Source organism: Colius striatus, chromosome 4, assembly GCF_028858725.1.
Source record: "Colius striatus isolate bColStr4 chromosome 4, bColStr4.1.hap1, whole genome shotgun sequence".
Classification (NCBI taxonomy): Eukaryota; Metazoa; Chordata; class Aves; order Coliiformes; family Coliidae; genus Colius; species Colius striatus.
The window spans coordinates 41942798-42469178 of record NC_084762.1 but is presented as its reverse complement, the minus strand read 5'-3'; the positions used below and the strand labels follow the sequence as shown (position 1 = coordinate 42469178).

The window sequence follows — 526381 nt, the reverse complement described above, 5'->3', positions numbered from 1 at the left end:
AGATTATATTGCTTTTGAAAGCATTATAGCACAATGCAAACAAACAAAAATATTACTGGCAGGTCGGTAATGAGGATATTTGAAGCAGTCTAGATTTACACTAACCCATTTACGCTCATTTCTTCTGCACCTCAACTCAAAATATTGCTGACTTCATCCTGTTTACCTTCTCAGAACTGTTAGGTATTCAACTAAGGTATACTTAAACTCTGATTTAGCATTTCTACAAAATTAATAAAAAGCAGATAAATGCCCAAACCAGAAATTCTAAGAGTTAAACTTTCTCTACATTACTACACAGAACAAGACAATGGAATTAGCAAGTGTGATTACTTTCCCTAATGTCCATCTGGGACAAGGCACAATATTAGATTTCAGTCCAAAACCCAAGGTCTTTGTTGCCTGAGTGAGAGGAAAATGGCAGCATTATTCTCTGCATTTAAATTAATCCTTCAGGAAAAAGTAAAATATAATAATGACATGTCCAAAAAGAAATACTTATAAACACTAAATGTAAAGTGCATTGGTGTCAGGTGTTACACTACAACTTAAAATGTAATGGCCCAGGGTGCTTCTTTCTCTGTATTTCTCCTGTAATCTGTTAGCAAAGAGAATCTCTTCCAAGGGCTGACTGAAACCACCCAGATTGGGATTCTCTTAACCAGCCTCTGAAGGCAACTCTAGAATGGAGTCACTGTTTTGAGAACAGGAAACTCACATGAACTTTCTCTGTTTCCCATTTATAAACAGCATTTCGTATTCCCTTTTGAACCTAGTTTTGAACTGACTACTACTCACTGGCTGATGCCTCATCTGTGCCCAAAAATCCAAACTAGGTACGTTTTAATGACATAGTCGGAGAGAACTGAAAATGATCATTTTTGCAAATATGACACTGAATGTTAATAGTCCAACATTTACAAATAAAGTTTGTTGGTCGCCATTTATATTGTCTCCTTCCACAAAGGTTAGCTGATGCTTTGAACTCAGTCAGCCATCTGTGTGCTGAGTTCAGCAATTAGTGGAAGCACAGAGGCCACATAAATTCAATGACATTGTAACCATTTACTAACTCTTTAAGTGTTTTTTATTAACTAGCATATCCACAGTGTCCTGCCCAGTGCCTGCAGAATCTATTTAAGTATAGGGAAAAACTGCAAATTCAGACAAAAATTATTCATATCACCCAACTCAGCAGATCTTGTGTTTTCCAGTTCAGGGGAGAAGCCAAACACTCCATGACTCTATGACACTCTTAAAAGTCATAATAACCCACAACAAACATACGACAAGCAGAGGGTCCTGTGGTGTTAAGTACTGCCATGCTAGCAATAAAAGTAAACGTATGTTACTATGACAAAGCTAATACAAGAGGGGTCCAAATTCCAATGTTAGATCTAGTTTACACAGTCATGAACTGAGTATCTCAATGCCTTTCTGTGTTACATTTTAGCCTCTCAAGCATTTCTTCTCCTGAACCATCATACAGTTACTCTCCACTAAAATAGATGAAAAGCTGAAAAGGCTTCCAAACAATAGATGCATAAAACCAGTGTAGATATGTTCTCCAAAAGATAACTAAAATAGTATTTGCTCTATGTCACTAAACAATTCTGTATTGCTCAGAAGAGGTTATGCTTTGCGACAAGGATGCATCAATATAACTCACCAGGATTATGTGTACTATATACAGTAGTATAGTAGTACAATGTAGTACAGTAGTAGAGTGCTGCTGCCATCAACTACATATTCCTTATCACAGGTCCATAGAATAACTGAGGCTGGACAGGACATCTGGAGGTCATCTTGTCCAACACTCCAGCTCAAGTAGACACATCCACAGCTGGTGGCCCAGTGCCATGCTCAGATGGCTTTTGAATGTCTCCAAGGATGGAGGCTCCACAACCTCCCTTGGCCACCTGTGACAGTGCTCAGTCACCCTCATAGTAAAAAAGTGTTTCCTGATGTACAGAGATAACTTCTTGTATTTCAGTATGTGCCTATTGCCTCTGGTCCTGTTCAATGAATGCTTTGCTGTGCTATGAATGCTTTGTTTTTATTGCCAACACGTAGCACTCTTTTTATGTCCTATTTAATTTGTATAACAAAAATAGATACTCTAATATACTTGTATATCTTGGACAATAGCTATTCTAATATACTATTGGCAGCATTATCACACTGTTATCATTTGTGTGAAGCAAACTATCACTTCACCATATGACATCTATAATTTAGTTGAGTTTATCATTAAGGTTCTGTTTGATCTAAAAGCTTGTACAACTCTATATCACAATGGCATTCCATTACCATTAATGAATGAATATACTTTTAAGGAAAATATTTCAGTCAAGCAGTTATCAAGATCATGCCTCCTTCTCTAATTTTAAGGCAAAATACTTTAAAAGCTTATACTATAAATTCTCTTCTTCCACATAAACTTGCATAAAAATGGGTATTTAATGTATATTACATAACACAGTAGGTCCTTGCACTTATTTTTCTTTGCTGTTTTCAGAAAACTTCTATAGCATTTATGGTAGGCAGCACTTTTACCTCAGGTTTTTATTTGAAGTACAAATTGGCTGGCATCTAGGCTGCAGACTACCATGAAAAAGGCAAAGGAAATAAGGAGTACAACCAGGAAAGGGCAAAGTCAGAGGGTTCTAGTCTCTTCTGGCTGAACAGACCCACTCCCATTTATGTCTGCAAGCACTTGGTGCCAACAGGACAACAATGAAGTGAGAAAAGGTCCCCAAGGGGGCTACATGCTGACTGAGAAGGGAGGGCCTGGGTGTGCAGTTGCCCTGGCACTGGAGTGCTGAGACAAACACTGCTATTTGTCAAGTGCTAAGTTTTTCCAGTTGCTAAACTGATTTAAACAAGTTTGTTTTGTGTTAATGCTTATTTGCAATGCTACATAAGGGGAACTTGGACTTTCATAGTGTCGTGCTTGGCTAGAGACGTTTTTTCATAGTCTGACTGCCATTTACTTCAGCATTTCTACAGCATTTTCAGTCATGCAATCCCCATTGCAATTAATGGCAGATGGGCTAAGTCACATACAAACGCAAAGAAAAAGAGAGTAAGACACATCTCAGTTTAAGTGTTCAAGAACATGTACCTCAAGGAAGAGCAGGACTAGAAGGAAAAACACCTTATTGCTACAAAAACATAAAAATTAAGACCTGCGGTGAATGGTAACGTCATGAGCAACTACAGCATGAACAGTGCACATTGGTTTGGATAGATATGACAGGTAAGGGTACAAAAATAAAGAAGAAAACACTGAAGATTCCTCCATTTTCATGACTAGTTTAAGAAAAGCAGCAACATAATACCAAGGAAACAGAGTAGTGCAATTATTAAGCAGACACAAAAGAACAATGGGAAGGTATAAATAAAATTAAGAATGCGGTAGAATGTGGAAGATTGAAATGGACAGTCTCCTCCCTTTGGATGAGAAAAGCAGGTTAGATAAAACTCTGGCAAAAGTACTGTAGGAGGCTTAGGAGCTGATGGAAGAGTTGACATGAAAATGTTGAGAACGTTCCCACTAAGTTAGCTTACTAATTAATTAGAAATTGCATTCTCAAAAGTCTTACTTTAAAATTCTTGACATTAAAGAAACTCAAAGGTCTCAGAACTGAGTTTCTTTATACACTGTGAGCACAATTATGTAGGAAGATAGAGGTTCACTACATATACACAATCATCAAAACAATTAACATCTTATCCTATCTATGTAGCTGATGAAAGAGAACAGTTAAGGGAACTTAAAAGACCAGGCTTGTATTTTTAGTATACCTATCATTCCTTATATTACTTGCTTACTCTTGACATTTCCCAAAACTTGGATAGTGAAAACCCTTAGTATGCACTCAGTTTTACTTTCCAGTTGTCCATGATGCCTGGCAGATCTCTCAGCACTACCATGCTTACTTAGCAAAACTCTTTCTATTCTAATTCTTACATCAAGGAATGTAAATATTTCTGTCAGTCTTATGATTTTACCATAGGGGTTTTGTGGTTTGTTTTTTTTTTTTTTAAAAAAAAACCCATCAAAATCTAAAATGAGACCTTACATAGAATCAACAGATTCTTCAAATCTATCTCTATCTCTGTGAAATGTATCAGTTGATTTTTCATAGCCTGACTGCCATTGACTTTTACTGTCAAGAATGTCAAAAATCAACTTTTTAAAATCAGATTCTTTGTTCATTTTATGTTGCAGTACAATGAAGATAAAATATGGATAAACTGAACAACTAAATTACACGTTAGCATTGGAAAATAATAAAAGTGCTCACAAAAGTCAACAGAAGGTAAAACACACATACATACATTAAGATGTACAAACTAAATATTAAAGGCAACAAGATCGAAATTAAGCAGTAATGCTGATACTTATTTTGACTTATTGTAACCAAACATACAGGACTACAGCTTGCAATATCTTAAACAGAAAAGAGAATAAGTTTAAAGTACAAAAAAAAAAAAAATGCAAGACTTTGGATGGGCCCTTATTTGGCTGGGGTTGTTTTGTGGAGTGAATTCTACTGACTGCATTTAAGAAAGAAATATATATAAGTGGACACTGGACTAAAAAGCAGAAACCCATCATTCCAAAACAGTCTTAGTATATATTTCAATATCCAATTTTAGGTTATCCCTCACTATTTTCTAAGAAGAGAAGTTGCACATTGAACTGGTTTTTGAACAAAAAGTCAGAGGATGGGGTATTTCAGAAATGAAGAACTACAGTTTCCAGTGAGATATATTCTTCAAAATTCTATTGTATCAAGTATAAAGAATTTATTTACTCTGGGGCAATCAGGTAAAAGTCTCCTCTATTATTATAAAATTTAAGATAAAATATTGGAAAAGCTGCAAAGAAAATTATCAGATTTTTTTTTTTTCAAATCTGTCATCCACCTTCCCTCTGACACATAAACCACTTGTAGAGACATCCTGCATTGACTCATAATACATTCACTATGAGAACCGATTATTAAATACTAGTGACACATCATGGCCTGAGAGGGATTGCTTAACTCTTATTAATGATGCAAATGTTAGACATTATAATATGGTGATTTTTTTTTATTCCAGTAGCAGAATATCCCTTTTCTGAAAAAAAAAAAAAGTCAGGAAATAGGCAAGAAATTTATAATCCTCATGTAATTTTATCCAGGTGTAGAAAAATTAAAATATCAGGCTTTGAAACCAGTAAATGTTAGAAATGCTATTAAAAGTGCAGTGGCCTGCAACGGCCCCATACTCCATGTTTCTCAGATAAATAGCACAGGAAACATTTGTAGATCTGATGACACAGATGTGCAAAAGAACTGACCGAGTCTTGCTGGGATGGGAGTTTCACAGTAGATAACACGGCGCTGTGTTTTGGACTTGTGATTAAAATAATGTTGATAACACATTGGTGTTTAAGCTGTTTCTGAAAAGATTCAAGGCCTTCTCTGTTTCTCACACTGCCCTGCCAGTAAGTAGGCTGGGGATACCCAAGAAGCTGGGAGGGCACACAGCCAGGAGAGCTGACCCAAACTGATGACGGTCATGTGTTGCCATTGACTTTGTATCACTTGTTTTATTTTCTCTCTCTCTTTTACTTATTAAGCAATTTTTCTCTTGATGCATAAGTTTTCTTGCTTTTACTCTTCCTTTCCTTTTCCTTTATCCTACTGGGGGTGGGGTGGTGAGTGACAGGCTGTGTGGTGCTTAGCTGCCTATTGACATTAACTCTAAAAAATTATGGAATCACAGAATGGTTTGGATTGGAAGTCACCTTAAAGATTATCTCATTCCAACCCTCCCGCCATGGGCAGAGATACCTTCCTCTAGATCAGGTTGCCTTAGAGTACAGCAGTATCATTTTGTACTGGAGAAGAAGCTTTTTTAAAAAGTCATTTTGTAACATGAGTCAACTTGGTTTGCTACCAGCATAATTTTTTCATTTAAAAGTGTTTCTACCAAAAAGTGCCCATGTGCCATGTCTCAGATGACAAAACCTGTCTGACTGCCCATTCACATCTGTTCCCAATATGCACCCCTGGAAAGTAATGAAAAACCTATAACCACAGCCTCAATATTTTATCTTTTTTTCATAGCAAACAACATGCTTTTTCATTAACTGAGCAACGACTTCAGAGCAAATGTGAAGCCTGTGAAATAGGAACAAGGATAACAATTAATAGATGACGTCATGTAAGGATTGTTAAATTTCAGCACAGTAGATGGAGGCAGAAGGAAGAGATAAAAGGATGAGAAAACATAAACAAATGTCAAGACAGTTTTCAGTTTTGCTTTCACCTCCAGCTGGTTATTTAGTTTCAGAGACACTTGAAAGCATTAGCAGAAGTATTCAGACATATTGAGTACATCATTATGAAACAAGTTTTAGGAAAAGAAAATCATAACCATCTCCACCTCTAAGATACCAGACTTTCTTGTGAGGACAAAGTAAAAAAAAAAGGATGGAATTTGGACCCAGGTTAGAACCTCTTCAGAATTATTTTTTGTCTATACACCAAGTATCTCCATCTTCCATTTGTGTTCTTTCCAAAAGGACTGACTTTTGCAAGTGGTGTTTCCAATTGCAATTTAAATCTGTTACTTATTCATGCATTTCCATGCTTAATTTTAGACACATGTGGTTAGAAAATATCAGTGTTGGCCCATATGATAAATAACACTAGGATTTCTCAGTTCTGCTTTGCATATTCAATGGAAACATCAGAATGCTTTTCAGTTTTTAAGACTCTAACTTTTAAAAAGCATTCTTTTCGGCCCTGCAGTATACTGAAGACAAGGTTGTATATCTACAGTGCATTCCTCATCTTCTCCATCTTTTCCTCTTCCATTCATCACTATGTTTGGGGACAAGCTCTTCTCTTAGCTTCTACCCTGTCCTCTGGAGAACTAAGGAGTGATCATTCATGATCCTGCACTGCTACACAGCATCAGTAACTACTAATATTTTAATTTCAGAACCAAGGATTATCACAAACTTTTCTTCCACACACAGGGCACAATTTTTACAAAGATGTGCCTTCTCTAGCAAAGTAATGCATACATTTTAGAACAAATAAAAGTTATAACAAAACAAACAAACCTAGAGACAAGAATGAGAGAAATAACCTCAACTGACAAGTGTAAGTCAACTGTCTCAAGTGCTGTGGGGACTTCCCCATATCCCAGTTAAGAAGAGTGGTATAAGATGTACAGTTTCTCACTTTTATCTCTCTGTTATGAAACTGGAGCTGTTGCTCTGAGATGTAGATGTTACAAGAGTTATCCAGACTGTTTGTTATACCCAAGCTAGTTGATTCATAGCAATATCACACACAAACACAGACATTCAAAGATGCACAGCTTTGCCAGAAGTTTCAGAGCCTTCCTACCAATAAAAACTCCAAAAAACTTTCACAAACCAGAAGACAACAACAAATAAATACATTTGGTTTAAGATCAAGTCTGTCCTTAAGTGAAAGTTCAGTGGTACAATCTTTTACTAGCACAATGGAAAATACTTAAAAAAAATAAAATAAAAAAAACACGGAAAAAAAGGGGAAAAGTAGTAACAAAGCAATTCCTGATGTCTGAAGAGCACCAAAGCTGTGATAAATAAATTCATCACTTATTCTTTATAATCATATGAAATTTTATTGATTGCTTGATGTTCTTTATATTTTCACAAAAGTACTTATTTAGAAATAGAGGTACAATACATAGATGACTTGAATAAAGTACTCAGCTATGAATAATGTTTATTCTAATGCACTTTTTCTAAATTCAAGATTAAGGAAGATACTTGAGTGGTATTCTGCTTTTTAACCTGAGAGTTTCAATCTGAGACTTCTCTTTGTTCCAGTTCAAATTTATTAATTTATCAGAAATTATTGTCTCTAAGTTATCTTTGTTTATTCTATCAGTGGTCTATCTCTACAAAATGAATTTTCCCTTATATGTCTTTAATTAAAAGCAATTCATTTTGAACAATGGGATCTTCTTGTCTTGGTACAGCAAGTGTTTGCCTCTGACATAGACATATTTGCACTCATAATGACAACTTTCATTCTCTGTAGTTTTCCACTCTGGATTTTTCTATAAGAATCAATATCATACCTATTACTTCAAAATACACATCTGAGATTTCGGGAATATTTTCTAAGTAAAACCTCATCTCAAAGCCTCAACAGTTGTGCACTGTAGGAAAACCAGGCAAAGCCATAAAACAAGGTGTGCTTTGTGGATTGTACTTACTTATTACCTATGACCATGGCTCATCTGGCTGCTAGGTTAATAGGTCACTGGCATGGAGCCACCAACTTTCAGAGAACAGCCCCTCTCATGGTATTTGGATATTTGCACTTCTGGATTTGTCCCAACAAGGAAGTGCTGAAGCATATGAAAACTGGGAGTGGAGCTGGGAAGCTAACCAAATGATTTCAAACCTCAAATGTTTAGGTTAGATGCTTATGTGGTCTTAACTAGATCACCCATCCCTAAATATTACAGCATCAGGAATTATAATTTTAAATTACTGGAATGATACAACAGTGCCAGCCACTGTTGAGTGCATTCCACATTTCTGGCAATGGTTTCTGCACCAAAGACCCACACTATGTGAACATTCAGGGCATATAGTAATAACATTTCACTTTTTCCTGGTTGTTTTTATGCTTATAACTGTAAACTACCTGGACACACTGTCTGTTTGCTGTCTTTGTTCCTGAGCTGCTCGAGGAACATGCTCAATAGGATCTGCTAAATAGTCAGATACCATTGTTGACAAAAAAAACAACCCTATATTCCAGCTGACAACGTGGCACTATTCCATGTAGGAGTACAGTTCAGGTCTCACTCCAGACAAAAGTAAACTAATGGTTTTGAGCAAGATCCTAGTTTTGGATGTTAAAGATTCATCACTATAAGAAGACAGTATTCATTCCTGTACAGGAAGGGGAAACCTTAGAGTGTTTTAATGGGCCTTTATCATAGTAAAGCATATTTACTGTACAGCTTTTACTGCTAAATTGTATCACTCAGTTTGGGTGGGTTTTTTAATCATGATGCTGATAAAACAATGGTATCAAAAACCCAAGAACAAACTGATTTTTCCTTTCTCACTGAAGCTGACGAAGCTTTTGTTTCATTAATATCAGTGGCACTCAACTGTCACCCCTGTCAGATTAAACCTACTGCCAGTAAGACCACAAAAGATCACCAGGGTCAGTCTTTCCTGCCTGTCGAGGTTGTCAGGACAGCTCAGTAACACAAGTTTTCTGTTGTATTACTTATATGCCACAGGAATGACATCTTGATTCACCAGTTTTGTCCTCCTTTGTATTGGTTGCAGGTGCCCAGAACCTGGCAGTGGAAAGGAGCTGCACGGCAGCCTCTGCAAGGGGAGGCCAGGGTTACCCTTTGCAGGTTGCAGCTGGCTCCAGCCAGGCCACAGCTGAGCCCCTCAGTCAAGATGGTGGCCTCTGGAAAACATACTTAAAGAAAGGAGAAACACTGTCTGGAGGCAATGAATAAAGGAAAAAAGTGTGAGAAACAGACCTGCAGACATCAAAGGCACAGGAGGAGGAGGGAGAGGAGGTGCTCCCAGTGCACAGACAGAGACTCTTTTGCAGCTGGGCAGAGACAGCCAGAGCTCACTCGTTCAATTCTCTCTCCCTATGGTTCTTTGAAATAGCTAGTGGATCTTTTACACATCACACTTTGTATGTGCACATCTAATTCAGTCATCAGAAAATAAGAAAGGAGGAAAAAAGCAGAAAAAGCCTTGTGTGTTAGCTGTGGGTAAAAGCTCTGGGCTAGGAAGGGTGACTTTGTGAAAGGACCTCAGCTGCATGCCTGCACCACCCAGCTGTACACCCTGAGGCCCAAAAGGGTTTAAAAATATAATTCCTTTTATTGTATTTTACCATGGACATTTTAAACTGCATTAAGAGGCATATACAAATGTTATGAATCATTACACTATCAGTCTTTCCATTTGCTGGGCCACTGAGGGGAAACCTGAAAGCATTCAATAATGTCTCGATATTTAAGTGCATAATGGTAAAGTGGAAGAAATAAATGTTTGTTTTATCAATACAAGTGTGACCATGAATTGTGCAAATCAAATCATAAATCACAAAGCTCAAGCTAATCTCATCAGTCCAGCAGCACACTATATCAGATTCATTACTATATTTAGTCTAATCTCTGATATACTGAAAAAAAATCCACCATAAAATCCTTCAGTATTCCATGTTTAAAAATCTGTAATGAAGTGATTAAAAAGTGTGTTTTTTCACAGCATGATTGAAAAATGCAACTAAAATTAACAACCTGCACAAGCTTGCCACTCTTTGGGCTTTAACTCAACATGCAATTTGGAGATGGAGTTTAAGCTTGTTTTACCTTCTCCAGTCACAGTAGCTTGAATATTTACGGCTCATATCGGCTATTTTAAAGTTAGGCCTGTAGAGTAAGTTTGGAAGACAATGATTTTAGAAAAGATAACTCTGAAGAAACATTTTAATGAAGTTAGAAGAAAATGCCAGAACTATTAATAAGGAACACACAGTACATTACAAGCTTTCATCTTAGAAGCTTGGATAATTTAATTTTTTAGCCAACATTTGGATAAAACCAAAAAACAGACTGTACTCAGTTAAGATGATACTTTCTGTCAGAGATAATGAAAGATGTTAAATGAATGCGTCGGGGGAAAAGAGACTGACATCCACCAAAGGCACACATGGCTGCCACACAGTTGAACAGCTACTGGCTTGCAAATGTTCAACAGTTTCTAAAAAACTGCTTCCTATAAACTGCTTTGTTTCCATGAAAATTAAAGAGCACATTGAGCAGACAGCTTCTCAGAGCACTTCAGGTACTCCTAGAAGTTAAATGACAGCTCCTGGAAGTTAAAGGACAATGATGATTGGTATAAAGAAGGTGTAAAGGCAAGTAAGAGGCAAAGGATTTTTGTCACTTGATTCTCAATGCACTTAAAAGTGCAAATTTGCTGAAGAGGCTTTGTTTAAAGGCTGCAACTATTTAACCAAGAAAACTGGGGTGATATTTGCAGAAGTATTTAAACATTTCCAAACTATTTTTTTGTAATCTTTTTAATTTTTCTTTATATATTTTTATATTTCTAGTCTTTACTGTAGGGACTTCCAGAATTTGTTTTGAACATATTCAGGATTTCCAACCAAAATTTTCATGCCAGGTGAAACCTTAAAACCAAAGAAAATAATTTCTATTTGTTTTACCTAAGTAGATTTTAAATAAATTCTTATTCAGACATTAAACCCAGAAAGTATCAACAGAAATCAACCTTATAACTAAAAACTTTTCCTCCCCAGAGGAAACCTATTTTCTATACAGCTGTAGAGATATAGGGCTTAAGAACTGCAAGATAGGTGATTAATAAGGACTAGAGAGGAGCAAAGATATCTAGCTTATCATCAGCCTTGGCCCATTGCAGTTTTGATAGCTCTATGGGTGATTTGCCTTCATGGAAGTTGTTTACAGGCCAGGATTACAAATGCTAGGTTGCAGAATTTAAAACTTTGTAAATAATGACAAAAACATTCAGATATTTATCAGAGTTATTTGATCTATGAGTCACATAATCCTACTGTTATTTCTTACTAATTTTGCATGCTTGAATATTACTTCTTGAGCCCTCTCCACAAAAAGTAATGTTATTAGAAATTCCTATGTCAGTAAGACTTCAAGTATCTTGGAAAAGAAACATATAGACAGGATAATTAGCCATGAAAATATACTTCAAATATTACCTCTCTACAGTAACCCTTATGACTCCAAATTATCCAATAATCTCTTCTATAATGATTTTCATGGAATTTGTTGTGCCTTCCATATTCAGAAGTGAGTAAATATGCTCCATTCTTCCCACATGGTTTATTCCACACTGAATATCTTAATCATGCAGTATGTCTCATCTGAAAGGGAACCCTGCTGTACAGCATTAACTTATTGTACAAAATTATCTGTCTCTAGAATGAAATATATTTTGTGTTGTATTTCCTTGAGCAGATACTAAATTTAAGTCCTGTTTTCAAAAATGTTTTCTGCCTAAAATATGTACAGTTGAAACCGAGGGACTGGTGAGTAAAGATAAGGTAATTTTTCCCCATTCTGAATCTAAAAAAAAATTTTTGCTTATGTAAATATCTATAATGCAGTCATTCACTTCTATATATGTCATTTGATCCAACAGGAAATAATCTGTGAGTGAACAAAACAGAACTGAATATCAGTAATATTACACAGTTTTTAGATGGCAATCAAGAATATCTACACGTACTGTGCAGGAAATAATGGAGTTCAGTTAAATCCCAGATAAAACTGTAGCAGAAGCAAACCATTACCATTGGTGTCCAAAACACTAGCAAGTTTTAGGTTTGATCTTATTCCAAAACCAAAAGGACTTTAAAAGCTGGAAACAAAGGACTTTAACAAAGATTACATAAAACTCTTTGGATATGTATATCACTAACTTTTCCCAGTACAGGAATAAGCATAATCTCTTTGGTCTTGCTGAAATACCAGTCTTTCAATGGAGAAACTTGGAAGGCAAAAGGCTGACAAGAAAAAGGAGACATATTTTGAAAATTTTTCCCATGTACTAAGAGAAAAATATCAACCACTGAATATTTTATTAACAAAAAATCCCCTTTAAATTGTCCTAACAATTTTAAATGGATGTCGATCATCTTTGCTATAGGGAATATACTCATTTTACTGTTTCATGAAAAGTAGTCATTTAGTACAGAATATTTGTGGATCTGAAGTATCCATTATTAAGGTTAAAATGAATTTATCATGGATGTCATTCTTCTCTTAGGAAATAAGGAGATGAAGGAGATGACAGTAGATATTGTGATTCAGAGGGGTAATCCCTTCGTAAAGGAGAAGTGTGAGCAGTGGAATAGAGTTAGTTCTCTGTCTTTGAAAGTTTGGATAAGAAAAGCCAAAAAACTTCACAAATGTCTGACTATGCTTCTGCTAAACCACAAGAACTTGCCAGTAGAAAGTATACATTTGAGAAAAAATACATTTAAAGTTTATAGAAGGTAAGCTACCGTGAGAGTTTCACAATTCTTTTGAGACTCTGCTTTGAAAAAAAAAAACTTATAATGTCAATACTGAAAAGCCCTATTGCTTTTAAAGTTTATTTGAAAACATTACAAGTGAAAGAGCTCTTTGTTTTGTTTTCATACTTAAAGCCGGATTTTTAAGTATCCGTTTCTGACTTTTACAGTCAATGCTGTCTGGGCATAGCTGAAAACAGAAGTAAACAAAGTCATCAATGCACAATATTCTTTGCTTTATTCCCTTCTTTTATTTCTAACTTACTTTCTCTTTGGGAAAACTGGTCACATTTCACACTGTAGAGGATAAGGTAAAGATTTGTCCTATAAAGAAAGCTAAGCATCCTCTGAGAATACTATTTCTTCCTGGATAGCGCAGAACATTTTTATACTTTCATATCATTAAAAAACCTACTTGATATTTTTTTTTTTTAATACTGGAAAAGCACAAGTCACGTTAGAATATACAAAGTGAATCATTACAGTCCAGTTTTCTTACTATGGCTATATCCTCTCTCACTAGTATTACATGGGAGTTATAACTACAATTTTACTAGACGTGTGATATTCTATTTCAGAGATCCTGTTTACTATAGTGTCCTGGAAGTAAAGCTTACCCTTGTTACATCACGATTAACTGAAGTAAAAATAACCCAAACCATCAAACTACCAGAAAATATAATTATGTTTTTTAACAGGACTTTGTAATTATCATTTTGTGATGTTTGCATGTCAGACTACAGAAATTAAATATACTTTTAACATAACCCTGTCTGGTATGAAATGCTTTAGGTGCTCTTCCCCACTTAATTTAATGGACATAAGCTGGAATACAAAACCTTCCACTTAAATACAAGCAAAATCTTCTTTCCTGTGAGGGTGAGGGAGCCCTGGGCCTGGCTGCCCAGGGAGGTTGTGGAGTCACCTTCTCTGGAGGTTTTCAAAACCCACCTGGACATATCCCTGTGCGACCTAATTGAGGTGAACCTGCTTTCAGAGGAGTTTGGACTGGATGATCTCTAGAGATCCTTTCCAAACCCCACCATTCTGTGATTCTATAATTTCTTTTAAAAAATATGGGTCAATCTCAGAGTTTCTAGTATCTGATTTACTGTTTTGAGACTTCAAATTGTTGAAACCTACAGTCTTGAGTGATTCATTGCTCTACTATTCACTACAGATCAAGGGAAGCTGTTGCATAAATGTTTGCATAACTCATTCTACAGGACAACTGAAATTTCAAAATATCTGTTGTAGGAAGCAGACACACAACCATAAAAAGTTCCAAAAAAACTATGAAGGAAATGTAGCATTAGAATTCTGAAAATATATATGGCTTTAAATATATAAAATAATTTCAACTATACAAGTGTAGAAAAATAAAAGATAAGTTGTTTTGTTTTTTTTAAATAAGTTCTTAGTTCTAGAGACTAAAAAGTTTTCATTTCTTCACAGGAGGATTCACATGAAAATGTGAAACAGCAATATTCAATTTGGAATCCTATTAGTAAATAACTTGTTTATTTGCAACATAGCTTGTTAATGCGAAGGGACTAAATGAGACTTAATAGGTGTGAAAAATAGGAGTGAAAATAAAATTAAATTATCAAATAAACATTGAGAGCAGCCTTAAATGTTAAATACAGGAAATATTAGTTTTGTTTCTGCATTCTGTATTTAAGAGAAAATGGGTTGAGTTTTTTCTGTTCTCTATCTCCACATGCTTTTTGTTTGACACAGTGTCCTGGTACGCCAGGATAGCTGCCCCAATAAGGGTGCTAAATTATCAATTGGAAATTGTTTTACATGCCATCTTGCCCTTTCCCCAACACTTTTCTATTGGTTACACAGAATCTTCCTACAGAAACAGCTTATGATGTTTTCTTGCTTTGTTTTATACAAAGAAAATCTGCAGTTTCTTTTAGACTGTTGAAGGGAAACAAGCTAGCATACATACCATTGTCAGCCTTGCAGTGTTCTGAATGCAAATTTAAGCCTGCAGATCTGAAAGGAGACATGGTATCACTTTCTGATTTCTCTGGTGGAAAAACTAGCTTCAGGTCTATATGCAGTTTGCTGTGTCTCTAGTTTTGCTGATCCAGCTGTCTGCAAAGCAGACTAACCGGATCAATGAGCCCAGTAAAAGGCATGACTAGGAAAAGTCTGTACCTGTGTAGTTTAAAGTGAGTGAAGCATTTGGGAAGAAAAAAAAAAAAACTCAAAAAAAACCCCCTTGGATTCAAAGTGAGTACCTCAGCTTGAAAACCCAATTCTTAACTCATTTTATAACAATCTGTAGTCCTGAAATTCATTGATAAGTCAAGGACAATGTGTCAGATGCATTGGATATGTCATTTCACAAAAGAAATTCAGACAGACAGCAGAAACAACAAAAACTTACTAAAGGAATTATCTACATAGAACGAAATAGTACAAGACAGGCAAGGCCATGTGACATATCAATAATAAACAATATTTTATACTGTTTGAATTAGGGTGAGCTACACCATTATAAACAGACAAGGTAGCCATTTATAAATAGAGGAGAAAGGGACAGAAAGAGCAGATCTGCTAGTGGAGAGGTAGGAGTGCAATAACCTAGCCAGGGGCTCTACATCTCAGAGCTTTGGGGTAAATTAACTAAATTTATCTTTGTGACACCTTTATAAAATAACATTCTAATTTCACAGATGAGTGACCAAATCACAGAAGAAATACTTGGCTAAGACAACTACCAAACTCATATCTCACAGTGCTTCTAAACTAAATTGGAAAATGAAACCTTAACTTATGGACATTTTGAAAAGTATCCTTATCTGATCTAAAGAGGTTTTTTAGTGCACAGCTACAGTAAGTATCTAGAAGTATATTTTTGTTGAGAAAGCAGTCAATGCAGGCTGACTCATTTGCGTTAAAGTCAGATCTAGCTTCTCTCCATTCTCTTCACAACTACTCCAAAACCCAGAAAGAGACTTGTACAATAAGCCAGTTTCATAACTGCTCCTTAAAGATTTGAACAGTAGGAGTATGTCTATAAGAGCAAGTAGAGAGGCACAGCAGAGCTGTAAGGTAAAATAGCTGATGCTGAGTACGTAACATCTACCTACATGTATTTCAGGAACTTTACATCAGACTAGCTCTAAAGAAATAAATAATTATTAATAGCTGGAACACATTTTATTCACTCCTGAAACATATCTTTTAGCTTAGCTTCATTCAAAAGAATCCAAGTGGTTCCTTAGAAATCACTCCACAGTGCAAACAGTAACTTAGTAAAGAGTACAGTCTTGCTGTTTGCCTCAAAAGCACTTACCCTACAAAAGCCCTAATGTAGATCTCCTCTGTGTCTCACAAATTCATCACTGTGTCATCCACAAAGCCTTGAGTTCCTGATGTTCTTGTGAATTTTTACAACTGATAGAACAACACAAGCATGCAGCTGAGAGCTGGGATCTTGGGAGTTCTGATCTCTGAGATATCATTGATCCTCACTGTCTGTGAGACAGAGTCAGATCAGGAAGACATGTTTACCTACAGCATACATGATTATGCAGAATGGCTTGGATCCACCATCAGACTTGGGCTTGCTTGCCATGCAAATTTTCCCTTAGGTAGGGAAGGAGACTTGCCTACAACAGAAAAAAAAACCCAAACCACTTGTCTGGAATCAGGATGCTGCAGGAACAAAAAATCTCAATCTCAGAACAGACACCTCTGTGGCCTTCCTCAGCTATGAAATATATTCAGTCTACTCCAACCACAGCCACAAATCATTATTATCTGGGTCGAGGCGCTGCTCAAAAAGAGGCTGCTTTGGTCTACAGTCTGAAGGTTAAATTCACTAAGCATTTACTAAAGCTTCCAGGAGTGCAGTGAGTTACCTTAGAAATTTCCTTCTTGCTATGATGCAGATAGAATCCTATGCAATGCCACTAAGGATAAATCACAGCTGTCATTTCAAAGTTAACATCTTAGACTATTAAATCTCTAATTTAGTTTATTATTTTAAAGACTTACCTTCTAGTCACTTAAGACAGGCTTTGCAGCACACTGGGAGCTGTTCCAAATTAGAAATGAAATCAGAACCTAAGTCTCTAAGAGGTATCTCACTGCATTTCCCTATCAGCAGACATACTCTGTTCCAGTTCTACTCTTGTAGTCAAAAGATTCAGGAAGAGAAAGGATCTGAGTATACTCTATGATACTTACAGTATATCCCTATTCCAAAAACGGCTGACTTCCAATAAGTTGTAGATTCAACAATAAATATGCTCTACCAAAAATAGTTTGGTGTTCAATAGTAAGTGCGTTTTCCTATCTTGAGTATTCAGTTTTGCTGAATGCCTCGAACAAGATGATTAGAGAGTGATACAGTTTCCTAGTGATTGACGCAAACTTATTCAGGATAGTCAAAAACTGAGTGTGAGGAGTTTCAGAGGCTCCCATTGTAGTGAGTGGCTGGGAGATAAAAAGGCAAGTGGAATTCAGTGTTGATAAGCACAAAGTGTTGCACATGACAAAAGTATTTATAAATAGATAAAAATTCTAAATTAGTACTATGACTCAGGAATAGAAATTTTGGTGTAAAATGAAAACTGTATCTCCCTGCTCAACAATGGTCAAGAACATTTAAGAAACTAATAGAAAGGGAAACAGAAAGTCTTTTTATGCCACTAAAACAAGGATACCCACTTCTTCAATACCAGTCGCAATTGCTCTAAGGAAACACATAATGGATAGTAGAAATAGAAAGTTTGGTGAAGAATGATGTAAATAGGACAGTTTTCATACAAAATGAGATGAGGACTCAAGCTTATCATTGCCAAGTTCTCAAAATTCTGCCTCTTGAGATTTCATGTTTTAGTAAAGTAACATGCATATTCACAAAGTTTAGTTTGGATTCAAATGTTGAATAATGGACACTTTTAAAGGATCATGAAGTAATAAAAAGGTAGGAGTTGGAAGAGACTTTTAGAGATCATCTGGTACAATCCCCCTGCAGAAGCAGATCTACCTAGATCAGGTCGCATAGGAATGTATCCAGGTAGGTCTTGAAGACCTCCAAGGAAGGAGACTCCATACCCTCCCTGGGCAGCCTGTGCCAGGGCTCCCTCATCCTCACAGTAAATTAGTTCTTTCTTATGTTTAAATGAAACTTTTTGTGTTCCACCTTCATCCCATTAACCCTTGTCCTCTTGCTAGATACCACTGAAAAAAGGGATGTCCCAACCTCCTGACACCCACCATTTAGATATTTGTAAATATTAATAACATCCACCCTTCAGTCTCCTCTTTTCTAGACTAAACAGCCCCAATTCCCAGATGTTGGAGAAAGTTATTTCAAAGGACAAATAGACATTAATTTGTTAAAAATGAAATCCTAATGTTAACAATAGCAATTTTTTTTTATTAAGTCAAGAGATGTTTACATTATTGATGTGTATTTTATACATGCAGATATTTACTGTAATTATCTTCACATATTCATTGCATATTTTTTACTATCATTATCTTTATTTCTTCCTGACAAAGCACATTTATGTTTAAGTTTTCTAACTATTCAGAATACGGAAACAGACCTTTGTCAAAAGGTACAGTCACAGGCACTAGAGGAAACTAGATGTTACAGAATATGATCAGAGTAACACATCCTGTTTCTCAGGCTATACATGAGTAGAAAAATCAATTTCAGTCATGCTGCTGTAAGGACTGAGGCAGCATGTTGAGCAAGCCAGCTTTTCCCACAGACAGTAGTCATTTCAGAGGCAGAGCTCTTAAAGAATATGTTAAGAAATTACTACTTTTTACCTTGCATTAAATTGAATAACATTAAATTTAAGACTAGAAGTATAAGATTCAGAGTTTATGGTAGAATACAAACTAGTTGGAATAGTTCTTAGTCAAACACTAATTGACCATTCCTAGATGTAACACAGAAGGCAGCAAAGCGTTTTGTTATCTGGAAAATAAATGGAAAATAAAATCTCACTGAAGAACTTTCAAAAGGATAAGATTTGTTTCAGGACAGAATGTACAATTTGATATGGCATATGTGGGAGGAGAAACCACCACAGTGAGTTTGTTTGTAGTCTGTTGTATTAGGGAATGTTAGATGTATTGATCCAGGCTAGCCATGGCAGCTTCTCTGGGAGGAGTAGGGTGTGACAGGAGGAGGCAGAGCTGCACATTAGCCACGTGTTTCTTCTCCCAGAAAGCAAGGTTCTCTTAGTCACCATGTAGCTTTCTATTCAAAATCATACTGAAAACTGAAAAATTAGAATTTGAAGCTCAAACACAAGTTCAATTCTCCTTTTCAAGGTTGTAGCTATCTTACCATTACATACCATATGAAGGACTGAATGGAGGACATCCTTAGCACTGTGCTGGCACGATAAATTATAATAGCACTTTGTGAATATAGTATTTATATTCCGAGAATGCCCAAATAATTACTCTATGTTTATTATTATCACATTTGGTTTTCCTTCCATGCAGAATCCATTCATTCAGTCTCACATCCAAGTAATTTTTCTCAAGGATTATATTCTTAATGCCAGAAACAACACTGTAACACAGTATCTGGAAGACTCTTGCATGGCTTAAGAGAATCTACAAAAACCTTATGACTAGGCCTGATTTAGCAGTTAAAAGTGTGAGTACTCTGATGCCATGCACAGAGCAGAATGTAAGTTAGTGTGCTCTCCAGAATCTGTACCTGGTGCCAAAATGCAATTTTAATAAGGCTTTTGTTTGATTTTCTGATTTTAAGATACAGCTAAAGTATTAAAGCTCACCATGGCTGGGTCAAAATGTGGTAGGAAAAAGGCAATTAGAAAACTTATGATTTCTGGTATTCACAGGACGTAGTAATTTAATTATAAAAAACTCCAGTGCCTGTGTGGGGTTTTTTTAAAAGAGACAGATTATTACATATGGAACATGCAAATACCATGTAATATTTCTGTTTCTTCATAACATATAAAGTTTTTGATTGATTTTTCCATAAAAATACTTCACTTTAATGACTCTGTTAAAAATTTATTTTAAAAAAAAAAAAAGCCTGCAGTGATATAATGAAGATTACCTGTATAGTTTGCAACAGAATGGAATAAGAAGTCACAGATTCGGTGGTCCAAAAAATGACAGAGATGTGATTCAATGTGATGTTAAAGTCATAAAGAAATAGAATTTAATGCTGAGGATTTAAATATAAATTATTAACAAATTCTATTTAAAAATTCAGAATTAAAGTTGTCATGACAGGTCCAGTAACTCTGCATTAAACAACAACAAAAAATATTAAATTGTATTTGGATTGAAAGTAATGCAGCAGAACAGATTATTAGCAAGTTGCATATGATTTTATAATAATTCATGTAAAAATGCTTTTCCTGGTTTATTTAAGATAGGCTTTTCATACTACTTATGTTATTGGACAAGCTGAATAACATACTGATATTATGTGAAGCAAAAGAGTTAGGCATGGTCTGTATCCTGAAGTATGTTGATGTTTTACCTACGCCAAAAAAAAAAAATAAGTATTGTGCTGCACACTCTTCTGGCCTGTGGGAAAATGAGACAACTAGAAACACACAGTAATTCACCCCAGGAATCTGTGCTGATATTCCAGTTACAAAGATGGCTCCACAGCCTGTGTAAATTAAATGTGTCTTGAATATAGTTGAATGAGTTTAAATTTGCAAGTGAGAGCTAGCAAGGCAGTAGATAAACTACCTATTAAAACCCATTTCTGAAAGGACAACATATACCCTACCCTTAGATGGAAGGTCTTTTTCAATTCAGTAAATGACAGTTCTGGACATATGATGCTTCTGACAAATGTCTTCTTTTGCCTAAACACAGAAATGCTACAATGGCTGGTGCTGTCTCCTGGAAGGCTCCTTTTTGCACTGAAGACACTTAAGATCGTAGAGGTAGCACAGTTGCTTGCAAGAGAAGAGAATAGTAACAGCAAAAGCAAGGAAATTCATAAAGGCAATCACTCATCACCTCCCACAAGTAGACTGATGCTTGGCCAGTCTCAAAGCAAATAGCTACCTCCCCTGAAGACTCCTCCTCAGAGGTTTTATTGCCGATCATGATGTTATAAGCCATGGAATAGCTGTCCCAGATGTGTCCCCTCTGAACTTCTTTCCCATCCCCAGCATATTCCCTGGAGGAGTTGAGTGGGAAAAAGAGAAAGCCTTGATGTTGTATAATGCTCAGCAACAGCCAAAACACTGGTGTGTTATCAGTGCTGTTTTGGTCACAAATCCAAAACAGAGCACCATATGTGCTGCTATGAAGAAAATGAACTTCATCCCAGTCAGACCTAGATAAAGTATCTTTCTAGTTGCTAACCTCACTCACTTTGGTAAATCCATTCTCTTCTACCTGAAAAAAAAGTTAACTATTGCTTTTATAGGTATAGGCCTTGACTCAACATTTCTTGCCCTGAATGCTGAGATTTATCACAAATATGTACCCTTCAGGTTTTGGTACTAACACAGGCACTTCCTCTACACATTTTTCTGGAAAATCTAAAGTCAAAATATTTTTGTTTTTATCATAAGAAACTGGTGATTGTTTTCACTTGCTTTGTTTCAAGCATACTTACATATATAATGGCTGAACTGCTAATATCTCATTCTTCACTTGTCTCAACCTTCTACTCCAGTGAGCATAATGGGTTTTCAAAATGAAGATTGAATGTACTGTACATATCATTACAAGATCAGAACATATTAAAGCTGTGCCAGCAACATGCTATTGGAAATTACTATTCCTCCTTCCCAGCAGTAATTTATAAGCCAGCATTTCTGTGAAAAGCTTTCTGTGAATATCACTGAAATGCTTTTATGAAAACTCTTGATTTTTGCTATTTTCATAATTTGGATTAATTGTCTCCCTTTTGGGTTTATACACAACTTTTATAATCTCATATTTATATAGTGTGAGAGCAATTGCACCACAACTTGTCCATTCCAATAAAGTTATCACTTTTTGCAACATGAATAGTGTAATATTTCATAGGACTCACCTAAAAGGACATTGCTCAGGACTGCCTTTTACTTTTGAAGTTCACATTCTACGTGACTCTTGCTTACCTTGCAACAGTAAGATGAATCCTTGGTTCAAATACAGGGAGATACACTCAATAATAATACAGCTGTCCTCCTGGAGGGGAATTTAAGCAGGTCATATTTTGGCAACTACTTACAAATAAACTGTCAGTTAAAGTCCTAAACTGCCAGTTAAAGTCATCTGACTGTAAATATCATAATCAAGACAGTTTCTTTCCCTTTACTAAATCTCCAGAAGGGGGTCAAGTCTATCTCACAGGTAAAGGTCACTGCCCTAGGCAAATCTTCCTTGCTTTCAAAGAAAGAGAAGTCAGATTAGAGTCCACTGAGCCATTGTGCAAAATCCAGGCTAAGAAATCATAACGAGGAAGGAGAAGCTAGGTTTCCCCTGCAATTAATTGCATGGTCTCACAGAATATCTTTAATTTATGACTGGCTTTCTCTCAGTCTCATCTCTGTTCTTCATTCTATTCTCTATATGTTTCTGCATATCTCTTATCAGTATGCCTGACATCTAACTTTAATTGTAGGATAGCAATCTCATTTTCAGAATGAGAAGGGGTGCTAAGCAGGTTAGAAAACATGAGAGAATGATGATAATAATATGGAGATAATGTCATGTAAGATGCAAATTCAGAATTGCATTGTCAACACTGTAAAAATTAATGCTTGATTATTTTATACAGGAAAATACAATCCAAAACATCAAAAAACTCCTAAACTTTTATGTCATGGAACCAGAGTGAGCAAGACTATTTAGCAAACCTGAATATCAACCCACCCAACCCTACAAAAATTAGAGACATTCCCTTTGCTTCCCCAAAAGACTACATTTTGGACAAACACAAAGTGGTGTTACAGTATCATTTTAGAAAGACTAAAATATGGGGAAAAAAAATATCCCTACATCTAACAACATAAGCCAAATGGAATAATTTTAGTTTTCTAATGGAACTTCAGTGATCAGATACACATTTGATTTAACTTAAGCAAGGTTAACAATCTGTTTCATATAGAAACCACTAAGGTCTTGATTTTCCAAACATTTTCATCCATCACTTGAAGTAGAGATTTAACTGTACTTTACTCCCAGATCCCTTCTTCAGTTCTGTCTTTCCTGACCAAATGGCTATTCAGACAACAGCTATGATGATCGCTTTCTCAGCTTTAACTATTTCAGCTCTTTCTTTGCTTCTCACCACTGACACACTCTTTTCTGCTGCTTTGCTTTTAATGATATTACTCTAGGTAAATTTACAGCCTATTCCTTCTTCATTTCTCATTCAGTACTGACACTTGATATCTGTTGAAGGAGCTGATTTTCAGAGCTTTCACCTTCATGTTAGGGGAACAACCTATAACATTCACTAATTGCCTTTCCAGTCTCTCCCTGAAGATATTCCTTCCAAAAGCTGTCTCTCCACCACAATGCAATTGGAGTGATGAGTCTTATGGATGTCTTATTGTGTGCTCCTTCTTTCCACCTTTCAATTTCTCTAAACATCAGATGACTCTTATCTTAGTCAACACTTGGACATTTTCTAATTTTGTTCTATGTTTTATAGGATATACACGAGGAAAAGCCTCTTTCCTGGCCTCTTGGTTTCACCAATAGTGTGATTAAGTCTAAGCTTGCCCTGTGTGTTCTGAAGGTCTAGTGAACTTGTTTGTTGATTTCCTTGTATAACTAGGGTAGAAGGCTCATAGAGTTTGAGTGACGTGAAATCACCATTAAAAGGGAGAAAGCTGGGAATGGAGCTGACAGAACAGCATGGACTTGCTTTCTTTCATGGGGAAATGAGTGTTAAGAGAGAAATCAAGATGATATTCATGACTGGATGTTGGGGATACTCAATACTCCTAGATTTTTCTTGGAAGATGCCAAAACAAGAGGTGAGAAACAAGTTCCTGGGAAACACAGACAGATCCAAAGGGAGATGTATGCTGGCAGAATATGACCACTGAAGGTTTTAACACATGAAAAATCTTGGTGCTTTAAAAAATATCCAGCAGTATTTGTGTCATTCAGAAATGAAATCACAGTCTGCCTGAGAGAGCATTGGTGAAGTTAATACCTGCGGAGAAACTGAACCTAAACACCTGTAGAGCAACAAGTAATAACCCAATTCAACTACAATCATAGGCCTGTGAGCCTGCCATTCCATATGATTGAGCAGTTCATAGTTCAACAGGGAGCTTGAAGCTTGCCCTGGCTTGAGGAGACCCTAAATGAATTTCCCTTGCTCAGGAGTACACTATACTACCATTTATCTTCATGAGATGATTATACCAACAAGGTATATACACTGTCTGCAACTGTCTTATCACTAATGTCCTACCAAACTGCAGCCAACTCAGCACAGAACCTTCTATTGTGGTAACTCTGGAGTGTAAAGAAACTCATAGGAAGATAATCACATGCCTTAATGCTTATCAATGTCCTCGAAAGCTATTGGCATTTAAAGAAAGACTTGAGATTAAAACACATTTATGCTTGTCAGTGTTGTCAAGCACTAAAGCCACAAGCTCAAAAATTTAGTCTATATCATACAGAATAGGAGGAAGAGAAAAATAAGAAAGAACGCTTAAGCTAGCCTCACCTGTAAAGCTGTCTCAGCTTTTGGCACATGCAGATGTAACAATCACTATTCAAGTCATAGCATTTAAACAAGATTCAAGATATGTATCCAGTGGACAAAAAAAAACCCCACACCTAAAAGTTTTCCATTTCAGAGCAAGCAAACAATGCTTAGCTATTGTATTCTTTTCCCAGTGTTACTGAAAATGTAAGGGAAAAATATTTTTGGTATGTTCAAGAAAACTGCTTGAGTAAAGATTATTTCTTTTGTAATGTGAATCACGTAGAATAATCAGATGTTTGTACAGTACCTACGACAGAAACCACTTTCAGGAGAATAGTGTGCCCTTTTAAAGTTTACTGGCATTAGAAGGTTTGCTCTGTGTGTTGTGTTGCTTTTTCTCTTGCTTTTGTTTTTTAAAAAACTTCTGGTAATTGCTTTAAAAGAGCCAAGCTCTTTGTTTAAGAGTAGCTCAGGGAGATCATAATTGCTATAAGGAACAAGACTATTTCCAAGTGTTTCTGAATTGCTTCTCTTCTGCATTAAATATTTAATGTCTAATGTTTGGCCAAACTGTAGAAATTCCCTCTGGAACATGGGTGATGACTTCAGGAAGAGAATGAAGACCTGTCAATTCAATTTTCAATATGACTCTCTTTAGAAAACCACAGCTATTCAAGAGTGGGGGTTTTTAAAGAAAATTTATAATGATAATTCCAGGAGTATATGAACACATCCTCAGTAAAAAAATCAAGCAATCAATGCCATGCCTTTGAATATTACAGATTCACAGACCATGAATCTATGAAAGTTATGAAAAAAGAATTGTTGTTAATGTAACTTGGTTGGTCATATCTTCCCATCTCCACCATGCACCTACTTCCTCCTGGATTTTATCAGATAGGCTCCTTACTCTTATCTACAGTTAGGGCCAAGAATGACATTACCTGGTGTTTTCCAGCAGCAAGGCTGTAACCAGGAGGGAAGTGTGTCAAGGCTCCTACGGACTAGGAAAATCCTGATGCATCAGCTAAATAGCACCTGCCTCTCACTCAGATATTCTCCCTCCAAATGCCTTGTTTTCACCTAAGAAAGAGATCCATGTGTCCCAAGAAAGCTGACTACTACTTTTTCATTGTATCAAAACCTGGCAACATGCTGAGCCTAAACTATTTCAAAGTCTAATGAAAACAACCATGTGCTTCCTCTTAGCCAACTATACACTCTGATCACAGAACATGTGCTAAACATTACAAAAGCATTGTACAAAAGTGTACTATATACAAAATATGTTACATCGTTTTGAAACTCTGAAAATTACTACTGTATCTCAGGCTATTTTGGCTTCTGCCATGATGTATGGACACCACTGTACTATGCGCCCATGATCACCATCTTCACTAGACAGCTAAATATACTAGGGACTGATGACAGCGTTCAAAAAGCTATCACATCACCTTACTGCAACCACTCAGGAAAGCCTCAGACGGGGCATATAACCCAGTAAATGGAACTGACTTCTATAAGGCTAGGAAAAAGATTAAAAGGAAAATCAGCAGAGGAAAAACAGAGCTTATATCAGTTAGGATTGTATTAAAATTTGATATTTAATAATATTATTAATTCAAATGTGTTGCATATTTCCTGACTTTAAAGTTAAATTTATTTATATTCTATATTATACTATTAATAGCATTAAGTATATATAAAGAAATAGACAAAAAATTCAGTACTGCTGTTTTAGTGTTACTTAAAAATGTCTTGCCTTTTTCTGATCGTTATTGTGTGTCCACTAGTAACTTATTAGCATAGACTCCATATTTAGTTTTACAGTGTCCCTTTTCCACATCACTTGCTGCTCACAATAAAGAAGGTTGGTTGATTGACGGTATGAAGGTTCAGTTGTTTCTGAACTAGCTAAAAGGTAGTTTTCCACTTTTCTCCTTCCCCTCCTTTCTTTTGCATATTCAATCCAAGTTATGCAAGGGGAAGCTACATATTAAATGTGCTGTTGAGGAAAATTATCACAGGTGAGAATTAGCACACTCTGAAAATGCATTGCTTACTTCAAGGAAGAAAGGTTTTCCCTGGAGAATGAACTCTCCAGGGCTGTGCCAGACCCCAGGCTTACACGGACTCAGTGCAATCCAAGAAAAGAGCAAGCTGGGGATGCTAAATTAGAACCCAAGTTCAGCTCTCAAACTGAATTCTGGGGATCCTTTAAATTTTAGTCTTTCTGAAATTTTATTTCCTCTACACTGAAACATGCCACATACAACTGCCAAGCCACAGGCTAGACCCAAAACAAATATTTTTAAAATGGTGAATTAAATAAGTAGTTTCTAAATTTAGATTTAAACATCCTCAGTGTTGGCACATTCCTTACTTCTACTGGCAATGAATTTTAAAAGCAACTGATTGTTCCATAATCTAAGTAACAGTTAATAGTCCAGTGTCTACTGATCTCTAATAGATATGCACGCAGGTGTGAGTATGTGCATATATGAAAGAAAAAATAAAAGGATGAGGAACAAATGAGTGAGTCTCTGTACCTGCTGCGATGATCTATTGACATATGTCTAAACCATTGGGAGCTACATAAGTAATCAAATATTATCATGAATCAATGTCACATAGTCAGGAGCAGGATTAGGGGTAGGTTAGCGTTTAGCAACACGTTAAAAGAACCCCTCTGATATCCAGAGTGAGCCAACACACTTGCGTCTAACACACTTCCTTAATACTTGGTTTCAACAGCAACTAAGGGTCCTAAATATTTCTGAGAACAAAATATCTCAGATAGGTCACTCAAAAGTTGTGTCACATGAAACTATTGAACACTTCTGGAAACTTGGCCTGGTTGCTGGAAACCGGCGTTCTTAATAGTATGCCCGCTAAAAAAATACTAAGAAACTAAAATGTAAAATTATTATAATTCGAGTCCACCTAAAAGTTCAAGCACAAAGTAAAAATGTCTTTAAACAATCTAATTAAAATATAATAAAAACTATCTTAAAATAAAATATTAAAATCAGAAGACTGAGCCAGCAGCACGGGAAATTAGATGCCAAACCACAATTTTGCTAGAAGACACCCTAGTATATAATGCCACACACTTTTTCCATCCTTGAACATAAGAAATTTGGACTGCACTTCTCCAATTTTGGTACCTAAGTATTGAACATGATTATTTTACCACATTGCTTAAGCTCTCTGCCAACAAGTCACATAGCATGAGAATGGTTGAACGAAATTCAAAAGAATTAGGTACAAAGAACACTATATATGACACAAATATCATGTTAACTTGTTAAAGCAAAAAATTATTATTATTTACATGTGCCTTTCATAAGCAGCCAAGAAACTAACTCTGGAAGCTAAACTTGATTTCTTTATGTAGTGTTATCACCTACATAAAGGTTTTCCATCAGGAATGAAATAATACAACCTCTTTTGAACTGATATACTATAGAACCAGAAGATCTACATAAACCCTTTTTTTGTCTAATATTGAATGGTGGAGCACTTAGTCGTGCCTTTATAAGCACAACACCAAGACTGCTATGAATGAGGATTACTCATCTGTCTGATCCAAATCTTATCCAGACAGGAGCCTAAGGGAGGTAAAGTCTTCATTTCCAACAAATAATAGAACTTTTTACTGACAAAAAGATGTGTAATAATATTGAAGATTCTCTTGTCATTTTTTTTAAGTATGAACTGAGATGATCACTGTGAGGACACAGGACTGGAGAGTTGGGCTACATGACCTTTCAAGATCCTTTCCGGCCCTTGGTATTCTGTGATTCTGTGAAAGTAAATCCTTTGTCCAATTTATAAAGTTTTTTAACTGTGAACTGAAACTATTAACAAACTGATCCTTCCTGCTCTTTAGATTTCTGCCACAACTGCTATTCAGATTTATTCATGACTTCCTTTTATTAGACACATGCCAAATTTGCTATATTGTCCACCTGGAAAAATGCCCAGTGTTCACAGCCACTGAAGAAGCAGTCAGATATTAATCTTAATTATTTGCATTGCAGTCATCCAAACTGTTTCCATGCTTATGAAAGTTTTAGAACAATGTATTATTTTTAACAATTTATTTTAAAACACTTATGAAACTGATTTCTTAGACTTGAAGGTTTTGTCTCATTTATACAAATGATTTATTTTCAAATCTCATTTTGCATAAAAACTTGTGGTTTCAAAACTGTCTGGTGTCTCAGAACACAGAATTCCTTTTAGGGAAATCAGAGATACTTTTCCTATGTAAGCATTGTTTTTAATTAGATACTGCTGGGTAGTGACATAAGTAATACAAAACACACACATACACCAAAAAAAAATCTAGCAAAAATGAGCAATGATATTTCGCAGCACTAAAAGTTAATCAAAAGTATGAGTGATATGCCCAGAAAAGATGGGACAAGGTATTCCAAACATTCAGATGCAGAAATCTAAAGTACTGTAATACAAGTAGGTCCTACATTTCTCTACACAGTGTCCAAAGGAAGTGAAGATGAGATAAGCAAGCCAAAGCATCCTTACTGAAAATTAGCCAAGTTTTGCATAAATAGTATTGTTTTTCTTATCGCTACTGATCTTTTTCAGACTTCTAACCAAATGAATGTTCAGAGTAAAGCTTGCAGAGCTGATGGCATAGATAGGATTAGTTAGAATCAGCCTCTTAGGATTCTCACTTTTATGGTGGCAACAGCATACCCTCAAGGTTTATTAAAACAAAAGAAGAAAATGTACAGTACATGTAGTGATTTGAACAGTACTACATACCACCATCATTGTGATTTCCCTTGTACAGACTTAGCGTTCAGTCCCAAGTTTTAGTTAATAACTAGCAAACTGAAATTTATATGCAGTAATGCTCTGTTGAGGAGTTAGAACATTACAGAGCAGAACTGGTGGGAAAAAACCACACATGAAGATGTAACATCATGCTGCTGTAAGCAGTCCCAAATGATTAGCTGGTGGGTCAAAATGGTCCTTGAAGAGACAGGGTTCCACCATGCTCAACATCTTGGTCTTATAGTCTTTAAACTAATGTTGAGAACAGTCTCCTGGTGCCTGAACTGGAAGATGAGTGGTTTCCAGGAATCCCACCATTTTGTTGCAGTTGCCCTGCTTCTGCCTTCCTTCCCACTGTTGCCCATCCTCTATGTATCTTTGCTGTGATAAGTTTTGGTTGCTTTTTTGGAAAAAGCATGAGTCCATAAAATGGAATATAAACTGAAATTAAAGGAAGGCTTTTTTTTGTTCACCACACGCAGATTTTTGTATTATTATTATTTCAAAGCAGTAAAGGAGAATCTTAGAATATCATTCACAAGCTTTAAGAAAACTTGAATTTTAGAGGTTTTAATTTCATGATGAGGAAGGACCTGCCCTGGAAGAGAAGAGTCGGTTACTTCTTTGTACTTCAGAAAGACGGATGGGAAAGCTCACAAAAGATCCATCCATGACAGCACTAGCTATATCATGGGGTTTTCCACAGAAGTTTGACTGTGTTCCTGCAATTAAATCACAATACAGCAACTCACATACATAAATATCAAGGAGGAATTTCACAACTGAATATAAATCATAGAATGGTAGGGGTTGGAAGGGACCTTTAGAGATCATCTAGTCCAATCCCCCTGCAGAAGCAGGTTCGCCTAGATCAGGTCACATAGGAACATGTCCAGGCAGGTCTTGAAGACCTCCAAGGAAGGAGACTCCACAACCCCTCTGGGCACCCTGTGCCAGGGCTCCCTCACCCTCACAGTGAAATAGTTTTTTCTTACATTTAAATAGAACTTTTTGTGCTCCAGATTCATCCCATTACCCCTTGTCCTGTTGCTAGCTACTATAGAAAAAAGGGATGCCCCAACCTCCTGACATCCATTTTGAAATTAATTTGCATTGGAGATTTCTCCCACTCAGGATCTGATTCATGTATCATAGATCATTACATAAAAGAGTATAAAATAGTTCAAGCCTGTGGGAAATGGTCTCTGCGTACCATCATAGAAAGCAAATACTTTGCTTTGAGTTCCAGGGTAGATATGTGTGGTGGAGGATGAGGTATTAGATTGTTGTTGGAATCATTTCTAGGTCATAGTGAAATAAAATGAGCTTCACTAGCAGCCAGCAACAGTAACCAAGAATCTACAGTGTGTTCTATAGAGATTTGCTTATATTTTGACATTTATCCAAAATAGAGAAATTCCCTCTGCCGGATTCTCAAGCCTAGGCCAAAAGTCCCTTATACACTCAAGAAAAACAAAAGCTTCTCCCTATGTGTAGCCAAAAGACTTTGGCACTGTGCTGCATAAGATGAGGTTTTTTGATAGCAGCATCAGGATACTTCAATCTGACAAGGTCATCTCTAAGTTCTCTCACCTGTAGAAAGGAATCAAGGGAGACGTTCAACAACTGTTTTGAAAATTATTAACTATTTTTCCAGATGGAAAGCTAGACAGAGACAGGAAAGCAATAAGAGATCAAGTCACTTTTATGTCTACAATGCATTATAATCAAAGTCTTGAGCTAAGGAGCAAAGATTAACTTCTGCCTCCAAAAGGGTAAGATACAGAAGAACATGGATATTGTAATTTTACATTTATATTCATTACTTTTAAACAGCTCTCAGCAAACTAAAGCTAATTCAAAGGGGCACTGGAAATTTTAAGCTAATCACCAAATTGTCATTAAAAAAAACACCATATGTTCCATTGCCCCCCAAAATGGCATGAAAAGGTAAGAATTAATCACAGGACAATATCAGCTCTTAGAACAAATGGATCATAAATGAAAAATTTTAGTTTGTGTGCTACTGTAGATAAAAATGTCATCTGTATAGTCTGAACAAAAGTATTTCATAGCTTGGGAGAGAAGAGGTGGAGCTTAGTATGTTGCTGATGCTGAGGTGTTACAGAGGACAGCATATTGACAGACAGCAGCTTACTTACTGAAGAAAACATTAAAGTCATTTAGATTTTACACCTCCCTCCACCAACATATTCACACAAGTCACTATGTTGATGTGACCAAAACTTTCACCAGCATCATCTTGTTACCAATGCTTACTCATTCATTATCAAATTACTACACAATTTCCAAGGCATCCTATTCCAGACAGTATAGACAGAAAAAGACAAGAAGAAAAAAGATAAAAAGCAGCAGCAATGTGTTTCATCACAGAATATCATCTAAATACAACCAATGGGGGTATTAGTGTGAGAGATGAGGAAAAAGAAGTTCTGACACATCACACATGGTCCTGGGTCCTTTACTCACACCTAGGGATAACATTTTGAAGCCCTTATTTGGACTGTACTAATTCTAGCTGTTGAAATTGAGGCAAGTGTTGCAGCAGTTTGGGATACCTCTTTTCTTGCATGAGTACACTGTAAAGCATTTTCTTTTCTGTTCCATAGTATACTTTGACTTCTTTCAATCTCTGTATTTCACAAACACGGCCCCTATGGGCCCATGAAAAAGTTCAAAGCGGGTCATAGACTGCTGTGGGGTGAGAACAGACTGTATTAATTGTCTGCAATGGGGAAACTGAGTTGCTACCAGCAATTAAAGGAGGCTAATAGTTCTTTGGCTCATGTAAACACTTGTAGGCAGTAATTACACTATTCCATATTCCCTAGACGTGAAGAAATTGAACTGCTGCCATTTTGTCTGAGAATTCGTAACTGACAGCTTAATTGATGTTTTTAGAATGGGAATTTAAACTGCATGCTAACAGTAAAGTTACTAATTGTAAACCAACACTTTTTTTTTTAATTGTGGAGAAGTTTTAAAAAAGAAACATCTGCAATGTAGATTTAAGATCAGGAGTCTCATACTCAAGAGTCTGCAAGACACAAGGAAAATAACTTTCCAAATGTTTGAGAGACACTGCTCTGCCATATAGTCTACCATTAAAAAGAATTGCTTCCCTTGATATGCTGGCCATGCTTCTTTTGAGGCACTCTAGGATATGGTTTGCTTTCTGTCACCAAAATGGACATTGTTGGCTCATGTTGAGTTTCTCATCAACACCCCCAACAAAACCAACATCCTCAAGTCTTTCTCCACAGGGCTGCCCTCAATCCATTCTCCACATAGCCTGCATTTGTGTTTGAGATTGCCGTGACTGATGTACAGGACCTTGCACTTGGCCTTGTTGTACTTCATGATGTTTGCAGGGGCCCACTACTCATGCCTGTCAAGGTTACTCTGGTTGGCATCCCTTTCCCTCTAAAGTATGAATCTCACCACTCACCTTGGTATCATCCACAAACTTGCTAAAGGTGCACTCAATCCAACTGTTCACGTCATTAATGAAGATATTAAGTAATATTGCTCCCAGTGACAATGAACGAATGAAGGGATCTTCCTTAAATGGTCAAGTGTTGTAGAATGGACGATACTAGTTTTACAAAGGCCAATAGCACTATTCAACACATCTCCTAGATTTTGCCAATGTCCCACTTCATATACTTACTGTGGGGAGACAAAGAAACCTACTTCCTGTCCCCATCTTACAAGTCTTAACAAATCATCTCTTTCATAATTGAATCCTTTCTCAGCAAGGATATGCCAGAGGGTGTCAATAGGGTTTTTCACTTTGCTCATCATTTTTCCCATTATACCAGTTTACTTGGGTCACTTGCCTTTTCAGACAGGAATCCAGGCAATTTTCTGCTGAGGATTCTTAATCCATCAAATTCAGATGATCACGTCAAGGTGACCAAATGTTGCAGTGGTTCAAGTAATATTCATTCAAAGATGTAGAGAATCTAGGTAATGCACGTGCAGAGATATACATGGGCAACCTAGTACAACCAGCAGAGTTGACTCAAAGCCACCCTTCCTTTGCTGGCTACTTCCTTATATGCTGCTTCTGTCCATATGATCACCCAGGGCCCAATTGATTAACTTGCAGCACCTGTTTCTGATAATTGCAAGTAGCTTGCCAGCTGCATTAACTTGTCCCTACCATCTTTATTTAAGCTGGCTGGTCCAAGCTATGTTTGTGCCTACAGTCAAGTCTCCAGCTTCTTAGGGAAAATAAAATAAAATATGCAATTCCAATAAGTATGTCCCTTCTGTGACAAGCCTTTTCCTGTCAGAGCTCAGGGACCCTGCCACAGGATATTAAGGAACAGAAAATTCCATTTCAGGTGATTCCTAGAGGTTTTTTTCAGTATTAACTATAACATCTAATAAAACTAACAAGAAAAGATACCCTATATTAACTCCCACTTCAGTGAACATATTTCTTTTTTTTTGCTATTCCTGCCTTCAAATGCCATGTAATAGGGATTTTCTTGAAATAGTAATTCAGGTTTGGTCAGACAGCACAGCACTAATTCAGCTGCAATATTAGCCATGGAAATATTTTTAGTACACAATTTCCTTTGCTTTACCTTTGAATATCATGCACATAAAATCTAAAAATCATGTTCTGCTGACTCTGCCTTTGAACAGCTAAGCTCATTTTGAATCTCCAAAGAACCTGGTTTCATAGGATTGGTACTAATTAATGCTGTTAATCACTATAAAGACAAGAGTTCAGGTACTACTAGGGATCTGATGAAGATGGAAGTTGAGAACTATATATGCAAATGTAATCTCCATGAATTAAGTTGCGCAACAGGAACATAAAAGATAGACAAAAATGTGTTGAAGAGATGAAGCTGGGTATTTTCTGATTGTTTAATACACAATATACAGTCAAGGTAGACGTAGTGGTTCTGATGTCCTGCAGGGTTACTAAATAGCATGCTATCTACTCTAGGAAGAAACCTGTTTTCTGGTCATGATTTAACTAGACATATTTGACTGTCACAGGAAGTTTTCTTAGTCTGAGAAATACATTTAATTGGGAAGACATAGCATGGCCAAAGACTCACCACTGCTTTTCATCTATCATGCAGAAGTCAGTAACCATCCTGGGAATGGAGGAAACCTCACAAGTTAACAGCATATGCAGAAAAGTGCCTTAATTTTATGAGCTAATTAACAGCAAATTATTAGTGGATATGTGAGATTGGTAACCATTCTTATATTTTAAGCTTTCCTCCCTCTGCTACATTTTAAGTTTACTGCATAAACTGTTTCCTGGATTGTTTCAATAGTGATAAAGTGCCTTCTGAAATGGGAGATTATCATTTTCAAGCCTTTAATGATAATACTATGTGAGCTAAAAATGCCAACATGATCTATTCAAGGTACATAATACAATAGATCTGAAAAGGTGACAACAGTAACAAAATACTGAACATATTTCCTATCTTATTGAACACTATAATAGTAGCTCCATCTTGCTCAGCATTAAAAATCAAGTGCTCTGACTCCATTTTGTTCCGGAAAGAAGTGAATATGGTTGGTAAACAGAGTGGCTTTCATGACCAGTTATTTATTATCACTAGCGTTTGTGTTCATTTAAACAAATTTTGGTATGATGAATCTTCATCCCTTAATGGCAGCTGTGCCTAATGGAATCACTGAGACTGTAGATTTTGTGCCTTCAAAATTAAACCATGTAATTTTGCAAATGGTATTGGAAAGTGCATTGTTCCTTAGGTAATTGGATAATATGCATAAAAATGACAAGAGAAAAGTAAAAAGGTAAAAAAATACAGGATGAGAGAATGCTGAAAGTTAACTCTTTTACAGGAAACTGCAACTCAAAGTGACTTCAGTATTGCAATACTTGGACAACTGCTGCAAAATGAGTTCATATCATACCTGAAATCTAGGAGTCTGAAAATGTACTAAATAACCGTTGAAAGTTTCTTGTTACCAACAGAGAGCAACCTCACACAACAACATTTAAATTTTCTTTTCAATATATATGAAGTACCAGTGTGAGAACAGAACATTATCTGCAGCACTTTTGTGAACAATGGTTCAAAATAGACCTGATAGAGGAAACAAAGTGGAGGTCCTATGCAGGCAATCATCAATCATTCATCAGCAGTCTCCTCAGCTCTGACAGGTCCTTCAAAAGGTTGTATCACCCAAGCACTCAATGGCTCATGAAGCTTCTGTACTCCATATATTCAAACCATACACTTGTTTCTGATGTATTGTACTACCATTTTTCAGGATGTCATCTGAATTTTATGTCCTGAAAGTCAATGACAGCTGCTAGAAAATAATGATGTTCCTTGCAAAGCTGTACAAGATTATTAAAATATCTACGTTAAAACCGTTTGCAAAAGGATGCTTCTGAAGACTTTTCCTGTGTACATACAGAAGAATAAAAGATTTAGAAACACTCTTTCCTCTTCATTTCTGATATCAGTGTCTATTTTTTTCCCATTACTGTTACACTTGTTCTTCCTTTCCTTCTCCCGGCTTGAATTCCTGGAAATGAAAATAAGTCTTGCTATGCAAACGGCTATGAAGAGGTTCTGATGTACCTGTTTCCCATTCCAGTTGTGACACCATCCTGTAGTCTCTTGGATTTGCAGAGGACTCATCACAATTAGAAACCACCATTAAAATTGCCAACATGGCATACATTCCACATCTACATTCTGGGGAAATTACAAACAGTTACTTTCTGTATTATTACTCCCTATAACTAGCAACAGAATTATTAGAGGATATAATTGCTGAAAATACATCCCAGGTTGGTGCTAAGCTGCTGAACAGACAGTTAAACAGAAAAGACATCAAGATCAACATTTGTCACTGTACTATCTGCAACGTTTAGTATAAATGGTAGAATGAGACTACTTGATTATATGGTTAATGGTGATTAAAAAAAACTATCAAATATTTTTTAAAAATCCCTTTTTATAAGGGATTGAACATACATTGTAAGAAAAAAAAATCACTTGAGATAAAGTTTTTTGTATATAAATAACTGGTGCATCTATGTCATTGTAAACTGGGACCAAAAAGCAATACTTTCTTATGAGGTTGTTCCTTGCTTGTTAAATTGAAGTTTAGTACACAGAGTGAGAATTAAGTAGACAGAGTATGAGGCACAACAACCTCTACCACAAAGGAATACAAAAGTCGTCTATCTTTTTTCTTTGCTCGAAACATAAGAAAAAGCAGGCCAGAGATGAGCCAGTGGAGAGAAAAGACCAAAGAGAACAGAGCAAACTCTGAAAGGATTTTGAGATCGAAGTGGTAAAGGAGTCTGACTATTTAATATTGCACTTTTCAAAAAGTAAACCTAAAGCAACAGCAATTCTCCTTTTGAAAGTGGAAATCTTATACCCACTAAACACAAGCTTAGGTTGGTGCTTGCATTTAGAGTAGCATCTCCCATTCTGTAGAAGCTCTTTTCTCAGTATGTTAATTGATAAAGGTCTGTAATAGCTCTAAACTCAAATTTAGATTTTTCACTAGTTGCCACCTGCAAACATTCTGTTTATAGCAGAGGAAAAAATTTATAGCTCAGGAAAAAAATTAAGCATCTCTCATAATTGTATTTTGAACCTCCTTTAACAGCAGAACAAAGTTCAATCAATAATGTTTCAACCTGCAGCATCTTTTCAAACTCTCCAAGATCTACATGCATTTTTATAAAAAGCTAATTGAATAGGTTTGCAGCAGCTTCTGTTTTATGCTATCAGCGAGGACAGCAGCTAAGGACAAAAGGAAGTAACAAGCAAAAATGTTCCTTCTTTCTAAGACCCCTATGTTAAAATAGCTCCCTAAATGTTCCTACAAGCTGTAAGCTGGCCCAGACTGATAGCATGCCCAAGTTAATGTAAAGCTCAAGGTCTGCCTAGGGCTACACCACCACAAATGAGTAAGACCTCTGGACAACTCCATAGCCATGGTCTGAGGGGCCAAAACTGTGACCATAACTGAGATAAGTAGGGCCTTACAAGTGTATTAGATATGCCTAGGGTAAGATTGAGAGCCCTACTTGAGTCATGATTATCTCAGACTAAGAGTCAAACTACCAATGGAAATGGTGGAGAAATACATGATGATGACAAGGCTGCAGCACAGAGGTATGCCCAAAGGTTTTCCACAAAGAGATGGTAGCTAAATTTATGGTCACAGGTGGGACTAGATTTTATGTCAGGAAGGGAGCAAAGGACATAACTTTACATCATCCCCTGCAAAGCTGATGATAGGGATCCAAGAAAACAGTCCAGGAATTGTTTTGTTCACACATATGTTAGTACAAAACTGGATATAGTTTCTCCCCCACTTGTTTTCATTTACCTTTGATTCATATCTTGCAATAGCAACTTTCTGTTTGGCAAATGAATGCTTTTCTGAGATATGCTGCTTTCTGACCTCACTCTGTGTGTACTGTTTCCTTCCTCTTTATCTGTCTAAATTTACTTACGGAGAACAAAGGCATCATTGTACCAGATCAGTGGTCCATTTGTTCTAGAAAGCTGTTTCCAGTTGTAGTTAGCACCAGATGTTTCCTAAGGAAGCATCCTCATGGTCAAAATATTGAATATCCTCAGTGAACGTTCCAACGTACAAAATGCAAGGAACACCATCAAGTATGTACAATATAGGTATTTTCTGCATGCTTTGTTACTATCCTCCCTTAAAGGTAAGACAATTGTATTTCACAGTGAATTTTAACAGATTGTCTCATACTGCACTTGTCTTAAAATTTTGAAATACTTTAGAAGACAAAGTTTTACTTTGCTATTCTCAAAAAGACCTCCTTAGTGTTTCTTGCTGCGTAAAGAACTGTAGTGATTTGTCTAATGATGAGAACCTACAACAAACTGATGAATGATCTAAGTTTTTATAAGCCTCAACGGAGGCTGCAGTCTTTTGAGAACAATTCTGAAGCTTTCCAGAACTCAAATTATTTGCCTTGTTCCTATGAAACTGCCACTGCTTTCATCAAGAGGTTTTTTTATAACCTATTGCATCTTGCCATTTCATTGTGTAAAATTACATAAAATGAGGGCTGTCATCCATAGCCATTTATACACTGGGTGAAGTCACGCTCATGCAGATCAGACTGCAGGGTAAAATTTTAGGGTTTTTTTTTTAATGTAGGAAATCAGAAAGTCAAGCTTTTTCATGATGCATTTCTTCATTTTCTATTTGCCTGTTTCTGAATTCTATTTCCGCTTGTTTAATCAGCCAGCTTTTGAGACTCCCAAAAGCTTATTCCCTCAATCACAACACATATATGAACTGTCTCCTGAGCCATATCTCTGTGCCAAATAACTATTGAGAAGTTAGTATAAAGTCCTTGTTTCATTCAAAGCAGGTTTTAACTTTTAGCAAATGTTCTGAATTACATGGAAAATGTCTCTGAGTTTACTTACTTTTCCAAATTAATCTTTTTTTATAAAGTATTTTTACTTTTCAGAAAGCCTGAGAAATTACAAAGCTAGTAAATGAAGGCCAGAGAAGTAGAGAAAGTATATGTTAATTTTAAAACAGGAGGAAGGTCTTAACAATTTTATCAAGCTGTCATCTCAGAGTGGCCACCTTTGAGAAGCTGTCAACTTCACTGAAATAAATGAAACTGGAATAAGTGAAAATTGCCAAGCACGGGCTGCTTCAAAGGACCATAAGCAAATGCAGCCACCACCAGTTCAAGAGGCAGTGGAGTGAGCTTCTGTGAATATTCTGGGCATACCCGAGTGCTATTCATTACTTCTGAGGCCTGTAAAAAATTTTAGTACTGTCAAAGTGTTGGTGGCATACTAACTATAAAATCTTGTCTTGTACAAGTAACCAAGGTGTGGGCCACTTTAAGTGATTTTAACTATTCTGTATATATAATATGTGTTTCTACTCTGAATTAGCTTACTTCAGTCTTCCAGCTGCTGGATTTTTTTGCAGTTTAGCTTGCTAGACTGAAGAGGCCATTGTTAAATTCTACTTTCCATATACCTTCCAAAAACTTTTCTTTATATCTTTCCTTCTTTATTTTTTCCTTCAGTGAGAAAAAAAAGCTTGATGGGCAGATTTACCTTAAACTTACTATTATAAAGCACATTTTCCAATTCTTTCATAATTCTTACGTTTTTTCTTAGTTACCAGTGGCCTTCTTGGAATATAGATATCAAAGCCAGAGATAGAATGCCAGTTATGCAAAAACAAAAGCAAAATGTAGGCTAAAATGTTTCCCAATTTCTAGATTATTCACCTACCTATACTTCTAAAGATTAATTTAATCCTTTCTCCACTGCAGTGCTCCAGGAGCTGACTACTCACAAGCCCCATTCTTTCATTTAGGTACATGAGACAGAAACTCATGTTTCTAGATGTCTAGCTTCCCTAAATTCAGTGATCTAAATCGCTTGGATTCCTTTCTCTTGTACCCTCAGCCCTTCTGTTACTTTTTTTCAAGTTTATCAGTAAGAAATTATATGTCCAATTGCCAGAGTATTTCCTCATAGTACATAAATCTCCATCAGGACAAAGATGTCACAGACTTAGAAAATAATCCACCAGGATTCCTGGTATATAAACCATAAATGTGTCAATTCATGTGCATCTTAAGCATTAACAGAAAACTAACTGATTTGTAAACATATTTATAATAGATCATTCTCTTCACAAAGTGACAGATGCTTTTAGTTTTCCCCTGTTTCCAATGGCTTTAAAAAAAAACACTACTGGAAATTGAGGCTATAAATGATATGGGTGGAGAGTGGTAGAACACTGTCAAAAATAATACAAAAGCATTGAGTCACCTGAAGGAAGGAAGCAAAAAAGCCGGAAAATGTGAAAAAAACACAGAAGCATAACTTAAAACAATTTGAGAAATCACCTCAAAGTAGTAGACAAGCTGAGTTACAAGGAGGAAGAAAATGTGTTAGGAAGTTACATCCTCAGATAAATGGAAGGATATAACTACATAGAGGCATGAAGCTACCACATTTCTGCAAACATTAAAAAATCTACAGAGATGAGCTGTTTGGTACTAGCATACAAATATAGCCAAAATATACAAAAGAATTGAACATTCATTCAACTACACATTACATGTCTATGCAGAGGTTTGCTGTGTCTGCAGAGGTGTTTAGCTTTTCCAAATGCATCTCAAAAAAGCCTCATTCTTCTGTCAATAGTGTAATGACAAGATGAAGCCGTAAAATACATTCAATACTTTTGTGGCCATATACACAGCCACACACTCATCCTAGATTGGACTATATGAGAGGGCTGTCTGACTTTAACTAAGTGAAACTTCTGTGGTGAATACAACTACTGCTTCAGAGAATTCTGAATAAGCAGTCATTACATCTTCTCTCTTTCTTTTATATTTTCCGTTTACTGATTTATCAGTATATCAGAGGACTTTTGTATCTATTTTGGTTTTACTCTTTGCTCATTGTGATATTTTATGATTTATGCTTCAAATGCAATTCTTATAGAAAATAATTTATGTAATCATATTCCAATATTGAATTACGGAATAAGTCCAGGAACTTTCACCCAAAAAAAAATGTCCTGAGGTGTTTTAAGAATGGATAGAGAAAAACTTTCCACAGACCAGATATGAAGCAATTGTTCCATGAAATATGTAAAAATGCATACATGTGAAGGAATATTGGCTCTGCTTTTGGAGAGAAGGGGGTTTGAGAATGGGGCATAAGAGGTATTATCTAGTTTAGATTCTGTTCCCTAGCTTATGGTTCATCCTTACCAGTCCCCAAGACTTCCAGCTTGATCTATTCCTGGCTTTATCAACTCTAAAACCAGAAGGAACAAACTTTTAAATTTACCGTATAAGAAAATTAGAACTGAAAGGTAGTTTGAAAAGCAAAGATCCTATTAAATAGTAAAATAACTTTAAAAAACCCCAAAACTGAAACACACACAACACAACCCATCCCCTACCCCCTCCACCCCCACCAAAATCACACAAAACAGACCACCATACCGAGTACTTGAAAATGTGGAGTGTAGAATATTTATTTCTGTGTTAGTTTCCTGTAACATCAGAAAATCAGATCTGAATTACCCACTGTGTAGCATGTACTCCTAAAGACAGTTGCCCTGAAGAGCAAGCAGTTGAAGAAGTGCACATGCATTTAAATAACACCTCTCAGCTTGGATGCTACTTCTAACTACTGATGTGAAATAATAAAGAAACTAAGACACAACTGAGGAGTAAGAAGCTGTTGAACTCTCAAGTAGGACTCTTGAGTAGTGCTCCCTTTTGCTGTTTAGCCCTAGGATAACTTTCCTTGACTACTGTGGGTCAAAATTTACTTCCTATACATGTTTATAGATCGGCTAGATACTTCCTCCAGTGTGAGAAAGTCCTAGAAAGGGATTCAGTTCAAGTAACTTTTCCTATTCCAAGTGAATAGGAAAGCTTTGTTTTTCCACTGTGTCCTGATAATGGGCTGGACTACAAAAGCCGTTCCCCCTTGAGGACCCATTCACCCATGCAGGAACTGCCCATGGCTGGTGCTGACTGGCCTCACTTCATCAACAACAGGGGAACAAGTTGAGTCATTAACTCCCTAATTTGATTAATTTCCTTGTACCTCACTCACTGTACTCTCAATATTACAGAAAAGTCTTTCTCTGATAATGTCTTTCAGAAAAACAAATGCTCCTAGCAGAGGCGTGGCCACACAGGGCACCTGCACCCTCTTGTGGTGCTCAGCACAGGGCCTGCAGGCAGCCTGCCCCGAGCCTGGCAATCCTGCTTCCCCCGCCACCGGGCATCCTGCTTCCCGCGGCATACTGCCTACCCAGGCAGTGCCCCGCACAGCTCCTCGGCCCGACAGTGCTTTGGAATCCAGCCCAGCTAGTGAGGGGCTCGGAAAAGCAATGAAGGTGTCTGCTGATGTGCTCAAGCAACTTTGAAAACCTAACTATTGGTTAGGTTTGCTAAGAGACAAGGTGTTTCCACTTTGATGAAGACACAAGTTTGGAAAACATTTCATCCTATCTGATAATCTTTCTCCCTCCCTAATGTTTCAGACTGAAAAATCACAGACAGGTAAACACTATTTAAGTGAAAAACTCAACTGTTATTAAATAGATTTATCTGATCCTCGTATTTTCCTTAGCAGTCGTACACTGACTAATTAGACAAACAACAAATTTTAACAAAATGGATCAATAAATGACATTTAATATATGCCTTTCTAATACATCTCTGTTAAAAATACTTTTATTTGTAGTGTGCTTTTATTTTAAAGTCACAAAGAAACAAAATATCAAATGACTAATGTGGAAATAATACAATTTCAAAGATAATATTTCAGTAATAGTTTCTAATATTGTTATTTGTGTTTTAATAAATAGTATATATTTTAATATTTCCATTAATCTATTTTACCATCAGGATTTTATGTTAATTTTCTTATTTCCAGTTAACTTAGTACAATTTCTCTGCCATTTCAATTCATAGATAAGATGCATATTAACTTACAATATAATTATGGTATAATTATGTTGTATCAGTTAGGGTCTATGTTTTATGAGTTAGGGTACTTTTAATCATTCAACTGTCATAACTAGAAGTTCATTAAAAAAAAACAAATACCAGAGAGAAAACAGGAGAGAGAAACAGGGATAATGTCCCAGAAAATTCTCCCTACTCCAAGTGAAATATTTCTGTTATGCATCTTAATCTATAGCAGTAAGGCTTATATAAAAAAGATGACCTCAAAAATTTCCTGCACAATTTCTGAGACAAACCTTAGATCGTCTGAAAAAAAAAATAAAGGCATCAAAAGCCCCTGCCTCATCTTTTTTGTTTAATAAAAAACTTTAAGTCTTCTTTGGGGTGTTAGTGCATTGCTGTAGCTCAGAGACAAATTCAGTAGAAGCAGAGTCTTTCTGTAAATGGCAGCTCATATACATTGGAACCCTGAGTAAATATCCAAGTACCATAAAAATCTCTGTGTATGATTCAAAACTACCTGTCTCTTAAAAGAAAATATTTAGAAGTAAAGCTCAATTGCTTTCATCTATACTCGTTGTAACATATATACACACATATACCCCTATATACATATATATAAAATGCCTTTATATGTAGACAGAATGTAGCTCTGGAAATTTGAAGTAAAGGAAAACAGAAAATGGAAAAAAGAGCAAAAAATGTTCTGAACCCACTAATCTAATCTTTTATTGAAAGTGGTATGAATGACTAATTTATTCAGTTGGATAGAGAAACTGAAAGTTCACTTCAGGTTAATCTCAAAGTTTAGTGAAATGAAGACTCTTGCTCTCCAAAAGTTGTTCTCATTTTGAAGGGAAGAAAGTAAGATTTCTTTCCTTAGTTTGCTTGCATTTTGGGATAGAGGAAGAGAAGAGAAGAGAAGAGAAGAGAAGAGAAGAGAAGAGAAGAGAAGAGAAGAGAAGAGAAGAGAAGAGAAGAGAAGAGAAGAGAAGAGAAGAGAAGAGAAGAGAAGAGAAGAGAAGAGAAGAGAAGAGAAGAGAAGAGAAGAGAAGATCCTAAAAGCCAGTCAGACAGCAATGCCATCTCACAGTTTTGTCTGGTAGGTTGTCTCCTGCAACTCATTCTTTTTGCTTAACATAGAGCAGCTTTTGAGTTTCATGAAATTCTTGGGCAGAAAGCAATTTTCAGAAGGCTTGAAAAGTTATATCAAGATCATTACAAGTCCTTTTATTTCCTTTATTGTCAATAGGTCCCTCTTTCAGTTTGCCTTTGATGCAGAAGATCAGAAAAAAGTATTGATTTCTTATAAGATATTGCACTAGCACCAGTCTTGCCAACAAGATGTCAATAGTCCAGGGATTGATACTGAACCAATAGAGAGGTATTACTAGTGCACCTCTCTCTGTGGCATCAAAGTATTTGTCTAAATCACATAAATAGTTACTGTTAAATTAGACTATCCATTCTAATGTAAAACCAAGAAGTATTAATCTTTTGGGAAATTCTATTTTCCACTGCTCCAAATCTATGAACTTGGTTCTGGAGAAAATTCATGCTTTGTATTTTTACTTTCTATTCTACTTAGCAGTCTCCCCAAGCTCAATGTGGGGGAAAAAAAAAAAAGGAGGATTATCTAATATTTTAATATTTTAATAAATGATAGCGGTCTCTACTGTTGCTTGACAGAAATATTACACAGTCCCAGTTTTCAAAAGTAAGAGAAATCAGACACAGACATCTGATTAAAAATTTTGTGTATGTAAATCTATCATTTAAAATTCAAAAATAGTCACTGTATTTTAAAAGTATTAAAAAGGATAGCCATTAAATTCTATTATTCTAGTAGCAGTCTCTGACAATAGTAAAATTTAATTTTTTTGGATCTAAGAATGCAAACATTTTTTAAATCACGACACATAGTCATTTGTGAATACGTATCTGTAAGGCTGAAAATTAATCTTAGCTTTTGTCATAGTTATGAAGGTCAGCAGCTTCCAAATTTCAGAGGGCATGGGAACTACGCTAATGCTCATGATTTCTAGCACAGCTTTGCTTGTAACCCCATTAACTTGACCATGTTGTTAACTGTACTTGTGGTTGTACTTGATGGTATGTGGTTGAACCCAATCTTACAGGTCTTTTCTATAATTCTATGTAGTTCTCTGTGTCATGAAACTGTCTAAAAGCACTATCAAGGTAAATGAAACATCGTCATATGCCCTTGAGTTTCAGTGGATGTCTGTTTCCTCAGTGAGCTCTCAATTCTTGGTTTAAGAATATCCCAAGACCTGCAGCAGTGGGCATTATACAAAGCTAAACTGCCTGTGAGAGTTCACATGATAAGAGCTATAGAGACTATCAAAGCCAGTGACTTTTAATGCTCATGAGGTACTCAGGAAATACAAACAGGAGACACAAAATACCTGCAGTCAGAAATAAGAGTATGCTTAATGCATATCACGGTGGCTGCTATAAAACACAGTCATTCTAAGTGTATCTTTGGCCGCAGTTTTGTCGTTAACATAAAAATTAAATCCATTGCAAGGACAGAAGAAATAGTTCAACCTGGACAGGAGTATCAATAGGATACTAACATGCCTATCTGTTGCAAGAATGAGGTTACAAATATTTAAGTGATAATACAGAATGTCAAAGAGAGTAGAACACAGAAGAAAAGGTTTCAGATACCTATGCTATTTCCTATGCAGTGGAGGAAATTGCAGCTCTTTTTTTTTTTTAAGGAGATGTAGACATTTCAGCAGTTCTTATTTTGCTTATTTTTCTGAATAAGACCATTCATCTACAGTGTTGAGTAAATAGGAGCCCTAATACAAGACATAATGCTGGGTCAGCAGTTTCTTGGCTCAATCAAAGTAAAATATCAGTGACAACAAGGCAAGATGGGAAAGAAGTTATCCAAAAGAAAACAAAACCTTGGATTGTGCTACAGAGCTATCCTGGAACACAAAAATTAATTTGTTTTAGGCAAAAATTAAGCAGGAAGATACATTCAAGAGCACAGAAAATGCACTCCCGCTGCTAAGTGAAGGGCAGACCACAGGACACAGTCCTCGTTTAGTTAAGCTGTATCTTTTCCATGCTTTGTTTGCTGCCACCATCCTAGTCACCAGCTCTGAGACGGAAGGTCAGCTGCACCACTAGAGACTTTTTCTGATCTTCAGCATTATCTCTTTTAAGAATACTCTGAGCTCAGAGACCTTCTGTCTGTTCCAAAGTGCTTTGAACCTAGATATCTGAACACAATTTTGCTTAAAATGCATCAGGGGTTTGGCTTTTGATTATTGATGGGTGAGCAACAACTACAAGCAAATACTAAGGGACACACAATGTTTACCAAAGTAATTCAGGCATCTTGCCCATGCATTCAGAGTTCAAGGACTTGTTAGTAGTTGCAGTAAGACTGTAAATAAGAGAGTGACTCCAAGAAATGCAAAGTTTGGATGGGATGTAGTTTCTCAGAAGACCCTGCTTAGTTCATTCAGCCATCTGCAAATAAAACGGTTTTCATGTTCTTACCCCTTTCAAATACAATCATTATAGTGGATTTTAAATAACATAGTGGCTTATTTGGACATGGAAGTATAAAGTTGCTATTCTTGAAATTGCCCTTTACCCTCCCATCTCAGTCCTGTATTTGAAACAGTAACGTTCTGTTTCTAAGTTGGCTTAAAATCACCTGTGTGTTTCTCATTTATAAAATATTTTTTTACAGCCTAATTGGGAGCGGTTTAATTCTCAGATTCTCAACTTCTTACCACACCAGTTAAGAGTCCAATTGACTGTAACGATTCAGAAAGAGGCTCTTTTGGTGCCTTTACTATATGTCATGTAAATTAGTGTTCAGAGACTTCTAAAAGTTTATTTATATTATATTTAACTAGAATACTATCCACATGATAAGACTCCCATGTACGTTATGACATAAGGGACTGTAGATGCTTAGAAGAAGCAGTCATAGTTTATGGCCTCAAGACCAATGACCCTTTTACCCTGGAAAACGGTCCATAGCTTTGTGCATAAGCCTAATATCATAGCATCAAAGGAACTCAGAGATCTGAGATGCTCATTACTTGTTCAGTCATCTTGTTCTGTTCCCTATGTGTTTATCTGTGTTCACTCCTGTCTCATCTAATCTTGCTATAATTATTAAATTATATGTTTTTTGGCATTTTATGGTTATGCTTTAGTTGGTGTTGCATTAAATTATTTTCTGTTTTCTTCCCCAAACCGAGTAGCCTGGTCTGTTTTGTCCTGGACCTTTAGTGGTAATTAAGCCCTCCCTGCCCTTTGGCAATCCTCAGGTCTTTGGTACTTGAGGCTAATTGTGGTCTTTTGTTGGCTTAAACCATGACACACCTCCAGGAGGGTGTGGGTGGATGGGGGGAAGTGAGTAAGAAAGAGATTGTCCTGATGCTTCATTGTTGGCTGGGCAAAATCATACCATATAGTAGTTTGCATTTAGTATAAGGGTTCTAGGAGACACAGCATCAGTCCAGGAAGAACAGTCATTCTGGTCTTAGTGCTGTAGTAGTTGTAGTCTCCTTAGATAGTATTGTAGCCAGTCAGTCAAGACATGTGAGGCTCTGACAATGTCCCTGATCATCACCTACTGCACCACAGCAGCCATCAGTTCAATGCAGTCACATCCAAAGAGAAGATCTACGTTCTTGTGTGGGCTGCCTTATATCAGAGTAGCAGTTGTAGATATCTGTGGTTTTTACAGAAGGCACCATACTAAACTTACTGCTAAATGTTACATGAAATACGAGAACCAGAAAGGTAATGCAAAGCACATCCTGATCTCCTTCTGCTCCAGAAGATGTCAGTGGGGGAGCACATAGCAGATACACAGCTTGATGCAATAACAAACTGATGAGTTGTACCAAAGAAACACAAGCTGATTTCTGTAGATAGAGCATTTTCAGAAAGGCCAAAGGGGTTAACATACACAGTAGAGGAAACATTTGAGAAATAAAGAAATATTGTTTGATCAATTCTTTCAGAATGGACAGCCTTGAAATGAGAGTAGCCTATCTTATGACAGAAAGGGGAGAATTCAGAGTATATATGTAGGTAAAATGCTAAAACTAACCTTCTACTTCATGAAAGGTAGCTTTTCCTCACAAGTTCAATAGTATCTTCTGTATGGACAATTACCCTAAAGTGTATCGTATTGATCTGCAATATACTTTGCAAATGTCAATATATACCTAGTCTTGCTGCCTACAGCACATAGGGAAGTAAAATGAAAATGAGTCTGGGCTTAATGACATGTAACCATCTTGGATGAATAATGTATATATGGTCAATTCCCAATACTCAAGAGACCATCAGCCTAACTTTAATGTTTGAGATAAGCAACTATATGTTTTAGATTTATCGCTTAAGTCCTAATGGACTTGCCAAAGGACATTAATATTTAAATATTTTAAAAATATACTATCAGCAGAAAAATAGGCAGATTTACAGTTAGGGAGGTTCTTTTTGGTTAGCCTTAATATACACCCTTCATTCTAGAGAGTTTAGGAAAACTCCTAGTCTTTTCATCTGATTCTATGGTATAGAAGGTATTTAACTTCCTACCTTTAGCACAGAAATATATACTGAAGCCAGTTTTTAGATAGCTGTGATACAATTGAGGGTCCTCTATAATGTCCCCAATGAAGTCTCATGTATGTATCTGAGAATTAGTTTAGAAAAGACATGAATTTTACCTCAAAACACAGAAAAAGAGAATCATTCAAATCAAGCAATAACTAGATGAGAAGTTGTAATAACACATCTGTTATCAAATAAGGAATGTTGATTATTACTTTTCTTCAATCATCCTGAAAATTGCTAATAATATAACATTCAATCTCGTACAGATTGGTTTGTCTTGTCTTTATTTGCTGACAAGTTAATGTGGTACTAGCTGATACATTTAGGAAGTGAAGTCCCACATTATTGCTAGAAGAGGTACAGAATTAGCAACACTGCAGTATTTATCTCCAAGTTTCTTGGCAGACACTGATAAAGCTTTGCTAAGGAGACACTGCCACTGTTGGTGGAAACGTGCAAATTGCAAACCTATTTTACATTTGGACATACATTAAGATTCTTGGTAGAAATATTGGTTCTTCTGTTCCATTGCTTTCCAAAGAGAGTAGAGAGACCAATTTCACATGTAACATGAGTGTAAATAGCTATGAGGTATTTCTTCAGATTTGAACTGCATGGTAAAATAATATGCTCCACTATGTCATAAAGTCCAAAAAGATCTTAGAATCATAGAATTATAGAATCATTTTGGCTGGAAGAGACCTTTAAGATCAAGTCCAGCCTTTGTTCCAGTCCTATCAACTACTAGACCATTTCCCTAAGTGCAACATCCAACCATCTCTTAAACACTTCCAGGGACCGTGACTCTACCACCTCCCTGGGCAGCCCGTTCTAATGCCTGACAACCCTTTTAGTAAAGAAATTCCTCCTCATATCCAGCCCAAATCTCCCTTGGCACAACTTAATGGCATTTCCTCTTTTCTATTGCTTGTTACTAGGGAGAACAGACCAACGCCTGCCTCAGTACAACATCCTTTCAGGTAGCTGCAGGGAGTAATAAAGTTTCCCCTGAGCCTTCTTTTCTCCAGGCTAAACAGCCCCAGATCCCTCAGCCATTCCTCATATGAGACGTGCTCCAAATCCTTCACTAGCTTGGTAGTCCGCCTCTGGATCCTCTCCAGCACCTCAGTGTCCTTCTTGTAGAGAGGGGCCCAAAGCTGGACACAGTATTCGAGGTGCAGCCTCACCAAAGCCAAGTACAAGGAAATGATCACCTCCCTGCTCCTGCTGACAACACTGTTCCTGATACAGGCCAGGATGCCATTGGCCTTCTTGGCTCTGGGCACACTGCTGGCTCATGTTCAGCCGCTTTCAACCAACACTCCCAGGTCCCTCCCTGCCTGGCAGCTCTCCAGACACTCCTCCCCAAGCCTGTAGGGTTGGTGGGGGTTTTTGTGGTCCAAGTACAGGAACCAGCACTTGGCCTTATTAAACCCATGGCACTGGCCTTGTCCCAGCCATCCAGCCTACCTAGATCTCTCTGTAAAGCTTCCCTACTCTCAAGCAGGTTGACACTTCCACCAACTTGATGTCATCTGCAAACGTGCTAAGGGTGCACTCTATCCCCTCATCCAGATCATTAATAAAGATGTTAAACAGGAGTGGCCCCAGTACTGAGCCCTGGGGGACACCACTCGTGACCGGCTGCCAACTGGATTGAATTCCATGGACCATGACTCTTTGGACACGAACATCTAACCAGTTTTTCACCCAGGAAAGTGTATGTCCATCCAAGCCAAGAACGGCCAGTTTCTCTAAGAGAATGCTGTGGGAAACGTGTCAAATGCTTCACTAAAGTCAAGGTAGACAACATCCACAGCCTTTCCTTCATCCAACAAGTAGGTCACTCTGTCATAGAAGGAGATCAGGTTTGTTAAACAAGACCTGCCTTTCAACAACTCATGCTGACTGGGCCGGATCACCTGGTTGTCCTGCATGTGCTGCATAATGGAAGTTAGGATGATTTGCTCCATCAGCTTCCTGGGCACTGAAGTCAAACTGACAGGCCTGTAATTTCCCAGATCATCCTTCCATCCCTTCTTATATATGGGTGTTATATTGGCTGACTTCCAATCAGGTGGGAGCTGCCCAATCAGCCAGGACTGCTGATCTATGATGGACAGGGGCTTGGCGAGCACCCCTGCTAGTTCCCTCAGCAATCTAGGATGTACCCCATCCGGCCCCATAGATCTGTGCACATCAATGTGGAGCAGCAGGTTACTGACTATCTCCTCTTTTTTATTTTGGTTTCCCAATGTGTTGACTATAGTTAATAAATAATATACTTCCTGACAGCTGTCTGTTCCGTTCATTAGAAGCTTAATGTAAAGAAAGAGACCAAACAATTTTGATCATCTTTGGCTGCTGGCTCTAACAAATCAAGGTCTCAGTGTGTTTACAGATGGATTCTTTTCTCACAAGTTCAGTAAAAAAAAACGTTTAACACTAAGAGATGGCAAACTTACTTGCCCCATTGCTTTTCCTAAGGTGCTCTGAAAAGACTGATGAGAAACAAGTCTCACAGCAGATGTTGTTCAATAGCAGCAAGAAGTGCATGACTCAAGGCAATTGGACAATCCCCCTTGAAATTTCTCAGAGACCATTAGAGACTTAAATCATGTTCATGAAATTATATAGTAGTAGAAAACTATCCAAATTATATTAAATTTATATATACATAATATATAGATTAATAATATATTGGTTTATGGAGCACAGCATGTTTTTTACAGTCTCCTTTGTCCAGAAAAGGAAGATTGAAGTCATCCTTCAGAGTTCTTCACAAAGCACTGAACCAGGCCTGTAACATAAAATTTAAGTATTTTATTGTTCCATGAACACGAGTAGGCTATTACTGAGTAGAACCTGGTTCATGATGGCATTTTCATCTGGTTAGAAGTACTTTCTGAACCATGGTTTACAAGAGAAAATTAAACTCTCTGAGGAAGTCCAATCAGTGATTGCTGCTGTAAACAGAAGTTCTATAGAAAGGTAAGTATGGGCTCAGGAAGATGACCAGTCTTCACGCATAAAAAGGCCACCTAATTTATATTTTAAAGCCTTGAATTTGTGTTTATAATTTAGAGGAAAAAAAGAAAAATAATAGTATTCTTCACTTATTCATGTATTATATATTAAATTAAAGGAAAAAGTAATCTTAAGTGAAAAAACTATCAGGAAATCTCTGATTTGGAAGTCTATTAGATATCTTAGTTATGGAAGAAGAGGTCATCTATTAAAAACAAAAAAACATTTTCACTGCTTTAAAAGATTTTATTCCTATTGTGTGATTAAACTTTTACAGAGATATTTTAAATTTCCTTTTAATATTCTACTCTGTATTTTTTGTATTCTGCCTTTGAACAAGATATATAGATACATGTAAAACATTAGCAATTGTATTTCTTATTTCAGAGCATCTCATAAAAGTCCTTGTTAAACTACTAAAGGACTAGTAAGGAGTAAGCTACACATATACGTGACCAAATCCATTCAGTCAAAAGTGGAAAAAAACAACAAATCATTATGTCAATGAGGAAAGATATTTCAGTTTATATGAGAAAGAGATTTTTTCAAAAGTAAAAAAAATAACATACTTGTTTTATATTTTAGAAAGAGATCAATTTATGCAAAATATTGCAAAGATATTGTCCATTAATTTGAATCATAGAATGACAGGGGCTGGAAGGGACCTTTAGAGATCATCTGGTCCAACTCTTCTGCAGAAGCAGGTCAACCTCGATCAGGTCGCATAGGAACACGTCCAGGCAGGTCTTGAAGACCTCCAAGGAAGGAGACTCCACAACCCCTCTGGGCAGCCTGTGCCAGGGCTCCATCACCCTCACAGTGAAATAGTTTTTTCTTATATTTAAATGAAACTTTTTCTGTTCCAGCTTCATCCCATTACCTCTTGTCCTGTTGCTAGCTACTATAGAAAAAAGGGATGTCCCAACCTCCTGACACCCACCATTTAGATATTTGTAAATCTTAACAAGATCCCCTCTGTCTCCTCTTTTCTAGATTAAAAAAACAATGCAGTGACATTAAGGTGCTAGCACTCACTAGGATTCTAGGACATTCACCAAATCATAAGTCATCTCTGTCGCCTTTTCAAGGTAAAATCTGTCATTTTATATCCAATAATTAATTCTCCAATAACCTTTTTTTAAAAATTACCTACCTTATAAAGATTCTAAATTGGTTTTCTAAGATTTAACAAGAACACCTTCACTACTGAGCACGTGGTAAGACCTTTTATGCTACAAATTACTAAAATGTTTGATGCCTCCTTTCAAGCTGTTGATATACTGTAGGGCTATATAAAATTATTATATAATAATTTTGCACTGTAAGAGTATTTAAAGCAATCTAAAATTTATCAGGGGAACTGCATACCCATGAATGTTTAACTTACATCACATCTTCTGGGAATAGATTAATGTCTACAGTAAAAAAGATGAGGAAATAATTTATTTTATAGCCATCCAAGTTTGAAGACTTTTAAAGATACATTCTGAGGCCAAAAGATTTGGTTATAGGAAAGAGGAATATCTAGAGTCATCTGGAAGTAAATTTTTTATGAACTACAAATGCATTTCATAAAATAAACTGAATAAGGGACAACTGAAAATCTGTATAAAATATTGTTCCACAAAAGCATAAAATCATCCAGTTAGTAATAAAACTTAAGAATCATAGAAAATTGAGCTGGAAAGGGAGCATGAAGATTATCCAGTGAGTTCACACAATGACAGAATAATGGAATCATAGAATGGTTTGAGTTGGAAGAGACCTAAAACATCTAGTTCCAATCCCCTTGCCATGGGTAGCAACACCTTCCTTGAGACCAGGTTGCTGAAGCCCCATCCAGGGATGTGGCATCCAAAACCTCCTTGGGCAATCTGTTGCAGTCCCTCACTATCCTAACAATGAAGAACTTCTTCCTTCCATTTAGCATAAATGTACTCTCTTTCATTTTAAAGCTGTTACCTCTCAACTTTATCACTACACCCCCTGATAATGAGTTCCTCCCCATCTTTCCTGTAGGCCTCCCTTAAGTAAGGTCTCCGTGGAGCCTTCTCTTCTCCAGGCTGAAAAACCTCAGTTCTCTCAGCCTGTCCTTAAAGGAGAGGTGCTCAACTGATCATCTTCTTGGCCTTCCTTTGGACCTACGGGAGCAGGTCAACATCCTTCTTATGTTGGGGGCCCCAGAAATGAACACAATATTCCAAGTGGAGTGTCACTGGAGTGGAGCAGAGGGGAAAATCATCTCCCTCAAACTGATGATCATGTTTCTTTAGATCTGCATTGCAAGCACACACTGCTGGCTCATATTCAGTTTTTCATCCACCGTTAAGCCCAGGTCCGTCACAGAGATCATCTCGATCCACTCATTGCCCAGCCTATACTGGGGGTGAGATTGCCCCAATCCACGTTCAGGATCTTGCACCTGCACCTGGTTGAATTTCATGAAGTTCATATAGGCTCACTACTCAAGCCTGTCAAGGTCCCTCTGGTTGGCATTCCCTCCCTTGCTATGATCTGCAAACTTACTGAGGCTGCACTCAATTCCAGTGTCCACGTCCCCGACAAAGATATTAAATAATACTAGTCCAAGTACAGACCCCTGAAGGTCACCACTTGTCACTGGTCCTCACTTGGACAATGAGCCATTGACCACAATTCTTTTAGCGCACTCATCCAGCCAATTCCTCATCCACCAAGCTGCCCACCTGTCAAATCCATGTCTCCCAGTTTTAGAGACAAGCGTCTTTTCTGGAACAATATCAAATGCTTTGCAGGACTCCAGGTAGATGACATCAGTCACTCTTCCCTTATTCATCTGTCCCTTATCCATTTGTTCCTTTACAGTTGCTCTGCCCAAGATAAGATCAAGCAGCCATTGCAATCTATTCCAACATCCAACAGTTTGTGAAAAATTTTTCTGTGAGTTTAATTATATTCCCCTTAAAGCAGTCTAAAGCCATTATTTATTTTACAAATAGCAATATCTTTCTTGACAGATACTTTTTGTGCGCTGGGAGACTTACTGCATCATGTCTTGTTTTTTTCTAAACTATACAAACCCAAAGTCTTTAAACTTTCCTCATAAATTACAAATTGTTTCAGGACCGTTGATCTTTCCTGCTGGTTTTCTCTTTCCACCAAGATTATACCTATTCTGAGGAGCAGTAGTCAAAACTCAATTTGTCCTAGGACTGGATTTGCCAGAGCAAAGAGATTATTTATTTATACCCATTAATCAGTGTTTCTGCTTCTGTCATGATTTTACTGTTTTCAAAACTGAACGGTGTTGCTGACTGATTCAGAGAATAAGTCACTGAAACTTTCAGATTCTTTACTGAAAAAGTGTTCCTTAAACTGTCTCTTTCCATCATGAATTGAAGATTCCTATCTAGCTGATGATGCAGTAATAGTAGCAAGACAATCTATCAATATTGAATGGACGGAAACATTATACTGGATGAAAACATCTCACATTGTAATCCTCTTAGATTAAGTAATTTTTAAAAAAGATGCATTTCTCTGAACACTTGTGCACCTCTAGCACTTTTGGATCCTTTATGTTCTCAGTATTTAGCTCAATCTCTCCATATTATTTCTAAAACTAAAAAATAGCAATATAAGAGATCAACAAAGTTACAATGTTGCACGAGGAAGCTGTCATTTTCACCCTCTCAGAATCTTAAAAGCATTGTTTAATGGAAATAATTTCTAATTGATGAAATTATTCAATGTAGGGAGGTAAAAATCTTTTTTTATGGAATATTGGCATTTTCCTGCTAAATGCTTGCTTGTTTAAGCTACATATTCTTAGACAAGAGATATAAAACAACACAATCAAATCTGAGTTTAGCATTCTTCAAATTCAATAAATTCCCTATTGAAAGGTTGTTCCTTAAGTAGGTTTTAGTAAGTACTAGAAATTTCAGATATTAAGTCTTGCACTTCCAGCATTTTGTAAACTGTTCAGGTTATCTCCAGAAAATAAAGTTCCCTTACCATGTATTCATATAGCCCTAATTCCAGTACCCTGAAGTTATGGCAAAATAGGGTCATTCAGAATTAACTTTTGGAAAAATATTTTTAATAAAGTGACCATAGAATGCTTGGGTTTATTTCTAGTGGAATTTCTACTGCAAGATTTCCACAGGGAGTTATATGGAAAAACTGGTACTGATGTAGCCATTATTTAGAATCATAGAATCATTTAGATTTGAAAAGACCTTTAAGATCATTGAGTTGAAACATTAACCCAGCACTGACAAGATCACCACTAAACAATGTCCCTACGTACCACATCTACGCTGCTTTTAAAGCCTTCAGGGATGGTGATTCAACCACTTCCCTCAGCAGCTTGTTCCAGTGCTTCACGACCCTCTCAGTGAAGAAATTTTTCCTAATATTCAATCTAAACCTCCCTTGGTTCAACTCGAGGCTGTTTCCTCTTGTCCCATTGCTTGTTACTTGAGAAAAGAGACTGATTCCTACCTCACTACAACCGCCTTTCAGGTAGTTGCAGAGAGTGATCATGTCTCCCCTGAGCCTCTCCTTGTCCAGACTAAAGAATCCCAGTTCCCTCCAAACTAAATAACCACAGCCGCTCTTCATCAGACTTGTTCTCCAGACCCTGCTCCAGCTTCATGGCCCATCTCTGGATATACTCCAGCACCTCAATGTCCTTGTAGTGAGGGGCCCAAAACTGAACACAGTATTTGACATGCAGCCTCACCAATGATGAGTACAGGGGGACAATCACTGCCCTGGTCCAGCTGGCCACACATGTTCTTTTATTACTCACACTCTATATTTATCTTTGCTTTATTCTCACTTGTTCTAAATAACAAAACAAGCAGTGTTAACTATTGTTAGTTGGTTTGCTCGTCTTCAATGGAAATGCCATGCCCATATACTATAGACCTGTATCTAGATAAAATAATAAGATTTATGCTTCTAAATAGGCTTTAAGCAAAACATTTCAAGCAGTCTTTTAGAGATTTTGGAGGTGAAATTGATCTCACCCCTATAAAACACACTCTTTACTCCATCTAATTCTCACTAGCCCAAGAGATAATAACTTTCTTCATTGCTCAAAAACTGGAAAGAAGGAGGAAAGGGAATTAGTCTGGTTTATTGATGACTGAAGAAAGAAGTTTTAAAGAAATCTACCTTTTCACTCTTAGTTAATGTTATTTTTAGACTTACAAGAGTGAAAAATTCTTTTAACACAGTCCAGACCTCAATACTATAGTTAAACAAGCATAGTTATACAGGCAAGGAACTTATTTAAATAAGTTAGGTATGTTCCTAACTTGTGAGGTCTCTTGAGTGTTCTTTTTCAAGTCTCAGGAACATAATGGATGTGTTAATGATGCTCTCATGTAGCTTGGCTTTATTTCCCTTTATTAAAGTTATATCATCCAATTGAGGCACAGTTCACTCTAAATCCCAAACCCAAAGCTCACCAATCAGTTTAAAAATATACTCAGAATGAAAGAAATCCAAATCACATAGTTTTTCAAAGCCAATATGCACGTAAAATGAACCCTCTCATTGCTGCAGGGATAAGTCAAGCTTAAAATGACATTATAAAGAAAATGCTTTCTCCTGTATGGATCAACTACTTTGTGAAATATTCCCTCTTTTCTGAAGAGGGAACAAAAACTGTTCTTTCTGTGCAAAACATGAGTGATTTTACTGAGGACAGTACAAGACGGAGCCAATGAGTGAAAGACTATATGAACCTTCAAGTCTAATATGGCACTATCTGAGTAGTTCCCAACTCAAAAAAGAGCTAACTGCAAAGGAAGGAGTTGCAATAAGACACAATAATTTGAGGACTTAATCCTGTTCAAATTCAAATCAATGTCAAAGCACCTTAATTTTCTGGTTTTTATTTCCTACTAGACATTGTTTATGCTACTTATATCTTATGAATTCCTCCTTTGTGTTTAAGCTGGCCAGTAACCAGGGTTTCATTTTGACGACCCTTCGGCTGGAGACTCTGTTTGAGATGCAGATCATCTCCACTTCATTTTAATCAGAACCAGAGGCTTTTCTGCCATCTCAAGTGTGTTTTAAGCAGTTACCACTGACTTACAGTTAGAACTTTCTAGTCTATTTTTTTTTCTTTAAAGTGCAGAAGAGATGTGGGGTCTATTAAAATTTTGCAGGGCTGAGGGTGGAAGAAAAATAGTCTTACCTGCCACAAAGTTATTCAATGAAAAAAAGAAAGTTTAAAACAAAGCAATTCTAGAGGATTCAACAGATTAGTAAATTAGATATGACTTTGTAAAGAAAGTCTGCTCTGAATAAAGGCTTCTTGTGTTCTACATATTTACTATTTGTTCCCCTCCCTTTCTCTCTCTTTGACTCTAGTAAATAATTGTCAGACTTAATTGGTTGTTACTAGAAAAATGCCAGAAATTTGGGCAGAATCGGAGACATTTTTGAAAGATGATGGAAGGATAGAATTGTTTAATATATGATAAGGAAACCAAATTAAAAAATTTATTTAATATGAATTAAAAGAACAAGAAAAAAGATGCTATTAGGTTATCTAAGTGTATGTTACTAAGATATGAAAAGAATAATGACTGTCTTTGAGAAGAAACATTTATTCTGTGAGGTATAAGAAAGAACAATTAGAAATTGAGATGAAAGAAAACTGAAGGCAATGCTCTTCACAAGAAGCCATCCAAAGGTGTGAAACATCCTTCCAAAGGCAACACTAGCATTCTATCCCCTGAACTTCTAAATTTGTCCCCGGCAAAGCAATTGAAATGAAAATATTTAAAACCTTGCAGTATCAGGGAAGGAGTAACTACTGAGGAGAGGGTTAAGACATCAACTTCTTATCCTGTCTCAGAAGTCCCAGCATAGGAAGACTGTCTGCAGGCAAGGAAAGCCATATCCAGATAGCAGTAGGCAGCACACATGGAAGAGCTTCAGGACACAGACCTAACACCTTCCCTGCCTGATACTCTATGTCTGCAAGATTGAAGCACACCTTTATGAGACCAAGGACTGTGGGTAGACTGTCGCTTCCATTCTGAGACATGCACATTGTTCTCATTGATATAGATAGAATTTTAAATCAGTATGAAACATCTTTTTCAGTAAAATTTTGAAAACACTCTGATGAGGAATATATCAATGGTTAAGCAGTAATCTGAAGCTTACACTTTCAGAGGCATAACATTATTTAACTTATTGTTTAATTGGATTGGAAAAAAAAGATTCTATATTTGTGTTTTTATCAGGTACCTATTATTGGAAGTTTTAAAGTAGGTCCTTATGGCTATGACTAATGTCTTTTTAAATAACTTGCAATGCTAGCTAGATTTTTAGCTAAAATTCATCACAGCAGCTCAGCAAGTCTCCAATATTGACTACAGAACAAGTCAGTATAAAATCAATTATATCCTGACTGGTAAAACAAGTTACAGTGAACTTGGTTGTTTTTCTTGCTTGCTCTCCATCAAAAAAAAAATTTAAAAAAAGGGAAAAAAAAAAGGAAGTGATCAGATGAGTAAGTTATGGCATTACAAGCAAATCTCATCTAAATTACATAAAGTATCAACATGAATTAGAGCTACTTCAGTCATCTGTTCATATCTCCACAAGTTAATGGAGGAGTTACATGCACCATATCCTTTGATTTAGTATATCTTCCAAATAGCTTTAATTGTGAGTGTGACAGTCCTTGAAAGCAATTTGAAAATTTATTGCCTTTCAATTTACTTTATTCCATTATATTTTACGTATACATGTGATTTTCATGAATGGACTTATTCCATGGGTTAGGTTAATCAAAGACTACCACATTAATGATTAGGTCAAGCATTATTACTAGCAGGTATTTTGTCTTTTTCTAATTGGTTTTAACTGATGAATGACAAGTCCACTCAAAGACCTTTTATATTTTATTGCTGGGAATTGTATCCAACTCTGCTTTCTTTCCAAGTGTCATTGAGTATTAACAATGGTCTCTATATAGAAAACTGTAAAGGGCAGCTAGTGATTCACTTTAAACTATTTTCTTTTCCTTTACCAAGAAGAGATGTAATCATCCAAATAATTGTATTTATATTGCCTTTAAATCTGCTATTTATGAAATAATTTTATGCTAAGGGACTTTCATTGGGATTTCATCCATTTCAAAAGAGGCAAAAGCTGAATTAATTCACAGATCTGGCTTTAATTCAGTAGTAAAACAAGCCAAAAGAGTCCAGTTACAGAGTACACATCCAGCTTACTGGAGAAAGTGACTGAAGGCAGAAAGAAAAAAGTCTAGCTGTTTCCGACATTTGATGCAATTTAAGTTTTGAGAATTGGAAGCAAAAGCCAGGTTGTAGTGATACATATTTTTATACTGTATAAATACAATTGTTCTGCAGTAAAATTCTGTGGAGAATAATTTGGCTTGTTCATAAATATGACACCATGTTGTAAAGCTGCATTTAACAGTCTCATACCACTTTACACTACACCAGGTGCTTTCACCGACAGTAGAAAGGACATTTTTACATATTAGATAATGGCATAGCCTTCAAGATGGATGAAAAACCGCTTTAACTAGAAAGTAAATTGAAGCAACCATATCTGTTTAAGAAAAAAAGAAATCCCTCTGAATATTCATGGTATGAACTTGTCTCAAGAGAGCTTTCTCACAAATTGAAAGAAGACGGAATACAAACACACTAAAAAAAAGTTTAATCTCATACGATTTGTTTTTTAAAGATCTGATTCATCGATCCTCTACAACAAGCAGGTTCATAAGTAATGTTTTGCTTCTCTCCTTTAATTTTCCATTTTTGCAGGTTAACTCTTGTGTAATAATGCCACAAGCTACCATCCTCCTATGAACCAAGAAAGAAGTAAAATATTCAAGTAAATGCACTGCCTCTACTGATGAAAAAAGGAAAGATGATATTTCAATTGCAGGAGTAATATATATTCAGAAAACAAATGCAACAAAAACATTGGGGAAAAAAGGAAAATATAAAGAATATAAAGAACTATAACTATAAATGTAGTGTGATAACTGTACTTGATAAGGTAGAGACAATTTGTTTCTACATAGACAGCTAACAAACAACAGAAAAGGTAAGAGTTAGTACCACTTGGAATGCATTTGAAACTAACTAAAGGGAAAAGAGTAAAGATCTGTCATGAAAGCAGAAATTATTGAAATGGGAAGACATTACAAATGGCTGTCTCAAGCTAACCCACAAAAAAAAAATTCACTTAAAAGAAAGTTAAGATTCAGTGCAAACATAGGGCAGGACTGCAAAATGAAAGAAAAACATGGGTTTGAGAAATTAAGTTATAGAAATCTAACAAAATTCAGTAAATAACAACAACCATTTGTGTTACTAAATAAGATCTCTAGGCCAACCAAACAACCAAAACAACCAAACAATACACAAAAATACACTGGATCCACTTATTATCCAACCTCAGGATAGTGGTTTGAGTACAGAAAGGATCATTAGAGAAAACAGGGACTACAGTATACAAGAACAGGAACTGTAAAAAGTGTCTACTTACTTTAGTGCAGAAAACTGCTGTTTGACAATAAAGACAAAGGTGGTGAGAAGGATACAAGAGGTAGATATTCTGATAGAAAACAATTTTGTTCAAGAGAATATAGATAACAACCATCCATTAAAATCTTTAAAATAAAGACTAGTGAGTCCCTTTCATCAAAATAATTACTTTTTCAGAAATTTTCTGGTAAGACAAATGCGGAAAAAGTAAAAAGAAATTCTGTTAGGGTCACTACCAAAACTTATGTCTAAATTATATTTTTCCAGTCCCTGTCCTGATAATGTTTATATGTTTGCGAGGAAAGGTCATTGGTAGCATGTTTATTGCTATAAAACTATTGCAATTCCTAGAACAAGATTTCATTGTACCTAATTTTAAACCTCTGTAGCATAAATGCTTCCTTCTCAGCTATTTGTCTAGTTTTATCATCAATGAAGAGAAATAGGATATTCTTGAATAACATTTATCCTGTCAGTTTGAGTGTTGGTATAAGACAATTTCCCCCTTCAAAACTATGATTCCTTGCTCTTATCTGCAAAGAGTCCAGGCAAGTAGATCAGAGGTTGTCTAGAGCACATAAATGTATGTTTGATACACAGCTGGCACTACAAGGATCTAAGGATTGAAATGGGAGGTCTTTCTGCCCATCTTTCTGTCTGTCTCACCATTCTCAGGACACCACACCAAAATTCAGGAAAGCTAAGTAGAGACAAAAGTACTTCCTTGGACCGGAGTGTACCTGCCTTTAAGACTGGAAAAGAGTACACATTGTTGTCGTTTTAGCTATTAACATAATATTGAAAGTAAACTGTGCCACTTCTGTGATAGAGCATAAGAGAAAGTTTTGAACCAGCAACTGAAGGCTGGTTTCCACAAATCTCACAAATTGTTTATTCTTGCCACATTTCCAGATATATCACCTTTATTACTAGCACTTGATCACCACTTAAGTGTGAAAAATATTATTTCAAATGTACACAGTCTCTTTAGCTTGATAGTTCTTATATCTTGGGAGGGTTGTAGGGGCTAGAATCCCCATATGGAAAATTCATTTGACCCTGAAGATTTTCCTAGGAAACATGATCTCCCAAGTGTATGTGTGAAGATTCCAAAAGCACATTTGCAAATGTTAGCCTAAAAAGTAAAAGAAATTAAAGAAATGTGGTTAAAACTTCCTCTTCAACTAGTTTGAGACAATCTCAGTAGACTGCAAAAGATTCCATGGACAGTGTTAAAGCAATTAGGCTTAAAGTAAATCCAGAAACTATTCGGTTTGACAGTATTTCCTAACCAACTTAATGGGTTTGTGTCTAGTGGATATTGGCTTCTGACATGCAAGCAGAGCACTTGTGTTTGCTCAGCCAGTTTGTCATGCTCCTATCTATATCAGGCTGGCAAATTTCAATTAGCACAGCACACTTCAGCACTGCCAAGTCCCACTTCTCTGGTGGCAGCAATTGATTTAAAGATAATAAGCTCAAAAAGGCAGGAAAGAAGACCAGTGACCAGTCCAACCAACAGTTTGAAGCTATTTCAACTCAGTGCTACATAACATTGTCCCACTGGGTACAGAGAGAGGAGAAGGAATTCTCACATAACAGAGCTATAGTAAGTTATACATTAAGCATTCATAACACGCTTGAGTGCTTCAAGAATCCAACCAAGTCAATTTTCTAAAACAACAAGTTACAATGTCTCTTTGGGAGCAACTTCAGGTTATTTTATTGTACATACATACTTTTTGAAGACATAACTATCTTTCATTGCATCTTTGTACTTGACTAGTGAGCCTTGATCTGGTCAATGACCCTTGGTTCAACTGCAATACAAATGCCAAATAATTCAGCACGAGTATATTTTACATGTGACATATCAGTTAGTGGCAAAGAAAGAGGGAGGAAATGAAATTCATAATCTGCTCGTGGGACACCCTTTTGCGCCATTGCATAAAACTCCGTCAGCATACAAATTCACACATGCCTTGGTAGTAAACAAAGGGGGTCCTTTGGTACTTTTCAAATCGCAACTTAATTAAAATCTTATTTCAAGACAGCTGCAGCTGAGGAAGGAAGTGCAGAAACAGATAAAGACTGCTGATGGAAGAAGTACATCCTAAAATAGAATTTGAAGGAAAGGACCTTCTTCCTTCTCTCAGCTGCTGGGAAGTAGCTTTGTTTAAAACTAAAGTACATGCAAACTGTGATGGCTTTGCAAGATTCAGAGCTCCCAAAACAGCAGGCAACAATGGAGGTATGAATGCATCAGAAACAAAAATACAATCTTCCACACATCCTCTCCTCCCGTTTCATATTAGAATTTTCAATGTTGTCTTATATCCTCATTAATACATACACACTTAATGCAACATTGAAACCATTTGCTTAGTAGACTTGTGCTATGACAGTTACAGCAAAGCTCCTTCCAAAAGTACAACACATGACATAACAAGTGAGTTCATGTTCCTTTCTTTTCTTATTTTGAAACAAATAACTAGGGAGGATTACTAGGAGAACCAAGATGACTATATGTAGTCTCTGCAGGGGATTTTCTTGTTTCATTTTCTTGGATGGGACCTCATAAATTCAGGAAAAATCTAGGAGTTTCTCCATGTTTTCTACATTTGTCAAGGACTTCCTTACATATCATAGCCTAATCAGATCAGTGGGTAAGCCCAGTAACTCCTACCTGTTACTGAACATTTTGGCTTGCCTGGGGTTACGCTGCACAGACTCCTTAAGTGTAATTTGTTCAGGAAACCTCAGGGTTACAACATAACTGCTCACTGTGCATTCTCTTGGAAGCACTGGACTTAACTGCACTCACACAGCCTGAGCATGAACACTAAGTCTAATATGTCACTGGAGGATCAGCTTTACTACACATCTGCAGGCCACCTGTGCCGTGCATGCACAATAAGCTAAAAAGAAATAATATAAAGTTTATTTCTTAGCCTTTTAACCCATGATTGTGACATTGCTGCCCACAAAATCTTGCTTGGCAAATGTTGTTTTCAACAGGCTGTGAAAGGAGGGAAAGTTTTGGGTGGTAATGCACCTTCTCCTGAGTATAGCATATTGTATTGACAAGACAAAAACAAGAGACAAGGGCTCAATAATGGCCCTCAAATGGAAGGCCTTTGTTTTTCACAAAAAGTCACAGTCTCAGAGTGTGTTACACAGGTGAAGTTATAGGGTGAGAAAAATACAAGGTTTACACGATTTTGAAGACAAGTTCATAAGCATGGGATACTTATGCTTAGGAATTTAAGTTGCAAACAGGAGCTACATCCCTATTCACTTTCACATGACAACAGAAATCCCAGATGTTACTTATCCTATGTGACTCCTGCCTATACTCCCCACAACTGCTATGGCCCAGGCTGGTGCTCAGACATTACCTCCATTCGTGAGGGAGGACTGCTGCCTCCAAAATTGGAGTTGCTATGCTTCAAAACAGAAGAGTCCCTGACAGGTAGGCATAGTAGACCTGAGTATCAGTTTGAAATTTTCCTGCTAAAGGGAATTCTTGTATTTAAATATGCAAAATAATGGCCTACATTTAGAAAATATATTTATGGCTGTCTTGTGTTTCTGAAAAATTCTGCCAATTAATTAGGCTTCACATTTAAACTAATTTCTTTAAATTCTTCTTGATTTAATGGCTTTCTTCTTTTTTTCTTTGTTAAGCATTAAGACCCTGATGTAATTTTGTTCCATATATGTTTTTAAGCAAAAGTAATATTTTTTTAAAGCAAAAATTCAGCTTTACTATTTTACTAATTACTTCAGTTGGGGAAGCTAACCTCTAAGATGAAAGCATATACATATTGCCAAAATATAGTTCAGGAGTTCATTAGCAGATATATGCAGGTATAGACCATACAATGGCTAAAATTACATTTTTAAAGGGCAACATGAAGTGATTTTTTTAATTAGATTTTCTGAGGCTCACCCAGCTTCTAAAAGTTCAAGTTTATGGGACTGAGGAAGTGGCCTCATCATTTTTTGGGAAGATTACAAAAAAAGCTATGATCAAATTCCCAGAAGCTGTAGCAAGTGAAAAGCCAGACTAGACAATGCCTTCTGAGCTCACTGTAACTATCTATTTATTAGAAAGTCAAACCACTATCACATCAACAAGAAAATGCTGTGCATTTTTCAATGTTTAAGAGAATGACAAGTGGAAATACAAACAGGATTAAAAGCATCACTTCCAAAGAGGCTTCTATGGTGCAGTGAGAAAAATCTTCAAAGTGTGGGCAAAAGTCCTAGTTCTTGTGAAAGCTGCCTTGTAACTTCACAGTCTACATCTACACTGTACTTGCTCTGGTAGCTGACAGGAGGGAACTAAAAAGCAGTATTCCCCAAACCCTGCATCCAAGTTCTTGTTTGCCCTGTAGCCAGCCTGGTTCAATCTGCTCACAGTGTGTCTACTTTCCCTTCCTGAAGACAACATTACGGCCCTTCAAGAAACAGTGCTGGATCGCCTGCATACCTGACGTCAGCCTTCTAGTGCTCTCAGACAAAGCCACCAGGCACGGAAAGCCAGAGCCCATATAGACTGCAAGTAACCCAGCCCAAGCAAAGTGCAGATGTGCTGGAGGTTTGTTCCCTAAGTGAATTAGCCTGTTTGCTAAGAGATACCTCAATAGATAAACAGTACTGATAAACTGAAGATTAGTTTGCTATAAGCCTTGTTCTTGATCTTAAGTACACTATCAAAAGACACTGCAGACTTAACCTTACTCTATTACACACATCTTTTTAAAATGTTATCTTCCTTCAAAGAATATGTGAATACCATTTGCAAATCATTTTAAAACTAGAAAATCCTTATGGTGTAGGTAGTATTTTGTTTCTAGAAATTACTATAACTTATTTCAGGCATATCTTGACACATAATAGTGGTCATGTTAAAAACGGGTTAGTTCCAAGAGACAAAGACATGTTTTATTTTGTTTTTTATGAAAAGTGCAAAACATCTTGACAATGCTGTGAAAAATAATAAAAAGAGGTTGAGTTCTGAAGGCTCTGCTCCCACAAAATTTCCACTGGATTCTCTTGTGTTTTGTGGTATATTAATTTTATAACATATATATTGACTTATCCTCAGTTATCTGAAATATTATATATTTGAATGCACTTTTAATGTTAATTGCATTTTCTAGTTCTGATTTTGATGAATTCCATATTGCCCATAAATCATAATTTAGGAATTTCTGATATGACACATTTGAGGAGCATAAGGAAAACTAGAGTTCAATAAGATGTCATCAAAAGTATTTCGATAATGTTATAAAAGAGAGCTGAAACTGGTCATTTAGCCATCATTGAAATGTGAATGGAATCCAGCTAGAACAGATTTTGTACAATTACCTTTTACAAGGCTGTTTTAGAAACCACAGTTTAATAAAACAAAGCAGAAAAATATTTTCCAAGTGAAACTACCTGGAACTTGTTCTGCAGAAGTCAGAGCACAATTATTCAAATACGTATTTGGCCAGTTTACAGAATTAACACCCAATGCCATGAAAAGAGTCATGGAATTGTTCAGCACAGGTTGTGAGACCTTGGTTTAATACATCTTCTGACACATAGCACCTCTCATGGCAGCATGCTGCTCACTGCAGAGTTGTGTCAGGATCAGAGGGAAGTGAGCTGGCTGCCACGTGAATCACCCTTCCAGAACTTCCCAAGAGCTGAGGTGGCAGCCCTTTCTTCAAGGGAAAGGAGCAGGCAGCAACCTTGAGAACTAAAAAAAAAAAGTTTATAGTTTTCTAGGGAAGAGGATTACGATGCCTTGTGGTGATTTCTCTTCACCTTGGTACATTCTGTGTTCTTTTTACAGTAGTACCATTAAACAGAAGATTTTAAACATATCAAGCCAACGACTGGGTTTTCTGCTCACAGTAAATGACAAAAATCACAGATGGTTCATTCCCTGTCCTCATAATATCATACCACAAGAGGATCTCAACAGGATACCACATTGAGAGAATATCCAGATCCCACTGTCAACATTGCAGTTTAACAATAAAAAACTCAATCAGATAAGCTCAGTTTTCCATTTCCTGTGATTCTGCTTGTTCCTTTCTTTCTTCTTGCTTCTCTAGCAGCCCTTCCTAATGCTGACCCCTCTGTGCTCCCTCTTCCCAAGCTTCCTTTGCTCTGCAGGAGAAGTGGCAACCTCCTTTACCCTCTCTACACACCACTGGGGATTTCTCTTGGAATTAGTTACCTTTTGATTCCTCATACTTATGCACTATCTCACTGATTTTTTTGTATCATCTCCTCTCTCAAGAGAATTGTTTTCTAGCAACTTTTATGTTGAGTTAGTATGACAAAAACTAGAGGAAGGCACCATTGTTTCTCCCTCCTCTCCCTTTTCTTTGGTCTGAGAATCAGTGGCACAGAGCAGGTAGTTGTAAAACTGAGCTACTGATGCTTACAAATACATCAATTATTAAAATTTAAGGAAAACAAATTAAGAAAAACAAAATATTTTTATTTTGAAACAGTATGTAATGTTCCCAATGATACAACGACTATCCCTCTCTCTTTGGTTTTAGAAAGTATATATGAATATGTCAAATTAATCTAGAAATTAGATCATTGAATCTATCTTTTCTATTACATGTGGAGGATATCATCTTTTCATTACAGAAAACAATTTCATTAACTACTCATTTGCAGTAGTCATTATTTTCACAGTGGTGAATTTTTTACATGTTTTTCAGAATAGAATTAGACTAAAAATTCTGATAGCTGAAGTAAAGGGCATACTTCCATTTTTTTAATTATAATTACATCATTAAACTTATTTCTACTCACAAATAAACCTTTCTTTTAACAATTTGCACCTCTTTGGCATAGCATTCTTAGTTTAACATACATTAAGTAATAAGGAAAAAATATTTTTGTCTATTCATCTCAGTAGTGTTTAGATAGCTCTGACTTCTCATATTTTTTTAGTGTAAAACAAGTATATGAAACACTTTCTCTCTGTTATTTACTTTTATTCTTTATTTCTTCTGTTTATATACAATTATGGTTTATTTCTTTTTACTTTTTTTTTTTGTTATTTATTTTACTTTATTACAGCTGTTTTCTGTCAGTTTGGTAGTATTATGTTGATATGAGTCTGTCTACATCATGGAAACATATTTCTTGAGAACTGGCATGGTAGTTTTTCAATCTAATCAAATACAGGGCATAGATGATCTCTAAAGGTCCCTTCCAATCCTACCATTCTATGATTCTGGTATGTTAAATGGTTGTAGTGAGTTGGTATAAATGTCTGATATACAAATGTAATAGTGGGGGGGGGGGGGGGGGGAAAGAAATTTAAAAAAATATTGGTTGGTTTGTTTGTTTCTTAACAGGAACACTAGTAATCAGGGAGGAAAAGTTTATATAACATTGAATCCTAGATTGAAATGGAAATCATATATTATAATGTGTAAAAAGTGTCACCCAATAGCTCCTATAAAGCTCAAAAATCTCTTCCTAGATTACTTCATATTTCTAATATGATTGTGAAGTTTTTAAAACCTATGATATTTGTATAGAAAATAATAACTTGCTCTTGGTTGGAATCAAAATCAAAAATTCGTTATATACCATTTAATAGTCTCACAACTTTAGTAAGGTAAATTGATGAAAAGTCGCTCCGTCTATGACGAAGCTTTATGAAACAGCAATTCTTTGTTTTCCAGGCACTCGGTGTTCCTTCTAGCATTAGTTAAGTCATTTGGTCAGACAAGCAATAGAAAAAAATCTCTTTCTAAGGGCAATATCGCCCTCTGCTGTTACAAAGGAGTCGGGACATGTAACTTTACAATTTTCGGAGGCTTTTGGCTTATCAACATAGGAAAGTGAATAACCGCTTTTTTGTTGTATTGTGTTGCTAACAAATACTTGAAGTAGTTATTTTTTTTATTTCTTGTTTACAATTCCGTTAATTTCCCATTCAGAAATTTTAAAATAACTTTTCATCCTCGTAAATATTTATTCATTTTCAGAGACTAATTGCACAGAAAATGGCTTCTCTCTCCCTCCATTTTTCTACATATCTCTAAAGTCTACTAGTAAATGACCTATGTAATGCTATTAGAGAAACAACAAAGGGAATCCACGAAGGTGCTATTTGAATGTGAAAAGAAAACTACTCATGAAGCTTTTTGAGATTTCACAGCACTAACAGAAAGAGTTGGCTATTCTGGAAGTAATATTTTCATATTGATAGCTAAATGAATGATAGCTAAAGCTATTCTATCATTTACAAAAAAAATCTTGATGTCTTGCCTCTTTGGATGTACCACATAAAATCACACTGGATTGAAAGTCCCAAATACCAAGTAACATTAAAAAAAAAAAGAAACAAATAAACAAACAAACAAAAAACCCCAATGAATATTTTTAAATAATAAAAAATATGTTGGTGCAATCAGAATAACAACAATAATTCAATCTTCCAGACCACTTTTTTTCCACTTTCTTTCTACAAATGTCAGAAAACCTGTCTGCAAACTTCCTGAGAGACATACTATCTCTTCTAACATTGGGAATAAAAAAACAAAAACAAAACTAAGGTTTCTCTTGATTAATTAGACTGCAGAGGCAAGTTACAAAAGAGAAAAATTCAATGACCCAACGAAAATCATTGGCTTTCTTCTAAGAGGCAGCTGATGTAGTCATCAACTAAATGTTGTTGGTTTTATTAATGTTTGATCATCCTACTTGTGTGGGTTTTAATCTGGCTAGCAACAGTAGGTTTCTCCAGTCCTGATCTCATTTGTTTTAAAACTTCCATATCTCTGATCATTTCAGTTTGTGTAGTCACTTACATATTTTCATCCGTGTAATCAGGAAAACTAGGATTAAAATGTTTTGCACCTGGAGCATCAGATCAAACCTAGATACAGAATTAGACACCATTTTATAATTGTAATACATGGGAGAAATATGAATTATTATAGAACCTCTAAAAACTGGGACATTCATGGTGCTTTCTCATATGCATTAAAAATATGCCATAAAGTTAGCTTGTGGTCACTTTCATAACTCAAAATCTAGTAACTTACCTAGAGACCAATAACAAATATTTTCCCTAAATCCATAAAAAGAAAGGGTTGAATGTTCTTTTACTGCACATGTACTGATACCTTCTTTCCTTTTCCTTATCTATATTGGGCAATCTCAAATACATGTAGCATCCACAGCATATTAATATTGACAATTTGGATGGATAAAGTTGATCCAGTCAATAAGTACATGATGACTTTTGTCTGGGAGTACAGTTCAATTTTGTTCCCTGAGATATAGCCCTAGGAACAACAGATCTAAACACATCTCCTCAGTTGCTCCCAGTCCGCTTTCCCCTTATTCCCTCAGTTTCCCACTCTTTTGCTCCTTACATCCTCTATCATGTTGCTGAAGTCTCTAAAGGCCAATGGTGGAACTGGAAGTCAAAGACTACTTTTAAATCACATAGGCAATACCAAAACATTCTCACAGCTTTGTTTCTGGCACATGCAGAAGACTGTCATCATCGGTCAGTGTTGGATTTATGTGAGCATGAAATGAAACTCAAGCTAAATTGGCTAATCCATAACAAAAAAAAAAAAAAAAAAAAAAAAAAAAAAAAAAAAAAATCAGCAAATCACCTAATATTAAATGCGGATTTTAAATTTCGCTCACGTATCTAGTAAATTCTGTATTCAGTCAGCCTGAACATTTCCTTGCTAGGTCTTATGTAGCTTGCTTTGGCATAATTGCTATTTTTTTAACACATCATATGAGAGAGTGACAAAATAGCAACATCCTGAAAAGGTACACACACTACCTGAATGCAGCATAGAGCACTGAGTTTAAAAAGCACAGGGTTGTATAAGCTCTATTCTTAGTCCTGGGTGTAGATCAGAGTATCAGTTACATTACTTGTAAATAACCATATTGCTGAAGCTACAGAGCAGCAAGTAAAATATGTCATTTTAAAACAGAAACAGATCAAAATGCTGTGCATGAGGTAATCAATGAGTTGTAAAGAACAAATGCATGTGACAAATGGAAATTGATTCTTTCAGTCAATTAAGAAGCAACTGGGGTAACGACGTGCACACTTAACCCTGTTCTTTCATTGCAGTAACAGCTTGATTACTAAGATAAGATGCTATTATATGGCATATTGTGTTATGATACAATATCTAGGTTTCATCCTCTGACAAAGTGCTGCACCGTATCATCTCAAGAGCTGAGGTGGACAGACCTGCACAAGTAGCTGGTGTCTCTCTGACACAAAACTCCCATTCTGGCTGGGATAAGGAGAGGAGAGAGCAAGACTAAAACAAGCCCCAGCAAAATCCCAGCAGGTCTTCTCCATGTAGGATTGCACCCCTCACTTTGAAGCCCTGCTGCTGCTCCAGGAAGACTGCAGGGTGCCTGCTGCTCCTTCATTGCTGAGACAGGCAGAGTGCCAAAGCGCAAGAGGGAGTCGGTTTTTTACATTTCCTCTCTAAAATATAAATAAACATTTTTTCTGGTACTAGCTTTGAGCAATTCACTAGCATGCATAAGGTTTGAAAACCTGCAGCTATCTGACTCTGCTCCCTTTTGCAGTGCAGTGTATGATAGTGTGCCTCATCCTTGCACATCTTTTTTAAACTGAGGAAATCAAATCCTGGATTAAGGTTTGTTTCTTACACAGTATAATAAGAAGAAATAAAATGTAGCATCAAGTTAGATTAAATATTTGAAGTTTTATAATATTCAAATTCTTATTACTTCAGTTAATAAATATCAAGATATCAAATGTCAGTACTAATGATTGCTATCATTATTTTGCAACGTTATATGTCATCATGTATAATGATATAATTATTCCATTAAATGAAATAAATATTAATATTACTTTTTTATTAAGGTTGTCAGTTTTTACATTTTAAGCTTTTCTAAGTTACATATTTCAAAACCATCCATTCTTTAGTGTCATTGTAAAAGTTATGGTACTGTATCCTGATAATGTCTAAATAGCTGAGCTAAGTTTGCCACACACCACAAAAAAAAACAAGGCACAAGTGAGCACTATTCATCTTTCCATTTTACTGTGTGCTAAATGTATGAGAGTAATAACTGGAAACCAAAACTAAAATCTTCATAGTGTAATAGGTGCCATACACAGACACTTTTACTGCAGATATGCTGCATACAAAATGACGTTTGTTCTTAGTAGGTTTTCCACTGTTAGTTGAAACTCTCCCCAGATGCTTTGCATAAATCATGAGCTATAATTATTTTCCTTGAAGCTGGTCAAAGACAGCCCAGAGAACACAGAGCTTGTTTCCTATTCAAGTACAGGAATGACCAAAAGCAGTCCCAGAGGTTCCTAATCACTCCAGGAGTAGTTAGCATCCCATAGGCTGTTGTTTGTGACTTGGTACACTCACATCTGTGGCGTGGTTGCACAATGAACACCCAAAGAAAAGATTCAGTTCTAAGCAGTGATCAAAGGCTGCAAAGACACTTCACTGACTCACTGACACAGTAAGGTACATGTTATAGCTCCCTTTGGCAGCCTTGGCCTCTGCAACAAAAAAATCAAATCAAAACAAAACAAAACAACAACTTAAACATAAGAAGAACGTAAGAAGAAACTTCTTGTGTCCGCTACTCTGGTAGTTGTTGATGGTGGAGTTTCATTTATCAGAGGCTCCAGTCACAAAATTACAGATTGTGTCTAAGGAGATAGAGATGATGGTTTATTTGGTTTGAGTTTTTTTAAAAAGGTTCTCTCACCACTCACAAGCTTTCTCTGTATTTCATATGTTTAGGTGTCCTCTCTATTCTGCTGTCTACCTGAGGTTTCCCTGGAAGTCTTGTATTGGGTCTGGGGTGGTGGTGATTTTCCACAGCAGCTCTTGTAGTGCTATGCCTTCTGTTGGTAGCTAAAAAAATGTACTGACGGCACATCAATGTTTTGGCTTGTGCAGCATCAAGGCTGTTCCTCCAGCATTTCTTCCCCCACCTTTACCAGTAGCTGCGGCTGGGAGGGGACACAGCCAGGAGAGCTGACCCAGACTGACCAAGGAGATCTTCCACACCATATGACATCAGCTCAACAACATAAACTCAGGGAGAGGAGCAGGAAGGGGGAAGCGTGATAAGCGTGATCCATTTTGGCCTTCCAAAGCAACTGTTACACGTACCAAAGCCCTGCTTCTCGGGAGGTGGCCAGATATCGCTGCTGATGGGAAGTAGAGAGTAACAGCTTTATTTGTTTTGCTGTTTCTTAATTAAACTGCTTTTATCTCAACCTACGAGACTCACACTTTATTTTTCTCCCTTCCCTGGATTGCTGAGGGGGGTGATAGAGCGGCATGGTGGGCACCTGGCCAACTGTATGTTGTGTAGAAGGCTACATGAGGTACAAGATCAAAATGAGAGAAAAGTGTGGGGACATTCTGTAGATGTTATTGAAAATATCTCACAGATGCCACGTTCATTCTGTAATCTAAATTTATATGCATCAAAAGAAATAAGAAACACAAAGACAGTTTTTAGAGAAAAAGGATTAATTGCCTCAGACAGAAGATTATCTCCTACTAAGAAAAATATTTAGAGATTTCAACTAGGAACATAGCACCCTCCAAAAGAAATGTCTTTCCTCACCATTCACAGCTTGCACTGTGAGCTGGACTTAGTCACCATCTCACTGGAGAAAAATGCACATGTATAGTCCTATCTTCTTCATTTTACAAAGGCTTTTCCCTAAGTTGGTATTATTTAGTAGAAGAAATTACTACTAACAGTATATAAGTGGTTACTGTCAGAGTGATCCAATTTTAGAGATTTTTCTTTCCTACCAAAAATCACACATAAAACAGTGTGATGGAAGATTCTGGCTTTGACAATCGGGATTCAAATTACATCCAAAAAGCTTTACAATAACACAGTACAAACAACTTTTAAAAGAAACAGGATTTTTTTTCTATTCTGATTTTGAGATTTCTCCTAATTCTCACTATGGAAACATATCCAACTAATGTATGATAGCACTGCAAGTTCATGGTGAGTGATGTAAATTTAGTCTTGATACCTACACATCCAATACCAGTTTTCAGGCTTTCAAAGTCTTCACATCTATTCGAGCCTCCCCAACCACTGTACTCATACAACTTTCCAGGGCACTTTCACTTTCCACATATTATTTTCTTGCCTCTTCCTTTGGCCCTACGTTTTGGAGTAATCATCTGGAGCCAAAGACTCTGATAGTTTCCTCCTTCCTTCAGTATACAATACCCAACTGAGCAGGACTTTTTGACAATTAGTTTCTCTGTACTGATAGCTTGCATATATCTCGTCTTCTTTAAAGGTACCATTCTCTGCAGAAAAAGATCGTAAAGGAATTATACCAGATAAGAAATGGAAAAAGAGAAGGCCTTCTTTCTTATTGAGTCTCTCTTACAGATCTGGAATATATGATTTATTATAGAAGTGGTATCAGCTGCTCTCTTCCCACCAGGAGAAGCATCACCAGACTCTGGAGAAAGAAGGCAAAAAGCTCTGACTACCTCCGCTGGAGGCTACAGCCAGCTGGTTTTCCCAGAAGGCAGAAAAGAGTGAATTAGAGCACTTTTCCGACATTAGCACTCCTAAAACTCCTAGTGCCAATAGTTTCCAGTTCCAAAAGAGATCAACATAATTTTAATCAAAATTGTTGACTACAGCGTTCAGTGAGCACATAATGTCTCCAGCTACAAAAAGAAGTCTATCACAAATATGAGACCCTGTTCCAAGATCTCCTCTGGCCCCTTCATGGTGGCACTACATGCACCACTGAATAGCTACAAACTTTTTTGAACTTCAGATCTCACCCTAATGCACAAGCATAGCCATGAAGAAGTGTCAAACAAGTCTGGCCATGGTAGAAAAGCCCTAGGAGCCACCTCTGCTTACAGAATCCAAGCAGTAGATGGTGCATACTTTGCTCACTGTGTTTTTAACAGCCTGATTTTGCCTTGCTACCACTCCCCCAAGGCAAAAACCCCAAAGTTAGTTGTAATCAAAACTTTATGTTTTCAACCTGTATTAATTAATAATAATGAATAAACAAATAAATGAGCCTTACAGGCAGAGTGAGTACATTCCACATCAAGTAATATATGCAATTCCTTCAGTAACATCAGAGGAAGTTATTAAGCACTATCAGGGGAAACTAATCACTTCCCACTTTCTGGCACATTGCAGAGGGTGGGAGTGGACCATTGTTTGCTTTTCTGGCTATAGCATTCACAATTAAAAATGTCTAAGACACTTTCTAGTTTCTTTGCAATTTGCTGCTATTAAAGAAGAGAAAGATATGTGATGGCACAGTATGGCTGCGAGAGTCATAATGCAAGAAATAAAATGGTGACCACTGCCCATATAAGGCAAGCAGCACACTTTTCACCCACTTTTTCCTCTCTGCACATCCTCTTTTCAGGGTGTTGCTAGTCTGATGTCTCACATAATGTAGCATAAGAGAATAGTGCTGAAATTTAGGCACTCTAAGAACCAAAACATGTCCCTTTAAGAGAAGAATGATCAAATTCTGCATTATCATTTAAATAAATTTAAAGCTTTCATTAAGGCCATTTAGGCATGAATAAAGTACAATTTTTTGCAATGTACTACTGTAAGACCCAACCTAATCAATGCTCCGTTAAATCTGTCTCAAGTTGGACCTGAAGTTGCCGATAATAGCCACTGGAGGGAAACTAATATACAGAAAGCAGAAGCCCATTGCTACAGTCAAGAAGCTCTGTTTGTCACTGCACTGCTTTTTAATATAACTTAAGTGAAATCAGATATAAATTAGTGACACTGACAGTTAAAGCAGAGTGAAACTGAGGTATAAAAACCACCTTTAAGGGTAGAAATGGGTACAGGGGTTTTTTAATGATATGCAGATAATATTTATTATCTATTGGAATTTAAATGCTCCTCTGAAGCTCCTCTGAAGCTGCTTATGTGTAAATTGGGATTTTTGTCATTTTCTGTCTCTTTTCTAAATATAAAGTCCCTTTGTAGATTCTTAAAAAAATAATGTCTGTGCATATTTTCACATCTTCACAGCATCTCTGCTACTAGCATATAAAATAAATATTATTTAATGGCTACGTAAGTTTGTGTTAATGAACTTTAGCCATAAGCAGACATCTGTTCAAGAGAAACTGGTATTCACAGATTCTACAGCACTTTTATGTTATAGAAGTATTTAATAATAAGCATGAAGATTTAAGAAAAATCTTTAACTAAACCTTTTTGTATCTCCATTGTATAATCTGGTAGAACCTCTTTAAAACAAGAACTTGAAAGACTAAAGGCTTCATTTTACCTGCCTGAAAAGCAACTACTACCACCTGTCACTTACAGGATTTCATTTGTGCGAGATCTTCTGTAAGGCTGAAAACTTCTCCCTTATGAGAAACTATAGAACTCTAATGCTAATGTCACCTGAAACTAAGCAATGCATGGGAATATATGTTGTCCTGAGGAACAAGCAGGCATGTGTAGAGGATTAACACGACAGTATGACAAGTTACAGCCTATTTTTAGTAGTACTTTGACTTTAAACATATTTGTATTCTTGAAAGTTGCCTGGTATTTCTATTCAAAGAAATAAATGAAGGCTGAAAAGTAGTGAAAAGCAGAAGAGGAGGAAAGCAGATGATTCTCTCTGTTTATATTCTGTGAGGAAAGGAAGGCTTGTATCAGTCTAGATTTTGGATTTGGCATAAAGCTGCTTGAAAGGGACAGTCCCACACCAGTAATGAGAAATGCATAAGAGGCCATGCGTCTTAAGGTATTCAAACTTCTCTTCTGTGCCAATACTGAGAAGTGTGAGAAGGCTGCTGAGAATTCACATGCCTAATTTTATTTCCTTGATAATGAATCAAGAAATGAAAAAGAGTAAGACATAGGGGAAAAGGAATGGGAAAACTTCCACGTTAATGCACAGATCAATTAAATTAAATTAGTACTGGGAATCTAGAAAACACAGGACTAAGAAATTATTATAACAGTTATAAAAATTGCTCTGGGGTTTCCACTGTTGAGCAGATTTCTCAGTAAAAAGAAATAATTAATTTTGCTAGTCATAAAAACCCATGAACATTGATCTCATCATCTGTTAAAACTAACTACTTCAGTACTTCTATCCTAACACAAACATCATTTCTACATATTTTTATAGTGCTGCTCTTCTCTTAATATTCCTTCATGCCCTCTCTCCTTGATTTCTACAACAAGCATTGATTCATTGTTTCCTATTTTCATTGGTTTCTCTAGTGTAAGCTATTTCAGCCCTGTTAAGCAGTTAGTCTTGGAAGAAACTGTTAATCCTGATTTAGTCTCACTTAATTTTTTATTGAATATTCTGCTTTTAACAATTCTATCAGTTCTCACTGAAAACAAAATGCTTTGTAGAAAATCTTTTATTAAACAAATTTTATTGTCTATTCCTCCTTATATGTTCTTTATTTGTTTTCTTAGTCTCCAAAACACATGTTTTAACTATGATAGCCAGAGTTTCCTTCCAAATAAGATTTTCCTACTATTCTATTCTTCAATACATTGTTTAGGCTGATTTTTCAGTTGAAATTTAAATAATTATTTGTTTGGTATTAAAATGAAAGTTAAGTTTGTATAATGATCTCCATTTATGTATCGGCTCATCTCAGTTTTCTTTTCTCTTGCTTTACTTTAGTTTTTGCATTAAAGCACTAGTCTAAAAATCTCTTCTAAAAGAAAAGATTTTGTGCAATTATACAGAAGGTTCCAGAAGTCTCTATAGCTAGATGAGACTCCGTTTACAGCTCTGCTGGCTGTTCACATCAAGAGCAGTGAGTCCCCAAAACAAACAGCTTAGTCTGGAGAAGTTGTTTGTGTGAAGTTGAAGACTGCATCACGATGAATATTTATATGAAAATGAATTGAGGTTGCACAGATAAAGCACGCTTCCCTGACTTAAAAGAAACGTGGTAAGCAATAGATACATACATTATTCACATGCCAAATAGGATCAGAGTCTTTTAATAGAAGTATTCCTGAAGCCATGTCCTTCCTCTCTGCCTAGATCAGGTAGGTAACAAGTAGGACCGTCCCTCATTGTAGAAGAATGCTATGTTTCAGACTGTGCAAGTCACAGTTTTTTAAATGTTAAAATTTGGTCAGATTTTCTCAGAGCAAAACCACAGTCACAACACAAAAAAATACTACAAACCTCTGATTCAAACATGGCTCAACAGATTTTTTTTAAAGAAATCATTACAAAAACAGTTAAAAGAGATCACTGGGAGCCTCCTAAGTTTATTATTCAAATTCCTTCAGAGAGGTCGCTACAAACTAGAGGCTACAAAGAAATCAACAGTAATGCCTGTGACAATAGGGCATTATGTTATCAGCTAACATTGCTAAGCATACAAAAACTCCTGTTTGTTTTGCTTTTACCCTTCCCTGTTTTATACAGTACCACAAAAAATTTCCTTATCCCACAATTTGCATTTTAAATCTTTTTCTAACTGTTTTCTTACTTCATTTGCTCAGAACCCAGTTTTCAAGCAAGCTGACCTACTTTATCTTATTTTGGTACTTGCAGTAAATTCCCTTAATCTTGTCTACTCTGACATTGCTTAAAATGTCTTCCATATACTAGTAATCACTTCTCTTAAAGCAAAAAATTTCTATCATGACTGATGAAAGAATGACAAACTATTAGTCCTCTGAAAGTCAACAACATAAACATATTACATTGCAACAGCACGTTTTTCATTAAACTCTGTGAAAATGGCTGAGGTATTTTGGAAGTTAAAACAAACATGAACATTCAGGTCAAAACAGACTTCAGCAGGTAAAATTTAGCCCAAATCTCATTTTGTACAGTTTTAAGCAAAGTAAAATAGAGTCCAATAATGGGAACTTTAATACAGAGGGCAGTAATGGCCCCACTTTCAACAAACCTAAATCCCTTTTTCTTTTGTCATTAGTAACAAACTAAAATCCTGCTATAAGAGATGCCAAATTGTTTACAGTATTTATATGAAAGAAGCTCTCCAAAAAGAAGTGGAAAATTGCTTCACTGCTATCATGCTCAGATATGACAAGGTGCAAAAAAAAAAATACCATGGTGATGAGTGAGAGATGATTTGATAAAACTAGATTTGAATGTGGCATATAAAATTTGTGGTTAAGGTTGTTCTGCGAAAAGAAAGGCATAAGGGAGAGAGAGAGAGAGAGTGTGTGTGTGTGTGTGTGTGTGTGTGTGTGCATGTGCATGTGTGAGTGTGTGTGTAATAGAGAAGCTGGAAGGACTCACTCCAGCACACAATAATTTATGTATCTATTTTTTTTATTTCCTGATCTATCAGTGAAACTAACCCAAAGCTTCAATGAATGAGCTTAAAATAATTTATGGGCTTCATCTACCCAAGATTTCTACAGGTCTAGATTTCCACAGTGAGTATTAGGTGACTGCACTGATTTAACAGTTAAAATTGTCTCCTGAAATCACTAGTATTTAAATTACTAATATCAAGGTAAATTGTGAAGGTAATTTTTCCTCCTGGGGATCACAGCTCTGGAGCTGATGTTGGGAAGGAAAGACTTTAGGATAGAGAAGTTCTAAATCCTGGAGTGTCCTGTAAGGCTCTCGGAGAGGAAAGGTAGGCAGTGTATTCACACACAATACAAAAATCACCATATTTATACACTTGTGTAGCTTTTCATGTCACAAGGAAACTACACTGCAGGTTTAGGGTATTTCTCAAAAAGAAGACCAACAGAGAAGATACAGTAGTCTTCTGGTCTTCTGTCTTTTGGACTTTCTGAGATTTGCAGAAGGTCACGATACTCCTCATTTCTGTACATTTCACATAGAGAAGATTTGTTGAGGTAACTGTGCTTAATGATAGGCTTTTTATCAATAACACAGAACTCAGGCTTTAGGAAGCAAAGCATCTATCAAAGAACATTGTTTTCCTTTCCCTATATACAAGCAATGATACAGTAGGGCAGTACCATGTACACAGTTTAGTGCTTATTATAAACCTTAAGAACAAAAATAATAGTATTCATCCCACAAGAAGCAAGCAGTTTTTCAAAAAGCGTTTGTAAAAGAAGATAAGAGATGTTCATCATCTGATGGAAGCTGAGTGCATCCTAAACCCTTTATTTATGAGGAAAATTAACCTCAATAGGAGTCTTGAAAATATCTAGTGTTTGTCACAGCACATATTTTAATGTTTGGTTGGGTTTTTTCCTTCTACAAGAAGATAAACAAATGTCAAGCCCCAGGAAAATTTCTCGCCTTTCCAATTCTTGCCTTATCAAATTTCTTGCAGATCCATTTAACTGGAGTCTCTTTAATTCCCACACAGTTACATTTTTAAGGCAACTGCAGTTACCACATTTGAGTTTGATCACACCTACCTATTGTTTAAAACTTGGAACACTGTATGAAACTCAAAAAGCTATGTAGCATAGGAAACTATAGTTAAAACAAAATTGTTATAAAACCAGAAAGAAATAATACAAATTATTTTCATAGGAGTGTTCAAGAAATGCATAAAAGTCATTCCTTTTTAAGAAATGGTCAAGATGCTTCTTCATAAGAAAAATATTTACAGATTTATTTACTAGAATTATATTACACCTTGAAGTAGAGCCATCTTGTGGACATACACAGCTGCTGCATACTACTGGAAACCATGTCTACTTGTTTCTCAGGTGGAACTATATATACATTGGAAGCAAGAAACAAAAAGTAGTTTAAAGTGGTTTACTTCAAGTTCAGATCTAACTACATACATACATACATACATATATATATATATATATATGTATATATGTATATATTCATTAATCGTCCCCCACAATTCAAAAAAGACATGGATAAACTGGAGAAGGTCCAAAGGAATGCCACAAAGATAATCAAAGGGCTGGCTGCCCCATGAGGAGATTGGAGGAATTAAATCTCTTCTCCCTGGGGATCCAGGGACCTTCTCCCTGAAAAAAAAAAAGGCTCAAAAGGGATATCATCACAGTATTCCTCCTTAAAAAGCAGCTACAAACAGGATGGAGGAGAGTCACAAGGACTCACATGGAGAAGACCAGGGGCCATGAGGGCAAGCTGCACCAGGAAAGGTCTCATCTCAATATAAGAAAGACATTTTTTTACAGTAAGAGCAATCATTTGCTGGAACAATCTCTGGTAGATCAATCATCATCCAGCGATTGTAGAGTCCCCATCACTGGAGATGTCCAAGATGTGATTGTACAAGGTGTTAGACAATCTAGGCTAACTTTCCCATGAAGGGTTGGACCAGATATCTTTTGAGGGATCCTTTTCAGGTTCTCTTCTCCATAGAACAGCCCTGGGGTGTTCTCTGATTCTGATTTCATTTAACATAATGAGAATGATTGGTAATTAAGTGCTAGTGAAAAACGAAGCCAATCATTAAGCTCTGTTAAGGATAACTAACCTCAGAAAATAATGAACGTTATTCTCCAAGGAGTATTCAGACTGGAAAACTGCATCATACTGCTTTTAAATTTTTTTAAATCCCAGTCCACAGTGACTTGGAAGCAGTGCTGAACACTTTTCCTAGGGGAGAAGAAAGAAGACAGGCTGTTTATTATTCTTTATTAGAAGTAAAGAAAAAAAAAAGAAAAAGTAAGAATAGTTCTCCCTTAAGACAAAATTCGCTCTTGTAAGTCACTGAAGGATTTTTCAGTGGACCAAACATACTTTGATATTTTGCAAGGTAAAGTATCTATATTAGTGTTTGGCTGAGTGGCCTGTTTTTCGAGGATGCTACCCATCTATAGTTATTACATTGGCTGCTATCTCAAAATTATGTAAAAAACACAGCATTTTACAGTACACATTCTGACAGGTCTCCTCTGTAACCCTGAATATATCATTTACTTTCCCCACTACTCATGGAGCATACACTGTACATGCCCAGGAGCACTTTCTTAAGAGTGCTTGAAATAATTTGGTCAGATTATGGTCAGATACTGTTTAGAAATCAGCTGATGATTCTGCAAACATTATTGTCTGCACTGAGCTCTAAGAACCACCTTCACAAAATCAAATTACCACGTTGACATTTGGGCCCAAATATTAACTCCCTAACTTTCACCACTGCTTTGGGTTCGGTTTTGTTTTCATGGTTTTTATTGCACTGTTGGATGGGTAGCAAATTCTCCTCGGTGATCCAATTACACTGAAAAGTGTATAGCCACTAATCCCAGAATCCTGGCTATTGGGTCCAGATTGAATATTTAGAGTCTACTTACCCAAATTCCTGTTCTGTTTTCAGCTGAAGGTTGAAATCTCTCACTAACAATCTAAGAGATGGTATATCCTTCTGGTCCATAAAAACTTACAGTCAAGACACAGCAGCAGTGCAACAGTGGTGAAATATCCTCTGCTGTGATGTAACCACTTACATGTTTTGCAAGAAGATTGCAAGCAGGACACTGTATCATTATGTATTAAAACATATAATAGAAGCAACAGCTATTGGATGCTCTTCTCAGAGTTAAGGCGTCTGTCCAAATGGTAAGCATTTTGAAGGGTATCAGAGAACAATGTCTACAGTGTGCTGAATTCTGCTTATATTTTCACTGGCAAAATTTCCTTTGTGTGGTGCAATCACAGACAGTTGATGCTTTCAGTTAAAAGGCATCTATTCATTTTGTGCTAACGTAGGAGGGGTTTTTTTCCAATGAATGTTAACACACAACTCACTGCTTGGTAAACATGTATTTTAGAGGACATTGACTAAATCATCTGACATGAATAGACCTGTCACAAAACCAATTCTGTTTCCATATCCAGAAGCTAAAAATTGTGACAAATTTGCTATAATGTGTTCATCATAAACTATAGGAGTTGTACCTCTCTCCATAGTAGCATCTATTAATATAATGTTGGTCACTGGAAAAAAAAATAATGACCTAATATGACAGGGTTATTACAGAATCCAAAAAGAGGCTGCGTGAATAAAGATGTTTGTGAATGCAGTTCACGTTACTGGAGTAAGAGAGCCTAAATTATGCTAAAGTATACATAAATCATAACAGTGAGCATACAACCTTTAAGATTTAGAGACACAGTTTCACACAGTAGCCATGTGCCCCTCAAAACAGACATTACAAAATATTGCAGTAGAAAAACTGCTGAGATTATGAAGAACGTGGAGACAGATGAAGCAGAAGTAGAGTGCATTCAAGACACAATTGGAGTAACCTGAATTTGTCCAGGACTTCAGATGAGGAGGACTGCCATGCCTTTGAACTGGCTGACTTCAAGCACCAGCCTTCCCTCCACGGCCCACAGCAGCACGCTGCCAGAGTACTACTACTGCCAACGCTGACTGAGAGCGAGCAAACCCAAACACCGCCTATCATTTTCTCCTATCGTCGCGCCCGAAGCCTTCCTCCCACGGCACCGTTAGTCAGCGTGGGGGCGAGAAGCTGCGCGTATGTACACGGGCTGAAAACCGTGCTGTAGCGGCGAGGATGCGAGGCTGGCAGAGGCTGTCCTGGCCTCTCCCCGCGCCGCTGTTACCCTGAGGGGTCCCTCTCTGTTCCTAGGCCTTGGCTTCTCCCCGAGGATGCCGGGGGTAGAGTCTGGCCGTCAGGGGCTTAAGGCCTCTCTAAGGTCGCCCCTCAGAAAGCAGCCGCCGCCGCACCCCCGGTAGCTGTGTGTACGGCTCCCGGGGCTCACACGGGCAGCCCAGTGGCCCTTCCGTGGGGAAGGAAACAAGGAGGTTGGGTGGTGACACGGGTGAGGATCTCCCTGCCCGTACGCGGGCGTCGGGCCGGGTGGCGTGAGATGGTTGATGGGTGGGAAGGGGGAGGGGGGCGGGGGGAGCTGCGAACGTGTGTGCGCCTGTGTGGAGGCGCGGGCGGCGCGCCCCCGCCCTTCCCCCGCCGGCGCCCGGCGCTGCGCGGTGGGCTGGCGCTGGGGTATTTACGGTAAGGTGGACCCGGCGGTGGCAGCTCGGTGTCAGGTGATCGGCGCTGAGGAACCGTTGCCGCCGCCCGGGGAGGAAAATGCAAGATGGCCCAGCGGGACCGTGAGGGGCTCCGCGGCGCCCCCTCCCCGCCCGCCGCCGCCTCCTCGGCGTGTAAGGCCGGCGGGAAGCGCTGAGGCCAGTCCCGCCGCGCCAGAGCCCGTCCCTGGCGGGGGCACCGAGCCATGGGGCTCTGCTACAGCCTGCGCCCACGGCTCTTCGGCGACGCCGGCGGTGGCGGAGGCTCCATCTCCAGCGCCGGCGCCGCCTCGGAGCCCGAAGCACCGGCGGAGCTTCACGCCGCCCCGCAGCCGCAGCCTGTCGGCGCCCCGCTCCGGCCCGGCGGTAAGCCCAGCGGCGAGGCGGACGGGCCGCCACTGCTACTGCAAAACGGCGGCGGTAACGGGGCGGCCCCCGAGCGGCTGCCGCTGACCAAGGCCGGCGGCCCCGGCGGCGGAGGGAAGACGGCGCGGCAGCAGGCGCTGCATCAGCCGCCGGCGCTGCAGAGACCATGGGAGAAGCTGCGCCTGGAGGAGCGGGAGGCGGAGAAGGAGGCGAGGAAAGTCAGCAAGAGCATCGACCGGGCGCTCAAGGAGCAGAAGCGGGAGTACAAGCAGACGCACCGCCTGCTGCTGCTGGGTATGTGTGTGTGTGTGTGCGTGCGGGGCGGGTGCCGGGGCGGGCAGGTGCCCCGCGGGGGTCCCCGCCAGCGCCCCCTCCCTGGTTTTCCCTGTTTTCCTTGGGCGCCTTCTATCCCTCCTTTGTCTCCCCGCGTCACCCTCCCTTGGCGACTCTGCCCTACAGCTACCCGTCGTGTTCGTCCCCGGGCTCTCCCCCAGACAGGTCTACACCTTCTTTTCTCTTCCTCCTCCCCCTGTTCTCTCCTCCCCATTCCGGCCCTGGCAGTGGTTTTGCAATGGAGAACGCGATCGGCGCTTGTCCTGCGAGGGCGAGCGGCTCCACCCAGCCCGCCGGGTGGGAGCGATGCGGCTGGGGGAGCAGCGGAGTCTTGCGGGAAGAGTAGCCGACCCCGGGCCGGGGGAGTGGGTGCTTCCATTGCCCCGAGGGCGCTGCCTTGGTCAGAAGTTGTCTTACCACCCGGCCAACTCGGAAACGTTAAATAAAACCCAACAGTAGAAAGAAGGGGGGAAAGAAGGTCGTGCTTAAGATACGCGTGGCCTGTGGGCGATCCTCCTCTGCTGCGTGTAACCAGGAATGGTTTAATGAGAAACGGTACTACGGGGTTGTGCCTCCTAAATGAGAGGAGTGCTGATGAGCAATAGGCTTCTTACTTAAAGCAATAGTGGACGGTGTAAAGGAAAATAAGGGGGTGTAGGTATATTTATTCCTCACAGACTTCTCATCTAGTACAAGATGGGTTCTTCAGCTGTTGGCCCTTATATTTTTTTTTTTTAGGGATGACTTGTCAGCTTTTGTCCCATCTTCCCTGAGGTGCTGCGTGCAGTCTGCTATTGCCACTGCTCTTTCTAAGCATTAGTTAACAGTCGTCTCCAGAGGATTTGTACCAGCTGATACATTTACAGTATGAAAACCACAGGGGTATCTAATACAAGCATCTCATTTCCTGCAGGAAACAGAACAGTCATACTGCAGGGCTTTTTTTTATGGTCTGAGCAGAGGGCTTATTTGGCATCTTAGCTCTGGTCCTAAATCTCTGTTGTTTTGTTAGTGTGGAAATACTGATTTGCTTTTGCATTTGCTTGGTTTACATGTTTTCATAAAGTTGCGTGGTATGGAGTTTTCTTGGTTATCTATGTGCACTTCAGATTTTGGGTTGTCTTTATAAAGCTGTTTTTCCATGTTACTGGATTTCTTCATTCCTGTTGGTGGGTGAGGGGAAGAGACAATATGAAGTACAGCACTGCACAAGAGGTATAAGCAATGTTTACCAGAGCTGTAGCGCTCCAATTCTAAAAACCCAAATCATGGGCTTTGTTTCCCATAAAATACTAGCCCGTAGAATACCAGTGAAGCCAGTAAAAGGAAAGAGGAAGAAGATATAATTCCTACATAGTATTCTCTGTAAAATATTTCTTCCAACATTTGAACTGTTACATCATTTAACTATAAAATATTAGATATTCCATTTTTAAAAGGTTTTTCTTCCTGTAATCTCTTGATATAGTGTGCTGTGACCACTGTGGTTACAAGATGGCAAAGATACTGGTTGGTGGCCTTCCTCTAGAGTGATGTAGTTTGCTTGAACAAAAGAATCCTTACAAATAGGTAATACATGTAATCTATAATATGGGTGGTTGTCCTAGTAAATCACAGCAGTAAACATCTGTTCAGAAGCAATGCAGTTTGAAAAATAAACTCTGTCTGACCCTTGGCACCCTGAAAAACTCAACACTTGTAAGACTCTCTGCATTGAATTTTGTATTAAATCTGTGTCGTAATTAGAAGACACTCTCTTGATCTCTCTATCGTGGGGAGGAAATGCTGGATTATTGTTTCAGCCCTGGCTGTTCAGGACCCAACATAAATGTTTGATTTGGATGTAGGGAGTGCTGCAGGTGCTTCACATTGCTGTTTGCAAAGAAGTGGAAATGCTGCTCTGGATAAGAAGAAAATATTTAGAATGAGGAAAGGTTTATGTGTCAGAAAAAGAGTAAAGCAAAATTGCATTGCACAAGGTAATTATTTCCAGTCTTGCACAGAGGAAGAGATTTGGGATGTACACAAAGGTCGTTTAGAATGAAGAATATTATCAGCTTGACACTTTATAGCCTGTCTAGTGGTAAATAACTTGATCCTTGTCTCTAAGGTCTTCCTGGCAGAGTGAACCTAAAAAGCATACCTTTGCTAGAGAGAGGAAGATTTTTTTTTTTTTTTGTAGATCAACATGGAGGAAATGCATAACGGAGGGGAAATGGTGAATACAGTGACAGCAGAGCACCATCACAGAGTAAACCAAGTTGAGCAATAGCGTTAGTGTCAGCTTTGTTTGTTTCTTAAATACAAGTTTGTAAATAATAGCTTCATGTTGGTTTGTCCTTGTATGTCTTGTACATGAACTGGGGCAAGCTTAGAAGATACTACCAAAATTTTAGAGGAAAGTGCACTGTATATTTTAGGGAACTACTACTAGATAGCAAAAGATATGCAAATAAATGGATTAGTGTAAGAACACTAATGATCTCTAGAGCCTCTAAGTAGTGTGTTTAAGAGAAAAGCTTTTATAAATGTTTGACCTTTCCCTAAAAGCACACTAATTCTCCTTATGTCAAATGAAAACAATCAACTTTGTGATGAGATGTGCATATAAGCTACCAAAATAAGAAGTCTAAAAGACGCTTTTTTTACTGTATGTTGGTAAATGGCTGCATATGAACATGTTGTTGCCTGGCACAGCTTCCCTCCAACTAATGTCTTGTGCTGCACGTGATGTTTTGACCATTCTCTCTAACTGACATTTGGAAACGAGGTGTTTTGCCATAATCATTAATTGGGAAAAAGGGAGGTGAATGTGCAATAAATCCTCAAGATCAGCCCTTTGTGTGTGCCTCCCTCATGAATAGGTGTATCTGGATCAGGTGGCCGTATTTATGATGCAAAGGCTTTACTGATGTACTGGAATAACAGCAAACACAGTTTGGGTTTGTTTAATTTTTCTTCTGCAAGATGATGAACCCACATGAAATGGAAACTTGGTGTTCACCACAACTGTCTGTTTCTTGTTTAATGTTCTCTTTAAAAAGTGGTGAAAGGACTGGAAACCTTGAATTGATGATTCTGCACTGTATTATTTGCATTTTCGCATAGAAAAGAATCTGTGCAGTATTCTTGGCATGCTTTTGCTAACTCTGAGATGAGGATTTTTTTTAAGCATATGTATTTATTGCACGGATTTACAGAATTTGGTCAGAATCTTGTAGCTTTGGTTTTGCTCTTGGTCTTTTTTTTTTCCCCAGAGAACTGCAAACAGTCCTTTCTATGAGGCTGTTTTAGCTGCTGATTTCCTAGAAGTTGTACAAACAGTACAAATCACTTTGTAGCAGCAATTTAAATACTTATTTCTAAACCTGCATTTTAAACTGTTTTGGGAGTAAGTGGGGTGAAGGTGGATCAGCTAGCCATTGTGGTATAATTAAGGCTCATGTACTGTTGAAGTAAGCCATAGATATTTTTTTATTATTTATTTTCCTAGATAGCTGTTGTCTTCTAGCTTCCTCTGGCTCTTGTTTGTTTGGTTTTTTTTTTGTGTGTTTCCACTGGCTCCTGGTTGCTGTCCTAACTTTAAATGACTTTCTCAAGTAGAACTCATTCTTTTGCACTTCCCTCCTAAACTGAAACTGAAAGTGCTTGGAGTAAAAGCTTTTCTGTATAACAGAAACCAAAAGTGATGATATAGGGATGGAGGGAGAGGAAAATTGTAATTTTCTTCATTTGATATGTACTGTATAGCTGCTTACATGATATTGAAGTACTGAGCTGATAGTGAAATTCAGATGTGATTGTTTATAGACAAAAATGTGTAAATTATACAAAGAAATGTACCTCCTCTGAATTCGCAGATATCAAATGCAAAGGTGCTTTGTCAAGCTCAGGAAGTTCCTAAATAGCAGATCCCTGAAAGCTCAGTGATGTGTAACAGAAGTATTTCTTTACTATGGTTTTATTTTCTTAACTACATACTTGTTGACCATTGTCAGAACTAAATTGTGTTGCAAAAAGGATTTCTGCTTTTTAGACAAAAAATCCAGTCTGTTGTTGATGAATCAGTGGATCTTTAAGTTTATAATCCCAAATCCAATTTGAAGTATTAAAATTAAACTTTAAATCTTTTTCTAAAATAACTTTAACTTTTATATAGTGCCAACTCATGTTCATTGATAAATATATGTGAAATTAGTTCAGCTTGATGTGCTGATTTTCCACCCCCCCCCATGCCTGCATAAGATTGTGTGCTTGGGATGTTGTTCTGCTACTACCAGAGGTGATTCCCTCCCGGTCTGTAACTGAGTGCCTGCTGTGTTCCAGGGTGTTGCACTGTTGCGTTTCATCCTGTATAATCTAAAGATTTGTTGATTTATACTGAGAGATTTAGGATCCCTACAGACAGGTAGTTCTAACATGTAGGTAGTGGTAAGAACAGATATTTTCAGGACTTTGAGATAATGGTCTGCAAATACTGTCCAATGTAATAAAGTAAATGGGTTTTATAATCTCTAATCCTTTGCATCATTTGCATGTCTTTCCAAATGCTCTTCTGGTTTTCATAGAATGTTTTGTTGTAACTTACACCATCATATTGAAGTGTATATGCACTCCTTGTAGATGAGAAAACCAGTAGGCAGAAGTCATCAGGATGAGTTGGAATTAGTTCTGAACTTTGGGGGTGTTTTTAAGGGTACTGAGAGTGATCCCTGTTTTACCACACTTAGCTTTCCTTTATTCCATAGATTACAACTGAATTGCATCTATCCCATATTTAGCTTTTTTAACTGATTTCTGTTCTTTGATTGATTTTGCTTATTTTTTATTCACTTAATAGTTAAGGAAGAAAAATGTGGATTTTTTCTTCCTTATATGATGTGTATGTGCATATGATGTGTAGCAGTACTTGGAGGCTCCAACTTCTGTGCAAGGATGTGTTCTCTTCCCATTACCATTATAACTTCTCAACTGCAGAAATTTTAAAGAGTATGTAAAACATCTGGATTTCCCCATTGTTTTCCCTTTCCCAATGCCTTTTTCCCCCCTCCAGTTTAGAAGACATACCCTTTGAAAGTGTATTCCCGTTTTCATCCCTTTCCACTGCCCAGCCTTGCACTCCATACTTCCTACCTTGCCAACCTATTGGCATTCCTTAACTGAATCTTATGAGACAACTTAAATCCCACACTATAGCTACTGATAATTTTTTTCCATTTTAGCATATTTGACACAGTGAAACTGTACAAACTTAGGGAAATATTTACTGTAATTTCCATTTAAATGAAAATTTCATTTACATTTAAAAGTAATGTTAGGTTTCAGGAACAATAAGTCATTCTTTCCCAAAACATTGTTATAGTAGTAAGTCCTGGTTGTATTTTAAATTCTATGTTGTTATCTTTATTTTAGCCAAGAATTTGTGTCACATGGGAGTAACATGAGTTTTGAAGCTTATAAAGCTATTTGAAAATATAAAGCTTTTTTTTTCCCCGAAGTATTTAAAATAAGCTTAAAAAATTAAAGTCTTTCACTTTCTCCATGATAGGCAATGCAATTTTGACATTTTTTTTTAAGAAGATTTCATTCCTATAAAGGGCAAAAAAAAAGAGGCTCTTCTCAGCAATCATTTCAAACCTAGTTGGTCTTCAAAAGCTGCGACAAAAGAGAGTATTCCTTGATTTGAGTTAGCGTATTGAATGGAGATAAGTACCAGACTGAAAAACATCTGTAATAAAACCTGACAATAAACTGAGTCCTCATTCTCTGTGCATATTATTTCTTTATTCCCTATCTATTATTAATTATTTGAAAATATATACTTTTTTGTAAGTGTTAATATACTTTGTATTTAATTTTACATATGTGGATTAAATTGGATAGAATTAAGACTATGTTAAACTGCCAAAAATGTGAATGATCATGAATCTGTGTTCTTCTGTGCAAGTGTAATGTAATTAAGCAACTTAATCTTTTATTGAAAACTGTTGTCAGTGTTGCTGGAGACATTACCAACTCTGTTATGCTGCAATTCTCTTAATTATGGTGACTTAGTCTTTCTGGATCTTGAAGCAGAGTGCACTGCATGGTGTTAGGCAGTACCTTCTTAGTAATCATCTTTGTTCTCTAGAATGCCTCACATGTGGAGGACTAAGATAGAACAGAAGCAAATTGCACTTTTTTTTTTTTCCCCCCTAAGAGCACTCATTCATATTTCATATATTTGAATTCATGTTGATTGAAGAACAGTTCTGTGTTACAGATAATTTTTCAGATATGCACACAGACATGTCTTCTGTGCATATGAACACACAACCACTGATGTTGTAAAACATAGCAGATCACCGTGAAGAGTTTAGGTGAGTTAAGCCAGCCTTCAAGAGTATGTGGTTGTATTATATCCTGATGTATTTCATGGGCTTTAAAGCTTCATAAGAACAGGACAAGTCTAGTGGATTCCATGACAAGATTGGAGTTTTTCATCCTTTGACCTTTGGCTCATTGGACATTTGAATTACAGAATAGATGTGTAGTGTTATCTTCTGCCTATTCTGAGCTTGCTGTACTTGTCTAATTCGTTCTCTGAGAGATATGAACAAGCTATTTAATGTTTCTAATGTATGCCAGCATTTGGAAAGACAAACAGCATTTTTTATGTTCTTACCCAAACTATAAACCTAAGATGCAGAAGAATATTTCTTTTATAAAGGACATGTGAAGAAATAACAGGTTCATAATCTGCAGAGTTATGATTAAAGAGTTGGAGGGTTTTTTGTTTTTTTTTTTTTTTTAAACAGTCTTTTAGCTTTGAAATGGCAAGATGCTGTGGAAGGTATTTATATCTTTAACTTGTGTGTTTCCCCCCAAATCATTTCATTGCCTAATGTTAAAAATGGAACAAAGAAAAAAAAATCCTTAATATGCACAAGGTAAGTTTTTATGCTTCGGCTCTGCTTAAGAAACTTGTATGCTATGACACTTCGATATGTGATGCTATACAACCTAGTCACATATAAACAAGCAGAAAAACTACATTAAAGCTTGGTTGTTACTTTCAGAGATTATTTTTTTAGATGACTCTCAGAGACTTCTATTTATTGGTTCTACTGACTTGTGAGGGTGGCTTAGTGCAGAACACTAGCCATTCAAGACAGTAATTCTGGTTCAGATTGAATGGTTGGTCTTCCTTTGACAGATTTTCTTTCAAAATGTTAAATCAAGTTCCTTATTTTTTCCCACTTTGAGGAAGGGGCAAAGCACAAAAACCAACCAAACAACAAACAAACAACCCTTCTTTCATACATGTTCTGATGTTTGTTTAATAGAACTGAACTTCATATTGACCTGGACTTCCCCTATAAATGTAATAGCACTGGGAGAGGAATACAAGCTTTTGGAATTTTTCTTCATTTTTCTTACTTTTAAAAATATTTTGAACAGCCTTACATTTTATGTGATTCTTGAGTGCTCTTACACCTTTAACTTCCCTTAAAGGGAGACTGATACATAAGCAGTAGAGTTGTGCTTTTACTGCTTCCTGATGTCTTGCTTTCAGATCAGGAGAGGTAGCAATCCCTTAGTTGCTTCTGTGAGTTTCCAGGTGCGCCTACAGTATGGCTGTTGTTCCAAATTCCATTGCTGCTTCTCTCAGGTTTTTCCATTCTACCAGATATGATTTGTTTGTTCAGTAGTGTCTTTCTAACCTGATTAATACTGAAAGAGTACAGTTGGTATATTGTTGGGGGTTTTTTTGTTCATTTGTTGTTGGATTTTGGTTCTTTTTTACATGGGGGAAACTACAGCAGTATTTAAGGAGTCAATGTATTCACTCTTAGGGCCTTCTGCCTCTTAACACATATAGAGAGGTGACGATATTGACTCATCAGAGAAGCCAAAAGAGAACAAAAATGCCTACAGTGGTGTTTGGCTTGTAATATGCAGAACTCTCTTCTGTGAGTTCTGGCTCCAAGTATATGTCAGCTATGTCTTTGAACTACCAGAGGTGGAAGGAATATTGTTTCATGGAAAGCCTGAAAAGGAGATAATAGTTTCTTGATACTTGAAGTTGCTTATAATTGCCTGTGGGAAAGGATCATCTGAAGAGTAACGCACTCCAAAGACCATTTGACAATAGTCCTTGCCTAGTTAAAAGGGATTTAGATATGTGGTCTATCTACAAGAGACAGAGTAATACTTTCTAATGTGTCAGAAAAAGTTAAAGCAATACAATAAAATGTCAAACAGCCTTTCAGATTACTATGTTACAGAAGGATTAATGGGGTGGACAGAGGTGAGATGGGACTGGCTGTCATGCTGCTTCATGCTATGCCCAGTACCATTGGTAGTGCTCCTGGTCAATCAGCTTCAGGAGTTGGAAACAGGGAGTCTGATGCTCCAAACAAGCATACTTGTTCTGCATCTCTGTACAGTTCTTAAGAACAAGCATATGTTAGTACCTGGTACCATTCACTTCAATACTGCAGTTTCTCAGGTTTTTGTGCATTGATTGCAGGAGCAATGGCACAGCCTGCCAAGGTTCTACAGTACCTGATATTCTAGTACCTTTTGGTTGTATGCTGCAAAACAGATACTTAACTTTCTCAATCCTAAACAGCATCATATCAGTACATCCTATAATGCTGACTGCCACTGAAATATAGCTTTTACATAATGGTACTATTTCTCTTAAAAAAAATGATGGCCGAAAGAGTTTGGCAGCAAAAATTTTCTCCTTCTGGCTGTTTTTTTTTTTTTTTCTGCCCTTCTTTGACTTCCTATTTAAAGTGAATCCAATGCCTCCCTGCAATACCCCACTTTGACAGAAGGAATCTACTTAATAAAAACTTTTAATTAATTTTCTGCCATTATCTTGGGGCTTTTTATTGTGTTCTGTATCTTGATATCTCTGGTAAAAGCATGATCAGAAACTTACTTGAACTGGCTGTTTATATGATGTGCAAAGAAATACTGAATTAATCTCTCTTAATTCTATGTCAGAGAAAGCAGTTTGAATGTAGTACTGAGTACCAAATAACCAAATATGCAGCATCTCTTGAGTTGTTCAGTCCTTTTATATCCTAATGCAGTTATCTCTAAAGTTAAACTTTTAAAGACTTTAGTATTGGTAGATGTTTCATCAACATGAGAGAAGCAGCCACATAGTAAAGCAGATTTAAGGAATTTATTAATAAGTAGACAGAAAGTCTGGAAGTGACCAGTAAAACTTTTTCCATTTGACTATGTTACCAAGAAATCATTTTACTTCCCAGTAGTCACCATGCTCTAAATTAATAAGTTGCTTGAATTTTAGCATTAATGTTGCAGAATCACAGAGTCTTAAGGGTTGGAAGGGGCCTTGAAAGATCATTTAGTCCAACCTCCCTGTCAGGGCATGACCACCTAGAGTTGGTCACTCAGGAACTCAGCCAGGTGGGTTTTGAATGTCACCAGACAAGGAGACTCAACAAACTATCTGGACAGCCTGTTCCAGTGCTTCTTCACCCTCACAGTGAAGAAATTCTTCCTTGTATTTCTTTGGAACCTCTTATGTTCCAGCTCATACCCATTGCCCATTGGACATCAATGAGGAAAAGCCTGGCTCCATCTTCCTGACACCCACCTTTTACATTTGTAAACATTACATTTGTAAACATCAGTTGTCAGTCTCCCCCAAGCTAAAGAGCCCCAGCCCCAGCTCCCTCAGCCTTTCCTCATAAGGGAGATGCTCCACTCCCTTCATCATCTTGTGGCCCTGTGCTGAACTCTCTCCAGCAGCTCCTTGTCCTTCTTAAACTGGGGAGTCTAGAACTGGACACAATATTCCAGATGTGGTCTCATGAGGGCAGAGTAGAGGGGGAGGGATCCTGTCTTGACCTACTAACCACAACCCTTCTAATACACCCCAGGATGCCATTGGCTGCCTTGGCCACGAGGGTACATTGCTGGCTCATGTTCATCCTGCTGTCCACCAAGACCCCCAGGTCCCTTTCCCCTGTACTACTCTCTAAGAGTTCATCCCCTAGCCTGTACTGGTACATGGGGTTATTCTTTCCCAGATGTAAGACTCTACACTTGCCCTTGTTGAATTTCAGTAGATTTCTCTCTGCCCAACTCTCCAGCCTGTCCAGGTCTCATTGAGTGGCAGCACAGCCTTCTGGTGTGTCAGTCACTCCTCTCAGTTTAATATCATCAGCAAACTTGCTGACAGTGCCCTCTGTTCCCTCATCAAGGTCATTAATGAATATATTGAACAGCACCAGTCCCAGCACTGACCCTGGAGGCACTCCACTAGCTACAGGCTCCAACTAGACCCTGCCCTTCAGAGATCACAACTTTCTGCCTTCTGCCCTTCAGTTAACAATCCACCTCACTACCTGGTCATCCAGCCCACACTTGTCAGTTTTGTTGTGAGGATGTTGTGGGAGACGGTGTCAAATGCTTTACTGAAATCAAAATAAACCACATCCACTGCACTACCACCATCTATGCAGCTGGTTACATCTTCATAAAAGAAAGTTCTTCATTTAAAGTGTTGAAGCAGTGATATTGTTTGGAACCTTATTTCCGTTTTGAATGAGGAACACACTGTCCCACTCACCAACTTGAGCTTCTGTTTGGTTGGAATTCATACTATGCCTGGTCTATTAAACTGGCCTATTAAAATCTATGTATTCTACTTCTGCTACTTCTAGAAATATGACCTTGCAGTTACTCATTGAAGAGTATTATTTGACCAGTTTACTGGTCTTGTGAGGACCTTGTTAGCAATACTGAAGTAGTTGATGATTTGCAATTAGTTCTTGAAATACGTCTGTTACCTGATTCCTGACCCACTTACAATGTATTGTATTGATCATTGGCAGAATAGCATCAGGCATACATGGACTCCTTATATGTAACATCAAATGTCTTATATTGACATAAGCCTTAATCAACTGTGTTTGTTATCAGTATCCCTCAAATATTTATTTTTAATTAAGCAAATAACTTACTACTGATTCATTGACCTTGGATGGTAGATATCACTCACATACTCGATGGAATATGATTTTTCTCAAACTGTATAATCTAAGTAATGGAATCTCTTACCTAAAAAACTTTCTTTTCTCAGGCTATGAGATTATTTTATATAGTAACAGTAAGTGTGATTGACATCTTCATGTTATCTGTGGTGATTTGTAGGACATGCTTGGATTCTTCCTGTAAGGAATTCTCCTGTAAATACTAAAAAAAAAAAAAAACCTGTTTAGTTTGCCTTGTGAAGAAAGAGGGCAAGAATTTCTGTTTAAAGAATTACTTGTGTTGACACACAGAGCATTTTGTGCTGTTAAAGTAAAGACATAACCTGACACTTATGGGTGAATGTTTTCATTAGAAAACAAGGCTGGTTATCCACATCTTCTATCATAGAATCATAGAATGGTAGGGTTGGAAGGGACCTTTAGAGATCATCTAGTCCAACACCCCTGCAGAAATAGGTCAACCTAGATCGGATCACATGATCTAGAAGAGTACGGTGCTGTTAAGATTTCCAGCAAAATAAATAACTTTATTAACCTAATGAGGTATTTTGGAAATAGCAATATTTTGCTTGGTCCATTTCATCTACTTTCCTTTACAGAAAGAAATACAGGCTACTTATTTAAAGGGATATTTTCAGCAAAAAACACTTTGTCAAGATGAAATACTAAGTCAATTGAATAGTGACTGCTACTACAGACCAGAGCAGAAGAAAGAAAAAATAATCTCATTATGTTGTTTTTTGTTTCCTTTGTTTTTTATTATTTGTTACTGGCTGTGGCTCAACATGGTCTTCTGCGCAACCTCAAGGTAGTTGCTTAGACCTCTTATGAATGCTGTCTTTCAAATCAGCTGATTCCTGTTACTTTTTGCCTTCTTTGTTTATGACTGGGAAATTACTTATTCAGATTTTGAAATAATCTTTACCATAACAGTCCAATTCAAAATGTAAAGCTGTTAAGTCCAAGTACTTAGTAAATTCACAATTTTGGTTTAGGTCAGCTTTTTGGTAATTTTTTTTTTAATAGCAATTAGGAAAGACAGAACTTGTTTTAAGAACTGCTTGTCATGTTACTTGTTGGAAATTAACTCTTTACTAACTCATCACCTTTAACATAAAAGTAGAGTTCTGTATTCTCTTCTTAATAGATATATTTGAGTGAAGAATTAAATCTCTGTGAACACATGGGTGTACTCTCATTTTTTTATCTTATCCTAAATACACACTAACAATTGTTTCAATTTATAATATACTTGACTAAGTCCATCATCCTATTGTCATAGACAGTTGGTTTTTTTCCTCAGGTGTATACATTTTTTCAGAGCACCTTATGGCTTGAAAGCTTTCTTAACCTTTATATATTCTTGATAATGTATTTAGCATTTCAAAGGATAGCCTTTCCTCTGTGGGTATTCTGATAAATTCTCTGGCTGGAGCCAGGTCTTCTAGCCTTTTGATTAACTCTCTTCTCAGGGACCCTTCCTGTGGAGGAAATATGCATTTTCTTCAAAAGAAGCTCCAAAATAGATTGTGAGAGTAAACTGTGGAGGAGGAAAAATAGGTATAGGAGCAGTTGTGTTAGTGTGTAAAGATCTGAAGTTTTAAGTGTAACACACAACTATGTACAAGGTGTACTTACATTGAAAGCATAGGAAATCTTGCTGTGGCTGCAAGAATCCCAGGAACTTAACTCTGAAGTGTCATCAGTCTGGAATTTACTGCTCAGAGTTGAGACCCACAGACACTACAGAAAATTTTCATGAATGTCACCTTTGAACATCTCATTTTTCAACTTGAACATGGTGCTTGTCATCAAATGTGCTTCAAAATTACTGAATGATTTTTGTCTTCCACTAGCTTCAACCGGAGGTAAATGGTCAGTATTGAGGAAGAGTGTGTTCTGTTGCATACTCTAAATACATGTATTCTATCAAGAAGAGTATTGTGTGTTTTTGTTTTAGTTTTGTCACTTTGTACCTACTACAGTCATTGAGTATGTTTTTATGTAATGGTATAATTAACTTGTTTGAAATATAGTTGAAGTTTTTTAAGGGAGCTTTTATTCTGATACTCAACACTGAAAATGTGGTTTCTTTCATGGAGCTCATGAAATGCAGTATGCAAACCTCTGACTTAGCATCAGGATGCTGAAAAATTGACATAGATTTCAGAACAGCAGACTTCCTAAAATATTGGAAGCAATAGTTCGTTGCTTGTTTTTTTTTAATTTTCCATTCTGATCATAAATATCTATTGGTATTCATCATGGAAACATCAAGCTGAGAGGTTAAAACCTAGTGAAATCACTTAAATGGTGAAAATCATTAAGATTAGCTACAATCATCAGTAAGGATTGATTCTAAATATAGCTAAATTGTCAAATACACACCCAGTGGTTAGGCGTTTCAAGCATGAAGGGTGTCTGTTCAAACTTTGGTATATGTGCTTTATATCAACACGTGTTATGCTGTCTTTGATTACATGACTCTTATTACATGACTTTGTATATTCCTGAAGTCCTTGCCTACCTTACCAAATATACAATATAGAATAAATAATAGCAACTGAATAAAACATGTTGACTGCGCTTCATCTTTGGTTTTTTTTAATGTGGAATAATTATTGCACTGTATACAGAGTTCCTTAGTGTCTCATGGATTTTTCTAAGAGTGAACCATAGATAAGAGGTGAACCTATACATATAGATAGAAGTGGAACGTGCTCAAACTTACATATCTAAATTTTAGTTAATAGCTGAGAAGTCTACAGCCTGGTTTACTTCTAAAACTAATGTAGAGAGCTGGTAAAAAAAGCTAGTACCTTTTGATGTCTGAAATTATTGTATTAATGTTTATTAGAATTTCTGAAAACTGCTCCTCTAATTAAATACTGTTGAGAGTGGGGAAATGATGATAATGCTGCAGCTTATGGCCTCCTCTGATGGCCATGCATTCCAGACGTGAAAACTGAGCTGGAAAGAAACTGAACCTTCTGGTACAATTTTAATGTCTCAATGCCAGCTTAATGATCTAGGTCTCTCAGATGCTGATTAGACAAGTTCTCTGTCATGACAACATGAGAAAGTCTTCATGCCTTAAAAATTTACTGTTCTTGGCTTTCCTGTCTGTGATCTATTTCTAGTCCAGTGAAGACTGGTGTCATGTAGCAACTGTTGTTATCCTTTTGCCTCACCTCAGATAGCATGCTGGTGCCTATATTGCATCTCATGCTTGTGTTAGAAAAACTGTCCCATGTTGTGAAGATTATTAGACTGCATCTCTACTGCAAATTCTGAAAACTGAAGTCTTCATCTAACCAGCTTTGGGAGCAAGAGGATAAGCAAAGAATAATAGGAGTCTCATACTGCACCAATCAAAGGTCTCTGAGGCTAGACAGCTGGACAGTTGTATTCCTACAGGGGACAACTTTGTCCCTGTCATTCACTGCTGATGCTTGGTGGCGGGGAGGGTGGGGAAGGGGCAGGGGGAGGGTGTAGGAAACTTAAACAAAAATGAAGAAACAGTTTGTTCTTGCGATCAGTAACCTGATATACCTGAAGCTTGGACAGACTGTAATACTGCTTTGGTTTATCACCCCTGGTAGTAAAAATGGTTATTTAGTGGTACAATGTCTAGTATAGAGCTTCTGTATAATGATTAGATCTGCCATTTTTCCTAGAATATGTACATAACTATAAAAAAATATACTTCACAAATAATTCAGTGAGCTGTCATCCATGGAGACTGGAAATCCTGCATTCCTTAACTGGAACAAACTGGCAGCCAAATCCTATTCAAAATGTGGTACAATTTTATCATCCTGTTCTAGATGCCACATCTATTCTGTTGCTCAGTGTTTGTCTTATATCTGTGGTGCTATATCTGAACTAATAAATCCTGTGAGATCTTATATAAGCTGGGGTCAGTGTTGGATAAACTTTGTCAGCAATTCAGAAATAACTGAGTTGCAGAGCTCATTTCTGACTATTGTAACTTCTGGGTATTGGCAGTTGCTGTAGAAAGACCAGAGGAATTTGAAGAGTTCAATGACTTGCCCAAAAATATGGAATAAATTTAGGTGAAATTCAAATGACTACCTGAGGTGATGTGTAGTCAAAAGAAGCTATGACTTGGCTGCAACTAGACTGGAAGACCTGCATCAGTGACAAATTACTTCTTTGTAGCACTCAAAGCTTTATCCTCTATTCCAGTTACTGGCCAGTTCAGGTATAAAGAACAGTGCCACTGTATATGAAGACACTTGCATTACCTGATGTGCAATCAATTGTGCAGGGAAGCAAACCTCTCTGTGGTAAAGGCAGGCCATGATTCCTCTTTATTAGACAAGAGACATTCACTGTGCTAAATGCCTGTCCATACATGAGTTTCAAGTAATTTCACCAGTTTACGGGTACTACTGCTGTTTGCCTTATCACCTTGATTTGTACTTACCATTTGCTTTGAATTGAATGAAGCAAGATTTTGTAGTTAGGCTGCCATGGCTTGTCCCACAGCAAAATTAAATCTGTTAATTTTTTATTTTTGTGAATTGGAAGTAAACTTGGAAAGATAAGTTTAATTTTGTGTTAATTTTATTTTAGAAACAGCTTGGTGGGTTTTCTAATTTTTTTTTTCTTACAGAGGGAGGTCATGGTGGTTATTTCCAAGATCAGCTCATGAAAGAGCATCTTCTGGTGAAACTTCTGTAGAGCAAAGACCCTAGTCTGGGATTTTCATAATGGTAATCATTGTTTTTTAGTTCTTGTTGAAGTAGATTCTTAGCTTCCTGATGGGTCCTTAATAAAGAGTTGCCACCTTCATGTAGCTTAGTGAATGTTCTTTATTCATTTCCACATCTTGCATATGAATGACAGTCAGTCACTTTCTACCAGATATAAGTTAATACTCATCTGAAGGACATTCTCAGCACTAACAGTAGAGAGTAGTTCCTTTTGGAAGGCCAGGTGGTCTCAAAGGGTACTTTAATGGAATGAGATGCACTGGATCACACCATGTTACAGTAGATGCAGCAGATAGAACATTGTGGTGTTATATCTGAAAGGTAGGTGCAATATTCATAGATCCAGAGATGTGAAGGCGTAAGTCTGAAAACTTGCACTTGGTGGTATTTCACTGTGAAATCCTCACAGATTGATAACTCCTTTAAATAGTTCTTGAGCTATTCTGTGAGATTATATGAGGAAGACTGACTCCTGCATCAAGAGTTCAAGTCACAGATAAACTTGTTGCCACCAAAAGAGTAATTGTGAAGACCAATGTAAATTGTCTCAGTGGAGATATATTCTACACCTACAGGTTGCATTCAGACTTTGTAGTTCACTAGTGGTAACTGATCAACTGTAGACATGGAATCAGTAGCTCTGAAGATATTTGTCAAAGTTTATTACGACTTGCGATTTACTTTTCTTTTGTTTCCCACACCCCACTCCCTCTAAGCTTACAGCATGTTTAGAATTGTGAATCAGTACTTCTGTTATAATTTAACAGTCAATACAGATGCTTGAGTTGCAGGTAACAGCCATGCAATTCAAATGTTTCCATCTTGTCTCTCAATTTCCCAACTTGTGTGCTGTTAGTTAACACCTCTTATGGAGAATCTACTCAAAGACAGATATTGAAATCATTGAGAGCTTTAAAATCACTTCATGTACCTATCATCATTTCTGCAACTGCTGCTCCTGAAGCCATGTGGGAAGAAAGGAATATGGGTGGCTGTCCTTAATTTTGTGGCTCTTTTCCACCTTCTAGTGGAAATGGTTCAAATTTAAATGATAGTAGTATCTAAAGTTCTTCAAATCTATTACTACCCTATTTTTTTTAAAGCAGTAAGCCTTACCAACTTTGTAATCTTAAACAAGATGAGTGTTCAAAGTGCATCTGATTCCTCTTTCATAAGTCGTGTTCACCTTTTCGCTTGAGCCTTCCTTCAACTTCTGGGTTGCTGTATGCATTGGCAGAGATGTGAGACCATCTTTACTTGTTGAAAAAATCGGTTGATCAAGACAACAGATTGTTCTGCTGGCTAGAGCCTGAGCTTCCCTTCTGTTATCTTGATCTGAGCTTTACACCATCACAAGCCGTGGAATTCACTGAAGGAATGACCTTTTAGAGACGGAGGGATTCCTATCTGTTAAACTTTGTCTTGCAATAAATTTTTTGTCCAAGATGTGGTAGATGTGATGTTAAAATCATGTCTATCCTTTTCAAGACATGACTATGTATTCATGATCCTCTGTGCCTGTCATTGCCCTGGTAAAAAAAAAAAAAAAAAAAAAAAAACAAAACAAAACCACAGAAGGGGAGAGGTTAGGTGGTTTCGGACCTGACTGTTGAGTGCATTTGGTGGGTTTTTTTCTCCCATTAATTGTTCATCATTCTATCAAACAATCCTGTCAGTGTTCAGCGGGTACATCCTCTTCTCAGTGTGGAACTCAACTAAGCAATTTTGTTATGTACAGATTATAATCTTGGAAAGAACTGAAGCTTCACAGCAGCTTCCTTTAGCCATTTAAGGCTACACCAAATGTTGTGACCTGCCATAGGAGATATTCATGTCAAAGTGATGATGGACATCTCAACTATGGTATGTTACAAATACAAGATGGCAGGCACAATCTCAAGTCTCCCCTGCCAGGTAGTGATAACCCTTTCTCATCGATTTCCAGACAAGTCAGCAGTTTGTTCTGCTTCACGGTCTTGAGTTTTTAGTGACAGAACTGAACAAGGCTTTGTGTCTTCTGATAGGCTGAACTAAGCATTTCTTAAATGGCATTAGAATTGTCTATTTTACAATTATTTTTTCCATCCAAATTCTTACCATCCCTTAGACCTTAGATCTCTCATCATTTACAAATAGAAAGAGCAGCTACTTAACAGAAAGACAAGTAACTTAGTATGTCTAGATAAGCTGGACATCTGCTTCTAAAACTTTTGTTTACCTTCCCTTTTACTTCTTCCCTTCAGTTTTTTTTTTGGGGTTTTTTTTTTTTTGGTGTCTGCACATTTACTTTAAATGTTGCTGGATTTACTTTTCCATATATACACATCTGCTGAGCTTGCGGAAGGCCCAAATAAAAGTGTTCTCATAAGCTCCTGCTATTTGTTTTTGAGCAATATGATATTAACATTTGCAGTACTGGTGTGCGCATTAAGTACAGACATCAGACATTTGGAACTCACAGCTCTTCAGTGAGATGAGGATGTTTGTGAAATCTTCCAAAACGATTTTCTTTGAACATGGCTTTAGCTTGTATTTTGAGATACAACTAACTCAAACTAAATGAGTGATGTCAAGTTCTAAGGGAAAAAGTAAAGCTGATAAACCTTTCAATTTTCTGATGTAGAATGGATAGCATATTACACCTGATGTTTGAATTAGGAAGGTTCAAACACAAATATTTAGGGTGATGTGATATTTCCTTAAAGATGCTGGAAAAGGAACAATCCACCTTGATATTTTTATGACTGAATGACTGCTGTCATTTTAAGTTTTTGGCTTCTCTGGGAACAATACGTGCTACTTCAATTTGTGTATATCATTTTACCAATACTATAAATAAAGTTCTTATGCAGGCATAGTCTTGTGCCCAAAAATAATTAAAAGCTATTTTTTAATACAGTAGGAAAAATTTAGCTGAATACTTGAAGAAAAGTCTATCTGTCCTAATAATCCCTAAAATTACCACCACATTGTTCTTCTGATTTAAAAAAATAAAATGGGATTGTACTTTTAACATATTGAGAAAGCTTACTAATTGACTACTTGAGACTTTTTTAATTATTATTTTGTAAATAGATATGTTTACCAGAACAGCAAGCATGGCATTTTAATGGTATGGTGTTAATGATGTGATGCTACTGCTGCCGGCGGTACTGGACTCTATAACAAAATTTATGTAACTGTTTGACTTATGTGGACCACTAAGATGGCTGGAAAGGGGCCTCAGTATATAAATACATCAGGAAGAGTGAGAGCTGTGTGGAATCTCAGTTGTAGACTCTTAAGCATAGGACACCTTTGTCAGTTTGGAGAGTTTCCCTGATTGACTTGTCACCGACTTCTCCCTATTTTCATCCTTTCAAGGTTTTCAGAGGGGAACCATGATCTCTAATAGGGTTAAAAAAACCCAAAAGTAGGACTGACCAGGGAGAGGTTTGCAATTGTTATTCTCTATATGGTTTCTTGAGGAATTCGTGTATTTGTTGCATTATATCTTTAATCCTCGTGGTGGCAGCAAATACGAAGAGGAAAGAAACTAATGTAGTGCAGATAACCTGTATTTTAATTACAGTTTAAAATAACATGCTCATATTTATATTTCTAGCTTTTTTTTCCAGTGGGATAGCTTGAAAATAGAAGGTCAACTTGAGCTGCAAAACTTTATCACCTGTAACTTCAGTTTTTATGAATGACTGAGAGACACTTACTTGGGAAAAATATTTTCCTCTTCTCCTCCCCACCCCCACACCAGCAGGTAAAGGTAGAATTAGTGGAGACCGTCAACTGTTGAGAAGACTTCAGTGACAAGAGTTTCAGTTGTCCACAGTGTTGTCCAGAAACTATTTGAGTTCTTGAATTGAGGAGGGTTTTTTGTTTACCACAGCACAGGTACCAAGACTTTGTTGTTCTATGCACCCCACTAACATAGTCTTTTTTAAAGACCTCAATTTGCGTACAAAATCAAGGACTGTCTGATGGATGCTGTTTGATAGCAGAGGGATGTCAGGCTGAATGATTTGTAGTGGCATAACTACTGTCGTTTATAGTGTAAGGCCTGGAATCCTGTGAAACCTAGCAACATAGGGCAAAGAAATAAATACCAGGTGTTAGTAGTAAGGTACTGATAATCCAATAATTGAAAAGAGAAATCACTAATACATTTAAAAGTTGTCTGCAGGTTTAATACTGTGCTAATTAAAGAAGGAAGATAAAACTACTTTTAAGTACCTGAATCAGCCTTTTCTGAAGTGGCATCACTTGGCTTGATCACAGGCAGCCAAATTTCCTAACTTTGTCTTATTTATTCGTATGTGAATGAACTGTTATTTCAGGGTTGTAGTGTTTATTTGTAAACCAGCATAAAGATGGGTTCACTTTGTGTCATCTCCATGACCTCAGAATCACACACCAGTTTCTTGTGATCCTCTTCCCCTGCCCAAAGTTGTCAGTTGTTTGTTCTGTCTGTCTTCTGGATTTCATTGGCATACGGTGAAGATCTCATATATCAAACTATTAAAACTGAAATCAATACTGTTGAAGTCCATAAAATAGCAAGAAGATAGAAGGAAATTAAGAAAGCAAGTATCAGTTCATTTGGAAAACAGGTAAATATAGCCTGTGTACAGTTTTCACAGGACTACCTCTGGTGTCTGAGCTTAATTTGTTTTAAACTAGTTCAGGTGTCTCTCACTCAAGTAAGGATGAAAAGATAGCCTGCCTCCACACTGTTTGGTTTTTTTTTTAGAAGACTCAGGTGGTGGGAAATGAGGAAGAAATGCTTAAATGAGGCTATTTCCTATATATCATAAGGAGACCAAAAAGCCAATTTAATGACTCTACTTTCCTGAGCTGCTTAGCATAAAATGCATTTAAAAAAGTAATAAAAGTTGAAGGGATAAACCACTGTGCCTCTGGACATCTGCTCATTTGCCTTTGAGTCTTTAATTGTTTAAGTCTTTTTTCAGATAAATTGGAGAGTTCAAAATAGGAGACTCTGAAGAACTAGTTATAGGCCCAGGACAAATTGTTACTGTATGAGAATCAAGAGGAGCATTTTCACTTCTCATCCTTTACAGAGCATTAAAATATGACTATGAAAAAGAAATGTATGTTTTCCATATTCACATTGGTCTTAGAAAGAGCATGCATCAAGCATAACTAAACTAAAACAAGGAAAGTTCTTTCTAAGCTGAGCTGGCTTGTATATGAACTCAAGCTGATGCATCCTGAAGAGGACAGGCTGATATGTAGTTTGCAGTCATGCAAGTTTAAGATCTAAACCAGCAATTCTCCAGAAAATCAGTGTTAGATCTTAAAACTATAGTGTTATTCAACAACTGACAGATTTGCTTTCCTTTTTCATAATACTTACTTTGTCTGCTTGCCACTGTCCGATCCAGGGAGATTTTGAAGCTCGATAAGCCTTGTTTTATGTTGTTAAATGTGGTAGATTTCTGAATTTCCCTTTCCCAAATCACTACTTGCATTGTATGTGTCAATGATGGCATTGCCTTTTCATGTAAATATAAATACAGTATAGTCTACTGACCAGCATTGCTGAAAAAGCACTATTTGATGCGGTGTGGTTATGGAACAGAGTACAAATAAAGTCTTCTTTCCTTCTTGGTGAGAATTTCTTTTCCTTTGTTCATCCTGTTAATTATACAGCATAAAGCAAGCTTGTGGGAAGAGAACTTAATGTTATACCAATCAGTATAGTTGGAAGTGGGCAAATTGTTGTGTACCTTAGGTTTTGTCTATTTTATATGATCAGAGCATTGCTTTCCTTCTATAACCCAGTGTGTTGCGAAAGCTGAATTGTCTTTAATAGATGCAAAACCCTGACTGTTTTTTTCTGTGTAATCAGGAAGCAGGGTTTTTTGCTGAGAGTTTTGAAAAGTTAGTTGCCCTACCTCCAGGACAATCTAAATTTGCATTCAAGAAGAGATCTGTAAAAGTACCTCGTCCAAGAACTGACGTGCAGGGTCCTAGACTGAAAATTCCAAAGGAAAATAGACAAGATCTAGGAATAAAGAAAAGTAATTAGTTCTTGAATTTTGAGATAAATGGCTTTTCTGGTGAAGCACTTTGGTACATACATTGCAATGTATTTATTTGTTGTGAGGAAGAGACTATGGCTTTGTAGGTGAGGGGCAAGGGTATGATACACACTTGTGGGTATTGTGGATTCATTAAAACTAGGCTAGCACCGTATGCATTTATCAGATAGTGGGAGTTATAATGCATAATTGATGTTGGATGCAAAATTGAAAGGTGCAGTAAACAAGGTGTAATTGCTACAGCCACTTATAGGTACTTACATCTGTATCGTCTTTGGAAACTATTGTTTCTGCAGAGAATTAGTGGGGCATAGCACTTCGGCCTTTTATATGAAATTACCTACTTTTGTTGACTAGCTTACATCAAAGTGGTACTTTCTTGCCCTCTGATACTTTTAAGACTGTGCAATGTATATAACCACTAATTGTTGGATGACACTACTTCACAGTATTTGTAGCACGGAATGTAAGAAATAATTCCCAAGTTCAGTAGGTATATGCTACACAAAGAATAGTTGCTTAAGAAACACTCTGGTGTCTTCATCTGTTACATATTTTGCATTTGAAACTTCGTGGTTTTTAAACCACAATGTTTCAGTGGTATTGGCAATATTCAAAGAGTAATATCACTTCTGGGTGCAGTGAAAACGATTTCTGTACAAAATACTGGCAATTGGGACTGGCAAGATTTATTTTCCAGACTTAGTAAGCAAATCCATATTAATTGACATATGATAAGTCTTCTATCATGTCTAGAATAGGTTACCAAAGAGTTAAGGGCAAATCCGGTGACTCCCTGCTTTATCACTGTACAATAAAATGAATATAGACACTTTACTTTATGGTCCTCATCTGTGTTCAGAAATATGTATTTGAACATGTTATCCTTTCCTATACTGTGTTGCATGGAGAAGGAATCTGTTGGACTTCCATCTGCTGTTCAGCTATTGACAGTTTGGTGGAATAAAGATCTAAACTACATTCTCATGCAATGTTTCCTTCACTAAGTAGAAAACGCTTATATATAGCCATTTGACAGCATTTGTAGACTACCTAAATATTTGTAGCACTTGCTTAGGCTATTCCTTTGCAGAGAAGGAGTTTACAAGTCAGTAAAAAAAGGCTTTGTGTCTATTTTGGAATCTTTATATAAGCACACAGTCTTTTGTGTCTTAAAGATTCTTTGAAGTGTAATTCGGGACCTTAGTGAAAATATTTTTATTAGATGGGAGTGGTCTTGATTGAGAATTAGCATCTTTTTTTTTTTGTCTATGATACTGATAAATTCTGTTTGTTTATATATAAAAGAAGTATATATGTAAGTTTCTTAGATATGCTAAGTTCATTTCTCTTCAAAAATGTAACTGAACCTTTAAAAGGCCATCTTTTTGCACCTTTTATGAAGGACAAAACAAATACATTCTAATATTAAGAAATCTGGTTTAGGTTATCTGTGTCACAGTCACTGAGCTCATGTCCTTTCCCCTTCCTTTTTGTTAATCATTCCCTCATGAACTCCAGTCATCCATTTGGTTCCAGGAGGGATCAGTCATTTCTCCCTGAGTTTGTATGCTAGATATATAAACTGCGACTCTTTTTATGTCTGTCTTATGTCCAGATTTTAGAGTCTGTTTCTTGTAGAAGAAAGATTATTAACCTCTGACTGAAGAGTCTTTCTAAAACACAACATCAACTGTTCGAAAAAAAAAAAAAAAATCTTGGAGAACAGCTTTTTAAAAATGTGAACATACCTACAAGTCTGCTTGTGTCTTTTTGTGAATGGGAGGGGTCACAACAGCTTCCCTTTACAGCTCTCTTTTCTGTGTTAGTCTGTTGAGATTTTTTTACAATCAACATGCATCATCCTGTTTTCTTTTATTAAAAAGTTTTCCTGCAAAGGGGCTTCTCAACTCCAGACTGCTTTCTAATTTTTTTCAGAACAGTGCCTTTCGCAAATCCACATTCTGCTTTGATGGAGGTAGAGCAGGGATTTACTGAACTCTGTGGCTTTCCTGGCACTGCTTCACCTGTGTATGAATATTTGTATTTACTAAGCCATTTTGGTGGTCGTGTGAACAGACTACAGCATTAGAACATAAGAGGCTGTAAGCTAGACCAGTAGAATCAGATACACAGAATGATTTCAGTAATCCGTCTATATTTACAGAAGCTTTACCTTTTAGGGGATTATATGCGCTGTTCCTAAAAATGAAATGTTGTGTTGGTTTTTAGTTTCAGCAGTACTACAGCAGTCAGTCTGGTTGTATTTCTCATTAATGTTGGGTCATATATTTTAGTTACAGCTGCTGATTGAGAATTTCCTAGGATTTTGCACTTTCTAAAGAAAGCATAAGGTAGGTGAATTAATTTTGAATTTTATTATCTGTTTATGGACATGGGATGAATTTGTTAGATAAACTGCGCATATTACAAGAATACTGTATATTTTATTATGTAATCATGAATTTGCTATTAGTGCTTCTTATAAAAAGGTGTCTGTAGAATTTACATTCAAATAAATACATGGAAAGCACTTGGAGATAGAGTTTGGCAAAATGTGATACTTGATAAAGAATTGTTACCATTTTAATTTTTCTGGGTAAATTCTTTACAAAATGCCTCTTTTTTTTTCTTTTTTTTTTTTGACACCTCCACTCTCTTCCCCTCTCCCCAATATTATAACACATGCATTTCAACTTTTTTTGGATCTTTATAATTTGTGAACGCTTGCACAATTCACACTTCCCACACTTGTCAATCTTCTGTTAAAACGCCTTCATAAGGTAGATATTATACAATTTAAAACATAAAATCCCCTTTACAATTATTTGTTATAGCTGTCTTCAGCTTTATCCGGATAGCAGCAGTGAAATATTTCTCACTTACTGATTTTGTCGTGGAGCTGTAGCAGTAACAAAACCCATAAAACCAGATTTAGCAAGGGTGACTGGAACTGGGGGAGACTGGGAAGAGGAGAATGTCCAAGGAGAACCTGGGGTTCTAGGAGACAACAGTATTTTCTTTGGTTGATTAGTGGTGTGCTGCTAAATAAAATGATGGTAGAGGAGACAGTAAACTGAGAGCAAGACAGGTAATAGTAAAACCAGAGGAAAAAAAAAAAAGCAGTCTTGCCTTTTTCCCAGGGTTTTGCTAAGTATGTGCTTTATTCCTGTTTCTTCACATAATGAGAAGGAGATGAACCAAATCTGGAAAAGTCTCTTCTGCCTAAAAATGATATTTTAAAAATACTGGTTGGCAATCCTTAAATTCACTGTAGTTGATAGAAAACATATTTTCTGGTGTTGGTAAAACGAGCTTTTTGTCTGCTACAGCATGGGCCTTTTCTTGAACTTGCTAGAAATGTGACACTCATTCTAATGACGTGACTAAGAGAACTAATCTCTTTAATCAATTAGTCGGATGAAATCCTGCCTACTTTGGACCTTTGGGGGGAAATAGTATGTGATGCAGTCTGTGAACATGCAAAAAGATGTGGTTTATAATGCTTTTCTTCATTAAAATCTGTGCCAGTGAATGCAGGTGACATTACCCAACTTCTTCCTCTTGTTAAACACATCTGAGCAGGGTGTGTTTTTAGTAACAAGGGTAATGTTTTTAACTAGCACTATGGGAATTCAGACTGTGATCAGTTTTCCCTTCCAGACTTAATGACAGTTACATGCACTTTCCTGAAATCTTAACATAGCTGAAAGGTGTTGTGCATTTTTATTTGTGTACACCCCCTTCTTTTAGATATACTCCCATATCATCTTACCTCTCTTTTCTCTACAGCCCACCTCAGGTATATAAAAAGCAATTTCCAGAACCAAATTTCAATTGTTCTCTAGGATTTTCTGGCATTCGCTGCTGTAAAAGAACTGTTACGATGATTCTTAGTGAGCTTAATGGCAATCTTGCAGCTGAAGAAGAAATTCTATTATAAGAATAGCTTAAATATTGCAGGAAGGCCCTGAAATAATTTTATGTTCTGAAGCACTCAGCACCAGTGATGCAAAACTGAAGGCTTAAGGACTGCAACAGTCTTGGCAGGAATATTGTGTACGAGTAGGTGTTAAGAGGATTTATAAAAGGTCATGGGAGACCTGAGGCAGCCTATCAACCAGCAGTGAATGAGGACTTCTGAGAACTCCATGAAGCCTAGTGCCTTAGACAGCTTTCTTAGCTTCTCTGTGTTCTACCCTTAATTCCTTGAGAGAGTTGAAGATGGGCTGTTAACAACAAAATTATTCCCATGCTTTGGAAGTTAATGGTTCTTCTCTGTATGTAAAAGCCTAAGAAAGGCTGGAAACCGTCTATTGCCTATGTTAAGCCATGTACTGGGTGGAAAACTAGCTTACATTTTACTATATGACATTTGCCATGGTTTGGGAATACTGGCCTGTAATTAAGCTTTAATGTTTTACTGAAACAAAGACTTTTTGGCCACTTGAGATTATTTCAGTTTTGCCACAAATCACAGTTGTAACTTTCCAAAAATGGCTGTGCATTTTCAGTATATGTGAAATTGGGGTGATATCCTTCCATGAATGACATGAGGAAGACACTATTGGCACTGCTACTGAATTCAAGTTTTGAAATTAAGTCTAGAAGCCATATCCTGATAGTAGCATGACAGTAAACCTTCTGTTTACAAGAGACGCTCTCATGTACTGAAGTTTTACCACATTTTGAAAAAAAGTGGCTTAAAAGCTCTCACAGAAATAGAATGAAAATTAGTACTATTAAAGCATGGGATTTTGTTTTTCTGGTAAATATTGTGCGTTTGCAGAGCCCTTTGTAAATATATATGTCAACTGCCGTGTTTTTGTCAGACTTCAAATCTATGGTATTAGTCATGGCTAGTATGCCTTTGCAATAGAAAAGAAAATCATCTTTGGTGTACATTTCTACAGATCCATCTTTGTATTATCACAAATTGTAACTTAAAAAAGCAATAATTTATATAAAGAATGAATAATTTCAAACCATATGGTCATATTGTGCAAGGGAGAAGTTGCTAATAGTCCTCCAAGTTAATAACTGGCATTAATATGTGTTTTCATCAGGGCCAAAGTTCGTTCTTGCTTAGACTGTGCATTCCATAAGGGAATAGTAAGGAGTTAAGAAGGAAACATGATGAAATGTTGGTCTTTTCATCCACAAGAGGATTTAAGTCATGAACTCCTGAACTTGTGATCCTCAATTACTTATCCTGGGTGCAGGAAATTTGTTCTACTTTAATGTTTTTATTAATGTGACTTGGAATGAACTCAAACATTCTTTTCTCTTAAAACATGTTTAAAGAAAATAACTCTGGATTAAAAAAAATACTAGATCTTTTAATTTTTAATCTGCATTTTTCTTACATAGTCAGGTTTTAACCAAAAAAAGTTTTCAGAAAGGATTAGTTGTTGTTTTACAGGGTACAGTGAACCTTGACAGTGGTATGCTGAGAGCTGATGGCCAAGTATATTAATGTGTTGCCTAATAAAATAATATCTTTAAGCCACCTGTTATACCTTCTCGTTACTGCACCTCAAAGACTTGGTGCAAGAGTTAGCCAGTGGTTGCATTAAACCATCTTCTGTAGTTATAGCAAATCATCCAAACACACCACTAGTTTTTAACAGATTTACTACAAAAAGTAGGACTTTATTTCTAATGTATCTTCTATTTTGCCAGAGAAACATGGAAAAAATAGGCTCATGTTTTATGTTCCTAGATGTCTTTCTGCTAACCATTTTTGAACACCAGGCCTGTTCTCATAGACTGTGCCATATTTGCCTTTATTTTTTTGAAACATGGGAAATTTCTGTGAAGAGATGAAACAAAAGCAAAACAGGACAGATATGTTCATACAGCTACAAATTAGTTTCCACTTAGAGAACTCACTTTTAGGTCTCAGGGTTCAGTGCTTTAGTAAAATGTGAACTCACACGAGGATGGAAGAAGGCAAATGGAAATGAGTGCTAGATTGATATTTAGTATCATTAACTCCTGACCTGGAAAAGCACACACTTTTAAAATCTTCTTTTTCAAATAATAAGCTGTTGTAAAAGCTAAATATATTTTTGGTTTGCTGTAGCTTAAGGTCTGCTTTAAGTTAAGGTTACTTTACTTGTCATTCTGAATGCTTGTGTAATGTTTCGTTAACTGTTTTAGAATTCACAAACCATCACTTGTATTTGCTTTACAGAAGTGTGGAAACCTCTGCAGGAAAATAAGTGAAGAGAGGAGGAAAAATCAAACTGTCGTATCCTGGGATCTGACCTGATGTGACCAAGTAGTCACATGCTATCAGTTAGGTTGCAGTTAGGGTTTGCAAGGCAGACTTGGATCTATTCAGTGTGCTGGGAAACTCGAGTTTTTTTTGTCTAGGATATCAAAGAACTCCTGTGTTTGGATTCTTTGTTTCATAATATTAATGCAGTAGATTTGCACGAGTTTTAGCAAATATTACTGGTCTGAAAGCTATTTTTGTTAAATGTTGGAAATGTGTTTTAATAGTTCCCAAAGATTGCTTTAGGAGAAGTTTATATAGGCTGTCATAACTCACATGTCAGTTAACAAGTTAACATCCTTGAAGTCTTTCTTTAATCATTTTTGCATGAAGAACTTAACTTTCATGAACAGAAATAAGTAAAATTGTTCTCATCTGAAAAGTCAAATGAACATAAGCATGAGAAACACCTCCCTGAGAGGCAGCATGTCTCTACCAGAAAAGTGCCAGTATGCTGCTGTGAATACTCAGGGCAATGATAAGCTCTTCCTAACTCATTTTGATGTTCATAAATTGAAGTAATTACACTTCTCACTTTTTCTAAAGTAGGAGTGAAGTGTTAGGTCATTCATAACTGTTAAGGTTGTGAGCACAGAATGAGTGCTCATCTAAAATACATTAAAAACTGTTCTTTATGTTTTCCTGGTTGATCTCTGTAAGGGCACTTGTTTTATTTATTTGGATCAGCAGCCTGTATCCTGCAGGCCTGCTGGTGAATCCACACTCTTGGCTGCCCTTTGAACAGGAAGTTCCTTACAAGCTCTCTAAACTGTGCCCATTCTCAAAGTCTGTTCCTCAGGCATTGTCTCTTGGGGAAGATCATTGACCTGAGCCAGGGCTGACATACAAAGACCTCATCTCTGACTTTACATACCACTGTTTCCACATGTTGCACATGTGAAAGGTGATGGACACATGCAGTAATTCTAGTCACACGGTGAGGAAAGGTGTTATGTGATCTTCCTGACTGGAATAAATTCTGGGATGCCATGCCATGAACCATTTAAATAGTGCTTTGAAGGCTGAATTGTAGTTCGGAAGCTTCCAACAGCACTCACCACCACCACATATGTGTATTTGACACGTATAATAAACTGATGAGTGTTGACGGACTTTAGTAGCATAGACACCTGGAAACTGAAGTCTCACAGCCCTTAAAAAAATATTCTCTAATTATCAACTGTTTGTTGTTTATCTGAGGTTTGGATTTGTTTTGGAGTAAGGTCAGAAGATGGGGTGTATTTATCTAGTTAAGCGCACCTAAGACTTGTTTCCATGCTATCTGGTAAGTGCTTTGAATTTTAGGTTACACTTTATTTATTGAGCATGATGCCCATATATTAGTAGTATGGATGCCAAGTCCAGCATCTGGAAGGCACAAGAAAATGCTTGATTTAAACTACTTGCCTAAATTCACCATGGAGCCCTGTCAAATTAGAAGGGAGAATATTTTTTATGTTCTGTTTTGTTTCCAAGAAATGTTCAATGGCTTTAATGACTTTTACAGTTCATGAACTCATTCACTACAGCTTTGCAAGAGAGAAGTCAAGTGTCCTAGAAACAAATATCCCTTACAGTGTAACACTTGTTCATTCCCAGGGGAAATCAGTTGTGTGCTTAGAATAAGGGAGGAATCCTGCTGGGAAAAAACAATATGTTGTCATTTAATTGTACATTGCATCATAAAACAGAGTTGGAAGGGATGATGGTACAAAGCTGTCATGGTTTAACCCCAGCTGGCAACTAAGCCCCACACAACTGGTCGCTCACACCTCACTGGTGTGACAGGAGAGAGAATTGGAAGGGTAAAAAATGAGAAAACTCGTGGGTTGAGGTAGAGACTGTTTAACAGGTAAAGCAAAAGCTGTGCACTCAAGGAAAGCAAAACAAGGAATTGATTCACCACTTCCCATTGCAAGCAGGTGTTCAGCCATCTACAGGAAAGCAGGACTCCATCATATGCAATGGTTACTTGGGAAGACAAATCACAGAGTCACAGAATCTCAAGGGCTGGAAAGGACCTCAGAAGATCACCTAGTTCAACCCCCCTGCCAGAGCAGGACCAAATACTGTCACTCTGAATGTCCTCCTCTTCCTTCTACTCCCCCGCCAGATTTATGTGTTGAGCGTGACATCATATGATATGGGATATCCCTTGGGCCAGTTGGGGTCAGCTGTCCTGGTTATATACCTTCTCAGTTTCCTGTGCACCCCCAGCTCACTCACAGGCAGGGCAGGGTGAGAAGCAGAAAAGGCCTTGATGCTGTTTAAGCACTGCTCAGCAGTAAGTAAAACATCTCTGCACTATCAATGCTGTTTTCAGCACAAAACTAAAACATTTCCCTATACTAGCTAATACGGAGAAAATTAACTCTATTCCCAGACAAAAACCAGCACAGGAGGGAATTAAATTTGCACAGGTGTCTTGAGGTATAGAAGAGTGCTTAGCTTTTGTGTCTTAATAGTTCTTCTGTGTGGCTTGAAAATCAGCTTATGAGACATGCTACATTATCTTATGTCGGCTTTATGTGAGCCATCAGAAGGGTTTTGGATTGCTGTGCATCTTGTGTACACTCAGAGGTCTAAGTTGATGTTAAAGAAGAAGAGAAGTTGGAGATACTGAATGTCTTCTTTGCTTCAGTCTTTACTGCCAAGACCAGGCCTTGGGAATACCAGACCCTAGAAGATAAATAGAGAGTCTGGAGGAAGAAAGACCTTTGCTTGTTTGAAGAGGATTGGGGTAGGAATCTACTAGGCAAGGTGAGCACCCACAAATCCCTGGGTCCCAACAGGATGCACCCAAGAGTGCTGAGGGAGCTGGCTGATGTTATTGCTAAGCCACTCTCCATCTTTTTTTTTTAATAATTGTGGAGAACAGGTGAGGTGCCTGAGGACTGGAGGAAGGCCAATGTCCATTCAGTCTTCAGAAAGGACAAGAAGGATGACCTGGGAAATTACAGGGAGGATATAGAATCTTCTTCTCTGGAGGTTTTCAAAACCTGGACACATTCCTGCATGACTTGATCAAGATGAACCTACTTTAACATGGGAATTAGATTGGGTGATCTCTGGAGGCCCTTTCAAACCCCCACCATTCTGTGATTCAGTGCTCACTAAGATACTTCTCAGTCTCAGGTCCACAGTTTGTCAGATTCATTTCTGCTCTCTTTTTCTTAGTCTCAGTCTCCTTACAGAAATAGTTTCTTTTTGTCTGAACAAGTTATCAGGTAGCAGACATCACACATAGCCAATCTGTCTATTTGTCTGCCAATATTCTAGATTCCTTTTAACCCTCTTCAACGAGTCTGAACTCCCAGTAACTTCTCATTTAGCAGACCCTGCTCCTGTTCTGTGTTTTGATGATGACACTTCAAACTCTATGATGCATAACCCTTGCACAGGAGACACCGAGAGCATATCTCTGTTCTAGACATTCCTGATCTCAAATCAAAGGCGACTGTAGATTTGGGAATAAAGACTTTGTCGTGGGTTAAAGCATTCCGGCTAAGGAAAACAAGCATGTACCAAGCATGTACAACATTCTTCCCGACCTTGACGCCACTTTAAAAAAAGACGCAGAAATTTTGGCAGATTTTCACCTGGATAGCAGATGGGTTCCATTATCTTAAAGTTAAATTGCCCTTTAGACTTCCACAAGTTGACTCAAAGCATGTGGATATGCAGGCTTGGTTATGTGATGCTTGTGAGCTTTTACGGGTTTTTTTAAGAAGATGTCATCAGAGTATTAAACCAGACAAAGTAATATATATTCCTCTTTGTTCACAGAAATTACCTCTTTTGGCTAAATTTTCCAAAGAGTTCAGTCTGATATGATTCCGAGCATGGAAAATCTCCACACAACAGCTAATATTTGACAAAGTCACAAGCAGTTGAAAGCAGTCTCATAATAAAGGTTGTCAGATAGTCTTATTAATAGACAAGCTTGGAAGTACTGCTGATGGTCTATCAAAACACCTTTTTTCTTTGTAGTGCCCAGGTGTTTTCTGCCTTAAAGACTGGATTTTACTCTAAAACACACTGCTTATTCAGTAATATGGGATGTTTAATACATTTGTCCATTTATTTTTTTAAAAAAGTCTTAGTATTGGTACAGTTCAGTTCATAGATTAAAGGTGGTAAGATTAGGAGATAGTTTTAAATGTTTTCCATCTACTGAAATTTTCAAATTGTTTTTCATAGTTTGGTGATGGATGTGTTTCATGCAGTACTGTTAGGAAGTCTGGATTAAAAAGGAGAGACTGTATTTGGACTGAGGTGTCAGCTGTAACTTCTCAATGATGTTGACAGCCTGTGTATCCTACTTAGTCTAGGAACTGTAGTCTGAGCTGTTGTAAGCCAGAAAAGTCAATGGATAACCAAGTACAAAACTTCCTGTCTGCAGGGAAATTTGGTCTTGGAAAAATCTATGTCTTTGTTGTTATTTTAAATAATCATCATAATAAACTTGAACCTGAACTTACACCCATCAAAGCAAAAAGAGAATCGGATTTGTTGTTGGAGCAATGCAGATGAGGCTTATGATGATGGGCTCTTTTGGTTAACTGCTGAAAAGTTCCATTTTGTTGACATATTCCATATACTGTTATGAAATTTAGAGTATGCTATGCAAAGACATGTGGTTTGCTGTGGTTGGACTTAACAGTAAAATAAATTGTACATAAAATGATAAAAATACAGGGTTGGATAAGATCTTTTGGATAGATATTTCCCTGATGAAGAGGTGTGTTTAAGCTCTACCTGACAGACGTGTATCCAACTTTTTCATGAAAATTCTCGTGTTAAAGATTTTGTGATCTCCTTTATTAACCTGCTGCATTTTTATTTGATTTTTGTGGTTAATCTTTCTCCTGATATCAAGCTGAACTCCCTCTTACCAGAAATTAAGCTGAATATTTCTTATTCTCTCTGACTGAACTAATCAGTGTCTACTTTGTAATAGTCCCATGTATCTTAAGGATTTCATATTTCTTTCATGTTAATCTGTTCTACACAATTCTTTCAGTCTTTTTTCCTAGGTAATGGGTTTTTATACATGCTACAGTTTTTGGACACTATACTTGCCCATCAGTTCTTGTATTTCCTGTAAAGTGTATTAGATTAATCTAGCCACTACCTAATTCTTGAATTTTCTCCCTTCTGTTGAAAATCTTTATTCAACAATCAGAATTAAAACGTTGTAGTCACAGGTGGGGTAGTGACCAATGAACAACACAACTGTTTCAGTATAACACAGATCATCCAAATGACCTGTAAATAGTGGTTTGACCTCTTGACATTGTAACTACTAATTTTTTACTTACATGCTGAAGAAATTGAAATTGAAAGTGGACTGGTAACAAATAAATAAAGGATATAAGCTGAAAGCTTCTTATCCACTTGAAAGTGTTGATTGGAATAACTTTCTAGTTCACAGTGAGCTTGAATCACTTTACATTAACAAGCATGCACAAAGCACTTTGTGATGGATTAGGAAATTTCTAGGAGAAAAAAAACCCCACATTTATCTTTAATATGGATATTTATCTTTGTTGACATATCCAGTGAGTTTTGAAAGCCACAAGACTCTGTGTTTACTTTATACATTTATCTGATATTAATTCAGTCTCAATTCAGTCTGTGGAGAAGACCATGGAAAACTTCTCTTTCCTTTTTTTAATTACATTTGGTGAATAATTGGAGTTCAGGATTGTAATTTCATCTTTTAAGGAAGTATTCATGATTAGGCAAAATATATGGTTAGAGACAAAATATAAATATACTGCTGTTTGTGGTTTATTGCCTTACTCTAGTGACCCAACTAGTGTGTGCTGCTTGCAAGTTCATTAACACATTTCCTGCCATTGCAGGAGTCTCAGCCACTGGTGATGCCCTTGACCTTGCAATTCTTCCTGGAACAACTTAAGAGTTATGACTTTTGCTCTTTTCTGACATGCTCACATAGATCAATGCGTCATGTTTATGGCCTGTGAAGCAGAGTAAGCACTGCTGGAGTACTCTGGACTTTACTGAAGTCTATTGTTATTGAATTATTGTGATTGCATGAGCTGGTAACTTTGTTCATGTCTTGCAGTCCTCTGCTCCTTGAGACAGCATCAAATTCTGTCTGACTTTCTATCTCAAGTTGTCCCCGCAGGTGATTTTATCTGGATTTTTGTTTTCTTTTGGGACTGTTTTCCTTCTTTTTTTTTCCCCTAGTGGGACTCTTCATTCTTCAACTACTATGTATCAATTTTTGGGACTCTTCATTCTTCAACTACTATGTATCAATGTCTTAAAAATTTACTTATTTTCAATATTTTGCTATACCAATAGTTTGTGTCAGTACAAAGAAGAAAAAAAAACAAACCAAAAACCACCTAATAAGAATCTGAAATTTTCATTGTTATTTTAATGTTCTAGCTGAAATGGAAATAGTCTACAACATTTAAACATAAGCAAGATGTAAGATTTTTCTTCAACTGGACAGAGACTTCCTTTATGGATGTACTTGTTTCACAAAACAACACTAAGGAGTTGCTGCAGCTGCTGGTTGAAACTTCTTAGGAATTCAGAATTGTTCCCTTCTCCTTCATAGTCCTTGAAAACCTTTTTTCTCTCCTACTGGTGATGCAGAGCACTGAATTGCCATTCAGAGGACTGAAGTCTGGAGTCTATATTAGATACCAACTTAGATCAGAAAAACATGGTATAGTCCTTCTTGTAGTAAGGTCAGATCTTGTGATCCCAAGTATCAGAAATTACAGAATCACAGAATGGTAGGGGTTGGAATGGACCTTTAGAGATCATCTGGTCCAACCTCCCTGCTAAAAGAGGTCTGCCTAAATAGAGTTGCACAGGAACATGTCCAGGCAGATTTTGCAAACCTCCAGAGAAGGAGACTCCACAACTTCCCTGGGCAGCCTGTGTCAGGGCTCCCTCACTCTCACAGTAAAATAGTTTTTCCTTAAGTACAACTTTTTTGTATTCCAGCTTTATCCCATTACCCCCTGTCCTGTCACTAGATACAATAGAAAAAAGTGATGCCCCAACCTCCTGACATCCACCATTAATATACTTATAAATATTAATGACAACCCCTCTCAGTTTTCTCCAGGCTGAACAGTCCTAGGTCCCACAGCCTTTCCTCAGAATGAAGATGCTCCAGTCCCCTGATCATCTTGGTAGCCCTGCGCTGGACTCTCTCCAGAAGTTCTCTGTCCCTCTTGAGCTGGGGAGCCCAAAACTGGACGCAGTACTTCAGATGAGACCTCACCAGGGCAGAGTAGAGAGGAAGGAGAACCTCCCTCGACCTGCTGGCCACACTCTTCTTAATGCATCCCAGGATACCATTGGCCTTCTTGGCCATGAGGGCACATTGCTGGCTCATGTTTAATTTGCTTTCAACCAGGACTCCCAGGTCTCTCTTTGCAGAGCTGCCCTCCAGCAGATCTACTCTTAGCCTGTACTGGTGCCTGAGGTTTTTCCTCCTCAGATGCAGGACTCTGCACTTGTCCTTGTTGAACCTCATGAGTTTCCTCTCTGCCCAACTCTCAAGCCGGTCGAGATCCCTCTGAATGGAAGCACAGCCTTCTGGGGAATCAGCCAGTCCTTCCAGTTTGGTGTCATCAGGGAACTTGCTGAGGGTACACTCTGTCCCTTCATCGAGGTCATTGATGAAGGTGTTGAACAAGACTGGCACCAGAACTGATCCCTGTGGAACTCCATTGACTACAGGCCTCCAACTCTATTCCATGCCATTGATCATCACCCTTTGGGCTCTGTTATTCAGCCAGCTCTTGATCCACTCACTTATCCAAGCCACACTGCCTGTGTTTTCTGATGAGGATGTTATGGGAGATGGTGTCAAAAACCTTACTGAAGTAAAGATGACATCCGCTGCTCTCCCCTCATCTAGCCAACTGGTTATGCACTCATACGAGGCTATCAGGTTGGTCAAACAAGATTTGCCCTTGGTGAATCCATGTTGACTCCCCCTGATAACCACCTTTTCCTTCATATGTTTAGTGACAACCTTCAGGATGAGTTGTTCCATCTCCTTTTCAGTGATGGAGGTGAGACTGACCAGCCTGTAGTTTCCTGGTTTAATGTTCAGGTATACATATTGTAGCTTTTGGCATTTTGTGCGGAAGACCCATACATACTTGTCTTCTGACCTTTTGCCTTCAGCCATATATTAATAGACTTTATTTACGTAGCATACTTTTAGAAAGCACGTATTCAAGCAGAGTTTGAAAGTCTTCTGTCGTTACTTGTTGTAATTCATTTGGAAAGTCATGTGGCTTTAGATGAAAAATATTTTTATTTTCCTTTAATTTGGGGAAAAAACCTAAACATATTTTTGTCTGGTTTTAAAAGAAGCTGTAATTGTTTCAGAAATACCACAATGAGGAAATACTATGTAGAATAGATTTTAATGTGTTCAGCATATGTAAAAGAATTTATATGAGGACATACTAAATTAGTACAGAAACATGCTAAAGTGCTTAAAATGGATAACACTAAAAGTCCTTTCTAGTTATTTTTCCAAACCACAATGGATAACTTGGTGAATAACTTATGTATGTATGTATGCCAGAACTCTAGAGAATGAGTTCCTCAGCAAGTCTAGTAAGTATAGACTTCTTATTCATCATGTAACTTATTTGTTCTTACAGTCCTTTAAAATCCACAGAGAGAAAGAAATTATAAATATCAATGCATGTATGGCAAAATATAGAACTTTAGTGTTTGGATTCTTAGAAAACAGCCGTTTGCCTGCTTTTCTGTTAAAAAAAAAAAAGTTATTTTTCAATAGAATAAAGTTATTCTAAGGAGTAGTTAAATTTGGGAGTCAGTTTTCCTTTCTAAATATAGGATCATTATTCTAAATACAGGATTATTATTATATTATTACAACACAAACAAGATCACCCTGAAAACCATTGGCTTCTAAAAGTAAGTGCTCTTAAAGAAATTTTGTTTTCAGTTATGCCCTTGCATAAAATATTTTGATGTTGGAGGGGTTTTCTCATGTATTTTCCCATCATAGATCTTTTGAACAGATGGTTTTAGTTTTATGAAATGCACAGCCATACCTTTCATTAAATTCTGTGAACAGTGCTTACTGTGCTAATCTTACCTGCATGAGGCATCATGTTTCATTCTTTGAGGAAGTTTTGCTTGCAGCTAGGGCTTAAGATGACTTTTTGTACTACTGTCATTTGCATGCACATTTTTTTCCTGGATTTCACTTGATGTGTCTTTGATGGCTGTACCTGGTTTTACATTATGTCTCAAAGGCAAAACCATATCACAGAGCATGTAGTTGCTGTAGCAAATGTTTTCCCCCTCCCTTTTTTTAGTGTGTGGTGGGAAAGATTGTTTATTCATTTTAGGGAGAAGTTTGAAATCTGTATGGGCTGTATGGTCTGGTCCACAAAAATAATAGAATGGATATGCATCTCTTCCTTAGAGTTTACTAAATATAGCTTACAATAATATCCTTCATGTAATTATCCTCTAAAATAAAAATTATGTTTATGAACGAGAAAAGTATCCCATCTTCAAACATGCTGTAACTTTTTCAAATAGTGAAGAATAGATTTTGGCAGCTGCTAGTCTTTTGAGGGGATCTAAATCACTTCAGGGATAATGTGAAGCCCCGTTGGCTGTAACAAACATTTCATCTGTCCTCTGCGTGTGTTCTGGGTCTGAATGGTCAGGCAGCAGTTGCTTTCTTTGCGATTGAAGGCTTTACTGTGTAATTATGTTAACATGCCTGATACGTCATCTTTCTCTAACTCTTCCCAAGTAGAAATTATGCCTTTGGGCTAAAGGATGGATGAGGAATTCTCAGTCCAAGTTTGCTTAGCTGCTGCTGTCAGGAGCAACTATGCATCTGTGCATGACTTTGACAACATTTTCAGGCATAACACAGGCTCCAAGTTTCCCTTAAGGATTTCCAAAGTTTTGGAAGCTTGTTCAAGCTATTGTATAGCACCTCTAGTTGGACTGCCATAAACTGAAAAATCCCAGGCATTTCTATGCATGGGTGTAAATCAGCTATGCAGTACAACTGTGGTAAGATCAGCAGAGGAGGAAAGGCCATGAGCATTTATTTCTGTCCAGGAAGTCCCAAAGAGGGTAGCCCAGCATGCTCATGCAGGCTCTCTCTTCTGAAGTAGAAACCAGTTCTTAGTATCCCGTTCACCTCCCTAATCTGAGGTGACCATTTCAGCATCCTAAGCACCATGCTTTCAGCTGTGCTATGGCACAGCCCCATACCCTATAGCACTGCCTATACCTCATGATATCTTTGTCCTGCCACCAAGTCAAAAATATGGATCCCAGGGAGGCTGCTCCAGCCCAACCAGGTGACTGCAGACACCCATGGACATTGGGCAGCTTCTTAGATCAGAAAGTTTTGGTTGGTCAAATAATGGGCCTTATCTCACTGCTCCTGTAAAAGGACGAGCCCAGGAGACATAGCACTGGCTCAGTGCCTGTACTGCTCTAATGGGAAAGGTAGCAAAGCACAGGGCACCTCAAAAAGAGTCCTCTCGGGCACTAGGTTGATGAGATCTTAAAAGCACATCGTGGTAAATTTTAGTATTTGGCACTAGATGAGAAAGGACTACATTAAGCCAAAATTTCACCTGCTAAATTGCTTAAATTGTGGACAACCATAGAATCATAGAATGGTAGGGGTTGGAAGGGACCTTTAGAGATCATCTCATCCAACCGCCCTGCAGAAGCAGGTTCATCTAGATCAGGTCACATAGGAACATGTCCAGGCAGGTCTTGAAGACCTCCAAGGAAGGAGACTCCACAACCCCTCTGGGCAGCCTGTGCCACTGCTCCCTCACCCTCACAGTAAAATAGTTTTTTCTTATATTTAAGTGGAACTTTTTGTGTTCCAGCTTCATCCCATTACCCCTTGTCCTGTTGCTAGCTACAATAGAAAAAACATGTTTATTTTATTTCCCTTTTCCTTTGTAGAATTGGGGAATGAACAGTGCATATGTCGTATACACTACATTACCTTTTTTTATTATTGCAGTTTTTGTTTCTGCCTTTTTCAACAAATACTTGTCAGATATGTATCACAAGACATCACTGTATCATGGCGTCTTGCTTGCCATGAAATTCAGCATGAATTGATCCATGTACCTTCAAGGAAACAGAGAGGTTTATTTAGAAACATTGAAAATGGACATTTTAAATGTACCATGAAAGCAGGTACCAGGCATTTACCTGGAATGGGATTAATTTTGGAGAGTGGGAAATCCATCAGCAAGATTGTTGGTTGAGTCCTGGGTTCGAAGATTGCCTCATCTGCTCTAACCATGACATAAAGCAACATTATTTTCTTCATCTTTAAGGAAAGTAAAAAACATAAAAGCTCTCAAATACTTTCTGCCGATAGAATAAAATCAGATTACACAAACAGTAGAATAATATTTTTACTTGATAAAATTATTCTTCCTGTGTTCTGCAATCTGTCACTTTCTCTGAGAAGTGGTGAGTAGTGTTTTTTGCCTTTCCTTTCACCACTGCCCAATATTTTCTTTCCCCATCCCCCAAATAACATTCATGCCTCTAAATTTTCCAGCCTATTAGCTTCAAATGAATAGAAGACAGTGAATGAATTTTCTGAAGATAATCTTAGGATTGAGAAACACACCTTGATTGAAATCTTTCAAAAAATACTTCGTCCTCAGAGTGAAAATCCATGAGAAAAGCTTTCTGTGAAGGCTGTAGTATCAGAGAGTTTTGAAGTATAATTTTTTTAAATGAGAAATAATTTTTTTTACTAAAGAAAATTATTCTCAAAAGTATTCTAAAGCTCTAAGGGCCTTGAATCAAGTACTAACTCATTCAAGTCTGAAAACAGCTCTAAAATAGAGTTCAGACTCCATATTTAAATTTAAAAATGCTAAATTGAGTAACTTCTTTTTATAGAAGATACAAACCTCCACACTACCTACAGCTAAAGTTAAACCTTGCCCTTTTTTATTGCAGGGAGAGCTGCCCTTACCTAACTGTGGTCTAACCATGTTAATATATTAAGCCAAATCTAAAAATACTCAAAAGAGAAGGTAGTTTGGAATGCCTTATACTGTACATGGCTTGTTATATATATATATATATATATATACATATATATGTATATATAGCTACAAAATTAGCAAAATGTGGAAAGCAAAGCTTAAGCAGACCTAAATTCCTTGGAGATGGGATTCCAAAGAGAAAAAGATACTCTTCAAACCTTTGTCCAGAAAAATAAGTATTCATTAAACATGCAGAACTAAGATGCAGTTTACCCATATGTCTACTCTCTCAAGTTTCATGAGACTCTTTGATCCTGGATTTTCTGTGTTGGCAAGCAAGCTAGCAAAATTGTTGTTCTTGTGTGTTTAGGCTTGGTTTCACCTTGCCTGGGACATGGAAGAGTTATTATTAGCTATTTCTACTAAAATGAAATGTCATTTCAGGCTATATCAAAGGTACGACTGTCTTCCTGCTGCATTGCATAAGGGACCAAAACATATGCAGGACTCCGAACCTGCTGTGGTGGAGGTTGCCAGATGTTTGTCATTTGCCAAATTTTAAACAATTACAAAATTTCTACCATATCTTTAGAGCACAGCTTCTTTCCCTGCCCTCTTCCCAGCTTTCCCTCCTCCTCTTCCCTTGCCTTGGCTTGTAGCTGTGAGCGCTTGCTGTTCCTGCAGATCAGGCATCCATTTCTGCTGACTACATAAATTTATTTATGTTAAAGTATTTTGCAATATTAGGTCTACAGATGGAAGCCAGTGTGGGGTGTCTTTTTAAAGAATTGAACTAAAGATTCTGTGAGAGAGGGAGAGAAGGAATTTAGACATGGAATATGACTGAAATGGGTGTGTAACAATTTAATACAAAGTTCATAGGTCTTGATAATGAGCTGATGAACATTTCAAATGCTGGTAATTTAAGTGTTCTTATGAGACAGGAGTCAAGTTCAGCTGTGATTTTTTTTTTCAGAAATTTGTAAATCAGTTTCAGATCACTATGGTTCTGGTGATATACAATGCAAAAGAAGTGGAGATCAAAAGAAATATGTCACACTGTGTGTAAGGTGCATAACCTTACTTGAGGTTGCATATGCTTTTACATTTTTTCATTAATGAGATGATTTAGGTTTTTAATTAGAGCTAATATCCAGGAAAGAGGTTTCTAGTATGTAGTGTTACAAAGCCAGGAAGTGGCTGTTCAATAATTAATGATTGCTAGTTTTGTTAGGAAATGTGTGGTATTCTAGTAATAGAGCAAATGTTTAGACACTATTTATAAATTGAAAACTAACCAAACAGGTATTCAACCAGCCTCTTTTTATCTAAGTATCACTGTTTCTCAAATCAAACATCCATCAAACAGCAAACTTAAAATGGGATCTGGAGATAAGGGTAGACTCCAGTTCTCCAAAACAGTGTTTAAATATTTGAAATAAGAGAAGCTGGTTTGTCTATCCACAGTCCTCCTCTTGTCCACTTGTTGTTTGCTTATATTTGACCAGGAGCTTACTTTGTAACCTTTTCCTTGAATTGTAGACATTTTCAGAAGCTTAGATTTTGTTAAAATCTGAAAGCATCTTGTGGGGGGTACTGGCATCTTGTTCCATGTTGTATTGGCTGGTTTTCTTCCTACTCTAGCACCTTTGACTGGCAAATAACTTGAATTATTTCAATACATTGCCCTTGCATCAAACCTTTGTATTTCTCCTAAAGTATTATATAGTTTCAACTGAATTTTTAGAGGTTTTTTTTATTGTGAGTTTGAGTTTAGAGGTTATATGTGTCTTTTTTCGACCTGGTTATATGTATCTTCTAGCGTCTATTTTGAAACAAATTTTCAAGCACGTATCAGGAATAACCCCAGTGAGTTTTAGGTATATGGTTTCATAATAACGATCCCCCAAATGTAAGCTTTGAAACAAAAGTAGGCATTATCAACATTCTCTGAAAAATAACGACCTGACAACTTGCACTTGTTACCAAAATCCTAAGATTTCAATGTAGGAAAACTTTTGGCTTCTAAGAGTTAGGCTTGCTCTCAGATGATACTGTCAGTGTCTTCTCTGTGACCTAAGTATTGTACCTCCAGATCTGCTGAGAAACTTTTTTCTAGAGCCTGACTGTTTGGCTATGTGCTTGGGCAGCAGAAAATCCTCTGCTCAATGATACCTCTGAAATATTCTTGATATACTGGGATGGCGGTGGAAGCCAACACTCAGTCTGGCAAATTTTCTTTGATATTCTGAACAGCTATTTTGCATCAGCTGTCAGTTGTCATGCAGTTGATCTTTTACTTCAAGAACATCATAATCACTGAGAGCAATGCGTCCTTAGGCAGAGAAACTCTTAAAATAAACAAAAAAAGGTAAAATTCTTTTCAGTTTTTCTCTCAAATGTTAACTTTTGGCAGTTATGAGACAAAAACAGAAAACCAGAACAAGTAAAGGCAAGGTATTTTGGGGTCTTAGATATATTTTTCTGAAACTGTATCAAAATGCTATACTAATTACACACATTATTTGTTAATTTTGGAGTGTTTGTATGTTTTGCCTCTCTCTTGGAAGCTAACCAAAGAGCCTGAGGATTTAAAGATTTATAAAAAATTCTTTCCTGTTAATTTTTTATTATTATGCTTGCTAGAGTGCAATGGTTTTTTGGAAAATGAAGTATACACCTTGTTAAAATATTAAACTGTGATCACTTGAGCAAGCAGTCAAAGAAATATTAGATTGAATAAGTTAGTAATATTTAGGTATTATTCTGTTTCTATTGAATTAAGGTTTTTCATGCTTTTAGTGTTGTGAAATTAGTAAGTGTATAGTTCCTTAATGACTACTTAAACAGTACTTTTTAATGTGTTGCTTGTAAAGTAAATTTTTCATTCTTGCACATTTGGAGCCTTGCCACTGCAGATTCATACTTTCCTCTTAGATCTTTTCACTTTTTAAGTCAGTCTAGCCTAGCCACAGCACAGATGCCCACAGGGCTGAGTTTCAACTCAGACCACTGAATTGTTCAGTGATTTTGGCTTTAGAAGTGCAGTGCTATGTGTATATGGCAGAGTACCAATAGCTGTGCACAGATGAGAAATTCTTAATTTAACAGTTCCTCCAATTTCGTTGTATATAAAGGTTAGAAAAACATGCATGTTAGGTTATTATTAATCCAGAGGCTATAAACTTGGTCTCTTAGTAACCTGCCGGTAGTAGGGAAGAAGCTCAGAGTAGAGCCACTTAGAAAATATACTGATTGCCCGAGTTGAACTCCTGTTGACATTTCAGTAGGGTGTCATGTTCCACAACAGATGAGAAACAATGCTTGGCAAGGAGACCATTTCAAGAAGTGTACAGGAAAATGGGTCTACTTTCTCTTTTCCCAGTGGTGGAAGATCTATTTTGGTACTGGAAATGGTTCCTGTGTGAAGCGTATGGGAAAGAAATAAAAGTATGCTGAAACTGGAGAAGGAAATTCACAGAACAACCTTGGGTCCATACTTTTACCTGAAAATTAGAACCTGACTGTAGGGCAAGAAGCAACTTTAGAGAAGATTAATAGCCAAAATCTTTAAAAGACAGGACTTGAGGAAGAAAGGCACGTGGAGGAAGTAGGAACATTAAAACTACTATCTGGACTTACTGTTCCTTCAGCAAGAGTGCTGGTGGTATTCCACGGCTGAGTCTTTGGCAATAGTAGAAATAGCAGGGGTTAATCATTAACAGGTTTGCCATTTGCCTGATTTTAACATGCTGCTGCCAGAGCAATGAAGTATATTATGAACAATATAACAAAGCAAATATTTGTAATAACTTTACAGCTAGCCCAGGTATATATATAGCTATTCTATTACCTACATATGGGACACAACACTTTAAAACTATATAATTAGCCTATCACTTTAAGTAATAAGTTGAGATGTGAGCTGCTGCTTCGCTTAGATTACTTTATATACTCTGTCAAGAGACTGGTAATTATAAACTTGGTTTTCAAAATGTACTATTTTCTGCTTGTTTTCTAAACAGATTAGTAGTTAAGAGTAATATCTTAGGCACGTTCTGGTCGGTAGAAGCTTTTCTTTGGCTTAAGATACAGACCATATTTATTTAAGGATAAATCTAAGCAAGCTAAAAGAAAGGTTGACTGGAGAGATCATTTTCTAACTTTTCTTGACAAGAATACCTACTGTCTTTGCTCTTCCAAACTCTTCCTGCAATGTAGGAGGGCAGGGTCCTTAGAGTTAGAAAAAGCTTCCTGAGACTTACGAGAAATAAGAATATTAAATGTCTTCAATGATTTAAGATTTTTTTTACCAGTAAAACGTATCATGTAGTAGCTCATTCCTGTATGACAAGAAGGGCAGAAAAATTGATGTTCAAATAATTAGTCTATACCATGATAGGGCATCTGTTCTAACAACAGTGTGTACTGGGTAAGGCAAATTTCATTCAGGAGGAATCAGTTTGAGATTGCAACAGAAATAGGAGAATTGTAGCTGCCTGAGTTTTGCCTAATAATCATACTGGACTACTTTTAACAAGATTAATAAACTTTGCCAGGAGCAGGTAGATGATAAATGGTGGGGCATCCAACACCAGGGCTGCAGGTAAGGCACTCAAAATTGCTGGGTTAGTAAGAACATTACTTCTAACTGGTCTGCGATAAGAGAGATCTTTTTCATACTGTTGCTTTGGGGTGTTTTACAAATCTAGCTTTAGGCCATGTTTTCTCTACATCCTCTATACATATTGAGTGTTACTTAATGTGTTGACAAGCATATTGATTTAATTTTCATTTCTCAGCCCTCATTTTCTTTAATTTCTAACCTCTAAATAAAAACTCCTTTTGAAAATGTATTTTACATTTTTTCTCAGACCTGAATAAGAGGTAATGTTAGGATAAAAAGAGAGAGATTACACAGTTCAACAAGTTGAAATACCCATGTTGTTAAGGTTTACTTGGTTTGTTTTGAAAGCCAGTCCAATCAAATTAAAAGCAGACAAAACTAAATTTGGTTCAAAGTTGGCTCACCTCAGATTTCAGCAGGAGCTGTGAAAGCCAAGTTTAAATTGGGACAGGAAGGGAGGGAATGTGGTCAATAGCCTTAAAGTTTAGCATTTTAAATAGGAAATCTGTTTATACTTCCAATAGCACTTGCTGTTCTGATTTGTTTAGAAAAGCTAAAACAATTCAGAACAGTGGAGTTCCTTGAGGCTTTTCTGTCTTGGATTGAGCTAAACTTTGTTGGAAATTTAAGCTTATCCCAAAGTTTTAATTAATCCAGTTAAGTGATATGATTCCAATCTTGACTTAAGGCACCATCCTACTATTACTTTTTATATATTTTCCTTGTTTTCCACTGTTGAGCAAGCAGTAATATTTCCTACCTTTAAGAATACACTGTATAACTTACTACATGTGCTTTTGTAAGACAAGTTAGATTTTTATCATAAATATTAAAATAGTGTTTCATGGCAATATTAATGAGAATAATATGGGATCACAAAAAGTAAGAGACATGGGAGGATTCTTTTAAAGGAAATACGTTGGTATTGCTCACTGCTGAAATGGAACAAGGTTAGTTTGACTTATTTTTGATAGGAGAAATAGAAGCGTAAGTGCTTACTGAGAGTGGTGAAAACTAAGGAGAATATAGTTGCTAAATGAAGATTTTTGTATAGGATGAACACTGTCTCCCTCCCAAAGTTTTTTTTGATAGGCAAAGGTCTTTGATATTGCTTCTCATTCTTTAACTTAACTTGCTTCTCCTTCCCTCATTCTTATTTCTCTTCTCCCCCCAACCCCACTCCAAAACAGCAGGGTTTTCAACAGGGCAGTTCTCATGGATAGTCTGCTGATGCATTGAATCACTAGTGACTTAAAACATCATCTTTGCTGATTCACTAGTGCTCCTAGCTGGATAGTTCAATAATTTGTATAATACATTGTGTTTATAAATGTACAATTTATATAATCTGTGCAGTACGTTTTTTTAATGTGCTTGAAGTGAATGGTGGGGACAGGTATGCTTTTCAGATTACTTCAATGGAAATTCAGGGCCTGCTGGTGTGGAAGAAAATATCACAATAGCAAAATTCTATATCTGCAACAACAACAAAAAACCAATTGGCAGAAAGAATACACACATATGCAACTGGAATTGGTAGCATCCTTAATTTCACTCATACCAAGTTGTCATTCATACATTTACTGCATGTGATGCTCACCACTCAAATCAGGTCTTGCAGTTTTGGAGTCAGTTTGCAAATTACTGGTTAGAATAAGATAATTGTAGGCAAATAGCAAGACTCAGCACCTCTTTCCAATCTGGCAGCTGAAATGAGATGTACTACGTGTTTAAGAGGTGCAGCCCAGAATTTCCAGTCCAGATGTGGCGCATTCAGAGGATTTGTGATGATAGTTCATGTTCTTCCATGATCTTATAAAATTCAATGAGAAACATGTGCAACACGTATGCGTGCCATCTTTGCTTTGTCCCTAATAAGTGCTAGCAGCAGTCTGGACATCTTTGTGGGAATATTGCAGCCTCTCTCCATTTCAACTGAATGGTGCAGGGAACAACTGGAATAAGCTGGCAGAGCTGTTACTGTAATGTGATGCAGAAGATCATGCATATGTTATGAAAAGGTATTATTTCATATTTCTCTGTCGGGGTGAAGGGGAGGTGATCATAGCTTGTAGGCTTAATGAGATGTTAGTGAAAATGTATTGTTAGTGGCATAAGCATGAAGAAGCTGTGAAATTTGACAGGTTCATTCTACAGGGAAGAACACAGTGCATACTTGACACTATTTAGATTTGAAGGCCCTGAGTACCAGGACTCTAGCACCAGAATTTTCTTTAGATTTTCCCTAGATCATGAAACATATTTGTATGGGAAGAGGTAAAAACTGCATAAAGGGGCAAGACTTTTCTATGAGATAACCAAATCCCATATACTTCCTCTCCCAACAACTGCCACCAGCTCTGCTCCCTTGCCTGTTTTTTACAGTATGCCACTCACATTTGGGGAGCAGGGAGCTTGTCTTAAAAGGAAACTTAAAGGAAAGGGTTACTCCAGTCCTGCATTCAAGGGCAGGGAATATGGAGCTGACAAGCATTCCTCCCACTAATTTCCCTCTTCTGTCAAATACCGACCTTATTTTCTTTGTACTCTGGATTCTCTGCATCTGGATCAGGATCTTCTATCTTCTCCTTTCTTCCCTCCACCTGCACTAAATTTCACTGCTGCCAAGCATCACTTTTTTGTTCCCATCATTTTTCACTATAGCTTCAATTTCCTTTTCTTTATTAGCTCATTTCTTCATTCTTTAATTTTCTCATCCCTGCAGGCATGTTTTCATGTATGCAGTTTGTTTTCTTTTCCAAAGTAGTTTGATTCTTCAGAATTTTGTTATACTCTGCCAGCATTTCTTCAAAATAAATTTTTAAAAGTCTACAGATGCCAATTGTAGGTTTTCTTCTGCCATTTTTCATTTTTTTGCCAGTCATGTTATGCAAACTGATACTGATTGAGCACAGTTCAAATGCAGTGCTTAGCCCGTGTCTTCCATATGCTCTGCTCTAGCAAAAACTGATAAGCCAGAAATTAATTTGGATATATAGGTTTTGCAGATGCATGGGCTCACTAATATGTAGTGTGTACATGGGCTAATATCTGGACTCTAAATCTTGTTTTCTTTTCACTTTTGTGACTGTACAGTTAGTGAAAGTCTAAATATGGGAGAAAATGTTTAGACAGGGAACGTTTTCGCAATGTCTGAGACATGTCACCTGCATATTGCAGGAAAAGAATAGCAACATTTAGAAAAGTTAAATTTTGGAGGTGAAAGAAAAAGCTGGATCTCAGAATTACATATGCATTTAATTACAGATGCTTAAGTTAGGAACATTAATGCTACCAGCTTCCTCTTCCTTCCCCTGCCCCAATCCCCAGCAAATGGGCCAAACTTCAAGGCAATCCAAAAAAGCCCACGTAGTTTGTTTTGTTTTCTCATCAGTGCGTTTTCACATAAAAGGACAATACCTGTTCATATATCACAGTAGAAATTTTGTGACTTTGTGGAGATACTGAGGAAGTAGTTTTTCACTTTGTGGGATTAACAGCTGCTAAATGTGTAAAAACATTCTTAGTTATAACCAAGAACAATCTCCAAAGTTTCTCTTTGTGTCATAGAGTTGGTGACAATGTTGTTCTTTCAATAGCAATTCACCTATAAAATTTCCAGTTCATAAAAATCCGTCATAAGCACAGCCAGACCCCAGAATGGCTTGCTTGGGTGAGTTAGTCTCCTCCTCTGGAAGATGTAAGGATTCATCTTGGCCGCACCATTTCCGCAAAAGGAAATTGTGTCTCACTCATCTTCTGGAATTATTTGAATGTGTTTGGAGAGTAGTGGAGCAAAGATAATTAGCAGGCAATTTCATCTTGTTTAAAAGGCCTTTTCTGAGTTTTATTGGGGGAGGTCAACTAAAGAACTTAAATGTTCAGGGGAGAGTGCCAGAGTATTCTCATTATTTTAATGTTTTGTTTGATTTTCTGTTTTAACGAGGAATTTATGAGAAAGCTTTATGTCTTTATATATCTGTCAGTAAGAAAAGGAGATATTTTGGCCACTCAACTCAAGAAAAGGCTGAGGAACTTGGAAAGGGACCAAGCTAGGGGAATGAGCTGGAAGATTGCTGCAGTTATGTCATCAGAGTGTCTGTAATTTTGTCACAATTACAGAAAATAGGGGTTTCATTTTGCTTTTGTGACATTTAGTGATATACTTGTGGGGGGGTTTTTTAATATCTTTTTTTTTTTTTTTAATTTCCAAAAGCAGTTCAAATAGCTGTGATCTCATTTTAAGCTCTCCTCGTAAGAACTCCATTTGTTTTTTGCAGTTGTTTATAGGTTTGATTTGGGCAGACTTCAGACTTGTTTGTCTATGCTAATCTTCATTTGAACTATTTAAACTTTTATATGTGTGGCAGATAGTATTTTAGCTACAATAGTTTACATTTTGCACAATAGTCTTCACACTACTGCTTGTTCATGTTCAGCATCTCACTTGTTGCACTTCTTCCTCAATTAATGCAATTACAAGGTCTGACAAGGCATATATTCCTTCAGTCTCCTCATAGTGTGTTGCAATAAACTTCCCTCCATCTCACTGTTACCTCTGTTATCTATTTCTCTATCGACCAAAGCTTTTTTTGAATTAAGGTTTTCATTTAAATACTTAAATAATTTTGTTAACAATTACCTCATACCTACGCTCAAGTAACATGCAAGCCAGTACATAGATCAGAGATTCCTCTTAAAATGTCAGTAGTTTAAAATTCGATATGGATGTATCCATTGATTTAGAGAGGAAAATTTGGAGCATTCCTTGGATGTCAGTACTAGAGATTCTAGTGGTGGTATTTCTAGAGACTATTTTGGGAGAAGGGATCAAAGGAACGTTGAAATTAAATATTAATGAAATCAGGAGGTATCTAGAGAAATTCTGCCACCTCCAACTTCAATGGTTGTCAGATATTCTTCAGAGATTAAGAAGAAATCTAGTTGCTGATGAATGATTTCATTTTTTAAAAATAATGAAAGCTTGATTGATTGTGATGCTGGTTGTCTCCTTATGACCTAATTTGCCTTTCTTCTTTTCTAATTCAGATCTTCATGAGAATTTAATAATTTAGCAAGTACTGCAAATATAGATTCAAAATAAATTTGTAGGTGAGACAGCTATGTGTTAAAAAGAGGAAAAAGAGATGCATTTCATATCTATATATTTATGATTGCCTGTTCATATTACCTGTATTCTTCAGGTCTGCATCAGCTTCTTCATATCATAGAATCTTTTCAGTTGGAAAAGACAATTACAATCAAGTCCAACCACAAATCATCGAGTCCAACCATAGATCATCAAGTCCAAGCTGCCTTAAGTCAGCTCTGGACCATCGGTTCCTTACCCTTCTACAATCTTATGCTTTTTAATGCCCTGGTTTTTGGGAGGAAGTCATCTGGAGCGGTGGATCCCAACCCATTTGATAGCTGAACATTGCTTGAAAAAGTTACCATGTTTGTTCATTTGAACCATTTGGTCCTTTTTAATCACATAAAAACTACTTTGCAGAATGAAAGAGCTGACTAAACTCAAATAAATGAACCATATTTATCTTCTTAAAATAAAGTCTGTACCTGCCTCTTATCCTTCAGTTTGCCAGTCACTGCCAATCACAGGGTCAGTGGTGACACAATAAGGATAATGGGAACACTTACCAGTTCTGTACTGCTACAGTGAATGTAAGGTTAGATAGTAAACTACTGTTTACCACAAGTACAGACATACTAAGATTTAGTGTGTGGGGTCTGTATTCATTGTCTTAAGGTTAAATACCTCAGCTTATTCACACCAGAACTTCATCTGCCATCACTGTTTTATCTAGGCGACTGTACTAAACTAGAACTAAGTAAACATTCCGCATCAAGTGCTTCAAAGTTTTGTAGCTTCTAAAGTAGACTCTTGAGTTCTTCCTCATAGTGTGATCTCCTGCCTGCACTATGAAAGCCTTCTTGTTTGCGAACAGTGTTAATGTATAAATACAGCTTCAAGTTGATATTAATCTCCACACTGTACAATGTTGTATTCTTAACAGTACAGCCCATTTGACATCCATATTGTGCTAACCGTGGTGGCTAAATCCACAAAACTAACTGTTTTTCTTTTTTCCTTTCCATTTGGGTAGAGAGCTTATTGAGCAACTGGTTTTGAAACCAGTCTTTTTTTTTTTCTTTTTTGTGCATTCGAGAACCCATAATGGACAGCACTAATTGCTTATTGGCATTTAAGAGCAATGATTTGCTGCTTTTCAGTTCTTTGCATGGTATTCATCTTTACTATTGTAACTGAAGAAGTTGCTTTTAAACAGGGGCAAATTAAAAATGAAAACAAAAACATTGCATGAAACTTCAGATCTTTCATGTGTTCTGCAGAAACCACACTGCTGTGAATGATGATGCCCATCTTCTAGCTTTAGCAGGCCACACATCCTCAGCTGCATGTGGAAGAGTCTCATGCATTATAATGCCTCATGATAAAATGAGCAGGCACACATTTTCTGTGGCCAAAATGCAAACCCCTGCATCTTATACTGCATATGCTTTTGGTCACGTGAAGGAAATGTATGTGACAGCTTACTGTCTGGTAACCAAAGTATGCCAAGCATATGGCAGGGAAGTATTTTTTGACTTGTGATGCATGTGACAGTGGAGTGGCTGTGGTGGAAAAAGGGAGATGACTGTATGAAGAGGATGACTGGAAAAGGCTCTTTCTAGTCCACTCCTTGCTCCCATAGAGAAGAGCTTCAAGGCTAATGCCTTCTGATGAACCTGACTTTTGGAGGAGACACCCCTTTTCTGTGCTATGCCTGATTCAGTAACCATACTCCCTTAGCAAGGGCTTTCAGACCTTTGCCTGATTCAGCAACCATACTCCATTAACAATAAATGAGTATGGCTTCACTGAAGCCTTTGTTTTTAAGATAGCTTTAGAGGTGCCTGATGTTACCCTGGTCTGAAGGGCCTTGTTAATTTTTATCAAAAGTAATGCTTTGAAAGATTGATACATTGTTTTTTATGACCTGTAGCATTAAGTGTTGATGCCATTTTGGCAGCAGGTTATTGTGTACTTATTTGCAGTTTTTTGTCTTTTTCTTGCTGCTGTTCTGGAGCTTGAAACTGTAAAGAATGACACAGCTAGTGAGCTGTAATAAAGTTCGGGTCTTTCTTTCCTTCTTTAGAGAAATGAATTATAAATGTCCTTGTTGCCAAGCACTTGATAACTATATAAGTGGGAGAACCTCTCAGTGATATACCTTAATAGCAGAATTAATGTTATTTGAACTTAAGTCTGTTTGTTGAGACTTATTAGCTTTTCAGCTGAGAAACGAGTGGGGGAAAATGCACTCCTAACATATGAGTTGAGCACTGAGGCACACTGGGAAACAAGCAACCTCCCCTATAGCACTGCTTTCTCGCTATTAAACTGCTGGTTTTTTCCTTCATGAGTTACTTATATTTTGCATTCCTTTCCTTTTAGTTTATTAATGGACTGGATATTTTTGTTGTTTTAAAGTCTACATGTGTGTGCTTTGTGTCTAAAAAGTGTTTGAGAGTATGCATATGTATGTACACCTTTTTTTTTCCCTCAGATTTCTCTAATGTGTTCTCATAACAGAAGATTAAACACATGAGCTATTTTTACACAGTGATGGGTCCTTAGACAATCCTGTTTAGGGCTTGTTTTCATTTTGACTTGATTACAAACTGTCTTCTTCCTAAACACTGAAATGACTGACTTGGAAGAGTGATAACCATTTCGCTATGTTTGTTAAGAGTAGTCCCAATATTAAACTTCTCAATATTCTGCAGCAAACTTTTTCAGTTTTTTTAGGACAAGAGGATCTTATTATGATCATAACTGTGGAATCCAGTACTATGTATTACAATACTAGATTTTATTTGCAAAAGAGCCTGTTTCTAATGAGAGTAAAATTCTAGTGCTAAGAGCCAAAAATCATGTTTATTTTGTTCTATTTGGCACGTCCTAGACAATTTGTTTGTTGTGCTGGATCATCACGGGGTCTGTTAGATCATCTAATTGAAAAAAGAGAGTTTGTTGTCCTGAAATGTCTCCAGAAGTTTTATTCCACAGCCAAGTCCCTCCTCTGCTCTAACTCTGAGATCATCTCCATAAGTCACGTTTATTATGTTTAATTTCTTTCCCTATTACACATTTAGAATATAAAATTTTTAATTAAATATACTGCATAAAGTGTATTTTTAAAATAACAGTGTAAATATCTCTTTAAGGTTAGTCACTTGGCCTTAAGCCTTAGGTTGAAGGTTACTCATTCTGTACTCCAACAGAAATCCACTGATTATTGTTGCTTATGATAATCACATCTACTTCTACGATAGATAAGGTACTGAATGATAGGGATTTTTTTTTTTTTTAAATGGGAATGTATTTCTGTTTCTGAAAAAAAACTCACTGTGCTTTGCTTTTCATGTTTTCACATCAGATTTTTCAGGAACAGTAGATATCTGACAACATGCTCTGTCTACTAACATCAGGCTCGCACTGTATACTTTTGTTTCTGTTCAGAAGATCCCAAGTTCTTTCCACAGCAGCGTTAATCAAGTTTATCTTGAAAAGTGTATTTGGAGTAAGGTGTATCAGTTTTTGGTTTATTCGAGATTATTCAAAACCTAACATGCCTCTTCAAAGGTGTACTGAGAAATGGAGTTGCTCCTTGGGATTATATATACTCATCTAGAGTATAGATTTTTTTTCAGGAAACAGAAGTCTTACTTACTACCTCTTTTTGCCTGAGAGAGATTTTCATGCCCCATAAATCAGAAAAGAGAGTTTCAAAGGGCTAGTTCCTATCTTTAGGTAATTATATATTCAGTGCAATCTTATGAAACATGTATCATCTGTGTCAAAAAGGAAACTAGACTGCTGCTGACAGCTCTTATCTCATGAGCATAAAAATTTGGAGGGAGGGGATTTTTAAGTTTATATTATTCTTTTATTATGGATATTTCTCATATAACTGTGTGGATTCGTGTATATGATTTCCTGCAAAGCTGATGCTGCTGGCATTGAATGTCATAGTGGATGGCAGGTATTGAACAGGCCGCAAGTACGAAAGTAGGAAGTGTAGAGGCGCTTTTTTTTTTTTTTTTAAAGGGGGGGGGGGAGAGATATTTATCAAATAAGGTAATTGGAGAATTTGATCTTTCATAAAATTATAAGTAAGTTCTGACGATTAGACTTGGAAAGCAAGTAAAGGAGACCAGGGCACAGAAAGAAAAAAGAGGTGGTATTGCTTAGTGCACTTACTTCCTCTTCTAAAGATAGCTATCTAGATAAAAATGTGAGTGGTATTATGGAGTAATTGTAGACCAGGATGTATTCAGTTTGCTCCAGCTGCTTGACCTTGCCTAACTGTTGACTGAAATGAAACAAGCCATGTTGTGATCAGCACTTTTTCTGGGCTTCTGTGGAAAGTTATATGAATGCCTATCAGTGTCTCTGTAGGACTTTTTGGCTATTTGCACTGGACCCTGTTTGCTGCAGATTTTTCAAACTGAAAGTAAAACTGTTCTTTGTGCCTAGCTCTGCCATGCCTCTCAGAACATGTGGATATTCATGCTGGAATAACTCATATTTGGGCTGTTCAGCCTATCAGAAGCTGTGGATTAAAACTGGAATGCAACTACTGTTCCGTCAAGTAGCCCAGTAAGGGAACAGCTTCTCTTTGCAGCTCACCTGATCAGTGGGTCATCATCATCAGTGGTCCACTCTTAAACTTATGCTGACCTTGAGTAGTTTGAACCTAGATTTTCTGGCATTTTTATGTAGAAAATACAGATCATTACTTTTGTCTTTCCCCCAAAAAAGGGAGCATCAAAGAGTGAGGTCCATATTGCACAGTGAAAATGCGTGACAAAACCCATGATAATTACAAGTGGATTCCAATAACTTAATCATATTGAGAGATTCTGTGAAGTTAGCATTTTAATTTTGTGTTTGAAAGTGTTTGTGTTTCCCACTTTGTTCTGAGGAGCTAATTACCATATTTTTAATGGTCCCATCCTTATTTTAAAGTGAAACCTGACTAAAAATACTCAGAAGTTACTGATCATCTACAAATACTTTGTTTCTTTTCCAACATTTGAAATACTCGGGTTAGCTCCTTTCAGGAACTTTGATAATGTCAGTTGTAACTTACTTGCAGCACTCTGCAGTGATCTTTTTAAAGTTTTAAGATGACACTTATCAAATAAAGTTTACTTTGGGCATGTGCATTATCTTCTTCACTTTGTAGAGAAATATGTACAAATTTTGAATATTTTCTCTTTCATTATGATGAAAGATTCAGTCATGTCAAGAAAAAAAATAACTATGAACACACCAACTTTGTAGGCCTTGGCCTAAGGCAATTTTAGGTCTGTTCATCAGACTTCACAAAACCTCAACCACAGAAGGTAAATTCAAAATGTCTGAGGCGATTACTTTTGAACTTGCATGCAATATATGCCACCAATGTTGTGGAGAAATATTCACTCACATATGGGGCAGGCGTGCCAACAGAGCAATGGTTTATTTGTGAGGTTTTCTTTTGGGAGAGAGAGGATGTGAAGGGATTGATGGAAAGAAAGAATAAATGGAGAGGCATAGGAAACAGCCATAAATGGTAAATGCATACCAGAATTTACCAGAACAGAAAGTTCTCCTGTATGTCTTGTCAGTGTATATCTTGTATATATCTTGTCAGTAAAAAACCAGCAACATGCCTATCATCTTATATTTTTACTTACATAATTCTGCATGGAGAAGGGCGAATTTGTTATCTGCTGCTTGCATTTCATTTTTCTTTTAAGGGAAATTGAGGCTTACCTGAGTATGTTGATAGGTAAGTCATAATTTTAATATGAGTTGGCATCAATGCAAGTAAGGCATTTTATTCAGATTGCACTGACTTATAGTTGTGGTGCAATCTAGGGGATGAGAAATTATGTCACGCTAAAAGGTCAAGATGACAGCTTTTGAAAAAGGATAATATATTGTCAAAATTATTTCATGAGATTTGAGGATATGAGTTACTTGCCCATAATAGAAATTTATCATTGCCTGAGGTCATTGGATGGCTTGTTGACCAAGTTGAACAGCACTGTATTGAAAGAACTATTCCTTTTTAAGTGAAGTAAACCACTAAAATGTATTGACATTGACTTCTTAAAGTGGATTTATTAATATCACTAGAAATTATTTATTATGAGCAGAGGTGCTAAACTATGTGCAAAAGCTTTTCTACTTGCTGGTCACTAGCTCTGTGCCTTTACTTTCTAACTTTTTAACACATCACTGAGAACACACTAATTTTGGCTTGCTGCCATGCAATGCAGTTGCTCAGTTGTATTTCCTGCTAGTAACCTCTATTTTTATTTCACAGTCATTTCTGATCTCTAGATGAACTCACCTTGAATCCATTTGTAGTCTGTAGAGACAAATGGGCATTTTAAGGGAAAAATTTATTACATAATAATATAATTTTTGTAATTCTTAGATTTTAAACATCTGCATTAGATACATTGCACTCCACATTTGATTTATTATATTAGCTTAATGTCTGGTAAGAAGCTTGACTGTACAAATCAGTATTTAGTCTGATGTATTGCATTATAAGATTCAGTTCTTTTCACTGCAGTTGGTTAAAATTGTTATTGATTATAGAGTTTTGCATAACGTATGCAATTTTAACCCTTAGTGGATGTAACATCATGTCTTTACTGTGCATAATTATAGCAGATTTTCTGTGTGACAGAAATCAGAGGTTTCTGTTCTTATCATTGATTTGATATTAAACGAGAAATGTTCAAGTGAGTAGATTCCAAGCATAAACTTGGAATATGTAATAATAATATTTAAGTCTGGTGTCAGGGTTTTCATGGGCCAAGTACAAAAATCAAAATTAAATTAAAAAACCACCATAGTGTACAACTGGAATAGAGCAAGCTATAAAAAAACCAAAACATTATTTTGGTATTTTATGTAAGTAAAATACTGTGGATTTCCTTAATGTATAAGTAAACCAAATACTTCCAGAGTATTGGTCAGTGTGAAGAATGACTTTTTAAAGTTGTCATTGATTTTTATAGCAAACAATTAGAACAGTCATCTCTTAAGATTTAGTTCTGAAAACCTAATAGTCCCTTACTTAACAGGTGTGTAGCATCTGTATTTTTATATCTATCAACATTCTGAATTTTTGAAGTGCAGCCTTTCTGTTCAGTATATTCCAAAATGACACAGAAAAGGATTACTACACATTCAAGAAGTTCATGGGCACAACGCACAGTAAATGTAAACTGCAACATGATGTAATACAGATTGTATACTAATACTGATTTGAATTTCCATTAAATGACTAACAGACCTCAGGAAGGGAAACACGAAATGTGGCAGTATTTGAAGAATTTTGCCACAGCATCAGGATTTTTGTCTTAATCTTTGGATGTGTGCTCTGTACAGTTTACAGAAGACAGCCATCAGTTCATGCTAGAAATCACCTAAACTTTTGTAGACAACATATGAAAAGTAACCAAGTTAAACTTGAAAATTTTGGCACTAGACTGAGTGACATATTTTTCTCCTTTTTACTTACCGTCTTGCAGGGCATACAGAGAAATAATCTATATGTTCAGAGAGCTGTATATAGCAGAGAAGGTAAGTCAGACTGGGGAAGCCGTATGGTAAAGGCATGAAGGGAGCCTGAGGAGATTCACAGATTATCAGGGAGGCTATTGTTTGCTGACACAATAGAAGGAACAGGCTCAGAAAGGTGTGTGGACGCCTGCCATCTTCTGCCTCCCTTCCCTCTGCTGAACAACACTTCCGCAACATAAGCAGCAGCTCGTTTTAATGAGGTGGAAGCACGAGCAAAGGGACATCTCCATCTCCTCGGGCAAAGGAGAGACAGACTGGTTTCTGTTACCGTGCTCTCACAGAGCTGGGCTCTTCTGGCAGCTTGAAACTCCGATTTTTCCTGCCTTTTTTACACATGGTTTATTGCATCTCAAAACACAATTATTAAGTGAAACAGTTTGAATTGTGTTAAATGTGATACTTTCTCTAGTCATAGGAAAGCTCTCTTGTACTTCTCTAGGAAGCAATGGTATGCCTTTGGTTTCTGTCAGGCAAACCCAATGGCCCTGACCCACAATTTTGGATAAAACAGCCCTTGCAGTGTGCTTGCTGTGGTAGAAAGCTGCAGCCCTTGTGTGCTGGGATTACAAGTCAATCCACAGCATACTACGCCCTTCTCCTCACTACAGGCAGCCACAGAGATCCCTGGCCTGATAAATCTCACTCCTTCTAGTCTCCTTCTCTGATACCAATTGTCTTTTCTAACCATCTTCATCCTTCTTCTCTGTACCTCTGCTGGCTTGTGATATTTCTCTTGAAAGGAGGTGATAAATGTTGATCATGTTTTTCATTAAGTCTTGTGAATACGATGTTAATACTTTTCTCTGTATGAGAAATGCCTTGTCTGCTATGTTTTGGGCCTCCATTTGGGGGGGAGGGGTTCTTTGTTTTGTTTACATCTGAAAGATCCTGGTCATTCTGAGGTGACATATATCCTGAAATTAAACATCAAAGGGGAAGACACGCAAGCAAGTCAAATTTAGACATTTGCTGTCATTTTCATAATTTGCTTTTGCAGCCTCCAAAAAAATTCATTAAAAAGAATGACATAGAATAAACTTCTGTCGTGTATCATGTGCTTTAATACTTGAATCTTTCTAAATGTACAGCTGTCCATGTCCAAACACACTATAAATTGTTGTATGGACCACAAGCATTTGAATGGTACAGATAAGTTTTAACATAGCTTAATGTAAGTTATTTACATGTTCAGACATATAGCATCCTTGTGTGTATTCTTCCAAGCTCTCTTCTTTGTATAGTGCTACACTGGTTTGTATTTCTGGTAAATGTTTTACAGGACTAACCTATTAATAGCTGGTTTTCCCTACATGAGCAGGCAGCATCCTGAGCTGTCTAAAGGTTAAGAACAGATTTGTCAATGAAAATTTATCGTGATAATTTTTATTTAAATCAAGTGTTCTCAATTAGCATCTATATAAAAGAATACAATAGTAATAACGTATCTAATGATCTTTTAGTGGCAGATTGAGATAATATCTTTATCAGTGGTAGTAATTGTGGCAACAGTGTTGCTAACAGGTTAAAGCCATTTCTTATGACAATAGCTTTTGTGCTATTGCATCAGGATCAGAAATGCAGTTCCTGAAGATTTGCATATCATGAAGAATAGGCTGCAAAGACACGGAAGCACAATCTTGTCATTGTGTTTAGTGATGTGGGTGGCAGATTGCTGTAGCTGATTCTGAGCAGGAAGAGCTTGCATATGGATAGGTTTAAAGGCCTTTAAATCTTTTAGGATTGTTAGGCAAATTGGTTAGTTAGGTCACTGTTGTTGTAAGTCATTCCATACTCCAAGCAGCTATAAGCTTTTAAAACCCTCTCAGTTTTTTAAAATGTAGTCCAGTGTCTGAACAGTTGCATTAGCTGAGATTGCTGCATTAAACCACTCTTGCATTTTTGTACTATTGCTAACCTTGGACACTGCTGTGATAGTTCTCCATAGCATTGTACTACATCATTTGGATATTAGCTAAGATTTAACATTTCACATTTCAAGGAGGTTGCAAAGCATTAGGCTGAAATGGATCTCAAAAAAAAAAACCCAACCAAAAAACAAAGCAAAACAAGTGTACCTGTAATTATCCAGATTGGTATGAAAACATGAAACCATTGTTGACCTAGCTGAAATGTTAAACTCAGAGAAAATGTTGGCATAGATTAGGACATTTTCTTTCGGTATGCATTTTTATTTAAAAACCAAACTTTTGCTTTCCCATAGTATGTGAGAAAACACAGATTCCTCAGTAACATTATTATTTCTGAATAGTCATGTGTATAAGTAATCTATCTGCTTAGTCTTCATATCTACTGTTTCGTTTGTCCAGAGAAATAAATAATGTCATTAAAGCATAGAAGTTTAATTGCAACGTAAACCTGATTTTGAAAAGGACCACTTGGGTCAACAAGTCACGTCTCTTCAATTATAAGCAAACATATGATAGCAATTTAATCCAAAATATCATCTGCTTTGCACACATATACCACAAAAATACCTATAGGAAACTTAAGATCTGTACCTCAAAGGGACAAACTGAATGTGACTTCATAAGTATTTGTTACCAGAAGGTGTGTCAGTTTAGAAAAGATAGATGGACTAGAAGGAAAACAGTGGTTATTCACTAAGTTTTGGTTTTTATCTGGATTTGCTAGTCCAGACTCAGGCAGCCAAGTAAAAGCTGTATTTCTGCAATAAATGCTGAAGTCAATTTTTACTGATTACTCTTGTGTCTAAGTTTAAGTGTTGGGATCCTTGAACAGGGTTGGGAAACAGACTTACTTGCTGTGAACTTATCAGTGCTTTAGGGTGTTGGAATTGTATTAATATGAACTCACTGGCTGTGGTTATAGAATTCTTTGATTCATGTTAAGGTAGTTGTATGCAAGGAACAAGGTTTATTTGTAAAAGTTTCCTGTTGAGGGACATCATTAACCATTACTCCAGGCACTCAGAAGAATTAGAGCATAATTTTGAGTTTGAATGCCAGTAACGTAACTAGGTAGATAGTTCCTTTTTATGAAAATCAGCCATTTGCTGGGATAGCTAAAACTTAGTGTCTCAAGCAGAGGAGATAAAACCCGAAAGAGTATATATATATTTAAATCAAGACAGAGGTGTGCTACAAGTGTAAGTAAATCATGGATCATATGTGTTTATGGTGAGCGTACAGTCTAGCTCAGCAGAATGTTGTCTAATGAATGGGGTGGAGGCAGGTGTGCCACGATTGCAAGCGTTCTACAGACGCTTGTGCCTTGGAGTTAACGGTGAGGTTAAGGCACATCTCACATATGTTCAGTGTCTCACACATGGGGTTTTTTCCCCCAGTTTTTCATTCCTGGGAGATTGTGACAGTTGACGGCAGCATTTACTATTAAATGCAAAATTCTGTATAACATATGAAACCCTTTAGAAATTGCTGATAAATTATTTAGCTTCACTGTTACAGCTGTACAAGATGTTGGTCAGCATGTTGCAGAGAATCCAGGATATGTCTCCTGTATAGATTTCCCCCTATTTTTTAAAATAGCAACTCTGTCTGTAATTCTGACTTATTTATTTATTGATTATTTCACTTCTAAATTAGAGTAATATTAGCATGTTTTGCCTGGTTTTATTTAAATCTATTTAAATCTCAAGGACTCTCCTGAACAACTGATTAGAATTATTTTTTCGATTGCTTTAAAATGTAAAAGTATTATTCTATTTAATTTAAGAGGGGGATATGGATGTGGGTGGATGTCGGAGTGCCCAGCGAAGTGAAAATCCTCATAAATTGGGATACTGTCACAAAAGTGCCTCCTGTTTTGCTAAAAATGTAACATGTCCTATAACTGAGTCTCGCAAATTCAAAAAAAAAAAAAAAAGTTGTCCTTTTGCTTATTGCAAAAGCATCTGCATCACTTTGTTTAAAAGTGTTATTTGATAGTAATATGTAAGAATATTTAAATCACTTAGTCTCTAAAACATTATTGAGACCTTGCTTTATATGTTTCAATCAGCAACTTCTGGCTCTGATATGGATAGATGGACATGTGTGCAGTGCTACTATGCGAGTCTCTCTTCATTGAAAGGGATTTCTATCTGGAAAAGACAAGTAATAAACATATGAACTAAGGATCTAAATGGAAACCCTGAGCTGATGGTGATGACCACAGCAGAAATTCCCCCTTCCTTCCGCTTCCATGCAGGTCTTGGATCAGGAATAACTAGCTTGGATAAGGAATAACTAGCTCTATAGGATTGTCTTCTCTTCAACACAATCATACTGGAAGTCAGCTTTTCACCTGATGCTTTTCCACACAGCTTCCCAGGAGCATCTGGCTCTTTCTTGGAGCTAATCCTCGCCTTCAAAAATGCTTTTTCAGAGCAAAAGGCTATCGTCATCATTTCTATGGGCTGCTGCCTGCAGTTTTTCTCTGCAAAAAAAATTTATTTTCTTCAGACCCTATTAACCTTTAGTTCATAGCCTGCTACCACATTGCTTCCTTTCTCCCTTTGGCTGCTTGCCTGTGCATCGCAGAGATGGGGCAGGTGATGGTTTGTGAGCAAGCGAGGGGTAAGTTGGTTTGTCAGGTGAGTTTCATGGTGACTGCTGCCAAGTAAAGGAGTGTGGCATGGATATGAGGACAGCAAACTGTCCCCTGGTAAGGGAGCCAGGGAACTACTCACAAGTGTTGCCGTGCCCCTCAGCATTGCCTGACCCTGTCCTGCATCAGTGAGTTTGTCCCTAATCCATGGATGTAAAGTTGATTCAGGCTCAGGTCTGCAGTCACTGTGGAAACGCATACCTCACCTCCACTGGCATCTCTCCCATCTCACTGCTTAATACAGAAGAGCTCCTCTCAAAATGATTTTAATGACTTTTTTGAAGTCATGGGTTTAAACAAAAGGATGAAGGTTAGACTTTTTAGCATGACGTTCACTTCTCTGCAAAGTATGTACTGTGTATTTTCTAGATCCTCAGTATTTTTAATACAGTCAGAGTTGTGATTTTTTTTTTGTTCCTGGTTCATGTGTCTTATAAGAATCTAAATGTGGCCTTCCACAGAGTGTGTACTTTTGTGTTAATATTTGACATTTGCAGGGAGACAAACTCACCAAGAATTTGCAACCTTATTTTTCTTGAAAATATATGCAAATACCAATTTATTTTTTTCTTCTCAAACCACAGTTTGACAATGAGGTGGAGTGAAAAATATGGGTACTAGTGAGTTGCATATCTTAATATGCAGTGGTGGGCTACGTGAAAAAGAGGTCAATGAGGAGAAGCAGGTCAGGTCACCATAGTGTTACCCACCTAGCACAGTGCCCATGCTTGAGGACGAAGACAGCAGAGAGTTCAGAGACCCCTGTGAAAGCTGAGGCAGGAAGAATCACTTTTCCAGTTGCTTAGCTCTCCTCTAAGCTTTTATTTACATCTGTCTTTCCATTTGTTCTTTTTTTTTTTTTGATTGAGAATCAGAACCAAAGCCACAATAGAGGCTGTGTAAAGGAAATGTGGTCTGCAAAGGGTCTGCAGGGTTTCCGTAGAGAAACTTTCTCCCTCTCTACTTAATGTTTGCCAGAAAAATCTCTGCATCAGTCCTGCTCTGGATTAGAGGGGCAAGGAGCAAACAGGTTTCTTGAGCTTATCTGTAGGAGCTCCCCATTAATTCTCACTGTGTTTTGTCCTTTAGCCCAAACAGAATGGTCAGGAGAAACTTACTGGTAAGGATGACCACCCAGTATGGCTATTTCCTTGAACTTGGCTTCAGCTAGGCTTTGCATTCCATTCAGGAACACAAACATGGCTTCATGAAAGAGACTTGGGCTCCCTAACATTCAGCTTGAGGCTCACAAACAACACAGCTTCAGGTGCGAACTCACAAAGGAAAGCAGGAAATAATGGTGTCTCTGGTTTGCCTCCACAAGGAGTTAGGCTGCATTGCGTGCTCCACAATGGGACAACACCAAGTTTGAGCATGAGGCAGAAAATTAATCTTATTTTTGCGCACACATACCCACTCAGTGAACGTTTATATTTTTATATATGTGCATATATAAACATATGTATGTATACCTGTGTTCTAATGGAGCAGAAGCGATATGAAATTCCTCATTTTCAGGAAGACCAGGAACTTGAGGAAAGAGAGGGGAAGAGCAGAACCTCCCTTCCCTTGCATGGGATTTTGGTTTTATCTACATGTGTGATTTGTACTAGAAGCTGGTTTGGTTAACCAGCATTGCTGAAACCTTTAATAGAGGTGGGTATTTGAACTATGCTCACAGTTTAGGTTTATCTGTCTGCAGAGGAGACATATATTCATGTGGTAGCTGAAGTTTCTCTCAGGAAAAAACAATCCTGTGTCCAAAGGGCATGAAAGCTTCTCCCGTGTTTATTATTGCTTCTAGGATTTTGTACTTTTTAATGCATTAAGTGCTGTATTTGGGAAAAGCAAAGGAAGGATTAGGCATATTATTGCAGCCAAAAGTTCTTTCTGGGCACAGGTTGTTTGTGGATGTCATTCTTGAACTGTATGATCTTTCCTCAGGAGGAAGAGACCCAGAAGGGTCATGGAGTTTTCCAGGGGGAGAGAGGAAATGAGAAACACTTTCCCTCTTTCAGAGAAAGGTAAAAGCAGGATATACCAGGATCCCGACAAATCCTATTTATTGGCACTGTGCCTTTTCAAAGCTGGAAACAAATCTGCCTCGAAAATCCTAACATTAGTACATGCAGGAAGAAAACTGCTGAGGAGAGAAAAAACCAAGATGTAGCTCTTAGAAGTGACTGACACTAGCCAGATTTGGGACCTAGGTCCCAAACTGATATATTTACATAGGAAATAAAGATGGCTACACACATCTTGTAAATCATAAATTGTGGCTTTTGACATTGAAGAACTATAAAAATCCTAGTGATTTATAGCCAAGTTTTGAGCCCTCGTAGGGCTGTGGCCAAGAGCAAACATGACTGCTCTTCACGAAAGCTATGCATTATGTATCCCATGCCTGACAGCCTCCAAAAAAACAGCCATCATTCTGAATTGCGTTTACAAACCTACCTGTGTCTGAGACAGTTTTTGCCCCTCCAGACAGGAAAATATCAATAGGCAAAAAGCAATCTGTCCTAAAAAATGCAGCTGAGAAACACTTAAAAATGTATCTTTCGGCCTATCAGATCCTGTCAGTTTTTTATCTGTAGTGTACCCACCTGTGTTTCTCCATGTAAGAAGGCAGATGAAACAGTTTCTAGAGTCTAGATCAAGCAGTACCATTAAAAAATGCATGTCTGACACTTGAATTCAGTAATCTCCTGCAGACTCTACAGACCCAAACTCAGGTGAAACAGTACCTGTTTTTTTCTGGGTCTTGCCCTTTGCAGATTCCTATGTTGTGTGCTCAAAACAGACAGTACCAATTGAAAAGCAATTGAAAAAAACTTAAATCCTTCTATGGGGTTTTTGACACATGCATCTCAAGACTTTTTAGATAAAAACAGTACTTTGTTTGATTGAAGGTGATGGCAATCTCTCTTTGATTTTAGTCAAGACCAATTATCAAATACTATTTTTTTCAATAATCTATCATCAAAAACCTGGGGAAATAAGAATATTTTGAGATAAAATACTGAAAATATTTTGGGACTTCAGGAGCATTGTGTCAATCCTTCTTGTAGTGTTCTTGTGCCTTAGGGAATCGGGGATCCTGTCTGAATAGTGAGGGCGGTTTCTACACAGCGGCAGTTTAAGAAGAACCAGATGCCATACTGCCACTTTTGGTCAGAGATGCCAGTTTGCATGGTGAGAGATTTGAAGCAAGAAGGAATACCTATAATGTTGTCTAGCATGATGTGTAATTTCAGGACCTAAAATGGAGGTGAAGGAAGGAACAAACATATGGTTCCTTAGTCAAGATTTTGGGTGGAGGTGGTATTAGTCTGAATGTTACCACGTTGTGAGCTATTGGGACAGCTTCATTTTCTTGTTCGGCTCTTAAGAGTTTGGAATATTCAAAGGGAAAAACTGCCAGTGTGCTGCTGTGACAACTTGCAGAAAGGGACACTTTATGAGTAAGTCAACGCAGGGTGTTTGTGCATATGTGTGCATTCTGTATTGGCGTATGTATGTGTGCCACTGATTGTGGGCAGCGTGTCCTCTTCTCCCCTCAAGGTCAGTCAGGATGGCAGCCATCACCTGTAGCAGTCTAGGACTTAAGACCCAGGCATGCCAAACCTTGCTCTGGTAGCAGCCAGGCTTTTCCAGTACCGCCGAGGAATGCAGGGAAAAATCGGGAAACGCCTGTCTGGATTCCAACTTGCCGTGTCCCGCAGTCAGGCCGCCGCGAGGCCGCCGACAGAGGGCCGGGGCGGGTCTCGCCGGGTCGCGGGGTGCCGTGGGGCACGGAGGCCGCAGGTCCCGCGGAAGCTATGCCAGATCCAGGTTTTCGCGACAGCAGCGCGGCCGGGGTGCGAGGGCCGTGGCTGCCGTGCGCGGCGGGGCGCGGTGCGGGGCGCGGCGGAGGCGGCCCGGCCCGGCCCGAGGCCAGGCCTGAAGCCAGGCGAGGCGGGGGGGCGGCAGGAGGCGCGGGGCCTGCGGAGCCGCGGCCCCGCAGGATCCAGGTAGATCGGTCCGGCTTTTACCTTTCTCCTTCGGCTTCCCTGCGCGTAGGGCTGGTAGCTGGCTGTTTCCTGGTCTCGCAGAAAGAGGCAGTGCTGAGTTAGGAAGACAAAAATAGACCTTTACAGAGAAATATAGGGATTGTGTGCCTGGTGAGGAGGAGAGAGGAGAGCGGCACCCGGCTGGTTTCCAGGAGGAGCCCTTTTTTTCCCTCTCGTTGCATGTTAGGCATTTTTGCACAGATTTCTCCCCCCTAACCCCTCCCCGCCGGGGCACGGTTACCTCTGTCGCCTGCGCTCCGCATCTCTTCTGGGGAGCGAGCAAACCAACTCCGCTGCGATCAGAGAGCGGCTAGAGACCATTTTATGTGAGCAAGCCGGGGGGAAAGAAGAGAAGAGAAACCGGCGCGGGGACACACGGATATAAAGACTTGTCTTCTGCCTCCCCGCCCCCCTACCCCCCACCCCCCCCCCCCGCCCTCCTTCTCCCCTGTGTAAATACAAAATCTGTAAAGGCAACGGTTTGACATCCATCCTAAGCAGCGGCTATGGGGTGTTTGGGCAACAGCAAAACGGAGGATCAGCGTATCGATGAGAAAGCGCAGCGAGAAGCCAACAAAAAAATAGAGAAGCAGTTGCAGAAAGAGAGGCTGGCTTATAAAGCGACACACCGCTTGCTCCTGCTGGGTAAGGAGGAAGGGGGCAGAGGTGGGGGCCGGGGAGAGGAGAGCGAGGAAGGGACATTTGCCCCAGCCCGCCCAGGCGGCAGGGCGCAGCGGAGAGGGGAGATGTGTGCGCGTTGGGTATGAAAAATATAGGCTTCTGTATTAAGCAATATGCGAGACGTCCCCAGATTGAGCTCAGCGCCTGAGCCACATGGATGTATACATACAGAAATGCTGCTGGACGTGGGAGATGCTGTCGTGTCCAAAAAAAAAAAACCCACCCCATACCCCTAGCCTGTAACGTCTCACAATGTTCTCCCTTTCTCTTTTAGGAGCTGGTGAGTCAGGAAAAAGCACTATTGTGAAACAAATGCGAATCCTACATGTCAATGGATTTAATTCAGAGTAAGAATTATTGACACTTTGTGACTTATTTTTCATAAAATGCTGGAAACAGGTTAACAAACTGTAGACTAGGAAATTTCTCCTCTTATCCCCTGTGTTTTGGTGACTTGACACTGCATTTTAGGGGAGGGAGGGAAGGAAGGGGAGCGAAGATAAGGAAATTACTGCTATTGTATATTTGTGTTTTCTCCTTCTGCCCCCTTTACAGTATTTTACACTGTTGCTACTGCAGCGCTTGACAGGCCCCTGTGTAGCAACAACATGGCGACTACTTTTTACCATAGAAGCAAATAACCAAATGTTGCATCTAAATAACCAAACATTGCATCTGTCAGTAATATAAAAATACATGCCAAGTCATATTCAGGATGATGGTGGCTGCTGTTTTCCGGTATTTGATTTAGTGTAAAACTGAAACTAATTTTGCACATTTGTTAGAAATAATTCTGTTTTCTAAGGCTACATCATTTTCTCTCTGAAGAATTCTTTGCTAGAAACTCTCATTAATCCATAGCATTAATTTTAGATATCTGTTGGCCTTCAACTATGTGTTGTTAATTTAGAGCATGTTTACAGCGTGCTGTAGAAATGAAAGAATGACTTCCAGTTCCATGAGAGGAGGTTTTGCAGATGTGGCTGTGGGTTTCTGATTTAAAAACAAAAAATCCATCAGGGATGAATGTGCGTTGCTCTTCAAGCTATGCAAGTAAAGGGGTAAAGTGAAAAACAGCTTTGTCTTGCTGTTCTTTTCAGTTGGTATGTTGTAATGATTGAAGAGCAGATAAACAAACGATCAGTGAAAAAAAATATAATTGCAACTGAATGAACTGCTTTGGAAGAAAAACCTCAAAGTGTTAATATTTCTGTTTTAATGCAGAGAAAAGAAACAGAAAATACTGGATATTCGGAAAAACGTTAAAGATGCAATTGTGGTAAGACCACTATGCTTTTCTTAAATGCTTGAGTGTACTGGAAATACTAAGGATTGTGCTCTCCAAGATTGTGCTGAGAGAAATCCTATTTTGCTGATCAGATTATCTTGTATTGATCCTGTATCTTAGATTTATCCAGATTAATGTGTTTGGTTTTGTTTTATCCAATTCTAGACTATAGTTTCAGCTATGAGCACTTTAATACCCCCAGTTCCACTGGCTAACCCAGAAAACCAATTTCGAATGGACTACATCAAGAGTATAGCTCCTCTTTCTGACTTTGACTATACACAGGTAAGAATAGAAACCACTGATTTATTCTGTTTCAAAGGGGAAGGTTGTTGCTTCACTTTTATCTACTGAAATGTTGGGTTTTTTTACTTTTTTTGAAAAGTGGTCCTGGTAGGAGCTTATACCAGCATTACCGTTGGGTTAACTTTCTCACAAAACTCTGGTGATCGCACCTGTTTTATTAGTGTGAGGTTTTGTTGTTGCCGATTTATTTATTGCTGTTTGTAAATGCTGTTTCTGCATTTAGTTCTTCTATTCCAAATTTCCAATATAGTTGACTATATTGACACTTTGTTGAAAGATGGTTTCCTACATGGAATTAGATTCAGGATGTCAATCTGAGGAGTTGCAGTCTACCTACAGAAAAGGGTATAAAAGGAAATAAAAGGATAGAGTGGCTCGTACTTAGTGCACTTCAGAATGGAAACTCACATAAACAGTCAAGTAGGGTGGCTTGCTTCCTTATATGTTTATTGTAGTTGGCATGAGCAGTGGTTTACTTGTATGTAAATGTTGCCATCTTTTGAAATGGAATCATTAGAAAATTAAGGATTTCAACATACAGGCTACTCTTTGTGGACAAATGAGAAATGTCTTTCAGATAAACTTGCATAGGCATCTCGCCTTTCATTGTTTTTGTCTTTTCATGCTATTATTCAAGGAACATGCAAAAAATGTTTTCTATTTTATGCATTACTTGAAAGGAAGTGCATACACATTCAGAATATTAAAAGGAATTTTATTTTTGCAGTAGCATAATTTTTAGTTCGCCTTAAAATGACACCAAGAACAATTTGTTGCGGATACAGTAAAGACTGAAAAAAAAATCTTCATTCATTGGCTAAATGATTGCAAGTTGTTCATGCTATCAATATTACCAAAGAAGCCATTTACAATAGAGTGTCTTTAGGTTGTTATAGCTTCAGGGTGGAAGAGGGAGAAGGGGAAGAGTCGTTTCTTTATTATATGACTCATATTCTCTGGTGTGTGGTTTCGCCTCTGGTAAACCTACCACTTTAAAGGTTCAAGATAAAGAAAAAATATCAGACATCTTGTACAGTTAGAATTTAACAGAGAATGCAGATGTTAAGAAAACGACTGCAAGGTACACCCACATATTGCATAATTGCTCAATTGGTAGATGTAAGTTAGTGAAAATGAGAAACTGTTTTTAGAAATGGAAGGTGAGTTTCACATGAAATAATTGGCTTATGCAGGTATTGCAGTTCTGAGGCATTTGTTGCTCATTTTATGTGGTTTGGGGTTGGTTTTTTTTTTTTTTTGCTTGAATTCTGAGCCTTCTATGTTTGGTTTAAAAAACGGTGGCAATTATCTTTTGCAATTCTGTATAGTATATCTGTTGTTTTGAGTTTCTGGGATAAAAGAAAACTAAAATGAGCTTTTCGTGGGACTGGAGATACTTTTAAAAAAATAATGTATTCTTTAATAATTTTCTCCTTTTTCACAGAAATGATTATACCTAGTCAAATCTGATTCACTTTTTTATTTAGAAGGGAAAACTAACTCTTCTTGGAGAGGAAAAAGAATAGGATCCAGTGGACTGTGAAACAAGTAATTTCAGTTTCTCAATTGAAAGTCCATTTTTGTTTAAATTTTTTTAAAAAACAACTTTTTTAATGAAATTTTTTTTTTCATCTATTTTTTTTTATTCACTACTTGCATCTTTTCCACCCTGTTTCCTTTTCTGCTCAGTTCATAGGTTTAATATATATAAAATACATAGGCTGGCTAGATTTTTGCTGGGTTTTGGTTTGGTAGTTGGAGTTGTTTTGTTGATTTAGGGTGTTTCTTCTCTCCAGGAAGATGTGTGAGCAAGACAGATTTGGGGGGAAAAAAAAAAGCCATTGTGCCTCAGGGCTTGATTCTACTCCAGTTTAAGTCAATAATAACTTAAAGTAAAATTACGTTTCCAGCTGAAATAACTTTTGACCCATTTATTGTTTTTTGATAAGGACATATATAGATACTGGGATAGTAATCAGTTGTGCATCCTTTGCTAAGCATTACTGGTTCTTTAGATGATGTATGGAATACACCCTTCTAAGCCAGAGAAACCATTACAGTGTTTAGTAGTAGACATTCAGGTCTTGGGATTCCATCATCCATACTTAAAAACAGTTGTAAAGAAAAAAAAGTCCTGACTTAGGCAGTGCATAGGTGTTACCTCTGCAGTATATGTTGGCATATTCTAAAGCATCACAAAGGTTACCCTTCTTCCATTGAATAAGGGAAGACACAATTTTAGAGTATGGCAATGATTTGTTGAAAATACATGGCCCTTAGAATTGTAATATGAATTACAGATGTGCTATTTTTTGGATGAGGTTAGCCATGTGATAATCTCTGTTGTAAAAATCAATGTATTTAAGTTGAAGATGCATTTCAAATGTATTGCATGTAAAATGTGGAAAAATAGCTGCATTGGATCACAAGTCTTGAAGATCCAAGTTGAAATGCAAAAACTTCACTGATGGCACAAGATGACCAACACTCACAAGACACTAATTTAAATATATTTGTGACATTGAGTGTGCTTGGATACGCGTTCTTAAATTGTATACAAATTAACTAATGTACATTTAGTTGTGAAAATTGTTCTTTAAAATAAGTGGAATTGAAAAGAGTGATTTTTCCTGTGGGTGAAAACATACTCTTAGTTGCAATTTACGGCTGAAATTCCAAGAAGTTGAGTAAGAATGGGTTCATGTTTAGACTCAGATGGGGACTTTGGGGTTTTGTTTGGCTGTTTTTTTAATTACATAGCTCTTTACATAATGGAGACAGAACATCTTACTTTGAAGTGACACATTTTAAAACAAATGTATTTCTCTTTACATCCTTTTAACATTCCTTTTAAGAGTCTATGGAGTGCTCTCCCAACAGTTTTACTCACTTTAAAAAAATATTCTTTATTTTGATTTAGTTACGCTACCTCAATGATTTATCTAGTTGATGTAAAAATCAAAGATTTCTTGATTCCTTTTAGAATTTTTGTGCTACCTTTCATTACTTTTATTTTTAAAAGCGTAGAACTTTTGCAAAAAAATTCCTGGGTGACTGATGTGGTCTAATTCTACAAATTGCAAGAGTTTTTACGCAGTTCTTAAATATGAATAAGACAAGTGTTCACTATAGTTTCTACCTTGAAGTCGTGAAAGAAATCAAGATAAATTTTCATTCAGTGAGTAGTTAGCTCCAGATTCCAGAATGGAATCAGCAGAAGAGCTTTAAAATTAAGATGGAAGCACTCTGTATCAGAAAGGATTTTTTATTATTTTTGGCAAAGTGTTGACTGGTATTTGCTAAAGTTAATAGGAATTGACCTGTATGGTTTCTAATCCTTTGTTGATGGGGATTGATTTTGTGAATCAAAGGGAATAACAATTTTAAGATTCTGTGATTTATATTAAGGGCATATTATGCTGGTAGCTTTAGAAAAACATGAGGTATTATGTAAGCATGTATTTACTCAAATTCGCTTTTCTTTATTAATTATTTTAATTTTGTGGGCAGTACAAAGCTGTTTGGTGCATAATTCCTTTCCCTGTTTTCTTCCTCAGAAATTTAATCAAGTGTCTTTCATAATACGTCTTAGATTAAGCTCATCTGATCAGTTATGTGTAGGTATATAGCAGATAGCCAATTAGCTACTGCCAGACAATTTACATAGTCAAGTTTCTGGCTATACGAACCAGTTACCAGAGAAAGGGTATCTTTTGCTTAACAGCGAGCATGTAAACACTTCACTGAGGTTTTGGGGAGCAGGAGGAGTTTTCAAAAGATTTATTCTCCTTTGCTGAGAATGTTTTAGAGAGGCAATATATTTTGTTAACTTTCATAAAACTGTGCAGTGTAAAAAAGTAGTCCCTTGAGCTCAAATTAGAATGTGAGATCTACAAGACATTTTTAAAGCTAGTTCATCAATCAGACAAGCTCTTTAATTTAGCTCTGAAAACTGAAATGTTACTGTCAGCATTGACAGGAAAACTGCTTTAGATTAGACTGGTCTATGGTTTGCTTTGCGTTTTCAGATATTGCCATTTGAGTTCAACTTGATACCTTTGATAACTTCAATTTCCTTCTTTATTTTTTTCTTAAAAATCAAGACTTTGTATTCATAATGTAAAGATGCAAGGAAGAAAGATATTTTTTGTCAGAATTTGAAGTTATGTAGACTTTTGTTAGGCTGGTGTACTGACTTTTATTAGATCTGATATTCGAATTTGCGCAGATGCCTAGCGAGGACCGGTTTTCAAAGGGTGTGTCTCAATGTTTGAGGTAACTGGAAATCTTCCTTAGTTGAAGTGTGTTGCTGGGCTGTAGAAAATCTTTATTGTGCATAAGCACTTAAATAAAATATTAAAAACGTGACCCATATGGTTCATATGTGGTTAAACTTGCTTCGGTTGTGCAACTAATACTATGAGTTTAATATCTTATTTGACTGCAAATTGTTTAAGTTTCTCTGTATTATGTACTTGATGTAGCCCAAAGGAATTACAAAATAGCATCACCTTACATTTTTGAGTTTTCAAATAACTTGCAATATTTCCGTGTTTCTCAGGAGTGTGAAAATATAAAATATTTTCATGATAATATCATAAAATAGAAGAAAGAATAACAATGAATATTGCTACTCAAATGACTTTGCTTGATGGTTTGTTTTTTTTTTTTTTTTTGTCATCTAGATTCTTCCTTTAGGGCTTTGCTTACCATTTTGGGTAGAATGAACAGCCAGAAGTTTTTATAATTAGTTGTGATAGTGATGCTTACTGTTGCTGCAGTGTCAAGTCAGCATTAACTTTTAAGATAAATTAGACTATTAAAAATTAGGTAAGTCATTTGTGTTTCATGTGGTCTAAGATGCACACTGGCAGTTCTGCATTTGTTCGTACTTTCACAAATGCAGAAGGAATCTGGAATTGTGTAGGTCCAACAATGTTGTTACTACCCTGACTTAATAACACTTGAAAAACTAGTGGAAGAAGGCTGTCAGAGAGGACAGATGAAATTGCCACATGCACTAGCATAGTTGCTGGTAACTTCAGTCTTCACACAAAGGTTAAAATTGTCAAGAGGACTGGGGTTGAAAGGTAGAGAGTATTGGGGAGAAGTAGCAATTAGGTAAAAGATGAAATTTCTTTGTTGTAATAGTACTTGTTTTTATGCCATACACTGTTAATTAACAGCAGATACTGAAGTTGATCTCTTTTCATGTTAAGGACAGATTTTGCCGGTCCCCAGTGATAACTTTCCTTCCAAATGAAATAGCTCTTCCCATACAGATGTAGTGCAAGTTGTGTCAAATCAGCAAGTCCCTAATATTCTATTTAGTCAATGTTAAAGTGCAACATTATAAACATTTTGTATGGGAGATGAAGATTATACTTCAATGCTACTTGTTATCTTTTTCTCTGAAAGCGTTAAGTTTGCTGATGATGGAACAGTTAATCCAGTAGTGCTTCAAGAAATAATCAGTTGTTATGTTCGCTATGTAGTGGCAAAAATATAAAGCTGAAACTGGAATCATGCTGTAAAGAAGTGCAGGGCAATTTTGGGAGGGGGGAAAAAAGAAAGAAAGTAGAGGGGGACGAAGCACAACAAACCCTCAGATTTCACAAACTGGTAATGTATACTGGAACTGTAAAAGTATCAAATTCTATCTTTATTTTCATTATTTTATAATTACTCTGATTTTCCTAAAAACACAATTGGAGTGGTTTGTATAAAGTACAGCTCTTCTGTAAGGCTAAGAATTTTTTTGTGTTTGGAGATGCTTACTTTAGGATGAAGGAATTCCTTAAGCATAAAAATAAAGTAAGATTTTTCCTTTAGTAAAACACTACTGAATTTAATAAAAGTGTAGCAATATATTTCTTCCTCTCCTTGTTCCAAACCCACTCAACCACGACTGTTAACAGTTTATGCCATTGATAAGTAAATAATTAAATTTGTGTTCCAAGAAAGGAGCTTGGGAATCTACTTAGGCTCCCAATGATTAGCAGTAGGAATACTGACATTGGATGGCATGGAAAGTCCTACATAAAATAATGAATTTCAGTCTGAAAAGGCAGTTATTTGGGAAGATCTTATGGACAATACTACATATGAATCACATACAGTCTTGCATTCAATATTACATCATCATAGTAACACCAAATTAAATGTTTGCTATCTTAAATTGTGAATCTGCTTTCCCAGATAGCGGGGTGATGTTCACACATCATCCCGGGTGTCTTATTGATGATCATCATACATCACAGAAACTTTCACTGTGGAACTGGAAAGATTATAATTTCTTATTATTGCTAACTTAAATTATTCCACAGTCTCCAAAGTTGTTGACATTTACTGATACTACTTCAAGTTTTGTACCTATGAATGCAAATTAGATTTTTTGCAAGTGAGGACAGCATTCAGTCAAATACTGTAAATTAATAATAAGTGTCACTCTTTGTATTTTTCTGCTACATTTTAGCTGAATTCCTCATATACTTGTATCATACTTTACAAATGTAAAAATATTTTAACAATTAAATTTGGATAATTTATTTGATGATGAGGGGAAGACTTAATAGCTTGAATTATCATCATTAAGTAGGAGTTACTGATTTTCTTCATGGAACCAAAAATGTATTACAGGGTCGTTTCTGAGCTTCAGAATATTTTTGTCCATCTAATATTTTTCAGTATATGCTCTTAAGTTAAATCAGACTAAAGCAATAAGTTAAAACCTGTACTATCATTGTCTTTGTAATGGCCACAAGTCTGTGAAGCACAGAGATTTATTTTAAAGTGTGCTTGCTTTGAAGGGCTGCTACTTTGTATTCTTTCACAACTTGCGGCTGCTTCTAGAATCTTTTCCAAAAGCAATTCTGTGCAGGTGGCAGCAGGCCTTCTCCATCCCAGGCAGTAACATTCAGAAAAACAGCTGAAGGAATAACATTGGTCACTAGGTTGGTGTGTGGTGGAGGTGTAGTAGCCTGGCCAGAGTAACAAACTGATCCTGATTCTATCAGTGTTCCTTCAAGGAAGAAAACAGGAGAGAAATTCTTGCAATTTTTAGCACTTAGGTTGAGTTGCACTGGAATGGTTAGAAGACAGAGTTACAAGTTAGTATATAGTTTATTAAGAATTAACATGCTCTTAAAAACATTTTCAAGAACTTTGCTTGTTTATTCCGTCGTGTAAATCAAACTGAATTATAATGGCAGTAAATGTAAATACATGCAAAGGGTAACCACACACTTAATGAAGACACATTGTCCAATTAATCCAAGGATGATGACATTTCAGACTTTCACAAGTGGCAGTTTTGAGAGGAAGGATAACGAAATATTTAATGAATTGTCATTATTTATAAACTACATTAAAACATATTTTCCATCACAGCCAGAGAAAAGGTAAACATGCAGAGTATGTTTCACAATTGTCCTCATTATCAATTAATTCTTTTAATCTCTTTAGCCAAAGATAGCAGGTTGACGTACTGCTTTTGCTAGCTTTGAGTACTCTTTAAAAGTAATGTGTTTACTAGTCAGGGAGAATCTTTTCTTACTTCAGTAGCCATGATAAAAATGTACAGATCAGGGATAAATCACCATTTGTATGCATATTGATGATGAAGCCAATGGAGACCTTTGGAAAAGAGGATATCACCTACTGAAATAATAGTGGTATCATTATTTAGAGTTCCAGAGAAGTGAGTGTTAATCTGCACAACGGTGAAAAGCTCCATCCCCTTTCTTCAGTACATGATGAGATTTTAACTTCAGTTTCTGAAAGTGTTGAGCATTGCTAGCTTAGACCTTTGCTTATGTTTTCAATCACCTCCCATAGTTTTATCCATTGCTTGCACTCACTATCAACAGTGGATTATCTTTTTTGATGTCAATGTAGTCTACATCAACAGACAAGGTGTTTTGTTTGCAGAAGGTAGCAACCTGAGCCAATGAATAGAGAACAACCTAAACAGCATGAACAGATGACTGTATGTATACCTTGCATACAATGAAGTAAATAAGTTGAAAACCAAAAAGTATTTCGAACAATGTTGTTTTCCCATGGGTTTCTAAGAAGCTCTGCATGAGAAATGTAAATAGGACTCTAAAGCAGATGAAAGGCAAGAACAATGTATTTGCAGTTAACTGCTGAAAGTTTCCATTAAATGTTTATGGTTTTGTTCTGCTACCTATTTCATATAATTTGCTTTCCTGTAGTTAAAGGGATTCATGTGCTGTAGTCAAGTTCTAGGACCTTCTCTTTAAAAGGATTCAGGAGGAGGATTTGTGCAACATGATTTTAAGTTTATATTGTCTTTTACTTTGGAAACTCTTACAATAATTTCTTGGAATAGAACTACCTCTGGATGTAAGCATGCCAGCTATCACTTGAAGCATGCAAATTATGGTTTCTTGCTTTAATTCAGCAGATTAATTTCGTTTGGGTTAAAGCACACTCTTGTAATTAATCTACTAGTATTTGTTTTAAAAACCTGTGCTGGATGTTTTGAAAGGATATTTATCCTTAGGCAAGAAGACTATTGGAATTTTTGTCTCTTATGTTGACGTTAGAGATGAACTTTGCCTTTTAAATCTTTTAAAAGTAAACATTTTCTGACACTTCTGCCGATTCATTCCATTTGAATTTTCTTACTGGTGTCAGTAGGATTTAAACATTTTAATGCAAATACTTATCCCACTGTTTTGAACTGCAAAGTTGTTTAGCAAGGTAAAATAGGCTAAAGATATGCAAGCCCTCTTATCTCTGTTAATTCGGTGAACACTTTTTGATCACGTCCACCCTCACTTCCATAGGATGTTAAGTGACAGAGCTGTGTAGATCATTCTTTTCTCAACATACACCCACCTACTTTCTTTCATATGAGCTAAATAATATTAAATGTAAGAACTGTCAGGTAGGAAAACAAGAAAAGGCAAAGAATATCAAGTAAAATAGGGGAAAGTGTATCCTCACTTCCCTCTGTAGAGTCAGCAGCTGGCCACAAATAGCAGCAAGACCTGGTTATCAGTCAGCTCCACAATGCCTTTGATGCAGACTGCGTGCCTTGAAGAGTTCCCAGCCCCAGGCAACACAAAAAGGTGGAGGAGAAATATAAATGAAAAAAACTAATGGGTGAATGTACTGTCACTTCTGTTTTGTTTTTGGATAGAGGAAGAGGTCAGGTATCTCCACTTGCTGCTGAAACCACATCATTAATTATCAGATTCCCACCAAGTATCACAGAAGAGTGAGGCTTCATGGCAGGATCTGTAGCCTTAAACATTTGAGTGAGAATATTTTTTCTGGCAGGGCAGATGTCCTCTAACTTGAACTTTAGTTTCTCCTTTGTTCTTGGGATGTCATGGTTGCCTGTTCCTTTTGGGAAAAGCAAGCTTGCTTATTTAGGATTACATATTTTAAACTGAGGAGTAGAATTACCATTTCTAATCTTTGTTATCTGCTGAAAGTCTCTCTAGATTTTAATAACAGCAAGTTAAATATGCTAACTAACTAACAATAGAATGGGTATGTTATGGACCAAAGGAAGAATTAGTCAGGGAATTTTAAGTCAGAAATCAAATTTAAAAATTATCGTATGAATTAAAAATTGCATCAGTAGATGAACGTGACTCTTGATGTTTCTGAGAGCCATCCATTCAGACTGCAGAGGATTTTCACTGTATTTTGAAGAAATACGAGATTAAATTTGGTCCTTGGCCTTCAGAGTAGGTTTTGATTCTTCTCATTGATGAATGAAAGCCTGGCAAGTAGTGTAATGTTCCCTGAATGCAAAAGTCATCCTGAACAACTATATTCCCTAAGGTCTAATCTCGCAGCAGCTTAAATATTGGGATATATGTGGACCTAAATGCACTGCTAGTGTATTGCTAGCCCAGCATTCATGCAGCTGAGCTTCCGGTTATGCAGTGATATTAATACCAAAATCATAGATACTTCCAAATGAAAAACAAAACAAACTAATCATTTCTCCTTGTTAAATTTATATTTGGGAGGTCGTTGAGCACTTTTATGGATTTTCTTGGGGGTGTGAAAAGTTGTGTAGGTTAGAGATTGGCACAAAACTTTAAATAAGCAAAGTCTTTTTCAGATAAGTGACAGTTCTCTGGATGCTATTAAGCTATGAACAGTAGGTCTTTTCAGTAATCACTGTGATTCATTTTCATATTGTGGGGTTTTTTAATAATAATATCTTTAAAAGGCTTGCTGAACAGTAGGCTGCACCAGCATAACTTTCTGTGCAGAAAGTTTCATGCACTGAGTCTTAGATAATTTACCTTAAATTGATGAGCACAACTCAATAAAATGGTATCAGCTCCGATCATGGGTTCATTTAGTAGCTGATCTCATCTCTGTCCATGGCTAATAGTGAAAGTGGAAAAAGAGTTTAGGAATGGGACAAGAACATAGTATTGTTTCCCACATAGACTACCCTAGTCTCCACAAATTTTTGGCTGGAGAATTTGACTGGGAGTGTTATTTCTTCATTTAAAAACTGTGGTGTATTTTTCTTCCACTAATATTTTTTTTTCTCCTCTAAGCTGTGATAACTTTCAGTTACAGCATTGAGTTCTTTAGTTTGTGTTGTATGAGGAAGTAAAACTTGATTCATTTCTTATTGTCGTTGTTTTAAGGGGCTTTTTCTTTCTCAAACCTACTACCCACTGGTCTTCCCTGGTTTGTGTGCTAGAAATATTTCATATTTTTCAAGCTGCCTAGAATCTCCTTGCATCCCATATCCCTTAAAATATTTTTCTTTCTGCTTGAAGAGACTATTTAACTGGTTCTCTCACAGGGCTTGTCCTATATCTTTGATCATTCTCATTGCCTTTCCCTATGTCTTCTAGTTTTACTAGACTCTGCAGTGACAGACCAGAACTGCACACAGCATTCAAAGTGTAGGTACATTGCAGTTTTTTTTATATTTTCTTTTTTTATTCTCTACTCTTTTTCTAATAATTCCTAACATTGTTTGTTTTTTTCGGACACTGAGTTGACATCTTTATATAATTACAGTAGATTATTTTCTAAATCCTGTGAACCTGAACACAGTTGCAGGTAGGAGAAATATGTGTGAAGGTCTCAGTACCAACATTAGCAAAGCCCAAAGGGTGACATTAATGACAATTATCCTTATTCTTCTCTGGTATTTTCAGATCTGTCATACATTTTGACTAGTTTGTTCAAAAAATCCATTGTATTAACTTTTTCATTCTTTAATGTATAGTGACATATTTTCTCATTTGCTATTCTGCCTTGTATCCCTTATGAAAAAGCGTTTTTTTAAATTACCTACCATGACTAATATTTTCTTCTGTGCAGAAGGAGAACACACTTTATTTTTGTTCTTGAAATGAAAAAGAAATTGGTTTCCAGCCTGATTTTGTAGAGGCAATGTTTACAATACCACAAAGGACATTTGTGCTTCCAAATCTGCTCCTCATTTCTTAATCATTCATTACAGTTTGCCTGATTTAGCAGAAAAGACCATTGTTTGGAACCCTTCTTATTAGAGAAATAAAATGTTTAAAAATAACAAAATGACACTATTTTTTTTTCCTCACAGTTCCTAATGCTGTGTGTCACAAGAGAAAATGTTTTGAACTTCTTGATCTCCCTTGGGGAAATGCTGCAAGTAGCAGAATTCTGTTATTTTTATGTCAATTTCGGTAGTACATGATTCAGCACTTGTGGTTTGTGGGAAAAAGAGTTGTAGATTATGATTAAAAAAGCAAAAATAGTAAGGAGTGGCTACTAGAGAAGGCATCTTTTTATTGTTAAAATTTTTTTAATAGTTTTTTTCTTCATTTTTAAACCTCTACCTCTGTTCCTTGTGTTTTCTGTATACAATTGTGACTAGCACACTTCAAAGAGAATAGTTTGTCTTTTCAGCTTTTTAAATGGTACAAAGCATTTAGAGCAAGTTGCTGCAGGATCTTGATCATACTAGATCTGTACACTTAAGTCTGTCAAACATGATTGTCTCCAACAGGCCATCAAATCATCCCCTTCTGTCAGCCTCTCAGGAATAAACAGAAAGCCTCTAGAGAAGGGAATGGAAGAGGATACAGGATGCAAAAAGCCAGCTTGTAGTGCAGAAAAATTCTTTGTTGTAGTAATGGACTACAAACAATGAGTTAACTCATTCAAGGATGCATTAACAAGGTTGTACAAAAAGACATGAACTAATTATGCTGTTCTGTTTGGCACTGGTAAGTCCTCAGCTAGGGTATTGTGTCTAGTTTTGGGAACTGAACTTACAAAAAACTTATAGAAATGGAGTCCAGAGGAGATGAAGAAAACTGGGCATGTTCACTCTTGAAAAGAGACTACTCCAAGTTGAAGATGAAACAGAGCGAAATACAATGTTTAGCGTTAAAAAAGCTGTAGTTACATATTCTTGTGCCTGTCTTTTTGGAGGAAATTAACTTGAGGAGTGGAGAAAATTTCTTTCTATTCTGTTGTATGGTAGTCCACGTGTGGGATATTGTACAACAGTGAGTTTAAAGATAACAGTCTTGGAAATACACTGAGATATAACTGCCTAGTTTTCAGACATTTAAGGCTGCATATAAATCACCTCAGTGTCAAGTTAAAAACTTCTGAAAATCTGGAAGACTTTGGAAGATACAAGGTCTTTTCTGTTGGTCCTTCACATATGCCACTCTTCTTTCTGCCTCAGAAGTCCTGGGGGAATGTTGCTTGAAAACCCTCGGGACTTCTTTTCCAAAACTAAGGCTTCTATAATCACATAATGAATTAATTTAGAGACTTCATTAGTTATCTGCTTGACTTGTCATGGTCTTGTTGTGTAAATGGACATCATAATTTCTATGTAATAGTGCACATTCTTCTATGGTGCTATTTAGATAACATAGCCAGACTATAATATAGGGTATGCAGTGCTATCTTGTACTTCCGCATATTGGTTGTTTTAAATCTTAATCCTAGCATGATGCAGATGATTCTGTTCTTATTTTGGAGAATTACCCACATCTCCTGATCAAACAGGGCCAAATATTCTCTTTCCTAAAAGCAGAAAAAAATGGCTGATGAAGTAATACTGTGAGGAGTATTATGTCTAAAGGCTCAAAGTAGCAAAGAGAATGCCTTGAAGTACTTTCAATTAAAAGCAGCAAACAAGAGGGTTTTTTTGTTTTCATAAATGTATGCACTGACATACAGATACACATTTAAGACTTTTCCTGGTTTTGTACAAGATTCTAACCCATTCAAGACCTAAGACATCTAGTGCCTAACAGTGGGATGAAAAATCTAGTTCATAGACTATTAACTCGTAGGCCCTCAAGCATGTGGAATTGAAAGGAGAATTAAGAGGATAAACCAAGCTTATCTCCAGTTCCTGGCATTAGAGAGGAAGTTCTCCAGATGAAAGGTGGCAGGTGAATAGCTTTGAAGTGTTGGTGACAGCTCCCAGCTGTTGCAGCAGTGAAGTACATATGTGAGTCCTGTGGCAAGTGCCATCACTTGCAAGTTGACAGGCTTTTTGGTGATCTATGTTATGCATTCATCTTCTTAAGAGGGACTTGAGAGGAGAGTTCTGGCAAAGCTGGTGATTTTGTTAGTGAGAAATTCAAAGAACTACAGATACAGATCATAGGGAATCACGTTTCATTAGTCCTCTTGCTCATTATAGCCAATGCAGTAGAAAGGAGAGGCAACTCCCATTTTGTTTTCTCTTTAGAGGTAGTCATTACTTTCCTCTTGCTCATTGTAGCAAATTCAGTAGAAATGAGAAGGAAATCCCATCTTATTTCCCATTAGAGGCAGTCACTACTTTCCTGATAGACTGAATTTAAAGGGAAATAATGCTGAAATGCATCTTACAATGATGTTAATGTAAAGGATAATCAAATTGAAAGACATATCTTTCTCTTTTTTTGGTTCTGTAAACATTGGAGGCCGTGTGCTTATTTTAAGTACAGCCAAATGTCATCCTAAAACCATTCCTGGTCCATGCTTTCATGATAAATGTGAACATACCTACATTTTAAGGTCTTGAATCCTGGGGGAAATGCAGACCTGAAAAATATGCAGTGAAACAGTTTTCTGTTCTTTTTTTTTACCCTTTCTGAAATATGAAAATTAAAAAGTCCCTGCAAATAGTATAATTAGGTGGTTATCTTTTTTTTGTTTGTTAAAATGTATTCCCTTGCATGTTTCCAGATACAAAGAGGAAAATTTAAAACAAAATGTTTGTTAATCGGTTTATGAAGGGCTGACTCTGACAGTCAGCTTGACTACCAGGGGAATTCTAGGCATTTGCTTCTAGAAAGAGAGCTATTTTGCTCTGAGCACACTTTGTTTGCTGTGCTTGTGGACTGGCAGAGTTGGGTCAGTGCATGCTATTTCTGGGCAGGTTTTTTAAGTGTTTTTTTAAGGTTTGGTTCTTGTTGGGACCTGAGAAGTGGCTGGACAGAATATTACTGATTGACCGACATTCTAATTCATTTAATTTTTTTGAGACACTTATGTGCATATGATACTGGGGTTTTTTATCCCTCCATGAAATATTTTTCTCCCTAGGTTTTTAATTTTAAGCAAATCATTAGTCTTTGGGTCACTTTGCTGCTCTGAGTATTCATGCTGAGGAGTGCTCACTGTGTAGCTTCATGTGCATTTGTTCCAATGGGGCTGCCAGGCTAAGTCATCATCCTCCTTTTCCTCCAACTCCCCCCATCACTATCCATTCCACTTTCCCATTTTTATGCCTGCAGTGTAGCTTCATCTGTGTCCTGGTAAAGCTGTTTGTTTGGCTTGACCAAATGAGGTGGAGGGAGAGGTTATTTTTAGTGCACATCATTTCCGTGGTTTTAACTGAGGGCGGGTAACACAAAATGGGGAAGAAGAAAGCGGAGATGGGAACAAACGGTAGGACATAATGGGAAGGTGATGACTATCTAAACAAGCAGGCTTACTTCCTCCCCCTCTGTATCAACAGTCACAGATTATGGTCAGACTGAAAGCCACTGGAAATGTATTGCAGAGTTTAGGTGATAGAACAGGCCTGTCTTGCTCACCCTTGCCCTTTTCGATAAGTAAACAGAGCTACATCCACTACAGTTATTTCTAAACCTAGCTTTGTGGACTGGAGCTTTAAGGCTTAGTCTGATGCATTTGGAAAGGTCGACTCACGTGAACTTCAGGATACAAAAAGACTTAGTAACTGTTTTAAACTCATGTAACAAGAACTCTTCCCTCTTGCCTTTGTTGCATAACTGCAGGCCATCTCCTCTCTGTTACTATATATCTTTAGTGGAAACATCATAGGTAGTATGCAAAAATCCCATGGGTGGCCACTGGGCCACAAAAGGCATGTCAGGGGAGGATGCCTATAGGTAGATATGTTTAAATTCTGTTTACATGTTCCCATGGTGCTGGATGAGCTAGTGTTAATATTGTTCCCATGGATGTAAAGTGAGAAAGGACCATTGTTCTCATGAATGCCATGTCAGTGACAGTATGTAGAATTGAAGCTATTTTATAAAGGTTGCTTGAGCTCAGGAGGACGTGGGATGAGGTCAACTGAGTGCTCCCGAAAAGCCTGTTTGGTTCAAGTTCTTGAGAAGAAGTCACAGAATCACAGAATCGTGAGGGCTGTAAGGGGTTTTGAAAGATCATCTAGTCCAGCTCCCCTGCCAGAGTAGGACCACCTAGAGCAGGTCACACAGGAACTCATCCAGGCAGGTTTTGAATGTCTCCAGAGAAGGAGACTCCACAACCCATCTGAGCAGCCTGTTCCAGTGCTCCGTCACCCTCACAGTGAAGAAATTCTTCCTTGTATTTCTTTAGAACCTCTTATTCCAGCTTGTACCCATTGCCCCTTGTCCTATCATTGGACACCATTGAGAACAGCCTGGTTCCATCCTCCTGACACCCACCCTTTATGTATATGTATACATTAATAAGATCACCCCTCAGTCTCCTCCAAGCTGAATAGCCCCAACTCCCCCAGCCTTTCATCATAAGGGAGATGCTCCACTCCATTATCTTGGTGGCCCTGCACTGAACTGTCTCCAAAAGCTTCCTGTCCTTCTTGTCTTGGAAGACTGTCTAAGGATAAGTGTTATATATGCTCGTCCTGTACTTCCTGTCCTTTTTTGGCATCCACTGTTGGAATAGAGGACTAGACAGATCTCTGGTGTAACCCTACAGAAGCTTTTATTTAAGGTTGATAAATCATTTCCCAAAGGGATTACTTCCAACATATCCCAATCAACACTATGCTGATTCATTTTTAAATAGATTAACTAAAAAGAAAAGAAAATAATCATAGCTGTTGGTCAGGTGAAAGTTTTGCCTTATGTGCCAATAAAATTCCTCTGTTCAAAGAATCATAAAATGGTAGGGTTGGAAAGGACCTTTAGAGATTGTCTAGTCCAACCATTATTTAGCCATCATTTCAATTTTTTGTTAGCCATTATTTCATTTTTCCAGTTGCACCGTAACAAGTGTGAAAGAGCATGTTACCTTTCTTGGCAGAATGCATGATGTTTTTCTTTCTGTAAGCTACGAGAGGCTTCTACAAAAAGAGAATCATCCACGCATTTCCTTTAGCCTGTTCTTGTATAAGCTGTTATCTGATAACATGAGAGAGCCTGTGGCTGGCTAGAGGGGAAATTGCACGCAATAGGAGTTTCAAAAGTAGCAAGACTATTTTAAACATACTCAGCATTGAAAATCCTGGAGTTTCACAAGTTGTGAGGTATTGTTAGAGAGGCACACTTAGGTCTAATGTATATATTTTAGAAGACTGAGGGTCAATTTATAATTTAGCTTAGCTAAATTGTGTTGTTAATGAGATTAATCAAGAGCAAGTATGATATGCTCATAATGTTTTGTCTTCATAAAATCCAGTGAAGCTTTTCAGTTGAACTTTTCAACTCTTGCTAAAAATGTTGAGATACACCTGTATTGTATGAAAGTATCTGCATCTGTATTAGCTCAAGCATTAAATGGTTGCATCTGTTCTCTCATGGAGGAAAAAAGGAGAGGAAGAAATAAAATTCCTTCATGTTTCAAACTGTATATATGTAACTTGAAAAAAATTGAAAGGGAATATATCCATCTTTAGACAAATACAGACACCGTCTTAGCTGAGTGCCGAATGCATCTCTGCATCTAGCAGTATTCATAATGTGTTTTAAATTGTATTACTGCCATTCTTTACCTTAGTTTCCATGTTCTCTTCTCTACAACTGAATGCTCTGATACCACAAGGAAAATATCCCAGTGGTCTTTCCTGAGCATGTGAAGAGTTCCATGAATGGAAGTTCACGTTTTTTAATTACTATTATGCAGAGTAAGGTATTGGCATGAGCATGTTTGTCACCAAGTTTGTTACAGAAAAATTCAAATATCCTTGGACTAGAACAAATCTGTGTCTAAACATAAATTATCTGAAATACAAATATACAAAAATATGTTCAAAACTGGTACAATGATATATTATTAGAAGCCAATATTGTTAGTTTTTTCTTCAAAATAAGTACCCAAAAAAAGAATTCACATTTAATCAAAAGTTTTAATGTAAATAAGTTTCGTCATTCATTTTCATTTTTAAGATCAGAATAAATTTCCAAGAAGGTTTGCAAAGTGGTAGATAGAAAAGATAATTTAAAGCCAGCCAACTTAGAATTAACCTGCAGCCAACCAGAACTGAAAATTAACAGTAGGAAAGAGAGGAAGAGAAATAACTAGTTTGTTTTTTCATGTACATGAATGAGTGTCAAAAATATGTAAAGAACAAACAGAATAAAACTTAAAACTGATAATTAGGAAGAATTTAAAATATTTTTTAAATATAGACATTTTTAAAGGTACAACTTTGGTGCACTGAAGAGTTTATCTACCTTAAATTTGTGACTTTACTTTGCAAGCAGAGAATGTTCAAGGGATGTTACACAACTGTTTTGCATGAATTGTAAAAAAACCAGAATATTTATTTGGGGTTTAATGGATTTATTCTTATTTACCAAGACCTTTATACCTTGTATTGAATTAGTTTTTGAGATGGTGTTTATTGTAGTGCTTATTGTATTATAGGGTTATTTATAGTCTGAAAGAAGTAGCAAAAAAATTCAATATCTCTCTGTTTAATCACAGGAATTATGTAGAATCTTTTTTTCATGGATGCACATAATCATTAAGACATTTCTTCATTCATTTCCCAACATTCTGTGGGCATGCTAGATCCTCTCTTCTTCTGCCTGGGAGTAAGTACTGTGGGATGGTTCAGGTAAAGGAAAGGGAATGCTGAAGAAGACACCCCTCTCTCTTGATTTCCTCTTCTTTCTTCATTATCCTTAACTTGTTCTTTCCTTCCCTAGTAGAACTTGTGCAGAGACCTCTGAAAGGTGTCTTCCCAGTAGAAGGCCTCTCAGGTATGGCTTAACTGTTTCTGCTTCATGCCACCTGGGAAGACATCACAAGAGGCCAAGTTATATTTTTACCTGACACAAACTCTCTGACGCGAAAAGTGAACTTTTGCCCTGCACGTATGTGATGCTGTCCTATTGAATTGTTTTCTGTCTAAAGTACGTATTTCTCAGTGTGGAACATTTTTAGCTGATGAAAAAACACTAAATAAATACACTTGGATAAAAGGAAGCATGTTGATAGTACAAACCAAATGTCAGGTGGTGTGCTTAACGTCTGTATTTTAAAGCTGACTGTACAAAGTAAGAACAAATACTGATGCTTATGAAAACCCTTTTATACAGATTACATGAAAGCAAGTATCTTAGCACATTCACTGAAAAGTAGGAGATTTGATTGATTCTTTAAACCATTTCGATGTAGCTTTTAAACCACATGTGCAGTCTGAGATGCTGTGCTTTTACTGTCTTTTAAGACTGAGATTTAATTAAAGGTCAGTGTCACACACACATTTCCACAACACATAGTAAAATACTGGAATGAAATAAGCCTTACTTGAACATTTGATTAGACAAGATAACGTATTTCCCCCTGGAGTAGTTTGTTATTCAAAACAAGCTCTTTAGGGAAGGAAGTTCACATCAGTTGGTAACTGTTCCTGTGGATACCAAAGAACTTTGTACAGTACACGCTACAGTAAATTGCACTGCAGGTCATTAAGGAGCTAGAAGCATGGCTCCTGTCTATATAAAAGAATCAAAATATATTGAAAAAAATAAAGAGCTTAATAGCAGACATACAGTGGGCAGTAATACCAGGAAAAACACACCCAAATTTACAGAGCTAGTCATGCTTTTAGTTAGTCAAGAAATTTTGCTTTTCTAGTAGGTGAATTTTTGAAATGCTGTTCTACACTTTCTCTGTCAAAACACTAAAACACTTCTGCTATGAAGTGATGCCCTTAAATGTTATGTGGAACTGAGTAACTTCTGGCTTTAACTTTTGTGTAAACACAGTTGTAAACTAAAAAATTATTAGCTATTTTATAGATGGAACAGCTTTTTTTTTTTTCTCCTGTAATTAACCTGTTTTAGCCCTTTTGGTCTATTACTTGTCATGTATCTTGAAAATGTTAGTGACTGTTTGCAAGCCAAGCTCATTAGGACTCAACTATATTTTCCCCTTTGACTATTTCTGATTATCCATATGAATTTACTTTTGAGGGTAAGCTGGAAAGGAATGTTGTGTTCTGGACTCTTGAAACAAATGCCCTCTAAAACAAAGACTTATTTTCATGGAGTGGGAACATACCCTCAAGTTTACTGCCATGAAAGCAGATTTTAAAACATTTCACAGTATAGCAGTAAATCTAGTATATATCTGGAAGGTACTTCAGTTTAGATATCCAATTTAAATCTAATTTGGACTTTATCTTGGACTGGCATGTCGTTTATGTCTCTGTTAAATAGCCAGCCCAAAGAGTTACACTGTTCTGAGGTTGCTGAAGCTGCTAGCAAAGCTGTGGTTTGTACCTTGAATTTATTGTATGGAATTGTTGTGATGATGCTCATTGCAGAAGTTTCTCAGGTTTGGAGGAAAAAACTTTCTGCAAGTTTTACATAGTATATATTATAGCATTATAGTATATAATGTCTAAAAGTCACTCAGTATAGCTGTATATGAATATTATACAAATGAGCTAACATAATTTTATATGGTACATAGAACTAGCATTTGAGCTACAGGTTAAGTCAGTAAATAATCCCTGGTTTGGCAGACATCACTGATTTCATGTGCAATTCCAGCAAATAACTTGACCTTAGGTCTTTCATTCCTTCTTCTACCTTTCTTCTCAGGTAAAGCAGAATCGCGTATGTGCCTGGCCTAGTGTGCTTTTGGATCTTCACCAGGAACTCTAAAGTGTTCTCAGTCCTGTAAATTCATTCAATAAGTAATAGAGCTAGTAAATTCTGGTTGTCTGGGGATATATTGTAGATGCCCAGCCTACTACTCCAGTGACAGTAAATAGCCTGTTTCTCCTTCAGGTCTCTCTGAGTAAGATTTTCCTCAGAGTAGCCCTAGTCTCCTTCCAGCTGTGCAAACGGCAGTACATGTCAGGGTGTCCTTTGGTGAATAAGTGCTGACTGACTGGTCAGTGTACACAGCTGGACTGTGTGTCAAGCAGCAGCTAATCCAGCAAAACCAGATAACTTATTGAGGTCATGCTAAAATTTCCCATCAGTAAGGAGGTGTTGAACTGTCTTCTTCCTCCAGCCAATGATGGTCTTGTTACAATTTGTGTCCTTTGAGTTGTCTTCCTTTTTGTGGCATTTGTTTCGATCTGGCCAATACATCACATAGTTAGGTAGAAGGTGTGCTTGATTGTCAGACAGATGATATGACAGCTTAGTTCTCGTTTCCTTAGGAAAAAAAACAAGGAGACAACCTATGTTAGAGTAGAACCTAAACAGTTTAGCAAGTTAGGCTACCACTGAAATTCAAATGTAACATTTACATTTTATGCTTATGGTCAAATTTTATGCTTATGGCTGCAGATAACCTTTCTCCTTGGATACAGTATGTGTTTGAAGAACTGTGGAGTACTGCATAATATTTTTCCTCCTCAAGGAGGATGGAAGATCTACTGCTCATAAAAAGTTTAAGTAAATGAATTCTTGTAAACTGGTCACTGGAATGGACACAGGTGCGGGACATCAAGTGCAACGTTGCCCTAGTGTGTTGCTACTTCAGCCTGTCTTGGCTCCACATACATTGTCTTCTGCATAGTGCTCTGTATAAAAGTGAATTGTGTGTCATCTTTGTTAATGTATCTCCTTGCTCTTATAAACAACTTGTAAGGTGTTTGTATTGACTACTTACACTTTCCTTTAGTCCTTTCATATTTTTGCATGGACTCTTCTGACAGCCTGCTTCAGTCAAGCATAAAACACCTTGATTTCTGCCCTTCCAGTTGTGCACAGCATGCAATACTGATTTTGAGATGCATATGCAAATTCAAATTTTACATGCCTAATTTTAGGGAGGAACAGTTTATAACTATAAAAATAGTTTATAACTATATTTAGCCCTGGAAGATAATTTCCTAGAGCATACTGAGGAAGAAGATACTTTATAACCTGAAACTTATCCACATAACTTGATTTACAACTACACTGTCTTCAACATAAAGAGATTTACTGAAGAACAGCATATGGTTTGATGCTGATGAGTAGCATTCACAGTGCTGGTGAGATTTAGAGTGACTGCCTCTATTGTAAGGTCTCATCAATAGTAAACCATCTTTAGAATATAGTCCTTAAACAAAAGAACAGCTTTTAAAATACAAAAATTATAGCATTCTTAACCAGTTTTACAAATTTATAAATTACTATATGTTAATTGGATGGCCCTTTTAAACAGACATTAAAATTAAATATACATTTTCCACAGCATCTTCCTGGAGAAACTGTCTGTCTATGGCTTGGATGGACTTACTCTGAGATGGATGGAAAACTGACTTGATGGCTGGGTCCAGAGACTTGTAGTGGATGGAGTTAAACACAGCTGGCAGCCAGTCACCAGTGGTGTTCCCCAGGACTCAGTGCTAGGGCCTGTTCTGTTTAGCATCTTTATCAGTGATCTAGATGAGGGGATTGAGTGCACCCCCAGCAAGTTTTCTGATGACACCAAGCTGGGCAGGTGCACAGACTTGCTTGAGGATATGAAAGCTCTTCAGAGGGACCTGGACAGGCTGGAACGATGGGCTGAGGCCAGTTGTGTGAGATTTAACAAGGCCAAGTGCCAGGTCCTGCACTTGGGCCACAACAACCTTGGGCAATGCTACAGGCTTTGGAAAGAGTGGCTGGAAAGCTTTCTGGCAGAAAAGGACCCTGGGGGTGTTAATCGACGGCTGGCTGAACATGATCCAGTAGTGTGCGCAGCTGGCAAAGAAGGCCAATGGCGTCCTGACTTTTATCAGAAATAGTGTGACCAGCAAGGCCAAGGGAGTGATTGTACCCTTGTACTTGGTGCTGGTAAGGCCACATCTTGAATACTGTATTCAGTTCTGGGCCTTTCACTATAACAAGGACATGGAGGTGCTGGAGTATGTCCAGAGATGGGCAACGAAGCTGGTGAAGAGTCTGGAGAACAAGTCTTACGAGGAGCAGCTGAGGGAGCCAGGGATGTTTAGTGTGGAGAAGAGGAGACTGAGAGGAAGCATCATCACTCTCTACTGAAAGGGAGTTGTAGTGAAGTGGGTGTCAATCTCTTGTCTCCAGTAGTGAATGATAGTTCATGAGGAAATGGTCTGAAGTTTCACCAAGGGAGGTTTAGACTGGACATTAGGAAGAACTTTTTCACCAAGAAAGAAGGTTATTAAGCATTGGAACGGGCTGCCAAGGGAGGTGATGGAGTTGCCATCCCTAGAGATATTTAAAAAACAACCTAAAAAGATGTAGAACATGTAGTAATTTACATTACTTTTCCAGGTTTATTATTTTAACTACATATCATTAAGTCTGCAGTAACATAGTTCCTGACATGTACATCTATATAAAATGCTCAGTTGAAGTGCATACTGCTAGTTTGAAATATTCAATGTCGTTTTTTCTTGTGATTCATTAAATGAATATAACAGGGAAAGACAATAGCTGTTGTGGAAAGTTGTTGCTACAAAATATGGAAAACATGAAATCTAACAGTATGTTAAAATAACCTTCAATAGCTATTCTAAATTAGGCAGAGCTTAACAGCTAAAGACACAGGCTTTAAGTTCTTATTTGAAAAATTACTTAACTGAGATCCAATTCATTCATTCACGTCTTTTAGTTGGAAGGCAGGCTTTTCTGAAGCCAGTGACAAAAGTACTGATGACTTTAGTGCTGTCAACAATATACTCCAACATACCCAAGCTCCATTGTCATTTAAGAAAAGATACACTGTCATAGATCTGCTTCAAGTCATATCAGTTCATCGTTGTCCTGGATGGCCCAAAATGATTATGGATGTTTGCATAGCCATGATTTTCATGCTACGCTATTAAAGGTGGAGGGAAGTTGTTGTTGCTGGAGGGGAATTTGCAAAAAAAGAGTTCCTGATGGTAGGAACACTCTAGAACTTCCATCCTGCGTGGAACTGATGGTTTGATATTTTTAGTATATTGGACAATCGTTAAAAACTTGGTTTGATGCCTGAGTTACTACATCAATAACTTTTTTCTTTTAATTTTTTATTATTAGATCTCTCTTTTACATGTGAAAGTAAATAGCTATTTTGCAAATGTAAGTGTAATACAGTATCTCTGAGGTTCAGCGAATTACATCAGAGGTCTGTTTTTCCTTGCTGCAGATAAGACGAGCAGTTTAGGGCTTTTCAGATTACTGAACACTTAATTAGTTTCAAGATGAGATTATTCAGTTCATAGTTAGATAATTTGAAAGTATGCTTTCTTCAAACATAGCAGATCTTCATTAAAAGCTGCAGGTAAAAATTCAGTTTTCATAGCATAGACTTAAGTTTCTTACGGGAAAACTTTATTCTGAAAATATTTAGTTAAGCTATAGAAGTTGACAGATTGATAAAAATGTGAGAAAATCTGTAAAGAACAGCTAAGACTCTTTGTTTGTTCAGTACTACTACTAAATTAGCCAAAATCCTATGAATCTTTGGAGCGGTTTAGTTTTTCAAGACAGACACTAACATTTCAGCTAAACTAAGACATGGGAAAAAGAGCATATTTTTTATAAATCTGGGCCTTTATCCTGTATCAACAGTAAGTGATAATGATTTGTAGCATCTTTTTTGTGGTACAAAATTATTTCACAAAATGTGGAAGTTGATTTACACATCCATCCAGTCAACAAAAAGCCATTACACTAGTCTTAGTTTTGCAGAATTGAAAATAGGTACGTTGAAAGACTATCATATTCTTTAATATGATCTTACTGTAATGTATACAAAGTACATTAGGATGAAAAGCCTTTAAAAAGTGAATTTTAAAAGTCTTTCAGAAACGAGATACAAGTAAGCAAGTGGCTTAAAAAAAAATTACCTGTCTCTACTAACCTCTTAATAATATTCCTTCTAGCTCATACAGTAATTTTTTTTTCAGTCCACTGAGTGAATAATAAAAGACTTCCCCCTTTCTGTTCCCCTGTCACCAGGGTTGAACTGTAAAGCTGCCTAAGTAGTTTGTAAGTATATCCTGCCATATTTTATCAATCTATGCGTAAGATTGCAGGGATTAAAAGCATTGTAAACTGTATAGTAGTATTATACAGACTCAGGCAGTAGTGTGATTGCAGTACAAGAAAAGAGATTCCATTTTATAATTTTTTACAATTCTCTCATTGAAATGCTTTCCAAACAGTATTCCTTATTTTTATTTTGGAAGTCTAATGCTGACTTTCCAGGACTCAGTTGGTTGCTATGGGCTCTGGCTATTTTTATTCCACTTCCTAAGAAATGTGGATGCCGACAGAAGCCTTTTTCCAATCCACACATTGTATGGAAATTCTTACATACTATGTAAAAGTTAATCTACTTACCTGAAGACTCAACTTCTTCCTGAAATATCTTGGATCTCTTCCAGCATCAGTAAAGAAAGTTTGTCATTTGGAACTATCACATACAGGAGCATTGTTGGAAAAAAAAACCAACTCTGTTTAAATATAAACTTCATTGTTATGTTTTTAGTTATTGACCCATGTATCTGTGAACAGAAGTGCATTTCTTCCTTCCTCTCTCTCGTCCTCTCCCTGCCAAAGGAGGTCCAGTCTTCTTACTACCTTTCTTCCTCTTTTCTGCTCCCCCATTAAAAATAGAGCTTCTCCACTTTATTATCATTTTCCAGTGTACTCAGTCACAAGATTCACTTTCCACTCTTGCCAGCATCCCTCCAGATTTTTTTGTCCTAGATAGCACTTCCCCAGTGAGACACCAGATGACTTAAGGACGTTTAGACAACGGTGACCAATTCTGTGAGAAAAAAGTGGGAGGAGTGTGGGTTCTGTTTGCGTGGGAATCCTCCTGGTAGGTGGAAACTCTGTCCTTCACTGTATTATCACCTATGGGAGAATCCAACAAAATGTTTTCAATAGGAATAGCAAGATTTTGCTTGCATCAGCAGTTTTCTCCTTCAATTAAGATCTGAATTAATGGCAGTTTTTAGTCATCCAGAGATTTTCTCAAAGAGCTACTGTTTCTTGGTGTTTGGGCTGTTTTCCTCATTCCCCCATAGGGCCAATTTTGCATTACCTCTAGGAAATTGCCAATGGAGCTTTGATAAAATAAAGCAAATATAACAATATATCTAAGAAAGCCCACCTGCAAGGACTGCTATCAGTCAGAAAGTCTGTGAGCTTCTGAGCAGAGTAGATCAGAGCTGAAGGGAATTAATCTGATTATTCAGTTGCCCCTGTCCCCTACGGTTGATTAGTTTTAAGGTTCAGCAAGATGGTAACAAGTTCATAATTCAGCAGTATTTTAGATTATCCTTTCATCAGCTCAATTATGGTAGTGAGCATTTAGGGTGAGTGTGTGGAAGAGCTTATAAGATGTATAGATCTTCTGTTGTCCTGATATATGTGAATTTTCTTCTAAGGAAAAAATACCCCAAACCTCTTTATTTTAGAAATGTCACAGTTAAAAAAACTGTTCAGCTTGTTTTGAAATTCTTTGGAGAACTTTTGTGTTAAACCTCAAATTATGTACTATAACTGATGAGATTAGAATATCTTTTTGTTAAAACAGATAGAAAACTATTATTCAAAGTAATATTCCAACTATTCACTCTGAAGTGATTACTGATATCCTAAAATAGTAGTAAATGATGAAGTATCTCAAAATTTCCTAGAGATGACAGTAGGGCTTTTTTTTAATTTGTATATAGGGAAACTGAGCCACCAGAGGTCACAGAGCCAGAAATAATGCTCAGGCTTTTCCCCTTTCAGCTCAGTGTTCTTGTTACTGGATACCACCAGATGGTCTCCAGATTATTCAGTAAATAAGCCTCTGCATCCTCCATAAATATTCTGTCAAAGCCAACTGGCTGTGTCTCACGCTTGCTAGTTCCCAGTCTGTGAGAGTGGCTGACTTGGCAGGTAATGCTGTAGTTGGCCCCATCAAGCAATTCTCTGTTCTGCAGGTTCACTAGGTTTATCAGGCAGAGCAATCTCTCCTCTACCACTTTCTTAGCGATTCCTCTCTGCATCTTTCTTTTTTTAGTGTAAAAAAGCTTGCTTTTTTTAGTGTAAAACTTTTCTGTATATGCTTGTGGTAAACAATCTGATTTAAAGAAAAAGGAATCTCCTCTGATAACTGCCTTCAGATGTCTGAAAAGTGTCTAAAGAAATAATTTATCCAATTTTATAATTTGGATGACTTAATTGTTACTGTCTGTATGTCTTGAAATTCAGAGGGTAGAAATATGTATGCATTTATGGCCCCGTGTGTGTGTGTGTGTTGCATAAATACCAGATGGGATAGGAGGTTTATGTCTACAAAACAAACGATTTTCTAGTCTCTCTTAATTCACTTCTTCACTTCCTAGTTCATAGGCCTTTTGCTTGTATATATTCTGGTAAGAGATTTCACGGCTTTTCAATTCTTACAGATTTTTCCGATACCATAACATATACCTCATATAGAGGTGTCTGAACTAACCCTTATGTGTCTGTGTTCTTCTCTTGAGTTCAGTGTCATAAATCTAAATGCTGGCCAACAGCAGCTTTCCTCCATTTGCAGTACTGTCATAGTTGTGCTGCCAGTATTTTGCAAAAGTTCAGCTAAACTAGATAGTTAAATACAGGAGCCAAATTCAGTGCAGGAGCTGCAGAGTGGATGAATCAGCTAACCAGAATGGACAATTAACTGATATTCTCCAAAATGGGAGGAAGCAGTTGGTTGGCTAGAGGAGGGATTGCCATTCACAAAGACCTACAGGGCTGGACTGCCAGAAACCTCAAAGAGAAATGTTACATCCAGAACCTGGGACAGAACAACATTGAGCATCAATATAGGCAGAGGACCGGCTGGCCAAATAGCTCCACCAAAAATTATGTTGGTTGTCTGGTGGAAAGATTAAATATCAATCAGTAGTGTCTTGTACATGCTGAATTGTATTAGAAAGAGGATCAGCTGATCAGGAGAAGGGATAATTCCTTTATACAGAGCACTCTTGAGGCCTCATCTCAAGCATATATCCAGTTCTGCACCCATCCAGAAATGTCAGAAAACTGAGTGAGTCCAGTGGAGAAACTACAAACAAGGTTAGGGGAGTGAATCACATGACATGTGACGAGAGGCTGGGAAACATGATCTCGTTTAGCTGGAAAAGAGAAGACTTGAGGCGGGATTTAATGTTAGACCCTACCTAAAGGAGGAGATAACAGACAACCTAGAACAAGGGAAGGTCATATTAGACGTGAGGAAAAAAGAGTTGTCAGTGGCCAGGCAAGAGCAGGTTAGCCAGGTGGACTGTAACATCCCCTTTCTTGGAGACTTTGAAAACTCAGCTGGAAAAGGCCCTGAGCATCTCACTGTAAATGTAACATGAGGCGTGCTTTGCGCAAAAGATTGAACTGGATGATCCAGAGGCACTTTCCAACATAAACTTCTCTGATAGTATGCCTGTACCTTGTTCATGCTGGATATGTGTCTCTGCAGGGTGACAGGCTTTGCTGCACTTGAAACCAGTGAAATTGATCAACTTGTTTCTTACATTTATAAGCTATATATAATGCCTGTATCAGAACCAAGAATTCTAAAGCATTAAGCAGCCTGCATACATTTTTTGTTCTTCTGTGAATTTACAGTTTTCTACAGCTTGAACAACTCATAGATGGAGTTTATACTCTTGGCTTATAAGTTTTCTTGGCAACAGAGAAAGTGCACCTTGTGAAACAACATTCATGCTACATGTATTGAAACATCAACAAAAAGCATCCAGATTAACAGCTGATGAACTGTTGTAATCATCTGTGTGGATCTCAGTTGTCCAAAAGCCAAGTAAACCTGTGAAAAAGTGGGCAAGGTGTGGTGATAGTATAAAATGATAATATACAACCAAGATATTAACTTGTATCAGAGTAGCTCCTCTGTTTCAGGTAGCCTAGTTGAAACTTCCATTGCAAGCTTATTTCTTGTATCATTGTCATGGTTTAGCAAGGAGCACCTTTTGCTTGGTAACAGGGGCAGGGAGTTGCAGTGAAGACACAGTAATGAGTTTTTGGACTCTCCCCCAGCTCCTGGGTTCAGACTCACCTCCAGCCCTGCTGGGCCAATCTAGTGCCTCTGCGATCACTATTTAGGGACGGGAATTTGAAGTGCTGGTGGGAGGTGTAAGAGTGATACAAGATGGAGGTGACCACACAGACCCCACAGTCAGAGAAGGAAGGAGGAGCACCAGACCAGAGACCCCTCTGCAAGCTGTGGTGAGAACGCAGGCTGTATCCCTGCAACCCATGCAGGGCCATGGCAGGACTGAGAGTTACCAGCAGCTCCGTGTGAGTGCACGCGGATGGGCAAGGGACTGTGTGGGGAGGCGACCATGGCACAGGCCATGCTGGAGAGCCTGTGAGCCGCAGAGCAGCCCCACATGAGAGGCAGAGAGGAGCTGCAGCTCTTGGGATAAATGCACGTTGGAGCAGCCCGTGCAGGGCTGCCATGTGTGTGAGGTACCCCCTGGAGGAGCAGGGAGGACTGGTGCAGAGCCCACCTGCCCTGAGGAGAGACAAATGGCAGAAGCTCTCAGGAATAGACTGACTGAAACTCCCACTCCCTGCCTCCCTGGGCCATTCAGCTGGGAAGGGGATAAAAACACCAGGATCAGGACTCTGAGCCTAGGAAGAGGAGAGGGGCGAGGAGAAGGTGGTCTTAAAGGGCTGGTCGAACTCTTCATCATTGTACCACTCTGTGTTCTGTTATGTTTGTTATGTTTTGGGGTTTTATGGTTATGCTTTAGTTGATATTGCATTATTTTCTGTTTTCTTCCCCAAGCCAAGTAGCCTGATCTATTTTGTCCTGGACCTTAAGTGGCAATTAAGCTCTCCCTGCCCTTTGGCGATCCTCAGGTCTTTGGTACTTGAGGCTAATCGTAGTCCCCTGATGGGCCTAAACCAGGACAATCATCCCCAGCCTTGTGTAGTTGTTGGCCACTGTCCTTCACAACCTGAAGAGAACTTGCCAAAAAGTAAGATGCACAATTTTAAAGGGCCAGAAAAATATAGAAATCACATGCCACAGAAATTACAGATCCTTCTTCAAGGGACTGTGCATTTAAAAGAGGTAGCATGGTAACATAAGAGTCAGAATCAAGCATTAAGTTGTCTTCTTTAACAGTTTCCACATTGACAGAATCTTCCCTGTGACCAGTCGCTTCTGCTGCAGCTTTTCCAGGAATTCTCAGTCTTTTCTATTGGCCGGTGTTGCCCACAGCCACAGGTTTTGTTTCTCTACGCTAGAAAGTAGAGAGATAACTCTGCTGTGAATTTTTTCATCTCCCTAGGCTCTTACTGAAAATTGGAAGACAGGGCAATTTATCTGCCTCTGTCTGTCAGCTTCAAAGTTCATTTGGTTCAAAAATAAGTCATGAGATGGAGGTCAGCTGCCTTTTCATTCAAATCAGTGTCATGGTTTCAACTCAAAAATTTTGATGCTGTGGAAATTGTTGCTTATTTGTTGCAGTATGTTCTCAAGTTTCTCTGCCTGACCTCTAGATTTCCCAAAAAGTATATGAAAACTGAAAGGTGGAGAAGGGAGAGAGATGTTTATTGTAAACGTCACTAGGATTTTCAGATTTTATCAGTTCAGTTGTGCAATTTTAAAGCTTCAATATTAAAAATCCTCAGTAATTGAGTCTACTTAAAAAAAATGTGAGGACAGGAAGGAATTTTACGAAACCAAAGTAATTGATTCTTGCAGTAGATTTCTTCATAGAAAATTGCTGTGCTTTACGATTTTTTGTGTACTAAATCCATAGGAATCAGATGTAGGGATTTCCTCTCACTGTTAAAACTGACTTTGGAATCTGCCAAGCATGTAGACATAGGAAAATGTAGGCTCAAGGGAATAGGTATAATGTGTTTATGGAATGCTGTGAAGGTTGCTAGCTTTAAAAGTAGACATTTTGATGCACGATACATACACACATCTGACAAATTGTATTGTCCCCCTGCTCTTTCGCTTTCTAGTGGCAGAATTAAAGTGTGATTGATTTTTGTACTTTTGGAGAACAGGATTAATCTACATAAGGGAGGAAAAATAGAACCCTCATCCACTTAGAAGAATGTGGTAGAAGAAAGCATCACACTCAGCTGTATACTAAAACAGCTGCTTGCTCTAATTTAAGACTAAGAACATTGACAGTGTCCCCTGAAAACACTGGTCCTATTGTATTAGTGTTGCACATAACCGGTAGTTGGCATCCAGGCTAGTGCTTTCTTTTCTTTTTCTTTTTCTTCCTTTTCTTTTTTTCCTTGCAGGTCCGCTGCATGATCCTAGTTGCAGAGCCTTTTGGAAGCAATTATCATTTTCTTGCCTTTACACATATCTGTAGATACACACCATTATTTGACTTACTTTTCACTGTTCCAAATCATTTTGAACCTGAGGCCATAAAAGAAGCTGAGACGCTAACATCATTGTTTTCTTCCTACATCATCTAATGGATAAAAAAAATTAAGGATTCTAAGTTGTAACCTTCACTTTTAAGTATCCTTTGCTTTAAGCACAGATTTTTTTTTTTGTAGTTACCAGTTACAGTTAGTGTGAGGTTTTATTTCTAGAGAAAAAATATGGGCATAGTTTCAGGTATTTTCTGCAGCTTCTGAAATCCTGTGACTGATTTTGAGGGGTCTCAGTGTTTGGCAGCTGAGGCTTCAGCAAAATATGCATGCTGGCTTGAAAGAGAATACTTCTTTGAAAGTGTTAAGTTCAGAGAACTTTTGAAAGAGGGCACGAAATTCAAAGTGTTGTTCATGAAAGAGGTTTTGTCAGCAAGGTCTCCTGAATCTGCTTCTTCACGCGTGTTTGTCATGTTCATATATGGTCATTTGGTTTTTTTTCCTTGAAGATGGTAGAGGTAAGACAAAGTTCTGTACATGGTATCGTCTTTATTACTAATCTCCAAAAGACTATCTGAAAGGATCCTTGCATACTGCAAGGGATCCCACAGTCTGAGGAATTACACTGACTCGACTTCAACAAACAAGGATACTCTCTCCAAAATGGTGAAGTCATCATGAGAAACTGGATTATTATCAGACTGAAAAACAAACTAATTTGCACATCTTTCTATGTCATTTAAAGATAAACCTTCTTAGAAGTACTTTCCTGTCTCGATGGGAAGGCGGCAGTGGCATGCTACCAAAAGTCCACACTTAAAGAACCAGACAGTCTAAAAATGATGAGGTGCTGAGGATTGGATGAAGACCCACGTCACTGCAGTCTTCAAAACAGGCAAGAAGGGGGACCCAGGAAACTACAGGCTGGTCAGCCTCACCTCCATTCCTGGAAAGGTGATGGAACAGCTCATCCTGGATGCCATCTCTAAACACATGAAGGAAAAGATGATTGTCAGGGGGACTCAACATGGATTCACCAAGGGAAAAACCTACTTGACCACCCTGGTAGCCTTCTATAATGGCATGACTGGCTGGCTAGATGAGGGGAGAGCAGTGGCTGTGGCTGTGGATGTGGATGTGGCCTCATTAATACTTATAAGTATTTAAAAGGTCTATATCAAAAAGGTAGGGCAACACTTTTTTTTGTAGTGTCCAGTGACAGGACCAAGGGTAATGGGCAAAAGCTGGAGGATGAGGGAGCCCTGGTACAGACTGACCAGGGAAATTGTGGAGTGTCCTCTGGAGGTTTTCAAAGCCCGCCTGGACACGTTCCTGTGTGACCTGATCTAGGTGAACCTTCTTTAGCAGTGGGGTTGGACTAGATCATCTCTAGAGGTTCCTTCCAACCGCTGCCATTCTGTGATTCTGTGAGATTGTTCATACAGCAAATGCAAACACAATTTTTTGAAGAAAGTTAAGATCATAAGATTAATAATAAATACTTAGGACTATATTTAGAAGTTATATATATTATATCTTTATATATTTAGAAGTTATATTTATATAACATATATTTATATTATTTATTTAGAAGTTTTATATATTATATAATATTATACTATCTATAATTTATATGTTGTTATATATATTATAATATTATAATATATAATTATATTAATTTTTATGTATATACTTTTACACCTTCTCAGAGGTTCTCAGAGGTATTGGAAATAACAAAAGTAGTAACACCAAAACCAGTCTTTCTAGTGACACTCAAAGAGACAGCCTTCATTTTAATACGTAACTGTGAACAGTCTAATAACTAGAAACTGTCTTATTTGGAAGGCCCGGAACCTTTCTTGGAGAAATGAAAAACTCAGAGATTGTTTGGAATGGATTGTATTGTCTCAATTAAATTCTCTCTCTCTCACAGTCTTACTTCCTCCAGCCCTGTGATTCTTATACTGTTACAGTCAAATGTTTGTTTTCATATGAAAACATTTTCTCCTGGAGAAAACCAAAACAATCACTTATATTAGAAATGAAGGAACTCTCACCTGGAAGGACACACATTTCTCCTGAGTTGATGTGCAAAAAAAATGTCTTTCAGGTGCAAGTTATTTCTGATCCAAGATCTGTGTAAAAATTTCTTGAAAGACGTCAAAATGGGAATGAAAGGCCCTAAACTGAGAACCAGATCATGATTAAGACAATCATGATTTAGATTTAAGTAATTTTTTTAAATTGTCTAGTTGTTGAGCAGAATCAAAAAAGGCTGTAGAGGGAGGAAGAAGCAAACTAAGAATTACTTAGTCTAGCTGCTACTGTTTTTGCAAGAAATTAAACTATTTGTAAAAACCCATAAGAAATTACTGGAAAGTCTAAAGAAAACAATCATACATAAGGAGGAGTAGTTCAGCAATACTTTACCAGACAGGATGCAGCAGCAATCAAGAGGGTTCTTCTGCTTCAGAACTGCTCCAATTAGAGTGAATACTGGTGCACAAATTAAATGTGATACCTGCCTGAAGTTAAATGATAGGAAAGCAAATTTTGTGAGTTTAACTCAGTGTGATCGGGATGCAACTTAGTACAGGGGATGATCTGAACTAGATGAAGAGGGAGTACAATTTTTTTATTGCTCTAAGAAATGAAGTTGCTATTCTAAAATCAAGTGTTGGGCAATGGGACCATTCACAGACTCCACCCAGTGGAAGGATAGCTTCCCCATGAAGTCAGAAAATCAGTTCCCAGATGTCTTTTGAAGGCATAGACAAAGTGTCAGCAGATAAAATAAAGTTCTCAAATGAATTCTGCTTGCTGTGAGGTCATATGTGCACTTCATGAGACTGTTGCTTAGTGAAAACTTGAAAGAGCTAGTGCTCACCTATGAATGAACATAACAGAAAATAAATTTAAAATCATCTTAAGACTATTAAAATTTTCACCATTGTGAAAAAAACGAATTTATTACCCATGCCCAGACTTGTAATGAAATATATAAACATCAGAGACAACACTTACAGAAAACTTTGAATGTTTCTGTTTGTTTATTTTTAGATGGTTGTGCTTAATTTTATGTTTACAGGACTGTAGTGTTTAAAGTGTTTGAAGTCCAGAAACAGTAGCCAAACTATCAGTATGAAATGTTGGGAAAAGAAACTCCTCCTCTAAGATATGCAGCTTTAAAAAATCATATGCTTCCATATAGGAAATAAGCACATGATGATCATTTTAAAAAAGAAGTATTTGCAGTAGATTGTTATGTTTGTCATTATAATAGACTTACATTTATTATGAGGGATAAACAGATGTATTTTTTAATTATTTTGGAGACCACAGGAAAATGAAAATGTATAACAATGTAAAGATGCATGAGGTAAAAAAATTTGCAGCAATATGACAGTGCATTCATAGCCAATAGCACAATAAAAAGTTTCACCTTTTTTCTGTAAGGTGATTGTGAAGTATAAAAAAACCTAGGAGACTTCCAGCTTTAAATCTCAAAGCTCCAGAATGAAGCAGGTCAGGCAGGAGCCAGTGGATCAGAATGGAGCAGACAGCATCCATGGAAAGTGCAGAGCAGATTCTTGGAAGAGATACCTACAAAATGCTCAGAGATCGTCCAAACAAAGAAGACCAACTGTTTCTTTAAGGGAAAGGCCCTCCCAGTTTGAACCACTTGCTGTTACTCGCTGGTGCTGGCATCTGGACAGAGTATCCCTCCCTCATACATTCCTTTCTCACTAGATATATAATTATTCCTTTACATGTTGTCATAGTTTTAGGCTCCTGACTCAGATTTCTTAAATACCATCTAAGACAACTGTGTATTCCCTTCTCAGAAATGAGGATCAAGGATAGCCTGGAAGGAGACACAGTTGCTCTCCACTCTAACCTCTTTTTCTCCACGACTTTCTGCTGTGTGTTTAAGCAGACAGAGATTCTCTTCAAGAGGTTTTCTAAAGTTAAGATACAAATTTCTGTTTGGACTTCGGTGGCAGTTTGGAGTCAGATAGTGACTTCCTTTGATCCACAGTGACATGGTTGGTCCCCAGCTGCATTGATAAGTGCCACTCCATTCACGTGTATTGTCACAACACTTCCTGGCTTTGTGAGACTTGAGAGCAAGCTGTTACCAAATCAAACTTTTTTACTTCATCTCTCCCATTGCATAATCTGGACTGTTGCAGGCAACCCAGTATAGCGATATGTGATGAAAGTGGTTAGGGAGGAGTGTCCCCCATTCAGCTGTACAAGCAGATGGTGCTGTGGTAGAAACGGCACTCTCAGCAAGAGATCTAAGCAATGATCTATATCTTGCGAACCAGCCATACAGGGATGTAACAGTGGCCTCATACGTAATCATAGTGCTGCTGCTTGCTTTTTTTTTCCCCCCTCATAGATATATGCATATCTATAATAGTCACAATGCTTGTGTTGCTGTGTTGTCTGGTACAGACCTCTCTGCAAACACGGAAGATGTGAGTTCTCTCACATCTCAGGCTAGGAAGATGATTGATATGGTTCTTCAGAATTCCTGACAGAATAGAGGCAAGATATTCTATTGCCTTTCTTTTTATCCACCAGAGAGCAAGGAAAAAAAAGTAATTAAAAGAAATAGTACTTATACAGACATAACCAAAACAAAAATTTCCTGACTTTGGTTATCCTAGGAAATTAACCAAGTTTAATTGTTAGACAGTCTGATTTTTTTTTTAATTGTTCCATCCTATCACCATTTTCTTTCTTGATTTTTCTGGCAGATATATTTGTATTTTGGACTCAATCTTGAACTACCGAGTTTGAAATTGCACACCTGTGACATGTCACAAACTCACAGAGTAGTTAAGGTTGGAAGAAATCTCTGGAGGTCATCTAGTTCAGCTCCCTTGCTCAAGCAAGGCTATCCAGAGCCAGGTTCCCAGGACCATTTTCTGAACATCTCCAAGGATGGAGAATCCACAGCCTTCTTGGGCAACCTGTGCCAGTGTTCATTTGCCCTCACAGTAAAGGAAGTGGTTGCTGATGTTCAGAAGGAATCTCCTCTGAACAGTAGGTGCCTATTGCCTCTGGTCCTCACTGGGCACTAATGAGAAGAGCCTTGCTCCCTCCTATTTGCATTCTGCCTTCAGGTATTCATAGACATTGATGACATCCCCCTGAGCCTTCTGTTTCCAAGCTGAGCAGCACCAGCTCTCTCAACTTCTCATAGTAGAGGTGCTCCAGTACCTTCATCAACTTTGTGGCCGTTTGTTGTTCTCTCTCTAGTATGTCCGTGTGTCTCTTAAAATGGGCAGCCAGTAATGGCCTCACCAGTGCTGAGCAGAGGGTGCAGGATCACTTCCTCAACCTGCAGGAAGCACCCCTCCTAATGTGGCCCAGGATACCATTGGCCTTCTTTGGGGCAGGAGCACATGCTACCTCTTGACATTGCACATATTTGTTTAGAAACCTGTTGCATTTTCTGTTAAGTTTGCTTTAGAGTAAAATAATCTGTCTTAAGTTGTTTTTTTGATTCTTGAAAGTTGAAGTTTTGTGTGCTTTTCAAGATTATTAGTCTGACTTTGGGGCACTGTTTCAAATTTCTTCACAATTTATGAAGGGGTTTTTTTGGTTACTAAAATGATGTGTGAAGTTGTCAAAATCTGAAACTTAACATTAGATACTATTGCTTAAAAATAGTTAATAGTGGTTGTCTACGTAGAAAAAAGGAACCATTGGCTTCCCTTCTTCAATGGTATTTTCAGTACTTGTATTCTGTTCCTGTACAGAGAAGAGAAACTGGACTTGCTGGATTATCTTACAGAAGTTTTACTGAATTAGCATATTTTAATTAAGGGTTCACTACAAGTATCTAAGCAGAGTTTTGATGATTTTGAGAGACTATTTCTAGAACTTCAGTATTAATGTCATTATTTTGAAAATGCACATCTGCTTCAATGTGGTTACTTTTTATTTGCATTTATGTATGCTATTTTTTAAAGCTAGGATTATGAGTGAAATGGACCAAATAGTATCTAAATAGCTCAAGTTTGACTGAAGTTAAGACTTAAGAAATGTGTAGGTTTATTTTGAAATGCACAGTCACATAGAAAAGCACAGCAAGTATAAAACTGCATCAGTTTTTTTAATTTCTTTCGTTTCCCCTACCTTCTGTAGATCCTTATTATTAAATAATCACTGACTGCGGGCCCACATGTCTGTGACACGTGATAAAAGGGTTACTGTTGTGGTAAAGGTGTTCTAGTCAAGTCTTCAAACAGGAATCAGGCAAGACTGAGTTGGAGTCAGGAGTACTATGACTGTGCAGTCACTTCACTGTGTTGAACAGACGTTTTCGTAGCATATTTCATTATGAGTTCTGTGATGGTCTCAGGGACAAGGGTCTGATTATACTCTGTCCAGCTGGCATTCCTAGTGAGAGGCGAATGGTGTCTCTCTACTTAGAATTTGTCTAGAAGCTAGCAAGCTAGTTTTGTCATCTGCTTCAAAAGCACCACGTTGTGCTTGATTTGAGAAGACTACTTCATTGCTTTTTCCTTCAAGTAATGGTAAACTTTTTTACAAATTAAGTTTCACAAGTCTTATGCAGTTTTTCATTTTGTTTTTTCCTGGATAGAACCATTTCTCTTAGGCTTAAAATTGAACAGCTGAGAATTTCAGTTGTTTACATTTGAAATAGGTGTTCTACAGTGCCAAATACGAGTAAGTCTCCAACGTTCATTTTGATTGTGGAAAAGTTTGCTTTGGCGGTTTGCATGGGCACAGTAATTTTTACTGATGATTTAACTTTCCAACAACAATTTAAATTTTGCATTTTTTTTTCTTTTTTTTCAAATTTAATTAGTTAAGGAGAGGAAAACTTTGTATTCTTTCTCATTAAAATTGAAACTCTCTTCATTCTCTTTGTTTTCATTCTGTTTGTTGCAACATTAATGACAGATCCTAAACACAAGTGTAGTGTAAAGAACAATTAAACTTTCAGAAGTTAGGCCTCAGGAGAATCACACTGTGACAGTTAGCAAAAGAAAAGATTGAGGTTTGAGCATAAACTTGGAAATTTAACTTTCCTGGGAGATGTAAAACTTCAGAAACTCATGTTGCTGTTAAGAGTATCCCTTCACCCTAGAAATCAACAAAGTACTGCAGCTGAACTGTTTTCTATGATTTTTTTAAAATCAGGTGATATCTTCATGTTGATTAAATGAATCTGTGTTAGGGATCTAAAGAAAAGATCATATGATTAGCAACTAAAATGATTACTGCCTTCAGCCTGTTGACTGCAGTTATATCAGTGAGAGCAATGCTATACGTGGGATTTTTTCAACTGCATGGATCAGAACAGAGGAGAAATTAGATGGGAAGCAGTTTTTAGAAATACTGTTGAGTCTTTCTGAAATAAACCAGTTCCTTTATTTCTGTGTGTATTTGTGTGTGAAAAACTGCAGGGCTTTTCTATGGTATCTGCCTTAATGACTTTTCATTGTTTTCTTAATACAACGTGTGCATGAAAGCCTGTGGCCAGTGGAGTTCCACAGGGATCAGTTCTGGGGCCAGTCTTGTTCATCATCTTCATCAACGACCTCGAAGAAGGGACAGAGTGTACCCTCAGCAAGTTCTTTGATGACACCAAACTGGGAGGACTGGCTGATTCCCCAGAAGGCTGTGCTGCCATTCAGTGGGAGCTCAACCGGCTTGAGATTTGGGCAGAGAGGAACCTCATGAGGTTCAACAAGGACAAGTGCAGAGTCGTGCATCTGGGAAGGAACAACCCCATGCACCAGTACAGGCTGGGGGTTGAACTGCTGAAGAGCAGCTCTGCAGAGAGAGACCTGGAAGTCCTGATTGATAGTAAACTAAATACGAGCCAGCAATGTGCCCTCATGGCCAAGAAGGCCAATGACATCCTGGGATGCATCAAGAAGAGTGTGGCCAGCAGGTTAAGGGAGGTTCTTCTCCCCCTCTACTCTGTCCTGGTGAGGCCTCATCTGGAGTCCTGTGTCCAGTTCTGGGTTCCCCAGCTCAAGAGAGACAGGGAACATCTGGAGAGAGTCCAGCGCAGGGCCACCAAGATGATCAGGGGACTGGAGCACCTTCCTTATGAGGAAAGGCTATGGGAATTTGGGCTGTTTAGTCTGGAGAAGAGGAGACTGAGAGAGGATCTAATATTTACTAATATCTAAATGGTGGATGTCAGGAGGTTGGGACATCATTTTTTTTCTATTGTATCTAGTGACAGGACAAAAGGTAATGGACATAAGCTGGAACACAAAAAGTTCCATTTAAACATAAGGAAAAACTTTTACTGTGAGGGTGAAGGAACCCTGGCACAAGCTGCCTGTGGAGCTTGTGAAATTTCCTTCTCTGAGGTCTTCAAAATCTGCCTGGGCATGTTCCTGTGTGACCTGATCTAAGTAGACCTGCTGTAGCAGGGGGTTGGACTGAATGATCTCTAAAGATCCCATGCAAACCCCTACCATTCTGTGATTCTAAGCTGGTATCTTCCTTGTGTCTACTGAGGATTTCTTTTAGACTTAGATATCACTTAGTCTTAGCTGTCACACGTGTGCTTTGCAGACAATGCATGCTCCAAGAATACTTTATGAAATGCGGTAGGTACGGCTGCAGTTGAAGAAGGCCACTTGAAAGCTGGACATGATTTTATTGAAGTGGGCTGTTCTACTAGTGGTATGGAAGCCTGTGTAAGAAAACGTGGCTCTGTATACCTATGTTTGTTTTCAAAAATTTGATCATGGAAGAAACATTGTGCAGTCCTCAGAGGGCAGTCGTGTGGGAAGGTGCAAGACAACGTGTTCCATGTACCATGATATGGTATTAGATTTTTTTTTTATTTTCTGTGAACTGAACTATAACAAGAAATACTTATTTAGCAGAGTGATGGTTCATAGCTACTATAACCCGACTTCATTTGAAATGATTACGGCTGCTGAAGGAATCCATTTCCTATGTTAACATCAGAATGCATGTAAAACAATCAACTGCAAGTTTCCAGGGGTTGTGGTTATTCTTGCCCATCTTAGTAGGAGCATACTAAAAGTAATACAGTGGTGATTTACTGCATTACACCAACCAAGTTTCAGGTAATTACTATGTATTCAAAGTATATACATCTGTAGTGTAATGTTTTATCTGTGTGCCAGTCATTACTAATTTTGAAGTGGTGTGGAGGTGTATATTCTTGCCTGACAGCTACAGTGGCAGAATATTACTTCTCTTGTCTAGGCAAATAGGAGCTTTCACCTGGATCTTCAAAGCAGCAGAAAGATGAATGCCTTAATACGGTCTCAGAGGGTCTTCTGAGGGTATTAATGGCGTTCTGAAGTCCACAAAAATTTGCATTCTGGGTTTCTAATCTCAAATATTTACACAGGCCATCGAGAATGATTACAGAATGCTGCTGACCATATCCAGAGTAAACATTTTATACTGTAAGGTGAGAAAACTATAAATAAGTGGGTTTTCAGTGGATCCTGTTTTACAACAAGAAGGTTGGGGGTTTCTTGAGAAGCATTCTAATAAATTAAGTCCCTTACAATTTATCCTTATTTAAATGTTACAGCATGAACACTTAAACATAAGGAAAAACTTCTTTACTATGAGGGTGAGAGCCCTGGCACAGACTGCCCAGAGAGGGTGTGCAATCTCCTTCTCTGGAGGTTTTCAAAACCCGCCTGGACACATTCCTGTGTGACCTGATCTAGGTGGACACGCTTTAGCAGGGGAGGATGGATAATCTTTAGAGATCCCTTCCAACCCCTACCATTCTGTGATTCTGTAATTCTGTGAAAGAGAACAGCTTCATCATTCTAAATGTACCTTGATTGTTTACTGCAGTGGGTTATCGTCTTCTGTGACGTTGTATTTTGCAGCCATTTCCATAAGAGGAAATTACTGATTTTATCTTTCAAGTGGTAATACTCCTCATTTCTGTAATGGCACAAATGCATCAACATCGTAAGAATATGCATTCTTGAAATGGCAATTTATTTAAATCAATAACATTCTTAAGTTCTTAATAACTTACTGATTTAAATCCTAAGTGCATTTGGAGGGGAGGAGGACATGTTCTATCAGTCAAGAAATACACAGCTAACTATTTAATCAGAACTACAAAACTGATAAATAGAATCTCAGTGATTATTACAAATACAGATACTCATTCACTTTTCAGTGCAGCAGCCTTTCATCTGGAAATGCTGACTCACTGAAACCAAAAGTTTCTAAGAATGCAAGAAAACTTGGAAAAGTGTTTCCTAACAAAACTGTCTAAATGCGCAGCCAGGGAGAGCTTCCCAGGCAGACAGTCGGAATACTCATCTAGGAAATTCAAATTTCTGCTCTGCCTGGCTTTCAGTCTGAGGGCGAAGCAAAATTTCTCTTTTCCCAGAGGACCAGCAGGGCCACCAACTCACTAGATTTACAGGAATTTTCTTTTGCTGGTTTGGGTAGTAAGTATAGGGTTCACTCTGATATATGTTGAGATAAAGCATAGATACTGGTTTTTTAAGCACATGTATTTAAAAAAACTTTTGTGATGGAAAAGGGAACAAACACAGCAGCAGTTCATGGTGTTGTGTCATTTTACTGTCCAAACAGAAAATGAAGGTCATTTTATAAGGAAAAGTCATCTAAATCCATTAAAAACAGACAGTCTCCGCTCACTTGAGCTGCTCTTGCTAAAATACTGATCCCCTCAGTACAAAGTGCAATAACCAGAAAATAAGAAGGTCAGATATTATGCTCCTCATTGCTTTCACTTGCTAGAAAACACTTTCACCCTCAGCTAGTTTTCTCCCATAATATCAGACACACCAGGGCCTTTGGTTTGGAAAGGGTGGAGTCTTGGCTCCCATGCTGCATGGCTGGACGTCGATGTGTTGTGCTGATCTGTAATCATTTACGTGCTGCATACTTCCATATGTGATTCCATACTCACAAATATTACTGGTTTATATATTGTAACTACTTGTAAAGGGCAGGGGAAGAAAATGACTGTTCTGGCCTTGCTTCTTACAGAGAAGTTGGAGAATTAAAATAACAAAACAACATCTATGCAGTGGTGTATAATACTTATATTTCTCAGGATGATGGTCTGAGTTTTGTGTCTAGAGTATGCTAAGAGAGGATAATAAGAAAAAATATAATAAAAATACAGAAGCTACGTTCCATATAAAGAATAGTTTCTGAATTCTTTGACAGTAGAAAATATTAATTCTTATAAACGAAACATCTCTTAGGGATTTTGTTGAAATAAATAGATTCCTAAAATAGGGATTCATTTATTTATTTGACATTTGTCCCAACTGCTCATCAGTCTTTTTGGGCGAAACCAGAACTGAGTTATAAAAATCAACCTTATATTTATCTCTGCAGTTTAATCATTTGCAAATTATCATTGTTACTGGTGGTGTTCATAATAATCTACTTGTGTAAGCATGTGTACATTCCACTGAATGCATTTTTCCAGTGATGTGTGTAGTTCATTTAGGATGATTAAGAATTGCAGAAATGAGTTCTGGGTCGAGTATTCTGTGAATGTTTTACAAAATGTTTGCCTTGTTCTCATGAAAGCGTATATATATAGACATCAAGATGTTGCATGTAGTGGTGTTGCTAAATTGAGAAAAATGTGGGTTTTAGCTGCAGCTGAAATTGTATTTATTTTTTATTAAATAGTGCTAACTCTTGAAGTGGCAGGTCAAAAGAAAAAAATAACTTGATGCTAAATAATTACAGAATATTTTTAATTAGCATTTTAAATGTGGAATTAAATTTGGCAGTAGGAAAAAAGCATAATATGTATCTTTTGACTTTTAGGATTGGTAACACAGACTATTGTGTAAAGTCACTCACTGTTATTTCTAGTGCTACAAAGTCAAGATCTTTTTTTTGTTTGACTAATGATGTTATGAGGTAGAAAACAAATACAAGACTGTTCCAGAACCAGTGAAGGAAAACATCAAGCAATTCTCAAACTTAGTTACATACTATTTATCAGCTAGGGGTTTTTTCTTTTGAGATGCATTCTTATGTTCCCTTATTTTTTAAGACATACAGCATGCATTGGTTAAGAAGAGAAATGTTAACTTGCGGCTGAAAAAAACACCTAAATCCTGCTAATAGCTATTGTAGTGCATTGCTGGACTTTAATAAGAAATCTCAGTAACGGGTCTTTCTTTGTTTACTCACTTTACTGATGAAGTGGAAATGAGGAAAGAAGGATTATCCTAAATTGTTTCAGTGACATTGGAAATTACAATAGGGAATGTCCATTTTGTCAAAGTTTAAACATACCTTAAAGCCTAATCGGTAAAATGGAAATGCATTATATATGAGTCAAGGTGAAGTAAAGCTTACTCTAGAAAGCACATATCAGAGGGAGAGAAGAGCACTATGGGTACCAAATGTTTGGGTTTGTAGTGTTTTTTACAGATACCACTGATAGAAAGTCCTAGGCAGAAATGCATATAGACCTTTCAGTCCCACTCAACCAGAGTGCTTTCATTGATAGCACTTTTTCCTGCCCTTCATCTATAGAAGAAAAACAAAGACAGGCAACTCTCATGCTAAATCTCTAAGATTCAACGGGCTTTTTCATGTTACTAGCCATGTTGATCGCACAGGACAAATTGCACCTGAGCACTCTTTTCCCTTAGTTGATTTAAGGGCGATGCTTTGGGTAGGTGCTGAGATTTATTCACAGGGCAAAGGTTTAGTTCCATCGTGATAGAAATCATGGAAGGCTTATTTATTTTCATTTTATTCTCTCTACTTCAGCTATTGCAAATTAGCTTCTTATCAGAGAGAATGCAGAGTTGTAACATACTCTACCAGATTAATTGGGTACTCATAAAATGGTAAAAGAAGAGAAAAACAAGTTTCCAGTGACTGCATTCACTCCAGAGAAGTTTTCACTGGTTTCTTGCTTTTTTTGTTTTCTTGCTTTCTTGTTTCTTGCTTTTTGTTGAATTACAGTTTTAGAATCTGAAGGTAAACCATCAAAAGCAAACTTGCACATTCATTCCCTCTCACCATCTAAATACATGTACCAAATATGTTCCTTAATTTTTTTATTCTGTGTCACTTTGTGAAACTCACATCAAAATGCATTGTCTTCAGCTTCAATATTGGTCTCTCATTTTCTTACAGCCATTTCAATCTATTTTAAGCCTAGTTTTATACTACATCTTATTATTTTATTATTTATCATAGTGCTTTTAAACTCCCTACAAGAGATTTTATATGAGTTGGACACACTGATACATCTCAAGTAGAGTACTTTCCACATTAATGCTCCTTGTTGACTGAGAGGTCTTTAAGATTTCAGAAATTGAATGAAGAAAGGAGAGAATTTTGAATACCAGAAAAAATAATTAAAAATCACTCTTTTATGTAATATTTTGTTGAAAACTACTGTAGCGGTCACAAGACGGCATCACGCAGGGCACTTGTGTAATTGCTAGAAGGTGATGTGATAGTTGTAAGTCCTTATCAAGTGAATAAATTAGTTATTAAAACTAACCTTGTTTCTTTCAAGTTTCAAAAGTTCCTCTTAAGAATGCTCAATTTCCTGTTAAAAAATATTCTTTTTCTCCTATTCCAATTATTTGAAATGCTTTATTTCTCTCAAAACTCTCCCTTCTCCAAACCTCCCAACTATTCCTCATGTTAGATGAAGCTGCATTTTAACAGTACATCAAGTAAAAACATGTTGAAAACTATGACTTGCTTGAGACTAGCATGTTAAGGAGAGGGGAGTTCTCCACCTGAGAAGACCTCCAGTGATTTTCTTCAGCTTCAATGGAAGGTCAGAGTCTTTTGCTTAGTAATATACCTACATGTGCACATGGATCCTGTGCAAATGTGTATTGCAGCCTTCCCATGCAGAGCTGCATGGCTTCTTGCCATGTGGCACTGTGGCAGAGCCCATCAGGTTCTCCACATCCTATGGTAGCAGCGTTGATCAGCCCATTACAGTTTCATGTGAGCGTGTTGTTGTTCAGCATCTTGTCTCTGCCTGTTTCATATGCCTTTGGGCATCAGACATAATGTAGCAGCATCCCTGGTCATGAGATGAGCCTGTGAAGCTACAGCAGTTAATGTTAGTTAATAGTATGAACATGCTTGCTAGCTGGTACAAAAGATCTATTAAATAACTACTTGTAGGCTAGATCTCATCCATATCATAAGAGCTTTGGCGTTACGAGATAACTATGTTCTGGAGGTTGAAATACGCCACTGATTTCAAACTTTGGTGCTTCTTAATTGTGGAACCTAAACCTAAATGCATTCCCGAGGAGCATGTCAAAATTTTCTCCTTCTCTAAAAGGACGGAATGTTATATCTGATATAAATTGAAGTACAGTCATTTTCTCCAAGGCACTTTTTCATAGAGGATGCATATGTAGATCTAAGAATATTTTTCCCCAAAACCTGTACTTTAGCGTAAAAAGAAAAAAAAAAATTTAAAGGGAGGGGGGAAAAAAAAGTGGGGAGCAAAACAGACCTGGACAGTCATTTTAGTGAGCATGTTCCAGTCTCCATTTCATGTCTTTTGGAGCTCTAGTCTTTCGCTTGTAAGGTTCTTGTTGCTTCTTCTGCTCTCCTTGTTGGTGTGTTTTCCACCACAAAGAATCTTTTCCCCACAGTGTCTGCCTTACTTGCCATTTCTCTTTGTCATAAATGCAACACTTTTCCTCAAACAGACAGAGGAAAACTGCTCTTTAGAGTTTCTATCCCTTTTTTTAGGCAAAATCCCCATGTAAGCAGTCTTCCACTCCCCAAGATGTCAGAAAAACTGATTTGTCCCTGGCAACAGATATTAATTTTTGTCCTAGTACTCTGTAGTAAAAATATTATCATTCTCTTTCATTAGCCTGTTGCTGATAGTTTCAGTGATTTTAGGAATATAACATTTAATATAAAAAATATTTCATAATTTTCTAAATCATCTCCAAAACCCATTATTGCTATATTTGATACTTTCTCAGGTAGTTTGATAGGATTATTGCATGGAAATTTGCAGACAAACTCACCTTTACTGTGTATTGTAACTTTTTTCATAGTTTATATGTCTCTAATTGCTTTTAAAGTTTGTATGTTGGTTATTTTGGGATAAATTCAAATGTCAAGGCCTAGCAATCCAATTTCATAAAATAACTGTGGTATGATGATATTCTGTAGATATTTTTAATATTTTCGTATTTAGAAATAACTTTTCTTATTTATTTTGCCATCTGAAATATGTTACTATTTTTCTATTTCTTTACATGTATCTCTGTCTTCCAAATACCCTTGCATCTTGAGGATCCTCTCATACTCATCTGCAGACAGTGTGGCTGTGGTGGGATGTCATGTCAGTGTGAAGGTCTTTCCATACTGAAAAGCCAAAGCTTTTGTGCTTTGGTTGATTGGGTTTGGGGAGAGTTTTTTTGTTGGTTGATTGGTTGGTTTTAGAGACATGCATTTTCTAAGTAGGATTCAAGGGTTAGTTTGTCAGTGAAAAGTGATGTGGTAGAAGTATTGTTAATTCATATTTGTACTGTTGTTGAGTTGAAAAAAATAATATAAAGTCCTGCAGCACACTTAAACTACTTGTGTTGAATACACTAACAGAAGCTTGTATCATTTCTGTCCGAAGAGCTATCCAGTTGTTCAATCCAAATCACCTCCATCAATGAGGTATTTCCAGTAGTGTACTGTATTTCTGTTAACGTAAGTTGTTCATTACAGCCTATTATTTATGTTAGATATAGAAATACATGCGGTGTTACCAAAAAAAACTTCCTTTTTTCATACGTCCTAAGAAGTCCAAGTTGTTCTGTAAAGTCACAATAGGAACAGTTGTCCCATTATTTAGTGCTGTATTTGATTTATCTCTGTTACAATTTTCATTTCTAAATCAAGTAAAAAGATATATTTTCATATACATCAACTTGTGTTTTCCTTGGGCACTGTCAATGCCCAGACCAAACTTGGACACCCTGTCTGTGTGGTGTCCCCATCTCTCTTCTATTTCTCATGCTGATCTCAGCTGAGGTCCCACCCCAAGGCTGAGGCAGGTGGCAAGGATGTCTTTGCAGATCATTGCCTGTCCTGGGGCAGTGGCACTTGGAAACAGAGAGATAGCCACTTTCAGGGAGCTGCTTCAGGTGGGCACCCACTCCATGTGGTAGAAATGTGCCTCTGGGGAAAGCCCAGAGAGGCCTCTCTGTCATCTTCTGGCTTGGACATCCCAATATTTTGATATGACAGCGTGGGAGCCTTGGGTTAGAGGAGAGGTGCACAGTTTGTTTTACAAGCCATTAGGGAAAAATCAATGTATCCACAAATAATTTGCATACTTTTTTTTTCTAAGGCTTCTAAGATGCTTGTGTTGACACTAAATAATCTGACTATGGAAGAGTAGATTGTATGTTGATACATGAGCCAGCAATGTGCCCTCATGGCCAAGAAGGCCAATGGCATTCTGGGATGCATCAAGAAGAGTGTGGCCAGCAGATTAAGGGAGGTTCTCCACCCTTCTACTCTGCCCTGGTGAGGCCTCATCTGGAGTCCTGTGTCCAGTTCTGGGTTCCTCAGCTAAAGAGGGACAGGAAACCTCTGGAGAGAGTCCAGTGCAGGGCCACCGAGATGATCAGGGGTATGGAACATCTTCCTTATGAGGAAAGGCTGCAGGAACTGGGGCTATTTAGTCTGGAGAAGAGTGAGAGTGGACCTCATTAATACGTACAAGTATTTAAAAGGTCTATATCAAAAAGACAGGGCAACACTTTTTTCTGTAGTGTCCAGTGACAGGACTAGAGGTAGTAGGCAAAAGCTGGAACACAAAAAGTTCCACTTAAGGAAAAACTTCTTTACTATGAGGATGAGGAAGCCCTGGCACAGGCTGCCCAGACAGGTTGTGGAGTTCCCTTCTCTGGAGGTTTTCAAAACCCATCTGAACCTGACCTAAGTGGACTTGCTTTAGAGGTCCCTTCCAACCGCTACCATTCTGTGATTCTATGATATGCAAATAGATGTGTTAATAATACATGTGTTAATTTAAAAAGCGTGGTTTATTTCTGTTAGATTTTTATTAAGGGCTGGTGAGTAAAAAAACAAAGGTGAAGGAAACATTTTCAGATTTCAGCACTTTGTTTTATCTGTTTACTTAATGTTTTAACAAGAAAACTTGAAGATAAATTTGAATGCTTTTGTGTTTTATGACATGTAGTCTAAGGATATGGTCATACAGCAGCTGCTTCTTGTGAGGTGTGTTAGATAATTTGTAGATTTTCTAACTTAGTTCCTGGAAATGTGGTTTTTTTGTTGCTGTTGCTGAGAACATTATAAGCAGATATCATTACAATTGCTACATGGGAATACTGTGATACAGCAGTAAATTACATTTAGGAGTTGCTAATGTGGCTATAAATCTGCAAACAAAATTTCCAAGCCAAAGGTTTGACTCTGCATTTTATAATATACCAGAGTTACACTGCACTAAAGGAGTCCAATTTTATATATACTGAAGGTTGTTTTAACCGTTCCTTATGTTGCCATTGGAATTTCTTGATTTAAATCTGTTATCAAATACATAAAGTTCAATAACATTTAGCAATTAGTAACTGGATTATGTTTGCAAGGAGATGTATTTTGACAACTAAAATGTAGCAAGGACCAATTGTTTCTATAGATTCACATATAAAATCAATATGTAAATATAAAATAAAAATTATAAGATGTGGGAGTGATGAGGAAGCTTGATAGATGTCACCATTTCACAAAAAAATTTAATAACTGTTTTGTTTTAGTGACAGGGAGCATAATGTAAGAAAACATAAAACCAATCAAATTTCTTCAGGGCTCGTCTCCACTTACATCTCTTAAGTTACATTCATATATACTTGTCAGTGTATCTGTGTTGGTGGATCAAGGTAGTATAGCTATGTATTCAGGTTTTCCACCATCATAATCATGCTTTCGTTTTGAGTGATGTAATTAAGCTATCAGAAGCTCACTCTTATCAAGTATTTGCCTTCATGCTAGTTTTTGCTCTTACCCTGCTGCTGTATCACAGATATTAATTTCTCACACACCAGTCAGGTGTAATTATTCTAGCAAGACTTTGTCGTCTACAACACATCTCCGCTTCCAAATAAAGTTACAATCAAACCCACAGTTTACAGCTTTGCTATAAAAATTCTTGTATTTTTTTAGACGTAAAACCTGCACTATTGTGTCTGATACCTAACAAAAATACTTATTTTGTTTCAAAGATTGCATTTATTTAATGATATTCCATCAAACCTTTGTAGTCCTTTTTCCCCATAAAAGGATTACTTTTTTTCTGTTGCAATTCTGTTGTCTACAGTCATTTTTAGTAACTTAATGCATTTTCCTTTTGGAAATTTTTAGTTCATGCAGCTTACCTGAAACCAGTTGACAGGAGCCATCTAACATTTTTTATTAACTGTATTAAATTGGTTCAGTTAGCTGTCTAATCTTTGGGCATTTCTTTTAGAAAGAGGTTTTATAATTTATATAATTGAAATGTTGCAAATACAAAAATATATATTCTGGCTTCCTGTTGGCTACCAAAACAACTGATGTCCTGCTGGCCAGTTTACTTCAGTAGAAGCAGATAGGTTTATCTTGTTGCTTGCTTCTAAAGGGAAAACTGCTTTTCAGTATCCTCTTGGTAGTACATATATTTTAGTTTACCAGCTCATACCATTATAAGACTATCTAGTAATGAATCAGACAGTAATTATGTGTCAAGGGACTATCATTGTTGACGTGTAATTTACACCTACATTTTATTTTTGTCTACTGGCTTCTGTACCTATTGTTGATCAGTATGATTGTCCTCTTGTTTCTACTAGAAGTGTAGAAATGAAGTGTTGATAGATGTCTATGGTATTCATCATCACTAGAAGTTAAAGACTGCTGTTTTACTAAAGTGCTGTTTTAAAGAAAACAACATTTTATCTAAGTTTTTAATAATTGTTCAGGGGAGACCAGCAGTCTGATAGAGCTGTGTCGAGAGGACAGTTCTGCCAACCCAGGTACTAAGAGCAAACAAACTGGTGTTTGGCCAGTGCCTGTTTTCAAGATGTTAGTCTGCAGGGCTCAAGAGAGTGTAAAACTGTCCTGAAAATAAGTGATGATAACTGTCTTGAGAAGAAATTCACAAGGAAATGGACAATTCCTGCGGCTTTGTTTTAGTAGCTGTATTAGCCTTGACACAGCACTAGCATTTAGACTTCAGCCTATCCTGAAACTAAGTCAGGGCTTGAAAATTCTTGCCTCATCTGTGAAGTCTGAAGTTGCTGATGGCTTTTGGAGCCTTACATAAGACATACAGTTTATATACTTAAAGAATAAAAGCATCAGGAATTACAAATTAACATCAGTGTCCCCATTGCAGCAAGTGCCTGTGGATGCAAAACCAAAATGCCGGTGAATGTTGTAGAGAATTAACATTTTTATAATGATTTCTGAGTGACAAAAGTCACAGTTGATATAGGGTATGTGGGTGTGCTTTAATTTTGAAAAGTTACTAAACTCCATTATGTGGATCATTATTCTCACATGAAGATCAATCTGCTCTTTATCCACAGTATATTACAGTTTCTCATAAAGAAACCTGTGTAAAAAAGTATCACTCTAACAAAAGAATAGTAGACTAAGGGCTTTATCTTAGTTCCTGTTTTAAGTGCAGTGTAAATACAGTTTCAAAGTGTGAAAGCAAATCCTGAAAGCAAAGTTTTTAACTTAATTTCCTCATCATACAAACTGAATTTGTCTTGAGGTTTTCTGTGTAGTTTAAAAATGTATGTTGAGTTGTTTGTTTAATTAAATTATATTGCATTAAAAATAAAACTTGGTCTATAAAAGTAGATAAGAAAGCCACAACTTGAAAGCAGAAAAAACTGTATATGAGGAAAGCATTTATGTTTAACCAAATGTGTCATACATCCAGCGTGACTGATCAAAGAACAGGTTGGAGTTTTGCATTCTCCAAGTCAACACTTCTGAGGTTTTTTTCCCTCTGGAAATAAAACAGAGTTTCCTTTTTATACTTAAAAAAATATTGTTTGCTTAAATGTTGAGATTCTCCAAATATATAGAACTATTTCACAGTGTTAAGGTCTGGACTTGTTACAACTGATAAATAATTTAACTTCTGGTATTTAAATACATTTTCTGGTTTAACTACAGAAAAAGTCTTTGATGGAAATAATGAAGAAGGCTATTTACCTCACTGGTGAAATGCATTTCAACTTGGAAAATGGAAAAAGCTATAGATCAATAAGCAATGGATCCACGATCATGCAGAGAGGAAGCGAAGTTTGGGTGTATTTTTTTCCTTTCATTAAAAGTAATTACTGGTGACTTTACTACCTTTAAATCTCAGAAGTTTATGTTTTCTTAAACTCTACAATGTACCTGCTCTATCCTTCAAGGAAATATTTAGTCAGGAGTTGCCTGTATGCATTCATAGCCCAGCCAAATCATTGTCTTTTCAGTCATTCACAGGAAGCAAGAGATCTGAAAAAACTGTCTGTGGAATGGAGTTTCCCTCCAGCAGTGAATGCTGCTGGAAGAAATTATTTCTCAGTTTCATTTTTTTAGAGTCAGTTTCTTGGTTATTGTAACAGAAGGCGATGAAAGTCCTTGTCTGGATTGTCTTCATACTGCTTCAAGGCCTTGCTCCCAATGTGCATATCTATCTGAGGTTTTCTCTTTTCTGAAGTAAGTTACTTCGTGCTTTTCTTCTGCCAGATAAAATATCTAGTAACTGAGTTCATATACAACCAGCTGTCTCGTGTTGAGGTTGCTGGCAGCCCTGTGGTGACGCTCCCAGTGTGTGTGGCATAAGTAGTTTCTGAAGGAAGCTGTGAGGCTTCTAGGGGATTTACATGGTGGTCTCAGTTGCTGCAGCTTGCAGAGGTCTAATATCAATAACTTCAAACTCACTAGTTCTGTGGTTTACTTCAGTGTCAATACTTAGTTGGTGGCAGTTTCATTTTCATTAATCCAGAGAAATTTATTTCCTACCATTTCTGAGACAAGCATGAGTCATTTCTTTCTGTTTAAGGAGCTCTGCCAATATTTGCCTTTTAAACTGAAGTAATTACCTGGTTTCATTATTTCACTCAATTATTTTATCTAGTGTCCCTGCTTCAGCATCATGTATTGAGATTCATTAACAGTTCTTTGTCAGTCACAAGACACTAATCATCTGTTTACAATATCGATCATCAGCTTTCATGTTAGTTTACATTTGAAGTGAGAAATAGTCCTACAGCAAATAGTAAATAAAAGTCTGGGAAGAAAGGGAAGAAGCTAGCTTATGCTATATCATTTTTTCAGGTACTCAAGAAATGTCTGCATCCCAATAAGCTGGACCCAATTAACAACTTCCATCTCAGAAATTCCAACAGAATTTCCTATCTACAAGTTGTTCCTTGTCTCTGGTCATCTATATTCATAAAGATAGATATTTCTGTTCCTACAGATACAGATTTCTGTTGACTTCTAGGCAGTTTCTGAGTTGCAAGAATATTTATGGGCTAATAAAACTACTTAGGTTCTGATGCCTCAGGATCGTCATTTGTTACCGTGTATACATTCTTTCTATATTATACATAATAGGGTGTTATTATCTTGGTTCTTCAAAATTATGTACTTTGCAGAATGGAAAATGAGAACTAAACACTAGGAATTAAAATTATTTCTGAAGTCACCAACTAAATTTCTTCTATGTTAGTCTGGAAAGGTAGATTTCTGGGGCTTGTTGGCACTAGATGCATGGGGCTAGCACTATGAAAGTGTTGACATTTTTTTAAGGATCTGTGTTACTTTTCAGAGTTTCATTAAGACACCTTAGTCTTACAGAATAATAAGATACAGTAGTTTTGCGTCTATGAAAGTGATGAGCACATGCCTTTCAACTAGGGGGTTCCTTTAAAGTATATTACTTTCCGATAGCCAAAATTACTAGTTTCTGCAGTTGTATCCACAGTCTTTTCCCAGAATAGCTGTTAAAGGCAACAGCAGTCAAATAGAAAAGACACGAAGTTTTTTCCTTTGGAATCCTTATTCATATACTTACACGTATATGGTTGTCCCAACAGTTTGTTTGCTGAAACTTAATTTAGTTTAGCCACAAAGGTATAATAAAGACTTATATGTCCTCTTCCTATTATAAATATTTCAGAATTAATAAGGCACTGTGTTGCTGCTAGTCCAGATTTTGCACATGGATGAGGACAGGAAGAAGTGTCAAAGGAGAGATAAATTTGAAGAGTTCAGATAAAACTTGAGCAGAGAACTAGGAGGCTAAATAGATCTGGCAGCAGCAGGCTGACTTTTCCATTACTTTCCGATTTAATTATGAGAGTTGCTTAAGTTGTGGATGCTGCCTGTTAGTCACATGGTGTTGCCAGCATTTATTTCCGAATCAAATCTATAAAAGGAAATGAGAGTTCTCAGTCCTTGCAAACCACTTGTCTGGTAGGAAATCACTTACAAATAATAAAGTACGTACTAGAGCATGAAATGATTCCTTGATGTATGACCTTCAAAACTGGTTTAAAGAAAATGGTTGAAGCTGTGGGGAGTAGAAGCTTTTCGTACTGGAAGAATTATAAGCTGCAAGCTTGTGTTTTTTCAGCTTGCTCGACAGTTGTCTTCACTATGAAACTATTTACAGAAGCAGCAGGGCTTCCCTATGGGCAGGGTCAGGAGAGCTGCTTGGGGATAGGGGAGAGCCGCTATCCTCATACTCCACAGGTCTGACTTCGTTGGGGGTATCTTCACCATCTGAATAATAAAAACTGAGGCAGACTTGTAAGCAGGGCTGAGAGCACCACAGGAGTAACTTATGTAAAGTGTCAACTTCTCACAGTCAGAAGGTAAAACGTGCACGTTTAGCTTTACACTTTCAAAGCCATGGGCAGGAATTAACTCCATCATTTTCACTGCTCAGTGAAATAATAATCCACCAGAGGATCTCAAATTTTTTGGTACTGATTTGTGCCAAAGCACATTGTGGCATGGAAAAGGTGATTGCTTTACTATACAGCTAATAAATTTGTGATCTGATACAATACTACTTAAGATTTAACACTGTAGGGGACTCAGATCCAACTCTGCATGCAAGTTATTATTATCGGCTTGTGTTTTGAAGGAAAAATTCTTGATAATATTTCCTGCTGTTAAATGCCTGAAGTTTACCAATTTATACGTCACTTCATGAGGAATTGCAGAGTGGTTTGTACATGTTCATTGACTGGACATTAGATTAGCATACAATAAAATTAAGTATGATGTTTGTTGCAACTGGTTACACAGAGGACCAGGAGTTAAATGATCACAGGAGCACAAGCAGTGGCAAAACTGATGTGGGTTGATTTGCCGTTCTCTGCTCTGTCTAGCCTTGCCTAATTAGATAAAAATTGAAATTTTGACATACAGAATCCATACACTTTTGCACTGTCATTATTGCTTTTAATAAATAAACAGCAAGCAAACATCTCCCAGTACAAGTGATGCCTATGTTATGTATTTTTCAGTAATTTTCCAGTTTGAAAGCTCAATGCTCTAAGACAACAGATCACAGGCATAAACCACCAAGTGTATGGCATATTTTCTGATTCTTCTGTTTGGTCAGTACCCTAAACTTTTGTATGTTATTTAGCACTTTCAGATTTACCTCATGCTTTGTCATCATCTCTTGTCCACAAAAAATTCTTGAGGGAATTACAACAATATTACATTTTCCTTTTCACAGGTGCTGCAGAAATGCAAAGGGTAGGAATGTTACCGGATTGAGTAACACACCTGTAACTACAAAACAATTTGAGATGTTTTGAGTTTGTTTGTTTTTTTAAAATTAAGATTGAATCAGAGGTTTTTGGTTTAAGTATGATAAAAGCTACATTGTCTAGCTGAGAAAAAAAGTGCCACTTTTTAATAAGTAAAAAAAAAAACCAACATGGTGCTGCTCTTTGAATTCTTTTGCATATTTATCTTCCAAGCCTATCTTACTCACAGTGTTGGCCTCAGAATACTGCGAAAGCACAAAGTAATTTTTTAATTTTTGGTTTTTTCTAGTATGATCTAGAGAACATTTTTTTGTAGCGTTGGACACATATGAGTTTGAAAAATATATTAATATATTTCTGAGACTTTGTGAGTTCTGTGTTTTATGACACTGAATTTCTATACAATAAAATGGCAGATGGAACATGTTTATAGCAGGCAGAAATAGAACTGTTAAGGCAATCAGACTGATAACTTAGCTGTACACACTTCTTGGAAATGTGGTGTAGAGTGAGAGCTTAAAAACCGAGTCACAAAAGTAGTTCAAGGAGATGTAAGAAGGTCCTGTGCTGTTTGCACTCCTGGATTTGAGCATTGTCGATAAGCTCCACAATTCATGTGTTTTGTCTAGATGCGTGGTACATTTGGTAGCTGTGTGAAAATGGTGCTTTTATACCTTTATAAATAATATTTGTTTCCCCAGCTTCTTTCCTTATACTTCCAAGTTTTGCAAGATTCTTCTAGGAGTTAATAAACTAATTTTATTTTCTTGGAACATAAAATGCCCCAACACAAGTATGTTCTGTGAAGGTGGTATTTACCATCCTCCCATGTTCAGTTCTAATGAACTGAGGTAACACTTTGTGCAGACTGATTATACTTCAAGATTGTTGCCTCCAGCCTAAAAAGGGCAGAACAATTCCAATACACAAGTCCAATGAATAGGGAGAGAAGGTATATCTGGATATTCAGTAGCTCTCTTTGATAAATCCAAAGTGAGGTTTTAGAGGAGGGTTAGAGGCTAGACTGCTTCTTTGCGTATCAGAATGAGTCAGTAACTAGCAAAGTAATTGCATTGATTATTGCACACCCACAAGTTACAACAGAAAATACCTTGCAGGAGGTGGAGGTTGTACTTTCCGTAAAGATTTCTGTATAATGAATCTACCATAAGTGCCTGTGCTTTAGAAACATCTGAAGCCTACTGTTAAGCATGGTCTTTGTGTGCCAGCTGACCACTCCTACATGGTTTCAGTGTTTCTCCTGCCATTGCTTGAGTGCTAAGGAAGGTTTTGACGCCACCGCTGTTGGGAAAATTCAAGTCATGTATCCTGCTTTTGTTTTTAAATTGTAACTCTGTTTGTTTGTCTTTTGTTGTGGGCATTAGGAGTTTGAGCAGCTCCATTTTGTATACCTATAGAAAAACAGCTGACTTGTTAGGCAGAACATTTGATAAAGAATTACGAAGGGGAGCTGACTGAGCCATAGGGGACACTTTTGTCTCATAAACAAGAGACTGATTACCAAGGGACTGTAATTGTTTGTGAAAGAAGTAACTGAGCGGGCTTCCTTCTCTCTTGGGTGTCTTACCTGGTACTTTACCCAATAATTTCTGCATTAGTCAATTTAAAAGTTTTGTTCGTACAGCTTACAGTTGCACTCAGTTGATGTTTGGGGCTGAAGAGTATTTTTAATAGAAAATGAGTTGCTTACACTTGGCACAAGCAAACCAGTAATAATTGGAAACACTGGGTCAAATTGTTGCTCACTGTCCGATCTGAGGTTCTTCTAAAATCAGTTTCCAACTGCTTCAGTTAAACACTGGGTTAAAATTGGCTCTCAGAGTTAAGATTGCCTCTATATACAAGATTATGCAGATAGCTTTTAGATGGTTTTTTATTTTTACTATAAAACTCCAAGTCTTAGATTGCAGAGAAAAGCCCAGGCAATGGAAAATAAATACTACACAAAAAATTACGGCAAAAAGTTGCTCATTTGACATAAATTTATCTTCCTACTAACTCCCTGATTTGTTGCATAGTTTTGAAGTACCTTTATTTTATTCTCATAATTCACTGAAGTCCCAGCTATTATTTCCTCAAGTTTATTCACTCGGCAAGTTTTCATTATCACTCTTATAATACGTTATTTATAGTATTACTACACATCCTTAAAACAAAAAGTGGATGATTTATTTTTTGTGATAACTAAAAAATCTTAGCTGTTGGATTATCTTATGTCAAGTTGCCATGTATATCTTATAGGAAGATAATCATATGTGATTTAAAGGCTTTGAAAGATTAAGAAACTACTATGTATAGCAGTACCATCCTATTTGGAGATTCAGAGATGCTTATATAGGGTAAGCACGATGATGGACTGTAGAAATACCCAGGGAACTGGGATGTATCAGTAGCCTCCACAGAAAAAAGTGTTTTTCTTCCTTTGATGAGATTTGTAGTTCTCTAGGGAATATATTGGTCATTATGTTTAGAATCACAGAGATTTTTCTCTGTTGGTTTTTTGGTTTTTTTTTTCCTCTTTGTTCTTAGCAGTTATGTTGGAGAGAAAATGAAATTTAAAAACAGAACCCAGTCACAGCAGCAATGTTGGGAAAGTCTCCAATTCCAAATGCATGTCTGGAATTAATAAGAAAATTAATATCAAGAAAAAAGAACCTGGTGGATACAGGAGAGGAACTCTTAAATTTAAATTGACCTAACCTTAATCTTGAGTATCTGAAAACTGTTTGTAGTGGGTAAAACTGTAGAGGCTTGCAGGAGAGTCCTGGAGCCACAGAAGTAGCTGTTAAATTCCAGGTCTTGCTTGTCTGAAATATAAACTTTTTTAAATTGCCATTCTTCTGTTACTTTACATGGCTTATGCTACAAAACCTAACAGAATGCTGATATGGTAACTGGACTTGTGGCATCTATTGCAGCCAGTACAGAAGCAGCAGCCCTCTCAACACCCCCAGCAGCTACAAAGCTTTCAGGATCATGAACAAGGAGCTCAACTGAACTTTCCTTCACTCAAGATGCTGACCCCTGGGCAGCACATGGAAAAGGGCTTCCTCACAGCTCTTGCTGAAGTGGAGAAAGTGATAGGTTAGAGTCCTTCCTCCTAGTTACCTCTCCCAGCCCCCGCTGCTGCCCATCCTTCCCTGTAACAGCACGGTATCCTGCCGCTTGCTGTTGCTGCCATGCTGATGGATCTGGTTCAGATGTGGAACAAAGAAAAGAATGCTTAAAAGGCTAGTATTGAATTATGGAGTCAAACGTATCAAATTTAGAAAACCCTGAAGGTAGTTTGCCTATGCAACCTTATTTCGACTCCACTGGAAGTTACTAATCAATTGTCACGCTTTTTATTCCACAAAATTTTTCCATAGTCGCGTGGATGAGAGATTCAGCCCACCCTTTACGTTGGGAAATACAAGGAGGGTATGCCACACTCAGCAGGGAGACACCTTCCCGTATGAATTCTATGGATCATCTTGTGCCACAGTCATTGTTTGGAGTTAGGGAGGTGTTAGGGTGAGAATTTTTAAGGCATTGCGTAATTTATTTTTTGTTTGGTTAAATATGTAAGAGAAGAAGTAGTAACTGAAATTCAGAATAGAAGTGACGGCTTCATTTCATACTCACAGTGACAGAACTATGAAAATGGGTAACATTTGCCACTTTAAATGGTCATCAGGCTAATCAGACAGGTTTAATCTGTGTTTTAGGCGAGAAATTATCTTACAGTCCTGAAGCTTAGGAGAATAAGAGTGTGAATTTTGGCTTAAGGGAGATCAATTTTATTTCATATTGATCTAAGCAACTGTTTCCAGATTTACAATGTATTAATAAAGAAATATACGGAATAGAAAATACAGTAGAGTCTTCTGCATCCCAGTTTCTGGGAGACAGAAAGGTGACATCAGGATAGCTAATATATGTATGCTCCATCTATAAGGAAGACAGAAAGGAACCTTAATAGAATAAAAACTGTGTTCCTGACCTAACGTGAACTTTTGTGGTTTGTAAAATAATTAGGTGAAAAGTTCTGTTCCCAAAATACATAAAGATTTGTTCATGAAGATATATCATTGTTTAATCATCACTAATATTTAGTCCCAATTTAGGCAGCTGAAAAGTGAAACAAGTCTGGTGTTTAGATACTTGATTTTTTTTTTTGTAGCAATTATAAGGAGGAGGAGATTTCTAGCAATAAATAAGTTAGTTTCCAAAATAAGGAAAATTACATTTCAAGCCCATGTTGTAACTCCTAGTAGGACAAGGTTGAAAGTGCTTTGAGACTTAGTATATCTGCAAACCAAGTGTATCAGATGCCCCTAATGATTTTCTGTGTCCTTATTGAGTTTTCTTAAACCTGGCTCCTGAATTTTAAGAACTTCGGAATAGCCACTTTCCAGAAGTCAGACCCTTAAGAAAGTCTTAGTTTGGCCATCTCAGAACATAAGCTGCTGAGATTACAACTTACTCATAAAACTTTGTTTGTGTTGCACTGACCTAAGGTATTGGTTTGTATGTAGTTCTCCACCATCCTAGAAACATTAAATGAAAATATTTTAGCCCATTTTCCTTTATCAGCTGGAGAAAATCTGAATTCTCTGTCCTTTAAATAACTGTGGCTCTTCCCTATGGCAGATGTTGCCAAATGTGACTTCTACCTCGAGGGTACTGCAAGCCCAAAAGTAGATGCTGCAGAGACAGCTTAGGTCAAAGCCCACACCTTCATTAGCTCACCAGTGCCAGGGTGCCAACAAGGTTGCCTTGATGTAGCCATGGCAGCAGTAAGAGATGACAACCATTGAGAGCTATAGGAATGAGGGATTGGGGAAGGGGGGGGGAGTGGTTGCTGTAAGTAAGGCTGGTGAGGCAAAAGTGGCTTCATTGCAGAAGCTGAAGCTAATGTGGTGACTGCGATCTGGATATTGCCTTGTGATGGAGAGTAGGCCAGGATCCAGACATGTTTGGCATGTGTGAGCAGGATCCTCCTGTGTGCTTGACCGTGTGCAGTGGGAGCAGCAGAGGAGAAGAAATACTGAAGAACTTGGTGCAGATAAGAAAGGGGTTAAAAACAAGTGTGAAAGTTGGATCATGGTACTTGGTGTCTTGAAACGAAGCAGGATTTTTCTGGAAGGCTTTAGTCACCTGGGAAAGAGGGATCGGGTAGCTGTGTAGGAGGCAATTTGCAGGCAAGTGTACTCCTCTGCAGTAGATCGGTACATTTTAATGAGGTAAGTATATTTGCTCCGTTTTATAGGATTTGCTTTGGACTAGAAGTCTGGAAGTCATTTTTAAATAGACTGTTTTGAGATCTAATGGTCAGGTGGAAATACTGGAAGCATATAATATGAAAACCCTGTATTTACAACATATTTTGTAGGGTCTCAGAAACTGAGCTGAAAAGATTGCTTATTTTGCAGAAGAGATTTTTAAGAGTAAATAAAGCTCATACGGGGGATTTAAACACAGAAGTAAAGTTAGAATCTACTGTAGCTGTGCAGTTGTTTAGATCTGTGTATTTACTTATTTATTTACATCTGCAGTTATCTTTCAATCCATCCCACCCCACAGGAAAGTATGCTTTCACGCTGACATCCTCCTCTTCCTGTCCCCTTCCCGTAGACTGTGTAGGCATGAATGGGGCTGTTTTTTAGATACGTTTCCCTCAGAGATGGCTTTCTGGGCAGATGGGAATTCCTACCCACTGATGGCAAGGAGGGAAAGACAGCCACACTGTGCTCAGCCCCCACACCTGCAGCAATGGGCGCATGCAAGAGGGAAGGCTGAGGTTGTACACTGCTGTACATGCCTCCATCAAAGGGGATGGGAGAGCTGGGCCCTTTTGTCTTGGGACCCTGACTCTTACCTAGAGCTTGCTCTTACATTGAGAAAGCAATGCCTTTCTTTGGACAAAGATGCCAGCAAGTGAGATGCATTCAGCTGGTGCCCTAAATATCAATATTCCATGTTTTTTTGGTATTTATAATTTTTGCTTTTCCAGTTCTTTCTTTTCCTTGCAGTCGTGCTCTCTGTTATGCGTGTCCGCTTTCTACTTATTTAGTTTGATATCTTGTCTTTTCTTGAGCTTGTTTTTGCTTTCCTTCTGTAGGAACAGAGAGTTTATAATAGCTGAAACATAACTTCAAAAGGTGGATCTGGAGTGCTTTTAAACAATCATTACATAAGTCATTAAAATAACAAAGACAAAATAAACACATCCTCACAACAGTGAAGAAATAAATTCCAAGGGCGATATAAGCATCTGCCAATCTCCCCTGTTGTTTCCTCTCTTCTTCCAAGACATTCTGCAAAGGTTTTTCACACATCTCTTTTTCTCTGAAGTTTGAAGATTTCCTAAAGAATGGATTTTTTTTCTATCTCTACATTGTGCACAATATAGTTTAAAGAAAAAAAAAAAAAGCATTTCTGGAGTTATTCAAGACCTTAGTAGCAACAACCAAAGCTTAAATAAATTAGTAGTTTGTTCTGAAAATGTTGTCTTGTGTTTTGTCTGTCCTTAAACACGTCACCAGCAGGTCACGGGCAGTTGCTGAGGAGCAATATCACTTTTTGGGGCACCTCACAGCAGTGATATGCAAGGCTGGGAAACCCAAAGAAAGTGAACTCTGTGCTGCCAAGATCTTTGACTACAAACTTTGTATTTTGAGAGGAGTATTTAATCCTGAAAAGGTTTGGGGAGGGAATGACAAACAATTTCAGAATTCAGATGTTTTGCAACATTTTGACAGGATCATGAAATGTATAGTGGTATTATACCCATTTTTTGCAGAGCCAAATTGAACTGTGAAAAAGCAATTTGTTAGGTTTCACAGATTTATGACTGACCAAAGGACTCTGATCATTTAGTAGCAATGTTGAGGTAATAAAAGATTACAGGCAACTTCTGTGTTTAAGTTGATGTACTACTTTAACAATATGGTTTGTGAGAGGAAAGACTCAGTCATATAATAAAACGGTTAATTGTCTAACCATTCTTCATTTGATTTTAGGAAGTTGTAGCTGGAAAAACTCAGTTATGGTTTGACTTACCAGTAATGACATAGCATAAAATGGACTCACAGCTTTAAAACAAGCTGGAGCATGTGAGGCTCTGCAGCAGGGACTGGAGGAGTGAAGTTGCTGGTAGGCAGGATTGGATCTACTGCTCTATATGTGTGCATTTTATACAGCAGAGCTATGGCTTCACCATCAGCAAGGACAGCTTTGATTCCTCTTTCAAATAATTCTGAAATAAGCTTTCCGGCAGATATTTCTGGATTAAGCTGCCTGGGATAGCTGCTAGGAAAAGCACATTTTTGTGCCAGGCAGCTGCTTGGAGGAAGCAGTGTTGAGCAAAGACTCTGGAAGTCTTGCAATCAAATTATTATATTGCATGAGAAAATACTGAGCAGTGGAAAGTTGTGTTTTTCAGGAAAAAATTACACAATCTTTTTAAAGTTACACTCTGTTTCTTTCTCTGGGAGGCTAATGTTTATAAGCTGAGCAGATTTTTGCATCCCTTTTATACCCTTTCCATGACAGAAGCATAAATTCAGTTTAAAATCGAGTGAACATGCTTCTAGGTAGCATTTGTACTTACAGTAAATTTTGTATTTTGAAGACAGTCTTCGTTACATATCATGCACTGGAAACTGTCAGCAGTCATACGTTCAGCATATTTTACAACAGTTTTGCTAATAAGTGTTTATTGCTTTTCTTTTTAAAGGTGTAATCTATTGTTCTGCAAAAATGTAGAGCATGAAGATTGGAAGGAAGAAGAAAAACATACAGAAAGGAGGTTGAAAAAAAAAATGAGAAGTGTTCTCTTATTTGTTGCATTTTCAATTTTCAGGAATTCTTTGAACATGCAAAAAAGCTCTGGGATGATGAAGGCGTAAAGGCATGCTTCGAGAGGTCAAACGAGTATCAACTGATTGACTGTGCACAGTAGTAAGTATTTCCAATGGAATTAATAGCCAAGAATGTAGTCAACTATAACAAACTCAAAAATGTATTTCCATGAGCAAGACTTGGGAGTTTTGCAATGCAGCAATTAATATTTTAATTCTCTGTATAGGCTGAGCATGTATAGCAAAATATATTGGTTTTGATAGTTTTATCATAGTTTGCCATTATTATACACTAAATATTCTTCCTCAACTATTTCACAGCTAATAATGATGAGTAGGAAAAAAATTAATTCAGTAATTTTAAAAATCTTTATTCCATTTGAAGTAGATTAAGTTTTAAAAATGCAGAGTCAATCTAAGGAAAATGCTTTGTTTTACATTCTGAGAACCCAGACAGCATTGAAATTGCTCAATGTTTTCACGTTACATTAAGGTTTCTGAGATTTCAACCTAACTGGATGCATACCTGCATTACTAATACATTTTTTTAAGGAGAAAGAAAGATAAGCAGTATTTCATTAAAGATAATATGTTTGGTGTTCTCTCCTTCATACACATCAAGTGAACCAGTGCATATTTTTGTAATATAACCATAATCCTTAAACAGGCTCATCTGATTGGAAATGTTCTGAAAGGAGATGCGTAGAAGACTATGAAGGTGCAAATCATAAATTGATGAAAACAGATTAACCAGGAAGTAGTCCATTAAAATGCCAGGACTGCAAAACTCAGCTGTCCTCGGTAATATCCCAGCTCTGAATTAGACTTTGACCAAAAATACACATTTCATGTGAACTACTATTGCGAAAATGTATACTCTTGCAGTTGCTATGTGATTTAGGGTTTTCAGAGAACACACTGTAGTGTGTTATGATTTGTCTAATTGGCAGTACGGTCAGCAGCAATGCCACAAGTCTGTTAGAGTGTTCAGTGCTTTGTTTTTCTGTCCCCTCTGCTCTTGGAGAATGAAGAACAGGAAGCAGGCCGTGTTGCTAAAGGACTTGTCATGCTTCTGCTGCAATGGATAATTTTGATGCTGCAGGTCATAGTTTCTTTTCCCTCTTTTCAGACTATTTTTGGGAAAGAGAAGGATCCGGTAATGATTCATCAGCACATGGAAGTGAGGAAAATCACATATGTGTAGGAAGGAACTCATTTGACCTCAGTGGAAGGGTTTTTTGAACGTACCAAACTTAGGTGTTTACTTGCAGTCCTGAGTGGCTAGAATTGCAAACAGTGGTTGTACACAAAAAAATACAAAACTAGAAAGTTGTCCTAAATTGTGATCAATGGGTTTCCCCTCTGCCTTCACCCACCACCACTGCCATGGTACAGATCTGAGCTATTCTTGCTGAAAAGTCCAGATTGAGTGTTTATGATATCAATGAATACACTTAAATAAAACATCAGAGGAAGGAAATACAATAATGACATATATTTTGTATCTCCCAATCCCGCTTTGGAAAATGGTGCTGAAAGGACAAGGTAAAATATAAAAAACTGAATTATAGTATTATTGTTATTGTGCTTTCTCTTAAAAAAAAAAAAAAAGCCTATCTACAGGCTTTGACAGGGAGATCAATGCTAATTATCATGTTATGTCCAAAACCAAAACACAAGAGGGGAAAAAAATTTATGTAGAATGAAGTCCACTGGTCTGAAACATAAAACTAAATCCTATTATTTTTTTTTCCTAAAAACTTAAAAGAAGATTACTGGAGTTTTGTCTATGTATCTTCCCACCATATCTTACTGGCTTGCTTTTTCTGTATTCTGAGATTATTACAGTGATGTATTTAATGCTTACATAATTCTTCATCTTTGAGAGACAGCTCTCAAGACACCTGTTTCAAGACAAATCTTTGAGATAGTATTTGATCTTTAAATATTCCTTAGGTGTATCTGCTTTCCATTTCATGATCTACCTGAAAATGTAAGAGCTAAGTGACTTATCCACATTAACAAGCCTTCAGTCTTAGAGCAGAGACTTGACACTTTGGAATGCTAAGCACTGGAACGGGCTGCCCAAATGGGTTGTTGAGTTTCCTTGTCTGGAGACATTCAAAACCCACTTGGGCAAGCTCTTGTGTGACCTACTCTAGGAGGTCCTGCTCTGGCAGGGAGATTGGACTAGATGATCTTTGATTCCAACCCTTAAGATTCTGTGATTCTGTAATAGCCATGTCATTAATCTGATCAAACAGCCTTTCTCTAACAGATATTGATGATTTTAAATAGTGCGATGTAATCTTAACAGAAAAAAAGATACGAAATAATGTACCCAACTTCTCTCAGCCCCTTCCTGACTCCTTGAATATTAGAATGGTGCCAGTAGCACCAATGAAAAGAAGACATAGAAGTTGCTGTGTCTTTGCTGAACGTGTGTATTTACATATTGCACAAGAGTAGTTGTTTTACTCCGAGGAACGCTTCTGTGCTAGCATTGTGTGGACCTTATTCGGTGTGGTGGGTCATATCCACCCTATAACTGACAGAACATGTGAAACTGAGTTAGGAATACCATTCTGATATGCACAGATGTTTTCTTATGTGCACTTAATTGGGATTTTGAAACATCTACAATGTTTTTATTACACCAGCTTTGGGAGAAAGCATCCCACGCCATCAGCTAAATCCTAATACTTTACTTGAAGGAAGAACATTATCAGTAGGTCACTAATTTTTCTGCTTAAAACAGTAAAGCCAAACAAAAAGAATCCCAACAAGTTAAAAATATAATTGGATTATAAATTGGGTGGCTGATTTCAAATACTGAAAAGCGTTATTAGCCAGTTATAAAGTCAGCAGCCCAACTTGCTGACCGTTAAATGGGTTACAAATACAGTGTAGTTTGGAATAGTTTAATTTGGCTGCAGTACAGAGCTTCTGTATTTTTAAAACTTAACCTAATTTTCTTTATTACTGTGGGAGAAATGTTTTCCTGGAAATAGAGGTAGTAGAAAGACACAATAACAAATATTTATTTACATTAGGCCTGAAAGCTGCCTTTCCTTGAACTTTAATGCCCTTTTAAAGTTAACCAGGATGCTGTTCCTTCACAGAAGTGAGGATGGGGCCTGCTTGTCACATGATTTTAATATCCTTATATGACTGTCCATGTATCTACACGTTTTCTAAGTGTCTCATTGGTACATCACGTGATATTTGTAATAAATACAAATCTGTGGCCAAGCCAGAGACCTTGTGGTCTGGCAATGATAAGTGTATCATAAGCAACAATCTGTGTTGTTCATAATCACTAACTACAAAGATATTTATGTAACTCTTGGAGGGGGAAGTATTGCATGACTTTCATATATTTCATTATCATAAAACTGGCAGGTTGTTTTTCCCTATCTTCTGATTTAGTATTTCTTTCAAGTTAAATTTCAAATTACATTTCAAAAAATTATATTTAATTTGAAAAGTTAATTTGATTTACACAAAAAGTTCCACTTAAACATAAGAAAAAACTATTTCACTGTGAGGGTGACAGAGCAGTGGCACAGGCTGCCCAGAGGGGTTGTGGAGTCTCCTTCCTTGGAGGTCTTCAAGACCCGCCTGGACATGTTCCTATGCGACCTGATCTAGGTGACCCTGCTTCTGCAGGGGGTTTGGACTACATGATCTCTAAAGATCCCTTCGACCCCCTACCATTCTATGATTATGTGATTTAGTTTTGTCCCCATTTGACTTATCTAGATTTCAGTAGATTGGTTTTGTTTATGAGGATAAATCTTACACCTTAGTTTGGTTGACTTTATTTTGAACTACTGTGATTGTGTCTGCATTCATATACTTTGTATTCAAATAACAATAATGCAAATTCTAGGTCTGTAAGGGACTTTCAGATTGTGAATTAGTGCTGTCTTGGCATTGAGCTATCTGTTACAGAAATAATAGACTAAAATATGTTCATTTAAAATTTCCTGTAATTCTGGAAGTTTTCTAAAAGCTGAATAGTTTCCTGTAAGATTAATGCAACTCCATTTTCTTCATTCATTCCATTTCTTCTGGTTATTGAATGCTCAAATTTTATTGTATCTATGGAAGAGAACTGCAAAGAAAAGTTCTACGAATGCAGAACAGACTAAAACAAAGGTCCAGATATGATAGCCTTCATTTAAAAAAGATGAGTTGATAATGTGTCTTTATAAACTTCATGATTTTAACTGAATGAAAATTAAATGAAAAAAAATGAAATTTTGTTTTAAATAATAGCATACTGTGAGGTACAATTATAGGTTGTAATCACCTGTTTGGTGTATATATGTGAGTTGACTTTATCCTAATGACAGTGTAATGGTTTCTGTATTACAAGTCCCCTTTCTTCACTGCAAACCATACCATGTGCTAATTGGTAGCTACTCTAGCAATCCCAGAAAAGACAGTGAAGTTACTTACTGCTTGGAGATGTAACACCACATGCCCAAGGACAGAAGTGAAGACTTTTGCAGAGCATTTGGTCATCATTGGGAGATACCAGGCACCTGCAATTTGGTGACATCCATCTGTTGTTTTGTTAAAGTAAGAGTTGAGTTATCTTAGTTTTAATTAGTCACATGTTGGTTATTCAGATGACTCTGTAAAATTAGTTGATAGGGGATACTTACAGTGTTTAGACAGGTGATAATTTTAGAGCAGATGAGTAGACAAGCAAAACTATGTGCTTTTGAAAGGGGAGAAGTAAGAAAAAAACAGGATATTCAATTATCTTTTTAGATCACTACTTTCAGGTTTATTGGATGGTTCCAGAATTTAATTTCGTCCCATTGCATTGACATGAAATAGTAGCATGGGCATGCCTGGGTAGCCTTAGATGGAAGGGTTGTACTTTGGCTCATTGAGTTCCTTGCTGTAGGAAGTAAACCAAGGATTTAAGGGAACCCTGCCCTCAGCCAATACTTTATCCCGGCTTGTCTATCAAACTTCTTTCCCTGATAAAGTATTCCACTTCTCATATACTTGAAGTGTGAAGGCCCAGTTGGTCTCTATGCAAACTTTAGGGCTAATGAAACTTGATTGTGCAAGTTCTCAGGAAAGCAAACACAAGGGATATAAGCCTGGCCAAAGAAAATTTATTTTATATTTGAGCTACTATACATGGAAAAGACAGACCTGGAGTTCTCTTTATTTGCAGTTATTCTGTCTTGAAGAAGGGTTTCAGACAACTTCTGAGGCATCTATCTTGATACTAGGTGGATTAACTTAAAAATTAAAATAAAATCTTTGTTTCATTGTTCACAGATTCAGCTCCTAATGTAAGAAAACAGGTAACTTCTCCACAGCAGCACTTCTTTAAACCAAGCATATTGCTGTGTTCTCCCAGAGATAGGTTTAATTACTGGCATGGATATAGTCATCCATAAATTCCCTCTTAGAGTTTGAGACCAGAAAGCCTGCCTTGGCATTGCATGCTTCTTTTGTCTAATGTGGCACTTAAGTCCTATGTGTTGGTATGTACCCAGGCTACACTCACAGCTGTAAATAAATAGGAGCATTAGTGCAATCTGTATACTTACACTTAGTGTGGCTTCACAACTTGTTACTTAATACTGCTTCTTCTAGGGATTTTCCTAGAAGACTGGTTCTGTCATACTCCAAATTGGATTCTGCTAAAGCTCCCACAGAGACAGGTCACGCACAGGCCAGCAGCTAAGTCCTTCCTGCGGTGCCCTCCCCACACCAGTTGTCAGTGAACCCAGGCCACTTGCAGCAGCGCTATTGTTCTCAATAGTAACCTTTTCAATGCCAAGGTCTTTGTTCATTCCTAATTCTGTCTGATATATACAGTAATAACTCCTGATGTCTTAACAGTATCAAGCAGGTTTCAGCTTTCCCAGCTTATATAGTGGAACAGCAGAATTGCTGGGTTTTATTTTTCCTCCTTGTCATTAGAGAATAGGAAATAAGTGCATTATCATTTTAGCTTTTTTGTATATTTTACAATTTCCACCATATATAGGACTAAATCTAGGGATTATGTCCTACTTTGTGTATTTGTTCATGGCCTCTCTGTCACTGTACACTGTTCATCTCTGTCTAATTTAAGAACAGTGGAAGAGGAAGAAAAATAATCTGCTAGGCACTCTTGAGATCTGGGCCAAAACTGTGTTGAAAAATTTTACAAGCTTCTTAATATTTATGTAAAACTGTCACTGATCCATCAATTAGTGACTGATTGTTGCAGGCCATCAAACATTTTTTACATACCCCATATCATAACTTATCAAAGTTGATACATGGAATTGAATGCCTTCAGTTGGATTTGCATGCTTTCTGTCCCAGATTTCTTCATAGTCATTGCTGTGTAGGGGTAATTCAGGTATTTTTTCACCCAAGAAAATAGATACCTCCCAAGTTGTACAGCAGAGGCCCCGTAGCACCCTTGTTCTCTATTGCCAAGGAAAGCGAGAACTGTTTATGTTCTCCAGGAAGATGCCCAACAAGAAGTCAAAAAAAATCTGACCCGATGTGCTTGCATATATAGTGTGACAAAACTGCGGCAAAAAAATATAAATGCAGTTATTGTTGAATAAGATACTGTTTTCTAGTTAATGCAAATGTATTTTCTGTGAAATCATTAATACTCCAATCTATATTTAAACTGACAAAGATCGATCATCAGAGTATCTACACCACTTATGGACAAAATGTTAAGGAACTGTAAGTCTTTCATTTTGTCCCTGGGGGAGCAGTGCAGTATCTGTGTGTTCTGACATCAAGAAAAAAACCAAAAATTACTTAATTTAAATCTGCTGGCTTTTTCAAACTTTCTGGGAGCACTGGAGTGAGTGTATGACACACCGCCATCACTCTGTTTGGAAAGATTTTGATGTCCTGTTGCTCCAAAACACGCCACCTGTGTGCTAAAACAATCCCAGTGCCAGACTTAGTTCTTGTGAGGATCATTATGACTATGTAGAGAAAACAGAAACAGAGGAAAGTCCTGTTTGTGCTTTCTCTGTTCACTGCGTACTTTGAAGGCATCTTATTACTTCTTTGTGCAAGCCTGAGAAAGCAAGGTAGCTAACTGAAAGGGAAGCAGGCCCAGGAAATACATCTGCTCAAACTGTCTTTTTCTCGTGGAAAGGAAGGGAGCAGAGGGAGAGTGGGAAGAAGTAGCTCGAAGATTAGGGAAAAGGAGAGAAGACTTGCATACTGACATGGTCTAAACTTTTTGGAAGTCCTTTATAATGGCAATTATGTTTATTTTCAACTGTAACGTAGTATGACTGTGGCTTCAGATTCATATTTGAAATGTTCCTTTTATTGCCAGACTAGAGCCAGAAGGTACGAAACAGCTCAGAACTCCTTTCATCTTTGCTTTTTGTCTTTAATAAAATTTCTTTTATCATAGTGAATGGTGAAGTAAATGTGGATGTATGTATGATAATTAAGGTAAACTTACTGATGATAAATCAGAGAATATTACTTTTAAAAGCAGCAATTATTTTTAAATTAGGTAGCTGCTTGTTAAATATAAGACAAATACTTTTTACTTAGAAAAATGAGGAAAAGTATTAATTACAAATGTTTAATTTCTCATGTAACTCAATTTTTGGTGGCAATATGGGAAAACCATAATAATTTTATTCCATCTAAAATTATGTTCTGGTTCATATATAACAACTCACTGTGACGATGAATTTTCTTCATTTTTCAAGATCTCTCATGCAGTATTACTTTCAAACCTTAAAAAATGATTACGAGTAAGAAGTAAATTTTGTTTCATTAGTTCACGAACAGGTTTTCTCCCCTTAGCTGATTTAACCAACCTGTAAATTGTTCTTTAATGATGGGAGGGGGGGAAGGGGGGGGTTAATTCTGTAGCAATTACTTTAGCCTAACTGATAAGTCTTCTAAACAGAAGTGGTTGCCATATAGGACAAAAGTCATTCTGCAGTGTGTAACACTTAAATTTTTCACTGTTTACTAGCTAGCAGACCACACTCTTGGAGGCAGAGTTGTGGTTTCTTAAAATATGCACTGGGAATTCTCTGAAATAATCTTTTCATCTGTTGCTGTGATTAGATTTTTGTTGTTGTTGTTCCCCTTTTTGCCCTCACTTCTAAAAAGCAATATTGCTCTATCTTAATTTTGGTAATCAAAATGCAACCATAATGTTACAGTACTAGTAGTGAAAACTGCAAAAGTATGGGAGAAGCAGCAGCTGTAGAACCCCCCAAAATACCTTTGTATTTTCAGTTTAGAGGAAGCAGCAGTATGAAAATACCATTTGCAAAGAGCCAATATGGAATAAGGGCATGTGCCTGCCTTTTTAGATACTTCAGTTCACAAATACTTCCCATAGCCAGAGAAGATAATAGTATTTCTCAAATAAAAAATGAAAAGATAGTTTATAAACACAGGAACCTCTCTGTGCTTTGCTGACAAATATTTTTTCATATTAACTAGTTTACTGTTGGAGAAGCCTTTAAGCAGCCCTAGATGGGCTACTCAAACCTAAAATTATCCGTACATTTTCCCACGCAATTCTGTGTGCATGACGGTCTGTTTTCTGCAGTTTTAGAACAAGTAAAAAGGTTGGAAATGGAAGGCAGAAAAACACAAAATATTCCTTAACCTCAATTTAAGGTAGTAATAAAGTGTAAAGACAAGCAAAGTCTAAATATCAGGGAAAGTTATTATAAATATGTGTAAGTACACTGGACTCTTTTTAAGTTGTTTTATTAAATATTTCTAATTTCCTTTGAAAAGGTATAGGAAGGATTCTTCTGTTGAGAAAGGAGTTCCTTACTCCCTAGTTAACAATATCTTCATAGAATAATGGAATGGTAGGGTTGGAAGGGACCTTTAGAAATCATCTAGTTCAACCCCCCTGTAGAAGCAGGTCCACCTAGATGGGGTTACATAGGAACATGTCCAGATGGGTCTTGAAGACCTCCAAGGAAGGAGACTCCACAACCCCTCTGGGCAGCCTGTGCCAGGGCTCCCTCACCCTCACAGTGAAATAGTTTTTTCTGATATTTAAGTGGAACTTCTTATGTTCCAGCTTCATCCCATTACCCCTTGTCCTGTTGCTAGCTACTGTAGAAAAAAGGGATGCCCCAACCTCCTGAAATCCACCATTTAGATATTTGTAAATATTAATAAGATCTCCCCTCAGTCTCCTCCAGACTAAACAGCCCCAGTTCCTGCAGCCTTTCCTCGTATGAAAGATGCTCCAGTCCCCTGGTCATCTTGGCAGCCGTGTGCTGGACTGTCTCCAGAAGTTCTCTGTCCCTCTTGAGCTGGGGAACCCAGAACTGGACACAGGACTCCAGATGAGGCCTCACCGGGACAGAGAGGGAGGAGAACATCCCTCAACCTGCTGGCCACACTCTTCTTGATGCATCCCAGGATGCCATTGGCCTTCTTGGCCACGAGGGCACATTGCTGGTTCATGTTTAGCTTATTATCAACCAGGACTCCCAGGTCTCTCTCTGCAGAGCTGCTCTCCAGCGGATCACCTCTGTTTTTAAAATTAATTATAAATTTTCCAGTTTTTCTTGAATGCCCAAGGAATAGTTTTCTTAATTTTTTTTCCTGACTACATACAGCATGTAATAGTAGGTACAAGCATGTCAGTGTAGCACAGCAACTCAGTCCCATTTGGAAAGACAATCCCGTAAGCGAATTAGAGGATTGCAAACAGGCCCATCAGCTGAGCTTGCCCACATTTAGTTTTCTGTGTTAGTATCATATACTTAATTTGGAGATAGGTTTTTCCATATCTCTTCTGCAGAGGTAAACTGCAGACTTTGAGAGGCTTTTGCAATACACGCTTCAAGCACTTTTAGAGCCTGAGCAAAAGCTTGCTAAATAATCAAGGCACTCAACATCACTCGCAGCGTACATGCTCTTAAAACATTAATATCCTTTAAAACAAAGAAAGATCCTTCTGTTGCACTTGTTATTAAAGAGGAAAGGCTGTGTTTCATATCACAGTAGTGACAGACATGACATGGGACTAGTATGGGGCTGAGTCAGTGAACTAGCACAGTGGGCTGATGTGACTCATGAAAGTGGTCAGATATTGAGCAGGGAGAAGGACAGGCTTCTCTGTAGGACTGGGTTTCATAGAGGGACATTTTGTTTTAATTACAAATAATACAAGATCTTTTTAAAATATAAGAATGAAAAATAATGAAGTTAATGAGCAAACTTTGAAAGCTGCCCTGCAAATTGAAGTCTTACCTAGAGTACAGATGACTGCCGATAAAGAGAACCTTAAATCCTGTGTATTCCCTACTGTCAAGAGTAAAACTAAGAATCACTTACAGTCATCATGCTGATACAGCTGAAATCCAGAAGTCCTGATTGTGAATCATTTCACAGTGTCAGCATCTCAAAACGTCGTCAAATGAAATAAAACTGCAGATGTTTGTTATCTTGATATGCATGCAAGATTTATGAGTAGATTTTAGAGGGAAGTTGTAGGTCATTCTGTCAATTGTGGTGTTATTTATATGCTGTTCCTTGGTTTAAGACTCTTCCAGTCTACGCGTGGGAGAAAAAGCAAGCCATGACCAAATCCAGTTTCATTATATTGCGGGAAACATTAAGAGTCACTTATATTTACTCCACTTCTCCAGCTTTTGTCGATTTATATAGTGTAATTCAGCCTGTTCATTTACAATTCATTGTTGAGTACGTGCATGTTCTTTGTGGAAGAGATTAGTTAGTTAAAGAATAAGTTAGCCTATTAATGAGCTTATGATTATGTAACACAAATGTATTTTAATTTTTTTTTACTATGCTCTAGAGAAAAGTGTGTTTCATATTCAGTTGCCTTAAACCTAACCTACTGTGAAACACTTTTTACGTTATAAATTCAGTATGATACAACAACTGTATAATAACTGTAAGTTGGATGCTTAAAGAAATAAGAACACTGAAAATTTAATGACAGGTTGTATGGGCTACTATCAAATTATTTACATTTTGGGTTGGACTTTCCTTAAAAGCTACGTGCATTTTTTCACTTAGAGATGGTCAACTCTTTTCCTTTTTTTGTTTTTAATTCAAGTAGACAGTTTCACACCACGAGATAAAGAAAGGCCAAGTGTCGTATTTCTTCGTTAAGGAACTACTCAGTGCCCTGACTGCATACACAGGCTCCTCTGCACTAACATATATACACAGCCCTGTTTATATTAGGATCTACAAGAAGCTAGAGTTTGGGTGGCTGTGTTTTTCTAAATTAATCCTATACTAAGAGTTTTGAAAAAAGAATGATGGCAGAATGCAGAGGTTAAGAAATAAGAAAATAAAATATGGTTTCTACTTTGTTAGAAAAATGTGAAAGCTAAGCACCTATTTTATATCTCAGACTAAACCAAAATAGAGTCATGATATTTGTCAGTTTGATTTTAATCCCAATTTTAAGGTAAATGAGACTCGGGAGACTAAGCAGTTTAGGGGTGTCTCTTCTCATAATTAAGTTAAATCTAATTTTGTTCATTTTAATACCAGACAACAATGATGTTGTCAGAATCTTTTAAAAGTTTATTTGACTTTAGAGAAAGTGTTTCAATTATGTCCATTGTAAAAGTATTCTTTCTTATTTAATTAGAAAGATTTATTACAATGGTTAGTTTTTACACAAAGTTTTAGTTGAGCCTAATTTAAGCTGTGGAAAAGAAAATACATCTAAAATGTATCAATAGACATCCTGATTAATGGAAACAACAAATGACTGTCTACCAGAATAAAAATTATGTAAGTTATTTGTTCTGGAATTGATTGAAAAAATGCTCATCATTTTACAACTACCCTGACAACTCCTCTACTTGTAATCAGAAAAGAGAGATTATCTTTAGCATAATCTTGAAACCAGTTGTATGGGTTTTCTGAGACTAGTTTTCAATTTTAGTTTCCTTTCATGAACATTGCTGGAGAGGTTGAAGGTGATTTTTTGCTATCAAAAAAAACATTTAAGTACATTTGTGGTGGGTTTGCACGGACTGTTGTCTGACCAAAGCCTGCTGATGTATTTCTTGACTCCCCACCTTTGCCTCTTTGCCATCTTTTTGTCTGTGTTAAAGGAAGGGTTCCCTACCTTTCTTCTGGTTTAGAAAAATGTGTTGGGGGTTTGGAAGATCTGCATTCTGGAAATTAGCATCCTCAAAGTCTAATGGTACATATTTTTGATAATTATTGGATTTTAAGGTTCTTTCCAATTACGTTGTGCAGAAGTGTAATGATCAGCATGTGTTTAATTTCTTGGCCTCCGCTCACTTACTGGCACAACTATGTCAGACCTCTAGCTGCCAAGACTACTATAGTAATTATTAAAAAATAGTAGAGTGTTAAAGAGCACTATTAGCACTAGAGTTTATTCTGTCCAGGGAATGTAGAAGTAGCTCAGATGGTAAAGAAACTTCTTAATCCAGTATGACTTTTATATTTGTTGTGTTGGTTGTCCTGTTACCTTACATTGTCAGGATCTTAGAAACCTTTTTCAGCAAGCTTGCTATAAAACTAGATTTTGGCCATGAACGTACTGGATTCTGCTTTGAAAATCTTTCCTCTGAAGAGACAGCTGCCATTGAACAAACATGTTGCTACACTCTACAGAACTGGCAGGCCTAGGTATGAAGCAGTCACAATAAACTATAGTTCATTACATCAGCATTATAACTATTGTGTTTAAAAAATAAAGAGGTCAAATGAGTCACTAGTTTTGCCTCAGTTTCCTTATGCATGGAAGTTTTTTCTGATTTGTGGGTTGTTGGGTTGTGGAGGATTTTTTGCTCTAACTTATACACTGGTTACTCACCACTTTCCTCCATAGTTTGTAGGCAGTTGATGTCTGTAGGGTCTCATGTCAAGATGAGAGGTTCTTCAGAGGAGGTTATGGTACAGAAAGAGTGCAAAGTGCTTCCTGTCAGTGCCAACCAACACAGAGAAAAGCTAGGTTTTTGACATGATGGTACTTCAAAAGTAATAATCAACAGATTACATTATGTAAAAAAACACAAGGATGCGAGCTCTATTAAAGTTCATTAATAGAAATTGGTGGACGGTGAGGTGGATCGAGAACTTTCTGAATGACAGAATGCAGAAGGTGATCAACAGAGCCAAGTCAAGTTGGAGGTTCCACAGTTGATTCTGGGTCCAGTGTATTCAACATCATCGTCAGTGACCTGGATGAGAGGACAGAGTGTACCCTCAGCAAGCTCACTGATGACACCAAACTGGGAAGACTGGCTGATTCTCCAGAAGGCTGTGCTGCCATTCAGCAAGATCTCAACCAGCTTGAGAGCTGGACAGAGAGGAACCTCATGAGGTTCAACAAGGACAAGTGCAGAGTCCTGCATCTGGGGAGGAACAACCCCCTGAACCATTGACCTGCTGGAGAGCAGCTCTGTGGAGAGAGACTTGGGAGATTTCATTGATAACAAACTAACCATGACCCAGCAATGTGCTCTTGTGGCCAAGAAGGCCAATGGCATCCTGGGATGCATCGAGAAGAGTGTGGCCAGCAGGTTGAGGGAGGTTCTGCTCCCCCTCTCCTCTGCCCTGATGAGGCCTCATCTGGAGTTCTGTGTCCAGTTCAGGGCTCCCCAGTTCAAGAATGATAGGAAACTTCTGGAAAGAGTCCAGCTGAGCGCTACAGAAATTATTAGAGGATGGGAACATATTTCTGATGAGAAATGCTGCAAGACCTGGGGCTGTTTTAGCCTGGAGAAGACTGAGAGAGGATCTCATCAACACTTACGAATGCTTGAAGCATGGATGTCAAGAGGGTTGGGCAAGCTTTTTTTCTGTAGTAGCACTGTGGTGGTTTAGTCCTGGCTGGGTGCCAGGTGTCCACCAAGTTATTCTATCTCTCTCTCTCCTAAACGGGACAGGAGAGAGAAATACAACAAGAGGTTTGAGTGTCGAGATAAGGACAGGGAGATTGCTCAGCAATTACTCTCACAGGCAAAACAGACTCAACTTGGGGAGAAAAATGTTTGCTTTATTAATAAACTATTAGAACAGGGAGATGAGAAGTAAAACTGAGTCTTCAAACACCTCCTTCCACCCCTCCTTCTTCCCAGGACTCCCCTTCCTTCCACTCTCAGTGGCACAGGGGATGGGGGTTGTGGTCAGTTCATTACAGATGGACTTTGCCACTGCTTCTTCTCAGGGGGAGGCCCTCCTCACACTTCCCACTGCTACAGTGTGGGGTCCCTCCCCACGGGAGACAGTCCCTCATGAACTTTTCCAGCATGGGTCCTTCTCATGGACTACAGCTCCTCACAAACTGCTTTGGCATGGGGCCTCTCACAGGGGCAGCTCCTCACACCCTGCCCCAATGTGTGTCTCCCACTGGGAGAACTGTCCTTCAGGTACCAACTGCTCCAGCCTGAGTCCCTCAGAGGACCGCAAGTCCTGACAGCAAACCTACTCTGCCGTGGGCTCCTCTCTCCCCACAGACTCCCAGGTCCTGACAGGAACTTGTTCCAGGGTGAGGTTCCCACAGAGTCACAGCCTCCTTCAGGCATCCATCTGCTCCGACGTGGGCTCCTCCATGGGCTGTGAGTGGGTCTCTGCTTCCTGGTGGCCTCCATGGACTGCAGGGGCACAGCTGCCTCACCATGGGCTGCACCACAGATCACAGGAGAGTCTCTATGAGTGCCTAAGCACCCTCCTACCCCTCCTTCTCCACTGACCTTGGTGTCTGCAGAGGTTTTCACATTCTCACTCCCTGTTGCTGCTGCAGTTTAGCAACCGCACAGCAACTTTTTCTCCTTCTCAAATACATTATTCAGAGACATTACCTCCATCACTAATTGGCCAGGCCTGGGTCTGCTGTGGGATCCATCTTAGAATTTACTAGCCCTAGTCCTATGAGCTACAGAGGGAGCTTCTGGCAGCTCTTTGTTTAAAGAAGCCACCCCTGTAGCCCACGCCCCGCTACCAAAAACCTGACCCAAGCAAAACCACTACAAGGACCCAGTAACAGGACAAGGGGTAACAGGCATAAGCTGGAACACAGGAAGTTCCACTTAAACACAAGGAAAAACATCTTTCCTGTGAGGGTAAGGAAGCCCTGGCACAGGCTGCCCAGGGAAAGTATCGAGTCACTTCTGGAGATTTTCAAAACCCGCCTGTGCAGCCTGATCTAGGATAACCTGCTTTAGCAGGGGAGCTGGACTGGATGATCTCTAGAGGTCACTTCCAACCTCTTAACTGATTCTGTGCCTCTTTTGTGGAGCTCATTGTAATATACAATATGTTGAAAGAATGATTATATGCTCTAAGATAAGTTGTAAGCAAGTTATACCTAGTTAGTGGATGAAAAGAAAGCGCAACCATTCTTGCACATTCTTTTTGTCATTTTTCATTTGCAATCAGTACTCCATCATTGAGTCCAGCCACTAACCTAACACTACCAAGTCCATAACTAAACCATGTCCCTCAGCGCCGCATCTGTGCGTCTTTTAAATATCTCCAGGAATGAGGACTCCACCACCTCCCTGGGCACTCTGTTCCAATGCTTAACAAGCCCATTTCCTCATGTCCTGACATTCATTACTGGAGACAACAGACTGACCCTCACCTCACTGCAACCTCCTTTCAGGGACTTGCAGAGTGATCATGTCTCCTCTCAGCCTCCTCTTCTCCAGGAAGAGCCTTATAGTCCAGAAGAGTCTCAGGTCTTTACATACAGTACCACCATCACTTATAAAGATATGCACTCATTGGATGTAGTTACAGAAAGCATACCAACTGGAGAAAAATGGGAGAAACAGGCATTGCTTTTGGAACAGATGTTTTCATTTTTTACTAAATCCATCCTTACTTCATGATTCTTAAGTGAAAAGAATCCATCAGAATCTCCCACTGGAAATTCACAAATGTTGCACAGTGTGCGTAAGTATTCAAACTGTTGACAAATCAAATATTAAGTTTTATATGCATTTGTGCTTTTATATAGTTTAAAAGTAGGCAGATAACATATCTCCTTCTCAGATTATTACAACCTTGCAGAAATAAAGTAGCAAACAGAACATCATTTCAGGAAATACACTTCCCAGAATCATAGTCCTTTTAAATATTTATTTGCATGGAATACTCCTTGTCTGTAGGAAGCTACCTTTTCAACTGAAAGAGCCGTTTCTTCTCCAATTATATGGCCTTTGTAATAATCAAATCCTAATTGTTTCTCAAAGTGAATGTAGGAGAAGGCACTGAAATTAATCTTCTGTTTGTTATGCAGTGGAGACCAATAAGGAAAGAAGGAAAGAAAATACATGGAATTGCATTAAATTTCAACAGACTTAACAGTAACAGCAGCAAAAATGCTTCCCATCAACAGTATAAGATTTTGAGGGACAGGGAAGGTAACAGCAGACTGTGTACGCACAACAGGGGCAACTGGCCATGCAGAAATGATGCTTCCCTTCATTTGCAGCCAGTTCATTGTCTTTTCTGTTCCATGATGAGGCCCTGGGTTGGGTTTTGCAAGCCTGCCTTAGAGCTGCTCACGTGTTTAAACTCAAGACTTTCCTCAAAGGATCTTTCTTCTGAGTTAAATGTAATGCAGTTGCAGGTAATCGTTTAGATCTGTGACTCACTCATCTGCATAGCTTGTCTGGTGCTCTGAGATATAGAAGTGACTTACCAGTTGCAGTTTTCTGCATTGAATTTTCCATATTTTTCCTGTATATACAGTTGGTGTGAGCAGCAGTGGATGTGTTACACATATGTAAGTAATAGAGAATTTTTCTGCCCAGTCTCTTCCAGATTTTCTACCAACTTGGGAAGGTAAGGGGATTCTGAAAATAAGCTGCTTTCCTTCCTCCTCCTAGCTGCTGCACTAAATGCGTCTTTTAGTTATCTTCCAGTCCTCTATACCATTCCCTCCTTGAGGCACTGTTTAGTCTACAACTCATAAATATTTCACAGATTATTTGAGGGTGATGACTTTGAGAGTAATATGCTGAGATGTAATATGGAGACAAATCTTCACCTTCATAATGTAGTTGGGTAATGCCAAAGAGGTTCTTCAGACTTTGAAACTAAGTATGATGGTCCAGTACTGTGCATATTCCTAGACCATCACAAGCAGCAGTGTTTCTCCATTTTAAAAACAAAAATCCTTCCAGGTCACTGCATGACTCTCTTCTTGTGCAAGATTGAATTAGAGGTAAATTGGCTTTGTCGCCTTAGAATGACTGTGCTTATGTTGTATTGTATTCTATTCGCAAAGCTCAAGGCTGGTTTTCGTTCTGGTGGTGTGACTGATTACAGTAAGATTAAACAGTATGGAAGCTGTTTTTCACTCCTCTTACTTGATTGTGAGTTTTAGAGCATGCTTATTAGTAAGCCCATGTCATGAAATTATACAAGTTTGGGAATCTTTTGGCTATTCTATTTGTGATATTCTGTTCTATTTGAAGAATTGGACTAAAGGGAAATCATTCTTGTTTTTTTGTTTTTTTTTTTTTTCTTCTTTCCCCTCCCCCCTCCCCCTTCTCTCTCTTTCTGCTTTGTCTTTTTCTTGTTGGTAGTTTGAGATACAGTAAGATGCCTTTCTTAAGGATCAGTCTGAAACTGTGCAGTACAATGCACAGTAATGTGAATGGTCCGTTGTCAGCCCTGGTTAAAGAAACCGTGACAAATCAGCAGTAGAGATGGAGAGGGAATCAGTTTACAGCTAAGAAAACTACAATGGCAGTTGTATTGGGAAATCAGTGTTCTTTTGGTGTGTTTTTTATTGCCCAAATGTCAGTGTTTCTCAATAGCTTGCTCACAGGAATAGGAGTCAAGGGAATTCTCAATGTCCAAATCACAGAACATGTGCTATTGTTTGAATTCTCCTCAATTTGTGAGCTGCTCACAGCAGGCTGTAATCATGTATCATGCTGATTTTTGGTATCTGTTATGCATTATTTCAGTTTCTTACAACTTTTGTCTTCGTTATTTACACAGAGGAAGCAAAAGGGCAAGCTAGATCAAGAAAAAGAGTTTTGAGATGCAGCTTTGCTCAACAATGCATTACCTGATTTGGTCTTGGGGTACTTTATTCATATCTTTTCAGTTTACCCATCTGGGGTGGGGCAGGGAAGAAATGTTCGTGCCTTCTTTAAGACCTTGTAAAAGCTGTTACTGTGTTTGATATTAAAGATTGTTGTGGAGGAGCCACGGGCTTTTTCAGTACAATGCAGTCATAGAGATTGGTTTGTCTTTCTGATTGCTGTGAAATAATTGTTAGTACCACTCTTTGCCAAAGACATCATTATTCTGTCTAGAAAGTATCAGTACAGCTTCATTACTTCCTGGAAAGTGTTTGGTGTGGGACAGAAACAGGTGTGGTCCTTCTCAATTCTCTTTGTCCAGCACATCAAATGAACTCTGTTCCCTTTTACTACAGCTTTAGATGAGACTGAATGAACTGGGATGTGAATCCTAATAATCAGATTTAGTGCAAGTAAAATAAATGTGCCTAAAATGTTTTAGTTCCACTTCATAATTTTGTTTGTTCATTTAATATTACAGATATTTTTAAGTTTCTTAGAAAAATACTTACATTAGAATGAAAGACAGAGAAGTTAAGCAGCATAACTTGCTTACCTAATCTATGATCCACAAGTTGTTGCAGGATCCCTTAAACAGGAAAGGAAAAATTAGAAAGTGATGGAGGAACATTTTCCCATAACCAGCTCAACTCTTTGTCCACACTGGGAAAATACACTGTGTTGGAAAATGGTTGGCCAACAGTTTTGTCTTTAATGTGTCTGAGAATCACTGTATAAACTGTGACCAATTCAAATGTCATTAAGTACCATTTTCCATATCTATACTAACAGAAAAACCATGTTCAGTAGTCAATGTGGTTTTATTATCTGCCAAGCATGGACAAAATCAGAGTTGTTGGTTGGGAAATACATACACCAAAGAGCTTTTAAATGTGGTAAATCTATGATTAATGTTAATGCTTTTAGGACTGTCAGGGTACAATGTAGATGTTTATGTAGATATTTTCACAGAATCTCAAGGGCTGTAAGAGACCTTGAAAGACCATCTAGTCTAACCCCCCTGCCAGAGCAGGACCACCTAGAGTAGGTCACAGAAGAACTCATCCAAGTGGGTTTTGAATGTCTCCAGAGAAGGAGACTCAACAATCCATCTGGGCAGCCTGTTCCAGTGCTGCTTCACCCTCACAGTGAAGAAATTCTTCCTTGTATTTCTTTGGAACTTCTTGTGTTCCAGCTTGTACCCATTGCCCCTTGTCCTGTCACTGACAACAGCCTGGCTCCATCCTCCTGACATCCACCGTTTGTGTATTCGTAAACATCAATGAGGTCACCCCTCAGTCTCCTCCAAGCTGAAGAGCTCCAGCTCCCTCAGCCTTTCATCATAAGAGAGCTCCACTCCATCATCCTGGTGGCCCTGCACTGAACTCTCTCCAACAGCTCCCTGTCCTTCTTGAACTGAGGGGCCTAGTGACTTTAAGGGTTGTTTGCTTTAGATTACATGAAACAAACATAATGTAGTCAGCCAAAGTTAGGAATCTTTGCTTCTCTTAATAAAAAGAGCATCGTCTGTGGAGGATGTTTGAGAGGAGCCTAGCTAGATGGTTAGAAGGCATCCAGGTGTGCTCAGCTCACCGAAGAATGTTGTCTTCAAAAGGTTACCCGGTAGCTAGTTCTGGCTGCATTTCAAAAGCACCAGTAAAGGCATCAAACCAGTATAACCACCTCTCATAGACGAGTTTATGCAGGGACTGTTTGCCATGGGTTTCCAGTGACCTGGCAGCCTAGGGAGAAAATGACCATTCATGGCTCTGAATTGTTAGATGCAATAATCTGTGCCTAAATGGATAACACTTTTTAATCCATAGTTACTGTGTTCAGAATAGATAGAGGAGGGCATCCCTTCTTTTAATAAATACAGTGCAAATAGGCAGTGTTTGAGTGGAGTGTCCTTCTGTAGGACTGACTGCTAAGATTATATATGCTATTTGATTCCCTGCTGATTAAATTATATTACAATTTCATCTGCCATCTGTCCATTATAGACATGCTAAGCAATAGACCCAGAAAGGCTTGGCTTTTTCTCTGAGGTTTTATTGGAAGAGGAGCGTGAGAAGAGTCACACCCTTAATCATTATAACTGCATTGGTACAAGGACTCTTCCTAAGAGGGTTTTCCAGGAAGGTTCATTCTAGTGCAGACAAGCTTTTGGGGAAACACAATCAATAACCTTCTTCACCCACAAGCTGTAGTGGGAACTTCTTGTATTCTTAGCAGCAAAGCACCACCCTTGCAATGACTAGGTAATCTCTAGAGGTCCCTTCCAGCCCCTGCCATTCTGTGATTCTGTGCGTTATTCATGCAGCCAGCTCCGCCATTCTGTCTGTGTCCAGTTGTTTGCCCCATCAACTGCTGATGGTGCTGCAAAATCTCGTTGCAGTTAGAGAATAGAGGACTTTGAGAAAGAAAGAAAATGAATTTTCCATAAGAACTGGAAAGCCTGTCATTAAAGCAAAAAATATTTTCTTTGTTTTATAGTTCAGAAATATCCTCTATTTAAACTGGCTAAGTCTTCTTTACTTTTTTTTTTGTTGTTAGATCTGTTGCTTGAGCTAACCTTTTAAAAGTCTCTTTTGAGTGACTTTTTTATAAAGGAGTTCATTTTGGTGAACACAAACAGAGTAGGGTTTTGTTGAGGTACAATACTTCATCATCTTAAAATAAATATTTTCTTCCAGTTGCTTTGCTTGGTAGTTGAAAACTGCTAGAAAAAGGTCTACATATTTTATTTGTGATATGATAGGACTGGGAAGGAAAGCAATAAATAATGATAACAACTCTTAACATAAACTTGTTTTCCAGTGGTGAGGCTTATACTGTTTTCTTTGTCACACAGTGAGTAGTCCCAGCATAAATCACGTCTGTATTTCAGTTTTGTGTTTGAGCAGTTCCCAGAGTTGTCACCAGATTTCTAACTGTCCTTACTATTTCTACTGTGCGTTTCCCAGCTGATATTAGGAGGCATTGCCCATGTACTGGCTGATCCTTGCATGCGTGGCAGCTGGTCCTTCTAAATAAACATATCTCTGGAAATTCAAAGGTAATTTGCTGATGGCTATAAAGTATAGCACAAATGAGAATATATTTGAATTACACGGTAGCTCTTTATGGGAAATACTGATTGCACTTTTCACAGAGTTGCACCAGCTAACATCAGTGTAATTCACAAATGTGCCATGTCTTATTTTTAATCTCGTGGTGTGGTATACTACACTGTGCATGCTGCATTGACTTGCTTTTATTTTACTGCTTACAACATGTGAACGTGGGAGGGACTTCAGGTGTCGCTGCACCTCACAGAGAAATGAAAGTTCTCAGGCCTGCCTGGCTCATCTGCTGTTGCAGCCAGTCTCTTGACTACTTTCCAAGGTGACAGTCATAGCTGCTATCAGGCCTTTCAATTCTGAGGAGTGGTCCGTGGTCTGAGACTCTAGCAGAACTAGGCCCCATGCCACTCAAAGTTAGAGTAAAAACGACATTCTCTTGATTGAGGAAACTTTGAATCACTACAGAAACTCCTTCTTTACCCGTCCTGGTACAGGTGATGAGATGACTCATAGCAATCTTTTGAAATTGCATGCATAGATTAATTTGATCTCTATTTCTACCCATAACTGAGCCTAAGATAAACTGAGGCATAGAACTGCAGTCGATAAAGCCTTTCTCTGGCCCCATAGTAGAGAGGTGGTTGAATATGTCTCTGTATCCCTTTGCACTATCAACTCTAACCCTGCAGCAGATGACCAGATGGCCACAGGGTGTGTTTGTAGCTACAAGATAAATCTCACAGCAAGCATTTTCCTTCCATCACTTAGGGACGTGTGCATAAAAATTTAGATTCTTTTCCTGATTAAAAAAAAGTCCCTGGAAACTTGTCTTCATGAGAAACATTGCTTCATGTGGCAGCTGGGAGAACGTGCTTGCCTGGTTTTAGTGTAGGGCAGCCAAAATTTGTTTGTGGTTCTAAAAACATTGTAATATTTGAGAAAGTAAAAATCCATTTATATTGAATATAAAAGATCACAATTGTCATTTTCTTCTGGACTTTGTAAGAAATGTGTAACTTTTGTACGATGGCTCCTGTCTAACATGAGATATGATAGGTGAGAAGTAACAACTGCTCCTCCAAACCATTCTGAAAAATACTGGCATGTGCTGTTAAACCACTTAGAAATATAATAAGGCAGACAATGAATAGGATTAGAGAAATGTGGAAGTTTGTAGAACTGGTAGCAGTGGTTGACCGCTTATATCCACCAGCGGATCTTGTTCACAGGGGAAGTCAGAGGAAAGCTAGCTATTAGTACAACTTTGTTTGCTCTAAAGGAAGAGGGCCCAACAGAAGGGAGCTTCAGATAGCAGTAGTGGCCATTTTGATGTATATTTTTAGTGCAGCTAAGATAACGTTTGTAAACTGTAGCTTATGTTTAAACTCCCATTTGGGGTTCATGGTTTGTTTCATTTTGTCGGGGTATTTTTATTAGCACTTCCCCTGCACCCTTTCCTTTCCTTTCCTTTCCTTTCCTTTCCTTTCCTTTCCTTTCCTTTCCTTTCCTTTCCTTTCCTTTCCTTTCCTTTCCTTTCCTTTCCTTTCCTTTCCTTTCCTTTCCTTTCCTTTCCTTTCCCCAGCTTTTCTAGCTCCTGTCCTGGAGCAGTGTGCTTTTGTTTTAAGGTATTCATAAACTTTTTTAAAAGTAGATTTTTAATTTAGAAACATACTGTGTTCAATAATTGCTTATCAGGGTGAAACTGGGTCAGTTTGCCTTCGTACTTTTCTTTTCATGGCCTTTATGGCCTCATGCGCTTATTTTCATTTAGCAATAAGACAGCAGATGCAGTTGACATTGCTTTAAATGTTTCTCACCTGGCCAGGAAAGGTACACATTAGAGGTTGTGTCTGAGATTTTCTTCTGAGATCTTTCATGACATTGAGCATGTCTTTTGTGCAGTGGGACTTTTAGATAACGTGTCTGACAACTTCTAATTCTGGTCTAGAATTAACTTTCCAAAGCTGAGAAGTTTCATTTAGTTTGTAGTACAATTTTAAAGGTAGACATAAAAGTTGTGACATAGCTGTGTATAGGTAGGAAAATGGTTTTGAAACACTTCCTGTATTGCCAACCATTTTGCTCTACAGAAGCAGGGGAGAACAAAGGAAATAATGAGTGTAATCTGGCCACATTTTTTAAATGCTGACACGTTTATCCTGCACGTGATGTTAAAAACTGAGGTGTCATAAAAGAACCAAGAATGCCTTTAGAGGCTGGTATTTACAGCCATTTTCTTTCTTTTTATCACAGTCACAGCATACTAGCTGGAAATCTAAGCAAGTAGTCAGCTGAATATACACATGGCTAGGTTATCTCATTTCTAGCTGCCTGCTTTGTTTATCAAGCACTTATGTAATGTCCCAAATTATATTAAGGCAGAGCTGTTATCCTAGCGCTAATAGGAGAGACGAACAGAGCAGGGTGTGAGGTGTGTAAAGGGATGGCTGCTTCTGTTCTCTCTCCTCTCCTAAGCTTAAGAACTTAGATCTACATCCCATCCCTCTTTTGCTTTCTAGCGATTTCAGTGTGAAGCTCTAGGACTTTATGCTTCACGCTTCTATCGGTAGCATGGAGGCACAGCACTGAGGCTGCGAAGGCAACAAGTGCCAGACTGTAAACACTGATTTAAATGCTATCAAACTGATTTGGGGTTGGAGGTAGACCAGGGATTTTCAATACATGTTTACAATTAAGAATATAAACAGAATTCCATGTTTATATGTCCCAGTTACAAAAAGAGGCTTTTAAAGCTCTGGTTTGAACTCCTTGTAAGTAAAAGAATAGAACAGAAAGGAAAATGACAGTCCTGTGAGCGTTAAATCATACTGTTTCCTCTCCATCACACACAGTTGCTTATAAAAACTCTGCTGCAGAGCTGCTATTTTTCATTCTTTTCTTAAACTATACCCTTCTTCTGAATGTGTGTGTATGCAATGGGGTTTTGTTTGTCTTTTTTGTTTCCCCATGGCAGAATGTAAAAAAAGGGTTTGCCTAAAAGACATATTGAAGTTAATAATTGTCTGTTCAATTAAAGACCTTTTAACAGTAACACAACACAGTATTTTTTTGCATAAATAGGTTGATACAGACTCACTGTGGCCATTACTCAGTCATGTAACTCATAAGCAGCTAACTGTAGCCAGCCTAAACTGGTTTCAGGATTTTGTTGGAGTTTTTTGGTCAATAAATCATAACCTCTCTTGAGACTTATGAAAATTCCTTTTTAGCTGTGGTAGTTGCTAAGTAATGTCCGTACTTGGATAACAGTTTAGATACCAATCCTTAAATTGATAGCTTGCAAACAGATGGCTAAATTTATGCAGAGAACCTTTCCGGACAAAGCCATCTAGTTTATTTGCTGCTTTTTACAAGATAAAGCCTTGAAATCTTTCTCTGCTTAAGCTGCTGTTTGTCATCTGAAGTTTCATTAACTTAAAGGTTCATATGTGAAATAAAAGTTTGAATCTCAGTTTCCTTATCATCTTCATTATTCACCCTAAAAACTTTTAAAGAAAAAAGGGCCTTCCTTTTCAGTTTTGAACTTTTTGTTCATTACTTCAGGGTTCTGTCTTCACAGATTTAAGCCATTAAACAAATAGTGCCTTAATACAGCTACTAGATTTATGTCTTCTCTATTTCTGATTCAGTTTTTTGAAACTGGCTCCAGCTCAGCTGGTGACACTCCTAGACATGATGCTACAAATGAATACCTGAAAAATTCCACTGTAGACAATTAAAACTCCTTGTTTTGTGGAAAGAAAAATAACCACCCACTTGAACTTACTTTGGCACTTGAATTTTAGTGTAAGCTTTCATTGTTTCAGAGAAAAATATATGTCAATTTGTATTGAGGTATGCGTGCAAATATTGTTTCGTACAGAGGCAGGATTTGTGTCAAAATCAGCATTTTTTGAAGGATATATGACGACTTTTTCGGCATGATTAAGAAGTTTATATGGAGCACCTGAAAGCAGTTATAGCAAACAGGAGGTTTTTCATTTTACTATAATTTGTAATCTAATTAAGAAAATTCTTACAGCACTTTCTTTGAACAAGTGTGGGCACTAGTAGCCCTTTAAAAATTTCTATTCTAAACATAAGGCGTTTTTGCATAGTGTAGTCCGACTGTTCCACATTTTCAGTTAAGTTAGTATCAGACCTCACTAAAAATAAATGAAACGCAGTAAACATTATCTTCTTTCCCACTAACTGCCATTAATTGCAGACTTAAATTTTAAATTTTCAGTGATGCATTTCAAGAGGCCAAGTGAGATTAACAGCACGAGCTGCAAAATCGTATGTCGCTCACCCACTAACAGGGGCCTTCTTTTCTGTGAGTTTCCATAAATTAGATGTGGAGCCAAAGCAAGCAGAAGCTATTTTTAGTGCAGCAGCAGCAGCAGCAGCAGCACTGCAGAACAGAAGCTGGCAGAGAGTCACGTGTGTCAGGCTGAATCAAAGGGAGTATCCCAGCAATGTGCTGTAAACAAAACAAGGGCGCTGTCAAAAAACAAGCTTCAGGTACCTAAAAAACCCAAATTGAAGCCTCTCCCGAGAAGCAAATGCACGGACTTACCAACTCCTGTTTCTTAGGAGATTTTCCCTGTTTTGCAAACATAGGAGCATAATAAGAATTCCGTGTTTCCTGGTGTCCCATTGTCTTGCTTGTTGCAGTCCTTACCATTAGGCATTTCATTTAGAAATCTTCTTTTCTTTTTGGTCTTATCTTTTATCATGTCTACTTGTTGTCTGAAGATAAATAAGCATAGCAAAAGCAGATGCAGATGTCTGCAGAGCCACTGCATAGGGGATGTTGTTGCTGTGAAAGCACTGCTTTACAGCATGGAAGATGCTGCTTTTCAACATGCAGGAGAACAATATGAGATAATACTTTACTCTTACACTTGAGTTGGATTAACGTACTCATCTGTGACGGTGTCCATTCATAATTAGGTTTTTTATTATTTTGTGGATTTTTTTGCATGAAATGCATCTTTCCTCAGAAATTATACATTAACCTGAGTAAATACTCACTGAACCTTTCAAAGATTAACTTTTTACTTAGGTTTACTTCTGTTTCCATGTGTCTGCATGCTTTTGAAGGCACTAATATATTTTTACTCATTAGTTTCAAGACTGGCTGTTACTTAAAATCCTTTGCAAAGCTTGTGGCATGAAAAGTTATAGTCAATAGCATAAGTTTATTGTTACTCAAGCAGCTGAGGCACAACCTTTATGAAGGTCAAAATGGGGTTTGAAAATTTTCATTTCAGTTGATAGTTTAAAAAAGGCTGCTTCCCTTCTTCCTGAAAACCATCTGTCCAGGTGACGCATCCTCTGTTGGTCCTGCAAAATGTATGTATTTTAATGAACTATGTAGGGTTTGAATTTGTTGCAGTTTCTCTTGAGAGACCCTGGGGAATAGAGAAGTGTTTGCTGCTCTTAACAGTAAATGCGAATAGCTGTGAAAAAGTGAATGGGAAAAAGGATGTCAGCCTAAGAAAGCTGAATAATATTTCCCTATAATAGCAGTCCGTGCAAAAAAAGGGTTAGATGAGATTAATGCACAATAAGCATGTAAAGACAAATGCAAATATCATGATGAGTCCCTCTTGTTACCTCCCTGACACACCAGGCCAGGCTTTTCCCGTGGGCTGGGGGAAGAGTCACTGAAGCCAGCACCTGGCTTTGGTCAAACGTGACACCCTGTATAGGTGCAGGGAAGGACTCTTTGTCAGTTTAATAAACTTGATGACAAACCAAAGCTGTAACCTCATCCGACCCACTGACTATACATTTTTGTTTAGCCCATATATTTTAGGCAAGTTGCAGTCGAGGGGAGGAGGGGACGGATGGGATGGGACAGGGGACGACACGACACCAAACACAAAAAAACCCAAAAAACAAAATAACCCAACAAGCAAACAAAACATAGAACGTAATTTTAGGAGTAGGAAAAGCTAAGAGAAAAGACTAAACCCAGGAAACTGTTCAAGATTGTTGCACGCACATCTTAATTCAATGCCTGAAGCCAAATCAAGGGAGTGTCCAGCTGAACTGAAAATCCACAGTTGCTGCCTGAGTTGGGAATCTGAGTGTCCTGTGCTGTATTATCATAAGATATGACAAGAAGATATGGCCATGAATATCTCTGAATAAACATCTGAATGTCAGCTACTTGCTCCTTGACACACCATTCCCTTGCACAGATACACTGCCTCCCTATTTCAAAGCCCATCTTTTTCCCTTTAAAATGCCAACTGCAACACATTTTCATGTGTGCTTCTGCTGGAATGGCTCCTACCATTGAAACTTCAAATAAGCTGGAAACATTTTTATTTGAAGTAACTATAAATCATAGGAAAGAAGTTTTGTCTTCTGCTAGAATTGTTATGGTCCCTTGAGGCCTCAGAAAAACAAAATTTGGGGAGCAAGAGCTAATTGTGATTTCACTAGTGCTAGCAAACAATGGACTGTTTTCTGTAAGAAACAACTTGCTGTTTATTCTCAGGAAATTTGCCACACTTCAGCAGAAGGGACTAGTCACCTGTGTGCATGTTTGTGGCCAAACTGAGTAGCCTTTGCAGTGCTGACAATGCTGACAAAGGGCTGGTGAGCTACCTGTGTTACAGCCACTGCATTTCCTGTCCCAGCCCTGGAAGGAAACCAGGGCAGGCAGCAAGGGTGGGGAATCTCTTACTTGCTGGATGCCATGTTGGCGTTTCAAGCACACACCTCAGTGTTATCAGTAATATGCAAAAGAAATAAAACTGTGTGCCTGCAGGGCATCATGAAGCCAAGCCCTACGTCACATCGAGCTCACAAATTACAGCTTCTGCAGCTCAGCTTCACCACTAAGGCATTTATAAAACAGATTTTACTGAATGAAGCATAGAGCAGAGATGGTACGCTTAGGAAATAATTGCATTGGGCTCTTAGTGATGAAAAACAATTGCAAGTTAAAAAGAATAATAGTTGCTGTGAATCTGCTGTCTACAGGGAAACTTCGGAACAGATGCTTCTTTACTGGGTTATTATGAAATAGTCTTTCAGCAGGTCAGTTATGACATGTGTGTAAATAAAAAAATCTTTAAAAAGCTATCATACTAACATATGGCAATATAATTGAAAAGGAAGATTTCTTTAAAATTCTTTTGGGTTAACATATAACTGCTTAAATTAACTTTGGCTTATAGCACTGTTTAAATTATGTAGTAAATTAAATAGAAGTAGATCAAAGCTCGCATTATTAGATATAGTTGCAAAACCTTTTCAAGGACATAGTATTTGTAATCAGCTCATAATAGCTGTAATTTTCTTGTTCCACAGTCTCTTGCAAAGAAGTTGCTGTACATGAGTCTTAACCTTTCTCTGATGTATATATTTCAGGAGAGTCTTTTGTTGATTTCTTTCTGCCAGCTCCTTTTTAGGCTCTTTAAATCTTTCAATACAGACTAAAGTAGGATTTCAACTGCTCTGGACACACCCAGCCTGCCATTAACCTAACCAGTCAGGGCACTTGTGCAGAAGGAAGCTTGAATGCAGACAGGTTTCTAAAAGGCTGGTCTCAGCCTTGACATAGCAGATATACTGATGTCTGTAATTGAGCTGGCTAATTGAAATTTCAGTAGATGTTTGCAGTAGTTCTCTGTATGCCTGTGGATAACCATGAAGATAATGTCTCAGTTATAATTTTCTCGTATGCATAGCTATGTGCCTACTCTATGGGTGTCTCTCTGGTTTTTTTTCTCTAATGTGAGTTTCGTAAGTTCTAGTTCAGCATTCCCCCTTTGTTATCCAAGTTGTACTTTCTTCAATATTTCTCTTCATTTCTATCTGCCTAGTACATCTTGGAGCATTGTTCTCACCTTTCATAATTTGAAGTAATGATACTGGATTTTAATGTTTCTTAGCACATTGGGAAAACCCCTCCTACTTATTTTGTTATGAATTTAGCAGCCTCCACACACCTTGCTGAACTTCAAAGGTAAATTGCAAGGCCTGCTTGATTTCATGCTTGGGAAGGTCAGCTTGCTGCATTGGTTTCCCTGGGAGTAGAATCAGCTTATAGCTACATGTTTACTTAATTCTTCCAGTATCTGAAACGTTGTAGACACCCATTCCAGAAGCTAGGTGCGGGGAAAAAGTCTTCTCCTATGGGATTAAATAGCAAATAAACTTTGTCACAAATACCCAACATGAAGCAGAAAGTTCCTCATTTGGTGTACTGTATGTTGACTGAAGCATACAGGTGTTTTTATGCTGTCATGAATTGTCTTGTGGTATTTTGTTTGTCCTTAGCATTTTCTCAGAAATAGGTAGTTATTTCTATAGCTTTAAGTCATATCGGCTGGTTTGCTTTTCATTGTTATGTTCACCATTATGTACCATGTATATAGAGGAAGAATTGCATACTGTGCATACAATATTGCAGAAGTGGAACCGAGGAGGTGATATCATCTGGATTGTTATCAGCATTGGTACAAACCTACGGCTCATCTGTACCCTCTAAGTAAAGCCCTTGCTCTCAGCAAAATGTCATGCAGAGGGTTCCCTCCTACTGTGTTGTCATGTTAGTGTCGTGCAGCAAAACTGCCCTTGCTGACACAAGGGCTTCTTCCTTGGGCATAGGTTTGCCCCCTGGTTTTAATCCTTAAATGAAAGATGAATTGAAATAAGAATTTGTGTCCAGCAGCTGCCTATCTCTCATGGATATAACAACTTAATGAAAAATGAACTCATTTTGTGTTATCTGCAGGGCTGTTTAGATTGTCTTAGGGGTACCTTGGTGCTGATAACGTGGCATTGCCAATTCATCTCTGTGTCAGAAGTGCTTCTTAGGCTCACTTCTGGTGATTTCTTTTCCTAATATGACATTAAATTATTTTTGCAAAAATTCAGTAAATGGGATTTTATATCAAAAAGCAAGACAGGATGGAAAAAAAAAACAGTATTCTCATCTCAGTCGGCATCTTGCAGGTAGTGCTTCCCTCAGTAACTGCTTGGCAGAAGGTTTTTCAGATCCTGGGATCCAACCCAATGTCCTGCTCACAAGTCTCAGCTTAAGGTTTCTGAAGAGGATCTTGCCTCCAGCACTTCTAATAAATTGCATCCTGAAATACACAACTTTCAGTTGTTTTTTCCAAGGTGACGAAAAGTTGTTGGATTACAAAATTAAAACTCTTTAAGCAAGCAGAGGAATCCTGGCAATTAAAAAAGAGTGATATGATCAAGCAGCTTAACTGCTAGAGTAGTCTTCTCTTTAGCTACTCAGTGTGGGTTGCAAGGGAGAAGTAGTGTATTTGGATTTTAAGAAGTTATATAGTAACATCAGGAAAACAGAACTTGAGCTAGCAGTGAAGGCTGAGGGCCTTTTGAAAGGATTGTGAAAGAAGGCATGAACTTAGAACAATAGCATTTTAGAATAAGGCTGTATAATGTAACTTTGAACTATTTATAACATGCAGAGAGATAGTGCAGGTACTTGTATTTAGTGTAATTATGCTTATGCAATCAGCTTTTTTAGGAAGATATCCATTTGACTAGTTTATTTTTGGAAATGTACTCCAGGGTGCTAAAATGTGTATCTATATATCTGTCTTTATATAATTTTGGACTTTGGTCCTAAATCTGTTTTCTGTATCTGTCAGGAGATATCCTTCTACCTATAAACGATACAAGGCTGATTAATGACTAACGGCAGACAAATCTACAAATACAAGCTTTTGGCATAATAAATGAAAATGCCTTGCCTTATAAGATGGGGAGGGGGAGAGATTAATTTCCTGTTTAATTCCTACAAGAAAAAGCCCGCAGCCAAACCAGATGGAATTTCTTTGTACTATAAATAAGCAAACCTTTCCTTTTTTCATGGCTTCAATTTTGATATATTTTTATCTAAATTGCTCCTTCCACAATTTTCTTTGTACTGCTGGGTTCAGAGATGTTCCTTCAGATGCTCGGTAGGTGAAGTAAATAACAGAATAAAGCTCTTCAACGCTCATACAGATGTGTGTATATATATAACTCTAAACATGCTGTGTGGCTAGCTAGGGCAGTCCTGATCACTTGAATGTGCCTTCTAGTGAAGGTTAGAATAAAATGCATCTTGCCATCTTTAAGGTTGTTTGGTGCTAATCTAGGTAAATGGTTTGACTAACAATTACAGAGAAAGAGTAAGTAATTTTTATGCACTGCCTAAAATAGTTGGTTGTGAGTTATGTGAAACGTATTTTGTTTCCTTCAAAATATTCCATCTATATTTCATGTCGTGATAATTAATTTTCTCAGTTGTATGTAGTTTTACAATATTATTTTTATTTGTTAATATTAATCTGTTGGTTTCTCATTATATCTTGTATTCCATTTCTTACCTTAACAATTGTAGGTCATGCTATATTTTACAACATTGGCCATTTCAGTAGAAATCATGATGCTATGATGTGCTGCTCCTTTGTAAAACTTTACTTCCAATCTGTTGTCGTGTTGCATTGTATTTTCAGTGTTAGGCATGGGCATGTCCTTGACACTCAGTGTCTGTATGGTATCTATACTAAATTTTAATTGTAGCTATCATAGTACTAGTCTTCTCATTGGTAATCAGTACAATTGTGTTCAAAGTAGCTAATACAGAAAAGTCTAGTTGGGCCACCAGTGCTTTTCATCTGTGTTCTTCTTCCAGTCACCTCTCTTTTCCTGTCACATTAAAACATAAAGACCATAGTGGTTCACATTCTCAATGCAAACAAATTTTATTTTCAAAATACTTTTAAAAAGAATAAAGGAGTGAGTTCCTGCAGCTTAATTCACTTTTCTGGTCCTTTTTTTGTTGTCCTGCTGTAACAAAGCACAACATGGGTGTTGTTGCATGACGTTGTAGTCCTTGCCAGGACAGAAAACATTTTAAGGTGAACTGCTGAAGAAAGAAAATTAGATTGGAAAACAAATTCTACATTAAAAATTGAAGACACTTTGTAGCACTTGTGTGGCTACAAGGACAAGTTTACATTAATGGCAGATTATGAGCAGGGCATAGTACTAGTTTCCTAGTTGTTTCAAGAAGTCAGCAAGCAGGTCTTGCTTTGTAAAGTGTGTGGCCTGAAGCCCCCTCAGCTTACAGACCAGCCCCTGGGCTGGTACGGCAGATGACATTGTCCATGGCAGTTACCAGATAGGTAGCAGGCACTTCCTACAGAGTAAGATAGGTTGTGGCTTTGTTCCAGTACCCTTGTAGGACAATCCTTGTAGGATCATCCATTTTGTGTTGAGGAGTATTTAAAACATAACATGCCATGCTTGTTCATGGACTTGTTCATATAATGTGGCTTGTTCATGGGCTTGGTGGAGACTGCAAAGGAGCCTGTCAGTGCTGGTGTCGCAATGCCCATAGGTCAGGTGCTGGCAAACCCACCTTTAGGTAAACTCTTATTTGTTAAATTTATTATATCCCTGGTGAAGCGCTATACCAGGAAGACAGGAGAGGGTTAACTATCTGTATGTAAAGCTGCTGGATTTTAGGTAAATCTCTTTACAGTTTATTCTTAATAGCAAGGTAATTACATTTGTGGAGAATGTCAAGGGTGTGATCATTCCCCAGGATAAAAAGCCATCTCTGTACCTGCAACATGCCATGCAAGGTCACGTGTTGTTGGACCATAGTTCTGACTATGATGTTTGGAGTTGGGCTGCAATGAGAAAAAAGAGTGGGATCTCCACTTGCTTTAAGGGAAGGACCTTCATTCAGGCTCCAGACATCCAAAATTTTGCGCATATAAGTGATCTTTCAAGCACAGGAGCAGTTCCATTGAATACCAAACTCTTCTTGTACTCAGTGAGGTTACTGATGTCCTTAGAGCTCTGTTTACGGTTCAGTCTCAGTAAGAATCAAAGCTTTTCTTCCACTGATTTTCTCAGTCCCTCCATATATCTGAAACATTTAATCATTCTATCAAAAGATAAAGGAAAGTACAAAACTGTTTTGTAGTCAGAAGCCATTTGTTTGTGTTTATCTACATTTGTTCTGCAGTTATTAAAATTCCCTCTTACCTGTAGCTTCTGTGAGAAAATGACTCACATTGAAAATAGTGTCAGTGTTGCAGAACAGGTCAGCAGTTTTACAATGACTTTTAGTATGCTTCTGATTAATTCTGGTCATCATTTCTTTCCTACTGGCATGGTTTGTCAGTACACCTAACATCCATGTATTGTCTGGAGGGGCAGAGGTGGCCTGGGATACCCGCAAAGTGTCATAGTGGAGCCCATCATATGGTGTCTCAGTGCTGAGATGGGGAAAAAACATAAGCAAAAGACATAAAAAAAGAGTTGGAAACGTCCCCATTTCCTCGCTTCTGTGATTTGGCTTTTGTCCATGCAATGTTTTGACACCAAATCTGCTCAGAATTGTGTTGCAGTGCTTGAGCTGAATTTAGGTCAGAGCAGCCCCAGATCTGACACATAAGCAGTAAAGGAAGATATATGTCTTAAAGATCTGCTGTTGCTTATTACTTACACTTCTCTATTTGTTGTAGGGTTTTCAAGGGTTTGTGCTGAAAACATTAGAAATACTTTATAAAATACTGAAACTTAAAAAGCACAGTCAGAAATGGTTCCTTTAGGTATATTGTTTTTTTCTTTTTGAATATGAGTAGCACGGGGACCATCTCAAAAGAGCATCTTGTAAAATGGGAAAAATGTCGGCACCTGCCAAAGGAATGGCTTTTTCTTTCAAAATGTCCCTCACAGTTATGCTGTAAAGCTATAGTTTTTGGATTTACTTAAAACCTGTGTCAATGCATCCCTTCACAAAACACTTCACACTTCTGAGGGAAGTGTGAACTTTGGGTGCTTTGAAGTATAAAGTGAGACACTCTGTTGCAAAGCAGGCATTTGTTAAGGGCAAGAGATCAGTATTTACAGTACTGGTGTTAGGACTGGATTATTTGTAATCTAATTAAGATAGTTACTAACAATTTAAAGGGATTATAAGATTAACAATTATCTGTGTGTTTATTTGATTAAAATAAAAGACCGCAGATTTGGCTGCCATACCTGCACTCTGATATTTGGGATCAGAAATCTCATTTAATTGGAAGTAGAAAAACAACAACAAAATTTGTTGTTTGATTCTGTTTCTGTGATTACTTTAATAAAAGTGTCTATTCCCTGATGAATCTTCATTCTGTTTGCACTGAACTGCAACACATCTTATTATTGAAAGCCATTTTACAGAAAGTTGATTTTTAGGGAAGGGAAAAGCATTTTTTTAAAATACTACACCATTAATATAAAAATTCTTTTTTTTTTTGAGGTACTGGGAAGAGGCAGTAATTCCATGGGATACTCTTTTGCACAAGGCTGGGGTTTTCTCTGTAACTTTGCAGTTTAAGTCTGGTATTAATTAGTGAAACTTTCCAGAAAAATGTTTGAGAAATGTCCAACTCTCTGTGACTGAGAGTTTCATCTCATTGCAGACCCAAGATCTCAGAGGCTAAAGCGAAAAGTCCTCATTCTTCTTCACATCCTACTTTAGATCCTTCTGATACTGTCTTCTGAGGGCACTCACTCCAATAGTTTCAATGGCTTTTAGATTAGAATTTGATTTAATATGGACTTGCCTGGGGAAAAAAGCTTGGATCCTTAGAGGCCATCACTGAAGTGGTTCTTGCCCTCAGGATGGACGGATGCTTGGCTTGCTCCTTCTCAGCATCACAATGTCGCACACACATCTGTAGTTTGGTGAGGAAAAAAGTAATTTGGTAAGAAATGTGTTGTTCTAGGAGCCCTCAGGTTTGAAGTGGGAGAGAAAAGGCAAAAGGATAAAAGTGCATCTACTTTTCTCTCTGAAAATAAAAAACTTGTACCTACCCTCACAGCCCAGCCTCAGGATGACCTGCCAATATATTGCCAGCTCTACATTATGCAAACGTGTGAGTGATGGTTCTATATTTAGAGAACAAAAGGTTTTCGTTTCCACAGGTTATTTGCAAGTTGGGAATGGTATTTTTAATCTTTTCTTTAAAAGAAAGGGAAAAAAAAGAAAAAAGAAAATATAAGATCTGAACTGACAAGTGGCTTTAGGTTCCTGACATTTTTGCCTTATTTGCAGATGCCTTTTCAGCCTTCTCCAGCTGCTGTTGCATAAATCTTCCATGTTTTTTCCACTACCTGTATAGGTGGAGAAGACAAATTGGGAGGTTCATCTTCCTTCTCAGTTTAGGAGCTTTAGAAGGTGTGCAGGATTTAAAATTGGCTTCAGTGTATTTTATTTATAAACTGCTTTTATCAAGCTGCTGCCTTTTCTGGCAGATGTGTACATGGTACAAAGCCACGGCTCCTACAAAGCGTTAGGGTAACTTTTCAGCTGTGAAGGCTGAAGTTGTTCTCAGAGTAGCAGTATGATAACCTAAGAGGTGGTGACATTGGCTGCGGTCCTGTGAGGAGCTGCAACTGCCAGGCTTCCAGGTGGCTCCATGCAGATCCTCAGGCTGGCTCAGGCACTGCTGTTGGATTGCAGCATGAGCACAGCATGCCTGGTGCTGCTCAGCCACCTCCTTCTCTCTTTCCAGCCTTGGGCCATAGATGGTGCGCTGGCACTGGCAGTGAGCACCTCAGCATCAAGCTCACACAGGGAGCAACAAGGATTGCCTGTGGTGCCAAATTCTCTGTAACACACAAACCAAGGCCTCTTTGCCCCAGCTTTTCATAAACCAGGCCCCTGAAATGACAACTGCCTGTTGGGTACAAGGTAGAGAGATTTAAAATGGAAGCATAATGTAATCTTTAAAGTTACTTGAAGCAGGACATAATCAGGTGGTTGCATAATTACTTTCCTCATTCCTCAAACCCAACTCATTGTATTGTTTTAATAGTACAAATGCACTGTACACTGGAAAAAATTGAGGAAGGTTGACAGGAATGGAAAGAAAGGTACAGAGAGTGCAGAGTTAGGAATGTTTTTCACAGTGCTTTATTAATAGTAAATGTTGGTGTTAACATGACTTACTGTCAAATGTACAGGTAGCAGGATTGTAGGCCTAGCTTTGAACACTTAAGTTTTAGAACCCTTGTTTTGTTTAAATAACTTGTAACTGTTAAATGGAATTCAGCCAACTATTAGCAGGTTGGACATGGTCACTGTATCTTTCTTGCTTCCATTTTTCATAGTAACAGTTAATCTCCTTGCTTCAGCCTCCTGCCTTCCTCCAGCTACCCGAGGTAATCACTCAGCCGAGCCGTAGGTGTTATGACCAATTACTTGAATACATTCAGTGGTTAAATATATCCTGTTCTAAAACGGGCAGCATAATGGTGAATTGATGAAAACACTTCAGCAGCATCATTTGTAAAGATGCAGGAATTTTTTTATGAGTCTAATGGTTATGTCTAATGTTTGTACCCACACTGGTAGAGCTCTGCTTGATGTTGTTCTTATTTTCACCTGGTAATTTCTAATGCAGCTGATCTTATACGGATATTATCTGCTTTTCATCTACAGCTCCAAAGTGTGTTGTGCATGTGAATAAGAAGGATAACCCATCTGTTCTAGGTTGTAAACAGGGAAGCCCTAATAAATTCTGGTGCATGGAATGAATTAAGTTTGGGGAGAGAAAACTCGTGAGTCCTTCCCGTCAAAAGTGAAAGGTTACCACGTCTCCTCACTTTGCTAAAGGGAAGGCAACAGGCCTATTGCTGAATGATGAGTGATGTGATTCTGTTGGATGTTTTGGGGTAAAATGCTCTGGAACCACAGAAAGGATGTCAGTCCTCACCATCTTTCTGTCCTCTTAACTTCTGACCCATTAATTTTTGCCCTGTTGTATAAGTTTTCGTGCCTTGAACACTGAGGGACTGCTCATAGAGTTTGTGTCCAGCATGACTTTTACCTTTTGTGAAGCATGTCCTTCAACAAGGTAAAAGTGTAAGAGTGCATTGTTAGAGCTGAAATAAGGATTAAGGAGTATAGAAGAGAAATGATCTGCCACTCAACCTCATGAACTGCAGTAAGAAAAAGGAATTTTACCATTTGTTCTGTATTAACACATTCTCTGTTCCCACTGTGTAGGAAGCTGGCCATCTTCCTGACTTTTCCACTGAGAAATTTTTCAGTTTTCTTAGTTTGCACTGATGACATACTTCATGTCTTACATGCAACCCTAGAAAGGTTCTTTCCTGGTAGGATGTGTGTCAAAAGGCTACATATTCCTCAAATAGTAGATGTCTATAGGAACTTGAGATCCAGCTATGTCTTGGAGCCTCTAAGACATCCTCATGAAAGCTGGTCCGGTGATCCAAATTTTAAGCCTTGCAACTAGAGCCAGTCCTCCTGTTTAACCCCAGCAGTCACCAGTACACCAGGCATGTCAGTTCTCTGGGTCATGTCAACAGCTAACAAACACATGGCAGGTGAAAGCAAACAGGTACATTCTCATTTTGCTCAGGAATTTAACACACTGTTCTTTTCATTTATATGTCAAAAAAATCATAGATCTGAAAACAACAATAAATATGCATGTGTGTTTTTCTGGGCTAGTAGCATTCGCCAGGCTGAAGAGTTCACTTTTTTCATCTGAGTTTTCTGGGAGCTGGTAGCATCCTCTTTTTTTTATTTATCATGTGGTTTGACTTTCAGACGTGAAATCTCTTGGCAGCAAGTTCGCTTGCACTGAGTTTGGCCTGCTGTCACAGGTAAACACAAACTCCTCGTGACTTCCTTTTAAGTCTGTGTTTGTTACCTTTGCTTCTCCTGTTTGGGGATCTTCTCCTTTCTCTTTTATCAACCTCTTATAGAAAACTCCAGTCAAACTGGTTTTTCTTTTCTGGCAATCACCTTAGTGAACTTACTATTCCAAACCGCTTCCGCCAGAGTAAGTAATCTTTAATTTCCAACAACTAGTGCCCTCTCTAACCTGGATTTGGCATATTTCAGGGCTCACAGCACTTAGTGGGTATCCACAGTGCAAGAATTTGAAAACAAAACCATCAACCAGAATGTGCAAGTTGCATTGAAATGATTTTCCATATCACAGCAAGATAAACTTGCAAGTAACAAGAAAGTATGTATTTTCAGCATCCATTGAAAATACATTTTGTTACCTTCTGACATCCCCTAGCAACCTTGTGGCACATAGTTGATGCTTGTAAACCTGATTCATTTGACAGCTCCAAATATTATCAAGGCTTTTGCCTTTATTTTAGCTTTCCTTAACATAAAGGTCGTTTTTGAAGAATTTACCTAAAGAGGCAGAGATGAAATCTTCTATGGACTTTAATTAGTGGGACATTAAGTCAATGTATTCATCTATCATTCTGACTCAAGGCATGCACTCCAGGTTCTGATGGGATGATGGCCTCCAGCCCGTGTAACTCGTGATGTTGCAGGTGTTCTCTGCTTCTCTTCCAGTGCCAGTCTGTGCAGTTGCTGGAAGATGTTCAACAGTTGTTTCATTTAAACAGTGGATAAAGAGATGCTAGTCAGTCGTATATCAGCTCACAAAGCAGTCAGGATCCAGATCTGGCCAGATAATGCAATATGAGCTTTCTGTTTTCAGGTCATTATCTTTTGGTTCTTTGTTTAAAATTGCACTTAGAATTGCAGAATGTGCTCTGTGTAGCCTTTACATTGTAGAGCTGAAATCTGTATCTAAATAAATGCTCCTAGGGGGTATCAACATGCATATAATAATTATTGACTCAGGATTGTGCTCTCATGAAGTAAAGTTCATGAGAGAGTAAAGTTCACTGAAGTCAGTGGATTCAAGCTGGTGTGAGTGTGGTCAGAAGAAGGGTCTGCATGTGCCAGTCTAAGCCTCAGATTTTACCAGTGCTTCATTCTTAATCCGTGTTTTGCAGCAGCCTGGTCAATTTCACCACTGGGAATAAAACATCTGATCACACACAAAAGAAAAATGTTGTCCCTTGTAAAAGAAATAATCTTTCCTCTTCGTTCTCTCTTTGCCATCTTCTTCCCTCTTCTCTGAGATTCCATGTAGCAGAAGTTGATGAGCCCCGTTTCTACTGGAGCCTGTTAATCTTTCTGTGTGAATAACAAGTTTTCTAGATTTAAGTCTCAGTGTTTGTGTTAACAAGAGGGTTAATGATGATCCCCGCAGGCCCCTCACTCGGCAAGCAAAAACATCTGCTAAGCTAAAAAGTGGTTGGTTTGCTAAATTTAGAGAAAGAAATGCTTTGCCCAAAATTCACACTGCTTCTTAACAAATTGAAGGAACCAGTGGGGGCAAGCCGTTATGGAAGTTGTATAGTTTATTCATTTTTTATCATGTATTTTCCACTAAAAAAATGAGATTGTTGTTATTATCCAAAAGAGGGGTACTACTCATATGTCTGAAACATTCAATGTAGTTGAACTTTTTGTGCATTTGTTTAGGTTAAGAGTTGGACATTTGCCAAAGCCTGTGAATTTTAAGAGATGTTCTGCAGTTCATACTGAGAAAAGACAACTTAGCAGTGGATCAAGTGAGGTTAAAATGGATGGCTGCTAGGAAACTTAACCAAAGCCCATAGACTAGCAAAACTCTTCCACGGACTTCACCCGTCTTTATAGGCCAAAGTTGTCATCTGTAAGTAGGGTTTAAACAAGCATTTTTGTGCTTCATGGAATTATCGGGGAGTGTAGCTTGCTCGTACCCATAGAGCATCTTGTGATGGCTTTGCTCATGATGATTTCATGGTGGCTGAGACCATGGCTGGGAGCTCATGCTCAACATGGTGTACTACTGGTGGGCAGTACAGACGCTGGGACAGCAAAGTGCCATCGCTTGTGTGTCTGGGAGATGCCGCTATTGGTGAACTGACACCCTTCCCAGTCTTTTTGCCTCTCTCCCTCTGAAGCAAGCTCAGAGTGGCCTATGCCACTGTGGGGAAAGACATGGCTTCGCTGAAACTTCTACAGCCCAGGATGGCACATCTGGGTAGCGTATTGGTCAGCAGCACTCCCCAGTGGGCTGGTGGGCGAGTGGCCTCCAGCTGCCTCAGGCTGAATCCCCCCTTGCCTGAGCAGAGGGCTAACCAAAGGCTTTAAACCTGAGCAGAGGGCTGACTAAACGCTTTAAACCACAAATCCTCAGGTTTTATTGGCCTATTAACAAGCCGCTGGCTTTCAGGCATGACTGTACTTTGCTCTCCCTCTTAGCCACCCGTTTAACCTTTTAATCTCCTGGCACAACAGCTTTCTCCCTGAAGAGCCGTGAGTCATGGATGGGTGAAGGTGCGCTTCTGTAGGTGAATCCCACCGGATTTCAGTCACCTCCGGGCAGCCCTCCGCCAAGGAGATGGCACAGGGTCCGCCGGCTGGCTGGCAAGGCCCCTATAAAAGACAGTTTTGACAATTGTGGAGAAGAAAAGAAAAGGGGGAAAAAAAAAAAAAAAAGACGAGCAGGGTTTGCCCGGGAGATGTTTATTACCCGCGGGTCGCACCCGCGCTCCGGCGAGAGCCCACCGCGAGGCCCAGCGAAACCGTCGGCCTGCAGGCGCGCGCGCGTTGGCGGGGCCGGCGCCTGGCGGGGCAGCGGGAGCGAGGGCCTGGGCGGGCGGAGGCTGCCCCCTGCCGGCGCTCCGCCCGCCCCGCCGCGCCTCACACACGGCCAGGCCGGCGGCGCCGCGGCCGTGCTGTAGGGCGGGAGCTGCCGAACCGCCGCGGCCAGCGGGGATGCCACAGCCACCGGCACTCAGCAGATGCCACAAACGCTGGACGATAAGCGGCAAGGCGCGTGGATTTCTAACCCTTCAGAAATAAATGTTGGTAGCACCTTCGGTGTTTGCACTAGGTGTTTTCTTCCATAACAATCATAGACTCATTTCGGTTGGAAAAGACCCTTAAGATCATCGACTCCAACCACTAGCCTCACACTGCCAAGCCTTTCGCTAGACCATGTCACTCAGCACCTCACCTATGCGTCTTTTAAATATTTCCAGGGATGGTGTCTCCATCATCTCCCTGGGCAATCCGTGCCAGTGTTTAACAACCCTCTCAGTGAAATAGTTCTTCCTAATCTCTAATCTGAACTTCCCCTGGTGCAACTTGAGCCCATTTCCTCTTGTGCTGTCATTCATTATTGGAGACAAAAGAGCCACCCCCACCTCGCTACAACCTCATTTCAGGTAGTTATAGAGAGTGATCATGTCTCTTCTCAGCCTACTGTTCTCCAGACTAAACAACTCCAGGTCCCTCAGCCACTTCTCATCAGACTTGTGCTTCAGACCCTTCCCAGCTTCATTACCCATATCTGTACATGCTCCAGCACTTCTGTTTCCTTCGGTGAGAGGCCCGAAATTGAGCAGAGGCTTCGAGGTGTGGCTTCCCCAGCACCAATTACGTGGGGACAATCACTTCCTTGGTCCTCCTGGTTATGCTGCAATTGTTACTTCAAAACTGGAGAACAGTGTAAGTGAGCCAGAGTGCATCCAAAACAGGTTTTGTTTCCTTAATTTGCTCCTCATGGGAAGCGACTACAGAGTGGAGTGGAAGGGAAGAGGGGGAAACTCCACTACCACGTGGAAACTGTATTTAAAATGCAGCGACTATTTAAATTTAACGGGAAAATCCTTAGCCGTTAAATTTTACCAACATCTTGAGAGGGAATTCTGCTGATATTTTCAGCAAATGACTTGGAAAATTAATCCTTCAGAGGTTAGAATATTACTGGGGGCTGTTTTCATTATGTCTTTCTCAGTTACCAGGAAATATATCAGAATAATTTGAGGATGCCTGCAGCCCAACCATGGAGGCTGAGGTATTCTCAAAACCAGAAATCCGTAGTTTCTTGTGTCAGATGCTGCAGGAAGAGTTAACAGGATTGTAGTCCTATAGCTGATTTAAAAAAAAAAAAAAAAAGATTCTTTATGGAAAGAATGAAGGAAAAAAGATGCTCAAATTTTGATGCTGTCTCTGGTAATTGTACCATTAAAAAAAAAAAAAAAAGAGGATTTTTTTTTTCCATTTCAACTCCTTAGGGACCTGGAGTTCTCATTGTGAAATGTCTGCCTCACCTGTGACTTACTGCAATAGAGAGAAGGTAGAATTCAAAGTCCTGGTGTTGGGTAGTTTCATACAGTAGAATATCATGCATCTGCTGGTTTCTGAACCTGGATGAGGAGTTTGCAAAGCTCTTAACAGTCCATCAGAAATCCAGAGCAACTTACTTGAGGGCAAATTTGAGATTCTTCGCTCTCAGAGCTTAAAGCTACAGCCTTAAAGATTTGCCATGTTACCTTTTTGTTTTAGAGATATAAGCATTTTGATGTGGATTTGATTTCTTGTTTTGCACGGCAGCTTGTTCATACAAGGCCTTTGCGATGTTGGGATGAGAACACAAAAAACAGTTGAAGTAGATGAAGATTTATTACAATGTGCAGTTCATTGTATTGATCTGTGGCTTAGTGCTTCATCTGTCCAGTTCTTTGGATGTCAAAATACACTTACAAATATAGCATGGGTTTTGTGTCTACCATATTATTCTCAAGACGTGGTATTTCTTTTAATTGTGATTTTGTTTGTGGGGTCAGGATATCTATACAGAGCCCTGCAGTGATTTACTCAGTGAAAAAAAGGATTTTCATATGCGATTGCCTCCTCTTTATTTGTGCATTTATGAATCCTTTTTTCAGAAATTCTTATATAGCTGCTACTGCTGCTCAAATTGCCATGGTTTTTAAAGAGAATAATGCTTATTGATAGTTCCCACATGCACTGGCAGGCACTTCTAAAACCTGTACTTTTGTGTTCACAGCTTGCATAATATAAAATTTAGAGATTGCTTGTCAAACGAAGTGTCAGCTGAGTTTCCTAGGAAACTCACTGAAGATATTTATAAAACTACAGTTTAGCTTAATAATAGATACAATCATGTCAGTAGCTCGTGATTGGTTTTTTTAACTTTATCAGTCCGTTTTTCTGTGCTTTAATTTGTTGGCAAACCAAACCACTGCATTTCCAAACAGTGGTGAAGACCTGCCTGCCTTCCAATATCTTGCCTAATTTATTTTTTTTTTTAAAAAAAAAATTTGGTGCTGTTCCGTGTAAGGAAATCTAAAACTCTCCATAAGCATATAAAATAAAGAAAAGCCTGAATGTCATACTAATTATCAGATTGAATCCTTTCAATAAACCCACAATTGTGCAGTAGAAATGCAAATATTACATCATATGTTACAGTTTTATTCCCACTTGAGTTGAATGCGTGAGTTGAAAGTTCATTGCACATGCATGTGAAGCAGTCACTGCAGAATTAACATAAATCCTGAGTAGGGGTTTCTATAGAAGCTGCAGAAATAGAAGACTTGTCAGTACTGTAAAAAGGCATCATTCTGTGGGAAAAAAAAATATCCCTGAGCTGAAAAAAACACAGGATCTAAAAAGAGAAATTAAGTGATACTAGTGTCCGTCTTTGCTCACTTTTCTGCTATTGTGTTTTCCTCACACTGATTCTTTGAGTGGAGCCGTGAGCATTGCCACATTTGAGAGATATCTTTCTACTTTAAGCACTTTAAATAGAAATTTTAGTCATGTAAATTTAAAATTCAAAATTTGCTGGTGTGTGTATATATATATATATATATGTATATATATATATATTTGTGTGTATAAGAGAATGCATATTATGCCAGAACACAATTATAAGAGGCATTTAGAATTAGTAGAAATTAACATTCTTTAGAAAGCAATTTAGAAAAGTGATTCCAGTTTTCCCAATTTAATACAATAATGAGAGTGAAGTTAGTGTATTTAGTAATGAGGCAGTACTAACTCCTTATTTCATCTGGAATCCATTACTTGTACCTGCCACATACACTTGCCTGGCAGAGCTATTTTTTGATACTATGCTAATCAGCCAAGCAAGGAGCTTATTTCAAGAACTGAAAAAGTAAGAGTATAGCTTTTTGTGTTTCAGTGTCTAGAAACTTGTGCACCTTTAATGTAGTTGCAAAAGAAATCTTAGGAAGCCTGTCCATCACACACTGAGAAGGTTAATTTTCTGTAAAGCTATGAAATGTAGCCAAATCCTAGTAGTGGTGTCATATTGATTTATAGGATGCTAGTGGTGTCATTGCCAGGTGGCAGGTAGAACTTTGTAAATTATTTTACTATAGATCACATGTGGCTAACAGCCTTACAACATAAAATGTTTCAGCCGCTACAGCAAGTGGTAGTTTTTTAAGCACATGGTATTTGTCAGAGTTCACTGTTTCTTAACTGCAATGTTGCAGTTTAGGGTATTTGAAACAGATCCTACTACCAGGAGGAAACTGATGATTTCTATAAGGAAGACAACTTGATACACAGGACATCTAATTAGGAGACTTATTCCCAGCCCTGCCATGGATTGTTTGTAGTGTGACTCTGCATTACTCATTTCTTTTTTCCTTACTGTAATTTGCCTGTTTGGAAAATGCAGGTGCTAGCAACAAGTAACCTTTCTGAAGTGCCTGTTATATAGGTGAGAGAGATGTGAATTCCTACATAATACCATGTTTAATAATTTTGAATAAATTCTGCCAATATGACCTTAGTACTGGGGAGATGAGATGTGTTGTCTCTGATTTATACATCAATTCCAGAAGGAGTGCCTCTGCAAGAAAAAACACCAATTCATGCTGTCTTGTGAGGTTTGTGATGGAGTTGTATTTGGGCACACATTCTTACTTCTGTCCGCACTCTTAACCAGGGTCCTCTCTGTCCTAATTGAGGAGCATTTTCTCCCCTGAATCCTGTTGCATTTATCAATCCGGAGCTGTGCAAGCGCTTGCACTGCCCACAGCACTTTGCTAGCGTTCCCTTAGGCTCCTGCCTATTTTCTGCAGCTTTGTTTAATCTGCTGGTGTTGCCACCTTACTGCCATCACAGACCTGGGTTTACCCCTCTCCTAACCTTTATCCCGATGAAAAGCAGCCATTTCCAGGCCCGTTGGATCAAACTGTAAAGAAACCGGACAGAAAACTTTGAAACAGACTTGTGCTGCCTGAAAGGACATCTTTAGGATAGTTACTCCTTGTTTAAGAAGATATTTGTCTGGAATACATTTTCGATTTGGGCTTTCTTGCCTCCTTTTTTCACCTCGTATGCCACCAGTGTGAGATGAGAGTTGTGTTAACAATAGGTGTGCCAGTTAAAAAGACATTGCTCTGCTCTGGTGTCTGTGTTAACTGTGCAGGTAACCGAAGCTAAACTTTGCTTAATCAATATTCACAAGGGGATGAAAATCAACCGACCAGAAGATTTGTTCTGAAGCCAAAATGTTTGCTGCTTTCTCATGGTGACTGTAGCTGACTATCAAGATATACTTTCATATCTTTGTATGGTTATGGTGGCTTTTAGAGGGGAGAAGGTTTTGTAAAAAGATGATTTTTGTTTAGAGTTTGTTCAGTTTTGTTACCAGACACCCATTATGCTGCTCTAAACAGTAATTTTTTAAACAATATGCTTAGCCATCACACCTTGATTGACCAGAAAGAAAAACTGGGTATTCTTACTGCAGATAATGCATTTTGCTGGAGATTAAAAAGGGGAAATAATATAACTAAATATCTACACAGCAGGTTTGCTTTTCCTTGGAGATCGTATCAGCGGGAAAGTGTCAAGAGAATTACAAGCGGGCTTTCACTGGGCTGATCAATGTGTGTGACCACTGTTTTAACAGTGAATCACACTGTAAGCCAAGAATTCACTGTTTTTTCTGTCTTCCCGCTGCAAATAAGTAGATTCCACAAGCATAACTGAGTAAAATTGGGGAAAACTTGCCAGTTGATAAGGAAATCTTGATAATATTGTAGTAGGATGAGTCAGTGAGTGGGATATTCACTGGCAAATGCCAAATAACAATACAGAAATTGAAGAAAGCTTCTAAGTCATACAGGCAGTCTGGGGAAAACGAGCCAGCTGGGCTCACATGAAATCTAAGAAACGGGTGAAAGTGAGCAAGGAGGACCTGCCTATTTTAGCTATATATACATAAAGTCACAGTCTTATGTCCTCAGTATTACCATTTTAACATGTTCTAGGAAAGAGTTGAAGCTCTAAAAGATTTTTTTTAAATAATTGGAGAATGTGCTTACCCCTTTTTTTGTGATTTCCTTTTCTCTTACTCTTCTCTGCAGTTGCAAATTTTTATGTCACCTTATGCATCTTACTGAGATTTAGCAACATGAGTCAAACTGGTTAACCTCCACTTCATGTTGCAAGAAACAAACAAGTTCTCTTGCAAAGTACTCAGGTCAGACTCTGCAGTGAAGCATTTTTATTAAGAGTTCTTGCAAGAGCAGGTGTCCTAGCTAGCAGGCACACCTGATTGATACAAAGGTTGGCTTTTTATTCCCTATTGCCATCCTCAAGGTCCCTCCCTTGTTTCCCCTTTGCCTGGGTACTCCCAAGGTGTACAGCTTAACCGGGATGCCTAAAATTCCTGTGAGCTACTTTAGATTTCTCGCACCTCTCTTGGATTTATTAATTCCTTCCTATAATGAGATTTTCAGTAGTACATCCTGATCATTGGCACATGATTGATTTTTGTTTTAATTAATGTTAAGGCCTTTTTGTCCTAATCCTTGTCACGTCTGCTTTATACTGTAAACAGCTATATTTTATGCAAACAATCCAAGTCTGCATCTTCCAGATACAGCTATGTCTCATAATACCTGGCTCCACAAACACAGCTACATTCTACAGACACACCTTTATCCTACGAGCACATACAGCTGTGCCATATACTGACTGCTGTATCTGGCTCTACAAACACAGCTACGTTCTACAAAAGCGACATTGGCGTCTTCCACAATGTCAGTTTTCCTTTCCACTTCTTACGCTTTAGTTGCTGTATTTGACAGCAGCGTGTCAGTCCAAACCTATTTGTATGTGTTAACAAGCATTTCTGCTAACATTACTGAGACTTTAATTAACAAAACATTATGCTAGGTTAGCATTATGCTAACTAAAAGCAACCCTTCACCACATAATGTTATGACATGGTTAGTCTCAGTATTTTTTAATGGACCTCACAAAATTCTAACACCTGAATGCATTTAGAGCACTCACAGGTACTGCATAACAGTAAGTGTAGAAGCACTGTATTGAAATAAAGTCTGGGTAAAAAGTTATTTGGCTCAGAAAATGTAACCTCCACCAATGTAAGTAAATCATCAGGCTCAGACCTTTACCATTGGTCTTTTGTTCTACTTTGCAGCAGGAGTCTAAGTCAGAAAAGATAGTGAAAAGTGTTATGCTAGACAATATTTTACATATCTAAGTGCATTTTTAATTTTTTCTTCTAGCTTTTTAGAAAGAATTGACAGCGTCAGCATGGATGACTACACACCTACAGATCAGGTTAGTACAACTAGTGGGGTAGGGTCTGAACCAAGACACCCATTTGTATGAATTCATTATGTAATTTACTACATAAAATAAATGAAAGTCCCAACAGCAGCTAAAACAGGGCCTACTGCAGAATACCAAAATGCAGCCTAGCAGTTTAAGTAGTGGATATTAAAGAAGAGGGGCTTTGGTGACGCAAGCTTGTTTTTTACTGTTACTATATGCAGGCTGGTGATTCCTCTAATAGATCTGTTATTTCTTCTTGCTTTATGTTCTGTGTCCTGCAAAGTGAAAGGAATAGAAAATGTAAACATAAAAGCCTACAGTTTGCCTCTCACCAGCCTTCACTACAGAGAAGCAGTGTTTATTTCAGTGGTGGAGGTAGTGGAAAGCTAGAGGGAAGCTTCCCATGTGCATCTAATGGGTCCTTCAGAGGCAGAAGCCTGCAGTGAGTGCAGCATCCAAATTCAGGGGAGAGCAGCAGGAGCAGCAGTGGACCTCATGGACTTCTCTGTGGGTGTGCAGACACGTTCTTTCCAGCCTGTGCCCATCTACTACAGGCAGAATAGTTTCTATTTAAATCTTATTTACAAGACAGTACCCTTTCTTCACAGATGCATCATGATACATCTACTCTAATGACAAACACACTCAGGAGAAGGCTGAAGGTTAAGATGCAGCCTTGAAGTGAGAAAGGGCTTCACCATGGTGCATGACTTCAGCTACTTTCCCTGAGCTTAGACTATGTGGTTTCCTTGGGCAGGATGTCTCTTCTGCAAACTTATTCTGAGGTAGTTTCAGTGCTAGTATCCCACTGTCATCTCAGCCAAGATTGCAGGCCACATAAACTGCAAATACAGGTGACAGCAGAAAATCCCTGCAGTGGATTATGCAGTCTAACCATGCAAGGTGTATAATGAGAGGATGCCCTCAAAAAAATACAATTGCCAAATTTCATGGTGCAATCAGGGACTAAAATTCAGAGAAATGAGATAACTTGCTAGGGATCACACAAGGAAGTATGCAGAGCAGAGCCTGTTCCTTCAGACCTAGTTCAGGTCTATAACCACAGGCCTGTCCAATTACTCTGACCATTTCCTGAAACAGGAGGCAGTAAAAAGTAGTGAGCGTTGTATTATAAGGTGAAACTTGTGTAGTCAACACAATATAAGATCAATTATTAAGGTCCTCAAGACATTTTCAGACCAAAGCAGTAGCACTGGGATTGGCTTCATCTAGACCTCATGGTCTGATTTTAGCATTGATACCACTCAGCTGGAGAAAGAAGTCAGTCAAGCAAAGCCTCATTTTTGCTTTCATTATTTATGTTAGCGTTGGCCTGTTTGTTCCTGGGAGGCCTTTCTCTACCTGGAGCAGTCATTCATCATTGAGAAATTTTTCCTGATGTTTTCTTTGGGAAGAAATGCCTCATGTTACCAAAGATCAGAAGAGGCATTTGGTATTTGGCAGGTGGATAACTTCTGCTCAGAAGGAATTCTCTTTTAGTTTTGGGTTTTTGTCGTATTACACTGTGTCAGTTGTCCTGCTGAATTAACTGATAAGAATCCCTACTTCCTTTTTTTTCCCAGCTTTCTCTAATTTTTTTTTGCACAATCCAAAAATAATGACTGAATCCAATAAGAAATACATGTCAGCAAGTGACAGAAAATGGCAGCCGTGAGCAGCCTCATTTGCCCCAGGCAGGAAGTGCTCCTCAGGCAGGCAGGCAGGCAGGCAGGCAGGCAACCGTGCCCAGAGCTGCCTGCTCAGGGGGATTCATCCCCACCAGGCAACCAGCAGCTTGCTCCAGCCTCTGGTTTTGTTCTGCACCCACTGCCCGAGCAGCAGTGCTGGGTAGTCACGATTAAAAAGGCTGCTGTTGATGAGGATGGCACAGGGTGAGCTAGTTGCTTCAGGAAGGCGTTGTAAATTGCTTCTGCCTACTGCTTTTGAGAATCTGGGAAATTATTATATTTTAATCATTAAAAGAATGTTCTTTAAGTTGTAAAATATTGCTAGTTTGAGACTTAAGAAAGAAATGCCAGATTTACCTACAACCTAAATCCTGTTCCCCTGTGCTCTGTAATAGAGCTTTAATTACTCAGCCACAAGCTATTATTTCGATAGGATTCCTGTCTCATTCAGTACAAAAGAGGGCGGAATTAACGTTGCCAGGGCAACTGTGAATCTGGAGTTTTCTAACGTTTGAATACTTGACTTTAAAGCATTAATAACATTTTTCTCAGTTTTATGTAACTTCAGAATTTATTGTCTACGTCACATACAAAATTGTGTGACCATCAATGAGAGGTTTCAGTGGGCGGTGATGAGGATGCATATTGGGTCTCTTGCTTTCCGAGCATGTGTAAACCAAATGCAGAGGTGATGTTTGTGTATATCCACAATGTCAGTATGGGCAAATGCAAGTTTACCAATAAGTCTGATTGAATTTAAATGGGGGGTTGGTCTAGATGATCTCTAAAGGTCCTTTACAACCCTACCACTCTATGATTCTATGATTTAAGACTTTTCATGGAAAATGTTATTCCGTGCTTTTAAAAACAAACTGAAGTTAGAAAAAAACCTTGCTAATCAGCTACTATGTTCTCATTTCCAGGACCTATTAAGATGCAGAGTGTTGACATCAGGGATTTTTGAAACAAGATTTCAAGTAGATAAAGTAAATTTCCAGTAAGTCTATTAGTAATAATTTCTGAATGTCATGCCCATTTTTTAACAACTTAGTTCAGATGTCTGTGCTCACATATGGTTCGGTAGTCGATTCAGGGAGGGAGTTGGTGGGGTTTATTTGATTGGTTTGGTTTTCTAGCTCTTTTTCCATAGGTCCTGGTAAAATTGCCTCATACTATGCAAAAAGAGCTGATATTAGTGATACTGTCTTATGGGGTTGTCTGTGGCTGTTTTTACTAACTGGTTCTTCTGTATAGCACCGTAAGCTCATAAGATACTTCCGGGAATAAGATCTTGCAGAAGTCAGTGGGAATCCTGCCATGAGTCGCTCTTTGTACAGTGGGACAAGGAGAGTTAGACATTTCCCTTCTTCCAGAGGGCTGCAAGCTCTGTGTTTGTCAAAGTTTTAGGCTACATCTCTCTTAAACACCCACTGTGAGGCTGCCTCTGCTCACTGGTGTTTGCCCAGAAGGGTGGCAGCAGTGATGAGGCAGAGCTGCTGCCACATCCTCCTTCTAGAGAGGCACTTTCTCCACCGTCCTTCAAAATATGCCAAAACCTGTCCTTGTTTATAGCACAGTAGGGCCAACCTTACATGCCACCTGCTTCTGCGGGCTGGGAAGGCCAACGTATGCCCTAGGAAAGAGAGTGTTTCTCGTTTTATGGTTTCAGTAGCCTTCTTATGACGGATTGGGGCAGGTGGAGCTGTGCAGCTCTCTGACATGCAACGCAGCATCAGCAGAGCTCTTGACATGCAGTGCAGCAGCAGATCTCTCTCCCTTTTGGGCATTATTTTACCGCCACTGTCCTTGGGGCTGTCAGATTTTTAAGCTGAACCCTCGTGCTGTATGCTTCATCTACTTTCCTAGTGCACATAAGTGATATAACATCCTATGGCTTTTTAACAGCATGTTTGATGTAGGTGGCCAGAGAGATGAGAGAAGAAAATGGATCCAATGCTTTAATGGTAAGTAAAAATACTCCACGTTTTTATTTTTAACTTACTCTCTGAGGTGTGAGCAGCTTAGTTTTTGTATTCACAGATAGTGTGCCACCAATGCAGGAGTCCAGCATCATAGATACTTTCTTCAAGTGTTCCTGGCAGTTGGGGGAGTGGTGGCAGTGTTACCCTGAGGACTGCATGCTGGGATAACAGAGATGTTCTTTCTCTCTCTTTTTTTTGTATGCTCTGCCCAGATGTCACGGCTATCATCTTCGTTGTGGCTTGCAGTAGCTACAACATGGTAATAAGGGAAGACAATAACACAAACAGACTACGGGAATCCCTGGACCTTTTCAAAAGTATCTGGAATAATAGGTAAAACATACTTTGTTTCCCACCCACCCTCTCCAACTTAGAAACAATTACACCTTAGAAACACTTTACCAAGTGAGACTCCTTCCTACATGCTCGGATTGCGTGTTCAGAAAACGTTGAGGTAGGGGCAGGTGTCGGAGTATCCCTGCAGAGCACAGCCCTCCCCAGGACAGTGCACACAGTGTTTGGCTGCAGCTGCTGGAATGATGCAGGGCACAGGGAGAGCTTGGGAAGCTCCCTGTGCCAGCCGCCACCAGGGAGGCAGGGGAGACCCCATCCTGGCCTCACTGTGCCGTTTGGCCAAGACTAAGAGCTTCCTCCAAAGGAGATTTGGCTTCCTGCTCAAGTGCAGCAGCAGGACCGGCCTTGCATCCTGCACTGACTGGCTCCACGCTCGGTACCCATGTGGGCAGTCACTCTCAGAAGACTCGTCTCTGAGAGCATGCAGTTCCTCTGCCTTGTGGGATGGTCTCCCATATCCAGTCTAATTGTAACTGCCATTAAACTGCCATTCTGCCCCAGTGCATGTAAATTAAAGGTGTGTAACCAATTAGCAATCCAAATAGGTTCCTGGTAGAGAATAAGTTAAAACAGTACACAAAATAAGATATTGAAGTTTTCAGCACATACCTGTGAGGATGCTCTGCACTGACAAGTGTTTGAAGGTAGAGTGAGGAAAAATGTTAGGTGCAAGTCCCAAAGGCACGTCATCACAGTCACAGCCAGGTATTAATTCGGGAAGAAAGGAGATTATTTTCTTTCAATTCCTCAGGTGTCATAAGGCCACCTGAAAGGACGGGATGTCTGTGTGGATGAACAATAGTTAAGATAGAGCAGTCTATGGAAAGGCAGCTTTGCAGTCCTCTTGCCTCAGCAAAACCAAACAAAGTAGACAGTAATGTCTGGATTTGGACTGCAAGTGCATTGAGGAAATGTCATCATTTTCCCAACTCGATATCAAAAGGATAATTTAGAAAGCGGTGTTGGAAGACTGCTCACTTCAGCAATGTCTACTGCAGTTTCTATAAATGTATTTACAGATCCTAAAAATATACCCACAGCACAGGTGCAACCCAATTGAAACAATAATTCAGGTGACCTTTTCTCTTTCTGTTGAAGTATGTTCCACACTTCTGTCCACGCATGGATAGCCAGTAAGTTTTCTGTGGAAGTGATGTGTTTTCCTTGATTAACGCATCAGAGGTAACGCAAACATTTGGTTTGTTTTTGACAGGTGGTTACGGACCATTTCTATCATTTTGTTCTTGAATAAACAGGACATGCTGGCTGAAAAAGTCTTGGCAGGGAAGTCAAAAATTGAGGATTACTTTCCTGAATACGCGCATTATACTGTACCTGAGGATGGTAAGGTTTTGCAGCACACAGCGGTTGGACTTTCTGGCACAGCCCAGCCCCATAGTTCCTCTCTCTGTCTCTGTCTGTCTCTCACACACACACTCAAATTGACAAGCAAGTTCCGTTCCTTTACACCCACTGTTGGTCAGGTAAGGAGGATGCCAGCAACACATAGCTCAAGGTGCCCCAGCACAGGCAGGCTCTGAAGGGACTTACTGCTGGGGAGGCTGTGGGGGGAATATGAGGTGCTGGCTCCAGAGCACCTGCCTTCCCCTGCTTTGGAGCAATCCACGGTCTCAGGAGAGCAAAGCTACTGGGCATGTCTCTCCCCTGTCAGATGCTTCTCCCTGTGGTGCTGAACTTGTTTAAGGATTGGTCAAACGTATTTTGCATCCACGTAACAAACAAAACATGAGCCAGCAATGTGCCCTTGTGGCCAAGAAGGCTAATGACATCCTGGGATGCATCAAGAAGAGTGTGTCCAACAGGTCAAGGGATGTTCTCCTCCCGCTGTACTCTGCCCTGGTGAGGCCTCATCTGGAGTCCTGTGTCCAGTTCTGGGCTCCCCAGTTCAAGAGGGACAAGTAACTTGGAGAGAGTCCAGCACAGGGCTGCCAAGATGATCAGGGGACTGGAACATCTTTCATACAAGGAAAGGCTGCGGGAACTGGGGCTGTTTAGCCTGGAGAATACTGAGGAGAGACCGCATCAACACAAGTACCTAAAGTTTGGATGTCAAGAAGATGGGCCAACATGCTTTTTGTGTAGTGTCCAGCAACAAGACAAGCACTGATGAACATAAACTGGAACAGAAAATGTTCCACTTAAACACAAGGGAAAACTTCTTTCCTGTGAGGATGATGGAGCACTGGCACAGGCTGCCCAGGGAGGATGTGGGGTCTCCTTCTCTGGAGGTTTTCAAAACCCACCTGGATGTGTTCCTGTGTGACCTGATCTAGATGGACCTGCATCTGCAGGGTGGTTGGATGGGATGATCTCTAAAGGTCCCTTCCAACCCCACCATTCTGTGATTCTGCATCCTCCAACACTATAAACTTTGGCCTTTGCAAATACCGACAGCGAGGCCAGCAGGCCAGCAATGGAACTTTCATGGAGGAAAACCAAAACAATAAAGGGGAGCTGTGAAGGTGGACCAATTAGCATGGGTTTCTTACCATTTCAAGAAGTGCAATGATCACTGCAATAACATATTGCATAAGTAAACTCCGGTATACTCTGTTTTTCTACCAGGCAGAAGGCTTCCAAATATCTCAGGTCTGTTTGTAGCAAACATAGTGCAGCTTGCACTCTCTGACCACCAGGCTCTGCTTTACCTGTCAGCCCTGGCATAGTGCTTGCAGCGACCTATTGGAAAAGGCTTTTGTTCTCCCCTAACCATCAACAACAGGTTATAGAAGTGATTATGGTAATAAGCTATTTTCAGCTTTCATTAAGATCTCAAATTGCAGGAGTTCAATGCTGAGTTTCAGGTGGAGAGGATAACTAAACTATCCTAAAATCTGACTTAACCTGACAGCAGTTTTATAATGCTAATGGCTTTCAGAAGTAAATCTTCTGTCACCATCACTCATATTTCCCTCACCCAAACATACACCACATATATGCAGAGTTTGAGTAAAATTGCAGCATTTTTTTATAGAAAGCCACCACTTATCAGAATAAAGTAGCTTTTGGTGTTTCTCAACAGAACTTCACAGCAGACATCCAGAGTGACCCAGAAAATTCATACATGAGGCATCTCTCCATTTTTAACCCATATTCATTCATTTATTCTTTAATTTCAGCAGACATTATTTAAGAGCAACAGCACTGAACTCTTAAGATGGTACTGATTATGCTGCTGCTCTGTGTTTATTCTTAGCACTGTAGACAAAAGATATGTTTCCATGTTCTGATAACTTCTGCTCTTTAACATGTTGTGTTTATAAGCATCAGATTTGATCTCTTAGATGAGGAGAAACCATACTGAAGGAAAATTATAGTTTCCACTCTATAGCTTTTCACAGAGTAAATGTGGTTGTTCCATGGCCTAGATAAAGATTACTTCATCTGCTGACAAAATGTTAGTACTGACCAGTGAGTCTCCTGTTAAGTAAGAATTGAATCTAAAGGCACTTGATAGGCAGTTTGTCTAAGTATCCTGATGACTTGGGGCCTGGAAATAAAAAAGATCTTTTGATGCTATCATTTTTTTCAAGTATAATCTTGGACCAACTATTTTTAAACCTAAATTCCTGCCTGCAGAAGCTCTATTTGGGATACCTTGTTCTGCTGCAGAAACTGAACAGCTCAGCTGCTTTTTCTAGTCATATTTTCAATAAAAGTTGAGCCCTAACTCCCACTGTTTTGTATCTGTATGAACAAACTTGTGGATGTGAGTAAGCTTCTTCATTATATGACCAATGACATTGTTGCTACGATTTCAGTAGTTCTCAGGTTCCTAAAATATGTTAAATGCACAGTCAAGTTTTACAGTACCCTTCCATTTTAGAATTTTTTTTTTGGGACTCTCCTGTGGATATTTTAACATTTTGATTTCTATATTGAAGGAATATTTCCTCCTTATTAAATCTTGTATTATGAAAAGTAGATGGTTGGTTGCTTTTTGTGTTTCTGATGTCATTTACTTTTACTTCAACAGCAACACCAGATGCAGGAGAAGACCCCAAAGTCACAAGAGCCAAGTTCTTCATCCGGGATGAGTTTTTAGTGAGTAATTTTGATCTTGTGTATAATTCTATCATAGGAAATACTGGCAGATGGTCTAGTTTACTGAGGGAAACCTGATGGGGATTTTGCGTAAGGGTAGAAGGAGGGGAGAACATCTGGCAATTCCCTAATTCTTTTCACAGAATCACAGAATGATAGAGGTTGGAAGGGACCTTTAGTGATCATCTAGTTTAACCCCCTTGCTAAAAAGCAGCCCATTTTGCAGAGCCTTCCCTGGTACTTGCACATTTTGATGCCCATTTTATGTAAAGTCACCTGCCCTGCAAAGTGTCACACAACAAGTAAGTGCTAGTGATGAATAGAGTCATGTGCCTGCGGGCTTGGTGCCAGGTTCGGTGTGAGTGCCAGCATCCCTCTCTGTCTGTGCAGGGGGACAAAACCAAGCGCTATTTCCACTGTCAGTGAGGTTTTTTGTAGTTGTCTTTACCTGTAAGGTGCTGCTGGATATTGCCTTGAATGTTTGTTTTGTGTATCAGTCCAGATCATATTTAAGCAAATTGACTTTTTTTTTTAAATCCTGCATTCCTCTGAGGGTTTTGACAGTGGTCACCTTGGCAAGAGAGAATGAACAAAAAACCCCCAGATTTTATCCTTGAATAAGGTTTCTCTTAGGAGGTTTGCCTTTCTCCAGGACTGATGTCATGGCCCTACTGAGGAATCGTAAGAAAGTTTCTTTGTGTGGTCACAGTTATTCCTGTAATTAAGATTTCCTGCAAAGCTGAAGCTGAAGAGGTGTTGTCTGCATTCTGCAGACAGGCGCAGTTATCAGGCACACCATCACAGCCCAGCACTGCTATCAGAGACAGATTCAGTATCACCTATGACTTCAGTCGTATCGAGTTGTTTCCACAGTGTGAAGCAGTAACAGAAAGCAAAAGCACAACCATCTTGCCCTACTGGTAGAAACTGTATTGGGGTTTTTTGAGAGAACAAATTTAATCATTAGAATTAAGAATTTTAAAGTCATAATGCATTTACAAGTATTGTTAGAATTTACAGCTGTTGATGCAGTATGAAAGAGAAGCCATGAACTGTGTTCAGACTTCGGGAATTTCTATTCACCGAGTTCCATTGAAACATATGAAAAACTATTTCACTGTGAGGGTGAGGGAGCCCTGGCACAGGCTGCCCAGGGAGGGTGTGAACTCTTCTTCCTTGGAGGTCTTAAAGACCCACCTGGACACGTTCCTAAATGACCTGATCTAGGTGGATCTGCTTCTGCAGAAGAGTTGGACCAGATAATCTCTAAAGCTCCCTTCCAACCCCTACCATTCTATGAGTCTCTGATTCTATGATTATGAGGCAAAATACCAGATTGTGCTGTGTTAACATAAGAGTTACCAAAAAAAACCCACTTCAAAGTAAATCTATCTAGTGATAATGCTGAAATGCTGTCAAGCAGGTGATGTTATCCAGTTTGGAAGGAGGGTCCACAGGCACCAAATTATGGGGAAACTAGGGTGAAACTCCCAACCTTTATCCATATTCATTGTTAAAAATGAAATGCCACATCAACAGCAAGATCCTTACCTGCCATGACTCAACTGGCGTTGCAGAAACAAGCCACCTACAAAACATGGAGGGTGAGGGCTGTAGGCATTGCAACCACATAAAAAAACACTGCATGGCTGCCAGGGGCCGAGCAGCTTTCTTTGTTGCTACCACAGCGGCCGCAGGCCTGGCAGAGAGCATCTCGTCCATAAGCAGTATCTGTGTGTCTCTCTCCTGGGTTTGTGCTTGGTTTCTCACCAAGTAAAGAAACAGAGGGATATGGTCATCTGAACAGCTGCTTTAAACTCTTGGGCTGTTTGAAATGAGTGGCCTGCAAAGTGTTTCTGCTCCCACAAACGTTACAAACAGCCTGTGTGTGCCCTGAGTAACAGAGGCCACACAGGGGCCCAGCAGGAAGGGCAAAGGACAAGTAGAAACAGCAGCTCCCAGTTTCTTGGGATCAGACCCAAAAGGATGTGGTTTCAGAAAGGAGGGAGGACAAGGGGTCAAGGGAAACATGTTCAATGTGCAGACTGGTCTGATGTCCTTAGCCAGGTGCAAGGAAGATGTGTGTTTTCTACATATGGCCTTCTTAGCTCTGCTTTATATGTTCCTTTCAAAGTGTCTTCATTTATGACCCTTCTGCCACTTCGTTAATTTCAGGCATGATTCAGAGAAATCCACTTCTATTCATTTATAAGCTTTATTGCAACTTTTATCACAGCAGTGGGTCTGCGTAGGATGTGGATATGTGTGAAAATCACCACTATGGTGCTGCACCCTATAAAACTCAACCTGCCTGTAGACACTGGCACTGCCAAGTTTAAAGCGTGCAAGTCAAAGAATTTTAGAAGGTTAAATATAAACACATTTCCAACACTGTCACTACATGGTAGTGTATGAGTGGCAAAATACATCAGCTCCTGATTTCAGACTTGTGTCCTCTGAGGGCTTTAGCAACAGGCCTGGCTGCTCAGCACCACTGGTTTGTAACGGGGGGAGCAGTGGCTGAGGGCTGGTAGGACAGTTCTTGTAGGAACTTCTCCTTACTTCAGCTCAGGCACATCATTTGTCCTCCCAAGCTCTTCTTGGAGGAGGCAGCATGATTGTGCACTCCTTGTTTAGGCTGCTCCCTGTCCCTGTTCTGGTGGCATGGCCCCTCTGGTTTGTGCTGGTTTTTAAGAAGTCTGAATCTGGGAGGTGAAGGAGCTGCTGTTCAAACACGGATCAGTGTTCAAACACTCAAATCACATGTTTGGCCCCTCACTGAAACCTGTTGTCCTGATCCTCACAGTATAGGGCTGCAAGTATCAAATACCTCTGCTTCTGTTAAAGGAAAACAAGTGTTCTTTTGTTGCTGTCCCAGGAGATAGCATTTTTCCCCTCTGAACTGGTGCTAAGTAACACACTACTATTAAAATGAGATTTGAGTAGGGATGAAAATACTGCGTTTATCTTAAAATGAGAAAAGTACATAGCTGTCAGGGGACCAAAAAAAACCAAACCTAACATTTTGAAATGCATCCTTCTACATGCCTTATATGTAAGCAAGTGTCACCAGAACATTGTGGGTGGCCTACTACCATAGACATGAGCGGAACTGGAGCATGACAAACACAAGCAGTGGAAGAAGACTTATTTTACTGAAATGCACAAGAAAAGGGTGGCGTGTTCCCTACTGCCCGCACCTGGGTGGCACTGAAAGCGTTTGTGCCTTGTCCCTCGCTGACAGCACGTAACATTTAGTCCTGGAAAGAGCACATCAGAGTGGGAGTCTGATCCTTTCTGGCATCCTTGCAGTACACAAGTGCTGTGTGCAGATGATACAGAGACGTTAATGCACTTGTTCCAGCGTGCTGAGATCGTGCTGCTCAAAGGGAGCGCGCGGGCTGGGGTGAAGGCAAGGTGACAACAGCAGCCAAAGGCTGCATGTAGAGATGTATGTCTGAAACAGTGCAGAGCGAAAGAGCCATGGACCCCTGCAATAGGCCAAGGCTGAACTCTTCTGAGGCTTCAGAGTTAAGAATGAAAAAGTGCAGCAGTAGCTGGGAGGCAGACTGGACCATCTTTTGGGGGACACTATTGTTTTTAAGTCTGAGTAACTGGTCTCTCCTTGCAGCATCTGAGTGGTGCCATTATACCACTGTGATATAGAACAGATCTGCAGGACAAAACACAGCTATTGTATGAAAAATAGAAACACTACTGTTTGTTTTACTATCTTAAAGTTAGCATCATCTTAAAGGTCCATGCATACAGCTGTCCTTTCGTCCCTTGGGTTCCTAAGGCTCTGATTTCCCCCAGACTTTGCAAGACAGCAAAGATCTCCCCAAACCCTTCTGGAAGATTTTGCAGGTAGACAAATACAATCTACCTTTTCATTGAGTTTCAGCATTTTTGCCACCATTGGCAGCAATTTGTAAAACTTTGGGTTTTTTCATGTTTTATTATTGTTCAGTACACTTCATCCTTCAGATATGGTCTGAACAACTTACCTGTCAATTGAATACATTACTGAATTAATATTTTTAAGGAGGGTAAGCCTTGAGTAGCTTAGTAAGAAGAAAATAATTTTTAATGTGTGTGTATATATATATATATATATATATATATATGGAATACTTCCCATTTAATTCATTTTGAATATCTACCATTACCTAAGTTTCCTGCAAAACTCTGCAATTTCTTGTTGATCTAATTCTGTAAATCATGGCTTCTAAATGTTTATAGTTTCACATATCTGTAGCTGCAGGTACTTAAAGGTCAGTCCTACATATAAAATAAGTCACCGTGTTAAAAATATGTAGTGTAGCCAGAGAGAGAGAGAAGACATTGTTTTTTGTTGTTTAGGCAATATAATTTGTAATAAAATTGGGAAAATATTTATGAAAATTATCATCCCGAGAGGCGACCTTCTGCTTTCATGATATTCCATATATATCAGGATATAGGCTGGATATGAGGAGGAATTTCTTTACTGAAGGGGTTGTCAGGCATTGGAACAGGCTGCCCAGGGATGTGGTGGAGTCACCATCCTTGGAGGTACTTAAGAGACGGTTGGATGTTGCACTTAGGGAAATGGTCTAGTGGTTGATAGGGCTGGGACAAGGGTTGGACTCAATGATCCTAAAGGTCTTTTCCAGCTGAAATGATTCTGTGATTCTGTTCTTGAAGGTAATGATCTAGAACAGATTTATATTTATCCATACAATAGTAATACAGAATGAAATTAGTAACCACAGGTGAAGTGATGCTGTAGCTTAAGTTAGCAGCCAAAAAAGTTGTGCAGTAGCCTGGCAAAAGTTTAATTCTACACAGTCAGACATTTACTGGATTTGTCCTTGTTTTATTATTCAATGGGAACCTGGCCACTCTGATAATTCCACTGTGTTCTGGTCGCAATGATACCAAGTCTTCAAGTGGCTTAATAGGTGCTCTGAGTAAAGGTAACTTCAGGGGCCTTTGGCTTCAAGAAGCTGAAGCGGCAGGATGCTGTGCTCTGCCACTACGAGCTTTTCAACTGGGTTTTCAGTTTCATGTTGCCAATTTTGTTTCAAGGGTTGCCACATGGTGGCACCAAAAAAAGAAGTGAAAATAATTCCTGGGCCAGTTGCACGGCACACTGAAGCGCTGGCAGTGACAAGGATTAGCTGCAAGGTGATGTGCAAATTATACTGGCTTGTGCACATGAAGCCACCTGTGCATAAAGCATCAGTGGCTCTTAGAAAGTACTAGTTTACCCATCCCTATCTACAAAGGGTATCCATACCACAAGCTTGCTTCCTTCCTTCCCTCTGTCCCTTCTTTTCTCCCTGTCAATAGACCACTAAGATGTCACCCTTCCTTCCAGTAATGAATGACATGACACGAGGATTGCACCAGGAGAGGTTTAGATTGGACATTAGGAGTAACTTTTTCACCGAGGGGGTTGTTAAGCATTGAAACAGGCTGCCCAGGGAGGTGGTGGAGTCACCATCCCTGGAGATATTCAGAGGACACTCAGATGAGGTGCTGAGGGGCACGGTTTAGTTCAGGCTTGGCAGTGTGAGGTTAGTGATTGGACTCAATGACCTTTTCCAACCATAATGATTGTGTGATTCTGTGATTCTGGTGGCATGGTGCCTGACTCCTTTTTCTTCCCTCCCTGTTTCCACAGAGGATAAGCACGGCGAGCGGGGACGGCCGGCATTACTGCTACCCACACTTTACGTGTGCAGTGGACACAGAAAATATCCGCAGAGTGTTCAACGACTGTCGAGATATCATTCAAAGGATGCATCTCCGCCAGTACGAACTCTTGTGAGGGGGATCACCGTGGAACCTGTGGTTTTAAATTCTTTGCTCCTTACTCTTTCTCTTGATGCTACCCCACACAGGGTGGAAGAATATACTATAGAAATGTCAGTCTCTTCACTTTGTTTACTTTAATTATTTAACCTTAAAGCTGATTTGAAGCGAGTTGGGGTTGTTTTTCCTTCATGCTTTTGGGACTATTTTTGTGCTTTATTTTGACATGCCACTTCTTTGTCATTCCACTAAGCCCTTTGGCTACCTCTGTTCCCGTAGGTTTTGTTTTTCTAACCGAACGTGGCCTGCTAAATTTTTTCCAGCAGGTTACCGTCGGCTCAAACTGGTATGTCAGCCGGATGACACTAAAGTCGTACCCGTCCCTCTGTGTGGGTTTCCTTTTTAACATGACATTGAAGAGTACTTGATGGGTGAAAAAAAAAGATTAATGCACTTTGTATCAGGTTATTAAATACTGTTGAGGAAGTAGACACACAATGTAGCAGCACCACAATATTTATTACTCTGTCACAGTTTTTAAGCATTTCTGAGTTGCAGGTCAACTGATAAAGTGACCTCCTCTTTTAAGCCGTTACAGGCACAGGAAGTAGAGTAGATAACGAGAGGAACGGTGAAGACAAAGCAATTTTTCTGGGGTTTTGGAGCTAAGCGTCTCTGCACACCTCAGGCAATTGAATTACAGCTACTTTTCAGCCTGTTACATCTAGGCAGAGAATTTACCACCCTCACTTACGTTGTTTGTGCTGTCCACAAATGATCCTTTTAGTTCCGATCATTCTTGGACAACAGTCCTCTCCCTATATATATTTTTTTGTTTTACTGCTGGTTTATTATATTGTACAGACTGTAAAATGTAATATTATTTTGTACAACTTTATTGAAGAAAAATACTTGTAGAAGATCTTTGTGCCTTGATTATGGCTGTACCTGTAAAATGAGCTAAGATGTAAGTATGTTTTTGATTGCGCTGTACAGCTTGATGTCAACCTTACCTGCAGCAGTGACTGGAGGTAAGAACTTTATCTGTAGAGTTTAGGGGTTTTTTTCTGGTTTATATAAAAATGCTCTTTAGTATAAAAATTATAAATTATGCAAATTAACCACTTACCTTTCCAAGTAAGGTATTACAGTCACCGGATGTTGCAGCAAACATGCCTTTCTCTTTTGAAGTCTCAGCTTTAAAACATTGGAATTCATTCAAGTGTCCAAATCGCAACCTGGTGTTGTTTTAATGGGAACCAAGGAGTTGGTTTTATTATTATTATTTTATTTTCCTTTCTATTTAGAAGATATGTTTGGTAATTCTTTGGTCACTCATAGAACTTCACAATTGCACAGACCGATTGTGAACGTGTGAAGCACCATTCTATAGAGCTCTTCAATCTTTGTACCAACAGCGGCTTTCGTTGTGCAAGTAAATAGCGAGAAAGAAGGGAAAAAAAAGAGGAAAAAATACCAAAAAAAGGTGTAAAAACCCTTGTGTCTGGCCTGAGAGAATTACAAGATGACATTTTTATTTCTCTTTTAATAAAGAGACACATTAGAAAATTGTTTTATTTTAAATATTGTAGAATCAAAACGTGTGAATATTTCTCAAACTTGAATAATTTATGCAAATGACATTCTCGAAACAAGTTGTGGTACAGTACAATATATAAAAAGCAAGAATTGCTGTAGCAATAAGGCATGTCCTTTTTAGTAACTATAACACTGCTTTATATTTTATACATAGGTGTTTTATGTCTGTGACTATATACTTTTCCTGTGTCCAAGATAACCTGTACAAATGTCTACAATTACAGTTGCAATAACAGAAACCTAGAGAAGCGTTAGACTACATTACTTTACAGAGTGTTTTGTCACACTTCGGACCTTTCTTCCCACTTCATTTTAAATTTAGGGAGAGATAAAGACCTAACACATTATTCCTCACATTGGCATATAAATCAGTAGGTTTGATTAACTTTTCCCTGTAAGCATCTTCATTAGTTACAAAGCCCAGTCAGTCATCTTTCTAAATTCAGACTACAGACGAGTTGAGAATTTGTTTCTATTTGATGATAAACAGTCCCGTTGTTGAGACTATAATATGGCCGTTTCCTCTTCCCAGAAATGCCTATACCCTGCTAGAGCTGTACGTTCAATTAGTCAGCAGATACTTCCCAGAACGGCAAAGGCTGGGTGGAATAAGGTAATAATAAACAAAACTCCCGAACAACGCAAAGATTCTCTTGCTTCCCGTGCCAAAGACAGTAGCGGAGCAAACGACAAAAGATAAGGCTTTTGTAGAAAGCACGGCCCCCAGCCCAGGAGTTGGGGTTAGAGCTCCCAGCCTCTGCAGGAATGTCAACAGGAAAACTGGTCCTGGTGTGAAATAGTCCCTCTGGTTTTTGTGGGGCAGGTGAGGAGAAGCATTAGGTCTGTCGTATCTTCCCCTCGTAAGCAGCACACAGAGGCATCGAGCTCAGATTGGACCTTCTCAGTGCTGCCGGCCCAGCGGGGGCCCATGGCCTGGCTCTGGCTCTGCGGCCCAGCTCTGGCTCTGCGGCCTCCACCTCCCCACAGAGGAGACGGTGCTGTTCAAAACATGACTCCACAATACAGTTCACAGAACTTGGCAGCCCTGCAGGAACCTACAATGAGGCACATTCCCATCCCCATCTGTCCGCACACTGAGGGCCGAGGCGTTAGGATAATGTTACTGCAGCTGTATTTGACCTTCCTTCTCGCAACCGGAGGGCCCCTCGCCACACACATCTCTGGGATGCCAGAGGGCCCTCATTTCTTAAGCTCATCATAGCACATCTTTCTAAAAATAGCAGCATGAGGTGTCCCCTTAATTTTTTTTTCAGCAAGTTTTAAGTGTGTCTCAGCCAACTGGATCCACGAGCTTCTTCCCTTTGTTTGGTAGACGCTAACTGCAAAGTGTAGTCAGCTAACTATTCAACGTGTTCAGGAACTGGAAGATTCCTTGTCCCAAACCACAGTCCCTTAACATACGACACCCTAAAAAGGTTACGGAAGTGCACATCTCTCAGTGCTGATGTGTCTAGTTTCTGCCTGACCCTAACACACAGAAGTATGACATGAGAAGGGCCATGCAGCAATAAAACAGAGAAATGTTTCCAGTTTGCAGGACTGAGCCTCCACCGGGGTAAGACACTAGTGCAGATAAGTGATGAGGCTAGAAGATTTACATAATGTACAGTTACACTTTTAATATACATATTTGATACAAAAATTATAGCAGGAAAAGGACTCATTTGATTGTAGAATACAGTATTTTTGTACAGCATGAAACGTTCATTTCAGTTAATTATTTATCCTGTAGTAGTCATATCAGCTGTATAGGACTTCTATAGTATGTGTAAATGCAACCTGCCTTCAGACTAGCAATCAAATTAGGTCATTTGCTGGCATGAATATAGTCTGATGTTTGACTGTTCTCAGCTTTGGTATTTCAGTGACTGAATGCAGATGTCTGGCTCTTCATACTGCTTTACGCTTACTGATTAAACGCTGAGCAAAATAAAATGGTGAAGTGAGAAGCTGAAAATGAGCTAGTATCAGGATTACAAGCAGAGCACCTGCTGCACAGTATATAGTAAAGACTCTGCTCTCATACGGAAGGAAGCATTTTTGGAGGGAGAAGTCAGTTGGTGTTATGCTGCCCTGGAAAAGAAATGAAGACCGTCACTTTGCTGTTACAGTGGGTTCTGAATCGGGAGTGAACACCACGACCGTCAGATCTCCAAATTCTAAATTCTATGTTGGGTTGCAAGGGTTGGGCCAGTTTCCTAGTACCAGTGCCTTCTCCAGGAGGCTGAAGAGTCTGTACCTTGCAGTGCTGGGCACTAACTGGAATAGTCACCAGGTCAACATTAGCCCAGAGGCCAATCTTCCCTCTAGTCCATCTAGCATAAATAGAGAGCTGGGCTCCTCATCTGATCTGCCTTCAAGAGAAGCCCGACTTTAGCTGCTGTAAATCCACCCGGAGGCAGCCTTCCCAGGCTAAAGTTAGGTTTCGTGAATGTGCCCCTTGCTCCCCCCAAACCCCCCTCCTACCCAGCACATGCTGCAAAAAAACACGTTGGCTAATCCAAATCTGAAGGTGAACTTTGTTCAACAACAAAGAACTTCTCTGGGTTTTGGCTTGACTTTGCAGTTCAAATTAAAGTTTACAACAGGTTGAGGCCAAGTTCTGACAGTTGTGAGGACAATGCAACTTTAAGTAGCCAACCTCTTGTTTTGCAGTCAAGATGCACTGCCTGGCGAGTGCAGAGAGCGTGTGTAGTTTGAAGGCAGCTACTCTCAGGAATATGGGATAAACAGAACTACTTTCAACATGAAATATTAACAGTTGCATAAAAATGAATTTAGAAGTTTGGGGTTATCTGTGTATTAAGCAGCCTAAACTCAACAGCAGTACAGAACACGTGAAAGCTTTCCAACCCCCAAGTCTCAGACTACGCTGTCAACAGGCTGTAAGTTTTTGCTTCTTGCTCTAGGTTTCTAGGAGTTCCGTTTTCTTTTTGAACCGGGGAACTAATTAATTGATTTACCTCTGAGGACATACTGAGCACTGGAACTGCCTGCGAGAGCATAAGCAACACACTCCATATCAAATGTGAATTGGACCCGAGGAGGCAGACTGGTGGCACGTGGCGAACGTTTCCACCGTGGGAAGCAGTTTAAGGCACAAGTTTGAAAACCACGATCACCACGCAAAAGAGCTTGAGGTGGACACGGTCTCGTTTTCATAGTTGGTAAACCAACCAAGCCAAACTAGTCTTTCTACTGTTCAGTGCACAATACTGATTATTTTTACAAGTCAATAGTTTACAATGCACCCTCTTTATAAGAAAATGTTAGATGCTTGTACCCAGATACTAATTAGATCTTTAACAGCATTGCTTTGTACCACACAGAACACGTGGCTCCCACAGATGTACTTTATCGAGTGGATGCAGTGTACTGAGTGGGTTGGGTGGGTAGGCAATCTTTTCTATTTTTTGATTTCACAGGTAGAATCAGTTTTAAAATCTAGCTGACTGCCATGTTGATTTATTTATGAAAGTTATCTGACAAAAATAAAACACAGTTAAAACTCACCATGATGAAACTAGGGTTGTTTCTGTTCCTCCAACTGAACGATGGGACGCTGATCTCTGGGATCTTCCCCGCGTGCAGCACTTCACAAGCACTATGTGTGTGCCCACTGAGAATCAAACGGGGACGAAACCACCACAGCAGCTGGAGCGCAAAAGGGTAACGCACACAAATTAAGGCACAACTGAAAAAGAAGTTGAACTTAAAACTCTTTTTTTGTTGTTGTTTTCCCCCTAACAGAAATAAATTATGGCAATTCTAATGTTCTTGCAGAGCACTTTGTCTAACTTCTCTTTTCCAAATGGACATGTATTGGTATTGTAATATTAATCATACCCGTTTTGGCCCTCAGCCTAAATTCTGGGCTTTTGGGGTTTTTTTGGCCACACAGACCACAAAAACAAAAGCAATAGCACGTTGTTGATACCACAAATAGAAAACCCTTGGCTTTAGTAGAGCGATGCTGTTTTCCCATCTAAGGGAGAACCTTGCACTGCTGGTCTTGAGTGAACACACTTATGCTGATGGAAACAAATACCATTACACCGTTAGATTTTTAGAGAATACTTGGACTTAATGTGTTTTCAAGAAAACAGTTGCTTTTTACTATGTTTGTCTGTAACAAGTAAGCTCTCAAAGGCTCGTTAAAGCAGGAGCAGCTGTGGCGTGTTTGTCTCAGCAAGCGTCCTTTCAAAATTTTTTTAACCTGTAGGTACCTATACTCCTGTCCCCCTTCAGCCACCCACCCACCAACACTCAGGTTCCCAATAAATGAAACCTTTTGTGATGCTTCTCGAGACAGTACGTCATACTTTTCTCTAAATGGGATGCTCTTCTCCTCTGGAGAAGCAGAATCTTCTCCACTGCATTCAGCATCGCTCTTTCGGTAGAGAGGGTAATGCTGGCAGAAAGTCAAAGTAAGGATCAGTTGTTAATGATCCAGCCTTTCTGAAATGGGACCACGCACACTAAAAACATGTCAACAAGTTGCCTTACCCTGCCTCTAACACACCTGTAAAAGGATGGGTTCTGACGCTGGAAGCTTTTCCACATCATCACATCTTTGGTTGGGATGGTTTGGTTTCTGTGAATGAAAGCAACCCATATATAGCATCTTCACTGATGAGTACTGTAGGAGTGGGGAAGGGAGTAAAACAATACCTAGGTTTTGAGGAAAGGTTGGGGCATTTTGTTGTTCTGGTTTTTATAAAAAGCAGTAACAGCTCAGAGTACAGTGCTCAAATACCGCCCACCGTGCAAACTTTTAAGAGCCTCTACTGTAGATGGAAGGGGAAATGCTTTCATTCCCCTCTCTGTATATGCTGTAAATATGGCCGCATTCTTTCTGAAGGCAGAAAGCAACAGCAGAATCTCACTGCACAAATAAAAGAGATTCAGAGCAGCTCGAGAGAGACGGCAGTTAGACTCTGCCAGTTTTTCCACTGGGAGCTGGTTTCCTGATTGACTGCTAACACAGTCAGTTGTGCTGCCTGCCATGCACCCAGTCAGCCTATGGAAAAGGGAAAAGGAAAGAAAAACAAGCAGCAATTTGATTTGGTGAAAAAATACTACAATAAGAACATTACTAGGCTATGAAGACAGGACTCTGGTAAAATCAGAAAACTGAAAGAACAGGCTAGCTTGAAGGATATAAACCAGAACAACATGCTTAAATATAAATGCAGAGATGATCATGTATCTTAAGGCAAAGGGATTTAAAGGACAGAACTTCCCCTGCCATTCCTTGGAACAGAGGAAATGACACCCTCTGTTGGCAGTACCAACAAGAAAGTTAAAACCATTAAGAGAAAGCAACACAGTTAATAGTTAAGTAAAAATGATCAGAGGCAAATGAGGAGAAGACAGACTTGCCAACAAATTTCACTACAAACTGGAAGCAGATGCTTTTCAGGAGAGCCTTAGTTATACCTTGACTGTTGCTGCAGTGTCAGTATTCCCACTGCAGCAGCCAAGTTGCAGTCTATAATCAGATCTTTAATAAACTCTTACCTGCTGGGAGCAATTCAGTTTGTGAGAAAGTGCCACGAGCTTTGCCTCCGAACTCTGGCAGATGGCACATCCATCGCCCTCCAGGGCCACACTGTTCACCAGCACAAAGCTGCAAAACGGGGAGTGGGGAAGACAGGAAAGCATTTACTGTCCCTCCACATGTGCAGGATAAACTTTGGAACACTTGCATTTCATAAAGCAAATTCGGTCACGGCTCAATGAAACAGTAGAATGGAACAGCTTCCAAAATCACACGCTGTAAATCCTCTTGGGAGTGCTCACACTGCAGCCGTTTCCATCCCTGGTAGGCTGCTTTGTAACTGGTCCTTAATTAAAATGCACAACATACTGTGTGCTGTGCTTCATGTTTACACTTCAAGATGGTTTTTTGCATTGTAACGGATACCTAAGTGGTGTTCTGGTGGAATGTTAGAAGCCCATTAAGCTGAATTCTGAGGAAAAGGCAAACTTGCTTCTCTCCTCACACACATTTTACACCTCAGAGACATAATTTTAGACATTCTGTTTCTTCGGAACCACTGAAAAGCAAAGCAGCACTGCATTTGGCTGCCTGACCTGAACAAATTTAGTTTCATACTTTGGGGTCTCTCGCACAGAAAACAGGATTTCATTTGCAATAGAAAAACTATTTCCCTGTAGAATTCAAATCAACTTTGAACTTCTGCCACAAGATTCTTACCTATTTAGCCACTCTTGAGTTCAGGACTCAGGAGACACATTCTCCATTCAGTTTGGTATGTTTTACAGACATAAATGAGCTGAATGTCTCCACTCAGGAGATACCCATCAAAACAAACAAAAGAGTTCCCTTCTAGCAAATTAATCTGCTTTCATACCACAGATCTGTTGTAAAATAGTTTCTCTAGGAACATTTCATTAATAATGCATCTTATTTCGGTTAATGAATATGATACTGGACGTACAATCTGCAACTGCATGTTAGAATTCTGCTGTGCTGATTTAGCAGAGAGGATGTGGAGATATTCCTGAATAACTTTATTTTGAAACAGCTGAAATACCCTCAGCAGGTTCCTGCATGGTGTCTGTACGGATCAAAAATGGCACAGGGCAGACAGCTGCAGCCACAGACAGGCAACTATGAGAAAACAGCTTGTGCATTACCCCACCCTGTGGAAAAACTCGGGATGAGCAACTGCTATGTTCCCAAATTCCTCCAACAAAAGTTCAGTTCTGCAGATAAAAGAAGTTATTAAAATCAATGAAACTCTTCACTTTTAAGTACCGAGTAGGTTTGTTTGCATTTCCTTACTGAATCCTGTCCTCCTGTTATGTGTACAGCCATGGGTCATTACCAGCTGCAAGGAAGTAAAAAGGCAAACCAGAGTATCTGCTTCTGATTCCACAGTACTTTTCCATTAAAAAGGAATTTGTTACACTTTATCTAGCTCAAAGTACAGCTTCCACTCCATATCAAACTACACCTTTGTACATACAGAGTGTTTCATCTTTAACATATTATAAGGTAGATACAAAGTACAAAAAGGCTCTCAGTTAAGCATTCCCAAACTACTTTCATTAGAAATTCTACTTCCAGTTCTCCATTTTCATCACTTTGGTCTGGTGGCTCAGCAATCACTACTCTAAACGGGAAAAAAAAACCCAACCAAATATACTCACTTTATTCCTTTTCGAGTTAAGAGCTTGCCCGAAGTAAAGTTGAAAACCTTTTCAAATCGATTGACCTTGTAAGCAGTCATTCTGTGTCACAGAGCAAAAATACAACCAAAATAAGAAACTGGCATTTTAAGTCATCTGACAGTTGCTTTACTGCTTCTGGGCCATTCATGCAGCTTGCAGCTCCATTATCTAGATCACAGCCATTCGGCAAGCTCGGGGATGCTGTGACAGCCATCCTGTACTCTGCCCGGTCCCCTCAGTGTAAGCCCAGCAGAGCGAGGGCACTTAACACTCTTCTGTGCCAACACAACAGGAAAGGGAATATGATCAGACTAAACATTTTTCAGACAAGGAGGCACAACACAAGGAAAAGCACCTTAAAGGCTTCCCTGCCAATGCAGAAAAAACAGCTCTGAACAACTTCACATACGCTCAGAGAAAAGTAGCCTGAACTCTGTTCTGAAATTTATTCCCAGGATGCACTGTGCACAGATGAACACCCTTTGTGGTCTTGCTTTAAATCACAATCTGTTCTACTGTGGTTATGATCAAAAAACTTTCCATGTAACCACAGAAGAGGTCAGTCATGCAAAACCGGTTACTGTAAGCACGTATTCTTGGCACTTGTGTACCTCTTTCACTGACAAGACTTACTCATAATGAAACCCAATGTCATGGTTCCCAGCAACAACCACTAGCTCAGTAGAAACTGGATATTTAAACATCTTCCGAAATCTCCTGACATCATTTGCCCATGCCTGGATGAAAAAACAAATGGAGAAATTAACGCTGTTTGACATTACCAAAAGGGACCGCTAGTATTGTATTGGGGCAAGGTTTTGGCAGCGGGGTAGCTACAGGGATGGCTTCTGTGAGAAGCTGCCAGAAGTTTCCCCTATGTCTGACAGAGCCAATGCCAGACAGCTCCAAGGTGGACCAGTCGCTGGCCAAGGCCCAGCCCATCAGTGATGGTGGTAGTGCCTCTGAGAGAACAGATTTGAAAAGGGGAAAACCTGCACAACAGCAGCCAGAGTGAGAAGTGAGAATATGTGAGAGCAACAGCTCTGCAGACACCCAGGTCCGTGCAGAAGGAGGGCAGGAGGTGCTCCAGGCACCGGAGCAGAGGTTCCCCTGCAGCCCGTGGTGCAGCCCATGGTGAGGCCCAGCCATGGAGGCCACGGGGGAGCAGAGACCCACCTGCAGTCTGGGGAGGACCCCACACCAGAGTAGGTGGATGCCCAGAATGCCTGTGACCCCATGGGAAGCCCACACTGGAGCAGCTCCTGGCAGGATGTGCAGATGTGTGGAGAGAGGAGCCCACATGGGAATAAGTTTGCTGTCGGGACTTGTGACCCCATGGGGGGACCCATGCTGGAGCAGTCTGTGCCTGAAGGACTGCACCCTGTGGAAGGCACCCACACTGGAGCAGTTTGTGAAGAACTGTAGTCCATGGGAAAGACACACATTGGAGAAGTTAACTGAGGACTGTCTCGTGTGGGAGGGACTCCATGCTGGAGCAAGGGAAGTGTGTGAGGAGTTCTTCCCCTGAGAGGAAGGAGCAGCAGAGACAACATGTGCTGAACAGACTGTAACCTCCTTTGCCCTGCACTCCTCAGGGACACGAGGTGAAGAATTCAGTACTGAAGCTGAGTCCAAGAAGAAGGGAAGGAGGGGTTTTTTTTCTCATTACCTTACTCTGATTTGATTGGCAATAAATCAGTTTCCCCAAGTGGAGTATGTTTTGCCCATGGCAGTAATCACTGAGTGATCTCCCTGTCCTTATCATAACTCACTTTCTAACATAACTAATATTGTTGTATTTTCTCTCCCCTGTCCAGCTGAGGAGGGGAGTGATGGATTGGCTTTGGTGGGCACCTGGCATCCAGCCAGGGTCAACACACCACACAAATATAATACAGCAGCACACACTGACACATTTTATAAGTTGTACATGAGGGGCAAAAGTGCCAAGATACTACCAAAACTGAAGGAGACTTACAACATTTCAACCCATACCCAAAACACCAGAAACTTTTACCTGTAGGACAACTGTGGTAATACTAAACAAAGCCTTGCATACCTAGTCTGTTCTCTTCTGACATCCATTTCCTTCAGGAAATCCTCATTTTTTTAAATAAGAGAGCTGTTGATGCCGTACCTGAGGTGAGCTCCATTTTCCTTCATCAAAGACATCTCCCAGAATAAAAACAATATCTGGCTGCAGTAACCATAAGGCAGTTTGGAAAGATCTCTCCATTTGCCATTCCCTGAAAGGAAAAAACAGACTCAGCCATCGCTGCCTGACTCGTGGACCCTCAGCTCCAAACACAAAAGTACAGCCTGGCAGGAATGGGAAGATGGCTCCTACACACTGACACTGCTAATATGAAATTCAAATTAGCTACTTTGAAACCAGGTTTAAGTACAGCAGGTGCACCTTACCTGGTGGGTAATTCCACCTCAACACCAACCATGCAAGAAGTAATGCCCGATTGTTTACTTTTTGTTACAATTCCATTAAACAGCAATTAATTAAAACAGTGAATTATTGCACACGTCTTACTACACTATTGCTGCTGTGGCAAAAGCTGATCATGTTCATACCGTGACAGAATTAGTGCTTTCTTTCAGCGTTGCACTACTTTTGGGTTTGGACTAACAGAAACATGGGTTTGTAGGCACAGCATTGGATTATCTTTGGGTTTAAATATAATTTTGCCTCTGATTCATCTGCTACAGAGATAAACTTCTACCAGCTTCCTTACCTGTGAAATTAAAGGTATTAACTACTGGGACGTCCAGGGTACTTGGCTCATGTTTAAGACACTCTGTACAATAGTTAGGTGCTGGAAAAGACTGACTCATCAAAAATGCTCAGGTATCTACATTCATGTACTGCCTGAACATCCAAGGCTGCACTGCCTTAGTTGAGTCCCATTCATTAACCTTTCAGCACTGGTTTATTAACCAGGCAGACAAGTCAGAGGCAACACGTGGGCTTCCTACAAGTACCACGACATTGGTTTTAAACGTCTGTCCCATCAGTTACTATTTAAAATTCTAAAATCACAATAGAGAATACTTTTAAAAAAATAAAAGCATTACCTTCTTAGCTTATCCAGCCAATGTCCTTTGATTTCACCAAGTAAGTGAGTATCAGCTAAAATGATGGCCTTTATGACTGACGTTGAAATGTCTTTTTTACTCATGTGAGTTCCACCTTTCACTTCTGGCCATTGACATTGAAAAATTACCACATAATAAATTAAAAATTCACAAAATATGAACACTGAGCTGACAAAGCACACCAGTTTCAGGAGGAAACAGAGCCTCTTCTTCACGGGAAGACTCTTCACAGTGGTCGAGCTACAACTCAGCATTGCAGTACCAGTGTTAAGACTCTTTGCCAACAGCTCAGTTCTCGCTTAGGTGAAAACAGTGAAGAGAGAGTCAAAGGGCCACATTGGGATTCGCATCAGTACAAAATCACTGCAGAGAAAACACAAGATAAAATGCTCATTAAGACAGCACTCCCTGTGAAAAGCTACCAGGCAAGGCCTACAGTGTTAGCTTCTTGTCACTCTGAAGGATTTGAAAATATGGAATTGACCTAAAAAGCCAAGTTGGTCCTCTCATTCAGGTACATAGCAGGTCACGTCACTGAGCATAGAATCACATTCTCTCTTACCAAGACCTGCTTGGAAGAATCTCATGGGACAGGATCCTAGTGCCCAAGAGAGCTGGTTGATGTTCAAGCACCACTTCCTCCAAGCCCAGGATCAGTGTGTCCCCACATGTGGAAAACCAGGAAAAGGAGGCAGGAGGCCTCCATGGTTGAAAAAAATACCGGAACTACTCAAGGAGAAGAAAGAAATCAATGTAAGGTGGAAAAAGGGTCTGGTTACTTGGGATGAGTATAGGAACATCACCACAGTATGCAGGGACAAAACCAGGAAGGCCAAAGCCCTTTTGAAATTAAACCTGGCAAAGCAAGTAAAAAAGAAGGGCTTTTTCAAACACATCAGCAGCAAAAGGAACATTAGGGAAAATGTTGAGCTTCTGCTGAACAAAGAGGGTGTCCTGGTTACAGAAGGATGCAGAGAAGGCTGAACTACTGAATGTCTTCTTTGTCTCAGTCTTCACTGCCAAGGCCGGCCCCCAGGAAGCCCAGTCTCTGGAGGAGAGTACAATAGTCTTAGATGTTTTAGTTTAGATGGTTTAGGCCCATCCAGGGACAAAAGACCATGATTAGACTTAAGTACCCCAGACTTCAGAAGGACAGAGAGGGCTCAATTGCCGCTTATGGTCTCAGACAAAACAGACAAGGCTACTCAGCCTGGGGAAGAAAATGAAACTTAATCTAATCCTCCAACCAAAACATAACAAACAGAAATATCCAAGTGAAAAACAACACAGAGAAGTGTGAATAATGGAAGCCTAACCGGTCCTTTAAGATCATCTTTCCCACACCTCACCTCTTCCCAGGCTCAGAGCCCGAAGCCCGATGTCTTTACCTCCTCCCCCCATAAGCAGTGCCAGGGGGCAAGGAATAGGAGGTTCAGTCAGTCCTTTCCTGATGTCTCTTGCTGCTTATCTCACTCACTTCTCAGCAGAATGACTCCTTACCATCCTCCCTTGCTCCAGCTTGGGGTCCCCCACACACCAGACAGCCCTACACAGGCCGTTCCAACAAGCTGCTGCAACTCCAGGTTGTTTCCTCTGGGTTGGGATCTGAACTGCTTGCCCTCTCTAACCCAAAGTCTTTAATTTTCACTTCTTTTGTCACAGGGTCCCTATCTCTTGTCCCCCCTGTCACAGGGTCTCAATCTCTCTCTCTCTCATGGTCCCTCTGTCATGGGGTCTCTACTTCTTACCGTGGGCTGCAGGGGTCTCTCTGGTCCAGCATTGCTCCTTCTGTCCTTCTCTCCTGTCTGTGGGGTCTGCATGGTCACCTCCATTTTGCCTTTCCCTTCCACCTCCTCCTATGCACTTCAAATTTCCCTTTTGAAATAGTGATCACAGAGGCACCAGATTGGTCCGGCCGGGCTGGAGGTGGGTCCAAACCCAGAGCTGGGGGCAAGTCAACTCTTTACTGGGCCTGCACTGCAGCCCCCTCCCCCTGTTACCAAGCAGAAACAGCTCCTCACAAACCCAGAACACTGGAGAATGGAAGGTATCTACTAAAGACAAAGAACCATTACTCTGTGTTTTGTCACAGTTCTAGCATGCATTATTTAATGGCAGCATGACTAATGCTTAATTGCATGCAGTTCAGCTCTACCTAAACTTTGTTCAGCAGGTGAAAGCCACTGGCCAGACGTCACAATTTCAATATATAGATGAACTACACATCCAGGCTGATTAACTTGTTTAACCTCATCCACACATTAACTAATAATAAAAATCAACAAGGTCTTAATTGTGCACCTCACAGCAAGGCAAAATTAAAGCAGAAATGTCTGTTGTTGACGAGAGATGGGTAAATTCTTAACTAAGCACACAAATTCATATGGCCCTATCCCACACAATAAACTACTCCAGAATCTGGAAGCAGACTTTGGTAGTTCTAGATAGTCTCCTCTTCCAAGAAAAATAGCATTAATTCAAACAGAAAATGCCACTAAGCTGTTTAACTTACATTAGATGCCCAAAACCCAAAAAATTATAAAACAAAGAAAGAGTATGTCTCTTCTTATTTAAAACCTACACAAAGCTTAGAACAAATAGAACCTGTGATTTTGCCATCAGTATCTATGCATTCTCTAGAATCCTCTCCTATAATTCTTCATACATCAAATTTCTTCAGAAGCTGCAGCAAAAAAACTGTTACAAATTGGGCGAACAGCAAACAGGAAAAACAAACAGACAAAAACCCTTAAAACACCTGCAATTAGTAGAAAAGAAAAATATTTTGGGGGCAAAACTGCCATTTTCAAAAGTCACAAGTGGCAACTGACAACCAATGCCATAGAGACGGTCATTTCTACACACATTCCCTGTCCTGGCATTTCTACTGCTGGCTGTTAGTATTTCAGGAGTCGTGCTGCAGAAGCGGAAGGTCCTAGAGGTCTCCCATCTGCCCCCTACATTTCCAGTTTTTCTGATAGTGAAAGAGAAAAAGATAAAGGGAAGAAGAAAAAAAACCCAAACCCAAACACAGAAAGTCAGTGATGCAGAATGAGCTGAATGACAACTCTTAGTCCTGGCTGCCCGAAACCCCTGGCAACCTCATGCTGTCACATACCAGCCCACATCTGCTCACCCCCCAGACAAGCCCTCTGCCCAGGACCATGCCCACACATCTCTGCGCACCAAAGGAATCGCACTTTAACCAGAAACCAATACAGTGAGGTAGCAACTCGAACCTCACACACGGGTAATGCAGGAGCAGCGACCCACGCAACTGTAACGCCGTCAGACCACACGCACACTGCAAGATGGAGCCGTGCTGCAGCACGCCACCGAGTGACACATTGCTGCTGCTTCTCCTTGCATGGCTGCTTAGTAAAATCCAACTGGAATCTGATTTCTTTCTAGAGCCTGAGGATCTCAGTTATGAGTAAAGCCTGAACAGAGACATTTCTCACAGTTTCTTCTTCTAAATACATGGGAGTAGCCTGATGTAAAAATGATTTTTAAGTTTTACAAGCTCATCCCAGAGGTGAGATCAGTATTTTCCCCACACCAACTCTTTTTCAGTTGTCTGGGTGGAGAACACGCTCTGTAAGGGAAAACTCTGACCCCCTGTAGCTGGCAAACAGCAAAATTCTCTTAGTCATGAAAACTTTGTATTCAGTCAACATATCCATTCTTCAGGCAGCAGAGAACTAGCCTTGAAGTTTCCCATATCTACATGTTTTTAAAAACCATTCTGCTCAACGTCAAAAAAAAAATGAGCCTGTGGATGAAGACAATTACTGATTCATCTAATAATTTCAACAAAGTTTAAACATGCTAGAAGTATCACTTTATACCACAAAACTGTGGGGGGAAAACACTCAAAGGACTAACACTCGGGAATAAAAAAGGCTTTTACCTTTCCTTCTCCAGCGTTCATGTTTATTTTGCTTACTAACAAACATTAGACAATTTTTTGCACTGAAAATACTTCCATCACACACAAGATTCTTCCCGTTTTCATCCATGAAGTTTACTGGCAACACAAACTTCATTCTTTCACTCTCTTTTCCACTCCTGTTCAGAACATTTTTCAGCTTTTGTTTACAAGTGAGCCAAGAAGGAGACAAAGGAAAACTGACACAATGATCTATAGCCTAGATCATGAAGCAAGTAGTTTGGGATCTTTACCTTCTCTCTCTTACTTAGTGAAGATGTAACCGAACATTTCATATGCTCAGAGGCCAATTTATTCATTAAAAGTTACAACTACATAAAATAACGTGGGATGCCAGAGTCCTAATCCTACTCCTAGTCCTATCCCTAATCAGTGTGAGTATTTTTATGAAGCTAAAGAAGCTGTACTAGGTTACAAGGAAGCTTAGCATTTCTAACCTCGTGATGAAGTTTTCACTCAATTCTCTCATCACAGTGTCGCAACGGTACAGCTTTACAGCTTTCAGACAAATACAGTTATATAACATAACTGTGTCAGACTTCTGTGAAATGTAGTTACAAAAAAGTTCAACCTCTCACAAGGTTTCCCTTCTGCAAGGTACCCTTGCAACTGGGAGTCGTCTCTTACCATTCTAAGATCGCTCTGAAGCAACATGGCATCTCTACCTTGTGAACTGTGACTCTGTGCACTCCGGTTTCCTTTCAGCACTTCAAACACCAGAGCTCTTCAAATACCTCCCTCTTCAATCAAATAAGAGTTTCTGATGAATTCTTGTTTTGATACTATAAGACAACTCTCTGACCCATCTTCCTGAACACAGACTTTCCAATTCTAAAACCTAAATCCTTCCTTCATCCACAAATTTTAACTTACTATTTTGATAAAAGAAAAACCTCTAAGTGGGGATTTAGTACTTAAGAAATCCTTTTGTAATAATTCTAATTATTAAGACACAGTCTTAGGGCTGAAATGCATAAAGACTGTCAAATCTGCACATCTACTTTGATTTCATATAGCTTACAGCAAAGGATAAATTAAGAAATTGTTCAAATCAAAACCCAAAGTTTTTCTCGTATTTCCACAAACACCCACAATCACTCCCGCAATGAACATCTTTTACAAGTGTGAAAGAGAGGAAATTTGAAACGTAGTTGAAGTTTTCCAGACCACAGTTTATTTGAGAATCACGTAAACAAAAATCAAAGGCACAAAGTACAAAAATATTTTAGCGCAGCTTGTCATATTGAGATCATATTACTGAGTTCACAGTATTTTCAAACTGTGATACTACAGAAACTACAGTAGGTTTAAATGTTGCAGGAAGGATAAAATAAGTAGAAAATCTACTTGACATTAAACCAACTTGTAGTTACAAATGTGCTGTAAATGGAAGTCCATACATGACACTTATTTGTTTCAAGCACTTTTCATAGTGATTATTGAGTCTCACAGATTCCTGTACCGCATGCTTTAGATCTTCCACCTCTTCAAAAAAGTCCTAGGAAAAACCAAAAAGTATTCACCTTAAAGTTTCTTTGAAAGACATTCTCAATAAGAGCTAGTCGGCACCTCAGTTGTTCCCGAGTTCTGAGACACTTTGTACATTTTATTAATTTCTATATTTTTATTAATATATGCTTGAGGTATGCAAACACGCCTCCAGCAGGAACCATCTGCAACAATAACCTTATGTAATAATCCAAAACTTTGGCCTGACCACACAATGCAAGCAGAATTCAGGTTATGTTAGAGCCTGGAACACAGACTAAAAATAGGATAGATCCATTAAGAGAAGGCAAAAATGCTGATTTGTCAAAAGCTACAAAATGGCAGTCCGAAATGACAAGGGAATAGTGTTAAACTGTGTAAAAACACAGCCATAGGTGCTGAAGTCTGCCAGGAGCAGGTAACGCACTGTTAATTTTTTTCTGTTGTGGTATCACTTTTTTCTGTTGTATCCAGCGACAGGACAAGGGCTAATGGAAAGAAGTTGGAACAAAAAAAGTTCCACTTAAAGATAAGAAAAAACTATTTCACTGTGAGGGTGAGGGAGCCCTGGCACAGGCTGCCCAAGGAGCCTGTGGAGTCTCCTTCTTTGGAGGTCTTCCAAACCCGCCTGGACACATTCCTGTGCAACCTGATCTAGGTGGACTAGCTTTGGCAGGGGGGCTGAACTAGATGATCTCTAAAGGTCCCTTCCAACCCATACCATTCTATGATTATATGAAGTGGCAAAATCTGAAAACTGCAAGATTATAAAAAGAGACAACGAACAAGGAGAAAGATGAGGAGAGCAAAGTAAGGAGAATGATGTTAGCATTTGAAGAGGACCACATTTATGAATCTAAGAAGGAAAAATGTATACCATATTTAGGCCTAGAAACACACAAAATCTTTTTGGACCTTAAGTGCTCTGTAAATATCTAGCACCCATTTTGAACCTGAAGTACAACTACATTTTGTTAATGGATGTCTTATTTCAGAATAGGATCTATTATTTATGAATACATCAAGTTAAAAAGTTTGATTTTCACACTCAAAAATATAAGATTTATGATGCTTCTTGACAGAGCCTAAAATGGACAACACAATCCAACAGGTCCAACTGGCTCAGATAAAAGCAATTTACGACAAAGGAGGGAATGAAAAAGAGCAATATGTAAGGCTACACAGAACATAAGGAGACAGTCCAATAAAAAAGCCATAAAAAATTAGCTCTGTTGAACTTATTTAATGTCAGTCTACGTGGTTTTGCTTTCTCACATTGGTCCTTTCGTAATTATACTACTCCAGAATGCAGAGCTTAGCAACTAGTTCCAGCTGTACCTAATTCAACTAGGAGATAAATTCAGCTTGATAAACTTAATTTATTAAAAATATCAATGGCTCATAGCTTAAATGGAACTATGTTTTGGTCAGCTCCTGCAACTCAACTGAGCAATCCCGATTCTTTGTAATCACAGCCACGAGTTGCTGGCAAATGCGAGGACAGCAAGCAGAGTGCAACAGCCCAAGGCTAATTTCCTGCACCTTAGAAAGTCCTGTGTACCACAGTAACAGTGTATCTATATTTGATACTTTGTCCTGTCCTTCTGACTTTTTCTTTTAAATGAACAGCTGCATACACTTTAAATAAGGTTGAGTGACTTAAAACTACCTAGAAAATGGTCACTGATAAAAAGCCATAACCTCAGATTTATTTATTTATTTCTCTTCTGAAACTTTCAACCACGAGTTGTCCCTAACTCCCAAACACAATGATCCAGAACTCATCCTGCCTCAGTGTTCTAGAACTTTCACAGCTAATAAAGTACCGCCATGCATTACTGTTCCCCCTCTAATGAAAGCCGGCAGAGTGTTATTTGGCTTGTGAGAAAGGACTGCAAGTTGAGAAAACAGATGAGCAAAGGAAGAAAGAAAAAATCCAATACCAAGCCTAAGGATAAGTGAAAAACAATGTAAACAAGTTTGTTGTTGACTACAAAATCTTAGGTCAGTACTTTAAACTAAGGCTTCTATAGCTAGGTAAGATCTCTTCACCTTCTCACATAATTTCAAGAATTACCAAGTTTTCACACTTTCACTTTCTACACCTATCAATCTGTCAGGAAAACATCAAAGCCCTCCTCCTGCCCTCCCTAGCCTTAGAGCTCTGTTAGACACATAACTTCAGTATGTTTAAGTTCAGGAGAAAACAGCTTTCATCTCACTGACAGCACAAAACAATAAAACTGATAATCAAACAAATATTGTGGTTATCTCTGCAAACGTCTGTTGGAGGAAATTAAGACCATTTCCAGCAGTTATAATTTTAGTGTCCTAAGGACCTTAGGCAAATAACCTCTAGTGAGGGAAATTAAATTGCCCAAATATTTTTAAAACCAAAAAAAAAAAAATCCACAAGAAAAACCACATCTGTTTCAAACAAACAAACAAAACTTCAAATGACATTACTCCTCTTCCTGGCCAAGCAGTATTGTAAAATGGTAATGTTTCAAGGAGTCAGCCTGAGGACAAGCTTCAGTTCAGGCAGAAAAGTTAAGTTACTCAAAAATCACTTCTTCTTAAACTTGTCCTAAAATAAATTACCTTGTCTAATCCGGCTAATTCCTTTTTTAGTGCTTTCCTTTCTGTAGACAACTTTTCATTTTCTTTCTTCAGCTTTTTAATCTCCTTCAACAATAGCTCTATACTCAAATAAAAAAAAAAATATAGACTTCAACCATTACAGTCAACCTCCTCCTCACATGAATCACATTACAGATAAAGAGCTGCCTACGTTTGGTGATATTAGAAAATTATGGTTCAGCTTTTTAAAGCACTTTTTTCATCAACTGATTTATTGTTAAGGATCAGCCCAGCACACTCCCAGGTACTATGAAAGGTAACAGGACCTGCCAATTGAATAATCTGCTACATAATTAGACCGTGGGATTATGTTACCTTAAAATGTGCCAAACATACATCATATGTCTTGATTACCTTCTTCTGATTTACAAGAAGGTCACATTAGCCCTCGATGACAGCACATTTCCTGAAAATTACACCTATATGGTCTCTTCAAGGGGATTTTTTATGCTTTCAAGTGGAATGGGATTGCAGCTTAACTTGGGGATTTACTTATATGAGGAAGACCATGCTTAAACCACTATTGTCTGGGTTTGCCCCACATTTTAAGGCTAAAACCAGGTTCTTTTGTGTATCAGTGTCTGAAAACCAAAGAATGGAGCAACAAACATTATTTCTAAGAGAACTGCATAGATATAGTCCACTAGAATAAACAAGTAGTACTAACTACAGCCATGCCCTCCCACCCATGATTACACCGACATATCAACTTCGGATAAAGAGAAAAGCAGCAAACATTTATTTTTATCACAAACAAATGCCAGGCTGGAGCCAAAGATAGGACATTGATTATGAGATTTTTACACATGAGGTTTTCAAACATTTTAGATACTGCTGGTTGAAGTAGAAAAAATAACCTGGAGTGAGCAGGCCTCTGGAACAGAAATGAAATGCATCTGCTCTGATAGACACACAGGAAGGAACACCATCAGAAATAACTGTACCATTACCTAAATATTTACTGCAACAGGATTCCTTCTCCTTAGAAATGTCCCCATGAGACGGTGCTTCCCTCTCTGGGGTTTGCTTTCTTTTTCCAGAAACAGTGCTAGTTCTCCAAGAAACCTTTTTACATTCCAGTTGCTCAATTCTTTGCCTCTGCTCTCGAAGATTCTGCTCTAGCTCATGAATTTTAATCTGTCAAGAAACTATTTTTTTTAAAATGCGTAGAACACACACAGGTGAACTGAATACAACTGGAAACATATCCTGAATGCATATCCTGAATGCATATCTAGAGCTTTCAATTGCTGACTTAAAACTACATTCATGCAAACGGTCTGAAAGGAGAAAAAAAATACAGCAAGTGAAGTTTTGCATCCATCAGAACTGTTTTTAAAAAAACTGTTATTGGTCACATGCTGGCAAAACAGTACAAATGTGCATGCACAAAGATACTAAACCTTTCTACACAATAAAGTACACTTTCATGGCAGCAATTGCCAGCTTCTAAGAAAAAAAAAAGTGCATATAATTCAAATAATAATTAATATCAATTTTAAAACAAATAAAACACGTGTTCCAGACTCCTAGGAGGAAATTAACTGGACTGTTGAACTGTAACGCTTGATCAATGCCTAAAGAGACCACAGCCTCTTCAAGCTTCTTAAACCACTCCTGGCCACACAACCCTAACTTTGCTCCAGTTATCATGCTGGTCTCCTGCACAGCAAGCCAACAGATCTTGCTACCTGACAGAAGACTATTTACCTTCATTTGGTTAACTTGCTTCTGGATTTCTGAACTAAATCAGCTCATGACACATACAGAAAAACATCAGGGCTGGTGCAAGACAGGTCAGAAGGTGGAAGGAGGGGTAGGTAGGGGAGTAACCTAAACAGGAAAGGGGAGACAGCTTTCAGCTACAGATATACTAGTGACAGAGTTCACTTTCAAAAGGAACTACAAACCACTTTCCATTATCTCAGTGGCACAGAAAACAAAACAAAAAGAGTCTAAAAAGAAAAACATAGTCTCACTTTACAAATGTGAGAATTACTTTTTTTTGGTCTCCCTAAAAGCTTATGTTTGGCTATTTCATACCATCTCCTAAAAATTCTACTTACAGTGAGATTTTTAATTGCTTCTCTTTGTTCCTGGTTTGTTTTGACTTCTTTAATGTAACGTTTCTGTAGCTCATTATACATCTGAAGTAGTCTAAAACAGAAAAAAATGCATGAATTGCAATAGAATATGAAAGCCAAAAAAACGTGCAGATACCCCACAGAGGTCACTGGGACTGCAGATATACTGTAGGGATTTGTAAGAGAAATATTTCAGATGGGTGTGGACGAAATGTGACACGAAAAGAGAAAGCATGAAAAAAACCCAGCACAACAGGAGTTAGAAGAATGGTCTGTATGGATGGCAAGAATCTCTTTCACTCAGGCAGACTGAGGACCCTGTTGTTTTTGTCCAGCCCACATGGCGGCACTCTGATTAAACCTCAGTACCAATAACTCCATGGAGTTACGAGCAACAGGAGGGTGCCAACGACTTTGCAGCATGTTGCATGCATCATTTCCCTCTCCATCAGCAAAAGAGATATTGCAAAAGACCACTCCTAAACGATATTTTAAGTTTGTCCAGAAACTAGCTTCTTGCTCCCAATCAAGAACCTATGCTGAGGAATCATGAGGCAGTGTCCCCAGCTTTGTGTTGCACAAAATGTTTCATTGCTTCTGAGTATGGGGGTGTGAGGATATGAGCAAATGAAATCTGTAAGAAAATGCGTGTGAGTGGGGAAAATCAATGTAAAATAAACAGACTAGGCATATTACCTTGCATCAAGTTCCACTACGCTTATTTCCTACCAGATCTCATAGCGTTCAGCCTACATATATCAGGCCCATAACGTAGCTGATGAACACAAAGAGACATTTTCTCTATTTTAATAGGAATTCAAATCAGAGCTGGCATTCGTACTAAGTCATGACTGCACACCACAGGCAGGATGAGCAACACTGTAGTACAGAACAGCTTTGTAAAGCAGCATGTAAACAGATGCTAGAAAAACGCTAAGTCTTATGCACTTATGTGCAAACTAATATAAAGGTTGTCCAGCACTAGATTCAAAGAAAAACTCAGATTTTTTGTAAACAGCTAACTGGGTACTCAATTGAAGCCCAGAGCTAGACACTCAGCCTTTCTATGTAGTTTGCAAAAAGAGAGTCTGGTATATTGTAAAGGTATTTTTTTTTAAAGGGGAGGAAAAGAAAAAAATAGGTCTTCTACAGCCACCTAAAGGAAATACTAAAAGTAGCGTGCTTGAATCAAAAGCAGTAGAGACTGCCTGTCTTCCTGAGATCCACAGCTCATTTCTGTAAGTGAACAATTAGCCTTTGAAAGAATGGAGCAGCTCATTTATTTGAAAATCAAGTCATAGAGGGATGGACCAACCTGTAGCATGCCTGGTCGAATAAACATTTCTATATACATTGTCTAAAAGCAAAAATTAATCTTTTACATGAAAAAACAGCTGTAAGAGTTTATTTTTCACATAAATTGGCAAACTACAATAAGTAGTGCCTCACGTCTAAAATCAATTACATGGAAGAGTAGAATCACTTGTCTGGCTTACTTTAAAACAGTACCAGCATAAAAATTCTATAAACACAGAAAATTGAGCTATTAAAAAAAAAGAGTTAAGAAAGTTTCCAAAAAATAGAAAACGAAATTCATAATTCTGGGTTAAAAATCTAAGGGAAAAAAACCCACGTTACTTGTGTGTACACATACATGAAGGAGCTTCCCTGGCTCATTCCATTTTTTCAATTAAGATTTGAGAAAGAAATAAATTTTGTTCTTTGTTTAGAGCTATTTTCAAGATAAATCTAAGATTTTGTATTTGGTTTTAAAATGTAAATAAAGTGATTTTCCATTGCTTCAAGGGCTGGAAGCTGTTTCCATAACAGTTAAAAATTCAACTGACTTAACCATGAACATGTTCTACCCTACAAAGAAGACTACCGAATTCCATGAAGAAGCAATTTCCAAGAACTCACCTGACACTGTCACCCTCTAGAGTAAGATCCTTGCTGCATCCACCCTTATGCCATAAATGGGTTTCTGTTTGAACTTGAACACTCAATCGAAACAAACACAACAGTTTAATAAAAGTTAGATTTTGCAATTTTAATTGGATGAAACAAAGCAATTGAAAAGGGCTAAATTACTTTTCAGTTTGATTTGACCATAGAGGTTTCCATGCAGGATCACAAACATACCAACATTTAAACTCAAAAACTTTGCAGATCCTCAAAACACTAGCGCTATAGTTTTTCATGTCCTAAGGTCACAGTTTACAATTGTTTTAAACAGCATTGATGCAACTTCAGTATCTTACTACTGTTTGTTGGCAAAATAGTCAATGCAGTTAGACACAGTATTATTTCTATTAAAACTGTTTCTTTCACTATAGCGATTGCTACAGTGATTAATTTTGTCCAAGTTGCCCCAACCATCCATCGCTCCTTAGCCCCAGCATTCTCCATTCCCATCATCCTGTTCACAGATAGTCCCTCAATATATGCAGAACCTGTCCATCTGAAGATTATCAAGGTTAAAATCCTGAAATATTCGACTTCTTTTGACATAGAAAGAAATGTTTGATAATTCTTACTCTCTGCTTGTGACATAGTCACGCATTAACTCTTGCAGATGCAGTTTTCCTTGGATTTGACCCAGATTCTTTTCTAGCTCCTTATTTTTTATGTGCAGTTTTTTCAACTTCTTGACTAACTGCTCATTTTCATCACTGAGCTGAAAAGGAAGAGAATTAAGAAAGTAAAATCAAGCCACATTTTGAGATCAAGTGTTAACTCAGCTAATAATGTTTCAAATTAAAATTCTCTCTCAAACATTTCACCACGTTTCTTTTAAACTGTATAAATATATAAAGGAAAATGGCAGGAAAAATAAATGGCCTCAAACTTGATGAAGAATTGACTTATATATTAAAGAACTGGCATATAGAGTAAAAGCTTCTAATGTAACTTCATGGTTCACTAGTGAATAAGGCACACTTGGTTTGCATTTTAAAAAAACCCACAAGCGGACAAAACATTCACCCTCTCAGTTATGCTGCTAAACATCAGCTCAGCAACTAAGCTCGATTTATTTTTGTTTCAAAAGCTGAAAGACTGAAGTACAGCCGCATTAGTACAACACCTTGTGTGCACATTTGCCAAACCGCGCCCAGCAGCACGTCATCACACTCATCACTACGTCTACAACCTAAATGCAATCAACTATATTGCCCTAACCTACTAGGTATTAAGTAAAACCGATTAAATGGACCGATACCCAGTCAACAGAAGTTACGCTACCAAGGAGAAACGGCAAGCTGCTGTGAGCGTGAGCTCTGCCCGTCAGGCAAACCCGGCCGAGACGAGAGCCGCCGCAACCCTCTGTCCAGGCCAGGCCGGGCTGGGGCAGGAGGGCGTCCCGCGGGGCTCCCGAGAACCGGCATGTGCCCCGACAGGCCAGGAGGCTGTACCTCGGACCCCACTCACTTGGAGGCACTTGTGGAGCGGGGGCAGGGCCATGGCGCCTCGGCAGGACGCTCCGGGCGGGGCCGGCTCGTTGGCGCCCACCGCCCCGGGCAGACCGCGCCTCCGCCTCGCTGCCCTCACCGCCGCCGCCTCACGGCTCTCAGTAGGCGCCTAAGCCACCAAAGCCCATTCCGACAGGCTCTGAGCAGCGGCTGTCATAGCCGAGCGACGGCACCCGTCAAGGGCCCCGGCCGAACACAACCCCCCGCCCCGCGTTGCCGGGGGAACGGCAGCGAGCGGAGCGCCGGGCGCGGCCTGCGGGTGCGGCGGCAGGCAGGGCTCGGCTCCGAGCCGAGGGGGCGCGGCCGGGGCGCGGGGCACGCGGCCCCCGGGCCAGCACTGCCGCGGCCGAGAGGGGCTCACCCCGGAGCTGGCCCAGCGCCTTCCGCCTCCCTGGAGGCAGACAGCGACCCCATTAACGCTAATAAGTGCCTAACGGGCGGGTCTCAGGAGGATGGGGTGACACTTTTTTTCTGTAGTGTCCAGCGATAGGACAAGGGCTAATGAACATAAGCTGAAACAGAAACAATGCCGCTTAAACATACGGAAAAACTTATTTCCCGCGAGGGTGAGGGAGCCCTGGCACAGGCTGCCCAAGGAGGCTGTGGAGTTTCCCTCTCTGGAAGTTTTCAAAACCCGCCTGGACACGTTCCTGTGTGACCTGGTCGAGGTGAACCTGCTTGCGCGGGGGGGTTGGACGGGATGATCTCTAGAGGTCCCAACCCCTACCATCCTGTGATTCCATCTCCTGCCCAGACCAGTGACTATGGGATTCCCGGGACAGCTGGCGGGGGGGCTCTGCAACCAGCTGTACTGTGGCAGTGAACCTCTGCCTCTGGAGCCAGCCCAGTGAGACCCACTGCCGGCATGTCTCATTTAAATCCTCATTAGTTCTATTGGCAAATTTGTCTTCTGTGACTAACGCACACTCAGTGCATGGGCTTGAGACTGCTGCAGTACACCCAAGTATTGGTTTGAGTCTGCCAATTGCAGACTCGCACGGATGCATTTGTACAGCAACACACACCGAGTCCTATGTCTCTACAAAAGCGTATTCTGCATCTCCCACTCCCATCACAGCAGAAGGCAGGGTGCAGGCTGTTCAAGGAACACACATGAAAGCAGGAGATAACATCATGCCTGCAACTGCTGCCATCCTTGTGTTGCCTCTCTTGTTACTTATGCCCCATCATATGTTGTCATCTTTTTTTCTTTGTGTAAAACATTGCCAAATGCCACCTGCCCTTCCATCTTGACTGTGCAGCCCACCTGATTGCAGAGTCTGGCAATTTTTTTGAGAAACTATTCATGCCCGAGAGTAAAAGGGGTAAATGACAGCAGCTCACTACTGCCTACTGCGGGTCTACAACTATCCTACACTTGTTACACGATACTCAGGTCGTGTTAGGATGCAAAGGGAACTGTAACTCTAATCAGATTAAGGAGGCAGGCATGCCTCTAGCTCCAGGGCACAACCCCACCATCTCTCCTCCTTCCTCTTCAACCTGGATCAGCCCCTCATCCATCTGGCCAAGTCCTTCACACAGGAGTCACAGCACGGTAAAAGCCACTGTGCTGAGCTGTATACTAGAAAATCCAAGCTGTATACAGCAACTAACATTGAATAAATTTGCAACTGACAGCTCCTGGTATGAAAACTAAGAAGTCATTTCTTTATAAAAATACAGTTGGATGAGCTTGGCTACAATAGCCATAAAGGGGGAAAAAAAAAAAAAGAAAATAACATTGAGTCATATAATACCAGCAAACACGATGGTGCTGCAGAAAAGGGGAGATGGAGCAGCAATATTCCGAGATGTTCTGTTCTGTTTTATCCAGCACAAATGAGATATCAGAGTCCAGAAAATGGGAATTAAAATTACATGAGGAAGAAAATACAGCATACTAGGAAGGGTTAAAATAACTGTGTTTGTTTAGTCCATAAAATTGAGATGGTTAAGCATCATTTTAACTTACTTTCTCTTTAGTTACTGTAAAGAATGGTAATAATTTTCCCATGTCCTCTAGAGGAGGATGAGCAGAAATAAAGTTACTTTCCAACAGATTATTTTAGTTGGATGATAGCCACAAATTTCTTCATATCAAGAAAGAAAAATATCGTTCCCCCTCACTAGAATTTTAACTAACAGGTCAGAGAATGATCAGGCATGACTTTGGATACAGGTATATCTAACTGGCATATAGCAAGCAGAGAGAAAGATTACTTTAAAGCCCCTTTTAGGCCGACATTTCAACGATTCTGTTGGCAACTTAGAAAAGAACATGCTTTGATATAACAGTAATTCTGGTATTTTCTCAAACTTTGTAAAATGACTACTTGAAATAATTTTTCAAGTGATAATGGGAAGCTGTCACTTCCCATTGAGACAGTGTGGCAGAGAAAGATCAGCACAGTGGAATCCAGCATACCCTACGCACCAATATTTCACTGTAGACACTATGAATAGGATAACCGTTTTTTCCTCAGTAGTGTGAAAGTCAGAAGCAGTCATGATCACATAATACCACTCAAGGCAAGGCCAACTGGATATCAAGGAATGGTATTTTATAAAGAACACACAAGGCTTGCTAGGAGTTACATCCTTATGGTATCCAGGTGTCTGGGTTTCGTTTGGCTTTTTTTAAATACAGTGGGTGGAGTAGTGAAACAAAATGAGAAGGAAGCACGGTTGGATTAATTCATGGCTTCTGCAGAAAACTGAGCAGGCATGGGAAGGGCAGTGCTGGGACGCACTCAGAGAACAACCTAGACAGGTCAGGAGTAGCAGAGAAAACAAGCACATGATATGCCTTGGGTTATTCTCAGATGTGAAGTCTGCAGACTCTGTTTCCCTTGCTCTCCTACAAACACAACCAGTTCTGGGCACACCGCCGCTCTCCTGCCTGCCCCAAGAGTTGTCAACGATGGGTCAGCTATGCACAGTTTTTAAGATCCAAATACTTTCAGAATACAAAAACTGTTAACAGTAGAACACCTCTTCAGGCTGGAAAATGACACACAGAAAAGCTGGGAAATGAGCCAACAGAGCTAAAAGGGAAAGAGGAATTCACAATTTCTGACCTAGAAACTGTGTCATGGAGCTTCTCTCTGTCCTCTGACCATGTTCTCCTCTGTCCCTGACCACGGCAGTCAAGGGAATTGAAGACAGATGGAGGAAGAAGACAACAGGTTCTCCAGCTATGCAGCTAGACCTGCAGGGAGTTTAAGATTCAGACTTTACCAAACAAATGCTGATCCAAATGACAAACACCACACACACACCCAGCCTTACTTGCATCTTCAAACTCTTGGAAAAAGCCACAGCTGAAGCTCTTGTAGGTTTTATCACACACATTACGATCAAATATTTTTTAAAGTGGTCATTGATTCTGAGTGGCTCCACTTCCAAATGAGCATCCCTTCTTCCAAATTAAACATACTATATGGATCTGCAAGAATGGCCCAAGGCTGGCTAGCACTAGGCATCAGATTCGGAAGCATCCAAAACTCAAAAGATAATGTTAGCCTGCATGTGTATACAAACCACTTTAAACAAATGATAAAAGACACTTATGTACTTGAGTAGGAAACACGTTCATTTTCCAGACATACTAACAATACATGATTTTTTTTAAAACTTCTGTGTCAGTAGATGTATGAAACGCCACTAAGATGTTTACTTTCCACTGTAAGCAGTAAATTACAGCAGAAACATATCCCCACACCATTATTTAGCTGGTTTGTTGAACACATTCTTTTTGCCTTGCATTTCTCTTTCCAACTTAGCTTGGTATGAAGAGGCACATTTCATTCTGGCACACATGAATGAAAATGTCATCGATTCCAGGGATGCTGAGCCTGCTGCTTACTGCCAAACAGCAGGAACGTGATCCGTGGCACTTTTTTTCAGCTGCTTCGAAACCATTGATTTATTTTGTCAGAAAAGATACGAGCATGGGATTATTTGATGCAACCCTACAATAATTCAAAGCATAGCCTTTTTTCCCACACACATTAAAGAGCAGCATGTGTCCTTTCAACCCTCAGAGACCTAGCAACCTCAAGAGATTTTCCTTGGGATTAAAATTCTCCCGTGAAAATATACATGCCTTTCTAAAAACACATTAAAAATTTCATCTGCCCGAAATTAATCTCTTTTATTCCACCCACCAGCTGTGTCTGCAATGACTCCTGAGCCCCTTTCAGGGTAGAAGATGGCAAGGCTCATGCAGTCTTTCTGCCCACTACATTCTTTGTCACAATCAGTGCTGCCAATCTCACAGACAAATGCCAGCTGAAAAATCATGGAAAAACCTTGAACAAATTGGCCAATACGAAGAATAGGATCTTCCTCAATCTTGTTTTGAGCTTTGGTCAGGAAGTAATAATCTCATTTGTGTGCAGGAGCCTTCCCTGAAACAGGGAGAAGCAGTCTGGCTTTGCCGAGCCTTGACACAACTACAGAGATCAGCCAAAAGCAAAAGTTCAGAATTCAGTTGAAAACATTAACATTTTCCTGCACAACAAGCAGAATGCACCCACACCCAACTGGATTTACGATGACTGTTTGCAGAATTAGAAACAAGAAATCTTTTTGCATAAGATGTAAGAGGAAATCAATTTAATTATCAATCAAGTTGACAAAACCAAACAGAGGTTAGATTTGCTAAACCAAATGAGGCTACAGGGATCCCTGCCACAGCACACTGACAAAAGTTCTGTATCACCTGCAATGACAGAAACATCAGGTTATAGTACTAGTTTGGCTTTGGGGGGTGTTGTTGTTGTGAAGGCAATAATCACTCAAAGACGTAGAGGGTCTAAGTAATGCACGTGCAGAGACGTACAGGGGCAACACAGTACAACCACCAGAGTTGACTCGAAGCCACCCTTCCTTTGCTAGCTACCTCCTTATATGCTGCTTCTGCCCATGAGATCACCCAGGGCCCAATTGATTAACTTGCAGCACCTGTTTCTGAAGTAGCATGCCAGCTGCATTAACTTATCCCTACCATCTTTATTCAAGCTGGCTGGTCCAAGCTACGTCTGTGCCTACAATTCCCCCCTTTTTCTTTTTTGAACCAGCCAGCCTTTAGCAACACATTTCAGAATTAAAGGTACATGAAGAAAACATAAATATTTTTACCCATGGCCATGAGTTTACAACAAAAGGTCAATAACAGCTACATCGCTGAACAATACAATACAGAAATCCATAAAGTCAAAATAAACAATCTGATATGTGTTGGTAGGAGGGACGCACACTGGCAGGAAGGGATGAGGTCTTGGTAGCTCCACTGATATTTCTTTTTCCTGATGTAGTTCTGGACTTTTCTTCAGATCCTTTAGCATGCTGATCTGTGAGCATTATCAATAAGATGGAAGTATCTCTTCATCTGTTGGTCATCTTAAGTTCTTTAATTCTTTTATAGCTGAAGGAATTTACAGCAGCCTAAGTGGTGCCACAGTTGCGAGGGTTTACATTTTAATAGAGTGATGGATTGAGGGTGGATCACTTGGTTCTTTCCTCAAGATTGTTTTTTCCATTGGTCTTACAGTTAAGTCCTTTCTGTTGATGTGGCTTGATCCATTTTGCCGGAATCCATCGGGGACCTTGATCTGTAATGACACAAGCATAGCCTCTTCCCCACGTTAACAGATCTGCAGGTCCTTGCCACTCTCCAGTAGTGGGATTCTTATACCAAACTTTAGGTTTGTCAGTAAAATCCAAATCCCGACTCATTTGGGCAAAGTGTGTTAATGCCGGTGGTTCATTCCGGTTTGCCACAATTCTGAGATGATTCATTGTATAAAGGGCTTTCATTAGTCTGTCTTGAGGACTCACCCCCTCTTCCCCCGTTTTTTGTTTTTCTAGAAGGCCTTTTAAGGTTTGATGTGTCCGTTCAATAATGGCTTGACCGGTAGAATTTCCTGGGATACCAGTAGTATGTTTAACACCCCATAAGTTTAGAAACTTACGTGTTTTACTGGCTATGTATCCCGAGCCATTATCAGTTTTTATCTCTCTTGGAACACCAAGGACAGCAAAGCAACTCCTCCAATGTCTTATGACGTCTCGAGAACTGTCACTGGTTAAGGCTGTGGCCCAAACCATGGCTGAATAAGTATCAATAGTAACATGTATACGTTTAAATCGCCCAAAAGGAGCATAGACAGTGATATCTGATTGCCATATACCTAATGGTGCCAGACCCCTGGGATTGACTCCTACTCCTAGGCCGATCTGATTCTGGCATGCAGGGCACGTGGAAACAATACCCTGAGCGTCCGATATGGTCAAGTCAAACTGCTTCGCCAGCATTTTCGCACTTTGATGAAAAAAATCGTGCGATCTTCGGGCTTGAGAAAATTTGTCAATTATTGGCCCCGTAGGTATCAATAAAGGAGCTGCCACTATCCTGTCAACAATTTCATTGCCAACTGATAGGCCATCTTTTAAGCCCGAATGGCTTCGAATATGTCCAATATAATAAGCAGTTTGCCGTTCATTTATCTGATGCCAGAGTCGCAGAAATAAGTTATACAGATTCTGATTAGAGATTTCTTTCAACAGCGCTCTCTCTAATCGAGTGACAGCATCGACCACATAGAGGGAATCGGAGATGATGTTTAATGGGACGTCTGACCATTTCTCAAAAGTTTTAACTACAGCCATCAGTTCCAGCAGTTGAACTGAACTGCCTGGGGAGTGGACAGTTAGATTTTGCCATTTTCCATTTTCCCACCAAACCACTCCTGCTTTGGCTTGGATCTTACTGGCGTCGGTAAAAACAGTCAGGCCTTTAACGGGTACTGCTGATCTCAACGGCCGGTCTTCCATTTGAAATTTAACAGAGAACAATTTATGGGCCGGATAATGATTATTTATAGTTCCTGGATATGACAATAAGGCCCACTGTAATTCATCAGATTGTTGCAGTGCCCAGTTCAAGAACTCATCTGTGAGAGGAACGAAAATGATGTCTGCCTCAATCCCTGCTATTTCCAGCAGACGTTTCCTGGCCTTAACTATTATTTTTGCAATTGCCTCAAGCCTCGTGGTAATTGTTTTTTGTAAATTATATGGCAAAAATATCCACTCCAAGATCCTCAATGGGTCTTTCGCTACTGAATCCCATTGCATCAAGATTGCCATTACATGCTGGTTTTGACTTATCACAGCAATGTTAATTGACAAGTCAGGATCATATCGGTGACTGTAGTTATTGACTATCTTGCTTCCTATTTTTTCTATTGCTTGGATTTGCTGCCGAGACAGTCTTCGCGCACTATCAGCCTCTACTGAGCCCTTTAACAAAGGCATTAGTGGCGCAAGATCCTCATTTGTGATACCACATATGGTTCGTACCCATTGGATATCACCTATCAGCTTTTGAACGTCTGTTAAGTTAGCAATATCTGTTTTAATTGCCACCTTCTGAGGATAAATGCGCGCATCAGTGATAATATTACCTAAATATTTCCAAGAGGCGTGCATTTGTACCTTCTCTGGCGCGATCACCAACCCGGAGTTGCTTAACTGTCGGTTCACTTCTTGTAGAATGCGATGCTGGTCCAGGCCTTTCCCTGCAATCAAGATATCATCCATATAATGGTAAAATAAGACACGAGGGTATTTTTTGCGCAGAGGTGCCAGCGCCCAGGCAACATAAGTTTGACAAATAGTTGGTGAGTTCTTCATTCCCTGAGGTAAAACAGTCCATTGATATCGTTTTGCTGGCTCTTGTTTGTTAATCGATGGTACTGTAAAGGCAAACTTCTCACTGTCATCCTCATGTAAGGGAATTGTGAAAAAACAGTCCTTTAAGTCAATCACCAACAGGGGCCACTCTTTTGGAAGCATTGCAGGAGAGGGTAATCCTGGCTGTAAAGCACCCATGTCCTGCATCACTGCATTAACAGCTCTTAAATCATGTAACAGCCTCCACTTCCCTGATTTTTTAGGGATAGTAAAAATTGGTGTATTCCATGGACTGGTGGATGGCTTAATATGACCCTTCTCTAGTTGTTCATTTACTAATTCATGAATGTGGGCGAGCTTTTCTTTGCTTAGCGGCCATTGATCAATCCAAACTGGTTTATCTGTTAGCCAGGTTAACTTCAGGATTGGTCGCCCATCAATGGCCGCCATTAAAAATTTTCATTTGACAAACGAAAGCCCATTTGGCTTAAGGCGTCTCTACCCAAAAGCCAAACTGAAGTATTCATTACATAGGGCCTAATTTGCACACATCTATTCTCTTCGCCCTGTATACATACCGAAATCAGGTCTGTGCTAATTTTTGTCATCTGTATTCCTCCTACTCCAACGACAGGGGTGTCTAAATTCTCTAAAGGCCAGCTTTTTGGCCAATAGGATAATGGCACAATAGTAACATCTGCTCCCGTATCCAGTAATGTGTTGTACCCAACCATGTGTTCACCATTTGGATGTTGGAATACAACCGTCTGAGTGGGCTTTCCCTGTGAAAGCGGCACCGCCAGTCTTACCTCAGGTACTCCAGTGGATCCAAAACCACCGTCTCGACGCTTACGACTTCCTGCGAAAGGAACTTTAGCTCTGAAAGGAACTAATTGCGCTATTTTAGTTCCTTTAGGTATATGAACTGGTGGCTGCCAAACTTTAACCATTATTCCAATATTTCCTTCATAGTCTGCATCAATTACACCGGGGAGCACAAAAATACCCTGTCGAGAGGCCGATGACCGTCCTAAAAGCAAAGCGCTTAATCCATAGCCAAGGGGTCCATTAACGTTAGAGGAGATAATTGTTACCTCTGTGTTGTGGATGGTTACATCTACTGCTGTTTCCACATCCACTCCTGCGCTTCCTGCAGTGGCTGATCTGAGGCCATCCAGGCAGCTCTTGGTGTTGAAGGGCGTTTTTGTGTCATCGCGCTCGCCCTTTTTGCGCTCGTCAACCCGTTTCCCTTATGCATTGTTTGTCTGGCCACTCGAGAGCGGCACTCAGTGGCTCTATGGCCAAACTTGCCACATCTGTAACAATTACCGTGAAATCTGCCATTGGACCCAGATGGCCTGGCGGAGCTGTTTGTCCATACCAATGGTCTGGACCGACATTGATTTTTCACGTGTCCTATTTTTCCACAGTTAAAGCACTTTGGCCTCCGATCTCCTTTGTGGGCTTGAACTAAAGGTTTCAATGCTGTTGCCATTGCCTCAGCTAAATGTGCTGACGATCCTACCCTAGAGCAGGCTTCTATCATGTCGACCAAAGTTGCTGTCCGCGGGAGAGCCTGCAGGATCTTTTTGCAATCATGGTTAGCGTTAGCAACTGCTAAGTGTAACCCTATTTCCGCCTTGACTTCAGCCGACATGTTTGGTATATGATCCAGAGCTGCTCTTAGGCGGTCTAAGAAGGTCATGAAAGGCTCATTAGGTTTTTGAATAATAGTTGTATATGAGGGAACTGGCACCCCCATATCAGGAACAATCTTAAATGCTTGACGTGCCAGTGTCTGTGTTTGCTGCAAGATAGCTTCATGCAGCCGGGCTTGTACCTGAGGATCAGCGAATGCTCCTTTACCCAGCATCATGTCTGCTGTGACAACTCGCCGCGGATCTCCCTGTTGTAAGTCCATGTTTTCCACCACCGTCAGATCAACTCTTTTTTCCCATTCAGACTCCCATAATAATACCTGAGTGGGCTTCAGGAAAGTTTCTGCAAGCTTCCGGCAGTCAAATGGAGTCATTAACCCACTGGCAAAAATATGATCTAGTAATGTCTGAACGTATGGGTTGGACAAGCCATATTGCATTACTGCTTTCTGGCCTTCTCTTACCAATTTCCAATCTAAAGGTGCCCATTGTCGTTTTCTTTGTGCTGTTATTACTGGAAAGGCTTGCGGAATAAATTCGCCTTCGATTACCGCATCACGTATGAGGCCTCTCCATTTCTTAGCCGGATCATAATCATCTGGACGAGGATCTCTGAGTACCTGTGGGGATAAAACTTTAATCTTTGTTTTGGTTAATTCATTAATTCGTTCCAACAGCTGATTAGCTGTTGCTTTTGGTTTTTCTATCAGTTCCTCCAGCTGGGCCAAAGTGTGTTTCATATCTTCTCCATGTTGTATTAACTCTTCCTTTAATAATTGTCTTTGTTGATCTTCACTAGAAGTTGGGGGTGATGATGGCAGAGGAATACACTCAGGGATTGATGAGCTCAGGGGCAACGGCATATCATTTGTAAAACGTACCTTCCGTTCTCTGTTAGGTACTCCTTCAGGTATAGCAGAAGGGTGGGATGGGGCAGGATGGTGAAGGGTGGGTGGGAGGGGAGGAGAAGCAATGTGTGTATTCGGCTCCTGGAATGGTGCTCTAGGGGGTTCTGGGGGAGGTGGGCTCACATCCATGCTCTCCTCTTCCAGAGGTGGAGCCGAGGGTATTACAACATTATCCCCTCCGAAGAATCTCTGAGTATTTTCTTCTAGAGGTGGAGCCGATGGCACTATAAAGTCACCACCTCCAAAGAATCTTTTAGCATCCACTGGGAACGCAGATGGTGCAGCAGCTTCTGCTTTCATGGCAGCAGCGGCAGCACGCTCAGCTTCTAGCTGGTGTATAATGGATGATACCAATTTACACAAGCCGATAGCATTATTCAACATGTCTCCTAGCTGTTCCCAGTGTCCTTTTTCATACACTTCTTGGGGGGAAGCAAAGAGACCCACTTCCTGTCCCCATCTTACAAGCCTTAGCAAAGGCTCTCTTTCATAATTGAATCCTTTTTCCGCAAGGATATGCTGGAGGGTGTCAATAGGACTTTCCTCTTTGCTTAGCATTTTTCCCATTATATCAGTTTGCTCAGATTACTTGCCTTTTCCAGCAGAAATCCAAGTGCTTTTCTGCCGAGGGTTCTTGATCCAACCGATTCAGCGTATCACGTCGGGGTCACCAAATGTTGTTGTTGTGAAGGCAATAATCACTCAAAGACGTAGAGGGTCTAAGTAATGCACGTGCAGAGACGTACAGGGGCAACACAGTACAACCACCAGAGTTGACTCGAAGCCACCCTTCCTTTGCTAGCTACCTCCTTATATGCTGCTTCTGCCCATGAGATCACCCAGGGCCCAATTGATTAACTTGCAGCACCTGTTTCTGAAGTAGCATGCCAGCTGCATTAACTTATCCCTACCATCTTTATTCAAGCTGGCTGGTCCAAGCTACGTCTGTGCCTACAGGGGGGTGCATTACTTTTAGTATTTTCAGTGGAGAATGTTCAAAAAATAATACTGGCATGACTGTGACAAAGACAGTTTGCCACTTTTCCCTTCAAGGCCAGGGAAAAAGACCCTTACCATGTAAAGACATGCTCTAGAGAAAAAGAGCAACAGCTTGGGACTGTATTACCTTATCCACAGAACTCCCTCTGGATTAAAAAAAAAACCATGTCTCAGAGGAGACTCAAAGGCATTTGCACCCCAGGAAAGTTCTCGCAGCCTTATCTCCTGGAGGAAAAAATTCCCTGGGATGACAGAGCCAATCTGCAAACTCTAGAAAACACTGAAGGACCTCATTTTACCATAAAGCAGTCTGTCAGACCTTGAAGCCGAAAACCTTCAATTCCATGTGTAGTGGTTTTGCCTGGGCCAGGTTTTTTGGTAGCAGGAGGGCTACAGGGGTGGCTTCTTTAAACAAAGATTTGCCAGAAGCTCCCCCTGTAGCTGACAGGGCTAGGGCCAGTCAATTCTAAAATGGACCCCACAGTTGACCAAGGCCTGTCCAACTAGTGATGGAGGTAACGCCTCTGTGAATAATGTATTTGAGAAGGGGAAGAAGTTGCTGTGCCACTACTAAACGGCAGCAGAAACAGGGAGTGAGAATGTGAAAACACCTCTGCAGACACCAAGGTCAGTGGAGAAGGAGAGGCAAGAGGTGCCTAAGTCACTGGAAGTAAGACTCCCCTGTGACCTGTGGTGAGGACCATGGTGAGGCAGATGTGCCCCTGCAGTCCATGGAGGCCACCGGGAAGCAGAGATCCACTCACAGCCCGTGGAGGACCCCACACTGGAGCAGGTGGATGCCTGAAGGAAGCTGTGACTCTGTGGGAACCTCACCCTGGAGCAAGTTCCTGGCAGGACCTGGGAATCTGTGGGGAGAGAGGAGCCCACGGCAAGAGTAGGTTTGCTGTCAGGACTTATGATCCTGTGAGGGACTCAGGCTGGAGCAGTCGGTACCTGAAGGACTGTTCCCCTGGTGGATGACCCACATTGGGGCAGAGTGTGAGGAGCTGTACCCGTGGGAGGCCCCATGCCAGAGCAATTTGTGAGGAACTGTGGCCCATGGGAAGGACCCACACTGGAGAAGTTCATGAGGGACTGTCTCCTGTGGAGGGACCCCACAGTGTAGCAGTGGGAAGTGTGAGGAGGCCTCCCCCTGAGAAGAAGCAGTGGCAAAGTCCATCTGAAATGAACTGACTGTAACCCACATCCCCCATCCCCTGCACCACTGGGGGAGAATGAAGGGGTGTCCTGGGAAGAGGGAGAGGTGGAAGGAGGTGTTTTAAGATTCAGTTTTATTTCTTATCTTCCTGTTCTTATTGTTCCTGTAATAAATCAAACCTTTTTCTCCCAAAGTCGAGTCTGTTTTGCCTATGACACTAATTGCCGAGTGATTTCTCTGTCCTTATTGCAACTTAAAAAACACTCCTTATATTTCTCTCTCTCTCCTGTCCAGTTTAGGAGGAGGAGTGATTTTGTGACTTGGTGGACACCTGGTTAAACCACCACATCATGTTAACCAACCCCCAGCTTAAATCTGAAGGGAGACTCCTGAACTGCATGTTTCAGACTACCTTTTCATTAGTTTGTGGCTGGAAAGGAAATGTGGAGGTTGTCCAAGCAGCAGTCTCTGGGCCTTCTGGACATCAAGTAGAAATGATCAGAATATGACTCTGCACGACAAAAAGGGAGCACAAGAAACACCTAATATACCACTGTGAATGGTGCATTAATCAAGTGTTATGTCACAAATAAGTCATTAACAAGCATATGAAAAATGGTGTCAGTGTTAGGAACTCCTGTTTGCCTCTGACGAAGCAGAAGCAGTTACTAACACAGCTCTTCTAGGGAGTTCAACAAGACAGAACATCTCCTTACAATTTACTTTCCCTTCTTGTACACTGAAAAGGCAAAACAAAAAAAAAAAAGGGGCCAAACATTCTCTTTTATCAGCTATAAAATCTCTCACTGCAGCATTACAGTTGCACTAAACTACTACCACATTGTAGTAGTTTGCAAACAAAAAGCTTGCCATCTGGGATACCTCTTTAAGTTTGACTCAAACTGCACTCTTTGTGAGATGCTGACAAAAGCTCCAGGGAAAAGGACTAGAGATTGTAAACAACAATTTCATATGACTAATCCAATATAATCCTATGCTGGGTAAAAAGACCATCTGCATGGATTCCCACCAACGTGCTTTAATAACAGCACAGCAAGCCTCTGGCTGTCACGTTGAGGAAAAGCTCTTTTGCACTCAGGCTAATAATTTCAAAAGATTACTTCCTTTTTCTTTTTTTTTTTTTTCCTTTCCCCTTCTGTTTTTATTAAAGCTATTAGCCACTTGCTCTCCCATTTAACTCCCTATTAAGAGATCATCCATCAAAGCCGTAAAGAGACAATGATCTGCCCTGGAAGACATCTGTGGATTCAACGTGGAGGGTGGGTCAGCTACAGAGAGGTCATCCTCCCTCCACAAAAGCGACCGCCAGTTTTATTGCATCATTGCAGCGTGCAACTACTGTGCAAGAGGAGAACAGAAAACTATGGGCTGAGGCGTTATGAAACCTGTTTCAGCTGCAGCAGCAGCTTCTCCTCCGAGCAACTGCTCTCTGTAATGCCGTGGACCCAGCAGATAGCCATGGGGATCCCCAGGCGGCACACCGAGCAGCCGCGCCGACGAATGCTGTCGTGCCACGGGTTAGGACAGGGAGGGAATGAGTCCGCCACCTCCAGCTGAGCCCCACCTAAGCCAATAAGGGCTTCACACCCCAAGAGAGGAAATCCACAACTATGACCTGTTTTCTGCTCCAAGGTCAGAGGGAACAGGTTTTCCCCTCTACTGAGCGTTTGTTGCCTCAGTGAAGGAAATCTAACGTCCACATGAATCTGCTCAGGGCTGAGGAGGATTCAGACAAATGTAGCACTCGAGAAACACTGGTATTTCAGGCTCATCCATCTACTTGTTCCAAGTAGATGAGATTAAACACGTGGTGTGTGTGTGTGTGTTTAAGTTATGAAAGGCATTTGAGAGGAACTGGCCAGCGTTTGGGGTTATGAAAGATCAGAGGTTACGAAAGACCTTGGCAGTTATGAAAGATGAGCCAAGAGTGTGATCCAGCAAGGCAGAGAGCAGCCTCAACCTGCTCAGGGGTGTACAGACATTCAAAATAAGCCAGCAGCTCACAGCAGGAAGCTCACACTGCCTGGCAGGTCTAGGCTGAGGAAGACTTGAACAAAACGTCAGAATAGCAATAAGAAAATAGTCCTCTCCAACTAGTAAAATGATGAAGGAAAATATTGCCATCTGTTTATAGACCTTACAGGCAGCAGGTTTTGGGTGGGTTTTTGTTGCAAAGTATTTTGGATGGTCTTAAAATTATTTCCTGCAGCTACCGATTTTCTAAGAAATATTATTTCCTGGATTTTTTTGTTCTGTTTTAAATCTTTTACCTGCATGAGACACATAGCTGGAATGAACTCTGTAAAAACCAAATCTTCATTCAGATGATACTTCAGCAACTCATTTTCACCCTTCAGTGACCATTTTACTAATATTCTACCATTAGGACAAACACAAGGTTGGGGAAATTTTACTAAGACAGATGGAGTTGCTTATTTTCCAAATGCCACTCAGACATCACTTAGACAGAGGACTTACTCCTGCTTAGAAAATGTATTGAGAGCACTTCACCCCCTTTACAACTGTGTTTCTCCACACTAGTGATTTTTCTACAATTACCTTCAGTAAGGATATTTCTGCATCCTGGCTACTGCACTGTCATTCACACTGCCCTGTTTTAAAAACAGGAACTAAACAGACCTTTCAAATGGCCCTATGGCAGCCTAATCACAACCAACCTCCAGGCACTGCAACAGACCTGAGACACACAGGAGGAAACCATCTGATCTACATCAGAATAGTATCTTGGCACTTTCAGCAAAACTAGAGACTGGTTTACTCTTGGCCAATTCAGTAACTAAAACTTCCTCTTTCAAGAAAAAAAAAAAACCACAGAAAACACTGTTATCATGGTCTGAGATGCTTCCTAGAATGCAAAGCCATGGTTAGCTGTACATTTTCTTATTCACCAAAGTTAAAGCTGTTTTTACTACGTCTCACCAGTACATACATCCCACCAGTAAGTATGTGCACCTGTCCGGCCCAGCACAGAAACTCTCTTGGGAAAGTCCTGAAGCCACCTCAAGCTGTGCTGAGCATGGCATCAATAAAACGCACACATTCTAAAACCTGGAAGGAACTGGGAAGGAAGGAAGAATCCAGAGCAATTCTGTTCCGTACTATTCCAGGCTATATTACATGTTTTAACATTATTGCCCTTAATGAAACTAATCTCAAGTGAAGACAAAGCAGATATGCGGGTGGAAGAAACAAGTAGCTCAGAAACAGAACAACCAGTCAGAAGCAGAAGGACTCATAAACACTTGGTGATGCTTTAACAAAAATTCATGATTTCATACTTTAAATAAACTTTCAAAGTTAATTTACGTTCTCAGAGTTTGTTTTCTGATTCAAAATGGGGACTAGAAAATGGTTTTTTTGGTCTTACAGCCTTGCTGTCTTTGTGGTATCCACTGCCACAGCGCAGCTTTGAAATTTACAGAATGAAGTTGAATTCTTGCACTACAACCCATGAAGTTTTGTCACTTATTTTAGAACGAAAAAGTCTAAGCTTTTTTTTTTTTTAAGTGTCTATTATTTTTGTGAACTACATTCCTGAGTGACCTGATCTAGGTGAACCTGCTTCTGCAGGGGGGTCGGACTAGATGATCTCTAAAGGTCCCTTCCAATCCCTATCGTTCTATGATTCTATATGGCAGGAGTGTTATGTCCCTCTCATCCCAAAATAATCTGTGTCCTACAAGACAAAAAATAAAACAGAACTAGACTTAGGGTCTGTTAGCTTAGATGGAATATCCAAGCCAATTAAACTCAGTCTAATCCCTAGAAAATTAACAGCTAATTTTGTGTTCACATCAAACACAGTGAGTGGTGGTATTATGAAATTTTCTTATTGCAAATGTGGTAATCACTAAAGAACCTCTATTCTAGCCCTGAAAAGTCACTGAAAATCAAACCTTCAACCACAAAGCAGGTGCTGGAAGAAAATAACAAATTTCATAGACTCCATATATTTAATGTCTTTTTTGAAAAGCTATACTGACCCAGTCCCTGGACTCCCCTTTGTCCAATTCAGTGCCAAGTGTGTATCAGAACAAGTAATTTGGAAAAGTCCCACTGTGGCAAATAAAGTGTGCATTCCTAACAGTGTTATTACAGATTGGTTACTGTGTAAGTACGTATTCATTGCAGGCCACCGTTTTTCTCCAAGGCGGATGTAGATTCAGAATCTCTCAGCTGTCTGCCACTGGTCCCCCCTGCTCTGCTGGCTCCAACGCATGATAATTTGGCTTATGTGTTTGTTTTAACAATAGGTTCTTAATTCTCTTTGTTATTGACAAATCCAAAATGTCATACAAAGATAAATGAATAATCTGAAAGGCAATGTATTTGTTAGCATACATTTTCGTTCCCAAGCTCTAACAGACTGCTGAAACTAACAGTTTGCTACACTGTCTCCTTCTCCTCACACCTTCCGCTTCCTGGGCCACTTTTCCCACCTTTCCCCTTCATTCTCGCGATGGGCGATGCCAGCCGTCAGCTCTTCCCTCCGAGCGGCGATAAGGCTGGCGCCCGGCCTGCCGTTCCCTGGGATCGCCCTTCGCCCCGACACACCAGCAGGCCCCGGGCCTTCCGGCCCCGGCTCACAGGAGCCACGGGGCGCTGGTACCCCCGAGGGGCGCTCGGGCTTGCGGGAAGAGGGGCTCGTTATCTCGGAGGAAACTAACGCCTCAGCCTCAGCCCCAGACTGGGGAGCCCAGCCTGGCCGGCGGTAACGGCCGTTGTGCCATGTCAGGCGAGGGGCGGCTGGGCCACGGCAATGGCGGTGGCAGTGGCAGTGTTGATGGCGGCGGTGCAGGGCAGGCCGGGCCGGCGGCCTCTCCGCCACATCCTGCCCTCGGCGGCTCGGCGCGGCCTCGGCGCTCCTCTCGGAGGCCCCCTCCCCGCCTCTCCCGGCCCTTCTCCGCCCCCGGGGCTCACCTACAGTCAGCGCCCAGCAGCCAGGCGCCGCGTTGTAGCCCGCCTTTCCCATTGATCGCGGCAGCCGCCGGGCCGCCTCCCTCCGCCCCGCTCCCCCCAGCGGGGAGGCGCCACGGCGCGGAGTGACAGCGGCGGCTGCGGCGCACCGGGCGGGCGGGCGAGCGGGCGGTGGTGCGTGGGCCGGACGCCCTCCTCCGCGGCCACTCCTCGGCGAGGAGCCGGGCCCTCCGCGGCCCCCTGCCCCGACCCGGACAGCGGAGTCGCCGCCGCTATGAAGCCATGCGAGGAGGAGGAGGAGGAAATGGGGGCGGCGGCCGGCGGCGGGGACCCCTGGAAGGAGTGCGCGGAGGTGGCGGTGCAGCTGGCGCTCCGCGCCGGACAGGTGAGAGGATCGCTCCCCGCCCGCGCCGCGGAACGCTGCCCGGCGGCGGGACAGGGGCGCGGAGAGGCTGGGGGTGCGGAGCAGGCTGCCCTGCGGCTGGAGCATCCTTCTCCCAGGCGGCCGTACCGGCTGCACTTCTAAATAAAATAAATAATTTTAGTAAAGGCGGGCGGTTTGGGGAAGCGCCGTGTGGGCATTAGGCTGGTGGGGCAGAGCTGGCGGGTAGGTGGCAAGCGGGCCGGGCCCCCGCTGCCGGAGACCCCGGCCGCCCCCTTCGGCCGCGGGGGCCACGTCCAGCTGAGGACGAGGAGCCCCTTCAAGTGAAGGCCCGTTTATTTTGTAACTGGAAGTATTCTGATTTCACTTGAAAAAATAATACGGTGGAAAGAACTGTCAGCGTGAAGGTGGTTATAGTAACTTTTTCAAATATACACCAAGTGTTTATTCTGTTACTGTCACGTTTTGAAGTGTGTGGTGATGTTAAGGTTGAATTTGTGTATAACTGAAGCTTTACGCTGTGGTGCCTTTATCCAGAATGTTGTGTATGTGCATGTTCCAGGACCAGCATTTAGTTTTGAGCAGCTCGTGCAGAGAAAAAATAACCGTGTCAGGGAGGCTTTTTCTTCTTCTTTTATATACCAGTGTCTTCAGAGTAACTGAATTTCACTTGCTGGGGATAAATCGGCAGTGGCCTTGCAAAGATCTCCATTAGCTTAGTTAAGATCCGTGTTTCGACACAGCAGAAGGTTGGTCATCTCAGGAGACATCCTGGCCGCACTGTGTGCAGCAGCAAAAATTCCACCAACTCTAACAGAGCCAAGAAATGGGATCAGCAGATTGTTCAGATGAGAAATTGAGTAAAACACAAACCTCAGCAACATGTATTTCTCTTCTGCTTCCATCTGCTCTATTTTGGAACTCACGTTGTATCTGTACACTATGATTTAAGCCTCCCTTTTCTATCTTGAGTTTAGGACCTGTAACTTTTCCTTAATGTGTGTTATTAAATGTATTTTCTCCTTAGTAGAAAGGCACACACAAAGATGGAACAGAATGCCAGAGGAGAGGAGACTTGTTTTAGTAATACAAGGGGATAAATGGATAATCCAAATTGGGATGACAGGTCATGCTCTCACAGGCTCTCCAAACAGCAGTTTCTCCAGCATACTCATTCTGCCAGCCATTTCACAGGAGAAACTCATGACTTGCTCAAGCCTCCACACTTTATTTCTTGAAATATCAGTTTGTCAAGACAGCCATAACCATCTCCAGACATTTAAATTGCATAGAAGACCACAGCTGAGTACCTCTTCCTGGAAGATATAAACATGCCAGAAAATTCATCCTGGTATCTTTTTAGCTCACAATTTGCCATCGCTACAATGCAACTGGCAGGAAATGACCAATTCATCGGCAGCCCAAATTTAAACCAGTCAAAGATATTGTTTAAGTAGGACTTTGGAACTGTGTCGGGTCTTTATTAACTTTGTAATGTTAAGGTATGTTTTTAGTTCCAAAAACCATCAGAGATTCTTGTGGAGGAAAAGGTGCAAATAGGGCTGTATCTTTTATTTAAGTGTCAATCCACTTCTAGCTGTCCCCAAAAGAGTCTAGAGACAAGAACACAAAATGCAGTGTGATATAGGTTTGATAGGACTGGATTTTTGTTGAAAATTGACTGATCAAATGGGTCACCAAAAATAGTCGATTCCACTGGTCATGTTCATCTTTTTCTTCTGCTTCTCTTCCCACCCCTCAGAGCTCTCCACTTTTGCCTCCATTGCTAGAAGTCTGCTTGCACTCTTTCTCCCCAGATCTGCCTCCTGTTTCCATGCCTGCTTGAAATTTCACCACTTTAGCCTTGCTTTTAAGGCCTTCCATTTTTCAGGACCATAGCAGGTTAGGAAGGCTTGGAATCATTAGAAAGTTTCTAAAAGAGACTTGATGCAGGGGCCAACCTAAAGAAAGGCATGCAGGTCAAGATTTTGAATTTTTAGGGAAATGTAGACTGTAATACAATTTCCTGGTGTCCCCTTTTGTCCCCAAACATGACTGTTTGGTTTATATTTCATGAGTTTGAGTAAAATGTATCTTCGTTCCAATAGATTGACATCTATGCTTTGGCATAGTTTCTTCTAAACTTAAAAGGCCATTAAAGAAGTGATTGCTTGAATATTTGTCAAAAGTTGTGTTGCTGGAATAACTTCTATTCCCAGGTTAAAACTGTGACATTCTTGCCCATCCTGTTACTTAGTTTCATTATTTTTAGGAATGATCACAGACTCTCATTTAATAATGGCCATGGTTTTGTAACCTTGGTAATTGACCTGCGTTAAAATGATGCAAAACCTGCTCTGTGAGGCCACATGTAATTGCACTTTTTCAAACCTTTCTTCTGCTTCTTCTATGAGTATACTCTGCTTGCTGTATTCATGAGACTATGCTTGTTGGTTTAGTATGACTTTTTGCTTAAAAAAAACAGCATCCTTGATGCTATTGAGAGCACTGAGTAATATTTGCACAGTTCTCTGCGATTACAGTCAGAGAAACTTCACCAAAATGAGTGATGTACATATGGGTGAAAAAAAGGGTAAGAAACTCAGACTGGAAGCCGTCACATTCAGTCCACACTAACTACTTTTTTACTCCTTTTTTCAGAGGATATTTTTGTGAGGCATAAGAGACCTCACAGAAAAAAAAGGCATATCCGCTGATTCTAAAAAGCCAAAGTCTTTTTCCCCCATATTTGCACCCAAGGGATATTGTTAGGCTGTTGTCTATGGAACATAGACAATTTTTTTTAACAAACTGGATTGATATTTCCTAAATTGCTTGCAGATAGTTATCCTTTTTATCTAGATGTTTAATTATATGTTTGGGCAAATATTTCAGGACAATGTTGCAGGCAAGTAAAACCAACTTGGAACTCCCAGGATAAGGTGAGATAAAATACTTAACACAAGGACCTCACTGGAGGTGGCTGTCCTGGCAGGTACTGGGGGAGAAGGCATCTTGTCCCTCTGTCCTCTTCATTCTCCTTTGTGTGAATTAGTTTCACAAAGGTGTTAGGAAAGGAGAAGTCCAGGACCATGACTGCACTGTCCCCTGCTCCGTGGGAAATGAAGAAGGGAGAAGGACAACTTCGCTCTTGCTCTGTGATGTGGTCTTCGTGCATGTACTGCTTGATGTAAATGCCCATCACTTTGCATAACCCCCCTCCAAATGCTCCCAGACAGGGTATTAGGATAAGATCTAGGCAATTCTTTGTTAGAGGGAAGGCAGCATGGGATAAGTGTTAAGTGGCTCTGCTGTAAATAACCACACTCCCAAAAATCAGCTGCTTAGAAATTGTTGTAAAATTTCCAGTCTAGATACAACCTATAATAGAGTATAAAATACATTTACAGACAAAATACAGCATCTTGGTTGCCAGTTTTGTTGTACAATAGTGATAAGGAACAATCAGCAGTTTTCATTTCATCAACCTGTAGTTCCTTTGATCTTTCACTTACCTATTGTCTGTTAGAAAGAGAGAAGCTTTTATGGAGCTTCACGCCCAGCTGGGAAGACCAGGCAATTGCAGTAGGTGTCTTCAAACCTTGTTGTAAGGCTTCTGCAAGGAAAGGAGCTGAGTGATGTTGTTGGAGTACTCTGAGGCCCCAGGCTGTAATACTCTGTAGGCAGATGTTTTTTAGGGATTATTCAACATAAGCTGAATTCTGGACTACTCTGAGCTATTTTATGAATTTGTGAAGAATAAAGCTGTTTCACCAATGATGCAGGGAATGTGGTCTTTGTGGGGGACACTAGCTTGGATCGCATACCTATACAAGCTGATGCAAGTGCATATGAGTCCCTTTTGTCAGACCCTTCCTAGAATGCAGAGAATTATCAGGGATGAATCCATCCCATGGCACCACCACAGGTGAGCTGATGCAGATGGTGCCCATATGTAGCTGATGACCTCAGCATAGCATTCTGACTTCCCTTCTTCTGCTCTTCCCTTGACACATCAGTTACACAAGAGGCAGGGAGAAGCAGCACATCGTAGGACTGGGTAATGTGTGTCACAGCCCCTCAGCACAGGTCTGCAGAGGAAGAGATAGGTGAGAAGGCCATCAGACACTGCTTCTGATCAGTCACACCCTTGCATAGGTCCCACCTCCAAAGTGACTGGAGCTTCAGGCTGGCACGTGCAGATCAACAGAGAAACAGAGTTAAAAATGGTCAGGAGCAATTGGAGAAAGGGTCAGAAATGAAAAATAATAAATTCTCTGCTGAGAGGTGCAAAGGATTGTGTTAAAAAGGGAGAGATCAAGTGCTGGATCACAGGGTGAAGAGCAACTGATTGCAGAGAACAACCACAGCAGAGAGCTTGCACCTCTCTTGTTTTTGCAGCAAGGCTCAGGTGTGATCTCACTCCCCCGTTGAGCACATACTGAGTTAAATGGCTACAAAAATCTCCTTAATCTTATATTAAAACTGAGTAGAAGTCAAAAACATGGCACTGCTAAGAAGTTGTTGAAATCTTCTCTATTAAAAGGAGCGTATTCCTCATCTATTTCACTATGCAGAGTTCTGAGCCCAGTTCTAAGCAGGGCATTTACTTGTGTACAGGCAGTATAAAAGTAAAGAAGAACAATTAAATTGTAACAGAGTAGCATTTTTTTAGAATACACAACCAAGATGGCTGTATTGTTTTGAATTTTACTTTGTACTGAAGAGGAGCTCGAGGGCATTCCTAGAGTTGTGCTTTTATGCTCCTACAGCAAAACCTTCAAGAAAACCATGGAGGGCATTGAGGGGAGTAAAAGAAGTAAGTGTAGTTAATATTTTTACATACAATCGTGAACCTCTGCAAGACCTCAAGCTGAAAAGTTTTAACCTGCCTTCACAAGCTCAGTAAATAGGCATAACTAGTGTTTTGGATACCTTCATTAGATACCTTCTGTACTAAAGCAACAGTTGGCCATATCCATTACTTGGCAGAACAATCAGCACACTCTTCAAACATAGTATTTTCTACTATGAAAACCAAGAGCCGAGACTGAGTTGCTGGTTCCCCTTCCCATGCAGCACAACTGTTTTCTTTGGTCATCAAGCATTTCTCAACACTTTAAAACTACTTTGATATTTGGAATAGTAGTGGATAGTGGAAAATTAGTTAAACAATTGAAATATTTTAAAGTTTTGGAAGGGACTTGGAATATTGGTCTTGTTGCTACCAGCTTTAGTTAATATAATTCTGTACAAATAAGAGGTGTTTAATGTTTGGGAGTTTTTTTTGTTTTCCTAATTTCAAATAGTTTATCGTTTTCACTGGTTATAAAAATAAGTCAGCTCCATTTGCATCCTGCCTTCTTATTTTAATGAAAGAACAGAAAAAAACCAGAAATAAGATGGGAAAACTAGAAGAAAGCTTTTAACTGTTTTCCCATATGTGCATTTGCAGTTGATGTGGTTTAGTTCTGAGTTATAACAGCTAAATCCTTAAAAAACATGTTAAAGACTTTTCTAGAAGAGTCCAGGGTTAGATCACTGGTTCCATACCTAGGGAAAAGTCTTAAGTTTTTTGTTTTATTAAAGACATAGAAATTCTTTGGGAATTAGTGGGTGGTCAGCTCTTGAAGTTCCAAAAACCCATATACTCAAGATAAAATAAACTTTGTGTGTTTTCACTGGCAAAAAAAAAAAAAAAAAAGAAACAAATGGGGTTTGCCTTATTGCATGTCTTTTATAGTAAGAGAGCAGTGGGGTATTGACCCTGTAAATTAAAAAAAAGAAAAGAAGCAGAGGGAGTTTCCATGAAAAATTCCTGAGTGTTAAGGCTCTTTCTTATCTTACATGTAATTTCCTAATTGACTACAACTGCCATCATCCTTTTATTCTGTTAGTTGCGTTCCGTTCCTCAGTCCCTTTCTGAACTGTCAAGAGTGGTTCTCACGGAATGATTCAAAATGGTGTGTTTCCAAAGACTACTCATTAGCTCAGAAGGACTTTTTTAAAAAGAAGAATTAGAACACGCTCTGGTAGAATTAGGCTTACAATTGTTTTTTCAGGATTAGGTATAATTTTTCAGTAAATATATTATTTTAGTGTGCACTGGATGAATGGCCAACAACTATGATCTGTGAACTTCTGTTTCAGATTATTAGGAAAGCTCTAACAGAGGAAAAACAAGTGTCCACAAAGACATCTGCTGCAGATCTTGTAACAGAAACTGATCATTTTGTGGAAAGTTTAATTATTTCTGTTCTGAAAGAGAAATTTCCTTCCCACAGGTGAGTGCCTATGGAATGATATTATCAATGATTTTTTTTTCCTTTAAGAGCTAAATATCTGACTGGCACTTAAACGGAATTTTAAAAGTATATATTTCTCATGTATATTAACCTATTGCTGTTGGACATTTTCACAGGACTCCTTTTTTTAAGAAGTATTACTTCCCTATACGTAGTACTTTATATTTTATTATATTTATGTTTCTTAAGATATATATTGAATAATCGTGTTTCCCCTCTAGGGATATCATGTACAAAGGTTCCATGTGGATCTCCACTGATCGGTCCTCTAGTGTATAAGAATTCTTCCAAGGATATCTATTAAAATATAGTTGAAATTAATGATAGCAAATATCCTGTCCTACAGACCTTTCTTCTACTTTCTTTTGCCATGATAGGTAAGCATTTGCCAAGTCAGGACAAGTATCGTATTTAATCACATCCACCCTGTGTTGTATGGAATCCTAAAATGAGTGAGGAGCAGAGTTGTTTATCGTCATCATTTGATGCATGTACATGAACAGATTATAAATTACTATATGGGGTGTCAACCCAAGGTTTTAAAAATAGATCAAGTTATTGACTTCTCTTGAATTATTATGGTCAATTTGAAAAATAACCACTCCTAGCACCTGTGCAGAATAGAGAGAGATTCTATTAGTTGTCTGGGTTTGGTTTGATGCAGAGGGTCTGCATCGAACATTTGACTTCAGTCTACATGGATAAAATTAATCTTCCTGCAGAGCCAGTGCAGAGCCTGTGTATCCTTTAAATACTGTATGACTTCTTTCTAACTGTGTGCATCTCTGATAGAGATGAGCCTTACACTCCAGCACTGTGCAGAAATCAACAAAGATGAAAATCTGGAGTGCTCAGCTACTAATCTGGTTATCGACAATGCTGCTAGGAAAAAAAAAACCAACACACCACCATAAGAAGGAACAGAAAAAACATTGTATACTAAATATGGCTTTCTAAATACGTGTTTTGTGTGATCATATACTGAAGCAGTACTGTACAGCACAATGTGTGGTTCTTGGCCACGATTCTCAAGAGAGTGCCAGGCTTTACAAGCCTATTATTTGTGTAATATTCCTCTGACTATTGCTGCCTGTGCTCCTTTCTCATCTCCACTCCTGTGTTGTGGGTTTTTTTTGCCTTGAACAGTCTGCCAGAGAACATAAAACATACACATAAAATAAGATTCATCAGAAGTGCTTAAGTTAACTCAGAATGGGAACAAAAGTTTTAAGGTCAGTGTAAGACCTAGAAACTGAAAAATCCCTGACTTCATTAACTCTGTACAGTTAGCTTCTGACTTTATAGGCAAATGAAGGAATTGCTATTTCTTCAGTATTTTGCTGATGTTGGTTATTGGGTTTGGTTAGAGTTTGTTCAGACAGTAAATGCATTTATATTAAACAATTGATTAAACTAGATTTAACTAGACTAGATTAAAACATTTGCAATGAGGAGTCCACAGTAGCAATCAAGGTTTAAAGTAAAACAAAAACTTCAAAAGATCGTACACACTTTGTTTAGTCTATTCCTTAATCTTGCTGTTGGAAGCATTCTGCTACTTCTTCTCTCTTGATTCTTATGTTCTCTGAATCAACGAATGTACCTTAAGAGGAACATTAAAAAGTAAAAAAAAATTACAATACATTAAAAATTTAAAAGGGTTCTCATTAGAATCTGTGCCATTTGCACTGTGACAGTCATGAGTCTTGAGATATTGGAAGTGTACTCAGAAGTAAAGAGAAGTATTAGGAAAACATGTGAAAAAGATAATTCTGTCCCACGTTTCGTTCTTCTTCTCTCCACTTGGTTCAGTGATATGTATCATCCTCATTCACACTTCATCCAAGTTTTCATCTCTCACCACCCTTTGGTACTCTGACATCCTTCAAGTGAGTTTTTTCAAAAGGGGATTTTTCCGATAGATCTTTGAGTTGTGGATAGGCACAGCCTGAAAGGCTGTATTGTTACACAAGTTGTCATCTTCAGTTTTAATTGTGGCCTTAATCCTGTAGACATTAAAACCACGACACAGTCATTGTAGAGAGTGACATCCAGCACTAGCTTCCTGGCCTTCTGCTCTCAGGCCTCCATAAGGGGATAGGTGAGGGGACAGCCCTGGTTTGAACCTCCTGCATTCTACTGGGTGACGCTCTTGCTGCAGGTTTCAGCACTTACTATGCTACAGGTTTCCCTGCTGTTCCAACAATGAGTTTCAGTGACACCATGGTAAGAACAGATGTATGATGAGAATTGGCTAAAATCACTGGACTCATTTTCAGTGGGAGAAAACTTTAATCCAGATTTAAGGAGAGGTCAACAGAGCTCATAGGCTGTCAAATTAACTACTGTGATAACATGGCTATACCTCCTACTTCTCAAGCTGTTCATAAAATTTTGTCTCCAGTATTTCAAGCCAAGTGTTTTGCTTAGTTTGCATATTTTTACAGGACAGGAAGCCATAGAACACATCTCATGTTGACCTTGAGCAACTGTCACAGTTCCTAGTGTTGTATACAACAGCAAGGGGCTTACTTTAAACTATTAGCCCAAATTTCATTAAATGTGTACCTAATTTATCCTGCATCCATTTTGGAAAAAATATTCTTGGACATCAAGACTGTATCAATGGCACTGCTGTTCCTCAGCTTCATGTTAGCATTTCTGTATGTGAGGACTGCAGCGTCACATCCCAGTGCAGGAAAAGGTGAGAAACAGACTTACAATACTTGAGAGCAAAACAACTCACACAGAAGTAGTCTTGTCTTTAAAGAAGTTACCGTTTCATCTTTCTTTAACTGGCAAGGAAACAGCTACAGTTCAGGCTTTGGCTGTGGGAGTTGGCAGAGGGTTGAAGCAGAAGCATAATTTATGGAGAAGGTGGACAGTCTGAGAATGTGCTCCATCTGCAAGAAGATGAGCTTCCTCTGCAGCCAGTAGCATAGCCAAAGTGTGTGGTTGGATTTATATGCTAATTACAAGATTTGTAAAAGATTTGTATCATTTGTCAAAATTATACAGCACCATGACAAAATAATGAAATATTTACAGCAAGCAGTCTGCAAAATGTTACGTTTGAAAGAATTCCAAACGCTTGTTCTAGTCTTTCTCATTTCTCAGTTCCACACCAAGACTTTTCCTTCAGCTTTAATAGAGATGAAAATACTAGTAGACATTTCCTTCTTCCCTCTTCATACCAACTAGGGGCCTATAATGCCATCAAAATAGTACTTTTTTTACTCAGGGAAAGCATTTGGAAAGTTCACAAAGTCTCCTCCTGTGTTGTCTGCGGAACATTTTAAGCTCACAATTGCAAGTGCTATGTGGCATCATGCAGCACTTGTTGAGAGCACAAGAAAAAATGGCTGCTACTCTAGCCCTGGGCAAGCAGCTATTTTATTTCTTTTTTTTTTTTTCTCTTTGTGTCATCAAGAGGAGTTTTTTTCATCTTCAGCTGTTTGGAGGAGATTCTGAATACCACTACCAGCTATTTGAATGAGAAACCAAAAGCAAGATTCAGCAGTCTGATTCTGCACCTTCTGTACATGCAGCACTTAATTCAGGTCTTTGAGAGTAACACCTGCACAGCACTTAAAGAAACAGGCCCTGAGCAGTTCATGGGAGAGCAGGGATAATTAAGGTCAGCAGGAAGTGTACCAGAACTGGATGTTCATTTCCCAGGGAAAAAGGAGGGGAAAAAAAGGATATCTACTGAAAGAAATTTGGACAGAACAACAGAACAGATGAGCTCAGATTTCAATTTGTGCCTTCTGCATCCAAACAACAAACAAAAAACCAATAACTTGTTGATTTTCTGTAGGTCATGGGAAAAAGAAAGTTTAGCTTTGTAAACCTCATTTCTCGAGTCAGTCTACTGTAAAAAATTCAAGTAGGAGTGAGATTGTGGATTTTCTAAGAGTGTATTATTTCCTAATGACTGAATTTGGCTGCAGAAGAGAAGCAGCTACAGTTTGCAGTTTATATTACTTACTGCAGTAGACAGTCCTAACCCATAAAATGACATTCTGCATTAAAAAACTCCTTCTAAAGTTCCAGGGGTGCCAGTTTAGATCCATTGTTGTATTCATTTTCATGACTTTTTTATATTTGGGAAACATAAATGGAGTCCTTTCTTACCATGCAAAATAGTGTGCTATGAATTTGAGAACTCTCCTTCAAAGTTTCTATGAAAGCTCCTTATTCCTAGAAGAAAAAGCAGTATGTACGTTTATACATATATATATATAAATTAATTAAAATATACATATATTAAAAATTAAGTATCTCTTCAAAAAGAGAAAGATGGAATTTGTCTTTTCACGTCACATCTCTAAACCACACTTGTTTTACTCCACACCAAATGCAGGTTTATTGCAGAAGAGTCCACTGCTGCTGGTTCAAAATGTGTCCTCACTGACAGTCCAACCTGGATTATTGATCCTGTTGATGGAACGTGCAACTTCGTGCACAGGTAAGTGGACAGTGAACTGGGAAGTACATAAAAGAGCAAAATGTAGCTTCTCACAAAGCCTCTCTTCTTCTTGAAAATGTTTTACCACGGTAGATTTATTCCTTTGTCTTGTAAGTAGGTGTCATGCCTTTATCTTTTTGTACCTCTTAGTGTATCTGAGGGAGTGTGTATTTGTGCTGGGGAGAGCTCTATACTGTTATCTAAAGGTAAGCTAAAGTTTCTGCTGATTGCTTAATGGCCCACAGCTCTTGACTCACAGCTTGTTTATATATAACCACACATGAACATGCAGAGGCTTGAGCTGAACTGGAGGAACAAGGCTGTGCTATGATGACATTTGGCCTAACGCCTTATGTGGTTGTTACATATTCCTTGTAGTGGTGACGTTTTCTCCCTTTCAAATACAGGTGCTTCAGTTTTCCTAAGAAGTACAACCTTTGCACATATGTAAAGTAGAAAAAACAAAGTTGTACGTAGATACTGTTTTTAGACTTATAGAATACTGCTCTGCAAAAGTAAATCTAGGGATCGTTCTCACAGAAGTGCAAAACTTTTAATTCATCATTTAAGTCCTAGAAGTTGTAAATTAATGACTGCTTGTAATACTTCTGCTTAAAATATGTTCTGCCTTGTAGTTTGTGATATAACATAACTGCAGTTTTCATTAAATGAGAACAAAATAACTTTTTGGTGCAGTTACCTAGAATTCAAGGGGAGGTGGAGGGATGTCATGTGCTTTTCTTCAAGTGACATTTTCTCTTACTAGCAATATTTTCTGAGCCTTGCCTTCACAACTCTTTTTAAAACTTGTTTTTAAGAAATTAATTCCTTTCATTGTTTAAAGTGTAATAATTATACTTTAGTCAAAAGGAGCAACTTAAATGCTTGATGGTGACTGATGAAAGAGAGGGTAGAGGAACTGGTTTCTCCTTACGTTGATGTCAGCAGCAAGGTATCTCTGTGCAGCTGAATTGCTATCTGATGCTTGAACTTGAACAGATTGTGCTCTTTAAAGTGATGACTTGTTATAACAACAGTGATGATTTTATACTGGATAATTCAATTACACTAAGGCAAAAAGATCACTAAAATATACAACACATTCCGTGTAAAAAGCCTGGTATCTTCCTGTGCTTACTTCTTGCCTTCTCCAATATTAAATTCAGTTTTAAAGACACTGACAAAGAGGACAACAAAGGAGAAATAGTACAATGCCAGGAGCATTTTGACACAAGTAAAACCACAGAGCTCCATGTGGGGTTTTTTTGCCTGAGGGAGTTGCATAACAAGTAAGTCAAGAGATTTTTCATTAGTGATGGGTCTTTTCTTATTTTTCACAGATTTCCGACAGTGGCAGTGAGCATTGGATTTGCTGTTAACAAAGAGGTATGAAGTATGTTCTTTAAGATGAGTATCTGAGATGTGGGTAGAACCCTCAAAATCACATGGGAACTTTCAATAAAATACTTTTAGAAAGAAGCTAGCCACTACTCAGGTTTTTCCACCGTTTTTTAATTCATTTGGTCATACTCTACTAGTCTAAAATTATAGTCCTGCAAAACCTACTTGTGCAAACTGGCAATTGAAAGATAATTCTTACAAATTATTATAAATATTATTATAGGATTTATGTGGGGAAAAAAGAGAGTACTGATGTGGGCAAGGTTTTGTAAGACAAAACCGTAGTGAGTTAAATAATAGTGTTGCCTATTTGTAATTTAAACACATCTCCCAGTGTTCTTATATTAGCGTTATTGCTTCTTTCCTACAAGCGGTATCTGTGAAGGCTAACTGCTGCTATGAGGCAATTCAGAACTGATTTCTGTTAAGACTTCTATGAACTTATGGGCCTAGTTAATTTAATCTACCTTTATGGTTTTCTTAACATGGAAAATAAGTGTATTTCCCACGAGAGTTTGATTATTGGTGGGGGGGTGTTAAGTATCCAGCCTTCATATGTGCCATTGTCAGTTTCCTAGCTATACCCGATCACGCTACTGCTTTTTCTCTGTATGTTGTCAGCTTACAGTTTGATATATACAGAAGAAGGAGCTATTCAAAGGAATGTACCTTTTTCAGACTAATTCCATGATCTCAAATACATGTATAGCTGTAAGTGAAGCCACCAAGAATTCCATGCGATAACAACATAGTTTTCAGGTGCGCTAGTGCCTGTTACTGGTTTAAACAGCACAATGTTCTGTACTTCTCTAGTTAGACTTTTCAAACATGGAAACTGCAGAGAAAAACTTCCATGCTTTTCTGAAGTTTATTCATTCCCAAAGATCCTTTTAAATACTACATATTATTACCAGACAGCTTTCTCTAATATTTATGTTTTCTAGAACACCATCATGATTTTGATGCTGCATAATTTGGGTTATGTAAACTGAACAAAGCTGAAACAAAAATAAAGAATGATGTTAAATCTCCCTCAGTAAACAAACGGGAAAAGCAGAAAAAAGTATTAAGCTGAAAAGGAGCCAAAGTACACACAGGGGAACTGACCTGAATGTAAGCCTTGAACGGTACTGAAGAAATTCCTGCAAATGTCTTCAGGGAAAGAGTCTATTAATAGTGTCTTCCTCAAAAAAAACCCTTGATTTAGCTGGGACCTCAGGGTAGATAGTGAAGACAATCTTTTCCCTTTGAATTGTCTCTGTTGAACACCAATGGTTATTCAAAATGAGTGGAGGAGGGCAGCAGGAAAGGGCTTTTAGTCTAGAACACCTGAGGTGTTTATTTGATCTTGTTACCAAATTCATCTGTGACCTTGAGCAAGTCATAATTTTTGTATATCTGTCCACTCCTAAATCAAACATTTCAAGTAGTACTTATCTAGGGGTGATGTAGGTGCAGAACAATGAATTTTGTCAAGTGCTTTAAAATCTTTTGGTGAAACCTATTAAAGTAATGGACATATTAAATACCTTGGGTTTAAATCAAGGGTCAAATTCTAACCCTCTTCTCATTGGTAAACAGATGCTCCCACAAAAATTCTAGTGTTGCTCTTTCTCAAGCTTTCATTGATGGTCATGATATTTCGTATTTCTCTTCAAACTCCTTCTCTAGGAGTCGTGTGACTTAATGAAATTCTCACTTTCATGTGTAAACTAAAGGATTTTGCAGAGAAACGTTTGAACAGATGTTTGGAATATACTACTTTGGTTGAAAAGGCAGTCAAATTAAATGTGCATAGAGAACATCCACTGTTAATAAACAGTGTGTCATGCCTTTTGACTTTGAATGCCTGATTGCTCATATCTATGTATTTGGGGTGGCAAATTGTCAGTGACTGAAGTCAGTGGGACTACTTCTAGGTGTAACTGCTCACTAGTGAAAGTAAATCATTCCGAATCTGGCCTTAGGGGACTTGCATATTTCAATTAAAACACGCAATTGAATTTGAAATCAATTTGTCATTTAATCTATTCCAAGGTGAACTCAAAAAAGCTGAAAGTAAAAGTTTAGAAGATCATAAACAGATTGCATTAACTTCTCTTTATAAACTGAATTTTATATGACTCATGTCTCAATATCATAGTAACAGTAAAATTATTCCAGTTTATTAGCACCAATATAATCTTTGATTACGTGTACCAATTACAATATTGCTGATCTTTCTGCCATTAGTAGTTGTTTATATTTATGATGAGTAATTTGAGTTGCATTCATTTCTTTCCTTTTCAAAATCTTAAAGCTTGAATTTGGTGTAATTTACCACTGCACTGAAGAACGATTATACACTGGTAGAAGAGGTCAAGGGGCATTTTGTAATGACAAAAGGCTTCAGGTATCAAAAGAGACAGGTTGGTCTAGATTTCGTTAGAACTCTAAAAGGAATATGTTAATTTTGTTTCAGAGTTGTTGCAAATCATCATTAGGATAATGAACATCATTATCCTGATGGAAAGTATTTCACCTGCATGATAATTTTGTTGTTATGTGTTTGTTTCTTTTCTGAAAAATCACAACTTCATTTTCTTTTTAAAATGTACATCTGAATATGAACTACTGAAATAATCCTAAATCATTTTGCCTAATAACCGTTGTTTAAAATAAGGAAGAATGAGTAGATTCACCCGTTTCATTCCAGCTGTACACTGGCGTAACTTTAGTGAGCCAGATGCAATGGGAATGGTGAATCAAATTCAGAGTACTGTGTCGGCTGTGAAGTGTGTTATGTCTGTAGGCACACATGCTAACTGTAAACTAAAGGATGCGTGCTTCGTTAGGGGTTCTTTAACAGCTTGCTTTTGTGTGCGGTATGTTTCAATATGCAAATAGCTAACAATACTTCATCAACATTTCCATGGAATTATTTTATTGGTAAACCATGTTACAGATCTATCTGTTTACCTAAGGATAACAGATAACAATAATCACATGTATGTAGTGAAGTTTTCTTTTAATCAATCAAAATGCAGACGAGAACAGACAGAAGCAGACATGTGCCAAAAATGTACATCATTGTACACAGAAGGTGATAAAAAATTTATCCCAAAACCAGATATCATGAATTTGAAACACAGTAAATTCAAGCAATTTAACATACAGACTTGTTGTAGTGCCTCAAGCAGACCCTCAAAACTTCCCTGAAATTTGGAAAGTTTAACTATTCACCTGAATTAATTATGAGCTGGATCTCCCTATTTGGAGAGTTGTAACGTCAATGACCCCTAAGATTTTAATCCTTGATTATATAACACCTTTTTTTTCAGTGCTTGAATATCTCATGTTCCCCAAAAGCCCATGCTGGCAGAGACTAAAAACATGTGCTCCCATTTGGACTGGCTGAGCCACTTTTGAAATGGCCTCACTCCTTTTTGCAGTCAGAGAGTTCTGGTTTCCAGATGGGCAAGGAACAGTTTTGACACGTACCACTTTGTCTTCCTTTCTCTGGACATCCAAATCTAGAACAAAGCAAGGAAGTGGACCTTCTGCCCTTGCAAGTGCTTTGAAATTTGCCTTTGTTTTGAGAGACATAATTTGGTGGTGGGCAATTTCACTAGTGAAGATGGATCTTCTTTAGTCTCACTTCTTTCGATGTTTTAAGTGTATAAAATCACAATTGCTCTTCTTCTGTGAGGACTGTGGCTTCAGTGAAATAAACCAGCCCTGGAAGAGAGGGTGTGTTTCCCTATGCCTACCACTGGAAGTCAAGCAGCCTTCACCAATGCATGATGTGTTGGAGATCTAGGCTGTCACGTTACTTCATGCCTTTTGTTTCTAGGAAATGTGACTGTTGGATAACATTGATCTGCACTATACATTTATTATTCACATTTAATCATTTGAAATCACAGTCCAGGCAAACACTGTTCTTTGTCAATGCCAAATTTTGTAGAGGTCTGGTATGGGAGTCCAGGCATCAGGATGCACCTAAATGAAGGATCCATCTTCCCTTTGATCTTGAGTGGTGTTTCTTCTCATGCTTAGGTTCAGGTCAGGCCTTATATGTGCTTCTGTGGTCAACAGAATTGTTCTTTTCCTCATAAGTCTATCCGTATCACCATGAAATCTCTTCTACCAAGCCTCCTTATTTTTCTGGCCTCTACTAATGTAAGGAGTAGTCTGTAAATTTTCTCCTGTACCCTGAATTCCTGAAACCTCACTGATGCTTGATCAGCCAGCTCATTTTCCTAAATAGAGACCTCCCTCTTAGTCTCTTCAACTAATTTCTACCTATAGCCTTTATGAAAACTGAAGAGATCCACTTATCGGTTAGAAATTCATTTTAGAACTCAGAAGAACAACTTAGTCATGACCTAGCTGTGACTGGTGTGGTATGAATGCTTGGTGCATTTCAGCAATGAGGCATGCTTTAGATATTCTGTAATTATAAATTGGGTCTGTTATGCAAAATTATCTAAGGCAAATTGCTTTCACCATCCAGAGTTTTCACTGATGGCTAAACAATGAATACCCTGCAGCGTGCCTGGATGGGTGTTTCTGTATTTGAATTCGATAATTTAAAAAGTGATTGTTAAATCTGTGTTCCTACAGTTATGCTTTGTGATATCTTGTATCTTTTAATCTAATGATGTACCTGTTGCTCATCAACCATTTACCGCATTGCTAGAATCCATACTCTACTTCTGCAATACTAAATTCATTGTTAGCCTGTTTAATTAAATGATGTCTCCAGCCTAATTTGATTTTGAAAACCCCCTTGCTACTTCTGCTAAGAATTTTCAACTTAGGCAATTAGCTGTAATAACCAGGCAGACGTTCTCTAGCTGAATGAATGCCTCGCCTTTAACCCACAGTAGAGGTGACAGCTGACACTTGGACACAGCCTAGTTACTAAGTAATTAACGGCTAAACCTTTGAGTTTTGTCATGCCTTTAATGCCTCCAAGTTCAGCTGGCACAACAGAAGCAGAGACACTTGGCATTTGATGAACCATCTCCATCTACATTGACATACGCTTGTTATATACTAGCAGTATGCAGATCTCACAGGTGGACTACTTCAACACCTTGCAAGTCACTGTGGGTCTTTCCTTTGACTGTACACAAGGCTGACATCCTCACCTGCTGTAGGGCAGAATTGCCCTTGCTGAATGCAATACAGAAATAACACTCATATTAGTATTTATTAATTAAGGTACTGCTTTCATTTGCAATAGGTAAGGGTTCTTCTCAGTCATAAGGTGTCGTCAGTCTTTGAAATGTCAGAATGAGGAGGAGCTATTACTGAATGACTGGTGGTTTAGGTAGAAAGTTTTCTTTGCTCTTACTGTATTCCCAAATAATTTATTAACAAATTTCATTGAAGTTCCCTATTCATGAAATCCTGTTTTCAAATATAATTAGATTAAAATCATTGCTAATCCCTCGTTTATTTTATTATGCTAGGTCCCCCGTTTATTTTTAGTTGACCGCTAATGTTAGTACATTTGCCAAAAGCTGACCGGTCAATGAAATCAAATGGTGTGTATAAAGAGAAGGAATGTAAGAAGGCATACTTCTTTTTAATCTTTCTGTTCTGTTTTTAAAAATATCTGTTTAGATCAGACTGTTTGGTATGAGAAATCTAGTCTTGCTTGAATTTTTATGCAAAGCTATCACTTATCCTATGAAAGAGTTTGAGGTATAAAATTTGGGCATGAAAATTGTTTTATTGTGAAAAGTCCATTAGTGTTGTGTTTAAAAACAAATTTCTAGAATCTGCCTGGAAGCTGTTGAATTAATGGAAGCAACTGCCTACATTGCAGATATCTCGAAGGCCTTAATTTTAACAGAAATTGGTCCAAAACGTGACCCTGCGACTTTGAAATTGTTCCTTGGAAACATTGAGAGATTGCTCAAGGCCCAAGCACACGGGTAAGATATTTTACGATATATGTCTCACATTAGTGACCAAAAGTCATTAAAACCACTCCCTCCCGCCCCCTGAAAGCAAAACCCAGACAAGTATGTGGCATGTTTTGCAATCTTGACACATAGGTTGAAATCAAAAGACACTTTCTGCTTTACATTACCATGTGTCCTTCTCGTGGGGTTTAGGGTCCGTGTCATCGGGAGCTCAACCCTGGCCCTGTGCCATTTGGCGTCCGGTGCTGCAGACGCCTATTACCAGTTTGGGTTACACTGCTGGGACTTGGCAGCAGCCACTGTCATTATTAGAGAGGCAGGTGGCACCGTGATAGACACTTCAGGTGAGTAAAATATCATTGTCTATGTTGACTTTTGGGTGACCGAGTGGCTATTTTGGGGCAACTTGTGTTAACTCAATACAGTCTTCCTATGGCTCTACCTCATTTCTAGCAACATCCTCTAGAAATGTCTGTACTCTCCACTAGAGTCTGGCTGATTATTCATGACACAGTGATGTAATTCCAGCACAGGGTTTCATCACATCAAGATCTTCTGAGTCAAACTCTATTTTGATGACTGAATAATTCCTTTAAAGTATCAGATTTACAATGAAGAACTAGCCCAGGAGAATGGTAGATGCATTCAGATTCCAAACAGATTTGGGGAGACATCCTCCTGAGAAAGGATGATTCCAGGTTATTATTTTACTCATTTAGACAGTACACATCTCACAGTAATTGTTTACTGGTGACTCCAGATAGGAGTTGCTGAATAAGATTGTCCTTCCCACCCCAAAAAGAGCTACGTATGAAATTGTTTCAGCGTTTCTGAACCTCCTGAATTACAACATGGTTTATATTTCAGAACACATTGCCTTTTTACATCGTGTAAGACAGTTCTCATGAATCCTCTTGTTCTCAGGGGGACCGCTGGATCTTATGTCCTGCCGAGTGATTGCTGCGGGCACCAGAGAGATGGCTATGTTCATAGCTCAGGAATTACAAACCATTCACTACAGACGGGATGATGAAAACTAAATTCTTAGCTATGGAGTCTACTCTTCTAAACTATGTTAACTTTTGCAAGATGGGTGGCTTAAATGGTACGTGATTTCAGCAGGATGCTTTCTGTGGAGATTGTCTGTGTCAAATATTTTTTATAAATTTATTACTATGTGGAAAGGCATAGGGAGATTTTTAAACCTCTAAGAATCTTGTTTCCTTTTTAATATGTATCTCTTTCAGCAGTATCTTTTTTATAAGATAGCATATTTTACTTGTAGTAAATTAGTCTCAAAATTAAGTTATAATTTCATATCTGTGGGGCTGATATTTAGTCTTTTGTAACACGCAGCTAAAAATGGAACTTTATTTTTACAGATGCAGATCTCAGGTAAACGAGCTTTAGGACTGTAGTAAGGACAAGTAGTTGAGAATGTGTGCCTATAATACCCTTGTTCTATGATACTTAAGAATGCAATAAAAGTGACGTTATTGTTTCCTAACTGTCATAGCTATATATCCATATATATGTATATCATAGAATCATTTTGGTTGGAAAGGTCTTTTAAGATCATGGAGTCCAACCACTAACTTCACACTGACAAGCCCATCACTAAACCACGTCCCTCATCTACACATCTTTTAAATATCTCCAAGAATGGGAACTCCACCACTTCCCTGGGCAACCTGTTCTGTTTTTGAACTACCCTGTCAGTGAAGAAGGTTCTCCTAATATCCAATCTAAACCTTCCCTGGTGCAGCTTGAGGCCTTTTCCTCTTGTCCTATCACTCGTTACTTGGGAGAAGAGACCAACCCCCAGACTTCACTGCCACTTCCTTTCAGGTAGTTGTAGAGAGTGATCATGTCTCCTGAGACGCGTTTACTCCAGGCTAAACATCCCGAGCTCCTTCAGCCTCTCCTCATAAGACTTGTACTCCAGACGCTTCACCAGCTTCATTGCCAGCCTCTGGACACACTCCAGCACCTCCATGTCCTTCTTGTAGTGAGGGGCCCAGAGCTGAACACAGTATTTGAGGTGCAGCCTCACCAGTGCTGAGTACAAGGGGAAAATCACTGCCCTGGTCCTGCTGACCACACTATTTCTGATACAGGCCAAGATGCCATTAGCCTTCTTGGCCACCTGGGCACACTGCTGGATCATGTTCAAACAGCTGTCAGTCAACACTTACGTACATACATGTACATCTGTGTGTATGTGTGTGTGTATATATACACACCTATACACGTATATGCATGTATACATATATATATATAGGTGTCTTGGATGTTTACAGCAATTTAGAGAATGCTTAGAAGAAAGCTAATATTGGAAGTTATTTTCAGGTAAAGAGCATAGCTTGTTTAGGTGGTTTTGGTGGGGGCTGTCCAAATGGCAAATAACAGAGCTGATCATGAAAAATGTGTAATGATTTGACAAACTGTCCAGGTAGTTCTTGTTTCCCTTCATCCCTCTGCATTGGGATAAACCATACTGTCCTACAGGCCTCTGTAAGATATTTAAACCTTTGAACTCTTACTACCATAGAGTAATTGTAGTTAAAATCAGGAATATAAACTCCACTGAGTTGTTCACAATATTAATTACAACACACAATAGTAGGCCAACAGAATAGAGCACAGTATCAAGGAGCTGTTGATTTTGGAGAAACTTTGAGCAGAACAGCAGGATTTGGCAAATTACAGGCAAGTTATTAAAAATATGAGATATGCTTGAAAAAAAGTTGTAAATCACATGCCCTTTCTCACAAAGTTGTAATCACACTTTTTGATTAGAGAAATGTGTAAAATCAGTTACATACATTTCCTAAATACACAGTTGCTGTCCATCCTCGTATCTAGCGTTGGTGTTAATTCCGAGTTGATAATTTCTGTTCATATTATTTGTTGTTATGAGCACATGGAATATACAAGTGTGTCCAGAAAAGCAGTTGAGATTAAATGACTTCTATATTCTTATTTAAAAAAATAGTTAAAGGGTACCTAATTTTTGCAAGAATGCAAATTAAATAAAGGAATGAGTCAAAAAATAAGTTGGTTAAGTTTTTAACTTTATACACTGCATGTGTAGACTTTGTAAACATGTTGAAATATCTGCTTAGAACATACAAACTAAATATTTTTTTAAATAATCTTACATATATTTCTTGCAATGAAAAATGTTTTTTACTGACGATAACATAAAATTCTGTGTGATGCTTTTTTCACAAGAAATATGAAGTATTGACTGTGTGAAGAATGTTTAAATACAACTAAGCATGTAGGAACCGATGGTTTTTGTAAGAAAACCAACACTGTCCTTTATACTTTTTGTCACTGCTCCCTTTAACCTTCTCCCTTCAATTCTCTTTGTGCCCTCCTGTTTAGAAACTGAGACTGTGAGCCCTCTGGGGCAGGGACTACAGTACAATTGGCTCTGGATTTGCACAGTGCTAACAAGATGCGATTCGGGTCCACAACTAGGCACCGAGGTGCTATAATAATACAAATAATAAATACTATTAGGCTCACTTGTCTCTTATTCACCCTTCCCCCACTTTCTGAGCACAGTGGAGATCTCAATGACAGATGCCAAGCTTGGTGGCACCGCTCTGATCCCAGGGCACTTAGCCTTGGCGGCTGTGGGAGCAGCCGGGGCTTTACTCGGACTTCTGCCATGACCATAAGCCCCATAAGGAAGCTTATGCTGGCAGGGGATCAAGTTTGGTGGAAGCTGAGCTCCACTTCATCAGCTTCCCCTCCTCACCCTGTCCCCTGCATTGCGTTTGGAGAGGAGCATGTGCAGAGAAGCTGCTGCGTAGCTCCATCGAGGTTTCCCAGCAGCTCAGCCTGCTCATACAAAGAAAGTCTCTGACCCAGTTAGGACTGGTGTGCGCTGGCATCCCAGAGCTCAGCAAAACAGGGAAATCTATGCATCGACTTCCGTAGCACACAGCAGTGATTTGTGAAGCTGGGAGCCAAGCACAGTGGGAAGTGAAAGGTGCAGAAACCCATTCACCGGTTCTTGTTTGTGCCCAGGATGCAGTTTTGGGTTTTCTGTTGGGCTGTAGTTCAAGTGTGTTAAACTGGCAATGTGTGTGTGGAGCAGAAATCCTGTTTCCCCCACCTCCTCTGCCACCTGTGTGCCAGTACAAACATTCCTGAATACTTTCAATGGACCAGATGAGCGATGAGTGATCTGCCTGTAAAGTACCCCAATAAACAAACAAACAAAAAAAGATGTTATTTTACAGGCAGATCATTTTCCCAAGGGAATTCAGCCCCTGGCCACCACAAGCAGCTGACTTTAGGCTCCAAAGGGCATAGCAAGGAGACAGGCAGGATGGTTTCATTCAAAGATGCTGCCACATTACACCAGTTTAAAGTTTTTGCTGTGGTGCAGCCTTAATACTGTTCAACTACACACATTGACTGAAGTAAACTGTGCTGGAGTTTGTCCTCCCTTTGTTTTTTTTGGTAGCCAGATGAAACTGCTCAGCATGCATGTCTGGCAGCTCGCTGCGTGAGTACAAGCATTCAGAACACAGTGCAGCACTTCAGCCAGACACTTACATCCACCCAAATTCTTGCAGACTCTTTTTCCTACCAGCTGTAAAATGCTGTGAATGTTTTCCACTACATACTTTCAGGCATCCATAAGTGCATCTGTAATTAGGCATCCAAGATGAGTAAAGATTTTTCTCTGAACAGCAGCACAAAGGTGCCTGTGCTCTGAAAAGCGTTTCCTCTGTAAGCAAACTGCTCATCTTCCCAGAGCTATCCCAGTTTGTGCTGCATCCCTCACTGGCTCGCTGCTGGAAAGTGTATTATACCTCCAGGCTTGCTGGCCTGGCCCCAAATGATGCATTCTGGTGGGATAAAAAACGGAAATAGCTGTAAACTGCAGAAAAATGGCCAGTGGCTGATTCCTTTGCAGTGTGTCTTGTTGAGCTTGTCAGATTCTACAGAGCAAGTATCAGCATGTTTCATACGTACTGATATTTTTCCCTTTGAAGGCAGTACCTAATCGCACAGTATTAAGGAAATTTGCACGTATTGGAGCATTTGGAGCATATTGGAGCATTTGCCTAGAGGCCCACGTATTCTCCATATTTCATCTAGAATTTGGTTCCTGTTGGCAATGACTTCAATGAAAGCCATAAAAATATCACTTAACACCAGCCATTTAGCTATCAGTATCAGAGCTATGCTGTTCCCTCAGCAAAGCTGCATCTGTTCAGTATGTGCACAGGAGATGTGCAAGGGCATCTTTGAATAATGAAATAAGACCTAAGCCACAAACTAACACAGACCACATCTATTTTCCTGGTAACATCCTAGAGCTTCCAAAATGGTTTAAATTGCTTTTTTCCTTTATGCCAGCAAGGAAACTGTCTAAAAATGAGCTCTCTTTCAGTCCTGTATCACCAAGACTGAAAATGTAGAGAAGTCAGAATTAAGGTTCCCACAACAGTTTCCATTTTGCAGTGTGTTACAGTTAAGTCTTACATAAAACATCTCCCCAGCACTAAGGAATGTGACAAATCATCCACCAACAGTGGAAAGAGAAATTTCCATTTTCTTCTAATCCATGCACCAAACATGACAATAGCACCATAGGATCCTGCATTTTATATGTATGCTGTGTTCAAGTAGCAAAACAACTACTTTTATTCAAAAGAGGAACAACTGTTGACACTGACTCTGGATTTCCCTGGGTTTTGCTCCTGAACTTTAATTTTAAAATGCATTACAACAGTGGGTTTGTACTTCTGTACTTCACAGCCTATTATATTTATACAGAGAATTTTAGAGTAAAGGGGTTAAAGGCTAAAGTGTACCCTTTCTTATCACATAATGGGAAGGTATGTATTTCACAACACAGAGGAGCAGAATTCTGTATCTCACCCTGCTAAATGTTACTAGTTTAGTTACCAAAAAAAATGATGTGCTGTTTCTCTTGTATGCTGCTGTGAAATCTGTGCACACAATGTGCTGCAGTGCAGCCTGGCAACAAGACAGACAGACCCACCTCATACAGATGGTGTGAGAAATAATTTATGTTCAGAAGGCTCTTTTAATTGTAGTTGCTTTTATGCAACTACCGAAATCCGTTCAATCGCGGTGAATACTTCAGAGCATACCCTAGTATACAGGGTATACCTAGTATACATTTATACGTTTCATTCTCTGCAGCCTTTTATGAACACTACCACTGTGTGCTCCATTAGCATCACAACCTAGTACACTATGCTTTCTTCAGATAGCTACTGAATTTCAGTTTTACTAAAAGCTGTTGGTTTTTAATGACTACTTATGACTTTTATAATATAGTCATTAAAACTATTGCTTCCCAATTCACTGAAACATTCGAAACTGAGTCTTTTTGCTAGCACTTACTGGGATTAGTTGTGTGAACCAGTGGAAGTGCACCTCTTTGCAGAAGGAAAAAAAAAACAGCCAAAACTGTGTTTCACAGGCAGAACTTTCTATCTGACCACAGAGAGGGAAATCCTTTCGCAGGTCAGCAATGCCCAGTTTGCAGCATGAAACAATCTGCTACAAAAGAGGAATTTTCCTCCTCCTGGGAGGAAACGCCAGCAGTTAACACTCAAGATCACTGTTTATGGATATGTGCCAATACTATTTGAAAACAATATTATTCATACACTTCCATACAGTCTTATTTTTCAGCATTAATTGAATGATAGAACAATAATATTTTATTTATCTGTGCACATACATAATAGAAATTGAGACCACAACATTTTTTATTTACAAATTACTCATGCAAAGGCTCATAAAAAAATACCTTTAAAATTCTATCTCTATCTCCAGCCACCTATCACCATCAAATAAAAAGTATTACTCAGTGGAATGACACATGTATTCAGACATGTTTGCTAAGGTAAAAAGGCTTACAGACGTATTCTTTGCACAGAAGGATTAAGTCAGGTATTAAAGAGGTCAGTAGGGAAGGGATAAGCTTTATCACGTTAAACTGGAAACCTCTTTAAGTGTGAAAGGTCGGTGTCTTTTAACAGCGCTTTTCCTTTAGCTGTAAGTCAGCAGTGATGGTATTTGAATTTAAGGCTGTTTGAGAAAGTAGAACTATATATGAAAGTGCACTGTTGCTGCATCAGCGATGCAGTGGTCCTTCGAAGTGCTGTGACATTAATGGTCACTTATAAGACTCTGAATTGGATATATTCATGGTGGAAATACTGCTGCATTCTATTTTGAAATGTATTCAAGAATTATAAGCCAGGTTGCCAGACAACATGGAACTAAAATCGGAATTCCATCACTTTTGTTTGTCCATTGCAATAAACGACACGTTGTTCTCCCGAGAAACACTGACATTTTCTCTTGCCAAGCGTTGTTTAATTGTTGATCAGTACCACTAGATGATGCCAGTGAGGCCGGCTTAAGAAAACGGAGGCCAAAGCCTCTGCTGGCACAAGGAGACACAGCTTTAATTATGCTGTGAAACTCAGGGCACGACGTGACTATGACCATAACTCAGCAAATCTATCAATTATCTTTGTACTGAAATAACACTTAATAATCTTCTATGGTACAAACTCTTACATCCATCAGCTGACATGTAGCCAGAATTTCTAGACACACTGGGTGATTCTAATGTGTTATTTCAGGTGCACAGCATGGCTCAGGGTCATGCTTAACATTTTAGACAACAAATATTTTAATGATTCTTTTGCTGTAAGATACAATCATTATTACACATACATGTAAAAACTTAGGAAACTTAGAAATTTAATGTTGGTTCCCTCTTGCCTTGCATCCAGTGTAATCATTTACTGTTTGAGGGAAAAAAAAAAAGCTACATTAATTGAATATTAGTATTTTGCATTCACATTTTGAATGTAAAAATAAATATGCAGTGTATAAGGACTCATCTATTTTTAATACTGTATTTCCAAACTTTAAGAGAAAACCACTTTGTTTTTTCAGGTCCATCCCCGCAGTATTTCATCTAGGCATAAAGGAACAGTGGGAGGAGGAATTAGTCTTATAGATGTTACCTGACTTCAAAAGAGATTAAGGCTAGTTATTTACACCAGCATATCCCCCACTGACTCGCTAGTCTGTGGTAAATTTGAACCTAAGTATACATGTGGAAACAATGAAACATAAAAGTCACTGTAATTCATATAGACCTTTCTTATTCATAGCTTTGTCTAAGACAATCTTCTTTTATAATTGTTCTTTTGGAAGCTAAGGATAATTACATTTAGATGTTTTATAAAGTCAAGACAAAGATGAGTTCTATATCTGATAGCCTACTTTGGATCAAGAAACCAAAGGCCTTTCTAGTTATTCATGTAAGCATGTGCTACTTCAATGAATGCTGCCCACTCATTGGTATCAGTTGAATTTAAATTCACCTCCATCATACAGAGATTTCATCATGAAGATGTATTTTTAAAATGCAGAAGTGTCCATATTGCATTATCATGTTTCTCTTTTGCAATGCTATTATTTGTCCTTTGGAAAATAGCATTCATTTGTGTAATATACCATATATAAGTACAGTTTTAAAGAGTTTCTTGTTATTTTGTAATAAATGCTAGAAATCAACGATCAAAGAAATCAATGGGCCAGTGTGCAAATTAGAAAAATTCTCAACTATAGTGAAGTTGTCATTTTTAGGTTCAAATATATAACATCAATACAAAAGCAACAACAACAAAAGAAACAACACCAATAATAATATAAACATTAAAAAAGAAAAGTCTGTGTTGTTTTATCTGTAAATAACTTTAATGTTGTATTCACCTCTTGGTTTAAGCAAGTTCTGTGAGCACACGAGCTTTAATCGGCTATTTCTGTTCTCAGTTCAATTCCTGAAGAGAATATATCCTCTGTGCTGGTTTTGGCTAAGGCAAAGTTAATTTTCTTCAGAGTAACTTACCATAGGGCTATGCTTAAGATTTGCTCTGAAGGCAGTTGTCATGGTTTTACAAGGAGCAGCTTTTGGCTTAGTAACAGGGGGAGCGGGTTGCAGTGAAGACCCAGTAAAGAGTTTGCGGACTCTCCCCTGGCTCCTGGGTTCAGACCCACCTCCAGCCTGGCTGGGCCAATCTGGCGCCTCTGCCATCACTATTTAGGGACGGGAATTTGAAGTGCTGGTGGGAGGTGTAAGAGTGATACAAGATGGAGGCAACCACGTGGACACCACAGAGAAGGAGGAAGGAAGGAGGAGCAGCAGACCAGAGACCCTTCTGCAACTCGTGGTGAGAATGCAGGCTGTATCCCTGCAACCCATGCAGGTCCATGGCAGGACTGAGAGTCACCAGCAGCTCTGTGTGAGTGCACCCGGATGGGCAGGAGACTGTGTGGGGAGGCAACTGTGGTGCAGACCGTGCTGGAGAGCCTGTGGGCCGCAGAGCAGCCCCACACGAGAGGCAGAAAGGAGCTGCAGCTCTTGGGATAAATGCATGTTGGAGCAGCCTGTGCAGGGCTGCCATGTGTGTTAGGTACCCCCTGGAGGAGCAGGGAGGACTGGTGCAGAGCCCACCTGCCCTGAGGAGAGACAAATGGCAGAAGCTCTCAGGAATAGACTGACTGAAACTCCCACTCCCTGCCCCCCTGGGCCATTCAGCTGGGAAGGGGATAAAAACACGGGGATCAGGACTCTGAGCCAGGGGAGAGGGGAGGGGTGGGGAGAAGGTGGTCTTAAAGGGCTGGTTGGACTCTTCATCATTGTACCACTCTTTGTTGTTTAATGTTTGTTATGTTTTGGGGTTTTATGATTATGCTTTAGTTGATATTGCATTAAATTATTTTCTGTTTTCTTCCTCAAACCGAGTAGCCTGGTCTGTTTTGTCCTGGACCTTAAGTCGCAATTAAGCTCTCCCTGGACTTTGGCAATCCTCAGGTCTTTGGTACCTGGGGCTAATCATGGTCTTTTGTTCCCTGATGGGCCTAAACCAAGACAGCAGTGTTGATAACATGGGGATGTTTCAGTTACTGTCAAGCAGTGTTTCTCACACAGTCCCACCAGTGAACAGACTAAGGCTGCACAAGAAGTTGGGAGGGGACACAGCCTGTACAGCTGACCCCAACAGACCCAAGGGACATCCCAGACTATACGATGACATGCTCAGCATATGAAGCTAGGGGAAGAAGAAGGAAAGGGTGCATGTTTGGAGTGATAGTATTTTGTCTTCCCAAGTAAACATTTTGCAGGTGGTTGAACAACTGCCTTGCCCATGGGAAGTGATAAATTAATTCCTTGGTTTGCTTTGCTTGAGTGCAGGCTTTTGTTTTATTTATTAAACTGTCTTCACCTCAACCCGCAAGTTTTCTCACTTTTACACTCTGATTCTCTTCCCCCGTCCCAACATGAAGGAAATGAGTGAGGGCTTTGTGGAGCTTTGCTGCTGGCTGGAGTTAAAACACTTAGGAGGCAAGATAGTAAAACTTTACAATCTGAAAGGTTGTTCAGGTGAAATAAATACAAAAGGCTATTATGAAATAGCCATAGAACAGCAGAATTTCATTTCAAAGCTGTAAATTCTGCATAGTTCCTCCTTCTCCCCACTGACAGAAGTGCAAACCCCAGAGTTTCAGCATTGTAATGGCTGCTTTGAATTCTCCTTCCCATTTACTCCTCCTGCAAATCAGACAGTTTATCCTAACAGCCAGCCTCACAAATTCATTGTTAGAGTCCTGACCACATTTCTCTGCCCTAGAAGTTCAATTGGCCACATCCAAGACAAGCTGATAATCTGCTTTGAAGAAAGACCTGGAAAAAGCCATAGTAGGGCTTTTTCCCATAAGATGCTTTAAAGCTGAAGCTCTCCCATTTTGGATCAGGCACAAGTCCATGGAACCTGATGGGGTGCACTTACGAGGACAATGGGAACTGGATGATATCTTTGTGGTGCCACTTTGAAATGTTGTGGTGCTCTGTGGAGGTTCCTGAGTATTGGAAGAATGCAAATGGTACTCTTGTCTTCAAGAAGGCAAGGAGGAGGGTCCTGGTTTCAAAACACTTTAAGGACAAGAAGGTGACTGGGAATAGTCATTGTTGATAGGACAGATAGTTGTGCTGCCAAACAGGAACTTTATGAAGCTCAATGAAGGGAAATGTCAAGTCCTACATTGGGGGAGAAACAAATCTGTGCACCAGTACTATGCACTTCAGGAGGTGGCTGGTTGGAAAGCAGCTTTGCAAAAAGATCTGAGGGTCTTGGTAAAACAAGTTGACCATGAGCCAGCAATGCATCCTTGTCATAAAGAAGCCCTACAGTGTCCTGGGCTGCACTGAGAGGAGTGTTGCCAGCAGGCTGAAGGCAGTGATCTGAATGAGGCCACAACTGGAGTGCTAAGTCCAATTTTGGGCTGCTGGATGGCATATTGGAGCAAATCCAGAAAAGGGCCACTAAGATGATTAAGGGCTCAGAGCATCTGACATAGGAAGAGAGGCTAAGAGAGCTGGGACTGTTTAGCCTTGAGCAGAGAAGGCTCAGGAGCATCTTATCAAAGTGAAAAAATACCAGGCAGAAAGGAGTAAAGAAGACAGAGCAACTCTTCTAAGTGATGTCCAGTGACAGAACAAGAGGCAATGGACACAGATTGAATTATAAGAATTTTGTTTAGGCAGAGAAAAACTTTGTTTACTTTTTATTTGAAGGATGACTGAGACCTGACACAGGTTGCCCTGAGGTTCTATGGAGTCTTTATTCTTGGAGATACTCAAAACCCTACTGGGCATGGCCCTGAGTAACTTGATCTAGTCGAGTCTGCTTTGAGCAGATAGGTTGGACTGGGCAATCCCCAGAGCTGCCTTCTGACTATGATTTTGCACTTCTTCCTCAGTGGCTGCTACAGGACAACACCTTTTCAAAGACACACACACAAAAGGAAAAGAAAAGCAAAAAATAAGAAAAAAAGAGACCATTAGCAAACAGATATTATCAGTAAATCACTGTTCCCTGGGACACCTGGAGATCCAAACTGATCTTCATTGTTTTAAAGCTTAAAAAGTCCAGAATAATTAACATACCCTAAGGTAGCATCAGTCTGTAAACAAAAGACTGGAAAACTCCTCTTTGCAATGCAGTGTGACAGTAATGTGATGAGGAGTGGCTCTCTACCAATGCCATGCTGTATTGAAAAGCAAGGTATTCAGGGAATCTCAGCAACCTGATTTACATTGCTCTCTGTGGTGGTTTAGCCTTGTCTGAGTGCCAGATACTCATCAAGTCATTCTATCACTCACCCCTCCTAAACTGGATAGGGAGAGAGAGAAATATATTGAGAGGTTCCTGAATCGAGGGTACAGGGAGAGAACAGCATCACAGGCAAAACAGACTCAGCTTGGGGAGAAACAGTTTGATTTATTAACAATCAGAACAGAGCAGGGAGATAAGAAACAAAACTGAATCTTAAAACACCTCCCCCCACCCCTCCTTCTTCCCAGGACTCCCTCCGCCCAAGCAGCGCAGGGAATGCTGTCAGTTCATTACAGATGGACTTTGCTGCCGCTTCTTCTCAGGGGGAGGCCTCATCACACTTCCCACTGATACAGTGTGGGGCCCCTCTCCACTGGAGACAGTTCCTCACAAACTTCTCCAATGTTGGTCCTTCCCATGGGCCACAGTGCCTCACAAATTGCTCTGGCATGGGGCCTCCCACAGGTACAGCTCCTCACACTCTGCCCCAATGTGGGTCATCCACCTGGAGAACAGTCCTTCAGGTACCGACTGCTCCAGCCTGAGTCCCTCACAGGATCACAAGTCCTGACAGCAAACCTGCTCTTGCCGTGGGCTCCTCTCTCCCCACAGACTCCCAGGTCCTGTCAGGAACTTGCTCCAGGGTGAGCTTCCCACAGAGTCACAGCCTCCTTCAGGCATCCACCTGCTCTGGCGTGGGGTCCTCCACGGGCTGCGAGTGAGTCTCTGCTCCCTGGTGGCCTCCATGGACTGCAGGGGGACAACCTTCCTCACCATGGGCTCAACCACAGGTCACAGGAGAATCTTTCTCCCAGGGCCCAAGCAACTCCTCCTCCTCCTTCTTCACTGACCTTGGTGTCTGCAGAGACGTTGTCGCATTCTCACTCCCTGTTGCTGCTGCAGTTTAGCAACTGTGCAGCAGCTTCTTCTCAAATACGTTATTCACAGAGGCATTACCTCCATCACTAATTGGCTTAGCCTTGGTCAAGTGTGGGTCCATCTTAGAGTTGATTTGCATTAGCCCTGTGAGCTACAGGGGAAGCTTCTGGCAGATCTTTGTTTAAAGAAGCCACCCCTGTCGCCTTCCCGCTACCAAAATCTCGCCTGGAGAAAACCACTACACTCTCTTAAAGGTTTACCTTAGGAAAACCAATACCTTGACTGAAGTGGTATATTAAAATCAAACAAAAATCTTCCCTTCCCCAGATAAACTGAAAATAAAGCTGTAATTACAGAGAATAATTCACTGCCAAACAGAACATCGTCAAACAGGATTGGTATGACTGGAAGATGTGTCCGAACTGAATTTCAGAAAAGGATGTTATTTCTTTCTGAATGTCAAGAAAAACATTTCCAGCATAAGTTCTCTTAAGTACATTTAATTCAATCTGTATGCTGAACTATGGAAACAGCCAGGGCTATTTAACTGTAGATAACATATTGTTCCCTTTTTATCCCTTCTTGACACACAGTACTCTCTCCACAGCCAGATTTCTATATAGTAGTAAAAGTGCATTTTCCTTTCTCAAAATTCACTATCCTCATATGTTCGTAAACACTCTTAAATATACTTTTGCACAAGGTCCTCTGACCTGATTATGAAAGACAACTGCTGCCCACCATTAAAACAAGAAAGAAGATAACTGAAATACTGAGAAAGCACATTCTTCTTGTTTATTCAGTACATGTCATACTATTTATCTAATTAAATTGTAATCTTCCTTGGACAAGACATATGTGCAGAGCAATATCCAAGTTCAGTTTCCAAAGAAAGATTGAAAAATGGCAAACTAAACAATGGTCACGCACACAGCTCAGGGTGCAGGGGATCTTCGAGTTGCCCTTTACCTGCCCTTTACAGCTGCAAAGCTTCCTATGCTAGGTCATGAACAGCCTTTTGACAGAACCATAGAATCATAGAATGGTTAGCTACACAAACAACTTCAAACAAGGATACAGTGTATATATTTATTAAGCCATGGCTGCAGCTGGATTAACTTCAGACTCCATCTGATCTGCAGCCCTGCCACAGCTTTCCTACAGCAGCCTTCAGCCTGATTCTATAAGGCACTGAGGAGCAAATCTCCTCCCACTGAAAATGGAAAAATTCCCATTTACTGCAGTAAAACAGATAAGATTCTAAGTTGTGGTGCTTCCACCAACACTTGTCACTCAGTGACATCATACTTCAAAAGTGCCCTTTCTAAAAGCAGTAGGAATTTTTTAAAGAAAACAAAAATTCAGACCCACAAACAGAATAAAATGCTTGATGCAACACCTTAAAACACAGCTGCATATCTAGCAGAGCTGACATGGCTACTCTTAAAATGACTAGACGTTGTGTATAGCAGAATAATATCAGCATTGCCACAGTTCCCTTCAAGCAAGAGATTTTCTTTTATTTATCTTTCCTCTGACAAATATCTTTCCTACTGTCAAATCATAGGCCTTTGTTATCTTCCTGTTGGCTTAAAACTTAAAACAGATTGTTTAAAGCAGTTCCAGTTCTGTACTTACATCAAGAACAGAGGTCACTCAATGCAGAGCCACCTGCTGACAGCCAAGTATATTAATTTTGAATCCTTAAAATTGGAATATGTTGATAGAAAATATGTAAGTTGGTTTTAACCAGCACAAACCTTCTACTCCTACCCACATTGAATTTGGACTGCTGTCTCTGTTTTCTAGAAAACAGTAGTTCTTGGAAATTTTTTTCTGTCTCTTCATCTGTATCAAAGGGCCTTGAGAGAAAGGAGTTAAAGCAAGCATAACTAAGCAGCAACCCTGTTGAATTTTTAAACATTTGTAAAACTATATAGACACTACATGTGGTATTTGAGAGAGAAGCCTTTTGGAAGTTAGCAACACTTCTGGATTTTCATTCCAGAGGTGGGCAAATTCCCATTCACTTTGGTTCTGTTCAGTAGTGAAATGAAGCTGTCAAAGCTGGAGAGCAAGGAGCATGGCGTGATGCAGTGTATCTCTGACCAGTGTCCAGATCAAGAATGCCTGATGGAGCATCTGACTCTGAAAGAGATCTTCAGTCTGGAAGTTTTAAGCTGGCCTGTTTTCAGACTGATTATTCAGTCTGCTCTGCCTCATGCACCAGGGATATTTCAGATGTCATTACCTGTGTACAACTGAGAAGTTGTGACAAAACACCTGCATTCAATCCCTTTTAAATGCAAACAGCCATGTCAAGTGCTGATGTATTGGGTGGGAAGTACATAATATTTTCTGCCAATTCTGATTACTATGTTTGTTACTTCCTTCTCAGGGTCCTTAAGAATCAGTCTAACAAAATCCCATGAAGTCATTGATCTAGCAACATTCAATACCTTTCTGCTCTTGTTCTCCTGACATAGAATCATAGAGTAATTTTGGTTGGAAAAGATCTTTAAGGTCATTGAGTCCAACCACTAACCTCAGACTGCTAGGCCCATCACTTAACTATGTCCCTTAGCACCTCATCTACACACCTTTTAAATATCTCCAAGGATGGGGACTCCATTACCTCCCTGGGCAGCCTGTCTAAGAACCTTCTCAGTGAAAAACTTCTTCCTAATATCCCATTCTAGACCTGTCCTGGTGCAGCTTGAGGCCATTTCCTTTTGTCCAATCACTTGTTACTTAGGAGAAGAGACCACTCCTCACCTCACTACAGCCTGCTTTCCAGTATTTGTAGAGAGCAATAAGGTGTCCCTTAACCCTCCTTTTTTTCCAGACTAAACGTCCCCAGCTCCCTCAGCTGCTCTTCATAAGACTTATGCTCCAGACCCTCCACCAGCTTCGTTGCCTGTCTCTGGATATGCTCCAGCACCTTAATATCTTTCTGTGGTGAGTGACCTAAAACTGACCACAGCCAGTGTGATGAGTATCTGCCTGGTGCCTGGGGCTGCCATTGGCTGCCTTGCCATCCTGCACCACCTTCCAGCTCAGGGCTCATGAAGCTGTAACTTTCCCTAACTCAAGTTTTGCCCATATACAAAAACTTCTAGCTTAGCCTGGCTTGACAATGGAGGACAGTCCTATCTTGGGGTGGGTCTCTGTGCCCATGTGTGTCAGTGCTGCCAGTAGATGCACCCTGGCCATGCTGGAGTTCTCTGCTCTGTCCCAGTCAGTCAGTCAAGGCTAGCAACAGACTCTCTCTGCATCTCTGGCATTGCTGACATGCTGCAATACAGGAGGGTGAGTGCAGTGCTTTAAAACCTCACCCTATGGCTCCCCTTGAGCTCTGGAAGAAGAAGGAAATTCTGTGTATGTATCTTTTTGGTTAATGTTTGCATATCCTCTGTCAGGCACTGCATACACATAGGTACTGCATACTTAATGCTTCTGCGCTTTTAAGAGTAGATGTGTTAGGAGGGAAAGACTAAACACATACTCTAATACAGAAAGGATTCATTCTAAGGGATCATGTGTCTACATGTACCCACTGAAAATGCAGAATGGACATTTGATACTGACAGTGAGGAGCCAACATCACAGAAAGGAATGTGCTATGCTGAAAAGCCAATTACATATGAATGTAGCTAATATGTGGAGGCAGGGTAAGGTGCTGCAGTTATATCTGTGGAAATAACATGAAACACAACCAATTTCTACAAGGTTGTCCCAGGGCCAGCAACAAGTTTTAGACCAAAATGACAGATTAGCCTAATAAAACAGTGTCTCAAAGCAGAAGCAAGTAGGTAGCATCTGGCAGGTCTCAGCAGCATTGGCCAAAGCCTTTGCAAGACATTTGCACTCAAGAGCCTTTGAGAATCCACTCTGAGTATCTGTCCAAGCTCCCATGTCTGTAACCAGTCCAAACACATCTCACTTATCAACTTCTTCCAGGGGTTATAACCCAGAAGGCAGTAAGAACATGCATTTCAGCCAGATCCCGCATCCCTACACTTTCCCTAAAAATTGAACTTAATTGGCATAATGCTGACCTTGGATATGATGATGGAAGTACGTTGTGTAAGGATGTACAGCTTGTTCTCTCCCCCAGTAGTCCCCAAGAGTAGCACTGCTACTCTTAGCACTGCTTTATTCTTTCTTTTAAAAACTCAACCAAACAAAACAACCAAACCAAACCCAAAACATGAAAAAATGATGAGCAGGTCAAAGTTTAGCTGAGAAAGTTGTTGAGATACAAGAATTGGCTGAGTGTCCATCCAAATCAATAGGAGTCTCCATTTACTTAATGTGCTTTGATCAACCTCTAAGTGAAGGGGCAAGGGAGGGAAATCTGTGCTGATTACCCACTAACAAAGAAGTGTTTGAGATAATCTGCCACCATCTGTCTTTCTTTTGCAAACCCACTCAGCTGGGCCTAAAAGGAAGATCCATGGGAAGAACAGAGAATTAAGTATCACAAGAACAGTGCATTTGTATTTCTCACCTTCCACAAGAACTTCCCCCATTGACTATGTAGGGTTTCCTTGCTTAATTACAACAAGCCACTGTAAAATTAAGAGGCTACAGCTGTTACATACGTATGTACATATGTCATGGAAGGTATAAAAATAAGTAGATTTGTTCAGCCTCCAAGAGCTTCTGTAAGATTTCTGTTGTATTGAGAGGGGCCAATAACATTTTCTGAGTTTGGAAGGAGTTACAGTCTCTTAATAAAAGATTAGTAACATTTCATGTGATTTCTTAGCTCTCTCCTACTATGTGGACATGGAGCTGATTAGAGGAATATGATGCCCACCCATGCAGTGTTATATTTGTATACGGAAGAAGAAAAAGGAATGATACTACAGAGGTGAGAAAAGCTATGGAGAACCAGATTATTGGATCTGTTCTAACAGGAGGACAAATCCTCTTTTTAGAGTCATCGCCAATAAGCAAGAGTACAGAAGCTTAGCACGAATCTGGTATGTCAGTATTCAGTCAGCATTGTAGAGGGAAGGAGGGGACACAGTTGTTTAGGTTATATGAAGTCTGTTTCTACCAGGAGAAGCAGTAAGTACAACAGTCTGTGATTCCAGCGACACCAAGACAGTGGGACACAAAGCTGTGCAAAAGGATTTCAGATACTTGCTCTCACTGCAAATGTGTAATTGCTTATCAGGCTCATAACCTAGTGAAAGAACTGGAAGTATAACTTCTCTGACAACTCTTCACCAGGCAATGATAGCACACAGAAAAGTTGCAGCTCTTCTTTCCATTTCCTCCAGAGATGTTACTTCAACTTCATATTTACATTAATCTCTCTACCAATTGATCAAGAGCGGAGGGTTTTTTCCATCAGAGAGCACTATCCTTCACCTAAGGTGAAATAGTCTCCTATTTTCCTGACATGGTCACAATTTATGATCAACCTAAAATGATCTGTAATAAATAGATGTTCATATTCCAGGGAATTCCTTTGACTTTACTCACAGAAAAAAAAATAAGGCACACAGAATGTTTTGGGGTACCTTCCAGAAGCCTCCAGAAGTTTTTGCTGGCTTTGACTCTGAAGAAATCACTTCCTAATTTCAAGGCTGCAGAAGACCCAAGCAGCAGTTACAATTTTCTCAGCATACTACATTGTCTTGGTGTAACTTTACAGGAGTTCAATGGCATTTCAGAAGAGGTTAATTTGTATGACACGCATGTCCAAAGATGACAAAATGCTGATAAAATATTTAACCTTGGCGACTTATGTGGAACAAGCTTGTGATCTCTGCTGCATGATTGTAGCTGTAACTGTGTTTTTTGAACCTTGTGGAAGCCAACGGCATGACTGACATCCAGACGCACATCTGATCTTTGCCTCCAAAGTTAATCTGCAAAAGGAGTCATGGGAACAGTCACTCACTTATCACAGGAACATGACAGTGGATATTCCAGTTCTGGGTGTGTTTAAGAGCTCTCTTATCAGGTCTGCAGTGGTAGTAATATGCCCATACTATGTGTCAGAAAGAGGATGGTTCAAATGTAACTGTGAGATAAGGCTGGTGGCCCCGTATCCTCATCAATGTGTTCCACTCACGCCATTTCAGAAACTAAGCAAGACTGGGACAGGTGCTGCTTGTATGGTAGATCACTAGGAAAAAAAAAAAACCAACCCAAACATGCCTGGTTGGAGCAAAGTGATACATGGCATGATTTTTCAAGAATCATCCAGACTTATTATCAGTGCTCACCTGGTCTATTTTCACCATAACTGAAAGGGTAAAGTAACTTCATGCTCTAAAGTGTCATGACACACACTAATTGGGTTTGTCAGGCACATTATCCAAAGGTCACACTGAAAACCAGCAAAACCAAAGTGAAGGTGCAGACAAGCGAGGAGACAGCTATCCAGATGCAGCTCATGCAGGAGGCACAGATAGAAATCTGAGGCCACGAGGTGGGAGAGTAGAAGGACTTTGGAGCTAAGGTGACAGGGGATAGGAAGCTGCAGCTGAGTGATGGTAGAAAGAGAGTAGTCAATAGTGAGGCTCAGTCATTCAGATTGGAGAAATATTGACCTTAGGGCATAAACTCAGTCCCCTCCTTCTGCAGCCTGACCCACGTCAAGGTAGGTCTGAGGGAAAACAGTAGGTGTTCAGGTGCACCACAGGCCAACCCAATGGCTAGCAACTATTCCTATTCTTGATTACAAAAGACAGCTACACATACATGAAAACAGTCACAGTGTAAAAAACAGATATGTTGGATTCTGAAGGGTGGTTGTAGATATTTTGCCGGGATGGATACAGAGATAGGTCAGCTCTGGTCAGAAAGCATTTAGCTCCCAAGTCAGGCTGGGACTCCAAACTAGGTCTGACAGTCACTTGTCTTTGAGAGCTCCTGCAGCTCACCAAGAAACTTTTCATTCAGGGTAAAAGTACCTGAGTATAATCTAAAAGCAGTAGGTCATAGCAATATTTTTCTCAGTCTGTTTCAATCTGTGGTCCATGAACGTCATGCAGTGGAGCCGCTTTGGAAATTTCACATCCACATAGATTACTGTGAATCTAGTTCCTGCTTGTGCATCCCTTAAAAATTACTGGCTAAACTCAGATGTAAACACAGCACAAGTTGAAATGCATTGATTTAAATACAGTGGGACTCTCAGGAAGGTATCTATTAAGCAGTCTGACTATCATTGCCTTAGTCTTTATGTTTTGGTCAACAACAAAATACAGTAATTGTTGCTTTTCATTAAAATTTAAAAGAATGTCATGTTAAGTCATAAACTAGAGATACTCCTTGTCCAAGATTGTTTAAATTTTTACTTTTTCAGTGAATGAGTGCAGCTACCAAAGTTTGGCTCACAGTTTGGCTTGGGGGTCAGTAGTTCTGAGGTGTTGCCTGGACTCTGAAACTCTTCAAGATCTGCTATAAAAATCATAGCACTGCTGTGCAACTATGGGACAATTCCACTCTTACTTGCCTCCCATTTTGTGGTGAAAAGCCTCATAAATACAATTTAAGTATTTAAAAAATAAAAAGTCTTTTTTTTTTCTGAATAACATTTTCTTTTCTTCCTGTGGGGAGCTTCACTAAACAATAATAAACTGTAAAGATGTTAGAAAAAAAAAATCAGTGATCTCATTTTATTTGGACCTTATACATTTTTGAAGTTGCAACTTTTGAAATGTAAAATAAAAGATTTCAGATTATTTTTGGCATGATCAAAATAAATATTAATTTTCCACTACATTTTCTTCAGTAATGAATCTCATGGGCAACATTTCTGCTTTTCATTACTGCTGTCACAATGTGGCTTTTGATAAGTCAGCTTTCGATTAAATGCTGCCCATAAATATTTGCAATTCATTCACACATACAGTATTGCAAAGGAGGTAAATGAGGGCAAAGTCTGCCCTTCTATTTCAATATCCCATCTGTCTAGCTACAAAACACCAAATTTGAATTTCCATTCAAAGAACTTCATACCACTTAAATACTCTTGACAGGGTATTTTTTTCCCATGTATACAGCATGCGCCCATCCATCAATATTGTCTTGATCCTGTTGTTAAAATCAATGAAAACCAAAAAGAACAAAATACCTACCCATGAAATCTCATCATAAAGAACATTTTTCTGGGACAGCTGGTTGACTGCAGCAAAGGATTTGTCTTTTGTTTAAACAGGGCATTGGAATCTTTGCCGGACACTAAACTGTTTTCAGCCAATTACAGAGGATTTTAATTAGTACCAAAAGCATTCCCAGCTTCTTCTGCACAGTCTTGCAGAGCAGCGAAATCACCTTTAGGAGGAGCCTCATCCCCTCCTGTGCAGCTAAAAAACCACTCGGTGGCTCCTTCAAAACTGTCAGGCATTATAAAATACAGTTTCATTAACAACGGTTCTGAAAAAGACGGAAAATTATAAAAAGCAACCTCATCAGATCTTTTACTCCACAGTTTCATTTTGAAATAATCAGCTGTATCTAAGCCTTCTGTGACAGGTCTAATTTGCCCTTAAAAACTTGTAGCGCTAGTACAGTAGTGGTTAACATAAATATGGCAAATGAACAACAAAATCTTTAACATGAGCAGCCTGAGAGAAATACAGAACCAGAGATGGAAATCTGCTGTATAGCAAAAGCAGTTTAGAAACAAATATCATTATTTCAAGAACATAGTGAAAAAAAAAAGAAAGTTGGATCTTTATGGAAGGGTTAAGAAATAATTCATTTACTTAGGAGTGGTCACAAGAGTGGTTCCAACAGAAATCAGGATCAGACTTAACCAAAAACTGGAAAGGGCAGAAAGGCTGAAAAGAAGGTTCAAATCTAAGCCAACCCTTATAATCTGTTACTTTTGTTGCTAATGCTGCTGTAAGTACATTTGTTCACTTCTTGTATTCCTCTCTTAGGTCAAGGGAGGTAAGGTATAGAGACATTTTATTCTGTATTAATGTTGCTCACGTAACTTGTCAGAGCTTGGAGAAATAGGAGGAATATCCAAATTGATCCTTGGTGTCCCGATTCTGTCCTTTGTGTCATTTTAACGTTGGCCCAAGCAATGTCTGTGTCTAACTGACTTCACATCTTCACTGTCACACTGACTTCACAGTAGACAACTGATCGCAGCACCTAACACCTTACAGTTTAAGTGGTCAAGCCTTTATAGGCATAAAGAATTTTTTTTTCCATTCCTCTTCACAGAGTTCTGTAAAAATCACTGAAGCTCGTGATTCACATCTTCCTATTTCCCAAACTACAAAGCCCATACACTATGTTTTCTGTATCTCTTATCCTTCCCGCTTTCCTCTGTGTTTGTTCCAGTTTGTCAACCTTTTTCTTGAAAGGTGGTAAGGAAATCCTGGCCCCATACTGCATGTTCATCAATACGAAGTTGCATGCAAAGACTAGCTCAAATGCCTTCTGCTCCCCCTTAACCATGCCATGCGTGGAGTTTTTTTCCATAGCAATATGACCCCTGTGAGGAGTGACTTCAGCAAACTCGTTTAACTTGAACTGCAGTGGACAAGTAAAGTATGGAGTCACTGCACCTCAGCAAAGGGACAGCAAGATAGTAATTTAGTGAGAGGGATTAAGACTGTTGCTTATTTCACTCCTCCTCTAGTGTTCACTCCCTTCAACACCAGCCACATACTTTGTCGCTTGCATGATTAATGTTTTCAGTGGTGACTGAAAACATTGCTACATATTCTGGCCTCCTCACCTCAACCTACGGTTTGTTTTCCCTCCCTGTAAAAGAGTGGGACGATGCTGGCTGCTTACAGCTAGTGCCCTTACACTGAATGTGACCACGTCACATTCATTTTTACTAGTATCTCATTTTTTTGCCTTAGCCTGCCAGATTTGTCTCATCCTACAGTTTTATGCTCTTCCTAAGTAGGTTCTGCACACATCTCATCACTATGCTGTCTTGCTGGTGTTCAAAGATACCTCTTTGCTGAGGTGCCCAGCTGCTAAGTCAGTGATTTTACCTATCTGATGACTTTACTGCCACTTGCTCAGGAAAAAAGGGAGTATCAGTGCAGCTTGTGAAACCACAGATAATTACCCTCCTTTCCTTACAGATCAGGACAGACTTCAAGAGGACACTTTTTTTTCTGTTACTCTTACGTCAGCAGCTGTGTTTGTATTAGTTATGACAACTGCCTTGCAAGCTGAAGCACTAGTATCGCTGGAGGATCGTGTCCTTAAAAAACACGCTGTCCTTGTCCTTGCAGCAGGCCTTGCACCAGGTGGGTATGTCACCTCGGGGGCTGCCTGGTAGTGGCTGCACTGGTTGGATGTCTCTGCAGAGACCTCTGGCAAGAGGCACATATCCACAGTTTCCACCTCTTCCAGACATTTATGTCCCAGCCTGTTAAAAAAAATCCTTAAACCTACTGCAGTTTCCATATGGTTTTTAAGTGGCACTTTCCCTTCTCTTCCAGAGGTAGAGGTAGGAAGAGACAGACCATCTGACAAAACACCTTCTCCTTCTTCCCTATTTTCTTCCTCCACAGCAGGAAAAGCTGCAGTACATACACAAGTTTTTTGATAGCAGAGAAACACTTGGTAAGAATTCCTTACAAATGCACTGCTTTGCATAAATAACTTCAGATGTGGCCCACAGTCAACTACAAGATACAAATCCAGGGGAGAAGAGGCTGTTTGGAGTTCAGGGCTCAGAGAACTATTTACTGTTCCCCATTTCCTGCTCTCCATGACATATGTCAGAGACAAATCACAAACTGTAACAAAACTAAATGTGGTAGGAAACAGGAAAAGAAAGGGTTAATGTGTGACATAGGTCCTTGAACATCTGCAAGCCCTAAGTAGCCTAAGGGGGAAGAGATAAAAGTCTGGTCTCAGGTTCCCAGGGGGAAGTTTGTTGGCCTAAGCTTTGTTCTGAGAAAGTGAGTTATTTACTCACTAGTAAGGAGTGAGTAAATAGCTAGGAAGGAGATGCCATTCAAGAAAACAATTTGCCCTGGACTGAAAGCCCAGGACTGAAGACTCTTAGCAGGTGTGAGTGCTTGGTGCTTGCTAGGGAAAACTGGAGAGTTAAGGAATGCTGTGAACAGCCTTTCCTGCCCTGAACAGGCTGTCTGCAGAAAAATAACCCAGGTAACTGCTTATCCCTGAGCCTGGGGGTAACCCGGGTGCTGGCGACAGTGGCTTCGGTGCTTTCCCTGAGCAGCAGGGTTCTTGGCACAGGTGCTGGCCCTGATTCTGCTGAGCCAGATTCTTGGGCTCCTGGCTCTATTTTCTCTGTGCAATAGTAATTGAACAGCTTTAAGAAATCAAACCTCGCTTCAGAGCCAAAAAATACCCTATTCATGCCCATGGGCATGCTCAGTAAAGTAAAGTCACTGCTACCTTGCCTGTAGGAATAATATTAAATACCTCCACCGAAGCTACTGTATACACTAATCCAGGCCATAAGCTTATTCGCAGGCTCTAAAATCAGAAGCTGAGACACCTAATCTGTTGATTTGCTCTAATGCTGAGAGGCTCCAAATGAGATTGGCCTCCCCTGTTGCTATATTAGTTGTAGCTAGCTAATACGTGGTATGTAACTCTGATGTACACTAAACAACACCTTTCTTGCTCCTCTCCTGGGTAAATCCAAAGGTGAAACGTCCCTAAGAAACACTCTCTGGGCGCATTACCTGGTAGCTCTCCATCCATCCCCGCCGCTGGTGGCGTCGGCGCAGCGTCCGAGCCGCCGTGACAGGCAGCCGGGGGCGGGCGGCCTCCCGCGGGCAGACACCCGCACACGGCCGCGGGGGCGCGGGCGGGGCCGGGCCGGGCCGGGGCCGCCCCGCCGCGGGGAGTTGCACCGCCTCCGGCGCTTAAGGTTCGCGGCAGGAGCGGCGCTGCCCGCGGCGGGGCTGGACTGGACATGGAGGCAGCAGGAGGCTACGTGGGGTCGCTGGTGCGGTGAGTGCGGGGATACGCATAGCTCTCCCTCTCTCCCTTCTTCTTTCCCCTTCATCCCGCTGATCTTGGCGGCAGTTCGGACGTTGGCTCCCGGGAGGCGCTCGGGAAGGACCGAGTCTGAATTGTCGGCTCCAGCTCTTAGGGAGCAAAGGGCGCTCTCCCCGCAAGGTGTGAAGGCTGGTGGCAGCGGGCGCAGCGCGGGGGGCTGGGAAGCGGGCAGACATGCACTCGCAGCCTTCCGAGCCTCGGAAGTTCCAGAGAGAGCGCCAAGGAGGAGCACTGCAGTTTGAGGTCCTTTCGGAGGCATAAGGGCAGGCATGCGTTCCACCTGGGCAGCGGTGAAGCTACCGTCTTGTGTACAGAGCTTGTGTGTGTCAGGTATGGAGGCTCTCGTACTCTGCGACATCACCGCGACCCACGGCCTCTGCCAGTGTTTCAGGTGCAAATGTTTGCTAACCACGTCTGTAAGGGCATAGTTCTCTACACCACTCTAAACCGCGCCTCCTTCTGCCTGCACTTCTGATATCTCAAGAGTTCATGGTTCTATCTGTAATCTGGTCGAACTCTAACTCTCCTGACTAATTTCTGATATTTTTTTTTGGTTTTGCTCTTGCTGCTGTTGTCATTTGTCCTGTGAACTCTAACCTAAAATGTAACTGTGTCTTATTCTGAAGCCATTTGTGTTGTGCAACGTTGACTTTTCTGAGTGGGACTGAAGACTGTTGCACCACATTTAGACAAACATACACGGCATATTGCAAACAAAGATAGAGTGAAATATGTGTACGGGACTCAAGGCAGGTTTTAACCCCTGGATTCTCCTAAAAAAAATAAAATTAATCCATCTATTTCTCTAGCCTCGACACTGCACCGAGTGATACTTGACACTACACTTGTGGCAGTATGTGAGTCCCCCGCCAGCAGGTTGTATTTACACAAACCAAAGTAGACAAGATCCTAGAGTTTAGAGATATTTGCCTTTTTAATGATATTTTTTGTGGTTTTCAGTGGCATGGGATCCCTCTGTCCTTTACAGAAGAGCTAGGACTTGATCCTTTCAACTCTAAAGAATAATAAAATAAAGTGGACTTGTCTGTATCTAATGTCACTTAACGTACTAATAAAGCTGACCGCACCTTAGTATGTTCCTTTCCTCTCCAACATTTGTTTTCTGACTTTGCTTGATCAGCTTTTAAAAGAAAACTATTTTAAGTGACTCCAATCTAATAGAGGAATTCCCTGCATCAGGCACTGGTTTGTCTGGTTTCTGAGGACAGCTGCAGCAAAACCAGCTCTATCTAGGAGCCCTGTATATAAGCTGGCTGATTTGTGTCTGCTCTTTGTCTGTCGCGGAAAACAAAGGAAAAAGTTTTCAGCAATAGCCCCAGAAGTTGAAGGGTTTGCACCCTATCAGGCTTTTTCAAAAATCACCATGGCTTTTGTTTCCTAGTACTTCTCATTAACTAAAACCTCTGCCCACTGGAGCCCAGGCTTGCTGCTTTGTAAGCAGACTTCATTTAGTGATGGTATTGACTGGTTTTATTGAAATGGAGATGACATGGCACTGATGTTAAATAACTCCTTAAGACTTGGATTTGTGTTAAGTGACTGTCTGGTGGAGCTAATGGAAGTCCTGGCTTATTAAGCTGAGATTTTTCTCTGACTTTTTACACCTGATAGAACTAGGCAGCAGCATAAGGCAATTGATCGTAAATCCTGAAGAAACTTCTGTTAAGAGCTGTAAAATATGGTTTGTATAGTTAGCTGTGCTAACACCAGAGGTGAACACTCTTAGTTCAAGTCTTGCCTATCAGCTCTGCCCCTAACACTCCTCCTTCTGTATCAGGATATGTGGTTTGGCTTTTTTCCCTGTACTTTGTCTTTTGTGAATGACAACTTGGCTTAAGTAATGGGGAAGAAAACTGTTCAACAGGATTAGTAAAAAGAGAAAAATCTTGTTAGTACTGTCACAGATACCACTCAAGTCAGTATTCTATGTGCTAGTTTTCAATGGGTGAGAGGGAATAGGATGCAACTAGCTCTGAAAACATTACTTTTTAAATCCTGAGCTTTGCACTTTATAACATCAGGGTGTCCTTTGCTGTCTCCAGCCCCGAGGGAGATAAGCAGGCTTCATATCTGAGGAAAGACTGTGATTCAGAATGGGAGGTACCCAGATACTGGGGGCGGGGGGTGACTGGGGGACTATTAACTTAGTCAGTGAAGAGGTTAAGAAACACATCCTGTCCTAGTATGCTTCCTGTGGAACTTCAGTGCCTTTGTTACCTTGTCCTCCTTCTTGGTCATGACCCTTCTCCAGGAGAAAAGTGTTTATTAGCTCTTTAATTTGAAACAGAGCTAGTCCTCTCAAAATTGACTGATCATCCAGAGGAAGCTGAGACATTTCTACCAACCTTGTGTGCATGAATGCAAATTGTTGAAAGCCAGGGAGCTAGTGTTTAGAGAGCACTATTAAGAAGGTATTAGCTTGAGCTAGAACAAAACTATTGCACAGCTCCATCATTTAAAAAAAAATAAATAAAAGCTCTAGTAATGTTGAGGAGTTTTTGAGGAAGATAAAAGTTTGTTGTACAGAAGAAGGGCAATAGCCCAAAGTCCAGAGCAGGAACTAAATTAATTGCTGAAACTCTGTTTGTCTGGTCACAAAAATTACTTCCCGTGTAGCCAAAAAAGACCAGGTAAGACGTTTGGAAAAGATAGTGTTCTCTTCAGTCAGTGTGAACTTGCACAAACGGTGTGGCTGGGATATTATTAGTTGAATATACCATTTCATCATTGTTCTGGGAATTCCAGTATTCACTCTCTCGGGCTGCAGAAAGAGACTGACAGTTCACTCCCACCCCTTCTGTGATAGTGTTCGAGAACAGATTTTTCCTACATAAAGGTGACCTTTTACACCTGTGTGGGAAAATAAAATGGAGATGCATCCCTTTCCCACCTCTGTATTAAGAAGCAGAAGGTGTATGGAAGTAAAGTCCAGGAATGTAGGAGACAAAATATTGTCTCTCTTTGAAAGACTTGTTAGAGATCAGTCCTTTTATATGTCATGCAAACATCAATTTTTGGCAAGCTGGCTATTGAATTAACCATTTTGGCAGCAAAAAGCTGGCATTAGATGTAGATGGGAGCAGGTCTGTACCTTGGTGTGGGAATAGGCAGGTAACAGTGTTATGTGCCTGGTTTACCTAAGGGAACTTAACCAGTCACTACTAAAAGATGTGACTGCCCAGGAAAATTTAAAACCTCTTTCTAAGTATGTTTGAATTGTTCCAGCCTCTCTGTCAGCCTGCTTTGACATTATGTATTTAATCTTAATTTTAATTTCATTTTATTTCTTTTGATACGTCAGGGTACAAACAAGTCTTATTTTGCCTTATTTACAAAACTAGCTGAAGCTTCATAGGCTCCATATATTATTTACAAGATAATGCGTTAGCTACCTGAAAGTCAAGCATAACTATATCAGAAAGCTCTGCTTGTGTTCTGGTGCTAGGTGATTTGAATACGGGTAATATGTTCAGCCTTCCTAAAGCAAACTCATTCCTTTAATTAGTTGAAAGTAGTCTTGTGTGGTATCTCTTCTTGCAGATGAAGAGAATGATCTAAGTGGCTGAATGCGGTAAGAGCTGCAGCCTTTCTAATACAGTGTTAAAACCCGTGAGCCTCACTGTAAGAGCGGCCTTGACATCAGCTGAGCTAGAGGTGGCCCAGATCTGCTTGGAATGTTTTTAATTTTAGAAATGTCTTCAGGTGTCAAGAAGAAAGTTCAGAGATGGCAAGAGAAAGTTCAGAGACAACGCATCTGTAGGGCTGTGTAGTGTTTAGTTTTGAAAGCAAGCTTCAGGAGTCTAACACAACCTGTGAATTTATTCATATAATGTGCTTATGTCACTGAACTCAACAGTCCTCCTTGACATGACTGCTTTTATAACTATGCTGAATTTTCATTTGTCTTAGATCTTTGGTATCCATGGGAGCATCTGTGGGAGCAGTAACAAAACAGACCCTGTTCCCCCCTCTCATGCCTGCAGGGCGACCTTTCCGTGTATCAAATGCCTCCCGAAGCAACCGAAAAGGAATTGTTGCAAGCAGTTTGCAAGAGCTCATCAGCAAGGTATAGCCATCGTTCCCTCTCCATCTGAAACTTACAGTGAAGGCTAGTGAAGTTCAGGAGACTATGTCTGGTCAGCTATGAAATGATGGGCCCTCTTTCAAATGCTAACATTTACTGGATTTTTTGCAGACTTTAGATGCCTTCCTTATATCTGCTGGAATAGTTACTCTTGTTTTGGAAGAAGATGGCACGATCGTGGACACAGAAGAATTCTTCAGATCACTGGATGACAATACGCACTTCATGGTTCTGGAAAGAGGTCAGAAATGGACGCAGGTAAGTACCAAGTGCCTCTTGCTTGAATAGAAACGGATAGAAGAATGTCTGTGGCTGCTAAGATTGTTGGAGAGCGAGGAGAAGAAAACTTCCCCTAAAGAAAAAAAGCAAGGTATCAACTCTTCGTTGAGCCTTCCTGGATGAAAAATGAAGTTTGTTTTTCTGTCCCTTGCTTGGCCATGGAACTGATCAAAAATCTGCTAAGAACTGAAACGAAATATTACAACTGAAAAGAATTACAGGGGAAATCCCCTGCTTTTGGAGAGCCTCAGAAACTACATTGTTCTCGTACCTTTCAGTAACATAAAGAAAATTAGGTCTTTGACTGCATGAAGTTTAAAATACAATGTCTTTTAGGGGGGAAAAATGCCCAAATTAAGCAACGTAACACAAGTTTTGCCTTATTAATATAGTAATGGTGAAGTGAAGGTTAGAAAAATGCCTGTGTTTAATCTTGCAAATATTTAAAAAACCCTAATGTTAGTCTACATGCTTCAAGATATTTTAAGACCCATTGAGATCAGCTAACTTTAGCCTTCTGATCATATCAGCTCTTTATTGTGTCCAGTTTGTGGGCCTGTGAGGAAATAGTCATCTGTACGTTAATAAGATAGAGTCAAACTCCCAAGTGTCTTCCCATGAGATGGTTGTTACTGGAAAGATAGCATTACAGAGCTAGCAGAGGAGCTGTAAGCATACATACCATTTTTCTGTTTGTACATGGATGGCTCAATTGTTTGGCCCAATTTTCTCAATCTCATGTTGCAGTGTGGGAAGTTTGTACATTTTTTTCCCCAAGATACCTCACCATCTTATCAACCAACTGCATCTGGGCCACAAGTTCCAAGAGCAGAAAAGAAGTTGCAGCTAGGATGTGGCTCCACCTTGCTCCTTTCCCTTCTGCCCTGTGTCCTGTCTGGCATGGCAGCAGAACAAGTTTGAATGCTGCCTCTCTTCAGAGTGTGCTGAGGGGCAGCAGAAGGGCTGCCATGGTTTCACAAGTCATCTGGAGTGTAGCACAACTACACACTATGTCATGCTTTATCCACGTATTCTGAGTGCTAATTGTGGGGCTGGGGGGAGGGGAAGAATACGCTACCAAGCATGCCAGCTCTTTGTACATGTCAAAAACTGTTGTTGATAAGGGGCCCTGTTGCTGAAGCTCACAAGCTATCAAAGTAAAGCAGGCACAAAATTGCTGGCTAACGATATGCTACAGTGTTTAACTTGGTCTGACTTACAATGAGGCTGTCTGAGCACAGGGGTGACAGGTACAAAAAGGCCCAGTCTCACAACATCATTGCTTCATTTTGCATGCAAAAAGCATTGTTGCAGCTGCTGAGGCTGGGCAGAGATGTCGATTTCCCACTAGGTGTCCCTGTAAATATGGGCTATCTTTAACATTTCCTCCCTTTTCCTTGAAGCAAGGAACCTGAAAGCTTTGATTGCAGCCAAGAAGTAGACAAGGGTTGCTTTCAGTAAAGGAGGCTGGATTTAAGGTGAAATGTGACTTTCCATGCTGTTCCTCCTTTCTTTTTTTCCTCTTAAAAACCTCAGTATTAAACCTTAGGCCTAATCAGTAGTAGTTCCCTCCTCGTTTTACTTTTTAGTAGGAACGGAGAGAGGTGTTAAGAGCCAGGGTATGAAATGATGAGTTTTCACAGATGGGTCTAAGAGTATTCTGTTGATGGGTCATCACTATTCTGTTAGGAAGGACCTAATGTCATCCTGGTTATTTGGTAGCCTATTTAATTCTATTTCATTTTAGTTTAGAATTGATGGAAAACTAGCCTCAAGACTAGAATAGGCAAGCTGCTCCTACAGAGCTGCACTGTTAACTATTATCTTGCTGGAATTTCCTGGCTCTTGGTACAAACTGTCTCTCACTTTTTTTAAATTAGACAAAAAATGGTGTTGCTGTGAGACAAAAGAAGAAAATGGGAGTAGCTAACGTCACATTTGATCTGTACAAGCTGAACCCTAAGGATTTTATTGGCTGCTTAAACATCAAGGCAACATTCTATGAGATGTACTCTATCTCGTATGACATCAAATGTATGGGAGCAAAAAGTGTATTGCGGTAAGTATGTTCCCACTACTGATCAGGTTTACATGTTAATGGAAAATCTGTGGTTACTTATTGGTCTCAGGAAGCAACTGTAGTATTTTTATTAATTCTCACATACTGGCCAATACACTGAATCTTTCTTTGTAAGGTGAATAGCTGACTTGTAAAAACTTAATACAGCTTTTTATGGTGGAATTTTAAATTTCCCCTAAAGCAAAAATCTTATCAGCTTGTATTTACTGCTAGGCTCTAGATACAGTCTCTGTTTCTTGAGAGAATTTCCTCAGGCTTCTTTGATTTGTTTGAAGAATGCAGGAGGCCCAGGAAGAAGAATCAGACTGCTTAAAGGAGGGTTTTTAAGAGCACAAAATGAGAGGAATTTGAGATCTAATGGCAGAGGTCTTATAGCTTGCCCAAGCTTTTCAATACCTGGCTGCTGAATTCACCACATGAGCTACATGGATTCAAAGGAAAATGGGAGAGACGTAACACTCTCTGCTGTCTTAATGTGAATTTACCATCTGCAAAATGCTGCCACAGTTTTTAAGCCAACTGGTCTCTAAGCAAGCTAACAATTGGACTCTGATCTTAAAGGTCTTTTCCAACTGTAATGATTCTACAAGGACTGCTGTCTCTTGCAGGACTGTGAAACGACCCACACTGTGGTGGGTTGTGATTTTAGTAAAGTTAGCTTTTGACAAATACTGGCTTATGTAGGGGCAAAATAATACCTGTTCTGTCCACTGCTCTCAACAATGTGGTGAAAGCTGGTGCCTTGTCAAAACCAGCTGTGTCCTGCCCTGGTTGAGGAAAACTTCTTCTCTGTTCAGACACCTTTACAGAGGTGCCATACTTGGACAGATGTTCAAGCTGCGGCCCTGAATTCCTCTACCCGACCTTTCAAATTCTGGTTGAGACACAACAGTATAGTGTTGCTGTGCTTCATTTCTTGAGGACCAGATCTGTTCTGTACAGAACAGATTATATGCCATAAAGTTTTCACTTTCACTGAGCAATATGTAGTCTTTAGTTTGAAGTGTTCAAGTAGTACCTTATTTCATGATAAAGGTATTAAACTTTGTAATACTAATCTTGCTGCTTGTCTTTCAGTCTGATTGACCTCTCCCACCCTATTTAGGTGGTCCCTCCTTTAATCTTTGAGGCCACAACTAGTATGGCTGCAGATGAGACTCATTACTCTGTCTGTGCTGTGGTGATTATTCAGCTGTAACAATGGCTTCATCAGGGTTTCTTCAAAGCAAAGGTTTACTCTTGAACAGCTGCACTCCTCCCGTTCCTGTGTTTGTCAAGTCTCTTGAGGCAGAAACAAACTTTTATTTCTGGCTATGTGCTGTGGAGGCAAGTATCAGCACTGGAACTTGCACTGCTAAGGAGAGTTTGAAGTGACAGCTCTGCCTCCCTGCCGGCACAGTACAGCTGATGAGGAAGAAATGACACTGGCAAACAGCTGAAGTAGCTGTGGAGTTCTTCTGGAAGCACTGTTTTGTTACAGAGTTGAGCTGCAAGGGAAGTGCTGCCCAGGGAGGGTGTGGAGTCTCTTCCCTTGGAGGTCTTCAAAGCCTACCTGGACATGTTCCTATGTGACCCAATCTAGGCTGACCTGCTTCTGCAGGGGGGTTGGACTAGATGATCTCTAAAGGTCCCTTCCAACCCTAACATTCTATGATTCTATGATAAGTGTCACAGTGGGAAAACAGTCTGCTAGCAAAGAATAGGGGTGACAGAAGAGAGAACCTTCTGTACTCTTGAACACAACAGTGAGATGGCCTACCTGCGGAGTGTGAAGGGGAAAGAACTTTAAAATGCTGTTCATCAGTGGGAGGGGCTCGAAGCATGCCAGATCTGATTAATGCATTTCCCCTGTTTCTCCCTGTAGTGTCCAACTGAAGGATCAAATGTTCCGTTCAACAAATAACTTGTTTCATGGCTTAAGTGACAACTGGTCTTGTGTGCAAGTGACACACTGCAGCTGCTCAAAAGCCCAGTACCAGCTGCAGCTTTCTTTACAACTGTAAAGCTCCTTGGCCTGTGTTATCTGGTGGAGGGAAAGGCACACTTGAAATGACATGTGTGTGGAAAGCATGAATAAGGGTACAGTGGTCTTTCTTTTTTTTTTTTTTATTTTCTAAAGGCTTCCCAGGCTCTAAGTACAGAGTATTCTACTCTTTTGAAGCATTGACTTTTGAGTGCAAACCTTCTTTAATCCCAGTGAGGAAAGGAGAATTTGTAGCAAGAAGACTTGGTTTCCTTTGCTAGAGCTCAAAGGAGAAATGAACAACAGCAGAGGGTTCACAGCTGTATTTATCTCAGGAACTCAGAAAGTCTTCCTCATTTCTTACAGAAGACAAAGGCCAGGCTCATTTCTGTGTCTTTAAAAACTGATCCCTTTCCAGTTTTGGAATGGTTCCAGTTCTTGCATACCACTTCCCCAATGCCTCAGCTTCATACTTGTGAGGGCCTACTTAGCTTTTGGGGAATGAGGCTTGAATATAGCTCTTAGTACTGTTCCTATTGTTTCTTGGAGAATGGAAGAAAGATGCAGCTATAATCAAGTTGAATAAGTGACTATTCAAATATTACAATCTCTATTCCTCTGTGATCCTGTGGTGATCCGCAATTTATATCGTGTACCTTTGCTTACCTGATCTTAGTTTATGGATCTGTATGGATTCTCAAACAGTGTTATGTATTTCAATGTGAATACTTTAAAAATCTTAAATAAAAATGGAATAGCTGTTCACTGAGAATTCTTAAGGCTTGCAGCTTGAACAGCATTAATTTGCCTGCCTTCACATTTTTTGCCGTTGGGTATCCATTGTAATGTGATTGCTCAGCTTCAGAGCTAATCAAATTTGAGCTGCAGCTTGGGGACACGTGAAGTGTTGTGTTAGTGAATGGCCTAAAGGTGAGACATGAAGTGGATTCGGGCTGCAGGAATGCTGCTGGGCTCTCCCAGGCAAAGTTTTAACCAGTGGTTCTCTGGTAGTTTGAGTGATGACTCAGCAGGAGGCCTGTAAAATCTCTAACGGGACAACAGCCTGCTTTATCAAGTGTGTTTTCCAGTTCAGATAACATGGCAATAGTTTTCTGTTAATCAATGGCTACAAAAGTATTTTTTCTAAAGTTGGTATAAAAATTACTGTCTTCTCAGAAGTGAGGAGGAGTGAGAAAGTTCTTAAATAAATCTGCCTAACTCAACCTAAAGGTTGTTTGTGGGAATGGAAAGGGGTAATGTCATCCTGTTGGTGATTAATTTTTAAACAAATGGTTTTCTTTCTAGGAAGGTGCTTCAGCTAATGTCCCATGCAGCACAGATAGCTGGACAGTTTCTTCTCTATACTGGAACATATATGTTGCAGCTGATGGGTGAATACGACGAAGACGGCACGTGCACGAGATCAAGGCGGGAGTAGTGAGCACAGCTGCACTTCAGATGTCGGATCCTTTTGCTTAAAGACATTCTCTTGCCCAGTTTTGATTGTAATTACAGCAGGGGGGGATGTCTACTGATGGGAACTAACTTTTTTTTCCTATTTGGGAATGCTTGCAGGCCTTAGTAATAAAATAAGTGTGTGGTGTTCACAGGCTCTTATCACAGAGAAAAAATGGGTGCCTAATGTCTGTGAATTCAGCAAAAGGAGGGAGAGCAATTTTTTTGCCCCAGTAACTCAAAATGGAGAATAAGTTTACCTGGAAACTTGCATGCTTTGTAACCAGTGGAATTTCTTGCACTGATCAAAACATAGTTTGGTTGGTTTTTCATGGCTATCTGATTGGCCTTCAGAAGAGACTGAGGTGGGGGACGTGGACACTGTGGGTTTTTCTTGTTTTTAATCCTTAACAGTGCTGATATTAGTGCCCGACTCACATAGAGATACAAAAGGGTGAAGTGTACTGCTTTACTCCTGCTAACAATGGAACTACACAATACAACTGAGTCCTGGTTCGGTGACTGCCTGCTCTCATGAAGTCTAATTGGAGAAAGTGCAGCTACTAAGCAGAAGCTTAAAATTTAGCCTTACTTTCCTTAAAACAATGAAAAATGTTTCCTTTTAACTACTTATATTTTCCTTCAAATCTACAGAAAGTTCAGATTTGTTTAGCTCATACCAATTGAAGAATCGGATTTATTTCTTTAATGGGTCTGGTATTCAGTTCTGCCTGAAGTAATGAATTATTTGCTACGGTTTCCTGAGTCTGGCTTACAGGCAACCTGCTGAAGCTTCCTTCAAGATTTGAACCTTCACTTCTGTAGTGTTTACTGTTCAGTTACAAGATTATGCTACATACCAAGATGTACTTGAGGTGCATGTAAGATGCTGGATTTTGATGTTCCTGTGATCAGGGAGAGCAGCAGGACACTATCTAGTCTTGTGTAACGTATATATATGCTTTAAACTGGTTATTCATGATTTTTAGTCTCCCAAGTCAAGCTGTATTAAAGGGCAAAGTTTTTAATCCTTAGGTAGAATTCTCTGTAGTATTCTGTTCAGTTTAGAGAACTGTTAGTAGGACCAACTTCCAGGAAGGTTTTCCTAAACAGCATAGGAGACTGGAAAACAAACCATGTTAGGTATCTTGTGTCAAAATTCAAACTCCCGTTGCTGAAGGAAAAAAGCCCAACTTTGGTTGTTCATAGGTGTTGCTCTTGAGGTTTTCATTTGCTTGCTTGTGAAAAATTTTAGCAAGTTGTTATATTCTCGCTTAAGACTGAAAGCTGTTAAGGAAACAACAAATACAGGTAAATGTGTCTGACCTGACAGTAGGTGCCACCTAGGAAGAGAAGTTCTGATGACAAAACCCAAACAAGCAGGACGGGAAAAAAAAGCAGTGGGAGCAAGAGGAAAAAGACCAGTGTAGGCCCCACAGTGCTTGGATACCTATCTCAGCAGACTTGCCATTAACTGTGTGCATCAGCTGCACTAATCAGTTGTAGGAAAACCTGATCTGCTAAAAGAGCATCAGTTGGACTGAAAAGACCAAGCATCATGGTTGATGAGATCTATTCTAATCTGTCAACTGGGTCTGTTCACTTAAATGTCACTAATGTAGGAATATTGATCTCACTTTTGTCTGCAAATTTCACCTTTATATGCTTATTTTTTACCTTCACTTTATGGAAGTGACTTAGCCATCTTTGAGCTGCATCTTTCAAATCATTGTTATGATAAAAAGCAGCCTAAATCCAAATGTTAAAGGAACTGATGGATGTAAGTTCAGCAGGGCTCTGCACATGTTTCTTCAGTAATGGTATTCTAAATAAGTTGACCACTAAGAAAAAGCGTGGATTTTCCTGGTTTCTATTGTTTCCCATCTACTTCTGAGTATTTGCTGGAGGAGCGGGGTGGGCATACTGCTCCAGACAAGAGGAGGACTTGTTCTTTCTTAATTTCTCATGGGGAAGAAAGCCTATAGCTTGCAGAACTGTCAGTTTCCCTTCAGAAGAAAGTATTAAACTGTTCTGTGAGTAATAAGAGAGGTTATATTAAAATGGAAGCTTTATATTTAATCTGTGTTGGTTTTGACACACACCCACTCCCAAATGATTGTTGCCATAATGGTTGGCCAAAGTCTTTCTGCCCCTTTCAAGGAATTGTGTTTAACTGATAGAGTGCAAGGACATGTCAAGAATTCTTTTAGTTTTTAAGCACAACTTTTTCTGTCAAAACAAGCACATCTCTTGAAAGCAAACTATGTAATGCTCCTAAGAATATTTTTGTTGCTAATGATGGGAGAACCAACAGTAAACCCAGCTAACTTGCACAGTTCAGTATTGTGTTGTGTTAGTTGCCTCTTCAACATCTGTAATACAAAAACTTTTGCAGGTCTGAATTGTGTAGGTCTCAAAACTACATTCTGTAGTTTTCAGTGGCTCTGTCTAAAACTTTAACTTGGTAACAGTTAAACAGTTAAAATGTTAACAGCTGCTGCTTTGACAGCTTAAGGCTTACAACTTCAGCTGCTGCAGGTCATGTGAGCTGTGAAGTCTCCATCTCAGAGCATCTCCCTCTAATTCAAAATCCAAACAACTGAACAAAGTAACTCAACTCTGATGTTTTCATTATGGGAGACACAACATGGAAGTTGTGTCTGAAATTGTTCCATTGCTTCCAGATCTGTGTTTTGCCACAGGCCTAGGGAATGAGATTTGCTGCTGTAGCAGCTTCTTTACAGAGATACAAGTTTTGGCTTTGGGTCAAACTGAAGTAGTTTGTCATTTTCTGAGTTGGAAGTGGTTTGATTTTTGCTTTTTTTACAGACTGCTTAGGAGACATAGCTTTTACTTCACCTGTGTGTGATACACAGCAAAGAATAACTTCAGCATTATCTGCCTTTCAGAAAATTATATACATTTCCTGTACAATATCTAGCAACAGACAAAAAAAAAAGCACAGGCTCTTAACTGCAGGTATGTAGTTAAGAAGCTTGCTATTCTGCTTGGCATTTTTAGCGTTAATTTTTCTCTCCATAAACTCAGTTAATCTGCACTTGTTACTGTTGCAGTCAAGGCTGGCAGCAGTGGCATGTTGAAGGTGTGAAACATATTTAGCCCTTTTGCTTGCACTGGCCCCTTTGCCTGTTGTTTTGCGTGACTTAGTAACAACGCTCCAAGGCATACTCTAGTTACCAAAAAAGGAATTTTCACTGAAGTACTTGATCTTGTTGACTCAGGCATTGTTCATGTTCTGCAGGCAAAAAAAAAGTTGCTCTCTTCGTGACTAGAATGAAGAATCCAGTAGCTTTTTTGTGTATGTAATTTATCATTACTTCATTTCCTTCCTTTCATAAGGAAGTTGTTGCTTTATTGCACCTCCCTATTCTTTCAGGAGAAAAATAATTACAAGCTCTTCTGTTCACGAAGAGGGAGAAAGGCAAGGTCTAAATTCCTTAAACCATTTGGAATATGGTCTAGGAAACATCCTAAATTGCCTTCCTACAGAAAAGTAGGTCAGAAAAGTAAAAGAAAGAAAAATAGGATTTTGAGCTGTAAGGGTTTTTCCTGAGAGGTAGGTGTACACAACTTGGGAAATGTTGGTAATTCTGAATATGAACTGTGAAGATAACTACATATAATCACATTTAACTGACCAGAATTACAACTCTAAATCATTCCAGCATACATCTTCCTGAGATAGCACTTGAACTAAAGACACAAGCTTCTTTAATTAAAAACAAAGTTTAAAACCAAAGTACAAAGTGTATTTTGATGACTCAAGTTTTACTGGAAGTATTAATATCATTAGCATACCACTTCAGTTATGTATTAGTAAGTACTCTTGTGGAGTTTAGAATTTATCACTGCTTTCTCTACCCCGTGTTGTCATATATGCAGTTAAGATGTTTATGAACATGAGGATTGCTGTTTTGCTGAAGGGAAAAGGTAGTATTTCACCACTTCACAATTTTCAAGCTCAGTAGTCTAACTATGAAAATGGAGATGGGTTAGGAATGTGTATTACTGATGGCAATGTTTTCTGATGTGTGGTGCCAATTTTAAGGAACAATGTCCATGAATAAAAATCAAATGGTAGCTTTGCATGTTGTCTCTGTTAATTTCCAGAATAACTTCTTCCTGATATGATAATGAACATGAATGGATCTATGGTCTTGCACAGTTTCCAAATGCTGGACTTTGGCAGTGAAGTAACTAGATACTGTTTTGTAGCTCTTAACTCTTTACTGCTGACTCATTTTCTGGCATCAAACTGTGCAAACTATGTTTCCTTTCATACAAAAGGAATGCCTTCCTCCATCTTTTAGCAAAGCTTCAAAAGACTACAAACTACTGAGTACAGGAGATAGAAGGCAGGGGCAATCTCTGTTTTTTACTAAATACTGTAAGAATCAAAGACCTATTTATAATGCCTCATGATAACTCCTTACAGTTATTTACCCACAGATACAGTAGTACACATTTTATTGCAGGGAAATATGAATTTAGTTTAGTGAAATATTAGATTTGTGTATTTCAAGATTAACTTAGTCTTTGTCAGGAATAATGTGTGTGTGATCACTCTAGTGCACTTCTATCTAGTAAGTACATGCTGTACTCAGCTGAAGGGAGTTTTGCAGAGCTTGACTCCTGAGCAGTTCCCCTCTTACAACCAAACCAAGATCTGATTTCTTGCTGGTGAAATGCACAAAAAGGCTATTGCATTGGGTTTAGGGGCAAGGTGTTGACAGTGGGAGGTGGAGAGGTGCTGTGAGTGGCAGCCTCTGCATCATAGAGACCTGCTTCCAGCTGGCTCCAAAATCAACCCACCATTGCTCAAAGTTGAACCCTTCAGCCAAGTTGGTGGTGCCTGTGTGGAAATGTATTTAAGGAAGAGTAAAAAATGTTGTGCAGCGGCTGTGAGAGAAGACCGAGAAACGTGAGAGAAACATCCCTGTAGAAACCAAGGTCAGAAAAGGAGGAGGAGCAGGTACTCCAGATGCTGGAACAGAGCATCCTTTGCAGGCCACTTAGGACCTTGTGTCACAGCAGGTGGACTTGCCTTGAAGGAAAGTGCAGGCTGTGGAGAGTGCATGAATGAGTAGTATCACTGCAAGAGAAAAGCCCATGCAGGAACAAGCTTTCTGGCAGGCCCTGTGGCCCAGGGGGAACCCACATTGGAGCAATTACTGAAGTACCATATCCTGTGGGAAGGGCCCACACAGGAGAAAAGGAAAACGCTGGGAAGGAAGGAGCAGCAAAGAGGATGTGTTGTGGAGTGACCACAACTCCATTCTGCTGCTCTGCTTGGGGCCAGGGAAAGGATGTAGAAGAGCTGGTAATGAAGGAGTGCTTTGGAAGAAGAGGTCGGGGCAGGGGGTGTGCAGTGAGGGGAAGGTGGTTTTAGTTTTCTCTTTGTTTCTCACCATCCTGCTTTACTTTTAAATTGACGATAAATTAAATTGATCTTCCCTATGTTGAGTCTGTTTTGTTGATGTTGGTAACAGGTGAGTGATTTCTCTGTCTTTATCTTGACCCACAGGCTTTTTCATCTTAATTTATTCCTATGTACTGTTGAGGAAACCAAGTGAGAGATTGGTTTGAGGGGCTTCTGGCAGCCAGTCAGGGTTAACCCTCCACAAGCACAAAACATTAAAGGTAAAAATAAGCAAAACTCAAACTGTCTGGTTTATGGTTTTGCTAGGGACATGGTATAGTGATGGATGTGGTAGTGGCAAGCTAACAGTTGGACTCCATCTTAAAGGTCTTTTCCAATCCAAACAATTCCATGATTCTATTCTATAGGTGACTGGTAAAACTGGAAACAAATCTGATAGAATGTTTTCTGAGGCTTTTCACAGGCTGTGTTGGAAGAGATGAAATCCAGTCATACACAGGACAGCGTTAATATTTTCAGTTCTCATGATACAAACTATTTACTAACCTCAGGCTCAAACATGTTTTTTCTAAGGTCACCCTTCAGTCTGAATCATCCTTCATAAGCATCACTCCTAATGTATTATTTATTAGAAATATTTGTTAATAAATATTAATTATAACTTGAAAGAAAAGACTGAAATAGTACTGTTATTTGTTTTATAAAACAGTTAATGAAATGTAACACTAGAAATACAGTATATCTGAACAGACTCCACAGTTAGGAGAATGCATTCTATGCAGCTCCAACACAGAAAGTTGGTTGATGATCAGTTTTCTGAACAGTCTCCTTTAACAGTATGCATTAAGTATAAATTAGCTTTGAGGTTTTTTACGTAATGTAACTGTTGTCATAGGTTGGTTGTCATTCTGTTTTGTGTTTAAAAAAAAAAAAAAACAAACCAAAAAAAGCTTAGATCCTCAGACAGCAACTCTGTTTAAGAAAACAATAGCTTAATGATGTAGGTAGTCAGTGTATTACAGACCCAGAGAAATCTCAGACATCTAAGAAGTCCTTTAAAGTCTCAGAGTTAGGTATAATTATTTCTGACACATTTTTTAATTACACCAAGAAGTCCATTATGCTTTATGTTAAAAGCACTTCTAATTACAAAGCATTTTTCCTTTCATGGGTACATGGCTTGGTTTACTGCCACTCTTTATTAAGTAATGTTTTCAAATGCTCGTCCATCATCTCAAAAATCAGGAGAGAATAAGCAAGCAAACAATAAATTATCTTATTTAAGGACCACTGATTTATGATTGAGATAAACAAACGGAAGTTTACAGTATACTATATTTCATACCTGAAAAACTAAAGTGCAAATGGTGTCACTTAAGTGATTCCTGTAACAAATGTCATTACTTGAGGAGCTCCTGCAGCTGTAGCTTCCTTACCCTCATGGGAAAGTCACCCAGAAAAGCTGCCTATAATAGTTGCAGAATATTGTCCTAATCTGCTCCTGACTCACTACATGCTTGTGCTTTCCAAATAAAAATCAGTATCTTATAGAGTAGCTGCTGTGTTTTCAGAGGCTTTTAACAATAAACTCATTTTATCTGAAATCAGAAATTACAAAATAGTTGCTGCAAATAGCTAGTTATTCCAGTCTCCCAGAAAAGGTATTTCATCTTTGAGTGAGATGATCACGCTGGTTTTCTTCATCATTATAAGCATTTTCTGCAAACTAGATCAAGATTAGAATTTCATCTAGAAAAGTACAGCTTCTAATAGTTTCACTGCTGTGACCTCTGGATTCAGTAAATAATTCTCTCGGTTCCTCTTACTCTTATCTGGCCCTGACATGGCGCTGTGCTTAGTTTTCAGAAGAGTTGTGATCAATAAAAACAAGGCAGGTTTATTCACTGTCAGTATCAGCAATGGTGAAAGCCAGCAGCAATCTAATGGATAAAAGTCATCTTTGTTTCCATGACTTCTAGTTCTCCAAAGCAATGGGTTTATTAGGGGGGGTGGTTTTGGTGTTTGGTTGGTTTTTGGTTTTCTTTCCTCCTAAAATTTCAACTGCTACATTTTTGTTTCCACTTCGGAACTCTCAGCAGCTTTTGCACTGCTCTTGTTTTCTTTCATCTAAACCTTTCTCCATCTGATGCCATAACCTATGTGTCACCAATTTCAAGTGCTCAGTTACTTCGACTTTTTTTCTATGCCTTGCTCTGGTGATTGCTTTACACATGCAACCTTTTACACCGGTTCCTCTTGTAGTCTTTCATCAGCTTTTCCAGAGTTTTTTTTCCCATATTCAAACTAGAAATATGTAATGACCATGGAAGAGGGGGAGGCATGTGTTTAAGCAAATGTATATTTAAAAAAAAAAGATAATTCCGACTTACTCTATCTGTAATTCATATGAAGTCATTTTAAATAGAACTGGTCAGCCTCCTTGTTTATGTAGCATTTTTAGCATAACTGTATTCCATATGAACCAAGCTGCTGCCCTGAGATAAAAAGCTTTTGATTACTTAGAGCTGTACCCTGTTCCTGACAGACCATACAGGTCACAAATAATACAAAGTCTCTATTCACTACACTGCAGGGACTGCACAGTGAAGTTGTTTTACCCAACAGACATGTATCTCTCTGCAAATCTTTCTTGCACAGGCAACAACTGCATCTCCACACCCTTCCCGCAAAGCAATGGCATTCAATTGTGCAGTGAACATACATTGTAACCCCTTATCCTCCTGCATTCTGGTACACTGTTTAACAAACGGACCATGAAACGGATTATTCAGCATGGAAGGCAGTGGGTTGAGTCCTGGCCAGGGGCCAAACTGACCTCTTACATTCTTAGCATTCATAAACCTTTAAATCATGAATATGGTTATGCTAATAGGCTGCAGTCCAAAACGGGTATACACCCTCGGTCTCCCTGCTACAGAATGGCTTTCTACAAGAGAAATGATTGGTTCTCTGTGTGTAAATGCTGTCTTCCCCTCCTAATTCCCCGGTGGGTAGCTCTCCAAGAGTCTTGCTCAGAGGGGAATGCCTCAGCTGCTTTTGTGTTTTCAATACCAGACCACATTCCTTCAGTGACTGTACCCACTTGCCCTTAACAGTGCTGCAGACTGCACTGTTATAAATAAGCCAGGTCTTGTCCAGTCTGGCTTCTGCTCTGCTGTTTGTCCTGGGGCTACTGAACTCGCAAGGAATGGTGCTCTTCTCCTTACAAATGTAATCTGAGAGAATCATTTGTGAAGCAGGCCAGGAGTAGTGTGCTGCTTTGGTTTGAACACGTGTGACAGATGTGTAGGATCTATGCTGGTGAGGGATAAGTGGTGGCCAGCAGCCGCTCACCACCCAAGGGAAAACATGAGGAAGAAAACTGTAACTCACCTGTGAAGGCTTGACTAGAACAATTTATAATTTATTTTATCTGCAAAACTACTCTTATAAAATAAATGTTTCTTATGAAATATTTTTATTTGGAAAGCCTTTTTTTTACTCATTTCATCTCAAATGTATGCTTTACTTCATTGGTGTTAACTGTCAGTCTAGACAGGGCTCCAACCCTTTGTCTTACAGGTCTACATCTTTTTCCTTTTTCTCAGAGAATAAACTCATGAAAAGATAGTAATACAACCTACACCTATACTTTCCTTTTTTAGTTTATTATCCTTGATAATAAAGTAACCATGAGCCAGCAATGTGGCCAAGAAGGCAAACGGCATCCTGGGATGCATCAAGAAGAGTGTGGCCAGCAGGTCAAGGGAAGTTCTTCTCCCCCTCTACTCTGCCCCGGTGAGGCCTCATCTGGAGTCCTGTGTCCAGTTCTGGGCTCCCCAGCTCAAGAGGGACAGAGAACTTCTGGAGAGAGTCCAGCATAGGGCCACCAAGTTCATCAGGGGACTGGGGCTTTTTAGTCTAGAAAACAGAAGACTGAGGGGAGATCTTATTAACATTTACAAATATCTAAAGGGTGGGTGTCAGGAGGTTGGGACATCCCTTTTTTCTATAGTAGCTAGCAACAGGACAAGGCGTAATGGGATGAAGCTGGAACGCAAAAAGTTGCATTTAAATATCAGAAAAAACTATTTCACTGTGAGGGTGAGGGAGCAGTGGCACAGGCTGCCCAGAGGGGTTGTGGAGTCTCCTTCCTTGGAGGTCTTCAAGACCTACCTGGACAAGTTCCTATGCAACCTGATCTAGGTAAACCTGCTTCTGCAGAGGGGTTGGGCTAGATGATCTCTAGAGATCCCTTCCAACCTACCATTCTGTGATTCTGTGATTTCCCCTATCCTGTTCCCACATGCTGCTGTGATGTATTTTACTCTAGAGTCTTAAGGAGACTGTGTTGAATGGGATAAGATGCAGGTACTCTTCTGCTTTACCGATAAAAGACAAGAAACAAGTCTAGATTAGATCTGTTGGTTTTGGTTGGACCTAATCAATTTAATTCTAAATGAGGGGGAAAAAAAGTAATGAACAGGTGAATCTTTTTAATTGCATAAAAATCTTCAGAGTAGTGAAAACTGCAATGAGTTGGACTGAGTTTCAGAAGTATTTCATGGTACTGATTCAAATAAAACAATACCTGGTGATATTACGCATAACACAAAAAAACAACTCTGTGTCTGCAATGAAGGGATCTAATTTAGCTGTCAGCACTCTCAAAAGACATCTTTGAGGTAGTGTGGATGGTTCAATGAAAAAACAAAAGAAAGCTCAGCAGCAGTCTATAGGCCAAACACAATGTTAAGATTTACTAGAAAATAAAGACCAGAGCAGGAAGCATCCTATACCACTCCTTAAATCCATGGCCATAATTTGAATACTGTCATTCCCATTTCACAGAGGTTACAGCAGAGCTGGGATACATAGAGAAGGGTGATAAGCAAAGACTGTCATGGGAGTGCAAAGTTCCTGTCAAACACTGGGAGATTAATTAGGCTAATACTTTCAGCTCAGAAAATGTTGAATGTATAGGGAAAGAGAGAAATAAACATACTAAAAATTCTTCATCTTACATGCAGCTACAGGGGTCATTAGGAGCTGTTAGTCACTGTTTCTCAGAATAGAATAATTCTGTGGCACCAAATTAAGGCATCAGCTTTGTAACAGAGTGAAGTACTTCTTCACAAAATGGAATTCAGTTGTACATGGCAGGCAATGCATTATCATCCTCTTTCCCTAGCACCCATCACTGTCAACTACTGTCAGTCTACTCATCAGGTCAGAACTTGCTTTTTCTCCTGATGGTCTTCAGCATGACTTCTGATTAATAGACCATTTTGTCCACATTCTGGCGTCTCCTACAATGAAAACAATAGGACTTTCCTGATAAACATCATATTGGCATCCATTCAGAGCTGTCTAAACACCACGAGCAAGTCAGCACTATCTCAGATTCATTATCCTCTTACAGCTGTACCATTCATCCACTGTGTGATGCGGATAATAGAGAATACATATCCCAGCTAAAATTTGTTTCCACAATATCCTTCAACCAGTTCAGCTCCCCAAAATGTGTGATGTACAGAGCGGCTGGAGAGTTGAATGTACAAAAATTCCTGCCTTAATTTTGTATTTCTACACCCTTGGTTGGAGCTATAAGAACTAACTAACCTGGAGAGCTGACTGGCTCTGCTGAACACACAGTGCAGCTCATTCTCTGGCTCTGTTTGTTTATGTAACTAAGTGACCTATTAGAATGGAAGTTAAAAACATGGCCACACCAAACACACATTCTGCCTGGCAAAACAGGCAGGTACATGCTTCCTCTTCTCCAGCTGCTACAGCTGTTACGTAAAAATCGCTATGACCAACTGTGCAAAAAGTCCTGGATGAGTTATTGTCAGCATTGAGGCTAAGCACAGGCAGAAACAAAAGGCCGAAAGAAAACACTTTTTTCTCAAGGACATAAAACGTGTTACAAATGAAAGGACAGAAAGTACTGGAAAGTGCAAAGGCAACTGAACACAAACACGTTGATATTCAGTGTTGGAGTTACAATGTTTTTCCATTCATCTTGTCAAACAGTGGGAAAAGCTTGTGAAAATGCAGCTAGCAACTCCATTCAAGGAGATGGTTGAATTCCTCACTGTTGTTTCACAGTCTCTCAGACATTTAATCCATAAACACATTTACCCCTGACTGGATGCAGTGACCATGCAGGACCTATGTACCTATGTCTGAGTACCATATGAAACGTAGTGACTTTTCCAGGCAAATTATAAGCCGTGAAACACCTGTGACAGATGTGTGTGCTAGTGATGGCCTTATTAGCCTGTACGCTTCTGTATGTGTGTCATACTGTACTTTCCCATTGAAAAGTTTTGACCATGCTCTTGGGTTCTTGAGCTATTTCTAAACTTTTCTGCATCTGCAATACCTCTGGAACTCATGTGCCTCTCAGATTTTGTCACAAGAGACTGAGAGATTGAGGTGGAGATGGTGGTGGAGATACACGGACACACACTTGCACAGAATATGACTTCCTATGCTTTGTTTCCTCGGGAAGCCAAATGAAAGGAAAACAAAGCCAAACTAGTTTAAGATGTTTTCTTTTTAACTTGCATGAAAAACTTTCAGACTAAAGATGAGAGAAAGGAACAACATCGACCCTGGAACCTTCCTCTTAAAGGTGACCGTGGGGTTAGCAGCATTTACTAGCCTGCTACAAGCTGTCAGAGTGAATTCACCATGTGGATTGTATTTATTCTTTGGTAGTTAATATAAGTGCTAAGGCACTTTATAATAATTTATCAACTGTTGATATTCTTATGTATCAAAATACAGCATATTTCTAATTCTGAAAAGTAAAATAGTAGCTATCTTGTTAACTGTACTGCTATGACATTCATCTCTCTCTAGTCCTTAAAACCACCAATAAATAGAAATGGTCCTAGCAACAGCCCTGACATAAATGCAAATGTGTTTCCTGAAAAGCAGGAAGCAGCTTAACAATCATATCATATGACTAGCTAAATACAGAAGAATTTTGCTAGGGTTTTTCCAGGGCAGTAAAGCAAATTTCCATGTGACTTTGTGGGAGATGACTGTTGCTTGGGCTGCTGTTAATGAAAAATCCTTTTACATGTGCACTTTATACATTTTGTCCTGCCTTGTAATACTCATCATCTTGTAGGTATCCATTTTTATTTTAGCCTTGCAAGCAGTAGATGAGAAAGGCTGAAGACAAGAATACTGTAGGCTCTGCAGTCCCACATGGCCCCATTAGTTTGTCTCGGCCATGCATGTATACTGCTTTTTCAAGGCAGCTGGATCCAGCACAGGAGAAATAGGAGTATTTCATTTGCTGTTATGCTCTGATATTGCTGCCAAGACTGACAGCCAAAATCCTTACTAGCTCTGACCAACAGGAACAAAGAACCACATGAGCTCTGCCCATCACATTGGAGCACCGAAGAGTTGTGCAGTGGAAACAAATTGTTCTAGGCTTTACCAGCTATAAAATGTCAGGCTGGTCCAGACTTGGCCTAGCAGTCAGATCTTCCTTAATCCACATCCTGTCTATCATAAAGGGACGTGCCACTCTCTACTTTTTTTTACTTCTTTTACTATTTAATCTTTTGCTTCTACATCCGGGAACAAGATACTTTGAGAGTAAACGATTGTTCAAGAGGCAGTCGGGAGCATGGATTTGCAAAGTCGAGATGGTAGTTTGTGGCTATTGCAATGTCTTACTAGGTTTTCAGGTTGAATATATTAATTTATTATTTTTAATAGCAGAAGTGGGGTTAAGATTGCAAAAGGAAGGAAACAAAGGGAGAACAATGAAAAGAGTAAATCTGCAAGTAAAATTTTAAGAAAGCTTTCTTTCTATTTTGTTCATGGTGAAAAAAGGCATAGTCCAAATATTGAAGTAGCCTATGAAGTGAATGGGAAGAAAAATAGACTATGAGTTACAAAGGTTAGAAGCCAATGTTTATAATAGGTATCTGAGAAAGAGACCACACAGCCAAATACAAATGAAAATCCATTGTACAGAATTTAGAATATAGTTCTAGAATGAGTCTCATGGACTCAGTCAGATGAAATATCTACAGAGAAACCTTTAAAGACATTTAGGTGCCTTAAATTTCCAAGAGGTATTTAGGGGGGTTTTAAAATACATCCAGAAGTAATCCACTGTGCTTAAGTAGATAGTAGGATTTTGCAACACCGAAGTGCCTTTAAAATCCCAGACCAAGCCTGCAGAGACTTAAAGAGAATGTGTAGGCTTTTGTAGACGCAGGTTATAATGGCACCTCCACCTCCTAAGTCAGCTGAAATACTAAGCAAACACAAGTATGGATGAAAAGGATTTGAGGGTGCGTTTACATTCAGTGACCAACAAACAGGTGTTTCTTCTTTTCAGACAACTAGCAATAAACCATGGAGAAGCTGCAGGCTGATTCTGGCTGAATATTAGAACATGTTGAAGTGTACAAGTGAGATGCAAATTTGTTGGGTAAACTGTTGCTCACCATCTCATGTACTTCAGTGGGTTACTTTATATGCATGAGAAACTCTGAAGTTTTGGCCTCTAAATGGTGTTTGACCAACTGCTGCTCCCAAACAGCAGACAAACCTTTCAAAGATGACAGACACTGTCAATTCAACCCATTAATTTTTTCAGGAGGCACATGGACTAAAGATTCTGCTGCAACACCCTCTCATTGCTTCTTTTACCCACATACCTGATCACCTATGCACATTTTTCCCTTTCAACTTCTATTATCAAAATATAATTCAATTCAGATGATCAAATGGGACTGATTTACTGCTCATTAAGTGATTCAAGGCTTATCTCCATGGACACAAAGGAGCACAATAGAACAGTGGCAGGTGGGAGAATCCCAGTACCACATACAGAGAAAAGGAACTCCTTTCTTCAGCTCCTCCCAGAGAGGGACCAGCCTGTGAGCAGGCTGTGACACCCATTACAGGTAGTCAATGGGAGAGGCTCCACAGATCACTGTATAGAAAGGAACTACTGCCTTCAGGTACATGAGTCTGTTTAGGGAATGGAGGGGAAGAGCATCTTTGGGATTGTACAAGGTGACTTTAGGGAAGTTTAAAGGAGGGATAAAAGGGGAGATAAAAGCGATTTGGTATGGAAAAATAAAGGACACAGGGCGGAAAAGGCCTGGTTGGGTGTAAACAAGTTGCCTGATGAGTACGTTTTTCTGGCTATGCCTTCCATCTGATCACCAGTCTGTCTTGGCTTATTAAACTGCATATTCATTATTCTCCCGGGTGGGGGGTGGTGCCTATATTCTGTTTGTATATGTGTATGTGTATATAGTGGTCTGTGTCACAGCAATTAGACATAGGGGCTGCAAGTCACAGAGGCCTGTGTGTCTGTGACGATGCGACTGGAGAGACCAGAGTGCACATATGTTATGTAGATCTCTATGTCAGTGTGTGGTAGCTACTAAACACAAAGCTAAGGCATCTGGAGAGTAGGGTAAGAAGCTTGGGAGTGAAGTTTTGGAGCAGTCATAACTGCTGGTAAGATAGTGAAGAGAATAGAAAATCTGTGGTTACTGGAGGGATCATGGGGCCCAAGCCAGCTAATGGGTACACTGTGGTGGGGGCTGGGGGTCAGTTACTGGTAAGGTCACAAGTCTAGACCATCTACCTGAGAAACTTGTTTGCCTGTTTGTGTCTGTGAGGCAACTGGGGATTCAGGGGTCAGCTACTGAGTAGGCTGAGTGTCCTAAGATCAGCTACTGGAGGAGGGGGCCATAGTTTGCTTGTATGTTTGTACATCTGAATACCAGAAACTGGAATGGAGCTGTGGGGATAACATTTCCAGATGCCAGCAACTGTAAAGACTTGGGACCCAAGCATCAGCTACTGAATAGGAAGAGTATCTCAGACAAGCTGCTGGAGGGATCCATATTGTACAGATGTGTACAAATACATATTTACTTTCCATGAATGGGCTTCTGTCCTGCTGAGCCAGAGAAAAGGATGAGGCCACTAGTGCTGTTTGTGTTTGCATGAGTGCTGCGTTTTCTGCCTCTGTCAGTGTGGTTGTGTACATGTGCTTATGTACATGTGTGTGTGAGGGTGTGCATGTGCATATGTGTGTGCATGTCCTTGTGGCTACTGGGAACACACACTCAGAACATTAACTGGACCTGGAAACTAACTGAATTTTAAAAAGTGGTATGCCAGTGGAAATGGTAGCAATAGGCAAGTTGATGGCAAGTATGAACCATACAACAGCATATGGAAGGATTTGCAAAGCATAGAGAAAGACCTGGAAGGCATATTCAAGGACATAACAGATTCAAGCAAAGCCCAAGATGACCTCGCTAATCAGGCTACTGAACAAATGACTTATTCAAATTAATCTCTGCCAAAACCACAGATCAAATGGTACAGAGAAGGACATTTATTTGGAGTCCTTTAGCAGAGAAAAAAGCACATAGTATCCAATCCTGCACTAGTGGCTGCTCGCAAGGCAAACACATTGATCCTTCAGCTGCTTCACTGATGTCAGAAAGACATTTGACTTAGCCCAGCATGGTGTGGGGGAGCTACTCGGAGGTCATTTGCAAGAAGCTGCTAGCTCTGATGAAAAACACTTATGAAAAGGCAAGGCACACAGTCTTTCTAACATCATCATGTCGCAGCAACATAAGTGCAGAGAGGCAGGAGGTGGCTTCCCAGCCTAAGCACAGATTTGGGGATATTTCTTGATTGAGTTGGGTTACCTCAACTGTGTTGAAGTTGTAGAGAGCACACAAGATCCCTCTACCAGAAAGTCTTGGCTGAGTCACCTTTGATTAAACAGATGAGTTTCTGTAACTGGCCTCAGAACTGCTCCTGCACAAGAGCAAAGCCATGGTCAACCAGTAAAGATGTGCATAGACAGATGAATACCTCCCACCAGGGCTGCATATCAGAATACACTACATAGACAATGGCATCCCACAGAGATGTCATACTGGTGACATCAGTCAGCCGAGGTAGGCAGCTTTTTGATACCTAGGAAACAATACAGCAACTATGTAAAGGGATGACAAAGAAGATGTAGCAGTTGTGGGAACTTGTTTCTTCTCTGGAGGAGACAGAAAATATCCTTTTTCAGTAGAAATCAAGGTATCCAAACTCTACATACTTCATAACATGTTCTGTAAGGTGGTGACATGAAAGTTGTTCCACAAAGACTGTCTGCCTTCCCAGCTACAAGCTTTCACACAGTGGCTTGTTATCTGCTGGCAGAGGGACGTCGGGAAACAGCAGTGCAATGGCCGTTGGTAAGGCATTGGGAATAACCCTTCATTTCTTCGGATGCTGCCACGCGGGTGAAGGTCGCCGTCCGCGCGGCCGGCCGACTGGGCGGCGGGCCCAGGAATACCAGGGGGAAGCGACGATGTCCGCCTGCCCACCGCGAGGACAGGGCGCCTCGGCGAGTGAAGGCGCCAAACCCGCCTCTGGGTGAGGAGCGCGGCACGGGCGGGTTGGTGGCCACCCCTGGGGCGAGAGAGCTTCCCCCGGGCAACCCCACCGGCGGCGAGGGGCCGGCGAGCGGCCGCCGTCCCACAGCGTGCTGCCCGGTAGCCCCCGACCCGCCGGCGCGGCCGAGGGCGGTCCCCGGCGGGGGCGGCCGTTGGCGGCGCGCGCGGGGCGCCGGCCGTTGGGCGCGCCGCCCCAGAGCCCATAAAGCGTCGCCCGGCCGGCTGGCGCACGCACAGTCGGGCTGGGCGGTGGGGCAGCGGAGTCGCGCGGGGCAGCATCGCCATGAGGGAGATCGTGCACATCCAGGCGGGCCAGTGCGGCAACCAGATCGGCACCAAGGTGAGCCCGACGGGAGCCGGGGCTGCCCGCGCGCCGCGTCTGGAGCCCCTGGGGAAACGCTTCTCCGGGGACGGTTGGCTCCGCGGGGCCGGGCGGTAGCGGCCGGCCCTCCCCTGCCTTGAGGCAGCCGGGGGCGCTCGGAACGCTGGACACCGCGCTTCGCCTCGCCACCATAAAAGGCTTCGGGAAATACCGAAACTAGATCGGATTATATGTTTTTTTTAAACTTTCGGGATTTTTTATGTTTAATCTGTCCGTGCCGTAGCTCAAAAGCGGGGAAGGGCGGCAGAAGTCCTCACAGCCTGCTCCCGTCCCAGTAAGCGCCGCAGCCCATCCGGGTGAAGAGCTGGGCGGCCACTGTTTTTCCGCTGAGCTGAAACCTCGATGTCTGTCCGGCTTGTGGCTCCCGGCCGTCCGTCCCGTCCCGTTCCGAGCAGAGCCGGGAGGGGCGGCGGGCACGCCAGGAATCCAGCAGCTGCCGCGGGGCCGCGGCCGGCCCCTCGCTGGGCAGCGCCCTCGCTGCTCCGCCGGAGAGTTCCCAACCCCCTTCTCCTTTGCCTTCTTAGTTTTGGGAAGTGATAAGTGATGAGCATGGCATTGACCCAGCCGGAGGCTATGTCGGTGACTCAGCGCTGCAGCTGGAAAGGATCAATGTCTACTATAATGAATCATCTTGTAAGTGCCAGATGGGGAGGGGTATGGGATGGGGCACTCCTTGGGACTAGGCACAAAAATCTGGAGAAGAAGGGTGTTATGAAGCTGTACTACACATCTAGTCGTGCTCTTCACGTGCAGCCCCCCCAGCTAATTGCAGATCACCCCATTATACACAGAAAAGATTATCTACTTTCTCATAAACTGGTAGCTGTGTGTTTTCTCCCTAGGCAGGGAAAAATGTCATAAGATGCTGTCCTTAGGGTCTGGATATGGAGGTTTGTTTGTTACTTGACACTGCACTAGGCATTTGCTGTTTCAGCATAGGATTGTTTTATCAGATATGTCTTATCAATTGCCTCAGATTAAACTGTTGGTTTTTGAGCCTGCATCAGTGGTACTCTGTCCCAGATGTCATGACTGTGAGAGCTGGGCCACAGGTAATAGCGAACTCAGTGGGTGATTCATGAATATGATGCCAAGGGTGTCCAAATCCTCAGAGTCAGTCCAGTGTAGAAGGATGTTAATGGTGTAAAAGGGGGACCATGAGTCCTTTAGTCTATTGACATAACCTGCAGGTGCAAGTGTTTCATCTTCTGTGCAGCTCAGGTTAATTAATATTATTTACCTGAGTTTCCTTGAGCAGTTTGAACTGGATACAAGGGGTTTTTTGTGCTTAGTGGTAGATGTGCTGACTACTACTATTTGCCACCTACAACAAGTAGCTCTTTCAGTGGAGGCAAATCCTTCAAGCATAAAAGTTTGTGAAATGTGTTAGGATCACTTGAACATAAACCCTTCACTCACCCCATTATTCACAGAAAAGATGACTTTCTTATAAAGAACATGTCAAGCATTTTTTTTTTCTAATCACAAACTTCCCTCCCTCGTATCTACTGCTAAAAAAGAGCTTACAAAATACCACCTGTAGGGCCCAAAAGGTGTTAGGTCTGTTTGTCAAGCAGAATTGATTTGTTCCTATGGTGTTCTCACCACCGTGACTTCCTGAGTAAGAAATACTATGTGTGTATAACTATATATATGTACAATCAATATTACGCTAATAATATGAGACATAATTTATTTGTATATTGAGTACTGTAACTGTGTTAGCTTGTTTCAGAACATTAAGGGCATGCTTACTTTTTATTGTAGCCCAGAAATTCGTACCAAGAGCAGTCTTGGTGGACTTGGAGCCAGGAACCATGGATAGTGTGCGATCTGGTCCTTTTGGTCAGCTCTTTCGGCCTGATAACTTCATCTTTGGTATGTGGACATCACTTTTTAAAAACCAAAACTATCCAACAGGTGCTTGACTATGCAGTAAACGGTCAAAATGCAATGTGCTGTTGCAATTATCTGTAAGCCAGCTAAAAGGTCATGTTAACTGAAAAAATCGTTCTTCTTGTAATCATTCCTTCAATTAGCAAACTGCTGAAAGTTTCTTATGATATTCAGGTAAAGTACATTTGCTTCCCATATATATGAACTCCAGCAATTTGTGAGACCAGTTCTTTACAATAAAATGCATGGAAATTCTGCAGAAAGTTGAGAGGGGGAAGAAAACCTCAATCACAAACTAACCAGACTACTCTTCACTTGAATTCACATTAAATGCATGAGCACTAAATTGTTTATAGGCTGTGTGATTCAGCTTTTTCAGCAGATCCTTGCAGTGTAGTAAACAGTAGAGGAAGACTAACTGTAATATGAGAAAATAAAAGTAATATATAGCCAGTTATTAGGTTATTTTCCAACATAATGAAGAAGAGTCTGAAAAGCATGTGGGAAACTTCTGGTTTTGCAGTGTTCTTGCAGAGAGTTGTTCTAGCCTTTAGTGTCACTTTGGACTTGTGTAGTACTTTCCATCTAAGATTAAAAATGTCCATTACCAGGATTAAATTTCAGAGCACGTTTACTAAATACAGAAGAAGCATGACCAGTCCCTTTGCATTAAAGGAGAAACAGCGTGTGAAACTGAAGTGATCCTCTTGCTGAAACGGGAAGTCTGAATGAAAGCTACCATGAGAACTCTCCTGTCCTTCTGGTTTCCAAGTCTGCACTAGCCACAAAGCGTATTTCCTCCTGCCAAGGCAAGCTTAGGTCACAACTTTGTTTGGTATATTGTGTTAACACAAGGAAAGAATGATGCCAGGGACAGACAGGGAAAAGATAAACATTGTTTAGATGGTATAAACCAAACTGAAGTCTGAGTTGTTGCTGTTGAGGTGGGGAGTAAGAAGCCATACAGAGTTATTTTAACCCTTTAACCAACGTAAAACTGTCAACGCTGTCCCTGTTCTCCTGTATATCCCATAGCAGTGATGTTAAGGATCTCTTCCAAGAGACTTTTAAGTTACAACATGTAGAAATAAGCTGGTGGAGAAAAGCCACAGGCACAGACAACTTTCTGAAGTATGTTTCTATTCAGATTTTTCCTTCTGCTCCCTTGCTTTTGTACAGATCACATAAGCCCTCTGAAAGTGAATTCACCTGACTGAATTCACCGGAGCTTTATGGTTTGGCATATCACCAGTAAAACCAGAGCAAATTCAGTTCGAACTGTCTTCAACAATAGTCTAGTTCACTGTACTCCCTTCCTGCCAAGCTAACAATGAATCAACAGCATGTGATCAACTTGTATCTGACAGAGGCCCCTGCCTGCATCAGGCACTGTCCTCCCAACCTGCTGAATAATGCAGAATGGCTGCCTGAGTGCTGAAGTAACAATCTTCTGTGTCAAAAGCCAACAAAGCATTTTGTTTTCTCTCTTAAAAATCTGGCCTGGGCCTGCAGGATTTTGTGGTGGAAGCTGGTGGTTCCATACTTCTTGTACCCAAGGCTGTTAGGGCTCATTCTGATGGAGATGTTTTCTGCCTCTGCTTATACGTACCTGTGTGTGCTCATATCTCCATATAAAGTAACTGTGGACCATCAATCTGGATTTCATTCAGGTATATTGAGTACATGATCACACACTCCAGATACGGGAATTTTACCTCAAAAGATGGATATGAACACAAAAATAGTCCTGTAGTACTGTAGTATTTGTGTTGACAAGGCAGTGACCCAAGAGGTGAAAAAGAGCATGTGGAGTGATTTCACTGTACAAGAGCAGCAAGTCTCTTATCCTTCTAACAGGATAGATTGCTCACCAGGAACTGCTATGAGATCTGATGCATCATCTTCTCTTGTTAACCAGTTTTCATTTGTGCATTTTTGCATTTGTCATTCTTTTCTTGTGTACACCCTTGCTAGTTTTGCTGCATAGATACCACCCTCATTTAAGTTAGCCAGGCTGTTCTCAATGATGTGCAATGGTAAGACAAGGGGCATTGGGTACAAGCTGGAACATAAGAGGTTCCAAAGAAATACAAGGAAGAATTTCTTCACTGTGAGGGTGATGAAGTACTGGAACAGGCTGCCCAGATGGGTTGTTGAGTCTCCTCCTCTGAGTACATTCAAAACCCATCTGGATGAGTTCCTGTGTGACCTACTCTAGGTGGTCCTGCTTTGGCAGGAGGTTGGACTAGATGATCTTGTGAGGTCCCTTCCAGCCCTTAAGATTCTGTGAACTTGTCTGAACCTTGTAGAGGCAAGCACAAAATGGCTGTTAGCCAATCTCAAAGGAAATAGCCTTTCCTCTCTAAATCATACTGCGTTCGGCACCAAGGCTGTTCACACATGCTACAGATCTTCTTAGTTTTGTCTTATATTTCAGGGAGCAAAGAGGAAAGGAGTGAAAGAAGGTTGTAGGAAATAGTTGCCATTTTAGAGATTTAAAAATAGACTTGGACAAATGATTTCAGTGCATGTGCAGCTCAATCTACACATGTGTGATAACCCTACAGTGCATTGGAGAAAGTACTGCCATATCCTTCTAAGACTATTTTTAAGTGCCAATAAGTTGTGGGATTGATTCTTGTAGACTTCCTTTAGACTTTGGTTAAGTGCACAGTGAGAAAAGGCAGAAGCAGGATGCTGGAGACGGGCTGCACACAATGCAGAGCTTCCAGGATTGGAAAAGGATCTGCCAAGTCCTGACTTTTCTGGATACAGGGTCACCTAGAGATTTGGTTTTGGTGGAATTTGATCACTTTATGTGTTTGTCTAAGGTTTTTCAGAGGTCTGGTAGGTACCTGGTAAGTGCAGAACAATCCTGTAGGGTTTCACATTGTGAAATTTACATAGGATTGTGATCAATACTTCCAGGTGCACAGCAGCTTTGTCATGCTGTGGTACTTTCAGACTGTACTTGTATGGTCATGGGCAAGAAGTCTGGAGCTTCCATGTGTGTGTGTTCTGTGTGGTAGTGGTGGTCTTACAGCACTATAGAGACAGTGGGTCTGGAAGTACCAGATTACTGGGCATATCCATGTGCACAGCAGGAAGTGACAGGTGAAAATGCCACAGGCTTGCTGACTAGTGGGTGAAGCGCAGTGCAGGCACAGCTGGGGACTGGAGGGAAGCCATCGGTGTTAGTATAGGCAGCCCATGCCACAGTCCCCATTGGCAGTTTACATACAAAGTTCCTATTAGTGCAATAGAGAGGTGGTAGCAGTTGCATGGGCATGGAGGAGTGATTTGGCTAAGACTGAGGGAGTCTAGTGCAGTGGAAGGCTTGGGAGGACAGGACCACCACTCTGTTAGGCATTTTACTTCCTCCCTTACTTAGCAAACTAAGTGAAAGCAAGTAAAATCAATCTCTACTGACCCTCCTGGCACCCCTCTTCCCCTCAAAATTTTATATTTGTAATTGCCACTCTTCTCTTACCCCGTTCTTTGTTCCTGTTCTCCATTCCCTCCTTATCTCACTGCCCACTGAAGGAGGATGACAGGATGTTTCCACAAGGGTCAATCTATAAAACCAAGTCCTAAATTCTGAATTTAGCTCCTTTAGGATCATTCTGTGTCTTGGAGTGATGTGTGCTTGTCAATGTGCAGTCTGATGTGCTGCCCTATCTGTAGTAGGGGATCTGCTCAAGCAGGGCACAAATGTCTACAAACATACTTAGTTCTGAAAGGATATTACTTTGTGCTTTGCCCAGCTGGACAGGAAATGCTGAGTTCCCTGGGTTCAAAGAGAAAAAAAATATAGCAACATACAGAACAATGAATTAACTAAATACCTCATGAGGAAACCAAGCATTTATGCAGTGAAAATCAAATGCATCATATTTAAACAATATCCCAGCAAGCAGTTTCCCTAGTTCATATGTTTGGCACCAACACAGTGCACTAGGAATTGAAATGAGACATGTTAACAGGAAGGAAGGGCAAGGTCTTGGAGAAACACAACAGAAGCTGAGAGCCCTATACCTAATTCTGAAACTATTGTTCCTTCTGTGGACATGTTCCTATGTGACCTGATCTAGGTGAACCTGCTTCTGCAGGGGGGTTGGACTAGATGATCTCTAAAGGTCCCTTCCAACCCTACCATTCTATGATTTTATGATTCTGAAGACCACTCGCAACAGCAGTACTAGTAAGTGAGCTCAGTGGCACAATGTATGTATGGAGTACTCACTGTGAGGAACAGGACTATTAAAAAAACTGGTCCTCCATTTAATCCTCCTTGTTATCTAAGTAGTAACAAAACAGTGACCTAGCAAAGGATCCAGACTGTCCATTTTATTAAACTGAGTGGCACATAATTGAAATGGAAGCCCTGGGAAGAAAATGGGAGGCTTGTGACATGTCAGTCATCCAATTTTGCAAGTTGCTTTGCAAATCTTGAAGAAGGGTGAGTTTGTAAGGAAATCAGTAAAAGCTAAAAGGTGCTTATTAACTCATAAATTTTGGAAATAATATTCTTAAAGCTTCTGTTGATCATTATTTTCATTCAGGCTCGGTAACCATGCATTAAAAGCTATAGTTAACAAGTTAACTCTAACAAGTTAAATAGGACTTCTGAAGGCCCAGCCTTATTCTTGAATGACAGCAACACCTTTGTGTCTCATGGGAGCAGTCCAAGAACCTTTCATTTAGAAATGTATATCTGTCATTTAGCTTTGTATACATCATGGTCCTTAGAAAGTATTTCAATATTAAACAGTCATCTTGTGTTTATGGAATAAGCAGGATTGGGAGCGTGGAAACTTTCAAAATGGGAGTCAAAGCCAATTTTGGATTTATAGAGGGCTAAATACCAAAAAAGAAAACAAAACAACCCACCCAAAGGCATAAATGAAAACTACAAGGGATTTGAGACAAGAAGAGCCTATATGAAAAGATTATGTTGATACCCCCTAAGATGTCTGTAGGCAGAAATGAAGAGCCCAGTTATCTGCCCAACAGATATACAGCAGCTTTTGTTACAGATGTGAATTGATCTGGTATGCAAACAGCAAACCTTACCAATAATATTGTGTGTTTTCTTTCCCCATTGTCTTTTAGGACAAACTGGTGCGGGAAACAACTGGGCTAAAGGACACTATACAGAAGGAGCAGAGTTGGTTGACTCTGTTCTTGATGTAGTGAGAAAAGAGTGTGAACACTGTGATTGCTTGCAAGGATTTCAGCTCACTCATTCCCTGGGAGGAGGGACAGGGTCTGGCATGGGAACCCTGCTCATCAGCAAGATACGAGAGGAATATCCGGACAGGATAATGAATACCTTTAGTGTCATGCCCTCTCCAAAGGTTTCTGATACAGTGGTGGAGCCTTATAATGCTACACTCTCAGTCCACCAGCTGGTTGAAAATACAGATGAAACCTACTGCATTGACAATGAAGCTTTGTATGACATTTGCTTCCGCACTCTGAAGCTCACCACTCCGACGTATGGCGATTTAAACCACTTGGTTTCTGCCACCATGAGCGGGGTAACTACATCCTTGCGTTTTCCAGGCCAACTGAACGCTGACCTCCGGAAACTGGCTGTAAACATGGTCCCTTTCCCACGCCTTCACTTCTTCATGCCAGGCTTTGCTCCTTTGACAGCCCGAGGCAGCCAGCAATACCGAGCGCTCACTGTTCCAGAGCTCACCCAGCAGATGTTTGATGCCAAAAACATGATGGCAGCCTGTGACCCGAGACATGGGCGATATTTGACAGTGGCTACTGTCTTCCGTGGTCCCATGTCCATGAAGGAGGTTGATGAGCAGATGTTGGCCATCCAGAACAAGAACAGCAGTTACTTTGTGGAGTGGATCCCAAACAACGTCAAGGTGGCAGTGTGTGACATACCTCCTCGTGGCCTCAAGATGGCTTCCACGTTCATTGGCAACAGTACTGCTATTCAAGAGCTCTTCAAAAGGATCTCGGAGCAGTTTTCGGCCATGTTCAGGAGAAAGGCCTTCCTTCACTGGTTCACAGGAGAAGGAATGGATGAAATGGAATTTACAGAAGCAGAAAGCAACATGAATGATCTGGTTTCAGAGTATCAGCAATACCAAGAAGCAACAGCAAATGATGGAGAGGAAGCGTTTGAAGATGATGAAGAAGAAATCAATGAATAAACAAATTATGTGCACTACTTTACAGATCAAATTCTCAAATCCAATTTTCTAATAACTGGGCTTCTGAATCCATATTTAGGCCTTAAAAAAAAAAGGGAGCATGAGTTTCAGATGTTAAGAGGTGCTTTTCAGAGTCCATTGAGATCACTGAGAACTGAGGACATTCAGCATTTCTGGAAATTAAGCCTTTTCTATTAAAGTGACAAACGTGAGGCATTCAATTAAGACTTTGTCCTGTAAGTCTAAATACAAAGACTGCTAGTTTGGGATCTTTTTTCTCCAAAGAAAGTTTGTCATCCCCAAAGTTATACAGGAGAAGATGTAAAATAGGCATGAAAGTCTGAATAATAGAGCTGTGCTATTTTCATCCAATTATGAGTAAGAAAATCTTGTGGGTTTGAAGTATTTTTTCTGTACTGAACTGCCAGGAACAAAATTTATTCATACTAAAAAGCTTTTGCTATTCTGTAACAGTAACTGTTAAAAGTGATATTTGACTCCAGACCTCTAAAAACAAAATAAAAAAAGATTAGTATCCTCACAAACAAAAGTGTTTTGGGCAGTCAATGCAATATAAATATCCAGTCAATGGCAGGCCGGAGGCTGGATTTATGCTGTGTGACTTCAGCCCTTGCTGCTCGATTATCTCAGATTATACATATGAAATTTATGCATTTGAGATGTTCTTTAAGGACTCTGGGGTTTGAAGTGATAACTGATGCTTTTCCCATCTCCATTCCACCTAGCCCATATAGCTGAAATTCAGATACTCCTCGGAACATGGTAGGAGAGAGGACAGAGGCTATTACATGACAGATCTCACCACCTTGGCTTGTAAGTTCACCACACCTATAGATGTTACGGATATCTTGTTACTAAGGTTAAAATCATTTCACAGAGAAAGGTTAAAGTAAAAAGAAAAGTAGCCACAATATTGAAAACAGTTGGCAAAATGAAATCTGAACAACAGTTTATCTGCTTACACTAAAGCTGAAACAGAAAGGTCTCTGTCTTACCCAGCCGCCTTGCTGCCTTCACAAAATGACAGTTGGGCATTGGCTCGTTGTGCATGCTTTATGTTTCTGCTCATCTCAGTTAAACAGCCCTTGTCCATTAGAGAGCCTCTAACAGAGAACACTTCGTCTACATGGTATCTCTTGTTTAGGTCAGTTTCTAGGCAACAAAAAAAGCAAACAAAAGAGAAACCCTGTGGAAATCCAAACTTGAAATCTTCAGGAACTCTTTGCTTTTTTTAGTCTTGCCTTCAGAAGCACATGGAAAAAAAAAGTGTTGCTCAATACTTAAAAAGGCAATTTACAAATTATGTCACTTCCAAAGATCCATTGCTCCTAACAAGATGATACTGTTGTGTTAGCTTGGGATTCAGGGAATGAGACAATATTTTATGAAGCATATGAACCAGGCAATTGTTTATCACATAAGCTGAAGCTGTCTGCCTCATTTTATCCTATACAGAAATGGAACTGAACTAGTTTTAATCAAGTACAAGTTTTTCATATAAAGTGATTTCAGCCGTTGGAATGAACTGGCTTTGACAGAGGTGTGTGGGCAGACTGAGAGGGCCTGGCTGGTTTTCCTTTTAAGGGTCATGATGGAGTCCTAAATTCAGAGGCTGCATTCTTTGCAATGCCTAAAGCATTCTTAAATGCCTAAAGCATTTAAGAATAGTAATGAAGCACCTTTAAATATGTATTTTATAAATATTGCTGTATGTGGTGGCTCTGTATCCTTACATGAGATTAAGCTAAAACACAATATGAAGAGAATTTAACATTTAGTGCAATACAAAGCAAAATCCATGAGGAATACAGCCATTCAATTTAGAAGTTTAGTTAATGCTTTATAAATGGTAGGTTATTAGCTTCAAAGGGAGGAGAATGTTACAGGCTCAGCATCTGCCATCATGCAGCTGTGGCACAAGACTTCAATTAAAGCACTACCATCACTGCTTCTGAATGAAGTAGAACCAACCCCCCTACAGTTTGTGGAACTGCATTTTGTTTTAATATAGCATTCACAATTAGGGCCCAGCCATAAATTCTGCTGTTACTGTGAGGGGAAACAAAAGTTATTACTTTAAAAACCCCAGGAACTTGGGAGTTTGTAAGCAGGTCACCTGGTGAACCAGCCTGTTCTTTATTGCTGTCCATACACTGATTCAAAAGCCTGAACATAGCCTCTGAGCTGGTGGAATCCCCGACCTGACTTCATCCTCTGATCCTGCTTTGACTCTCTGCCTTCTTTTGCATGTGTTTACTTACAATTGTTTGATGTGAGTTTCTAGCCTGTGTGGAGGTGGGGGAGGCAAACCACTGCCCTCTCTAGGAAAAAAAAAAAAAAACAACAAAAAAAAGGAGACAGCTCTTCCAGTTGCTCTTGGGGGAAAAACCCCAACTCAGCAAAATGCACCCTGGAACCTGGGATGGGAACATCTTCAGAGGACCAGCTTGCACATACACATTAAGAAAGCCATAGGGAGCACTAATGCTTCCTGTTCCTCTTCAGGCACCCAACCCTACTCATCTTCCTTTCCTGACATGAGACCAAAAATTGTTTTAGTAACAGATTTAGTGAACAATTCCTTCAGTTACACTTCCTTTCAAATAATTTTCTGGTTTTTGCTTGGAAACCTCTCTTTTATTCTGAAGTCTAGCTGCTGAGTCTCACCTAGCTTTGTTTCTCTTTTGATGTGCGTCACCTGCTTGTTCTTAAGAAAACCTTTTTTCAACTTGGTCCCTAGCACACCTTCATTTTCTCTCTGTTTTACTGCTTTGCACCTGGCCAGAAAAATATGTGGAAGCAGGCTGCCAGGACAAGCGAGGCCTAAAGCAGTCGGGAAGTGCAGCTCCCAGTACTGCCCACAAATAGACATCACTGCCAAACCATTGACCTACACCACTGGAAAGCAGGGAGTGGGCGAGGTGTGCCATGGGAAGAAGATGTGGTGTTGGGGCAGCAATAGGGATGGAAGCTGATGGGCCAGCTCCTTTAAAAACTCGTTCTGGTCAAAGCCAGTAAGGAGGCTGTAGGCCCTCAAGGTTACAGTTACGACCATCCCTGCACAGGCTACCTCAAACAAGCCACTCTAGCCTCTCACTTTCTCTGCATCCCAGAGTAATGCCTCCAGTTCTTCCCTTTAATTTGTATCACCTTAGGGAAAGGTGGCCACTTCCTGGAAATGGGCTCAGGTCAGGAAAGGGTCTGGGCCTGCTCCTCCCAGCCTGGGGAGGAGCAGTGGCTACCTCTGTGCTGTACAAGTTCCTACTAGTTGAAGCAGCACTGCCTCACGTGTGTGCAACAAAAAATAATGTGACCTTATTGGCAGACAATGCAGAGATTAAACTAGATTTTCTTGATTTATGTTAAACCACCTGAAGTCTTAAATTTGGGAGTAGGAGGCATCTAACTGTCCCCTTGAAAGAAGCAGGGTGGCTAAACAGGTTTTTTTTTTTGTTTTACCATATATTTTTGATTCCAAAAATCAGAACACAATGAAATATTAAGACTTACTGAGGTAAGACTACACAAAGCAAATTAATGCTCTAAAATAGAGGTAAAGGGCCTTGCCTCTCCTTTACATTTATCATACAGTATCATGTGCTGCAATTAAACAAGAGTGAAATTTAAAAGTGGACTTACAGTGCAAACAGGGAGTAAGAAAAAATGTATCCTGGAAAGGACAGGATTCTTTTAGAGTCTGGTAGTGCCATTGGGATGTTAAGTTAGGGTTTTTTTGGGGGGTTGGTTGGTTGGTTGTGGTTTTGTGAAGGTTTTTTCATTTATCTTTTTAATTTAGGAATGAAGCAATGCAGAATTCTGAGCTTTACACCATAAGCAAGCTAAGCCCTCAGTATTGGCTACAAATTGCTTATTCCAACCAAGTTGTCTTCAGCTAAACAGGAGGGAAAAACCAGAACAAATAAGGCATTAATGCTGGATACGTGTAAGGTACAGCACTAGAGCATATGTGCAGAAAGTCACTGCTTTACCCTGTGTGCAAGCTTTAAGTTTACAAAACCAGTTTACTATTGCAATAACTCATTCTAAACTTTTACTCCAATAATAAAGGAACTGAAGTTTAGCTTTATTCAATGTGCTTTCCTGTTTATTATTCATTCTACAACAACAAATCCAATTGGGATAGGCAGAAGTGCCGTTTAACAACTAGAAAAGCCCAGCAAATATGCTCTAAACTTCTGTATTTGCTGTTTCCCTCGTTCCTTTTCACTGTAAAGCCAGGCAACATCAGAGATGGCAACAGCTTCATGATAAAGAAAAAAAAACCCCAAAGAATAATTACCATAAATACTTCAAATAAGCAAAGAGCTTATCTGACTTTTCAGAGACAACTTTTGTATCCTACTGCTTTCCAGAATGCTACAGCATAGAAATGGACTCAGTCACTAGTTACTCCTTTAACTTGCCTTCTCAGTTGTAATCCTTAAAGGATTTGTTGTCCAACAGAGAAGCTTGGTTCATCCTCCTTCCTCACTTGGCCATCACCACACCTCCCAACCACACTTCCCTGTCTTCTAGGATAAGGAGATCATCAGTTAGTTTTCGAACAGCTGAATTCAACTAGTAAATCCTTAGCATACAGCAACAAGAAGCAGATGAGTAGACTAAAGCAATTGTACTCAGCTAACCAGAGAGAAAAAAAAAGTAGCACTGGGTTAAGCAAACCAACATGAAACTTTGACAGTCTGATTTAGCACCTTTGCATTTGACTACTGGTCTTGGTACTTGTAAGCAGAATCTTGCTACCCTAGTTTAAGAAAATCTTACCTTTAGGAGGAAATTTTGTATTGGTCTGAACTCTATACCAAGAAACCAGGAAAAAAAAAAAAAGGACAAGCTCTGTTCAGAAAAGTACTGATTTTATTGACTCAAACTGTATTTACACAGCACATTCATATGTTCAATATCTTACAGAACTCTGTAAAAAAATCTAATAAAACTGCAGGAGCCAAACTGAGTTTCAGACTTAAAGACATTGAACCATGAGTATGTTTTAAGATACTTAAGTGGGTGTCCAGTTTCACTGACAACTTACATGGCAGTTCTCTGTAAACAGACTTTTTAAAATCCAAATTAAATGTGGAGGGGAAAAGGGTCACATGAAAGAGCCGGTAGTTTTGCAAAGCTAGTACTTTGTAAGACCAGACTTTTAGCTAAGCATTCAACAATCCACCTTGTACAATTCTTTGTTTGGAACCAGGTCACATTCAGGTATACTTTAGATGAATAATCAGAAAACTTCAATTATCTTTTATGTTTGCATACATTTTTAAAAAGAGACTAGTGGCACAAAGTTTATGCATCAATCTGAACTGTTTCGAAGTTTGAGGCTCGGTTCTGGCATTCCACTGCAGTTCAAATCCAATGTATATTTCTTCATACATTTGTCAGTCGACAAATGAAAGATGGTCATCTTTTACCAGTGAACTGATGATATCACATATGCAAATTTGGAGCAGAATATCCTTATCGTAAGAGATCACTCTTCCACCCATCCCTAATACAGTTTGGTTGAATAAATATTTTTTTGTTGTTCTGAAGTACAAACCAAGTCAGTTTGTTTCTCTTCCAGAGTGCAAGTCAACATCACCCATGCTTCACAGTTAAAATGGCATCCCTCCTGTGATCTGCCTAGCAACCTGTTCATCTGTTGTCTCCTCTTTCTCTTTTTCACGTTCTTTGTTCCAGTCTTTAAGGCCTTCTGGTAGTGAAGTATCCTCATCCAAACTCCCTGTACCTTCAACAAATTCTTCATAAGTAGACTTTTCTGCAAATGGTCTTGGGCCAAGCAAGTCTAGCATATCGCTTTTATCAAGCACTTCCTTCTCCAGTAGTCTTAGGGCAACCTAGAACAGCCAGAAGTCACACGAGTAAAATACCTAATTTGACTGTCTTCTTTGGAAGAGTTTGTTATGGCAGTTTAGGACCAAATTCAGCACTGATTAATTTTGATAGAAAAACCAAGTTGCTCAGAGATCACTTAGTACACCATTATTATCCCATGAGAGAATTTAGGTAGCAAAAATACAATCTTTTTTTTAACGTGACTTTCAAGATTTGTTGAAGTGCCCTCCTCCCTAAGGGCCACCGTTGCTGTTACTGTTGCTTCAGAGAGGCAACTTTTTGCTGCTGCCAAAAAGTTGCTGATGGGAGACATTATAGATGAAAACAAGCATCATGGTAAAAAAACCACTTTTTATTTAACATTCAAAAGAAATTTAGAGAAAGGAGGTTATATGTATTTCCCTTCCTACAGAGCTTCTTTTAGCCTGTTTAATTGGAATCCTGGTACTTCATGTTTGGTTTTTTTTTCAAGTTTCGTACTTTTCTAGTATATCTACAAAAGCCTACTTTAGACTTCTGTTTTGATTATTTAAGTCTTGTGACAACACTCTCAAAATTACATCAAATAGTTTTTAAGCAAACTTCCTCATACACTTACACAGTCACTATTTTTAACCTATTCAATTCAATTTGGATTCTGGCTTACCAGCTGGAACTCGGCAGCTAAAAACACTGTACACTCACCTTCTCCACTTCTGCTTTCTTCTCAGTCAGAAGACTTAATGTCCTGTCGTAAGCGATGTTAATTAGCGACCGAACTTCTTCATCTATCAACCTGGCAGTTGCCTCACTGTAAGGTTTCTCTAATACCATGTCTCCTTGACGAGGGAGATCAAAGGAAATCTGCCCAACTTTTTCATTCATACCAAACTGAACAATCTGCAGGTAAAAAAAAAAGTCAAGAAAGAGACAGTAAGATTTTAGGGTATTTTGATGTAAAATACGGTAGGCAGAACTGAAAGGGGGAAGTCACTTCCCTGTAACCAAATTATTTCCTCTAAAACCAACCCTCCCCTGAAAACTCAAGTCTACCTAAGCTACAGTGCTTAGTTGACTTTTATTTTTAATTATTTAATTGAAGGACACAAATCCCACCATTTAAAGATAGTTACTCAATGATGCACATAATGCTTTACTGTTTAAATACTAAGATATTACAGAAAAATGCTTCAGCCTTCATTAACTCTTTTCCTGTACCAGAAATAACAGGTGGTTTTCCAATTCAAAAGGCTTCCGAAGTCTAAGATATTCCACCCACCTGTGTTGATAAGTTAACTTAAAAATTGAAGGAGAAGGCCTTGAAGATTTTGTCCTATCATATGCAAAAATCAAATGCTATACTTCATCCCAAGCCACTTCCCTACAAAGGTGAAAATTATTCTCATCTTGCTTGACTCCTTACTGAACATTGACTCCTCTGGTTGCCAAACACAGAGGTTTTAAGTTGCCCAGCTGAAGTAGAAGTATGTCCAAGCTGCTATTTATTTACTCACTTCATGGCTACTATCAATTTGACGGTTACCAAAAGGGCACTTTTCCGCTTGGTCTTGCAAAATCAATAGAGGTATGACAAAGAATACTAAAAATTCAAAGGGATGCATTAGAACTAAGCATCTTCACCTGCTTCCTTAAGAAAAGTTCTATATTTTTATTTAGGCCACTAGTTCTCTCTAGAGACAGTATGTCTTGTTAATGTGAACAAAAGTCTATACTTAAACATTTATTAATTTGAAATTGAAGAGTTGCTGAAGATCCTCTGAAATTAACATTCACAGGATTTCACTACACATTTACTTCCAGAACTGGGACAACAAGCAGCACACCAGAGAGCAGGTGTGGTTTGGGAGTGGGGAGTGAATGTTGTATAGGGGAAGAATGCAGGGAAACATCCTCTAAAATGTCTCTCGCTCACCTTGTGAATGGCTTATAAAAAGGCCACCTTTTGTGTTGATGCAGGAAATGGAATAACAAACTCATGTATATTACATTGCTAGGCTTCCATGAGTCATTATATTGATAAGAGTTCAAATCACTCATCTATGCTAGTTGACACGATACAAACACAAGCTGATGTCAACTTCAGCAGCCTTAACTGACGGCAAATAATGCTTAAATTCAACATTTTCTGGATTTAGTTACACATGGGAATCCAAATTTAGTCTTCAACCTAGGTAACTGCAAAAGGAGGATCAGGTGATAAAGTCTGTGCACTAAATGCCATTTTAAAACTACACAATTTCCACAGAGATTTGAATACAACTGTGGCGTGTATGTTCCTGTAAGCAGATGTAGGATTGTAATCACAGAACTATTACTATTGGGAAAGTCATTTAAGATCCTATTGCACAGAATCCTGTTTTAACACTATAATAAAATACTTATGGCATCAACATCATTATAAAACAACATTATAGTTTTTATTCATGTAGTATTTTTTTAAACTAGGCTTCTGAGGGACATATCTGATGAAACTACCATTTTAAAACAGTAGTGTTAGATAGTAGCCACAGAAGGCTATAAGAAAAAGTCTCACTTAAGCTCATACCTGAGCATATGCACTCTGGGTCACCTTCTTCAAGTCATCTTGGGCACCAGTTGTAATTCTTCCAAAGAAGATTTGCTCAGATACACGTCCTCCCAGAGTCATGCACATTCTGTCCAGCAGTTGTTCTTTGGTATAAAGATACTGTTCTTTGGGTAAATACTGAGCATAACCCAGTCCTTTACCACGTGGGATAATAGATACCTACAATAAAAATTAACAAAATGCTAAAACTAACAGTGTTAAAAAACCATAAAGCATCCTTTGGTTTCACTTTTTTTTTAATACAACAGCCTACACCATACTCAACCTTGATTTAATTCAGACATTATTTCCATTTACAGTTTTGCCCTCATTGTGATTTGTGCTTAAAAGCCCTGGCTAGCTCTAAACTGGGATAACAACTACTAGAATATCTGGGAAAGAAAGGTGAGACCACTGTCATATCTTTTCCAAAAACTGTATGCTATTTTTAAAATCTTTTAATGAAAATTATATTCTTTTAGAGCTATGTATTGGGCTTTAAGTATTCTGTAACAGACATAGTATTTCTGCATCTTTAGTATTCTGAATAGTCAGAGGAGTTTCCATGTTTACTAATATTCTTCCTTCCAGAAGTAAATTGTACGAGATGAATTTTAAGCCTGAAAGTCAAGCAAGATAAAGAACACAGCCAAGCAAAACTACGAATGTTAAAGCAAATGTGGGAGACTGGGGTGATTTCCCCTTTATCTTTGATTTGTCAAGCTGTGCATCCAAAAAGCAAATTAAAACTAAAAATCAGCCTTTAGACAATCAATTCCATAGTTATACTCCAGAAGAGGCATCTACCTACATAACCTAGCAAGACTAACTTAAATCACTGATCTGTGCCGAGAGCCTCAAAGAAAATGCAGCTATCAAGCTAGATAAGACTCATGGAAAAATTGTGTCCCTTTCACTTTCCAAGGACATTTATAGTAGACACCATGTAACAGCTAATTCAGAAAAAGTGAAGAAAAGTATGAGAAGTGAACCAAAAGAGTGCTCTAAAATTTGCACACTCTTTTTTTTGTGAGATTATGTATTTTAATATCCTCTCAACATGAACGGCAGCAGGCAGGGGGCTGTGAGAAAAGAAAAATATGCTGTCAATGCTAGTATTAAATTACCAATTCAAATTAGTTTTCTTTACCTTTAAGAGTGGGTCAGCATGTTCCAAAAACCATCCTGCAACTGCATGTCCTGCCTCATGGTATGCTACTGTCTTTTTCTCCTCTGGTTGTAGTACTTGAGTTTTCTTTTCCAAACCTTTATAAAATACATTTGATTAATAATTTCAGACATACATTTCTCCACGGAAATCCTTTATGGCCTTTAGAAAGATGGTCAGCAATACTTAGATGGTATGAATAAATCTATTGATTTTAAAAAAAAAAATCCCAAACCAAACACAAAACTTCTAAGTCTTAGAAATTTTTATCTTTGAAGTTTTTCTGTAACCTTATCCTTGAGTAGATTTTCTAATTTCAAAGTATAAAGTATTCGAACATATAAATAAAACATTTGAACTTCAAAAACCAAACAGCTTTCTTGACTATTCCAGGCTAACAGCAGTTAAAAGCACTGCTAAATCCAAACAGCTATTCTTGCTGTTTTGAAGATATTAGAAAAGTGTCCTGATGGAATTTCCCTCCTTACTCCTTTCTCCATCAGAGAAGTCAGCAGTATAGACAGGATACTCCTTTTCTAAATCTCAAGTGTGTTTGGGAGAAAAAAAAATTACAGCCTTGAAGAATAAGAGAAAGATTCCAAGCTTTGCTTTATAGACAGACATAAATGGTAAAAGGATATTGCCAGTCATATTAGAATTTTTGAAAAACAGTGGATGTGATTCACCTACCTCCAATAACTCTTTCAATTGCTTGCTCAAAATGCTTTTGGTTTATCACATCTGAGAGATGCCTTGCAGCAATTAAAGCAGCTTCATTACAAACATTAGCAATATCAGCACCTAAAAGCAGAGAAGGCCTAAATTACAAATCATTTTCGACAATACTCTCTCAAGTCTACCATAAAGATAATCTTATTGTCTTGAATTAGATTTCTACAGATTCTAATAAAGCTTGAAAATTAAAGGTAATGGTTTCTGAAATAGTTAATTACAAACAGCATAATCCTTTAAGAGATATTTAAGTGCACATACTCCAGTTACAAGCTTTTGGACTTTTCTCTTAAGTAGGCAGCTACCAAATGGAACCCATTACCAGTGAAGTACTTGTTTGATGCATTTTACCTTCCATGATTTTTTGTCTGCAACAAATATATACCAGTCTAAGTAGTCTATCAGAATAGATTTGCTACATATGGATCCAGTATAGCTCAGACCTTGATGTATCTCTGGAGGATATCCTTTCACATTACTGGTCTCAAGCCATCTACTTCTTGTTAACATTATTTTCAGTAATGCTATTGAGATAACTTACTTCAAATATCACTCCAAATGCCAGAAATGTTGACAATCAGACCTCAGAAAGCCATTTTTATAAAAACCTTGCAAACAGTGAAGAATTCAACTATGAGTCAACACAGATTTTAAATGGATTAAATTGCAAGCCAGTAATGAAAATTCTCACATCTGTTCCTAATTCAATTCAAGGTTACAGTACATTTTCCAAGCAGAACTTCTTACATCCAGAAACAGAAACTCCCACAGAACACGTGCACGAACTCCACAAAAGTCTGGTCTCCTCTAGTAGCATTCAAAGAATTCAACAAATTAAGTGGAAAAATATACATGGGTGATAACAATGAGAAGTCTCTAGGTTGCTTCTGCTGAAGACAGAAGAAACTGTCATTTGATATGTCACCCTTCTTGAGGCAGACAAAATTTAAGACCCTCAGAATTTTCCTACTTGCTCAAAAAGGAAAAGAGAATTTCATGCTGTACCAGTAAATAAAATAAAGTAATAGTGTCACCCAGAAGATCAGGTGCAAGATGCAGAAGTAGTAGGAAAATAAAATAACTAAAACCTACACAGTAAATGCAGAATAACAGAGGCAGTAGAGTCACTTACCAGAAAAACCAGGTGTTAGTGACGCGAGTTTTCTTGCTAGGTTATCTTTATTTAAGACGGTGTCTAATTTCAGAGGTCTAAGGTGAACTTTGAAAATAGATGCTCTTCCTTTTATATCTGGAGGTCCTTTAACATTAAAGAGTACGTTTTTACTTTTCACATATATATATTCTAGTTGCATGTGTGCAAGTAAGTTACATGTGTAAATAACTGCAGTGATTTCAGTGCTATTCTGCAAATGCAGAAGCACACAGCAGTGCAGATAAAACTTACCAATGTAAATCTGTCTATCAAAGCGTCCTGGCCTCATCAGAGCAGGGTCTAGAATATCTGGCCTGTTAGTACCTGCCAAAATCACTACATTTGTGGTTGTATTAAATCCTATTGAAGAAATGTAAGAGAGAGAAAATCTGTGTAAATACAGTTTCTATTAAAAAAAAAATGAACAAGAAAGCAGCAGACTGCCTGCTCTACAGGGCTATGGAACTGGCAATTTAAACAAATGGTCTCAGAGTTGAAAACTCTTCTATTAGAGTACTGTCCAGCTTTTCATAACAAGCCAAAAAATGGCCTCAGGCTCTGCTTTGTGAAGTACCCTCTCAAAATCCTGCTTTATCTTCAAAATGCAATCACAGAATAAGTGCTCAGGAAATTGCAGAACTGAGTTGTTTTGAGAGGGAGATTGTTTGTTTCTTTGTTGTTGTGGGGGGTATGGGGGGGATGTGGTTTTTTGGTTTTGGGGTTTTTTTTACGGACACACTGGTCTTATGCAGGTCACTATCCTTTTTTGGCCTATTTGACACTGATAGAGTTATCAGATGCAGAACAATGGTTCTTTTTTCAAAACAAATTTTATCAAAACATCAAGCTGCAGCAAAATCAGTCACCATTCCTCATTTTAGGAAGCAATGAAATACCTATTTTTAGGTTCGAATCCCAATTTTGGTTAACAGATGAGTTAACCAGTAAGTGTGACAGTTCTTCTCCTTATACATGCTATTATGATGTAGTATTATAATTTATTAAGCTAAATACTTACCATCCATTTCCACTAGCAGCTGATTCAGTGTGTTCTCTTGTTCACTTTGTCCTCCAAAGTTGCCTCTTCCTCTTTTCCTTCCTACTGCATCTATTTCATCAATGAAGAGGATGCATGGGGCATTTTTACGAGCAAGAGCAAACAAGTCTCTAACCTTTAATAGGAGAACAGAATATACATCAGATTGGTTTGTAATTGTTCAGAGTTGGATGGTGGGTAGGAGGGAAAGAGGTACATGAGTAACAGTATCACTGTAATTGGGTATGGTTGTTAATAAGTATTTCAAAGCCTCTAGCCAGGGGCAAGTTACGCAGTAGCTGCCACTCAGCATGAATCACTAATGTGGAGGCCCACTGGTTGATAAATCCTCTCTCAATCCACAAATTAAGAACATTATACAACTTAAAAGCCTTAAGAAGTAACTGCCTTTTCTGAATAACTGAAATGTATCTTCGACTTCAGCTCTAAAAGCCTCCAAACATCAGAGACCTAAAGCAAGATTTCTCTTTTAAGCTCTTCTTTAATGCACAATGTTATATGCAGAACTAGAATAGGCATGCTAATACACAGTAGTTCTTTATACCAAGGAAATAAAATCTCTTCAGTTTTACTGCAGTTCCAACAGGGTGATGTAACCCTTAGAGCAAACTTCCACGCACTTACCATTATACTCTAACAATATGTTGTTATAAGTTACTGTTCGCCACCCTGTCTCTCTCCATTCCATGGTCTAGAAAAATGGAATTTACCTCCAAATATTTATTTGGAAGCTAAATTAACTCCTAGGCATCTGAAAAAAGGGCTAAGACCTAAGCAAATAGTAGCTTTTTTTTTTTTTTTACTTTCAGGTAAGTAAAGATATTACCTATCAAATTCTATTGTAGTAGTTACAGCAAATGTGCTTGGCTTTATGATGCAACATTAACAGTGTTACTCTGCTTGCAAATACATCTGAAGGACCTCATTAAAACTAGTTCAGTGAGTTAACAGATCTATAACTGAGGAATCGATCTGGAGCAAACAGGAAATGAAAAATTACAGAAGAATTTTGACCTGAGTGAGAATTACAAATGACTCAGAGCTTTACTACTTTCTACATTAGAGGTGCAAATTATAGAAAGCTTCTCTAATGACAAATAATGTACAGCAGATGTGAAAAGCTGTGAATTTTGGACAGTAGGCTCTACTATAGAAAGTCACATTGATTTGTAAACAGAATTTGAATAAAGTACAATGAATAAAGCATGAAGCAACATGATGAACAAGGAAAAAGTGTCAGATGTTCAAAGTGAACTATCTTTTGGTTGGAAAGAGATAAAGATCCAGAAACAGATAACTATTTTTCAGAAGGCACAAAACTAAAAATTAACACAATGCATACAGACTTAAAGAAAAAAAAATAAAATCAAAGGAACGAAGGCTGTGCAATTGGTTTTAATTCTAACATATCCTAACTTACAAATAATCACTTTAGTATCATTAGCAACTGTCTTATTTACTAACTTCATAGGAAACTATCTACTCTCCTGTGCTGTTTTCTCCAGACATCAGAAATGATCATCTGTGCTGAAACCTCAATACATAGCCAAAGCAGCAACTGCTACATCACGATATCACTTGGTAGTAAAAGCTGATAATCATCTGCATAGATCAGCAAGGAAAAGTTATGTCACTTTGCTTTAGGGCATTTCAGGTATGTACTGACAGCTAATGACAATATGGCTTCTGAGTACCAACCTTATTTCAGGATATACTTTCCCAGAGGATATGGATCAGGTTACTGTTTCTCCATGAAGTTGCTTGTTACATGGTCCTTTGTTTATTTAAATCACCTGATCTCCAGAAATCAGTCATTAGCTCTATGACCCCTAGACTCCTGTTTCAACCAGAAGACCATTTGTGTGTCCAAGACAACTATTTATATCTAAGAAACTGACATTACAAAGAAAGCTATTCAAACAAACAGAGCAATTTAGAGAAGGGGAGATGTTCTCATAGCTGTAGTCATATAAACTACATATTTATGACCCAGCTAGTAAATTTACTTCAGAGTAGCGCTTGGAGAGTTCTATTTTGTTTTATTTATCTTCATTGTTCTATGAAGTTCCTCTAAAGAGATAAATCCTGAATGTCCTGAAGGTGTGCAACAAGATATCAAATGCATTAGTTTTTTTTCCTAAAAGTACATCTATGATTCTTATGTTCAGACAAGTATCTGGCATCACTTCTAAGTAACCTGTATATGCAAAAACCTCCATTATAATCAAACTGTTTCCCTCCAAAACTTGACAACCAATACTGAAACAAAATAGCAAGGCCACTGACTTACCCGAGCTGGACCCACACCAACAAACATCTCTAAGAACTCCGAGCCATTGACTGTGATAAATGGTACATTAGCTTCACCAGCTGTAGCTTTAGCTAGAAGTGTTTTCCCAGTACCTGGAGGACCTGTCAGAATTGCCCCCTGCGTGAGAAACAGGTATATATTCCTCATGAAGAAAACAAAATAGAAGCCTATGAAATATCTTACTTAAAAGATATATATGTTATGATGTGGATTTCACTGGCTCTTCTTCCACCACAGTCAAAATTGTGCAAGGAAACAAACCAAAGATTTGTTTCTTATTTAAACCAGCAGAAGGAAAAGAAAAAAAACCCAGATACAACACCGCCATGCTGTCTCAGATTTACAGGAACTGTGTTTTCTTTGACTGACACATTTACAACAAAAAGAAAAATAAAGAGGATGTCATCAGGTGGGCTCCTGTAACAGCACAGTCAAAGGGCAATGCTGTCACAATCACAGACAAGAATGATGGCACATATGCACTCTCTGGATCATTTCTGACCCATGTGAACAAATGGATTCCAGGAGGCAAATCTTCTGGCACCACACTTACATTGTTGGCACCTAATGCCTCCTTATTTTTTTTTTCCTGACTGTGAGAAGTAAGAAGCTGGACAGCATTGCTTATGCAAATATTCCCAGTATGATTTACAATATGGAGGACTGCCAAAAGAATGAAGTCTTTATCTGCTAAGTTATCATTCTCTTACCTTCGGAATTTTTGCTCCCAGATCCTCATATTGTTTGGGATTTTTCAGAAAGTTAACAAACTCCATTATCTCTAATTTGGCCTCCTCACAGCCAGCTACATCTTTGAACTTAACATCTATTTCATCCTTAAGGACTTTGGCTGTGGTTTCACCCACGCTGAAAAGTCCACCCATTCCACGCCCTGCTCGACCTAAGCCAGCAGGACCTCTTCTTAATGTGTAGAGTAAAGAACCAATGATCAGGATTGTAGGCAGCAGACTCAGGAGAAATGATCTGGTGGAAAAAAAAACCAAAACAGAAACCCACAAATATTAAAAAAATACACTACTGCATATAACATATAAAAATTCCATCACAAATGAACAAATTGAGAACTAATACTCTATTATCTTGTTAATGTTTACATTTTTTGCAGCTTGTTCACACTGGGAAATAAGCAAAATAAATTTGACAACATATTCTTTATTGACTTTTGTTTGTTTTTATACCAAGCACATCATCAAATGACATTGACTAGTGTGAGAGGAAAACTGCATTACCTAGTAAACAGAAGTAGCTTGTTTTCTCTGCCCTTCAAAGGTAAATTCACTGGACCAGTTATGTAAATGGTGATATTCCCAAAATAATTTGCATTATGTATGCTAAAACTCCAAGCAGAAATTTCTCTCTGAAATACATGCTCTTCTTCCCTTCAGTCTTCCTCCATTTTTACATTTTCTTCTTCTTTCAATATCTCTAGTTCCCTTCTGCAAGGCTGTAGGGGTTTTTTGGTTGGGTTATTTTTTTTGGTTGGTTTGTTTTGGTTTTTCTGTCTATTTGGGTTTTTTAATTACTCATTGCCCATTATTCTTCACTGCCTGTCCTCCAACTTTCTAGCACAGCTCTGTATAAGATAAAATCCTAATATGTTCTCATTATCATAATATCTGAGCACTGCACAGTTTTTTCTGTGGCAAGGCCTTTGAGAAATAGCTCACAAAAGGTTCTGTTAACATTCATCAAAGACCAAATGCTGAAAAGCAGCACTGCCATAAACGAGCATGGGATATCCTGGCTTTACTGATATCCTGAATTGCTGGGATAAAGAGGAAAAGAACAGTTTTTTCCCTATCCTACAGCATTCAGCAGATTCTGATCTGTCAGGGAACAGCAGTATTGTAATCATGTAGTTGCTGCTCTCTCCTGTTTCCTGTGGCATTTCCGGGGCAAAGCAAGAAGTTACAGGCAATGTATTCTATGAAGGAAACCAAGGAGGAACGGGCCACAGAGACCTCAGAAAGAGCACCAAGTAAGACATTTTTTCAAGGCAGAGGATGACATGGGAACTGACACACTTTTCCCAGTCTACTGTGAGAAGCCTCAGGCTGACTTGCAGCCTCTTCACAGAAGCACAGCCTTGCCCTGTCTACCCATTTTTTTCCCAGATTTGTTTAAGGGCTCAACAGGTTTATTTATGATCCATCCTTAAGAACATGCCCCACTAGACAGAAACACATCCATAAGACAGAGGTTACAAAAAAACAGGAAAAAGAAAACCTCTATCTGAAGTCTCATTATGGTCCAGAGTTAAGGCTACCATTTTTTCTGTTGTCACCAAGACAAATAGGCAGCTGCAGCTTGGCAAAAAACATTGCAGAAATAAACCTGACTTACTCCTCCATCCCCAGAAACTGGAACACATCACAGTACCAAGAACACAAGAGAGGCAGGAAATGCACCTTTGTCTTTAGCGATATGAGCTATTACACTTGTTTCTCAATTTCTTGAAGGTACAAAAGCCCCTATTTCAGAGACATCTGCAGAAGTCACTTTCAAAATGCTGACTTGGATCAAAATGAAATTAGTTCTGGGGGTACAAGGTTGCATCTGTCTTCTAAGACATTCAGAAATTCACATCAGAGAAGCACTTCTAGTCTCTTCTGAAGTCAAGGTCAATAAAACTCAGCTAAGACTAACACAAAGAACACAAATCTAGTATAGGAGCCATTGTGCCCTACCAGGGATGCAACACCACCATAAATTCAATGTCAGGACTATTTTTCTTATCCAATTTAGTTTAAAAGCATGATGCATCTTCCAGCTCCTGCTAACAGGCAGGACAGCGGGATTTCCTTAATCATCAGTTCCTTGCATTTTTGCAAGGCCACAGAATTTGACTTCTGCCGAATTTCTGGGCAGAAAGTGGTGTCTCTTACATCTCAGTTAATATACTGTAGTTCCAAGTCCTATTTTGTCTATTCAAAAATTTGCATGAATGCTGCCTCTGGAGCTCTAGAGACCACCTCCTCTAACAGTTAAGGTTCAAAAAGAAGCCCAAGATGACTGCTGTTCTAGGATGCATAAGGTGCACATCTCACAGCTCTACTTTTCTACTGTAAACACAAGCAGTTTTTTATCAAGAGATCTTTTTTAAAAGCAATTTCTTACCCATCACTCTCTGTTGAATAGACTACAGGCAATCTGTTCTCCACTTCTATTCCCAGGTCCTGCTGCACGGTTTCCAGATTCCGTTCAAAAGTGTCCACACTACCAATATTAAACCAGACGTACTGCTATAAAAAAAAAGCAGAGAACATCACAAAGTGCCCTATCTTATTTCGACTTCATTACAAGTCAACTTCTAACACATACACGAGTAATTCTCAAAACAGATTTGGTCAGAGTTTAATGTGTCTTTTAAAGCGTGTAACTGATGCAAGATGCATATAATAAATCTAAGGCCTACCAACCTGAATCCATTGTATCTGTCACTGCTTCTACAGAGATCATCCACCCAGTGTATTTGGTGCACTTTACTTAGCCTGAAATCCTGACATTGTCTCCAGGAACAAATGGAAGGGGAGTAGGTAAACAGATCTTTAGAAGCGAGCTATGCAGTCAGAATAATACAGAACACTGACCCAGCAAACAGCAGCCATTACTGTGTCACCTGAAGGTCTTAGCCTTTCTGATGAACAATGGTAATTCTCTACTTTTGGAGTCCATATTAGCTTTAAAGTTAGCTGTCTTCACAGAAGACAGTATGAATTTATATACCCAAAAAAAAATGCAAACGTTACTTTCAAACAGGGTTGAGATTCAGGGGTTTTGAGAAAAATCTTCCCTTTTGCACCATGACCTGCCCAACTTGCCCCTACTTACCCTCATACTGAAAAAGAAAAAAAGCCCAGAGTTGTCCTAAGTATCAAACGATTGAGAAATTAAGGCAACTGGTGGTATCTGGGCTAAAGAGTAGGTGTATAAATAAGTCACACTGAAACCCACTGATGAAATAATTGCTGTAGATTCCACTTTCACCCAGAGGGACTTGCAGACCTTGTTTCAGAAAGTCAGTTAAAAAAACATTACCACCAAGGAAGAGGTAACTCAACAAAGCTTCTGTTTGTCAAGTAACTGGCTAAAAGCAGTCTGGAATAGAAAAGATCCAAGAGTATGTATGGTTAAGTATGGAGTTTTCTTGAGCAGATGGAAAACAGCCATTAAAAATACAGAACCTTCAGCAATTTATCACTCTTCCTGTTTGTATTAGGAGCATGGTGCTGTTAAGGAACTACCTGCCATACATTTAAGACCTCTGTAGCAAAACAATCAATATAGTAAAGTAAAAAACACACAATGTAGAGTAATGTAACAGTAAGGCAGAACAAAATGTTTTAGATTAAGATATTATTAATGCTCCAGACCAAGTTTTCCTCATCGAACTTTACCTAAAGGGATTGCTTTGCCATTTCTAATGTCTCATGTATATGTATTAAAAATGTTTACCCATTCATGAGGAGACTTTCCTGAAACAAAGATCACTCTAACAAAGCGCTTGTTCACCACTTCAAGTCTGTCCACCTATAGGAGGAAAGAATAAACCCTCTGTTATAATGTATAGCCACTGGACTCCCATCACAGCTAAGAGCTACATGTACCAAGGAGGAACCTGTTCTGTTTTTTGCTTAGGAGAATAAAATTCATGTTGTAGACCAGGATGGTTCTACAATCTACAGTTTGCCATTAGGAATGGCATGAAGGATTGTGTATATAGTCAGTAAGAGAGGAACACTGGCACATTCCAATTTAGATCGAAAAGATGACCTCATACCCCTTTTCAAGAAAAGAAAAACTCATGCACACCTCAGTTAAAATCACAGGTACAGTGTATAGTTCAACAGTACTTAACTATGTCAGTGGTGAAACACTAAAAGCAATAGACCACAGGACTCCCAACTCTTGTAGTAGCTTACACACCAAACCAAATCAAATTAAACAGAACGAAGGAAAACTTAACTTTGCTCTTGGAATTGCTTTCCAGCAGACAATATGATAAGACTTCCTGTGCTACTATATTAAACACAATAACATCAATTAGATATCACAGAATTTAGTCAAGGTCACAGCATACAAACTAAAATCATTAATTCAGCTGCATGCTTGCAGATATATCCTATGAAGCTTTATTTTTTTATAGAAGTCTCAAATGGTTAATTTCTTGAATTTGACAGAATCTCTTCAGAAGGCAACTAAAATTTCTTTTCATTTTTTTCTTCCTCTTTCCATAAGATAACCAGTTTAGCATCTTTAAAGAACTTGAAACCAGCAATGGTTCTACAAGTTGGGCCTGAATTATTCACAGGCTAGTAAGGCTGTTTCCCTGGACTCACTACATGTGGCCATTTCTGGCAGAATCGAAGCAAAACACGAGCTGAGAAGCTACTGTAGATTTAGCCTAACTTCATGCAAAACTACCTGAACACCTTCGTTTTGAAAAGCACATAATCCCCCTTGTGTTGATGTCTTCTGTCCATTAACTGACCCTCACTATGGCAGCAGCAGTGTTCAATAGCTACATATTTAGTTAACCTCACTATCCAAACTATATCTTACAAAGGCCCAAGAGACTTCGTTTTGTGCAACAATCCACTTTCATAATGTTTTTTCTGCAACAAGAGTTCAGGCTTCACTCACTATAACATCAAAACTAACCTTTTTGCCAAGCTAGTGTCTTACTGCTTCATGATAAATATAATCTGTAAGGTTTTTTCACAGGATGTACATGTAACCATCAGGTAAGAACAGGCCCGTAAGACACAGTCTAGGCATTAGGGAAGAAGTACACTGGGTAGCTCTGCATAGATCAATATGCCAAAGGTAGGAAGCAGTTTGTTAGCACTCTACCAAAGTGATGGAGGGGTAGGAAGCATGCTGTTAACACAAATCCCAAGTATGAAACCCAAAGGAGGAAGTAAGCCAATGTTCTCCTAACCTGCAGGCAAAGCTACAAACAGGAAGGTTACAGAGCCAAGAACTAGTGGCTCCTGAAGTGGACAAGGCCTGTGTAAGACACTTGAGCTCCTCAACTTCAGGGCATCACCAACCTATTACTCCAAGTGTGTAAAGCTGCCAAGTTCTGAAGAGAGATGGGACACTGATGATAAAAATGATTGCTCCAGTAGTGGCTCCCGGTAAGAGGGGAAGAAGAAAGAGAGGAGAACAGAAATAAAGGAGGCTATTTTACAACATAGACATGGCAATTTACTGTCCTCAGAAGGGCTTCTTTGATTCCTCACCTCCAATTTTCTGTTTACATTGTTGCTCCTCATATCCTCACAGGACTTTAGGCATGAAACAAGCAGGGCATTTCAGGTGGGTGGGCTCATGAAAGTGTTTAAGGTTAGAAGTAAGTTTCTCTGAGGGCAGCTCACATGCCTGCTTAAGCCATTAGACCAGTTTATCTGTACTCTGTATGCCGAGAGGCTGTGGATGCACAGCCTCTTCAAACTAACATCAACATGAACTGGCCAACCAAAAAGTTCTGTCCTGAGCTGCTCACTCCTTCTCCTCTCTTGAACTGACACAAATCTTCATACAGTCATCCAGAAGATCAGATCAAGGAACCGACTAAGATGAAAGCTGAACTAGGTACTATTGAGCCAGTTCTCAGTCCACAGATCCATGAATACACGTATAAGCAGAGAGGCAGAAATGAGCATCTTCAGCACACTGATTTTCCATTTCCCTCACTACTCACCACTCCTTTAGAAAGGTAGTTATTGACAAAGTCTTTCCAGGTGATTTCTCTCCCTGGGACCCTGAAGAAGAAGTAATATACAACCATTGTCCAGAAAAAGGAACTTCCAACTACATACATCCGAAACTCCCTGACATCCCATGGAATGTCACCCTACAAATGGAGAAAAAAAGGGTTTAGAGTCTGCAATACAGTAAGAGCAAAACAAACAGGTTCTAGTATCTATTTGGGGCTTCTACTCCTTGCCTCCAAAGCTAATCACAGAGAACGTCAAATAAAGCTGGTTTTTGCTGTAGGAATACATTTCAGTATCTTCTGAGGAATTACAACATTAGTAGAAAATCTTACTATGTGTTTTAAAAGTAATAATTGAACAGTTTTAATCTCTAAACTATCAAAAAAGGGGTTTCCATCATTATATGACTGTTCTCTTTCCATTCTACAGGAATTTTCCCTGCCTTTCAGGACTACCTGCAAGACCTACAAACATAAATGAAAAGAAAACCCCGCAAAAACCAACAGGAAAAATCTAGGAATGAGGAACCAGTAAGTACTGGTTTTTACTTACATTCAGTAAGTAAAATCAGAAAAATATTCCTTATATTCTTGTACTGTCAGATGCTGTCATCCTTGTGCTACAGCTAATGACAATAAATGTAAATTTTGAGAAGAAACCATTAAAGTGAGAACAGCTAACAGTAAAACTACACTTAAACCATGGTAAACTACTTTTAACTAGCACTGTTAGCACTGGTCAGCAAGTTCAGAGCTAAATGCCTCTGAAGGTATATACAAAATGTGCTTCTATGAAAGGCAGTAAGTGGGGAGCCACCTAGAGCCAGTTACTATGAAATACTACGCACAGGAGGCTTAAGGAAGATTTAAGCAATCAGAATTTAGCCCTAAAAACCAAAAACCACGTAAGATTATTTCATGGTGACAAGACAGTACCATAAAGATATTTTAAAGTCAAGACCTTCTGTAATCTGGTCCACCAGTTAGTTTCTTCTTTCTTGCCACCCTTTTTTCCACCGCTGCTACCTCCTCCACTACTAGCCCCGCTAGGCTGTCGGGCACTAGCTTGCTTTGCTTCTAACAAAGATAAAACACAACAGAAAAAAAGGTACATCTTTACATCTTACACCAACTTCACATTATTTTTTATTAGTTTTCAAATTTAAGAATTGTTCTGAGTGCAATGCCACACTAATTAGAGAATGCAAGAAACTGCATTTTCCACAGAAAGCCAGATATACTGTCCATTAACTGGCAGGGACACATCTAACTCATACAGTTAGGACCAGAAAAGAGGTCTACTAATTGTACAGCTGATGACATTTGGGCACCAAGAACTGAAGAATACCAGATGTAACACAAACCTGTTATGGAGACTGCATGAAACTTATTTCTACTGCACTAAACCAAGACATGTGCAAGATTATTCTAAGCATTTTTATGAGGGTTGGGGGGTGGGGATTGGTGGGCTTTTGCATTGGGTTTGAGAAGGGTGCAGGTGGGGTTTTTTTTTGGTTTTATTAACCCCCTTCCCCAAGGTCCAAGTAACACCTTCTCCCACTATTCACGTCTCCAGTCATACTAGCGTCCTTTAAAGCTCAGGTTCATCAGTACTACAGGCAAGCATCCTTTTTAATATCCTAGAGACAAGCACAGCACAGTAACACTTAACTACAGCTGAAGAGTTCATCTTAGTCATTCCTCTATCCATCCAAGTCACAAGGTGACAGTGTGGCATAACATAATGTCGTATGTCAACACACTCCAGGGGGTGAGACGGAGCATTACACAAACACAGGCTCCTTCCAACCCCAGCTATTTCAGGGACTTAGCAGGTTGGGTATGTAGGCACAACACCAGGTTTTATGATTCCAGGCCTAGTGGAAAGAAAACTGCTGCTCCTATTGCTGCTCACAGGGTTGCTGCCTCTCCCTCTGCTTCAAAGATGTGTTACATAGATTTCTGAAGCAAGACTGGCTGTTATTGCTAGTAATTTCCAGATTCACCCTCTCTTTGTAAAGATAAAGCTCCTTCTAGCACTGCCCCTGCTAATTCCTCTGCCAAGCAGCAGCCTACATGGTTGGTTCTGGCTAAAAAGCTGTTTCTGGATCCTCACCCAAAACGACAACTCTGGTTGTTCCTTGCAAAAAAATGGGTATCTTAGCTTACTCTAGGAAAAGCAGAGAACTATACACACAGAGAACCTCTCAATGCATGACAAATGTTAACTAACGGGACACAGTAAAACAAGAACTTAAGGACAGCATTTCAAGAGAAGCATAAGAAAAAAATACATGTTATTCCAGAAGGTACACATGATATGAAACATGATATGAAACCCATTTAATAAGAATACAACAGTTTGCGCTTTCAAACTAATCTGGTACAGAAACACCCTCCATGAAAAACAAACAAAACTACACAAAACCCAAGCTCAAAATCTTATGCTAAACTCTAGTCTGATTAATATATTTCCACAAAAAGAATCAAAATCAAGAAGTTTTTTGTACCTTTTGTTTCTCCAGCTGTACCTTTAGTTCCATTAGCTTTCTTCCCATTGGGAAAATATTTTTCAAATCCTATTAAGAAACAGTTAAAGAGATCACAATTGGGTTTTAATTTATAATTCTGTCATTACACTTCAGTACTCACAAGCTGAACATACACAAAAGCAAAGAAGATAACAACATATAGACTGCAAAGACAATTCTGTTCTTGTCTTTTGTTGAAGAGCTCTACTAGGCTCCCATAAATGGATCTACTACTGATTAATAAGAAAATATCACATGTATTCAATAACCTGAAGAAAAGTCATCCTTTAAACCAGACAGATGAGCTTAGTTCAACAAAAAAGTGCATAGTGTGAAGCTGAGCAAATTTCCCTCATTGTTTCATAGCTCCTAAAAATCCAGGAAGGACAACCCAGGAAACTACTGGCCTGTCAGCTGTTTAGTCTGGAGGAGACTGAGGGGAGATCGTACTAACATTTATAAATATCTAAAGGGAGGGTGTCAGGAGGTTGGGACATCCCTTTTTTCTATAGTAGCTAGCAACAAGACAAGGGGTAATGGGATGAAGCTGGAACACAAAAAGTTCCACTTAAATATAAGAAAAAACTATTTCACTGTGAGGGTGACGGAGCCCTGGCACAGGCTGCCCAGAGGGGTTGTGGAGTCTCCTTCCTTGGAGGTCTTCAAGACCTGCCTCGACATGTTCCTATGTGATCTGATCTAGGTGAACCTGCTTCTGAAGGGGGGTTGGACTAGATGATCTCTAAAGGTCCCTTCCAACCCTACCATTCTATGAATTCTATGATTAATGGCTGGTTAATACACAAACTCACTTCCCCACAGACAATAAACCTAAATGGTACACAAGCGCAGTTCTCAGCACAGAATGCAGTCTGCTTCACTTCACTGATCACCTTTGGGAGGTTGAGAGAAAAGTCTTCTGCAAGCAGCAATTACACTCGCCAAGATAGTACTTCTGTCAGTAGTTACTCCAGGGGAAACTTTTTCACGGAGCTGAAAGATGAAAAAGAAATACAAAGCATTGAGAAGGTGCCACAAAAATATTCAAACTCTCTAGTAGTCTTGAACTGCAATAAGTCAGACAATACCTTACAACAGGAACATTACAACAGGCTTCATTGTAAGTACTGTGGACCAGAGTGTAAGAAAACAATGGAAAAGGAAAAATCAGTAAATTGGGTAATTTCTACAGCAAGGAATTTTTTATTCTATTTGTCAAAAGCAGAGCTTCATCTTACACACAAACAGAACATTCTTTATTAAAAGAGGAAAATCAAACAGGAAACATCACAAGCTATGAACATGAAATACCTACACATTGACCCTACAGGAAATATAATACCAGCTGAATGACAATCAAATGCAAGCATGTGCCTGTACAAGCGTGATCCACACAGTACTGAATTATGTTTTGTTGAAGAACTCCAACTTTTCCCTAGCAGTTAAGAACCTCTACCTTATGAATATGAAAAATTTGTTTGAATCCAAAAAGAAGGGATATGGCAGACAATGCTTATGTCCAGCTAAGAAATCAATGCAGAGGAGGAATGCCAGTTCAAAAAACAGACCTAAATTACTACATAGGTAAAGATCCAATTATAAAAACACAACAAACCCAAGTCTATCACATCTTGTTCTAAGGCTGTTTACTGTTATTTGCCATTTAAGTGCAGTGGAAGAAATCCAAATATTTATAATTTAAGAAAACGTTTGGTATTATAACTGAATACTTAAAACCAGAATAAATTGCTATTTTATTACACATAATTCCCCTTGTTCTTGAAAATGACATATTCTAGCTAAAATACCAACTTATCCCCTTCCTAAGCTTTCAATGCACATCTAAGAAAAAAACCATTCATATCAAGATTCTCTCACAGGATGACTTTCTTTTTGCTTCCATTTTCTTCTACTCCACAGAGGCTCTCAGCCTCCTTCTGCATTTGTTTTCCTTGGTTGGTTGGTTGGTTTTGTGGTGTTTTGTTTTTTTGGGTTTTTCTCTTTACCTCAAGAGACAAATTATAAACAAAAAACCCCAACAAAGCCAACCCCGAATCGGAAAATAACAGGTCCTGGAAACATGACTCAAGATATCCATGCAAAACAGCGAATATCCATCTAGGAATAACATCTCTAGGACTACGTCTGAGAGGGAAAGCTTAATACTAGCATCTCCACAGCAATTTTGTTACAGTCAAGCTACAATGTTGTAGACCAAATCAATTTTGCACATTAAACAAACTTGGATGATACCAGATTACATGCTAAGACATGTGGACATATCAACTGAATTCTAACTCTCCTGAAGCCTTGTGTCTGGGAGCTTTGCCCTTCACCAATTATATCCCTCCACCAATTATTAAGTGATGAAACACATAAGGCTTATTCTGAGCAGCCATCTAGTTCCACCTGCTGGAATGAAGAGAAACACCAAAATGCTGCTTGCTTTTGCTGTTGACTGAGCTAAGAATTCATAGGTGCTCGGTCCAGTCATCATTTTGTGCCACTGCATGTCTTAGAACAGAAAATCCAAGAGGATATTTTGCTGACTGTGAAAAGCATGTGCAGTGCAGATAGTCTGGAGAGCAACTAATCTCAAGAATGGCTACTTAGTCCAATACACCATGGCCTCCAGCATGAGAAATTCTATCTGTGCTCCTAGAAGCAGATTTAGAAGTGGGATGTATCTGTGTGGGCAATAAAATAAAATAAAATAGGCTTGCCTCAGACCAACCCATCTGGAGTTCAAATAAAAAAAAGGTGGTGAATGTTGCACCAATGGATGAAACTCAACACAATATCACTGCTCCCCTACAACATTAAAAAACTTACAAGTTACTTTCTGAAGCTCAGATTACTACTTATTTGCAAAGAGACAGGAATATTCAGAAACCTTTACTCCAACTAAAATAAAGCAACTGCTCGCATTTAAAAGAAAAATTTAAGTAAGTCAAATCCAATTGCCCAGCTCAGCTAGACTAGGATGGATTTATTACAGAATTAAGTTATAATTTAATCAGGTTTGGGAGTGGGGCAGCAGCGGAGGGTGAGAAGGAGGGAGCAAAGGAGGGAGTGAAGGGTAAACAGAACAGACAAAGCTTTGTGGCAGACCTCAGTAAAGGAACTGCTTTGTTGCTGGATTGGCTCTACAGATTGAAAATTCCACAGATAAATGCAAAGTCACTTGTCAAGTTAATATGCAGAGAGCTGAGGGTTTTAAAGTTGCTTCGTGAGAAAAGGGAACAACTGACTTCATGGCACACTCGGTAAATCACCTGATTGAGCCTGGGAGGCTGCTTTTATGCTCCTGACAGATCTAGGCAAGCCCATGTTCTGAAACATGCAGTTTACTTTCACCACAGCGTTCCGCAAATTCCAAAAATTCACCACAAATTTCAAAGAATATCTCCCACAATACACTGGTAAAGCTCCTTGGGTTTGGGTTTTTTTGACCCTGTAAATCATCAGCATGAAAACTGATCCCTATCCCTGGGCTGGCTGGCGATGGGAAAGGCACTGCAAGCGTAGCTGATACAAGCACATCCACTGCCTAAGCAGAGGGAAAGCAAACAAGGCACATTTTGACTGGATGCTGGTTTGGTCTATCCACCAGGAAACTCTACCCAGCCTCTCTCAGTCACAGATGAAAGAACTGTCACAGTATACAAAGCAAAAAAAAAAAAATCTATTTTTTTTTCAGCCAAACCTTGTGACATCTTCCTAAAAATGAAGACTTTAAAAAATAGTCCAAGATAAGCAAAGTATAAAAAGGTCAATTTTACAGTTAAAATAACCCAGAAAATGTTACTACTACAGAGTGTAACATAAACCCAAGATCTGCAACACCAAAGAAGTGCCTTCCCCTCAATTCCAATATTAAATAAAATAGGTAATTTAAAATAAGAACTACAGACCACAAAAACTTCCTAACCATAATCCTTTTTTTTAAAAAAAAGAGGCAACACAAAAAAAAGGGACAAATAATCCACTTGCTTAGCTACACACACAAAAGAGCAAGCATCAATTAACTCTAGAAAGTTACAGGTTTACAGCTTTATCCATACACAAATTCCAAATCAAATACAATAAAATGAAGCCAAAACTCTCACTTATCTAACAGTCACCAAAATATTACAGGAGAGCATGTTGGGTTGGTGAGAGAGAAAGCTGCTAAAGAAATCTAACTAAGTTACTTACTTTTTTTTTTTTTTTAAAATAGATGAACAAACAGTAGTGGCTTTTATGAAAACAAAGTTCCTTGTTTTGCAACCTACAAAGTTCCCTTTGTAGATTCTATGTTCCATTCCAAATAAGAACTCACTAAATTCTATTGCAAGAAATGAGACCCCTGACAGATTAGCAGTACTGCTGTTTTATTTATTGTTGTGATTATGTTCAGCTCTGACCAAACATGAATTCAACATTAAAACCAAAATACATATTTATACTTAGAAGTAAGTTCCTAACATTCTTATGTGTATTTACCACAATTATCACTATCCTGTGATAACCCTACAGAGGTGGAATTTTGCTCTTCCACACACTCCAGAAAAATGAAGTAACTTGCCCAAGATGCCACTGAAAGATGCGGGAATTCGGCGTCTCCCTTTTCCCAAGCAGTAGCATAGGCCTGTCATTCCTCATATGTTAGGTCTGACAAGGGTAATAATAGCTGACAGTCTAAGTCATTTTGCTACAATGAACACCCAGCCACGATGATTTATCAGTTACTACTAGAATAACAGGTTCAAATCCACACCGCTACCGCGCCGTGCAACCACACAATGCAAATAATCGACCACTTGCCTCCTCTTGTTCAGCACAGTTATGCTCACTGACAACCCACACCCCCAAACAAATCGCTCGGAACACAGCACAGACGGGTTGGGCAGGCAGCCACGAACCCACCTCCCGCTTGTAAAGGCATCACCCTGTAAAGGCAGCGGATGTACTTTGGAGTTAGGTGGCACACAACACCTGAGAACCCGCTGGGTACCCGGCAGTACCGGCTGGGAGCAGCAGCAGGAGCCGCCCCCGCCCTCGGGTGCTGCCTCACGCTCCGCCAGGAAAGGTTCTCCTTCAGCCGCTCCTGTGCGCCGCGCTCACGCCCATCCACCGGGCCCCGCTGCCGCCGCACGGAAGGGCAGGCACCGAGCAGGCGGCCGCCTCCGACGGAGGGGAAGGCCGCGACGAGCAGAGCAGAACCCCCGGCTCCGGGCAGCGGGACACCTGCCTACGGCCCGGGGTCCCGGGCAGCGGCGGGGCGAACCGCGCGTCACCACGGCAACCGAGACCCTCCCTCATCCCCCTCCCCCCAAGCTTACGGCCAACGGGCAAGGGAGCGGCCGGCCAGGCCCAGGCCCTGCCCCTCACCTGCGCCAGGCAGGGCCTCGCCCCCAGCAGGCCCCTCCCGCAGAGCAGCTGCTGCAGGAGGACCCCGGGGAGCCCTCTGTGCCGGCAGCTGCTCCGCGTCAGCAGCAGATACCGGTGCGCCATGGCCCAAGTGGCCGCCTCGGCCCACCGCTCCGCTCCGCGCCGTGATCGCTGCTGCAGCCCCGCCTCCGCGGCGTCTGACCTCACTGCGCTGCCGCGTGCATTTCCTCCGCGTCCCGAGGACCCCTTCCAGCCCCGCCCCCTCCTGCAGCCCGTGCCCGGCAGCGGCCCGCTGTATTTGCTGAGTCAAGGCGGCCGGGCGGGCGGCACCGCGCCGCGGGTTGCGAGGCTGCCGGAAAGTCTCGGCGCCTCGGCCCTCCTCCACGCCGCCGCGCAAGGGGACCGGTCTCCGTCGGCAGCGTTGCCGAGTAAGACGTGGGGCTCGTGTGACCTGCGGTCGCGTCCAATAAAGCCTCGTGGGGAATAAGAAAACTCGTCTCTTTGTCGTTTTCCCCTCGCGTAATGCATTACGGAGGCGCCCCCCGCGAAATCCCTTTGTGCAGAGGCCCGGGCTTGGCGTCACCGTTTCGCTCCGAGGCCGCCCACGCGCTACACCCGGCCGCACGTCATCACGCGCACCACGATTCAAAGCGAAATTCGCTCGTAAGCCCTGCGTGTGTTAAAAGCCGGCTGAGCAACGAGTTTCGGGTCACACCGAGCTCCGTTCTCAGGCTGTAACGGACACCAAGCAGCCCATCGCGGTCCCGCAGGCGCCGGGCCAGACCCGCGCGGGACGCGCCGGGCACCGGTGCCGAGGAACAGCTCGCCGGAGCCGCCTCCGCTGAGGCGCGGGTGGGGCGCTGCCGGCGGCGGGCGGGGCAGCGCGGTGACGGGCGCGCGTGACGCAGGAGCCGGCCGGGCACGTCCCGCGCCGGCAGCTCCGCGGCTCCTCGCGCTCGCCGCCCGGCTGTCAGGCGCCGCCGAGCTCGCGCTGCCGCCGCCGCCCGCCTTCCCGCCCGTCCTGAGGAGAGACCGAAGGCGGCCATGAAGATCTGGAGCTCGGAGCACGTGTTCGGGTGAGGACGGGGGAAGGTGAGGGGCGGCGAGGCCCCCGCGCCTGGGGGCCGTGGGCCGGCGGTGCCGCTGTTTCCCCTCGCCGCGCGGGCGGGCCGCCACTCCGGTGCCTTGCCGGGCCGGGCCGGGCCGTGACGAGGAAGCTGGGCCCTCCCAGGGCGAAGGCGGAAATAGGAAATGCCGCGGGAGCGGCCGGCGGAGGGAGGCTGGTGGCGACCGGGGCTCCGGGCCGGTTCTGCCGGCACGAATGCCCGTCAGGCAGCCGGCGGTGATGGGGGCGCGGCGGGTTCCGGCGGAGTTAAATCCTCCGGTGAGGGGGGGCCGTCAGCGGTACCCCCGCTGCCCATCCTTCATGGCCTTTAGCTTTGTCCCGCGTGGTCGGACCCCGTGCGAGGGTTTCTCCCACCTCCCGCCGTTGGCGGAGGGAAATACCATCCCACTAGGGAAGAGAGTGGAAGAGCCTAACAGCGTAATTGCTTGTAAAGATCTGGGTGTTTAAGGAAAAATAACTTTCACGATATAAAAAAAAAAAAAAAAAGCAAGCTAGTGATGTACTCAGTGACGTATTCCAAGAGGCAGGGACAGAGTGACTGTATCGCACCTCAGCTGTCAGGTAACTTGCAGAGGTGCCTAGCAGAGGGCCATTGACCGCTGAGTAAATTTTCTAACCATCAGTCCTTTTCTGCATTAAACGTATTCTGAACATGGCTCTGGTCATCTGATTCCACGTTTGTGTAAGGAGGGAACAACAGGCAAAAGTATCAACAAGTGCAGTAACAAGGCATACCACGGAGTGGGCATGAAGGACACTGTGCTTCCAGTGCACCTCTTCAGATGCCACCAGTAACTCATCTCCTATAGATCTCTTAAAAATCTCAAAACTTGAAGAGCACTAGGGATGTTAGTTCTTAAGATATATTTCAGAATACCCCAGGTGTGCGGTTTTAAACTTCTTCAGTTGCATTAAAGCAGCAGAATTTGTTACACTGACAAAGGTATTGGGTGTTCAACATTAGTTTGGTATAAGTAAACGAATATGAAATGACAGGCTGAGGTTAGTAAAGGCAGATTGTGTGTGGCATAACTTCAGGCATATCTGTCACCTGGGAAGCACAAAATCGATTTTTTTATTTGGCATTTTCTTATCTGTATTGAAACACCCCCATCTCATGATATAATGTGTGTGGGTGTAGATAGTCCAGTTAAGAGGTTAATAAAATACTGTTGTGCCGTATCAGATCTCTGACTCTTAAAATCTCTCAAGGACACCTTACAGAAATTTGACCTTTCTGGTCTGTGTCTCTTTTGTTAACTATGATGTACAGCCATTGAAGATAAAAAGGAACAGTACTCCAACTCTCCTTATGTAGAAATTGAGGGCTCTATTGTCCCTGCCTCCACCAATAAAGCAGAAAGACCTTTTCTTACTCCTCTTGTTGGAAAAATAACTTATTTTTCCAAGGTTCTTTTTGTTCTGGTGGTGGTGTATTGTCGATGCCCTTCTGTACTGGTCTATTTTAAGACTAAAAGTAGTGTTCTTAAAAATCAAATCTATGTAAGGCCCTAAGGGCAGCTCTTATGTACAAGCTGGTACCTCTAATTTCTCTCAATAGTTGAATTTTTAAAAAGGAACCTTTAAAGGTTACAAACATTGCATTCCACATGTATCAGTTATTCTTAATGCAGAAATCATTGCTTAGAAACAGGAGCTCTGTATTGAATCAAGTCTATGATTTCTCTAGCTTCCCCAATTTTAGAAAATCTGTGAAGTCTCACAACAAGAGCCGTGGGGACTGCCTGTCCTCCAGTGGTGGGGCTGCTCTGATCCCACAAGTATGAGATTACCAAAACTTGTTTCACAAAACCAGTTCTATATTGGGAAGGCTTTCCATGAATGTAATTCATGCAACCAAGCTGCTGGAAGCAGTAGTACAGGTACAGACTTTAGGCAGTGAGCTGATCAGGTTTCTGAAAATCTGTTGCTTTATTTGAACCTCTTGAATTTTTTTAGTTTAATTAAATTTCACTTCGTCATTTTAGTTTTGGGGTGTTTTTTACTATTTGCTGTAGGAAGAAACAGCAGCTAATGATGTTTTCTTTGATTTTGAATTACACAAGGATTTATGTTAGAGTACATTTCTGGAGGTCATTCAATCCAGCCTCTTTAAAGGAAGGCTAACTTAAATGCTGGGTCAGGTTGCTTTTCCACTTGAGTTGTGATGTGGATCAAGATCCAGCAACCTCTGGTAGCTGTCACCCTGTCATTGTGGGGGTTTTGCACAATTTGGAATGTCACTTATAGCAATTTGTGACTGTTACTCCTTGTCCTTAATTCCTTTCTTCATGCTGTAGAAAGGAATTAAAAAACAGTTAAAAAAATAATCTGTATATCCATACTTAGTTTTTGCCTTTCCAAGCATCACTGACTTCTGAAGGGACTTTGGGGAGCTACAGGGTTGTACAGCACGTGCCATGATAGGCAAACTGGATCCGTGATTTACTCTTGTCTGCATAGTTGCAATTAAATGCAAAATAGTTACACGTGTTGTCTTCTTTTTTATAGACACCCCTGGGAAACGGTGATCAAAGCTGCTATGAGGAAGTACCCCAACCCAATGAATCCCTGTGTGGTAGGGGTAGACGTCCTGGACAGAAACCTCGATAAGCAGGGAAGGCTGCACAGTCACCGTCTCCTCAGCACGGAGTGGGGGCTGCCCAGTATCGTGAAAGCGGTATGCCCTCCCAGTCCCACTGCCTCACCAAGGGTCTGATGCATTCAGCTGAATTCAAAGTAGAGGCTTAGTTTATAGGAAGTATCATCCACAAATATTGCATAAGCTATAAATGATGTACTTGGTCACAAGGATGCCTTGTAGGCTTGAATATGGAGATGTGTGTATGTAGGCTTGACTATGCCGTGTGTGTGTGTGTATGTCTTGAATATACCTGTAGAGTGTGTGTGTGTCTGTCTCCACATACCTTTCAGACTGCTCTGTGGCATGCAATACAATTGATACAACCTTCCAGGATGTAATCTTGCCCCTGATCACAGTGTTCTGCTATTTTTGAGTTACTTTTTACTTACTGAGGCCACTAAGAACTCAACATTTTTGTGTTTCAGGGTTGAGGTTTTTTCAGTTTTATTACTTTTAATTTGTTAAAAATGTTTTCATTTTCAGATTTTAGGAACAAGTAGAACTCTGACTTACATTGAAGAACATTCTGTGGTAGATCCAGTGGAAAAAAAGATGGAGCTTTGCTCAACTAATGTGAGTGGTAGCTCAAGAAGATTCTGGTAATTACTTCTGGAGATTAAGATGCTTTGCTCTTAACATTTAAACTAGAAATGTGTTAGCATCTTTCATAAGGAGGCAGCAATTTCCATACCTTAGTTAGCATCTTAGTTGGCTCTTTTTTTTTTATTTCCTTCTTCCCACAAATAGGGAGCTTGAAATACTCCGTCATCAAGCATTTGTGATGCTGTTTCTAATGTAAGATTATTTCTCAAAATGCAGGTAAAATAGTTTGACTATTAGATTAATAACTTATTAGACTAATAACTCTACATTACGCTGCCATTTACAACAAAATTCTTAATTTGAAATGCCTTTTTTCACTAAGTGTGAATGGAGCTTTATGCTAGGTTTCAGTATCCTGGGAACTCGTAACTATCAGATTTAAAGCGGAGTTGTCTGTAGGAGAGCCTTATCTCTGTACAAGAGGCATTATCTTTCCTAAGTATTACTTTTTTGCACACTCTGAATCGAGTTATGGTGATTGTTGGTCCTGAAGAACCTCTCAGTTGCATGCCATGAATCAGATAAGACTCAACAAATGAAAAGCTGTTTGTGCTTTGCCCTGTGGATAGGAACTTGAACTGATATAATTAGGTCTAGGATAGGAGAAAACGCATCACACTTTGTAGGTCTTTTTATTAACTGCATTCTGGGTTTTATAGTCTGCATACACTGCTTTGTGTCTGACATTAAATTGACTACTATTAAGTAGCGCTCTTGGTAACAGAAAAAGGAAAAGTGGGAAGTGAAGATTTCAGCTCTTTTTTTTTTCTTTTTAAGATTACTCTCACAAACTTGGTGTCTGTTGATGAGAGACTGGTTTACACACCTCATCCTGAAAACCCCGAAAAGTAAGTAAGGGTGTTTGTGTGCTTCTTTGTGGATAGGAGACATTATGTTAGTCCAGTTCAGTTAAGATTTTAACTTTTCTCTGTTCTCTCACAGAACTGTGCTAACTCAAGAAGCAATTATTACTGTTAAAGGCATTAGCTTGAGCAGTTATCTGGAAAGCTTGATGGCAAACACAATCTCTTCTAATGCCAGAAAGGTACATCTTTATTCTGTTTTGTCCCTCCCCCTCCCCTCACCTTTCTTTTTCCTCTACTAGTAATTATATTGTATGAAAATGTTTCACTACAGAATCTTGGCTTTTCGACTAGAACTGCACATCAGAACAAACCAACCTCTTTAACTACAGTCTATAACTACAGTAACTGCAGTCACACATAGCATACATATATTATTAACTGGGTTTTGTGAGTTTTGTTTGGATTTTTTTCCCAAAGCACCTCTTTAAACACCAACGTCCTATTTCTTAGAGTTGGTAATAGTAGTGAGTATAACATCCTCTTCAGCCTTTATGATCTGGATTTAGCAGTTGATGCTAGCATGTTTTCTATGCTGCTTTGTTCATTGTTCTATTTCCTATCCATTATGGAGCTGTCTCCTTGCCATCACTAAGGTAGTATAAGTCCAGGCATACTCTTTTAAAGAGATAAAACTATGCTGGATTTTGTAGGTAACACTACACCAGCTCTTCTGTCTTGCACTTGCTTTTTCTACTTGGCTTGTAGCCACGAAACTGTGCTCCAGCACAGCCAGAGCTACAGGAGTGCTCATTCTTTGGCACTTTATCCTATCCTGCTTTGGGGAAGGTGGGAAAAAAATGGGGTTACTAGAGAAGCACAGGCATCGCTGCCTATGCAGGATGAGTACACCTGAAACCTGAGTTTGTGCATTGCTGGAGAAGTTCAATACAGTAGGAATCTGGCCCAATTAACTCTGAGTATGCCAGAGAGCTGGGCTTTGGGCAGCCCTTTGTCCCTGTGAGATGTTGCTTGATCAAGGCAGTGTAAGCCAACTAGACCAATTGTAGTTGGTATTGACCAGCTAGAGCAGAGAGGAGAAAGCTGCCTTTTCCTCGCTTCTGTGTGCTTCTCCAAAAATGAGAGGAAGACAGGTTTCAAGGAGAGGATGGGCAAGGAGTGATGGATAATTTCTAGACACTGAAGAGTAACTTTAATTAGCTGAGCGTGCTCTGTGTTTGTTTGAAAGTCATAAATGGAATGTATTTCAGATAAATTAGAGTTCTATTCTGATCGAGCTTCAATTTAAAAGTCTGTATGGGACATTTGTTCTTGAAAGCAAAGTCCAAACCCTATCTCACAACCAGACTTCAGGCTGACTTGGAGGTAGCAAAGCACTAACTAGTTAGAATGGTCAGATTGACTAGGCACACTTAAAAGTGCTGTCTGAATGCCCCTAGTGGCATCTGTTATATTTGCATGTCTCTGTTGAACTCTTTAAGTGTAAATATTCCTTGGGACCTCTTCAGGTGTTACCTGTGGGAGATCTCGATTTCTTTTAAAGGTTGTTCTTCCACTTTCAGGGAACACACTGGTTTAGAAATCTAAAACACCTTCTTGCCATGTGTTTTTCACTGAAGAGTCTCATTAAAGATGTTGAACTTGGCAGAATTTTTTTCTTGCTGTTACTGGCCCTTTCTTTGCTACTCAGTAACCTGTTGTGCTATTACTAGCTCTTCTTGCATGCTGTGTGATGCCCCTGTGTTCTAAGCTTCCTCCTAAACTTCAAGAAAGTCACTGAAAAATGTTTTTGTTCTGAGGAAACAGAAAGTAAGCACTGAGATTTTGCTCTGAGGCAGAGGTGGCAGATGATGCTTTATTATTTTTAACGATGGTGGAAAAATCATTTGCCGTACGTTGTAAATCTTTTCTGTGTTACTCCAGGGGTGGGATGCTATTGAGTGGATAATTCAAAATTCTGAAAGCACTCTAAGCTAGCAGTTCTCCACATCTGCAGTTTGTACTAACTAGTGGTAATGCCAGCATTCTTCTTCTTCTCTTGGTACAGCATTTCAGCTTTCTAGCAAATATGTGCATGGAATGTTGTCATGTGAATTCCATAACTTACCCTGCATGTATGTTTTATATACATTGCATACAGGAATGGCAAACGTTCATTACACTGCAGGTGTAGAGAGCAGAGTAGGTCAGATCTCCACCTGATCAGTTAACCCCTGCTTATGGCCCGCCAACTTGCTGCAGACGTGTCTTGTGCCACACAGTACTGCTGTGGTTTGCAGGTGGAACGATGACTGCAGATAACTGGGCATCTGAATAAGACCCTCCACCTAGTGTCTGATCTGTTCCTCGCTGCTGTGACTTCAAGATGTAAAACTGGTACCTGAAAGAATTAATAAATTGGTTAATGAGTGGGATTGGCATTATAAGTATGAAACAGAATTGCGTTCTTAGGAAATCAAATTGATTTTTTTAAACAGATTGCCTAGCAGGGGTAATCTTTTGCAATGCAAAATTGTATTTGCTTATGCCTGAGGAATATTGTTGCCCTTCTGTGGAAATCTGTGCAGAGCTTGAAGCTGTGGGAATGCCAGGCTGCTTGTGTTCCTCATTGGTCTTGTAGTTGTATTCATTTTGGTAGTGACATGTCCGTTAAGCAACGTGACCGTGAAAAAAATCAGACTTCAGGGTTGAGAGAAGCGTGTATCCTTGCCTCTGCCATGCCTGCCCCTGTGCAGATTGTTTTCCTTCCACTAGTCAGTGTAGCCTGTCTGTGTCATTCCTGTATTGGCTTACGCTTCAACTAACCTTAAAAAAAGAAAAAAAACCCATTGTGCTTCTCCTCCTACTGAAGAATGTAGGGGTTTTACACAGCTTACTTTGAGATCCACGTATGTCATGTTTGCTTTTATGTTCTCATTCCACTAAGCTTTTATGGCTGTTTTTCTGGAAAAGTCAACTACAAAGGCTCAGTCACTTAAACTCTACCAACAAATCTTTATATTCAGTGTTTGATCTGCCAAACGCTTTGTACTGCTGACATATGCAATAAAGACTAATACCATATGCATGCTTGGTTATGAATGTGCTTGCTTAATGACTTACTGCAGAATTTGTTGTACAGTATGAAACTTTATAGACCAATCCTCTGTCAGATTTGGTTTTTTTGCTAACAGGGTAGTTCTACAGTACTTGGAGGCTTTGCATCTGGTTGAGATTTGTAACTCAATTTCCTGTGCACAGTATTCCTGAAGTCTTCCTTGACAACATCACCAGTTTATTTTTAGCTGCAAAATACAGCATATAAGTGTATAGAGGTCTAAGGGCACCCACAGGCCTGTGTAGTCTCAAAACCCACAGGAAATATCTTGGTGCTCCCAACTAAAACCTTGTAACCTGGTTGGCTCTTAGGCAGGGCCTGGAAGGAATCTCAATATTTCTCTTCTGAGCATTTTCTGCATCGAAGGTGTTTGACTTTCTGACAATTCTTTGTGGGATTAGACAAATACAACATCTAAGCTGTTGCTGTCTTACACAGTTCTCCGTGCTTGTGTCACCTAAGAGAGGACATTCTAACCTGACTTTTAAATACCCAAATGCATGCTTACTGAAAGATGATTCCCCCTCTCTCCCCCCGCTTTGTTCCTTTGGGAGTACTCCACTTGTCTGACTCGTGGCTACTTGCAACTCATTGCTCTGCAGTAGCCCGCTTCTCTCTGGGGGCTTTTGCCCGTGCTCTGCTGGTGTCCCCAGGCTTTGCACAGGGTGCAGAGACAGTCAAGGTTACCACGCACTGAAACGTGGTCAGTTTGATGCCCAAATGGAAGGAACTCAGCAGTTAAATCACGCTTTTCTAAGGACTTTTCAGCAACCCATACTTAAACTGGCCAATTTAAATCATGCTGTCTTGAATACTGTTCATAGTTTTAAAAGGCATATCTTGAACTAAGGTACATTAAATGTACTAGTTGTTGAAGTAGTTCTGGATAGTGCTGAATCCCCTTTTCTGAGCTCTGGCCAAGGGCTGAACACTTTGTTGTGATATGTGGACAACTTTTCTCAGGTCAAGGCCTGCCTGCCAGTGCAAACTTACCTACTAGTGCTTATTCTGTGAGTACCTGCAATATGAAAAACTCGAAGGAAAACAGAGTCAGCCCTTTTAGTGAGGATCTTCAGATAAATATGCTCTTATTCACAGTAAAACTTAGGGGTTTATAATAAGTTACACTTTGCAGCCCAGAACTGGGTTTTTCATATTATTCTAGAGTAAAGTTTCTAGCCTCAAAATCTCTCAGAAGTGGGAGTGGGTTTTGTTTTGACTTTTTTTTTATTTTTGAGGTTTTCTTGTTGCCACTTAGAGCTTTATAAAGGACAACAGCAGGTTCTGGACACTTTATGAGGTTTTTGTTCACTTTATCACCTATAAGGCATGCAATAAAAATAGTACATCATAGTTCAGGCTGAAAGGCTCTGTGTGTGGAGGGGTGTTTCCCCTTCTCACTTGATCTCAGCACAGGGCTTGAACAATGATACAGGCTCTCCTGAAGACTTAAGGACATTTTGGCCTCAGACTGTTTACCTCCAGAACTCCTCTAGGCTTGGCCAGGGCCATGTGGCCCCCAGTTCCTCCACTGTAGTTCTTATTCTTAACAGGATAATAGAGCTGAATGTCTCTTGGCTTCTCTTTAACTTAAAAAAGGCCAGATGTTTTCCTGCTCTGATCCCACTGGGTTTTTTTTTGGCAAATCTGCAGTCCTGAGGTTGTGGAGCTCTGAAATCTTGCACTTTTGTTCAGTGAAAGTGCTTCTCTCTGCTTTCTTGGCTTCATTATGTGGCTGACTGTGTGCTTATCTTGTGGCCACTGGGGTGCAGCTGCCACAGGATCTTCTTGAGGTAGAAGGTTTTCAACATGCTTATTTTGCCGTATTCCCCAGCTCTTGCCTGAGCTGGCAACTCAGGCTGCCAGTGCCTGGCTGGGAGGCACTCCACAGGAAGGCCCTACCTTGACGTGGAATGTGTGGCTGCACTCTCTCAGTGGATCAGGTTTATGTGCGGAAAGCTGCTGTGTGTGAATAGAGAATTCAGTGCAAGTCAACCTCTGAGCTCTCGCTAGATGCCAAAGCAATCAGCTGCTACTTCAAAGAGGGCTTGGAAGACTGTCTTTGTCCTGGATCTTCTCAAACACTGTCCGTACATGTTGGTTAATGAATCTGAAAACAGCACCCAGACTTTGGCACAGCTTGGCTGGTGCTCATTGGATGGTGGGAGCAGCAAAGAGTGAATCCAGCAATACTTTTCCATAAGGGAAATGAATTAGGTCTATTGCTGAGGAGCACTACTGGGAGCTCACACCAATTTTAAATTTTAAAACAAGTCTCATGTCTGACAGAGGAAAAACTATTAGAAATGTGAGCAGTGGTGGTGTTCGTGTTGTGATCCTAAATTCCAGTATTTTCCTGGCAGGGTCGGGATGCCCTGGAGTGGGTGATCAGCAAACTAAACACGGAGCTGGAGGAGCTGAAGTCAACGCGTGAGGGCATGAAACCAGCCATGGCAGCAGCATCAACGGAAAAATAAACCAAAACCCCCCCAAGAACTGACAGAAAAGTTTTATTCTGCAGACTGCTTTGTAGGTCTCCCTTCTGAGGCTGATCTGCAGAGGTTTTATACATTTATAAGAATATTGGATCATCGGAAAAGTAACCTCATCCGTCCTCTCCGCAGCAGCTCCTGTTACCTACTGAAGATACTCTTTCCATTTAAACAATTTATTTTTAACACTGGAAACAAAACATTTAGCACATTTAAAACTGCCTAAATGTGCCTTTTTTAAATAGAGAGAATGTTATATTTCTACCATCTCAATTTTCATACTCAAACTTGAAAGGGGTACATGTGTGGAATTAAGAGTTTCTCACGTGAATGTTTCTTCTGTGAAGGGCTGATTGGTACTAGAGCACTGAATTTTGTCTGTTCTGTGACCTGACAGCGTCTCATGAGCATTTAAATGACATGAGTCAGAATGTGATGCTGTTAGAATTAGATACCTCTCTAGAGGATCATCCCGAAATGCTAAAACCTGAGCGGTACAAACTGTTCTTAACGTTGTTCAAATGTGCTGCTGAACATGAAACGCAGAGACTTTACCTCGTAGGTGTTTGTATCCAAACAAAGACAAAGTTTCTATTGAGATTAATAGCCTGAAACAGTTTTTTTGGTGGGGAGAAGCATATAATTTATTTTCATATTTATTAACTTGTCCTAGATCCTCCCCTCCCTTTGAGGAGAGGAGCAGTAATTCCTGGAAGGTGCTAGCAAATACTTATCTCTAAAAAGGCTAACTTTTAGGCTACGTGAATGCAGAGACTGTGCTGTCCCACAGGTCCTTGCTCTTCACATCATGTCTTAACTGAGGGAGAGACTGATGCGATAGCCAGAAGAGCTGAAATGAAAAATAAGGAGGAAATTTGAAATCCGACTGATAACGTTTCATGAACGTGTGTTTTTCGTGCCCTGAGGAAATCAAGAGTACATGAAAGACAAATGGACTCTCCTTTTTAAGTGCTTTCTACTAACTACGGACTGTTGGTGTCACTGAATTTTTTCAGTACTTTCCCGCATTGGTACCAAATGGCTTTAAATGCTTCTCATTATCTGGAGAAATACTCCAGTAACTGCAGAGATTGCTTCCTGTAAAAAGTGCATAAATATATATTGGTAACAGTCCTAGCCTTGTCTGGTGTTCCCAAAGTTTTTGGTTTTGGTCCAGGCACAGTCAGTGTTTCTTAGCCTCTGTTAGAACCTTTTAACTTATTTTTTAGTGTGCACACAAAGTGAAAGAAATGTTTCAAGGATGTTTACTTGTTCAAGTGGCAAGCATGTGTTTAGGAAGCTGCTAAAGAGCATGAGTAACTTCTAAAAAAACTAGAAGAGTAAGATGTTGGTCACTGTTTTGATCTGGTAATTTTAAAGTGTCTGTAGCTTAAGGGAAATGTCAGCGTTTGTATTCTGGTTAGTTTGAAGGTGAACATTAATTTGGGTGTAACTATAGTCTCACTGAATTACATGATTCTAATGAATAAACTTAATTTAAAATATATATATATATTGGCAATTAAACGAGTAGCTAGTATTTGCATTTTTTATATAGACTTAAAGCCTTTCTTTTGGAACAGAAACGTGGAGCTGAAAGGCTGTGGCAGCTCATTCTGGCGGTGGGGATGTACTGGTGCCGGTCAGTGGTGCCTCCCGGGGAGGGCTGCCACCTCCTGGAGAGAGAAGGCAGAAGGCGTTCAGGCTCTTGGTGGCCTTCTGCTGGGAGGGAAGGGGAGCACTCGCAGAGCTCTGCAAACAAAAGCAGGAGATGAGTAAGTCTGTGTGCAGGTGGGAACCTGTACAACAGAATTTCCATACGTGCCTGCTGGAGACGATGAAAATGAAACTGTTGGGAGGGGAGTGGAACTCTTTGGAGGGGTTAATGTGTTGCTTGAGCTTGGAATAACAATTGTCTAAAGCTGTTTCTTGCATCAGATTTGAAGTAGTTGCTTAGTATTGTGTCAGAGTCGATTGAGTTGTGCATAACGTGTTCCAGCAGTAGCTGGTGCCCCAGAAAAGCCCCTGTGGGCTCGTGGATTGTGACTGGGGCCAAGCGCCTCTGCCACGTCTTAGAGTCAGTGCCAGTTACGTGTCAGGGTTCTGGATTACTCACTTTGCACTATGTTTCCTTCTTGCAGAAACAAATCCTTGCTGCTTGTGTTGCAGCATCCCCTTTCTGTCTCATTCCCCTGTGTTCCTCTCCATGTTTTGTGCTACTTGGGTGCTCTATGGGTAGAGGCTAGGATTGCCAATCTCTCTGCCTCTCCACTCCCTGTGAATGAGCACCTTGCCTACTTGTGCTCAGTCCTCTTCTGCTTTTCTTTAGGCTGAATGTGAGTGGAGAAGCTTTGGGTAGGAAGAAGACTGATTTCTTCCAGAAGCCAGTTCTGTCACTCAACTGCCTGCCTCAGCTGCAGGACGACGCTGCTGCTTCTCACCTTGTCTTTCGGGTAGGTGACACTCCTGCACCTCTGGCCTTAGGGATCTTCCTGAGATTGCTCATTTTGCCAGTCTGTACACTAAAGGACCTTGCAGGTTGGGCAAGGGAAGAACCAGTGTTGGCAGATGAAGTTATTTTTAATTTCCCATAAGCATTCTTGGCCACCTTCACTCTTCTGCTTTCTGCCCATCTAGTTTGCATACGAGGCTGCCTGCTGTGTGTAATGCTGCATTCCATTTCCTGCTTCACTTCTGTCACAGCTATAGTCTTGAGTTGACCCTTGGGGCAAAAAAACCTCCTGTTTTTGGAACTGCTTGTCTTTGTCCTTCCCTAGGGAAACTCCCCCAACTTTTATTTACTGGAAAACATTTCCAAAGTCAGTTTTATGTCACGTGCATTGACTGAGGTGTCTGTCAAAGAAAGCAAGCTGCATAGGAGGGGAAAGAGCTGGGCTGCTTCCAGGAGTGGGGAGGGATGTAGTTTTTTTAATTGGTGCAGAAACACATGGGTATGTAGAGGGGAAAAAAATACAAAGCAGAAATGGTGCTAATACTCATTAACTTGGAAGGATCTTGAAGTGCTGGGGTCAAAGTAGAAGAAAGCTCAGCCCTCAATCATGCTGATTAGGGGGTAGCAAGTGCCATTTTGACTGAAAGAGAGCTGAAAGTAGAGTTCTGTGTTTTGGGGGAGGGAGGTTTTTCGCTTCTGCTGGTGAAGCCACTGAGGCTTGCAGTTCAGTGTTTCTCAGCTGTTAAGGTTGCTCTTCAAGGGACAAGGAGTGGGGAGTGTGTGTGAAGGGACGGGGTTTGGTTTTAAGGATTTAATGTCAGTGTATCAGGTCTCCAGCCTGGTTAGAAGTGTGGCTTCTCATCCTGCCCAGTATGTGGGCTGTGCTGCATGTGGTGTGCCATGCCTGGGGAGAGCTGGCTCCTGTACACAGGGAGGGAGGATGGCAGCAGTGCTTCCCAGAGCCTGGGTGCTTCCCAGGATGGTAGACTGAGCCTGTTAGCTCTTGGCCCTGAGGAATTTAAGATGTTGAAGATACCAAACTTGAGGTGAAGTCTGGTTTCTGGTCAATGTCTGGTTTTTGTGCTAGCGCAGACAGGCTCATATTAGCAACAAAAGCCATTGACCTCTTTTTTTGTTTTGCTTCCTTTCATTTTCTTACTCCCTTTGTGTTTTTCCTGGTTTGTCCTTGTGCCAATTCCATTCTCTCCCATACTTCTTTTCCCCCATCAGGTCAGCAGGCATGATGGGGGAAAGGTAATACTTGTTGGGAAAACGGGCAAGCCTAATGTAAAGCTGCAGTATTTGTGAAAGACCTACATAACCCAAGTAAAAGTACTGAAGTGCAGCACTTGGAATGTGTGAGAAATTTATGTACAGCACATCCCAGGCACTGCTGTAGCTGATGATGTGGTAAAGTAGCAGAGTAAGATGACTGGTGACTTTCCTGGATGTGACACTTTTAGTTTACATCTTCAGGTGGAGCAGCGGTAAGACCTCTCCTCTTCTTGCATCTTCCTAGATTGTAAGCTGTGAAGGGCAGGAGTCTGTAAAGTGTCTATGTATGCTGTGGTGCTGTCTTAAATGTCAATCCTCAGTTTGAAAAAAACACTTCTGGGCATAACTGCTGTAATATAAAATGAGCTGTTGGTTTTCAGAGAAGGCTGCAGATAAATTATTGGTGTTAGCCTGTGGCAGGGTCCCTGGAACTCACTGTCAGCCACACACTGTGCTGGTCAACAGCTCTGCAGGGGTCCTCTGTGCAAGAATGGGTAACTCCATTCCTGTCTGGCAGCTGCATTGTTTTGCAGTAAGACAGGAAAGAGTAATCTAAAACAATTAGCCCTGACTTGTAATTAAACCATTATTTATCAAATAAACTCTGTTCTTACCCCTCAACAGTACTTGCCACCGCTCAGAATCATGCAGATTATGGACTGGCCTTTTCCCCCTGGCTCCAGGGAGCAAGTCATGCTTTCACTAGGAGTTTGTTCAGTGAAAAGGCAGCTTTGAGAAGCACAACTCCCGTCTTCTTAATCTTCCCACAGCAGAGGTGATTGAGGTATGATTCTCATTTTATCGGAAGGCACCTGCAAGTGTGCTTGCAAGCAAGGGCTCCTAATTTGTGACCCTGCTGGTACAATACTGCCCTTCTTACTCAGTTCTATGATTTTGTTTCTAACCCAGTTAAAATCTGCAGTGGCTCAGGTGTGGGACTCTGCCTGGACAAATACCTGTGCTCTGTAAGAAATGACACTCCCCATCTTTACAGGTAGCTCAAGAAAGCGAGAGCGATGCAATGTCATTTAAAAGAACTTTTTATTAGTAACGCAGAACAAGAAGTTTCATTTCAGTACCACATAACATGAAAACAAGCAAAGACAATGCTGTTGCCTTTCTCTGTTAGAGCTGATGCCCCAGGCTTAGCTGAAGCTGCACAGATGGTGCATACACAGTGACAGCACAGAAGCAGAAGTTCAAAGGGGAAGGGTTTGTGCTTTGGGTCTGCTAATGTCCAAAAATTGCATTCCTCTTAGGGATTTTCTTTTTTTTCCCCCTTTATTAAAGGAGGGGGTTGGAGAGGGGGAACCAGCTTTCACAGAAATACAACTCAGATGATACACTCCTCATGAATTCCTCGTTTTGCTTTCTCATTCCTAGGGAGCATATCTACTGGCCCTTGCAATAGGAACATGCCTGTCTTAAAATGTCTAAGCCAAAGCTGGGCCTTGGCTGGGGCCTGTAAGCTGGGCCGTGACAATGCAGCCTCTCTCTAGCTCTATGCATCAGCTGAACCGGTGCTCCTTTCCACTAGACTCTGGAAGCCAAGCTCTTGCAGACGTTGCATCAACTCCTGCTCATGTCCTTTCATTCTAGATTTAACAGCCCTTAAAGTGCAAGTGAAAAATCCCACACTTCAGTGTTTGGCTACAGCCTGTTCTGCAAAAGCCAAAGCATCGCTGGCTCCCACAGTGAAGCACTGACCTGACTCTGCTTAAAGAAACACGGGGAGGACCTGGAGCTTCATGTAAACACTACAGCTGCAGGTGTTGGGGGGGCACCAAGAATGTATCTTTTCATACTGGGGTGCTCACCTTTTTGCACCTGCAGGGTCTTGTTTTTATCAAATAAGTTAAAAATCAAACACTTTTTTTTCCAGCTGGCACAGTACATTAAGTAGCCTGCTGCCTCAAAAGACTATCAGCTTCAAAATGTGTCTTTTTTATCAGCTAGGGAAAGATCTATTCCAAATGGTTTCCTCTAGAACTGTTCTACCAAACCTGTCTCACCAACCTTTGCAGACTGCAGTGGCTTCTGTGGTTATTTCAGAGCAGAGCCCAGAGCAGAGCCCAGGCTCCCAGTCTGACACTCAGCTCAGGCAGGGGCTGCGCTTGCAAAACAGCCCGACCAGAGGAGAAGGAGAAAAGTTACTCAACTGCAGTTCTGCGCAAATAAATGAGCAAAGCTACTGCCACCTCACATTTGCCATGTGTATTGGGTAACTATTTAGCTCCATCTCCTGGTTATACCCTATGGCATTTAAGTGTGGACTGCCGTGGTAAAATTCATTCCTATTTGCTTGTCAAAGCATTGGAAGGTTTCAGCCACCTGGAGATCAGTAAACCTCGCAGTGCTGCCACAGAAAGCTGATGGAAAGGGGCAGTGCAGGATCCTATTAGCTTTGACATCGAGTGCTTGTCCCTTCATCAAGCAGCTCTCAATGTTCTTTAACATTGTGTCCCTGTGTCCCTGTTTTTGCAGATGAGGCCCCTGGGGCGCCGCGAGGCTCACAGCTTGTCCCAGCTCAGCTGAGCACCAAGGGCAGCGCTGGGACTTTTCAAGGTGAAGGTGGAATGCAGAGAGAGGCCCCCCCAGGGAGGGCTGTGGCTGCTCACTCACAGCTGGCACCAGTGGGAGCAACCGCCAGAGCTGCGTCCCCCAGCTTACACTTATCTTGGGAAATGGGTTCAGTGCCCCCGCTCTCGTAGTTCTCCTACCAGGAAATCCCAGTCAGTAATTTCAGGTACCCAAAAAAATATGAAACACAGTAGTAAAAAATCCAACAGAAACAACAAAACAGGTCTTTATCGCTGGAATCAATATGCATAAACATTCCCAGATTGGCATTAAGGTACATACATACAAAGTAAGAAGAAATAAACCAGAGCAGCTCCAAGTTATCATTGCGGAAATACTATAAAATGGTATGGTAACATTGATAAAACCCATATGCTGTAGCACCAGAGCACAGTGTTGCAGCACCTTTCCCTCATGCCCGTGTGCTGTCGCTGTATCACAGATGAGACAGAGCTCCTAAGAAACATTCCTGAAAGATGTACAGAGCTGCTGGGTGAGGTGAAGCACAAAGGTAGCAATCAGGAGTCTCAAGCTGGAGCTTCTAAATTAGTTTTAATCTATTGAGCATGCAGCCAGTAACTAACCATAGAAGCTGATGCTAAACTTGGCTAGGGAAAAGGGCGAGCTTGAAAGGGAAGAGAGAACAACATAGTAGTGATAAATATGTCCTGACTTTTGGTTTAAAACATAAGTCAATCAAAAAGCTCTCCAAAAGACTGCCAGCATTTATCTCCCAAAGATGAGGGATGGAGATTTCCCACAGCTTGTGCTACATGCAGGACAAGCTCCCCTCAGCTACAGACCATCAGGGTTGGAAGTAGCAACATGGTAACAGGGAGCTCTCTGTAAATGATGATGGTGTGTTCATCGCATCATTGGGGCTACACAAGAAGTTTTATTGCTACTTGAGAATACTTTGACATGTTTCTGTCCCTTTGTGCAGCCCAGGTGGGGTTCAGCTGTTATTCAATCATTTTCATTAACAATTCTTTGCCAAAAGAAGCACCTTACAGATATTAGAAAGCTGTAAAAGCATGAAAAAGAATACAGAACCTTTCAGCTTCCACACGAATAATTAACACAGACAAGGGCTGTAACGGAAAGGCATTTTATTTTTGCCAAGTAACACTCCTCCCTCCCTGTATAAAGGAAGCAATAGGGAAAGAGAAAAATCCAACAAAGCCCCAGAGCACTGTTGTCAGCAGGGACACTTGAAAGGTCAGGCTTGAGCACCGCAACAAAAAAGGCCTGTTTGCTTCCTCCATTGCTGCCGTGAGGCAGAGCTGGTTTTGAATACTCCACAACAGGGTTCATGCACAAAACAAGACGACTGATGCTGCCAGTGGCATTTTTAACTCCTTGGGTCTCCTATGATAGATTTAAACAGAACTTGGGCATATTAATAAAGTTTTAAAAAAAATAATACTAAAAATTCGTGGAAGGGAGCTGGCCGTGCTAGTCCTGCATTCTCTTCAGCAGTAATTCACACTAAAATGCCTAATGGAGTGCAGACTGCATTAGGGGGCTGGAAGCGTTAACTCTAATAAAGATAATAGCCAACATACATATAAATAAGACTCATTTCCTTTTTAAAACATCATGGGAAGGTCAATCCCCATTGCATGATTGATGGAGACTTCCTAAATATTAATAAATATATTACACATATTTACAAGCTGCGGATTTCATCCACTGCCACTAATCTGGAACTGGGAGCGTGTGTGGGAGGGAGAGGCTGGGCAGCACTGCGGGCTGAGGGCTGCAGCCCCTGCAGGAGAGATGGAACTGCAGCGGATTTGAGATGCCCGTGCACGCAGCCAGATGGAAGGCTAAAAATATTCAGCTGAGAGCCGGGTGAGGAGCAGGCCGGCCTCGCTCCTCTGGCCCTGCTCCTCCGGCACTGCTGGCAAACTGGCCCGTTGCCCTGCCCTCTGCCCAGCCACAGGCAGGGAGGGAGCCAGCTGCCGCCTGACTCAGCACCTTGGAGGGCTTTTTGTCCAGGCCCTGCTCCACGGCAGCTCTGTGTCAGCAACACGGAGCCATTTGTACAGGGAGGGCCAAGGCAGTGCCGCGGGGCCCAGCCTGAGCCCAGGGCTCTTGGCCACCTCAGGCAAGCACAGGCTGGATGGTGCTCCACTGCTCCCCCACAGCTGCCCCCATGGGACAGAGGGACTCAGTTCCCTTCACACACCCAGGATTTACTTAGCCCTTGACCCTGCCTCTTCTATTACATCCTAATTCTCTCTCAAAGGGCAAAATAAACATGCTGGATATGCTGCACCTCAGTGGCTTGAGGATGCCAGGGAAGAGGACAGTGAGCAATTGTAACATGTGGCTGGGGCATTTCCAGGGAAAAACAATAAAAACGGCACCAGGGGAGATGCAAAGTGAGATTTCATGCATTTCTCAATCTAGTTTTCCCGATTCACTGTGCAGCAAACACATGGCCTGGTTTTGGCACAGAAAGAAGAAAAAGTGCTGATGTGACTGAGATCAGCAACAGCAGACCTTTCAGATCAGGCTGTGCCACTCACCTCCTGCAATCCTACATCCTTATCTCGTGCCAGTACTCCAGGTGTTTTAACGTGCAAGACACTTTTCCAGAGGTACCCCGAAGAGAGCTGACCTTGGAAGGGACAGCTACGAGGGAGTGTCAAGCCTTCATCCCTGCTCTTCCTGTTTGCATTGGTTCAGAAAAAAACGACACGTTATTTCAGTAAGCCCTGCATATGCAAAAATTCTCATTTTCCAAGTGGGCATTGAATTAAAAATAAGGTTGGATGAGTCCTCGGAAGGATGAAGGAGACTTTTGCATTTGCTTTTCAAATCAACTGAAAAAGTAGGACATGACCGGCTGCTCCAAAGGCTGCAAGGTCATGTGTGAGCACACTCTGAAAGGGAGGCCTCCTTACTCTGGGCTACAGGAAGCGGCCTGCAGCAGGGCTGGGGCACAGCTACTGCATGGGAGCCAACTACCCCTGGCACCCCATGCCCTCTGCAGCATGCCCTACCAGGGCTGCCGGGGTCTCCTGCCTTCCCGTGGGCTTTTCAATGCACGAGGTTTGGTCAGGAGAATCTGTTTTGATTAATACGTCTTTAAAGTCATGTTATGGAAATCCAGTCCCAGCTACTTTGGAGCAGTTCTGAGGTATCTCTCATTAATCCGAAGTATAGAAATGTTAATAAATAGATCTGAAACTCCTCTGCTACATCATTCTATAATACACTGCTATATAGATATTAAATATGCCTCAGGGTATTAAAAAATTCATGAAAAAGTTACAGTAGTTGATTTTCAAGTATTAATAACTTGGCTATGTTAGCTTGTTTGTAAATACCAAAATGATCTGGCCCCAAATTATTGACTAAACTCTGGCTAAGCCTGAATTTTTAAAAAAGTATTCTGAGTATAAAAAAAAGAAAGTGCAAAAAAGCGTAAGATGTCAGTTAACATCGTGACATTGTCGGAATTCCTCAGCAACTAGTCTAGCACTCTTTTGCGAGTGAATTGAAAAGAGAAAAAGAATGAAAAAGATTAATGAAAAAAAAAACCCAACAGAGAGGTTGCTCCCAATCCGAGACAGCACTGTCTCAAATTTCAGCAGAACACAAATTTTTACAGCCAAGTTATAAACCCCAGAAAAAATGGGGTTCTCAGTGGATATGCCGTCAGACGTAACTATAGCGGTACTTTTGTGCTCCGTTATAGTACAAATGTACACCTTACCCTCTGTTTTCTCTGAGTAACCACAAGAACAACTTTACAAGTATTCAGTTAAAATTAGAAGCCTCCCTTATTTCCCATCCTCCCCATAAACTGTACAACTCTGTCTACTAATAAAATTCACTGCTACTAGTAGTCATCATCATACATTCAAGAGAGAAAGTAAACTACTAAAACCTGCTCAGAAGACATTTAGAAGTACACTAAGGCTTCAAAAGTAGAGCAGCTCAGGGGAACAGCCAACCACACGGGCGAAGAACTTTGTTGCCTATATTGCCCTCAGACACAGTCATGTGCTGAACCCTGATCTCAGAGTAACCGAAAGAATTCCACAGAAAGATGGTTTTGACCACAGTCGCTCACACTCAGTGTCTGGTGTGCAATAATAACCCTTTGCTGTTTCAACTTGGATGTGAGCATTACTAGGGGGGTAATGCCAATATGACTTACTGTTTGCTACTGTGCTAACTCTGACACTTTGTTAGATGTGGTTCTCCATTAAACATATGTTTTCAGCACATCTCCTGAAAAATGATTCAAAGCATGGTTAAAAAAAGACTGAAAGCAAGAAAAGGCTTTCTAGTTTCAACACAGACATAAAAAAGAGGCAACAATTTCAAACTATTGATTTTCTTCCCGTGCGAGCAGCTGCCCCGTTGCGTATCATTCTGCACAGATCTAAACGTGGTGTGGTGTGTCTGTGGGAACTGTTGGGGTAGGAAATCCTGTGATCACAAGCCAGTCGAGTGAAACGAAGCAACGGAATGAGAATCCAGTTTCAGTGACCTTGCTCATGGACGATGACCTCATGAAGACAAAAGCAAAGGGAAGAAAGGCACAAGGCTCAGATCTCATTGATAGTCCTTTCAGAGGGGCAGTACTCAGAGGTTCCCGGGGACGCCATGTAGAAGGACTGTGTTTTCCTTTTTAACCTGGCTCGCTTGTTGGCCAGAGACAGGCTGCGCCGGCTTGAATTGATGATTTCTGAAATAAACTTCTTGCAGTCCACACACACCTCCATTGTGCTCCAGTCCTCCATCAATTCTTTGGGAAACTCTTCGTGTGATTTATCCACAGATTTGGACCTTGAGGTCAGCCTGAAAGGCAAAAGAGTGGGACTCGTCACATGATTTAGCAGCACAGCAGTGAGCCCCAAGGGCCGCCTTCAGGCAACGGCACATCAGGACAGTCGTGATTTAAATCTTCCTTTCTTCTGTGCCAAAAAATGACACCAGGAGGCCAAACACCAGAGATGACAGCATCTGCTGTCATTTAACAGAGAAGGGCACGTGTAGTACTTCTGACTGTGGCAAAACCAACCTTACTAATGACTATATATAGATGATGCATTTGTCTAACTTAACACACCATTGTAACACTAGCGATTTATGCAGAGAGTTTATGCAAGGATACTGTAGATCCCTTCAAAAAGGATAATTTCTTTTGTATTTAATTTCCTGGGTTAGCTTTGTCAACCATCTGTGTATAAGACATATAACCAGTAGATAATATCAAAGTAAAATAAACCAGTGAAAATCAGAATTAGAAAAATTAGGGGAAAAAAGAATAAATCTGTACAAGACATCACTGAATTCCCAGTCAGTGATTCGAGCCTGCAAGTTCTCTCTCTGGATAATCTATTCACACTAGGAAAAGACATGCTAAGGATATTTTTGCAGAGGTGCTACAGGTGCTACAATCGCAGACTAATTTTTCACCTGCAATGTGAAGGTTTAAGACACACTGTTAGTATTACTATTTCTGTCAGTCAAAGCAGTGATTTGATTGACAGAAGAGACACGGATTTTCAGGCTTCAGTAAAGTTATGACAAGCATTAGAAACATTGCCAACTGCAAAACAGACAACTTCTTTTTAATGACTGATAGCTCAATCTGAAACACTTTTAAATGATTGACAGCTCCATGTTAAACAGTTAAGAAGCATCTGCAACAGATACAGGTGAACTAGGGTTGTTTCTCACCTGGACATGCTCCGCAGGGAATGGTGGTGACTGGTAGAGGGTTTTTCCGGCCTCATAAAGCTTTCTCCTCTTTGCAAGGTTGAAGGTCCCAGTGAGAAGATGGGGAGAGTAGAATATGGCTTTGATGGCAATCGCATCTGTTGAGAACAGCAGAAGGAACATGCAGTATCATTACAAAGACTACAGCTTCTCAGAAAGGATCTAACCATAAGTTTACTTACTTACTTTTTTGCAACACTGTGAACATACAGGCCTGTGTAAGAAAGCAAGAGCATGAATCATTTCATTTGGCAAAATTAGACTTAAATTAAGAATAAAGGATAAGTATTTTCAGGAGTTAGAATCCTCCTGTAACCTCCATATTTTTAAAGCTTCTTTAATGTAATAACTTCAGTCAGAACATAAAATCAAAAGCAAGGAGAAATGCTAAACAAGAACTACACTAAATTTAAAAACACAAAGAAAGAAAAAACTGTTTCTCCTTTAAAGAAAACTCCTTTGGCGAGTGAGGCAATAAGTCAGTGATTGCATAGATCTGGAATCTATGGAATTATAAGCTGTTAAAATTTTTCATTTTGCCTGCAAATGAGTCCTTTTCCCTTCTCCCACCACCAATATTCAAAAAATAAACCCAGAAGTAAATTGCCTTGAAATATTTTCCCCAACAGCAGAGATTATGAGACTGTTTATTGGTGGGTCGGAGTAAATTCCATCTCACTCTCCCATGAGCATAAGAATCAAAAGGAGTGTTTCACTTTTAGCCAGGAGTTTGAGCCCGAGGAAGTAATTCCATCACTTTGGAAGGAACTCAGTTTGCTTTTTTGTTTGGTTGTTTTTTTTTAAACATTGACTGTTACAGAAATAAAAGCAATCAACAGTATACAGTGGAAACATTTGAGGGTTTCTAACACATAAATCGGTATTTTTTCCTTCTGAAACAGTACTCAGTTATTAACAGGTATTAAATATTTACCTCTTACAGAACTGACAAGTGTAAGACCAGGTAAAGAAAGAAAACCTTCTTGTTCGACAGCAAAAGCAGAGCTAAAAGAAGAACAGAGAAGGGCATAATGTCAGGCAAAGTCCCACATAGTAATACTTTATCTGTCAGTTGCTATCAGCGAGACCACAGTTACAGTGCTACATCCAGTTCTGGGGCCCATGCTTCTAAGATCATATTGAACAGAATGGTCCAGAATTGTATCTTCATATATTTAGTAATACTCCTTCAATTGTTTACCTAAACAACTGCCAATAAATCATTAACTTTTTTTTCACTTGTCCTCCACTGAGCTTATATCACTACCGCACAAAGAAGCAACAGGAAAGTAAGAGTAATGGCGGTAAGGAAGGGTAACTGTTACAACTGAAGAAGGCAAGAACAAACAGGCATAAATTCAGTCATGAATATATTTAGGCTGGAAATGGTTCCCAGCCATCCAGGTGAGGTTCTGGGACATCAAGTTTTTTGCCTGTGGTAAGGTCTGTCAATTTTTTTTCCAATCCTATGTTCTTGAAAACTAAAGGATGCACAAGAAAGAGCTGATATAACACTCTTAATTGAATAAAACCTGCTTTACGGTGGGATAATAAATCCCATCTACTCAGTTTATTGAAAGGAGGTAGGGATCACAGCTTAAGAACATTTCTTGGAAGGAAAGGCTTGCAGTCAAATGCAAGATAACATACAGAGATCCAGAGACTCAGGTGAGGCTAGATAAATTTGGTTAGAAATAAAAGTGATCCATTTTAATAGTGGGGTAAACTACTTAATGCATCAACTTACTTTGAGATTTGACAAAAGCTCATTACTGAGCTCAATATATCATGACAACATGCAACAGGTGAATCTAATGACATTTTAAGATTCTTGTTCGTCTGTCTTAAATGTATTAGGTCTCTAAATTAAATCTGCGTACTGGACACAAGTAAGCCTGTAGGTAAATTACAATGTGAAGTCAAAACACATTTGCTGGAGGTGTTCTAAAAGCACACGTCAAAAGTAGGAGAAAAGGACACTGCTTCTACTGGTAAATACCAAATCCCAATCTGTAGTTTACAGAAAAAAATGTGTTAGGTGATGGGTCCTCTAATATTAAACCTCCTTCTGGGCACACCTGACTTCTCTAAAGGTTTTCATTCCCTCTTTGCTTGACCATAAGGATTCATATGAAAAACTTAGAGTTGCCCACTGCTATCTGTAACTCTATTTTCTGGAATAGAAGTGCTAAGCAATACTGCAAAAGGCATGGGGACAGAAATCACTTCAGTCAATGAAGTTTAAAACATACATATGGTCTCATAATTGGAAACACTGCTGCATTTTTATGGAGAATCTAAACAAATAAGCTGTTTCTCTGAAAAGTTTTGATGCTTCTGCACATAATTCAAGGAAGCTGACCCATGTGTTAAAACATTTAGGGGGATGTTTGGTGGACATATGTTCTTTCTCTCCAATACGGGGTATGAAATAAATATGTGAATAGGAGGCTTGTGTGACCAGCCTTTCTTAGTAAGCTTTGGAGCCTCCACAGAGTTATCCTTACCTTTCCTTTCTTGAGAGCAGTGTAGACATCTTTATATTGCTGGTACTTCTCCAGCTCTGCCTTCACCAGCACCTGACGGATGTGCATGACCTCCTCCACCGTCAGAGCCAGACACTCCACCGGGTAACAAAATTCCTCCTGGAAGCCAAAAAACCTGTGTTATTTCAAAAACACATCGCTTCTTCCAGAGTTCAACCTAGACAACCAGCCACCTGGTTAGTAACTCCAGAAACAAAGGGTTTCTCCCTTCAAACTGGAATAGCACTGGCTCATTCATGGGCATCACATGAGTTCCAAACCATTGGAAACCGCCTAAGTGTGATCTAAACAGTGTCATCTTCAGCCTTCAATAACAATGATGGTTTTCTTCATCTTTCCTCCGCAAATCACTTGACCCTTCTCTCCCGTTTGTCTTTTATTATAAAGATTTGTTTAAATCCGATCAATGTTCAGGTTTATAACTTGAAAGGGAAAAGATAATTTGGCAGAAAACATTATTTTTAAGTATACCTTTTGAAGGCATGCAGTAGCTCTGAGATTTTGTGATGCCCAGAGTGGCCGAGGAAAGTTGTTAGTAGCCCATTCTAGCAGAAATTTTTATTCAGAGGTACCATGTCTCAGTGCTCACGTGATCAGAATCCCACCAAGGCTACAGAAAGTTAAGTCAGTTCAGGCAGAGAAGTTCTCCTTTCCACCCCAGGAAAGTAATGGCAGCAGTTTGAGCTTTATAGTGTAATCTTCAAATATAAAGCAGGAGAACGGGTTATCCAGTGTTGTGTTATTAATGGCAGAGACTCAAATACAGACTAACAACACAACTTCCGCTTAGAAATTTTTGCATCTGCTCCAAATGACAGCCTTTAGGAGAATATTGAGAACTCTTGAATTTGGTACCAGAGAATAAAAAACCACACCAACCCAATTTGTAATCCAGCCCTGTAGTTGATTATACATTTCCAACAGAAAGACAGAAACCTCTGTGGGAACTCCCATCGCTTTATGCTTAGTGAACCTTTTCAGTCAGCCTGGAGGGGCTACTGTGAGGTAAAGACAATGACATGTAACGCTCACTGAATAAATGAAGGAAATTTCTCCTGCAAATACAAAGACGCAGCTGACAGTTTGGAGATCTCGTTTATGAATTGAAGTGATGAATTGGATTAGTAGTGAAATGCTCGATTTCCACATACTCAAGCGGTCTGTTCTGTCTTTCCATTGGATTGAAATGAAAATCTTTCTAAGTTGCAGACCTGGCAAACATTAGCATTTAGGAACCACCACATTTTTAAAAACTGTTGTCTTACCTATCTAGAAAGGGAACACAAAAGAAACTTCACTCTGTTTAAGGTACCCCACAAAAGACTAGAATTAACTTTGTTACATTTGCCAGCTAAACCTTTAGGGTACAGAATCGCTACTTTTCTGAAAAGAAGAAACGGCATCAAGCGCGGCTGCACCTTGCTCTGAGGTGGAAAGCTGCACAAGCCCAAACAAAATAACTTCTGTTCCATACGAGCAACTTTACAGCTAACCAGCAGCTCTCAGCTTTTCATTCATATGGGTTCTTCCCATAGCAACTGGCTCGCTATGGAGAAGGCACTGCTGGAGGCTGGGGTGAGGCGGGAGAGGAAGTGGGTGGGAAAGGGTGATGCACACAATGCCAGCAAAGCCCCTCCACTCTGCATCGTGGGAGACTGAGAGAAACTGTCCGAGGTGAATGAGGCTCACTGAATGCCTGTAATCAATCAGAGCTCTAAGTCCTTTAGAAATAGGTTTCTTACTTGAAGCTCTTCCTTCCCCCTCATGAATGCCCATTCCTTTAATTTACTGAACGATGACGTCAGGCAATATTGCTCCTCTGAAGAAAGTCTGCAGATAGGTGTAGAGCAGGTACTAGGGGAATAGTGTGGGCCTGTTGTTGTACCAATCAAAAATTATTATCACTAAAGCGAACAGATAGCCAGCAGGCAACGGGGGAAACATAGAAAATGTTCACATGTTTAAATGCTAATGTTTTAATTCCAGAGGTTACACAAGGACAACAAAATGTTAATGCAACATTAAATGAAAGATAAATATTATGCTGATTTCAGAAAAAATGATGTTTTTTTCCCCCCTTTTTGGACTAGAAATAAGTACACAAGAAAATCTTTTGTTTCCATGCTACCTCGAAGGCACTGAAATTAATTAAAATTGCACTAAGCACTGACTAAACTTCATTAAACCAGGTTGCTTTGGACTTACTGCTCAAACTTCCAACCATAATCTACACTCAAGTTGGGCAGCTCCCAGTGAGAGAACTTCAGCTCTCTGCAACACTTGCATACAACAGACTATACTAAAGGCAAAATGTGGTTTGAATGGTCTCAATTTTCTGGAATTGTATTCAGTACTCATTTTAATATGAAAGATGTCTGCATTCTCATTTTAAAAGAAAAACAAAAATCTTACTTAAAAATAGGATTTGGAACTTGAATTTCGGAGATCCTTGTAAGAATTGGCTTAACACTTTGACTGGGCAGTGTTATTATACACACTGTAATAGTTTAAGGTGTATATACGTGTAATTTTTCTTTTTACTGGGGAAAAGCGGGTAGTAAGAACTATATTACCCATAATGTGAAATAAAGTGCTTCATATGTCATTCTCAGCACACACGCACCTAATAGCTCCTTGCGACTAACACGTTTTTACACTAATGTATTCCTTGTAAAACTTCTCATTAAAGGATGTCACTGGGCACTCGAATGGGCTGCCCCAGTAAAAACATAATACCAACAGGCACCGGCTTGGCATTGAAATTCTGCAACCCACAATTAGGCAAGCACTCGGAACTTTCGTTGCTTTTGCAGACTAAAGTTTCTAAGAAGTCAGATAGATATCTCAACTATAAACTGTCCTGAAACAGGTTTAATACTTTCACTAATTGGTTGAGACAAGAAGTGGGGGAAAAAAATATTCTTCTTCAATTCTGCTTAGGGGTAAGTGAATCAGTTTTTCTTCTTAATGGATTTGCCTCCCCTACACAGCTACAGTTATTAGTCATTCTGCATAGCTATTAGTTTTTCTGCAACTTATGATATGTAAATGTGCCGAGGACCAAAACCATGTGTACGTTTTCAAGTGAAACAGATTGCAAATGCCCTTCCATTCTACATAGTGTATCGTCTTAGAAACATAAAACCTTATTGTTTTCAACATAGTCCAAGGATTAGAATAGTTTTGCTGGATTTTTGCTGCAGGATCTTCATGTGCTGTAAGGTTTAAGGTCTGTCCCATTGATAATCTCGTGATGTTGCATTTTTAGTTTGCTGTCCTTTCAGTACTGATTTCTTTTCCCCGTGAGGTGATTGAAGACACACAAATATCCTACACACATTGAAATCAAAATCAATCAGGTGCAACGTCCCAGCCTAAGCTTTAATTCTTGCCACAGCTTAGGAAGTGCTCCCCTAGGAGGGAACATGCTGGTGAAGGTGATTTCCAAAGCCAGCAAAAACAGCAAACCTTTGAGGGTTTCCACCTGCTGGAAAAAGCTCTCTCACAGAGATAGTACATAGCCCCTGCCACCCCACACATGGCTGCTTCAACGGGATGAGAGCTGAGCAGAGAAGCTGTTTGCATAGTTGAAAAAAGTGGTCTGAAAGTCATCCTTGGAAATAAACTGGTTATCCTAGGAACCTGAACAATAGATAGGAAGCAGAGAAGCGAATGCTGTGTATAAATGAAACCATTAACTTTGGTCCTCTGAGTCATGAAAAATAATAATGATAATAATAATTAAAAAAGCAAACAGACTACAAAGGCATTCATATATACATCCCAAAACACTGGCTTCATCTCACCTATTGGGCACCGAGTCAGCTCACTGCAGTGAGCTCACCGTCAGGTTGAGCCCTGGGAAAATCCCTGAGCTGTCCTGCCTTTCCACATAGCCCTGATAGGGTGACATATCAAAAGAACTACATTTGGCATTTTTCCAAGTCTGTTTCCCCTCCCCATCTACTTAGCTCTAACTCTCTCTGTCTGATGAGATGCCAGTTCACAAACTCCATCGTTAGTATGCACGACAGACCAGTTTCTCCCTAATCCTGCTAAGAGACTGTAGCAAGCTCCTGTCTGTTTTCACTGGCACCAAGAGCTACTTATTGTCGAGGCCTCTTTCACCTTGGAGAGGAACTGCAGTCACGGGAGCAGGTGATAAGAAATGAAACTCCATCAGTCCTGGGGGAAGGGATGAAGAAGTGTGAAGTGAAATAAAAAGAAAATAACGTTCTGCAGTTATAGCGAGGCGTTTGCTTTGGGAACGGCCATGTTACATACGCAGCATCTGGCGCAGCCGCTGAAAGAAGCTGGCATCCCTCTGGGGAAGGAAAGACTTGCAGTAAGCCAAAGCATGGGCCTGGCCCAGTGCCAGCATAATCAAAAACCATCTACCAAAACTAAAACCAAAAGTACTGTGGGAGTTGTCTGTCCCACCCTAGAGGGCACTATTGCCAAGTTAAAGAATTCACTCTCGAAGCATCGAACAAAACAAGTTCTTAGTGATTTTCCTTCTTCCTCACTTCATAACCAAAACCAAGACCTGTGACAGATCTTTAAAGACTTTTTAAAAAAAAAAAACAAAACAAAAAAGAAACCAACAAAAAAACCCCCAAAGCAAAATCAACAAAACTCCAAGCACAAAAGAACCTAGTAAATCTTTTCCACAATAGCCTGACTTAGCTAAGGGCTTTTTCTCCTTTTTCCTTTAGTATTTTTAAAAGGGAGCAAAATAATTGTATTCCTTTTCTGCAATGGTTTTATTTTTTATAGATTTTTCTAGGCATATGTCAGTGAACATACTGACAGAGAGAAAATACATATATGTACAAAAAGGTCCTGTTAAGAATTTGTCTGGCCTATTTAAAATAACAGCTTCATAGATAAGATTTTTAAATTGCATGATCCCCTCAGATACATATGAGATCAATACTACGATGTAACATATTTAGGTACACTAAAAGTGTGATGGAGCAAATGCCTTGGTATAACATATCATGCTTTCTCCCTTCCTCCCTTCAAACAAAATGTCTGTGAATGACTCTGGTCCTGTCAGAAAATAAAGCTTGTGCTTCCGCATAACACTGAGTGCAGAAGGTGATGATAGGGCAATCCATTTTATATGGCAGTGTCATCAAATGTGTGCTCCCTCAGTTCTGGTGCAATCCGTTCTTCTCTAAGTTCTCTTTGGCAGAAGAAGTCTACTTGTGTGTTTATCAACATGCTGCTACCTGACCTTCACAAGGAATGAGAAACTACATTCTGCTTTGAAGGATATAATAAACAAAATCCAGCAGACTCTCTGCAAAGAAGAGGAGAAAGCATGTGGTGGGAATATTTGGGGATTACTTTCTTGCTTAACTGTTCAAATTCTTCATCTAACAGGTTTGGATCCTGGCCACCATCTCTTGTGCCAACCAGAACATTCTTCAAAGCCCATTAATAACCCTGCACTAAAAGATAGGGCAAGTGAATATTCCCTTCCTTTCAAAACCAGGATGTGATTATCAATTTCCCTATTCACCAGCACCTCACAGGGCGTACTTCGAAACCCTGCTGGTAGGAAAAGAGACGAAGAACATATCTTGCATGAAATTACAAAGCACTAATCAGTATGTCAGCACAAATGAACCAGGACTTCATACCCTTTGCTGGTTATACTCTGTTGGAAAACAGTTCTCAATTAAAGCTAATTGATCAAATGTACTGTACTTTCTTTTCAAGCAGTAACACAGGTTTTTGCCTCAGTAACTTCAACAACAGACAAACCTTAGTTTGGATTACTGAAAGAGCTTTCACATATATAAACATTGCTACAAAAGTTCTTAAGATGGGAAGAAATCATTCCATTCATTCAGTCATACTTCCAACAACTAAAACATTCCCCCAAATCCCAAAATAGATCCACTGCTTTGGAATTGTCTCCATTCAAATGGAAAATCAGTAAGGTGAAGTTCATCTGCATTGGTAACATTCTGAAATAAAACCAAGATATGTGGCTTTACCCAGGGTCCTAATCAAAGTGCAAATGTTTTCTGAGGCACCTGTACCTGGTATTTTGGATAAATATGCTAGAGAGACAAAGTTCAAATCTTGATTTCAAAATGTCTTTAGTAGCCAAGGGCTGTTTCTGAATTGAGGAGTTTTCTTTGAGTCAAGTTCTAATCACACTGAAGCCAAGTTTTAATTTTCATTATACTCTTAGCATGCCTCTTTTTCTCTCTCCTACCACCCCCTCCACTTACAAGTGACCTGGAGCTCTGTTTTGAAGGTGGTAGGAACTGCCTCACATTGGTTGGCGTTTCCTTTTCAATGGAGTGTCGTCTCTGAGGTGGCTGCCGTCTCTCGGGCTGTGGTGTAGATGATATGGGCAAGAACTTCGGTGGCACTAAAGATTCAACCAGCATAAAACAATAAGTTATTTTAAGACTACTGGATACGTTGCTCAGCACTTAAACCAGCCACTGGTTTGCCAGAATTCCTGCTCTTGGTGGCTGAAGTTACACATCCATACTCAGAACGTCTTTGAGACAGATATCACATACATCACGTTTTCCAGATTGAGAGAACAGGAATACTCATTAAATTAGCAAATACAGGCATGCTACTGTCCAGTCACCATTGAACACAAATTCAGTGTTTCAGGGTATTTGCTTATTCTACTTATTTCACTATCATGCCCAGAAAATACATGTACAGATCACACGTTTCATTACAAAATCTTCCCAGTGATATTAAAACACTTTGGGGAAAAAAGAAAAGAAAGATACTGTTATACAGTAAAGCCTCCAATAACTGTGCAGGGAAAAAATCAGAACAGGTCCTCCCCTCTTCCCAGTAGATACTTACGAGAAATACTGGTGGTTGCTATGTGTGATTCAAACAAGTACATTCACTGTCACGGCGACAGAGATGCAGAAAACATTTACATTGTTCTTAGGTTACAATGCGTTTCTGCAGCAAAAAACTCTTTTGTGAGATAAGCATAGCTAAACTACTCCCCATCCATTTGAGACTTTCTCTACCGTTCCACATCAACTTCCAAGTATGAAATCTTCTGTTTCACAAAGGTATCTCTCATCAAAACTCACTCTTTCTGCTGTTGGTGCCTTCTTGAGAGGGGTCTTCCACTTGTGAAGGGGAGATGCTGCTGCTACTTGCTGATCGGTGCACTGATTCCTCCTGTGTCACAAGAGGAAAAGAAACAGAATTCCTCAAGAATTGTTTCTTCTTCTTTTACTGCTTCTTAGCACAAAGAAATCACAAGCTATCAAAAGTATTTTGCACCACTCAACCACTCAAAGCCCTAGAAGAAGACCTGAAAAAACACTGACTCTACATAGCACTGAATAAGTGCAGTTTTCAATGATCAAACTGGGATAAATGGTACATGGTTGGAATTCAGTGTATTTAACTATTGTGTGAAAGAATATGATCAGGAAAGAGGTGCATGAATCCATTTTAACCTCTTAATTTTTCTCCTTGTATTCAAGGACTTCTGAGGATTTGCAGCTAGAGTAAATACATTACTTCAACTTCATATATCATACTGGCAAGGAATCTGCACTTGGATTTCCCTGGTCTCCAAAGGAGAGCCACTCATACAAGTGACTTGGGTAAAGAGAAATTAATCTGATCTGCACTGCACTGTTCTCCAACCTCTGATCCTGGTGTGTTTCTCCTTTCTTCTGTATTAAAAAGAAATCTTATTCATTATATAAGCATGTTTAATCACAACAGCCAAAAGCAATTCTGGCAAGACAAATAAAAGTAAAATGGGCTTTGATTAACACCTTTCACCTATCTTAAGCATTATGCCACCCAAATTATTAAATCCTTTACTTTCACCTAAAACATGTCTTCAGCCACCAGCTACTAGCAAGATACAGATCATCACAGGAGCCTCCCAAAGGAATAGAGTTGAAGGACTGAGTGTGAATGCTCTTTAGCTCTAATGTGGATGCTTTTAATCACAGAGACTTAAATCATTTAAGTTGTCAACATTTACAGATCAAGCAAGTGACTTGCTCTATAACTCACTAAGTGGCTGAGCTGCTCTCTCATAGACTTCCTTAGTTGTGTGAATTGCAAGAAGGAAAACCTCTACTGGCTGAAAAGTTGCCTTCTTTGGTAACAGACAGTCAGAAAAGCAAAGCTGGAAGGATCATCTCCATGAGCACCATGCTCCGTGAGCATTAAAGGACAGAGGCCTCCACAAGGTCTCATCAGGTGACCTGTACTCCATGCTTAGCCCAAGGGTATGTGTTGTAGGTGAGGACACTGGGATGTGTACTGTTCCCATCTATACGTATGTCACAACAGTAATTTTCAAAGGGACTCAAACCAGCTCAGATCCCAAAACAATTATATTTACTTTTTTGCATCAAGTGTGACCCCACAAAACAGTCGCAATGGGAAGCTTGTAGGGGAATTTGAGCAGCACATTTAGCAACATCAGTTGTTTTACTTCCAGAAGCCAGGACTGTTTAACTACAGAGCTAGCTCAGATAGCTTTGCATACAACTGCTTCATGCTGTGTGGTTGCCTTAAAACATCACTGAAGAATCTGTAACACAGTTGGATGCACTGTTCTTTAGAAAGGGCCCAATTGTCTTCACAAGTCCAGAGCTAAACTCTTAAATTTTGTGAAGGAGAATAATTCCTGTACAAAGGAAACCACTAAACTCTTCATTTTTAGAATTCAAATTCTTTTGAGTGGAAGATTAATTTCCCATTGCCAGAGAAGCTAACAAAGTAAGACAAAGAACTAAGGACTTCTCTGTGGCCAAGATCTACAAGAAAGATTTGAGAAGTTACACTTCTTGTTCTAAAGAATGAGAGGAAATGAACTCTCAGGGCAAATGTCTAAATATAAAAAATAGTAAGTATAAACAATCAAGCCAGGGAGAATAGAAAGCAGGAGTATGTTAAATGTGACATCCTACTCAGGCAGCAGGTATTCCTGGTCTGCCAGTTTGAACTACTTTTTCTGTGCACAAACACATGTCCTGAAATGCTACTACTGTCCTACGATTTCTCAAACATGGAAGGCTTTTCTAAGAATGAGATCTTGTGCAGGAAGTACTGATGAACCATCATAAGAATTTCTTCATATCCAGATAGTAACTGTTGACTATTATGCGTAAAAGATTAGTATTAGATTGGTATGTCTCTTTACCACACAAAGTAAAGTTGCACTTCTTGGTCCCCCTCAGAAACTGTGATTCTAGTGGCAATGCAGAAAAAAAGCAAGGACAGAAAGCAGGAACTGTTTGTACAATATTCATCCTTGCCAGCAAATGGGCACAGGGCTGTATCACACCTTCACTTTCACCTCTGGCTGGCATCACTGAGTGTTAGGGTGAGGCATGGTCTGCATCACAACACATCTGAGAGAAGAACAAAGGCGATGCAGGGGGAAGAAAATGCCTCTGCATCATAGCTCATTTGGAGGTCCACAGCTCAGCAGCACAGATATTTGCAGCCTGTAATTTAGGGCGTAACATAGCCTTAATTTAACTCCCAGGGAGTAACCTGAAATAGGTTAGGCCCAATTCAAATTGCAGGCAAAGAAGTGGCCGAGTCATTTCTAGGCAATCAGGCCAACACACACATTCTTCTGTGTGCTACATACAAAGCAAAAGTCAGGAAAGAAATAAGACATTTGACAGAGTGATCTGCACTTTTTATGTCCCACCCCTATCATCAGCTTGGAAAATTTCACCCAAACGTCCTTCAGTTTGTTTATTTGCACCACTTTAGGACTGTTCTTGAGCCCCAACCAATATTCTGCTGAGTATCTTTATTGTCTTATTTGCTTCACCAGCTACTTGTGTTGACTCAAACCAGTACAGCTTTGTTCTCCGTGACAGCTCAATGTGGCTGATTTATTTTCAATTTATCTTTTGCTGTACGTGTCAGAGCTTATGGTATACAACTTTGCTTGCCTACACAGTATTCCTTAATCAATAGTCTCAATCAGTTGTCTTATTTTCCCCTCTGACAAGAACCACTTCTTGTTTCCCTTCACAGAATTTTCCTTTACCGATTTCTGCTCATTTTTCCATGTGAAACATCATGCTGCATTAGCTTCAGGATGTATGGAGCTACAAGCTGGGAAGCCATAAGTTCAAGATCTAACAGGCCTTAATATTCCTGCATCCTGCCCAGCTTCATTCATATTAACAAAACCTCCTACAGCCTCCATTGTAATTTTAAAGACTGCTGAGACATTTCAGAATGCAAATCTCTTTTGCTTTCAGAATAGATGTACCACATTATGCACCCACACAAGTCACCCATAGGATAACCCCTAAAACAAATACAGTCAGCTTTTGTAGATGAAGAAATATGCAGAGATACATATATTTCTCCCCATCCTCCTGTCTTTCAGATCAGATGCCTTTGTAAGCTTCCTGTCAGGAAACCCTTCCTTCCCCATTTACTGGAGAGAAAGAGAGTCAGGGAAGACTGCCTTCACCAGGCAAAAGTTAGCCTCTGTGAATAAACCCTGCCTGCGTGTGCTTCCCAGACAGCTTAACTTTTAGAAAGGTTCAAACTCAATTAATAATACTACTGATTCAGAAGTCATTCTGATTCTGGAAGATGCAATGTTAGTGCTTCTTGAGCTTTATATATTATGCAGCTTTTAAATTAGAGAGATTTTTCAAGCTTTACTCCTTTTTATGCTTTTAAAATCTTTAACTCTGCATTTCATAGGCAATGGATTCAAAGTTGTTTCTCCATTTAAGTGGTATTTGCTTGTCTCTATCTGCAAAGCATTTGTCAGATGTTACTTCCCAGGCCTATACAGCTAAAGCACTGACATTTGCACTAAACTGCAATCCCTCTGGCACAGCTGATGTTCTTTATTTAACAGCTGGTACAACAAAGCTGGCCTCCCACCTGAGCCCATCAGTGGCAGCTCCTGCATGGGTGCCAGAAGGCTGCAACACATTTGCCTGCATTCCCAAGAGCATAATTGCTGCATATACACCGTGGACAGATACCAGGCATTTAGAAAAATAAGTAAGCACTAGTTTAAGGCCAAAATGTAACCTTTCAAAAGGATATTCTCATTTTTGAGGTCTGATCTAATATTTTTGAACTTCTGTGAGCTGACAAAGCAGTCATTCAGGAAAATTCGGATGAAAATTTGCCAAGTCATTTCTCAGCTGATCAGCAAATTAGGGAGTAAAATTCAGTTCTGACAAATTGAGAAGCAAGATGTGTCCCGATGTTTTTACCTCTGAATCTGAGCTGTCAAGTTCAGCCAACGTGGGAGCCTTAAGAAGTCTCTTGCGTTGCACTGTCGCCTGCATGGCCCCATTCTGCTTTCCTTGTGGTGACAGGCCACCGTTCACTACAGAGGCAGCCACTAATTTTCTTCCAGCCTCTGGTGTAGTTACATCTAGCAAAAGAAACAAAACTATTAGTGTTTGGACCTAATTTTTACTTTGCATTCTCAAATCTTATTATCAAGGCAATACATACAAAAGGAAAAAGAATACTGTGATAGTTGTATGTGTGCAATTATTTTGCTCTAGCAATATGTTGCTCAGAGAACTACAGGCAATGGCTTGTGGTACAGAAGCAATATGAGAGAATGAAAGCAGTGGAAAAAGCAGCAGTGCACAATACTAAAACCCAATCCCAGAATAATATCAACCAACTTAAAAAAAAAAAGTCCCTGTGTTAAACCTGAAAATATTCTCCCTTCTGCCAGTAGTTTATAATTAACCATTTAACAAGCATCAAAAGAATGTACTGCCTGGACAAGTGGGTTTCCAGTGACTTTGAAGACAATGCTACACAGAAATTAGCAGGTTTAGCATGGGGTAAACCTAGTTTTTCCTGTGAGGAAAGAATTACATTCTATTCTGCAGTATACAGAAAAGGAATAAAAATGAATTAAATGATTAGCATTCATCAAAAATATGTCCAATTCTTAGGCTTGTATGGTCATATGTATTAAAAGTATGTCTCTGATGTCAATTCTTCATGCAAGAGCAGAAACATGAGGCTCCAGCTCTATTTTAATCTACATGAGTTTCACAAGGATGTAACTCCACTGAGTAAATGATTTGGGATTTCTGCCAGCGTGCAATGAAGAAGCATCTCGGATAACACAAGCGTTGGGTCTGCTGTGCATAGCTTGGACATTAAGATAATAACCTGGGCTTTAGTATTTTAGGAGAGCTTAGAGTTTGGCCTGATAAATCAGTTTTATCCCTGTAAAAGTATAAAGTGCAGTATTCCAATCTGAAGAAAATTACATCAGAGAGAGAAGGAAGAGAAGCTTTTAATCTCCCATTTGCATGTATGCCTAAGCATCTGGTCTTTCTACAAATGTGTTTTTCTGCCCATGTAATTATAGGATTCCTTCCCCGGTCTTGTAATAACAAAGTACCTCTAGGTATTTCAAGGCTAGGGTAATGACAAGTTATTATTCTCATTTTCATGCATGGTGAAAGGAGGCACAGAAGGTCAAATGATTTGTACCTTAGGTTACTGGGAGGACTATGACAGAGAAGTGACATCACCCACATATTCCTAATCCCAATAATGTAAGTACTCAGACATCATTTGGAGTTACATAGTTGCCCTGGTATAAACAGACATGGTCACTGCTGCTGTAACAAAATTTGCACTGATGAAAGCTGTTCTTGCACTAGGTAAATTAAAACTACATGGTCTAGACAAAACCTCAAATGCAGTAGTAGGTCTCTTTTACAACATTTTCACTGGAGCAGCTATTGAAAAGGAACAATAGGAATAAATTAAATTGATAGATGTTTTAAAGAATTAATTACGTTATTGTGAGATGTTGGAAACTGAGCTGGAAAGGACAGGGGATGAATTACAGTTCCTCTATAAATCATACTTTCAACTCAGAGTATTAGAAAAAGTGATTATTTAGACAATTAAAGCCATGCTGACATTCCAAGCCTGTGAATCTGTGTACTACAGTGCTATTACTGCTTTCAGGTCCTCCCTACAAAGAATTGCAATCAAAGACTTAGACTCTCTAACTCTCAGTTCCTATCTTCAAAGGCTTTGCTAATGGGTGTCTTGACTAGCACTAGGCTTACAGGTCATGGGGTTTTTTTTCCTCCTAGATTTCTGTGAGTGCAGCATGGGTGTCCTCCAAATCAAACGCATTCCTGTTCCGACAGCCATTCAACACAATCTCAGAAAGCAACAGCAGGAAAACAAAAACCAAACTGCCTCACCTCCCTACTGCAATGACACCTTTTCAGACTTCACAATTAGCTGGCATGCAGTTGACCGAAGCAGCTCAGGGTTTCCCAAATGAGCAAAAGAAAAATCTTTGATTCAATATTTGATTGCATGAGGTGGTTCCTGAGAAGATTGTCCCATGAAGCGGTCCCAGCACCACCAACACAACAGCTAAAGGTGGTGACCCTTCTCCCAAAAAATTCCTGGGTGGTGTATCCCTGCCTGATGGTAGGGAGGGTGATGAAAGGCCTGTAAGTACAGTTGGACACACTGGGAGAATAAATTATGAGAAAGCCAACAGTATTGCCCGCCTTCCAAAAAAAACAACACACACAATAGGTCTGGGGAAAGGAAAGAGGAGGGAGTATCCACCAGACAACTCCTAACACTATGGGAGGTAATAGAATGGTTATTTAGGGTACATCATAAATTGTTCTCTGTTGGTTTTGTTTTGGGTATTTTTTGGGGGGGGTTGGTTTTATTTTCTAAGAATTTCTGTCAGATATTTTAGGCCCTAGAAATAAAAATTCCTGATCTATTTTGGAGGTAATTTATGTAGCCAATCACTATCTATAATGCCTAAACTAGTTGTTATTTAAATTCACACATGTATGAGTTGTTCATACACATTCTTGTTGTTCATATGTTGGTTTATAAGTCTTTTCGAAATACCAAAGAAATTTTTGGTGAATTGAGAAGACAATCCAATGTAGCATTTGTTTTGAAGGGCTCTTCAGTAAAAAATGTCATCTACCACTATTCTGCCCTAAAAAAAAAAATGGGAGTTTTTATAACTTGCAAGCACTAAAGAATTTTAAAAAAAGTAAAAATAGGAAAATTAGAGAACATTGACTTTATAAAATTCATTTGTCAATAGTACTCAAGTTCAGTTTATAATTCCTGCACTGGATTTATGTGAACAAATGTATTATCATATTTGAAAGAAAGGATAATGAAATTTCACATTTTCAGCAAACATATTTCAACAAAAATAACCTGTTCCAAAATTACAATCAGAATTTGTTAGCAGATAGACCAAAAAATTATTACTTTGTTTAAGCTATTTTAGAGATGTACCCAGGCAATGGAAATACCACCAGGTGTCAAATCATCATACATTATAACAAACAAGACAAAATTAATGACGATAAACAAGTCAGAAACAACCAATAGACTAATGCTTATAAAAATTAATATGACAGAAGAAATTAATGGGCAATTACTTGAAACTTTTTTTTAAGCGTAGTAGTTCAAAATGTCTAGTTTCCTAGAACATCTAAATGTTTTGAAGATTACTTAAATGATATTAAAAAAAAGCTTGTGTAATAGCCTGGAGTTAAGATTTTATTAGTGAGTCAGATACACTGATGGAGTGTAATTTCTCTGTGTTTTCAGGCAGCAAATACAATGAATAGTACCTGTAAATCGGATTCTTATGTTTGGTTTCTTTAGAGTTTCTTCTAAGCTATCATTAACAATAGGCAAATGAAAGAAAAGAAAGTCTTGATTTGATAACTTGATCTTTACGTTGGTCTTCCCTGACTAGTCTTAAGAAGAGGGACACAAAAACATCTCACCCTAGGATAACATGAAATGCATCTTTATGAACATGTAAGATTATGTCTCTTACAAAACAAGGATTAAAGCAGATCACAGGTTACATGTGAACCGCAGTAGTCATGTAACCATATGCCTTTTGCCTCCTAACCAGCTCTCCTTGGAAAATAATGACAACAGAAACATGAACTGTGTTCTACACAGCAACTACACTCTTCTCCCTCACTACTTTTAGAAATTTAAAAGAAGGCTAAAATGGATTTGCAGAATTAATTTAGGTTTACTTTTTGCTAGTTATGATGATGATAATACTCTGGGAAATATCACATAATGAATACTGGTAACAGAGATGTGCTGTCAATGGACTTAGATGTTGAAGTCAATCCTGAGAACTAATAAATCAGTATATCAAGCTGCTAGTCTTTTGTTGGTGTTTGTATCACATTTATTTTTGTGTTATCTAAATCAAGAGATTCGCTGGTGGAGTTCTTTCCTCACATTGGTCTGTGACACAGACTATGCAAAGCCAATAGTGATACACATCATCTCACAGTGCTGGGAACAATAGGAATAACTCCTGTGAACTTTGGGGTTAAATATTTCAGTTTCCTTTTTCTTCTCTCCCTGTACTTCTCCACCCCCAAATTGGACAAACTCTTTCTGAAACAGCAACTCATTCTGGTTTCAGATGGGATAGAGTTAATTTACTTCCTAGTAGCTGGCACAAGGCTGTGTTTTGGTTTTATGCTGAAAAGAACGTTGATAACACAGGGCTGCTTTGGTTATTGTTGAGCAGTGCTTGCACAGTGCCAAGGCTTTTCCTGCTTTGCACCCTACCTGCCAGCGAGTAGGCTGGGGGTGCACAAGAAGCTGGGAGGGAGCATGGGCAGGACAGCCGACCCCAACTAGCCAAAGGGCTGTTCCACACCACAGGGCATCATACCCAGAACATGAAACGGAGGGAGTTGGCAGGGAGGGGCCGATCGCTGCTGGAGCATTGGTCAGTGGGTGATGAGCAACTGCACTGTCCATCACTTGTTTCATGTTTTGGGGTTTTCTTTTTGTTTTATTGTTGTTGTTTTCCTTGGGTTTTATTTATCTCTCTCCCTTTCTTTTCATTACACTTTCTATATTACCATTGCTGTTATTATTATATTTTATTTCATTTTGGTTACTAAACTGTTCCTGACTCAACCCATGAGTTTCACTTCTTCCCAATTCTCTTTCCCATCCTACTGGGGAGAAGTCACATACACAGCCGCCACGCATACAGCTTTGAACCAGCATGTCACGAGTGGGAATAACTAATCTTCTGAGCTACGTTCAACACGGTGCATTGAAGTACAGCTGCTTTTACCCTGTATTTTTATTAGAGGAAGAGGGCAATGACTGCCCTGGTCTCTAGTTGATATCTGGAGTATCTCTCAGATTACTCTTTCACCACAGGTGGCTACTGCTTGCTCTTATTCTACCAGTAGAAAACAGCAGTGTAAAAAGAGATCCCAGGCACACCTCCTCTCCTCTTCAGAATAACAGCAGGCAGATGCATAGAGCCAAGCAGTGTGACATACCAACTACACTGGCTTGATGCCAGTAAAACTCTTCTCAGAATTGGTCTGCATCATCCCAGTTGAAGACAGCAAGCATAATATAAATCTGCGCCTGTCCTTTAGTAGTCAGTAGGAAACATTACTCTTTTTCAGATGGTTTTTGTCTTTTTGTGACATCAATTCCATCAAGCAGAGAGCAAAGAAAGCAGTGAAAAAGCAAGGATATGGAAAAAAGCAAGTATGATGAAAGCACAGTACAGCTTCCCTGTCACCCAAATAATGAGAAAAGTTAAAGCAGGCAAAGCAACAACATTCAAAATGACTGCTTATCTGCTTGCTATCGACATCCCAACCCATCTGATTCATTTGTGCTGCTCATCTGGTGTCTCACATCTACCTAACTGGAATGTTTTAATCATCCTGAATTTACTTCTAAAGACAATTTATCAGATTACTCAGTCACACCATATGATACTACTTGCTGAGAACCACGATTTGAAAAAAACAAAACTAATCACATTTGGAAGACAAATAAAGGAAACAGGAAGAATTCTTCAATGGTCAGTCAAAAAGAGCAAATCCACGTACAGTATAGATTGCTATGAAGCTACTTCTTTAAAATAAAAATGTTATGGCAATGGATTAATAGATTATGATGGGAGCTTTTACAAAATATGGTTTGGATGTAAATAAATGAACATGTCTTGTGATTCTTTGAAATAAAAGGCAGAAGAAGCAGATAGACACATGCAGAAGGACAGATCTGAACATTTCCTTTTGTTGGTCACTTGTACATTCATTTTTATAGTCTTAAAACTGAAGGAACTTTTGGCATATCTGAAAGTAGCAATACTTTTTGAAAACTGAAGTTTGTCTGTTTATACTACTATCTGAATCCCTAGGGACCCTCCATCTTTCAGTGGAGTTAAACATGATACCGAATACATATATCATTTGAATCCCACCAGACAGCTGTAGTAGCTGTACAATACACCATGGGTGTAAGGTTTCACAAAAGGGCTTCAGCTAGATTAACAGCTTGCCACTGTCTCTGACAGGGAGAGCCTGTTACTTTCTCCCATCCACCCATGCTAACCAGTGCTGTCAGCTAGTTCTCTGATCATCTGATCGGATAGTAAGCAGGTTTAAATCACTAAAAGAGAAGAAAACCAACCCAGTAAAAAACCAAAAAATATTTATTCCTGGGCTACATGAGTTTAAACAGGTCATCTTGTGAATAAATGACCAGGACTGACACAGAGGAGGAATCACATGCTTAGAGTGGAGCTTGGGGAGGAGAGAGAGCAGTGAGAGTCTCTCGTTGCCTCTTGACAGTGGCAAGCTATTTACTTGGCTCAGCCAGAACATGAAGCTATGTTCACAGACAGGTCACTTGTGAACTTCACTCCCATAGTACAAAACTATTGTATTTTTTATATTATGGTAATCAAAAAACTTCTATATGGTCTTTCTAGTTCACAATATGCTAGCATTTCAGTCAGATTATGCCCTTCTATGGGGAAAATAACCACAAGAGGTTAGGGAGTGCATGGAGAAACAGAGAATAAAAACTTTGCAGAAGTCCCAGGTGAGATGTTTCTATGTGCAACTGGAAGGAAGGGGGAAGGGTACAGCTGTTGTTGCTTCTTCACAAAATGAAAGCATGAATTTATTTGGAGACTATTTTTCTCAGGAGTCATCTTGGGGAAATCAGGTAAGAGCTAGCCTAAGAGCTCTCCTCAGCAGACAAAGTTCTATGAGGCTAATGTAGAATATTTCCAACCTCAGTGATGGAGTCTTTGGGCCTGAGAATCCTGGAAAGCATGTACAATAAGGGATGAATGAAATCACTTTCTGGCTAGCAGGCACAAACTCTCTCTGATGTTGTTATCTCTAAAGTAGAACATGTTTATATAGTTACTGCACGTCCTAACTAATGGCTCACCAAGAGGAAACTTTAAATTTGGTATTAGATAGTTGATGAAGGATCAGGTATCAAATCCTCTGTCTCAGCTATTACCAGCAAACCTTAGCAACTTATTTTGCTAACCAGTAAAGAAGGATGTTTTAACCTCTTTTGAGTGAACATCTTTTCTCTCATGACTTACTTTACTGTAAAAGACACTCAATAGAACTGACAATTCCGTCCTAGATTAGTACTCATGGGTGCATTTTGTTGAACTAGAATGGTAGAGGAGTTCAAAACAAGTTTTTGGATCCTTGTGAGTTATACTTTAAGTACTGCAAAAGATTGTCTAGTAAAAAAGCAAGTGTAAAGATACAAAAGTAAATCAGATCTGAAGATGACACTATATTCTGCAATTCTTTTTAGAGTCTGAATAGCTCTGGGCCATCTTATTTTGGTTATTTATTTAAACAGAATTCCAGCAGTCTCTTTCAGGTGAAATAGTTGTTTCCTAGATCTGGACATCTTTTGTGGCAAAGGAAATGTAGATATTGATTGATTTTAATTTTTATTTTTGCTGACCATATCTAGGAAGAATCCCTTCAAGTTTCTTTCTTAAATGGGAATTCAACAAACAGATGGAACAGATTTCACAGTAAGCACAATAACCACTTCAGGTGTTGTTGCACTTTTTACCTGACAAGTCAAAACTGTAAGACATGCTAAGTGGCCGCATTGCTGTAAAAAAGAAACAAAAACAACAAAAAGATAACGATTCAGCTATCAGAAAAGCAGAGGGACAATGAAAACAAAAGATTAACTACACTTGAGACATTTTGGATTCTGATGCCTAACTCCAAAATGTGTCAGACGTACTATTGCTTTACTGTAGTAAAGCTAAAAGTCTGAAAACCACAGTAGTATAATTGGGACTTTCAAATAGAGCAATTATAAATATATTTCTATAGTTGTCAAATGAGATTTTTGGAATTCAACAAATCAAATACAAAACAAGAGACAAGTATCTTAAATATAGAATATTTTCAATTACAATGCCATGAAAGAGAGAAAGGGGAGAGAGGAAGGTCTGGGGGAAGAAAGAGAGAGAAAGAGCTGAAAACAATTTTAGAGTACAAAGCCACATTTCACACAAGTTTCAGTGACCTGAAATAAATATATTTCCATTTTTTTTTAAGCATAATCTCCAATGAGTATAATTAAACTAATAAAGAGAGAAGCTCAAGCTAAGCTTGATCGGTAGTTTCCTTGAAGAGGATGGAAAAAACAGGCGAAACACAGTGTGATTTGTGCTTGAATCACAGTGTGATTCTTGTTCTTTTTAAAAACCTTAGGTGCATTTAGTCTTTAAAATGTATCCATAACACTATCCTTTTGTTTATGGGCCTCTAACCATTTTATTCCTAGATAAGAAAGTGGTCAGATGTTGTTTATTTATGGAAAGCCCTACCTATACTTCCAGTTACACCATGTAATTCAGGGAGCAGACTCTCAAAATATTTCTCAACAAAATTTCAGTGCACTAAACTGAATAAGCAGGCCATGCCCAGCAACAAGAATGTACAAGAAGACATCAAATCTGGCATCAGGTTGTTTATCTTACTTGACAACTGATAAGGTTTAGCGATATGGTTTAGTTTAGTGATAGGCCTGGCAGTGTCAGGTTAGTGGTTGGACTCAATGATCTTAAAAGGTCTTTTCCAACCATAATGATTCTGTGAAACATGCAAGTTGGTATGAAAAGGCATGTCAGCCACACATACCACTGCATTAAAAGTTGTTTAAAAAAAGGTTGTGCTGGGTTAAGTTTTGCTCATGGGAACAAGCCTATGTGGTGTACGGAGTAGATGGCTGACTCAGAGCCAAATTTGCGAGTCAGGGTATTTTTCTTGTAGTTCATTAACTACACATCAAGCACAGATAACAGCTACAGAAACAGGATCTAAATGGCTGCACAAGCTTACTAAAAAGGCAAACACATTTTAAAGCATAAGGGTGTTTATCGCCTAATGTTGAGTCCTAGCTGAAGGTTGATAAAACACGTACATGAAACAAAGTTTTTTCCAAGGACTATTAGCTCAACTTGCTTGAGTCACAAATCCATACTTTTAATTAAAAGGACAAGTACCTGAAGACTGTGTTTGTCTTGAAAGCTTACTCTGGTGATTTTATGAGGTCATTTGAAAGCTCACTGCTCTACTTAAACCTCTGCCTTTATGAGAAGAGCTAACAAGACTAAATTGCCATTTCCAAAGATGTTTGAGAGCGGCCAGCCATAGGCTGGCTTTTCTCAGTGGCAGCTTGAGGTGGAGAAGATCTCACCTTTACACACATCATGTGCAGAGCAGAGGGAATGTGCCTGTGCCTCCTGGGAAACACATGCCATTGGTCCACACACATTGCAGAGAAGAAACTGCAAGAGAACAGCCCCCTCACCCCAATAGTCAAGTGTAGTTGTACTCATGAGGAATAACTCTGGGACATGTGCATTGTACATTATACTCCCAAATATTTCACTCTAACACTCTTTTACCCCTTTCTTTTTAATAGCAATAAATATTCCTGTCCAGATGGTGCCAGTGTCCCGCATGGTGCTTCCACTTAGGCTTATAATCCTTAAACCTCATTACACGCTACACTAAATTACATTCAGAGGTTATCTAAACTATATGGCAGATCTATTTGTACCATAATGAATGTCACTAACATTAGTCCATTCCCAACTCTACACAAACACATTTCATTCTAAAAAGAACTTTGGATATAATCATTTCAATGTGAGAAGGAAGAGATCCTCATATTTCAACATCAGAAAAAATAATCTTCAAGGCTTTTGTTCTTTTTAATTCTTCATGCCAGCAGCAAATAAACACTTGGGAAATAAAACTTGCATGCATCCCCTTTTGCACCTCCAGAAATATGGTTTTTAATCCAAACAACTCAATGGACTATATGATCTTTCAAGGTCCCTTCCAACCCTTAAGATTCTGTGATTCTGTGAATTACCACAGTCCCACAACTCAAAAATGTAATTCATTAACAGAAATAAGATTTGGTGGCAGGCAGGCGTCCCTCATCAGAGGCCAAGCCCTGAAATCAGCCCAGGAAGTCCTACCCAGCAATAGTCCAAAATTCAACATTGTTTTCAGAAACTGTTTGCAAAGTGAGTTTTAATGTAATTTATATCAGAAATTTAAAATATCTGTTATACCAAATTTGCTGCCGCTGAGAGGACATGATAATTGGCAGACATTTAATAATACTTAAAGTACTGAAACGGAATGTTTGAAAGAAAAGTAAAGAATTGGTCCACATTTTTACAAGCTTCCTATATTTGGAAAAAAGTTTAGGCCTATTAGAAATATAATTGATACAGTAAGCACCAACTGAATCCAAATCAGAAACTAGAAGGCCCAAAAAACCAATATTCAAAACATCATGCTTTTAAAAATGCTCTCAAGCATTCACCAAACTCTACCAGGCACTTCAAAAACCATGCAATGAAATAAGACTGATGAATTTGGTTTCCTCCAAAGACAATGAGAGTTGTCACTAGTCACGTGAATTTGGACCAGTGCCTTGTGGTAAGCACAAATATTTTGCAAAAAGCAGCAACAGTGAGTACAAACGTGGATTATTTCATGCTTTTCAGCCATGAGATGCCACTTTTGCTCTTCAAAAATCCATCTAACTCGGTTTTTTTTCTGATACAGACAAATACTGTACTCTTAAAGACATGGAAGTCACAATGTACGTCTATATCTGTCATGCTTTTGTCATCAGAACCATTGAACTAATGCAAATTGGTGATCTCTGGAAAACATAGTATTTGTATATTTTCACAGTTGGTTGTTGAATGTACACAGCAGAGCCTAAATGCTCTGCAGTGTAAGTCTGAATTATTTGCCCACTGAAAAGATACACAAACACGTGTTCCATAACTCAGAAAATGAAGCAAAGACTTAGATTAAAAATAAAAGCAACAAATTCAGCAAAGAAAATAAAAGCAGGTTTTAAATTGGAATAAGGACATTGATGATGCTAACATCAAGAAATAAAGAGAATAAAATAAATTAAAAACAGGCATGTAAAGAATATTTGCCGATCTGTAAGGAAAATTTCACTGGGGAGAAGCAATACCCATTCTATTCTGAGCAAATGTCATCTATCATGTGCAACAGGCAATATAATGTCATTAAATTTACCTAATACTTACATCAAAAACTTGAAGGGAATGAAGCTAAACCATAAAGCATCTTATTTTTAAATATAACTTAGCACACTGATTGCACAGCCCCAGTAAAGCCTGTAGGTTCTTTCCTTTTCTGAAGTGGTAAGAATAATGTTATCTTCCATGACATCTGCACAGACACTGCTAATATTGCTGCTTCTTATGTGGCAAGTTTTCTCTGGATGCTGCAGGTAAACTAGCAAGGTGCTTACCCAGCCTGCTACGCCTTATCTCATCAGGGGAGACCGGACGCAACTTCCTCTCTGCCTTGATTTCCTCCAGTATCCTTTCATGAAGGCTGCGTGGCCGTGGTGGGGTTGGTTTCAGTTTTCTTGCTGAGGCCTTGGGACATAAAGATAATCATATTTACATAAAACAGTACTTCCTTGAAATTAGATTTCACATTATTTTGGAAAAAATGTGGAATATTGTGACATGATTTTACATGCACTTAATTGTAAACTCAAATAAATTAGAAAGAGGATCATGTTTTTCCCCAACTCATCATGATTTCCCAGACCTAAAGGGCTGCTGGTAAAACCAGCTATTAATTGGTGGGTGCAAGATATCAGACACTGTTCTTTCATGAGATCACATTCTATATACAGAAGACAATATTTCTGAAAGCCTACATCAGAAAATGTACTATTTAACCTATTCCCTGGAAAACAAGCATGCTTTAAAAAGCCACATCTTTTTCTGGAACAAAGCCCACTGGATTACATACAGGATTTAATGGAGGCCGCGATCGGATGAAATCCAGGATTATTTCATGGGCGCTCTTCTTTAATCGAGGTGGAATGTCACCGTTGACCTGGAAAGGAGAATGTGAAATACATATTTCCATGTTTTGCATTTATATTCATGCAGGTGATCGATTGAAAACTCACAACAAGCCTGACAGAGCTTGTAGTGTTCTGTCACCTGTACCAGATGTAAAACTCCACCAGTTCTGAGCAGAGCACTGATCTGTATGAAGAGCACAGGCGAGCAAAACCACAGATAACAGCTTTTCACCTTTGCAGATGGCTGCAGAATAACCACAACTGCAGCAGCTTTCATCAGTAATACTTAGGATTTTGAAACCATGACATCAAATGTCAAGGTGAGAATCATGTCTCTGGGAGAACACAGACAAAGACTCCTTCTTGCTTGAAGGAAAAGTTGCCAACACCATTTTTAAGAACAACTATTTGAACCATCTCTCACTGCCAACCATTACAGTCTCTATAAATCTGGGTTTAGCCTCTTTAAGCCTTCCTTTTAACATGGATGCTCTTTAAGGCTCCAGGTTTCTTGATCTCCTTAGCATCTCCCAAGCACTGACATGAAAGCAAAGCTAGATCTCACACAATGACTTGCTTGTAGCAATGGATGAAGAAGTATGTTCCCCTTGGTTTTTTTGTCTTTATTGCCTATCTCTGCTGTTCTGGCCACGAAGAGGTGTCCTCGCATGTAAATCCCAGCTGAAGGAGAGGGAAGCCCTGAGCGTATTTTTTAACCATCTCTTCACCAGCTCTTTAAAGATTACCCAAGCATAAAACAGAGTTTGTTATTATGTCTATAAAGCAAATTACTAGAATGCCATAGCAGGCTTTGGAAGCACAGGAAATGTGTTTCCTCACTGTAAATCACCTATTTCTGTAGATGAGAGGCTGGGTGAGAGTTGGTTGGTTGGCTGGTTGTCTCCAGAGAGAATGACATCTCTTTCTCTGATATCTCATTTAGATACAAGACCTTATGCAAGACATCACAAAAAAGATTAAGCAACTCAGTATACATACAGGATATAAAAGAAAGCAATGAAAGTTTTCCTATCATATGAAGAACTTTTAAATTGTAAGCTGGGAATAAGTGTATGTATTCACTTAAAAAACCCACCAGTCAGATTCAGTACTCATACAGCAGAGCACCCACGCACATTCTCAAGGATGAGAGAGCATCCTATGCTATATATTGTCCTGGTACCTTCTATCACTACACGGTAGTTGGCTATCAGCCCTGTCCTCCAATTTGACAGAAATTCCAAAGACACTATTATTTAGACCAAGTGTCTCAAATTTCAGAAGTCCTTTTTTTTTTTTTAAGGGTCATCTGGCTTTTTGTGGGGGTTTTTTTGGGGGGGATAGGGTGGGGTTGGAGGGTAAGGGTGGAGCAAGGGTAGGGGAGACAATTTTTATAAGCTCTGTAGCCAGAAAATATATGTAAAGACATAGCGCTATCTTGATAAGCATAACCTCTGCTCACCCCAGACATACCCTGTTTCTAGGCTGATGCAGAGCAACAGCTTCCTGGAGAAGATTCATCCCTTCCCTGATAAGGAAGCAGATGCAAAGTCCCTCCTGGGAAACATTTCATTGCTTTCTAGAGGTATCCTACCCCAGACATGGTCCAATTGTGTTCCATCTCCCTCCCCCTTAGCTTTCTTAGAAGGAATTTCATATAACTTGGCAGAGAATACCAAGCTGCTAAATTCTGAAACATGTATCACCTTCCTAAAGTAGTGTAGAAAAATTAAAATTTAAAGGGTTTATATTAAATGGTGGTTTGACATTTTATGATGAGGAGAATATTATTTTAAGTGATGTGATTGATTTCTTTTGTTTAAAGGCTGAGCAATTTTTTGAGGCTAGCGTGCTTTGCAGGTTTGTTAATGAAATGAGAAGTCTCTCTTCCTTGAGTTATGGTTCATCAGATGTCAAAGTTGATAGCTGATGTTGAGAGCTATTGCCTTCAGAACAGCCATTTTGTAAACTGATAATCTCCATTCCAGCCTTGGGGAACAACCTTCTGCATGACAACAGGAAATAAATAATACATGTCTCTGAGACTTTCACTTCAGGGCACTCTACATCCTGACTTAATGCCACCAGGGTATAATTAGTATCAGTATTCTCATTTGACTGGAAAAGAAGAAATGTAGGATTTGCTTAAGTGGTTTTCCACAGGATACACGGGGAGCTGGTGACAAAGCAAGTGGATGTTTCACAGCCAAAAAGCCAAGAGCAGGAGCACTGGTGACAGAACCTACCTTCTGACACTTGGTGCCCAAAGAAGACATTGATATGAAGGGCACTGAAGGGAACGTTTTATCCTCTCTGTCCACACTACATCTATTTCTTTACTCAAACTGTCTCTATAATGAGCAATTTCACATGCATCTGCTTTTAAATAATTAAAATTCACAGCTCTTGATTAAAGTCTAAATCAGAGATATATTGCACAGATGCAGCCACAATGCAGGGGGGAAAAAAGCAACTAATAAAATTATCTTTCTTTTTTTTCCACATACCATATTGGCCCCAACTACAAAGTAATATTGAAATAAATACCTCAAAACACTGTAAAACTATTCTAAACTTTTGTAAATTTGCTTCTATATAGCAGTATGCATTAAAACTGGCAGTGTGGGGAAAGCATAACCAATAATTATAAAAATCAAGAAATTTAGAGAGATAAACAGCTAAAGCACAGAAAAATTACCATGTAATCATCTACTCACTCACAACCTGCTACCATTGAATTTTAATACATAAATATGGATTTGCAGTTAAAAAAATAACTAAAAATGGTACTTTATAAGCTTTGGCTGAAGCCTGAGATTTAAAAATGGTGTTCCCAAACAACAAGTATATTGCATGTAACTTTAACAAAAAATACATCACTTATCATTGACATTCAAGTAGTTCAGCCATTTACTTGTGTCACTGTAAAAGGTGTCAGTATTAAGTAGGAGAGTGCTATCTCTAAGTAATACTCAACATGAAATAGATATTGCTGAAGAAATTTTCAGTTAAAATGAAATTGCATGGACACTGGAACAGATAGAGGGGGCCTGATACATCATTTCCATCATGGCTCATTATAAAGTTCTGTTGTAAATTAAAGTATTACAGGTAAATATTATAGGTAAATATGTATTTGTCACCTTTCCTCACGCAAGAAGTATAGTGCTTTTGTTAACATAGTTGTTAAACGGTGGATATTTGATGTTACACAGCAAGCTCAAGCAGCAGTGTCCAAGAATTGTTTTGGCACTTTACATCATAAGCTGTTCCTGCATATTCATTATAGCTACAAGTTTATGATATCACATGATAACCATAATACTTACACAAAGTCACCCTTTTAGAGGTCAAAGGATCTGTAAAGCTCCTCTACCTAGTATGTCTCCTAAATTTCTGCAAAAACATGTGCTGAAGGCACAAAATAATAAAAAAAAAAGAGTACTCTGCTTAAAGCAGCTGAAACTCCACTCAGTAAAACTAAGTCAGATGCGTACGTAATAGAATGACATTAGTCTAGAATGCCGAGCTGAAGAGACTGCTTAAAATCTTTTCCTCACAGTCTGTATTTCCAGCTTGAAACATCTGAAATATCTCTAATGAAAATACTGATGAGGCACAGCTATTAGTGCAATTAATGTGGGCACTGTAAGATGCTAAATAAAGTAAATAAATTAAAAAAAATCCAAAAAATCCCCCTAAAAAACCCCAAAAACCCAACCAACCATGTCACAGGATTCTCAGATTAGACATTCAAATTGCTGGGTGTTTTTTATTATAATAGCCTCGACTTGTATGTCTAAATTCCCCTTTTGCAATGTGGCCAAGCAAATACCACTGCATCATGGGTATTTGTAAAGAGCTCGAATATGAAGACAGGAGCACCATTAACTATGAAGAACTTAACTGTTATGCAATTTAAAGCTGAGTTTGGGTACTATATAAAAGGTACCTTAATGGCCATTCATTGAATAAATAAAGTAAGAGTTACCAGTTACTGCTCAATAAGCACTGCTCAAGAAATGCAGTTAATGGTGCACGTTTTGGAGGTGGGGAGGTAGGCAGGAAAGAGAGCTCATTGTGGATCAATGTGGAATTAAAAGTTGTAGCACAGTACATATGCATAATAAAGAAAAAACAACCCTGTAAGAGTAATTTAATTCTTCACCTGTTTCCAAGTGTTGACTCTGCCAATGTTTCACAGGTGTTAATGTTTTGAGAAAAATGCTATTAAAATTCTCCAGGTGGATATTTAAAGATGATGAAATGCCAGAAGGAGAGTTATCTTGTTTCCACAACAACCATAGAAACAAGGACTCTTGCATTAGGATAGAGAGATGACAAATTTGAAATGATTTTCATATGTACTGAAATAGAAATGCCAACGTCACTGAATCTAATGGAATCAGCTATTTACAAAAAAATAGCCCAGAACCTGACATTCTACATCTTTTAAACATTTTGAATATTTGCACTATGAGAGAAAACAGGCAAGGGCAGCTCCAGTTACTGGCATCTGTTAACACTTTTGATAGCCTGAAACACAAAGATAGTTCCCAGGTAATGTACCTAATAGGAAAAACTGTCCTCTCCTAGTTTCTACACAGAGTACTGAGCAGTCAGTGACAGATCAAGCTACTCTTTTAAATACAGCATAAACTTATCAATAAAAAGAACAGTAAAGACTTCATGCTGCATGCACCTCATTTACTTAAAAAAATTGATCTCTTGCTATTACTGGTATATGCATTTTCACAAGCTACCCAGTGTAAAAATACTACCTATAAATTTAAAGCAAAAAAGAGCTTTTAATAGAAGTTTTGCCTAATGCATATTTTGACTGATGTCAAGAAACAAAATTCATCTTTCCCAGGCTGCCTTAAAATTAATATATACGAATTCTTGTTCTTTTCTCCTCGAGAACCACAAGAGTTTTCCCTTAAGGCAATACATATATTCAGCTTTGACCCATGACAGTCAGCTAAAACATGCTCTATTTATGCTGTCCAATAAAACTTAAAATTCTATGTGAATCCTTCAGGCTCCACACGTTTAATGTCAGGCTGCACTCTTATAATTGTGCATGCTTTGCACATTCTTCAAGCAGACCCTGCAGCAGAATCCAAGGTACTGAACTTAAGGTTTCTAATAAAAAAGACGTTATTTTTTTCTAACATATCATTAGCAGTTGTCAGACTAAAGCAGGAATTGCATCACAGGCATCTCTACAGGTACTGTACCTGCAGCTATTGTAATCCCAATCATGGTTACATCCAGAGGTCACTTTAGACAATCTACCTAGTAGACAAGATAGCAGGAAAAAGAAAAATATATGCTTTCAGGGATTTTGTATACATAAGAGTCTGGATGAGCAAAAAAGAGCAGCTGTGCCTCCAAGACCCTACCATATAATGAAGAAAATCTCTTCTGAAGAGGCAGGAGCTTGCTCAGCAGAAGAAGAATTAAAGGCTAGTCTGACAAAAGCCAAATTAGATGACCAGGGGGTTCACATTCAAACAAATCTACAATCCTGATTGCATACAGTAATCAAGGTCCTAAAGGGATTATTCTTCTCTTGCACTGGGTAGTAGGAACACTTAACACAGTTCTCTCAATTTTTAGACGAAAACCAGACAACATGATTCCCTGGGTATGTATTTTACCCTATTGATTTAACATTTAAGTGACATCTGCTGCAGAAAATACATACTAGATGATGGTCCAAATCCAGATCTTGATTTGGAAAGTGCTTTCAGCTCACACATAAAAGGAATTCATATTTGTAAGAGAGCTCATTTATTTTCTCCCCATGTACTTGTTCCATTTTCTTCCTCCTTTATTCTTTTTTCTAATGATCTCTCATAGAACAAACCACACATTTTCTGTCTCTCTTGTCTCCATCCCCCATTTGTTCTCCCCATATGAAAGGCCTAAAACACCTCTCAGTGGAAAGTGTGATGGGATTTTGATAAGACTCTTAAGGTTATGGTAAGTCATTTGTTCAAGCATATGATATGTAGGTATGGCCTTCAGAATTTTAAGTGCCTGCTATATGGGAAAAAACAACACACAGCATTTGGTGGTCTCATGTTTTTCTGCTCAATATACTACATAAATTTAAGAAGCCATACAAAAACTATGAAACACACTATCTACATAAAAACATAACATCAAAATAATCAGACAAAGAAGAGAAGATATAAAAGGAAAATAACATTTCAGACTTCACAAATTCTAGTGAGTCTTTCGACTTACCATGACCTTCCTTAAGGTATAGCGTTTGGATCTAATATCATCCATCAGCATCTCATAGGGTGTGAGCTGATATTCTATTGGGAGTGGGTTGTACTGACGCTCTTGAACCTTCTTAAGTTTAACACCGTTTCGTAAATCTCGCATCACTTGTACCCAAAAACGAGCCTGAAGAGAGAGAAATTTTATTTTTATATATTGCCCTTGAATACTCCCTCAGATTAAACCAAAGCTGTTCATTCTCTTTCAGGACACCACTGAATACATATAGCTGTACTATTTTATTTTTAACATATCAATCAATAGGCTTGTATCATATAAGCCTATTTGGAACTCTCATGAATGTAACAAAACTTTGTTGCATCTCAGCAGGACTGCAGAATCTCACCTCAAGTGACGTTTGTCTCTCAAGACAGCACAGAAAAAGGATCAGAAATTTTCATACCATACGTGTCTATTTCCATTTCCAGTATACTGCAAGTACGTCAGGAAATTTTCCAGACTTATAGCTAGTACTATGTGAATTAAAACAGTGACTGAATCCAAAACTTTGTTTCCCTTAGGCCCAGAACTTTCTTATAAAATTTCCCAGCAGTTGTTTTTCAAATAGAAATTTTGGAAGAGATTACAAATCCTACGGTCTAGCAATATCCTCTCAGTATTCAATGTTCTTTTGCACTACCTGTAAGAGCACCACACACTAAAAGCCTCTCTTTCAGTTTCTGGGCAGTGAGAATGGGTGGAGAGGAGGAAGAACAGGTGGTGGGTACAAGATTGGGAAATGGAAATCAAGTACTTTTGGGAACCTCACAGTATCCCTCTATGAACTGGAAAGAACGGTAACTAGAAAATAAACTACTTTCTGTTAAGTTTTTCTCTGTAACATTTTTCTTTCACCACTGGAGAAGCTGGTCTGGTGGCTCTGCTTACTGCTTGGCTGCTCCTTTGAAGGGCAGTCAGCACGATACCTGTCTAAATGTCCAGTCTTTTTAAACTGCAAAAGTTTTTCCATGAAAATAGTCCAAAGAAAAAATGTAATGCTTGGATACTTGCATTGTATCCTCTATCTGAGAAGGAAGGCTGAGACTCCATTTGGTTCTAACTTATCATGAGTTACTATTAATTCATATGTTAAAAAGCCAGACACAAATGTTTGATGTTTAACGTCAAACAAACAACTCATATAAATATTATAAAGAAATATAAACTACTAGTAATAGTGTTGAGTCACTATTCAATTGTCTTACCCAGTCAGCGTTTTTTAAGTCATCAAGATCCGTGCTGGTGTCATCACTTGCCTCTTTGTCCATTTCTTGAATTTTCTTCAGATTCTGCCAATGAAAAGAAAATGAGTCAATAAATGAATGCAGCAGTAAAACGGAAGCCTAATTTTTGACATCTCTTGATTTATGTCATTTAGGTATTCTACTGAATGTTTTATGACTTGAACTATAAAACTTGAAATACTATTTGAATATATTTCTCTTAATTGAAAAGCAGATCTTAAATGCTGGGGAAAAAAAAAATCTTGAAAGTACTCCAGATGACAGCATGCCAGAGGAAAAACTACACACAGAAATTTTAATATTCCTAAAATTGGACTATGTACAGAAAAAAAACCTACCACCTAGCAAGTCTGTTAAGCCACAACACAGAAAATGTTACCTTGGTAAGGATCCCATTCATTCCAAAATTACTGCTATTTGTTGAATTCAAGACAGTTCATTTTTGTAGAAGGAGACATTTCCAGAAAGTTAGTTGTGAGGAGATATAAACTATGAGAAATCCTTTGAACTGAACAGTGATCATCTTGCATATATATTGAAATTAAGTAGTCTGTATAACATAGGTATAGATTTTAAAATCTGAGTAATAAAGTAACATAACGGAGAGAAACAGATATTTCAAAGGTCAAAGTGGCTATTTATGAACAAGATGAGACCATGCAAATATGCAAAAATTGTCTGAAAAAGGAGCAAAAAAAAAGTTTTCATACTAATATGAACATGAAAAATTATTACAAGTTACAGCAGACCGAAGAATACACAAGCTTGTATATGAAGGCAACTGAAAGATTAAAAAGGCTGTGGATTTTGTTTTGTTTTTTTTTTTTCCTGGAAGTAGTTCCAAAACTGCCAACATTTCAGTGGAAAAAATGGCAACACTGGAAGAGTACTTAACTTGCACATTTAACAGAGTGCAAGTATCTACTAAACCTGATTACAAAGACACCACATGTGCGTCAGTCACCACAGAGGCTTTGCAAAGAGAGCAGAAGGACTATTTATTGTCTTATTTAAGTGTAACATGCTTGTTTTCCATATTAAAGAAGAAATAAAACCATTGCCCTATAAAAATAAAACATATAATTTACAGGAAGACTGTAAAAAACTCATAAATCACCTACTCTGCAGAAGCAAATGTATCATGGGACAACACAGGAACATTTTGGCATGACTTGCAGTGTCACCACAGGATACTCAATCAGGAAAGAATGTCTTTACAGAAACTTGTGTTGATCCTGTCGCTGCGGTCAGCAGTCAATCTGACACTTACAGGCAATCACCCCTTTCCAAGGGAAAAAACCCGAGAAAGATGGAAAGAACGAGTAACATAAAGGCCTCACTTATGTGCATTTTGCTGTCCAGAGTCTCTTCGTTTTCTGTATCATACCGTTGCAGTTACCATTTCAAATATAGTGTTTGTGAACTGCAAATTACTTGCTTTTTTGAAAAATTCTAATAACATAAACTGCAAAATATAAAACCAGTCTGATACTTTCTCCTTTTCCACTTTGTAATCAAAAAGCTAACTCCAGTAAATGAGCTCATAACTGCCAGATTTGCTCCTCCTTTCCATACTGGAAGGTATGCAATTAAAAAAAAAAATTAACGTGTTCCAGCTGCTTAACCTTTACTTCAAATGTTCAACAAGATTTGCAGTAATTACCCATCTCAGCAACTATGTTCCCTACCATATAGTACACTGGGCTGGTTTATGCCCAAAGGCTCATACCTTTGACGGACATAAATATTCCATGAAGTTAAAAAGATTACAAACTGCTTTTCTTTAGAGCAGAAAATAAGAAGGGGAAAAAAAAAACCCAACCCAACACTGAACAGCTGAAAGGTCTTCCAAATATGGCAATCATCTAATTAGTTTCTTTGGAACATAGCTAGAGGGGGAGTTTCTACACGAGAAAGCACAGGTGTAAGTGACGCTGCCTACACTGGGGAGGGAGTTGCAAGAGCAAAACCTACCAGCCAAGAGATAACTCCCTCAAAGTGCAGTTTTATGATCCAAGTGAGCTGATACAAGCAGAGGCTACTGACAGAGTTGGTCTTCTACTCTTCCCCATCCTAGCCAAGTGCTCCAGCTGCTTCCCCCACAGCACCAGAAACTCACACTTCATAGGTTCCTCTCCTAGGCACCCAGCTGAGATCCCCAATTGTAGCTCACTATGCAGTTAGTGAAGAACCATAGAAAGGAAAGGACTTTCCATCATTACGTAAGTTAGAAAGCTGTGGAGGACTGGGGAGAAAAATAAACAGCAAGTGCTCTATCACTGCAGCCAGTACTTAGAATATTTGTAAGGTGCTGCTTAGGAATAAATCCATTGTGACAAATTATTATGTTTAAACTTCTAGTCTATATGAAATATCATTTCCCTTCAGCAACCCTAGCCAGCATCAGTGGGTTTCGCATCTGTTTCAATCATAAATTATGGAAACCAACACAATGACAATATAAAAGACCATTTGTCAGAATTCAGCCATGATCCAAAACCCATGAGTAACCACAGCAGCTGTAGCCACTGGTACTTACCCTTGGGACAGGGGCTGAAGGAAAGCTATTACAGTATAATAAATACATGGCCTAAAGGGGTTCTCATTTCAGAAAACAGAAACATCTTTAAAGGGTTTTTCTAAATGATCCCAGAACCTCAGACTTGTACCACAGACTCAATTCACCTATTAAGCCTGGACTTTCATTCAGGAAATGAGAGTTGGATGTGTAGGAAGTGAATGATTCAATAGCTTTGGCTGTTTGTTGACCATTACAGCATTCAGTCATTTTTAAAAAATAACTGCATTTTATGACAAAAGCTAGTAATAAAAATATCAAACATCTTCAAATGTCTTGCTGCACTATTAAAAGCAGGCAGTTGATTTGCTGCTTCTCTGTGTCCCACATTCTGAGTTGCGCTCTTCTGTGCTCGGTGACAGATGGGAGTTTATATAAGACACTTGTCAGCACAGCATCAAAGACTCACTCCCACAAAATGCTCTGTAAAATGCAACATTTTAATGAGGACAGTATTCTCAGGAATCCAAATCTGGACTTAGTCTTTAACCAATCACAGAACACAGTCCACTGCAGTTCCCCGTTTATATTCTTAATTAGGAATAATTTCTTCATTGATACAAGTAATTCTTATACTGCTGTCCACGAAATTAATTCAATATTCTTGCACCTCTAGGCTCAATTTAAATATACATAATCTGTATATGGATAAAAAACTGCTTTTATATATTCAGCTGTCCAACTTGGGTTTAAATTCCAAGGGCTTGGCCAGAAGCATTAGTCTAGTTCTCAAGACTCAAACCTCATTTAATTCAAATGTGGGAATAGGATCAGTTAAATCCATCCCTGAAAAGCTCCTAAATGGAGGGATCAAACAATGCACTAGGAGTCTGCAAGCCTGATGACAATACAGTTAAAAAATTGGAGTCACTGGAAGCCTGGAAGCATAGGCACAGTGAAAGTTATGAACAGAAAAGATTGTGAATTAATTTCTTTCTCCAGCTGTGCTTTCTGAAAATCCAAGCAGCACGGCATTTAACAGCCTTTACAGTCACGAGATTATTAAGAGTAACTTGGCTAATGACTGTATTTCCAAAATAAGTTAGCCATTAACATCGTTTAGGTACCTATTAACTACCTCTTATTATCATATTTTGTATGAATAATACAGCAGTACAGCCACGTTAAATGGAAAGTATCACTTTTAAAATTAACTGTTTTCTAATTGAGTCTTTGCATGGTATGAAACTAAGAAAAAAAGAAAGGAACAATGTAATTTCTACTCATGTACTTAATTAGAATTTGTGTGTTTACATTTTCATGCAGATCAGATTGAAATATATCCTGGCAGACTGAAAGAATTACGGTTTTACATCAGAAATGACAGAAATGAAAGGCAATGGGATTTAAAAGAACAATACAGAGATAGCAGATTCAGAGCTTCATCTGCACTCTACCAGAAATCTAATTACAAGGTATATTGTGGATAAGGAAATTATGGATTAGATTTTTATGAACATGGACTTTCACTGCAATCAAAGAGGTAGGAAACTATAAAAATATACAAAGTCTTAATTGGAAGGAATATTAATCTTGATGCTTTAGGGTGTACATCAACCTCTAAAAAATTTTGAGCCAAACCTACTGAAGCAGATTAAGACACATCTGCCTACTGAATACTTCTTGTATTTTGTGCTGGCCAACATCACATGGTGTCTTTTAATACCAGCTGTGCCAGTAGTGGAGTTTATCAACCCAGCCCCCTCACAAATGCTTAGCTCTGCTACAAGCTGGCATCACCATTTACTGGTACCACTCACAGACATCCAGAGTGTTTGAGGTTGGAAGAGCTCTCTGGAGGTCAGCTGGTCCAGCCTCCCTGCTCAGCCAGGGCCACCCACAGCCAGTTGCCCAGCACATGTCTGGGTGTCTTTTGAGTATCTCCAACAATGGAGAGTCCACAGCCTCCCTGGGCAACCTGTGTCAGTGCTCAGCCACTCTCACAGTGAAAAAAGTGTTTCCTGATGTTCAGAAGGAAATTTCTGTGTTTCAGGTTGTGTCCATTGCCTCTGGTCCTGTCACTGGCCACCACTGAAAAGAACCTAGCTCCATCCTCTTTGCCCTCTCCCTTCAGGTATTTATAGACTTGATGCGATACACTTGAGCCTTCTCTTCTCTGGGCTGACAGACACAGATTTCTTTGCTTCTCCTCCTATGTGAGATGCTCCAATGTCTCTGTCATCTTTGTGGCCCATTACTGGACTCTCTCCAGTATGTCACAGAATCATAGAATGGTAGGGGTTGGAAGGGACCCTTAGAGATCATCTAGTCTATGTCTCTTTTGTAATGGGCAGCCCAGAACTGGACACAGCACTCTAGCCATGACTGCACTAGTGCTGAGCAGAGGGGAAAGATCACCTCCCTCAACCTGCAGGCAATATTTCTCCCAACTCAGCCCAGGACATTGTAAAGCTTCTTTGCAACAAGGGCACATTGCTGGCTCACTCAGCTATTAAAAATGCACATGGGGCATTAACTCCAGCAGAAGGCAAGTGTCTGGGAGGTAACAGGGAGCTGAAGAAGGACTAAGGCAGATATTCCCTCAATAAAGCAGGTTCACAATGCAGATAGCACACCAGGTGGATCCTCGATCCGATACATAGCAGCAATTTCTGCATTCCTATGCTTGCATTCCTAGTCTCTCCCTGTCTTTCTCAGTCATACTTGATGCCTTTTCTCAGAAATTTGAATATTTTCTTTTACATGAGGTCCAATTCTAGCAGCTATTCAAACTATCTTTCCCTTTGCCACACATGCATGCACTTCCTCCACCTTGTTAACCCTTTTTACACACATACAATTAAAAAAAATTTTTAGAGGGACACATCCTCTTTTTGTGGATTTTTCCTACTGCAGTGTTAAAAGCTCACTGCTTGAAGTGAAATTTTAGTCCATTTTTGTCATCAGCTGTAAATGCTTAAACAGCAAGGCACAGAGTTAGGTATTAGCCCTTGAAAAGATTGCTTCTGGATGGCAGAAGATGGTAGCCAGGGTGAATGTGCAGCAAGGGCACCTTTTACAGAGCCTGAGTGGTATACAGATGCTGCCAGCAAAAAGAAAAAACACCTCAGTAAAGTTGCTAAAAAATCTTCACTTTGCAAAAAGATGTAAAGTTAGATCAGACTAGTTAAATAAATTTCAACCGTTCCTTTGGAGTTGCTGCTGCTGTTCCAATCAACTACATATTTTTACTTCTACTACTCTATTTATTTTTTTGCTATTGCAATAGTAGTATCACACTTTTCTCAACTACGGCTTGAGTGTTGTCTTGTGCATCCACTACATTAAATGTTTCATTCTCTTTAAGATGTAAGTACCACCTTCCTGCCTGCAATCAGCTTTACTGATGACCTTTCATACACAGGGAATCAGACTAGAAATAAAAACCTCATGGCATCAATGTGACAAAGTGCCTAAACCATTTTGTTTGACATCCATTGAGACGACCTGAACAGCTCACTCATTGCTTTATCATTTCTGATTAATGCACTCATCCAAATGAATGTCAGTAAAACCCTTTCTGAAACTATGCTCTATTTGTTATTCAACACTGATGTTCACATGACAGACTGGAGAGCACATGACTATTCAGTATATATATATATATATATACACATATATATATTAGTAACCAAATACATTGCAATCCTATAGGACTATCCCTCCTGCCTCTGAATCCATCACTCATGAAGTCTTCCAACTTTCAAAATCCTGACAAGTTTTTTCTAGTGACAAATTATAAACAGCATCACAGCAGTATTTTTTCTGCCTCTTTCACGCTTTATTTCCCTTCTAAACCTGTCCTGGGCTGTAACATAAGGTTTCGTCCACTCCTAGCCAGTGAATTTTTGCAGATAAAAATTCTCCCTCTTCCACTGCAGTGAAGTTGGCTGTTTAAGGGCCAACTGAGCAAAAACTATGAACTTCATATACCTAGGAAGTAGATACCCAGATGCCATCCAGTGGCCCTAGAAGGAATCCAAGTAATTTAAAAGTAATTTTTATTCATAGGAAAGTTATTGTGAGTACTTCTTCCCATTTTTAGTGTTTTTAATTTAATTTTGATCTTGTGTGCACCACTGTGTCTGATGGATTCTAAAGAAAGATCTCCAAATAAAGCTGTCAGTAAATGAACAGTTTAAAATTCTTGGTATCTTTTTTACACAACATAAGATTTTTTAATCAGAGCTGATATATGTAATTTTTTGGGTTTTGCCCCAGTTACTTCCAGTGCAACCACCACAATTCATGACAACAAAACATTCTTACTGAAGTATTAATTATCTCCTTTAGACCCAGTACTCATATGACAATAACAAAAGAAAAAGGAATTTATTGACTTGAATTGTATTTAACTGTATTCCTCGTGAATTAAGATTCTTCTATGTGTTTGCAAGAGAGAAGGGCATATAAACAATACCACAGCTTTTATTGGCACAGCTCTAGTGTGCTCATATGATTCCTGCTTGCCTCAAGTATAAACTATAGAGGTCATTTTAAAATGGTGTAACTAGATTTACAACATTACGCCTCATGTTTTCCTCATACCTATTTTTTTTTCTTTGTATGCCACATTATTGTAAAAATTAAATACATTCCAAATCTATAGCTGACCAAAAGCTGTAAGTACGGAGCAAGCATATCATTAACACAAAGTATCCAGATTCCAGAAGCTGCTTGTAACATATTTTCTCGGTCACTTTTTGTATGCCTCGTAGGGTACTGATCCAGAGCAAAATGAAATCAAAAGATCAAAATTTTGTCCCTGATTAGGTGCAGCAACGAAAGTCTTACTGACTTCAGTAAGGCCAAAATTCTGTCTACAAGAATTACTTCCTTTGACCTAAATGTGCTGTGAATCAATCCCTAATAGTCTTTGAGAGGCAAATGATTTCTTTCATTTGGGATTAACTCCTAGCATGCTCTATGGTGTGATCAGATGTTGTTAGGTTTCTATGTCCAATTGCAAGGTGATTAAATAATTTGCAAACTCAAAACAGCCTTCTACTTCTTAAATAATAATAAAAAAATTGTTAAGACTTGATTTAAAATAGTTATAAAATACAGTATTTCATGTTGACAACAGAAGTGTCTTATTACTGCTTACTGTGTCCAAAATGTTCAAGAACTACTGGAAACATTTATTCCTCTCTCAGAAGAAATAAGAACTCCAAAGGGTCTTATCTTTGAGCCTCAACATGACTTTTGCAATAGCTGTTAGCTGAGCTGTTTCTAGCACAAATCCCTCAATCAGTATATCCAGTGGTCAGAAAACTAAGGAGTCTAAAGCTAATTTGTAAAATTAATTATTTCAAATTACAATGATTTAGCACAGAAATACTGCATCCTGCCTGCTCTCTGTATCAGAGCATTGGATCCAGATGAACCATAACACAAGCACTTTAGAACACAAGTGGCTCTTTAGGCTTGCTGGCACGTCAACATTATCCTTGTACGATACTGTTTCAGTTTAAAAATTGCTTTCAGTTTAAATACAACTGGAGGAAAAGTAGAGTTGACACTTGACCTTGTGCAACAGAAAAACATCTCTGAACGATTCTCCCCCTTGGACAGATGCATTTCAAGGAGGAAGGAAAGACAGTACCAGTCCCTTATGCTTCCAGCTGGTTTGAATCTTCCACCACCAGTGTGAAGATGAAAGCTCTTGTGCTGTTATGAGGCTCAGCTGACCCTTTAATGAGCTGGTTCAGCTGATTCAGCTTACTAACCTGACAAGGAATGACTCCTCTTTTTTTGTTTGATGTTTGCTGTATTTGTTTCCTAGAACCAGACGAATTAAAACAGTGAGAGCACGTGTGTGTGGGTGGAACAGCTCTGTCTCCTTCAGCAGTAAAATTTTTAGATCAGCCTGTAAAATTCTATCCTGCCTTTCAAAAGTACTGTAGATCTTGACTTAACAAAAGGAAATCCTTCAGTTGTTTACTGAACAGAAAAACTATGAAAGCACTGTTATTTAACAAGTTGGCTTTGGTGAAGAAACCAGCTTTAAGCAGCATGTTTCCCTTCCTTTCTTCCCGTGACCCACCATTTTCCAATGTAATCAATACCTGCACTGTATTAATACAATTGTTTATAGAGCTATTCTGCCAGATCACTGAAACTACCTTCATTAAAAATAATTCACCCACCCTCAAAGTTATTCTTTGGCCAGACCATTTAATTGCAGTGGTTCATAGGATGGCTTTTCAGTCAACAATAACAGCCAAGCAGGCAGTGAACATAAGCATCATGACTTACAGGTTGAAATTTGTTTTAAGTTGGCTTTGCTGTGAAGCTTATATGACAGACAAACAAGCCAATCATACACCAAAAGTAAGGGAAGCTGCTGTCTGAGTACAAAATATGAGCAAGTAGAATTCCAAATAATTCTCAGCCAAAGACAAGGCATAACAAGGAACTAAACAACAAAAGGCAAAGCTCTGATACTTCACAACATCCCTGAAACATCAGAGAAGTTTTTAGACTCAAATAGCATTGCCTATGTGCATGCAGGAATGGATGCATATTTGCAACGTGTAACCCTCCAAAACCACTTCTGGTTTGCCCCTAAATAGACCAAAAGTAAAAAAATACCTCAGCTGTAGAACTGCTCTCCCTGAATACTACTGATATTTTGCTCAAGCATCTGACATTCACCACTGGCTGGGTACAGAAGTGATTTTGTAAGTCTAATTCACACAGTAATAAGCTCAAAAGCAGAAAATCTTTTCAGACTGCTTACCTCTTTTGCACTTTTAATTTTGGCCAAGAAAGTGTAAAGCTCCATCGTTTCAGCAAACAGAGCCCGACATACCGCTTGATAATGGTTTGGTGCCTCTGATCGGGTTGGCAGGTGGGCAGCACACAGCTAGAGAGAAAAACAGTGATATCAAAACAATGCCCCATTGCTTTAATTAATGCTACAGAGCATGAGATAACATAAAAGTGAATGTGATGGAACATTTAGTGCACAAAAATCCATGAGACATTTAAGTCTAGGCAGACATTTGGGTGTATTTTCTAAAGTTTTTCCTACAATCTATTTTGTGAGAAGAGTTCTATAAGGATGGTAAGGTGACTGGTTGACAATGTTCTAGAAAACTCTGAAAACCAAGATATTGTCTTTGCATTAGAAAAATGCCCAAACCAAACCCAACCCAACCCAATAAAACCCTACAACATAACTGTGAAGGGGAAAAAATAAATCTTGCAGCACCAAATTTTAGTAAAACATAATTAATTCAAACAAGTTCTAATATTTAGTGCTGTTTAGCTTCCTATAGATATGGAAGAGAACTGTATCCCTACTAATTTATGAAAGGATGGAAGGTGAAGCAAAGAAAAATGTAATTGTCAAGCTGAAATTCTGATCTAATTTATTTCAAGCAATATGAAGAATTTTAAAAATCAAGCAAGAGTCATGGAAGTACAGGCTTATTGCTTCAGCTCAGACATTCACGAACACTTGCAGACATGGACACAGCTAATGTAATGAAACACTGATAGATGTTTTCATATATATTAAACCTGCAAAACTCTGAAAGCCTTTTCAAATCACTTTTATTTATTCACAACTCCCGTTAAGCAGTCAGTCCAGCAGTGCTTTATAATCAAACATGCAACTCTCATTTCTGACAACAGAAGTTTCACTGAAATCAGCCTTTGTATTTCAAACTGAGAACCTGAATGACACGAGCAACACCCAGCCTTGTGAACCTAACATCCATCTTCTACCATTGCAGAAGAGCTCAGCACTAATGCTAGTAGTTGGAACATCTTTTTTCCCCCAAGTCAAATCCATCACTCCTAATTATTCATCGTGGAAATCTTGTCTACAAATGGACAGAACAAAATAGCATCTATAATTTATTCCATAAACAGTTATAAACCAAAAGAAACTCAAAGCTGAAACTAGAGCACCCATATAATATATAATAATGGTGTACATATTAAAAGACAAGAAAATCTTAACCAAGACCTTAAAATTTATCTCTTAACTGTGGTTTTATAGTAACTATTGGTTTTATCTACAGCTAAAACAAAGAACAAGCCAAAACCTGAGGCAGTAGGTGGCTACATTCAGATGTCCAGAACTAAAGCAAGAGACAAAAGCCTCTTTAAGAGAAAAGCCCTTAATTATCCTAGTGGCACGTTTGTCTAAATCTCTCCTGTTATTGTAGTGAAGACTGTGGTTGCAAGGGGCACAATGCGTGTAAAGCTCGGGCTGCTTTTTCACACTGCTTTCAATTTGATTTAAATCCACAGTGCCACTAAGAGGTGTGGTCCTCTGGCCTCCAGCTGTACACATCCACTGATGCCCTTATGCTGGCATCAGAGTTCATGCCCTAACTCAGAGAGGATTACTCACCCAGACAAAAATTAACAATGGGAAGGAGGTGGAGCGGGAGACAATTATTCTTCAATGGCATGGACCCATACATAGCAATGTAGGCAAAAAGGAGGAAGGGGAGCATGCTGCCAGAGTGGGGAAAAGGAAGAAGGGCTGAACAATTGCTTTCAGTCTCAAACAGATTTAGATTGACTCAGCCTCCCTGACAAGTTGCTTTCTAAGGCCATAGATCCCTTGTTATCTTTTTTCCAATTGGTATAACAATACAGACTTCAGTGGTCAGATTTGGTCAACTTCTTTGATAATTTTTATAAGCACAATTTGGACTCCTGCAATATTCTGATTACTGTACCCATACATATATATGTGTGTGTGTGTGTATGTCCCTTTTAGTCATAACAAAGAATATATATAATTAAAGTTTACATATGTGTGTATATATTTTCCTTCCCTCATATACGCTTTCCTTATATATTAGGACATAAAAGGATGCAGGAGGATGCAAGACAGGCATATTCACAAAACTGCCCTTGATTCCTCCCTTTCAAATTTGATTCCTCTCTCAATAACTAATCATGTCCTTACCCACGTTACTATGTTTTCAGTAAGCTATTTCTGGTTACTAGTTATAGTACAGATAAAAACGGATTTCATTCTAAAATCTACCACTTACAGGAGTAACAATAACAACAAGAGTAATTTCAAAAAAGCTATAAGATGGTACAACTGTTCATAGTGGAGAATACAATTTTATTATAGAGACTGCACACAAATTTCTAAGAATGCTTTTTTTTTCCTTATTTAGAAGCATGTTAAGTAGAAAAAATTTGCATTAAGTACTGAAAAAGTTAATGAAATGCACCAGTGGTGAGTTCAACAGCGGATGGATATAATCTTGATTCTATTATTGAACTCAAAGTAAAGCAAAAAAAGAGAAATGCCTGCTGCTGAATTTTGCTACAAAAATAATCACATAAAAAGTTAATCATTTGGATTGTAAACATTAGGCTGCAGATTATTAAAAGCGGGCCAGCAGCTCCTACTAACTTTCCCGTTCTGAGTGATTTTATACGAAAACACATTGCATACAAAAAACCCTGTGGTAACATTAAGTCAAGTGACAGCATAAATTTTGTGACTGGGGAAGGGAAGCCTGAAGAAAAAGGAAAATGCAAATAGGACAGACTGATTTTTTTCCTCCCCCTTTTATTTTAATATATTGTGCTTGCATGTTGGCCAGAGTGCCTGACAAGCTATAGCCTCTACATGACAAAACATTGTAAAATCTAGGCAGGCAAGGCAAATCAAGTATGAAATGCCACTTCTAGCCAGAGTTCAGGATACTTACCCAATTTTAAAACCCTGAAAAATCACATATTTAATGTTATGATAGTGTTTGAAAAGCTATGTTCCTGTAAAACACCACAAAAATCACAGTGAATGTTTTAATAACTGAAAGGACAGCCACATAATGAGCTACTCCTCCTCTTACCATGTCATAGCAGCCATGGGGCAAGAAGGATTAAGATCAAGTTTGTAGTCTTTTCCAGCCATTCTGAGCTCATTGAGGAAAGGAAGCCTCTGTATGCTGCATATTCTAACATTTGCCTTTTCATCCCTCATGATATAACTTAAAGCTATCCTAAGGGGAATTAAGGTGAACATTGCCTGGAGCTTAATACAAGGGCTGTTTGTTGTGTTTCTAAGAAGTCTTGAAAAGTATGGTTGAAAATAAATTATGTGATCTTTGCAAAGTGATGAAATACCAAAAAATATTATCAACTACCGAAACATTAACTAGCTCATTTTGTTAAGTATTTCCATTTGCAAACATCGAGAAGAACTGGGATTTTCTTTTTTCCCTAATTGAGCCTTTCAAAACCCCAGCTTGACCCAAAGCATTCAAATCTTTTTGCTTAGATCACTAAGAAGATTAGAAACCGTTTCCATCAACATTCAGGGTTCACATAAAAAAAAAGGTATTATGTAAATACCATAGCCTTGCCAACTCTTCTATCCAAATGTATCCTCAATTGACTAGGAAACAGTGCACCAAGCCAAAGCAGTGTTAAAAAGAATCACAATTTAACCATCCAAAGAGATCAAACAGCATTTCTTGCACCTGTTTGAATATATTTCATCAAGAGCTCCGTAACATTACAAAAAATACAACTGACTCACCCACTAAAAATCAGGTAGGTTTTGCAAAACGTTTTTTGCTAAATATATACTGGAAGCTTCTTCAAAACACCCAGCCTGTTGCAATTAAGATTTCAAAAAGACAAAAAGTGTTTCCACTTGCAGTCATCTTGCACAAAGGGCCTTGTATGAACGCACCACAAAGAAGAAAAGGGTTTCTTTTTATCATGGGCTACAAAGACAAGGTATTGATATTATGCAAAACACACTACCAGCCTGCAAACGTCAGGCTAGGAAAATCCTTGGAGTTTTGAAAGCCTTGGAGTATTAACATAGATTGAAAAGATTTACTTTGTCTTAAGCAATAAGAAGAAATCACTTTAACCAACAGATCACTGAACATGCAACTATACTAAATACTGGCCTCATCCTTTATGGCACTGCAACAGGTTCAAAAAGTACAACGTGGCTTGAGACACCTTCCAAGTCAAGGCTATTTTCTGAAATATTTTGTCTCTTTGCACATGAACTCTGGAAGTTTTGAGGCAGCTTTCATGACACCTGAACCCAGCACAGCTGCTCCCCACCAGTTTCCAGCTGCTCTCTGGAACTTTCCATCCTCAGAGACTTGCCCCTGGCTCTGTCACTTGTAACTACAGTGGGCCACGGAGTAGCTTGATCCCTCTGATAAAGGACTTTAGGGGAATACTAGCAAAGTGAGACTGCAATAAGACACAAGGGATAGGACCAGAGTTAGCTATTAATCTACAAAAGGAATTCACAGGGAATATAAAAAGTATTCACAGAAAGGTACTTTCCCTGGAGAGCTGCCTGCAGAAGTTTTTTAACTTTTGAAACTGATACTTTAAATTATTATTTGGAAGTGCCATGGCATGTCCAGTTGCTTGATTAAGGCAAATTCCTACTTTGCTGGTGTCAAGCTCATCTACATAATTAAAGTGCTCTCCAGCAATCTGGTAAGGCTTTCCCCTTGCACTGATATTTGTTTTGAACATGTTTTTCATCACTTTGAGCTGGACAAGAGAAGAACTACATAGCTCTCTACTTGCAGAAGTTCAAAATTTAAGTGATTCTCTCCATAAAATGGCTTATTACATTCTTTGTTTACTGATGTTTCTTTCTAATATGAAAACACAAATGCAGTAACAGGTACAATTTGATAATACAGTGACCTTGCTTGGTTCCCTCTTTCAGAACTAAAAAGAAGAAAAAAATGTAGCTGCTGAAATTAAAGCCAAAATTGCAAATGGGAATTACATGATGAAAACAAAGACTGAAAACAGTGCTTTGCATAAGATCTTGATCCTTAAAGAAGTGTCCAGTTCTGTATCGTACAATCTCCATCTTCATTAATTACCTTCTACTTTGCAAACTCTGAGGATTAAAGGACTTTAGCAAATTATTTATATATATATGTATATGCTTAAACATCAAAGAGAAATGGACTGGCAAATGTTTGCAAATGCACTCCTGAATAAAAACCTAAATCAGTGTGGAAGTAAAGCTGAAAGAGTCATGTGGGTAGACTGTGTTTGGGAAATGCTGCAGTGCCATTTCATATGCTGTAGCTGTTTTTATAAACACAAAGCAAAACTTGAGCAATTGAACAGTGCTCAGGAGGAAACTGGTTCACAATTAAGGACTTTCTTCCACTGTCTTGTTGTAAAAAGAATATCTGTCCTGACACCATTTCCTCCAGGTACTGATTGATTGCCTTGAGGTGTTGAGCACTGTGACTGTATTTTTTTTCTTAAAATCTCATATTTCACAGCTATTTGAAGAGTCTTAACTACTTTTCCACAGTATCAGACTGAATTTAAGCAGTGATGAGAATATTGATAAAATTTAAACAGATAGCAGATGCAACACCTTGCTGAACTGTTTAAACGTGAACTTTTTCCAATGAGAGAAATAATTAAAGGTTAAGAAAATTTGTATTCTGTTGCATTTACATGATACTGTCTTTAGGGAAACAAGTCTTACAAATATTTAACACATTTATGAACATTTTTGAAAAAATGTAAAACTCCCAGGAATGTTGGAAACTCGGAAGAAATGGAAAGCAAATTACAGTATACATTACTGACTGCATTTCATCTTTTAAGCTGAATTCTATATTTTTCATGCTCAAGGACCCCTATTCTTACTCTTTATCAGTTTTCTCAGTATAGAAAAAAGACCTTGACTATTGAAACAGACTTCAAACGAAGGTCAACCTATGTTTTTGTGAGACAATGATATTTCCACTGGACATTATGACATTAATTTTTCAATGACTAATTTTGTGTGCTAGTGCAAACTTCTTGACAAAGCTGCTTATGCATAAATTCCCATTTCTTCCTGAAAGCTATTAAGTTATTTTTACCTCTTAAATACACCCTACCCCCCCACATACATCTGTTTCTGGAAAACGTGTTAGGTGTACTGTTACACTGTCTTTATACGCTGAACTAACAACATCCTGCTTCTCTAAGAGGCTTATTTCAAAAGAGCCAATTAAGTGAAACCAATTCTGCATTCTGTCTTAGTTTCAGAGAAACTGTTCTCTGTCATTTCTTAGCAGAATAATGGAGGAATAAATAGTACAAATACGCAGTAATTTGAATTTACTAGCTCTCGTTCTTTGACTATTCCGTGGAACATCAATGGGATTATTCATGAGCAAGGGTAAAATCCTACAATTTAAGATTTATCTCATTCTTCTACATGAAATGTCAACCCCTGCAACATTTAGCAAAACCACTAGTTAGCCTGTCAGCAGAGACCATTTTCTAAAGCTCTCAGCAAGGCAACAGCTCAGTCTACATTTGGCAGCTGTCATCTGTACTGCTCACACATCTCCATTTCATGCAGGAGCAGCACCATGAAGGAGACAATAGAGGCACTGGGGTTAGGAAACTAGCTTCAAAAATGGAGTAGAGGCATAGATGGGGAAACATGATAAAACTGGATAATTAAAGGAGAAAGGGACTGGCAGTACATATTCACAGGGCTACCAGTAGTTGTTTATCTAACAGCTCATTAAGCTATGGAGCCACTCTTGAGATTATCAACTAACTTGGACCCCACCAGCTGACAGCAGAGCGTTGCATCCCCATAATGTCATTTTGTATGGTTATCTGCCATGCTTCTCAGACATCCCTTGGGGATGGAGGGTGCCCTCTTACTGGAACTACTACTTCTGTTCCACAGAAAAGAGAGGAGTGTTGGTTTTGTACCAAGATTCTTGGCACATACAGCAGAGAATGAGAGTAGGACATATGCCCTTCTTTTTTCCCCACTCTCCAAAACCTTCACACAAGCATATAAACCAGCCACTACCCTCAGGGTAGTGCTTGGGAAAAAGAAAAAGATAAAAAGCATCTCTGGAAAAAAAGTAGAAAGTAGTGAAAATTTCAAAGAGAGAAATAAAAGAGAAAACAATTTTGTTAGCAGATAATGGTGAGGAATGACGCTCAAATCAGAAATCAAATCTTACTGACACACATAGAGAAGGAAGGAGAGAATAATAGAGAGGTTATTTCTCTATCAATTTCTCAGTAATGCCCATCAATCTCATTAGTAAACAGTTCAAATGTTTGCACACTTACTAAAGGAAAGACAATATATTAATGTGAGGCAGTTTTATTCATGAACCACTTAAAATCCAATTAAAATATATCAACTAAAATAAAAACATGCACTTTGTTGGCAGCAACTTACAGCTCACACATAGAGCTTTAAAATGTATGTGTGTGGGAAGCTTGTTTGTTTTTCTGTAAAGTGATGAAACTTCTCTGGGTAGGCATAATAATAATTTGCTTTGATGTTCTGTCCTGAAGCATGACTTTTTATTCCCATCCAAAAAAACATAACTAAACAAACTGCATTACTAAACATAACAAGCTTTTAAACTTCACTTCCAATGAATAAATTCAGCAATTTCTAAACAGTCTCATTTTGCTTTCAGTTTATCTCAGTGTATGGAAACCTATTCCTTCATTAACGCCATACTCCTTATTTGTAATACCTTTGTCAGGGAAATAAGGTCTTGAAACTCTGATTGCATAAAAAAGGCCTACAAAAAATTCTTCCACTTCTTCTAGGTAAGTATGCTTAATTCTTTTTGTTAGCATTTATAGCTATTGAATCCACATTGGAATTGTTATCAAGCATATCAGTTGCATAAATGTTAACACTTAAAACGTATGCCACTCTAAGATAGGTATGGACAAAATTACTTAACTCATAATTTACTGATAAACATAACTGATTACAAATACAGTAATTTAAATTCAAATATATATATATATCCTTGCTTACTCAAGCAGAACAGATAACCAATACACTGGAACCTAAAACGTGTAATTTTCTCCTCAGTTCCCTCCATTTCTGGTGGGGATGCTCTATTTTGTCTTTTTAATCTACGCATACTCCATTCCTGGAAGTCGTCTCCAGTATTGAAATTACTAGAAACTGAATTCTCTAGCGTCAATGACTTTGACACATGCCCTGTATATAGGTGAGATTAACCACCTGTAGGGACTGCAGATGGTGTTTATACTGCCCTGATAGCTCAAAGAAAGACAGCTTTATTGCTTTGCTTTGACTCCACACATTTCTTGCCAACAGCAGTAACAGGACTAAAAAACCACCACTCTTTCAAGCATTCAAGGCCACTTCATATATCGCAAACTGCACTGAGTCCACACCATTGATAGTTGTGATAGTTGCACTGTAAGTGGCTCCTTCAGAGTAGCTGCCTCTTAGTCCATGCTGCATGTATTCTCTCATCCTTGTGACACTAGCAATTAGCAATTCCATTTTGCTGATGGAGATCTGAGGCTGATGTAAAGACCACTAAGCTGGCAGGAATCTTTCCTGATAAAGAAAATTTTAAAATCCTGGATTAAAGCCACAGCTGATCAGATCACTTAAAATGCTACAGCATCTTTCTCCATCCTGTCCCTGCCTTGTTGGTACATTTGCACTAACTGCTAAAAAGATTTCAGTCTCTATATGAAAACTTTTAATGTTTTCAGTGAATTATTATGCATGTTGTAGTAATTGGTGGTTTTAATGAAATCTTGGGTTCTGAACTCCTACAGATATATATGAAATATAATCTTCATTATTTCTAATTAAGAGATTTTGAAGATTCTAGTACTATCTGAAGGCTGACCTCTTGCTCCAACCTTAAAATATATTAGTTTTATTTTAACCTCACGACTCCCTGTAGGAGACGGGAATTAGTCCTTGCTTCTAAAAAGTATGAACAACCCAGATGTCAACACAAGATAAGAACCCAAAGATACAGAGCAAAAGAGGATCTAAAAAACTAAATTCAGAAATATTTCTTCTTCTTCTTCCATAGAGTTTGGCTGCTCTTTCTAAAAGTTAGCTTGCTTACTTCAAAATACGCCACTTGCAGAATGAGGTAAACTGATGCACCTTGGCTAATCTCTGATTGTGAAAACAAGCAAAGTTTGTTGTATTTTTTTTAAAGAGCTACTTTCATTTTCAAATGCTGATCATTGTTTTTGAAAAAAATGTCTTTGTGTGTTCAAAAAAAAGCCCATTGAAAAAGAAATACACAAAATATTTTAAAAGTCTTCCCACCTCTTATTACTTTGCTTTTAATTAACAACTAATTTAGCACTTTAGATTATTTCCACCGTTATCAGATAAGCCTTACCATTCTTATCTATGAAGAAGCTTTGTAGAAACAAGTATGTTCTGCAGTAAAAGGGATGTGTCCCTGACAGAGAATGGTTAAAGGAAAAACAAACAACAAAATAACCAACACAAAAAAAAACCCAGCAAAAAGCCTAACAGACCATAACCCAGCTACCAGTCACTTGTTGATCAAAATCTTATTCTCTGAAGGGAAAAATAGAAAATGGAAGGAGATAAATCACTTTCTTAGTTCTTCAGTCAACTGCAGCAAAAGTGCCTTGTTTTCAAACACAGCTCTTAAAGTAATTAAACGATTTCATGCCAAATATTCTAAGGACCTGCACCACAGATAATTATTTACCTGTTCTCAGTTACATATGAAAGATATATATCTCTGCAAGTCAGGCAGGTATTCTCATCTTCTTTCTTCAACTTCAAAGCTACCTTTAAAATCCCTGGCACTTCAGAGGCATCTACTACATGTCCACTGAAACAGTTGCCTTTTCATTATACGTTTACCAATGCCTTCCAAAAAATAAATATAACAGCAATTAAATCTCTGGAAGGTAATTAATACTATAGTGACTTCAGCCCATGCAGAGTAAGGTTATCAAAGGGGTGATCATGGTAGAGCACTCTCCTGCGTGTTGTAAAAGACAAATTGTTACTCTTGGGTAAGTTACTCTGTACTGCCATTTTTCATGATGAAGCCACTTTTGAGGGCCAAAACTCAGGGCAGTTATTTAAAAAAATCCCAAACAACACTTAAGAGCAAAGTACAGCTAAATAGAAATGCAAATATATAAATGTGTTTCAAACTTTGCTACCTCCAGCAAGATTAAAGACAGTTTAACATCCTCTTTATATACAACTTGATAGCGATGGATAAAGGGACAAATCTAAAGCACTGGCAAAGTGCCTGAACTGGAGTTTGTTGATAGCGTCAAATTAAATTTAGGATATATTATCACATCTACAATGAGTCTGGTGTAAAAGTGGTGTTAAAGCTCACAGCTTGTTCTGCTAGCAAAGACAGTTGAGAATGCCACTGTCTTGTCATGTTTCTGAAGGACTTTTTACCAGTATCCTTAAGAATGCATCAGTGTGCTGTGAGAAAGATGAAGTGAAAGCTCAAGGAGATGGGGAAAACGAGAGGGGCTAATTTCTCTCAAACTCTGTGTGACACCAGCAGGGAGCTGTCAAGAATCTCATTACTTTGCTTCCAGCATCTTCATTAAAAGGCCTAGAGAGCTGCCAAATTAATCTCAAAGAGAGGTTATCTTTATCTGTCAGCGGTAAAGAAAATTATTAATAATTTTATTGTGGTAGGCATGTAAGACAATAGAGGAGAGTGGGAGGGTGGCATGGTTATCTTGCCAGTTATCTCACCTCAGCAGTTCGCTGTTGAGCACCTAGGCAGAAGTAATACCTGGTAAGAGATTACAAACCTCTTGAGTTTCATCTTTGTGGCAGAAAGTGTCCTGAATGCAACAGAGACACCCATTCTGCTTTACCTGCTTGCTTGACCTTAGACCCAGACTGAGAGCAGACAGGTGCCATTCATTCCCAGGTCATCAGGAGAGCAGGAAGCAGCAGACACATCTCCCTCTCCTTCTTCCACCACCCGTGACAAAAAGTGGGCCCAGGCAGGAAAGAAAAACTAACCATAGTATTCAGTGTTTTGTGGGTTTCTTTTCAACTATTTTGCAGTCTTTTCTTAAAAAAGTTTCTCATAAGGACAGATTTCAGCATTTCTGATGAGGGTGACATCATAAGTGAGTGCCTCAGGGAGTCAGACTCTTCACTGGAAAGTCCCCAGCAAAGTACCTTGGCTCAGAAGGCAGTAAGCACCATTTCCAGGACAAGACATTGCAATAAACACCCCTCCTTTGCTCACTGACACATTAAAATGTGAAAAGGACTGACATCACCCTTTTAAAACGAGCACAGTGGTTACTTTCAAAGGAAAGTAGACCAGTGTTGACCTCCAATTACACTGCCCAGAATGAAAAAACAGGACAAGTGTTTAAGACACCAAATGACATCACTTTAATTAATGAAACCTGTCTATCAACATAATTCACTTCAGCACTTGTCACGTTCAAAGCTACTTTAAAATTACATTAAAGGGATTTACACAAACTGTCCCCAGCTCAGGAACAGGAATCCCTTCACTTTATATATAGGTTTGTAAGAAATCAAATGCAAACACAAGGTCAAAATTAACCTTATTGAAATTTTTATTTCCAAACATGTGTGTTGCCTAGGAAACATATTTACCTTTTTTTTAACCTCTGAGCCATTAAAAATATTTCTACTGTGACACGATTCCTCTGTCTAGACATGAAGAGACTTAATAAATCATGCTAATACTCTCCTGAGCTGTATTTTTTCATCTGTTAATATTACATGCTACCACAGAAGTCAAATTTGGTTTTTTTTAAAAAAAAATCCTATAGCTTATTTTCACCCCCCAATGCTGTCATGTGTTCAAACATCATCTTATAATCTTTCTGCTTTAAAAAGTGGATTTAGGACAGTGATATTTCACACTTACCTGTGGAAGTGTGTGTGACTACATAAAATAGGCATGTGGGGACTTGTTACACACGGTATGATACAGTGGATCAGGTCCGTTCATAAAGAGATTTGACCTCATGAGAATTTGCTCCTCTAAAGGAAGTGTTGGTCTTAGTGCTAACATCAAGAAACCCTAGCATGCCAAAAAGGAAAACCAAATACAATTGCTCACTAGGATCTTCTTGTCCCCACTCCAAGCTTGCATTGTCCTAAGAGAAAGGGAGACAAAAAGCCCATAGAACTCCCTTTTGGCTTATATCACCCAAAATATTTTGTTCTTCTTTTCCATCATGAACTCAGTAACAATAAAACAAACTCCTAGTTTTTCTAGTGTTTAAAATAAAATTCCTAGCCTGTTTCTCAGAGATGTAAATACATAAATAACAATAAAACAAATACTTTCATTCTTTCCTCAGGGCGAAGGCAAAAAACCTCCTCTGTTTTCCATCCAATCAAGCTTCTACAGTCGTCCTAGTGCCTTCTTTACAGGTTTTACACAAAGTAAATTCAGAGCAGCATATGAAGCATTGCCCTCACACACAGCTGGCTTCCTTTAGCACAATCCCTTAGCTCCCTGCCTTTGTTAATCCCTCTGCTAAATCTTCTTTATTTGATTTAGTTGTAGCTTCCAAACAATGAGTAGCCATGGTTGCTACTCATCTCTGCCAGTTCACTTCGCCTCCCTGCACAAAATCCCCGAATTCCCAAGCCTGCTATCTTCCTATAGCATCCAGGCTAGCATACATCTTCCCTTCTACAAATGCTCTGCCAAACTTAATGCATTCAAAAATGTTATGTCTTGGGATCATTCTGCTCAGTTGCACTAGTTAGTGCAAGTTACTAGGAAGGTCAAAAAATTCTCCAAAACTAAACATACAAGACTCATCTGCACAGATACACAAGCTTTGGGGTGGTATGGCCCAAGCAATGCAGTAAGGCAAAGCTAAAATTACCTGAGAAATGCACTGAAGCCATCACCCAGAAGAATACTGCATTTCCCAATGTGTTTTTTCATTAAATATATCAGCAGATCAATCATTTAAAATACACTCAGAGCCATGCATCCTGCAAATTACAGCTTTTTGAAAACTACCCTTCAGGACTGCTTCAGTTATAATACTATTTAAGGATCTTGCAACTACATGTTTTAAACAAAAATCTACTGTAAAAAATGTTTTACTAAGAAATGCAAAACATTCCCTGTCTTCAGGCCAACATTCGGGACATATATGATATTCTGACTTTTAGATTCAGATCTTCAGAGCACAGCACAATCTAATACACCCTGTTTATTTCTTTGTATCAAATGGCTTTATCTCACTTACATATTTTTCTAAAATACAGCATGTAACAGTGCACTAAGGAAAGGAGAGCAGAAAACAGCATCATGGGAACACAGTAATCAAGAGCATATTTTAAAAATCATAGCTAAAATAGAGATCATTATTTTGGAAAATCAGTTTTACTTTTAAGTCATTCAAACAATTTTCTTACAAATGTTTCAATTGCTTTAGTACTGTTACCAACACTAAAATAAATGCACCAAAAGAAGCTTTGCCTCAAGCCCAAGGCTCCCTCTTGAATAATTCAAAAGCAAGAAAATCACAGTGGCTTAATTAAAGGGCCCTTGCTCATTTCTTTACTTTTCCCATGTGGTTGTTACAGTACAATACGCCTCTATAAGGAATTAAGTAATTTTGTAGCATCTACACTGCTTCCATCTTCTTTGGCAATACAATTATATCATCCCTTAAGTGACTCTGAACTATCAATATTGACAACTGAATACCTCATTGTTTTTTACACAACTGCTATCAGCAAGAAAAAGCTCCCGAGCAGTCCCCAAGTCTAGTCATTTGTGTCCTGGTAAGACCCAGAAAAGGCAAAGCTTCCATAGCTACTTTTCCTCTTGATCCCTCTCCTGATGGATTGTGAGGCTCTAACACCTCATAGAAGTTACAGACTCCAAAATTTATAGCAGGCAAGCACTTGTAGACTCTGACATTTAGTTTATTTTCACAGGGTACGGGGTTTTTTTTATCAGATTAATTTGAAATTCTAACTAATGACTGGAAATCAGGGTAATAGTCAATTAACACAGTAATACTGTAGTGACCTACAGTAGAGACTCTGGACCTTTTGTTTCAGCCTGGAAGGGCTAATGTAATTTTCCCCCAGTTAAATCAGTTGGCCTAATTAAGATGTTCACCCCCACCCCATAAACCCTGCTTCTTTCACGCCTGCAGAGCATTACAGCAACAAGAGCACCTATATTGCTCATTTCTAACAAGATCTGAATATGCACAATCTAAAACTGCAGAAACAAGTTAATCTGGTGTTTTGAATATGGCCTGTGAGGGCAGCTACTGGGAACCATTGTGTTATACCAGAGAGAAAATTGTATCACAGTTTTGCATGCTATCATTTACCTGTCTAATAGAACACATATCACATATATAATGTAAATAACACAAGAAGTGCTGATAAGGTACTTTGGATACTCCCTATGGGATGCTGGTATTACATGGAAATCAAAAAACACTTGTGCCTTACAGACGCAACAGAAGATGTCATGAGTATCTGTAAAAAAACAGCGAATGGAGCCAGTAGAGCTAAAAAGCTAGCTCCAACACCATGAACATTGCAGACTGCAAAGTCTACATGAGTGGAAACTACATTCTGACAAGATGAACCTTTGCCAAACCCTACAATAAGACAAGCTGCTGTCCTGGCTAATTTTTCAGAGCAGATCTACTGCCTTTACTAGGCTGTCAGTGAATCCAAAAAATTCATCGTGGCTTTCTATGCACTTATCAGTTTTAACACCTGGATGGGGGAGGTGGTTGTGAGCAAAGAGAAAGACTCCCATGCAGATCCCTTCAGCTTTGAAGAGGTCAGTTTGCATTGCCCAGCTGAGTGCTAGAGCTAAGGACAGGGCAGAGAAGGTACGGGTTATGGTGGCTCTGCCCTCTTCCCCCCCACCTTTGTTATGGGTCACTACAGTATTACTGTGTTAATTGATTATTACCCTGATTTCCAGTCATTAGTTACAATTTCAAATTAATCTGATCAAAGAAAACATACCTTGTGAAAGTAAACACTCATTGATCTACTTTAGTCTCCAAGGTCTATTTTAGGTAGTGCAGACTAACATGGGTTCTCTGATACTTCAGAGAAAACTTCATATATTTAAATCTGTTATTTGCAACAGATTGCTTTGTACATTTTAGACAATTTTATTTTTTAAGGCAAATTCTGCACTTTATGCACCATGGGACAACATTACCAACAAAGAATCCTTCCACCTCCACTAAATAATGGAACTTTATTTTTACCCGTGTATGAATTATTTATAACAACTGCAGCATAAAACACTTGAGAAAAAAAAAGTCCATGCCCTACTTTGCCTCAAAGGCCACACACAAATTTCACCTCCCTATACGTAAAAATAATCTGAACACCCAATCTGAGTTTCCTGCTTTTGTTGGATGAATCCTTAGATTCCTCAGACTATTTTAAACCTTAGACAGGTTAAACCAGTATAATTATATGAATTACGGGTACAAGGGGTTTTAACCAGTGTAGATGCATTACTGTGAGCCATAATGGGAAGGTAAAAATCACCCCAGAAAATGTGATTTGGTTTTGTCTCCAGCCTGGAATTAGACACAGATGGAAGAGATGTTTCCACTGTTTTGTAGAAGAAGTGAGGGGGAAAAAAAAAAAGCAACCCTTTTTAGTGGGAAGACCAAAGTCATGAAGGACAACTTCCTTGCAAGTACATTTGGTATCATGCATTTCTAAGCAGTATTTCTTAAACATTGTAAACAGGGCAAAATTACTTCCTCTTCTACTTATCTTTCCCTTGTAGATTTCTAAGCTGTCATAAATCCACTTGCTCTGCAGTTGCTTATAGAGCCTTTCATATCAAAACTTTCTTATTATTGTTAAATAATTTTATTTTAAAACTAACAATATGGAGATATTGCTCATATATTATGAAGACTCAAACATGCAGAAAGACTCTTCTGCTTCATTTTGCACAGTTCCTGGACCTGCATAGTACTGGAGTCTCAAACATTGGTTCCTTTCAAGACTCAGTTCGCACCACAGTTTACCTTGCCAGTCCTTCAGTTATGTCTGCACCAATGTTTGAAGGGTCTTGCATAGTAGTATGATATGGGGGGGTATTCACAAAATTTTTTTCAGAGATCTTTGGGTTTCTTTCTAGCTTACAGCCTCGAAAGAGTTAAACTGCAAAAAAGAATGCTAAAGGAGAACTTACCTCCTCAGAACCTGAGATGTACAAAAATCACATAGTTGCACTTCCAGGGAATGAAACAGTTGAAACAGGAGATTCACCAATGTTACAAAAGGGCTCTCAGACACTGGGTCTGTGTGGCCCACTGAAGATCCACAGGTAGAAGATGATTAATTTTTGGTCAAGCCATCAAAGCAAGCTCAAGTACTGTGACAGCAAAAGTGAAGGGAACTGAGGACTTCCAACCCACTGTAATTTCTATCCCCCTCCCAACATGTGGAGATATAGACTGCCTTTTTCTAAAAGAAGATCCATGGACATAGACTAGTATATGACATTTGAGTGCACTACAAACAGGATTCAACAGAAGACACTATAAATAGGACTCAACAGAAGGACAGATAATCAATTGTTGTTTTGAGGGTGATGATTTTCACAGACAGTGTTGTGGCATTCCTTTTTAAAATAAAAAGAACTGACAACATCTGGGGCATTGGTTACCATCTCAGTAACGTTCCAAAATCTTCACCAGTTTCTGACAGGGTTACAGGGTACCTTGCAAGTTGCTTGTTACGAAATGAAGAATAAACACTGTTCTACAAGCTCATATAAAAATGATAAAGCCAACCTAGCTTTAAAAAGATTTACAGAAAGCTGCATCTTACTGATTCTGACCTCACAGACTAAGCAAAATGATGGGCCTTTGAATTCCAGTAACATGAGCTCTTTAACTGTCATAAACAAATAACCAGACTTGTTTGTAACTGCATTTTCTCTGACAAGTTCCCATGTTATACTTACATGGGGTCATACCATCTATATGATAATGATCTATGTTCTCAAATTCAGAAGGGAGTCTCCAAAATGCTTAGCTCTAAATCTAGATCTTCTCATTCTGCCTGTAATTGCATGGAGACAGGACATATTCTTTTGCTCTATAACTCTACACATGCCATAGATACTTTATCTGTACTATTACCAGAGTACTCAAAACACAATCTGACCAATATCACCACTGTAAATTTCAGTTCCTTCCAGCTGAAAGAAATCAGTCATATACTTGAACTACCAAGATGTGTGAGACACCCAGACTCACAAGTTTCTCATTTTAGAGACCATGCCAATGATTAAAGGACAATTAAATTATCTGAAATATAGAGTTTTTTTGACAGAAACAATTTATTTGTCCTCTTTGCTTAGAAGTAAACATTAAATGTTACCAATAAAAATATTGCAAACTGTAATCTTATTTACACTTGTTATAGCAAGATAACACAATATTGCACATGCTGCTCTGAAAATAATACACAAATTAAAAGGTCAGCATGGAGATGTCCTAAGTAGGAGTTTTGTTTACTATGGGATCTGGGTCCCTAATTCATCTTTGTGAAGCAGCAGTTGCATGACAATTAACTTTCGGTCAGAATTAGCACTATTACTGCACTACCTAAAAGTGATAACTTAGGGAAGGCCTGGAACCAGAGGCCACTTAGCACCGGGGGCCATCCACCTATATTTGTCTATGAGACAAGAAGGTGTGGCTCAGATACAGATAAAATTGCTGTTAAAGTTGAGTTAAGTTTTGAGGCAAAAGGTGAACATAAGTAAGAGTGAGATATTGGTTCAGGAAGACCACTGCTTCCTCATGTATCACCTACAAGACCTGCAGAAAAAGGTAGCAGCGGCATTGACAAAAGTCAATGTCACAACTTGCAGATACTATTGACAAGACCTCTGCTCTGCAAAAGAGTTAAGGTAAAGTCTAGTTCTGGCAGTAGCAATTTGGCTGACATTCAAAGCTGGAAAAAAAATGACAAGGCTAGGGCTAGGATGGCAGTTCAGCCCAGCACATACCAGCACAGAACAAAACCTGTTATCAAAGAGTAATGTGGCTTTATTTACATCTGGAATTAGAAGAGGCTGATGGCCTGTAATAAAGAGTAATAATGGAATTTGGTTTAGGGTTGAGGCTCAGGACAGCAGATACTGATAAACTGATGCTTGGAAAGCACCTCTAGGTCAACATGAAAAGTGATGCTGGCTTAAACCATCTGACTGCAGAGATCTGTGAGATAAGGAGTGAGATAACCTTGAGATTAGGAGTGAAATTAGGGTTTAAGCATACTCTGGAAGAGGTTGATAAACTGCATCATCTCATTTCAGTATCAGGGAGGGCCACATGCCATGATAAAGGTGTCTCATGACAGGACTTCCCACACCCTTAGCAAGCCCAACACTGCCCAGGCCTGCTCTGTCTATATCCTTCGTTGACCTAAGACTCCCCAAGCCATACATGCGCTGCCAACCTGATGTGTTCCTGACCCTTCAGGATCACAGCATATGTACAATTCCATCCCTGTGTATGTGGACTGCAAACCTGGCACTCTTGAGATGTACAGATTTCCTATACTGTATGTGCATGGTGTTTATGTAGTGTAGATAGGGGCAGGGAAGAGGGTTCCAAACAAGGAAAGTGTCTGTCTGAAAACATCCAGTCCTTACTGTCTCTGTTTATCCCTTGATTTGCACTAGGGCTGCCATATCTGAAATACATCACAGACTAAAAAAGTTCAGTGGCTGGCAACCAATGTCTCATCTCTTCATAGGTGCATTTTTTAAAACAGTGGATCAAATCTACACAGCAGGTTGGTCCTGCCAAGGAAATCAAAAATCAAAAATCGAGAAGTGGCACAAAAGCTTGTCTGTGTCTCCTGCAGACTGAAACTTTGCCAGTGATGATCTTGGCAGTAGTTTAACACTCACTCTTTTCCCAGTTCTTGGGAATAGGTGTCCACTACATTACTCAGTATTCTCCAGGTTAGGGGAGGGTCAGGATTGACCTTGTCTACACCACATTACATAAAAACCTGACATATATCTATCTCTGTGTCTTAATCACAAAACAGGGTCATCCACATTAGTGGTTAATGATGAAAAATTCAGTCTCAGTGCCACACAGGCCTTGGGTCTGACAACGACACTTTCTAGAGAAGGATGAAACATATAATCAAGGACAAAATTATGTCCATACCAAAGACTATATAGTTCAAAAACTTAAAAATCAATATAAGTAACACACAGACCATGTCCACCATTTTTCAAGCTTGCAATTTAGAGAGTGCACAGTAGGCAAGAACAACAGTTGCTCAATTCAAGGAGCAAACCTGCTTCAGCATTCACTACCAACTGCAGGGAAGAAAGCTTCAAAATGAGTCTTGCCAAAAGGGAATTAAAATAATTGAGTTTCATCATCTCAAGACCACACACTACTGTTGTGAAACAGTCACTGGCTAAATAAGGGTGTAGCCTGCAACATAGGTTATCACTGTTGGGGGGCGGATTGGGTGGTAAAGCCACACACAAAACATGGTCTTAGCCCTGAAAAGGTACAAAATCAAGAAAGAAGGATCTTACAAATCCACACTGACATAAAAAATGCAGTAGAATGATGCTGCCATTCAAGTACTGCCAATGAAGTAGCAACACAGAGTAAAGAATAAAGGTGGGTCGCAGAGCTAAGCCTGCAGCAAATAGTTTAGGTCAAAGCAACAAAAGCAAGAGAATTCAAAGTGAGAGAGGAGTAAAAGGATGATGTAAAATGACAGCTGACCTTCAGTTCACTAAGGTGAAGTCACAAAAGCGGTACATTTCCAGGATGATAAAAAATTAGTAGCAAAAGATGGTAACATTGTACATTTAAATTTCCATTTCAGGTGCAAGAGCTGATTTAAAAACACCTGAATAGGCAGGTACCTCAGACTAGCAGAGATACATATTAACAAAGCAGAACCAGAGACAGATACCATTCAGCAGCCTTTACACTTGAAACCTGACCACTTTCTTAGCCTTTTGTATTTCAGCATTAACTACAAGTATAACCAAAATTCAGCAAAGTTTTCTATACTTACTTTGTACAGAAATCAAGTAAAGAACTTGCAAAAAAAATCACTTCCACAAGCCACTGCCTTCAGCTCTGTGTATATAAAGGTGTTTGCTGTCTCTGCACTAAGAGACCAACTTCGAGTGTCCTACCAATTCACAGCATTTTTGCCAACCTGAGGGAAAAGAGGATATATTGTATCTAGCCTCTGTGTAACACTGTGCTGTTTGGAGCAGCTCCCACGGGGGCTTAGCAGGGTGCTGCTGGCCCCTTCTGTGGAAGATGACTGGGCAACTGGGAGTGCAGCAGAGAGAGGAGAGAGCAAAGTGACCTCCACTCCTGCCTGCAGCATGGCTAGGAGCGGCAGGGGCTTGAAGAGGAGAACACTTCAGCCACCCAGGCAGGCCGTTTCTGACCCCTGCTTCTCTGAAAGAGAAGCTTCTGATGCAAGTAGGCTACCAAAGCATCTCAAACAAAAGTTGTTCCAATTCCAGTCTCCTAAGAGTTCCCCTCTTTACTGTCAACCCATCAGAAGTGGCAGGTTTTAGTGAGGTCTTGCTTCTCCGTGCTGATGCATCCTGATATGCTATCCGGGACACTCTTCTGGTCTCACTTTCCACCACTACACTCTTTAACTTCTGTGATGCAATAAGCTTCTGGTCCTTAGATAAGACTTGTATTTACAAAGAGGCAACACACAAGGTTCAATCCCCTAGTACAAATTTGCATAAAATTTTCCAACTGATATTACTATCTCAGGCTATTTACAAGGCAAACTAATTATACAAATTTTGTCAAAATACCTTTGTTCAGACTAAGAGCTCACTGGGCTCTAAAGTTTGTACTGAAAGCTACTCCACAGAAAATAGAGGGTTAATACTTTTAAATGATTGTTCACAGTAGCTCAGATAACATTAAGGAAGTCATTGCAATTAAAATTCATAAGCTACGTTTCCATCTTACAACACGGGTCAAGAACCACAACCAGAATGATCATCAATGAAATACTGTATCCTGACTCACTCCATACAACAAGCTATTCTCATAAAAGTACTCCTCCGCTTCAGTAGAGGAGACTGGCAAAGGAAGAAACTGATAAGGATTAATTACTAAACTAATTACTAAACTAATACTGCACTACTGAAAAGGTGAATCAATTGAAAGAGCCCATGAAGTATCCAAGTATACACAAAGTAATTCAACAGACATTACACTGGAAGGCTGACTCTCCTGTGCATGGATGAAATCAGAATGTGGTATTAATGGCACATCCAATGATGAAGTTAATCACGAACTTTATGTTGCTTACCATCAAACATGAAATACTACTGCATGTCATTTTTGAAAGCAAAACATACACAATGACCAAGGAAATCAGTAAAGTCTACAGTCAATATCATACTGGACAGCAACACACAAAATACAGTTGATTTTCTTATTGGCAAAAGCCGTGAAATATCATATAAACTGCCTATTACTGTACCTTCATGACATCTTTAAAGGAATGAATGGCCTCAACTTCCTCTTTGTCATCATCATCATCCTCCACTCCTTCATCTAGAGCATCATATCCTTCATCCCTACTGCCATCTGTTTCTGTGGTATTAGTCATGTGGTCAATGAGCTGCTCCAGCGGAGGACTCAGTTCCCGCTCTTCATTATCTTTCAAACCGTAGTCCAAGGCTTTATATATAATAATCCCTAGTGATTCGATAACCTATAAAAGTGGAAAAGAAATACTTATTAATGCCATTTACATGAATTAATATATCAGTCTAGGAACAATCTCTTCTGTGGTTTGTATAACAAACTTTGCAACAGAAAATGCAATAAATGTCAAAAATAAAGAGAAAATGATCCTCTAATACCTACAGTAGTACTTTGGTAATGTAGCACAGAACACACAGGCAGACATCATCCCACACACCTACTGCTTTCTTATTGCAAAGTTTGAAATAAAAAATTGTAATTTAAAAACAATGCAGGATCCTTTTTAGATAATATTCCTTTTTTCCTTCTAATAAGAAAAACCTCAAAATAGCACTACTTTAGACTTTCTTAAGACTTTACTGCATGCATATGACCTTCTTGAGGGAGCCGGGGGGGAAGAAATTAAAAGAGAATGAACTAACATGAGATGCCTCCCTTCTTCCACAAATTACTGACACTTTGAAATTGCCTTTCAGTTTCTGCACCTCTCCATTGACTGGCTGGGAACATCCAATTATTAACTCACTGAGCACTGGGACGCTATCCCACAAAAACTGCTTTTCCTGTTGCACAACTGGTGGAGACACACATACTCCACTGAAACTACCAATAACTGGATTTCATAGTAATGAGGCAGTACCTTGATTTTTCATTGAATCTGAAGCTTCTTTTTGTGTTCAGTCAAGAGCAATACAAACACACAACCTCTTACTCAGTGTAAGCTAGAAAAAAATTGGCATGAACATAGAATCATAGAATGGTAGGGGTTGGAAGGGACCTTTAGAGATCATCTAGTCCAACCCCCTTGCAGAAGCAGGTCAACCTAGATCACATCCCAAAATGATAAATGTACGTTTTCTTTCCTGGTATTAATTATTTTCCTAATGAGTAACACTGAAGCTTCTCACATTTGCAAGATGTAAAGAGATGGCATTTCAAACTGAGAAGTTTGGAAATGGGTGTTAATGGAGAGGGAAGGAAAAATGGGCTTGCAAGAGTAAATCACAAGAAGGCAATGTGGCTGCTGGGAGATTCTTGTCTGACAACAGAAGTAGGACTGGAGTTACTGCATGAAATCTCTGATCTTCCTTATGCGTTGTGATGGATAGCATGTCACACAAATGAGCAGACTGCAGCGTAGGAGTAGTTGGTGCTAGAGCAACTTTAATAACAGGAGCATTTTTAAGCATAACAAAATTTATCAAATGCTATTTTCTCTCATCTGAATTTCAGCATTATCTTGGTCAACACACTTTTTAATGCAGATTTTTTAAATTCTGTTTGGCTAAATAGGACAACACAAGTGGATTCTTAAAACGTTAAATTTGTCTCTAGCACCTTCCTTCAAAAGAGAAAAGTATTTTTGGTCTGAGTGGCTGGAGGTTAGCAAAGACTTAAAATGATATCCTATTAGTTTATCGAGACAGACAATTTAATGAACTAACTGTAATCTGACAATTTTACACTTGCATACCTCATTCCTTTGTAAAGATTACTTTGCAGCACAAATTCTCATTGCAAGAGAGTAGCTAATAAACAAACATTAAAAACAATATACAAAAAACACCCTTTATAAATTATTTCCCATAACTTTGACATCTCAGTTGAATATAGATAATTTTTCTATGCTATTCTCTTAAAATGTGTTCATGTAAATTTGGAAAATATTCTTAAGATGCAGTTAGGAAAAGTGATTAGGCAAATTAATGAAGAAAATTTGCCTTACTTAGGAAAAATTGCCTTACCCGCTTTGGAGACTGGACCTTAAACATAGATCTTAAACATAGCTGTAACAGCAGCTATGTACATTTGCAGCATATCTGGACTGCTTCTTAGAGAGGTAACTTGTCATAACTGTCTTATAAAAAGTTTGCTGTTATAAAAAAACCTAAAAACCTTAACATTTCACAAAATAAAACACATTCTACTGGTAGACATGGAAGTTTCCTGTAACTTAGGTTCTCAATACAATCTCAGCATACACCCCTTCAGCAATTGAAAGGGAACAAAGAATACCACATTAATTCCAATTTGAAGTAGATATAAATGAAAATTAAGTACAATTGGATAATCACTTTGATATTTTAAACATTTGGGAGTAAACACAATGTGAGTAATTTCTAACTTTAATAAAAACTAAATTTGAAAGAGCTTAGCATACGTGAGGAGGACTGAAGTGTCCAAATTAGATGCCAAAAAAATAATGCCTTGTACCATGCAGTAATGGCTGCTGAACACAGCTTCTGGATTTTGCTACACCAACACATCAGAAAACTACAGGAGGTGGGGGATGGTATATAAAGAAAGAACGTTCTCTTTGCCTCCTTCTGTTTGGGAAGAGGATTAAGGCATTCAAAAGTACCATGGCTAAAACTGGATGACAGCTGCTGATTGCTTTGATGTATCAGCAGTGGGGCTTTTGCAGTTCAGTAATATGGTTTGCACATTTTATGGACTATGAACAGATTTCATAATACATTCAAAGCTGACACAACACAAAAGTCTGCAATGGCACCAATGCAGACCCAGATTTCAGTCTCTCAGTTCCTTATTTAGGAGCCATGATCAAAACCATATTTATTCAGAGTCTGACAGTATCACAGATTCTTCTTGTTCAAAGAAAAAGCAGCAAACATCTACTGAGAGACTCTTCTTTGACTTGCATTAAAACTGGAAACATTTAGTGCTCTCAGTAATGCAGGTTTACCAAGGATCTTGTAAAACCACATAAGTGCCATAAGAATACCAAACAAAAGTCATAGAATTGTAGACCCTTCCTTGCACAGACAAAACTACTAATGCAACTTCACATAAGTAAAATTTCTACATCCATATAAGTAGAAATGTAATATAAAAGGTTAGACAGTCAATTCATTGCTTAAACACGAATGGTGTGGCTTTGCCTGTAATACAAATCAAACACAAACAAAAAAGGAAAAGTTTTTCACAGATGAATGGACAAATACATGGGATTTTGAGTTGGATAATCAGGGACTATCACTTTTTTTTTTAAAAAACATCAATTATTTACAAAGAAGTCACTGGTTCTAAACTGCACTACTGGCTAATTTCACATAAAATCAACATTTCTGGCACCTAACAAGTGACAGGCACTGGTATAGTTTCAATTATATGTAAAACAGAGGTATAGTACAAAAACCAAGGGCAAGAAGAGACTTAGCAAGGCTTTTTTAAACCACAGAGTTGTACATTGATACACCAGAACAACTGAATGACACTGAAGTAAGCACCAGCACTTAGGATAAATGATGTTGCTCAATTCGGATAAAAAAAAAAATCTGCACCTTGAATTTCAGAACTCATTTGTCCCTGTTCAATTTAAATTTTGGCAAATGATCTGATCTTTGCTAATCAATCAGTGGCTAAGTATCTTAAAGAGACATAATCAGGGGAATCTTCATTATTGTGCTTTACATCTTCTCACCAAGTTATTTGGAAACCATTGCTTCAGATCAGAAAAAAAAACCCAAAACCCACAATACACCAACATTTCCCACAAACTGAACTTGTACCCTGTTATGCTTAAGTCATTAGTTCAAGGGGAATTTTGTCTCACTGTGAATACTCTTGGAGTTCCTACACCAGTCTGGACTCGTGTTATACTGCTCTTTCATAACACATTGTGATATGGTTGCTGGAACACTCTGACTTTGAACACAATGTAAAAACAATACTGTCACGCTCCTTTTACATATGCAGCAAAACCTAGACAATTCAGATTATTTTTGTACATAAACACTGCATGGTACTTTCCATCCCCTGTGCCTTCCTCCAGCAAATTAAGACATGCCTTTTGGAAAGGGGTTCATTAGGGCTCTAGGTCTTTCATATGACACAAATCATGTTCTTCCAATGAACATTGCCACTTCAACATTCTCAAAAACTCTTCAAATACACAGTCTTTGTACAGGAACCAAACATGTTTAAGACTTGCAAAAGTCTTGAGTGAAATGACTGTGAGTACTTCACTTTTTTATTTCCAAGAAGAATCCTTTTTTCCCCTCAACATATATCTATCTCTGCCTCTTGAGAAAATAGGCAGAATCTGAATGCCATTCTCCGCTCATTGCACACACAATAGAGTCTCAGCTTTCATCCCCTTCCTAGGCTTGTCTCAATTTTGAAACAAAGCAACAAAGCTGAAAGACAAGCTTGTACTTACAGAAGCAAAGGGCTTTTTTTCAGTTCAGATGTCTGTCCCTCCCTTAAGTCCTCCCTCCCTCCTCAAGCCACTCAGGTTTTGTATCCCTAACTTGGGATTTAAAGTTCCAGCTCCTAAGGTGAGTCAAATAACTTTGAACATTCCCACAGGGACCTCAGATATGGCAACCAGTCACAACAATATTTGCATTACTACTGCACTGTCTTTAATGAATTCTAATACCTTTTTTATTAAAAATGTATACTACAATCATTATTTTTAAGTGCTCCCTTTTCTTAGCAGCAAATCTGCAAGACACTTTATGAAGGAGAATCACTCTGCCTTATAGTAAGAGTCCTGACAGCCCAGAACTGGCATTAGCCACAACATTCCTTAGGGCAGAGCTCCTCTCTGCCACCAGTTCTGCCACCACCCCTGGTATTAGGCAGCATTTAGTCAATCTGCAAGGACTAACCTGTCCTACTGCTGCCTCTAAATTAGCCTGACAGGAGCTCCACGCTGTGCTTCTGTAATGACAACATGCAGCATAAACATACCCATAGACATCCTTGAACTCAGGAGTTACACATCTTAAGTTTTCTATGGTGCATTAGGAGAGGACACACAGACACACACAAGTTTTTGTGATAAAATTCTATAAAATACTGATGAAAAGACAAGCATGTTAAAATCCTCTGTATACTCAATTGTTCCTCTCCAGCTAGATGACAGAGCAAGCCACTACTCTGGTTATCACTTCCATTTGTAACAAAGCAATCACCTGTTTCTTCAGTATCCAATTCTGGAACAAATAAAGGCTCCACTTTTAAGAAGGGTGAATAAATAACAGGGTTAGGATAAATGAAAGTATACTTTTTGGTTATTCACCTCACCCTTAGATGTCCTACATAACACTCCAGAGCACCTCATGGAAGAGTATGCCTAAATAGGCTGGTTTTAGACTGTTACTGCATACTCCAGGTATACTTATGTACCAGAGCATTCCCCTGTACAAATAGGCTAGCATTACCAAGGTTTTAATAGCTGGGGACATTGCTAAATTTAAATATGACCTTCACTAAATTGGAGCAACTTGCAACAGACTGTCAAATAAGAACAGTGAAAACACTTCCAAGTGCTTGCAGGTAAGCAACAAGGATTTGGAATACTTCCAATGAATCAGGCATACCACTAATTTCCAAAGAATATAGACAAAAAACACAGGATTATTTAATTTGTGGGTGATGTTGGCTTGCTACTGAATTAATGAGATACTGCTTTCTGCAATGTAATGAGCCTTGCCGTTTAAGACAAAGCAGGAACAAAAGCAAAGCACTATAATAATAATAATTAAAAAATAGTATCTTGGGTCCAATATAAAACATATATCAGAGGAAATGAAGTATACCTCTTAAAGAAGATTCAGTCTGTTTTAGATATGCTCAGAGTTAAGAATATTTCTTTACCACATTCAGGACAGATCTTTTTCATAATTATTTTATACCTATGAGTCTTTGAATGCACTAAGTGGGTAGAGATACCTACTTACTGAATTCTTTCTACTAATCAGGTATACATTAAAGAGTTTTGGTGGAAGAACTCCTGATCAAAGGCACAGTACAAGCCTAAAACACATAAAGGGGATGCTCATTTTGGGGGGTTTTGTTTTGTTTCCCCCAAAATGAATACGTAAAATTAAAGCAGTTAAATGTCACTTGACGCAGTTGCCTCTAATAAAGTAGCAGTAATTTAACTGTAAGTTTAATTAAGCTTAAGTGTAATAAGCTCTCCAACTTATTCTAAGGTTCTGATAATTATAAACATGGTTTTGGTTGTTCCAAGTTTCACTGTAGATATTATCTAAAGAGAACTATCATTTATTACCATAATTGAAAGCAGGATTTATTCCACTGTATCAATCTCCACTTACATTTTATCTCTTGCATTAAAACATTGAAACAAAATCTTCATTTTTCTTCTAGTTTTTGTTCATACATTATAATCCCCAATATTGGGACAAATCATTACTCTGCTATTAAGGAATTTATCTAACATGAAGGAATTTCACCGAAGTGGCAGTTCACCTCCAAAGAAAAAAAATTTAACTTGATTTAACTGTGGATACTCCAGTAACAGCTCTAGCTGCAGTAAAAGAATTAGGTGTAATAATTAATACAGATAATTAAAGTCTTTCAAAGTTTTTAAACACTCCTCTATCCATATCATGGTTTTAAATACAGGTCATGTTATCCTGATCCCATTTAAACAAATGACATAGATGGCGATGACCTTAAGAATTTTCAGGTTGAAATATATACATTTGCTGAAACAACTAAGAAAATGACTTAAAATGTCCTACCTATTTAGGATTTTAGGCACAGTATCTCATCTTGATCTTTTAAGAAACATTTTATTATCACAGGCTACAAAGACAATTTGCAAAAAGACTTAATCCAAAATCTTAGTGGCTTTGAAATTAAGTACATAAAAATTAAGTTTATGAAAGCCCCAATGGCTATGCAAATACAAGGAGAACACTTTTTTTCAGTCTTAAGTTACAGGCATGAAATCAGACTGTAGCACAACTTCTATTCCAGGTTTCTTCTCATGTACACCAAAGTCATAAATCTGCAGTTAACACTTCAGAGTAATGCTTCTTACGCAGAAGACTTACTTTTGTTAAATAAAAGTTTCAATGCAGTAATAATCTGATAAATCAACAAGCAGTATTATTACATCACAATAATTTAATACTATGTCTACCCAACCAAAGCAAATATTATTCATTTCAGCACACTCAATCTTTCAGTTTTGCTGACCTTACTAAATAAAGTAAATCAGATGAATTGCCTAAGTAAGCCAACAGAAGGACTAAAGACTTTAGCTGGCTACCAAAAACATAGCCAGTACACAGAAACTCCAGTGGGGTTAAACTGTGCAAGAGACAGAAATTGCCATTTGTGGTATCTGGCTTTTGAATAAAGCTTCATCTAGATTACATGAGAGTATCAGATTAGTTACTGCAAAAGACTCTGCAGTGAGAGAGAAGTGATCAGCTCAAGGAAAACTGGTCTAAAGGAGAGTGAAACTAGTTCAGTAGCTTGATTCTGAGAATTCGTGTGTGACTGGTTTAGATTTGGCTGATATTGCATACCTGCCTATGGTCTGTCAGACAAGCAACAGAAGATAATAAACTGCTTACAGTAGCTTTGATTCAGTTGAATTTATGGTACTCACAAAGCAATGCAAAATTAATGCTACTTTTATTCAAAATATTTACACAGGACAACTAATCTACTCAAAAAGTAATTTTGCATTAATTTTTCAGCCTTCCCACACAGCTTTCATCTAAACCACTACAGTTGTCTGTTACAGGCTTGGCCTCCATTTAATTAATCCAATAATTAAAATGAGTAAACACCTGCTGCAATATAAACCATTTCTTCTCCTCTGAGTCAAGAACTTTCTCACACATATCTTCACTAAAATTAACAACTACAAAAGCCAAGCAAACAAAATACCTGTAGAATGAAAACTATTCTTTCAAATACAAATTCTTGATTAGCTGAAGTTGTACATTTGCATGTATGTCTTATAAGCTTTCCGGCAGCAATTCTCAACAGACTTTCAGAGGTATGTGTGCATTTTAAGTGCTTCACAGATTATGAACCTCACAAAGAATGAGCCTCACAAAGAAAAATGAAGTGCCTGGAAAAGTTCACTCAGCATTGGGAACGTGACAACTCTTTTGGCTAAACTACAGCTTTCCTAAAATTTTTCTTCCATTCCTGAAAAAATATATCCCTCTGACTCTTCCTTCCCTTGTCAGTCAGATTGTCAAAATCCAAAGATTTCATGCCTAAACTCAACAATGTCAAGAAACAAGCCCAAATCTGATCACACCATACTAGTCCTTTTTAAAGTGATGCACCACAAAAGAAAGCAGACACATGCTGCTGCTTTCTAGTGCCTGGAGTATTCCTTAACCACACATAAAGCGATACAAGTTTAATACTGCTTGTCTTAAAGGTTCCGAATATTGATGGGAAGTCAAACTACCACCAAAACAGTTGCCCTTTCCATCCATACCAAAGGAGAAACTTCAAAGATATCTACGAGATGTTGACGTTTATTACATAGCTGCCCAAGACAAACCATGCAGACTTGCCTCCACTATCTTGTGGAAAACCACCCAGCTAGACCTAGGCAGACATCTATACTTGACTTCTTTCCTAAAGAAACTAACAGGAATTCACCCAAATGGCCTGTGAAACAAAAAGCTAAAAAAGTTCAAGATCCTTACTCAGAGGTTTTTTGTCAGTCAGATGTGCAAAGAAACTTGAACCTGACAGTTAGGACATCATTCGATAGTGAAATATGTAAACTTTCACATGGACTATCATGATAGTCCAAGCAGTTGCTAATGTGCCAGAAAGCTATTTATTTAGGTTGCGTATGATCTTTATGTCATACAAACATAACATTGCAGGCTGACAAAACCTCTGTAAAGCTCTTGACTTTATGAATATTCTTCCAAGTTGTGTTCCCTGTAAGTAGCAACACTGGATACAGGCCTTTGGGTTATTGGCCTTTAAACAAATACTCCTCCAAGACTGAATGCCTAAGTGAACATAAAATATTTTAGTAACAAGAAAAAGGAGTTACTACACAATTACCGTTGATTTTCTTCTTGCCACACTGAAAAGACTGGGATTTGCTAGAATAATTTGAGAAAGCACCAGTAGGCACTATTGACAAGTTATCTACTCATACGAAGACATAAGCTTGACATTATTTCCAGGTCTGAAATTCAGATACAATCATAGCATGGAAGGCTGACTTAACTCTATACAAAAGTGCAATAGAATAGGTGTCTGAGTCTCAGAAAAAACCTTATCATCCACTCTTTGGGATGCAAAACCCCAGAGGATCTACTTATTAAATGATACTCACAGTTCTCTATATCTCTGTCCTTCTGAAAAGTGAAATCTCCCTAGAGGAAATCCGTATTAAAACATACCTTTATCACAGTTTAAGTTACTGATATATCAAACATACAGTTTATAACCTCAGACATGAACTACCTTATCACAAGATATTCTAGGACCTGCCAGCTTCAAAAGTCATCAAAGTACTGAACTGTGACAGTTTATTATCCTTAATGGGACAGGCATATTCCCGAATTACATATTGCTGAGCATTGTTTTACTGCTCTCTGCCAATAATGACAATATCCATCTGTTCTACTACAGCAATGAATCAAAGATTTGCTTACGGTCACAATTCAGAAGTGTTATGCTATTTAAAAAAAAAAAAAAAGGTATTTTATGTTTACATGACAAAAAGCCCAAACTAAACCAAAACAAAAACATTTCTAACTCTCTCTGCAGAAACCTGTATCACACAGTCAAATTTTCTATAACACCCAGCACTTGGCTTTCTAATACAGTAGAGATAGTTCATTTAGCTGCTTAGATAGCAGCCAAGTTACTAAATGTCCAGCCATTGGTGGTGAGTGATCAATTCCAACACTTACATCTATGTAAGCTGCACAGTTACTTGGAAACAAACAAACAAAAAAGTTGACTTTTTTACAAAACAGAAAACTCATACCAACTAACTAGACTTACTGCCTCAAAATCTGTAGTGAAATACTCTGTCCTATTCAGTGCATTTTGCACTGCTTGGGAAACTTGAGAGTCTCATAAAGTTAGGCCTAAAAGAGCCAATGCTGAATTTCTCACGTGTTAAGACCTTGTTAATGGATGTGTTAAAGTTAGTTCCATAATTCATCCCTGGTTCAAGGATTCACAACAAGCTCCTCAAAGCTTCCCTCCTGGCTTGCTGAGCTCAAGTGTACAGGGAGTATAAAGACTTCTCATCCTTTGGAAATTAAAATAATGCTGCCATATTACCCTGTCTTTCTAACCACATCATTATCCTATAAATGACAGAATGGGATCTCTATCTAGAAAAAGAAAGTCAAAACATTATGTTAATACCATGGCAAGTTTTCTGACTTTGAAAACATCACACTGTTTTGTAAAATAATTGTCACATTACCCCTATGTCAAAATACAGTTATCCCCACAATTTTCTTAGTACAAAACAGTCAAAAAATTCAAATACTAAATTTA

At 39.2% G+C, this 526381-nt stretch overlaps 9 protein-coding genes across 26 annotated transcripts in view; 5 read left to right on the top strand and 4 right to left on the bottom strand.

Moving 5' to 3' along the window:
* Nucleotides 1-84370: 84370 nt before the first annotated feature.
* GNAL (G protein subunit alpha L) lies at nt 84371-282840 on the top strand. 3 transcript variants are annotated; one of them, XM_061996073.1, is made up of 12 exons: nt 84371-85034; nt 152120-152192; nt 153070-153124; nt 153299-153418; nt 216127-216224; nt 263547-263601; nt 266207-266280; nt 267189-267247; nt 267478-267598; nt 268833-268963; nt 271617-271684; nt 277353-282840. In XM_061996073.1, the coding sequence occupies exons 1-12, from the start codon at nt 84581-84583 to the stop codon at nt 277497-277499; spliced, it is 1455 nt and encodes a 484-aa protein (XP_061852057.1). In that variant the 5' UTR covers nt 84371-84580; the 3' UTR covers nt 277500-282840. The 3 variants fall into 3 exon arrangements, with proteins under 3 accessions (XP_061852057.1, XP_061852059.1, XP_061852058.1); XM_061996075.1 differs by lacking the exon at nt 84371-85034 and adding an exon at nt 151071-151125; XM_061996074.1 differs by lacking the exon at nt 84371-85034 and adding an exon at nt 151134-151809.
* On the bottom strand, nt 279076-320514 carry MPPE1 (metallophosphoesterase 1). Of its 8 annotated transcripts, none has more exons than XM_061996078.1 (11): nt 320427-320483; nt 299552-299642; nt 289388-289771; nt 288441-288549; nt 286937-287040; nt 286283-286363; nt 284624-284732; nt 283626-283697; nt 283426-283514; nt 282617-282797; nt 279076-281176 (listed from the first exon to the last, which is right to left on the bottom strand). In XM_061996078.1, exons 3-11 carry the CDS (start codon nt 289660-289662, stop codon nt 280994-280996), a joined length of 1203 nt encoding a protein of 400 aa, XP_061852062.1. In that variant the 5' UTR covers nt 289663-289771; nt 299552-299642; nt 320427-320483; the 3' UTR covers nt 279076-280993. The 8 variants fall into 8 exon arrangements, with proteins under 8 accessions (XP_061852062.1, XP_061852066.1, XP_061852060.1 ...); XM_061996082.1 differs by lacking the exon at nt 320427-320483 and adding an exon at nt 306120-306168 and having other exon boundaries at nt 282617-282757; nt 283392-283514; XM_061996076.1 differs by lacking the exon at nt 320427-320483 and adding an exon at nt 306120-306168.
* On the bottom strand, nt 310538-320474 carry LOC133625404 (uncharacterized). 3 transcript variants are annotated; one of them, XM_061996071.1, is made up of 3 exons: nt 320431-320474; nt 315877-315975; nt 311641-314025 (listed from the first exon to the last, which is right to left on the bottom strand). In XM_061996071.1, exon 3 carries the CDS (start codon nt 313871-313873, stop codon nt 311858-311860), a length of 2016 nt encoding a protein of 671 aa, XP_061852055.1. In that variant the 5' UTR covers nt 313874-314025; nt 315877-315975; nt 320431-320474; the 3' UTR covers nt 311641-311857. The 3 variants fall into 3 exon arrangements, with proteins under 3 accessions (XP_061852053.1, XP_061852055.1, XP_061852056.1); XM_061996072.1 differs by having other exon boundaries at nt 311641-314007; XM_061996069.1 differs by lacking the exons at nt 315877-315975; nt 320431-320474 and adding an exon at nt 310538-310625 and having other exon boundaries at nt 311835-314183.
* Nucleotides 320515-320587: 73 nt separating the features above from the next.
* On the top strand, nt 320588-340404 carry IMPA2 (inositol monophosphatase 2). The gene is made up of 8 exons (XM_061995144.1): nt 320588-320808; nt 326956-327089; nt 331474-331578; nt 332919-332964; nt 335279-335387; nt 338798-338906; nt 339090-339241; nt 339822-340404. Exons 1-8 carry the CDS (start codon nt 320698-320700, stop codon nt 339935-339937), a joined length of 882 nt encoding a protein of 293 aa, XP_061851128.1. The 5' UTR covers nt 320588-320697; the 3' UTR covers nt 339938-340404.
* A 23409-nt stretch (nt 340405-363813) lies between these two features.
* Nucleotides 363814-377958, top strand: CIDEA (cell death inducing DFFA like effector a). The gene is made up of 5 exons (XM_061995467.1): nt 363814-363922; nt 367901-368057; nt 368187-368333; nt 370235-370413; nt 373703-377958. The coding sequence occupies exons 1-5, from the start codon at nt 363885-363887 to the stop codon at nt 373833-373835; spliced, it is 654 nt and encodes a 217-aa protein (XP_061851451.1). The 5' UTR covers nt 363814-363884; the 3' UTR covers nt 373836-377958.
* Nucleotides 377959-390635: 12677 nt separating this feature from the next.
* On the top strand, nt 390636-403289 carry TUBB6 (tubulin beta 6 class V). Of its 4 annotated transcripts, none has more exons than XM_061996115.1 (4): nt 390636-390707; nt 391634-391742; nt 392877-392987; nt 398118-403289. In XM_061996115.1, the coding sequence occupies exons 3-4, from the start codon at nt 392927-392929 to the stop codon at nt 399179-399181; spliced, it is 1125 nt and encodes a 374-aa protein (XP_061852099.1). In that variant the 5' UTR covers nt 390636-390707; nt 391634-391742; nt 392877-392926; the 3' UTR covers nt 399182-403289. The 4 variants fall into 4 exon arrangements, with proteins under 4 accessions (XP_061852099.1, XP_061852098.1, XP_061852100.1 ...); XM_061996114.1 differs by lacking the exon at nt 390636-390707 and adding an exon at nt 390931-391067; XM_061996116.1 differs by lacking the exons at nt 390636-390707; nt 391634-391742 and adding an exon at nt 390931-391067.
* Nucleotides 403290-404062: 773 nt separating this feature from the next.
* On the bottom strand, nt 404063-429535 carry AFG3L2 (AFG3 like matrix AAA peptidase subunit 2). 3 transcript variants are annotated; one of them, XM_061996112.1, is made up of 17 exons: nt 428698-429535; nt 424218-424317; nt 423304-423372; nt 421755-421870; nt 420779-420931; nt 418528-418602; nt 417190-417311; nt 414762-415035; nt 414031-414168; nt 411702-411855; nt 410936-411043; nt 410663-410788; nt 409489-409599; nt 408781-408896; nt 407610-407810; nt 405749-405943; nt 404063-405066 (listed from the first exon to the last, which is right to left on the bottom strand). In XM_061996112.1, exons 1-17 carry the CDS (start codon nt 428818-428820, stop codon nt 404824-404826), a joined length of 2424 nt encoding a protein of 807 aa, XP_061852096.1. In that variant the 5' UTR covers nt 428821-429535; the 3' UTR covers nt 404063-404823. The 3 variants fall into 3 exon arrangements, with proteins under 3 accessions (XP_061852096.1, XP_061852095.1, XP_061852097.1); XM_061996111.1 differs by having other exon boundaries at nt 417190-417314; nt 428698-429534; XM_061996113.1 differs by lacking the exon at nt 418528-418602 and having other exon boundaries at nt 417190-417314.
* Nucleotides 429536-429620: 85 nt separating this feature from the next.
* Nucleotides 429621-441010, top strand: PRELID3A (PRELI domain containing 3A). Of its 2 annotated transcripts, none has more exons than XM_061994453.1 (6): nt 429621-429773; nt 432335-432503; nt 432951-433040; nt 433848-433918; nt 434013-434115; nt 439355-441010. In XM_061994453.1, exons 1-6 carry the CDS (start codon nt 429742-429744, stop codon nt 439466-439468), a joined length of 579 nt encoding a protein of 192 aa, XP_061850437.1. In that variant the 5' UTR covers nt 429621-429741; the 3' UTR covers nt 439469-441010. The 2 variants fall into 2 exon arrangements, with proteins under 2 accessions (XP_061850437.1, XP_061850438.1); XM_061994454.1 differs by lacking the exon at nt 439355-441010 and adding an exon at nt 435818-436305.
* A 4141-nt stretch (nt 441011-445151) lies between these two features.
* Nucleotides 445152-526381, bottom strand: part of SPIRE1 (spire type actin nucleation factor 1) — a 132415-nt gene continuing 51185 nt past the window's right edge. The window contains exons 3-16 of the mRNA XM_061994452.1: nt 515856-516089; nt 494229-494354; nt 484870-484953; nt 483626-483790; nt 477313-477399; nt 476798-476927; nt 465331-465494; nt 461176-461266; nt 460330-460472; nt 454043-454180; nt 452470-452540; nt 451722-451749; nt 451497-451633; nt 445152-450611 (exon numbers count right to left, since the gene is read on the bottom strand). Of these exons, the coding sequence (XP_061850436.1) occupies nt 450359-450611; nt 451497-451633; nt 451722-451749; nt 452470-452540; nt 454043-454180; nt 460330-460472; nt 461176-461266; nt 465331-465494; nt 476798-476927; nt 477313-477399; nt 483626-483790; nt 484870-484953; nt 494229-494354; nt 515856-516089 (1851 nt within the window). The 3' untranslated portion in view covers nt 445152-450358. The remainder of the gene's footprint in view (nt 450612-451496; nt 451634-451721; nt 451750-452469; nt 452541-454042; nt 454181-460329; nt 460473-461175; nt 461267-465330; nt 465495-476797; nt 476928-477312; nt 477400-483625; nt 483791-484869; nt 484954-494228; nt 494355-515855; nt 516090-526381) is intronic.

Excerpts from the sequence above, each read along its gene's own strand:
- TUBB6 (XM_061996114.1), top strand. The coding sequence starts at position 391,011 with ATGAGGGAGATCGTGCACATCCAGGCGGGCCAGTGCGGCAACCAGATC. Across the intron at positions 391,068-391,633 it reads GCAACCAGATCGGCACCAAG|TTTTGGGAAGTGATAAGTGA; the intron begins GTGAGCCCGACG and ends TTGCCTTCTTAG. Across the intron at positions 391,743-392,876 it reads CTACTATAATGAATCATCTT|CCCAGAAATTCGTACCAAGA; the intron begins GTAAGTGCCAGA and ends TTTTTATTGTAG.
- CIDEA (XM_061995467.1), top strand. The coding sequence starts at position 363,885 with ATGGAGGCAGCAGGAGGCTACGTGGGGTCGCTGGTGCG. Across the intron at positions 363,923-367,900 it reads TACGTGGGGTCGCTGGTGCG|ATCTTTGGTATCCATGGGAG; the intron begins GTGAGTGCGGGG and ends CATTTGTCTTAG. Across the intron at positions 370,414-373,702 it reads GGAGCAAAAAGTGTATTGCG|GAAGGTGCTTCAGCTAATGT; the intron begins GTAAGTATGTTC and ends TTTTCTTTCTAG.
- GNAL (XM_061996073.1), top strand. The coding sequence starts at position 84,581 with ATGGGGCTCTGCTACAGCCTGCGCCCACGGCTCTTCGGCGACGCCGGC. Across the intron at positions 216,225-263,546 it reads CTGATTGACTGTGCACAGTA|CTTTTTAGAAAGAATTGACA; the intron begins GTAAGTATTTCC and ends TTTTTCTTCTAG. Across the intron at positions 268,964-271,616 it reads TTATACTGTACCTGAGGATG|CAACACCAGATGCAGGAGAA; the intron begins GTAAGGTTTTGC and ends TTACTTCAACAG.
- IMPA2 (XM_061995144.1), top strand. The coding sequence starts at position 320,698 with ATGAAGCCATGCGAGGAGGAGGAGGAGGAAATGGGGGCGGCGGCCGGC. Across the intron at positions 327,090-331,473 it reads GAGAAATTTCCTTCCCACAG|GTTTATTGCAGAAGAGTCCA; the intron begins GTGAGTGCCTAT and ends CACCAAATGCAG. Across the intron at positions 332,965-335,278 it reads GATTTGCTGTTAACAAAGAG|CTTGAATTTGGTGTAATTTA; the intron begins GTATGAAGTATG and ends AAAATCTTAAAG.
- LOC133625404 (XM_061996071.1), bottom strand. The coding sequence starts at position 313,873 with ATGGGAAAAATGCTAAGCAAAGAGGAAAGTCCTATTGACACCCTCCAG.
- AFG3L2 (XM_061996111.1), bottom strand. The coding sequence starts at position 428,820 with ATGGCGCACCGGTATCTGCTGCTGACGCGGAGCAGCTGCCGGCACAGA. Across the intron at positions 414,169-414,761 it reads TGGGAGCAAAAATTCCGAAG|GGGGCAATTCTGACAGGTCC; the intron begins GTAAGAGAATGA and ends TTTCTCACGCAG. Across the intron at positions 405,944-407,609 it reads CCCAGAGTGCATATGCTCAG|ATTGTTCAGTTTGGTATGAA; the intron begins GTATGAGCTTAA and ends TTTTACCTGCAG.
- MPPE1 (XM_061996077.1), bottom strand. The coding sequence starts at position 289,662 with ATGCTGAGTTGTAGCTCGACCACTGTGAAGAGTCTTCCCGTGAAGAAG. Across the intron at positions 287,041-288,440 it reads GAAAATGGAGCTCACCTCAG|GCATGGGCAAATGATGTCAG; the intron begins GTACGGCATCAA and ends TTTTTCATCCAG. Across the intron at positions 281,177-282,616 it reads ACAACCCTAGTTTCATCATG|GGCAGCATAACACCAACTGA; the intron begins GTGAGTTTTAAC and ends TTTCTTTTCCAG.
- PRELID3A (XM_061994453.1), top strand. The coding sequence starts at position 429,742 with ATGAAGATCTGGAGCTCGGAGCACGTGTTCGG. Across the intron at positions 433,041-433,847 it reads TGGAGCTTTGCTCAACTAAT|ATTACTCTCACAAACTTGGT; the intron begins GTGAGTGGTAGC and ends TTTCTTTTTAAG. Across the intron at positions 433,919-434,012 it reads CATCCTGAAAACCCCGAAAA|AACTGTGCTAACTCAAGAAG; the intron begins GTAAGTAAGGGT and ends GTTCTCTCACAG.